Source organism: Zalophus californianus, chromosome X (genome assembly GCF_009762305.2).
Source record: "Zalophus californianus isolate mZalCal1 chromosome X, mZalCal1.pri.v2, whole genome shotgun sequence".
Classification (NCBI taxonomy): domain Eukaryota; kingdom Metazoa; phylum Chordata; class Mammalia; order Carnivora; family Otariidae; genus Zalophus; species Zalophus californianus.
In genome coordinates, this window is record NC_045612.1 from 114,288,792 (window position 1) to 114,860,163 (window position 571,372).

Here is a 571,372-nt window from a genome sequence, read left to right on the forward strand (position 1 = left end):
CACCCCCTACTTGTCCATTCTGCCTTGGTAACGTGTGTTGCAGAGAGGCTTGCTGCAGGGGGGCAGGGGAGCAGGGCCACGGGCGGTAGCTCAGGGCGGAGGGGAGAAGGGTTTCATCGTACAGCAGCTCTGGGGGGGACTGTGTCTGGAAGGCGGAAGGAAGTAAGCAAGTGCCCAAGACGGACCTTCCTCCACTCCTCCTGAGACGCCAGCAAGCTCCCGGAGCACCCCTGCTCTGCGACCGTTCGGGGAGCTGGAAAGGAGAGGCCATCAGGTGACTGAGGGGCGCTGCCCCCGTCTCCCGCCCCAGACCGCCTGCCGCCCAGCTGTCGGCCTGCCTCTGCCTGCGCCACGTCCAGGGCCGGGGGGCCCCGAGCCCCGTGTGTCGTGGACGGCAGGGGCGCCGAGGCTGGAAACCGTCCCCAGGGCTCGCCTTCAGGCAAGCCTTTGCCTGGCTCCCACCTGCCCTCGCAGAGAGGCTTCTCCCTGTCCCCAGCCGAGAGGGCTCAGGCCGCAAGCACCCGCCCGCCTTTCAAGTGGGGGCCTTAGAAAGTACGGGAAAGACTGGGGCTGAGGCCTTCAGGTTCTGCAAATCGCTCAAAGGCTTCTTCCTCTGCACTTTAAATAGATGTGCTGTGCTGAGTTTTAAATTTGACACATTTCTTTTTTCGAACTTAAAAAAAGCACAATGGAAAGCAAGCAAGCAACGTAGTGACTCATCCTCGGGAGAAAGGGAACGGCTCCCTGATCAGAAGCAGTGGTCAGGGGAACATTCCAGGAGACTGCCTGGGGTTGTGTACCATAAAGGGGAGAGAGTGGAAATACATTGGGAACGGGTGAGGCCCACAGGATTGGCTCTGAGGAGTCCCTAGAATAAGCGTCTTCCGAGGGTCTAATTTCTGGGCCAGCCTCAGGTGTCTTGGAAGGACGGAGGAAGGTGGCAGAGATTTCCAACTGTACATCCCTCAGATATTGGTAAAGAACGAACCTATCTTCATCATACCTTTGCTTAGTTACCGGACCATTATTAGCACCAAGATTTTACAGATGGGGTAACTGAGGCTCAACAGGCATGTGGCTTGCATAAATTCTCCCACTTTAGATCCAGATTGAAGTCTGTGTTTCAAGACTCCATGTTTACCCAGATCTGGGCAAAGAACACTGCACTGCCTTTACAAATTTACCTCAGAAGAGAGACTCATTTCCTTGGTTTACACAAGGTTTGGATGGTACATATGGAGAGAAGTATTGCAAGGGACAGGAAGTCTCAGTTTAGCATACAGAGATTTAAAACAAAAAACAAAAAAACAAAAAACCCCAACGCAGCTTAAGATGATCCCAATCCTGTTTGCAAACGGGCAGCCTGGTGCAGCGTGAAACACTCCACCCAACTCAAGGACCGGACACACCCATCCAAGAAGCTCTCTGAGTGCCTGGAGTGCATGTCGGGGCCAGGGCGAGACTAACAGTGCTGTGGGCTTAGTCCTTGCCTGCCCCTCTGTGGCCCTCGGCTCCCCAGCTAAAGCAGGGAGGCCAGGTCCTGCTCCATTTTCTCTAAGGGTTTCAAATCAGAAGAAAGGCAGTCAGTGCTTTGGGAACTGCAAAGCTCTTAACAACTAGAGTACCTATTCATGTAGTCCCTGCCACCCTAGAGACCTTGGCCGATGGTCAGCCTTCTGCAAAATTGTGATGGAGGCAGCGTTTGGCTTAAGGTGTCGTCACACCTGGTCCTGACCACCTCCTGGGCGCTCTGGCCCTTTCCCTGCTGGGTGCTCTGGGGTCAGCCAGGCCTGAAGTCAGGTCTCCGGGTTGCTGCTCAGGCCTAGGTACCTTCGGATGATACAGTCTCTTGGTGCTGCGGTTTGATCCTCTGTGAAATGGGGTGGCGGTTATATAAGCTGTTGTCACTGGGCGGTACCAAATATTGGCTAAAGTATGTAATGTATATATATATAGTCACATCTGATAACATATATAAGCCACTGGCGTATGGCAGAGGCTCAGTAGACAGTGGCTGCAGGTACCCCCCTGCTCTGGTGGCGCCCCACTTAGGTCTGCACACTTCTGATCCCCATGGGAGGCAGCCCAGGTGCTTATGAATGTGGGCTTTGGACTCAGGCTACTTTTAAGCTGTGCAGCCGTGGATGGCCATGGACATGAGATCACTCTCTGAGCTGCGTTTCCTCGTTTGTCACATGGGGATAATAGTGCTCGTCATGTAAGGTTGTGGAGGACCACTGACAGATAATGGGAATTAAAAAAAAAACCAAACCATTTAGAGCAGTCTATCAGGACTGCAACCTGGCAAAGCTTGGGTTGGCCTAATTCAGGCGTCAGTTACTAACACTCTAGAGAGGTCAAGGTTACTATCCACTGCTCTGCCCTGAGCAGGGCTCTCTGCTGTGGACCAAGCATGAAGCAGGGCGGATGGAGGGAGGGGATGGCGCTTTTGGGAGGAGGAGCGGAGAACTTCAAAGCCCTATTTTCATTACCTTCTGAATTCCTTCTTCCTCTTACAATCTGTCACCAAGGGCCTGGTGTGAAAAGAGAGGTCTGGAGTCCGCTCCCCTAGTTGGGAGAGGTACTGAGGCCTTTGGAGAAGAAAGCGCCTGGGATGCGCACAGTCGTGGGGCCGGACCACATGGGTGGGCCAGTCCACCCCACCGGGACGGCAGCCCCAGAGGGCTTGGGGCCCGGGAGCGGGCGGTGCACATGGCTGCTTTGCCTGAAACCACGGGAGCCGCCTTGCATACAGAACAGCCAAGACCACGGGCCCGAGCTGGGGCTGGTGGGCCAGGCCCCAGTCCTCCATAAACTGGGGTTCCCGTCCTTGCCCCTCCACCTCATACGGTTGTTGCAAGGATTAAACATATTAATATTCTTAAAGTGCTTGGCTATCACTTGGTACCATAGTAAGTGCTAAATAAATGTTTGCTTAATAAAAACAAATCAGACAGTGAAGGGAACCATTGAGTGAGTCCCTGTTTAAACACGACCCCCGAGGGCCTCCGCTACCCTTCTGTCCTCGCTCCAGCCAGTCTCCTTTGTCCTCTGAGAGGCTCCGGTGGAAGTTTTAGAGGAAAGCAGCCTTGCAGGCCCTTTCAGAGGCATTTGCATTTCCGGTCCCATTTTAGTTTCAGCAAAAGCTCTCACTTGGGGAATTCTTAGCCTCTGGCCTAGACAGTGCGGCAGAGAGAGGACAGGGGAGGGTAAAGGGTCCACAACCTCCACCTGGAGTGTTTTCTGCCTCAGTGTGGGCTGGCACTGTGCGCTCTGAAGGCCTGTCTGCTCCCAGGACTCGAAAAGGCAGGATCCTACAACTGGACAAATTCTTCAGTAATCTCTGGCTACTTTGAGCTGTACATCATGGACTACGTAGCCATCAGTAGCTCAAACAATAAAGACATGGATCTACTTTAGCAAGAAGTCTGGCGCTGGGAAGTTGTGGGGTTGGAGCCGTGGTTCAACAATGTCATAAAGGATCCGTGCCCTTCCCATCTTCCTTCCCCATCCTCTTCAGAGTGTGGCGTTTTCTCCTGTGGTTGCAAGATGGCTGCCACAGCTCAGGACATCCCACGCTTAAAAGACAACATTCCAACCAGGAAGGAGGGCAGAGCGTTCTTCTTGAGCTTTTCTCTCTCTCCCACTTCCCCCCACCACCTCCCTCCCCTTAGCAGACTTTCCCTTAATTCTCATTGGCCAGAAATGAGTCACATACCAATTTTAGACTGATCACTGGCAAAACCAATAAGGATTAACAGGACAGCTTTAGGAACTATGGTAGTTCTAAATCTAGAACTTCCGTGGATCTGGGGGTAGAAGCCACCTTCTGAGACCTCACCTGTCACAGCTGACACAAAGCTGGGGTTCTGTGAATGAGGAAGAAGGGAGATGGCTGCTGGATGGGCAACCCAGAGCCTGTCATGAGCACTTAGCCCCCAGGTCATCGTCTTGGCCTCTCTCATGCTTCCTGAAATTTCTCGTGCCTTATCCAGAGCCCTTTGCGGCTTGGGGTGAGCTGTTGTTCACTAATTACTTTGGATTTTTCTACTTGTTTCCGTCAACTCTAACCCTTCCCCCCCCCCCCACCGCCACATTCTTAACCTCCCTGCACGATGGGATAAAGCACAGAAACAAGGTAAGACACCCCAATGGAGGAGAAAAAGTTAGAAACAAGCTACAGGGAACGAGGGTCACACGACCCAGACCGCCGGTTAGAAGACACGCCAACTGGATTAATACAGAGAGGTGTGTGCTGTTTAGCAGCACGTGAACACGAAAGAGGGACAGTAAAAGGATGAAAAAGGCCTTGTCAGGCAGGTGGTAACCAGAAGCAAGCTGTGGGGACATCGGCTAAAGTAGACTTGAGGACAAAAAGTAGTATTAGGGATGAAAAGGCTGACTACATGAGGATAAAAGATGAAATTCACCAAGAAGAGATTTCCATTTTAAACACGACGTACCCAGTAAAATCGCTTCAGCATATGTCAAGGAAGCATTATGAGAACTATGAGGAGGAGCTGATGGATCCGTCCTCACAATGGGAACGCATGTCTTGACTACTGCTAAGCCGAGCGGCCCAACAGCTCATCAAGGACAGAAGATCCAAAGGACACAATCAACGACCTTTATCTAATGGACACGTACACAGGCCTATGCGACACTTCCAGAATACACATTTGGCTTCTCCACGTACACTTGGAGCATTAAAATGGTGATTATATAATAAGACATAAAGAAGGAACTAGTTAAAAATAAATACACAGACCACGATCTCTGACCTTTTAAAAGGTAAATGATGCCAATACATTTCGAAATGTTGTTTAAATTGATAACTCCCAAGCTAGAGAAGTCATGAAACCTTCAAAATATCCAAAAGTCAATGAAAAAGAAACTATCACGTATCAAAGCTTGTGAGATACGAAAAACCCAGTGCTTTGAGGGAAATTTATAACCTTAAATGCTTATGTTAGAAAAGAGGAGAGCCTCCAGATTAATGAGCGAGGTTTCCCTTTTAAGAAATTAGACAAAGAACAAAGACAATAAAAATAAGCCACAGATTATTAAAGATACAAGAGAGATCCACGAAGCCAAAAGTTACCCTTTTAGGAAAAGTAACAAAATAGGTAAACCTCTGTCAAGGTTGCTCAAAATATTATGGATGAAAAGGGGGGCAGGACTACAGGAAAACCAGATGTTTAAGAAAGGATAATAAAAGAGCAGCAGCAAATTCATCAACATGCCGCGATCTTGCAACGGAGACCAGAAGAGGCGTTGGCGACGCTCGCGAGGCCGAGCTTATGAGGGCTTCCCCAGTCTGTGCACAAGATGGCGTTTCCTGAGGGATTCAGAATGAATGAACCACTGCGATGCAACAACATGGGTGGATCTTAGCATCTTAGCAATACAGCAGGATGTCCAAAAAGCCTGCAGACGGTAGGACACCCTTTTTCTAAAATGAAAAAAATCTATATACTTTCTAGGAGCACACACAGATGCAACGAACAAAGAGAAAAGCAAGGGGGAGAACAAAGTGTGGGGGCTGGGGAGATGGGGATGGGGTGATGTGGGGACGACCTGACCCGGTGGAAGTGATTGTCAGGGTCCTGGCTTTTTGTTCAGGGTAGTGGGTTTGCATGAGATTATTAAAAATGGCTAGCTAAATAAGTAAATTGAAGCAGGTTATGCTGCCCCGATGAGGAATGAGGAACATAGGCTGACGGGAGAAAAGAAAGAGACAGAAAAGCTAGCGAGCGTGCAATCATTACTACATTTTCCCCGGAACCTCAGAGCTGGTGCAGTTGCTGTGGGGGGTGGGAGGGGTGGGGGGCCTCAAGGCTTTCCCCCCCGCCCCGGCTCAGCCCCCCCCCCGCCCCAGCTGGCGCCTCTGCAAGGAGATGCGGCAAGTGAGCTGCTGGTGGGACTCCGCCACCGCTCGGCTCTGCTTTCCCTGATTACTGGAACCATCTGCAGCTCAGGATTCAAATCTGACCCTGTGTGATAGAAAACTAACCGCCAGAGAGGAGGATTTCTGAGAGGGCGGGACCGGCCCGAGGGTAAAAGGACCAGGGGACAGGCCTCCACGAGCTGTGAAAGATCATGTGGGCGTCTCTAGAAGGCAAGAGCCACCCTAATAGCTGTTGGCCACCGGCTAGGCCAGGCCAAGGTTCAGAGGGGGGGCCCTCCGGAGGCCTCCTGCCCTCTGAGGGGATGTCGGTCATCACAGGGACAGGTGGTAGGGACCAGTTGACTTCCTCGAAGGGCTAGAGAGGCAGGAGTGGGAGCCCCAGGGCGAACCCAGACATCATCAGCCTGGGTGGCACCAGAAGAGGCTGCAGGGTGCAGGCCCAGCCTGCTGAGACCAGGACAAGAGGGGCAGAGATCAACGCAAGGACGTGGCGCGTCACGGGGTGGGCAGCAGAGCTCAGCGGTTAAGAGCCTGGATCTCGGGCCTGGAGTCTGGGCTCGAATCCCCGCTCTAAGCCCAGGTTGCTGGGGGACCTGCGCGCGTCGCTCGACCACTTCGGGCCATACTTTCCTAGGTCACACTCCTTGACACACATTTAGTGAGCGCCCACTACGTGCCAGGCACTGATCTGGGCACACGGGACGCCTCGGTGAGCGAGACAGCAGCTCCTCCCTTGTGGGAGCCTGACTTCCAGCAGAGACAGGCAGTAAACAATAACCGCGATGAAGAAGGCCGTCACGAGGGAGGCTGGACAGGGAGGCCATCTCCGAAGCACGGCAGAAAGAAAGGCCAGCGTGTGGGAGTCAGGCCGCAGCATTAAACAGGGTGCTGAGGCTAGGGGTCGTGAGGAAAAGGTTTGAACCAGGACGTGAAAGGGTTGCGGGAGAGTGCCGGGGGCTCTGGGGACAGACAGCCGGAGCAGGGGCCCTTGGCCTGCGAGCTGAGTGACCCCTGGTGCTGTGTTGTGCCCGAGCAGAGGGAGGGAGAGCTGAGGTGGCCGTGAGGCCAGAGAGCCCCCCCCGGGGGGTGCAGATCACACAGGGCCTCAGAGGGCATTAGAAGGACTTGGCCTTTGAGTCTGAAACTGCAAACCATTGTGGAGTTCCGCGCAGAGCCAGGACCTAACATAACTTACGTTTTAAAGAGGGTCAACCTGGGAAGTGGTGGGGGGGGGGGCGGCGAGAGAAGCAGGGGTGAGTGCAGTCACGGACGGGCAGAGAGGATGGTAGCGTGACCCAGGGTGGTGGCACAGGACCTGGTGACCAGGGTCGGATCCTGGAGGCATGTGGACGAGAAAGCCAAGACGATTTGCTGACAGACGAGGTGGGCAGGGAGCGCACGAGGCGGGGTGGCCACGAGGGGTTTGGCTGGCGCGGGCGACACACAGCAGGGGTTGTCTGGCGTGGGGGGGGGGCATGTTGAATTCGACAGGATTCTGGGCCATCCAGTCCCAGCAGTTCTGGTCTTCGGGGGGCTGCTGTGAAGGTGAAGCAGGGTCATGGCCCTGAGGTGCTGGGGCCCATGGTGGCCGTGCGCCAAGCCCCAGGTCCTCAGAGCGGCCGTGCTGCCTGGGAGGGGGACCATCCACACGTTCGGGGGAGGAACTGTGATCGGCACTGGTCCCTCCACAGGAAGCACCTTCTCCACTCCCAAAGGACGACGTGGCCCTGGCTGTGACTGGAACTGGGACCCATGTCAAGGCCAGCCAGCATCCCCGCTTGCCGGGGCCCCACTAGCGGGGAGAGGAGCTGTGCGCCCGGGGCCTCATGCAGGTCCCTGTACGTTTCCCACCCGAGTCACGGCCCTGTCCCTCAGGGATCGGCCCCGCCACAGTCAACATTTGGAGAGGTCACTGACGTTTTGAAATCAGGAGCTGGGGGTCTGCTCGTTCCGACTCATCCAGCATGCCAACAGACAGCTGGCCAGTGAAGGGCACCCGCCCTGCTTTTCTGAAAGCAGAAGGGACGGTGCTGCTCCGAGAGGCAGCCCCAGGGCGGTACTGACTGAGCACGGAGTTGCTGGCGAGTCTCTACTAGGCGAGCCAATGGAATGAGAAATGCTAAATGTAACTGCCAGGATGGCCTGGCCAACAAGTTCAAACCCCAGGAGATACACAGACGGCTCAAGGGCAGGCCCTGGGTCAGGAAACCAGGGGCCACTGATGTCCAGAGCCCTGCCAAGGTGGGGCGCCCTTCCAGGACCAGGAGTGCCCCCTTAGCAGGCCCAGAGGCGCTGTCCCTCTTACAGATGTGTCACGGATGACCCACAGGCTGTTTCCTGCCACACAGACCCTGGCAAAGCAAAGCAGCACCTGTGCCAACTCCCTGGGAGGGACCAAGAGAAGACTGAGCCGTGGAGGCCATTCTCCTAAGGACTGCTGCCCCCCAGGGACCTCCCGCACCTCCTGAGGGGCCGGCCTCTGTGCCCTGTGCCATTCGCCCCACTCAAAGGATCCTCTTTCCTCAGAAAGTGACCCAAGGCTGAGGGGGAGGCACCTGCCTAGGAGGTCATGACCCCGGCTCCCCACACCACCTGCGGCAGCCAGAGATGGGCCCACGGTTCCAGCCCCCTCCACGGCAGGACTGCTGACACTCAGGGCTCCCCAGGGGTACCTGGGGTACGGCTGTGAGGGGTCAGTACCCAGCAGTCCCAGAAGCTGGGCGGTGGGGGCATCGAGACGAAGGCGATGTGCATGGCCACCAACAGTGGCTTCCTGGGGGAGGCCCACCGCGTGCAGGACAAGAAACTGAGGCTCCAAATGCTCGAGTCATTCGTCCAGAGACTTTCACAGCCCCTTGGTGGCAAAGGGGGAGAAGCTGTGTAACTTCAGAGGCCTGGTAGGGTTACCGGAGTTAGCAAACGAAGAAACACAGGATGCCCAGTCAGATTGGAGTTTCAGATAAACAACAAATACAATTTTGGTACCAGCATGTCCCAGTTAATATCTGGGACATGCTGGTACTAAACAATTATTCATCACCTGGATTTCGAAGCTAACTGGGCGCCCTGTATCGTATCCGGCAACGCTGACGTCGGCGGTGTCAGGCCGCCCTCTGTCCCGGAGGCCGGTTGGTGTGAATGACGCGCAATGCCAGCTACTGGGGCCACCGTTCCGGTCCCCCCGAAGTGCTGGCGGCGGGGGGCAGGGGCCGTGGCTACTGGTTAGCCCGACACCAGGGCTGGAAGTGTGGGCGCATCTCTTCTTCTGTGAGCCGACCCCCTTCAAGCGCGGACACTCCCAGCGCTGGCATGGAGCCCGATAAGCGGGCGGGGGGTGGGGAAGGCACGGTCCCTGCACTTGGCAGCAGCCTTGGGCTTCCCGCCATCCTCGCGCCGGGGCAGCCTTGACGAAATCCTCTCCCTCCCTCAGTCCCTCACTTGCACCCACACACCGGCACTCCGGAGTCTCAGCACCAGCCTCTGCACGGAGGGGAAACCCAAGAGGCAGACACCCGGGTGGGCCTGGGACCAACCACGAAGCTTCATCGGCCCATTGGAGGAAGCCGCCCTCCTTGCGGAGGTCCCCTCAAGAGCCGTCCAGCACGTGTGAGAGGGCAAATGGCCCCCGCAGCAAGCCATCTCCAGCGCCCCCACCCCTGTTCCCCCCCCCTCGGGGGGGGCATCTCAGCTCGTGCCGCATCGCCCAGGGAGTGAGGGATGGGGTGCACTCGGAAGCTCACCAAGGCAGCAGTGAATCGAGGCTATAATTAAATCAGACTGTGAACATATTGTTCACGGAAACCTTAGCAGAGCGTGAGTCATGATGGTGAAGTGAATCACACAGCCTCAGAGTTTCCGTTTATATCTCCTCCATTTGGGGTCTTTATACTTCGGTTCCAGATCCTGGGCCCTCTCCACCTGCATTCCTTCTCCCTCCTTGGGAGAAAGCCTCAAGCGGGCTGTGGCTAAGGGTCTGGGGTCCAGGGGGCAGCCTTGAAGGAGGAGAGCAGGAGTGGGGCCCGGCCAGGACCGAGGCGGCCCCCCTCACCAGCACCAGGGGTGGATGCCCTCGGGGTGGGGGGAATGCAGCCCTTTCAGCCATTGCTAGTATCCTCCAGGGTTGGTTTGGGTGGGGTTTTTTGTTTGGTTTTCTTCAAGTCAAATTTAGTGAGAGTGAAGAGGTGGAAACTCCAGGTTAAAATGGAGTTTCCTGATCCTTGTGCAGTTTTTGGTTAACTCAGCTCCCAGGACGGTTCCCAGGCCACACAGCCCAGTGGGCACGTGGACCCCGGGCCGGCAGCACGCTCGCCGCCCCCTCCACAGAGTTCCGGGCTCTGGGTACCTGGCTTGGTCTGTGGCCATCAAGCAGGAGTGACGAGAAAAGCGCTTACCGCCTGCCATGGCTGAGGGAGTAAGGAGTTAATATGCAGGGAGCCTCAGAACGGCAGGGCCTCGAGGAAGTGCGAACTGTGGGAGCTTTGGTCTGCGGCCGACCTCTGGTGTCAGCACGGAGGGAACAGAGCCACGCTCGCTTCGCAGACAGCCACAGACAGGATTCACAGGCGGCCGGAACTGCCAAGGGCCTTCCTGGTCTCCTGTCCCAGGCGTATTTTTTTTATTTTGTTAGTCACCATATAATACATTAGTTTTTGATGTAGTGTTCCATGATTCATTGTTTGCGTATGACACCCAGTGCTCCATGCAGTATGTGCCCTCCTTACTACCCGTCACCGGGCTAACCCATCCCCCCGCCCCCCCTCCCCTCTAACACCCTCAGTTGGTTTCTCAGAGTCCACGGTCTCTCATGGTTCGTCTCCCCCTCCGATTCCACCCTTTCATTTTTCCCTTCCTTCTCCTAATGTCCTCCATGCTATTCCTTATGTTCCACAAATAAGTGAAACCATATGATAATTGACTTTCTCTGCTTGGCTTACTTCACTTACCATAATCTCCTCCAGTCCCATCCATGTTGACGTAAAAGTTGGGAATTCATCCTTTCTGATGGCTGAGTCATAGTCTATTGTACATATGGACCAGTCGTTTTTGTCACAGGTGAGGAGACCCAAGCCCCGTCTCCCTCCCATTAGCGAGCAAGCCGGAGCAGAAGGGTCCTCTGACACCACTTCCCGAGCTCTGTCACGTGCGGGTCATGTGGCCGCTCACCATTCTCGGGGAGGGCAGCAGGTTTTCCGCCGTAGAAGACGGCACCTGATGAGGAACTGGCTGCCACTTGGAGCCACACCAGGCTTTGTCAGCAGGGGCCCCCACAACCACAACACAACCACCCTCATCACACGTCCAGGCCACGGCAAGTTGCAACCCTGTCATCTTATGCAGACCCTCACACGAGTCCCAGGAGGCTGGGGGGGGGGGGGCTCTGCCCCTCCAGCAGATTCCCTGGGAGCTATTTAATCTACTCAGACCCAACATGTACGTGGCCTCAGAAATCCCCAACTTTTTTCCAACAGGGATGTTTTCATTATCACGCCATGTTCCCTATGCTTTGAAGGATTTTATCTAGCAAGCTGCAAGTGATAAGTAAATTAATTTGTTCTCCTGTAATTTATTAATTGGAGACCAACATAATGGCCAAATGAAGTTTCTGTTCAGCAAGGATAAATGGTGTTCCCAAGCTGAGGAGCTGGGATTCCTGCCAAAAGCAAAGAAATGTGACATTTTTCTTGGCCCGAGATAGCTTACTGAAGCTCCATGAGCAGTCTCAGAGAGCTTTATAAAATGACATCTTGTGGACTCGTGTTAAGATGACTGCCCTCTCAGGAGGCCTAGGGACCCCAGGAGGGGAGCCGTGGGCTCTGATCCCACCATGGCAGTCCCCCTTAGGATAATGGTCGGGCACAGACCCAAGGAGGCAGCAGTGCAGGACAGGAAGAGACCCAATAGCCGATGCTGGGAAGAGGGTCTCCAGGCTGTGCTTAAGGCAGAGACTGCCCACTCTGAAGATTCATGGCCTTCGTCCTTTGGTGACAGCCCCTAAAACCATAGGGGCCCTCGGAAGGCCACCTTCCTAAAGTTCTGGACACAGCCCGAACATCTGCGCCGGCTCTGATATGCTCAGAATTCAAAGGTATAACTCTCGACTAGTAAAGACACGTTCCTAAAAGGGCAGGAAATCCAGGACTCTCCCACAGGGCCTCCTGAACATCATAGCTAACAGGCCTGTGGTTCTGGCCACACCAGGCCCATGAAGCCATGTGACACTGAGGATCCACCCTTCCTACGGGAGCTGCTCAGTTCTGGCTCACTAAGACCATCACCAATGTGCCCCAGGAGACAGTGACAGACTCTGACCCTAAGCTGATCTGAACATGAGCCGGGTTTAGTTAGTTAGAAATGCTTGGCTTTGCTAGGAATCCCTGGTATTGTGGAAAGGTCACCGGGATTAGAGTCACGAGGACATTGGTTTGACTTTCAATTCCGTGAATTTCTCTGCCTCTTTGTCACTTAAAACTCTCATGTAAAAAACTTACAACACACACACACACACACACACACACACACACACACAAAACTACACACCTAGAAGTTCCATTAAAACTCTCTATAGTCTCTATTACTGTAGGGGGAAATGGAATGAATGGCAACTTAATCAAACTAGAAAAAATAGAGGGGAAAATCCCCAGTTTAATAAACAGAGTAAGATGAGTAAAGTAAAATCAAGCATATTATTTAATTCACCAAAATTAGCTAAAGTGAATTTACCCAATAAAAAACAAAGACTGGGGGTGACTGGGTGGCTCAGTCGTTAAGCGACTGCCTTTGGCTCAGGTCATGATCCCAGGGTCCTGGGATCGAGCCCTGCATCGGGCTCCCTGCTCCGCAGGAAGCCTGCTTCTCCCTTGCCCACTCCCCCTGCTTGTGTTCCCTCTCTCGCTGTGTCTCTGTCAAATAAATAAATAAAGTCTTTAAACAAACAAACAAAAAAAGACTGTCAGAGTTAAAAATAAAAATCTAGGTTTATTCTGCTTAGAAGAAAAACACATGAAATAAAGTGACAAAGGAGGATTGAAAATAAAATGCCAAAAAGATGTAAGAAAAATGTTAAGAAGCAGGAAAAACAGAGGTAAAGAGAAAATTAATGCTCAAAACACTAAATAGGATCAAAAAGGATGCTGTATGATTAAAAATACAATTAAGCACATATAATACTCAAACTTATGTGCATTCAATAACATAGACGCCAAAATCATAAGGGGAAAAAAACCTTTAGAAATGCAAATAGAATATAATAAAAATACAGTGATGGAAGGATGTTTTAATTCATCTCTTTCAGGATTAGATATATCTTATTTAATTTTTATTTTATCTTTAGAGAGAGAGAGAAAGAGCCGGGGCAGAGGCAGAAGGAGAGGGAGAGAATCCTAACCAGACTCCACACCCAGTGCGGAGCCACATGCGGGGCTCAATCTCATGACCCTGGGATCATGACCTGAGCCGAAATCAGGAGTCGGAAGCTTAACTGAGCCACCCAGGTGCCCCAGAATTGGGTATATATAATAAGCAAAAAAATCAGTAGGAGCATAGATGAAGTGACTGATACAACAAATAATTTGGGGTAACAAATACATAGAGAGCCTGACTTCAGATGGAAAATGTACACTTTGCATGTCCATGAAATATTTACAGAAATAGATCAGGTACATGACCACAAAGAAAATTTTATTAAATCTATTAAAAAGAAAAACCACAAGCCCAACGTAGTACCACTTAGGCCAAGTACCCAAGCCAGGGCTTAAGATGTATTCTAATTGCAGTTTCAACCTCCCCAAGAAATGTAGTCTTACTTAACTGGTCAGTCAAGAACCTTCTGAAGGGTGCCAATGAGTCCGCCCTGTGGGTCCTGTCCAACCCCCAAAAAGGAGGTAATCTGCATGGTAAGATCCCTCTGCTTTCCCCCCCTAAGGGAAAGCACCTGGCCTGGAACAATCCTTTTACTTATGACTTTCTTATTCGACCCTCCTATAAAACCCTTCCATTATGTACAACTCCTCTGAGCTCCCCTCTATTTGCTAGATGGGATGCTCCCCAATTCATGAATCATTTAATAATACCAATTAGAGCTCCAAATTTATTCTGTTGGAGTTTGTTTTTTAACAAATTTTTAAGGGATAATTAAGAATGAAATATTCATGGAATGTTTTAAATGTGTAAAGAAAGACCCTCCTAGAAACCCTTTAAAGAGGAAATTCAAAAATAAATTACTGCCTATAATCTAAAAAGGAGAAAAGTTTTATTGCCTAAAATTTACAGGACACAGAGAAAGCAGGTCTTAAAGGAAAATTAATAGTTTAAATGTCTTCATTATTTTTAAAAATGTCGGACCTATACCAAACTTAAGACATTAGAAAAAGAATGGCAAAATAATAACCAGAACACAGAAGAGAGAATGTATACAGATAAAAGCTGAAAGAAATGAAATAGACAACAAATATCCCTCCCCCAAAATAGCTCAAGGGAAAAACAAACTGGTACTTAGAAAAGACAAATAATAGAATCTTGCAAGCCCCTGGCAAGACAGATCAAAGCCAAACGAAAACAAGCCCAAGTTCCCAAGAGGAGGAATAAGAAAGGTGACCTACCCACAGATTTAGCAGAAATTAAAACAATCAAGAACAGTTACAAGTAAATTTGAACAACTTAAAGGACATGAATGATATCTTTACAAAACACAGGCCACCAGCACAGACCAACTCTCCTTTGGAGAGTGGCAGTCTATCATGAAAAAGGCACCAGGCCCGCATAGGCCCACTGCTGAGTTTTATCCAACCTTTAGTGGACAAGTGAGTCCAGTGCTCTATCTGCTTTTCTCAAACTGAATGTGGACACAAGTGATACGGGGCTGTCTTCAAAATGTAGACTGAGATTTAGTAGATCTGGAGGGGGCCTGAGATTCTGTCTTTCTAACCAGCTCCCAGGTGAAGTGGATGCTGCTGGTTCATGGAACCCACTTGAGTAGCAAGGATTTAACTCTTTCAGGCAGTAGGGGAAAACAGATACAAAATTCCCTGGTTCACTTTACAAAGCTAGCAGTAACTTCAATACCAAAATCAGACAAAGCTCATTCTAACAACAGTAAGGTGCCCTCGACCTCAACTTCTTTTACAAATATGGATGGGAATTCTAAGCAACATTAGCAAATAGACTCTGGCATGAAATAAAAGATGTAGAAAGTGCTTCAATATGAAGAAACCTAGCAATATGATTCTATCAATAAACCAAGAGAAAACCATATAAGCAGCCCTTAATGCCAATAGATGCTAAAAGCAGCCATTCCTAATAAAAAATTTAAGCAAAATAGGAATAGATGGAAACTATGTAAACAAAACTAAGAATATTTATTAGAAACCAACAACAAATACTTTAAAAGTCAAAACACTAAAAATGTTTACTTAAAATCAAGGAGGAGACAGGGATGCATACTAACACCATTATTATTTAATACTGTTTTGGGGCAGTAGTTCTCAACCCCAGATGCCCGTCAGAATCCTCTGGGAAGCTTTTCAAAAATATATACGAATTCAATCTCTGAGCCTAGGGGCCTGGCACTACAATTTTTTAAAAAAGCTTCCTGGCTGATGTTCATACACAACCTGGAGTGAGAACCGGTCTCAGAGGCTTCAGCAAACGCAACATGTAAAGAAAATAAAATAGCAGGTATGATCATTGGGAAAGACATGGAGTTGCCAGATAAAATGCAGAATTTCAAACGAACAATGAATAATTTGGTAGGATAAGTATGTCCCAAGTATTGCATGGGACAAACTCATTCTAAAAAATTATTCATTATCTGAAATTCGTATTTAACTGGGAATTCTGCATTTTTTTTTTTGCTATGTCTAGTAACCCTAAAAGTTAAATTAGTTCTGTTTATTAGTGTTAAAATTGTCTACCTTGAAAACCCAAGAGATCCTATTAAAAAAAACCCCTTTACTATTATTAACAATATTTGATAAGGAGGCTAGATACCAAATATATTACAACACATAGCCTTTTTTTTTTTTTTTACTCTAACAATAAGTACCTAGAAATGCAAATGGGGATGTTTTTCAGTTATAATAGTGGCAAAAAAACTATAAAATATTCAGGAATAAATTTAATACAAGAGACATAAGACCCATAAAAGAAATCCTATAATACCATATTAAAAGACAGAAAACAATTTATGAACAAATGGAAGGTTATAATTGTTCTTAGATAGGAATACTTAATTAAAAATGTTAAATTTCCCAAATGTAATATATAAATTTCATTCAATTTCAATTAGAATCTTAACAGGACTTTTCTTGGAATTGTATAAGGTTATCTTTAAAGTTCATACAGAGAAATAAATGTCTGAGAATAGCTAAGAAAAGAACAAAAAGCACAGTGGAGGAGCCTTACCACTTATCAGGGAATTCTATAAAGCCACAAAAATCAAATTAATATCAGTATGAAAGGAGACCAAAATTAATGACCTTATCTAGAAAATCTAGAATTAAATATTGGCATATTTGAGAAATTAGTATATGTCAAGTGTGGTGGTTCAATTCAGTGTCAAAGCATGGACTGTTCAATAAATGAGACTGAAATGACAGGGTACCCATATGGAAGAATATACAAATAAACCATATAGTATAGTATATAAAATAAACCCCTGGACATAAAGGCTTAATGCAAAGTTAGAAATCTTGCAAGAAAATCCAAGAGAGTAGGGGCGTCTGGGTGGCTCAGTCGATTAAGTACCTGACTCTTGGTTTTTGTCTCAGGTCATGATCTCAGAGTCATGGGACAGAGCCCCACGTCAGGCTCTGTGCTCAGCAGGGAGTCTGCTTGAGATTCTCTCTCTCCCTTTCCCTGTGCCCCTCCCCACCTTGTTCTCTCTAAAATCAATCTTTAAAAAAAAAAAAAAAAAGAAAAGAAAGAAAATCCAAGAGAGTAACTACATCATCTAGAGGGAATGAGAAGACTTTCTTCAAGTCCAGAAGTTACAAACACAAATACGCAGGGTCCGTAAGCCCACACCAGTTCCCCCCTGCCCCCAAAATGAAAAGAAGCCATGGGGTCTTTTTGCCTTGTTTGGTTTTGCTCTTGTTTTTATCCTTTTCTTTCTTTCTTTTTTTTTATTATTGTGTTCTTTCTCTAAAAAGCCAGAGTTTATTTTTTTAAAAAGATTTTATTTATTTATTTGAGAGAGAGAATGAGAGATAGACAGCACGAGAGGGGGGAGGGTCAGAGGGAGAAGCAGACTCCCTGCTGAGCAGGGAGCCCGATGTGGGACTCGATCCTGGGACTCCAGGATCATGACCTGAGCCGAAGGCAGTTGCTTAACCAACTGAGCCACCCAGGCGCCCTAAAAAGCCACAGTTTAAATGAGCAACTAGCATATGGAAGAGTCAGCCCTAGAACTCCACCCAAAAGGCAGGGGAGCTCTGCTGGAACACTCCAGGTGGGAGGGGCTAATGGACATAGTCTGTACTCCCCTTCTACCTTGAAAGCACAGACCAATGCAGAGTCTGGGCACCCTAACCAGCCTGCCACTTCAGCAAACCCTGGGCCTCTAGCCCACACCAGTTCCAGCTGTCCCACCAAGGTGACCACAGGGCAGTGCCCACTAGGATACCCCTGGGTAGCACTCACTACAGGCCCGGCCTTCACACCAAGGTGACATAGGTGCAAAGTACCCCAGGATACTCCAGGCCCACACCACTTTGGCTTCAGATGGCTTGCTAGGGCACCCCTGATGTAAAGTGCTCTAGAACATCTCAACTGACATCTGTTTCTGATCCAGCTGCCCTACCAGGGTACCCCCTGCGTGGAGTGCCCTGGAAACCCCAGGCCATGCCTGCATCAGTTTCAGCGACATCACCAGGGCACCCCTTGTGTAGAGTGTAGAAACACCTTGGCATACCCTGGCTCACACGCAGTTGAGCTTCAGCTGTCCTGCCAGGGCAGTTTGCAGGGAGAGCCCAAGGACCACATCAGCCCATGCCCATTTTAGCTTTAGCTGTCCTGCCAGGGTACCCTCTATGCAAAGCACCCCGGGACCGCCTGGCCTGTACCTTACCTCAGTTCCAGCCACCCCTTCATTCAGAGCAACCTCTGTGCAGAGTCTAGGAACACCCTGGTTTCTATCCACTTCTGCTTCAACTATCTAGGCAAGGTTCCCCTCTATTTGTAGAGCCCCAGGTCCCCCCAGCCTGCATGCATTTTAGTTTCAGCCATCCTATTAGAGCACCCTCCCCACAGAGAACTCAGGGACCTCCCATCCCACACACCACATCAGCTCTAACCACCTCGTCAACGTACCCCCTGCACAGAGCACTGTGGAACCCTCTGGCTTGCACCCATTTCAGCTTCAGCTATCCTGCTGGTGTAACCTCAGCAAATAGATCCCTGGGACACCTTGGCATGCATCCACTTCAGTTTCAGCTGTCCTGACAGGGCACCTGCTACACAGAAAGCCGCAGGACCCCTATTCCATGCCAGCCACAGCTCCAGCCAGCCAGTAAAAGTTGCTAGGACACACAGTTGATACAGGGAACGACCAAACACAAGACCATTCCTTCAACTTTAGGAGAAGTAGCCATTCTGCCCAATCCACAGAAACAAACACAGGAAGTCAGGCAAAATAGGGAGACAGAGAAATATGCTCCCGAAGAAAGAACAAGAGCGGTGCCTCAGTGGCTCAGTTAGTTAAACATTTGCCTTCAGCTCAGGGCATGATCCCGGGGTCCTGGGATCAAGCCCCACATCAGGCTCCCTGCTCGGCAGGGAGTCTGCTTCTCCATCTCCCTCTACCTGCCACTCCCCCTGCTTGTGCTCTCTCTCCCTCTCTCTCTGTCAAATAAATAAAATCTTAAAAAAAACAACAAGAAGAAGAAAAACGTCAGAAAAACAACTAAATGAAACAGAGATAAGCAATATGCCTGATAAAGAATTTAATGATCATAAAAATATTCACTGGGCCAAAGAGATGAGTGGAAAAATTCAGTGAGACCTTCAATAAAGAGATAGAAGATACACAAAAAAACCAGAGTTGAATACAATAATTGAAATAAAATAAAAAACACTAGAGAGAATTAACAGTACATTAGCAGATGCAGAAGAATGTATCAGTGATCTGGAAGACAGGGTAATGGAAAGCACCCAAGTTGAGCAGCAAAAAGAGAAAAACATTTTTTAAAAATGAGGATAGGTTAAGGGATCTCTTGGACATCAAGCAAACCAACACTCGCCTTATAGGGGTTCCAGAAGACAAAGAGGGAGAAAGGGGTAGGAAACTTATTTGAAGAAATAGCTGAGAACTTCTCTAACCTAGGAAAGGAAATGGACTCCCAAGTCCAAGAAGCACCAGAGTTCCAAACAAGAAGAACCCAACAAGGTCCACATCACTACACATAATAATTAAAATGTCAAAGTTTAAAGATAAAGAATTTTGAAAGCAGCAAGAGAGAAATGAAGTTATCTTCAAGTGAAAACCCCATAAAGATATCAGCTGATTTATCAGCAGAAACTTGGCAAGACAGAAGAAAGTGGCATGATATATTCAAAGTGCTGAAAGGAAAAACACCTGCAACTAAGCATACCCTACCTTGCAAAGTGATCATTCAGATTTGAAGAGATAGAGCTCCCCCAGACAAACAAAAGATAAAGGAGTTAATCTCTACTAAACCAGCTTTACAAGAAATGTTAAAGGGACTTCTTTAAGTGGAAAAGATATGTCCATAATTAGACATAAGAAAATTATGAATTAAAAGATGTAAAATATGACAACATATACACAAAACACAGAGGAGGGAGTAAACAGGAAAAGAAGGGGAAAAGTTTTTTTGTTTTTTTTTTGTTTGTTTGTTTTAGAATGTATTTGAAATTAAATGACAATAAATATAGACCATTTACTTAGGACATTATATAGGAACCACAAAAAATAAACAGAAAGAAAGCCAAACACTATAGAAACTCATCAATCACAAAAAAGAGAGCAAAAGAACATAGAAATACAAAAGCAACCAGAAAACAAATAACAAAAGGCAATAAGTACATACCTATGAATAATTACATTAAATGTAAATGGCCTAAATGTTTCAATCAAAAGACATAGGGTGCTGGAATGGATAAAAACAAAACAAAAACACATCTATATGCTGCCTACAAGAAACTCACCTCAGACCTAAAGACACACACAGACTGAAAATGAAGGCAGGGAAAAACATTTACCATGCAAATGGAAGTGAAAATAAAAGCTGGGGTAGCTTTATATCAGACAAAATAGACTTTAAAACAAACACTGTAACAAGAGACAAAGAAGGGCATTACAGGGGCACCTGGGTGGCTCAGTCAGTTAAGTGTCTGATTCTTGATTTTGACTCAGGTCATGATCTCAGGGTTGTGAGATCGAGCTCTGCATTGGGCTCTGCACTGGGCATGGAGCCTGCTTAAGATTCTCTCTCTCCCTTTCCTCTGTCCCTCCCCACTGCTTGCTCTCTCTTAAAAAAAAAAAATCTAATCTTATGCCTAAAGGAACTAGAAAAAGAATAACAAAGCCCAAGGTGAGTAGAAGAAAGGAAATAATACAGATCAGAGCAGAAATAAATGACAGAGACTTAAAAAAAAAAATGGGAAAAAAAAGTCAATGAAGGCAAAAGCTGGTTTTTGGAAAAGATGAAACTGATAAAGCCTTACCCACATTCATCAAGAAAAGTGAGAAAGGACCCAAATAAATAAAATCAGAAACAGAAGAGAAGAAATAATTGACATTACAAAAATACAGAGAATTATAAGAGAATACTATGAAACTTATAGGCTAATGAATTAGACAATCTAAAAGAAATGGATAAATTCCTAGAAACATACCATCTTCTAAAACTGAACCAGGAGGAAATAGAAAATCTAAACAGATTATAAGTAAGAAAAATGAGTTGGTAATCAAAAAACTACCAAAAAATAAAAATCCAGGACCAGATAAATTCACAAGTGAATTTGACCAAACATTTAAAGAAGAGTTAATACCCATTCTCCTCAAACTATTCCAAAGAACAGAAGAGGAAGGAAAAGCTTCCAAATACATTCTACAAAGCCAGCATTACCCTGATACCAAAACCAAAGACCACACACACACACAAAAAAAGAATAGAAAAAGAAAAACTACAGGCCAATATTCCTGATGAACACAGATGCAAAAATCCTCAACAGAATATTAGCAAACCACATAAAACAATACATTAAAAAGATAATTCACCATAACTGAAATTTATTCCAGGGATTCACAGATGGTTCAGGACTTGCAAATCAACGTGATACACCACATCAACAAAATGAAGGATAAAAATCATATGATCATCTCAATAGATGCAGAAAAAGCATTTGACAAAACTCAACATTTACTCATGATAAAAACAAAAACAAAAAAACAACCTCTCAAGAACGTGGTGTTAGAGGGAATATACCTCAACATTAATAAAGGCCATATTTGAAAAACCCACACCTAACATCATACTCAATTGTAAAACACTGGGAGTTTTTCCTCGAAGATCAGGAACAAGACAAGGATGTCTACTCTCACCACTTTTATCCAACATAGTACTGGAAGTCCTAGCCACAGCAATCAGACAAGAAAAAGAAGAGGAATTCATATTGGTAAAGAAGTTAAAATGTCATTATTTGCAGATAACATGATACTATACATAGTCAATCTTATATACCACCAAAAAACTACTAGATAATTTAGTAAAGTTGCAGGATACAGAATTAATAGCCTCAAATTGGTAGCATTTCTATACACCAATAATGAAATAGCAGAAAGAAATTGAGAAATTTACAATTGCACCAAAAGGAATAAGATACCTAGGAATAAATGTAACCAAAGAGGTAAAAGACCTGTACTCCAAAAACTATAAAACACTAATGAATTAAATTTGAGATGACACAAATGGAAAGATATTCCATGCTCATGGATTGGAAGAATTACTATTGTTAAAATATCCATATGACTTATCTGCAGAGTCAATGTAATCTTGATCAAAATGCCAACAGTATTTTTCACAAAACTAGAATAAATAATACTAAAATTTGCACGGAACTGCAGAAGACCCCAAGTAGACAAAGCGATCTTGAGAAAGAAGAAAAAAGCTGGAGGTATCACAATTCCGGGTTTCAAGATATACTACAAAGCTTAGTAAGCAAAATGGCATGATACCAGCAGAAAACAAGACACAGAGATCAATGGAACAGAATAGAGAGCCCAGAAATAAACCTACAATTATATGTCTACTCCTTTGTCCAATCTGTGACAAAGGAGGCAAGAATATACAATGGGGAAAAGACAGTCTCTTCAACAAATGGTGTTGGGAAAACTGGACAGCTACATGTAAAAGAATCAAATGGACCACTTTTTTTTTCTTAAAGATTTTTTATTTACTCATTGGAGACAGGGAGCCTGATGCAGGGCTCAATCCCAGAACCCTGGGATCATGACCTGAGTCAAATGCAGATGCTTAACTGACTGAGCCACCCAGGCACCCCAAAACTGGACCACTTTTTAATACCATACATAAAAATAAACCCCAAATGGATTAAAAACCTAAATGTGAGACCTGAAACCATAAAAATCCTAGAGGAGAGCACAGGCAGTAACTTCTCTGACACCGGCCATGGCAACATTTTTCTAGGTATGTCTCCTGAGGCAAGGGAAACAAAGCAAAAATAAACTACTGGGACTACATCAAAATAAAAACTTTTACACGGGGCGCCTGGGTGGCTCAGTTGGTTAAGCGACTGCCTTCGGCTCAGGTCATGATCCTGGAGTCCCAGGATCGAGTCCCACATCGGGATCCCTGCTCAGTGGGGAGTCTGCTTCTCCCTCTGACCCTCTTCCCTCTCATGCTCTCTCTCATTCTCTCTCTCTCAAATAAATAAATAAAATCTTAAAAAAAAAAACTTTTATACAGTGAAGGAAACCATCAACAAAACAAAAAGACAACCTCCTCAATGAGAGAATATATTTACAAATGACATATCTGATAAGCAGTTAATATCCAAAAAATATAAAGACCTTGTAGAACTCAATACTAAAAAAAAAAAAAAAAAAAAATCCAATTTAAAAATGGGCAGAAGACCTGAATAGACTTTTAAAGAAGACATACAGATGGTCAACAGACACACGAAAAGATGCTCAACATCACTCATCATCAGGGAAATATATACATCAAAACCTCACTGAGAGATCACCACACACCTGTCAGAACGTCAAAAACACAAGTAACAAGTATTGGTGAGGATGTGGAGAAAAAGGAACCCTCATACACCGCTGGCGGGAATGTAAATTGGTGCAGCCACTATGGAAAACAGTAATGGAGACTCCTTGAAAATTTAAAAATAGAACTACCATATGATCCCAGAATTCCACTACTGGGTATTTACCCAAAGAAAACAAAAACACTACTTCAAAAAGATGCACCCCTATGTTTACTGCTGCTTTATTTATGATAGTCAAGATATGGAAGCAACCTACGTGTCCACTGATAAATAGATAAGGAAGATGTGGGATGTGTGGGTATATACCTACATTCAATGGCATATCATGCAGCCATAAAAGAGGATGAGGTCATGCGACAACATGGATGGACCTAGAGGGTGTTATGCTAAGAGAAGTAAGTCAGATGAAGACCAATATCATGACTTCACTCATAAGTGGAATCTTAAAAAAAAAAAACAAATAAACAAAAAGCAGAATCAAACCTATAAATACAGAGAACAAGCTGATGGTTGCCTGAGGGGAGGGAGGACTGTGTTGAGTAAAATGGGTGAAGGGCAGTGGGAGATACAGGCTTCCAGTTACGGAATGAGTCAGGGGAATAAAAGACACAGCATAAGGCACACAGTCAATGCGGTTGTAATAGGGATGTATCAGGACAGACGGTCTACACTTTGTTGAATCACTACACTGTACAACCAAAACTAATGTAACACTGTGTCAACTATACTCAAAAAAATTAAAAATTAACAAATACATATTATGAAAGTAAAAAAGCAAATATGGATATATTTACTACATAAAAGACTTTTTAATATTTTTTATTTTTTTAAAAGATTTTATTTATTTATTTGACAGAGAGAGACAGCAAGAGAGGGAACACAAGCAGGGGGAGTGGGAGAGGGAGAAGCAGGGGGAGAGGGAGAAGCAGGCTTCCCGCAGAGCAGAGCCCCCCACATGGGGCTTGATCCCAGGACCCCAGGATCATGACCTGAGCCGAAGGCAGACGCTTAACCAACCAAGCCACCCAGGCGCCCCAATATAAGACCTTTTGTAAGGCAAAGGTAACACGACAAAGTCAACAGATGAGATGTGGACAAAAGTTTCTAACATAGGAGCGCCTGGGTGGCTCAGTTGTTAAGCATCTGCCTTGGGCTTAGGTCATGATCCCGGGGTCCTGGGATCGAGCCCCGCATCGGGATCCCTGCTCGGCGGGAAGCCTGCCTCTCCCTCTCCCACTCCCCCTGCTTGTGTTCCCTCTCTCGCTGTGTCTCTCTCTGTCAAATAAATAAATAATCTTAAAAAAAAAATTCTAACAAATGACAAAGGGTTAATTTCTATATTATATGAAAATACCAACTGATAAGATGAAGAGCTCAAAAGAAAAAATGAGCAAAAAATACAAATATACAACCCACAGAACAGCATGTCCAAACACATGAAAAGATGCACAAATTCTCTAGGAGAGAATATAAATTAAAGAACTTATGAGATCATTTTGTACCCAGAGTCACAAAACAGAACTATAACATCTAATGCTAGTCGAGATGAGAAAGAGGGAATTTTCATACATTACTGATGGAAATGGCATTGCCACAGAACTTTAGGAAGACAACACAACAACAGCTCAGCTCTTAATTTTCAAAGACAATTACTATACTAACCAGCAATTCAACTTCTGGCAGTCTGTCCCATTAGTAGGGATGGATTAGTACCCCTATGTAGGGACATACATTCAATATTTATTGCAGTTTTGCCTTGGGGGTCGAGAGCTGGAAACAAAGTAAACGCCTATTAAAACCAGGCTGGCTGAATCAAGGATGGTCCTCCATAGCACTGAATTATCATATGGCCATTAAAAAGAAAAATTAGTGAACAAAAATGTTCATAGTAGCACGGTCCATAATTACCCCAAAGTCTCTCAGTAGTAGAGTGGATAAATTCTGGTATAGGGGCGCCTGGGTGGCTCAGTCATTAAGCGTCTGCCTTTGGCTCAGGTCATGATCTTGGGGTCCTGGGATCGAGTTCCATGTCAGGCTCCCTGCTCAGCGGGAAGCCTGCTTCTCCCTCTCCCACTCCCCTGCTTGTATTCCCTCTCTCGCTGTGTCTCTCTCTCTCTGTCAAATAAATAAATAAAACCTTAAAATAAAAATAAAATAAATTCTAGTATATCCACACAACAGGGGATTAGAGAATAACCAGAATGAACAAACTACAACTACATGCAACAACCTTGTTAATGTCATAAATATAATGTTGCACAAAAGAGTAGGTACTGAATGATTCCATGTATACAAAGCAAGCTAAAAAATATCTACGTGGTTACAAATCACAGTGATAGTTACTCTTGGATGGGAGATGGGGGAGAAACATGGAAGGAGGCATGAGGGGGATTCTGGGACACTGGTCATGTTCCGTGGGGGGGGGGGGGGACACTGGTCATGTTCCGTTTCTTGATCTGGGTGGTTACATGGGTGTATTCATTGTGGAGGTTCACCAAGCAGTACCCTCATGATGTGTGCGAATTAGAGTTAGATGCATTATAACTTGTAGGGATTTCAACTAAGTATTATTGGTTGAGAAAAGAACTCAGAAAAACATGTAGAATAGAATCTCATTTTTATACAGTATGCAATAATAAAACTACCTTATGGATTACTGTGTATGTAAATATATGCTTGCACGAGGACAGATATAAGTCTGTATAGGTTCATATGGGACAGATAAAAATATGGAAGGCCATATAGTGGGTTCACATGGCTTCCCTAGGTGAGGGAGAAAGGATGATGAAGGCCATGATTATGTTATGAAGGAAAAAAAGGGGCCCTTGTTTCTTTAAAAAAATGTATAAAAAATATCCCATTTGTGTAAAAAAAATTTTAAAACATTAAAGAGGAAGATTAGAGAGAAGTTGTACCGAAGTTTAACAACTGAGACTCACTAAATGACAGTATTGCATAATTCCAGCACCATGGCATATTGTGAACATCAATCATTGCCCAAGTAAAAATATGAAGTCTCAAGATTATTAACAAATAGCAGTAGATACCAAAAAAATCTATTTATTGGCTTTTAGCAATATGGTGGACTCCGACAACTTGAAAATCCTTTTACCATAATCACCTAGAAGTACCGGGTAAAATGTAACATAATTATTTTAAATGTGCGGCTAAGCTCACAAATAATAAAAGCAAATCCCCAGGTGCCGGAAACAAAGAAGGAAGTGAGAAAGCACAGGGGTGAGTTCTGGCGCTAATGGGGGAGGGTATTTGTCTCCAGAACCCCAGGGGGTTTGGTGTTAATTCCCACACAGGGGTAATAAATGAAGCTTTGGGAGGTAGGGAATTGGAACTGAGCACTTTGCATAAAGCAAGACCCTTAAAGGACTCTTTTATTTTTGAAAAGACTTAAAAACAAGAGAGACCACAGGACACAGGGCTTTGGGTGGGAAAAAAAGAAAAGCTCTCTGAGAACTCAAAACCACAGGACCACAATTCACATTGCTTTTACTCTACCCACATAGTTCAGAAACTCCAGACTCAAAAGTAACAGAATTATTCCTCAAGCAGTGATACTACCATGGCCCAAGGCAAAAGCAAACAAAAAACTTCTCTGAAGAATTGCACCCACATCCCAAATATCATGGGATTTTACCCAGGAAAAAAACCCACAAGCCCTGCTAAGGAGGAGTTCACAATAAAAAACTGCAGAGCCCATGAGGGAACAATCCAACCCGATCAAGAGTCTGCATACAGAATTATACCCCCAGGAACGCTAAACACAGAGAGATAGCCCAAAAGAGATTATCAAAGAAATATATAAAATGAAGACGAGAAAGGAAGAAAACAAATCCTAAAAGAACTAAACCCTACGAACAAAAGAGCCAGCAGGATTGAAAAAGATAAAATAGGAGAAAGCCCATCATGTATCTTAGAATAAATCTTTTTGAAAAGATTGTAGTGATCATGAAAAATTCTTTACTAAAAGACATTAGAGAAGACTAAACTAATTGGGAAAAAATACACCATGTTTATGGATAGGCAGACTCGATACAGTAAAGATGTCAGTTCTCTCCAGGTTAATCTATAAATTTAAGGCAGTTCCCAGCAAAATCCAACAGATTTCACAGAAAACCTGAAATGTACAGTTTTGTGAATACTGAAGTTCTGCTCCCGGGGAAGACAGGGCTTGGGCCCTGCCAGCCTCTGGTCACAAGATTTTCGTCAATTCATCAACAATTGACCTCCTTTTATGTGTTTCTGTTCAACGACACCTCACTTCATACATAGAGCTGATTTATTAACACTGAACTCGGGCCAGCAGCGCTCTACCTCAGCCTGAAGGAAGCTTACCCAACACACCTGTTTTCAACCGACCATTCCCCCCGACCCCCACCCATCCCACTCCCCCTTTCCACTCCCCCATCCCACCCCAGGGCCTTCTTGCGCTTAGGAACAACACTAGAAAGCCCTTCAGCGCTAAGTTTGAGGATCATTTTGAACAGTGAAATCACCAACACAAAGCACAAAAATACAAAAAAGGGGGGGGCACTAAATACACCATGCGAAGGACGCTTGTTTACAGTCAGAGAACTGAACCCGAAGGCAGAGCGTTGCCTTGTTTGACCTCAGCTGGTACACCTTTGACTCCAAATTTCACTACCTTGCACCCGACTGCCATAAATGTTGATTTAGGGTTACAAATTTCAGTGAGTAGGTGAATTCGCAAATACAGAACTGGCAAATAATAAGCAACGACTGTATCTTTGTATTTCCAGGGTTGGAAAGAATATTTGTTTTTAGACAAGATGCAAAAAGCACAAATTATAATGGAGAAGACTGACAGGCTAGGTAAATTGACATTTAAAACTTCTGCTCGAGCCTTGCAGATGCTGCCCTGGAACCTCCCGCACCACCCAGCCATCGTCAACCCCCCCCCCCACCTGCCCCATTCTTCCATACCGCTGCGGACCATGAGCCCTTGGCCCGCAGCTCCTATGAGCTGTTGGCAAAGTTCAGTGACAGCAGAGAACTTCCGTGCTCTGAGCACTGTGGAGAAAGGATAAAGGTTCCTGCTTTCACAGGATTATTCTGCAATTTCTGTGCCAGGGTGGTGACGTCACACACCATCATGGCACTGGCGGCCAGTCCAACTATGGGGAGAAATTTGATGAGAATTTCTTCCTGAAGCACACGGGTCCTGGCATCTTGTCCAGGGCAAATGCTGGCCCCCACACAAATGGTTCCCAGTTTTTCACCTCCACTGCCAAAGCCTGAGTGGTCAGATGGCAAGCATGTGGTGTTTGGCAAGGTGAGAGAGGGCAGGAATATCGTGGATGCCATGGAGTGCTCTGGGTCCGGGAATGGCAAGACCAGCAAGAAGATCACTATTGCCGACTGTGGACGAATCTCATAAATTTGACTTGTGTTTTATCTTAACTACCAGACTGTTCCTTCTGCAGCTCAGGCGGGCACCCCTTCACCCCCATCTGCTCAAAATATCCTACAATCTTTGAGCTCTTGCTGCAGCTCTACAGGTTCCATATTTTCCTTATTCCCCTCCAAGTCTAGCTGAATCACAGTTAAGTTTAGAATTATGAAATAAAAACTAAACAAAAAAAAGACTTCTTAAAAATCCGTCAGCAGGAAACTTAAAAAAAACCTGAATCACTATATTGTCCACCTGAAACTAAGATAACACTGCATGTTAACTGGAATTAAAATAAAACCTTAAAAATATATTTATGTCAGAAAAAAGGGAAAAATAAAGTCACAGACTGGAGAAGATAATCTGCTCCCCAGATAAAGGATTAGTATCAAGGAGAGTTTTAAAGTTCCTAGAAATCAATAATAAAGTAGCTATTAGAAAAATGAGCAAAGGGCGCCTGGGTGGCTCAGATGGTTAAGCGTCTGCCTTCGGCTCAGGTCATGGTCCCAGGGTCCTGGGATCGAGCCCCGCATCGGGCTCCCTGCTCCTTGGGAGCCTGCTTCTCCCTCTGCTTCTCTCTCTCTCTCTCCCTCTGTCTCTCATGAATAAATAAATAAAATCTTAAAAAAAAAAAAAGAAAAATGAGCAAAAGAACAACATTTTCTTAAAACAGACTGGCCAACAAACAAAAAGATGTTCCATCTCATCTGTAATAAATATAAATTGAGATTTCACAACTCTCTATATTGTACATATATACTTTATAAAATTGAAATGTGGCTAAGCAGAGCTTGTGTTTCAAGCAGAAGTTTCACAACATTCAATAACAATCTTCAGTAAAATCTAAGTACATTTTTAGGTAAAATTTCCAACAAAGGCATTTAATTCCAGAAATTAGAAGCCCAAGGAAGAAAATGAGAGTTCCAGAAAAAAACCAAGAATAGATAACCAAATGATACTCAGGAAGCAACAAAAAGACTCATCCTCAACCGCCAGAGATTGGACATTTCTTAAAACCACTATCCTGGGATTATCAGTGGATTTTCACGCAAGATAATGGGGCAGAAGCTCTATATACATCAGGTTGTACACATTCAGAGCATTCATCAAGATTTTGTTATTTTGGGGCACCTGGGTGTCTAGTTGGTTGAGCAGCTGCCTTTGGCTCAGGTCACGATCCCGGGGTTCTGGGATAGAGCCCCACATTGGGCTCCTTGCTCAGTGGGGAGCCTGCTTCTCCCTCTGCCTGCCACTCCCCCTGCTTGCACTCTTACTCTTGCTCTCTCAAAAAAAAGATTCTGTTCTTTTGGAACCACTCTCAATATGAAACTCTGTATCAGTTGGGATTCTATATATACATAAAACCAGTAGAAGGGGTTTATGCAAATGTGGGAGCTGGTTAAGCAGTCTCAGGAAGACGCCATACCTGGTGTTGGAGCTCGGAATCCACAGGGCAGGTAGTCAGGAGGGGAAGATGAAAAGCCGGCTCAACCCCCCCCCCCCCCCCCCCAGTACAAGCTGGCCTCCCACAAGAACGGACTGTAAACTGAGTTCCTTCTTACCGCCTCAGGCGTTAGTGATGAGGTCACCTGCAGAAGCCAGGCCCCTTCGCCAACGGAACTAAACACACACACACCTGGCCCAGGAATCAAAGAAGCTGACGGAGGATCCGACGGAGGATCCAGGTGGAACATAGAGCAATTTCGGGCCACTTGACCTCAACAAAGTGACTCAGCAGCTCAGCAACAGTGTGTGCAAGCTACGCTTCGGCCACTACCTCCCTTTGCCTTCCCAGTCACTCATGAATCTCCCTGGCCACCCACATTAACCAGAAACATACAAGAACAGGAATTCTGAGAAATGCAGTTCAGCCTAGCCAAATTGACATCACATTCTTTAATGGTTGTGTCTCTTCAGACCCTCCTTTTGTTCTTGAGTCAGTCTTAGTAAATTACATTTTTCTCTAAGAAACAGTCCATTCGCCTATTTTTAAAAAAATGGTTACTCACAGTATTCTTGTGAACTATTTTTAGCAATTTCTGGTAGAGCTACAGTTATATTCCTTTTCACTCATTAATATGGTTATCTTATGTTGTTTCTAATTTAACTGCATTATGATCAGAGAATGTAGTATCTTTGTTTTTGGTTGCTTGGTATTTGAGATATGTGTTGTAGTCTAATACATGGTCAACTCTTAACAAATGTTCCATGTGTGCTTGAAAACAATGTGTATTCTCTAAAATTGTACACACACATACATAATTGCAATTAGGTGGATTAACTGGGTTGTCCAAAAGTCTATACACTATTTTTTTATATACATGGTCAATTCCTGACATAGGTATATTAAAAATCTCCCTCTACCAATTTTGCCTAGTAGTTATGTCAATTTTTGCATTATAAAATTTAAAGCTCTGTTATTAGATGCATATACGTTTATAATTCTATCCTCTTGGTGAATCGTTCCTCTTAGCATTCAGTAATGACCCCTTTTATCCCTAATGATATTTTTTGCCTCAAAGTCTATATCCTGTCTGACGTTAGTATTGCTACAGTTTTAATTATGCTTTTTTTTCTTGCCCACTAGGGGTTTCTATTACTTTCTTGCCAGCTCAGCTATGCATTTAAAAACGATATTTGTTATATTTTATCCATTATTCCTGGTGTGTGTACCAGGTAGGGTTGTGGTTATCTAACCTGGCATACTGATAGATCTTAAGGTTCTCAAAATTAGAAAAAAAATGAAACACATACTCACCTTTAAAGAGAAACCTATTATGTTTGATATGCAATAGGAATAGCAGAATAAATTGCACAGTGTATGCATAACCCAGGCCCCATCTCACCAATGAAGGTGTCAAACCATATTAACTCTAGGGTTCAATCTGAATTGTGTTCACTTTGTATCTCCAACAGACAGGGAAAAATAGGCTCTTTCAAACAATACTCTCCCACCAAGAATCTGATATGGCCCCCATCCCTCAAGTATGGTTCCCCCACGATTGAGAATCACTGGTTTATGGTCTCCAAAGAAGATTCAGTTTAAAGATGGACATATTTTATTTCATTAATAGTTTGGTATTCCTCCTCCCATCCCTCAGTCACTCACACATGTTGTACTTTTCTCTGGTGCTCTGTGGGTTCCTTTCAACATGTTTCCAAACTGCTCTGGTCTCCTGGTCCAAGAGGCCAACACTAGGCTCAAACCCAGTTTCTACCTGGCAATGTGTGAGTCCTAACACTGGAGCCAAATACTATCAGCTGACATTTAATCTAGTTTTACCAATTACCACTTCATGGGGACTTCAGAAACCCACATTATACATCTGCTCATGGTATGAATGGGGGTCTACTTTTCTCTACTACTGATTATGAATTACAAGGGTTCTGGAAAGATGGCATCAGTGATTTCGGCCCAAGAGTTTACAGGAGGGAAAGCCCTAGTTCTTGTTAAGGAGGGTTGCCATCTGATTTGTTCAACTTATCCAATTTATGCACTACATAGAAAGCCTTTAGAAACTCATTAAAGTCAATGCTTCCATCTTTGTTTAAGTCCATTCTTTCAGCGAGCTCATCAACTTGAAAATCATCAATATGAATGTTGTAGTGACTATTGAAGAGTTTCCACATGGCACGAAATTCTTCCATGGAAATCAGGCCTAAAGGAATATAGAAGAATGTATGAGTGTTGGTTTTAAGACCCACCTAATGGAGGGGTGGGGAAGTTATACTGATTGAATAGTCCTAATGAGAAGCTCACTCACATGCCCTGACCATCGAGACACTGAAGGAAATAGAAAAGTCAGACTGTTAATATAAGACATAATATGTCACATTCAAGTACCAAGTGATCCTGAGATTATTCCAAACCTGGAATGAGTCTACACCGAAGGGATGAGGGTAGATTGTAGACTGTGGGACTCTATGTGGTATAGAAATTGTAAGATCTCAAATCTAAGGGAAAGGGACATCAAAGCAGAGGGAGAAGATACCCTGGCCCTCAATAAAAGGATTGTAAACAATGGCTCTGCCATGTTTTATAGGCAATGATTTACTTTCATATTTTGATTACTGACCTTTTGGTATTCAATGATCTCTGCAGTTGGGGATTACCCAATGAATTTTTTTTAGAGTTTGAAAACAAGTAATTGTGCCTCAAAGCCAAGCAGAAATGAATTTTCATGGCCCTGAGTCCCAAAAGCAGAATCAGAAGTCCAGGAATGCTTTTTATTGCTTGGAGTAACCACTATGTTTAAATGGCCAGGAAATTATCTTTTCATCTGTGTGGTGACTTATAAAAGGAGCTATTCTTGTCTAATAGATACAGAGGCCTATAGGAACTGTAAGGTCTTGAATACAGTTTTTGGACAAACTAAAATAATAATAATATTAAACATGAGTTTATCCCCGCCCCACTCCCCCCGCCCCCGAGTTAAATCAAGTTTGGGCGAAGAACGCAACAGATGAAAACAGAGTTCTGCTTTCCGAGAAACAGATCACCCTTTGCTTTCTACTGCTACTGAACTAGTCAACGCTCATTTACCTGAGTGATCAGAGTCAATGACATTGAAGATGATTTGCAGGTCAGAGCGGTATCTGTACAGAGTTTCAATTAGAGTAGATTGAACCTAAAATGAAGATGTTCTAAATGTTAAAACACATATACTTAATAACACAGGACAATTTTAGTAAATGTAACAAACACAGAACGTTATCACCAGTTCAAAGGATGTGATTCAGATAGAAATTTGAGAAGGCAGGCCTTCCTTGGAGGACCAACCCCTTTAATCGAAGACAAGACCACACTCTTGTATGTGGAAGCAAGTGCAGCCTGTGTGTGTCAGGGGACAGGGCCCACGCCAATCAGGAAGTGATGAACAACAGCCAACATTTACTGAGAACACCCAAGTGTAGGCTCTGCGCTGAGAGTTTTCCATGGGTCATTTCATTGTGTCCTCAATAAGAGCCCCAAAGAACAGAATTATTATTATGTCCATTTTACAGATTAGAAAACAGAGAGGTAAAGTAAGTTTCCCAGGGTTCACATAGCTGGTAAATGGGATGTGATTCTCAGCAGCCTGAAGCCAAGGCCTATGGATTTGGTCATCATGGTAAACTGCCTCTTGGGTGAAGCCAAAAGCCTCCTTCATGTGGATATTTTACTCTCTCACCTGCACTTTAGTTTTCTTCTCCCTGCTCTTACCTTCTCATCTCCCCTGCAAACAATCACCCCATTCTTAGTTCCCATGAGCTCCCTTTCAGCTCAGGGTTATAACTAATTGCCAAAGGGTTGTTGACTAATAAGGATGGGGAGTGGTGTCTAATAATTTTCCTTGCGGTATTCCCATTTTAATAAGAGATTCTAAAGTTTACAAGTCTTTAAGGCATAAAATGTCATGTCAGCAAGTTTATTCCCCCACAGTTTAATAGGGACTCTGTTGAGTATTTTAAGGGGGGAGTTGAATGAAAGAATAGATGTCATATCTGTCTTTCTGCTGGACAGCATGTCAGAGAAGAATCACATATTTGACATGGATTTGCTTGCAGAAGCTTTTCCTTCTTTTTCCATGTTGCCTATTCTCACAAGGCACAAATTTCCTGAACAGATCACAATGTACCTGGAAGAGCCCCCTTAGGCCTTTCCCAAGACCACCACACCCATCCATTAGGTGATTCTCCCCAACTTTTGTTTTGTTTTAAGATTTTATTTATTCGTCAGAGAGAGAGACAGCACAAGAGCAGGGTGAGGAGCAGAGGGAGAAAAAGACTCCCGCTGAGCAGGGAGCCCGATGCAGGGCTCGATCCCAGGACCCTGAGCCACCCAGGGGCCCCGTCCCCAACTTTTCAAAGGACTGAGTTCCTTTTATAGGTCGTCTGAAGGGTGTTTTGCTCCAGCCAGGGTTTTTTTTTGTTTGTTTTTTATTTTTTATTTTTTTAAAGAGAGAGAGCACATGTGTGAGGGGTGGGGAGGGGCAGAGGGAGAGAGAGAATCCCAAGCAGACTCCGCACTGAACTTGGAGCCCGATGTGGGGCTCAATCCCAGGATCCATGAGATCATGACCTGAGCTGAAACCAAGAGTCTGATGCTTAACTAAGCCACCCAGGTGCCCCATCGCTCCAGCCAGGTTTTAGCTGGGGCTCCATTTCACTTGCCTCTTTCACAGGTTTCTGAATGTGGATATCCTGGAAGCTGGACATGTAGTTAATATTTCCATTTTTGTCTGTGGTTACCAGATGAGAACTCAGGGATCTCCACGGTAAGTTCAGCCCCAAAATGTTCTCCATGGAAAAAGCCCACTGGCTCATAGAAAGTTTTCCTAACAACAACAACAAAGCCCATATCATTGGTTGATAATTTGGTAAAGAAATGCAACCTACTTGGCAGAGCCAGGGAGCAGCCTGGGGTTTTGAGGCCTGGGTGCCTCCTGCTCTCCTTTGTGACTTGTCCCAACAGGTACCACAGCTCTGGTATATAATATAGTAATTCCACACTTCTTTACATCACCCAGTGCTCATCACGACCAGTGCCCTCCTTAATCCCCATCACCTGTTTCCCCCATCCCCCCAGCCCCTCCCCTCTGGTAACCAGCAGTTTGTTCTCTAGAGTTAAGAGTCTGTTTCTTGATTTGTCTCTCTCTCTCTCTTATTTTATCCTTTTGTTTTGTTTCTTAAATTTCACATGAGTGAAATCATATGGTATTTGTCTTTCTCTGACTTATTTCACTCAGCATAATACTCTCTAGCTCCACCCATGCCGTTGCAAATGGCAAGATTTCATTATTTTTTTATGGCTGAGTAATATTCCATTGTGTATATATACCACTATTCTTTATCCATTCATCAATCGATGGACATTCGCATTGCTTCCGTATCTTGGCTGTTGTAAATAATGCTTCTATAAACATAGGGGTGGATGTATCCCTTTGAATTAGTGTTCTTGTATTCTTTGGGTAAATACCCAGTAGTGTGATTGCTGGTTTAAAAGGTATTTCTATTTTTAACTTTTTGAGGACCCTCCATACTGTTTTCCACAGTGGCTGCACCAGTTTGCATTCCCACCAACAGTGCGCGAGGGTTCCTTTTTCTCCACATCCTCACCAACACCTGTCGCTTCCTGACTTGTTAATTTTAGCCGTTCTGACTGGTGTGAGGTGGTATCTCGTTGAGGTTTTGATTTGCATTTTCCTGATGGTAAATGACGATGAGCATCTTTTCATGTGTCTGTTGGTCATAATTCTTTTTTTAAAATTAAAGTTCAACACATACAGAAAAGTTCACAAAACAAAGACAGAGCTCCGTGAGTTTTCACAAAGGGAGTTCCTATTAGCCACCACCAAGGACAAGAAATAGAACATTGCCAAATACCATATGATTTCATTCATGTGAAATTTAAGAAACAAAACAAATGAGCAAAGAGGAAAAAAAAGAGAGAGGCAAACCAAGAAATAGACTCTTTTTTTTTAAAGATTTTATTTATTTATTTATTTGAGAGAGAGAGAATGAGAGATAGAGAGCACGAGAGGGAAGAGGGTCAGAGGGAGAAGCAGACTCCCTGCCGAGCAGGGAGCCCGATGTGGGACTCGATCCCGGGACTCCAGGATCATGACCTGAGCCGAAGGCAGTCGCTTAACCAACTGAGCCACCCAGGCGCCCCAAGAAATAGACTCTTAACTGTAGAGAACACACTGATGGTTACCAGAGGGGAGATGGGTGGGGGGATGGGGTTAAACAGGTGATGAGCACCGGGTGATGTGTAAAAGTGCTGAATCACTATATTGTACACCTGAAACTAATATTACACTGTATGTTAACTGGAACTTAAATAAAAACTCAAAGTTAAAAAAAAAAAGAAATAGAACATTGCCAATATTCAAAAGGCCCCCTTGTGGCCTCTCACAATTACTACCATCTCCCACTTTATTAAGGAGAGCTGCTATCTTGATTTCCAACACTGTAATTAACCTTTTGTCTTTTTTGATCTATATGCAAATGGAATCATGAAGTATATATTCTGGGGGGAGTCTGACTTCTTTTGGTAACACTAAGTTCGTGAGAGTCAGCCATGTTGTTCCATTCAGTTTTAGCATCTTCATTGTCATTGGTGTATAGTATTCCATGGTGTGAATACACACAATTTATATATCCATTCTACTGTTGGGGGACATTAGGGTTACCCCCAGTTTGGGGCTATTACAAACAGTGTTGCTAAGAACGTTTCTGTACATGCCCTTTTGGTGCATTGAACCTATAGCTCAATTTGAAGAGAATTTATATCTTGCCAACTTCAGCCCTTGCACACAGTAATATCTACCCATTTACTTCAGTCCTTTTTAATTTCTCTTAATAATATTTTAGAAATCTCATACATCAATCATTAGGTTCCTTCCTCAGTCCTTGCTTATCTGCTGTGAATGGTATCTTTTAAGATTTTCATTATCTAAAAGTTAAGTCCTAGCTATGTCAGTTATCAGTTTATTCTTACTCAGCTCCAAATCTACCCTTCTTTGTCCTGTTTTGTGATACTGGAACCGAACCCTGTAAATATTTCTCTTTTGGCAGCTGGTATAATGTCAGTAGAGGGTACAGGAAGAATGCTCTAAGACTTGGCAGAAGAAATACTTCTGGTATGCTTTCCTTCTTGCTTTTACAGCACGGCATGGTTGCCAGAGGTGTGTGGGAAATGCATTGGCACCCACTATCTAGTCAATTTCACTGACACCACAGAGGATAGCTTCCTTGCCAGGAGTGTGTGGGAGACTCAGTGGTACACAGCCCAAAGAGGGTTTTGCTGGCTACCCCAGTGGGTAGCTCCATCCTCTTCAGTCCTGGTCCAGCAGCTATAGACCAGCTTTGACATGAGACACCTCAGTGAACTTCCACCCCATCTAGTGGGCCATAGTCACTCCCTCTTCAATGAGATCTGAATCTTAGCCTTGGTGGCAGTAGGGGACCCTTCCAAGTTTGTTCCTTCCTTGGGTACACTTTCTCAGCCATAGAGATAGTAGCTGCTCTCTATAATTTCTATTCCTATATTCTTTAGAGTTCTCTTTTAGCCATTTTAGTAATTAATCACCTTTTACTAGTTAATAATTCTTTATATTAAATTTTCCGGTTCAAATTATTGCTGTGGTTTCTGGCCCAACAGACTCTAACCAATATACTAATATATGGAAATGCAATCAATTTCTGTGCATTGACCTTGTGTTCTACAACTTGTTAAATTCACTTATTAATTCTAAGAGTTTTTCTGGGTCTTTATTTAGGTTTTCTGTATACTCAATTATGTTGTCTACACATAGTAACATTTTATTTCTTCCTTTCTAATTCTTATCATCTTATTTAACTTGCCTTATTGCAGTAGCTAGCATCCCTAGTACAATTTTCAACAATCTTGAGAGTAGATATCTGTATTCGTTTCCTACTGCTGCTGTAACAAATTACCACAGACTTAGTGGCTTAAAATAACACAAATTTATTCTCTTAAAGTTCTGGAGATTAGAAGCCCAAAATCTGTTTGCTGGGCCAAGTCAAAGCGTCAGCAGGGCTGGTTCCTTTGGGAAACTCTCATGGGAGGATCCATTTTCTTCCCCTTTTCAGCTTCTAAAGGCTGCCTATATTCCTTGACTTGAGGCCCCTTCCTCCGTTTTCAGGGGGTATCATTGCAATATTTGCTTCCACCAGCACATCACCTTCTCCTCTGACTCTGACTCTGACTCCTCCTACATCCCTCTTATAAAGACCATTGTAATTATATCAATTCCACCTAGATAACGCAAGATTGTCTCCCTAGGTCAAGAACGTCATTTTAATCACATCTTCAAAATCCCTTTAGCATATAAGGTGACATTCAAAGATTCTAGGGATTAGGATGTAGACATATTGGGGGATGGGAATTATTCAGCATCTTTCTTTCATTCCCAATCTTAGAAGAAAGGGTTTCAACATTACTCTGTCAAGGGTGCTTTTTTCTATAGGCTTCGTTAGATACCCTTTATGAGACTAAGGAAATTTGCTTCTATTTTTAGTTTTCTAAGTGTTTTCTAAAGCCACGATACCAAGGTAAAATACATCCAACAAGTTTTTCTTATTTGGAGAGAATCATGACTTCTTTAATTTTGTTAAAGCAGTGAATTACACTGATTGATTTCTGAATGTTAAAACAACCTAGAATTCCTAACATTTCTAGAATGAACCAAACTTGGTTGTGATATATTAACCTTTTGCTAATATTTCATTTAGGATTTTTTTCATCTAAATTTATGAGTGAGATTAGCCATTAATTTTCCTTTTCCATAAAGTTTTTTTAGGTTTTGGTATCAAGGTTATGCTGACCTCCTAAAATAATCTTGGAAATATTCCTTCTATTTACATTCTCTGGAAGAGTTTGTGTAATACTGGTTTTATTCTTAATTATTATATATATTATAATATAATTATATTATAATGGCTAATGAAGCTATCTGAACTAAGCTTTCTTTGGGGCAAGTTTCAAAATTTCAGATCCATTTTCTTCAACAGTTATAGGATTGTTTAGATTTTCTATTTCTTTTTGTGTCAGTTTTGGTAAGAGAGAGAGTGTGTGTGTGTGTGTGTGTGTACATATTTTAGGAATTTGCCCATTTAATCTAAAGTGTTAATTATTAGCATAAGAATTTCTATAATACATCTTATGAGCTTTTTAATATCTGTAAAATCTGTAGTAACATCTTTCCTTTCAATTCTGGCATTGGTTATTTCTCTGTCTCCTTACCAATGTTTTATCAACTTTACCAGTTTCTTAAAGAATCTTTATTTTTTTACTTTGTTGATCATAGTTTCATCTTTTACTTTTTTTATCTTTTATTTGTTTAAAGATTTTATTTATTTATTTGACAGAGAGAGACAGCAAGAGAGGGAACACAAGCAGGGGGAGTGGGAGAGGGAGAAGCAGGCTTCCCGCTGAGCAGGGAGCCTGATGTGGGGCTCAATCCCAGGACCCGGACCTGAGCCGAAGGCAGATGCTTAATGACTGAGCCACCCAGGTGACCCCATAGTTTCATCTTTTAAAAATATTAAAATGTATGCATGTTCACTGCTTCTCTAACTTGCATCTTGTAAGTTTCAATATGTTGCATTTTTATTTTCATTCAGTTGCAGAATTCTAATTTCCACTGTTGTTTCTCCTTTCATCTAAGGGTTATTTAGAAGTGTATTTCTCATTTCTAAGCCCCAGGGAATTTTCTGGCTACCTTCTGTCAACTCACTATGACAGAAAATTTATTCTGTGTGTTTCCTACAAAAAATTTGTTGAGATTTGCTTTCTGTACCAGTTTATAATCAATTTTTGTAAGTGTCCCATTTGTGCTTGACTAAAATGTATATTCTGCAATGTTGGGTACAGGGTTCTATATACATCTTTTAGGGAAAGTCTGCTAATCTTTTTGTCAGTTAATTCTTTTAGTTAAAGGAGTATTAAAATCTCCCAATATGATGGTAGATTTTTCTACTTTTATTTGTTCTGTTAATTTTTTTTTACATATTTTTGAGGCTATATTAAGAAGTACATACACACTTGGAATGGATTCAATTGGCAAACTGAATATTTTATCATTATAAAGTGTCCCTTTTTATTTCTAGTAATGTATATTTCCTTGAAGTCTACTTTGTCTAATATTAATAGAGCTGTTACAACTTTGGTTTTGTTAGTGTTTTCATGTTATATCTTTTTCTAAATTTTATTTTCAACGGTTTGTATATATGATTCTACTGTCTACTGGCTTCTATTGCAACTATTGAGAAGTCTGATAACAGTCCAGTTGTTTTCTCTTTGTAGCAACGTGTATTTCTCTCTGCTTTTAAGATATTTTTATTTGCTGTTGGTGCTCTGTAGTTTCTCCACAAGTGTGTACAGGTGTGGATTTAATTTTTTTATCCTGTTTGAGAAACACTGTGCCTCTCTACCTGTGAATGTGAGTTGCTCATCAGTTCTGGAAAAGTCTCAGCCATAATCATGTCAAATATATCCTCTCTTACAGTCTCTCCTCCTGGGACTCTGAGTTGATGTATGTTAGACTTTATTTTACTATCCATAACTCTTAATCTTTCTAATTCTTTCTTAAGCAATGTCTAATCTTCTGTTTAACCCATCCACTATGTTTTTTTAAACAAGTATATTTTTATAGCTATTTGGTTCATCAAGTCATTTTCAAATGCATGTCTGCAATTCCATCTTTTATTTCTTTAAACATTTCTTAGTTATATTTGTATTTGATAATTCTAATATCTGATGTCTTTAGGGAACTAAATCTGTAGTTTGTTGTTTCTGTTGACTCTTACTCATGGTAGCTTGTCTCCTTGTGTGTTTCATGATCTTTGGTTATGAGCTCATGGTTGATCTTAATCTCTGGATATATTAGTGGCCAAAATTAGGGATGCATCCCTTGAGCATGGATTTGCATTTGTTTGCCAAGACTCAGGGGGCACTACAAATATAGGCCTACCATAGCCACTTTGAGGGCCCAGGCTTAATGCAGAAGTCTCAGATCTAGCTTATCCATCTTTTTATTATCCCAAGGTTTAGTCTTAGGATTGAGTGTTACACCAAAATTAGCATTTGCCCTCAGGACAATCTACCATTTTGTGCTTGCTTGTTGTTCCATGCCCCCACATGTGGTTTCAAAAAACCTTTCATGAAGAAATAGAATGTTTCCTAGATATTTATCTTACTGTGAGGCTGGGAGATGCATTAAAATTCTGTATCCTCTAGAATCTAACTGTTTAAGAGGAGGGCCTTACAGAGTATCTAGTCTGAGATACTACCAGAATAGAAGGGTTGTTGTTGTTTTAAGTTGAAAGAAACTTACTGCAACGGAGAAATATGGCTTTTTTCAAGTACATAATGGATTACATTTTATTTTTATCTCTGTCTTTCCTTGCTAGTAAAAATAGAAAACTGAAATCTTAAGGGCGCAAAAAAAAAAAAAAAGAAGAAAAAGATAAAGAAAACTGATTTGTATGTAAGCTGGTATGTTAAGAAATAGTAAGCATTACATAATTTTATTACCTGATTTACTGCGGTCTTGAAGTTGGAAAGCACGAATGAGGTCAGTTTTTCGTGAAATCATTCTCTCTTTCAATATCCTGATGGCACTACTTTCAATAGCATTCACCCTACAGTAAAAAAACAATTATTAGGTGAAAGACACATAAATCATCCCATTGTGTCTTGTTTTAATGTGTTATATTACCACTTACCAGATTTTACTTCAAATGAATTGCCTAACTTCACACATACCCTGTTATTAGGTGGTCAGTGCTTGTGTATGTACACATGTGTGTGACTGTATTGTGAAATTTTAAAAGGATTACCACTGGTGTTTTCTTTTTGATTTCAAAGATTTACATGACCAATTGATGTCTGAGCATATCTGAGATAATTTTATAAAAAACAAGAAAAATAAAGAGGGACTTGCTATAGCAGACATTAAAATTTACTGTGAAGTTGCGAAAACCAAACAATAGGTATTGACACAAGAGAAGACAGATCCATGAGCAGAACATAATAGAAATTGCATAAACTTAGTGAACTATATATGGGAACAATACATATGACAAAGAAGGTATTACAATTCAGTAGAAAAGGCTATTTTTTTAAACATGGAGCTAGCTAGCATAGTTATCTGTCTAGATGCTAAACCACCTCGACCATTTACAAAAATAAATTCTAAATAAAGGAGGAAGAGAGAAATAAAGTAGCTATGAGTCATATACCCCCTCCCCCAAAAAGCAAAATGGCAGAGGTGGCAGACCCAACTGTATGTTTTCTACAGGAGATACACTTTAGTTTCAAAGATATAATGAGCTTGAAAGAACAACAACAACAAAAAAAGATGTATTATGGGGCGCCTGGGTGGCTCAGTTGGTTGGGCAACTGCCTTCGGCTCAGGTCATGATCCTGGAGTCCCAGGATCGAGTCCCGCATCGGGCTCCCTGCTCAGCAGGGAGTCTGCTTCTCCCTCTGACCCTCCCCCCTCTCATGTGCTCTCTTGCTCTCACTCTCTCTAATAAATAAAATCTTTAAAAAAAAAGATGTATTATGCAAACAGCAACCATAAGAGAGTTAGAGTGGCTATACTAATAGTAGACAGAATAGACTTGAAGACAAAATATATTACTAGAGATAAAGAAGGACATTTTATAATGGTAAAAGAGTCAGACAAGAAGACAAAACAATTGTAAACATATATGAACCTAACAACAGAGCCCAAAACTATATGAAGCAAAAACAGAATTGAAGGGAGAAATAGGCAATTTAACAATAATAGTTGGGGACTTCAATATTCTACTTTCAATAATGGATAGAACAATGAGGCAGAAAAAAAGGATATAAAAGACTTGAACTGCACTATAAACCAACTAAATTTAATAGATATGTATAAAACACTCTACCCAACAACAGCAGAATATACATTTTTCTAAAGCACATATGGAACATTCTCCACAATAGATCTTATGCTAGGCCACAATATAAGTCTCAATAGATTTAACATGATTAAAATAATACAAAGTATCTTTTCTGACTACAAAAGGAATAAATTAGAGATTAATAACAGAAAGAAATTTGGGGAAATCATAAATACAAGGAAATTAAACAACACAATCCTAAATAACCAATGGGTCAAAGAAGAAATCACAAGAGAAATTAGAAAATACTTTAAGATAAATGAAGATTAAAACACAATATGTCAAATCATATGAGACACAACCAAAACAGTACTTAGAGGAAAATTTACAGCTACGAATGCCTATATTAAAAAAGATCTCAAATCGATAACATAATCTCTGCCTTCAAAAACTAGAAAAAAAAAAGAGTAAACCAAAAGAAAGCAGGATGGAAAGAATAAAGAATAGAGGAAAACTATAGGCATAAATGTTTTATAGTACTTCACAGGTATTTTTACATATTGAAGGTTTGTGGTAACCCTGCATTGAGCAAGTCTATCAGCGCCATTTTTCAAATAGCATTTGCTGACTCCGTGTCTGTGTGTCACATTTTGGTAATTCTTGCAATACTTCAAACTTTTCCATTATTATTTTATTTATTATGGTGACCTATGATCAGTGATCTTTAATGTTAGTATTGTAATTGTTTGGGGGTGCCACAAACTATGCCCATATAAGAGAACCAACTTAATTGATAAATATTCTATCTGTTCTGACTGTTCTACTGACCAGTCATTCCCCCATCTCTCTCCCTCTCCTTGAGCCTCCCTATTCTCTGAGACACAACAATATTGAAAGTAGACCAACTAATAACCCTACAATGGCCTCTAAGTGTTCCAAGTGAAAGGGAGTCATAGGTCTCTCACTTTATATTTTTTAAGTTTATTTATTTATTTTTAGTAATCTCTACACCCAATGTGGGGCTCAAACTCACAACCCCGAGATCAAGAGTCACATGCTCTTCTGACTGAGGCAGCCAGGTGCCCCTCTCACTTTAAATCAAAAGCTAGAAATGATTACGCTTAGTGAAGAAGGCATGTTGAAAGCCAAGAGAGGCTGAAAACTAAGCCTCTTGTGCCACAAAGTTAGCCAAGTTGTTAATGCAAAGAAAAAATTTTGAAGGAAATTAAAAGTGCTATTCCAATAAACCCAAATGATAAGAAAGTGAAACAGCCTTATTGCTGATATGGAGAAAGTCTAAGTGGTCTGGTTAGAAGATCAAACCAGCCATAATATTCTCTTAGGCCAAAGCCTACTCCAGAGCAAAGTCCTAACTCTCTTCAATTCTATGAAGGCTGAGAGAGGAGAAGAAGGCAGATGAAAGGTGTGAAACTAGCAAAGGTCGGTTCATGAGGTTTAAGGAAAGAAGCCATCTCCATAATATTAAAGTTGAAGGTGAAGCAGCAAGTGCTGATGTAGAAGCTGGAGCAAGTGATCCAGAAAATCTGGCTAAAATAATTAATGAAGGTGGCTCCACTAAACAACAGATTTTCAATGCAGGTGAAAGAGCCTTCTGTTGGAAGAAGATGCCATCTAGGACTTCCATAGCTAGAGAGGAGAAGTCAACGCCTGGCTTCAAAGCTTCCAAGGACAGGCCAACTCTCTTGTTAGGGGCTAATGCAGCTGGTGACTTTAAGTTGAAGGCAATGTTTTGTGTGTGTGTGTGTGTGTGTTTTAAGATTTTATTTATTTATTTATTTATTTGAGAGAGAGAGAGAGAGAGAGAGAGAGAGAGAGAGAGAGAGAGAGAGTGCGCGCGAGAGCACAAGCAGGGGCAGAGGCAGAGGGAAAGGGAGAAGCAGACCCCACTGAGCAGGGAGCCTGACATGGAGCTCGACCCCAGAACCCTGGGATCATGACCTCAGCCAAAGGCAGACACTTAACCGACTGAGCCACCCAGGCACCCTGAAGGCAATGTTTATTTATCATTCTGAAAATCTTAGGGCCTTTAAGAATTATGCTAAAATCCGCTCAGCCTCTGCTCTATAAATGGAACAACAAAGCCTAAATGACAGCACACTTGTTTACAACATGGTTTACTGAATATTTTAAGCCCGTTGCTGAGGCCTACTGCTCAGAAAGAAAGATTCCTTTTAACATGACTGCTCACGGACAATGCACCTGGTCACCTGAGAGCTCTGATGAGATGGACAGTGAGATTCATGGTTTGTGACTGCTGAAACAACTTTCATTCTGCAGCCCATGGACCAAGGAGGAATTTAGATTTTCAAATCTTATTATTTAAGAAATACATTTTATGCTTTTCTGTCTGGGCTGCTGACATGCCATCCAGACTGAGGAAGACCCGGAAACTTCGGGGCCACATGAGCCCACGGCCACGGCCGCACCAGCAAGCACTGGAAGCACCCAGGAGGCCGGGGTAATGCTGGTGGCATGCATCACCACAGGATCAACTTCGACAAATATCACCCAGGTTACTTTGAAAAAGTTGGTATGAGACATTGCCACTTAAAGAAGAACCAGAGCTTCTGCCCAACTGTCAACCTTGATAAACTGTGGACCTTAGTCAGTGAGCAGACATGGGTAAATGCTGGCAAAAACAAGACGGGGGCTGCTCCTATCATTGATGTGGTGTGATCGGGCTACTACAAAGTTTTGGGAAAGGGAAAACTCCCAAAACAGCCTGTCATCGTGAAGGCCAAATTCTTCAGTAGAAGAGCAGAGGAGAAGATTAAGGGCGTTGGGAGTGCCTGCGTTCTAGTAGCTTGAAGCCACGTTGAGGGGGGGAGGTTCATTAAATGCTAACAAGTGCTTTTCTCTTCTGCAAAAAAAAAAAAGAAAAAGAAAAAGAAACACATTTTATAAGGCTATAGCTGCCATAGATAGTGATTCCCCTGACTGATCTGGGCAAAGTAATTTGAAAACCTTCTGAAAAGGATTCACCATTCTAGATGCCATTAAGAACGTTCATGATTCATTGGAAGAGGTCAAATATCAACATTAACAGGAGTTTGGAAGAAGTTGATTCCAAACCTCATGGATGACTTTGAGGGGCTCAAGACTTCAGTGAAGGCAGTCACTGCAGATGTGGTGGAAACAACAAGAGAACTAGAATTAGAAGTAGAGTCTGAAGATGTGACTGAATTGCTGCCATCTCAGGATAAAATTTTAATGGATGACGAGTTGCTTCTTATGGATGAGCAAAGAAAGTGGTTTCTTGAGATGAATCTACTCCTGGTGAAGATGCTGTGAAGATTATTGAAAGGACAACAAAGGATTTAAAATAGTATATACATTTAGCTGATAAAGCAGCAGCAGGGTTTTGAGAGGACTGACTCCAATTCTGAAAGAAGTTGCTGTGGGCAAAATGCTGTCAAACAGCATCACATGCTACAGAGAAATTGTTCATGAAAGGAACAGCCAATCAATTTAGCAAATTTCATTGTTGTCTTATTTTAAGGAATTGCCACAGCTGCCCCAGCGTTCACCAACCATCACCCTGATCAGTCAACAGCCATCAGGATTGAGGCAAGACCCTCCACCAGGAAGATTATGACTGGCCGAAAGTTCAGATGATGCTACTATTTTTTTTAACAATAGAGTATTTTAAAATTAAAGTATATACATTGTTTTTTAGAAATGCTATTGCACACTTAATAGACTACAGTATAATGTAAACATAACTTTTATATGCACTAGGAAACTGAAAAATTCTCCTGACTTGTTTTATTGTAAGATTTGCTTTATTATGGTGGTCTGAAACCGAACCTTCAACCAACAACCTTCACACCTCTGAGGTGTGCCTGTAAATGAAATAAAAAACAGAAAAACAATAGAGAAAATCAACGAAGGAAAAAATTGGTTCTTTGAAAAGATCAATAAAATTGACAGAATTTTAGCTAGACTGGCCAAGAAAAAAAGAAGAAAGTACTCAAATTTCTAAAATCAAGAATTAAAGAGGGGTCATCACAACTGACCTCACAGAAATAAAAGATTATAAAGGAATACTATAAGCAACTGTACACCAACAAATTAGATAATCCAGATGAAATGGACAAATTCCTATAAAGATACAAACTACCAAAATTGACTAAGAATAAATAGAAAACCTGAACATACTTAGAACAGATAAAAAGATTGAATAGGTAATCAAAAAACTTCTCATGAAGAAAAGCGCAGGATGAGATGGCTTCCCTGGTGAAGTCTACCAAACATTTAAAGAAGAATTAATATTAATACCAGTCATTCACAAACTCTTCCAAAAAATAGAAGAGGTGGGCATACTACCCATCTTATTATATGAAGCCAGTATTTTATCCTGAAACCAAAACCAAAGATCACAAGAAAACTACACATCACTACAATATCTCTTATAAATATAGATGGAGGGGCATCTGGCTGGCTCAGTCAGTACAGCATATGACTCTTGATTTCAGGGTTGTGAGTTCAAGTCCCATGTTGGGCATAGAGATTACTTGAAAAAACTTTTTTTTTAATTTGAAAAAAAAATGAATATAGGTGGAAAATCCTCAACAAAATACCAGCAAACTGCATCCAGCAATATATAAAAAGGATTATATACCATGAACAGGTGGAATTTATCCCAGGAATGCAAGGTTTGTTTAGTATCTGAAATAAACAAATGTAACACACCATATTAACAAAAAGAAAAGAACAAAAACCACATGATCTTCTCAGTAGATACAGAAAAGGCATTTGACAAACTCTAACACTCTTTCATGATAAAAACACTCAACAAATTCAGCATAGAAGGGAACTTCCTCACTCTGATGAGAGGCATCTACATAAAACACATGGCTGATATACTTAATGGTGAAAGACTGAATGTGTCCCTCTTAAGAACAGGAACAAAACAAGGATATCTGCTCTCACCACTTCTAGTCAACATTAGTCTAGAGGGTCTAGCCAGGACAATTAAACAAGAAAAAGAAGTACAAGGCATCCAGATTGGAAAAGAAGTAAAACTATTTTCACTCAGAAATAATATGATCTTGTATATAAATAATCCCAAGGAACCTACTAAAAACTATTAGAACTAATAAACAAGTTAATCAAGATTGCACAATATACAAAAATCAATTGTATTTTTATACGCTTGAAATGAACAATCCAAAAATGTAAATTAAGAAAGCAATTCTACTTACTATAACACCAAAAAGAATAAAATACTCAGAAATGAATTTAACAAAATAAATTCAAGATTTTTACACTGAGAAACCAAAACTTTGTTCAAGGAAATTAAAGATCTAAATAAATAGAACAATATTCCATGTTCATGGACTCAAAGACCCAATATTGCTAAAATGGCAATAACCAGGGGCACCTGGGTGGCTCTGTTGGTTAAGCATCTGACTCTTGGTTTCAGCTCAGGTCTTGATCTCAGGGTCATGATCTCAGGGTTGAGAGACTGAGCCCCATGTTTGGCTCTGTGCTCAGTGGGGAGTCTGTTTTAAGATTCTCTCTCTCCCTCTCCCCCTCCCCCAAATAAATAAATAAATAAATAAAGTCTTTTAAAAATAAAAATAAAATGGCAATGGCCACCAAATATATCTATAGATTCAAAATAATCCTTATCAAAATCCCAGCTGGCATTTTTGTAGAAGTTGACAAGCTGATTGTAAAATTCATATGGAAATGCCAGGATGCCAGAATAACTGAAACAATCTTAAAAAACAAGAACAAAGTTCAACTCACATTTCCCAGTTTCAAAACTTACTACAAAGCTGTAGTAATCAGGACAGTGTGTCACTTGCATTAGGATAGACATGCAAATCAATGGAATACAATTTAAAGTCCAGAAATAAACCCATACCTTTATGGTCAATTGACTTTTGACAAATGTGCCAAGACAATTAATTAAATGGGAGAAGAATAATCTTTCCAAATGATGGCCCTGGGACAACTGGATAGCCACATGTAAAAGAATAAAGTTAGAGCCCTACCTCACACCATACACAAAAATTAACTCAAAATAGATCAGATACCCAAATGTAAGAGCTTAATCTATAAAATTCTTAGAAGACAATATAGGAATAAATCCTCATAACTTTGGGTTAGGCAATGGCTTCTTAGATACAACACCAAAAGCACAAGCAAAAAAGAGAGAGAGAGATTGGATTTCATCAAAATTAAAAATTTTTGTGCTGCAAATAATACCATCAAGAAAGGGAAAAGATATCCCACAGAATGAGAGAGACTATCTGCAAATCATTTATCTAATAAGTGATGTGTATATAGGATAGATAAAAAATTCTTACAATACCCTAATAAAAAGAGTAAGAACTCAATTAAAAATTGAAAAAGGAGGGGCAACTTGGTGGCTCAGTTGGTTGAGGGTCTGCCTTTGGCTTGGGTCATCATCCCAGGGTCCTGGGATCGAGGCCCACATCAGGCTCCCTGCTGGGAGGGGTGTCTACTTCTCCCTCTCCTTCTGCCCCTCCCCCTGCTTGTTCTCTCTCTCAAATAAATGAATAAAATCTTTTTAAAAAAATTGAAAAATGATCTGATATAGACATTTCTCCAAAGAAGATAAGCAAATGTTCAATAAGCACATACAAAGGTCCTCAATATCACTGGTCATTAGAAAAATGCAAATCAAAACCACAGTGAGATTCTATCTCACATGCACTAAGATGGCTACAATAAAAAAGATCATAATAAGGGTTGGCAAGGATGTGGGAAAACTGGAATCCTCATACACTGCTGGTGGGAATGTAAAATCATGCAGACCCTTGGGAAAAAAAGCTAACAAGTTATTCAAAATGTTAAAAATAGAGTTACCATATAATTCAACAATTCCACCTTCAGGTATATACCCAAGAGAAATGAAAACATATGTATGTAGAAAATCTGTCCACCAACGTTCAAAACATTATCATTCATAATAGCCAAAAAGTGGAAAAAACCTGAATTTCCATCGATGGTCAGATGAATGGTCAAAGAAAATGTGAACTATTCAAGCCAAAGCAATCTTGAAAAATAAAAATAAAACTGGAGTTATCAACAATTCCAGACTTGTTATATTACAAAGCTGTAGTAATCAAAACAATATGTTACTGGCACAAAAATAGACACATAGATCAATAGAACAGAATAGAAAACCCAGAAATAAACTCACAATTATATGGTCAATTAATCTTCAACAAAGCAGGAAAGAATATGCAATGAGGAAAAGACAGTCTCTTCAACAAATGTTGTTGGGAAAACTGGACAGCTACATGCAAGGAATGAAACCACTTTCTTATACCATGCACAAAAATAAACTCAAAATGGAATAAAGGCCTAAATGTGAGACTTGAAACCATAAATATCCTAGAAGAGAGCACAGGCAGTAACCTCTCTGGCACTGATAGCAACTTTTTCTAGATAGGTCCTCTGAGGCAAGGGGCACAAAAGCAAAAATAAACAATTGGGACTACATCAAAATAAAAAGCTTCTGCACAGCAAAGGGAACAATCAACAAAATTAAAAGGCAACCTGCGGAATGGGAGAAGATATTTGCAAATGACATATCCGACAAAGAGTTAGTATCCAAAATATATAAAGAACGTATCAAACTCAACATCCAAAAAACAAATAATCCAATTTAAAAATGGGCAGAAGACAAGAACAGACATTTCTCCAAAGAAGACATACAGATGGCCAACAGATACATGAAAGGATGCTCATCATCACTTACCATCAGGGAAATGCAAATCAAAACCACAATGAGATATCACCTCACACCTGTCAGAATGGCTAAAATTAACAACACAGGAAGCAACAGGTGTTGGCGAGGATGTGGAGAAACAGGAACCCTCTTGCACTGTTGGTGGGAATGCAAACTGGTGCAGCCACTGTGGAAAACAGTATGGAGGGTCTTCAAAAAGTTAAAAATAGAAATACCTTTAATCCAGCAATCACACTACCAGGTATTTACCCAAAGAATACAAGAATCAAAGGGATACATGCACCCCTACGTTTATAGCAGCATTATTTACAGTAGCCAAGATGACGGAAGCAACACAGGTGTCCATCAGACGATGAATAGATAAAGAATAGTGGTGTATCTACACAATGGAATATTACTCAGCCATAAAAAATAACGAAATCTTGCCATTTGCAACAGCATGGATGGAGCTAGAGATACTATGCTAAGTGAAGTAAGTCAGAGAAAGACAAATACCATATGATTTCATTCACATGTGAAATTTAAGGAACAAAACAAATGAGCAAAGGAAGAGAGAGAAAGAGAGAGGCAAACCAAGAAAGAGACCCTTAACTATAGAGAACAAAGTGATGGTTACCAGAGGGAAGGTAGGTGGGGGGATGGATGAAATAGGTGATGGGGATTAAGGTGTGCACTTGTGATGAGCACAGGATGATGTATGGAATTGTTAAATCACTATATTGTACACCTGAAGCTAGTGTAATACTATGTGTTCACCGTACTGGAATTAAAAACTTAAAAAAATTTTTTTAATTTAAAAAAAAAAGGAAAATGTGGTCTATTCATATAATGGAATATTATTCAGCCATAAAAAGGAATGACACATTCATACATGTTACAACGTGAATGAACCTCAAAAACATTGTGCTAAGTGAAAGAAGCCAGTCACAGAAGACCACATATTGTGTGATCCAATTTACATGAAATGTCCAGAATAGGTATATTTATAGAAACAGAAAGCAGATTACTGGTTGCCTAGAGTTGTGATAGGGGGAAGTGACTGGTGACTGCTAATGGGTTCAAGTTGTCTTTTTAGGATGGCAAAAATGTTTTCAAACTGGTTATGGCAATGGTTGCACAACTCTGTAAATATGCTATCAGTGAATTGTATATTTTAAATTGGTCAACTTTATGGTATGTGAATTATGTCTCAACAAAACTGTTAAAATAAATTAATTTGAGATTAACTTACTAATATAATACAATATAATATAAACTTGCTGTGGAGACATTTTTCTAACAAAGATGAAAATCCAAAAGATATAATGAAATTATATATATAAATGTGATTTCATAGAACTAAAGCAAAATGAAGACACCAACAAAACATATGCAATGTAACTGTAAAAATCCTCTGTCCCTCATCTGCAAAGAACTCCTAAAGATTGATCAGAAAATTACAAACAACCCAATATAAAATGGGGGAATAATATAAATAGGAAATTCCAAGAAGAGAAAAATGCAATGTCCAAAAACATAAGATGGGCAAACTCAGCTATCTAAAAAGTGCTAATTAAAACAATGAGATTTACTGTTTTGATCCATCAGCTTGGCAAAAATTAAGAAGTGTGATAATATCTAAGACTAATGAGGATGTGGAAAAATTGGTATGTTGTTTTTCAGATTGTTAATTGTTAAAACTCTTTTGGAGTATCTAGCAAAACTTTAAACCATAAACCCATAAATTCCACATTTTGAAATTTTATGTAAAAAAAAGCACTAAATCTTATGGCTGTATGTATGCATGTGTGTATGTACGTATGTGTGTATGTATGCATGCACGTGTATGTATGCATGTGTGTATGCACGTGTATGTATGCATGCGCGCATATGTGTATGTATGCATGTGTGCACGCATGCATGTGTGCACGTATGCATGAGTGCATGCGTGTATGTACGTATGCGTGCATGTATGCATGCGTGTATGTACATATGTGTGCATGTGTGTACGTGTGTATGTATGCATGCATGCGTGGGTGTGTATGTACGTATGTATGCATGTGTGCATGTGCGTGTGTACGTGTGTATGTATGCATGTGTGTACGTGTGTATGTATGCATGCGTGCATGTGTGCATGCATGCGCATGTACGCATGTGTGTATGCACGCGTGCATGTGCACGTACATATGTGTGCACGTGTGTATGCATGTGTATGTACATGTGTGTGCACGCGTGTATGCATGTGTGCATGCATGTGTATGTACGTGTGTGTATGCACGCGTGTGTATGCGTGCATGCATGTATGTATACACACATACACAGAAGTGTTTGTCATATATAGCTTTGCTTTTAAGTGCAAAACCCTGGAACCAATCTGGATGGCCATCAGTTGAATAAGATTTAGTCACTCCATAATTGTTATGGCACATCGACTAGAAAGATTGAGTTAGGTCTATGTGTATTAACTTGGAGTAATGTTCATGATATCATCTTTAGAGAAAAGGTCAGTTGTAGCATAGAGTGTGCTGTGTATGTTGCTGACTGCCTTTCTCCTCCCTCGGGATCTGCATTTGATGAGGGAAAGGACTTTTGTCTGTTTTGTTCATTGCCATATCGTCTGTGCCTAGAACAGTGTGTGATACATAGTAGGTGCTCAAAAATTTTTAAATCTGATGAATATAATGGTTTGTCTATTTTTGTAGGAGCAAGAAGAGGGAAGAAATGTGCACTCTAGGCTATCAATTTCAGTTGCCTCTGGGGAAAAGGATTATTAAGAAGGAAAGGGAGGGGCGCCTGGGTGGCTCAGTCGGTTAAGTGACTGCCTTCAGCTCGGGTCATGGTCCCAGAGTCCTGGGACTGAGCCCTGCATGGGGCTCCTTGTTCTGCAGGAGGCCTGCTTCTCCCTCTCCCACTCCCCCTGCTTGTGTTCCCTCTCTCGCTGTCTCTCTCTGTGTCAATTAAATAAATAAATAAATAAATAAAAGAAGGAGAGGGAGAGAAGATCATTAGCATTTTCTGTATACATCTTTGTTTGGTCTCACTTGTTAACAACAAACATACTCATTTTATAATGAAAACTTCTTAAAAAGATCACGTTGAATGGAGAAAAGGAAGATAAGCTATGGATGCCATCACATGGAGAGACACTCAACTCTTGCCATTATGCACTTCTGGGTAGAGAAGAGACCAAGAGGCAAGAGCACACAGGGCTGCTTGGGGGACAGGGAGGGCTGTCGGATGTGGAACTGGGTGGATGTGCGGACCATCTTTTCTTTACATTCAATTAGAGGCTGCTCGTGGACACTGATTGCTTTACCCATTTAAAGAGACATATGAATTGAAAATTGCTCCTCTTGGTTTCAAATATGAATGTATTCACCACTTGGTGTCTGGAACTAATTCTATTGTGTTTACACCAACGAGTAACCCGTAAGTAGCTGTCTTCACTCTCGTGGCCGCTCTTAGTCACTCTGGACTGTTTCTACTTGGTCACCAGTACCAGTGTTCAGAATTCTCCTTAGAGCATACACACCTTTGGTAAAGAGGCCTCGAGCACGTTGTCCTAGTTACTTGGTACTGGAAAAATCGAGGGGTCATATCACAACACAGTTTGATGTAAGCTCCTCGATTGCTGCCTTCTTCATAATAATTAGAAGCAGAAAATACAGTAACAACCTGATTAAAGAAAAAGAAGGCCAGGTTCATGTAGAGTTAGTTCTCAAAAGGTCCTTCAATAAAAGCAGAAATAGCTCAATTCCTAAAAAAGCAAAAATCAAACAAAGTTCCAAATCCATCCAAATTATCCAAGTCTGACAGGATTTTCTGTGATTCCACTGGAGAGCAACAAGGCTTTGAAATCAGTGTCCCTGGGACTACTAACTTCCAGCCACTCATCCCCATAGTGCATAGCCTTGTAATCCTGTGTACAATTTCAGTTCCGTGTCTTAGAATTCTACTTAACGCTTGGTTTTGCAAATTCTAATTTTCCAAGTGGGTAAAGGCTTTGTTTTTTTTTCCTTGTGATATTTGAGCGTTCAAAATAAAACTCCTCTACTCTCAGTCTTTTTCTTTTGCTTAAAGCTGACTGATGTAGAGGGCCTGGGGCCCTCTACAAAACCAGTCCTTTAAGGGCAGAGAAAATAGTGGCCAGAATACAGAGTGGCCAGGACCACTCTGCTGGGAAGGAACCAGCCTTGGGGCCATGGTGGGGGATGGCAGGCTAACCCTTGTCCTTGACAGGCAACCTGGCTCAGGCCCAGTTCTTCCCTCATCAGCCTGCTACTTCAGACAAGCTATTTTCTGTTTTCTCAGTACAAAGAAACCTTAAATAATCCTTGCCTTCACTATCTCACAACGTTAGCAGGAGCCAAAAGTGAACTAATGGAGTTAAGAAAAGCGAAAGTCTTGAAATAGAAAGAGATGCCACACGATTTGGTATTCTGTTTTATTTACTGTTATTCTCTGGTAGAAAAGGGACATCCCAAGACAGCTTGGAACAAGAAACCCGTTCCTCAGCCCTCTTCCGGCCTTACCAGACACCCATGGAGGAACACAACACACTCCATTCTAGTGGCCGCAGCCAAACTGACCACAGCAGGTGACTTGCTAGAGCTCACCTACTCAGTGATTAGAAGGGAGGTGGGTTCTGTGGCTCTGTCCTGCACAGGGCAAGTACAAAAGGTGAAGGAGAGTGACCTGGATCCGTTGCTGCCTTTGATGTGCTCTGTGAGGGTAAGTACATTCTTAACAGTGCTGTACCGGAGAGTTGCATTTCGATTAGTGAAGAGGGAAGCCTGTCTGTGGGTGTACTTAGAGCTACATGTCAGAATGTCTATCTCTGATTCAGGAAGATCAGGGAAATAAGCCAAATATCTCTTAGGGTGAGGCACAGTGGGGCCCCTTCAAACAACCTGTGTGAACCCTGTAGTCTCCTGTTTCTGTCTACCAAAGCATGGCCTCCTGTTTTGGTCCTGGGGAAGACACCTTCCCATGGGCCTCTAGGTAAGATGCATCCTGTGAAGAAAGACTGTTTAGGGCAAGGATGTGTCATGATGTCACCAACAATGTTAGCTTACCTTCCCATCGTGGCAGATTTCATACCCTTCGGGCTTACATTCATGAGACCTAATGAGCATCTTCAACTGGTATTTATTAAGAACCTTGGAGGTAATATCTGGTCCAAAATAGCAGCCCCCCTCCTCGACTTGTGTTTGGGTAACAGCCTCTTTTGCCTCTGGGGATCACTCCACAGAATATCGATAACCTTTAAAACAACAAAACCAGATTAGGCCACTAGTTATAAGCGAGAGTCTATCTTTCTAGATTCCAACTTATTTGCCAGAAATATCAACCCAAGTTATCCCAGAGTCTGTTTCTCATTCCTCCTTTAAACTTGTTTCAGACTCATCTCCTCCATGAATCTTTTCCACACTAATTGTAATGCCCGTAGCCACTGTGGTCCCTTTCTGCTCATCCCCAATAACCAGTGCAGCCATACTTCATAATCATGAAGAATCAGCCCTTGCTTTTGTTTGTCTGTCTTTAAAAATCTCATCATGATTGTTTCACAATTGCTGAATTTACCAAGGTCTTTTCTCTCTCTCTTTTTAAAAATTTTTATTTATTTCTTTGAGTGAGAGGGAGAGAGCACAAGCACAAGGAGGCAGGGAGGGAGCAGCAGAGGGAGAGGGAGAAGCAGGCTCCCCGCTGAGCAGGGAGCCTGATGCGGGGGCTCGAGCCCAGGACCCTGGATCATGACCTGAGCCGAAGGCAGACGCGTAACCATCTGAGCCACCCAGGTGCCCCTCAAGGTCTTTTCTCTTAAAAGAACTTCATCGTCATGTTCCAAGAAGAAAGCAGCTCCCTACAATGAACGCATATTAGAGGTTCTTAATATGTTCAAAGAGATAAGGTAGGTCTCCCAGCTGTGGCTTTGGCCCTGGTTTTTCTCCTGTAGAGCAGATAGCATGAGAAAGACTTTTTTCCCACCACAAATATAGACAAGTGTTCATCCAAGAATACTTCCTAAGTCATCTCCTCCCCTTTTTGTCCTATTGATAAGAACATTCTCAGTTCCAATGACTGGTTCCCACAATGTGTCCTCCTAAATCCACAAGTATTTCATTAGCATAACATTTCCTTTTGGGGCTGAAAGAGGAAAATGCAAGCCTACATGATGTCCAAGACTGAAGATCCAAGTTTCTAAGACTATTTTTCATTGTTCTGATCTACATATAAGGTTTCTTTATCTAAGCTCCTATAGGGGTTTAAGCAGTAGTGAGAAAAACTAGCTTTGTCACTAAAGCTGTACAGCCTCGAGAAAACTCTCTGGTCTCTGTTTCCAGATCTTTAAAATCAGGGGTTTGGGCTGGGTTACTTGTAAAGTATCTCAAAGTGCTAACAGACTATGAGTCTAAGAGTCTGTCTTTTCCACCTTTCTGTTCCGCAGGCTTGAAGGAGCACACATTTTAAGTTCTGCAGTTACTCAAGCGAGTCCAAGTCAGGTCTTAACAAGAGAACCAGAAATGGTTGTCCCAGTAAACTGGACTGTACACCGATTTATAGGTTTGGTTTTGAAGGGGAGCTAGAAATAAGTGAGGAAGAAGACAGTGAGGCAAAGAGAAGAGGAGAACTGGTAGGAGAACTCTGGAATGCTAAGCACTTGGTCAGAGCCTGTAGCAACCCTCCATCAGGCGCGAACCAGACACTTAGGGAACTTTTGATGATTGACTGCAGTGAGAGTTAAAACCACCCAAAGAAGATTCAGACCAGGATTCTCCTTTTTCCCCTACCTCACTCCCACGTTGGCACAATCCTACCCCACAAATAAATACAATGGAGCCCATTTGCCTTGCTGGTGTTTATGACAAAACAAACACTTGCCTTGTCATATCTGGCTCTTACACCATGAATTCATGTTTGGGGGTCCTGATTTGACCTTTAGTGTAATGAAGGCAGAAGCACAGAACACAAGGAATTGTGTTTTATAAGGAGGGGATTAAGTTTTAAATTCTCACATGAAATGCAAGTCATTTATAGCCAAAATTACCCCCGGAACACCTCTTAAATTACCCTCAGTGCACACTATACGTGATTTGTGTATACATTCCTATACATTAATATGGATGTGTGAATATTTTATATATGTGATAATGTATCATGGGATAAATAACCTTCGTGAAAATAAAATTTTACATACTTTTCTCCTTTTTGTCGCATACATGTAGTTGAAATTTACACAAATTCAATGTATACAATGGACTCTGCTGAACTAGAAAAAGCACTGACCAAGGAGTTATTTCCTCAGGCGTCACCTGTGTCACCTTGGGCAAATCATTTAACCTATTTGAGCTTTAGTTGGCTCATCAATGAAATGAGAAAGATAAATCTAACATTCATTTTTCTTTGACTCAAAGTCAAAGGGCTATTAGTTTAATAGAAATGAATGTCTTCAGAATTACCCATTCCATGAGTTTGCATCTCTTTTTTCTGTCTAGAACTCATTCACTTGACTTGGTTTACCCAGACTGTGGCTATAATACAGATTTGATCCTGAGGCCCTTTGTTGGTGAAACAAATTCCTCAGCAGAGACAGTCTCTTTCCTTCCAACATCCTCTCCTCTGAAATGCAAGGGCCTTGTGAGTGGTAAGTGCATGAAAGAATAGTTATTTACAACATTCCTTCCTGAAAATTTTCATACCAAAAATTGGAAAAGTTTTACTGAATGACAGTTTTTATAGGACCTGGTCAACAAAAATCTATTTGTGTCTCAGCCTTTAAACCTCCTAAATCCAGAATAAATCCAGCAAGAAGTGCCCTGTGCTTGTCTGCAGCTCTAAATAATCCAGTTCCCAAAAGTATGCTTTGAGAGAGAGTTAATAGCTCTGAAAGGTGTATCTAAATGCTTCTCTTCTAAGACACTAATACTATAGATTCACTATTCTTTTGTATTTTCCCTTGGTGATGTGTCCCCCTTCCAGCTTTTGAACATGTCGTTTAAAAAGCTGTGCTCAACCCAAACCTTCCAGCAATACCTAAACTGCTTTAGATGCCTACTCCTTGTTTACCCACTGTCTCACTGGATGAGGAGACACTAGAGCAGTTCATTTCCTTCTTGAGACCTCCTATCACTTTGAAGTCATCTTTCCCTTCGGAAAAGGAACATGGGCATTAAAGGCAGACCTGGAATCACAACCTGCTCTGTCGCGCAGTGACTAGCCAAGGGACCACGACCAAGCCGTTTCACTTTTGGGAGCCTACACAATGAGGCCCACTACCCTATTTAAAATTACAACTCTGTCCTCTACCTCCAGTTCTCCTGATACTCCTAATCTTGTTCTAGTTTTATTTTTTTTCCCATAGAACCTCTCACTTAGCATATTATGTAATTTACTTGCTTTTTGTTATATTATTATTTAACTCCTCCCCCTAGAATGTAAGCTTCATGAGGTAATAGATCTTTGGTCACTGACATTCTCAAAAGCCTAGAACAGTGACTGACACATAGCAGATGTTCAATAAATACTTATTAAATGAACGAATTAAGAGAAGGGAGTCACTCAGGAAATAAATAATTAAAATCATTGTTTAAACCTCTCTGATCTTCTTGTTGCAAGTCTGTCCTAAAGGAAGGGTATCACGCTTGTCTCTCTATGGTGACATAGCTGTGAGTACATATATCCCCCACATCTCTGTGAACATAAGATAAAACTTAAATTATAGCACTCTGCCAAGAATTTTGCACTTCTGTGAGTAGGGGACAAATAAAGAGCCTATGACCTTTATTATAACATAGCTCATAGCTATTGAGAAATAAAGTATGAAATCTGGTTTTATCTGGAAATTTCAACTCTAGCTAACTAAAGTATGCATACCCACTTTGTACCAGCAACTGAGAGAAGAAAACTAAGGGTACAACTGAAATTATTAAAATATTGGGAATGAGGGGCGCCTGGGTGGCTCAGTCATTAAGCGTCTGCCTTCAGCTCAGGTCGTGATTCCGGGGTCCTGGGATTGAGGCCCACATCGGGCTCCCTGCTCTGCGGGAAGCCTGCTTCTCCCTCTCCCACTCCCCCTGCTTGGGTTCCCTCTCAAGCTGTCTCTCTCCCTCTCTCTCTCTCTCTCTCTCTCTGTCAAATAAATAAATAAATAAATAAAATCTTTAAAAAAAATATTGGGAATGAGATTCTGGTCCATTTTACCCTTTCTCAGCTCTAGTCATGTACATGGAGACTGCAAGATGCCTCATCTATATTGTTGGGGTGGTGGGAAGTTTTATTACAGAATAATGACCCCCAGTCTCCTCCCTCCCACTTCTTAAGGCTCCATCTCTCTAGAATTCTAAACTTATCTAGGCTTCCAGAGGCGAGAATTTTCTTTTTGTGCAACTCCAATCTCTTTGGCATCATCCTTTTTATTCACCATCCTAGAAGTGCTTGTTCTAACCTTTGGTCTTTGGAATTTGGATGTCAGAATTTAAGGAAGCATCCTTTCCAACTTGCTATCGGTTGTCTCTTGTATTTACTTGATTTTTAAATACTTTGGACGCACAAGCCATTGATGAATTCTATTTCTCTCTCACTACCCCTTCTCCGTCCCTCTCTATGCCCTCAGCTCTCTCTTCCTCCTCATTGATAAGAGGATATTTTGACAACAGAAATCACATTTTAGTCAATATTTTCAGCAGTCAAGGTGTAAGAGTACGGAGTCAAGAAATAGAGGCTTCTGAGAGCTAAGCAATTAGAAGAAGGCTGATGGTTCCATGATACTAGTACCAAGAGCAGACCAGACAGAAGTTTCACAGACAGATCAGGGAAAGGGGCAGATGAGAAGAGCCCTCCTAGGGCCAGAATAAGCCTCAAGGATTGTCATACCCTGCCCCTGCAAAGGAGACTGACTTTAATGGGATCAGATTGTGGAGCTATTTGTGAGCCCCAGAGCATTGTTAAGAACAATAGCCCAATCAGCTAGCAATTAGTGAAGGCTAACAGCTGGGTATGATACAAATAGAGGCAGATGGGCCAAAGCTTAAAGGGGAGGTCAGGGAAAGAGACAGTCAAAGAGAGCCTACCTAAAACTACAATGACTCCCAGTAGTCAGGGAAACTGTGTGCATACTCAAGGCAGCACCCTGTGAAGAGTGACATCAGAGACTGCACACTGAGAGGTCACAGACTTCACTGAACTAGTCAAGACAAGCCCTAAACAAATAAATGAGTGAAAACGCAAATAACAGCAAGCCCCAGAGGAGCATGGGAATAACTATCTAGAGTTACTACAGTATGTTACTTAAAATGCCCAGTTTTCAACAAAAAAGTTACAAGACATGCAAAGAAAAAAATACACAGGGAAAAACAAGCAGGCAATAGAAATTGCCTTTGAAGGGATTAGATGTTGACTTAGTGGACAAAGATTTCAAAGCAACTATTATAAATATATTCAAAGACAGATAAGTGCATTCAAAGACAGACACCAATAGATATATATAGAGCACTCCACTCGACAGGAATGGAATACATTTTCTTCTCAAGAGCACATGGAACATTCTCCAAGATAGACCATACACTATCCATAAAAAAAGCCTCACTATGTTTTCAAAGGATTTAAATCATATAAAGTACGTTCTCCAACCAAAATTGAATTCAAGTAGAAAGCAATAAGAGAAAGAAATATGAGAAATTCACAAATATGCAGAAATTAAATAACATGCTGCTAAATAATATATGGGTTAAAGAAGAAATCACAAGGGAAATTAGAAAATACTCTGAGATGAATGAAAATGAAAGCACAACACCACAAAATTTACAGGACGGAGCTAAAGTAGTAGTTACAGGGAAATCTATAGCTTCATTACAAAAGGCAAGAGATCTTGAATCAATGACATTACCTTTCACCTTAGGAAACTAGAAAAAGAAGAGCAAACTAAATCTAAAGCAAGCAGAAAGAAGGAAATAATAAAGACGAGAACAGAAATAAATGAAGGAAAGAATAGAAAATAATAAAGGAAGTCAATAAAACCAAAAATTGGTTCTTTGAAAAGATCAAATTACAAACCTTAGTGAGACTGACCAAGGAAAAAAAGAGACTCAACTTACTAAAATTAGGAATGAAAGAGGCGACAGCACTACCGACTTTATATATATATTTAAATATATATATTACAAACAACTTTAGGCCAACAAATTAGATAAATTAGATGAAATGAACAAATTCCAAGGAAGAGAAACTATCAGGACCACCAAGATAAAAACCACTCAAGAAGAAATACAAAATCTGAATAGAACTATAGCAAGAAAAAGATTGAATTAGTAATTTTTAAAATTCCTACAAAGAAAAGCTCAGGCTCAGATCACTTCACTGATGAATTCTACCAAACATCTGAAGAAAAATTATTATCAGTCCTTCACAAACACCTCCAAAAACTGGAAGAGGGGCTAATGCTTCCCAACTCACCCTATGAGGCCAGTCTTATGCTAATACCAAAGATATCACAAGAAAAGTACAGAACAATACCCCTTATGAATATAGATGTAAAATCCTTAAAAAAATTAGCAAACTGAAGCCAGCAACATATAAAATGGATTACACACCATGACTAAGTAGGATTTATCCCAGGAACGTAAGGTTGGTTTAAATCAATCAACGTAATACACCATATTGATAGAATAAAGGGGAAACCCCACATGATCATCTTAATAGATACGAAGAAAGCATTTGACAAAATCCAACACTCTTTCGTGATAAAAACATTCAACAGAGTAGGCACGGAAGGGAACTTCCTCATGATGAAGGGCAGCTAATATATAAACAAACAGCTAATATACTTAATGGTGAAAGACTGAATGCTTTCCCCTAATATCAGGAATAAGACAGGGATGTCTTATTTGAATAGAAGCACACTTCTATTCAACGCTGTACTAGAGGTTCTAGACAGGGTGATTAAGGAAGAAAAAGAAATAAAAGGCAGAGAGCTTGGAAAGGAAGAAGCAAAATTATCTTTATTCACAGATAACATGCTCATGTATATAAAAGTCCCAAGGAATCCACGAAAAATCATTAGAATGAATAAATAGGCTTATCAAGGTTCAAAACATGAGATCAGTATACATAAGTCAACTATATTTTGAAAGGTAATTTAAAAAACAATTCTATTTTACAATAGCACTGAAAGTACTTTGGAATATTTATTTTCAACTTGAGCAAAACAAGCGCCTCCATGTACATTAGTACAAAACACTGTTGAAAATAAAGATCTAAATACATGGAAAGACATTCCATGTTCGTGGAATTGGAGATATAACATTGTTAAGATTGCAATAAGAACACAGATTCAAAGCAATTCCAGCTGTTTCTTGGTAGAAATTGACAAGCTGTCCCTAAAATTCATATGGAAATTCAAAGGACCCAGAACAGTCAAAACAATCTTGAAAAAGAACAACAAAACAAAGAACACATATTTCCCACTTTCAAAACTTTCTACAAAGCTATAGTAATCAAAACTGTGTAGTACTGTTGTAAGGCTAGACATATAGATCAGGGAGTAGAACTAAGAGTCTAGAAATAAACCTTCATATTTATGGTCAGTTGATTTTTGATAAAAAGTGCCAAGAAAATTCAATGAGAAAAATCCTTTTAACAAGTGGTATTGGGATAACTGGATATCCACATGCAAAAGATTAAAGCTAGACCTCTACCTCCCACATTACACAAAAATTAACTCAAAATGGATTACCCAAATTGAAGAGCTTAATCTATAAAATTCTTAGAAGAAAATATAGCAATAAATCCTCATGACTTTGGGTTAGACAATGGCGTCTTAGATACAACACCAAAAGCAGAAGCAAAAAAGAAAAAAATAGATAATATTAGATTTCATCAAAATTAAAAACTTTCGTGCTGCAAATAATACCATCAAGAGAGGGAAAAGACAGTCTACAGAATAGGAAAGAATACCTGCAAATAATATCTCTGATAAGGAATTTATATCCAGAATATATGAAGAACTCTTACAATGCAATAATAAAAAGATAAATAACTCAATTTTTAAAATGAGCAAAGGATCTGTATAGATATTTCTCCAAAGACATACAGAAGGCCAATTAGCACATGAAAAGATGCTCAACATAATTAATAATTAGAGAAATGCCAAAACCACAACAAATCAAAACCATAACGAGATTCCACCTCATACCCACTAGGACAGCCATAATCAAAAGGAGAGGATGTGAAGAAATTGGAACCTTCATACGTTGGTAATGGAAATGTAAAATGGTGCAGCCACTTGGGAGAACAGTTTGGAAATTTCTCAAAATGTTCAACTTAGAATTATCTTATAACTGAGCAGTTCTACTCCTAGGTATATACCAAAGAGAAATGAAAGCATACATCCACAGAAAAACTGGTATGTGAATGTTTATAGCAGCATTATTCATAATAGCCAAGAAGCAGAAACAACTCAAGGGTCTACCCACTGATGAATGAATAAACAAAATGTAGTATATCCACACCACAGAATATTATTTAGCAATAAAAAGAAACACAGTACTGATACATCCTACAACATGGATGAACTTCAAAACATTGAGCTGAGTACAAGAAGCCAGACACAAAAGATCACATATTGTATGGGTCCATTTCTAGAACATGTCCAGAATAGGAAAATCTATAAAGACCAAAAGTAGATTAGTGGTTGCCTAAGGCTGGGGGAGAGGGTGGTTGGGGAGAGAATGGGGAGTGACTAGTAATAGGTATGGAGTTTCTTTTTCAGGCAATGAAAAAGTTCTAAAATTAGATTGTCATGACAGTGGCACAACACTGTGAATACACCCAAACCAGTGAATTATGTACTTTAAATGAGGGAGTCCGTCTCAATGAAGCTATTAAAAGTATAGTGATGAGTTCAGAAGGAAGAATATGCTCTGCTTATAAAGGTGAGTCACTTGTTATGTATCTAAGGGATAACATCATGTATGCCGCATCTTCACTGCCACTTTGGGGAACACTTTGATACCTACCTGTTCCCATTCATGTTTTGTTAACTGCTCAGAAGGGGATCCATTTGTTTTGAGTTCCCGAGGTATAAGAGTTGCACCTACTTTATTTTTCTTCAAGTCAGTATCGTGGTCTTCAACCAAGGGAATTGGTGGCATCAGCACAGATTTCATCTACAAAACAAAGTCACACTTTAGCCAACCCTATGTTTCATGTGCCACATGCAGAAACTTCAGTGCCAGTTGCCACTGTGTCTCTGTTGCTGTGCCTCAACCTGATGAAGAACCCGTGTCTCTTAAGGCCACTTAGGATCAGGATACTTTGCCCAGCTCCCCCCTAAAGTACCACACCATCATTTTCTCCTGGAAGCCCGGCTAGCCATCCTTTCTCACACCCCCTGCCAGGGAGTTTAAAGAATTCTAAACTAGAATCTTAGTCTATAGAATCTTCCTTCTCTGTCCCTCTGCGTTGACACCCCCACCAACCCACCCACCTTACCAAATGCCTTTAATGAACCTAGAAGGAGGTTGTCATGAAGTTCCCCCAACCCTACTCCCCGCCGCCATTAACAATCATACCACAACAGCAGGCATAACCCAGGCAGCATGGTCATCCCTACACTTAGAGGGTCCTAAGGGACGGGGAAGTGGAGAAAGTGGGAAAGGTATAAAACTGGACTTGAAAATCTACTTTTGGGGGCGCCTGGGTGGCTCAGTTGGTTAAGCGACTGCCTTCGGCTCAGGTCATGATCCTGGAGTCCCGGGATCGAGTCCCACATCGGGCTCCCTGCTCAGCGGGGAGTCTGTTTCTCTCTCTGACCCTCTCCCCTCTCATGCTCTCTATCTCATTATCTCTCTCAAATAAATAAATAAAAAATCTTAAAAAAAAAATCTACTTTTGTATTTCATTTGGGAGAGTTCCAAAGGCTTAAACCTACTACTTTTGCTACAGTTCAATTGTATTTAATACAAGTATGTGCTGCCAATTCAACCTCACTCTAGGAGGGGTAGAAGACACAGGAAGTACACAAGTCAAATTTCTATCTTCTAAAACCAGGCTTATGAGTAGGTGGAACGATGACCCCCAAAGGAGGTGAAATTTGGTTTCCTGGAAAAATCCTGGCCCAAAAACTTCTCCCCAGGGGGTGTCTTGGTGACTAAAATTCAAACTTTGGTTCCAAGTATCAGGAAAGAGAGGAGAGAGTTGGAGGGAGCGAGCTTTGTGTTCAGAGCTTACTCTATGCTGTTTTCTTCATCTAGGTAATTCTATTTAATCCTCCTAACAACTCAATATAGTAGGTATTTTTAGCTTCCATACACAGGCGCAGAAACTGAGGCTTAGAAGACTTTCGTACCTTGCCCAGTCACCCAGCCAGGAAGTGGCGGAGGTAGGAAGTAAAGCTGGCTATGGCTGTCTGATGTCAGAGCCTCATGGAGTTTACTAGGTCAAGGTGGCTCTCACCTTTTGGTCTCCGCAGAGATAGTAATAGGCATTCCAGAGACATGCTGGTTGTTTTTTTTTTTGTTTGTTTGTTTTTTTAAGTAGGCTCCATGCCCAGCATGGAACCCAGCTTGGGGCTTGAACTCAGGACCCTGAGATCAAGACCTGAGCTGAGCTCAGATCAAGAGTCAGAGGCTTAACCAACTGAGCCACCCAGGCGCCTCAACACATGCTCTTCATAGCTCAAAAAGCTCTAGAGAGGGCTGGCTGCTCAGGCTCACTTCAGAAAAGGAAAAGTTTTCAATTGATCAATTGGTAGGGGTTGCCATGGCTGATTAGCGCTGTTGTCACAGGGCGGGTGCTGGTAGAGTGGGGCATTCCTGCCATGTGCTTGCCAATATTTGACTGACTAAAACATCATGTTCCCTTGCTTTTGGCTAGAATCACATCCACTTGTTATGTTAACACTGACTATCTTGTGTTGAGCAAAATGTTTTACTGGCTTGACTATTAGCTGATATCATGAGAAAGAGGCCTTAAATGTAGGGTGACCTTAAAATGTATTGCAATTGGAGTACTTCTGAGAATAAAGGGAGGCACTATTAACAATTACCAGGACAACAGGTACAAGCCAGGAAATATGGTCATGGTCGGGTGAGGCTGGAGAGGAGATATATAAAATCACCACAGAATCAGGAATCAGAAGTTTCTATCCAGTTTTGTCTTAGGTCCGCCCTGTTTTGGTCTTAAATGTATTAGGACACATCCAACAAACACTGATCAAGTATTTACTACATCTTAGGTGCTGGAGTATTATCAGTGAATGAGAGAAGCAGGGGAGGATAGTAAATAGTACCCCAATTCTTTACTCAGTTCTGGTAACTGTTATGAAGGATATGTACAAGGGGCTTGAGAGCAGGTAGAAGGGGACCTGACCTAGTCTGGAGGTCATGGAAGGCTTTCCAGAGGAGGGGTACATTTAAGCTGATAATAAAGGGATGAGAAGAAGTTAGCAGTAATACTATCTTTCATATGTATATAAAGGTATAAGGGCTCCAGAAACTCAAAGTGAATAGGGGTCACCTTTCTGTCTATATCAAATTAAATTCCAGCTCTAGACTCTACTTGCCTAGATTGGTTGGAAGTTGACTATCAGTCTTGAGGGGTAAAGGGTTCAGGTTTCTCACTAGGACCATATACGATCATCTGGTTCCAGAGCTGTTATTGGTCCTCCTATGCCCCTGGTCTGGGGGCTTTGGCTGGGCTCTGGTACAGGACAAAGATAATTCCAGTCACTCTGCAAGGCCCAGCCAAAGGAGCCCTTCACTAAGTACGGGAGCTTTACAGGCCACACACAGCCTCTTCCCTTAGAGGTTCTATACACGTTCTTGCTCTGCTTCTGTTGTACTTAATGTGATTACTCAGTTTAAAATATTTCCCCCAAAATACCCTGAGCCATTTGGAATATAAGAGAAGCCATAGCAATTCAGAAATAAACTGCTGTATGACTCCATCTATAATGAGGCACCCAAAGTAGTCAAATTCAGGGACAGAAAATAGCATGGTGGTCACCAGGCACTAGGGAGAGGGGAGAAGGGAGAGTTGTTGCTTAATGGGTAGAGTTTCAGTTTGGGAAGATGAAAAGTTCTGGAGATGGATGGTGGGGACGGCTGCACTACAATGTGAATGTACTTAACGCCACTGAACTGTACAGTTAAAAATGCTTAATTAAAGTGGTCAATTTTATGTTATGTATATTTTACTACAACATTAATCCAAAATTTTAATTTTTTAATTTTTTATTTTTTTTTAAAGATTTTATTTATTTATTTGAGAGAGAGAGAATGAGAGATAGAGAGCACGAGAGGGAAGAGGGTCAGAGGGAGAAGCAGACTCCCTGCCGAGCAGGGAGCCCGATGTGGGGACTCGATCCCGGGACTCCAGGATCATGACCTGAGCTGAAGGCAGTCGCCCAACCAACTGAGCCACCCAGGCGCCCCTGAAATTTTAATTTTTTTAAAAATCAGGATTTTCACTTTTAGAAACTATATGAAATGCCAACCTTTCCTCGTTTTCCACTTTCATCACGAAGTTAAAAAAATATATTTGCCTTATTTGGAAGTTACCCGTTCAGTTCTTTATCTTGCCATCATAGATTTTCTTAAAATTTGTACTAATTTTTGCAGTTACGACAACTACTGAAATGCAAATGAATACAAAATAATAAATGAAAAGAGGTATATATATATATACCCCCTTATAAAACTCTGTGACAAGATTTATGTAAACATTGCTTCTTACTTTGTTTCTTTCTATACGGTGGAGCAAATTCAAGTCTGTGGACTCTGATATCCCACCATGTATGACCAGGATTTCATTGTCAATGATTGTACCAATTGGGAGCCAGGAATAGAGGTCTTCTAAGATTTCTAAGATTTTCTTTCCATGCATCTGTAAGTAAGAATTTGAGTAAGTTTTGTTTTTTTGGTAAGTTCAAGTTTATCACAAAATGCAACAGCTTTCATGCGAGGCAAAGGAGCAAAGGAAGTTGGCATGGAGTCACTAACCCACCAGCATACATTAATCATGTCTTTTTATTCTATGTTTGTTTGTTTGTTTGTTCTATGTTTTTGATACTTGGACATCTTGGTGCCTTGCTGACCCTGGAGGAGAGATTGCTCCTCCCAGAGCTAGTTAATGCCTAGAAATTGTCGATGAGTTGCCTTTCATATGCAAACCAACCAATCCAGAGCCCACACCCACACTCACTCAGTGAGTAAAAATCTCTTCCTTTAAGATAGTCATTTCTGTACCTGCAGTGTTTTACCATAAAACAAATCCTGGGTACCTTTACAGCAACAGAATATGTTTGTATCTGTGCTGAAACTAACACAAAAGTCACAATGAAACAGCTTCCTGTTTGGTCCCGGAAGAAAATTAGGCCTCTACCCTGGCCAGGGCTTCCTGCTGTGCTTTTATTTTTACCCGGTCACCCTTCCCGAAGGCTCTTTTTTTGTAGTTCTATGTATAAACAGCAAAGAGAAGGCATTAAAAAAAAAAAAAAAAAAAGTCCGAGTCTTACCTTATATTTATGCAAAATTTCTTTTGTGAAGCCATACCTGAAAAAAAAAACCAATGGTATTTAAACTAATTAAACGTTGATAACTCCTACCTACGTGAGTCACGCAAAAAGGGGACCCACTGACATCTCATTATCACAAGTATGAAGAACTCAAGAAACTAGGGTTTAGTTGAAACTATTTCCTACCCAAGTTTTTGCTAGGCATGATGGGAAAGAACAAAAGCAGCCAATGACATCATCCCTACTCGGAAGGAGCTTATAGCATAGTTGGAGAAAGAAGATAAATTTTCATGGAACAATTACAAGGTGACTTTAAGACCTATGTGCTAGGTATAGGATGTGTAGATGCTGCAAGTAGTCAGAGAAGTGTGTGGTGGCAGCTGGGGGAAGCTGTGGAGGAGAATGCCTTTCATTTAGAGAGTATTTCTCAGACATCCTGAATCTTATAGTGAATGAATGAAGGTGTGGGAAGGGGGGGTGGTAGGGGAGACTGAACCGAGACAAAGAGAAGCCTAGATAGAAGACAACAAGTTGGCCCTTTATACTCTCTCTGATATAGTTCATGTAATGGTATTCAAGATTTTAATAGAAAGAGTCAGGAATTTTCATGCCTGAATAGCAATCATGAAGGGAGCTTTAGTGACGGAAATTTTTTTTATTACTTTTCCTTGCCTAAAGATAATAATATACGTTCTTAAGGCCCAACATAGGGAAGTCGGAACACAGCATGTTCATTCCGGGTATCCATGCAAATCACATCACGTCAGGCTTCTACAATGTAATGTTATGTTTTCCGAGATGAATTCGGTCCTCTACTCCCCAAAGGTGTCTATGTTGTTAAATCCCAAGGACACCGGGCAGTCCTCATCTTTCTTGCCCTCCCTGAAGCACTAAATATGGTTGACTACATCATCCTTCTAGAAAACTTTTCTTCTCTTGGATTCTGTGACAATAAACCCTCTTGGTTTTCCTCGTACCTTTCTGGGTATTCTACAACTCCTTTGCAAGTTCTTCTCTGCCTGACCTTGAATGGCGGTGTTCCTTCAGATTCTGTCCTAGGCCCTCTTCCCCCCTTAATTTCTCTCTTGGTAATCTCATCCTGGCCTAGGGCTTTGGGTACTCTGTGCCAATACTGCAGGACAATGCCTCAGGCCACACTGCATTTCTGAGCTCTGGACACATACACTCAACTACCTAATCAAAAGCACTTCAAATCACCTTACCCCAAAATGAACTTACCATTCTCTCTCATCCCAACCTCTCCTTCTTATCATGTTCCCAATATCAGCAAACAATGCCAACATACTCCCAAGTTCAAGCCGGGAACCTAGAGGTTATCCTTGATTCTCTCCTCTCTCGAGTCCCCCATATCACATTACCATGCTTTAAACCATCATTGCCTAAACTCCTCTTGAATCTGTCCACTTCTTTGCATCTCCATCCCTAATACCTTGGTCTCCATGAGAATCCATCATCTGTCTCTTCAACTACCTCCTAATTGGCCTCCCACATTCAAATATTTCTTCCTGCTGCACTTAAAACACAAATTTTATGATACTCTTCTATGATTATTTTTGTTGTCCTTAGAAAAAAGTCCAAGTTCCTTTGCACGATCCAACCATGTCTTATGTCTCCAGCCCTATTAGGGACCATCCTGTCCCTCAGTCTGTGCTCCTACCCTCCTAAAGTTCTTTCATATAAAAAGTGTTGTGTCAGGCTCTGCCTAAGTTGTCCCCTCACTGTGGAATACCATTTCTCAGCCAATACCATGGCTGTCTCTGAATTGCCTAATTCATCCTCAGGTCTCAGGCTGATACTATACTTCTATGGGAGAACCTTCTATCACCCCCCCCCAGACAAGTTAGGTCCCCACTTTATAAACTCATCATACTTGAAAAACCTGTTCAACCTAAGTCTTCCCTGCTAGATGTAACCTCTGTGAGGGCAGGGGCCACGTCTCTTTCATTAACAATCACAGACACTAGATAAATATGATTGGCTAACTGAATAAATGAAAGGATAAGTGGCATGCCCAAATAAAAGTACTGAGCTACATTACATATAAGGGACCTCAGATAACAGTCTGGGATTTTTTTCCATTGTAGTCTTAGCATCTGCTTCCATTCCTAAAAAAATTAGAACTGAAAGTCTGTACTCAAGCCAGGGGGTGAAACTGCCCCAAACACAAAACTAATCAGTTGCTGAGCTTTGATCAAGGCACCCAAAAACCTAGAACCCAAAGCACGAGACACGTCATGCCTTCTGCTGCCCTAGAGCAAATTGGTAAAGGAGGGGCGAAGGGAGAAGAAAGAAGGGAAAGGGGAATATTTATCCCCGACTGTGTCTTTCAGCAAAACTGGGTAAGCCATTTAACCAATCTTTATTCCTCAAATCTCCAGTGAGTCAGATAGTTGAAATGCTACATTACAGCTGTTCTCAAATATGTTTATGAACAATTGTGCCAGAAGCAATCACCATGTCGTAAAAAAATATACACATCAGTGAAAAACACAGCACTAGTTTCTGAGACAACATCTGAGGCAAGCCAAAAGAGTAGCAACAGAATGATCTCATCTAAGCCTGCTCGTAGAACCTACCATACCTCCAAAGCTTGCCTAACACATCCAGCCAGGAAACAATTTGGCCTATGATGGGAGGCATGGGAGGAAAAGAAAGAACATAATAGAAGGGAGAAGCAAGGACAGAACTGGAAAAAAATAGGAAGAAGACTTGGGAGCAACGTATACTCACTCACGGAAGACAGAGGTGGTAAATAGAGGTAAGAATCGAGGTCTCCCTTGAGATTCCCCTCATCCCTACCTCTCTACACTCACCTCTAAGTCTCTGCTAGGAACTAAACGTGGCAGTATTTTTCAGTATGGGAAAAAAAGGGGAAATCTAAAGGCCTAGGTTACCTCAGATTCATCATAAAATCTTCATGGTTCCCTCTGTTCAAGTGCAGGTCATTGGGGTAGACAAGAAAACTCACAAACAGGATCATTAGGATCTCTATGGAATGTTTTCCTCGGTCTACAAAATCACCATTAAAAATATATGTTGTTCCTTGAGGGGAGACCATTCTGTGGAAGGAGAGAGGGGGGAAAAACAAGCAGTTAAAAGAATGTACTTTTAAAGTAAGGCTTTGTACTTAAATGTCCCTGTGAATATGGAGAAAAGAGGCTGAGTCGGTTCCTCCACTGGGAAAAATCTGCTCACTAACTTGAGGTAGTTTCGCTCTTCCAGGGCAGGCATCACCTGCAAGGGACCTTGGAAGTGAAGCATTAGCTTTGGATAGGAAGATTCCAGGGGGATGGTGACTGCCCACTGTACCCACTACCCACTCTGAGTTTTCTCTTAAAAGGAGCTGATTTTTGTCCTATCAAAAATGGCTAACCTTGGGCGCCTGCACTGCTCAGTCAGTGGGGAGTCTGCTTCTCCCTCTGCCCCCCCCAATGCTCTCACGCATGCTCTCAATTTCTCTCTCAAAAATAAATAAATAAAATCTTTAAAAAAAATTTTTTTAAATGGCTAAATTTATCTCTTCTTTCTCCCTTGAAAAGAGGGAAACTTCCATCCAAGGAAGAACACTGAACCAAGAGCCAAAAGTCTTTCATTCTAAGAGGCCCTATGTTTAACTTCTTTGGGCTGTGAATCCCTCAATTTACAAAAGGGGAGCGCTACTATATCCCCTCCCCTCCCCAGATCAAACAAGAGAATAGATATGAAAATACCCAGCAAAGTGTAAGGTACCATGCAGCTGTGAGCAGGGCTGATTTATCACCAGTCCACTCTGATACAATTACACCAGGTATGGATAGCTGGCAGATATTGTGACTGCTCACTGAGCAGGCCATATTAGTTGTTAAATATTTTGATTATCAATCCTGAGTATGAGATAATACTTTTAAACACAGTGTCAGTAGGAAAAAAACTGGGATCAGGACAAAGGTCTGGTCTTTATAACAGATATTGATTCATTTACTTCTGTACTACTAAACTATAAGACAAAACAAACATGCCAGACCCACCAAGTATATCATGCCTGGTAGGGAAATGGTCAAGTGCATTCTATTGCATAGTAAAATAAATGTGAATGTTTAAAAAATACATCACAAAGAGAAAAATTTAAGTACTCATTTGTCCAAATGTATGCCCCCCTTCAAAAAAGTTACTTCAGGAAATAATCTACATGTTCTAGTTATATTAATCTTTTTCAAACTATTTGCAAATTCTTCTTTTTTTAGATTTCAAACTACAAAAGAAAATCTTATGACCTTATAGTCACTGTCCCAGTATTTATATACATTTAAAATTATTCATACCAATATAGTAGAAATGGTTGAAAAAATATATAATACAGGTCACAATATATAACTCAGGGATTCCACAAATCATCATGTAATGTAACATGTTCTGAAGACAATTGGAAACAAACAAACAAGCAAGCAAGCAAGCAGTAGTATAGTGTCCTGGGCCAGAAATAAGAAGACTTATTTGCTAGTCCAGCTCTACTATTACCCATGTGTCCTTGGGTAAATTATTTAAACTTTATGAGCTATAGTTCCCTCATCTGTAAAATGGGGATGATAACTTCCATACTTACCATGCAGGGCTACTCTGGAACTTGAATGAGACTGTGTGTATAAAATTGCATGAAAACCATGCAAATGAGAAGATTCATTTTATTATGACCTCCATGTTATTTCTAATTTTAAGATCCCATTATTTTACATTTTCTTATATATTAATTCACATACGTTTATCACATTGGGCTTAAATAGTGTGAGCCAGTTGCAAAAACATAGGCTATTGCTTATCAGAACTTAAAGAATAAAAGGAAGAATTCTGCATCTCTGATACTCTTCCTTGCCTCAGCCTTCAGCTGGCTGGGATGAGTAAACCAGAGGAATCTGAGGGGTGTTAGAGGCTATTGGCTCTCTTGGGATTCTAGGGGGCTAGAGGAGCAGCAGTAGAGAGCCCTGGGGTGAGAACATGGAAGAACTAGGCCTGAGGGGACCTGCGCATCCCTTGATTAAGGGGAGACCCTGACTCAGAGCATTAGTATGGTCCTGGTTTGGGGGAGAGGGAGCTGGATCTTACTAGAAAAAGTGTAGGGAACTTCATCTCTATTTCTGAAGCTAAAAGAAAACTAACACTTGCATTTAGGGATAGCTAGGAACATAGACACTTCCTCTCACACTCTTGATGCAGGAGTAGCAACTGTTGTGCCTTCAACTATAGACAGGCTTAATCTAGCTTAAGCAGAGAATAGAAAATGAAAATAACCTAGCACTTAAGGGGGATCCAGTAACCAGAGAGGGACAGACCAATCAGATCTGCTAAAGTTCTATCACCTAATGAGCTAGAATTGTTGGAGGACAGAGGAAAACGTTATTTTAAAAAATGAGAGGACACTAAATAAAGAACAAGAAGTTAATAATTCTTGCCATTCAAAGTGTGCTTTCCAAATTTAAAATATCAATAGATTAGAGCTAATTAAAAGAAACAGTGATTGGAAAATACATTATTGACCCGAAAAAGCAAACAGATGAAAAATCTCTCACACAGATTAAAAAGCAAAATGATGGAAATCATAAGGAATGAGTAAGAAATTAGAGTTCAAAGCCAAGAGAACTAATATGGCAATAATCATTCTAGAATCAGGAAAAAGGAACAGATGGAGAAGAGGTAATAATTACATAACGAAGAGAGGGAGATTTCTATGGTTAAAAAGGGACTTCAGCCTGAAGTCTGAAAGAGCTCCTGAATCCTATGCACAATTGATAGGGGAAAAAATATCCCTATTACCTGGTAAATGTCTCAGAAGCTGCTAGACAGAAAGAGTAAGTTACAAAGGGAAAAGAATCATCCTGGCATTAGACTTCTCATATGCAGTAGTGGGAAGTAGAAGATGGTGTAACAAATCTACAAATTAAAGACAGAAAAGGACTGTGAACCAAGAATTCTATATTGGCCAAAACATCATTAACTTCTTAGGGTGATAGATAATATTTGCAGATGTGTAAAGGATCAAATATCAGCAACAACAGAGATGATCATCAGGGTAGAAGAAAGACATATGTGAGTATGCAGTGATCTAATACCACAAAAGCAATGAACATGTATTGATTGCTCGTTATGTGCTAGACACATTTTTAGGTGCTAGAAACACAGAAGTAAATAATACAAAGTCCCTGCATTCAAGGAGCTTGCATTCAGAGAATACAGCACCCACATGCCCCATAGAGGAAAACATTCAAGAAAATATTCTAATGAAGTAACAGCCAGGGAAAGATCCAAGAGGAACAAATATATTATATAGAATATAGATGTGAACAATGAACAATGAGCCCTCCGGTATATAATTAAATATAAATATAAATCAATAGTGATAATGTGGAACTTGAATTTAAGTATACTAAGCAAGGATTCTAGAAATAGAAGAGACATTCTATGAAGAAAAACCTAATAATGGTCAAGAACTAAAAACATGGCATGAGCAGTAACTTGAATTTGCAGGGGAGGTTAGGGGAGAACAGCAAAGTCTCCACAAATCTCATCCCAATAGGGGACATACATGGAAAGTGTGAAAATAAATACATTTATCTTACTGGAGGAGAGAGAAGATAATGGTGGAAGAATAAAGTTATAGATATCTGAGAAATATACACACACATTATTTATCAGAGATGTCAGGAATGGGAAGATAACCACTATGGAAAAGAAAAGCACAGTAAAAACACCAAAGAAAACTTCACCAAAACAGCACAAAGAAAAGGGAGAAGATGAAACATAGTGAAATAAGTAGTAAGCAAAGTAAAATAGAAGAAAAACTTCCAAAAATATCTGTTGTTATACTAAATGTGAATGGGTTAAATTCTCCCATTAAAATACCAAGATTACTAGACTATATTAAAATACAAAACTCAGGAATATATAGTTTGTGAGAAATACACATTAAAAAATATAGGTAAAGAGAGGTTGAAAACAAGGTAAGTACAACAAAGAGAAAACAAGAATGTAAATATTAATATGAGACTTAAGAACTTAAGACTTTAATTTTAAGAATTTAAGATTAAAAGTGCTAAACATGATCACAAAGCAACATTACATAATACACTTATGAAGAAGATACAATTCATGAACTTGTATTCAATAAACAAAAGAATAAGTTTTTGCTTCATATATTTAACTACAATAAATGCAAGAAGAAACTGTTTAAAAATACAAACACAAATACAAAATTCAGATTGAATTATTGGTTTAAAATAATGTCTACAAATAATGTCTACAAATTCTTGACACGCCCTTTAAAAGGTGAAGCCTAATTTGCCTCTTCTTGAATGTGGGTTGGATTTAGTGATTTGCTTCTAGTAAATTGGAAAAAAAAAAAAAAAGCAGGAGCGACAGTGTGCAACTTCGGAGACTAAGTCATAAAAGACACTACAGTTTCCTGCCTTCTCTCTCTTTTGCATCACTCACTCTGGGGAAAGCCAGCTGCTATGTCATGAGAACACTCAGGTACCCTATGGAGAGGCCCATGTAGCTGTTCTGCCAATAACCAGTGAGGAACCAAAATGCTGTGCCTGCAGCCCTGTGAGTGAGCAATCGTGGAAATGGGTCCTTGAGCCCCAGTCAACCTTTCAGATGAATGCAGCCCTGGTCAATAGTTTGACTGCCACCTCATGAGAGACCATAAGCCAGAACCATTCAGCTAAGCTGCACTCAAATTTCTGACCCACAGAAACTGGGAGATACTAAATGTTTATAGTTTTAAGCCACTAAGTACTGGGGTAACTTGTTACGCAGCAATATATAATATACATATTTAGACAGATATATTAGAAACTAAATATGTGGAAAATTGAATATTTAATCAATGAACTTAATTTAATAGGTAGATACAGGAGGAACTTTACATCCTATAGAGAGTATAATTAATTTTTCATATGTCCAAAGAGATTTTATAAGAACCAATCATGTACTTGATTTCAAAGAAATCCTGAATAATTCAAAATAATAAACATTTCATAGGATATTTATCATATCATAATCCTATAGTGTTTGAAATAAATAATAAAAATATGATTTAAAGAATTCTAGCTCCTTTAATTAAGATCCTTGGAAATTTAAAATTGTCATCTTAACAAGCATTAGATCAGAGAAAATTAAAAGAAAATTACAAGTTCGATAGAAGGGTCAATTAAGACTAAAAATAGAAAAGATGTGTAGGGGGGGCACCTTGGTGACTCAGTCGGTCAAGTGCCCAACTCTTGGTTTCAGCTCAGGTTGTAATCTCATGAGTCATGAGACTGAGCCTCACGTTGGGATCCTGCTGACCAGGGGAGTCTGCTCAACTAGAGATTCTCTCCCTCTGCTCCTCCCCCCACTTGCTCTCTCTCACACGTGCTTTCTCTCTCTCAAGTAAATAAATAAATCTTAAAAAAAAAAGAAAAGATGTGTAGCTTTGGGGCTCCCGGGTGGCTCAGTTGGTTAAGCGACTGCCTTTGGCTCAGGTAATGATCCTGGAGTCCAGGGATCAAGTCCTGCATCGGGCTCCCTGCTCAGCAGGGAGTCTGCTTCTCCCTCTGACCCTCCCCCCTCTCATGTGCTCTCTCTCTCTCATTCTCGCTCTCTCAAATAAATAAATAAAATCTTTAAAAAAAAAAAGAAAAGAAAAGATGTGTAGCTTTAAATGCTTTCATTATTAAAGCTTAAAGAAGATGCACATGAAAGACTATTCATCTCAAGAAATTAGAAACAGAACAATAAAGTCAATCAAATAAAGCTAAAAGCTGGAATTAGTGAAATAGAAAGCAAATAAAAAAGAAAAAATACGTAAATCTAAAAGATGATTCTTTGAAAGAACCAATAAAATTGATAAACTCATCATGAGCCTGATTAAGGATAAGTAAAAAAAAGAGAGAATTTAAAAATCTGTAACGGGGCACCTGGGTGGCTCAGTCAGTTGGGCATCTGCCTTTGGCTCAGGTCATGATCCTGGGGGCTTAGGATCAAGCCCTGAGTTGGGCTCCCTGCTCAGCGTGGAGTCTGCTTGTCCCTCTCCCCCCTGCTCATTCTCTCTCTCTCTCTCTCTCTCTCTCTCTCAAATAAATAAATAAAATCTTTATAAAAAAATGTAAGATTAGGGTTGCCTGACTGGCTTATCAGTAGAGCATGTGACTCTTGATCTCGGGGTTGTGAGTTTGAGCCCCATGTTGGGTGTAGAGATCACTTAAAAATAAAATCTTTTAAAAAATATGTAAGATTAAAGAGTAGGAAAAAAGATGTAGAGAACTAGATAAAAGAGTTACATATATGTAAACAATATAACATCGACATCTATGGCAATGTACTTTTACAGTCTAGAGAAATGGGAGGATTTCCCTGCAAATAAGAAACTATGAGAACTGAGAACTGATTCAAAAGAAGTAGAAAACTTGAACAGTACATCTCCCTGTGGCTTTGTAGCAGAGCTCTATCTCAATTTTCAAGAGCAAATAGTTTTAATGTTTTTTTTTTTTTAAGAATTTATTTTTATTTGACAGAGAGAGAGAGAGACAGTGAGAGAGGGAATACAGCAGGGGGAGTGGGAGAGGGAGAAGCAGGCCCCCTGCCAAGCAGGGAGCCCAATGCAGGGCTCGATCCCAGGACCCTGGGATCATGACCTGAGCTGAAGGCAGATGCTTAATGACCGAGCCACCCAGGTGCCCCGGTTTTAATGTTATTTAAACCAATGATTCCTATCCTTGGTTATACATCGGAATCATGTGGGGGGCTTTTAAAAGTCCCTAGGTGTCCATCAGAGTCTCTGAGAGTAGGGCTCACATACCAGTAATTTTTTTTTTTTCCAATTCCTTAGGTATTTACAATGTCAAGTTTGAGAACCAGGGCCTTTAATTATTCCAAACCATAGAAAAAGATGAAAATCTTTTCAATTCATTTCATGAAACCAGCATAACCTTAATATCAAAATACGAGAAAGCATTCAGTGGTTTAAAATTTTATATTATATTTGGATAGTAAACATGTTTTCCACTGTGATGACAAAATTTCTTATATTAGAACTTCTCATCTCCAGTTAAACCAGACTTTGTAGGTATTTCACCTCTACCACGGGCAAAGAATAATGAATTCCTTTAGTCAAACCTAATTTTAAGCCCACAATAGTAATGGTCACCTAGGCCATCCACCTTATGTGCCACCCTTAACATCCAGTGAGTTCTAACCTTTTCAAAAAATTACACATGTTGTCAAAAGACTAAGATTTGTGATAATGAAGCTCGTTCGATAGAATATATCACAGTCTCTGGAAGTGATTCTAAAAGGAGTCTTAAATGTCTACTGAACTCTTGTACACATTAAGTCTCTCAGAACAGCCACTTCAAAGAAGGCAAGACTTATTTGAACTTATCAGATCTGTCCTGTTGGCTCGGGATTAGTCATATTACTTTATACAGTAGGAGTTCAAATACATTTTTGTCTTAGAATAATAAGGAAAGTAGAAAATAGATAAGAAGATGAGGAGCGGGCACCTGGGTGGCTCAGTCGGTTAAGCGGCTGCCTTCGGCTCAGGTCATGATCCCGGAGTCCTGGGATCGAGTCCCTCATCGGGCTCCTTGCTCAGCAGAGAGCCTGCTTCTCCCTCTGCCTGCCACTCCCCCTGCTTATGCTCTCTCTCTCTCTCTCACTCTATGTCAAATAAATAAATAAAATCTTTAAAAAAAAAAAAAAAGATGAGGAGCTAAGTGTCCTTGTACATAAAGTCTCTAGGATACTTAGGCTTCCGGCTACTGAGATTTGACTGGGTTTCCTTCAAAAAAGCAAAAACTTTTGCTATAACCCATCCTTCACTCAGTTCCAGTAAACCAAACTCTCTGGCTTGTTCTGCAGCTGAGATACAACAAACCATCCGTGACATGGAAATGATGTTGACAAATATAGAAACCCCAGGGTAACTACAACTCTGAACAGCATTCAGATGACCTGAAGGGGAAAAAATAGCAGACCACAATTAATTCACTTGAATAGAGAAAAAACAAGATGTTTCCCTATATTCTCACCTATTTTCTACTGAAGTATTTTATGATAATCATCTAGATGTTATGCCATTTTTTTGCACTTTTTCCCAAGGCACATCAAACAATACCCTCTGGACCGCAGCTCCACATGATTTTAATTTTTATTTCTTTTCCAAACCCTGTTTTAGAGATCTCTTCTTCTGATTGCAACATACCGTCTTAATCTCCAAAGAGAAAGAATTGACTACTGTGGCAGCGTGCAGCATGTCAGCGAAAGAGAAAAAAGAAAATATTTAATGACCGTCTCAAGTGGAAAATCATGGGGATGGAGGGTGGCGGATGGTAGGGAAGAGAGAAAGAAAACGAAAACAAGGTGGCATGGCTTCCAACGGACAGCATCAGCGTGCTGCCCACAGGGTCAAGAGGTAATTAGCTTCTCTCTGTCCGTGTGCACCTCTTTTTGAGCTTCAGGAGGTCTCCCCACTCAGAGCATCAGTTTAACAAACCAGTTTGCCAATACGTGATCTAAACTTTCAAGCTTTCCATTCAACGAGGGAAAAAAATGTCTTGTAATTTTAGCAAGGCTAATTGAGGCTCTGAATGAAGTATTTCACAATGGTCATTCAAATTAAGCAAAAGTGGCTGATTCAAATTAACCTTTTCAGAAAATAAAATCTAAAAATATAACTTAACTAATACCATGTAAATTGCTTCACTTGATGGTATTTGAAGCCATATAATGCTGAGATGCCCTTTTAGCAAAGGTCTGTCATGGTTAACAATGAGGAAAGCATTCTTTTCAAACCCAAATAGGATTGTAGCTGAAAATGTCTAGCTTAGTCTTAAGGTGCTAAATGATACAATTTGTAAGGACAACCAAATATGAAAGGAACCAAAATCTCAACATAAATAATCAAAAGCAATCACTGGTATGAATCCCATTATTTATTACAGGGCACCGCAAAGAGTGTGCGAGAATAAAATCTTTTCCGATCCTCCAAAACTTTCCTTCATGATTTTGGCACTTACTAAATGACTACAATTCTTTGAACAGGTTGTCTTAAATGTCACCTCCTCCAGGAAGTCTCCCATGAGGTGAGGTGCCCCTCCAACATGCTACCTTGGAGACTTGTGCTTCTCCTTAGCGTTAATATGTCCCACCCTGACCTGTCTTGTTTTTTACTAGTTGACCTTCCCCACTAAACTGTGATGTCTCTGGGCCTGAAAACTGCATCTTAGTCACACTGTCTGCCAACCTTAGCAGAGCACCTCATTCATAACGGGTTTAATAAATACATGTGAAATGAAGAAAGTTCATATTCATCTTTGTATCTTCACAGTTTTCATATAGTGCCTTGAACACTGGAAGGACCAGATAAAAGTGTATTAAATGAATAAATCTGTGGATAGACTCACTTTTGTATATGATTGGTTATAAGGATTTGAGTCTTGAACCAAACCAACCGTTTGGATGAAAACAGTAGTATGGCAAGGCATCTCAGGGACCCTCCACTGTAACTCTCCCTCTCAGGCTATGCCTTTGGTTGGCCTTGGGCCAGCCCCATTCCTGACAAGGAAGAAATGGCCTAGCAAAGTACCCACTGAAAGATGAATATCAATTTTGCCTTAATCCAAAGCCTGGGGGTTTCCTGGTTTCTCTTTTGGGTTGACTGAGAGGAATCAGTCAAAGCATAATATAAACTTTAGTGATTCACAGCTCCAAAGATCTCCAACACTAGTTTGCCAAACCGTTCCCTACAATTCAAGCTCAATCAGAATGTGAATAAAATGCATGGTGAAAAATTAAATGAGAAAAAATAAAACAAACATCAGATGATAATTTTACTAAACAAATCATAATAAAATAAGGATAGGTGAAAGCAAGGCCACTAGCTGCTTCTAAGTAGGAGGTAGAGAGTGCGAGGCTTACCCTGAGGCGCCTCAGTCCCGCGTGCTGCTGAGGATGAACCAGAGGAAAGGGCCACACACGGGGCATTCCACATAATCGGGAATCAAAACCACACTGTTGATGCACTGAGTTTTGCAGTGAGCATCATCCACCATCACAGAAACCCTACCATTTCCTGAAGTAATTGAGAGATGGCTTAGGTCAGAGCTGCCACCTGCTGTCAACCCCATGTGAGGCCACAGAGAGAAGTCCAGCACTCCCCCTTTCCCTGCCTTGTTCGTAAGATGTGCGTTCTTTCCCCCTCATCTACTTTCCTGGCCCATTATGCTTCTCTCAACTCATCTTCCTTTCCCTCCCCTCGTGTTCTTTTGTCCTCCTATACCTAAGACCCAATAATGATACTCACTCATACTGTAAGTACTGCTAAGATGAATTTTCCAGATCACTGAAGCTTACTCCTTTAAAAGCTAAAATGCGTTTTCAAATTACTTTAACCATTTTAACTCAGGGTTTTGAAAATGCGCCATTTGTCCTCTCTACTTCTTAACCGAGTATGCACCACACAGCCCTTAACCCTTTCTTGACCCTGCAGGCTTGTCGATCTAAGCACCCTCTCAGGTACTTCTGAGAAGTACAGAACTCCCCTCCCTGTACACGTTTCCTATCTCACACTTTGAGGTCTGGGTCTCCTCCGTCAGTACGAGCTTTGCTTGCCGCCCTTGTCCTCCTTTCTCACTCCTGCCTTTCCCCCTCCCACTCCCTCATTTGCTGGGGTGGGGAGCGGACCGGCCTCCCTGTAGCAAGAAGGTATGTATCAGATGGGATTTTCCGGATACAATGTTCCCCGGTCTTTGAGCAAGGGCCTGGGGTCCGTCCTGTGAGGAAAGTTCCCTGGATTTGTGACAGCGATTTCAAGAACTTAGAGACCCTTTCTCCTTAATTGTGTGGGTTTGGGACCACAGAGGAGAGCCAAGTGAAGATAAGTTACAGGGGGGTCCACCCCCTGGATAGGGGGCTGTCACTGCCCTTGGTATTCACGTACAAACACTGTTTCCCGAACAGTGTGTGTGCCCGGTTTCAGGCTGCACTGGACCCTTGCCTCCTATTATCATTCCTCGTTTAAACTTCAGATAAAAAGTGAAACAGAAAAAGGCAAAATGCTGACTTTTGTGAGTGAGATCATCATGTGAAGGAGCTTACTCAGACATGCCCGCGTGACCGCCCTTTCCTCTCGGGGCCTGCAACTCCGGACCCTCACTGCCCTTGCTGCCCCTAAGCTGAGGGGCTCGCCATCATCACGGGCCCACCAGGCCCTTTTCCCCTCTCAGACGCCATCAACGACAGCACCTTCTCACCTTCTAAGAGTGGAACCTTGCTGTTCTCAGTGGCTCCTCCCTCAGTTGCCCCTTTCAAACCAGGCAATTTCAAGATTCTGCGGCGCATGGTGTATCCCACATCTGAGATGCATTTTAGCTGCTTCTCGCTCATGCCTGTTAAAACTTGAATTCATATTTTCCAAACATCCCTCTCACCTCCCTCCCCCCAAATTCCTCCCAAAGGAGAGTGCCCTACTCTTCCACTGCTGGACTCTCAGTCTCCACTTCTGGAACACTGTCGTTGGTTAACTCTCAAAATACCTCTTGCTTTCATGTGAATGCTATATTTTCACCTTTCGTTCTTTTTATGGTACTCCCTACCGCCCCCTCCTCCTGTTCAGTCTTTACGTTAGCACTTTCCAGTTTCATATGTTCCATACCGCTCTGCCGACAGAGTTAAAGAAACATGTTGCAATTCTCTTTTCTCATCTGTCTACTCCCAAGTCCTTTCCCTGATCACATCTTAATCTCTTCAACTACGTCTCAAGAAATTTGCATTTCTAAATGCCTCAGAAGTCATTTTTCCCATCTCATTTACTCAACTATTCTCCCTTTTATGTATCTCCCCAAACCTCTAAAAACATAATCGCTGGATTTTCTCTTGTGGTTGTTCGCCACATCCTCCTGCCCTCTCTTCCTTCCTCCGATTGTCACTGTCAGTGGTAGTGGGACTGAACTTCTGAACACTTAATATGGCCCCATGAACTGAGTTAAACAAATCTCATTCCCCAAACTGTGTGCACTCCTTAGTGTCCTCTCACCAGTCATTCTCCCACCACCCCCACAGCTTTCCAATTTGGCCGGTAGAATCCCCATTTCATGGTAAATAAACTCTCTTCTGCCTTCAACTCATTCAGAAGACTTCCCTCTTGAAATCTGGGCCCCCTCCTCCCCCCCCCCCCCCCCCCCCCCCCCCCCCCCCCCCCCCCCCCCCCCCCCCCCCCCCCCCCCCCCCCCCCCCCCCCCCCCCCCGCCAAGAAGGCTGATGGACTCCTCACATGCTCCTCGGAGCCACTCTTTTATAAAAGACCAACATTTTGCCAGCCTTGGCTAGAAGCCCCTCCTCCTTTCCAGCCCATGACCTCTGACTAGCCTTCCTTCCCCTGCTCCTCACCTCACAGTCCTGTGGCCAACTCACTTAACACACTTGCTTTCCACATCCTCGACCCCCTCATCTCCCATAGTCTCTTTCACTGTGTTCAGCCACCCACCTTCTAGACTCCACCGTGGACACACTCACCTCCTAGGACTCTCCCCCGTATAACTTCCCACCCTTCCTGCTTCCCAAGGCCCTCGCCCCGACCTGTCTGCTCCCTTGCTCAGAAAGCATGCCGGTCCTGCTGTCCTCCCATTTCTCCTAGTTGGCTGGCCCATCCTGACTTCTCTTCCTTCCCCGCCCAGCTTGGATTCTGGGCTTGATCTCAGGAATTGCTCTTTTGCGAGCACCGTCAGCTTCCTACCAGAAAAACTTTGGCTGGTCTTCCTGGCACCAACCTAACTTCCTGGGCAGCCTAACTTCCTCTGCTCCGGTTCTCTGGCTACCAGGCTCTGGATCCTTGCTTAGGTCTCCTGCAGTCTCCACTGAATGTCCTAAGTGCCAGCTCCATTCGTCCACTCCTGGTTTGGCCCACTCCATTCCCTTCCAAGCTTCCACTTGAAATGAATGAAATTAAAACCTCGCATTTCTGTTATAATTTATTACCTTAAAAAATGCTTTTGGATATTCGTTATTTTATCCATAAGACAGCCTTTTGTGGGGTGGAAGCTCAAGAATATTACAGCAAAAAATAAAAAATTGAATTTCACGGAGGTTACGTGGCTTACTTAAGCTCTCACAGTCTCCAAAGAGTAGAAATGATTGGCCATCATAATAATCAGAATATATTTTCTTTCAACCACTGGAGACACCTATACTGTGCCCAGTTATCCAACATGCTAGCTGTGGGGGCTGACACAGGGATCAACAAGAGACATAAAGGGACGAAGGCAGAGGTCACCTCAGGATCAGTCGTCCCAGAAGCAAATATTCAGGTTGTCACTGCTGGCTCAGAGAGAGAAATGAATCCCTTTGTAGAGATGCAGAGAGACCCCAGTGCCAGCCACGTGGCTCTGTGGCCTCTGTGTGGGCCCCCACAGCCGAAACCCAACAAATGGAGAGGAGTCGCAGCGCTGAGCTCAGCGATGGTGAATCAGGGTAGAGAAGAGAGCAATCTGGAACTTCCTAAGTGGGGCACTCCCTTCATACATAATGAGCGTGCTTCGGAAGAGAAGACTGGTGTGTGACACGCTCACTCCTGAACAAAATAAAAACAAAACAGATCGCTCCCCTCCCCATTCTGTGCCATCTAGACATTTACGATGTGATAAAGACCATAAGTATAATCAGGTGCAAATCCCACTGGATATATAGATAACTGTAACATCAAAGACCCGGATTAAATTTTTTAAAGATTGTTTTGGTGAAATATGTGTTACAAGGCTGAAAGATAACCTTCTATAAATATTTCGGCTTCTTAGAATAAAGCTGTTACATACATCTGTATTTGTCCATATCCCTAGTAAAACCAATGTTGTTATCTGCCCTAGGACTGCCTCCCCCCACAAAAATGCCACTATTTAGCAAAATAATTATTTACCTTATAGAAGATCAAAAAAAGATCATCCAGTTTCCCATGTAAATCACCTGGAGTGCAAATGAAAAATCACTATTCAGTAGGAAACAAGAAAATGCCGATTTCGTTACAGAATTTTGAAACTGAAATGCTGCCAATATACTCTAAGTATTCTCAGGGCATTGGGGTTCTACCCTATGATGGTATTAATGCAACAATTTGTTTTCATAGCTCCCTTTTTATCCCCTTTCCTATGGGGGACAGCATCTGATGTTACAATTACCTGTTCGCTCCTGCCATTTACGCAGTGCTTAGCTTCCTCTACGCCAAGCACTGCATTAAGGGTTTACATGAATTATCCTGTTCAATCCTTACAACAGCTCTGTGAGATGGGTATTATTTTCATCATTCTGAGGTTACAAAGGAGGCTCAGGGTAGTTAACTGATGCAAAATTACCCAGCTACCAAGTATCAGAGCTGGAATTCAAACCCAACTTTATCTCACTCCAAACTCAAGCTCTTAGCGATTATTTGGTATTGTTTACACTGTAATCTGTGGGAGAGCTGCAATAGTATCTGTCAGTTGGCATTAAATCCCCAGTGCCTCTCATAGTACCTGGTACATAATAAGCAATCAATAAATATACTTAATTGCTAAACGCACAGCTTTTTCAAAAGCTATGTATTTAAAGCCATGTATTAGAGAATATGCTCCAGCAATAGCAACTAAAATTTAAAAATTGTGAGTTGACATTCTTTTGATGAGACAGTTATAGGAAATAAAAATGAAAGCATGGCTTTATAAAACTCAGCTAACCAAGGGAAACCATATAAATATAGGAAGCCATTAATTAAAAATTAAGAGTGACTATATTAGTCAAAAGCCCTATTTGGACAAATATTTCTAGGTAAACTATCTGTCTTTCATAGGCTCTGATCATTACTTTTTATTCTTTGCATCCAACTTGATTACCAAATAGAATTTAATATAGAAATACCTTTCCTCGGTTTGCTTGAAATCCCACAACCAAAATTAACCAAATATATGCAACAGTAGCCTCCGATTGTAATGAGAATAATAAAATAAAAGTCCTACATCACCAGCACTTATTTATAAAATGACTATATTTTTTTAAATTTATTTTTATTTTTTTATTTTTTAAATGTTTTACTTATTTATTCATGAGAGTGAGAGAGAGAGAGAGAGAGAGAGAGACAGAGAGAGAGAGGCAGAGGGAGAAGCAGGCTCCCCGTCTAGAAGGGAGCCCGATGCGGGACTTGATCCCAGGACCCTGGGATCATGACCTGAGCCGAAGGCAGACACTTAACCATCTGAGCCACCCAGGTGCCCTAAAATGACTATAATATTAAGAGCATATTAATGCTGTTGTATACTTAAATCTCATTGCTTTCCTATGATCTTACTCCAAATCTAAGGAAATAAAAATGGAAGGACTTCTTACTTATCAATTAAATATATATTTTAAATTATTCTATTTTCTTCAGAGTGGCTTGTCTTTCAAAGATTTGGGAGACAAAATTGTTGCAGCCGGCATACTAAAAAATGAATTGGTTTCCGCTTATTAGGAATTGAGCTATATAAGTATTTTTAACTTCTAGTTGGACAGTAATAGATAAAACTTGATGTATCATGGAAAGACAGCCACAGAGAGATATTTCCACTGCAAACAAAAACATGAGTGCAGAATTGGTTATCTTTTATAACATAACTAGAGACTAAAACACCTTCTATATTGCATGTGTGTTGAGAACTATGCAGCATGTTGAGATGTTCATGCAAAAAAATGCATCTGGAAATTAAAATAATTTCATCACACTTTCTCTCCCTCTCCTAGTACTGTCTTAAACAGATGTTTTTGAAAATACAGCCCCAATTTTGAATTTTAAATGATGACCAAATTTATCTAAGTTTAATGGGGCTACAAAGACCAAAAATAATAATTCCTAAGCTAAGGGAAAGTACAGGCCTTGGCTTTCCCTCTAGCCATGGTGCTACATGGAAAAATGTCTGCAAACAAACGCCCAAGATGTGGAGATCTTTAAGTGAATGAACTGTCCAATCAATCCATTCCCTAGTCTTTGTCTCAGGAGGGAAAATGACACATCAGTCAGAGAGATGCGTGATGGAAGTTGGGATAGCAGATATGGGGCCAGCCCTAACCTGGGACGCCAAGGACCTCATTTTTGATTCTGACCCTACCAGTAACTAGCTGAGTGAGCCTGGGGGCAGTGGGGTGGGGGAGAGTCACTACATAGAAATGCAGGGAAGGAGCGGTGCCTGGCTGGCTCAGTCAGTGGAGCATGTGACTCTTGATCTTGGCGTTGTACGTTTGAGTCCCACGTTGGGTGTAGAGGTTATTTAAAAAATAAAGTCTTGGGGCGCCTGGGTGGCTCAGTTGGTTAAGCGACTGCCTTCGGCTCAGGTCATGATCCTTGAGTCCCGGGATCGAGTCCCGCATCAGGCTCCCTGCTCAGTGGGGAGTCTGCTTCTCCCTCTGACCCTCCCCCCTCTCAGGCTCTCTCTATCTCATTGTCTCTCTCAAATAAATAAATACAATCTTTTAAATAAATAAATAATAAAATCTTTAGAAAAAAGAAGGAAAGGAAGGAAGAAGGAAAGAAAGGAAGGGAGGGAGGAAGGAATGTAGGGAAGGCAACGCACTTTCCTTTTCCTCTCTGGGCCTCAATTTCATCCGCAAGAACAAGTGAGAGACTAGTCCCAGTAAGAACCATTCAGTTCTTACACCGTGTGAGGCCAGGACTCCCTTGCCCTCTAATTCACGTCTTCTTCTAGATCCTTTCACCCAAAGAGAAATCTACAATGGCAACTGCAGGTATACTGGAAACATGTGGGAGCAGATCTCACTCTCTGGCTTTTTATATACACTCTGATAGCATACCTAGCCCTGGCTCCATGGACTCCATGGGTGGGCATGGCTCCCTGAGCTTCATGACCCCCAAGTCTTAATCTTTGTGAAAAGTAAGAGCTGGTGAGGCCTTGAATAAAGGGTCCCCACCGCTGAGCTGCATCATCTGTCAGGCAGAGGTGCATCAGCCTGATTCGGCTGGAATCAGTGAAGATGCTTCAGCAGCTCGAGTCCAGGCCCGTGGCACGTGCTGCTGCATCAAGTCCCCACCACCACTATCAGGAGCTAGCAATGCAAACGGTTTGACTAGATTGTCAAATCCACTTCTACCTGCCAGCGGAAAAGAAACACAGGCTAAAAATTGATTTGGAAAATAACAATCACTGTTTTGTAACCTAAAGGCCTAATTAGAAGTTAAGGGAATTGCTGTTCCTTCCACGCACCCCATTCTCAGACAGTTGCAAGCCTGCTGAGCACCAACTGTGTTGAATTTCAATGTGTACTGTTTCTTGAAGCAATATCCTGCCAGGCTGGCCTATACGATAACAAAATCTCAAGTCTTGTTATTTAGAAGAACAAGGAACAGATTTCTGGGACATTCCCACTCTTCCAAAAGCTGCAGCGACCAGTTGGAAAAATCCAAAAGAGCAGCCAAGGGCAGAGAAGAGTTTAACGTCCACCCTGCCTTGGGCTTTTGGTCTCCCAGCATAAATGGCACACGGAGGCGCACCTAGCAAAAGTAACATGGAACGAAGATACTGAGAGCTAGACGGAGGGCAAAGGAGGCTCATTCTACCCATGGGTGGTTTTCCGTATTAAAATGCTGCCTGCCTTTATAAAAAGCTATGAGTTCTTTAATTTCTCACATAATTAATTCCTGCCAGCTGGTATGCAAAACAAAGACAAGATGGGGAACAGTATTATCAGGATAGATAACTCCATATTAACACTTTTCCCTTACTACAGTCCAATTTGCACAGTTTTCACATTAAGCAAACGACGTAGAACCAAGGCGCTCCTAAATATTAATTTGGCAGCTCCGCTCTGAAACTTACCACAGATCGTTATCTCTTTGGAGGGAGACGTCTTTACGTGAGTGAAGTTCGGCATTTGCTTCAGGACTCTCTTTGTTTCAAAGAGCACTTCTAAGACATAATGAGCATGAAGTACCTGTGAGGGCGGGGCAGAGGGGGTACACATGAGGGACTGGCAAGAAAGGCATGACCACCGAGAAAGCTATAGCCGGGGGAGGGGGGGGCATGTGAGCCCATTTCGGGAAGCTGTATTGCAGGATAATCTCTACATGAGTCTCAAATAGATTATTCTGGCACTGTGTCTGGCATACAGTAAGCCCTCACTAGAGAACTGTAAATGGAACGAATGAATGGTTCCTAGGACATTTATACTTTCCTGTTCTTAGCTGACATTACCCATTCACGGAACGTTTCTGATTATTCTCGGTCCGTAGAGCCCAAGAGAAGTGTCAGGGGGAAAAAAGAGACTCCCTTGCCCCAGGGAAACAGGCAGACAGAAATAAATAAATAAAAGAGAAGGAAGGACGGGAGAAAGGGAGAGAAGGAGAGAGCGACCCTGGAAGTGGGGCTGCTTTGCATTTGTTTGGGACATCCTGCCACCTGGGATGGCAACCAGGTGGTGGCGCTGGGTTCGCAGATCTCACATAAGGCAGCCGGAGCAGCCCCAAGGAACCCCTGAGCCAAGAATCCCAGGTGGCTCAATGCTGGGTGCACAGACGTGAGAGTATACAGAACAGCAAGTGCATTTATATACTAGTCTAAATATAAAACATATTCCAAACCCAAATAAACCATTTGCGTTGCCTCCTATTATGACTGTTTATCCAGTTGCCCTCCCCCAGTTACAGTGTTGATGACATCATTGTTTTGGACAGATTTACTCCGCTTTCTCTGCTGGGCTTTTGTTTGTTTGTTTTAAATCCAGTGTGTTATTCTCCCTTTTTTAAAAATTATAAAATATTCCAAATACAAAATCCCCAAAGTAATATAGCCGATACAAATTTAACAGATGCTAACACCACTCCATGGGTCAGGACTGTTTGCACCACTTGAAATGGGGCTGGCCGAAATCGAGATGTGCTGTGAGTGCAAAATACACACTGGTTTTCAAAGACTTGGTGTATGAAAAAGTAAAAAAGTAAAATGTCTCATTAAAAACTTTTGAGTACATACTAAAATGATAATAATTTCATCTGTTGGATTAAAGTATTAAAATTATTTTCACCTTTTTTTACATTTTTAAAAGTTTATTTATTTTAGTAATCTTTACACCCAACGTGTTTTTAATTTTTTAATGTGACTACTAGAACATTTTTAATTATGTATGTGGCTCAGATTATATTTCTAGTGGACACCACTGGTTTAAATTATTAAAGGCTGAGAGGGATCTTTCTACATATTGTTCAGATACTGCTTTGGTTATGGGTTTCGGAACAGATGGAATCCTTTTTGCTCCTTTGGAACGATCTTGTCTCATGGTGTCTTAAAATGTTTATTTGCACATAGCTATTAAAATGACAAAATTATTTCCTATCCCATACCCCAAAAACATGGTTTAAGTTTAGAGAATTTTCATGATTAAATATACTTTTTTTTTTTTTTAAGAGGAAGAGAGAGAGGGAGAGCAGGGGGAGGGGCAGAGGGAAAGGGAGAGAGAGAATCTTTTTTTTCTTAAATTAACATATAATGTATTATTTGTTTCAGGGGTACAGGTCTGTGATTCATCAGTCTTACACAATTCACAGCGCTCACCATAGCACGTACCCTCCCCAATGTCCACCACCCAGCCACGCCATCCCTCCCACCCCCCTCCACTCCAGCAACCCTCAGTTTGTTTCCTGAGATTAAGGGTCTCTTACTCTTTGTCTCCCTCTCTGGTGGGAGAGAGAGAATCTTAAGCAGGCTCCATGCCTAGTGGGTTGCCCAACTCAGGGCTCAATCCCATGACCCTCAGATCATGACCTGAGCCAAAATCAAGAGTCAGGCACTTAACTGACTGAGCCACCCAGATGCCCCCGATTAAGTATACTTTTTAAAAAATTAATTAATTAATTTTTTTATGTAGTGTTCCATGATTCATTGTTTGCGTATACTTTTTAAGAACAGGAATCAGGATTTGAAACAATGTGAGAATTAGGAGGAAAGAGAAAGGTCCCTGGATATAGATGAGTGGAGAGACCCATATTTCCTGGCTTTCCAAGACCTAATGAACTGCTAAATACTTTTCCTACAAAAGCATTTTAAGTCCATTCAACCCACAACTTGAGTCAAATCTTGAATGTGAACTTTCCTTTAGCCCCATTTTAAAGGAACAGGTAAAACACTTTAATACTTATTTTCACTTTGCATATTTAGTCTATTGATTCCCAAGACAGGCTTCAGTGTTACCTTAATTTGCCACTGCAGATTTTCTGGTCCATTTGTAGTACTAATCAGAGTAACTGCTGTCTGAAAAGGCAGTTTTGTTTTGTTTTGTTTTGTTTAGTAAGTTAAAAAAAAACATTCACTGAGAATATGTTACAACAGAAAATTCCTATTGCTAAAATATTTTTTTCTTGGTCCTTTTTCTTTTCCTTTTTTTTTTCACTTTTTTAATTATTATTTTTTTAAAGTAATCTCTACACCCAATGTGGGACTCGAACATCACAACCCCGAGATCAAGAGTCGCATGCTCCACTGACTGAGCCAGCCAGATGCCCTGGTTCCTTTTTCAATAGGCTAAAATCACATAGCTAATATCAGTATTTGCTTACAATGCTGTCTCTAAATAGCATTATAATTGTGTTTACAGTTGCAATATTAAATATTCAAAAAAGTTAACTTAGATGTTGGTTTCTACATTTATAGAGATGGTCAGAGTAAACAGCAACTTAAATAAAATATTCATATTCTTTTAAAGGCAATGAGGGAGGAAAATACTACTTCTAAAGGACATTTCTTTGTATGAAATAATGAGTTTTCAAATGAAGAAAAATCTCATTTTTCAGTTGAAATAAAAAGTTAAATAGTAAAAAGGAATATAAGTGAAAAGCAATTTTCTCTTTCTTCCCCAGACCTCAGTTCCTGTCCCCAGAAACAGTGACTGTTAAGAGTGTCCTTATTATCTTTCCAAAACATAGTCTATGCATTTGTAAGCATATAAAAATTAATATAACCACATATGAATATGTAATATTAATATATATGTTCTATTCTATAAATATATAATCCCTTAAACAAAATGTGGGGTATATTCATACAAAGGAATGCTATTCAACTAAAAGTAGGAATGAAATACTGACACATACCAAAACATGGATGAATCTTGAATACATTTTGCCAAGCAGAAGCCAGACATAAAAGGTCACATATTATATGATTCCGTTTATATGAAATGTCCAGATTAGGCAAATTCGTAGAGACAGAAGGCAAATTAGTGGTTGCCAGGGGCTAGGGAGAAGGGGCAATGGGGAGTGACTGCTTGATGGGTACAGGGTTTTGCTTTGGGGTGATGAAATGTTCTGGAATTAGTGGTGATGGTTGCACAACATTTTGAATATACTAAAAACTGCTAAATTGTACTCTTTTAAATGGTTAATATGATCTATTTTATGTTATGTAAATGTTACCTCAAAATATATATAATACTTAATTTTTTTTTAAATGGGAGCACACTGTACTCTATGTTGAACCTTTCAGTCTTCCCTTAACAACATAATTTTCTCATTTTTATAAAGTCAGAATTATTGATCTTTTCTGTTATAGCTCCTTGGATTTTTGTCATATCTTTTCTCTCTTTGAACATATTAAGCATATTTATCTTAAACTCTGAGCTTGATGATGCCATTATCAAAATATTGGTCTGTTTCTATTGTTTGTTGTTTGCCTCAGTTTTCTGTCATGAATCTTGTATCCTCCTATGCCTGGCTAATATTTGTATTAAGTTCTGGACATTGTACATAACAATTTGAAGAAATAATTTGAGGCCTATTTCCTTCCAGAGAGGATTTACTTTTTCATTTGGCAGGTGGCTAGGAACAGCAGCTATCTAGGATAATCTCAATTTAATTTCAGGAATTAGATGATTCCAAGCTTTGCTTCAATCCCTACAGAGACAATCTACTTATAGTTCACTCTTACTCCTAGGGTATGAACCTGAGAATGAGGGTTTTGGGGTAATGTTAGAGAAAACAATGGAATAGGTAGCTCACAGGTCCTATCACTCCACAGAAACACTGAAAACTTCAACAACAACAACAAAAAAACCTGTCAAAATCAACTTTCACAGAACTTTGGAAAATAAAGTTCACAGTAACCAAGCAAAGGCTGAATCAAGAAAAAGGTAACTTAAAAATGGCTCAGTGCAAGCAGAGAGTAAAGGCTAAAATAGGTTTGTAAACAGCCTAGCTAAGCAGTGAAGAAGTTTACCAACACAGAGCCCATCTGCAAAGACTAGGCTTGTCTTTGCTTTGCTTTGCTTCTGTCTCTCTCCCACTCTCTCTCTCATTCTCTCTCTCTCTCTGGCTCCTGTTGTTCAAGGAAATCTCTATCAAATACTAGCTGAACACAAGCTAAAAGAACAGAGATTTCAGAGACCTCACACACAGCTAGACCTAGCAAACATCTATAGAACACTCTACCCAACAACATCAGGCTACACATTTTTTTAACAAGAACACATGGAACATTCTCCAGGATAGACCAGATGTTAGGCCCCAAAACAAGCCTCAATAAATTTAAAAAATTGGAATCATGCAAAGTATCTTCTCTGATCACAATGGAATGAAACTTGAAATCAATAACAGAAGGAAAACTGAAAAATTCACAAATATGTAGAAATTAAACAACATAATCAATAGGTCAAAGAAGAAATCACAAAGGAAATTAGAAACTACTTTAGATGAACAAAATGAAAATATTACATACGAAAATATATGGGATGCAGCAAAAGCAATGCTCAGAGAGAAATTTATAATTGCAAATGCCTACATTAAAAAGAAGAAAGATCTCAAATGAAAAGCCTAACTTGACACTAAAGAACTAGAAAAGAACAAACTAAGCCAAAAGCTAGCAGAGGAAAAAAAAGGATTAGAGTTCAGATAAATGAAACAGACAACAGAAAAACAATAGAAAGATTCAACAAAACTCAAAGTTGGTTTTTTGAAAATATTAACAAAATTGACAAACCTTTAACTAAGACTGACAGAGAAAAACAAAGAGAGAAATGCAAATAAGTATAATCAGAACTAAAAGTGGAGACATTACCACCAACATTAAAGAAATAAAAAGAATTATAAGAGAATTCTATGAATAATTATATACTAACAAATGAGATAACTTAGATGAAATGGACAAATTCCTGGAAACATACGAATTCCCAAAACCGATTCAAGAAGAAATAGAAAATCTGAAACAGATCTAGGACAAGTAGAGATTGAATCAGTAATATACAAAACCTCCTAACAAGGAAAAGTACAAGACAGGCAGCTTCACTGGTGAACTCTAGTGAACATTTGAAGAATTAACACCAATCTTTCTTAAACTCTTCCAAAAAAATTAAGAGGAGGAAACAATTCCTAACTCATTCTATGAAGCCAATATCATCCTAATACCAAAGTCAGATAAAGACACCACAAGAACATACACATCAATACCCTTTATGAATAAAATGGAAAAAAAAAAACTTCAACAAAACACTAGCAAACAAAATCCAGTAAAATTTTAAAAGAAGCATAGACCATGACCCAGTGGGATTTATTCCAGGAATACAAGGTGGTTCAACACACACAAAAAATTAATCGATGCAATATACATATTAATAAAGTGAAGGAAAAAACACAGGATCATCTTAATTGGTGCAGAAAAGTATTTGACAACAGCTAACACATTTACATGACAAAGACACTCAGAAAACTAAGAATGGGCGAAAACTTCCTCAACATGATGAAAGGCATTTGTGAAAAACCCACAAGTAACATCAAACTCAGTGGTGAAAGACTGAAAGCTTTCCCACTAAGATCAAGAACAAGACAAGCATGCCTGCCCTCACGACTGCTATTCAACATCGTACTGGAAGTTCTAGCCAGAGCATTGGCAAGAAAAAGAAATAAAAGGTATCTAAAATCAAAAAGAAAAAGTAGGGGCACCTGGGGTGGCTCTGTTGGTTAAGCGTCTCCCTTGAGCTCGGGACATGATCCCAGGGTCCTGGGATCGAGCCCCGCATCAGGCTCCCTGCCCAGCGGGAAGCCTGCTTCTCCCTCTCCCACTCCCCTTGCTTGTGTTCCCTCTCTCACTGTGTCTCTCTCTATCAAATAAATAAATAAAATCTTAAAAAAAAAAAAGGAAAAGTAAAACTATCTCTATCTCTGTTCCTAGATGACATGATCCTGTATATAGATTGTCTCAAAATACACACACACACACACACACACACACACACACACACACACACACTACTAGAGCTAATAAATGAACTTAGCAAAGCAAAGTGGCAGAGTAAAAACTCAACCCACAAAAATTGAGTGTACTTTTATACACCAACAATAAACAATCCAAAAGTGAATTAAGAAAGCAATCCCTTTTATAATAGCAATCAAGAGAATAAAATACCAAAGAATAAATTTAAGGTAGAAAAAGACGTGTGCACTGAAAATTAGAAAACATTGCTGAAAGAAATCAAAGAAGACCAAAATAAATGGAAAGACATCATGTGTTTATGAATTGGAAGACTTAATACTGTCAAGATGGTAATACTGTCCAAAGTGATCTATAGATTCAATGCAATCCCTACCAAAATCACAATGGGCTTTTTTTTAAAGAAATGGAAATGTCAATCCTCAAATTCATTGCAAGGGAACCCAAATGCCAAAACAATATTCAAAAAGAAGAACTAAATTGAAGGATTCATACTTCCTGATTTCAAAACTTAACTACAAGGCTATAGTAATTAAGACAATGTGGTATTGGCATAAGGATAGAGACATACACAAATGAATAGAATTGGGAGTCCAGACATAAATCAATACATCTGTGGCCTATTAGTTTTCAACAAGGATATCAAGACCACTCAAGGGGGAAAGAATGAACTCTTCAACAGAAGGTGCTAGGACAACTGCATATCTATGTGCAAAGAATAAGTTGGATCCCTACCTCATAACATATATCCCCAGAAAGTAAGGGAAAATGGTTCATGGAACTAAATGTAAGAGCTAAAACTATAAAATTCTTAAAAGGAAATATAAGGGGTAAATCTTCATGACCTTGAATTCGGCAATGGATTCTTAGATATAACACAAAAGCACAAGCAACCAAAGGAAAAAAAAAATAGATGCATTGGACTTCACCAAAATTAGAAACTTTTGTGAATCAAAGGACATTATCAAGAAAGTGAAAAGATGACTTACAGAATGAAAAAAAATTTTCAAATCATATATCTGAGGGGGGGGCCTGGGTGACTCAGTTGATTAAGCATCCAACTCTTGGTTTGGGCTCAGGTCATGATCTCAGGGTCGTGGGATCGAGCCCCACATTGGGCTCCTTGCTCAGCAGGGGGTCTGCTGGAGATTCTCTCTCTCTCTCCCTCTCCTTCTGTCCCTCCCCCCCCCACACGCTCTCTCTCTCTCTCAAAGAAATAAATAAATCTTTTTAAAAAAATCATATATCTGGTAAGAGATTTGTATCCAGAATATATAAAGAAATCTTACAACTCAATAACATAAAGACAAATAACCTGATTTCAAAATGGGCAAAGTGTCTGAATAGACCTTTCTCCAAAGAAGTGTACAAATGCCTAGTAAACATGGAAAGATGTTCAACATCTTCAGTCATCAGGGAAATGCAAATCAAAACCAGTAGGAGGTGTCAGTTCACATACAACTGGGATGGCTATAATGAAAACACAATTTAAAAGAATAAACAAAAGCAAAAACAAGTGTTGGCAAAAAATGTGAAGACACTGGAACCCGCATGCATTGCTGGTGGGAAGGTAAAGTGGCGCAGCCACTGTGGAAAACAATTTAGCAGTTTCTCAAAAAGTTAAATAGAGTTACCATATGACCCCCCAGTTCCACTCCTAGTTATATATACTCAAGAGAACTGAGGACACATTCACACAAAAACCTGTAAGTGAATGTTGATAGAAGCATTGTTCATGAGAGCCAGAAGGTAGAAAAAAATCCAAATGTTCATCCACTGATGAATGAATAAACAAAATGTGGTATATCCTTATAACAGAATATTAGTCAGTGCAATAAAGGAGCAATGAAACATACTATGGCATGAATGTACCCTAAAAACATTAGCTAAGTGAAAAAGCCAGACACAAGAGGCTACATATTATATAATTCCATTTGTTTGAAATGTCCAAAACAGACAAATCCATAGAGACAGAAAGTAGACTAATAGTTGCCAGGGCTGAAGGGGGAGGGATGGTAATGAGTACGGAATTTCTTTTTGGGGTGATGAAAATGTTCGGAATTAGATATTGGTGATGATGGTTGCCCTGTTTTGTGAACGAACTAAAAACCACTGAATTGTACATATTCTTATTTATTTATTTTTCTTTTTTTTAAGATTTTATTTATTTATTTGAGAGAGAGAGAGTGAGAGAGAGCATGAGAGGCAAGAGGGTCAGAGGGAGAAGCAGACTCCCCACTGAGCAGGGAGCCCGATGTGGGACTCGATCCCGGGACTCTGGGATCATGACCTGAGCCAAAGGCAGTCGCTTAACCAACTGAGCCACCCAGGCGCCCTATTTATTTATTTTTCACTGGAGAATTGTTGACAAACAATGTTCCATTAGTGTGAGGGGTACGACACAGTGACTCGACAACTCTATATGTTACACTGTGCTCCCCACGAGTGTAGCTCCCGTCTGTCACCATACAAGGCCGTTACAGTACCATCGGCTACATTCCCTGGGCTGTAACTTTTATCCCCGTGACTTACTCATTCTATAACTGGAAGCCTGGACTTCCCACTCTCTTACACCGATTTCACCCATCCCCCCACCCTTAAGTCACTCACTTGAAAATGATGAATTTTATGATATGCGAATTATATCTCAGAAAAAGAAAAAAGAAATGCTGTACACCTACAGATAGGAAGTTTCTGTGCATCTGCGGAGACTGCTATTTAATAGGTTAAGCAAAGCAGAGGGTAGCTCTCACTTATTATGAAGCTTTTCCCCCAAGGGAGTACATTTCCGCTATAGTATTTTCATTCATTCATTCAACAGATAGTCACTGAGCACATGCTATGTACAAGAATCATGGCAGTATCCGCTTCCACTTGCCTGTTGTTGCCTGAAGGCCTCGACAAGTAAATCAATATCAATAAAAGTGAGAGGAAATTGCAGCCGAGGACCATTATAGGAGTCTGGGACGTCTATGAATGAGACATACTCCTGTCTATCCCTGCAGTCCTGGAGGGTGCTACCAAAGAGTCGAGCAACTAAATCTGGAAAAGGAAAGACGGAAAGGGTGGGGGAGTCAATATTCCCATACTTAAATTCAATAAATACCTTCTTGAATATCGAGCCCACATGAGGCACTGTGCTACACGTTATGAATACCAAACTATCCCACATATAATCATGAGGAAGGATTTGTTCTCAGATCATTAGGTACATTTACATGAATCACCCTCATCCCTTCCCAAGTGGACATTGTACCAAAGCAGTGAGTTCATTGGTGGGGAGGAGAAGGAGAAACACAGGGAAAACTGGGCAATCAAGGCACTTTGATGCTCTGAAACTCTACCTCTACATTTTTTGCCTACTCTTACATCTCAGATTTTTACAAATCGGGCTGAACACATAACAATGTATTGCATTTGATTCAAACATCTGTGCTATTCAGAAAATTAAACTGCAACATTCAATTTTTCCCCTGTTAAACACTTCAAATTTTACTTAGCTGTAATAGATTTCTCTCTTTACATAAAAACAGATTTTCTGACATGATTTTCTTTTTCTTCTTGATAACAAAGCAGATAAAGTTAGATGATGAAACACAGGCAGAAATACCCATAGGGTCTCTCTCTCAGGGAAACATTTCTGTGTAACAGATCGCCTGCACTGCCCATTTCAGTAGGTGCTGAGATCCAGGGTCCCTTTCTTGCTAGGCTGCTTATAAAACAGTCAGCCCAAGAACAGAAATCTGGCCAATTCGGTTGGAGAAAGATGAAAGGGGGTATGGCAGACTGACTGCAAAAGTGATCCCGATTGTCTATCTCAACATTTAGCCTGGCTCTTTTTAATGCGATTTGCAGCTACTCTCAACAAGAGTTTATTTCCCCAGGCTTTGAATCTCGGTTGTGGGGTTCATGACCTGTGTTGGCCTAAAGAATGTGGTGGAAGTATTACGTACCATTTCCTAGTCAAGACCTCAGAAGGCCTTGTATGTTTCCATGCTCTCTCTTTCGAACCCAAGCTACTAGCACAAAGCCCAGGCTAACCTAATGAAAGCTCCAAGACTATGGGGAACAAAACTGAGTCACCCCAGCCAAGGCCATCCCAGATCAGCCATTAGCCAGCAGACCTTCAAATACATGAGTGAACTCTCATCAAGAGCTGAGGAAAACTGCCCAATCAAGCCTGTCAAGATCAGCAGAAGGACTCGGATAACCTGTAGACTTGCGGGCAAAAGAAATGTTTATTACATGCCACTGAGCTCTTGTGGTTGTTTAATATACAGTATTATTTCATTAACAGATAACGGATACAGAGGATGGTGATGTATTCTTCAACTCATTAACAATTGCTACCAAGCCAATGGGAATGAGAAGTTTTCTGCAAGTAGTTTTTATCTTTTTGAATATTTAGAGTAGACATGTTTGGAAAGTGTGACGTTAGCAGATGTAGATAGAATACATGTTTTTTCATGATCCAGTTATGCCGAGAGATTAGAGTTAAGAACTAAACTTGAAAAAAAAATTGCTAAAATAAGTCATGATATTTGGTAATTTAAAAATGCTTTCTAAATTATTGTGTACCCCCCCCCCCGACACTTCTTTGGTGGTAGTTGATGATGTTTCATAAGAAGTTAAATTTAGGAATAATAAGGTGTGTCTTCAGTGTGGTCCAGCGCAGTGTATTTTTCTCATTTGGATTTGGTTTGAGATTTGAGAATCACTTAATGATTCCATTTTATGCTTGAAAACTAGAAATGCAGAGCAGCTTGGTAAATTTTACCTCAGATTCCATCAAGCAAGCAGTGAAGCCTAAATACTCTACTTAACTGTCTTAATGATCATGCCATTCCGTCCTTAGAGATACATCTTCCTGACTCTACACACTGAAATATTGGGCTCCTCTTGGGAAAACAACAAAGACAGACAGAAACAACCCCACTGGTCTCACTATATCATCTTATAACTGACTTACTGAGTAATCCCACCTGTGTGAGGTACAAGCCTGACATGATTTTCTTTTCCCAGTCACTGCCTTCACCCGTGCTCTGTCCGCTCTCCCTTTCTCATCAGCCCAATGCAGTCTTGTTTTTTTAAGAACAAAATTAAAGTAGTGTTTTTCTTCTTTAAAACAAGCAAACAAAAAGCTTGGTCTGGCCCTTCTTTCCATACGTTTGTTCACCTTCATTTCTTATAAGTCCTGTGATAAATATACGAAAAAGCACCATTTCCCTAAGCCATTTCTTAGTCAAAACTACTCAATATGAAATACCAATAAACATCAAATCATAATCCTTTTGCTGACTTTTAGCCACATTTAAAAAAAATAACATAGATTCTCTTCGAAATATGGGTAGCTAATGTGGGTCATATATGAAAACAATCAGAAGCTGTACCAATTCGAATGCAAGTAGTGTGGGCCGTAACTATCATAGCTAATAAGAAAAATTTAATGAATGCCAACAATATGTAAAGATTTGTGCACCATGTAATTTGAATGAATCTTTACCTGTTTGCTTTACAATTCTGTCAAAATGAATCTAAACTAATTAAATATAATGAAATCTTGAATTATAACCAAATGATACCTTTACAAGCTGTTCTAAAGAAAATATCTCAAAACTACCCCCCACATATAATCTTTTCTTTTACCCAGTACAAACTCAAAATCTGGACAGGGAACATGTTAAAGCCCATAATTAAAAAAAAACAACAACACCACATGCACGCACACGTGCATGCACACACACACACACACACACACACACACACTTTCTGCCAGATATGGCTGGGGAAAGAAAAGCACCAATTGAACTGCATTTTAGAGTTACTTCATTTCTCAGTTACGAATCTGGATTAAAACTATGAGTGTCCATATAATAAACTCAATAAATGGCAAAACTGCATTTCATAAGATTCAACACCTGTTCCTGATTATTTAAAAACTCAGAAAACTAGGAATGAAAGCCTATCTCTTAACAGAATTTTAAAAATTGAAATCAACAAGAATGGTTTTTCCATTAAAGCATTAACAAATCAGGATGCCTAGTTTCACTGCTTACTTTTCACATTGTTCTGCTATTTCTAGCCAACGCAACAAAACACAAAGCTGAAATAAGAGCTCTGGATAGAAAGAGGTAAAAATAAAGTTACTTGTGGCCAGTGTGATTAAATATCCATACTCAAGAAAATCAGTTGAGAAACTCCCAGAACTGATAGGAGAATTCCATACTACAGAGGTTTGAATCACAGCTTTACCAATGCTGAGATGAATAACCTTAGGAGGTCACCTTCTAAGCCTCAATATTCTCATCCAACAAAAGGGGATGATAATAATACTAATCTCAGTGGTTTGTCATGAAGACTAAATGAAATATTTAAAGCACTTAAAAGACATGGCACATAGCAAACATATAATAGATACTAGCAATAATAATAATTAATAATAAGTTCATTCATGCTATTGTTCAATAGTAGCACAATACAAGCTTGTTAAATACTACCAATAATCACCGGGGAGATATCATGGGGAAAATAACCTACTGACCATAGCCACAAAAAAATATAAAATACCTGGGTCTGATAGGACATTTTGGCTGATCTGGGAAGCAGAAAGGATAGTCAAAACAACACTTGCACACGCTCCCTCCCACTCCCCACTTCCACCAGTCTCTGTTTAAACCTATTGCTCTGTAGAGCAGCTTTGGCCTTCTACCTTATGGGATGGATGTGTTGAGTCTCCCCATCAAGTCCTATGAACCGGTTTGAGCCACTAAGTAGTAGGACACGGAAATGAACGGCTTCCAGATCACCTCCCACCTATGGAACACCCAGGATGTCTCAACTAACACTGTGCCTCAGAGTTAAAACCATTAGTCTGACGATATCTGGGAATGTTAAGTGATCTTCTGGTCCCTAAATACATCCCGCTTAGGGGTCCTGGCGCTTCTGCAAAACAGGCCTAGGTGGACGTTGTGTGGAACCTTCCCACCAAAGAAGGCCATCAGAAAGCAACCCACAGTAATGTACAGTACCGTGACCCTAGTTAACACTACTCTTATTGTATGCTTGAAAGTTGCTAAGAGAGTACATTTTTAAAGGGCTCACCACACACAAAGGACTTGTAACTGTGAGGTGATGGATGTGTTAACCAACATTGTTGTGGTAATCATTTCATAGTATATTCCTATATGAAATCACTGCAGTGTATACCTTAAACTTCTGCAATGTTATATGTCAACTATATTTCAATAAAGCTGGGAAAAAATTTTTTAAATGATTTTATTTATTTATTTGACAGAGAGAGACACAGTGGAAGAGGGAACACAAGCAGAGGGAGCGGGAGAGGGAGAAACAGGCTTCCCGCGGAGCAGGGAGCCCGATGCGGGGTTCAATCCCAGGACCCCAGGATCATGACCTGAGCCAAAGGCAGACTCTTAATGACTGAGCCACTCAGGTGCCCCATGGAAAAAAATTTTAAAAGAAATCAACCTACAAAAGTAATCTGCAAATTAATTTTTCCATTACACACAATAATTAAATCGGTAAGATTCTAGGACTCTATAATAGAGAGATGCATAAGAGAATAGAGGCCTAGAAATATGCCCTAATACATATTTTTTAAATGAATACATGGGGAAGGAGGCACTACAAACCATGGTGAAAAGATACGTTATGAAATGAACATTGTGGGAAAAACTGGTTAACTACTTGGACATTTTCTTTTTAGCTGTGCTCTTTGTTTTCAACCACAAGGCATCAAGATTTCCTTTTTTGGTTTAATATAAAAAATCCCAAATTTATGAAGTGTTAAAATTTTTAAAAGTCAAACCATAAAAAAAATCTAGAAATCCAGGCATAGCGATCCACATTTTAAATATTTCAAGGCCTTCTAAGTTTAAAAGCAGGGATTCACAAAGAAAAAGATATTTAGACTTGAAAGATATTTTAAATAATTAATGGGTAAAAACTTTCTATACCTGATGAAAAATATCAACCTAGATATCACAGAAGCTCAAGCAAACCCCACACAGGATAAAATATAAATGAAGCATCATCAAGGCTCATTATAGTTAAAGCCCTATTTTCCAGTGTTACTTAGGTTAGTTTGTTTCTTCCCCAACTCCAAGAGGTGATTCTGTTATTTGTAATACAGTTAAATTCATTTGTTACTGTGTGTATTCTATTTTGGAAAGACACACACATACATTCTTTTCTTGTTTGTAACAATTTTTTTGATGGATGTGAAACATTATCATGGTTCTAAGAGTCAAAACTTAGGTACGTTCAGAGGAGTGTTACTCCTTCCACAGCCCTCTACCCAACTCCATTCTCCCATTCTTTCTTTCTTCCCTGTTCCCACCCATCCACTTATCCCCTGTAGGTAAACAAGGTCATTAGTTTCTGGTTTATCCTATAGGTTTCTCCTGTATTTATTTTTGTGCATGTGTGCGCGCGTGCGCGCGCGCACACACACACACACACGCACACACACACTCATATCAGGCAAAGATTTCTCAAACAAGATGCAGAAAGTATTAACCATAAAGGGAAAAAAATTGTACTACATTAAAATCAAGAATGTCTGTTATCATCAAAAGGCAGCATTTAAAGATTAGGGGGATAAAAGGCAAAGACTAGGAGAAGATATCTGCAATATGTTTATCTAACAAAGATTCATATTATCATATGTAGAATACTTTGAGCACTCTTAAAAATTGGTAAGAAGAAAACAGCTAACCCAATAAAAGGATGGCAAGAGACCTGAACAGGCACTTCACCAAACAGGATGTTCACATGGCCACTACATAGACAAAAAGGTGACCAATTTCACTGCTCAGCAGGGAAATACAAATTAAAGCAGAAATGGGATACTACTACATATCAGGCAGAATGGCTAAAATGAAAAGGAATGACAACTCCAAGTGTCGAAGAGGATAGAGAACACTGGAACTCTCATCCACTGGTGGCAGTATAAGTTGGTACAACATTTATAAGAAGGTTTGTCAGTAGCTAATAAAGCTGAACACACGCATGCCCTGTAACCCAAAACTTCCACTCCGGGGTCACAGTACAACTTTATAATAATGGCCCCCAGTGAATCAAGCCCCTTTGTATCTGCATCTTTTTCCAATATAACGCTGCTGCTCCCCCCCGCAAGAGATGGAGCTTTCCTAGCCCCTGTGAATCTGTGGCTGCCCTTGTGACTTGCTTTGACCAATAGAATATGGCAGAACCGATTTTATGTGAGTTCCAGAGAATAGACCTTAAGAGGCCTTGTAGCTTCTGCCTTTGTCCTCTTGGGATCCAGCTACCATGTAAACAAGTCTGGGATATCCTGCTAGACAGAGAGGCTGCATGAGGAGAATTGAGGTATCTAAGATCATAGCCAATACCAAAGTCCCAGACAGGTGAGTAAAACCATCTAGACCTCCCTACACAGCCCAGCGAGGTTGAGTGAGCCCAACTGACACCGCATGGAACGAAGACAAGCCATCCCCACTGAGCCCAGTTCAAATGTCCGATCCACAGAATCAAGAGCAATAAAATAGCTGTTGTTTTTAAGCCTCTAAATTTGGGGTGATTTGTTATGCAGCAATAGATAACTGGAAATGAGAATATAGCAAAAGAAAATGATATATATGTTCACCAAAAAGGACATGTACAAGAATGTGCATAGCAGTACCATTCAAATTACCCAAACTGAAAACAACCCAAATGTCCATAAACAATAAAATGGATACGTTTTGGTAAATTCGTAAAATGGAACAACATTCAGCAATAAGAATGACCGAATTGCAACAACGTGGATGACTCTCACAAATACACCATTGAGTAAAAGACAGACTCAAAACTGTGCTTTCATTTATCTAGTGAAGTTCAAAAACAAGCAAAACCAATCTAGGACGTAGAAGTCAGGAAAGCCATCATGGGGGAGTTGGTAAGTGACGGGAGGGGGACAGCAGAGAGGCTTCGGTGGCTCTGATAATGTTTTCTTTCTTGTTCTGGGTGCGGGTTACACGGGCATGCTTACTTCAAGAAAATTTACTGATTCTTGTACTTAAGATTTGTGTGTTTTAATGTATGTTATACTTCAAGAAAAGTTTACCTAAGAAGATTATGCCACTGTCCCCTTCTTTGATAAAATTTTTTAATATTTTTAAATCACCTACAGAATTTTTTGACATGCAGATTTTTTTAAAATACAGAGCCTGAGAACCCAGGCTCTGTGGGTTCCCAGGCTGGAACCCAGCCATCTGTGGCTATGAATCTCCATAAGTGATTCTGATGCACAGCCCAGATCGAAATATTAGGTCATTAGCAAAAACAGTGCTGCTTCATTTCATCATCATTATATTTCCTCTCAGAAATATTTTGCCAAAGAACATGAAGCACAAACAACTATCTTCAAATTGCAATTATCTAAAAGAAAGAAAATGGCAAAATACCCACTTCCTCCCACTCCCCACTCCTCAGGTTTGGCTATTCTACCATTTAGAAAGCTTCTACAGATCATTAAATGCTTTAATTAGTTTCATACATATGCGCTCAGCTCAAAGCATGCCATTAAAATACCATTTTGCCACAGTGAAGGGTGCTCGCTGGATGATTTAAAAGGAGCTCTTAGATGCCATACACTTTTAATTAGAACAAAAAATGGTTGGCCCAAATTAAAGAAAAATAAGTTTTTAAGTCTAGCATCTACCTTGAAGTTAACAACAGTCATCTTGATTTTGCAGGAGAAATGCATGCATGCCTGGGGAATAACTATAATTTTAAAATCATTTTGAACCATACCGACATTGCCTGTCCCTGAGATGATTTACTTAGTCATTTCAGAAAGACTACATAAATGATAAAGGGACAGAGAGATGGACAGCTAGCTCTGCACAAAACGGAAAACCGTGTTCAAGCCACCATGTCCCCCCAGATTTGTTTATTTTGATCTCTCGGCATGAAAGTTTTGTCGATAAAAAAATAAGATCCTCTTTACTAAAGCTACTATTGTACATCAACAGACTGTGGTTCAGAGAAGGTGTTCAACAAATTAACATTGAATGAAATCTAATTCAGCTTCGTGAAAGTGACAAAATTAAACAAATTTAGTAAACAACAATCAGAGAAAAAAAAAGCCACTTGAACTGATTTCACCAGTTTGGTGTCACAAAGACAAGACGGGTGGGCATCTTTTTAATTTCTTAGTGTCTTCCCATCTTCAGAGTTTACATCCCTTGATGAGGACAATTCAATATTTAATGACTGCGTTTCAAAAGACAAAACATTTTACTTACCTGGGTCTTTCTCGTGTATATGTGTATAGTTTTCCAACATGAAGGAAAAGAAGTTGGATAGCTGGACAAAATAGAAACACATTAGTCAGTGAGTGATCCCCAGACAGCCACCATGGCAAATCCTGTTGGCGCGCTCTCCCAGCCTCTACCTGCTTCCCTCCTCCCTCAGCTGGTGGGCAGCACCTCCTGCAGAGGCAGAGGATATCATATATCCTCCTTCCCCTTAATGGCCAAAAAGGACTTTTTTCCTACTAAGAAGCATTAAAGCTGGATTTATACAGCAGTTTCGCAAGCTTGAAAAAGGCCTTCCTCGCCCATCTATATTTTCTTCTAGAACTCTCTCGGGTTTGTTCTCAGGAAATTCTTTCATTTTTTTAACTCCTTAAAATATTTTTTCCTTCGTAAAGTAACAACCTTACTTCCTCCTGGGACACGTGCCCAAGAACAGAATAAGATCATTTTTTATTAGTTAACTAGACATCTGGCAGCCCTCTTCAAAATATAAACTTCAGAAACGAAAAATACCTTCCTCTTCCCAAATCCTACTCTCTCTCCACAGCTACTTCCAAGACAATGTCACCCTCTATTAAAGCTTTCACCACGGTAAATGGACCCAAACTCTCCTTTTCTCAATTATAAGGGGTAAAGAGAAGCATTTTACCAAAAGAAGAGACAAACTGGCAAAACAGACCTGCAGTTGGCCTTGTTCATCAGCATATTCGATAGACTGGAAGATGGTGAGGGCATAGCGTTGTCTGGCCTTCAACCGAGCACTGTAACCTCGGTACCAGTTCTGGATGATCAATGCGGCTTTTAGCGCTGCAGACCCATAGGACATGGAAACCAGAGGAAACCAGTTATTATGCAGCTATGGGACAGGGAAGTAGGTGCTTCAGAAAAAAAATCAGTCCACCTGGATTCCTAGGTTCTAAAAATATACACACTACAATGGGATTTACCTTTATGTTTTTGTAAAATGTCCTCAAGTCTCCAATACTCAGAGAATAATGATGGCATAGCCATCGAGAGTAGGATTTCTGGGGGGCACCTGGGTGGCTCAGTCGGTTGAGTGTCCAACTCTTGATTTTGGCTCACGTCATGATCTCAGGGTTGTGGGTTGGAGCCCCGAGTCAGGCTCTGCTTGGGGTTCTCTCTCCCTCTGCCCCTTCCCCTGCCCTCCTGCTTACGTGCACTCTCTCTTGGGGCGGGGGAAAGGGTAGAGTTTTGGGGGCAAGAAGGTCTGAATTTGAATCCCAGCTATGCTAATCACTGTCTGTGTGACTCTGGTAAGTTATTAAAACTCTCAAAGCCTCAGTTTCCTCACCTGTGAAATGGGGGAAATAACAGCACCTACCTCTGGCACTACTCAGGCATGTTTATATTCTATGTATCCCTGTGAAGGAGCAATTCCATTCTTCACTATATACCCCAAAGCAATCCTCAGACAGCCCATAAGGGAGACGTATGGGGATACAGTGTTTCTTTGCTTGTGGCAGCAGGGAGTCTGACACCAACACAGGCTGGATGGCCATTGCTGGGCAGGAGAATGTGTAACCGTGGTGGGCGCACACCATGGCCTATTATGTCACAACTGGGAGCAATAGATTAAATAAACCCATAGCAACATGCATGTGGCTTAAAAATGTAGTGCTTTAGTGAGGACAGTTTTAGTTAGAGACAATGAAATATAACATGATGTCATTTTATATAAATTTAAAACACACATGCACAAAACCAAAATATACATTTCATAAGAATATATACAAAGGAAAAGACACTAAAAAATAGATTGGTTATTTATTTATGGGGGTGAATGAATATAGCATACGTGGGTAAAAAGGAACAAGCAAATTAATTAGCTAACATAAGAAAGGGTCTCGCACAGACCAGCGATGACAATGTACGATGAATTGAAAAGTATGCTTCACTCCAGCTTCTGTACCTGAGATTCAACTGATAAAAGACAGATGGATAAATGAACACACCTCCCCCCTTCCTAGCATTACAATAAGGATGAAATGAGCTACTACAGGTGAAGAGTTTATCCCCATGCCTGGTTAATAAATGGCTAAACAAACGGCTACTATAGTGATAAGCATCGTCTTGTTTGTAGATTATTCAGTACGCCGACTCTCTTCTGGGGCTCTGAGCCTTTGAATCATCCTGTAGCTTCCTGGCTTTGAAGAGAGCGATCAGGTGAGAGATAATGAGATTTAAAATATAGTCTCTTATGCCTTCCTCAAGTTTTCGAGCGAAGAGCAATCAACACCAGCTGGCTTCTTTTATTCATGCTATAATTTTTCCCAGTTAGCACATAAAAATTAAGAGTTGACTATAACAAGAACAATTTGAATTCCAAAAGCAGGATTCTAGCCTCCAGTCCCTAACCTTGGTTAATACTGCTGTGGTACACTAGATAGGCTAGTCATCTGAGGGTATTTATTTAGGAGTTTCTCCAAGACTCTCTGGCTCCAGAGACACTCATTTCATTATTCAGCTTCCAGAAGACCCCAGGTAATAGACATAAGGTCAAGTATCATGATCTTTATAGGGGAGCACCACAGGGAGAAGAAATAAGAGTGACTTGTTCAATATCACAAAGCAAATGATTGGGAGGCTCAAAATCTCAAGTGTTCTCACCGTGTCATTACAGAGAGCCCAGACTCACCTGCAAGGTCTGTTCTACGGGACAGTCCCTGTCATGACCAGCCAACCCTCACCTCAGGGGCTCTCTCTGTTCATCAAGCGCAAGGGAACTGTCCCAGGGCTATTTACCGAGCACTTACTGAGGGCCAGGCCATGGATTCATTTCCACAGTCCTCACCACACCGAGAAGCTGAGACAGACTACTTAAGGTCACTTAGGCACTAAGTGGAAATGCACGGCGCGGAACAGAAGCCAGGTCTCACTTAACCTCCGTAGACCTACTGACCTTTTGCTGCGTCTCAATCTGCACAATGATGCAGTGGAATAAATGATCACTAAAGTTTCTTCTACTTAGGGTTAGCACCACCGATAAGAAATAACCATGCTTACTATTTCTATAATTAATAATGGGACAACATAGCTACCATATGTGAAGGGGCTGCTAGAAGAGATTTAGCCCCCACAAGTATCATCTCTATGTTACACATAAGGAAACTTCAGGTTCAGAGAGGCAAGTATCTTGCTCCAAGTCACTTACCTAGTATGGACTCAGGTCTTCTGAGTCCAAACTCTGGGCTCTCTCCACTATAGCCAGTTACTTCTTTCCCTAATCTATGTGTACCTTTCTTTCCTTTGAATAAGAGCCACCATTTATGGAATGCCTACTATGTGCCCGGTACCAAGCTACACACGATACCTATACTACTGCTTCTACTCCTCCCCCGTGAGGGGAAATAGGTGATGGAAGCCCCCTGTCCTATCTCTACCTTCTTCAGTCCAGTCCCTTGCTGGGATCCTGCCCCACTCCCCAGGGGAGGAGTTGCTATTTTATCTGATAAGCACACAGTACTTTCGCCGGCTGTATTTCACTAGTAGGTGTGGAAGGCAGACGGCCATGCTCAGTTCCCTGGCTCTTGCATTTCCTTTTCTGCTCCAAAGGCAGTAAGCTGAGCCATCCCCTACTCCCTTCCTGGCTCAGAAAGCCATCATGCCAGTTGATGCTTGCATTCCTCACCGGAGCTTACCATGGCATGAATGCCACTTACTAAGCTATCACGTGTCAGCTGTCACCCCACACTTCTCTAATCTGCTCACCCGATGCTGAAACTAGGGCTCTGCAGGCCACATTGCTGATCAGCCCCCGGGGGGTGGGGGTGGGGGACTACCTGCTTGGCTCTGCCAAAGGGGGCGGTAGAGGGAGATGGTGAGGCGGGAGGAGGGATGAGAGACACACTCCTTCCTGTCTGCTTCCTGTTCCTCTTAGTGTCGCCTAGCAATGGCTCCCCCCACCAACCCCCCCGCCCCCTTGCCCTCCCCCCCCCCGTCACACGAGTTTCTCCTTGTAGCAGCAACTGGATCCAGTCTGCATTATGCAGCACTTGCACAACCAGCCTCAGGGCTGCCCCTCAGAGATACCAGCACCAGCTGGGCAGTCCCCATTGTCAAAGGTCTGAATTTCAATTCTGCAGGAACCCTCCTCCAAGTTTCTAGATTGCAATAATTCCAATCTCTCCCCTTTGTTCTCTCAGCCCTATAGATGGTAACTGTCGTACCTCCATAGGCCTTAGAGCTCCTTCAGAGACGTTTCCATTACCTAGGAACGATCTGATACCCACTTAACAGCTCTTTCCTTTCACTTCTCTCGTCACATCCCTCTATGGTTTCTGCCTCCTGACTAGACCCTGCCTGATGAGCCATTCTCATCGGGCGGGAAGAACAGGCTCAGGTTAGGCCTCAAGCGTCCACCTTCCTGGATGCTCCAGCTCAGGCCCTTATCAGAATTGTACATCGGGATTTTGAGTACTTCAGCAGCAGCTGACAAAATAGACTTTGATCCACATCCTGCTCCTGCTCCTTCGGCCCACAGTTCCCCCAGCAACCCCTCCAGCGCAGGGAAGGAGACCAGCAGGGCAGGGTTGGGTGTACCAACATCAGACCTCTAAAACCTCACCTGATTCCTAAGAAGCCCCCACCCCACCCCAAACACACACACACACACAGCCACTCTAGCCAGCTGAGGACTCTCCTCTGGAGCAGAAACCTGCAAAATGGCAAAGGGTAGAGCCCAGATAGGATAGACCCTACCCGAGGGGTTGCTGGCTCCATAACCCCCAACCCTGCCTGTAGAGTTGAAGATCTGTGTCATCCAGTTCTGAACTTGTTGGACAGCTTAGATCTGCTTCTGGTCCTGCTGCTTCATCACATAACAGGGCTTGTCTTCCCTGTCACATTAATTCCATGCAGGAAAAAATAAATAAATAAATAAAAGCTATTGCCATATGTGTCCCAAGGGCCTTCTATTTTTGTTTCTAGAAGGAAGCAACAGCCTAGGTTTAACAAGTTACCTGGCCAATTTCCTGTACCCAGCACAGGTGGATTCTCTATTGCCAAGCTGGGGGGTTTTGGGGGGGGTTTTATTTTTTAATGGCTTCTTTTCTATGGTGACAGCCATTGTCAGGTATTTTACATGGAATGAATATCCATGTAGGAGGTCAATGATGAAGGCAAATAATAAGTTCAGAGCATCTGTTTTGTGCCAGGCGGTGCTTTATGTGGATCCTTTAATTTGATCTGATTTAATCCTCCCAACAATCCTAGGAAGTGTCATTATCCTTATTTTACAAATAAGGAAACTGAGGCTCAGAAATAACTTGTTTGGGGTCACATCACTTGGCAGTGGGAGAATACAGAGTCAAATCCGGATCTCTGTCATTCCAGAAACTGGGCTTATAACCATTATGCTGTACAATCCAGTGTGGCATTTGGTATCAGCCATAAAAAATGAGACAATATGTAGAATAGCATGCCCTCCCTCCCACATCTTCCCTACCTCACAATCCCTATGCTCTTCACCTGTTCTATTGTTCTCCATAGCACGTTTTACCATCTGATATTCTATATAGTCGTATGTTTATGTGTTTATTGTCTATCTCCCCCTATTAGCTAAGCTACATGAGAATAGGGACTTTATTTTGTTCACTGCCGTAACCCCAAGCACCTAGGGTAAGGCCTGGCAATGGATATTTGTTGAACAAATGAACAAATACCTTCTAGGGCTGTTCTAATAATGATGTATTAGCAATGTATAATAATGTATTAGTAATGTCTTGATACAGGTATTCATAATATATTAATTAATTGATTGATTAATATAAAATGCTTAGCACATTGCCTGGCACATAGGAAGCACTCAATAAACAGTAGATGCTCTTTTTTAAAAAGGGGGAATAACAGATAATGATTGTCTCTCTCCCAGCTAACTTCTAGTGCCCCCTCCCTGCCAGATTCTTAATTATACATAACAGTTTATTAAAAATTTCACAAACTACTGTGGAAAAACCCACACCATCTCAGAACCCAAGAGTAAGGAGCGAGAAGAACCGTGCCAACCAGGATCCATAGGCCTCACTCCCTCAGAGAGCATAGTCTTGGCTCAAACGTCACCTTCTCAGCGAGGCCTTTCCTGACCACCCTTTTCAAAATGGCCCCCTGGCCCCCACTGCCTGTCTCATTTCCTCACCACAGCACTTAACACTATCTGATATAGCATATATTTTACTCATTTGTCATTATCTGTCTCCTTCCACTAGGATGTAATCTCTGTAAGGGCTGGGATTTTAGTCCATTGGGTTAGCTGCTATATGCCCTGAGTCTGGAATAGTCCCCAGAACATAGTAGATGCTCAATAAGTATGTGCACCCTGATGTTTATAGCAGCAATGTCCACAACAGCCAAACTATGGAAAGAGCCAAGATGTCCATCGACAGATGAATGGATAAAGAAGATGTGGTATACACACACACACACACACACACACACACACACACACACACACACACACACACACACACTGGAATATTATGCAGCCATCAAAAGGAATGAAATCTTGCCATTTGCAATGATGTGGATGGAACTGGAGGGTGTTATGCTGAGTGAAATAAGTCAATCAGAGAAAGACATGTATCATATGACCTCACTGATATGAGGAATTCTTAATCTCAGGAAACAAACTGAGTGTTGCTGGAGTGGTGGGGGTGGGAGGGATGGGGTGGCTGGGTGATAGACATTGGGGAGGGTATGTGCTATGGTGAGCGCTGTGAATTGTGTAAGACTGTTGAATCACAGACCTGTACCTCTGAAACAAATAATACATTATATGTTAAAAAAAAAAAAAGAAGATAGCAGGAAGGGAAGAATGAAGGGGGGGAAATCAGAGGGGGAGACAAACAATGAGAGTCTATAGACTCTGAGAAACAAACTGAGGGTTCTAGAGCGGAGGGGGGTGGGGGGATGGGTTAGCCTGGTGATGGCTATTAAAGAGGGCACATTCTGCGTGGAGCACTGGGTGTTATACACAAACAATGAATCATGGAACACTACATCAAAAACTAATGATGTAATGTATGGTGATTAACATAACATAAAAAAATAAGTATTTGTTGAATGAATTAAATTGCTCTTTAGTTAAGACTTTCTGTCTTGTGTTTCTCTTTATGCTGACAGGTGGAGTCAGGTTTGGTTTGTTTTTTAAATAGGAGTTTATTTGACATTTCTTTAAATAAGAAGCTTATATTCAGAACGATAAGGCATTCAAAGACTCTCTGCTTTTGGAATTCTGCTGGCAGAGGCCTCCTGAGGAGGCATCAGGATGAACAAATATTTCATGTAACTTTAAGGGGCCTGCTATCCAGTCAGGAAGAAAGAGAGACACAAGTATGATAGAATTCATTAAAATGAATTCAAATGAACTGGAAAGAGTATGAATCCTGTAGTAGCAAAAGGCTTTAAACAAGGGGGAAAAACATCTATTACCTCAGCTCTTCAAAGCATGATGAGAATAGAGTCTGGCTCAGCTCTGGGACCACAGTTTTCCTTGCTATTTTTGTTTACAGCTATTCTATATCTGCCATCTGCTAGAGTGTGTGACTGGCACAGTGAAACTTGAACTTCACTGGAAAAACAGCTCAAAGCACATGCCCAGTGGACATGAGATGGTCACAAAGCCTGCTTCTTAGGCAGCAAGCAAGAAAAGAACCCTATGAGACTCGCTCATCCACAAACTGTGGCATCCCTGCACAGCAAGGGCGCAATGCAGCATTCTTGTCCCTGGAAAGCATTTTTCTTTTTCTTTAAGATTTTATTTACTTATTTATTTATTTGAGAGAGAGAGAGAGCAGCTGGAGGGGCCAAGGAAAAGGGAGAGAATCTCAAGCAGACTCTGTGTTGAGCGTGGAGCCCAATGTGGGGCTCGATCTCCAGCCCTGAGACCATGACCTGAGCCTGAACCAAGAGTTGGATTCTTAACCGACTGAGCCACCCAGGTGCCCCTGCAAAGCATTTTTTCTTAAACAAGAGGGAAATGAAAGGAAAGCATGAGGCCCAGCCTCCAAACACTGACAGATCTCCTAAACAAAACTATCACTTTCCCTAAATGACAAGAGGTCATAAGTTGATCATTCTTGGAAACCTCTGGTGTTCCAGTCAGAGAGGCGCAAGAATTAGAGGTCATTTCTTTGACTTTTTTATTTACTCATGTACTCACCCACCCAGCAACCCATCCACATGGGATAATAAAAATAAGTTTTGAATTTGCAATCTAGAGACTTCCATTTTGGTTCTGACTCAACCAGATGCCAACCGTGTAACCTTGGGCAGACTGTTTAACCTCTCTGGTCCTCAGTATCCCATATGAACAATTAAAACTTGGAATTATGTGATCTCTAAGATTCTCTCCAGTTATAAAATATTCTAATTTATCATTCTATTTTTTTAAGGCCACAGCTGCAGCCTACCTATTATTGCACATAGCAAAGCTGAAAGTAACCATGCAAGGACAAAATAGGACATGTACCTGTGAACACCCAAATCAGAAGGTTCTTGACAAAGAGGACAAATTCTAAAGGCTACTCAAAGAAAACAAACAAACAAACAAACAAACAAACAAACAAAAAACCCCAATCTGAATCATTCCTATAGAAAAATCCAAGCCAAGTCAGTAATATCCTTGGCTTTCCCATCAAGGAATTGTAGCAGTTTGCTAGCAAGTGGTCTAGGAACATTAAACACTTCACCCATTACTTCTCTTTTAAATTGCCTAAAGTAGGGGCGCCTGGGTGGCTCAGACAGTTAAGCGTCTGCCTTCGGCTCAGGTCATGATCTCAGAGTCCTGGGATCGAGCCCCGCATCGGGCTCCCTGCTCAGCGGGGAGCCTGCTTCTCCCTCTGCCTCTGCCTGCTGCTTCCTTTGCTTGTGCTCTCTCTCTGTCAAAAATAAATTAAAAAAAAATTTTTTTAAATTGCCTAAAGTATGATTACTGTGTATGATCTCTTAACTGACTTGAGGGATAGCCACTAGATGGGGAGAGATGGATGGGGAGACAGACACACGTGAGAAGGGGCTAAGGTCCAGAGGTTTCAATGAAAAGCGAGAGATCAGAAAATGGGAAAATAATCATAAAGACTGCAGAGGCAGAGCTGATCCTGGTGGACACAGGGGCCAGGAAATGGGAGCGAGTAGCTCAAGCAGAGTGAGTAAGGGGATGCTGGGGCTTAGCAGGTCAAGGAACTGAGACACCAGTGCATTTGCAGTTGTTCATGGCTCCAATGAAGCTGCTCAAGACGATGCCAGGACGTGGTACACAGAGTCTGCGATAGATGGGGAAGGTGGAAGAAGGCAAAAACAAGGAAGAGCTAATAAATGGCACTCCCAAAGGGCAGAACCCTAGGCTGCAGCCACTGCAGACTTGGCAAACGGAGCTCAGGTTGTACAGGACTGGGATATTCTTACCCTTTTATTTTGAAACATTTTCAAACATACGGGGAAAAGTAAGAAGAGCACAGTTGTTAATATTTTGTCACATATTCAATCTCCTACTCTCTCTTGCTCTCTCTCTCTCCACGCATAATAACATCATTTCTTCAGTCTCCTTTATTCTAGAACAATTCCTTAGCCTTTCTTTCTCTTTAACTACACTGAAATTTTTGAAGAGTACAGGCTAGTTATTCAAAATATCCCTCAAATTGGATCTGTCTGCTACTTCCTCGTGATTAGATTCAGGTTATATATTTTGGCAGGGATAAGTGATGCGTCTTAAGTGAGTTACATCGGGCAGCACGTGATGTTCATTTGTCTCATTATTGCTGATATGAACTTAGACTATTTGGTTAAGGTGATATCTGTAGAGGTTGCTTTTGGGCAGCAGGCTTGCGCAATGGGAACCTGAGTAAGGTTAAAAGGGCCCACAAGCGACGACAGGGATGAATGCAAACTGGCTCATTCGGCGACCCACCTCAAAATAACCGCAGGCCCCCGCTGACCAATGGGCTACTTACAACCAGGTACAGGTACCAAAAAAGGAAAATTCCATATGTTCCCATATCTCCTCACCTTCCCACCCCCCACTTACTACAGCCCCTCATTACTACCTCCTGGCAGACACTCTCTCCTCTTCTGTCCGGCCCGCGCCGCCCCCTTGTCCCGTAGCCAATAAACCTCTTATCTCCTTTGTTCCGCTTCCGGTGAATTCTCTCACCACCCATGCCCCCCCCCCCCCCCCCCCCCGGCCTCCACCCGATCAGGTGACCTCATACTGTCTACCTAGAATTCTCTACTGTAGACGTATTTGCTTCCTCTTTATAATTAATAAACAATTTGCAGGAACATGCTTTAGGACCGTGTATATATTCTGTTCTCCAAAACATCCATGGATAATTTTTGCCCAAATCAATTCTTTCGATGGTGGTTGCAAAAGAGCGATTTTCTAACTCTTTCTCTCTACATTTATTAGGATTCAGATTTTTAAATGCCCCCGTTTAAAGCCTTCTTTTATTCATCAGGGCAATGGAACAACACAAAGACTACATAAAGCCCATCTTATGGAAGTTTCCATAAGAACTGAAATCCTTTGCTACACCATAGTTCAGGAAAATATGAAGCTTTAATCTATACAAGACCAAACTAATAAGCCAAATCAGGAAAACAACAGTTTACAAGTAACTGTGACCTCTCTGCCTTACGAATGTCTGCCAATTTCCTAAAAGAATCATTCTCATGAAGATCTCAATTTTTAAAAACTATTATATTTTTAAGTATGTAAGAAATTTAGCTGTGTAAAAGTACTACTAGCATTTTAAATTATTAAAATATTTTCTCATAGGAAATATGTTCTGTTCAACAATTCAATAATGACCTTTAATCTCCACTCAGAATTAAAAAAATTAAATGTCTTGACTGCAATTCTGTTTTATGTCTCCCTTGTTATTAATTACTAATCTGAGTTCTACTGCCACATTCATTCACCCAAGGTCAGATACGATCAGCATTAAATTTTGTCTTTTGCAGCTGCTAAAAAAGATAATGCCATATAAAGCCATAATCATATGAGAAAAGTTTTAGGATTACGGGAAATAACTGGCAATTGCGGCTGAGGTAATGCCCTTTCTTACACTTGGTTGAAATATGTCTCTTTGGAACAGGATTTTCTAACAATTAACAGGATCCAACTAAAAGCTGGCTTCTTTGTGAATTGTCTAGTCAAGGCTGGAAGCTGGAAAAGAGCATTTAAATGGGGGGGTGGGGTGGGACTTCATATCCTGTCAGCAATACTTTCTACCCCCTAAAGGCTCATGATTCTAGAATGGATATCTAAACAGTCCATGGCAGAGTCTCATAATACTGAACATTTCTAAAGCAGAAGTGGATAAGCCACACAGTAGATAAAGAAAAATATGAAGATGCATTTAATGGGTATAAAGAATAAAAAGGATGTTTCCTTTTTTGGGTGTGTTTCATACAGGCAACAGATGTGTTTGTAGTCAGTCCTGTATAAACCTCAAGGCCAACACATTATCATGTCAAAAAGTGAATGACTAACTAAAAATTATTGTTGAGAGGGATCATAATTTCAGATGAAGAAAGTGGTCTCCTTTTACAAAGAAAAGTACTCTTGGGGTGCCTGGATGGCTCAGGCAGAGGAGCATGGGACTTCTGATCTCAGGGTCACAAGTTCAAGCTCCACATTGGCTAGAGAGATTACTTAAATAAAAAAATAATTTTTAAAAAAAGAAAAGTACTCATTTAAAATGATTCCTGGGGCACCTGGGTGGCTCAGTCAATTGGTCGATCAACTCTCGATTTTGGCTCAGGTCATGATCTCAGGGTTGTGGGATTGAGCCCCACACCGGGCTCTGTGCTCAGCACAGGGTCTGCTTGTCCCTCTCCCTCTGCTACCCCCTTTCCCTTGCTCGCTCTCTAAAATAAATAAAATCTTTTAAAAAATAAGATAAAATATAATGATTCCCTAAGAGTACTCTTACTGTGATGAGCACTGAGTAGTATATAGAATTGTTGAATCACCATATATTGTACACCTGAAACTAATATAACACTGTACGTTAATTATAGTGGAATTAAAAAAAGAAAAGAAAATGATTCTCAATGGATGCCAACAAACCAGGGATATAATATATGATATGGGCCAAAAATAAAGATTTGGCTGTTTTGATATATGGATGATAATTAAAGCCGCGAGAGTAAAGTCACCCAAGGAGAGCATTCGAGTGACAAAATAAAAGGACCAAGAGGAACCCAGAGGAATCCTAATATTTAGAACTCAGGAGAAAGCGGAGCCCTTATGAACAGTTCAGAGACACAAGGGAAACCAGGAGAATGTGCTGTCACTGAAGCCAAGAGCCATGAGTGTTTTAAGAGGGGTGTGTGCAGAGTGCCAAGTACTACCAGGAAGCCAAGCCAAATAAGAACTGAAAATGGTCCACTGGACTTCAAGGTCATTCAAGAACTCGTCAAAATCATTTTCCACGGGATGGAACAGAGAAAGTAGGAGACAGCAGTGTGAACGTCCCTTTCAGGAGCAAGCTCTGAGAGGGAGGAGAGTAACTGGAGGGAAGAAGACGGCAAGGGAAGGCTTTCTTCCAAAGGCATGGAAAAAACAGTTACAAAGGGCCGTTTTGGACAACAGGAAAGTTCTGAATATGAATCCTATGTTAGGCAGTATTAATCCACCAATGCTAAATTTTTTTCAGAGTGATACAGTATTATAGTTATATAAAAGAATATCCCTCTTTTTAGGACACTCATGCTGAAGTATATGGAGGTTAATATCATACTGTCTACAACTTACTTTCAAATGGAGAGGGAGATAGAGAAGGAGAGAGGGAGAAAGAAAATGGTAAAATGTTAACAAAGTGGTGAATCTCGGCAAAGAGGATGTGGGTGTTCGCTGTATTCCTCTTTCATCTTCTCTCTGTAGGTTTGCCATTTTTAAAAATAAGAAGTTGGGGGTAAAGCAAAGCAGAAGGGCATGAGGAAAAAAATGTATCCAAACCAAAAGAAAAGGAAAAAAGAGGAAAGACACTTGAGCATGTTAGAATGTTAACAGGGTGGGGCACCTGAGTGGCTCAGTCCAAGCAACTGACTCTTTCTTTTTTTATTATTTTTTTATTTGAGAGAGAGAGAGAGAGTACATGAGAGGGGGGAGGGTCAGAGGGAGAAACAGACTCCCTGCCCCTGCCGAGCAGGGAGCCTGATGCAGGACTCGATCCTGGGACTCCAGGATCATGACCTGAGCTGAAGGCAGTCACTTAACCAACTGAGCCACCCAGGCGCCCTGCAACTAACTCTTGATTTTGGCTCAGGTCATGATCTCAGGGCTGTGAGACAGAGCCCTGCATTGAGCCCTACATCGGGCTCCACACTGGGTGGGGAGCCTGTTTAAGATTCTCTCTCTCCCTCTCCCTCTGCCCTTTCTCCCATTCCCCACCCTGCTAGCAGTGCTCTCTCTCTCTCTTAAAAAAAAAAAAAAAAAAAGAATGTTAATGGGGTAACAGCTAAGGGAGCAAGCAAGAGAAGTAGAAGGGAGAAATCAATGTCTCCCATCTCTCCACATGCACTTGCATCTAGAGAGCATTCCGATAGACTTTTGAGTGGCGAGAATTTTAAAGAGCATCTTATCTGATGTCCCATTTCACTGAGGAGGAAAATGAGGGCGATCCCAAGATGACTTGATGGCAATTATAAAGGAAAATCCTCCAACAACAAGAATGGCAAGGGCCCCTCTAAAGTTTCAGAAATGTTTTCCAAGAACAACAAAGATAAAGGAAACAATGTCATTCATTGTTTTTCCATGAAGGTCCCAAATTTAATATACAGCATTGTAAAGGACCTAACTTTGGGACAGAAGAGGTGGGGGATCTGGGGCTTAGGGTGGAAGGAGGGCATTTCTCAGGCAGCTGTGAATGGCTTGACCATTAGATTTTTAAACAACTAAATGAACTAGATGTTATTCCAGGAATTAAAGAAATATTTGGTTTACTAACTAGTGAAAATAAAGAACAAATATTTTTTAAAAGAACAATCTCCATTAGAGAAAATTTCCATTTTTCATAGCTTAAAGCATCCAACTCCAAAGCCAAAAGCCTTTGTAGGCTCCTCAGCACTTAGGGAAAATGAATAAATGCATTTCTAAATGGTCTCAAGGGCAGAAATAAAAGAAAATATATCATCGTGTTCTCAAAGTGCTCCATGGGAAAAAAAAAAAGCACAATAGATTATTAATTCAAAATACATCAATATAAAATTTTAAGTATAAAGTGAAGTTCAGGAGAATGAAATTGCAATGTTTAATTTCTATTTTTGGATAAATTCCAATTTTATAAGTCAGGGTACCATATCAAAAAGAGCATGGACTTTGGAATCTGTCAAGGCCAGTTCCAATCCAGGTCAACTAGTACATGACTTCGGGCAGTTCTTTAATCTAAGTCTCAGTTTCTTCATCTAGAAAAGGAGACTAATCAAAGCTTCCACCAAGAGTTTTTTTTTTTTTTTAAGATTTTATTTATTTATTTCAGAGAGAGAGAGAACGCAAGTGGGGGGAGGGAGAGGGACAAACAGACACCCCACTGAATGTGGAACCCCACGACATAGGGTTCGATCTCAGGACCCTGAGATCATGACCTGAGCTGAAACCAAAAGTCGAACATTTAACCAGCTGAGCCACCCAGGTGCCCCAGAGCTTCCTCCAAGAGTTTTGCAGAGAAATAGAAATAATGAATGTAATAGGCACGCAATATAAATGATAGCTATGATTTTTCTCTTCCCTGTTGCATATCACAAAAGAAGCAAAATAACAATAATAATACAACATCAGTGCTACTTCTCTATATGAAAGTAGATAGCCCACAGAAGGGGATAGCCTCCATTTTATACGTAGGCTATTTTTTTTTTCAAAAATGCCATGATGGGGCGCCTAGGTGGCTCTGTCAGTTAACCGTCCAACTCTTGGTTTCTGCTCAGGTCATGATCTCAGGGTCCTGGGACTGAGCCCTGCTCTATATTCAATGGGGTGTCTATTTGAGGACTCTCTCTCCCTCTGCCCCTGTTCGCTCACACGTGAGTGCTCTCTCTCTCAAATAAATAAATATATATTTTTTAAATGCCATGATACTCTAGAGGCAGAGTTTTGTACTGGGGCTGAATGACCAAAGTGGGGGGAAAAGCCCTTCACACCAGTCAGACCATGAGAAACAGGGAAGGAGCCCTAACCCCAGCTCTGCCACTTACTAGCTATGCGTTTTTAAGTAAATCACTTTGCCTCTCAAAGCCTCTATTTCCTTGTTTACAAATTGAGAACAATCCTTCACAGGCTGTGAAGGTCCAATGTATATGAAAGGGCCTGTACAACTATAAAAGCACTATGCAAATAAAAGATACTTTATGTGAGTAAATTTAATTAAAGTTAGTTTCTAAGAGCAGCAATGTTGAGAGGCACCGTAAAAGGGTGTAATTGTTGACGGCAAAAAAACCCACGACACTATACTCAGAACTCCTTGGGTTCAAATCCCAACTCTGGCAGTGGTTACTAATATGACCTGGACAAGTACTTACCTCACTGAGCATGAGCTTCTTCAAATATACAAAAAAGGAATAATAACACTTTACTCAGGTTTATTGCAAGGATTAAATAAAAAGTATGCAGAATATTTCGAACATTCTCTATAGTTAGTAATCAGGAAATAGTAACTATTATTTTTCTATCAAGAGCTTTCAAAACATTCATAACACTTGACACAGTAAGTTCATGTCTAATCACCTGAATATGGGAATAATCCAAAGTAAGGGAAAAACTACACAAAGAAATTCTTCCAAGTACTGTCTATATTAGTAAAAAAAAAAAAAAAAAAAAGATTCAGTATTAGAGGAATAATTAAGACTATGATGATCTATCCATTAAGTAAAATGTTTAGTAATGGTTAAAATGCTATTTACAAAGCATTTATAACAACTTGAGAAATGTTTATATAATAATGTCTTAGTGCCAAAAAATTAAGCTACAAGAAATTAATATTTAGGATGATCAGAAATCTATACTATACCAAAAAAAAAAAAAATGAAAAAAGAAATTACCAAAATGTTAACAGTTGTTGTCACTGGGTAGTAGAATGATGAATATTATTTCCAACGGCGTTTCTATGTTTTACAATATTTCTAAATGAGAAAAAGGTTTTATGGCTAAATGTAAGTAAATAACATTGCTTCAGTTTTCAGGTTTATTAATATGAAATCATAATAAACATTGACATATTCAACAAGAGATAATGGAAGAATAAAAAGAACTAAAGAATAAAAAGAACTATATACTCTGACAAGTATATGCTAATATATTAAATAGCTTAGATGAAATGGGCAAATTCCTAGAAGGACACAAACTACTACAAATGAATCAAGAAGAAATAGAAAATCTGAATAGACCTATAACAAAAGTAGAATACGCAATCAAAAGACTACCCACAAAGAAAGGCCCATACTCAGTTTCACTGATGAATTCTACCAAACATTTAAAGAATACCAATTCTTCACAAACTCTTCTAAAAGGTGGAAGAAAAGAAAGAATTTGCAACTCATTCTACAAGGCTGGTATTACCCTGATCGCAAAACCACACAAACACATCACATGAAAAGAAAACTATAGACCAATATTTCTTATGAATACAGATGCAAAAATCCTAAACAAAACTCTAACAAACTGAATCCAGCAACATATAAAAAATATTATTCCCCACGACCAAGAGGGATTTATCCCAGGAATGCCAAGTTGGTTCAACATCTGAAGTTCAATTAACTCATCATAGAATAAAGGGCAAAACTACATGATCATTTCAAAATGCAGATAAAGCATTTCACAAAATTAAACACCACTTCTTTTTTTTTTTAAGATTTTATTTATTTGAGAGAGAGCGTGCGCGCATGAGTGGGGGGAGGGGCAGAGGGAGCAGGAGAAACAGACTCCCTGATGAGTGGGGAGTCTGACTCGGGGCTAAATCCCAGGACCCTGGGATCATGACCTGAGCCAAAGGCAGATGCCCAACTGACTGAGTCACCCAGGCGCCCCTAAACATCACTTCTTAATAAAAAACAACCAATAAACTAGGAATCAGAATGAACTTCCTCAACCTGATAAAGAGTATCTTAGAAAAAGCCACAGTTAATATCATACTTAAAGACGAAAGACTGAATGTTTTCCCCCTATGATCAGGAACAAGACAAGGATGTGTATTCGTGAATTTCTATTCAACACTAAGAGAGGTTCTAGCCAGGATTACTATGCAAGAAAATGAAAAAAATAAAAGGCATAGAATAGAAAGGCAGAAGTTAAACTATATGCAGATGACATAGTTTGTAAATAGAAAATCCTAAAGAATCAACCAAAGTCTTGGGATACAAGATCAATATACAGAAATCAATTGTTTTCTATACACTTGCAATGAGCAATCCAAAAATGAAAGTAAGAAAATAATCCCATTTTATAACAGCATTAAAAAGAATGAAAATACTTGGAGTAAATTTAACAAAAGAAGTGTAAAACTTAAGCTTTGAATGCTACAAAACACTGTTGAAAGAAATTAAAGACCTAAACAAATGGGAAGACACTCCATGTTCATGGATCAGACGATTTAACTGTTAAGCTGGCAATACTCCCCCAGTCGGTCTACAGATTCAGTGCAATCCCCAACAACATTCCAGATGGCTTCTTTTGAGAAACTGACAAATTGATCTTAAAATTCATATGGAAATACAAGGGACCCAGAAAGCCAAAACAATCTTGAAAAAGAGAAAGTTGAAGGACTCAGACTTCCAATTTCAAAACTTTCTATAAAATACAGTAATCAAGACAGTGTGGTACTGGCATAAGGATAGACATATAGATCAATGGAATAAAATTCAGAGGCCAGAAATAAACCCTCATTTCTACAGCCAAATGATTTTTGACAAGAGTGCCAAGACCATTCAATGGAGAAAGAATAGTCTTTTCAACAAATGGTACTGGAATGACTGGATATCCACATGCAAAGAATAAATCTGTTCCTCTACCTCATACCGTATATGAAAACTAACTCAAAATGCATCAAAAACCTAAATGTAAGAGCTAAAAATATAAAACTTTTAGAAGAAAACATAGCCATAAACAATCTTGGCTTTGGCAATGGATTCTTTGGCATGATGCCAAAAGCATAAGCAACCAAAGAAAACATAAATTGGACTTCATCAAAATTAAAAACCTTTCTGCTTCAAAGGACATCATCAAGAAAGTGAGAAGACAGCCCACAGAAAGAAAGAAAACATTTGCAAATCATATATTTGATAAAGAACTTATAACTGGAATATATAAAGAAAATTCTTACCAAAAAAATGATATAAAAACAACTAAAAATGGACAGATGATCCAAATAGACATTCTTCCAAAGATCTGCAAATGGCTAATATACACATGACAAGATGTTAAATATCATTAGTCATTAGGGAAATGCAAATGAAAACCCTAATGAACTACCATTTCATACCTGCTAGGATGGGTATAATCAAAAGGACAGACCATAAGAAGTATTGCAAAGGATGTGGAAAAATTATAACCATTATATGCTGTGGGTGGAAATGAAGAATGGCACAGGCACTTGGGAAAACAGTTTGGGAGTTTCTCAAAATGTTAAACATTGAGCTACCATATGACCCAGCAATTCTATTCCTAGGTATATACCCAAGAGCACCAAAAACACATGTTTGTTTGTTTGTTTGTTTGTTTTAAGGATTTTATTTATTTGACAGAGAGAGATATAATGAGAGCAGGAACACAAGCAGGGGGAGTGGGAGAGGGAGAAGCAGGCTTCCCGTGGAGCAGGGAGCCCAGTGCAGGGCTCGATCCCAGGACCCTGGGATCATAACCTGCACTGAAGGCAGATGCTTAATGACTGAGCCACCCAGGCACCCCAAAACCATGTGTTTACCTATAACTTGTACACGAATGTTCATAGTAGCATTGTTCACAGTAGTAAAAAGGCAGAAACAACCCAAATGTCTATCAATTAATGAATGGATGAATACGATGTGGCATATTCTGACAATGGAGTATTATTCAGCGATGAAAAGGAATGAAATTCTGATTCTTGCTATGACATGAACTTTGAAAACACTATGCTGAATGAAAGAAGTCAGACAGAGAAGACTCCATGTGGTCTGATTACATTGATAGGAAATGTCCAGAAGAGCCCAAATCTATAGAGACAGAAAGTAGATTAGTGATTGCCTAGGGCTGGGGAGGTAGTGGGTAGGGTAGTCACAACTAATGGTTTGGAGGGGGGATATGAAAAATGTTCTAAAATTGATAGTGGTGATGGTTGTACAGCTCTGTGAATATACTGAAAACCAATGAATTATATCCTTTAAACTGGTGAATTGTGTGGTCTGTGAATTATAGGCTCAATAAAACTGCTCTTTTAAGAGAATGATCCAGGAAAAGAGTTTGGCATTTCCTCAAATAGTTAAACATAGAATTACCATATGACCTGGCAATTTCATTCCGGGGTATATACCCCCAAAGAACTGAGAACAGGAACTCAAGCAAGTACACACACACGCTCATGTTCATAGCAGCACTGTTCCCAGTAGCCAAACAGGTGGAAACAACCCAAATGTCATCAATAGATGAATGGATAAACAAAATGTGGTCTATACATACAATGGAATACTATTCAGCCTTAAAAAGGAATGAAGTATGATAGATGCTACAGCATGAATGAACCTCAAAAACATGCTAAGTGAAAGGAGGCAGAGGTTACCCGACATAGCCAGAATCAGTAAATTCACAGAGACAGAATACAACACTAGTGGTTGCCAGGGGCTAGAAGGAGAGGGAAAGAGGGAGAAACTGCACAGTAGATAAGGGGGTTTGCTTTGGAGTGATGAAAATGTTTGGAACTAGACTAGAAGGGATGGTTACACAACCTTGTGAAGGTACCAAATGACACTGAAATGTCCCCTTTAAAATGATTAATTTTGTGTTATGTGAATTTCACCTCGGTAAATTATTTTTTTTTATTTTTTTTTAAGATTTTTATTTATTTATTGAGAGAGAGAGAGAGAGAATGGTAGAGAGCATGAGAGAGAGGAAGATCAGAGGGAGAAGCAGACTCCCTGCCGAGCAGGGAGCCCGATGTGGGACTCGATCCCGGGACTCCAGGATCATGACCTGAGCCGAAGGCAGTCGCTTAACCAACTGAGCCACCCAGGCGCCCACACCTCGGTAAATTAAAAGATAAACCAATCCCAAAATCTAAGGCAACATTTCCATTTACCTGCAACATTTTAAAAGTTGAGAAGTATTTCAAAAAGAGAGAATTTACTTTTGCAAGTTGGGCGTGGCCTTTTTTTTTTTTAGTAACCTGAGAAATTTGGCTAAATTTAAAGAACTCTGGATAATCCTAGATATAAAAAGAATATTACTCCCTTTGCTCTCTTATAATAAATTATTACCATGGAATTAGCTCAGTTGGAGCTTTTGAAAGACTTACAGATTTGAAAGAGTTAGTACATCTCCCGTGTCCCTACTGTGGGAGATCAGCTTTGCTAACTCACCAGCACAAGTCAGCTGGGAGGCAGAATAGCATTTGATTCCCAAGAAAAAACATCACATGCTAATTAGTATAGAGTACTCTGCATCCTAAACTGTCCATCTTAAGCCTGAGTAAACTTCCAAAAACAAGACATGGAAAAGAAACTGGGAAAATTATCTATAACCTAGACGCGAAAAGAATGGAGTTTAAGAGCAAATTATTCACATAATCATCCCAGTTTGTTTATTTTTATTTTTATTTGCTTGTGGAGACTATGTCCCTTAAACACTCAAGTGAGTTGCAAACTAGATTTTAGTAGGTATGTGAAAGAACTTCAGTACAAAATAAACAAAGGCAATATTTAAGCCTCTAATTATATGGGGATCGTGGGGGCCATGTCCTCTATGTAGAAACAACACACTTTTTGGGAAGCAGATGATCTTGCGTTTCCCAAATTCCACCCGGAATAGTCTAAAAACGTGGGGCAAATCTCATGAAGTTCTGTGTTGAATAGCTATAAAAAATAATCCAATCACTGAGTTACAAAATCTAATAAAAAGTCAATGCTGCAGCTAAATGCCACATAGGTACGGATATAGCTATTTATAAACATATTGAATAAACAGATAAATTTACAGAGGCTTTCTTGTTCCCTGCCACTGAATTTGAAATGGAGATTTTTTGTATTGGTACGTTTTCAGCTGAAATCAAATCAAACATAAGCTCTCTCTTAGATAATACTTTATGGTACCTCGTAAATTCAAAGCTACATCTTCCTAAAGGTAGTTCCCCGTGTTATGCCAATATTCAGCCTTCAATATTCAGCTCAAGTGATGGTGCCTTGTGCCCAAGCGCACGGGGCTGCTGGAGAAGCAAGTGACTGCCCGGGGAGAGGGGAGAGGGCGAATCTGGCTCACTCTCGCTGGGCTCCCCATTCATTCAGGAAGACAGGCACCCCCGCTGGCACTCACCTTTCTCAGATTTCCTGTCTTTCCTTGAAGACGAAGTGCCACAGCCCATGTCTTCTAAATCATGTGTGCTCATGAATTTAACTTCTCATTCCAAAACAGTGTGAAAAGTGCCTCCCTCTATGCTGCGAGGAGCCACTCCTAGCCGATCCACCTCAGTCATAGATCCTGCTGAGGAAGACACGGGAGGCAGGGGGGCGGCGGGGCGGGGGGGGGGGGGGGGGGGGGAAGCACCCGTTAACAGCAAGGTATCTGAGGGCTGCTCAGCAGCATTCATTTTATGCTTCTTCGCAACTGCTGTTCAGCATGTGATGTGGAAAATGATCAGGCATAATCTAAGCCGGGTGCATTTTCCAAAACACAGCCGCAGCACCCGAGCAGCTATTATAGATTGCTTTTGCACTACACATAAATTATATTTTCCCCGTGTCAAGGTCTGATGGAGGTCTGTATAAAATAAAGCATTAAAAATGAAAGGGAAAACGGAAATGTAAGAGCGTACGGTTTTCTAATTGAAATATAGGGACTGGGATCTGAAGGACCTGATCTAATTTAACTGTTTGGGTTGTAAGCACAAAATAATTAAATCTATCTGGGCTTTTAGAAACACAGATTGGAGACGGACTATGAGACAAAACAACATATTTAAACAACTCTGCCAAAACTCAAATCAAAGTGAGTTCCTCAACACTATTTCTCAGAATCAGCTGGAGAGCTTGTTTTAAAAAAGCAGGCTCGAGGCCTCCCCCCAGACTAGGGTGTCACAATCGGCGGGGAGGGAGCCGAGCGCCCTTTTTGTTTGTGTGTGTTCTTTTTTTTTTTTTTCAGTAAACTCTATGCCCAAAGAGGGCTTGAACTCACGACCTGTGATCAAGAGTCCAGTCGGCCCTTTTTAAATAAGCCGTCCACGTGTTTCTGAGACACCCTCCCCTCCCGGGTCTATCCTCACGCTCATCAGCCGAAACTGCTAAACTGGATTTTAGTATTCCATCCACCTCGTGGCTTTTTGGGGTGACACTTCCTTTATTTTCTATTGCTCCAAACCAGCCGGATCTAATCGATTTGCACTGCTTGATAGGAACAAAATCAGAGAACAACTGACTTGAGACCCTACCAGGGCTGTTTTTCCATTAGCAGTACACAAAAGCCTCCAAATTTTGACTCAACTAAAGAAAGAGAACAAATAAAACGAGCACAATATTTGAATTACGGAAATATTGTTAAAACAATAATAACCTTAATAAACAGATATTCTGCTCAGACCTAGGCCTGATGCTTTTATGTATGGTATGAATTAAGCCTCCTAAACGTTGGGTTATCTCCAAATTTGACAGGCATTTCTTTCATATCTTTCTTACCTACAACCTGGATAAAAAATGTTAACAAGGTCAGCTCCAAGGGCACAACAGCCCCTGTAGCGTTCCAACGCGGCCCATTCTCCAGGGTTACTGCAGACCCATTACATTCATACTCTGAGCATATTTGTTCAGTTAGGTGCTAAATCCACCCATCGTAACTACCATCTTATTTGCCTATGAGACATCCTGGGAAATTTTGCTAAATATTTTCATGAAGTTAAGATATATACGTTGACACCTTGACTCTCCCAGCCCCCAGAAGAAAGAAAATGAAGAGGAGGAGGAGAACAGAAAGAGGGAAGGAAGGAGGAAATCAGTTTGGCATGACTTTTAATAACAGAATCACCAGAAGTTGAAAGGCAGGAGAGGCCTTTAAATTGCCTAGAATTTACACAAAGTGCAAGGAAGTCAAGCAACTTGCCTAATGTCGTATAGGCAAATGGGTTGTCAAACTTTTTTGCCTATTACCATAGCCCAGGGAGCTTTTAAAACTCCCAGTGCTCAGACAGCACTGCATTAAATGAGAATCTCTGGGGGTTTAAAAAGACGGATGCCTGGGTCCCATCCCCAGAGATAGTGATGTAACCGGTACTGGGTGGGGGTTGGGCATCAAGATTTTTTTAAAACTCCCAGATGATTCTAACGTGCAGCCAAATTTGACAGTCTTTAATAGTGACAATGTTTGAGCAAACCCATGATGACACCTAAGGATCATCACATTTTCCTCTAAATGCTTTGACTCCATCTGTTTGGAACAGAATTTTTCCAAAGGTCATGTCAGGCTTATAAAGCGGTGGTTTCTGGCATCTCTTCTTTTCTCGTTTTTGAAATCTGGGCAGTAATTTACCCATCACCTGCCTTCTCTCTGTACTCAGAAATGTCTTTTTTTTTTTTTTAAGATTTTATCCATTTATTTAGAGAGAGAGAGAAAGGGAGGGAGGGAGGGAGGGGGGAGGAGCAGAGGGCGTGGGAGAGAGAGAATCTCAAGCAGACTCTGCACGGAGCATGGAGCAGACCAGGGCCCCATCTCACAACCCTGAGATCACCACCCGAGGCGAAACCTAGTCAAACGCTCAACCGACTGAGCCACCCAGGCATCCGTATACTCAGAAATGTCTTATAGGTTATGTGTAGCACCTCTGAGGACACATCTGCTGGGTTCCTTCATCACCCTTTGAAGTCCTGGTGACCTTCTCCACGTGCCTAGATCAGTGCTCTTTGACATGAGTATCACAAGACTCACCAGGGGAGGTTATTAAAACATGAAGACCTTCAGGCTTTACCACCAGTACTCAGTCTGGAGGGTCTGGGAATCTGCAATTAGAATGCAGCCTTCAGGGGACTTTGACACAGGCGCTCCCAGATCTCAGGTGGAGAAACACTGCTCTCCGTTATTACCTCTTTTGGGCTTCACTTTCATCTTTATGCTATTTTTCCTACCCCTTTTTGTGAATACAGAAGAGTTGGGCATTGAGTAGGCAACACTGATTCAACAGGAAGAAGTGAGACATTTCAGGCTTGATTTTCTTTTTCCAGAAAAAAAAAAAAAAATAAAGCAATATCTCCCCAAAGGCATTTGGTTCTCAGCCACCCCTCAGTTCATTACACAACAAAAAAAAATTCCACATAAAAAATTCACTAGGAACTAAAATGCATCAAACTTGCGTATATTTCTGTTAGACTGTAAGCTCCATGGGTTCTTTCTTTCTAAATACTCTTTGAATCTCTGGCACCTACACAGTACCTTTCACATAGCAGGTGTTTGATAAATGCTAAATGCATTAACGGAGCTTTCTAAGCCAGGATCCTTTGTTTTCCTTTTAAAGATTTTATTTATTTATTTGGGAGAGAGAGAATGAGAGAGAGAGAGAGAGAGAGAGCGCACATGAGCGGGGGAAGGGGGTGAGGGGCAGAGGGAGAGGGAGAAGCAGACTCCCCCCTCTGAGCAGGGAGCCCGACTCGGGGCTTGATCCCAGGATCCTGAGATCATGACCTGAGCCGAAGGCAGACGCTTAAATGACTGAACCACCCAGGCGCCCCAGGCAGGGTATTTTAAAAAATTAATTGCTGGGGTGCCTGGGTGGCTCAGTCGGTTGAGCATCCAACTCTTGATTTCAGCTCAGGTCATGATTTCAGGGTTGTGGGGTCGAGCCCTGTGTCCGGCTCCACGCAGAGTCTGCTGGAGAGATTCTGTCTCTCCCTCTCCCTCCCCCTTTGCCCCACCCCCTGCTCATGCTCACTCACTTGTGCACACACACACTCTCTCTCTCAGATAAATAAATAAATAAAATCTTAAAAAAAATAATTGCTAAAAGTCAGTATTAGTCCATGACTTGGTGCACAGATACATGCTATTTGATTATACCAAAGCCTTTTATTAAACCAGAAAATGGGTAGTACTTACACACTCATTTTTAAAGAAGATTTTAAAATCATGATGGAGAAAAACTGAGAATTGTTCTAGAATTCTTTGGTTATCAGGAAAAGATTTGCTATTGAAAATTTTACATTATGAAATAAGTGTTAAGCAAGTTATTCTTAAACTGTTTTTTTTCCTTCAGGTAACAAGTAAAACAAACAAACCAAAAGAGCTCGTTTTAATGCTCACCAAAACAAAAGCTGGGTAAGGCCAGGTGCCACTTAATACTCCCACACACTGCCCAAACTACACTGCCATCATCCACTTAAAGGCAGACAGGAAAACAAGTTTTTAAGCAATGTATGTCTCTTTGAGCACATCTCTAGCTGGCTGTAAAGCTGATAAAAATGATTTGGGGATTTTCCATTATTGAGAAAAATCGAAGCTCCTTCCATTTCCAGCCCTCTGTCAGCATTAGAAAAGCACTTAGTGTGCCAAAGAAGTCTCTGGAGAAATGATTCCGTAGGGCCTGAAATGGGTCCTCTAGCTCCAGAGGTGGCGAGTTTCTGCAGTGTTCACGAAGACCCAAGGAGGCCATAATCAGTGACATGTACACTGAAAAGGCGGATCTTGGCAAAAAACAGTTTGAAATTTGCCCGGTGCGGCTGCCCCTACTAATATTTACATATCGAGGATGGCTTTAAAGCACAAACATGAAACACTGACTCATCATTGGCACTCACTTATAATCTGAAAGAGAAAAGCCTTCTAAGGCTTCTGCTGGAAGGTTTCACTGTACGTGAGGGCGGGGAGGGGAACTGAAGGGCCGAAGGGTTTGAGGTCCGGCTCTTTTCATCCCAATCACTTTTCATTTCCCAAGGTGAAAATACATGGAAAGAACAAATGATGGCCCTTGGAGCCAACCTAACATCCGCCATCAAGCACCCTCCAAGGGCTAGCCCAACCTCCCCAAGTTGTTGTTATTCATTCTTTATTTTATTCCAGAGTACATTCTTACTGAACTCCCACACCTCCACTCAGCTACCTGGACCTTGATTCTGCCTCTGGCATTCTAGATGTGAATCGTGTGGTTTCCCGTGCTAAAGACTCAGCCTTTCTCAGAGGTGCCGCCTCTTATGAGAAATTCCTACTCTAGCTCTGGCCCTGAGGAACCCAAATCCAAAACCCAAAGTCGTTCAACTGGCACCACACTCCCACCCCTCAAAGTGGGAATTAAGTAGGCCGGTCTCATTCTTCCCCCTTTTGCACTGTGGAGACAGGAACACGAAGGACAGATACCTCTTCAGGCTCACTGCAGCATTCTCTTTGCTATTCAGCAAAACAGGGGTTCTGTAGCCTGATGTCTGTGGCCTAAGGACAACCAAGGGGCCTAGAGTAGGGTAGAGGAGGCCCTGGCGGACGGTGCTAAAGAGGCCCCTTCCATCACCACCTTTCCTGGAGAACACTGTAGCGTTTCCTTGTTCATATCCTTGTGTCTGGGGGCTTAAATGAAGGGGAAGTCTGTGAGATCGACCCAGTGACTCTTCCCGGGTCTCATCAGATGAAAGGATAAGAAGAGGGAGGAGACCACACTGACCACCAGAAGGTGTCTGAAGGTATCTGTTGTTGTATCAGACAGGATGGTCATCGAGAGGCAGCTTGGCCTGGTGCCAGGTTTTCCACAACATGTTTGTGGAAGAGTAGTTCTCCGTGCTTTATGATTCTAGGAATAGGGCAAAAAAAGGTCCCACAATGGAATAAGTTGAGGAGAAGTAGAATTAAACAGATTTCTTGACTGCAAGATTCCTCAGAGCCTTCAAGATGTTAATATGCATCTCTAATGGGAATCTCTAAGAAAGAGCCAGAGTGTCCACTGTTTCCCAAACAGCCTAGCAGGGGACCCTTTTGAGGTAAAGCATCTCAAGAGCATCTATTGTTCCTAACTGCTTCATGATGGCTCAGTAGAGCCTGGGGTTTAAAGGTCAAACAAACTGGGAGTATCGGGCTGGCTCAAGTCAGTAGAGCATGTGACTCTTGATCTCAGGGTGGTGCGTTCAAGCCGCACGCTGGGTGTGGAGCCTACTTAAATAAAAATTCATTAGTTAATTAACTAATTAACATTAATTCCACTGCACCTCAGTTTTCTCTTAATAGGAATAATAACGCCCACCTTACAGGCTTTGTACTGAGGACTACTGAGGAGCTCAGGGGTGGAAAAAAACAGCTTGAACAAAAAGCAATTCTTCTTAGCTGAATGAGTCAGGAGGGGCCATGCATGGGTGCGTGCCCACCCTGTACAAGTGCTGAAACGAGCCTATGTTTGCTCAGATCTCTTCCTTCAGAATGCATGGTCTGGGACCTCCAGAGGCTAAAACCCTCGGGTGTCTACTCCTTCTGGGATAATTGTAGATTCATAAGAAATGAACTCTCTTCCTCTGAGAGCACTAAGATCTGAAAGAATGCTATGCCAGTAATAATCATAATAGCTAAAATCACTACTATTTATTAAGGGACTGCTGTTTACCCAGCCCAGTGGGTGCTTTATATTTCTCTTACTCCAGTTAATCTTCACAGCAATTCTGAAGGTGGTACCATCACTCCCGCATTACAGATGAAGAACTGAGACTCAGAAATTAAATATGGCACTCCGTGGCACAGTTGACTAGTGGCAGCCCTGAAGACCCATTCTGTTCAATGGTGAAAGAACAAAAATGTCCACTAAAGGGTTAGCTACACCTTGGTTTCAGAGCCAGTCTGAAGCACTACATCACTAAAGAGAATTCTCAAACATTTCAAGGAGCTCTGTTTCCCTTTCCTATAAAGAGATGGAAACCCAGTGATCCTCTAAGATAGTAAGAGGCAAGGGAGCTACAGGAAGATTTCTGAACCTGAAGTTGTGTAGTGGGCCTTGGGTAATGCCCCCACAAAGGGTCTAGAAGGGTTTCTCAAAGTATCTCTTCCCTCATTTCTAGTCCTCACCCAAGTGACCACAGAGTTTTTCCAAACATCAAATTCCTTTGCAACCCTTCAAATCGCAAAGTCATCTGTACACCTTTTTAAGACGAGGACAACTGATTAGGAATCAGACTCTCTGAGGAAAAAATCACTCTGGGAAATTTCAAAGCAATAAAATAAACTCTAAGGCGTACAGGTTTCCTGTCCCATTGCTACACAATAGATGTTTATAATGTAGACTTCTGCTTGCTCAAAATACCTAAGAACAAACAAACACATTACCTCTTTCTTCTGCTTGGCCAATGCGGAGGTTTTTCCTCACTCCAGGTGTTTCAAGAGACACAAAAACAAGAAAAAAACCTTCTCTATGAGGGATGCAGAGGTCTGAAAGAAAAGAGGTACAATTCCAGCTCTCTGGAGCACCGCCCCACCCCCCCAACACACGCACGCACACACTCCACATCTCACACCTCTGTATCTCTCTGCAGGGAGAACTCTTGCTTAAATAAATCACAAATAAATCAAGAAATAAATACACATGCACAAAGAAATAACTCGAACAGGCCACGGCTGCTTTTTGCCTTTCAGCCTGGAAGGCGAGCCCAGAGCCACAGATCCGGGTGAGGCCGGGTTGGCCTGGGAGCCGCCACTGTCTGCCCCGACCCTGCCCTGTTCCCGCCTCGGCTTGGAGAGCAAGGGACACACTCAAGTAATGGGCTGCGGTCACATGACTGCTTTCCAGGGGACCCGGCCCTGGACAGGCAGGGCCAGGCCTCTGTTGGCATAAGTAATCTGCATCGGTACAAAACACACGAGGAATTTTACTAGGTAAGGGCAGAAGAGCGTTCAGTGGCTAACCCTTTAGGCCCACCGAGGCTGATTTTTAGGCAACACGGCAGCCACTGGGTATGACTAAGAGGTGTGGGCACGCTCTACATTCCTCCTTGAACTTGAAAGGGCACGGGGCGCAGGGAGCAGCCCTGGGTGCTGTACTGCCGCTCTATCCCTCTCGCTGTTCCATTAGCTACGTGATGGAGAACCCGGCTGGGAGAGAGAGATTCACCTCCCTTCCGCGGCAGGAAGGAAACGGAGAGTCGACCTGTAATTTTGCTGAGTTTGAGAAGGAAGAGGAGGGAGACGCATTTGGGAAATGAGGTGCTGCTGGTAGGATGGGGGCCGCCAGGCACGGTTCTGGCATCTTTCGAGGCTGTCCGGGGTGATCTTGCTCCCACAGGCTCAAACTGACTGCAACTGCACCCACAGCAATTCTCTCCCCAGTGCTGCCTGGCTGGTAAGCCAGCATCTGTTTTTGAGCTTCCTGGCCTTCGGCATCGCAAGCTAGGATTTAAAGGACTCGGGCCAAAATCATTTCATAACCCCACCCAAGCTGCTCTTTAGCCAACTCCTCTCTGCACTCGAGAGCCATAGGCCATCCAGGGAAGTGGTTACCTCGTTTGCTATTTAATCTAATGGGGTCACTTTAAAAATACCTGGAAAGGCAGCTCTGGGCTTCTGTACTCCTATTAGCATATTAAATATTATCAGAGGGCCTCATTACGAGGCAGTACGACCGTACAGGTTTCCATGGCAGGGTCTCCAAGACTAGGACCTGATGAGGCTGCCATTCGCTTTGTAAATGATAGCGTCATTACCCAGGTTCTCAAACAAATAGCGGACCATGTCGCTCTACAGCTATGTTTCCGGCCAAATGCCTATTCAGTCCACAGGGGTTAAATGATGGCTATGTCTAGATACGGTTGTTCAAATGTCAACTCCTCTGTGTGAAGCCTTTCCCAAATCGCCAAAGGGGAGTTAGGCCCTCCGTCTTCTGGCTCTCAAAGCCATGTGCGCGTCCAATTATAGAGCTTCCCAAAGCGCACTGTAATTTGTCCTCTTACATAGGAAATCCTGAGGAAAGGATCCATTTCGTTCCTCTTGGCGTTCCTGGCACCAAATGCATAAGAGGTACTCACGAGATGCTTGTTTCATCACAGAAAGAAAGGAAAGGAGGGAAAGAACTCGTGATTTAGGTGGTTATTTTAATGGTCAGCCTCTGGACCATGAATTGCATTAGCTGTACCCTTTATGTGATCTATCTAAAGCTTTGAATTCACTTAAAATGAAGAACTTCACCATATTTTTCCACTGTATGAAGAATGCTGAAATGTGACTTTGAGCACCACAAAGAGTCTTATAGCCAGCCTCCAATTGCTGAATGAACCAGCACTGACAAATGCGAATAGATGGTAATAATAACATTTATTGAGCACGTGCTAGGTTCTAGGCACTTGTTAATTTTATATGTACTAATCTTATTTCATCCACACACCATCCTATGAGGCATATACTATTATTATCATTCCCATTCACACTTTAGGACCTAGAGCCCAAAGTCAAACAGCAAATGAGTGGCAGAGCTGGGATTTGAACCCAGGCACTTAGACTCTCGAACCCCTACTTATGATCCTTACACTATACTGCCTCGGTCAGCACCTTATGTGTTTGCAAAATGAAGGTCTCAGCTTCTTCTCAGATGCTCTCTGACTTTCCTCCAGCTGAGCAGGGATGTCTTCTCCCAGCCTGAAAACAGAAAAAATAATTGGCAAAGTAACGTTCACAGTTTTAAACTCACTTGTTAACAGACTTGGGCCCCAAACAGTTGAGGTCAATGTCTCTCTCTCAGTGGGCACATCATCGTATGAAAACAGCCAACAGGAAAGGTTGGAAAAGGTCATGGCCATACCAAATCACCCTGAACTAAGATGGCTTGTGCTCTTCAATTTGACACAATTCAACACAACACTCTGAGCACCCCTACGTGGCAGGCGCTGCTGAAGGACAGGGACATAGCAGGTGAACAAAATGGACACGATTAGGTGGGGCAAACAAGAAATTGAAATAAAATCACAAATTAAAATCTTCTTCTCCTATTGGAATATGAATTTTCCAGGTACCTAAAACAGTGCCGGGCACATAATAGAAATTTATTACATGAATAAATAAAAGCAATATGGTACGATAAGATCTCTAATAGGACAGGGACGGGGTGCAGAGAAAGAGCCCCATCCCAGTAAGGGGGATGAAGGAAGGCTTTCTAAACGAAGTGTCACTGGGGTGCCTGGCCAGCTCAGTTGGTAGAGCAGAGCGGGGTAACTCTTGATCTCAAGGTTGTGAGGACAAGCCCCCTGTTTGGGCATAAAGCTTAGTTAAGGAAAAAGGAAAGAAAAAGAAAAGAAGTGATGCCCCACCCAAGACCTGACGACTGAGCAGCCAGAAGTTAGAAGTTAACCGAGAAGAAAGGAGGTGGGGGAGAGAAGAAAGCGTTCTTGCCGATAATGTGTATTTCACAGTCCTTAACAAGGATGTGAGATGGGAGAGGTAAGACAAAAATCAGAATGCCCTGAGCTCCCAATTACAATATTGCAAGTAGATGTACAAGTGGGTAGAGAAAAGTGCCCGTCTGCTATTTTATTGAAAAATGGCAGCCTCTCTACCCCAGCAGGCTGGACTTACTCTTTCTTGGCTATCTTGGCTGTCTCTCCTTCCTTTCTCACTTCCCCATTTCCCTACCGGGTTTGCCTTCACCTTCCTTGCTCTCAAATGCTTGTCTCAGGGTCTGCCTCTGAGCGAACCTAGACCAGGACACTTGGTTAGTCTATGGTGGCAGCAAGCTATGGAAAGACAGAGAGGAACAGAGAGGCTGGTTACCTCACAAGGGACAGACTGAGCATTGCCGGCGGACCTCTCCTACCCCACAAGTGTCCTGGAGTTGGCCCCAGTTCCATCTTCTACCAAGGAAAAGTAATTCTAATGGGCAGCTCCTATTATTGGTCATGACACACACTGGGGAATATGCTAGACTCTAGACAGAGCAGCTGGATGTGGGAAGAGACTGAGACAAGAAACAACGTGTGCTGATCTGTTAGGTGGTGAGGACTTAAGGTGTCTGTCCACTCATGGCCCCTGATACCTGAATGCCCAGTAGCAACCCTTTGGACAGTAGAAAGCAAAATATTAGAAATCATATTTTTATCTATTTTTAAATTCTTTTTTAATTTCCTACTTTCATGTATGTTTGGTAATGTACACAATACGTGAGTTCAGTAGTATTAATTACAAATACATTACCATACCCATATTAGGGGTCCATTCTCAAAGAGCTTGTACTGTGACAGGTTCACGATCAAAAACATTCAAAGAATCTTGATTTAAAGAGCCTTTTATTTTTTTTAATTTATTTATTTATTTATTTTTTTAAAGATTTTATTTATTTATTTGAGAGAGAGAGAATGAGAGATAGAGAGCACGAGAGGGAAGAGGGTCAGAGGGAGGAGCAGACTCCCTGCCGAGCAGGGAGCCCGATGTGGGACTCGATCCTGGGACTCCGGGATCATGACCTGAGCCGAAGGCAGTCGCTTAACCAACTGAGCCACCCAGGCGCCCTTAAAGAGCCTTTTAAAGAGAGGAAAGGAATACCAAGTAATTTTATGTTTCAATAAAGAGAAAGGATCAAGCATATCTCCAGGGATGAATTCTGGGTATTGAAAAGCCACATTAAGTAAGAGAAAAGAGAGGCCAAATTTGGCAAGTCATTAGAAAGCCATCAAAAGAAATTAAAAGTGGGTTACAATTCACTATCGAGGGAAAGAAATTCATAAAGGCCAGTGCTGACCAGATGTATCTGTTGGGGTCACCTGGTCAGCAGCCACAATGACAGGCTGAAATAGCTGTCATTATGTGTTGAAGTTTACAAGGTCAGCCTTGAGAAGGCTACAAAAGTTGAGCTCTCCATGGTGGTAATTTAATAAACAGAAGATTGGTGGGTATGAGAATTTAAATTTTGACCACTGCTTAATCTAACCCTAGCTTGGTCCTAGATGGCTTTAAGTTAAAACCAACCAACCAACAAACAGACTCCTAAAATTAACCCTGAATGTTCAGAAATCAAATCAAAAAGCTTCATAGAGAGTCACGGTCTGGGTAGACTAAGGGCACACTACCCACTCCACCTGTCTCTCCTGCAGAATGAAGCTGTAAAACACCTGGACAGGATCCATGGAGCAGCTATCTGAGGACTGTGGCAGGCAGACCCAAGATGGCCCCCAATAATCCCCGCCTCCTGGTATTCATGCTCTTGTGTAATCCCCTCTCCTTCAGTGTAAGGCTGGACCTAGTTAGTGACCGATTTCTAATCAATCAAATACGGCAAAGGTGTTGGCATATTGTTTCTGTGACTAGGTTATAAGACTGTGACTTTCCGTCTTGCTAGCAGACTCTCTCTATTGCCTTCACAGCTTGTGTGCTTTTGATGAAGTAAGCTGCCATGTTGGAGAGGCCTACATGACAGAGGACTGAAGGAAGTCTCTGACCAAAAGCCAGCAAGGAACGGAGGCCCTCGGTCAAACAGACCTCAAGGAAATGAATCCTGCCAACAACCACTTGAGATTGGAAGTGGATCCTTCTCCGGTTAAGCCTTCCGATGACCGTGGCCTAGCGAACACCTTGACTGCAACAGCTCTTGGGGACCCAGGTAAGCCATGCCCGGACTCCTAACCAAAACCCACAGAAGCTGTGAGATCATAAATGTGCATGTTAAGCTTCTAAGGTTTTTGGTAATTTGTTACATAGCAATGAATAAGTAACACAAGGACTCGGAAAAGTAAGTAGCAGAAGGAAGATTGAGGAAGATCAGAGTTTGAAGTATCACAAAACTGGTGGTGAGTTGGCCATTTTCTTCCCTCCAGTTCCCCTAGCCTGGATCTGAGGAAGCAAACATTCAAAATAAAGCCACAATGAGATAACACAGTACACCTATTAGGACAGTTAAAAACAATCTGATCATACCCAGCGCTGGTTAGGATGTAGCGCGACTAGAACTCTCATGCTTTGCTGGTGAGAATGCAAAATCGTACATTTACTCTGAAAAATAGTTCGGTAGTTTCTTGTAAACTTGAACATACACTTTACCATATGACAGTGCAATCCTACCCCTGGGTATTTACTCTAGAGAAATGAAAGTCTATATTCACACAAAAGTATATGCATGGGTTCATACGGTCAAACACTGCAAACAGCCCAGATGTCCTTCGGTGGGTGAATGGATGCATGTCTGTGGGACCTCTGTACAATGGACTACTACTTAACAAGAAAAACAAGTTATTGATACACACAACCTGAATGAATCTCAAAGGCATTATGTTGAATAAAAGAACCCGTCTTAAAATGTTACGTACATTTCTGTGACATTCTTGGGACGATAACGCCACAGTGATGGAGAAGTGCTCAGTGGTTGTCAGGGCTAATGGGGGGGTGTGTGACTACAAGAGGATAGCTTTGGGGGGCAGTGTTCTGTATCCTAATTAGGGTGGTGGTCACACTAATCTAGCCATGTGTCCAGATTCACAAAACTGTACAAGTCGACTTTACTGTACATGAATTTTAAAATAAAAAGCTTCAGAGCTGGCTCTGGTTTAGTGCCTTGGGGTCTGCGAGATATTAAAGTCCCCGTGGGCTGACTCTGCCAAGGGCCGCCCTAAATCCCAGCCAGAAGCAGCACCTTCTACTGTAAACTACGAGCGCTAAGGAAAACACTGGCCCTTCCCTCTGACTTCACCTTTGGCTCTCTATCCATGAGCAAAACTCAAAAAACAGAGATCCCAGTCAGAAAATGTACCCCAACCATTCTTTATTCAACAGGTACTTACTGAGCATGTTCTAGCTACAAGGCAGGGATACAAAAATGAATACATTCTGATCCATCTCCCTTGCAGGTTCATGGTTGAATGAGGGACACGGGTCTGTCCACAAGTAATTTCAAGACAGGAGGTGTAGGTACAGAGATATGCCCACATACTGTTGGAGTCTAGAAGGATAGTAGTTCTGCCAGGGCAAGTGAGGAAATACTTCATAGAACATGCAAGGTGGGAAAAGGCATTCCAGGGATCATAGGCGCATGATATATTTGAGTAATGTTTCCTGAGACTTGGGGGGAGGGGGTGTATAGAGCAGAGGATGGGGAGGTAGGTTGGGACCAGCTGTGATCATTCTTGTAAACCCTAACAAAGAATTCAGATTTTAACTCATCAGTCAGGGATTACAATTTCAAATGCTCACATGGGCTGGGGCAGGTGAGATAAATGAACAAAGCAGCCTAGGTGGAAGTGATGGGACATTCTAGAGAGTTTGTGTCTGAATGAGGCAGCTGCTACCTACTGGTAGCTGCCTCCTAGTCTGCCATCCAGAAATCCTGGCCCAGGGTTGCCCAGTGTAATTTTTCAAGAGAAGCTGAACATATTTTTATGTAAAATCTCCCTACTTTTAAATGTCAGTGTATTTCTGCAAATTTAGGATGCCATCGACTATAAGGTACATCATTATTTTACGTACCAAGAAGAAGGGAAAAAGCCACCCATCAAACCATGGCACTCCATTGATTTTAAGACACACCCCAATCTCAGAGGTGCTAAAATGTGAAAAGCACGGTCATCTTAGAATCAATGAAATGCAGTCATTCTCATCTTCTCAAAACACGGTACAAGCTCCACGGATTCAGTGTGAGGCTGCCAGATGGTGAACTCGATCTCTAAATGAAGGGAAGCCTGAGGGTGCTCTGATTAGATTCAAGCTTGAGGAAGATCACTCTGAGGGTCAGATGATGAGGAAACGGGGGAAAGCCAGCCGTAGGAAGACTGAGGAAGCCCCGGCCACAATCCAGGAGATGAGAAGGGCTGAATCACAGTGAGGGGTGGTGGGGGTAGAGAGGAAGGGCCCGATGTGAAAGCCTTTCCCGTCATAAATCCCACAGGTCCTGGACTGGGTATAGGAAGTGAGGGAGGTTTCTAGTTTGAAATAATAGATGGATTGATCACTTCTTCAGTATTTACTCTGTGTCCACCCTATGCCAGGCATGACGCCAAGTGCTGGGGGTACCGTGGTGGACAAGACAGACACTGTCCCTGCCCTGTCATTTACAGTCTGGCGGGCAATGCCATTCACTGTGGGAGAGTATTAGCAGGTACAGGGCTAGGACATGAAGGAGAGATGGAGAAAAATAACAAGTTTCCGTGTCCCAAAGGCAGCAGAAGCCTGAGTGTAGAGCCCAGGAAATAAGTCAGGTCTATAGATTCCCATCAAGAGGTCATCAGGTTATGGATAACAACTGAAGCGGGTGGAGAAGACCAAAGAGCCAGGGACAGCTTGTAGAAAAGGAAGGCAAGAGGGGGGGCAAAAGCAGAAGCCTGGGGAATTGAGACATTTAAAGGAAAGGAGGAGGAGGAGGGAACAAAGGAGACTAAAAAAGCAACAATCTGGAAAAGGAAGGGGCCCGGGAGAGAGGGCTATCTGTAAACCAAGGGAGACAGGTATTCTCATATAATCCAATATAGTTGCATCTATAATTACTGTGTAGAAGTAATTTACCTTGGCAATGTACAATTCAGATTTTTCAGAGTTATGGGTATTTTGCATGAATGCCAAATAGGCTTACCAGAACTGCTTCTTATTTAGAGAGTTGTGATATTTTTAAATATTGCCACAATCTGTTCCTTTAGCTTGTATGTGCTTGCGTTTTGCATGTATCTCAGTTTGACATCTAGCATGAGTCAATGGCAGAGTAATGGTAATTTCTTACTTCTTCTTATTTTCCTTCTGCAGGAGCTATAATCTGCCATTCCAAGACAAAAATAAAACAAGAATATACATTTATGCAACTGCCTCTCATATCAAGGCACTGGGAATTGGGCAAAACTGATCTAGGCACACAGTGGAGTCCCCTTGCAAGATCATCATGAGGTTCTTGGCCTAGAGCTCTGTCACAGGTAAGCCTGTGATGTGGTAAGACACTCTGGTCCTCTGGAATTGCTCAGAAAGGTCCTTCATTTTATAGGAGAGGACACAAGGCCCAGAGAGGTTAGGTGGCCTCCCCAACATTACAGTCTTACGATTCGGTGGCCAATACTCCTTCTACATCAAGGTGACCCATTCTACCCTATAAAGATCGCCCAAATATAAATTATAGTAAAATATACAAAAATACATATTAAAGTATGATAAACACCATACACAAAACATAGAGTCTACCAGAGTTGGCAAAACAAATAGAGGAAGAAGGTTAACTTTCAATCATATGGTTCCATGCCTACCCAGATTTCATTCAACTCATCTGCTCCATTAAGCGTTCTTACCCTTCTAAGTTTTATCAGTTTGCACTGGTTCAAGGAAAATAGACTCCTAGATCTTCACTTTGTTGGTCGCTGAATCTTTCAGCCTAACCTGCAGGCTCAGGACACTATCCATCGTCACGCTTATAGGTCTTACTTAAAGAGAATTCCTCAGCCTCATCTGGAATTTTCCAGAAGTAAATTCTAGAATGAATCTTTAATAGGTTGCCTTGGCAGCCCCACAATGTCAGAATCAGATATGACAGTACCTGCTAACAGAATGTGAACAACACAAGCTGGATGAGAGAACCACTTCCTGTTTATTGGAAAGGCAGGTTCCAGGTTCTTCAAGCTTTCTTTCTGCCACCACTTGCCTCCCTGTCAAACATTTTTGCATCATGAACACAGAAAACAAAGAACAGTTGGTTTCTTGGAGGACCGTTGAAACTATTAGCTAAAACAAGGCCTGGGAAAGATCCATGGCTTTCTTTTCAAAATCCTTGTTGCTATTGCCCGAGAGGACTAAGCACTCATTGTGAAGCCCTTAGAAAAGTTTTTAGAGAATTTTCTCTAAGAGCACTTATTCTTGTCTTGGTTTCATTCATATATTCATTCAACAAATATTTGTTGAGCATCTATGGTGTGCCAGGCACTGTGCTGGACCCTGGGGATATACCAGTTAACAGAACTGACGAGGTCCCTTCCCTCATGAAGTTTATTTTATTTTATTTTTAAGATTTTATTTATTTATTTGAGAGAGAGAATGAGATAGAGAGAGAGCATGAGAGGGGGGAGGGTCCAAGGGAGAAGCAGACTCCCTGCTGAGCAGGGAGTCCGATGCGGGACTCGATCCCAGGACTCCAGGATCATGACCTGAGCTGAAGGCAGTCGCTTAACCAACTGAGCCACTGAGGCGCCCCCTCATGAAGTTTATAGCCTAGTGGGGGAAGCAGACATTAATCAAATAATCATAAAAATAAATGTGAAATTGCAAAGGAGAAGTACATGTATTATGAGAGTGAGTCAGGAGGTCAAGCAAGTAAATGCTTATTGGAGAAAGTAAGCTTTGAACTGACTTCTAAAAGACAAATACTGATTAATTAAGTGAAGGTATTGATAGGGGGAAGGAGTCAAGCATACACTTGAGTTAAGACTAGGTTTTAAGTTTACCAAACCTGAAGTTAGTATTTTTACCAATATTCCAAAGAGTACAACATCTGTGAGTCTCATTTACATAAAACTCTCTAAAACAGAGTTTCTCAAACTTTAATGTGCTTATAAATCACCTAGGGATCTTGTTAAAACACAGATTCTTAGGCCCAGCCCCTAGAGGTTCTGGTTCAATAGGTCTGGAGTGGGGCTCATGAATCTGTATTTCTAATAAGCTCCCCAGTGATAGTGAAACATGCTTTGAGTGGCAGGGCTCTATAACATTGCATGAGTTTTATTTGTTTAAATCTCTCTTTTCTTTGTCAACCCACTCTTTCGTAACTTTTAAAGTCAAACTACATTCTACAATGTTCTTATGATTTTTATGGTCCATTCAGTAGTGTTACCAGAACAAAAAAAGTGGTGTGATATATAAATAAAATAATGTCATAAGCTAAAGATCTCAAATATTTGGAAAGACTGAGAGAAATAAAAATTATAAGCAAACTGAGGTATCAGTAATGCTGTGAAATTGCACTGATTTACCTGAGTGAGGTGGATTGTTATTCTTAGTTAGTGAAAAGTCTGATTCACAAAGCAGTTTTAAGGAAATGTCATATAAATCAACCTGATGTAGCTGAGGATAGGAAACTTCTATATGTGTAATGACTCTTTTACTTGAACAGGTTCACTTTCACTTTTGAATGAAGCTCTGGATTTTATATCACATGAGATGAAAATAACCTTTGCAGGAGTCAAAGGCAGGCCACTCCAAAATGTGCCACTTTGGCAAAGAGATTATTTCCAGCTAAAATCAATCAAGGCCCCAAAAGACACATGAAGAAACTTCAACCTTCCCCCTAACTGTGTAAAAGAATTTATACAGAGGACCTGCTCCAGGAAGAGAGCTATCGCCGTAGATAACTCTATCATGATATGAACTAGGTACGGTAGACAGGAAGGAACCTAACAAGACCTGTTTGATCAAATTCCTCTCTATGTCCCATTGTTTCTGAGTGGCCCAGCAAACATTTGTTTACCCAACATTTACTCTCGTTCATCTTCCCGTGAATTGCTTCCCTTCCCTTTGAAGTCCCAGACTCCTACCCTCTTCTCCTTGGTTCAGGATGACATATAGACCTCATCATGCCTATGTTTGGGATCTCATGTCTGTGTGGATTTCCTGCATGTACATAATTAAGTTTTATTTTCTCCTGTAAATCTGCTTCATGTCAGTTCAATTCTTAGACCAGCAGGAAGAACTTTGAAGGGTATAAAAAGATTTTTCTTCCCCAACATCTCCCTTTTAGGTCTGCTTCTCACTACCAAACACAATTCCTGCTGGTTTGTCATATTCCTGCTGGTGTGGCTATGTGAAAGAAACACTATGAAAACAAGCTGGTGAGAGATCCAAGATTTCTATGCATTGTTTTTCCTGAGAAGGTTGTGAAATATAGGGCCTAGAGCAAACTACTGTCATTTTTTAAAAATTAAAAATGAAGCTTTCTGTGCACAGAATAGGAGGATTAGGAAAGGGAACCAGGAGTAAGTTCTTGTTATTTCAAAAAAATATCAGCCCTGCCATGTAACAGCTGTGTGTGAATTTGAGAAACTTTTATATTACCTCTCTGTGCCTGTTTCTTAGAAAACCAGGATATAAAAAAAGAAAAGAGAGAAAAGGAAAAGAAAAAAAAACTTGGATAGTAATAGTACCACCACACTGAGTTAAAGTAAGGAATTAATGACTTAACATATATCATGGCAGCCTAGTTAGTTGCCTAACCAATATCCATTCTCCCTTTCTTCTTTACAAGTAAAATCTCAATTTTGTTCTAGGTGGCAATGGGCTTAGCCAACAAAATTTGATTTGCTAGGTTCCCTTGCAGTTAGGGGTGGTCATGTGACACAGTTCTGGACAACAAAATATAAGCCGAAATCTACAGGCTGAGGCTCCCAAAAAAGCTATTTTCCTGATTAAAAAAAAAGAAAGAAAAAAGACAAGACTCAGCTGACAGGAGCCCTTTCCTCTTTGCCCTTCCCCCCATTCTGCCTAGAACCGGGACACAATGTCTGGAGGAGGAGCAGCCTTCTTGTGAGCATTAGGAAGAGAGCCTCATGCTGAGAATGATAGTGCAGAAAGGTTGAAAGATGAGCCTGAGGCATGGATAATAATGTGAAGTTGCTTCTCTCGTGACTTCATATCACGTGGGATAAAAACCAACCCCTCTGTGTTAAGTCCTTGCTATTTCACTTACCTTATTACATGCAGCCAACCACATTCTCTAACCAGTATACCTATAAAGCAGTTTTAGCAGTGCCTAGCTCATCAGTAGTATTCAATAAATGTTAGCTGTTGTTACTATTATAATTTGCACAGCATTCTGTTCCCTAACCAAATGGTTAGCAAGTATTCCCCTCACTTCCTTGCAATAGTACCCCAATTTTCCTTTTTGAAATCAACTCTCTCCTTATTCTCAGCCCCGTGGTTTCCATGGGATTGACATCACCCCTACTTTAAGTATAGGCCCTGGGGGGCGCCTGGATGGCTCAGTCAGTTAAGCATCTGCCTTGGCTCAGGTCATGATCTCAGGGTCCTGGGATCCAGCCCCACATCAGGCTCCCTGCTTAGCGGGGAGCCTGCTTCTCCCACTTCCTCTCCCTCTGCCCCTCCCCCAGCTCACGCAGGTGCTGGCTCCCTCTCTCTCTATCCCTCTGTTGCTCTTAAATAAATAAATAAAATCTTAAAAAAAAAAAAGTATAGGCCCTGATAGGCTAAGCAAATCAGCATGAGCCCACTTCCCAAACAACAGTGATTGTCAAGGAATGGGCCCATAACTCAGGCCTCAGGCAGTGAACACAACACCTTTACTTCGCAAAAGGGAACGTTCAGGTGGGCATGTAGCTAAAGACTGGCAATATAAGTGAATCTCGGGGTTCCTGGAGAGAGCGCTGGGGTCTAGACTCACTGTCCTGAGCCAGGTGTGGTACTCAGAGTAAGGCTGGCACCATGAGGAGAGCCGGTGTGAGGGGTACAATTGTACATGGAGAAGGGTGACTGGGAGAGGGCAGGGAAATGGAGCTGGAGCCCTCCATCAGAAATCTCGGCATGAAATTTTACCTTACAAATTTTCAACTCACATTCATTTGAGACTGGTTTTGCTAACTTGGTTTGGATTCAGTCCTCTGTCACTTGCGACCACAAGATTCTTTCTGACACTGTCAGATGGGGAAAAAAGAAAAAAAAAGAATTTAACATAAGGATTATAGACTTAAAAGAAACTTCCCAAACTCTTGCCTAGTGCATCTATTTAATCAAACCTAGGGTCAAGCACAATGTAAATTCATACCCAAATTGCCTTTCCAACAAAAAGGAACAGCAATAAAATCTGCAATTTGCAATCATGTAAATTCATTCATATTTCTTTCCCAAAAGAGAAAACCCAGGCAACTGAAAGTATTTTATTTTTGTTTTTTTGTAAACATGTCCAGGACAACTCCTTTAAGAATAGATGTGTATTTGGGTTTTAGAATGAACGTTGGACCCAGAGGCTGACACTGTAAACCTGTGACTAATACTGAAACAATATTCACAGACAGTTGTCATGGCAGCCTGCTCATTCTGCACAAAATCAAAGCTCCTGCATTTTAACAGGATTTATCAGAGGAAAGCTGCCAGCCTGCAGATAGCCTCTAAGTTAAACAACCTGCTAATTGGTTTTATTATTACATTAGCCCTCAGACTATACCCGAATTATATTCCCCCAAATCACAAATACTTAAAATCATTAATAAAAACCCATAATATAATTTTTGTTTAACACTGCATCACTCTTGAAATCTTCCCATCAGACTATGAGGAACAACTTAGAGGCAAGTCCCATGGTGTGCGCTGTTGAATCTCCTTGTAAATCTAAAGAAGATAGTAAGTGTCAGGCAAGTCGAGGGAGTAGCCAATTTCATTTCCATCAACAATTAGCATTGGCTAGATGCAACCATCAGATATTTCCTTTTAAGTGGGATTCTGTAGGAGAGGGGAGAGGCCAAATTGTTCTGTGCTCAGTTACAAAGTCCCAGGGGAGTGACTTTAGAAACTAGTGGCATCTCAAGACATACAAACAAGGGAGGTGAAGACAAAGGATTTTGATCTGATCTGTTCCTCTGCTGGGTGGCTATCTCTTACCAAATTTAAGCTCATTGGTTGTGATTGGTTGTGATTGTGAGTGATTTTGGAGATTAGAGATAGCTGGTGTTGAGAGGAATACCACACGGGGCCATCTTTACTGTTAGACAGAATTTTCACGTATCACCCTGCCCCCCTCTCCCCTCTGCCTTTTCTTCTTTTGAGTCTCTACTTTGAGAGGAGACAGGGTCTATTAAAATTCAATAACATCCTGAGTTAGGAAAACAACATCAAACCATTATCATCCATTAACAGCTTGGAACAAATCAGTCCTTCAGGTAAATTAATGTTCTTCAAACTCCTTGAGAAGGGGCCATGTCATACACTTCAAAAAAAAAAAAAAAACAAAACAACCTCCCACACTACCCAATACTGTGCTCCTAGACATATTGCAGGCATGTGATAATAAACAACTTCTACCAAGGGACTGCAACACAGAGCAGCCCCTCACTAGCTGGTGGGCAGATTAGCGGCACTGTCAAAATGATATAGGAGACATCTAAGGTGAGAAATGTGGAAATGTTGAATCGGTAGGTATATATTTTCCCTTCATGTAACTGAAACTCCTACTAAACAATGGCATTACAAATTAGGGGTTTTATTTTTCACATGAAACAAAGAATCTGGAAGTACGAAATCTGGGGCTGGGACACAGGCACCTTCTTTCTTTCAGCTGAGTCAAGTAGCTTTCTTATTCAAATTTGTCAACTCATGGTCACAAAGTAGCTGCTCTACCTCCAACATCCACGTTTGCATTCCAGGCAGAAAATAAACAACTAAGGGCAAAATGACGCATACCACCTGAGTCTATGTTCATTTAAAGAAATTGTTTTGGAAGCCTCCCTGCTTCCAAACATCTCATGGCCAGAACTGTGCCGTGCAGTCTCTTTTAGCTGCAAGGGAGCCTGGGAAATCAAGTTGTTTTAGCTGGATACGTTGCCAAATGAAACAAAATGAGGCGGTGCAGTGTAGAGGTTGAATAGAGCCTACAGAGCCAGATGGCCTGGGTGGGAAGCCCTGCTCCTTCTTTACTAGCTGTATGACTTACACAGGTCACTTAATTGTTCTATGCCTCCGTTTTCTCATCTATAAGCCAGGCACAACAACCTTTTCTCACAGGGTTCCGTGTGGATTAAATGAGTTAATGTGACCAAAGAGTTTAGAATGGTCTCTAATACATAGCAAGTACTATACAAGGGTGTATTCTTATCTTTATTACTGAGGGAAAAAAGAATGAATTGGGGGTAAGCAACCAATGGGACCCCAGATGTGTTGCCCACTCTTGACCTCCACCTGTCCTGGCTACTGTGCTCCGTGGGAGCAAGTACCCTGCTGTGTTTGAGAACTGCTGGCTGGCTCCCAAGACACAATGACACCAAAAACCTGCCCTGCGGTTAGGGGCTCTTTCCCCATTTACTGGGAACTGAAGGCAACCAAAACTTCCGAGTATCTGAGACAGGACACCACTGCCAGGCACCATGCTGATGCCCATCCATTTTCGACGAATCATCAGGACTCCTTCTGTTGCAAGCATCAGTGAACCCCATCCCAGCTGGCCTAAGCAAAACCAGGAGCGCCTTCTTCCAATAACTGAGGAGTCAACAGGTATACGTAAGGCATGGCTTGGTGGAGGCCTTACAGGACGGCATCCAATCGTTCTCTTTCTCAGCTCTAATCCCTCACTCCATTCTTACGCTTCAGGCAGGCAGCAGATGTCTTCATGGTTTGTGGTCACTCACTCACTTCTCCATTCCCCGCATTTGACTCCCACCTCCTCGAAGGAGAAACAAGACGTTCGCCTTTCCAGTCTCTCTCCAGACAAGAGCACTGGGGTGTAACTTAGGCTCCGCCAGAGACTTCAGTTAAGAAGGCAGCACGAGGAGCCAAGGGGTTATGAAATCCATCTTGTGACAACGTCAGTGACAGAGGGGTTCAGTTTTCAGAGGCGCGGGGCCCCATCACTGGCTTGAGTTGCTGCCTCTGTACTCAGTGGGCGTCTTGGCTGGTGCAGCCCTGCGGTGAGATTAAGATACTATTCCTGGCTTTGGAGTCTCCAAGGCCTTTTTGGAGATACTGTATGCCACCAACTATCCTTTAATAAACTCATTTTCTTGGGAAACTAGCAGAAGTACTGAATCCACTTAGGTGATGTGAGGCTTTGGTAACAAATGATCCCAAATCTTCATGGCTTACAATGATCAAGGCTTACTTTTCATTCTGATTCCATGGCCAGTGTAGGTTGGCTGCAGTCCCATCACCTGGGGTCTTTTCTCTAAGACTCAGGACAACCTCCCTCTGAGCGTTGTTCTTCCCATAGCAAAGGGCAACACTGAAGTAGTGAATCCCAAGCTGGCTCTTCACACTTCTGCTTGGAAGCGATACACATCACTTCTGCCCACATTCAATCAGCCGAACAAGTCACTCAGTCAAGCCTATGGCGGGGAAAATGGTGTAAAAATCCCACAGGGGGAAGAGCAGTGAGTACTATGAACAAGAGGGTTCTGCTGTATGCGACCAAGAGTCCGGTCTGATACATTGCAATAGTCAGGTGAGGGCAGCAGAACCTCCAGCCTCTGGATGATCTCACGTTCAAGTCAAGGATCGAGGAACAAGGAAATGTCTCTTCTCGGAGTTCAGGTAAAAGCCCCAGGATTAGCTCTGATTGGGAGTAACTGAGCCGGCTCTGAACAGATTCCCAACCCTGAAGAGATTCATTCAAGACATATTTATTGGACCCTTACTATGTATCAGGCACTACTTAGGCTCTGTGGAACAAAGCAGTGAACAGAACCAAATCCACACCTTCATGGAACTTTCATTCTAGTTAAGGATGGCGGGGGACAAGCAACAAAAGGAGTAAGTAAATACCCGGCAAATGAGATGGTAGTAAGTCTGGCAAAGAATAAGGCGGGAAAGGGGTATACTGCATTTCCAGTGTGTGTGTGTGGGGGGGAGAGTAATGGTAAATAGGACAGTCAGGAGAGGCCTTGCTGACAAGATATTTGGGCAAATACCTGAGCAAAGTGCGAGAGCGAGCAATGGGATGGCCTAGGGAAAGAGCATTCAAGGCTGAGAGAACAGCAGGTACAAAGACCCCAAGGCAGAAGAGGCCCAGTGTGTTTGAAGAACAGCAAGCAGGCAAGTGTGGCCGGAGTATACCGTAAAAGAAAAGGCAAAGTAATAGGATATATAATCCGAGAGGTAATGGACGAGGGAGAAGGCACATCACACAGGGCCTGGCAGGCCACTGTATGGCCTTGGCTTTCACTCTGGCTACGGTGAGGAGCTATTGGAGGGTTCTGAGCACAGGAGTGAGACGATCCAACTCACCTTTTAAAAGGGTCACTCTGGCTCCTGGGCAGAGAATAGTCCACAGGGAGAAAAGGGCAGAAGCTGGGAGGCCGGGATATGAGGTGTTTGGCAATGACCCAGGCCAAATGGGATGATGGCCTTGATTGGTGTGGTAGCAGAGGAAACACGGAAAGCGATGGATCGGATTCTCCATAGATCCTGAAGGGGAAGCCAATAGGATTTGCTAGTAGGATTAGATTCAGGGTATGAGGAAAAGAAGAACCAAGTCTAATTCAAAGTTTTGGGCCTCAGTGGGTGGAAAGATGAAGCTGTTGTGATGTGACAGAAGGAAGAGAGAGGGGAGCAGATTGAAGGTGGATGGCAGGAGCTTCGCTGCAGCTCTGACAGGTTGGAGATGCCTACTGGACACACATCTAAATGGACATGTGGAGCAGGCAGATTCGGAGTTTGGGAGGAAAGGCTCCATGAGGTTATAGGTGGTATTTCAAGCCATCCAAATGAATGAGGTCGTCCAGGGGGTGGGAATGAATAAAGAAGAAGTCCATGTGCAAAGGTGACTGAGAAGCGGTGACTCCCACAGTGGGAAACAAAAATCAGGAGAGGACGGGGTCCTAAAAGCCAGGAGGGCAAAGTGCTTCCAAAAGGAGAGGAATCGGAGACAGTGCCTATGGACACACATCTTTCTAGGAGTTCTGCTGCAAAGAAGAGCAAACAAATCAAACTAGCTAGAGGCACAAAGGGGATCAAGAGTTCTTTTTTTTTTTATTGTTTTTTTTCAGAATTTATTTATTTATTTGACAGACTGAGACGGCGAGAGAGGGAACACAAGCAGGGGGAGTGGGAGAGGGACAAGCAGGCTTCCTGTGGAGCAGGGAGCCCGATGCGGGGCTCGATCCCAGGACCCTGGGATCATGACCCGAGCTGAAGGCAGACGCTTAACAACTGAGCCACCCAGGCGCCCCTCAAGAGTTCTTTTTAATGCTGAGATTGCAGCATGCTTGTAGGCTCATCTGAAGGAGAGAACAGAGAAGGTAAACAATGATGTAGGAGAAAGGAGACTTGCTAGAGTGATTTCCAGGAGGAGGCAGGAGCAGGTGGCGGGCTGGATTTTGACAGGAATGCAGACAGTTCATCTCGGACCAGACTTCTCAGCTACAGCACTATGGACATTTGGGACTGGGTAAGCTTTGCCGTGGGGGCCTGTTGTGCGCTTGGCGGGATGTTTCACAGCATCCCCGGTCCCTACCCCCTAGATGTCAGCAGCACACCAACCCCTGCACCCATGCTGTGACAACCAAAAGTGTCTGCACACATTACCAAATGGCCCCCAAGATTTCGCCCCCCCCCACCAGGGGACATTTTGGGTGGTCACAACTCGGGGGAGGGGTGCTGGGGCATCGAGTGGGTAGAGGCCGGGGATGCTGTGACGCATCCTACCATGCACAGAACGACACCCCTGACCAAGAGTTACTCAGTCCCAAATGTCAACACAGCTGCTGAGAAGCCCTGATCTAGAAGAAGAGGCCTGGTCTCGATCTATGATGGCACAGATGCCGGCGGGTGGGCAGAGGTGGTGGGGACTTGTGGAAGCTCTCTTCTCATTGCTTCCAACTCTTTATTGAAAAAAGAAACAGGTTCATCAGCTGTGAGACTGGGAAGGAGGTACAGGAAGTTCAGGGAGAGAAGATATGAAACTGTCCTTTAGAAGAGGAGAATGAATGGACAGGGAAGTAGACGCGATTCTAGGCTACGTTAAGCGTTCACTTGAGGTACGGAGTCAAGAATTTAGTGTGAAATCAGTTGACCTGGATATGTGTTCCTCTTGGGGCCATATACAAGGGCAGAGTATGGAGAGAGTTGGACTTTACAGACTGTGGTTTTGCCAACAAGTACAAGCAACAAAAGGGCAAACGAGTGATAAAAATGACCACAGAAGTTGAGCCGGGTAAGAAGACAGAGGGATATAGATGACTATGAAAGGGTAGATGGGCAAAGAGCAACAAATATCAAATATCCATTCCAATAGGTTACTTTCAAATGTTTCGAACATGATGAGCTGCAAAAGGGAGGAAATTAAGGCGAGCTGACATACTAAGGTAATGACATTGTCTTAGTAAATACTGGAGCATGATGCTGAAAGACAGAGTATAACCATTTCTAAATGTAATCAGATAAACGGAGCTTCCTAAGTCAGCTCAGTGTTTGGGGCCACGGTTTCCTTGGTTGAGTTGCTCTCCATCAGTGAAGCCATCCGCTGGGGAAGCCAAACCAAACATCCAAGAAATCAGGAGACTCAAAAGTTTGAAGTGACTTCTAGTCCTTATTTACTAGTTTGTTGATGGATTTGACTTACAGTTGTTCAGATGCTTATGGGCATACCGGGGGGTGGGGGGGGGACGACAGGCCTCACACATCTGACTGAATTGCCCGAAGTACCAGGCAAAACTGTGGCCATCTGAAAGGCTATCCATGATGCTGACACTTCCAAGGTCAAAGTTGTTTCCGGGCAGGCTTTTGTTTCCTGCTTTTGAGGACTTCATCTTAAAATTACAAAGGAGGGACACCTGGGTGGCTCAGTCGGTTGAGCGCCTGACTCTTGGTGTTGGCTCCGTCATGATCTCAGGGTCTTGGGATCCAGCCCCGTGTTCAGGTCACCCTCTGAGGGTCATGGAATCAAGCCCTGCTTTAGGCTCCACGCGCTGCAGGGAGTCGGCTCAAGAGTCTCTCTCTCAAATAAATAAATCTTTAAAAAAATGAAATAAAATTACAAAGGAAAAAATAAAAGGTATCCATTTCCTCCCTGAGTGCATATGAAATGTTACAAGAAACCAAGGGCACTCTTATGGGAACAACATGTAGCCTTTGTGGACATGGGCCTCCTGAAATCACTTAGGTATCAGAAGACTGAGTATAAGCAGAATGGTCTCAGGCAAGGCATTCAGACTCATCGGCTTTAACTGCCTCAGCCGAAAAATGAAGATAGTCAAACTTAGCATGGCTACCTCATAGGAGTGTATGTGAAAGTGCTTTGTAAACCATCTTGTACTTTACTAACAATAGAGATTGTGCCTACACTTTGAGGGCAGCAGGGAAGTGGAACGAAAGTCTCCCTCCTTGTCAGAATGGAAAAAAGGCACAAGCGTTTTTCACTAAAGGCAGAAACCTACGTGGCATGCAGCAGAGGGGGCACCAGCTTCTTTTCTACATGGAGTATGTGTGGGAACTTGGCCAAAGCTTGCACTCGGAGAACCCATCCTTTAGAGCAAGGGCAGACAGAAAGCTGGAAGACCAGCAAAGCATTCCCTAGAGAAAAACCAAAACACAACTGTGAGTGTAATTTCAGGCCTAATTCGCCGCAGCCTTGTTCTGCACTGACAGAGGTTTGGAAACAGGTGGGATATACTTATCATAGGGCATCCTGGGAGTCATTATGGTTCATGGATTAGCAGGAAATGTTGAGCTTTCATGAATCCATCCTCCTGCTGATGGCTATCCACTCGTGGTCATCTGCATCAAGTGCTCAAGAGGCCTGGAGAAAGGTATCAACGAAAAGGCATTCTGCAACGGGCCCCATGATGAATATTACAGGGAGCTCCAGTAGGAGGTAGGAAGCCTGGTAGTAGAGAACCCAAGCACTAGCTGCAGGCCTGCCTCTATTCCTATGGAAAACATACATGGCAGGTAACTGACTTCATTTGCCCACCTGGAAAGGAGGGATAACATTTAGACCCAGAGGGGAAGTGGGGGTATCTAGTCCAACCCATGCATTTCACAAAGGAGGACACTGAGGCTTGGGAGGTGAACTGAAGAGCACATAGCTAATGAGTAACCAGGGCAGGGCTAGAATCCAGATTATGCCCCCCAGATTAGTGTGCCTTCCACCCACCTGTTTCTTCCAGGGGTCTTCCCAGGAAGACAGGAATTGGCTGAAGGGGTTGCTTTCATGCAGTCAGTACCATCTCTCCATCATTCTGCCAGCTTCAGAGGAAGACGCCAGGGAAAAAGCCAGCCCCACCCAGCCTTCAGTGCATATGAAATGCACTGTTCAACTCAGCACTTAAAGATGCCTGACCTTCAGTGGGTTTTCAAGCTTGAGGATGGTGAGCAATCCTAGAACGGTGACGAAGATCCATCCAAAAGCACTGGGGAGGGCAAACGGCAATAACAAGGAAAACTAAAAAGCGAGACCACACAGGGAGCCCTTCGTAATGGAGGGTTCCAGCATCTGTTCGGGGCCCACAGTCCCGGAAGCACAGCGACAGGTTCACGGGCCACGACCTGTGGGGTCGCAGGCGCCGGCGCTGGGTTTAATGCTCTGCTTTTCACCGTTTTGGAGTTCCTAATAACTCATGAGCAAGGAACCTGGCATTTTCATTTTGCACTGGGCCCCTCAAATCTTGCGGCGGGTCCCGCTTCATCACCCCCAGGCGTAAACGGGTGGCTCGTCTACACGGGCCCTCCCATCCCCACCCCAGACACATAAGGGCCATCAAAAGTCCTGCGACTTTCAGCCCCCGTGGGCGGGGGTGGGGGGTTCGGAGGAACGCGGTGAAAACGTCAGGGGAGCTTTAGGAGCCTACACCCTCGGGCAAGGGGCCCACTAACCAGCGGCCTCTTCCAACCCTGACAACAGAAATGCCAAAATGAACAGTGACCCCCAGCCCACGTCCAAACCCCGCGCTGCCTGAATCTTTGGCTCCAAGTGGCGCTCCTGTCCGCCCTGCTCCGGACTCAAGGCCCCCCCAGGGCTGCCGGCAGCGGCTCAGGGTGCCCAGGGATAAACGGGGAAAGCGCGGCTCCCTCCCGAGCCGAAGGAAGCTGCCTAGAGCGGTCGTGGCCGCGGCACGGTTCGCTTCCGCCCGCCCTCTGGGCGGGTCCCGCCGGCTTCGCAGCTGACAGAAAGTTTGGGACGGGTGATTAGCGGGGCGGCTCTCAGGAGGGAAACCCCAGCCCCGGCCTCGCCCTGGTCACAGAGGTGACGAACATGGCGGGCAGGTTACGCGAGCAGCCCAAACGCCACAGGCGAAGCCGGGAACTTGGCCGCGAACACCCTATCTTGCAGGTGGGGCGGAGCCACGGCGGAGGCGGAGCTACGGCCGAGAGGCGGGTTTTGAATGGAGGCGCTGTTTCGGACGTGAGACTATGAATACGCTAATGACGGCAATGTCGTAACGCGGAGGTTCCATAGTGTAGTGGTTATCACGTCTGCTTTACACGCAGAAGGTCCTGGGTTCGAGCCCCAGTGGAACCAGAGGTGCGAAGTTCCTTTTCTCTTCCACTTTTATTTAATATTTGAGGGCACAGGCAAAAAAACGGAAAGCAAGACAAAGTTCTTTTCTTACTCCTTTAAAAGATAATATTTGTTTTACTTTTCTATTTGGGGACATTTAAAATTTTTTCTTAATTTTTAATTTTTTTTGGGGGGGGGATATGTTTTTATCACAGAAGCATAATGACAAATAGCCTGTGCTTCCATCAGCAACCGCAGAGGTGCGTGCCTGGTCGTGTAGTCCTGAGGACGTCCCCGCCCGGGCCCAGGCGGCCTGGGAAAATCCGGAGCTCCTAGGAAGCAAGACCGCCTGGCCCCAAAGCCTCCAACTGAAATATGGCAATGCAAAAGCGCTTTGACTGCGGTTGAATTATTACAGGTTTATTATTATTATTATTATTAAAGGGTTAATTTTTCATTAAACTCTAAAATGCAGAGCAGGGGTAAAATAGTCCTTTACTTTTCAATACAGCAGTAGGGTTTGTTGAATAGACCTTCCTCTGTGTAATGACGAATCCATACACGGTATAGAGTAAATGTCGGGGTTGTAGACACCCAATAGATACTGACTAAATGACTAAGCGTTTCTCTGGCTCCTTTTTGTTCCTCCTTATAGTTCATTACACTTTCGGGGGTCGGTCATTATTATCTTTTTAGACTGGCCTTTTTCATCTTTGCCAAGAGAAATGAAGGGAAGGTGTCTGGGACCCTGGGGGCTGTGGTGGAATCGTGGTGGCCCAAAACCAAAAAGGAAAGGGGAAACTCGGTATTTTTCTCTGCATTTTTCCACATTGTTTGGCTCATACAATGTGTACGTTTGCATCCTTTTCTAAATCAAGAGTATAACACACGGTTGTCCCTATTATCACAATCGTTTCATTAACTTGTTTTATTTTTTATCATCTTAACCATGTTTAAGTGCACAATTCTGTAATGCTAAATATATTCACATTGTTGTGAAAAAGATCTCCAGAACTTTTTCATCTTGCAAAACTGAAACTCTACTCATTAAACAACTCCCCTTTTCACCCATCAACTTTATTATTAATGGCTGTATAATAATAATAACTAATTATGTCTAGCACTGTTTTAAGTATATATGTAATTGCCCCACTTGAACCTCAAACTAACTCTATGAAGTAGGCATTATTATCATCATCTTATAGATGAGAAAGTTGAGGCACAGAGACCTCAAGTAACTTGCCTAAGGTCACATGACAAGAGGTTGAGCTGAGATTTGCACCCAGTCTGGCATGGGAATCAGTGCTCTTAACTCTACCTGCTACATTGAACCCCCTGACCTTGGCCGTGTAGACTGTTTCCTATTTTTTTGTTATTATAAATAACAAAGCAAGGTACGTCTTTGTGTGTAACCATCTCCCCCTCCCAAACTGAGTATTTTCCTGAGTGAATAGGTATGAACATGATGCCAAGTTGCTTTCCAAGAAGGAAATCCATGTCCCTTTCATAGAATTTGACAATGTTAGTGTTGATTTGGCAGGAAATTGCTCAAGGTCACCCCCGAGAAGACGATGGCAAAGAAAGGATTAACACCTGGGTCTTCTGATTGTAGTTTCTCTTGCCCTCCACTGCCTTCTCTTAGATTTAAAGATACCCTAGGGGCGCCTGGGGTGGCTCAGTCGGTTGAGCAACCAACTCCCGGTTCCCACTCAGGTCACGATCTCAGGTTGTGGGATCGAGCCCCACGTCTGGCTCCCTGCTCAGTGGAGAGTCCGCTTGGGATTCTCTCTCCCCCTGCTAGCTCACTCTCTCTCTCAAAATAAATAAATGCATCTTAAAATAAATAAATAAATAAATAAATAAATAAATAAAGATAGCGTAAAACCAGTATCTTCCTTTGCTAAACCAACCTCAGTTGACATTAGACTCCTCTCTGAGACTTGCTTGTCGAGGCAGGATGTGGGTTAACTTCCTAGGGCTCAGCCAAAGCCCTAAGAACTAAATGGAATAAGATGCTTAATGAGGCCAGTGCTCAAGTTAAGCCCCTGCTTCTCAGGAAGCTCTGCACTTGGATAAGGTAGACCTGCAGCCAGGGACAAGCGGAGCATGCCACGCAAGATAGAAGGCTTCTTGTTTTTACTGCTCTTTGGCTATGAAGGTATGTGCGGTGCAACCATTAGCATTTACCAAATAATAGTACAATTGAATTAGTAATTTTGCTGATTAATAGAAATGCAACCTGAATAACTAAAATATCATTAACTAGCAAGGCATGTTAATTGATCAAGATGCATTGTTAATGAACAACAGTTGTCTTTATGTGGATGTGGTTCTCAGTTTCACCGCTGGCTTTCTGGTTCTCTGAGGAGCCTTCTAAAGTTCCAAGGATGCTTGAAATGGGACAGGAAGAAGGAAGGGCCTCAGAAATTGTAGAAAATAACTATAAATTGCAACAATTAACAAGAAAGTGTGGTGTAGCCCTGAAAATTTTTAGGAGTCAAAGTTAGAGTGCCCGTAGAATTTAATATTCCAAACTAGGACACTGCTGAGAGCGGAAAAGAATGCTATTAATAATTCCGCTGGTACAACAGGTGTAAACCAGGACTGTCCCGGGCAAATCCGGACGTGAGGTCACTCTAGTTTAAATATGGATTAACATCACATGCCGACTACCGCTGAACTCTAATAGAAAGCATAATCCAACGGAGAGTCAGGAAGCTCCAAAGACTCTATACACTCAATCGTTTTTAAATTTCTAAATATGGCCCTGGCCGGAGTAATATGCTTAAACAAGGAGAAATTAAAAGCAAATCTCTAAGACATCATCCAATTCAACTTTTAAATTCTCTCTCAACCTTTGAAATAATAGTCCTTCATGCCTCTCTCAACTCCCAAGGACCTGTTAGCTCAGAATTCCTTTCTAGATTCATTCTGAACATTAGAAATTGGTTGAATGTCTTGTTCGAGGTGATCGTGTATTTATGCGTGTCCCAGGAAATAAATAAGAAGGGCGGGAAGGAGGAGGCCTCTCCACTCTGCAAATGACCTGGTGGACAGACGGGACGCAACTCACACAAGTGGAGTCAAAATTCCTGGTTTAAATCACGCTCCTCTCTGCCCTCCCATTAGACATTATTGGTAGAGTATGTGCTTCCATCATCCCGCCAGTCGCATGCCTTTTGGTATTTCGTCACCATTCTCAGTATTTGGAAAGATCTGTATGAATATAATCTCAAGGTCATTTTGCAAACCCAAATACATTTCTTAAGTAGGGATCATTGAGACCAATTGTCTGGGTTTTTTTTTTCTTCCCCCCCGCTTTGCAATGAAGAGTCAGCGACTTATCTCGGTAACTCTCAATACTTGAAGGTGCTCCGGGTGTTTTGTTGTTTTTCCTTTACTCCTTGCCCTTTCCTCAGCAAGAAAATCTAAACAGAACCTTTCAAGGCTTAGATTCCCGGACTTCCGGTTCTCTGATATCCATAGGCCTCACCCTCCGATTTCTCTTCTGTGTGATCGGCATTGAGATTCATCCAGCCAGCCAGCCATCCACTCATTCTTTTGTCAGTTCGTTAAAAACCCACCCCTGAATTGCTGCTATGGGCCAAACACTGTGTAAGAATTTGACACGCAGGGTAGATCGTTATTACTTTCACAGTGCTGAGTCTAACACCCGTGCTCTGTGACCCCCCAAAGAGGAAAAAGCCCTATAAAAGTTTACCAACCCCTTTTTAAATTAGACCTGCCCATTCAGGAGATATCTGTAATAAAAGACACGCTGTCAGGAGGCCCGGAGCACAGCATTCTTTCCTGTTCTATCTCTTACCAATCTGTGTGCATGGCTGAGGGGCTCCAGAAATTTCCATGAAGAGCAGAAAATACCATCTGGCTGGGTGGACTGGAATGTGGTCCACGGGGTGGTCCAGGGACCATTTTATGGTCAGTGTGGCTTGGCGACCTATGTGTGCTCTACCCTGAGCTAGAGGGATGCTCAAGAGGCAGAGAAAAAAATACAGGAATACAGGATGCAGTTGTTGCACTTCATCAGCTTCCCATCCAGAGAGAGAATCAAGGCCAAAGCACAGGGGGAAAATGTTTTCTATTGCACAACTGGGAACCGGAAGACAAAGGTTCTTTGTCTAATGTACTCTTCACTGTTTCTGTTTCACAGTGGCAGTAGCTCCTTATTACAGTGAACTAAGATAAATGGATTGACTCCACCACCTATGCGTTGGATGAGGGTTCATTTGGGAACGGAGACACTGTCATCGTAAAGCACTACCTACATCTGATAACGGAGGCAGGCTTCTATTTATCTTACATTGTACATCTTGGGTTCAACGCAAATGATGATTTTTTAAAAATCCACCTTATTAAAATAAAGAGGTCCATTACTTGGTCATGTTTATATATATATAATATATATATATATATATTTTAAAAAAGCAAGCCTCATCTTACAGGTGTGTCTCCTTTGCAGGTGACAGCAGAGTTGTTTTTTTAAGCAGCTTATTGAGATGTAATTTACATAGCATTAAATTCCCCCATTTAAAGCGTGCGATTCGATGGTTTTTAGTATATTTATAGATTTGTGGCGCACACAATCCAATTTTAGAACATTTTCGTCACGCCCCCTTCCCCAAAGAAACCGGTAGACATTAAGCCCTTTTCCCCCTCCCCCCAGCCCCTGGCAAACGCCGATCCACTTCCTGTCTCTGTAGATGTGTCTGTTCCAGACATTACATTTAAGTGGAATCATAGAACATATGGTCTTTTATCTTTCACTCAGCATATGTTTTTGCGATTCATCTGTGTTGAAGCATGTACAGATAACAGATTTACCCAGGAATATGCCTGTAGCCACAAATAGCAACATTTTCACACCAGGACAATTTCCTTCTTTCTTCTTCTTCGAGAGGGACATTATTGCAGCCTGCTGCTTTCTTCCTGTGTCTTACTCTTGGTTCTCAAGTAGATGAGAAGCTAGTTACTGACAGCTTTTGCCATTCATAATTTTATGCTTTTCTCCTCAGCTTCATCTGTTTCCATGGGAAGGAAAGCTCTGGACTTAGTGACATCCATCAAAAAGACTCAAAGAGTCTTTCCTATGTGTGTCTAATGCCCACTTTTCCTCTTGAGCTTGCAAGGTACATTTTGAGAGACAACAAGCCTTGAATTTTATTGCTGTGATAACAAGGGTTTCCCCACGGAGCGGCCCTTTGGGCAAAAGGGCAGAAGGCAGAACGAGCCCATGTTGCATTAATCTAAGATCGGTGAGTGGGAGACATCTCAGACGCTCGGGCGGAAACCCGTAGCATGGGGAGAAATCTCAAACACAATCCCAGGAGGGAGAAAAATATGCAACCACATAATCAAAATCTTTTCCTCTTTTTCCTTTCAAGGCTGACCTGTTTTCTGTCACTCATTCCAGCGACGTTATTTTCTGGTATTATAAGATGTTGTAGTCAAGCACACTTTTGCTTTTGCTCACCAGCTTTTTGGTGAGGAAATCATTTCGGGGACTCTCCAGCCATGTTGCTGCTCCCTTGGTGACAGCTTTTCCTGAAAAATGCTTGTTGTTCCTTCTCTCTCTGCTCATTTCCATAAGGATCTGGTGCCTCAGATCCCCAGGCTGCCTGTAGACGAACGCTTTCTGGGGAGGGGAGCCTGGGAAGGAGAAAACATCAGAAGTCTGCCCAACATCTGACTGAACACGGGAAGTGGCTCTGAAAGCAGGCCTTCCCCTTGGGCACACAGTGGCAGAACCGCGCGCGCGCACACACACACACACACACACACACACACACACACACACACGCCCCACTGCCCTTTCCTTTTGGCCTTCTGCTTTGTTTCTGCAGAACGCAGCACCCCCAGGGCCCACCTGTGACCCTGGGGAAAGGAAAAGGCCCCGAAGGCCACAGCAATCAGGGGTCTCGCTGGATCTCTGGGTTTGCTCAGTTGCAGCTGCAAAAACCCTCCTCAGCGATAGGCGCAGGCTCTGAGCCAAATTGATTTGGTTATTAAGGCCACACTGTCAGTGACCCACACACCTCCCCTCTGACCCCCCCCCCCTCCCGAGAGGGTCTTGGCACGATTGACGTTTGCCCAACTGACAGGGCCTTTCTGCATTTCAGCCATGCCCAGCTTCCCTTGAAGATGGGGTGGACCCAAGCGCCTCCTGGATTACCAACCCCCAAATCAAGTCGATGCCACTCGTGCACGCCTCTACTTTGCGGTTCCTGGGGGGCAGCTGCGGGACAGAGGCGCCGGGCTCACGTGCACACCCCCTGCCAGGAGTGCAGGGCAGCGCCCACCCAGGCTGGGCTTTCCCCCGAGCTCCAGGAGCTGCCAGCCAGGAGCCCACTCCACCTCAACACTTGCGTGTCCCACAGGCCTCTCCAGGGGAATATCTTCACTCCATCCCCCATAGTCCCTGTTCCTCCTGGAACCTTCCCCTCCCCCAGGAAATGGCAGCCCTCTCCTCCAAGTCCCTCAGGCCCTGAACCTCTCTCTCATACCCCTGCCACCTGTCAGCAAGTAACTGTTGGCTACCTTCCACAGCCGGTCAGAATCCAGCCATTCTCCTCCCCTCCACTGCCACCAGCTGGGCCAAGCCACCATCGGCTCCCGACCCAATGACTGTGTCTCCCCACTAGGCTCTCTGCTTCCAGCTTGGCACAGGCAATCCAGTCTACACCCAGCAGCCAGAGGGAGCCTTATAAGCCCCGATTTGTCTTGGCCCTCTTCTCCTCGAACCCCTGCAAGGACGTACTCCCGCTAAATGCCAAAGTCCTCATGTGCCCACAGGCCTGGCACGGATTGCCTCCCATTACCCCCCCACACTTTACCCCTTCATCTCCTAAAACTCTTTTACTCACCAGCTCCAGCCCCAGAGTCTCCTTGCTCTGTCTAGAGTACACCAAGTACCCACCCAGGAGCCACCCACCTCAGGGCCTTTTTACACTTGCTATTCCCTCTGCACAGAGTGCTTTGCTCACAGGTCTCTCTCCTCTTTCAGGTCTTTGCTCCAATATCACCTTCTCACTGCAGGATATTTTATTCATTCATTCATTAGCCCTCACCACCCACAGCCTAGACTATATACACCCTATGATGTACATCCTATTTTGTTTTGTTTTTATTTTTGTTTTTTAAGATTTTATTTATTTATTTGACACAGAGAGAGAGAGAGAGAGAGTACAAACAGGGGGAGTGGGGAGAGGGAGAAGCAGTCTCCCGCTGAGCAGAGAACCCGACATGGGGCTTGATCCCAGGACCCTGGGATCATGCCCCGAGCCGAAGGCAGACGCTTAATCGACTGAGTCACCCAGGCGCCTCCCTTCTCCTATTTTGTTAACTGCTGTATCCCCAGCACCTAAACCTGGGCCTGGAATATAATAGATACTCAATGAATAATTACTTAAAGAATAAATGCTTTGGGACCAGTCATTATCAGGCATCTTTTATATCAATTTCTCTAAGTGTACAGGTGCTTAGATAAACCTGTGCACAAGAGAGAGGCAGGACACAAGCCAGAGCAAGTGGTGAGTCGTACACAGGGGCGGGGGGGCAGAAGAAGAAGTCCTCTGAACAGGGAAGGGCAGGCAGAAAAGTTGGAAGATGAGAGCCTTTAAAGCCATGAAACCATAGAGACATGCCTGGAGTCATGAAACAGCCTGGCACACCCGATGAATTGCAGCTAGCCGAGTGTGCAAAAGATACATTTGGGGAAGCAGGCAGGAGATAGATCATGGCGGCCCCTTGAAAGATGCAATATTATCATACCCATTTTAGGGATGAGGAAGTGGAGAGACGTGGCCATATAACTAATAAATGAGAGATGGAACCTGCAGCCTTGCAATGAGGACCCAGCAAAGGTTTTGCAGCAAGAAAGTGACACAATCAAGTGTGCATTCCATTCCATTGGCAGCCTGAAAGGTGGATGAGGCAAGGTCTCCCTACGGCAGGGAGAGTATGGGAGCAGGAAGAGTGGGGGCCTAACACAGGAAGGGACGGGGGGGGTGCGTGGAGAGGAAAAAGGCCCCTGCTTGACACTGGATATGGGGGTTTAGGGAAAAAAGGTGACTAAGACAAGCCCCAAGTCTCTAGATGGGGTGCTAAGTGGATGGTGAAGCCATTCAGTAAGATAAGAAATAAAGGAGAAGAACAATTTGAGGAAGGATGCAATGAGTTCTGTTTTTAAAAAACTTTCTGTTGAAGTATAACATACATACTAGTTTTTAAGTATAACATACATACAGGAAAGTGCAGGTAAGTGTATATAGCTCAGAGAATTTTCACTACTGAACACACCCACATAACCAGCACTCCAACCAAGTAACAGAATATCACCAGCCCCCAAGATAGCCTCCCTGGCCGCTCCCTGCTCCAAATGTGACCAGGACCCTAGTGTCTAATGGCATAGATTACTTTTGCCTGCTTCTGTACATTTCAAATGGATTCATATGGTGTGTCCACTCTAGCATCTAACTTTCCACTCAGCATTGTTTGTGAGATGCGGCCATATTGTGGCATGGAGTTGCAGGTCATCCATTTTCATTGCAGTTTAGTGTTCCGCTAGTGGGAATTTGCCACCTGTACCCATTCTACTTTTTTTTTTAGAGAGGGAGAGAGAGAAAGGGAACATGTGGAAGGGGCAGAGGCAGAGGGAGAGAGAGAGGGAGAGAGAGAATCTTAAGCAGGCTCCACGCCCAGCACAGAGCCCGATATGGGGCTCAGTCTCACGACACAGAGATCACTACCTGAGCCAAAATCAAGAGTCTGACACTTAACCAACTGAGCCACCCAGGTGCCCCTACCCATTCTACTCTTGACGGGCATAGGAGTGTTTCCAGTTTGGGGTTAATACAAATACTGCTGCTGAGGGTAATCTAGCACATGTTTTTGTCAGTTGGAGAACATATGTATGCATTTCTGGTGGGTAGCTACTTAGGAGTAGAATTCCTGGTTCATAGGGCACATATATGTTCCACCTTAGTGTAAGCTGCCAAATAGATTTTCAGAGAAGTTAGACTGACTTACATCCCCACCAGCAACATATGAGAGTTCGGGTTGCTCCATGACTGTGTCAGGACTTGGTTGGGCCCAATTTTGGATAGTAAGAGACATCTATGGGGAGATACCTGGTAAACCACTCCAAGCAAGAGTTGGAATTTTGGGCTTAGGAAGCTTTATGAGGTGGGTAGAAGAAGCAGAGCTATCAAAGGAGCCTAAGAGGATACTCAGAGTGATGGGAGAACCAGGTGAACAGTGGGATGGAAGCTAAAGGAAGATGGGAGGCACTGAGAGCGTGTTGGAGCATGAAGACAAAAGGTCAGTGTTGGGAAGAGTCCATTGGATGTGAAAATAAGAAGTTAGTAACTTCTTTTGCCAGCATAGGACTTGGCCTCCAAGATGGCACTCCCAACCTTCGTCGAGACCTAAGAGGATCAATTCTGCCCTTAACAGGTAGACCAGGGAATCTCTGGAATGGATAACCCATGAACAAGGGCCCAGGGGAGACAGAAGTTTGGTGACTACAGGTGAGGGGTAGCCCAGAAGTGCTCTGACTAAAGATATGCTCCCCTGGACTCCCACAGCAGCCTATGCATAACCTGGCCTAATACTCACCACGTGCATCATCCGGGGGCCTGTCTTCTCCTGGGTCCTCCAGCCCCTTGCGGGCAAAGAGGGAGGCTTCCATTTCAGAAAGCCCAGGTCCTGATGCGGTGCCAGGCTCACATTGGACATTAAAAAGTGGTTTGCAGAATAGATAAATATGTAGTATTTAAATGAAGGCACAATTTGAAAAAGATAGCTTTTATAATTGTGACACAAAAGATGAGACCATTCCTTCACTCTCTAAAACAACCTGAAAGGCTTTTTTCGTGGGCATCATATTCAACTTTTAGATAGGAAAAATGGTTAAGGAGGGACTTTTATTTCCTATTGCCTACTCTCAAGTTTTGTTCAAGATTTTTATAATAGGTATGTGTTGCTTTTATAATTGGAAAAGAAATGAAGGTTTCCATTTGGTTGAAAATGGGAAATGGAGCTCTGGTGCTTTAAACTAGCAAGGACTGTCTAATGGAACCTTCTGCTATGATGAAAATGTTCTGTACCTGTGCAGTACATCAGCCACTAGCCACATGTGGCCAGGAAGCACTTGAAATGTAGCTGGTGTGACTGAGGAATTGAATGTTTAATTTAATTTAAATTTTTAAAAACTTTTGCCCATTTTTTAAAAGACTTTTATTTATTTATTTGTGTGTGAGAGAGAAAAAGAGCACAAGTTGGGGGAGAGGCAGAGGCAGGGGGAGAAGCAGGCTCCGAGCTGAGCAGGGAGCCCAACTTGGGACTCGATTCCAGGACCCTGGGATCATGACCTGAGCTAAAGGCAGACGTTTAACTGACTGAGCCACCCAGGCATTCTGAATGTTTAATTTTATTAATTTTAAATAATTAAAACACAAATAGCCTCATGGGACTAGTGGTTATGCATTGGGCAGCAGAGCTTAAACAACGTATGCTAATGTATTCAAACTCTTTTCCTGTTAAATTGTGCATTCATCTCTGGAAAACAGTATGGAGTTTCCTCAAAAAGTTGAAAATAGAGCTACCCTATGACCCAGCAATTGCACTACTGGGGATTTACCTCAAAGATACAAATGTAGGGATCCGAAGGGGCACCTGCACCCCAATGTTTATAGCAGCAATGTCTCCAACAGCCAAACTATGGAAAGAGCCCAGATGTCCATCGACAGACGAATGGATAAAGAAGATGTGGTATATATATACAATGGAATAGCGTGCAGCCATCAAAAGGAATGAGATCTTGCCATTTGCAACGACGTGGATGGAACTGGAGGGTGTTATGCTAAGCGAAATAAGTCAGTCAGAGAAAGACAATTATCATATGATCTCACTGATATGTGGAATTTAAGAAACCAAAACAGGGGATCATAGGAGAAGAGAGGAACAAATAAGACAAAACCAGAGAGGGAAACAAATTATAAGAGATTCTTAATCATAGGAAACAAACTGAGGGTTGCTGGAGGGGAGGGGAGTGGAGTGGAGGATTGAGGTAACTGGGTGATGGACACTGGGGAGGGCATGTGATGTAATGAGCCCTGGGTATTATTAAGACTGACGAGAGGCGCCTGGGTGGCTCAGTCGTTAAGCATCTGCCTTCAGCTCAGGTCATGATCCCAGGGTCCTGGGATCGAGCCCCGCATCGGGCTCCCTGCTCAGCGGGAAGCCTGCTTCTCCCTCTCCCTCTCCCCCAGCTTGTGTTCCCTCTCTCACTGTGTCTCTCTCTGTCAAATGAATAAATAAAATCTTAAAAAGAAAAAAAGACTGATGAATCACTGACCTCTACCTCTGAAACCAATAATATGTTATACATTAATTAATTGAATTTAAATAAAAAGTGTTTAAAAAATAAATTGTGCATTCTCTTTATTCATACTTCTTTATAGAAGTATCTTTATAGATAGTTCAGATGTTAGTTTTGTTTTTTTTTAAAGATTTTATTTTATTTATTTGACAGAGAGAGAAAACCCAAGAGAGGGAACACAAGCAGGGGGAGTGGGAGAGGGAGAAGCAGGGAGCCCGATGCGGGGCTCGATCCCTGGACCCTGGGATCATGACCTGAGCCAAAGGCAGATGCTTAGCGACCGAGCCACCCAGACGCCCCTCAGATGTTAGTTTTATGTTAAATTTTGCACACTTAGTTTTCCCACATTAATTATACAGTATTTGTACTTTGTACTTTGTGGTTTGATATTTCCTGTACATCATAAACAAACCTTAAAAAGATTTTCTAAACAATGTGGTAATCCTAAATAACCTAAAAGTGTCACTGGGGGTAGGAGGAGAGGGCTAGGAATCAGCTTCTGAATAGCACATTTGGCAGACACTAGGGATGATGATGATGATGATGAAGGGTTAATAAGTAAAGGGAAAAGCTAGCACTGTTAATGTCAAATGCAACAATGTAAATGTAAATTGTAAGCATTGTTTAGGTAGTAGGTTCTCACATACCTTTTAAAAAATACACATAGCAAAAAAGACAGGAAAGATTTATATGAAAATGTTAACAGTGTTGCCTTTGGTGATAAGAAATATAGGTGCATTTTTTTCCCTCTTTGTACATTAATGTATTTTCCAAAATTCTATAAAGAACAAAAATAATACGAACATCTGGCTGGCTCAGTAAATAGAGCATGTGACTCTTCTTGGGGTCGTGAGTTGGAGCCACACTTTGGGGGGGAGAGTTCAATTTAAAATAATTATTATCCTTGTCTGTTTAATTTTACTGTCCCTAGTTTCTCAGCATCTGTGGATGTTATTCCTGGCAGATATTTACTTAGTTTGACTTCTTCCAGAAGGGGTTTTGTTAACTTTTATGTGACTATTTTTATTTCACTTTTCCATGGAATGAATAATTTTGTTGAATTTCTCTTTCTTTTTTTAACTTGATTTTTTTCCCTCTCTTGTCCTTTTGCTTAGCCACACTGGGATTATCGTCTACTGAGGTATGTTACAGTAAGAAAGCTATTTTTGAAGATTTTCCTAGCTCAAAATAATGTGTACGATTATCACTTTAAAAAAAGGTATTTTTTAAAGATATGTTATTCTGGTGGCGGCAATGGCACATTTTCTCTGGGCAAGTTCAAGACTAGTGTTTTAATGAGAGAATGTAAGTAAACCAGGTCTTAATACAGGTGGTGTAATCTTGAATCCATTACCTTTTTTTTTTTTAATTTTATTTATTTGACAGAGAGCGCCAGAGCATAAGTAGGCAGAAAGGCAGGCAGAGGGAGAAAGAGAAGCAAGCTCCCCACTGAGCAGGGAGCCCAACTCGGGGCTCCATCCCAGGACCTGAGCCAAAAGCAGACACTTAACCGACTGAGCCACCCAGGTGCCCCTCCATTACCTTTTAAAACTGGATCCCTAAAAGGGACTTCCAGGGGAAGTGAGGAGCCTGACCTTGGACTGGGGCTGCCCCAGCCCCTGAAGATAACTACAATGGGGCGAACAGTGCTCCCTGCCTGGATGTGTCTGTTCACCCAAGTGGTGGGCATTTATTAATCTGAACTCAAAGATGAGTGGCAAGTGTGTGTGTTAAGGCTGAAATAATAATCCAGGGTTTTTGTTTTTTTGTTTTTTAAAGATTTTTATTTATTTATTTGACAGAGAGAGAGAGAGAGAGAGAGAGAGAGAACACAAGCAGGGAGAGTGGGGGAGGGAGAAGCAGGCTTTCCACAGAGCAGGGAGCCCGATCTGGGGCTCGATCCCAGGACCCCGGGACTATGACCTGAGCCGAAGGCAGACGCTTAATGACTGAGCCACCCAGGCGCCCCTGTTTTTTGTTTTTTAAGATTTTATTTATTTATTTGACAGAAAGAGAGAGAGAGAGCACAAGCAGGGAGGAGGGGCAGAGGGAGAGGGAGAAGCAGACTCCCCGCAGAGCAGGGAGTCCCATGTGGGACTGGATCCCAGGACCCCGGGATCATGACCTGAGCTGAAGGCAGACGCTCAACCGACTGAAACACCCAGGCGCCCATGAGCAAGGTTTTTGAACACAAACTTTTCCCAGGGGCTCTGGCCAGAGTTGCCTTTGACTGTGACTGACCCTCCTGCCCCTCTGGCTTCCCGCAGGATGAGGGTGAGGACCCCTGGTACGAGAAAGCCTGCAAATGTGATTGCCAAGGAGGTGCCAATGCCCTCTGGTCTGCTGGTGCCACCTCCTTAGACTGCATACCAGGTGAGTGTCCCCTCTCCTTAAGGGCACCAGATCCTTGGGGTGTCCTTAGGAACACCGTTTCTCCTCTTCCCCTCAACCTGGCTGAATTAACATCCCCCCTCCCCGCCCCCGAACACACAGTTGGCCTCTGAGCTTCAAATCACACAACGAGCACTGTTCCAACATACCACACTGATGTCGTTTCGAAACAGCTTCTTGCATCTCTCCTTGGCCTATGTGAGACGGTGAGCCGAAACCTCTTTTCAATGAAACAGACTCAAGGGATTTATGAAAATAAATCAAAGGTAGGAGGCGGGGCATTTTGAGAAGAGCACAGGCTTTTGAGCCAGAAAGACCAGAGGTGGAACCCTGGCTGCCTCATTTCTTAACTCTGGGACTCCCACTTTGGTCTTTTTCTGTCAAATGGAGGTAATTGTACTGCGCCTGAGGGTTTATTGCTCACCAAACAACCGTGTGCTTCCCCACATCCCAGTCCCCTTGTAGTCAGGTGGCACCGTATGAGCAGTTCCAGCCAAAGTGAGAAGTGTCTCTTCCAAAATGAGCATTTAAGGGCTGGTACTCAACTCTCTGGCTCTCCCTTCCCTGCTTGAGAAAGTGGTTTCTCCTTCAGTGTGGGTCCCAGGAGATTAAATGGAGCAGAAACCCCTGCCAACCTATAATGGACAAGTCACCTGAGCGAAAAACGCTTGTTGTGTTAAGCCTCTGAAATTTCCAAGACAATTTGCTCTGCAGGATAACATAGACATTCCTGGCTAGTCTGAATGTCTTCCTGTAAGGTTCGTGCCAGCAAACTTTGTCTGTAAAGGACCAGATGCTAAATATTTATGACTTTGCAGGTCAAAGGGGCTCAGCTCCTCAATTCTGCCACTGTAAGGCGAGAGCAGCCATAGACGTGACACACGGCCATAGAGCATGGCTGTGTGCCAATAAAACTTTATTTACAAAAACAGGTGGTAAGCCACATTTGACCCAAGGGCCACAGTTTGCTGACCCTTGCTCTAAGGAGTTGTTATGAGGAACCAGTGGGAGGAGGCATGAAAAGCATCTTGTGTTGTACCCAGCGAACTGTAGCTTAATAAAGGTTGGCTCCTTTTATTCCGGCCTCCTGAGAGCTCACATTCGGACTTTCAGAGGCTTGGGGGCCCAGCAGATACTTGCAGCGCTCACTCCTTTCCATGGCTCAGAGCCTCTTTTGCTTGAAACTGTCTTTGTCACCCCTCTCCAGGGTTATGATGGTGCCGTGCCAAGTCATTCACTTTACATAATCGCCTAATAATAGCTCCGCTAGAGACAGTATGTGTGTGCATGTGTGAGCTTCTCTTCATTATTTCATTAAATTTGCATTAAAATAGCAAATTGCGGGGGAGGCAGGGGAGTCTACAATGGCCTTTACTGGCTCCGTTTTCCTGTTTACTAAAGGGGTAGGAGTGGTCTGTGAGCTAAGTCTGTTGGCAAGCCGCAGTGGGGTCCCACTAAGTGCTGTTGAGTTTGGTGGGCTTCTACCGGACGTCCCACCCACTGTGTGCCCTGGCAGGAGCTCCGGCAACCACTCTATACTGGTGTGACCTGCCCAGCCAATATGGAAGCACCCTCCTTAATAATCCATTTAAAATTCAATTCCACCCTTTGTCATCATGTGCCTATTATCGGGCACTGACGGGAAGATGAAAACGAAGGCATTAACTCCAGCCCGGAGGAGTTTCCCATGCCGTGGGAATAAATGTTCTCTTCACCAGAGACCTGAAGACCGACTGGAATTCCACTCGAAGTTCTGTCTGCAAGCAACTTAAAAATAGATTATTTCTGCAGATGGGCTTCATTGACCCAATCGACTGTGAGGCGGAGGAGGGCTGTGTGTTTGAGGAATGTGAAGTCGATCGGGGTCCCTCAAGCTCTCTCCCCACACACCTGCCAGGAACTTGAAGTTCTGAAATCAGAAATTCTTTTTAGCTTAAGCGTTCCCCTCTCCCCAGCATTTTTTTTTTGGTTGGTTTTTGCTTTTGTTTTATCTTTTAATAGCACAGATTTTCCAGGAAGGAAAAAATGCAACCTAAGTGTGAAAGAGTTGGTTCGTTGGTGTTAATGGGTTTTTCCACGAAAGAGATGATTCAGGGCAGTAGGACTAGCCACAATGTTCCAGAAGTCACTTGCCCATCAGTGCCTCAGATCCTCAGCGGAATGTGAAGAATGTTGCTTGATTTCTCCGGACCCTGAGATTCCGTGCTTCCACCAGAACCCGCCTTAGGAGGGAAGAAGAGCCTAGAAAGTACAGAAGGACAGAAGGGAGGGTCACTCGGAGCTGCCAGGAGGCGCTCCCAGGGGCATGCTGACTGTTATTGTCCAGTGTCCCCACCCGTGAAGAAGAAGGTGACTGACTTCGGCTTAACGTTATGAAAATTACTAAAATCACTAAAGGGTCTGTCTTCCGCAGTCGAGCTAAGATTACCTTGGCACTCCGAGGGGGAAACGGTGTAAGGAAAGTATCAAAATATAAGAAATCCAATGATTCGTTACTGTTTTCCTTTTATTCTAGATCTTATATTCCTATATTATTTTCGAGTTTCTACTCTATTCTATAAACATTATTCTGCATTCTACTACATGGCCATATAGGTTCAAGTCTCATACACATGCATATTAATATTCACCTCTCTCTTGTCAAGAATGTCCCTCAGCTCTCCTTGTGCTTCTCTAGGTTAACGTTCTTTAGAAGCCTCTCTGGCCTTCAGGCCTACCAGCCAAGAAATCAGCTACTGAATGAGAAAGGCTAGTATGTTAAGTGTAGTCTGGATTAGCAGCACATTATGAATATGCCTTTATCCATGGAATGAGCAAAGCATCGCTCGCTCAGAAGAGCCACTTGTGCCACAGAAGACGTAGGTTTTTCCTTAAAATGAATGTAGAAACATTCTTTTTCTCCTTAAGATGAGGGTAAAAACAGGCTTTGTAGCTACACTAACTTCCATCGGGCAGAAAACGTGCGAAGGCCATATGCCGTGTAAGTGTGATGGCGAGCCCCTTAATTCCTCCAGCAACGTTATTCGTGTCGCTTAATCCTAGTTTATGCTCAAGTGACAGTTTCTTTTTGCTCAGGGCGGTGGGTGTTCTCTGGGCTGGGCAACCTCTGTCTCCTCCCTGAGGTTTCTGCTTCCTGTTTCTGCTGTTTTCTCTGCTTATTCCTAGCGGCCGCCCAAGATGGGTGATAATCTTTGTTGATCCCTTCATTCAGCATCCAATCAATAACTATCGAGGGCCTAGCATATGCAGGTGTTCTGCTCAGCTCAGAGGCTAGAATGGTGAGCCAGACAGACCAGGGAGCTGGCAATTAAATTATCACAAGGACAGGGAATAAGTAACAGGAACAGGGTGCCTGGGGAGGCAGCAGCTGGGGTCCCTTACCCAGCTCAGGGCAGGAAGGGGAAGCGGGCTGAGGTCTTCAGCATGAGTAGGGTTGGCCAGCTGAAAGAGGAGGAGAGGGGACAGGAGTGTCCCAGGCAGAGGGAGCAGCCTCATTGGAAGGCCTCCAGGCCTGCATGAGGACCAAAACGGAGCTCAGCCAGGACCGCGGAAGGAGGAGGAGAGGAGAAAGAGGGGAAAGGAGGAGTCAGCAAAAATAACATAACTTGACTGCAGTTTACTCCACAGCGCGCAGAGCATGGGAAATGTCACATTTCCTATTTTTCCAAGTTTAAATAACTCCAGCTTTAGGCCTCCTTTGTCATGGCTTGTGAGGAGTCTAAAGACAGATCCTTCCTCTCTCCTTGGACTACATGAAGCCCCCATGGGCTTGCAAGGGCTGCCTGGGGGCAGGGCTTAGGCTCAGGCTAGGTGGCAGACTCTCTGCCTGGCCCCCAACCCCACTTGAAGGTGGACACCTTGGTGGTGGCTCTTCTCCCCCTGAATCAAGCTCAGCTCAGTCCCGGGGACCTTCCCGGGTTTCCTGAGGGGGTCTCCCTGACCCCATCCGTGGTTCAGCCCTCTCAGAGGAAGCATGTCCCCGCTGAGCTCAGGCCCCACCGTGAGCACCCCCCTTATCCCCACAAAGGCCAAAGTCCAGAATCTCCAGTCACCTCCTCTAGCACCATCAGCTAATCTCTGTTGAGGCCTAGACCTTCAAAATTCATAAATCTGAGAGATGCTATGCTGTCAACAGCTTTTTCCTCTCCTGAATCACACACACACGAACACACGAACACACAAACACGAGCGTGGGGCTTATTCTTCCTGGCGCAAGAAGACCCCAAACCTTTAGAAACATGAAGCTGGACTCCTTCTCAGGGAGATGTACAGGAGATGATGGGGGCAGGACAGAGTGGGGTAGAGGGAAGTTACATTCCTTCCCCGGGTGAGTCTTCACCGGAAAGACAAACATGAAAAACTCAAGAAGACATCAGTATATTCCCACAACTTCACCCTATTACACCCTATTACACCTACTTCACCCTATATATATATATATGTCTTTTTTTCTATTACACCAATATAATCTGTTGCTCTTGGCCAGGCACTACAGACTCTACAAACATTATTTCATGTAATCCCAGGGACATTATGGAGGCAGATACTGTTGTGCCCATTTCACAGATAAGGAAATTGAGATCCAGAGAGGTTAAGCAGCTTGCCTGAGCTCACACAGAGAGTGGGATCCAATCCCAGCTCACATTGACTCTCAGCAGGCATTCTTGGCCTTGGTTGCTCATTATAATCCCTTGCAGCTTTACCCCTAGCCAGGTCCTACCCCAGACCAATGACATCAGCATCTCTGCGGGGTGACCTGAACGTTAGCACTTCTGTAACTCCCCAGGTGATGCCCAGGCAGAGACCTGTCAGACAGTCTCTGCTTTGTGCCCCGGGCCACACTGCCGGCTTTCTGGGTGGACAGCTGGGTAGCTAGAGGCACCAATGCCTGAGACAGGAGCACCAGACAGGGGGAGGCTTGGGGCTTGGATGCTGAAGGGCTCGGTTTTGGATGTGTGGGTGTGAGGGGTTTTTGGGTCACCCAGATGGAACCATTCACCTGGAAAATGGACGATGGTTAGCTAAGGCTTGGGGCCTGAGAGTCCGGCATTGGCTCCCAGATGGCACCTGAGGCCATGGGGATGGCAAGATCATCACTTTCCTGGAGAGTGTGGGCAGGGCCCGTCTAGATCTCACCGGCCTCCGAGGCCATTGCCGCTGGCTAGGTCTCCACAGGTTCCCAGCCCACTCTTAACTATTAGATGGGCTAATTGGAAAGAAATGGCAAGAGTTGTGAGGGGAAAACAGAGAAAGAGCAAAATGCCAAGAATAAAGCAATCAGGAACGGGCTGAAGGCTTTTCCTTCCCCTCTGCTCCTGCCCTCCAAGCTGGCGGCCCCGGAGCAGGAAAGGGGAGGTTCAGGATAGAGGGGCCTTAAAGACATCCACAGTTAGAATTTAAGTGACAACCTTGGGCCCAACTGAAACCCAGCTTTCGGGCGCTGCGACCTTGTCCCTCCTTTTGGGGGCACGGGCTTGTCTTCCAGGTCAGAGGGGAATTGAGGAGGGGGAGGAGGCCCCAAGGCCACGGGCAGTAGCACTGAATCTGCCAACCAACAAGGGCCTTCCCTGACAGGTCAAGGTTTCCAAAGTGCGCTTTGAAAGTGTGCTCGTTAAAAATAAGGCTGCTCCAGGGGTGGAATACTGGAAACTGCATCCTTAGCAAGCCCTCCTGATGATTTGACCGCACAACGCCTGATCGAGCGGCCCATAAAGCACTCCTGTCCTCACTCCCAGGAATTCCCATTCTTTTAATAGGTTCCTGAAGCCTTGGGTACTAGATAAACTACCAATACAGTCCCCTCACCTCCAGCCCCACTGAGCTGCAGCTACTGGTGGGGGTTGGACACTTCCCTTTGGTACACTGGGCAAAAAGGTGGTGAAGCCTCCCTGGTCAGAGGCCTGAAGCTGTCTTTCTGTCTTCAGCTCTCTGAGGACAGGGCATGACTACTGTGAGGGCATTCTGGTCTCAGGATGGATCGCATTCAAGCTTTCACATGCTTCATTCTGTCTTACTGACTTCTGAAAATTATCCTCCAGAGAGACCTCAGCACTCATCTTACTGTTGGGAGGCGATGATGCCCCAGTAAATACGTTCAGCTCTTCGATCTGAACTCAAATTTACACATGGAAAAAAAAAATAACTTACTTGACGCTTATTGTTCACAATCAGAAAACTGGAAGAATGTCTTTGCATAAGTTTATCATTTGTTTTCTATAGAAGTTGAACTAGAACCTGCGTTTGATTAGAAAAGACCCCCCCAAGTAGTGGCTTATGAAATTACTTTTGTCTTGACTCATGTAGTAAGGATATCAGGGCTGAGGTCTCTGCCGTTCTTTTGGCCTTACCCTCATTGTGCAAGATGGTTACCTCTGTGCTAGCTGTCAGGTTTTCCTCCTAGGCAACAGGAAGAAAGAAAGGGTGAGCAAAAACTGATCAGAAATCCCCAGCAGACATCATCTTATATCTTACTGGTCACAAATTGTATCATGTGGTCACTTCTAACCACAAGACAGACTGGGAAAGATGGGTTTTTTTTTTAGCTGGTTACATTGCTGCCCAACAAAATTAGGGCTCTTTCGTCAAAAAGAAGGGGAGAATGGATGCTGGGCAAAAGTTTTTGACCAGGTAACCCAACACTAAATGCGAGAAGAAATACATGACAAGCAGCAAACAGTTAACATCTAAGAACTAAATTTGGCTATTCTTATTTGGAAAAAAAAACCTCCTTTCAACTGTACCTCATTCAATAGTCAGGCACATTTCACACACCCCCCCTTTTTCTTCCATTAGACTAGTGAGAAAACTGCAATTTACAAGTGAGAAATAGGTCTCAATGTATAATTGCCTTTCTTGCCTCTCACCATTGTTTTGTTTCTATCATTAGCATCCTATGCTGCCCGGGGACAAGTAGGGACCCTGATGTCATCATGCAGGATGGCTAAAACTGTGTTCATGCGGAAAATAAAGAGTATGGCATTTAAGTATGATATTTCTCTGTGAACCTCTTGGTTTTTTTAAATGTCTAAGTTTGTGGAGGAGGTGAAGTATTTCTCAGCCCCCCCAACTCAGGTTGCCATAGAGCCCCTTTTGTCTGCTTTTATGAATGTTGTGAGTCTCTATGGAAATCCTTTTACTTCATCTTCACTCTCTTCTCATAAGAGCAGTGAGTAGGTTGAAGATCCATCGTGAACTGTGCTGCCAAGCAAAACATTCTCCACCTTCCAAAGCACAAATGAGATGGTTTGATTTGTCATTTTAGTCATGTCGTGTTTGTTGAGTATTGCAATGTGATACGAGTGTTTTAATGTATGTTGCCTTTTCTTTTCCAGAATGCCCATATCATAAGCCCCTGGGGTTTGAGTCGGGAGAAGTTACACCAGACCAGATCACCTGCTCCAACCTGGAGCAGTATGTGGGCTGGTATTCCTCATGGACAGCTAACAAGGCCCGGCTCAACAGTCAAGGCTTTGGGTAAGCAGGGCAGATGACTCAGGTAATTTTTTTTCATGTGATTTGAAAAATGCACGTCTCTGTAATAAACAAATGGCAGAATGCATTTACTTATTTATTCAACAAATATTCATTGAGTGCCTTCCACATGCTGAGGACTGTGGACAAGGTGGATGAGGTCCCAGCCTTCAAGAAGCACACAGTTTGGAGGGCCAGAGGGACTCTGAGCACATAATCACACAACTGATCATTAAGTGTGTTAAATGCTGTGCAGGAGACAAAGAAGAAAGACCTCATTCATTTGAAGTACCAGGGAAGACTTTCTAAGGAAAAGATATTTAACCTGAGACTTGCAGTTGGCCAGGTGAGGGGGTCGGGGAGGCACAGAATACAGCAGGTGCAAAGGCCCTTTGTTGGGAGGCTCCCTGAAGGGCACACATGGGGATGGTAAAGAAGGTCAGCACAGTTAGGACACAAGGGAGATAAGGCTAGAGAGGCAGGCAGAAGTCAGATCATGAAGTCATGTTAAGGATTATGGTCCTTGTCTTAGGCATAATGAGAGTTCCTTGAATGTGCATTAGTTAGAATACAAGTTTGTGCTGCTGTAACAAAAGAGCCCCAAAGTATGGGGACTTAAATAACATAGAGGTTTATTTCTTGGTCATCTAGAAGTTTCATTAGGCAGGGTAGGGTTGGTATGATGGCTAATGGTATCAGGGTTCCAGACTCTTTCTACCTTGTTCTGTCATTCTTCACATGAAGCTTCCATCTTGGGGTGCAAAATGGCTGCCCTCGCTTCCACTATCACATCTACATTCTAGTCAGTGGGGAGAAAAGAAGAGCAGGGTGCACACACTTTTAAGGATACAAGCATAATCATATTGGCTACTTTGCCCACAGCCCATTAATCAGAATTTGGTCAGAATGTCCCACCTAGCTGCAAGGGAGACTGGGAAATATGAACTCTGCTGGGTGACCATTTGCCCAGATCAAACTTGGTGGTGTTCTATTACTAAAGGAAAATGGGAAGAGGACATTGGGAGACAATTAGCAGACTCTACCGGAGAAAGATTTGAAGTTGGGGAGTATTACAGTCTGACTTGTGTTTTAGGAAAAATCTGGTTCCTGTGGGGGAGAACTGTTTAGTTGCGGGGGGAGGGGGAGGCAACCCAGGGAGACCAGTGAAGAGAGCTAAAGTAGCAATCATCCAGGCAAGAACTGAGGTTGATATGGGCTAGAGCAGTGCCAGTGAAATGGAGAAAAGTAAATGAATTTGAAAAAATTTGAGATGGATTCAATAGATGGATTGGATATTTGAGGTGACAGAGAGGAAGGGGGCCAAGGATCTCTCTCAGATCACTGGCATGAACACCCAGGAGGATGGAGGTAGCATTCCAAGAGATGGATACTGGAAGGAGCGGTTGGGGTGGAGATAATAAGGAGTTCACTCTTGGACAGGTTTCATTTGGGATGCTGTAAGCCATCTAGACATTGTCTAGACAGCAACTGATTCTCAGATTTTGGAATTGAGAAAAGGTCTGGGACGGAAGTTAAAAATTCAAGAGCCACCAAGGAGCAAGTCTGGAGTTAGAAGAGAAGGCAGCCAAGGACTGAGTCCCAAGAAGCTAATTAATATGCAAAAAATAAAAGCGTCAAAGGGGAAATTATAGGTTTCCACAATTCAGGAGGGATAGAGCTAAAAAACAAATCCGTTCCTTCAATGGTTCGTTTGCTTTACAATTGTCAAAAGCTCTTCCAGAGCCTCTTGGCTCAGCGTTCTGCACATGGGAGACACTCTCTGAAAGCCACGAATGACAGCACCTGAAGGAGATGCAGATATGTAAAAAGGGAATGAAATTAGGGTAAGACTCATGGAGAAAGAGACATCAGGAGAGACTAATGAAAACAGAAGGGGACTGGCGGGTGTAATAACCATGCATTTTCGTGTTTTGAAGAAAGACCTATTCAACCACACCTCAAAGGTGATTTCAGCTACACGCAGAGGCACTTCTTTGACCAATCGGTTGAGTCCGGCCATTGTTCTTTGCGCAGTGGAGATGCAGGGAGAAAGAGAATGATACAAGTGTGACAGGCTGGATACTTCTTGGAGACAGGCCTCTCGGTGCTTAACAGATCGCAGCTCAGACTGCCCGAGCATTGCAGAGGTTCTTCAGGCTCCGGTAACCCCTCAAAGGGCAGTGCCGCTCAGCTCTTTGGAGGTGCTCATGGGGAAAGGCTCCTGGTGATTTGCTGTGTCCCTGGCAGGTGTGCCTGGCTCTCCAAGTACCAGGACAGCAGCCAGTGGCTACAGATAGATCTGAAGGAGGTCAAGGTGATTTCAGGGATCCTCACCCAGGGGCGCTGTGACATCGATGAGTGGATGACCAAGTACAGCGTGCAATACAGGACGGATGAGAACCTGAACTGGATTTACTATAAGGACCAGACAGGAAACAACCGGGTAAGTCTGGCTTACTCCAAACTACCTTCAGCTCACACTCTCTGGGCCTTCCTTCCTACTTCCACCCTGTCAGACCACTGACTCCACGGCAAGGGAAGTCATCTGTGATCTTCCCCACAACATGGTCTACTGTCAGACGACAAGGCAGGTGTCTTTGCTTGCTGAATCTTGGGTGCCTAGCAGTTTGTTTGTGAATGAGCACCACTATTGTGTACAGAAGAAATCTTTGTCTGAATTCTCTTATCAGTTTATAGTTGCTTGAATAATCAAAACTGGCCATTTGGACTATTTCAAACTCACTTGGCCATCGAACACTTTGCTGCATGGGTCTGACTTGACTTATTATTGATGTGGCTAGACCCTTGTCCATTTATGTAGATATGGCCTCTCCTTACTACTAAGACTGTCTTCTAGGAAGATTTGGACAATCCAGCAAGTTAACCACTGAGCTATGTAAATGATTAAAATGACTCCAGCAGTGCAAACACAGAGGAACTTAAGCCTTTGCACAAATATATATCCTACTAACCTCTAAAGGCCAAGCCCCAAGTCTTGTTCACCATAGACTGAACACAGTAGGCTTGTAATTAAGTATATATATATATATATATAATCATTATTTTATATATATATATATAATATATTTGCAATGAATTAAAAACTCACTAGCTGTTCGGAAATGTTAACTATCCTTTTGCCCGAGAGTAAGGACTTCTGAGGCTAATTTGGACATTTAATCAGATTAAGCAGACACGTGTGACTGGAAATCAGAAGGCTTTGTACTCTCTGATGACAAGTTGTACAGCAAGACATTCATGGGTTGAGATTTCAAGGAGTTTGATTGAGTACAATAAGAAAAACCATCTTGATACTTACACATTTTATTTCATTTTTGCTCTTGTTAGTCGGCTTTTCAAAAATAAATGAGAATTCTTTTTCAAGTCCCGTCTGCATTTCTGAAGGCCTTGACAGTTTTTTGCAAAAAGGCACTCTACTCAGGCCCTTGTGCAGTCTGGAGGGGCCTGTCCCATCCTCCCTCTGCAGCTGTCCCGACTTGAATAGGCTCAAGGACAAAAAGCTGAGAGAAGGGGATGTGGGCTGTTGCTACTGGGAAGAGGGGCAAGATCATGGCATCTGAGGTCCTTCTTGTTTTGTAGATGGATGAGGCCAATGTAGCAGCCAGGTTTTTTTTAGGAGATAGTCCCGGAAAGAAATGAAATGCTCCAGTGTCACTGCAACTCTAGAAAGACTACAAAGAATGATTTCTTTGGAAATGTAGCCAAACAGCCATGGCATCATGCTCTGTTGCATCCCCCCAAAACACGAAGCAAGCCCTTTTTCTCTCTACTTTGGGTACTGCAATCCCCCTGTCAGAATCTTGTTTTTATGTCTCTTTCTTTTCTAAAAGCAGTTTTCCAAGTCTATTTGCCATTTGTATCGATGTAGAGATACATACTTAAGCTTTGGCTCACAACTTCAGGGCCAGCATACTTGAGCTTTACTCAAGCCCCACTTTGGATACCTTTGGAACAGAGGGACATTCCTCTTTGTAAGTGTGATGTGGTCCTTTTCAAAATTTGTCAAAAGGCAAAGGATTAAAACACAAATTTGGTGATAAGGATCGAGAGGCATTTTCTATCAGTGCCATCCAATAGAACATTCTGTGATGATGGAAATGTTAATATCCGCACCGTCCAATATGGAAGCCACTAATTACACATAGCTATGGGGCACTTGAACCATAACTAGTGTGACTGAGGAAGGAAACTGTTAACTGATTTTAATTCGCTTAAATTTAAAGAGCCACATGTGGCTAATGCTTCCATACTGGATGGTGCAGTTCTAGATGTCCCCACAGAGTGACTCGGAGATGCCCAGAGCACACAGGTGCTGACTAACATGCAAGTTCAGATTTGGGCGGGCGGGGCTGGGGGCACGGGCAATTCTCTGAGCCTTAACCAGTTGCTGAGATTTCTCAAACTTCAAAGTTGAGGCCAGCTTCAGATAAGAGTTGTTCTTCCTTTACCATCCTCTGATGTGATCGCGGTAAGATTTCCTCTCTCTTTAGGTCTTCTATGGAAACTCAGACCGAACCTCCACAGTCCAGAACCTCCTGCGGCCCCCCATCATTTCCCGCTTCATCCGGCTGATCCCGCTGGGCTGGCACGTCCGCATTGCCATCCGGATGGAGCTGCTGGAGTGCGTCAGCAAGTGTGCCTGAGGCCTCCCTCAGCTCAGCACCTGCCGTGGTGGTGGGGAGGGTGGAGGGCTCAGAGCAGCCTGTAGGGGAACCCTGACTCGAACAGGGTGACAAACACAGCTGTATTTTACAAGCTGTTTTCAGTGCAGAGCTGGGCAGAAAGAATTCCTTTTTTAAAAAAATATAGTTTCCAATTTCAAAGAAAGAGAAAGAAAAATGAACTTATTCCCCACTGCAGGCCAAAGAAAATAAGAACAAAGAAAATGTCCCTAAAACCAGTTTTCATACAAAAGCCTAAGTAGCTGGGGTAATTTGCTGCTCTTGGTTTTTGTTTTTGTTTTGTTTTTGGTCTGACAGTGTGAAAGGTGTGGTCCCAGGGAACACAAAGGAGCCCTGATAATTTAAAAACTCTTTTGCTTTACCACACTGAAAACAGGAACATAGTTTCATAAAACTTTGATTTGAATGCAAATGGGGAGCAAGCTTGCAGTTTCTCCTTCAAGTTTTCAGTGGATCATGGCCTTTTAGGACTTCAGAGTACCAGGTGTGCAGAGGGCAAGGTTTTGGGTAACTGGCCGGCCGAGACGGGTACGACGGTTGGGAGCTTGTGTCCTGGTCTCCTGTGATGTGTACACACCCAATCACCCCAGGTAAAAGGGTCTCCTCTGCTCTGAGCTTTCACCCCCAGCACACAAGGATTGGGGTGGGGGTGGGGGTGGGGGTGGGGGTGGGGGTGGGGGGGTGGTTCCAGAGCTCTCACTACATACAGTTCCATTCTAGCAAATTTTTTGTCTGTGGTCGCTACTTGGGTGAATCCATGGGACAGGCTGCACATCTAAGTAGCAAAGTTTCTCTATCTTTAGGAAATCCAAATGACCAAAGCACCCCAGAATTTCCCCTTATCTAGGGCTACCATTTTTCAACAAGCTTAACATTTTAAAAACAGTTGGCCCGGGAGCTTATCACTGGCTACACAGAGGAGGCCCATTAGCTAAGTGCATGCTTTGCAGGAAGTGGTCAGACCCTATGTCCTAAGAAGGGCAATGTGGCTGTCTCTTGTGACCCAACTGTTTAACCTCTCCCCCTTGCCTTGCAACACACAAACATGCCTGCTCCAGAGGCTGAAACGGCCTTGGGAAGGACCGGGCCAGGAATGGGCCTGGGGAGTGCATTAAGCGGGGACCTTTCAGGGACAACAGCCTAAGTCTCCTCTATCCTTTATAGCTCGGCCTGAGTTTTCAGGCCCTTGCCTGGGAGAGGCTGACAACATGGGGAATGGAAAGGAGAGGTATATGAAAGTAGGACCTGAGAGGAGGTGAAACCAGAGGATGAGGGCCCTCTGTCAAGACTGGGGAATCCAAGACTGTCCTGGCCTTGACGCCGCTGAACCTCTACTAGAGGCTCATTTTCTTAAGTTACTTTCTATTTCAAATGCCAAGCCAACTGAATGGACTCACACTCACGCAATAGTGGACATCACATTCACCTTCTCTGTGAGCGGGAAGCCTCCTAAAAGCCCCAAATCTCTTCCCTGGAGTTTTGGGCTTAGAACAGCTTTATATTCAACCCACCATCTTTCTAATCCCCATGCTGTATACTTGAAGCTGGAAAAAAGCTTTCCTTGCTCAGTATTCTCTCAAATACAAACATATCAAATTTAAGGTGGAGGAAAAAAAAATCCTTCTCTGGCCTTAGGAAAACATGAATAAATCCATTTAGAGCAGACGCTGGATCAGAGCCCCTTACTAGAAAGTGAATGAACTTTTATCATAACATGGATTGTCAGACAAAATGGCGGTAGCATAAGAGCTCAGGTCCTCTACAACAGGCGCACCAGACACAGGAGGGGAGTACAGTTAAGAGGAAAGAAGAAAAGAATGAAACAGTGTGAGGCAGTGATAATGGTTCCCCAAGTAATTGTTCATGTTGGAAATTTTTGTTTTGTAAAGGTTTAATGAGATAGTCATATACCATACAAATTTCACCCATTTCAAGTGTACAATGAATGACTTTTAGTATACTCAAGAGTGACCATTATCACAATTTTAGAAAAATTCATCACCCTAACAAAGAAACCCTGCACCCATTAGCCATCGCCCCCCCCCAACCAACTCACCCACCTAGCCCCAGGCAACCACTGATCCACTTTCTCTTTCTGTGGAAGAGAGAATATTCTCGACATTTCATATAAATGGAATCATACAATTGTGGTCTTTTCTGTCTGGCTTCTTTTGCTTAGCATAGTGTTTTTCCAAGGTTCATTCATGTTGTAGCATGTACTTAATTCCTTTTTACAGCTGAATATCATTCCATTTATACGCATAGATCACACTGTATTTACCCATCTGTTGATGGACATCTGGGTTGTTTCCATGTTTTTGGCTATTATGAATAATGCTGCTATAAACAACTGTGTACAAGTTTTTGTTTGGAGATGTTTTTATTTATCTTGGGAATATACCTTGGAGTATAACTGTTGGGTTACATGGCAACTCTATGTTTAACCTTTTGAGGAACTGTCAATTTTCCAAAGTGGCCACATCGTTATGCATTCCCACCAGCAATATATGAGAGTTCCAGGTTCTCCACATTTGTTATTACCTGTCTTTCTGATTAGAGCCATCCTGGTGTGTATGAATTAGTATCACACTGGTTTTGATCTGCATTTCCCTAAGACTAATGAGGCTAAGTATCTTTTTATGTGTTCACTGCCTTTTCGTACAACTTCTTTGGAGAAATGTCTATTTGGATCCTTTACCTATTTTAAAATCAGGTGGTCTTTTTATTATTGAATTGTAAGAGTTCTTTATATATTCTAGATATAATCCCCTTATCAGATACACAACTTGCAAATATTTTCTCCTCTTCTGTAGGTTCTCTTCTTACTCTCTTGACAGAATCCTTAAAAACATAATTAAAAAATTTTGATTAAGTTCCATTTATTCTTCTCTTTTTGTTGCTTGTGTTTTTGGTGTCATACCTGAGAAACCATTGCCAAATCCAGATCATGAAGATTTACTCCTCTGTTTTCTTTCAAGAGTTTTATAGTTTTACCTCTTACATTTAGATCTTTGATCTATTTTGGGTTACTTTTTGTATATGATTTTAGGTAGGGGTCCAACTTCATTCTTTGCATGTGGACATCCAGTTGCCCCAGCGCCATTTGCTGAAAAGACCATTTTTCCCTCACTGAATGGTCTTGGCATCCTTTTTGAGAAATCAACTGACCATAAAGGTGAGAATTTATTTCTGGATTCTTAATTCTATTCCATTGATTTGTATGTCTTTTATGCCAGTACCACACAGTTTTGATTACTGTAGCTTTGTAGTGAGTATTGAAATTGGAACATGTGAATTCTCCAAAAATGTTTTGGCTATTGAGTCCTCTAAATTTCCATATGAATTTTAGGATCAATATATCAATTTCTGCAAAGCCAGCTGAAATTTCACATTGGAAATTGCTCTATACTCCAGGATTTAATAAACAATGAGATACCGATATCCATAAGATGCTTATCCTCAGGCGACTTGTTTATAACAGCATATTAATTATTTACTTCATTTAATTTATAACAAAGTATAAAAACAAAACTTTTATTGAGGGACATCTGAAGCCTAACAGAATCTTGCTAACACATGAACTGTGTTTGTAGTATTATTTCTTTTGTGGGGAAAAATTTCAATTAAAAAAATATATGTAGTGTAGTAAAAACTCATTATTTTACCTTAGGTGAACATGTTTACTTCTAGTCTCACAAATGCTAGAGTGTGAAAGCCTACACTTTCAGGAGATTTTTTTTTTTAATTGCGGTAAAATATACATAACATATTGCAGGAGACTTTTAAACAACTAAATGAAATGCTATGAACAAAGAAGTGGCATTAAGTGTTGCCAAGATTAAAAAAAAATCTGAGCTGATTTTGGTATTGAGTGTGGGAGAAGGTTACTTGGACAAAGCAAAGGTTACTTGGGCCTTTCAAAATAAAGGTACCACTATGAATTCAGTCTCGGAGGCCAGAAGACTGCACCCCTAAGGTGAGCCTTTGAAGAGATGCTGACAGAAGCCCATCTTTTTGTCTACCTGGAGCGTGGGTGCCAAGGCCTGCTAACAAATGCACAGCTGTAAGGGCTGTTGCTTCCCTTGTGATCCCAAGAATAGTGCCAGGCTGGGTGGTTCTTAACCCCAACAACTTTACAAGGCTGATGTGAAGATCAAATAGCATAAGTGCATCTAAAGAGCTTAATAGCTCTCTAGAACTGGCAGTCAAGACCCAGTAACACTGCTTTTTAACTTCATAGGGCTGCCAACTGAGGCACAAATAATAGCTAGCTACTATTTATTTAGAATCTATCAAGTGCTTTGCAGGTTACCATCTTATTAAATCCTCACAATAACCCAATGAAGTAGGTACTATTATTATTTGCATTCAAAGATAAGGAAACTGAGGCACAAAAAAGTTAAGTCACATGACTAAGGCCACACAAGATGTAGGTGATGCAGCTAGGATTCTACTCAGGCAATCAGACTCCAGATCCTGTGCTCTTATCCACTTCACCAGTCTCTGGACCTCTAGTGACTTGTTTCAACGAACTGCTCTATTCTCAAATCAAATCAACTACCACCTGCTGGGAGATGAAAGGTGGTACATGAATCGCATATATGTGATGAACCCCATGTCAGTTCTCTATACATGGAGACGCAGCAACTGCCCTGTTACTAGTGTTTAAGGGTGTGGGCTTCACAGTGAACACACTAGGCTTCAAACCCTGGCCAGGTGACCATGGGCAAGTTAACATGAAGTCCATAAACCTCGGTTTCCTCATCCACAAAATGAGGATACTACTTGCTTCAGTGAATTGCTCTGACAAGTAAATGTAATAATAAAAGTAAAAGCCTTGGCATTGTGCCCAGCCATAATAAGTGCTACCAACAGAAAAATTACAAGCCAAGAGATCGTTTGATTCAGTCTTGATAAAAAGTATAGTTGAAATCACAGACCACAAGTTTCTGGGACAGTAAGAAGAAACTCGGGAGTGAAGAAGTTGGAGACATGGTGCTTTTAAGAATGCACATCACTGGGTTTTACTTCCTATCCTTTGTTTAGAGAGATAAAGTTGGAGAATATTTATATATGTTATCACACAATTTAAGTTCTTTCCCCCATTAACAATAAGACCAACTGAGTAAATGACCAAAGACAAAAGTGAGGGCCTAAAATGGGTCGGTAAATCTGCCCCCACCCCCACCTGTTTTTGTAAATAAAGTTTTATTGGAACACAGCCATACCCATTTACATACTGCCTATGCTGCTTTTGCGCTACAATGGCAGAGACCCTATGGCCCACAGAGCTTCAGTTATTTACTATCTGGCAGAAAAAAAAAAAGTCTGCCAACCTCCTACTCTAAAACATGAAGAAATACTTCATCTTTCTTTCTCCATCACACTGAGCAGGAGGCAGACATCTCTTTCCATCCTCCCAAACCACCAAGTGAGTGTCTAGCAATGTGCAAAGGAGACAACACAACACTCCAGTATGAAAGAAACCAGTTTTCAAAAGGCCAGGAGGGAAAAAAGCTTTATAAATAGGAAAAAAAAAAAAGACTATCATCATTAAGTAACAGGATTTGCCCTGCTTTAACATTACTTTCTGTCCCTTAAACTGCTTTCAACTTCAAAGGCCCATTATCCCCCATTTGAAATCAAATGAGTCTTTACAAAGAAGGAACTAACATGGAGCTGCTTGCTGTACAAAAGGAGGGACCACAATGCTCAAGATGGGGACAGCGTGGTAATCACATCAGTCAGTGCAAAATCTGCATTTTATTAAAGACATTTGGGAAGATCCATTCAAAAATACATTGTGCTCAGTAAAAATTAACCATTTCATGCTGATAATTAAGGTTACCACGGAATAGATATTTGTATAATATTTACAGCAACAATAGAAATTTTACAGAAGTTTAGAATGGAATACATGCCAGAAAAAACTTGATAAGATGTACCAACACATGATACAAAGAGTTATATAAACACTTTACAAATGGTTCATAAGTAGCTTGTGAGGAATTTAAATATTCAACACTTTAAATTCAGTTTGGATTCAAAAATTAAAAAGGTTAACACCACATCACACCCTTGCCACAGTAAAAAGTATGGAATTACACTCTGTATTATGGATTATAAAGTCTGTGCAATTAAGAATTTCCACTGATTCTTCATCTACCACAAATTTGGATGTTACATCATTCTGGCTTATCCATATTTTTAATTTCATGCATGAGTAGGGTTCTCAAAATCACCCTGCCCTGTGTCTTCCCAGATACCCCTTTTGAACTTCCTAGAGATTGAAGAAGCTCAGAACAGTCTTCTAAGTATATACGGAATAACTACCTGAATTCGAAATGGCACAAAGCAATTCTTGGAGATAGGAATTAGGGGCAACTATTTTGTTTGGTTTTATTGTTTCTGTTAATCAATCCAAGTTTACAGTGAAAATTCACTTCTTGTAATCATAACTTACCCCTCCAGCCTGACTCAATCAGTGACCAAGGAGGAAATAAGGAGAGGGAAATAGACTGAGATGACTATACTCAATTGTATATCTCTAGTGAAAATGGATTTTATACAAGCTTTGCTTTCCATTTTGGAAAATCTAAGCCATGGTGGAGAACTTAAAAGTTCTCCAAGAGAAAAAGCATCATTTTTTTTTTTCCTTGAAACTCTGAATGCTTTGTAACTAGAGCTTTTGACAACTCTGGCGATAAACACTTTAATCCCCCAACAGGGACAAAAGTCAAGGCATCTACCTTTTCTATTCCTGGGTTTCGTCTGATTAGCCCTGAAGCAGAGCACTAGGACAAGCTTGTCTATGCCTGAAATGAATCAGATCAGGCTTTTGGGAGAGTAAAATCCCAAACCAAAGAAGTCCTGAGGAAATCTTAGCAGTCTGTCAAAACGGAAGGGATGGAGGAACGGATAAGGCCTCTTTCTCCCTGATACTCTGTGCTGGAAGAGTAACGAACAAGGCAACTTCTAATCTGCATACAATATGGAAACCGATTTTTTTTAAGATTCCAAAGGAGGATCAAAATATGACCCAAGGATCAAATGGGGTTCAGAGAGCTTAACCTTGTGGGTAATGAAGGGCCTTAGAAGTGAAACCAGTTTCACTGCTGCAGTTCTCTGGCCCTAGAAATCCAACGTGCAGACTACTACAAATTTTTTCTGGCAAAACAAAAGACACACCTCCCTCAAATTTGGGAGTAAACAGTTATTGAATGAAGATACAATGTAGGTCATGATCATCTTTAATATCCTATAGGAAATACACAGAAAGGTGGGCCAGTGCCTGGAGTGGAGAAAGGTGGAGTCAGGACCAGGCCTAAAGCTGATGAATTAACAAAGCACTAAGGGAAATGAATATTCACGGAGTAACTGACTTGGCACAAGTCTATGATCTTTTATAGTACATTCAATTAAAAAAGAATAGAATAGAATAGGGCAGCAGGCCCAGAGTTTCCTCGCCACCTTACTTCTACCACATTGTGTGTATACAGACAGACGAGGGGCTCGTCCTGTCACGGCTTCATTTTCTTGCATTTACTCATGGTTTCGAAGACAGAATTTTTTACCCAGCTGATGAATCGGACCTCAAGATATTCTATATTTCAGCTGGTTAAGATACAAAATGAAGAAATCAGAACCACTTACAAGGTTTTGTTTTTGTAAGATGGTTCTTTAAGTCTCTGAGAGAAACTTCTTGTGAGATTCTGGCCCTGGAGATTAGCAGCAGGATGCTTTCCTGCAGCCCCTTTTAAAGAAACCATTTTTTAAAAAGCGTAAATCCATTTTCTCTGCCTACACACTTTAATAGTGATGAACTGAAGGAGGCAAGGAAATATTTCAATATGTTCTGACTTGGTTCAGTGTATCATACCATATCCTCAGCTCACAAAAGTATGAGTCTGTGGATCTCAGTGCTCACATGGAGCTCAATATCCCACTACAATGTAGGAGGTAACGAACTTCTAGATATAAAAGCAGTGCTCTCCAGAAAAAATGTTGTGACCAGGAGAGAATATGCAGATTTCTGAGTCCCAGCTGAACTCTGGGAGTAAGTCGCAATGAGCGATTGCCCTTGCTGCAAGTTGGGTCACCACCAGGACCTAGGTGAACAGAAATGGACACAGCCTTCTACACACTTGAAAAGTAATCCTCTGGCCTTTAAAAAAAGTTGTACACTTATTGAGTCATTCTCAATACATAGCTAGAAGAAAATAAATGGCTTTTTTCCTTATTTACTCTAAAAACTAGTTTAAGAAGTGAGGATACTATGACGTTAACTAAGATAAGGGGTGCTGGGAAGGGAAAATGGGATAGCATTTCCTAGTGAAGTCCACTAATTTTCAGATTAGGAACATGCTAAACTGGCTAACTCTACAACCACAACATACTTTATAATACAGGACGTGACTAGAAACTAACCAGCACAGCTCTGAGCTTAGAATTAAAGTACAACTGCATATGGCAAATCTTAAAGCAGGTTTTAAAACAGATTTAACCAAAGCGTACAGCACAAACACTCCTATAACAGCCACATCACAACCACCAGGAGAGAGTTTTTTTGCTTCTAATCGGTCTGTCATATGCCAATATTTGTAAAGAGCTATTAAATGCCTTGAATAAAAGACAATGACATTTTCCTTTGGGAGATACAGCTAGAAGCCATGGATGCCTTTGAGCAGTTGGTAAAAATCATGCCAATCTGCCAGGCTGCTGCTTGCTTCTAAATATAAGCCTCATGGCTCTATGCAAGATTTTCTCAAGATGCTGACCTAGAATTTAAGTACTCAAACACCTATAAAGCCACTCTGGTCTCCTCCCAAAGGATGCACCTTGTAGCAGGCCCAAGACAATGAAAACAAACAGGATTCCAGGGATTCAAAAAAAGTGGTAGAAGATTCTTACAGAGAGTGAGATACTGCAGAATTCACACCCGCAGTCTCTCCAGTAGCCTGGAGAGAACAAGGACAGAGCCAAGCTCTGCAGAGCAGTGGGCTTGGAATCCGGTAGAGCGGGGTTTCTCAACCTCACCGTGAGTGACATTTGAGGCTGGATCATTCTTTGTGGGGGGATCCTGTGTTGGCAGGAGGTTCAGCAGCATCCCTGGCCTCTACCCACTAGATGCCAGGAGCTCCCCCACCACTCCCAGTTATAACAACCAACTATGTCTCCTGATGTTGCCAGATGTCCCAGGGAGGCAGAATTGGCCCTGACTGAGAACCACTGCTACAGAGACAGCGCACTTGAGCTCCTTAGCGTGGAACACTTTTGATCTTGGGCTCTGAAGAGGCTAACCCTCAGACTGAGACCAAGCAGGTTCAGTAAAAGTTCATTCAGAACTTCTGAGAAGAAGAAGGAGGATGGTGGTAAAGCGCAAGTAGAAAAACAGAGAAGCAGAGTTTCTTTTCAAAAGGAGATCAGCAATACTTCCATGAAACAAAGTAATTCATAAGCCTTCATTCAGTGGTATTTTATCCATTAGGAAGTTAGGGCAGAGAGCAGAATATGAACATCCTAAATTTCTCTTCCTAAAGAAAATGCAGACTTTTGTGACTTTAAATCAAATCCTTCTTATCATGGATGGCGATTTTTGTGAGGTCAATGATTCATCTACCAGAGGAAAACAACAGTTAAAAGCTAAGAGAGGGCCCATTAGATTTGAGAGAAAACCTGACCATTCCCCTTGGCAAGCAGGAAGAGAATTATACATGCTAGAAATGAGGATTGTGGTTCACTTATTATAGCTTACTGAGGTCAATGAAAAGTCAGAATGGACAAAAGCAGAGACGAGGATAAAAGAGCTACCTCAAAAACACTAGTTGAAAATATTGTAGATATTTTCTGGCTCAAATCTGGGAATGTACGAAAAGTATGTATTGACTCTTCATCAGTTAGGTTTACTTTTGCTCTAGGTAGAAGGCAATTATTCTAGCCCTTCTTTGAAGAACCATCATAAATATAAATGTTCTGCAAACATCTGAGATCCCAGTGTTAGCAAGGATGAAAACATGGGAAACCAGCCCCTAGGTGACAACGAGCCTCAAATGCCACAGCATGGCAATGTGACTGCGCAGTTCCTAAGCGCACAGCACAGTGAGAAGTCTTTCCGGAGGAAAAAAATGTAGTTTCTGGTTTGCAAGGAAGGGGGGATACAAGGTACAGATCTAGTATGAAAAAGAAGAGTTACACACCCTTTTAGAGTTCATCAGTATCCAGGCAAAAACTGCTAAGGGTTCACATCACTTATATAACTGAGCAGCTTGCCTGGGAAAAGCCAGAATTCAGAGCTACTTGAACAGTACTGAACTGGTGAAAGAAACAAGATATAAAAAGAACCAAAGAGCATGCAAACTATTGGTTTGAATCAAACTGTTTTAATGATAGTACCCAGTTGAGTTTCATTTTAGTGCCTATTAACACTTATTAAAATCAAATAAAAAGCACCTTAAAATGACCTCTATATATAATCAATACACATTATAGTAGTTATATAAAAATGTAATATGCACACAATTTAAGCTTCAAAGAAACTAAGACCTTTTCTTTATAATCTTTATAATCATCAGAGCTATGATTCTCAAAATCTTGGGGGGAGGGGGAGCAGTAAGTCAGCATGTTTCAATTATCGCTGACTTGATTCAGGGGCCAATGCTCTCAGAATCCTGGGACAAGTAATAAATATTGAGAAGTTACCCCTTTGAGGGGTGGGGGTGGGTCTTTAAAAATATTATTGCTGAGACTACTTCCAAAAATCTAATTCTCTTGATAGATGGTATTGAGGTGATTTCTGTCAAGAATGGCCCAGGGACACCAGGCTGTAACCCTTGTTGGTCATAGGCGTTGATGATGCTTGAGAATAGCTTGGGAGTCGAAGGAGATCAAATGAGGGAGAGAAGTCCCGTTCTGATTGTGTGTATGTACTGATGTACATGATAACCTTGTTATAAATGGACAGTCCCAGGAAGAAAAAATGAGTATAGCAATTTCCTCTACATCTGGAATTGCTTCAGGAGCCTTTTAAATATACTGGAAAGAGCAATCACAACAACAACAACAACAAAAACATTTAGAAATAGAAATGCCACACATGGATCTCACACCCCACCAGCCAAGAGTCTCCAGTACAGTGCACAGGATTCAGGAGCATAGAGCTGGTTTGCAAGATCTACAGACAGGTGCCTCTTGCAACCGTGCCACCTAGGAATGTTCACTGGCAAATCTTTGGTCTACACTCTAAACCAATGCTAAGGAGAAAAGCATATTCTCTCAACAAAGACCCATGAATAACCCTGGATCTATTCTCCCCTCAGGTGCAAGGAACGTCCCTGGGTGCGAACAGGAGCCAACTGTGAGGACAGAGACAGGACAAAGGCCTGCTAGAGTTCTCACTGGCCTAACCACCTTTCTTGCCTATGGGTTTGGGAGGAGATGCTGCATCTCATCTGCTACCAAGGATCATGTCTAGAGGCTACTGCTGGGGCCTAAAAGTTGAACATGGTTCCCACTGTTAGTCACACATAGCCACAATTCAACTCCCTTGATTAGAAGTATAATACTCACTTCATATCACAAATGTATAAAAATATGGCAGATAGTGTCATAATGATACTTTCTTTAAATGATTATATTTATAAAACAGACAGATATTTACCATATATATATATTTATATATAGAATAAAATACTCCTGATGCAATATATAAATGTTACTGTTTAGTTTTTATAGAAACTACTGTAGCTGTCCCACTGCTTCACAATGTTCCAAACAGCTCAAAATAACTTTACATTTAACATAAAAGGTATGATTAGAACAGTACAATATTAATTATAAATAAATGTTACAAATCCTATCAAATATGGAAGTTTAGAAAACAATTTAAGACTTAGTTAGTTCATCTGCTAACCCTTCAAAGGGATACTCTTGGATTACAATAAACCCCACATTTAGTTTAGGCCAAAAAAAACAAGAAACAAAAAACAAAACTGTGGTAAGGGCATCGGTCAGCATGAGTTTTTCTATCCTTTGCAGTACCAGAACACATCCTGGCTTTCCCAAGTTCAACAGGGATTGCACTAAAGCTGGAATGTACAGGGGAGAAACTGGCAAGAATGTCTTCTTCCTCAATGGCACACTCTATCCATTCTCACACAAGATCCATGGAGACTGGCGGTCCCTAAGGAACTCTTGCGGCTCTAAGATCCCTGACTAGCATTTGTGACCGTGAGGAGCCAGAGGGCTCCACACATACAATATTGCACTCACCTTCATAAAGCTGAAAATACTGGCTGACCACCCCAGCCCAGCCCATTCCCCACCCACCCACACCCTCCCATCCCCTTCCCACTGGCTTACCTAGCCCCCCACCCCCCACCCCAGCACACATTACAAGGCTGTCTCTTTTAAATCATTCAGATTTGGCATTCGAGACCGATTTGTTCTGTTATAGGGGTGCCCATTTGGCCCACTCTTGGCACCCAGCTGTTCAGAGTAAGAAGGCCCCTCTGTGGCACTCCGGGTCACAGAGGACACATGCCAACCAGAGTCCATCTGACCTGGCAGCTGGAGGGCTGGTCTGCCCTTTGGTGTGGGCTCCTGCCGGATGTTAGTGCTCCCACCAGAGGCCTGGCTCAGAGGGTGGATCCGGATTTCTGAGAAGGAATTTTTGGCTTGTTGAGTTGTTAAGGGCTGGAAGCGGGGGTCTGAGGAAGCCGGGTGATTTGAGGCTGAAGAGAGATGTAACAGCTTGCGCAGTGATTTTAACGGCTGGCTCTGAAAGAAAAGATGAGAGCGCGCATAGGACTTAATTTAGAGTAGACTCCAAGGGAGAGATGGAGCACAGATCTGAGATGACTGCATGTAGCCTGCAGGGCAGGCACAGGGGAGGAGGGGCTAAGTCTAGCCTTATCTGTCCTTTTGTTCTTTTTCAGACAAGATCGAAGTTATTTAGCTTTAATGAAAAAGCCTAGAAATCTAGATAAGAAATCTAGAGCTGGTGTGGTGGCTGATCAAAGGCTTAGGTACCTGCAATCTGATGGCATCCCACCTTTACATGGGGGAGATCTCATGCCTCAGACAGCAGGAAGCAGCAAAAGGAATATGCCTCTCCCTTTTTGCGAAGACTTCCCAACAGCTCCACATAAACCTGCCACTTATTTTTCACCAGCCAGGACTCAGCCATTCAACCCTAATCTAGCGGCAAGAGAAAACTGAAGAAATGCAGTTTCATTTAGGTAGCAATACACTCAGCGAAAAACTGCATATCCCCCTTCTATTCTGATCGCCCCAATTTTCCCTCTTCCTTGATATTATAAAATCTAAATGTTCCCTTTCTGCACTTTTACTTTTTTGGGGGTGGGGGGAAGGTCTGAGCACTGAAAAGTGAACAAAGCAGAGAAAAACAAGCAAAAGCCTTGCAGACTGTAAAACACCATTCACTCCCAGGAGGCTTTGGATTCCTAACATGGGCTCACAGCTGCCCTGCTTGTCTGCTGTGTGGCTGGGGCCCAGACCCCACAGGTACTTTACCATGGAGGGGACTGTGCTTCAAGGCAGAAGGGAGGGTCCTGGCAGCCACCTAGCCCACACTAGGCAACTCTTCTCAGGCAACTGCTGAACCATGGGCTCCCCCACTGGTGAAAGGTGGTTCACTCCCCTCTCCTCCTCTATGTGATGTGTGATGAGGCTTACCATCAGAAGAGGCATGTGAAAGCACCCTGAAATTCAAGGCCCTCAACGGGGACCCTGCACTGAGGATGTAGCCCTAGCCTTGGGCTAGGGTAGCCTCTGGCTACCAATCTTTAAGAGCCATCCGTTTAAGGGCTTGGCAAAGTTTTAAAAAAATGTTGATGATCTCAAGGAATACTACAAGATTTGAAGGATCAGAGCACCGAATCAAAGGGAAATTGCTTGAGAATGGACTTAGGTAGAAATTGCTCTTGAGGAAGCATCCTCCATGACTATTCCAAAGTCTGTCCATGAAAGCTTTGTGGTCCCCAGGGGAGGTGGCACAGTACAGTGTACATCCTAAGTGCTCAAAGTTATGTTTTTTGTTATTGAAACTGGAATGATAACACAATGAGACTCCTGGTGATTTTTATAGCCCTGACCACATGCAACTGTTGAGCAATTACAATAATTTGGGTCCAGCTGGAGATGTAAAGTAACATGAAAAGGGCTTCTTAGCAAAAGAAATGGCTACACAAAGAAGGTTCTAAAGCCCCATACTTTTTAAAAATTTTCTATTGTTATGTTAATCACCATACAGTACATCATTAGTTTTTGATGTAGTGTTCCATGATTCATTGTTTGCGTATAACACCCAGTGCTCCATGCAGTACGTGCCCTCTTTAATACCCATCCCCCCACCCCCCTCCCCTCTAGAACCCTCAGTTTGTTTTTCCCCATACTCTTTTATATAAAACTGGGAAGAGAACATCAGGCCCTCACTCAGAGCCTTGTGCTCTTAGTTCAGATACATATCCAATAACTTGGATATCTGGTTCTCTGTACCCTTTCTATCACCTTCCCTCCCCTTAGCCTACATTATGTTAGAAGCAGAAAACATAAATGGTTGGGCAAATACAAGTGAAATTTGGGAATTCCTGTCAGTGGTTCTAAGTAACAGTTAAAGAAAGTAAACAACAAACCTATAAAAATAGACCCTCTTCCTCCAAAATCACAGAAATCTGTGGCCATCTATAGGTATAAGCAATCCTAGAGCTTCAAAAGCTCATGAGGGTTATCAGAAATTACAGTTATTTATAAGATTTCCTCTCTCTCCTAGGATGTGTAGTATTTATGGGCTGGGACCACGTCTTACTTATTCCCCTTACACCCCTCTGACACCCACCCCCCTGCCCTACTCCACTCGGGGCTAGGTGAAGGCTAATGGAAGCTCACTTCTTTTCCCATTAGGACATGTGGCACTGAAACAAGATTCATCTGGACTCCCAAGATGCATCTGCTATTCACAGTGAGGGTATAATCTGAGGAGACTCAGTCTTGTTGTAACACTGAGAGGCTAAATTCCTCAACTTTGCCCTCCTCTCAAGCGAGATAGTCACTGCAGAGTCTAAGAATCTAGGAGTGTTACAGGCACCACTCACTTGGGTCTGTAGATCAGAGATCTTCTCAGGACGCCACTCCTTTGGTCTGCTGCTCGGGGTGCTAGCAGAGTGAATGGCTTTCTGTAATGTCAGCAGATCGGGGCCGTCAGAATTGGGCACCTAGAGCAGAATATGGGCAAGGATTCAATAAGAACCCTAATAAGCCTTACTAAGATATGCAACCACACCCAAGAGGAGAACAAAAGCAAATCAAAGGAAACCAAACCTCTACCCCACCCCCTCAGTAAAAAAAGAAACCAAAACTCTCCCAGTGTTCACAATGCAAGTGATGCCAGTTAAATTCTGCTGCCCTCTTAATAATTTTCCCTGCATTAGGAAAAATTGGCAGATGTCATGCAGCTTTGTTAAAACCTCAACCATTAAAGCATTCCCATGCTGTTAGTTTTAGTCGCTGTAAGAGAGAGCAGTTAAATTGGGCTGTACCAGAAATTGCTGTCGTATCCTCATTCCATATTGCAGTTAGGTTATGAACCAGTTCAATAAAACAAAAATTTGCTCCTGCTGGGAAAATGATCCAAACACTGTATTTGGTGGTGCCCAAAGAAATCTAGCAGGCTTTCAAGGATACTGAAGTGGGAAAAGTATGGTTTGAATCATATTCCCAAGACACTGCCCAGGAAATCTGGGTCTAGCATTACACGCTATAAAAATCCTGGAAATTTGTGCCACAAACTCCAGATGAATGCAGTTGGTCCATTCACCGATTTTGGTGAACACAGAATAATGCCAAATGCCAAGCAAAAGCCCTGGCTTTATACTAAGTGACCAGCAAAAGCTACAGCCAGGCAAGGAAAAAGCAAACTACCAACTAAGAAAAGTGGAGCCTGCTGGCTCACTCAATTTGGTCAATTCAACTTGGTTTCAAAGAACAAACTGCCAACCAAGTGTTAAGAGACTTTGTGAGCCAAATGAAAAGACATTGTTAATTGTAAACGTTAATCAAATTCTTTACAGAAAATAAGGGATTTTATGAATGCTGTCTGCCCACAAGTGGCTAACCAGACAACCCAAACTAGCCTTTCACTAGTTTGTTTAGTAGCCTTTTATGCTTCACTTCCCTAACTGATTCACAAAATCCAGAATGGCAAAGAATTGATATTTCAGTAACTTTATGGAACTGGCTCAGGTACTTAACTAGCACAAAGAGAATATGACCCCATGAAAATACAAGACATGCTGTGGTCATCAGTAAAACAAGTTTACTGGAGCAGTGTGCAGGGCTACCGTACGTAAAAATGGGTACCATGGGTGGAGTGACTACAGGAAGCTTTTTCAAAGAAGAACTATGCTTTAAATGATTCTTTGAATTAAAAAGAGGAAAGAGGGATTTCTTGATGCTTGGATTCTCCCCGTTGGTGGAATCTGTCTGCAATATAAGATACAAATAAACTAATTGCAAAAAAAAAGAAAGAAAGAAAAAGAAAGAAAGAAAGAAAGAAAGAAAGAAAGAAAGAAAGAAAGAAAGAAAGAAAGAAAGAAAGAAAAGAAAGAAAAGAAAAGAAAGAAGGAAGAGAAAGAAAAAAGGGTATTCTTACTGAAACTCCTAGCCCTTGGGAGCCCTGATACTGTTCAATATTAACAGTCACTTAAGGAATCTCTGTGCTGTGTGTGCACCTAGAGGAGTTCTGTGTCATTTCTCACCTGGACACGAAGATGCCAACAAAGTAAATTCAAAACCTGCAAAAACTTCAGTGTATAAAAAGAACATGTGGTCATGATCCTTACCTATAATAGGAATGCCTAGAAACCTACACACATCTAGTCACACTGAGCTTACAAAACATTTAAGGATTTATTTATTATCAGGAGTAAGATTATTATAAAGAATTTTGTTTAAAGAGCTACTGATGAACTTCAATCTTTTCCTAATTGCTAGCGAGGACCTCAGCAACTAAATAATTGACCATGTGATCTGCCTATGGCAGAGAGGGGGAGAAGAAGATATAGCAAACCCTTTTGAACATGGTCAACTCTTGAACCAGAAAACATCACTTGGTCTACCATCATGGAAGAAGCCTGGTTCTATGCTATTAAAGAAATACTCACTCCATGGAAAATATGTGGCACCATTCAGAATACAGGTTTTCAAAGTGAAAAAACAGAAAGTTCAATCTTTAAATTGACGCATGATTACCAATTGAGATACTAACTAACTAGGGTACAATTACCAAGTTGGCAAAGTCACCATATGCTCTGAGGGCTTATGTAACTCTGGATATGGAACTGAAGCCAGATTTCCCAAGGCGGCTTCCAGATTTGCTTGAGTCAAAGCAGGCACCTTTGCAATACAGAATTATTTTTTGGCACCACTTTTCTCTGTTTTGGATAGCTCAATTGTTAGAGAACTAGAATATGTATGAAAGTATTCAGATCACCTTGTATGAAGCCATTCAATTAAGATGGCCCATTGAAGGTTCCTGTTCCCACAACGGGATCTCAGGGAAGAGCTTAACTTACATCACTAAGGAGGCCACAGGAGAGTTCCCAGGAGTCAGTGGCCAGAGGCTCTCTACCAGAGGTGGGCCTGTGGCAGGGACTGAGCCTGGGCCTGCTATTTAGGAGAACCCACCTCTAGTTCTCCCGACTGATTGTGCGACTTTGGGCAGGTCACAACTTGCATAAGCAGTCCTCTATCGGTGAAATAAAGGTGTTAAACTAGATTTAGGAGCCAGTGAGGTTTAAAAATGTCCTATTTCTCTACATGCATTTCTTTCTTTCTTTCCTTCCTTCCTTTTTTTCTTTTTGAGTTTTATGCAAAGACCACAAAGCTTTAAATCTTTCAAAGCTGGTTTACCTAGTTTCCTTTTGCTGAGTTCTAGAAAGTGAAAAAAAGGTAACTTTAATTCTGTTTCAATGCTCACTTGAAGGAGGCAGAGCTGACGTCATGCTAGGCTTAGGAGCCTGAGGTCTGGCAGAATACAGAGGGCTCTTTGGAAATCTTACTCTACAAACCAAAGTCCTTAAAAAAAATTTTCTTCTGGGGTGGCTGGGTGGCTCAGTTGGTTGGGCGTCTGACTCTTGATTTTGGCTCAGGTCATGATCTCAGGGTTGTTGAGATCGAGCTCCGCTTTGGGCTCTACACTGGTTGTGGAGCCTGGTTGGGGTTCTCTCTCTCCCTGTGCGCCCCCTCTCTCTCAAAAAAATTCTTTTTCTTTTAATTAAAAAGTGCAGAGGCACAACTTTTGATTTGGAAGGCTTAAAGCATTGTGGCCTATATAGAGATATTTTGCAGTTACTTTACATATCGAAAATGAAATGTACAAAAACCTTTAAAAAGTTTGAGTGGAGAGGATGTTAGAGAATAATTATTTTCCTATTTGCCCTAACCTATACTATTTAAAAATCTAAAATTTGAACCAGATCCTGAATAACAAGAGTTAGTCAACGTGTATACACTCAACTCAGGCCATGGTGAGCCAGGGGCTTTAGGTTTAATGTTAGTCTAATGCAGACAGACATCAAAAGCCAAATCTATACACAAAACACCTTCAATTCCTTGGTTCCTGCTACTTTCTTCCACTTAATTACCCCACAGTGGCTACAGACCTGAGGTTAAGAACAAGAACAAAAACCTCAAAATAAAAATAACAGGGGTTAGGAGAGGTAGTCTATGCTCAATGTTCATGATGGATAAATATGTTCTACAATGATTAAAGTTTTATTGTATTAGCATTTTAAATATTTTAAGCTTCTCCACTTTAAATAAATCAGGTCTATTTTGTTTATCCAGTCTAAATAACAAATGTAGCAATATTTGATTGAGTGGCATTTTGATTTGACATTTTGCTTTATGTGAATTTCAGGTAGAGATATAGGCAGTTTTTTTTTTTTTAAACATGAATGTTTCAGGAAATATTATGCAGCCATTAAGATGAAGATAATAAGATCTGTGTAGTAACATATATTATGTGTATGTGTGATTGACAGATATACTATTAAAGGTCAGAATACAAAACTGTACAAGGATTACTATTATTTAAAACAAACTAAAAAACCACCTTCTTTCTACAAACATATGCATAGACTAAAAAGCTAGGAGGAAATATACCAAAATCCTAATGCTAGGTGTAACAGGGTGGTCAGATCAGTGTGACAGGGTGATCAGATTAGAAATGATCATTTTTTCTTCAGTTTTTCTATAATGAAACACATCAATTTAACAAATATGCAAGTGAAAGAATAATCTAGAAATGTAATCTAGGAAGGTCTTTATTAATATTTCTAGAACATCTGTGATCCTCACTTTGGGTATTACATTCTTTGCTACTATCATCTATCTCATCTTTACTTACCACTGAGTCATAATCCTAGAATCTTTTTTCCTTTTTAAATAAATGAGAGTCAATCATGTATGAAGGAGAAATAGAAACAAAAGCATTTAAAATAGCCGACTCAACATTGTCTGGCCTTGAAAGTACCATAAAGCAAAGAGGGAAGCAGGCCTCACGTGGGTGAAGAAGCTCCTGCTGGCCTAGAGGCCTGGCTTTCCCATGTTTCCTCACGTCACTAACCAGCAGAATCCTTGCTTGGGTGGTTCAGTGATATGATGTGCACGGTTCCATGGAGCCAAACCTTGGTTGAGGCAGAGGGCTCCCAGGAGATAAGACTCGTTCCAATTCACAGTTCAGTCCCAAGATAAACATGTCTTCCTACTAAAGCAAGCCCTGAAATGTCAAATACTATTCTCCTCTCTGTGATTATGCAGCCCAGAAATGCACTTGTCAACATGGCAACTGGAAAACCAGCCAGGGAAGAATAATGAATGATGGTTAGTTATAAATTTCAAGATTTAAGCACACACCAAAACCATTTCCTAAGTTTTCACACATCTTTAACCCCCAAAGAAAAATAAATCCTGCAGCTTCATAGTTTTTACATGAATATAAATCCACATGGATATTTATTGAGAGAGGTTAGTGTTCTCTCTCATCCAAATTAAATTTCTTCTATTCCTGGAGATTCTGTGGAATCTAGAAAAGGCTCTGTGAGAGGAGGATAGTTGTATAGAATTTAGAAAGACACATATACAATGTATGCATGTCAAATCTCAGTAAGAAAATAATTCACTTTCATTGCCATGTACAAAATGTCAAGTACCCACAGACTAATGCAGACTCGTATGCCACTGTATATAGAAAGTAGCCATCTACTTACTGTTTGAGATTTCTTCTTTTTCTTTTTCATTGACCTGAAAAAACCTTGTTTCTCCTTTTCCTTGAGTTGTTCGGAATGACTAATGTTTTCAGGACTTTTCCTAAATGGGAAGACGTTTTTTATCATATTGATCTTTTAATCTTTCTCCTGTCATTCTATGACAAATACAATGAAATCTTAAAAATGCAAGAAACCAGATTCAAACAGCCATGGAAAATCAAGCACATAGGTAAAGAGGCTCTAAGAAGCACAGGAGGAACTGAATCTAATCAACCATGGTTAATGATTAGCCTTTGGCACAGGCGCACTTGAACTGGCAATTTGAGCATTATTACAAATGATCTGGTAACTGTGCTGCAGGACCATTTTCATGCTGTTGAAAACCTCAGAATTGGAGAGTCTGAAAAGCACATAGTTTAAAGGATGGATGCCTTTTTCACAACCCTCCAAGGGAAATAGCTAAAACATTTTCAATATCTTCGTTTTTCTATTTACCTTTCTAAAACCAGCTCAAGAAGTTCATTATTAGTGGTTTGCCAAGATACTGAACATAAAAACAAACAAACAAACAAACAATGGTGCTACAGAAGTGTTGTAAATAAAAGTAAAAATTGCCTCAAACTGGAAAATTCCTTTATAAAAACCTAACATCTATTTATTGAAACTGAACTGAAAAATAGATCAGGTAAGAAAAAACGTGGACAAGATGAATGCTTTAATACAAAGTACTCGTGGAAAAAACCTTATAACTGAAAATACTGACATTAAGCTTCATACCACACTGACTCCACCAGGTTTTTTTTTTTTTTTTTAAGATTTTATTTATTTATTTATTTATTTGAGAGAGAGAGAGAGAGAGAGAGAGAGAGAGAGAGAGAGAAAGAAACAGCATGAGAGGGGAGAGGGTCAAAGGGAGAAGCAGGCTCCCCGCTGAGCCGGGAGCCCGATGTGGGACTCAATCCCAGGATTCCGGGATCATGACCTGAGCCGAAGGCAGTCGCTTAACCAACTGAGCCACCCAGGCGCCCCTCCACCAGGTATTTTAACACAAATAGGAGGTATTAATGGACAGCAAACAGAACACCTTGGCCCTAATAAGTTGCTGACTTGTATGTTAACAAAGGCCCTGTATTACTTAATTTAATTTACAGTCTTTAAAAAGCAACTCAACTGGTGGTATTCTTCAAAAAGACACATTCCATGGGTTCTATTTTAAATTTTAATATATGACTGTGCAAAACCATTTTCTCAAATGACTGAATTCCTTCTATTAGCTATTCCCTAAAATCAAGAGTAAAACATTAAAGGTAAGAGTTCATTCATATTGGTGATTTTAGAACACATAATGGTGATGAAGTTACTATAATATCTAAGAAAATATGAACAAAGTGGCATTTTTTTTTAAGATTTTATTTATTTGACAGAGAGAGACACAGCGAGAGAAGGAACACAAGCAGGGGGAGTGGGAGAGGGAGAAGCAGGCCTCCTGTGGAGCAGGGAGCCCGATGCGGGGCTCGATCCCAGGACCCTGGGATCATGACCTGAGCCGAAGGCAGACGCTTAACGACTGAGCCACTCAGGCGCCCCGCAAAGTGGTATTCTTGATTAAATGTGTGGAGGCAGTAAACATCTATATAAACTGTTACAGAGCCACATGATAGAAAACACCACAAAGCTATCAAAAATAAATCATATCTTCAAAGAATTTTCAGTAATCTAAAAGAATATTTAAAATGTAATACTAAGTGAAAAACCACAAGATTCAAAACTTGCTACATAATATGAGCCTAACTGTACTTAAAAAAAAAAAAAAGGATGGGATGGGATGGGGTGCCTATGCAGTGCAGTTGGTTGAGCATCCGACTTTTGGTTTTGGCTCAGGTCATGATCTCAGGTCATGGGATCGAGCCTTGCGTCAGGCTCCATGCTCCGCACGGAGTCTGCTTGGGATTCTCTCTCCTTCTGCCTCTGCCCCTCCTGCTTGTGCTCTCTCTCCCTCAAATAAGTAAATCCTTAAAATAAAAAGGCATATATGTGTACACACACACACACACACACACACACACACATCTTTTTAAAGGCAGAAATAAAATAAAATAAAATCTTAAGAGCTATCATCTCTGGGTAGTAAGATTATTGGTGATTTATTATTTCTTCTTTTTAGTTTCAACATTAAACATGTGCTACAGACATAATAAAAAGGTTGTAGAAACCACAGAAAACTTATTTGAAAACCCAAAAACTCAAGATCTAAGACAACAAGGGAAGAGACTGAAAAAGAGAGACAGACAGATTAAAAAAACAGGAAAACATGACTCTGTGAAGGAGCAACGATCATTTCTTCTTAAGTGTCTAGCCTAAAAGTTAATGGGAATACCAAGGAAGTAAAACCTTGGGACTGTAGGCCCAAAGCGTTCCTGAAACTCATTAGGACCTGCAATTTTAAACATTATTGAGAGTTCCAAGCTCTGAAGTTATATAATACAACACAACCAATAAAAATAACTAACATGGGAACTCAGAATGATACATTTACAATTCTGAAAGCTAGAAAACTTCAGATATGATGGAATAGGTAAGAATGGAATAGTGAAAAGTTCGGTTCTAAGGAACATAGTAAAACAATGTAGTTTCCTGGAATCACAAAAGCACAACTCTCAGAATTGAAAGGAACCTCACATAGCATCTAGACCAACCAGCAATACTATTTTTAATGTCTTATAACTTACAGAAGTTAAAGAACTATTTGCTTATGATATAGCTTATGTCTTTCCATAATGGGGTCTGCACCTAACCTAGAAGCACAGCAAAGTATTCAGATTAACAGGTAGAATTTTTTTTTTTTTTAACCAATCAGAACGTAAGTCTAACAAAATCTCCAAGGTCTGCCGAGGGTCAGTAGTAAAAGTGCTCTCTGCCAATCCAGGAAATGTTTAAGGGGGACACGTTCATCATGACTACAAGCTCAGGATGGGAATGGACATTACTGTAAGACTACTAATGCTGGTGTGAGAGCAAGAGAAGTCTTGAGACACTAATCCTAGGAGGAACAGATCTGGGATGGGAAGAAGTCTCTATCCAGTAAGATGGAAGTGAGGGGGACCGGTGAGAACGGTAATGAATGAGAAACAGCAGGAGGACAAAAAGCCCAGGGTTTGCAGTCCCTTGTGAGCACAAAATGCAGGGAAGATAAATCAGAGACCTCTGCAGGGTCTTTTCAGAGACACTGGGTAAACCAGAGCCCAGGGAAAGGAGGAATGATGAGGAAAACATCTTCAGACTGAGACTGAACGAAGGTAATGGGGCCAAGATTCAGGTAGGGAAAGATCCCAGAGACCAAAACAAAAAGGGAAATAAATTACCCTTGAACTAGAAAGATGAAAGCTATGAGTGAAACGTGAGTGTGCATGTATCACAAAAGACACAAAAAGGAAGTCAGAAAAAGAGCACAAGTGGGATAGAAAGAGGGAAGGAGCTAGAGAAAGGACAAAGAGAGGGAGAGGCTACATGGAAACATACACACACAGAGAGTTAGAGAAACAGAGGGAGAAAGCCTGGAAGATAGACTCAGAGAGAGGCAGAGATGGAGAAAAGCCGGCTGGAACACAGGCACCTGAAAAGCTGTGTGTTGTACAAAAGAATAAAGACAGAGATACAATCAGTACTACACCATAATTTATCTCATTTGTGAATTCTGGACCCTATGATTCTACCTGGTATAGGCAACAGATGGGTCCAAGAGGAGCAGCACAAGAGAAGGGCAAATGGGTGATCACATCCATCTCGGGTACAGGACCTTTGAGAAGGACCACCAGCTAGCAGCTGGGGTTGGGGTGGGGACCTCCCCCTACTCTGACATCCTCTACTGTAACAGCTGTTTTATAAAGGGTCAAGAGGAAAGAGAGAATTCAAGACTTCCTTAAAAAAGGAAGGAATTAAAGTTGACTGAATGGAAGTCAACCAACATTTATGGAATACTGTGTATGTGGTGGGCCTGGTGTTAGAGGTGTTGGGGCTAGAGAGAAAAATAAAACAAGGAGTGTGACCTCAAGCTGCTCACAGACTCAAGGTGGGATACCCACAGGTTCGACAGAAGGTCAGATCCTGGTGCTTCAGTACAGTAGTGTGACACTTTCCCTGCTACCCCCCTCCCCTGGCCATGGGACTAAACTAGTCAGCTGATGTCTGAGAAGAAAGCAATCAGCAAACAATTTTGTGAGTTATGGTGGCAAGCAATAACGGATGCCAATATATTCATAACTTAACCAGAAGAAAAAGCCTGGGGCTGTGCAAGCAGTGACAGCAATCCTTCACTTAACTTAATTACTGGGATTCCTACAAACGTATTTTATATACTTTGCCTTTTTAAGGAAAGTAAGAATAGCCTGTTTTAGAAATCTATATGCTTCGTGGATATCTATTCTACATATGAAACCATGAGGGCCAGAAATTATATTCCTACTGGGAGCCTGAGAAAAGGCAAAAAATACCCCTCTCCTCTCCCTGGCTATTATTTCGGATCTTTCTCCCTCTTCACACTGTATTGTTACCTGGGATTACTTCTTGCCTGACAACCTCAGTGCCAACTGCTAAAACTGTGCATAAGAGTAAACAGGCTTAGGGGTGGTTCAGTCAGTTGAGCATCCAAATCTTGATTTTGGCTTAGGTCATGACCTCAGGGTCATGAGATGGAGCGCCATTTTGGGCTCCGCACTCAGCGTAGAGTCTGCTAGAGATTCTCTCTCCATCTCCTCCCCACCCGTCTCCCTGCTTGTGCACATGCATTCTCTCTCTCTCTAGAATAATTAAATAAAATCTAAAAAAAAAAAAAAAAAGAGTAAATAGGCTTTTAGGGAGGGTGGAGGTGTTTTCCCATTAGTAAAGATGAATCTGACTGCATTAACTCTGTTTTTTGTTCTGAGATATTCTGGCTTATCTCCCAGTTCTTAACTGGATTCTGGAGAGCTGAGATGGCCAGAATAACCACTCTGGATATTATACTACAATATCTTTATCTATTAAATATGATTTAGTAAGTCGATCTTTCCATTCCAAGAAATATGTACACTGTACAAATATTCTCATCCCAAAAGAAATGGGAAGCACCACTATCAAGGAGAAACAGACTGCCCTTAGTCAAGTGATAATTTAGGAAGAGCGACTCACTATGTTACCACAGCAAGACTTGTTCACGTTTTTGTACATTATCAAGCTGCATTTCTCTCGAATATACACAATACGGTGAACCAATGAGATCTCTTGCTCAAGAAAAAAAAATCAAGATAAGTCAAGCTCAATGAATGACTTAGACTAAGTTAGATGTGATGCTCAAAGGAGAAGTATCATAGCAGCATTAACATGAGGGGCAGTGGGAACAAAAGGCTACTGTAATTCCAACTGGTAATTCTGAAACCCTCTCAAGCTTCATCACAGCAATATCAGAGTAGGGATGACTCGACGACGGCTTGTCTAAAGTCTAAAGTTCAACATCCCAATTATGCCTCTAATTCTTTAAAAAAAACAACAACAACAACAAAAAACAAACAACTGTTTTCAGGTTTCTACATATACCTGGTCTAAACAAGCTCTACTCAAACTGCCTATTGAAAAGACAAAAACAATATGTTGTTAATACTACCTATCCCGCATCTGGATTTAGTTTTGATCTGACCTACCTAATTTTGATGGAACTATGTTAATCTGTAATTGATTCTCTTTTAAACCATCACCACTCCATTATGCAATGTCCAATAGCAAAAACAATTTCTTCTATACTTCCTTAGTCTCACAATTGAGACACTATTCACATGGCTTATCAAAGTCTCACCTAAAAACTATCAAAGCCGGTAACTACACGTTGTACCTGTGCTCCCAGGTTAATGTATAGGAGAGCTGGTCTATAGTCACATGGAAAAGGAATGCAGCAAAGTTTCTCAGCAAAGGAAGTGGAGGGGAGACACGTGACAAGTCATACTGAAGTCAGAAGACATCATCCGTGGTAAAAATTGCCGCAGCTAACAGTAACAAGTCACAGTGTGCCAGGCACTGCTCTGGGTGCTTTTGATGTTTTCCCTCATTTAACGATCACATTAATCCTGTGAGGGACGTAGTATTCTTACGCCTGTTTTTACAGATGAGGAAACTGAGGGGCAAAGGTTAAAGTCACACAGACAGAAGGTGACATTCATCAAGATGTCCTATTTCCAGAGTCCAACCTCTTAGTTACTAATGTTAAAACTCTCATTTAATAAGGCAATGGATGTAAACTGTGCTTAGGAAAATATTTATATCTTTAAAAACATTGTCTTTACTACTATTTTAAAAATAATGAAGTTATTTTTACCATAGGGCACAAAAGCACTAAAACCTTGATTCAATCCTGCCAAAAGGGTGAAAGATGCACAACCACACAGGGTCAAGAGTACTTACTGACTAACCTAAGACCTTTCTGTGACTTCCAGCAATAAACACCAGAGTTGGAATCTGACAGAATGGCCGTATTCTTAAATTCGCAATGTTACGGTGACGTACCATTTTATTCCAAGTAGAGAACTTAGTAGTTTCACAAAGTACACATAATCATCCCTCACATCTAGATTCTGGGCAGTCTCTTTGAGCAGCTGAGAGTATCAAGTCTATGTTATTATTTTTTTTAAAAAGGTCCTTACTCCCTAGGCAGATCTGCTGATGAGACTTAATACTTGATATAACTCTCCTTAAATTTTTAATACATATGACGCAAAGAAGATAAAAGGATAAGCAAAGCTGGCACATCATTTTAGCCTCTGACTACCAGTATGTTTTTTTGTGGTAGCATAAAGGGTGTCCCTCCATTTCTTTCCTTTCACCCTGAATGCAAGTCAGGTGGCACAGAGGTGAAAAACATAAGCTTTGGAGTCAGACCCCATGTAGGGCTAGATCCTGGCTCCCCTCTCCCTGCTAAGGGCTGCCCAGCACCAGGCAAGTGCTCTCCCTTTTGGAGGCTGCGGCTTCCTCATCTGTGGAATGGGAGCTGCCCCCACCCCAAAGGCTGACCGTGAGAACCAAGTGAGCCAGCGCACACAAAGTGCTAAATAAAGTGTCTCTCTGTGATACAATAACAAAAGAGACAGTGAAAGACTGCATTCCTATCAGAAGAATGCAATGGAAGATATGTGCGATATGAGGCATTTAGTGACCCAGCAGATTTTTTCTTCTTTTACATGATATTTAATACAAATGCTGAACTTGAAATAAACCATTACAAATAATGACAAATCAGTTTCCTTATCAACAATCTCGCTTGAGAAAGCAAGCAAGCTAAAAAGTGTATCCAGAATTCTTTGAAATCTCGAATCTACAATTAGAAAAGAGGAGAGTAAAAACAAATCAAAATACTCACCATGGATCGAATGCTGGTTGTCTTTTTGAGTGGTTGGTTCCAGAACTGCTCTCTGATGGTAGGGAAGAAACTCTGGTTGATACATTATTTTCATGGAAAGAATTGTCTGGACGAGGAGATGGCACTGAATAAAGAAAAAGTCAGTCACCGATGTACTTTTTTGGCTGAAGCAGTTCTTACCTGATTCTACTGCATTTTCTCTCACACAAATAAAACAAACAAGTAAATCAAAACGCTCCTCTGCCCTTTATATAACTTTTGTGTTTTCTGAGAGTGGAGGCATTCCAGGGAACATTCTCCCGCCCCCCACTGATTATAACATGAACTTGCAAGGGTCAGTTAACATTAGGCAATATATATTCAAAACACAAATTGACCTGTCAGCTGATTAAATGAAGAACATTGTAGAACATTTAAAAGTATGAATGGGATAGCCCCCCTTCACTGTTTTGGCATTCTCTGAAACTGAAGCTTTCTGACATCAGAGACTCAACTATGCAAAATCTATTCTCAGACTGAAGTGACTCTTAATAATGTGTGCTAGAATATACTAACTGTGCTTTAAGCCTTACACTTGGGAGGCAGAGTCAATTTTGTATTTTTTAAACTACATTCCAAAGAAATTCAGTTATTTGCAAAAAATACTATTTTTCTCTAAGTTCTCAGTCCAGGAAAGAACAGAAAGGCAAACCACAACATATGTGGGTAAATACCTTCTTGCCCTTTGTTGGGGTGGGGTGGGGGCTGTTACTATCTTTTTCTGTCACTTTCTTCTTTTTTTTTTAAGATTTTATTTATTTGACAGAGAGAGACCATAAGCAGGGGAATGGCAGGTGGAGGGAGAGGGAGAAGCAGGCTCCCCACTAAGCAATGAGCCCGATGTGGGACTCGATCCCAGGACCCCGAGATCATGACCTGAGCCAAAGGCAGGGGCTTAACCGACTACGCCACTCAGGCGCCCCTGTCACTTTATAAGCTCGATCATAAATCAAAATATATGGCAAACTTCATCACAAAAGGAATATACAGGCTGAATATCAAGATAAATGACACCATTTCACTTGCCTCTTGACGAGTAGGACTAAAAACAGGAAGTATTCTGGAAACATCTGTCATTGCAATGATACCACTAAATCTTCATCCAGTTAGATTTAGAAGAGTCACTGAAATGACAGATGTCTCCAGATGTTTCACCTGGTTAAATCTCTTCCTTCTATTTCTGGCCTTTCTAAAATAAAAATGCTCTACCTGCTGAACCCTGAAGTCTATTATGAGGAAGACAAATGAGGGGCTTTGCTGACAAGAACCAATTCAATTCACTTGTGATCAAAATAAAACTGTCTTTCCTAATTAATCAAAACTTTGTTATCATTTTATATTAAAGTATATACTCCAGACATCTATAGGAATAATATAGGTATGATCCATTTTAGAAGTAAAACTCACAGTGACAGAAAAAAGGGCATTTGCTCATATAACACAACAATATTTTAGCTAACTTTAATCTGAATTAAAATTTTAGTCCCTTAAGATTTTAAAGTGAGCAGAGCATGAGAAAAAACCAAATGCATTAAAAGGCATATTCAATGCCCTATGTTTTTTTCAAATGGGGCTGGGAGGGAACAAGTAGCCTAAATCAATTCATATTTAGTCCTAAATAATACTTCTATACATTTATTTAGCTCAGGTTCCTAGTTAAGATGACCAAGCAGCTGTCCGTGTTCTCCCCCAATTCCTGTCCCTTTCCAGCTGTCCCCCCAAATCAAAAGAATAGTGAAAAGCCAAACGATATGGGTGAGGGCAACTGTAGAAGGTCATGATGACTCTTACAGGCTTTAAGAAGCTGAGCCTCTGAAACACCCAGGACCTTGCCTCTACCCTGGTGGGCTTGCTGTTAGTCTCCCTACCAGGGGCTAAAGCTCTGGAGGGGTTCTCACTCTATTGCTACATAGCTCTTCAAAGGGGATGCCTTTCTCTGTCAACATCTCCTAAATCCATGCAGCCAGTCTCTGTTTTAGTTGTCAGTTAACCATCGAAGTACATTTTTAAGGCTGTGCAAGTATACTTGAAGATTTTCTTTCATTCAATCAACAAATATTTATGAAACTGTCAGGCAGTGCGCTAGTCAATGAAGGTAAAAGAGGAACATACGATCAAGGGCCTTGCAACCGTGTGAGAGAGAAATGCAGACAAAGAATCAATACCATGTAGTCTGTGTCATGTTAGAGGGCTAGACAACGAACCATGGGTAGAACGAAGAAGAAAACATTTCACTTTAGGTGGAGAGGGAAGACATCGTACTGCAGAGGACTTCAAAGTAGAACCTTAAATGGGACAGAAACAAGCTATCCAAGCAGGGGGAGGAGTGTGTTTCAGGAGGGAGGAGCAGCACCTGGAGAGGACAGCAAGGGCCAGGGCATGGAATATCTGGAAAGTCATCTTAGGGAATCCAGATTTTGTTGTGATGTCAATGGGAAACCACCGGAGGACTACCAGCACGTGAGAGACAGTAAGGACTGGGGGCAGGCAGTGGGTTGCCTTGCTCTGTTTTTGCCTCATAGCATTTACTATCTTTTACTGCTCTACATAATTCTTACATTTAGTGTAGTTAATTCCTCGAAAGAATGTGAGCTCCGTGAAGGTGGAGACCTCTGGCTGTCTTGTTCACTGACATGTTCTAAGCTAGACCAGCACCCGGCACACAGGTGACATCAATGAATACCTTAGGAACTTAATTGAATGAATGAGTGAGATGGCCAGGACACAGCTGCAAATGGATCATTCCAGGGACTGGTTTGATGGCAACCTTGGGAAATAGGGAGATCAGCTGGGAGGCTACTCAAAGAACCCAAGTCAGAAGCCATGAGGGCCTGAACTAAGACAGCAGGACCCGAAGCAGAGAGAAGTGTTGGAAGGCGACAGCACAGACAAGAATGGCGCTGACCTGAAGTCAAGGCAGTGAAGTGTAGTGGAGGGCATGGGCTGGAGGTGCAGGGAAGGGGAAGAGAGAGAGGACCCGGGTGGGTGCTCAGGGTTGGGCTCACCTCGGTAGAAACTGCCAACTCTCCTCGGAACAGGGTCATTGTACAGGTGTCTATTTTCTTTGGGGGCGGTGCCGTCATCAGAGTGGGGGTCATGATATGCTCCACCCTGACACAAGAAAGAGGTTTATAAAAAGTTAACAATAGAGCGATGATGATGTGGCCTATTAACTTAGAATAGTGTGTAACTGATCTAGAATTTACTCCAGGATCTTTTAAAGAGAAAACTCAGAATTATGGCATGAGGAAAACTACTTAACTTCATAAACCAGTTTAAGTTATTTGCGGGAGATTAGGTATGAAGAAATTTTAAAAGATAGGCTGTAATGATGTCACATGACTACTCTTTACAGACAAGTTTTATCGTAAAAGTTAGCAACTTGTGGAGAATTCAGACCTCAGACTTCTGCCTTGCATGGAATGAAGAGGTGCCTTCTCTGGAAGATTCTTTAACGGAAGATCGAGCCACAGTCATCTCTGGAGGGAGCTGTTCTCCAGGCTGGAAGTCAAATTTAAAAGGATTTATAAGAGTGTCCTGTTCCTAGGGATGAAAATCACCTAAATCACCATGGGCTTTATTTGGCATAATTAGTACCTTCACCAGCTAAAATAAAAAAAATGTTAGTTGGCTAAAACACAAATTGTCCCATAAAAGAGTGAATCATCTGATGAATGTAAAATAATTCAAATAAATGTCACACAGATGGAAAGTGAAATTCTCATTAAAGTTAAGGCAAGCAGGGAAAGAATTACGCTAAAAATAGTTCAATTAATTATTAAAAACAAAGAAAATTATCTTCCTAATATCTAGATAGTCATGGTTCTATGCAGCACTCTAATTAGATTCTATCAGTTAATCCAAAATTTCTTTAGCAGATTTTTCCAAAAAGAACTATGCAGATCCAAAATTATTTTTCACTAAGAACTTAAATGGCAGATTCAGATGAAATCAAATGTTCTTTGGATAGATCATGGAAGAGAATCAGTATTCTTAATCATTTGTCTTAAAATTCCCTAACTACTGTAATTTTATGTACTTAAAGTTTTCTTAATCTTGTCTAGGATGACAGTACTTGTGTTTCATTGTACTTTCTAAACCATGATCAGGACAGCACACATCTCAGGATACACTGCCTATTTCTCTCAAGGAAGTGAAACACAAGCTAAGAGCAGCCTTGGTCCACAATGGTGTTTACTGAGGGGAAAAGTGGCATCTTCTACCCTTGAGGAAAACAAGATTAAGGAACAAAATTACCAAGCCATTAGGAGGACTTAGCTGCATTGCATATCTGCAGAGAGTCATATCTTGAGCCTTACGTGATATAGCAAAAACATTTTATTTAAACTTTAAATAGAATTCTGTCTTTGTCTCCCTCACTCCCCAGATGTACTATGAAAGAATATTCTGGGCAGGAAATCATCCTAGGTAGCCTTTCTTCTTCCTAACTTGTGATAAGATCTCATTTGAATTTTAGCACCTGTATACTTCACAAAGCACTCTAGAAAAGTCTTTTAGAAAACAATGATTTATATCTAACCTAACTCTTAAGTGACAGTGCTAGTTCAGTCCCCTTCCTCTTGAAGGTGGCCAGAATATTCTGTAGGAGAGTGATTCTCATCATTTACTCATGGCCTTAGTCAATGTCATCTTTGTGCCTTTAAACTTGTACTATCTTGCAGCTTGGAACTGTACCTCCCGAACTGGACTTAAAATTCTGTAACAGTTGGGTCTGTGCTTAGCCCACAGTAACCATTTATAGTTAGATTTAATCTCCACGATGTTCACAGTCTTTTTTCTGGAACTCTGAGAACCAGTCCATTTGTCTTTTCTCCAAGTTCCAGCGTTTTATTTTTCTTACATCTCCAATATTTACACTACACTGCATGCTAGCACGCTTTACCTGGTTTTGATCTCCACCTAATGTCTATGGGCAGCTGACAGGCTCTAGAGATCTTTCTAGGCCCTAGAGGTTCTCTCTTCTCTAGAGGGACTCTTCCTGCCACTGTTCTGACTCTAATCATGGCATGTCCCGCCATGTGCCATCTCCTCCATCTGCAAGTATGCATCTCCCACTCCTTCTCCTCTTACCTGGGCACCAGTCTTTCCAACCTCATAAAGGACAGCTCTGCTTAGGGGCCTAGGGTCACTTCAGCCTCAACAGGTCAGCATGATACAGTGCCAAGAATGCTGGCCTAGGGACCTAGACACTGTCTCATGATCCCAGCTCCGCCTTGGACTAGTTGGGTAAAACTTGGGCAACCCACCTAACTTCTTAGATCCTTAGCACACTCATCTACGAAATGAAGGGGTTGAATTAGGTAACTTCAAAAGTCCTTTCTCCTACTCTGAAAAGGAGTTCCTAAGAAAGAAGCCTGAAGGCTTCCTTTTTCCTGTCTTCAATCTTTCAATTCACATATCCTGCTCTTTGTACTTCTGAGGAGTCTTTAAGACCCACTACTTCTGTTTTCCCACCAGCACTAAGGCTGGAACATACTCCCTTCCCCTCATGCTTGACTTACTCCAAAAGCGACCTCAAATCTTGCATTTTTCACTTCGGCAACGAGGAACGAGTTGCAATCCCCACAGCACACCATGCTGTTTATTGTCTCTATTAGCCTCCTCCTCTTTTCTGCCCTCCTTTCCAGCCTTTCTTAAGGTCAACTCCACTTTCTCCCCCTAGTTAAGCCCCAGAAATCTCTTCTCAGACACCACCTCCCCAGGGAATTTCCACAACCCCTGCCTGGACTGGGCCATGCCTCTCTGTCTACGGCACACTTGCCTCTAGCATGGCGTGGGCACGACAGCCTCACGGTATGGCCATGACTGATCGATCCCTGGCAAGTGGGCCCCAACATGCACTCCAAGAGTACAGGGGTCATATCTTTTTCATCTTCCTCAGGAGAGCCCACCATGGTGCCTCATTCAGTAAATAACTGAACACATCCTCATTCTTTGGCCAGCCAAAGCTTCTCTCTACATCCTAGCTCAGAGCAAGACCTTTAGTTGCTCCCAGAGCCATTTCTAACTGCTCCTATTCATGATCTTTCCCTGTTCTCAACTCCTATTTATAGCCAGTGCCATAGTAATTTGCTTCTTAATTATTTCATTGTTATCATGTATAATTTAATGTTCCCTGAGAGAAGATAAGTTTGTCAAGGGCAAGAACCCTACTTCAGACTCTTTTGAGTGTCTGAGAACACCTAGCATAGAGAGAGTGTTAAATGTCTAGAGAACAGTTCCTATCACATAAGCAGCAAAAATTAAAACGTGTTTGACACTTGGCCAGGCACGGGGCACGGTGCTTTATATACCATGTTGAAACCTTACGACACAACTCAGATGAGGAATCTGAGGCAAAGAGAGATTACATCACTTCCCCAGATTTACATCATTTGAAGCAGATTACAGAACTGGGACACAAACCCAGGTCAGCCTGGTTTCCCAACCTGAGCTCTTAGCTGCTTTGCTACACCGACTGGTCCGTTACTGACAATCTCCACCCCATCTTCAGCACCCATCTTGCTAAACCTCCCATTACATATTCCATCCATATTTTCTGGAGTTCTGACACAGAACTGTCTGGTGAACCTATTTTCATATCCTCGAAAAGGGGAGTACTTTCCCTACATGAAATTCTTCTCTCCTTCTGACACTGGCTTATCTCCACCCTCATTTCGTTGATGCAGATGAATTTTTCATAGAATGAAAATATAATTTAAAAAAAGTGTTCTGTTGTAGGACTGCTACTTCTTTTAAACAGGTTACTGTCAGCAGTTCTAGAGTTTGAAAAATCAGTAAGACGGAGGAAGCATGAGGATAAAAACAATGCCTTGAGATTTAAAAACAATCCAAAAGACTGTAAATTAACATTTATTTTGGCCTGAAGTTAAATTTACCTATAGTTCTAAATAAATTAGAAATTTTTCAATTCAGTGAAAATATCGAGTAAGGTGTAAGTAAAAGGGTCTGATTTAAACAAACGTGGTCTGGAAAGATTAGAGAAAATCTCTACAAATCACACTAAATTTTGAGAAAATTAAAAACTATCCCGTACAACCGATGAACTCTGTACTAAATCAAAATAGGATTCTTTCAAAAAAATATGCCAGAAAGGAACACTTAAGAAGCAGATTTCTAAGAACAAGTTTTTTTTTTTTTTAATTCTCCTGAGTACTCAACAGTGGGCCTTAAATAATTAATTTTTTTAACAGATAGTACTTCAAGTATTGCTTCCCTAAATGCATTCTATCAAAAAAGCACAACCTCCTACAGTAGGGAAAACTGCAGACTGACCCTATTCACACCCCTGCACCACCTTCCCCTGATGAGCCGACAGATCCAGTCAAGGTCCAATCTGTACCTGAGGTGATAAGAGCTGCAGGCTGTTGGCCCTGGCCGCCATTCCTTGCCCTACGCTCAAGCTTCCGTCCAAGCCTTTGGCTCTCACTTTGTCTCGGGTCACGTACATGGAATGCCTATGTGGACGCTGCTGGGAAGAGAAGGGGCTAGTGTAGCCCAGCCCATAAGAAAAGGATTCATGAGGTGCAGATAGAGAATGGGAATGGCTGCTGTCCATGTGCTCAGGCAGCTTCAACTCCTCCATCGTTTTAGAATGCCTGGTTGTGGTTCGCCGTGAGTCAAGAGTGCCCTCACTTCGATTATTTCTTCCTGAGGGGCTGAGCAAAGTTCTCGTGTCACTGTGCCTGGTAGGCGTTGGGCTGGTGGGAGAGTTCAAGTCCAAGCAGCTGGATGGGAAGTACCTGCTGGTATTGGACTCTGCAATTTGGGCCCTAGCTTCAGAAAGGTTGCTCACAGACTTGGAGTCACTCAACGCCCCATGGCTTTTGGCCTTGGTCCTGTAGGATGGACTCCTAGAGGACTGTGGAATAGTGTCAATGTAGCTATGCCGACTCTGCTTTTCAGTGGGCTGTAGTGTCCCAGCTTTGCTCTGAGAGCTTTCCATAAATGAGTGCCGGCTCTGCTGAGATCTGCTGCTTGACTTGAGGTACTTTGTGCCTGGGCCTTCCGAAGGCTTTGGGTCAATATTAAAATCAAACTCTGTCTTTGACTTGGCTTCTTTTGGGCTAAGAAGATGTGGTATGTTATTGTTGGTAAGATCTTTGCTGGTAGACCCAGGTTGGCTGCTTGCTTGGTAGGTTTTGGTGTGCATGGGACTAAGAGTAGCTCCAGCAAGGTTTCCGTTTAGGAAGCTTTCATTGGCAGGAAGACCTTCGTCAGCCCGGGGCAGACCCACACTTAGGTTCTGGATGTCCTTGCTGTTGGATCTGTGGTGAGACTGCAAAGCAGCACTTTTGCTGCCTTGGTTTCTATGTTAAAAACAAAAGAAGGATATCAGTTTCCTTCAATTGCAGACACACAAAAAGTACTATTTAAAAAAAATACCCACATGCACACACCCTTAAAACACCTCAAAGACTAAAAACATTTAACTCGCTCAAACACATGCCAACAAATGGCAAGTAACCATAAAAAGCTGGTTAGATCAAGTCACTCTGCAACAAAGCAACGGTCCCAACAAAATGATTTTGACATCCTTAAATGTTCAACTAACTTGTTGCCAACACGGTTGCTAACTGATAATCTAGGAAAACATGTTTTTGCTATGCTGGTGCTCACATGAGTGTTTGTTATAGAATGCCTGATAAGAAGAAGAGAGCTAAGCTACAACAAACTCCTTGTAACTCTTTGAATGCTTGAATTACAGAGGTAACGTGGACTTGAACGTCACGATGTTCCTTGAACTTCCCTTTTATTTGTAAAACTCACTGCCTGCTTCAGAGATACATACTCACAGCACACACAGACACCGGTATCCTTTTGTCTTTAGTCTGTATCGTCAAAGAATGAGAGTTCTTGCAATATACTCAAAAGAAGAAAATGACACTCTAAAACCAAACATAAACTTTGTTGGAAAACATGATGATCAATATTTATGTTTTAGAGAAGTGGCAATAGTTCTAGGGTACTTCAGGTACCTCCTTATACCCTAAACAGGAATGTGTCTCTAACTTGATCACAGGGATCTAGAGAGTTAATTTCTCTCCAGAAGACACAATTTATTCTCTTCTTCATCATCTCACACATCATTATTCCAAACCGACTAAGGCCTTCTTTAAGATGTAAAGCTTCGTTTCCTACCTGGCTTAAAACAAAATATAAATCCAGAGGAAAACCTTGTCCTCTATTGGAAAGCTAAAATTGACCCCACAGCAAGGTCAGTTTGTTCAACTGCAACTATTTAAAGGACCAAATTATAGTTTGAGATAGGAGAATGCTTTTAAGTGAAAAATAATTTACACAATTCCCTTTTTATTATGCATTCAGAAAATTCTGCTGCAAATATTTCTATTGCTAAAGATGGTTTGACATGGGGAGTTCTGTTCCCATCACACACTAACTGGAAGAACAGTCACATTTTTTGTCTGTATAATGGTAATCTGTGAAACTATTCCTTCCCATTTTCCCTAAGAACCCATTGCTCAGGCATCAAAGGTAAGGGCTCTTTTCCCGACCTCCTACCCTTCAGAGTGTTAAAAAAGTATCTGATAACAAGCAAGCCTGTAACAGTTATGGAAGGCCTCATCTCCTAAATGTACTCACTAATCTCTCCTGGTTCAGTCACAATTGCAGCATCAAATAAGGTCCCTTAAATATGAGCTAACTAAATAAATAGCAGGTCCTAGACCTAGAAAGAAATTACAAAGAAACAAGAGTTTCGGGACACCTGGGTGGCTCAGTCAGTTAAGTGTCGGAGTCTTGATCTTGGATCAGGTCATGGCCCCAGGATTGTGAGATCGAGCCCCATGTGGGGTTCTGTGCTCAGCAGGGAGTCTACCTCTCTCCCTCTCCCCTTCCCCCCACTTGTGTGCACGCTCTCTCTAAATAATGATAAATAAAAAATTTTTTTAAAAATAAAAAAGAAACAAAAGTTTCACCTTCTATTAAATGATGTCAACTGACTCTATCCCCAGGATCAATAAAGGGCAGTCATCATATATCCTAAGGCATCAGGTTGGTTTTTTTTCTGTTTGTTTTTTAAAGAGAGAGAGAGCACACTGGTGAGATGGCAGTGGAGAGGGGGCAGAGGGAGAGGATCTTAAGCAGACTCTGCACTGAGCACGGAGTGGAGCTCAATACCAGGACCCTGAGATCATGACCTGAGCCAAAATCAAAAGCCGGAGGCTTAACTGACTGAGCCACCCAGGTGCCCTAAAGACATCAGGTTTTAAGCCATCAGAGTCATTTGTCAATTTATATCTCGATAACTAAAATATCTAAGCAACTTTTCAAAAACCCAAACAACAATATGCAAATAGTCTAACCCATAAATAGATCTACATGTGCTGGTTATCTCCCATTTACCCAACCCCCAATCTGTTCTCCATTTTGCTCTGCCCCCGCTCAGGGCCTCAGGAGTCTAATGTTGCATACTGTATCACCCGGGATCCCTTGCCACCTAACTCCCAGTTGCACTTAGCAGTGCAAGGGGCCGGGGGCTGTCTTCCCTACTCTTTCCCAGCATGCACCCTAACTCAGGTCACAGCTGTGTGTCTGTCCAGATTATAGCTCTGATGGGGTGGATCCTCCTGCCTGGTTCCCCTGGGCTCTCATATTCCTACTTCCTCCCCTTTCTCCTTCAGGTCTAGATAGGGTAATAGCAGAGATAACACACACAGATATTGTGTAATGCCCGAAGCTCCAAAGAAAACCAGAAAAGGATAGAGAAGAGTGAAGACAGCTGCTAAAGCTTTTGAAACTATTGGAAAACACTGATCTCAAAGTAGAGCACAAACCTACATGTTAGGAAGAACAAATTCATAGCAATGTAAGATACAGCTTCTAATGTGAAAAGGGAGGTTATAATGTTAAGGTAGAAACATTTATCAAAGAGTTAGGTTTCCCATAAAAGTACAAAGAGCCTAAACCCCTATTCTAAACACTTCTGTCTTAGTATTAATTTGAAGCCATTGAGCTTTGCACATAATTCTTAAGTAGAAAGGGCAACAAATTGTCTTCAAATTGGAGTTCTGCCAAAGCACAACAATAAAAAAACTGCTCCGAAAATTCCATAGATCTCTTTGGCACACAACTGTAAGGAATCTGTGTTAAACTGCCAAGCACTTAAGAGGATTTTATATATAAACCCTTCTGAAATGGCTGGCAGGACAGATAGTTAATCTCTTTAGTTAAAATAACTTTCCAAAGTAAACATCAAAGATGCAAAGCTACATTTTTATGGAGAAGGATGGCAAAGCAGAACTGGTGAGAGGGCAGGCTGAAACACCATCCCACCATGTCCAAGGTCAGGAGAACCTCAGGACAGTCTGAAGGAGACTCAGGCAGGGCAAGGTAATGCCAAGAGTCTACTGCCTCTTCTACAGAGACATGAACTTGGACAACAGAAGACATGGTGTGTGAATGTGTCTCACGGCAGTGATGATGCCGTGAACATCTCTACAATAGTGCTGGGAAGTCCGAGTTAGCCACAGTATGTGTCGTTAGTGTCCCCAACAAGAAGGGATTCTGTAGAGGAAATATGAACCATAGACACGTGTAGAGAAAAGGACATTTCCACATACATGTAAACTGAGCTAAGATCATTCCTAAAGAAACCACTTAGGACTTTTTCTTTTAAAATTCTACACAGTGTTGGGCGCCTGGGTGGCTCAGTCCTTAAGCATCTGCCTTCGGCTCAGGTCATGATCCCAGGGTCCTGGGATTGAGCCCCACATCGGGCTCCCTGCTCCGCGGGAAGCCTGCTCTCCCTCTCCCACTCCTGCTGCTTGTGTTCCTGCTCTTGCTATCTCTGTCTCTGTCAAATAAATAAATAAAATCTTAAAAATAAATAAATAAAATAAAATTCTACACAGTGTTAAGACCTAAAAACAAAATCTTCCAGAGATTTTATTTACTTATTTCTATTCTTATCTACTTCAAAAGAAGATTTGGGCAGACTCCTTGAAGAGCCATGTAAGCTATAGCCTTATCACCACACACCTCCTCCTTGACAGATTCCTAAAGAAGGTTCCCAGGGAGAGCCTCAGATCCCCACCGGGGATCTCTCAAGCCAAGTCATTAGAGGACAAACACACAGGCCCCCTTTCATGATATGGGTTATTACCACTAATCACTACAGCACAAAGCAAAAACTTATCATCAGTCTACTGAACTTTATATCCTTGGGATCCTTTTCCTTTGCAAATGTCAACTAGAGGAGTCAAGTGATAATTAAGGTAGAAGGGAGACAAAAGTACCTGAACTATGAGTGATCCCAGATAAAACAGAGGCATAATGTGAACTTCCTAAATGGAAAGGAGTAACTACATGATGACTATTACTCCTTAGTATACTAAAATCTCATGGAAACAGACAACAAAGTGAACATAAACTTGGTTAAGCAGAATTTGAATCTGCTCATAGGCTTCCCTGGGAAAACAAACAAACAAAAAAAACCCCAAACAAATAAAACAATCCAGGTAAGAACAGTCTATAGATGTGAGGGAAACAATAACCAAAACCAATCATTTAAAAGAGAGTTAAGAGCAGTAAAACACAATCACACCATCGCAGTTAGGCAGAGAAAACACAGGATAAATGGTTATTGCCAATTTATGGATATGCTCACAGATCTTCAAAAAGTACCAGGTCTTGGGCTTTCAAAATTCCAATAGATTAATAACAATTATTCTATGTGGAGAGAAAATTGCGGTGAAAGGAGAAAAAATTTATATTCAAAAAGCTTCATATTAAGAATTATTATTTTCTGTTTCTCTTCTAATAGTATGTGAGCGAAACAACTTACTAATCCCAGAGTCTGAGCAACGCCAGATGACAAGACCAGCTTCTTGGTAGAGGAGGGAAGACAGCTCCTCAGCCCAGAAATAGAGGTTTTTTGGGGTTTTTTTAAGATTATGCTAAAAATTTTTAAGAAGCACCAATTTTAATCACTATCTACCAAACTGACTTTACTATTTCCATATTCTTATTCTTATGAAAAACTAACTTCTCAACTCAATGATTGAAGTAACAACAGGGGCGCCTGGGTGGCTCAGTCGTTAAGCATCTGCCTTCGGCTCAGGTCATGATCCCAGGGTCCTGGAATCGAGCCCCGCATTGGGCTCCCTGCTCGGCAGGAAGCCTGCTTCTCCCTCTCCCACTCCCCCTGCTTGTGTTCCCTCTCTCACTGTGCCTCTCTCTCTGATAGATAGATAGATAGATAGATAAATAAATAAATAAATAAATAAATAAATAAAATAAAATAAAATAAAATAAAAATAAAACAACAACAAAAACATAAGAGCCTTCTAATAGAGCCAAACCTACTTGGCTCAGTTGCAAAGATTGTCCTAGGTGGCTTCCTACCCACTTGTGTTTGGCATCCTCTTCTCCCTCCAGAAATTCCTTTGCCCTCACCCACCCTTTTGCGTCCAAGAATCACATCTGGGCCCCATTTACACAGAATCTTCTAGTTCGTGAGTCTGGAAACACCCTTAGTTGCTAACCTATGCTACCTTTCCCAGGAAATGCATAGGTTTCCATAATATACTTGTTAAGAAAGTCTTTAAGACCCACACAACTCTTTAATTGTGGTTCTGAATCATGTAATAAGCATAAGGAAGATATTTTTGAATAAAGAGGGCTTTCCTTCTTTTCTCTAATTGCATCATTTAAGCAGCCACCTCCTCCACCTACTTGTAAGACCAACATTGCATCTGTATTTCCTTAAAAGGGAATATTTACCTATTAGACAAAGTGCTGCTTTCCACGTGGTAAGGTTTTCTTTTTGCTGACCTTGAAGGGGAGCGATCCAAAAGTCTCTGGGTTTGAAATGTAGGGTGATTCAAACACTGTTCTGTCAAGTATCTGTCAGCTGGGTCCAACTTCAGTAAATTCTTAGGAAACAAAGTTAGGATTGGAAAGAACATTACAAAGTCAAATTTAAATTGTAATAAAAACCTTATTTCTTTTCCTTATAAATGAAATGCATGGTCATTGCAAAATATCTAGCAAACACAGTTTAGTAAAAAAAATTTTTTTTAATACTATTTAAATTACCATATTGTCAGGATGCCTGGGTGACTCAGTTGGTTAAGTGTCTGAATTCAGCTCAGGTCTTGGGGTCCTGGGATCAAGCCCTGTGTCAGGTTCCATGCTCAGCGGGGGTATGCTTCTCCTTCTCCCTCTGCCCCTCCCCTGCTCATGCTCGCTCTCTCTCTCTCTCAAATAGATAAAATCTTTTTAAAAATTTTTTTAAAAATTAAAAAAATAAATTACCACATTATCTTACTACTGTTGTCCTCTGGGAATAAACCCTCCCAGCCCTTTTCTGAATATCGTATATGCATATTTTCTTTTATAAAATCTGGCTTATATTATACATATAAGTTGTGGATCCTGCATTTTTCACATACTAATCAAAAACATTTTTTATAACATAACTTAAACATTTGAAATATATTTTGGAAGAAGTATATATTCACATGAAAGAATATACACTCATCTTTCTCCTGTCCCCTTCTCGGGAGGCAGCCCATGTTATCAGTTTCTTGTGCATCCTTCCATAGATACTCTGTACCTAGTACCTATCTCTGTCTGTTCCTTTTATTTTACCCATACAGTAGCAGACACACAACGGTCTGCACTTAGCTTTCTTTCCAATGGACATTAGATCTTAAGAGATCATTGCATATCGGTGAAAAGCTTTTACTCTATGGATATGCCTTAGGTTGTTTTCAGCAATTCCCTAATGATAAACATTTTGGTTGTTTCTTTTATGAAAAACGCTGCAACAAAGAACTTTACAACATGTTTTTAAATGACTAAAGAAGTGTGTGGTATAGATATACCATAATTTAGTCAACTGGTCTTTACTGTTGGACATTTAGATGGCTGCTGCTTTGCACTATTATAATTAATGCTATGATAAACACCTGAAATCCTTGCACACATACATGATCCCTTTCACAGGATAAACTCCCAGAAATAGATTGTTAGCTACGCAAACTTTTGAGGATTATTTTCCATGTGTTGAAAAATTATCCCCTGAGAAAGTTGTCTGAAATGATACTCCTCAGCAACTGAGAATCTACCAACTTCCTGGCACCTTCGTTTTTTTTTTTTTTACTACTTGTAAACTATAGACATTTAATAAATGGTCTCTCATAGCTGTTTTAATTCACATCTGTGATTACTAATAAGGTTGAGTATTTTTATGCTTATTGGTTACTTATATTCCTTATTTTTCTGTTTGTGCATCTGTCCTAATTTTTTTTTTTAAAGATTTACTTATTAAGGGGGGGGGGGCAGAGGGAGAGGGAGAGAGAAAATCCTCAAGCAGACTCCTCGCTGGGCGAGGAGCCAGACTGGTGCTGGATCCCAGAACCCTGAGATCATGCCCTGAGCCAAAATCAAGACTTGGACACCCAACCGACTGAGCCACCCAGGTGCCCCATCCTAATTTATTTTTAAGTGTTCTTTATATATTACAGTAACTAACCCTTTTATGTTGCACATAGGAGATGTTTTAACAACTAAAATGTTTTCTTCTAATACTATTTATCTTATTAGTAATTGGACAAGATTTTAAAAGGTGAATCATTATTAAAATAATTTTTATTGACAAATTAAGCAAATATATAAAACATAAACCTACATAACCTAACACAATTCAGTAGAGCACACTGGAATCTGCTATGATGATATTCTCACAGCAAAATTCACTGATAGAATTTTCTCTCAGAGAAAGGAAGAATGTTGAAATTCCAGCATTCCGAAATCCATCTCTAGGTCACTTTCATTGGTTTTACCCACAGTTAATCTCTTTGTGATCCACTTGAACAGTGAGAACAAACCTAGATTTGCTCCCAGTGAGCCAGAATTCAATTTCAGACAACCACCTTTAATAACCTAGCACCACAGAAAAATTTGAAGTCTGATCCCACCACACACTGAAACATTCATTTTGGGTCAAAAGATTCTGGTAACCCAAGCCACTGTTTACATGCAAGTGGATTTACATTCATGTTGACTCAGATACAATTCTAAACTTATCTCAGTTATTTTCTCCTCTTTAGAAAATGAAACTTAAAAATGTAAATAGAATAAAGAAGAACGAGGGCGCCTGGGTGGCTCAGTTGGTTAAGCGACTGCCTTCAGCTCAGGTCATGATCCTGGAGTCCCGGGATCGAGTCCCGCATCCCGCATCGGGCTCTCTGCTCAGCGGGGAGTCTGCTTCTCCCTCTGACCCTCTTCCCTCTCATGCTCTCTATCTCTCATTCTCTCCCTCTCAAATAAATAAATAAAATCTTAAAAAAAAATAAAAGAATAAAGAAGAACGAATTAAATACAATTTCATGTTTTTTTGCCTTTTGTCTTTTTAAAAAAATAACTGAACTTTTTTTTTGTTAAATCATTACCAAGTCTAATTACCAAGGGTCAGGGTGGTACCTGGTAAAATCTAGCACAGATGAAAGTACAAAGATAACCCGAATCTTTCTGTATTGATACCAATTTAGAAATTAAACTGTCTAGTTCCTATTTAGTATATTTAGCTTCAAATTTCTTTAACATTAAGTAAACATTTTTATTGAAATGTACATTCATAAGGTATGCAAATTATGTATACGTTTCAGTTAGTTTTTAGGAGGTAAACATCCCCATGTAACCACATCAGGACTGAGATAGAGAAAATTATTAACACCCCAGAAACCTCTTCAAGACCCCCATCCCTGGCTCTACACCCCTGTGCTTCCTCACTCCTGGAAACCACAATTCTAAGTTTTCTCACCAAAGATTAATATTGCCTTGTTATTGAATGTTATAGAAACAGAATTATTCCTTTGTCTTTTAGCTATTTTTAAAATGAATTTGAAAAGTAAATAACATTATTTATCTTTTCATGAAGAAATATATTCTCTATGCCATTCCCTAAAGATTTGTTAATTTTGTCCATATACAAGTACCTAAAATGGCCATCTCATCCTGCATCTGTTTATACATATTAGCCATTTTAGAGGGGATACAGGTTACCAGAATTAATCCAAACTACGGTAATTTATATGGACTCTATAAATAGTTTTAAAAAATTGTTTTTTTCCCCTAAATACGAATTTTGAAGCTATTTACTCGGTGAGTTTTATACTTTCCTCATAATGACCTCCTCCTTTTAAGTAATTTGAAAATAGTTCTTTGTCTGTATATGCAGTGATTTCTACAGTTGATAATCTTAAAATAGCACTTTGATGCTAGTAGATATTTGGCTTGTGAAAAGTCATATGTACTTCTAATTTAAAATAGTACTCAAGAGCCAACTTTTCTGTTTTTAACTAGTATCATACATGTGAAACCATTTTGATGTTAACTGTTTTAACTGCCAGTGAGACCAAAATCATTTTTATATAACTCCACTAACTGAAATGTATACATACTTTGCATACCTTATGAATATTTATGTATTTAATATATGTACTTAATTCAGTTCTTCTTCTTTATTCTATTTACATTTTTAAGTTACCAAATCATTAAGCCCTGATAAATACTGATTGTATGACAGAACATATTGACAAAATCCAACTGATTCAAGAGATAATTTATGCCTAATTAACATGAAAGACCCTTGAGGGCTATCTTTTTAATAGCTTCTCTCAATCTGTGTTCAGAGCACCAGCACTGTAGTTATTTTTTTAAAAAAGTATTCAGTATTTAATTAAATTTGGGAAATGCTGAGCAAGACATAAATGCTTCTTTACTATGGGATTTCTGAAAGCCTTCATAAATTAATGAATATTGTGATTCTCTACAAAAGGTTACGTGGTATGTGGCCTTTCTAAAAGCCATGCCCACTCCCTCACCATTGCCCCCACACCAATTTGCAGTGTTCCTCAGGACACAGAGGAACATAGTTTAAAGCACAACAAAGTTCTGAGAGTGCTCTCAGCAATTTCCAACTGTGTTAAGTATACCTTTAAAGACTCTGTGCATAATGTAACCTCCTCTCATTTTGAACAATAAACTAAATGGGCATAAAGTAAAACTGATCCATTAACAAGTGTTTTTTGAAGGTTTACTATCAAACAACCAGCATCAGCTTATGGACTGGCTGGTGCAATGAAAACTGGAGAAACAGGATTTTTTTGTGTTTACATGTGACCAGAGCCTACTTTTGTGAAATACATGTATACAGGCAACATCAACTTGTCCCACCTTCATTAAGTCAAGTAAGACGCTATTTAGAATTCCAAGGTATCTTCTCTCCAATGTCTGAGGATGGTTAACAGCTGGAAACTGTAAGAACAGGACAAGAGTGTTAGCATGTGGGGAAGGGGACACATGTGCATATGTGCTATGAGTGCTGGAAAAGGTAGCAAAGGAACAGAAGTTACTGCCCTAGTGCCAAAGTCAAATTCATTTCATATGTCTATTACTTTTATGTCTATGTATTTGAGGTACAGATTAACAGGACTGGGTGTTAAGTAACAGGAAAATCTACAGATGAAAGAGGATATTAAATCTAGTCAATGAAGCATGTAAAACAAACCTCACTGTAAAAATTTGAGTGTATACAGTTTACACAGTACTGTCTTGTTTATATAGACAGCTCAGTTATAATATAGTTTATACAGAATTTGTCTGCTTACATAGACAATTCTTAAGCCTTTTTCACAACATCATTTACTCCTGAAAATCAGAGAAGTGAAAAAGAAGAGAGAGAGAGAAGGGACAGCTGGGTGGCCCAGTCGGTTAAGCTCGGCTCAGGTCATGATCCCAGGGTCCTGGGATCGAGCTCCGTGTCGGGCTCCCTGCTCCGTGGAGAGCTTGCTTCTCCCTCTCCCTCTGCCCCCCCCCCCGTAAACCCCGCTCATGCTCTATCTCAAATAAATAAATAAAAATCTTAAAGAGAGAGAGAGAGAAGGCAGAGAGGTCAGCACTTGAAAGGCCACAGAAATAGCAATAGTGAATTCAGACACATGTTCTAACACTGCTTTTAAAATACTCTCTTAATGACCTATTTTCAATTCCTTCCTTTATGTAAGTTGGAACAGAAGGCAAACAGTCTCCTAAATTAATAAATGCCTTTCTCAATAAAATGAGAAGAGGTCAAATTTATTTAGGTGCTCTGTCCTCTCTGCCACCTCGCATTTTGCAACATCTAAGTGGATGAGAAAGTATTAGAGCCCAATGCCATGTACTCCATCCTAATGGGAAGGCTCCTTTGCTTTATTTCCTTTATACCAATATAAAAGCATGTCCGGGGCGCCTGGGTGGCTCAGTTGGTCTGCCTTCGGCTCAGGTCATGATCTCAGAGTCCTGGGTTTGAGTCCCACATCGGGCTCCCTGCTCCGCGGGAAGCCTGCTTCTCCCTCTCCCACTCCCCCTGCTTGTGTTCCTGCTCTCACTAACTCTCTCTCTGTCCAATAAATAAATAAAATCTTTAAAAAAAAAAGGCATTTCAAAGTACTAGAATCCTTAAACGTGTTCAATACATGCACGGGAGGACTAGTTATGGAGGAAAATTAAAACAAGGCACTTAAGTTGTGATTATGACATTATCTGCACACTGTGCTAGGGACGGCAGGAATTACAGCATATGGGTCAGATCTAAACCATGCACTTAAGCAACCTACACTCTGGCTGGGACAGCAATCAGCACTGAAATGTGCAGCCAAAAATTCTACTTGAAGCTCGGAGAAAGGAGAGAGCAAGGTGGTTTGCGGCTGGAGAAAAAAAGAATCCACAGATAGTGTTTGAACTAGGTTTTGAAAGATAAGAAAAATGTGAGGACAGAGAAAAGGAGGACAGCACCCCAGATAAAGGAAGTAGAAGAAATAACATGAACTTAACACAGACACACAGGCAATAATCTATAACTAATTACAGAGGGAAGCGATGCTATACAAGGCATTTTAGCAATTCTTCTTATTTTAGAGATGAAGAAGGTGACAATCAGAAAGTTCAAATAACTGATTCAAGGCAAGTTACATAATTAAAATGCAGAACTAATATTTGCACCCAGGTCTATAATCCAAACCCACACTGTTTCTGAACCTAGGCACCTCTCTCAACGGAAGTTCTTTTGGATGTTGTTGGGAGTATTAAATATCAGCCCAAAGAGAGACACCTGTCATGCTGTGATAAATAACTCTGTACTGCTACATTTTAATTAATATTTTGCGTATGAGGTCTATCTTATGCTACCAGATGTCCCTTTCTTTCTTCAGAAGTAACATTTCATTGATAAGAAAATTAATGCAGAGAGTGAAAAGGTATTAAAAGTATTATGATAAAAAAATGACCACAGTTAAAAAAAATTAATATATATGCTTTTGAATGAAATCTACCATTCTCATGTAGTAATTCAACAAATAACCAAAACTCAAGCATAGAAGTTTAAATTATATCCCAATGAGCAGCTTTTCTTTCTTAATCACTTGAACAATACGAGAGTACGTCTTTAGCGAGCACTTACTATGTGTCAGGCACTGGTCTGGGCATGTTACAGATAACATTTAACCTTCACAACAACCCTAAAGGGTAGTACTTCTGTTATCAGCATTTTCTACACAAAGAAACAGAAGCACAAGAAACTTGCCAAAGTCATTCATGTAGGAAATATGGAGCCAGGCTTTGAACCCCAGCAGTTTAAATCCAGAGTCTATGCCCTAGACTATGGGACATCAATTGTTACTTTTTCAAAATAAAGCATACCAATGGAGCAACATCTTTTTGACTTTCTAATCTCTACACAACTGTATCAAAACGCCAATAACACTAGACTGGTCACCGGTGAGTCTGTATCTCACGGAAGTTCCAGTTCCCACACTCTACATGCTTAGCTATCTTCCACAGATATTCTCCAACAAAATGATAAAGGAAGACATTTCCCTCAAATGACATTGCTAAACCTCCAAAAAGACTAATCTAATTTAGTTAAAATACCACAAACACATTCAGACTAAATTGTAAAATATTAAAGTTTATAAAAATCAAAGTGTCATGGAAGCAGCAATTTCTATGAAGGTTATTTATAAGCGGTACTGTCATGTGCTATCCAGCATTTTACAGATAATACTATTTAGTGAGGAGGCTGTGAACAAAACGGACCACACACAAATGAGGGAAAGAAATCCTTTGGCCTATCTAATCCAAATACTACTCATTCTTTATATCCATACAAATTTCAAATTTCTATAAATCTTTCTCTAGTGAATCCAGCCAACTATGATTTCTAACACTCCAGAATGTTTAGCACTCTCATGGTCTCAGCCATACTGAGAGATGTATTAGAAAACAGTGCAATGCAGTAAAGAATGAGGTGCTTTATTATAAGTTATATTGCTTTCCGATTATTTCATGCAAAAACGTCTCAATTCTTCAGCTAGTTTATAAGTTATTAAGGCCAGGTGCCATAACACATCTGTTTACACTCTCTTCAGGCAATCCAGCACGGAGTCTCTTTAACCAGGCAAAGAACAGACAGCCAGCAGGCCAAGCTTGATGTTCCAGAAGTTACCGTTAAAATCCTGAGGTCAAATATTCAATCATTCATTACTATTCAACCTTGTAGGCACTACTCTAGATGTGCTGTGAATATAATGGTGGACATGATAGTTCATTTCCTCAAGAAATTCATCAGTTCAGTGAGGATATGTATATTTTTTTTAAAACAGCTATTCAAAAGAGATGGCAATGAGAGCTACTGGAGCGCAGATGGGGGAATCACCCACTCCCTGGAGGAGTCTAGAAGGGCTTCCCGGAAGGAGAACACTTGACCTCAGTCTGGGGGAAGCAGGAGGAAGAGCTGTTCATGAAGTAGAGCAAGTACTAGGAGCATCATAGAAATGAAAATACAGCACTGTAGAAGCAACATGTCAAGGAAATGGTGAGAAGTTCAGTACGTTGACAAGTAGGGGGCAATGGTGGGAATGAGTGGCAGACAAGGCTGGAGGGCTAAGAGCAAGGGGTTCTTAATGCTACCCCATAAGGAGTTTAAATGTAAGCAATCCCATACAGGCTTTCAAACACAAAAGAGATACAACTGAATGTGCAATTTGAGGGAAGATTTTTCCAAAGGCAATGTGAAAACACTAAAGTGAAGACAGAAAGTTGAAGATATGCGTTTAGGAGTAATCGTCAATATTTCAGGTAAAGAGGTGCTAAGGGTGAAAGAAGCATTAGAGATGGAGAGAAGGGAGGTTCAGCTTAGCTTGAGTGCTGGTAACACAAACTGGCTCAATCCATCATTCAAGTATTCACTGTGTCCCTAACTAGATGTGCTGGGCTCTGCTATAGATGTTAGAAATATAGTGAAAAAACAGTTGATTTCTGCCATTGGGGAGTTTATACTCCGGTAGTTGAGAACTCAACAGTTAATAATTAACAAGTAAACAAATAACACAACTACATACCAGGGGAAGTGCTAGGATGGGGAAAAAAAGGGTGGTACTATGGGAGACACCAGGAAGAGGGTGGGGGCAGTATGTTGGTGTCATCAGAGAAGGGCACATTCTTTTTTTTTTTCTTTTTTTTTAACGATTTTATTTATTTATTTGACAGAGAGAGAAACAGCGAGATAGGGAACACAAGCAGGGGGAGTGGGAGAGGGAGAAGCAAGCTTCCCAAGGAGCAGGGAGCTCGATGGGAGGCTCGATCCCAGGACCCTGGGATCATGACCTGAGCTGAAGGCAGATGCTTAACGACTGAGCCACCCAGGCGCCCCAGAAGGGGACATTCTTGGAACTGAGATTTACAAAGTGAGAAGGGACCACACAACAGAAGCACCTTCCCGGGAGAAGGAGCCACAAATCCCAAATCCATGAAGCTGGAAAAACCGTAAAATGTTTATAGAAGGCAAAGAAAAGGAAAGAGAAGCTTGGTAAGAGTTTGGAGAGGAGCAGGCACTATGTTGGGTGCTCTCATGTATGAGGAGGGGATGCTCTTCAAAGTGGAATGAACGGAGGTCCAGAAAGTCAAAAGAGAAAATGAAGTGCTTTGCAAATGTCAAGAAAACATGGTTTGAGAATCATCATTTAAGAGAAAGAAAGGAAGTGGCAGTGAGCTTATTTTAGAGTTCTCACAATGGTCACCAATTGGCATGTTAGTCCAGAGTAGTTGAAAACTAAAAAAGTAGCTTTGGGGGTAGATGGAAGAGAGAAGCAGCCTATATCTGGCTACTCTAATAAGGTGCCTCTGCAAGTTGCTTGTCTCTCACCTGGGGAAAGTTTATACCTTAAGATCCTTTTTAAGCATATGCTCTGAAAACAAGTTTTGTACAAAGTTAGCAAGTCTAGAAAAGGCTGCCCAAGACAATATACTGGCTTGAAAAGAAGATCTGCTGTTTCACTGTCAAGAGACAAGAAATACATGCTAGAACACAACCTTTAAATCTATAGAATGCAAGTATTCATATTCTCCCTCAAATCATTACAAATATGTTTGTTCAAATAAGCAAGTCATTTATACATTTTTGTATCTTTTGGGGATGCTTAATATTTTAGACAAAGAAACATTCTGAGATAACCAAAGTGTAGAATAATGCATATGCTACAACAGGGTTTGAAAATTTGGAACTTATAAATTAGGAAAAACATTAGCAGCTCCCACTTTCAAATTCAGACTACTTCTTAAAATTCACAAATACTATATAAGATTCAAAGATAAAATATTATAATGAGGATTATAAACACTGTATTGGGAAAGGGAATAGTATTCAATGGACAGCTTAGCATTCCATTGTGCAATGAACAATGATTTAAATACTGCTGCTGTATTGATTCCATTTGGAGTTTTAGTAAAGCCTCTTACCCGGAGCCCATGGAATCGAGGATTACTGTAGAAGAGCTTCATCTGTTCAGATGGAAGTGGTCCTAGCACCTTCTGAATAGTAAAAAGTTGGTCAATTTCGCTTTCTCCAGGAAATAAAGGCTGTCCATCGCTAAGCTCCCCAAGAATACAGCCCACTGACCACATGTCGACGGACTTTCCATAAGGAGCTCTGAAAAGCAAAGGGAGAGATTATCTTGGCAAATGAATAAATACATTTTAATAATTTCCAAATTATTTTGAATAGATTCATGATTTAAAGCAATTGGTGTATTTAAGGAATTAAAAATGAGGCTAAAAAAAGGAATTACAGATATCCAAGTAAAAATTCAGAGCACAAGTAAATAAATCTATTCTAGTAAAACCGTCAGTTTAATAATAATTTAGTTGGTATATACTAAGTTGAAATCTATTCATATCTGGGCATATCTTGAACACGAATGGCTTAATAAACCCTAAAACAGTGCACATGTGATGAGTTAACACTTCACTTAGAAAATCAAATGCTCCCAAGAAATGCATTTTCTAGGTAATTATCCTTTAGCTCTTGAAATGTCAAAAAGTTATATACCTCATCCATTTTTTTTTTAAGATTTTATTTATTTATTTGACAGAGACAGAGACAGTGAGAGCAGGAACACAAGCAGGGGGAGTGGGAGAGGGAGAAGCAGGCTTCCCGCCAAGCAGGGAGCCCGATGTGGGACTCGATCCCAGGACCCTGAGATCATGACCTGAGCCGAAGGCAGCTGCTCAACGACTGAGCCACCCAGGCGCCCTACCTCATCCATTTTTTGAGATCAGTCTATTCAAATGTACTACCGACTCATGTGTCTTCTTAAACAATAAACACTGAGTACTATTTAACTTCTGATTGCATAGAATCACAATTTCTAATACCTAAGAGTGGGCTAAGCTCTACTGTATTATTTACCTAAAACTATTTGTACCCTGTGTATGTATATGGAGCTTTATGATAACCATTTGCCTCAAAGCATGCTTTTTCCATTTCCTTAGGGGTTTACAGTTCTCCTCTAGGATCTGAGTTTACCAGAGGACTTTAGGAGTGTTACTGTTATTAATAAATGGAGGCTATAAAACCTAAGTACTCCAAAAACAGCTTTATATGTATGCCCCAATATCTATAGTCTTAAATCAAATTGTATGTGGCAGATTAAGAAACCGTATTTTCTTTAGTTTCAAACACAAATAATCCAAGTTTTAACAAAGGAAAGCCAGGGGTGCCTGGGTGGCTCAGTCAGTTGGGTGTCTGACTCTTGGTTTTGGCTCAGGTCATAATCTCGATGTTGTGGTATCGAGCCCCACATCAGCCTCCATGCATGGAGCCTGCTTAAGATTCTCTCTCTCCCTCCCTGTACCCCTTCCCCTCTGCTCATACTTTCTTTCTCTAAAGAAATTAAAAAAAAGGTTAAAAGAAGGTAAGACAAAATAAAGTATCTGAAAAAAATACGGGATGAAATTCTAGAATGCCATAATGATACAGCAGGAATACAAAACTTTTAACAGACACTCTAAATTAAAGCACTGTTAACACTATACAGAATATGTTTCTAGGACAGTAAGTCATTACAACTGAAAGTCAGTATTTTCTTTATCTCATTTCCTTCCCACAAAAACTTAAGGGCCATATTAGGAAACTTCATGTAAATTTTTTTTTGGGTAGCTTGTTGGGGAGGGAAGGATACTGATCTTTCTTTAATATCTGTACAGAAGAAAAAACTTGTGCTAGATAGAGAAACTTACGGAAAATCTCTACATACCCAAATCGTGCTATTTTTCTTTTGTCAACGGATGTGAATAATTTATGCAGCTGGAATTATTTTGAATGTCAAGAACAAAGTCTTAAGAATGTACAAAAATGTAAATTCTTAAAATTAACCAACTATCAACTGATGTCAATGGGATTTTTACACGAATAATATGGTTCTTCAACTAGTACTTGACAATCGTTTAATTAGCAATATATAATTTGGCTCAAATTAATTGGAGTCCCCATCTACTTTTGGTAGCTCCCACACATCTCTAAACATAACTGCAGCTTCCTGACAGGTATTATTAGGCAGCAAATACTCTCTGAAGGTCTATAATAAGGGTGTCCTCAGAATGAACTCCTTGGGGCCATCATATAGACAAGACCATATCATAAAAAGTCCTCTACCATACTTGAATCCTCGGACGGTGTTCTAAGAATGACCTACTTCATACTCATTTCTTCTTTGGCAAATCTGTCCAGTAAACTCAAATTCCAATCCTTCCCAAAAGAAAATGGATTATGCATCCCATTAAGTCCAGACAGAGGTTCACAGAAAAAGAAACAAAGACAAACACAAAAGAAAATCGATCCTAAAACCAAGTTTAAAAATTAGCACAGAAATTCTAAAATCTATCCACACAAAGAGAAATAATAAAGTGACTAACCACCATTTGTTTCCCAAGATAAACCAAGCTTTTGATTTAAAAAAAAAAAAAAAAAGTAAAGCTTTCAATAACTGGTATCAATAATTCTTTTTTTTTAAAAGATTTTATTTATTTATTTGACAGAGACACAGAGAGAGAGGGAACACAAGCAGAGGGAGTGGGAGAGGGAGAAGCTGGCTTCCCGCTGAGCAGGGAGCCCGCTGAGGGGCTTGATCCCAAGACCCTGGGATCATGACCTGAGCTAAAGGCAGACACTTAACGACTGAGCCACCCAGGCGCCCCTGGTATCAATAATTCTTATATGCTCTATGTCAGCAATGAATCAAGAATTACAATCAGATAGTTGATAGACACTGGGAAATTGTCAATATCAAAATAAACCCTCAGTAACTTACACATAGTCATCATGATCGTCAACAAAAGAAACACAGAAATTTGTATTCCTACTATATAAAAAGTATCTTTTAAAAATTCAATTTCTCGGGGCACCTGGGTGGCTCAGTGGGTTGAGAGTCTGACTCCTGATTTCAGCTCAGGCCATGATCTCAGGGTTGTGGGATCAAGCCTCATGTGAGGCTCCACACTCAGCACAGAGTCTACTTGAGATTCTCTCTCTCCCTCTTCCTCTGCTCCTCCCCCCCACTCAAGTTCTCTTTCTAAAATGAACAAAATAAATAAAACATTTAAAAATTAAATTTCTCATGTCCCCCAGATATATATATGGCACACTAAAGAGATGAAACCTATAATTAGAGCACCAGTCATCATCACCACATCTCATTTTATTTGCAGAATGTGCCTTCTTTCTCCATTCTTGGGTGGTCCCCAAGAAGGAAATACAATGTAGGGAAAATAAGAAAATACTACAACTAAGGTAGGTAGAGGATTATTCATATAACTATGTGACTGAGTTCAGGAGGATAGGCTCCTTCTTAGGCTCTCAAGTTACTAAAAAGAAAAGAAGACTCTTATCAGAAAACCCTTTTCTGGGGTTAAAAGATGAATGAAAGAGCACTGAAAGTGGAAGGGTGGGCACAAAGTGGATGGAGATGATGTTGCTGAGAAAATCGTCAATGCAGTGTGTTTGAATAGCCATTTATCATCAAACAGGATTTCTCTATTCAGAAGAAAATTGGCAACTGCTTCAATATTTACATCACGTTTCTAGCAAAGTGGTTAGGTATAAAAGATACTTGATTACTGTTTGTTGAATGAATGAATGAATGAATGAATGAACGAACAAACCAACAAGTAGGCCAGTCCTCCCAACAAGAGGTCGAGTTTATTTCTTCATCCCTTGAATCAGGGCTTAGCCATGTAACAGGTTTCGGCCAATGAGGCAAAAGCCATGCAAACAGAGGCTTCAAAACCACCTTTGCTTTGAGGCTTGCCCTCTTCCTGCAGGGAATTTTTCGGTTATCACATGAAGCAACTTGGACTGGCCCACTGGAGGATGAGTCTCCATGGAACAGAGATGGTCTGTCCCAGCTGAGGCCTTGTAAACCAACCAGCCTCCAAATGATCTGCTGAGTGACTGTAGCTACCTGAGTGATTCCCATTGAGACTAGCAGAAGAACAATCCAGCTGAACTTCAATTACTGACTCCCCCAAATCACTGGTACCCAGAACTGTGAGCAAATAAAATGGTGTTTGTTTTATACCATTAAGTGTTTCAGTGGTTTGTTACACTGCAATAGGTAACTGGTATTTAATTAACTAAAGTTCTTACCTTCCATAGATGATCCCAAAGCTAATGATACACGATTAGCAGATATATAAAAGTCATTTTATCTGGGGAAGGTAACTTACCCAAGTAAGAGTTCTGGGGACCGATACCACCTGGTGGCCACATATTCTGTATAATTAGCATTATTGCCTTCTGACAGATTCCGAGCAAAACCTGAAAGACAGAAAAACCCAAAGGTATAACTTTGAAAAAGAAATAATAACTTCAGGTTGGCAAAGTATTTCAGTGCTAGTAATATTTTAAAGGAACATCAAAAGAACATAATAACTGGTACTGAATGGGCTGTTTATTAATGGTGCCTTCATTATTTTAAAACGTTAGTCCATTCATATGTCAATTAAAACATACAGTGTATTCACTAAAAAACCCAGTCTCCTCCTATACTAAAGAAATCCATATTTTTGAAGTTATCACATGCTTTTATAAGCATTCAGAGCATACTTTTAAGTCAGCTCTCTCAATAAATGCAAATCTTAGGACCAAAATGAAGTCCCTGCAAGAGCCCAAGTCAAAGCTAAAATACCCTGTCACAGATGGTCATTATATTCTTGCCCCCCCCGCCCCGCCAAAGATTTACTTGAGAGAGAGATCACAGAGGGAGAGGGAAAAGCAGACTCCCCACTGAGCAGGGAGCCCGACAGGGGACACGATCCCAGGACCGCGAGATCATGATCTGAGTGGAAGGCAGACACCCAACCAACTGAGCCAGTCATTATATTCTGATATGTGGGACTTAACATTACTATTTGTAGATCTACTGTTGCTGATCAGTTCTAGCCATTATATAGACAACTAATGGTTGGCAAAGATGGAAACTAAGCAGGCCAAAATTATTTTAATCTCCTAATGTGACTGAGAAGCATATTAGGGGAATCTTAATTACTTACAGACTCTATCAATAATTATTTTCCCTCCAAACCCTTTCAAAAGGTTTTGGGGCCAAAAAATAAGCCGCCTAACTCACCAAAAGCATTATGGATAGTCACAGAGAACCAGAACATTAAAATTAGGGGTAAAAATTAAAGTGTCATTTTGAAAAGTAGAAAACAGTGTAACAGCAAAAAATAAAAACAACCACAGCAAAAAACAAAGCCCTAACGTCAGTTAATCAATGCTTCTTCATAAGACATATTTGGAAGAAATATTCCTATTTTCAAATGGGATTCTCCAAGATAGACAAAGGAGCCCGGCGCTCTGGGAAGGAAAGGAGTTGAGAAGTGATCACTGGGGACATGTAGGACACAGAAAACCACATGCAGTGCAGCCATGTGAAATTTCCTTACCACTTCAAATTGTCTTTCCTTTAAGAAATGATGCCAGGGGGTGCTTGGGTGGCTCATTTGGTTAAGTGTCCGACTCTTGATTTCGGCTCAGGTCATGATCTCAGGGTCCTGGGATCAAGCCCTGAGTCTGGCTCCATGCTCAACGGGAAGTCGGCTTGAGAATTCTCTCTCCCTCTCCCTTTGCACCCCCCCCACACTCTCTCTCTCCCTCCCTCACTAAAATAAATAAACAAATCTTTAAAAAAGAAAAAGAAAAAAAGAAAAGAAATGATGCCAGACCAGGGATATTCTTTTCCTATTATTAACCATTCTATAGGCATCTCTTTTGTATTTATAACTTATTTACAAATTTCAGTAATTTGGGGGTTTAAGCAGATCACCAACCCATAGAATCATGGATGCATAGTAAAGGGCATATGAGGTGCATAAAATCTCAGTATTTGATGGTAGTCACAATTATGGATAGGAAGCAAGAAACAGAACCAGAAATATTCCTGAAAATCATAATACTAAAAAAATGCTAAAAATGTCAAGGTCAAAATCTTTTAAATAACTGTATTTTGGTATTTCTTTTTTATTCTTCTAAGCACTTCATAAGATGTTTAACATATAGCAGGACTCTTCTTTGCAATATTCTTTATAAAGTATGAAAAAATTTAAGTCCTTATTATAAAACATTTTTCCTCAGGCAAGCAGGTTCATAATATTCAAATTCTTTGCAAACACTGAGTGAAAACAGTTACACATGCTTCTAATAGCTACACTGGAGAAAACTGGTCATTCACACAGTGCATTCTTAGAATGCTTCCATTTTTCATTTGTTCAATCCACCTCCGAGGTACTAATCTAACTTATGCTTATGAAAGGAGACGAATTCTCACTTATATGTAGATGTTTACATTATATTTATGATTATACTTGAATATGTGAGAAAATAACATTAAAAAAGTCAAGTTGTTATTTTTCAGCATATGGATTAGACAAAAGATTTTTTTAAGGTGACCCAGAACTTAAACACCCTAATTTATAGTTTTAAAACATTTTGAATTATTTTAATGCAAATTTTTTTTAAATATATTTGGCTTTCCAGTTTGGTTTTTTTTAAGATTTTATTTATTTTTTGAGAGAGAGAGAATGAGAGATAGAGAGCACGAGAGGGAAGAGGGTCAGAGGGAGAAGCAGACTCCCCGCTGAGCAGGGAGCCCGATGCAGGACTCGATCCCGGGACTCCAGGATTATGACCTGAGCTGAAGGCAGTCGCTCAACCAACTGAGCCACCCAGGCACCCTAACTCAAATTTTTAATAGCACTTAATACAGTTTCATATATATGGAAAAGAATGTACAATTTTCTACTAGGAGAGAGTACAATTCAAAAGCTTCCTTATACACTCAACCAGGACCTAGAATATTACACATCAATTACTAATCTCATTCACTGAACATTTAAAGGGAATAAACGGAATTGTTCTAAAAATGTCTTTGACCTTTATAGATACGTAACTATTGCATATACATGATACATATGTATCTACCTATGCATATTGTTAGTGTTTATGATTATACCTAAAATAATTTCTACTTTAATACTTTAAAAATACTTCTTTTATCCTACCCAAAACAGAAGGCATAGTGGATTTCATAGAAAACTGGTTTTTTGGAATCATTAAGTACTGGGTTTATGAATATATGCACGTGCATCTATTCGCTTTGTGTTCTCATTAAACAAATACTGCATTATGAATTTTTAAAAAAGAATAGACAACACTATGCAAAGAGAGTATTTTCCCAGCAATCAATTTTTCAACATATGACCCAATAGAATATTCCTCTGCTAACTGAAGTCAAAACATAAAAAAATACTTTTAATAAGCCTTTAAAAGCTACCTATATGTTGTATTAAATTAATTCTACTTACAGGTCTCAATTTCTTTTTTAACTTACCAAAATCACACAGTTTCAAAACATCATTGTGGCTGATTAAGAGATTTTCTGGCTTTATATCTGAAGTATAAAGACAAAAAAACAATTATTAAAAAATGTTCCATGGACTGCTGATTGACACTATTGGATCACTATAACGGCACCTAATTAGAAATATCGACGGTAATGTGAATAGAAACTGTGGCAGTGAAAAGCAGGGTAACACCTTTTTTGCTGATACATAAAAGTTTCAACTAATTTCTTTTTGAGAAATATGAAAACCCACAATTTAAAAAATATTTTTCCCTTCAAATCTTAAAGGTATTAATGCGATCTCTGAAAGGAATTTAAGAATCACTGAATCTAGGCCACCACGTTTCAAGGACTATTCTACTTTATCAAGTAGTAAGAACATAAATTTTTGGAGATACAATATCAAAAGAAATGTTCACACCCACAAGATACTTTAAAAACACATATAAGTAGGGGCGCCTGGGTGGCTTAGTCATTTAGTGTCTGCCTTTCGGCTCAGGTCATGATCCCAGGGTCCTGGGATTAAGTCCTGCATCGGGCTCCCTGCTCCATGGAGAGTCTGCTTCTCCCTCTCCCACTCCCCCTGTTTGTGTTCCCTCTCTCGCTGTGTCTCTCTCTCTAAATCTTTAAAAAAATTTAAAAATAAATAAAATAAAAAAGATTGCCACCTTTAAAAAAAAACACATATAGGTACCTAGCATTATATTCACTAGAGGAAAAACTATATAAAAAGAATTTGTTGTGATTTTGTATATAATGTCTATATTTATATATCTCTTTAGCTTTTCTGTGTGGTTCACAATTATAAATGTCTAATGCTGAAGTTATACTGGATGAGTCAAGAAAACATTTCTCATTTTTTCCATGGATCTTCAGAAGATGAGGTGGGAGCTGAGTAGAAATATAGAGAAAATGCTATTTAATCCCTGCCTTGGGAGATCTCACAATTCTATTTTTAGAGTACCCATCATCTATATCAGATGGCAGAGGTGAAAATGGAAAAAGGGAAGCGACAGGAGCAAAATCTGTAGATTTCAGAATCACGGTTTCTACTGCTAATTCACAACCATTGATTTATTACTATATACTTAACCAAATCACAGCACCACTATAGAAATGAAGCTAAATCAGTTCTTTATTAATAGCCTCATATTGTAGTATAGACTGTTACTAAAATCATTACTCTAGACACTAGATATGCAGTTGACTTGGAGATCTATCTATACCACCAAAAACCTTGATAAGGTAACCAGTTTGAAAGTCAAATCCAAGAGAAATATAAAATGTCTTTTTCTAGATATAATAGGAGTTGGCATTCTTCACATGACCTTTAAAGCTATTCTTAAAGTGAGACTATTTTTAAAGTGATATGCTTGTGTATTTGTATAGGTAAATTAAAATGTAGTATTCATTTATCTGCTAATTCAGAGACAAGAAGTAGATATTGTAATACTTTCTGATAAACATCTTCTGGCTTCATTATTTTATCAGTATGTGTCCCATTACTGTAAAACTGGAATTCAAGAGAGATTTTCAGGAGAAGACAGTGTAGAGTTAAACACCGTGCTGAGAAAGTAATTTCCCTTTTATTATTATAAACCACCCACCTCACAGCAATAAAACACTTTATGGAAGCATACTCATTACTTTTATGCAAGGTTGATCATGCCTACAACTTGCAATGGGCACTTTTCACTAATGGGTAGGGAAATTCAGGAAGTGAAGGGTATATACCAGAGGTGGTTGGTCTAACAGGGAATGAGAGGTGACTGTCAATGGGGGTCAGTGACCACGTTTAAAGCCCTATTCTGGGTGGTTTCACATTTTCTGGTCTACCAGTAGGACCAAAAGGCAACAGAGAACATCCCTTTGCTCTTTTTGCCCAAAGTAAGCTTCAAAGTTCCTATTCGTTGAGTTCTTTATATCCCTAGGCATTTCTAAAGTTGAGAATAGATCTGGTTATACAAACAGATATCTCACCATAATATCCAAATAAATTTGCAGTACATCTTTTTGGTGATCCAAAAGGAGACTTGGAAGGTGAACAACAGCTCATACCCTGTACTTTCAAAATGTATTTAATTTAAATGGAATGTCAGTGCCCATGGAAGTACTCTTAAGACAGTAATATGTAAAATATTTCATTGCTAACTCTGATGTTTTCTTAATATTTTCCATTTCAAAAATTCCATACTTACCTCTATGGACAATATCATTCTTATGGCACCAGTGAATAGCTTTGATTAGCTGATAGATGTAACTTTTAACTTTTTCAGGTGGAACTCCATTTGGCATTTCTTCCAGCAATTCAAGCATATTCTAAAAATTAAATAGGGAGCCATTAATCTCCACAAATTAGGTAGACCCATAAATCATGCATTAACAACTTAAAAAAGCATCTTGGATGATAATTCACCCAATATACAGCATGCATTTTTAAAAACTGTTTTGTTTTCCAACTACTATCTTTTTCATGCAGAAGCAGGATACTGTATTAAATCAAAGTTCTCTTTTAAGGGAAATTCCATTTTTACTACTCCCCAGTGATGCCCCAAATAATAACCCTGGCACTTTCTACTCTCCCTAAAACCTTTCAGGCATCACTTTAGAATACTTTCAAGGGAAAAACAATACAAAGTAGAGACAAGATGCTGTAATGTATAAAGGAGGGGGGAAACAGTCATTTTAACACAGCCCGCTATACATGTTTAATAGAACCCTGCAATAAAATCAAGCCTTGAAAATATTTCTGGGAGACCTGGGAAATATTCTTAAAAGAAAATGATCCCTAAGATTAGAAGTGATCCATGCAATCAATACAAAAATTAAGACAGGCCAGAAAATGTTGGTAAAATAAACAATGACAGACTCCCAATAAATCAAGTTTTGAAACTCTTAGTCTGGAGTCAGAGACAATTCTAAAATTCATGTAAAATTTTTTATTAAGTAGAAACTCCACTTAACCAGTCTCCACTGAATTTCCAGATTAACCAAACATTTTCCATTCCCTCTGTAAAGTACAACACTAACGTCCACAGCATGATTAGAGTTAATTGTTTGTAGACGACCATCTAGGAAAGCAGGTCTCAAAGCATGATCTGTGGATCTCTTGGGGGTGGTTACCAGATCTTACAGAAGGCCCATAAAGTCAAAACTATATTCATAGCAACACTCAGCTCGTTGGCTCTTTCACTATGTTTGTATTTACACTGATGACTCAAAGCAAGGATGGGTGAACTGGTGGCACCTTAGCATAAATCAAGGCATTAGAGTCTTCAATGTTACACTCTCGCAGTTAAAAAAAAAAAAAAAAAAAAAAAAGACAAAAAGCTCGTTTTAGTTAAGGATGTCTTTCTTTGATGAAGCAGTAAAAATTATTACTTGTATTAAATTTCAACTTTCGAGTACATGTCTTTTTAGGAATCTATATGATAAAATGAAGAATACACATAAAGCACTTCTGTTACATAACAAAGCAAGATGGTTGTCTTGAAGAAAATCACTTAAGTGAGTTGCAAGCTGAACTACCTGCTTGTTTTTGGTAGAACACCATTTCTTACTTGAAAGAATGACCCACAACCATATTTATATTAGCATGTAATGGGATTATTATCATTATTCTTAAATGAATTAATAATTTATATTGCTCAGTTTTGACTCATAATATAGTATTAATAGATAAAACCCACATAAATAATAAGCTCTTAGGGTTTCCAGTTAAGAGTATAGGAGTCGTAAGACCAAAAAGTTAGAAAACCTGCTTGCTCTAATACAACCTCACAATTTTGTTCCCACCAGTTGAGCTGCATATATACAATCAGTTGTTTGTTTATAACATTCTCATACCTATTTATAACAGATGCACTTGTTATTTTGATACAATTAAATATCATATAAACCAATGAGATAATGTTTTAAATAAAGAGAGTTGCTGTTTATAAGAAAACAAAGTTTAATACTTTGGAAAGACTTAATAAAGGAAAGCCACTAAACATACTGCTGCCTAATCAAATGTGAGTGCAACAACTACAAAACGCTGCCAGGGGACAGGCTGTTGATGGTGATAAGGATTCTGCACTGAGACTGCTTTACTATGTTTTTAAGCTTTCGCTTCACTTTAAAGATGCTCTCACAGGCTATCATAGTTGATGCACTATGAATATGATGTATTTAAGAAAGACTCATCAGAACAATCAGAAGACAGATACTCAAAAGGCCTTGACCCTATCTCTAAAGAGCAGTAAATGAATATATAGTGATATATTTTAAGTTAAAATATTTGAACTATGTATGCATCATTTTTTAATGATTCTCCACTTAAATTGCCTTTTTCAATTAGCAAATGCATAGGAGGTCCCAAATGCACACGAGGAATAAGAAGATTTTGCAATATAGAAAATAAACTGTATGTCTCATTTCACATTACACTCTAAATTCATCAGTGACAGAGAAGAATGCCCCTCAATATCCATTCTTCCTTTAGCCCACAGTAATACAATTTGTAAGTGGATGCACAGGTGCTCAGAATGAAGAGTACGTTTCCCCTCTGCCTTGCAGCTAGGGTGGCCATGAAACTAAGTCCTGGCCAATGGGATGTGATAGCTGGAGCCTGATCTTGACCTTGAGAACAAGGGCCACATCTCAGGGGTGGGAGAGCAGAAAGGCAGAAGCAACCTAGGTTTCCTATGGCTATGGAGCAGAGTTACCATACCAGGTACTACCTACCTTTGTATTTGTATGTGAGGAAGAAGGAAATTTCTATTTTGCTTAAGCCACTGTAATCCTGTATCTCTGTAACAACCCTCTACCCTTTAAGAGCATCATTTTCCTGCCCTCTTGAGACTCTTTGTTCATCATTAGGCACTGCCACTGATGGGAGGTCACCTTCCACTGAAAAACCACAGGGTCAGGGCAAGAACCACAGGCCTGGCGGGACACGATATGGGAGCTCTGGTAGCAGCTCTGCCACTTATCAGCAGAGATATCTCAGACACGACAAACTGTCTGGTACACAGAGGTGATTTCCCATTTGTTCATATTAAATTGTTATTAATCGTGAACCAACACCATGAGCAGAACAGAAATAAAAAAGACAAACTGAAATAGATCGGTCAGAATTTCATTATTTGGCAGTGAAAACTGCAAACTGCATGATTATTCTTGACAACTAAAAAATAATATAAAGAGCTTCTGATTTTTACAGCAATCCTTTTTTGTAACTTTTTAGTAAGTATCAAATTTGAGTTTAATTTTGGTGGGTAAGTTCCCTTAGGAAAACACCTAAATTGATACAGGAAAAGAAACCTTAAGGGGCGCCTGGGTGGCTCAGTTGGTTAGGCGTCCAACTCTTGATTTCAGCTGTCATGGTCTCAGGGTTGTAGGATCGAGCCCCATGTCAGGCTCCATGCCCATGCTTGGGATTCTCTCTCTCCCTCTTCCCCTCCTCACCCCGTCAAAAAAATAAAGATCTGTCTTTGTTTAAAAAAGAGAAAGAAAGAAAGAGAAAAAGACAGAAAGAAAAAGAGAAAGAAGAGAAAAAGAAGATAGAAAGGAAAAGAAAAAGAAACCTTTAAGCAGATTTTGTAAAAGAAACATAAAACAGTGTTTGAAAATGACAAAGAAACTTATAATATGCTTCAAGATTTGATTGAAATGAAGTTACTATGTCTATTTATTTTCATTGGAAAAATAATTTGTGAAGGCTGAATTAAATCAAAAGCCACATCCCTGGTCCATCACCTTGGCAACACTGCCTTCTATTTTGTAATGATGATGGTGGTGGGACACTGTCATTTATGCAACAGAAAGCAGCTGGCAAACATAACCCTCCCCAGTCTTCACCTTCTTTAGAAAGCCTCATTTTATAATTTAGAAATTCCTCATTTTATCATGTAGATTCCTACAAAGACACGTATTCAAGAAGTGAAATTTACTAAAAGTAATCATTTTTACTGTTGTTTTGATAATAGGAAATCAGGAGCCACATATTTATTCATCAAGAAAACCGCTAAAAGGTCCATCTGGCTCCGGTTTATTCTACTCTTGTTAAGGTAATTATTTCAGTTTTGGGCAATAACCAAGCACTGTAGGGCAGCTGCCCTCAAAGAAATTCAAAGACACACATATTGATTACTGTAGCATAGACTTGCCCCTAGGCCACACAACATTAAAATTGTCACTAATAGTTACCAATTAAAAAAAAAAAAAAGCAAATATGCAGACAATCTGAACTGTGTATACTTCTCCACTCTTCTCCCATGCTTCCAATTCCTTATGTGTGGCCTCATCTATCTCCTCAAGTCTCACCCATATGCCTCCTGGCACATCTTCTTCCCTTAAAGCCAAAGCACTGGCAATTCACAAAAGGTTGCTCCATGAGCCCATTCATTTGCCACTCTAGGTCTGATTCAGGCAGCCACCCTATGCTTGCAGGCTGCCTTACATACCTCTGACATCCTATGTCATCACTTGTCAATTTACTTGTCTCTCCCTCAGAGGCCATGCCTAGGTTTAATTTAAATAAACCAAGCCCAAAAAATTAATTGTTGAACACAGATTCTAAAACATCAGAAGCCAAACTAATTCACTGTTGAAATGTAAGATGAGGGACACCTGGGTGGCTCAGTCGTGAAGCATCTGCCTTCGGCTCAGGTCACGGTCCCAGGGTCCTGGGACCGAGACTAGCATCAGGCTCCCTGCTTGGCGGGGAACCTGCTTCTCCCTCTCCCTCTACTGTTCCCCCTGCTTATGCTCTCTCGCAATCTCCGTCAAATAAATAAATAAAATCTTTAAAAAAAAAAAAAGAAAGAAATTTAAGATGATCACTGTATAGTTAAACTGCACAAAATACTTCAATATATTTCAGGGCTTCTAATGATTATGGATAATGAACTTCATTTTTAAAATACTGAGATTTTGAGTACATTGACAAAACACACTAGATAATAACGCTTCCTTCAATACTGTCAGAAACAACCCTAAGGGGCGCCTGGGTGGCTCAGTCCGTTGGGTGGCTGCCTTCGGCTCAGGTCATGATCCTGGGGTCTTGGGATCGAGCCCCGCATCCGGCTCCCTGCTCAGCAGAGAGCCTGTTTCTCCCTCTCCATCTGCCTGCCACTCTGCCTACTTGTGCTCTCTCTCTCTGTCAAATAAATAAAATCTTTATAAAAAAAAGAAAGGAAGGAAGAAAGAAAGAAAGAAAGAAACAACCCTAAATAAAAGAATCAGGCAGAGGCGCCTGGCTGGCTCAGGAGGTAGAGCATACGACTCTTGATCTCAGGGTCATGAGTTTGAGCCACACGCTGGGTATAGAGATTACTTTAAAAAATAAAATAAAAGTTAAAAAAAAAAAGAATCAGGCAAATCTCCATACTATCAATTAGTGACTTACTTTTTCAACATACTCAAACACCAAGTACAATTTCCCCCTCCGACGAAAGGCTTCCTTCAGCTCCACGATGTTTTCCTGCTTGAGAGTACGAAGCATTTTAAGCTCTCGTAAAGTCGTTTCCTTGACTTCTTCATTTTCTAGAATGTAAACAATGGTGAATAGAGTAAAATTAAAGCTTTCAAGCTACTGTTCAAAAAATTCTAAGAACAGTGAAAACACCAATTTCACTTTCCACTTTGAGTACTTCTGCATAAGAAGTTCAAGGATGGAAGATTAAATACCACATTTTCTTGTTGAAAGGACCAAGAATTAGCATCTTACAGAAGAAAATGCTTACTTGACCAGCATGAACCTAATTTTCTGCTTGTGTTTTCTTATACTCTGTATTGCAAAGTATATGTGTAAACACAGACTGACAGATACGACATATGAATCCACTGTCATTTTCATTCTAACACTACATACTGAGAAAAAAGGAGTTTAAAAGGGTAAGAAGGAATCAACTATATCAGTGTGCAGAGGAGCCTCTATGCAGCATCTGCAGCAGCTGATGTTTTTAACTTCGGCCTGTAGTTTTGGCTTAAAAGAGCATTTTATTCTTCAGGCTGCATGTGAGTCACCTCAGTGAGCAGAGGTCACATACCAGGCACCCACAGTGCAGCTCATAGTCAAGTTGCAGGGATTTCTAAGAGTGTCTGATCTCTCTGAACAGCAGCTGCTATAGGTTCCTGCTGTCTTCCTGTGGCATGTCCATCTGTCCATCCCAGATGGTATAGCCGTACTGGGATGGAGAACTTATGCTGAACCAATATACTCTTCCATGTCATCAAATTCATTCATGATAGCTCCCACAGGCGTGGAGGAAGGCCAGAAATCACATTAACTCTAATGGATGAATTGGCAGGGGAGTAGGAAGGTAATACTTTATTTTAAATGAGTTTTTATGATACCTTCAGATTTAGCCTAGAAATTCTAACTACCATGTCCACATATACACATATATGTATGCACACACACAAGAACACAGGTTCATAATCCTTTATATGCAACTTCAAAAATCAGTCTAAAGACTGAACACTTTTTCTGTTTATGGCAAATCTCTTTAGAAGTAAAACCTGAACTGACACGAGACCACTTATATTCTTTGTTTTTATCCCACTTAGTATGAATATTCATATGTTTGCTTTAGAAATAGTATCTGATTACAAAGTGCTAAAGTAGCATGCCATATTCCCATTTTAAAACCCAAAAGTTATAAATTCTAAAACACATTTGTCCCCAAGGTTTGGGGTCAGAGTCAAAATCCTAGCTTGAGAGTCTAAGTTTTATGATTCTCAGGTTCAGTCATATCTAACCTCCCTCAGGTTCAGGGAGGAAGAAAATGGAGTTTGGGGATGAAGGTGAGAAAGATGAAAATGCCTTCTAGGGAGAAATGCTTCCTAAGCAAGATACACAAGAAGGGGCTGAATCTTCCCTCCAAATGGGGGACGGAAGATTCTAAACAGGAACGAGGAGTACTTCTCAGCCCATTTCTCAGCCCCCATTCAAACTGAGTTTAAAGAATAAAGAGACAGTAATAAAAGCAGGGGCTTTGTAGCACCACAGTACCTGTAATAAACAGGGAACATAAGGTCAACACTCATTTGTGAACTGGTTACACAAGTGAAATATTCTCCTTACTTCAACAACAATAAAAAACTGTTGGGGAATGCTGGAGCAGAGATTAGAAAAGGACAGAGAAAGATACTGCCTATCAGAAAGCAAGAACTAGCAGTAACAAAGGCCAACAGTGGCATAAGCAGTGAGCCAGCCCACACCAGGGGGGTCAATTGGGAACTGGGGACTCACAGGGCCCCCCTGTCAGGGGAAAAGAATATGACACCGCAGGGGCCACCTGGCAGTAGGGGGAATGTATGAGGTGTGATCGGGGGACTTCCCAAAGTGGCTTAGAGGATTGTGGACAGAGGTCCAGCTGTTCTGCAAATTGGGGCTAAGCCAGAGAAGAGGTGTTTTGTGACTTTTAGAATTGCTAAAATGTAGGGAACGCTAAAAAGCCTTTAGTGTTATGAGGTAGGCTCATAACCTGCTTCTCTGCTACCCCATCTGGGTTACTTTCAAGTCTGGGATAATCAAACTAAAGTTCACCTATCTCTAATACACAGAATGCCACACAGGTCTCAATACAAAGTAAATGATTTTCCAACAAGGAAGTAATTCAATACAGACAAATATACTGATTACTCACGACCTGGTTCCTGTCTGCTTTTCCATCCCCATCTCATATCCTTCCTTCCCCTCCCTCACGTTAGTCTTTCAGTTCCCAAAACAGCCCCAACTTTATTTTTTCAACCTTAGGGCCTTTGAACTTGTTCCCTCTGCCTAGAACTCGCATTCTACAACCCAGACTCCTTACAGGGCTGGCTCCTCTTCAGGTTTCAGTTTAAATAGCGCTCCTCACAAGCTTTGCCTAGATCACTAAATCAAAGCAGGCCTCCATCCCTATTATTCCTCATCACACTACTCTGAACTTTTCCTTTGCAGATCTTCTCACCATTTTTATTTATAGATTCTTTTGCTTACAGGTGGCTACCCCTGCTAAACCAAGAGCTCTCAGAGGACAGGCCCAAGTTCTGCAGTTCAACAATACACACTCAACCACCTAGGAATGCACCTGGCACAAAGAAACGATCACTAAATACTTCTGACACAAACGCTTTCGCTGGTGCCATAAGGAAATCTTCACTCATATGTGGCTAGCTCTCATTCTTGGGAAGCAGCAAAGTGATGGCAAGCAAGAGGCACTTCGCCCTCTCAGTTTTGAGTACAATGCTTTCAATCTTGTCTCTGTAAGGTTGAGAGGGCAGCTTTTCAGGCAGTAAGACAAACTAAATTTATTTTCCCCTACTCATCTCCATGCCTGGTTATCTTCTATAATATGTGATTATAAAATATGGAGTCTCAAAAAAACTGAAAGTACTAAGGGTCAAGAACACACACATATATATATATTTAACCATTCATTAACAACATCCATAAACTCTGCTGGAGCTGGGTACAAATGAACCGTTGCAAACAAGTCAAAAGTAAATATAGCTGGTGTATCTTTTCTAGTCAAATGCTTGGTGAATTCTTGGCACCTGAAAAGCAACTGAAAAAAGGGAGCTTTGTATTATTAGCAACTTGTGGCAGTTTCACTTTGCTAACAGATTGAGCCACCTCAGAATGGCTGAAGTAGAATGGCTTTAGAAGAAGGAATCCTGGAATAGGATTTGGGAGACCTGGAGTTTGGATCCTGTTAATGAACCAACACTGTGAAATATGATGTTGGGCAAGCCACTTAACTTTTCATTCATAAAATAACTAAATAAATGGGCACCTTCCCCACCCACACACCCTACAAAAATCCCATGGCTTTTTCCAAATCTAATAATCAGTGATTTTTTTCCACTAAAATCTCATTGATTTTGAGCATAAACCTCACTGAATTTTGCTACTTTGTTATATAGACATCATTCAAATCTATACCAACTCTACATAAAAGATGGCTAGAGAAGAAAGAGAAATGAATCTTCGAAAAGCAGCTCACAAAATCACCTAGCATATGGGGCCAAAACCACCCCATTTGAGCTGCCTATCTATTTTAGGAAATGAAGGCTCCTCTAATGTATGCCTGTCACAGATAGAAAAATTGAAGTAAGCACTTTGGCACTAAGAATGTAATGAATGGGAACAGGCAGGAAGTGGAGTTATTAATTCCCTAAGTGCAAGCAAAATGCATACTCTTCATTACTTGGGTCTATCCTATCAATTTTGTTTCTCTAAGTACTTTTAAGGCTCCTGGCTTACTCTGTACTTGGACAAAACTGTGACTAAATGATGAGATAATGGGGAAAGGCAATACACATTCCACTTACACATGCTTCTCACCTCAGGTTCAGAAAGTAGCCAAGCTCTTCAGCAAGGCAGTTTTTCAAAGGTGATAGCACAGCCTATTGACATGAGCACAAAAATCCCTGCCTCCCAGTTGAAATAATCCTGTGGATTCTTTATTTAGGCTAGGCTTCTCCAGTTTACAAATGAAGAAACCAAGTCTAGAAAGAATAACTTCCTCAGGATGAGTGAAGGGAATGCCACACTAAGTAGAACACAGGGACATAGGCAACATGGTGTAAGGCAGTGAGCAAGCTTTAGAGAATGAGTCGGAACACCCAAGTGCAGGTCTGCACTCTTCTACTGCTTAGCGGAGTGGCAAAGCAATATGGTATGGGTGGAAGAAAAACTCGACAAAGATCTTGGGGTCTGCATCTTTCCCAGTTAATTACATACTAGCTATGCAGCTTTGGGTCTTGGATTCCTTGGCTGTAAACTGGAGTTGGACTTCGACTAGATGATTCTGAGGGTGCTTCCAGCTCTAAGACCTGGCGCTTCCATGCAAGTCCTACTTATGTGCACGTTAATGGACCTGGTCATCAGTTACCAGTTGAGGGTGTTTAGCTTAGTCCAGGCAGGAAGTCCGACAATGTTACATAAATTCTTTTGAATGATGATTAAATGGCAGGGTAGAAAAAGGACGCTAAGTAAGAAAAAAAAACAAAGAACTAACCTACATTTAGCTCGCCAGTTAGGCAAGTTAATACACTAAAAATCAAGAAGGGAGATTCACTTAAGTAAAAGAAAACAATTTTTAAGAAAAAAAAAAATCACAGGAGCAAAAGAAATGCAAAGTAAGTAATAAAAAGAGAAAAATCTAAAGATGAGCAGAAACTCTATTGTAACTCTATTTTTAAAGAACTGTGCGCTTGAAAAAGAAATCCAGAAATAGCTGTAACCTACTTTATGAAATCACAAACCTGACATTCTTGTATAGCCAAAGAGGCCCCCCAAAATGGACCTTTAAACGGGTACAATGGAGGGGAAAAAAGCCAACCCATCTTTGTACAAAACCATAAGGATACCACGTTTGAGTCTGGTTGCCCTGACTAAAGAAGGAATACCAACAAGAGGGCAATTAACATGGCCAGGGGGGTTTGAATGGCGATACTGCTATCATATATACCAAAAAAGATGAAAATCCTTAAATCTTCAGCGATGAAGACCGGGTAGAGCACAACAGAAATTTATTAAAGTATGAAAGGTACAAATGTTCATGAAATCCTAGAAGAATCCCTGAAGCTTGAAAGAGATCCATCCTGGACATTAAAAGAAGTGTGGTGAAATCATGATGAGCCAGAACACTCAAGGTTAGTTAACTGAATTCTCTGTTTAACCAAAGGTAGGAAAGTTTGTTTTAAGGCCTCATTTACAGAGAAATCAGGTTTTTGAATTTAAGGACCAAAGACTATGAACTCTTGTTTTGTACCATTATACAGAATGAGATCAGAGTTTCCTCAAACCAGAGATCAGGCTAGAGCTTTCTAAAGTCTGGGTAAAAATAATGATGAAATAAACTGGAGAAAAGAAGGGATAACCAATTAAACATTTTCTCATGTTTAAAAAGAATAAATATGTCCATTCCAAGAGAAGAATATTTATCTACAGAAAAGATAAGCAGGATATGAAATGCAAGCAGAGGCACAACCTAAATTCCATCTTAACTATGGACTGCTATACAGCTCCCTGAGAATCAGCCTCCTTGCCATGTGCCAAGGCCCAGTGACATAGGGAGGATCCCTCCTCACCCCGTCACCTGTACTTTTAGGGAAAGACAAAAAGTCCTAAGAAGCTAAAGATGTCACACCAGAAGTTACAAATATGTGTCAAAAATAAATCCTAGATCACAGGACCTCCTCAAGTAAAAGATGAACAGATGTTTTTAATTCTTGTTAACTCAAATCTATCTAAGCTAAATCATGGCTCTTGGACTATTCAATAAATTGAGGATGGCAAACATTTGTACATGTGTGTGCATGAGAATGATCTTCCAACAGTGACAGAAGATTATCATCTGAACATCAGATCTCATTGTACAAAATTGGAGTTATAGGACGGGTAGATGAATTAGGTTAAATTTATCATTATACATAGTCCAAAAAATAACTTTCAATTAAATCATTCCTAGTAACTTTTTGGTCTGTGGTCATTTTTCTCTTCTCAGAAAATCCAAATACTAAGTAGAACTAATTCTTTTTTTTTTTTAAACTCAAAAAACATTTTTTTTTTCATTTAAAAAAGTATTTAGAACACATAAAACAAGGCAACATTTATTCTTTGTTCTCGTCTTCCGGTGTGGGGTCTGTGGGTGGCTCCTCCACTGTGGCACTGTTGCTCTCGGAGCCGGTGTTACTGTCACTGGTCCCCTCCTCAGCCATACTGTCCACCCCCTCCTGCCCGCTCTCCTTGTCCTCAGGAGTAGACGTGCCTTCTTCACCATTCTGTTGGCTTTCCGTCGCTTCTTCAAGGTGTGTCTCCTCTGTCTCCATTGGGATGCTCTCGTCGTCCTTCTTCTCCTCGCTCTTACTAGCAGCTTGCTCTTCCTCAGGAACCATGCTGCTCTGTGTTCAGCTTGCTCTGCGGCTTCTTTCTCTCTTTCCTCCTGCCTTTTTCGAGCCTGTTCCTCTGCCTGTGCAATTTCAGCGGCAGTTTTTTCCATATCCACTTCTACTTTCAAACCGCACAACCTTTTAAGTTCATTGTTAAATGAATCTGTGCTTTCCAGGAATTTCCTCTTCTTTTCCTGGTGTCACTCCTCTATTTGAAGAAGTTCAGCTTCTAGTTTTCGCTGATGAACCATTAAGGACTGGACCTGTCGTTTGAGGACCTGCATTCTAGCTGTTGTGACAACTGAACAGACGTCTGGCACCACACTCTCACTAAGGATTTCACTGATGAGGCGGTGGTTTCTCTGGAAACAGGCAGTGGCTGTATGCTTCATTGAGAAGCCATCATCATAATCGTCTGGATCTTCAGCAGGCTGAATGCTCATGTGCGGTTCTCCTTTCTCCATGCGAGACTGTCTCTGTCGACTTTCTTCCTCTAAAGCAGCTTCTGCACGACTTTTTGCATTTATGTAAGCAAGGTACGCGGGGGAATTATGATAGGCCTTCACAGATTCATTGTACTCTATCTTTTCTGCTTCGTATTCGTTTAAATATTCTTGTTTTTCTTCATCAGTGAGATCTCGCCACATGCCACCAATAATCTTGCCAATCTCCCACAACTTTAGGTCAGGGTTGGAAGCTTTTATTTGGTCCCAGACCTTTCTGCTGTACCTCATGTAGGGCATCAGTGGCTTATCTGGTGGCTTTGGGGGTTTTGGAATCGTAATACCAGAGGATGCCATGACCCGGCTGTTGGTGCCCGGGTTCCCTCCCAGCCTGTAGTTGTTGTAGGCGAGATGACTGTATGGATTGTATCCCACAAACCCTGGTGTGCTGGGCATTTGTGTTGCAGGAGCTGGGGTGGGAGGTGGGGCATAAGATGGTCTTTTTGACATTTTGGAAGATTAAGTTCTCAGTTCCTTAAGAATGAATCTGAGACACCATGGGCAGAAAAAGCGCCAGTAGACCTAATTCTATGAAGACTCCTGGTTGATGTTTATAGTTAATGTTTCTTTGTGGGAACTTATATTAATAGACAAACTCATAGGGGTGCTTGGTGGCTCAATTGGTTAAGCATCTGACTCTTGGTTTTGGCTCAGGTCGTGATCTCATGGGTCATGAGATCAAGCCATGCTTCGGGCTCCATGCTAGGCCTAGAGCCTACTTAAGATTCTCTCTCTCCTTCTCCCTCTGTCCATTCCCCACCACTCGCATGTGTGTGCTCTCTCTCTCTCAAAAAAAAGAATTAATTATCTGAAACTCTACATTGATGATGATGAATAAAGAAGCAAAAGTCATCAAAACAATATTAACTAATGAAGAGATCTCAGATAAAAATGTCATCACTCACACAAGTCCTCCATTTTAACATGTTTTTATCCTCACCCGGTGTGTGAGTCTTTCGAGGAAAATCATAGACAAAAGACACTGATAATTGATCTGACAGAGCTGTAACAGCTAATCACCGGAGAGTAAAAAACTGACAAGGATGAAGACAGAAAGACAGGGACAGACAAAAATAAAGGGAAAACTGACAAAGCTTTTGGTGTATTTTTTTAATGAGCCTCTTTTTATTATGAAAGTCATTCACTGACTTAGCCTACAGTTTTACTGTAAAAATTGCCCCTCTCCCAAAAAAGGTAACATGTGATTTTTTTCCTAAGAAATAGCACATAGTTGCTATTATAATCCAAACTCTATTAGCTATAAGATAAACTTATTTTTATAATTTTTGTTCCATTTTTCCAACCTAAAGTCCCAGTCTAACCTTTCTGTGTTGTTTTTTTAAGATTTTATTTATTTATCTGACAGAGAGAGAGAGGCAGTGAGAGAGGGAACACAAGCAGGGGGGGTGGGAGAGGGCTCGATCCCGGGACTCCAGGATCATGACCCGAGCCGAAGGCAGTCACTTAACCCACTGAGCCACCCAGGCGCCCCCCAGTCAAAACCTTTTATTTACTATTAAAGTTTGGTTCCGATTTTAGATAGGCATCTATTATCCTGGAATAACAAGGACAGCCTGAATTAAATAGTGGTCTACCTTAAAATGTAGTTTCAAAAACATTTTATACAACTTTGTAGATATATATAAACTTACTAAGAAAATAGGACATGATCACAATCTCTTAAAGCTAACAGAATATGTTCTCTCATAAACTATCCCTTGATATCATCAGTCTGAGAATACTTGACTAGCTTGAATGCAAATCAGACCAAGTTCAGATCCTATTTCAGTGTAATAATGTTTTTATAGGATTATGTCATGATCTTCACAAAGATTTTTAAGCATTGGGTTTAGAAAATTCACTAACATAATATCAACAGAATATTTTCAGAGTAACTAATAAACGAGATTAACGAGAGCTATATGACCATAAGGATATTATGATGAAACTCTATTTTTGTTAGAATTGTCCTGACTGAAATTTTAGGTGATAAATGGTTCAGAATTAAGTGGCTTCCACAGGGGCTGAATGGACATTCTCATCTGTACCGAACTATCGATGTGCACTTCACATTCCAAAAGGACTGTTCACCACACACGTTCCCTGACTTCCGTTAAGCAAGATTCTACTCAGGTAAGAGGAAAAGGGTAAAGGCAGAAAAGAAGAGTATGAGATCTCCCAGGGAGAGCTGGAAACAGCAGGAAAGTGTGCCTAGAACAGAACTGGAATGAAAAAGTTATGAATAATTGCATGTCTTCAGATTCTATCATAGAAATGTTAAGGAAGTATCCCTCTAGAAGTATATATGGGCGTTCCTACAAAGGTGTCTGTCTTCAAGGTGGCTGGGTGATAACACTGTGTGTCCGTAAGGTATGGTAACTAATAATGGTCTGGCAGAGGTGAGGGCAGAGGGGATTCATGCTTTGTCAGCACACAGAAATGAAGGCTGATCAAATGTTTCGTATAATGTCTAGACTATTCATACACTTTCTGGATGCCACAGCTAGAAACAATGTCTCTTGCCTCAAAATTATTCAAATTCATTCAGGCACTGACTGCTTTCTCCTCTGTTTTACTGCTCTTTATTTACAGGTCTTAATTCTACTAAGCTTCCTGAAATTACCCACACCTGATTTACCTTCATGTCTCTTACAGCACCTGGCTCAGTGCTCAATAAATTTCAACAGATATGCTATTGATTACCACTCTGAAGGTATCAGCACACAGGTACAAATACATTGTTTAACTGAAGCTAAGAACAGGTATGCATAGAACAGGGATTGTGAAGAATATGGCACTTAGTTTTTTTTTTTTTAAAGCAATGGCATACATGACCTAGATTGTACTGCCTTTCAAAAACTTCGTGACAATTATTATTTTTGGTGGTAACCAGTGCTTGACGGTTTGCCTTACAAGATGAATGCACAGCCAGAAGTCTTTACACGAAGGCAAAGGTTATGCTTTGATCTACTGTTGCAACCACTCTTTTTAGTAGATCACCATTTGTCTCTTGGCCACCTGTGGTTAGCCCAAAGCCACTGCTCAAAGAGCTCATTGCCAATGGTCTCAGAGTGGACTGGCCTGGGGCTATTGTTTCCTGTTAGACTACAGGTACATCATTTGAAGCAGGTTTTTTTTTTTTCTTTAGAACAAGCTAAAAGCATTTTTTATTGCCTTCTCTTTAAGGCTGGCAAGACAATGGCTGCTAAGGTTTCCCAGATGATGTGATGTGCTCCACATAACCAGCACATCAGAGGTGGGTTATATCAAATACTACTGAATCTACCCCAGGACTTTGTTATTTGTTAGTGAGCCCTTTTGGTTATTTAATGTTTACTAAGTGTCTAAAGTAGGAGTGATGAAACTGTTCACAAATATAGAGGCTGGTATCTTACAGTACTTAGTCAATGTGTGCTGATGGAGGTAGGCTATGACTGCTATTGTCATATGTCCAGTTAGACAGGAAAGTTAATGCTATGCCGGTGCCTCTTAACACTATTTTTCACAAAGCAGGTTATGATTCAGTGGTAAAAATCAATGTTATCTGATGCCACAAATAGGCATTTATGTGAATTTATATGAGCAGGAAAGAACAGAAAACTAAGAACTTCACGTTAGTGTAATAGTTTTGTGACATTTTTGCTTCAGTTATATATAGGACATTATGTATATGGATACTGGATTAGAATGTAAAAAAGTATTTCTGTGGGTCTCTGCAGGAAAAAAAAAAATTGGGGAAATGCTGCCTAGAGCTTCTGAAAGGCCATGTGTGCCTTCATGGTAAATTTTTCTACTTGGCTATCGTTAGATGGCCAATAGTCTAGATTTAAAACCTAATGAACTACTGAAATGCTTTATTTATTTATATTTTGCACATTACTTTTTTTTTTTTTTAGTGCTTTATTTTAAATTTTCTTGCCCAGCATAGGGTAATTTTAATACTCCATCTGAAATGGTCTGGATGTAACCAAGGACTCCAACTATGGTATTTCTTCTTGAAAAGCTTTTATTCTTCCAATGAGTTATTTTAAATATAAAATCACTTTCTTGATACCATCTACATACCACTTATCCTTGTATTTCTAATTGACTAGAAACCGGAGATCACAGTAACCAATACCAAAGCCCTTCAAACAGCACTTACTACTTGTGTGAACTCACAAAAATATTTATTTCAAATCGGTTTTCTCATTTTAATAACATTAAATAGCATAAATAGCATGCCTTCTACCCAGCATTTGAAACAAGATTTCCACAATGTTGACTGTACCTTAAAATGTAAGATAAATTTTCTAATATCATCAAATATGAAAAGATTCACACAGAAGGAGCCAAATGTTTCAAAGCAAAACATGATAATAAATAAGCTATACTCACTTTCTGAGATAGAGACTTTAAAATTTCAGGAACAAAGTCTAGTTAGCTAGATTCCATCTCTTCCACATTTTATTCACAAGGACTAAATACAAAAAGGAAAAAATATATATATACCTTCACTGTCCTTGAATTTCTTGATTGCCACAATTTCATGTGTTTCCTGCAATGGAAAAAAGAGGCAGAAAGTCATTTCCCAGTGTTTTTAAAACTGGGAATCCCAATTGTCTGGGGGTATATTTGGGGACAGAACAGCAAGAAACCAGAAAGTAAACCAATAGATCGTCTTCTTTACCAGCCCCTCATTTTCTGGTTCCAAAATTCTCTTTCTTACCACCCTACAGACATTGTCAGAAAAGGAAAAAAAATAAGGGGGAGAGAGAAGGGGACCAAGAGCAGAGATGGTGATAGACCATGGATAAACCAGAAGTGTCGATGTCCTGAGGCTACACAAAAATGTCAGGATGACTGACAATATAATATACCATCATCTGTACTTCCTTCTGAAACTCAGGGACACATTTTAATTGGACTTCTATAGCAGAGAAAAGGCTTCTACAATACTCGGTAGTTGATGGTAGCAGAATTCCCCTTGAAACAAAGTCTCCTCCCTTCACTTAACTTTTCCTAACAAACTATCTAGTTCACCAGTTCTCCCCTATTGATGGTCATTTCAAACCCAAAGAGAGACAAACATCTGCCGCCAAATACCAATCACTACCTCCCCTCCTGCCCTTATTTCGGTCTCCTGAACAGAAGTAGTTTGTGAGCAGAACCCTACTTTAAACTGAAACATTTCAAAAAAATATAAGGGCTGGAAAAGGAAATGGAAATGCTCAGAACTAAGCACCATGAGGTTAAATAACTCATGTCTAATTCTGGTCTATAAAAGGAATAAAAAAAGCTTTTGGCAAAATAATATATAGATTCTACAAAGCCAACATGTTATATAGAAAGGTCTTCTGAATGACTCAGGTCTGCTTTTTTGTACTCTAAGTGGGTATACTTTCAGATCTGTAGGAGCAAATCTTTTAATAAAAGGGTGTCCCCACATCAAAACAAAGGCTTTAAAAATGCACAAAATAGCAGGCAATAACAAGGTATAAATCATTAACTTATTAAAAATAAACACTTTCCTTTAGTTGTTTATAAAAGCAAAGGGGGATCATGAAAGTGGGGTGCGGGGATGACCGTTTAAATTCTTATGCTCGGGGCGCCTGTGTGGCTCAGTTGGTTAAGCGACTGCCTTCAGCTCAGGTCATGATCCTGGAGTCCCGGGATCGAGTCCCGCATCGGGCTCCCTGCTTGGCAAGGAGCCTGCTTCTCCCTCTGACCCTACCCCCTCTCATGTACTCTCTCTCTCTCTCATTCTTGCTCTCTCAAATAAATAAATCTTTTTTAATAAATAAATAAATAAATAAATTCTTACGCTCAAGACAAACCCTGAGTCATAACTAGGTCTGTGAAATCAAACCCTTTCTGTTTCTCATCTGCCCTATGAAATAAGAAAATACCAGCTATCATCTTTGTTATAGGGGAAAAAATTCATCTGAAAGTGCTATAGGCTACTGAGGAAAAAGGTTCTTAAGAGTATTACATTTTTGTTGTTAATGGAGGATTGATAGAATTGTAGAGTACAGACAGCTTCTGGGATACAATTTATTTGTACTCAGCCTTCCGGGTACTTTCTGATACTGGAAGTGTTTCATTATTGGGAAGAAATAACTGCAAATTCAAAGTGATGTGGGGGATGATCAGCTAGAATATTAGTACAGGTAGTAGCAGGTAACTCTGCGAGGTATGCTACTCCCTCTTAACACAGTGATAACCATTTTCTTACACTGCTCCTTTTCAAAAGGCTCTAGCCAGCAAACTACAAATGGCATAAGAGAAAGAACAAACACTATCAGGAAACGGCTCCAGACACAAAGAGGCAGCATGATATGCACCCAGGAATGGAGTAAAACTGCTCACATTTCGGGGCACCTGGGTGGCCCAGTTGGTTAAGGGTCTGCTTTCAGCTCAGGTCATGATCCCAGGATCCTGGTAACCTGCCCCGTGTAGAGCCCCCTGTCAAGCCCCATATCGGGCTCCCTGCTCAGCGAGGAATCTGCTTCTCCCTCTACCCCTCCCCTGCTCTCTCTCTAATAAATAAAAATAAAATCTTAAAAAAAAAAAAAAAAACTGCTCACATTTCAGCTGAGAGATCTTCCAAGTCATGCTTCATCCTATATTGCACTCTAAATGGAGTCCCAAGATATCTTTTTTATTTAAATTTAATTAATTAACATATAATGTATTATTGGTTTCAGAGGTAGAGGTCAGTGATTCATCAGTCTTATATAATACCCAGTACTCATTATTATCACATGCCAAGGCACCTTATTATTGCATCCTAAGTGTTAACTTTGTCTGATTTTATAAAAGGTCTTCTTTAGTTCAAATTCGCCCATGATAGGACTACAAATTTACATTTACAACAAACTTATTTACATCATCTTGAAGAAAGAAACTGATTAATTTCTGGCATCTCATAAATAGAATTCACTGTATAAAACAGTTGCCTGAAAATGGGTCAAATAAAATGTTTATTATTCATCCTTTCACCAATACCATGGAAATCCTGTCTCAACACACACACTCTCTCTCTCTCTCTCTCTCTCTCTCATTTACTCAATACAGTTTATATATTTACTTAAAGAATGAAGTGAAACATGAAGTTTTCTACATAAAATCAACTCAATGTTTAGTGGAAACTACATGCATTTAAGAGCAGAAAATGCTGGAAAGAATTTAACATTTCACTTTTATTCAAGCTGCTTATAAAAATAATACAAACTTATTACAGAAAACATAAAATATAAAAGGTATAACCATTGCTAGCATTTTGGTTTATTTTTTCCCAGTAAATTTTTCTCAAATTGGAACAGTAATATTATGTACGGTGTTACATGTTTTTATTTCACCTGATATTGTATGAGCTATATTTTAATCTGTCATTAAATAATTTTTAAAACCATTATTTTTTAATGGATTGTTATTTAACTGTGAACATACTTTGACATCTGTGTCCTTATTTCCACAGAGTAAATTCTGCAGGTGATATATCTGGGTCAAACGGTACGAACATTAAAGGCTCCTAATACTGCCAAAATGGATATACAAAATACATCATTTCACAGTTCCCTTCAGCAATATATAAGAACACACACTTTATAACAATAGCCGATAGTAAATACAATCACTGAAAAATGTCTTTAGACATCAGTGAGGTCTGAGAAATTTCATTCTATCGCCTGTAAGTGAAAAAAAGTCTACTAAGCTTAATATTTTTCTTGATGATTTATGGATGTGAACCTGTTGCCAAATTTTGTTACAAAGATCTTCCCCAGACTGTTGTGCTCATTAAATTATTTAGGGTTTGGTTGTTGTTGAATATAACTTATAATTACATAGTCACATTTATTGATAAATGCCTTTATGTCCACTACTTTTGTGTTCAAAGTCCTTACTTAGCCTGAGTATGGTTAATATTCATCCACATTTATGTCTCAGTATTTTAATGATTTAATTTCTTTCCTTAAACTTGATCCACCTGTCATTTAATATATGACATGGTGAGGGAATCTATATTTAATATAATTCTAAATACTGAATCAATTTTCCCAATACTCTTGGGAATACTCTTTTTTTAAGATTTTATTTTTATTTATTTATTTGACAGAGAGAGAGACAGCGAGAGAGGGAATACAAGCAGGGGGAGTGGGAGAGGGAGAAGTAACTGGCCTCCCGCGGAGCAGGGAGCCCGATGCGGGGCTCCATCCCAGGACCCTGGGATCACGACCTGAGCCGAAGGCAGACGCTTAACGACTGAGCCACCCAGGTGCTCATAAATAGAATCCTTTACCATGGATTTTTAGTTCTTTGTTGTATCTTAGCATTCTTACATATATGCTTCAGATTTTCTTTCAGAACTTTCTAGTCTAGTCTACATGATTGATCTGTTGATTCTTATGTCAGAACCAATTTAAATTATTGTGACCTGTTTTATTTATTTTAATTTGAGAGAGGGAACACGCATGAACAGGAGGAGCAGCAGAGGGGGAGGGAAAAGAAGGCAGAAAGAATCTCAAGCAGACTCCATGCTGAGCCCTATGTGGGGCTCGATCCCACAACCCTGAGATCATGACCTGAGCCAAAACCACGAGTTGAACACTTAACTGACTGAGCCACCCAGGTGCCGCTACTGTGATCTGTTTTAAATTAATCTGGGATTACAGACCCTGGTTCTTCTTTTACCATTTTGTATAATTTATTTTTGAGAATAGATTCTGGCTGTTGTATTTAATTTACAATTATACACACATGAGCAGTTATACGTAGTCTATATTTCTTTATATATTTTATTGGCTTCAGTCTTTACCTCTATTCCTTTTCTACTGTGGTTTTCACATTTTTTTGGAGCTTGATTTGCATTAAGTTTTTGCTCAGTGTACATCTTTGAGTGGCTTTCTGAGGAAGTACCCTATTTTCCAAATCATTACATGTGTGCAAGTCCTCACACATGAATGGCAACTTGGCAGGCATAGAATTCTTGGGAAGGCAACCTTATGTTCTCCACCATCTTCAGGATCCCTGTAAAGTTGTATGCACAGCAAAGCCCTGGAAAATGCCATTCACATCATAGACATTGTAGGTTTGTATGTTTATTAAAGCAACTTTCCAGCACATAGGAGTAAAAAGTCTATAACAAAATCCATGTACTTCATTCTTCTCCATACACGTTCTTCTCCAAGAGGAAGAGAATGAAGTCTGAGGCCAATTTGATTTTTGTTCCAACACAGATAACTTTGTTTCTGCCTAGATCCTACTGGGAGTTTTCCTTTTCCTTGGAATAAAAATTTTAAATTACGAGAATATATCTAGAAGGGGGGGTTGAACTAATATTATCTGGAATTCAATGAAATTAGAAAAGTTTTCTTCTAGCAACCTTAAAGGTTGTTTCTACACCTGTTTTCCTAGTATTTTTCACTAGAAACCTTGTAACTTTTAGGTTGGATCTTTCATAGTTGCTTTGTGTGTTTTATTCACTACTGTGTAAGTGCCTAGAATAGCAGGCACATAGTAGGTTCAATAAATATTTCATGAGTGAATTAATCAAAACTGCTACATCAATTTTGTTCTTTTACTTCCTCCATTTTAGGTTTCTCTACCATCTTATTTCAGCTGACTTCAACTTCAGCAGTTTTTGCCTTGTTTCAGCTTGTTCTCACTATAGAGGTCACACCTCCTGGCTCTCCTTCAGGAGACTGCATCTGCTTGTTACAAAAAATCATTTTTAGAACTATGTGTTGCTTCTAAATCTTCAGAGCAGTGTCTTATCCTCCCATATCTTTTCATAAGGTACACATCCCTGCCTTTTTTTTTTTTTTTTTAACTCATCCCTACTAAGATTGGAAGAGATTCACTAGGCCTGGCACCTGAAAGGCTAGTTGGGGTTTTTCAGCCACCTGGGCTTCAAAAGCAGATTGATGTACCTGAGCCCAATGTCAAAACCTGGATTCCCAGCAAATATTCTTCTCATTGGGTTGGCTGGGCTGAGGCTGAATCACCTGTGCAGAGTTGTCAGAATAAGCTGTTTGCTGAACCTACCCTTCCTAGCACATCCTGTTCCCTCTCCTCTACATTCACCACACCTTGCCATGGGGGTCTGTGAATCCTAGGATGCAACTTGCTGCTTCCAATCCTTCTCTGCTTTTTTGCCATACTGTATTTGGGGTGCTTAGTCTCTGAAAAGATCTGGCAATACAGGTGCTGATGTGGGCTAGTTGGGGGAAAGAGAACTCCAGCTCCCTCAGGGTCAATAAGTTACCACCATGAGATGGCTGCCTGTTTCCCGCTCCAGCGGGCATGGGTCCAACCAAACCTTTTGCTACTCCACTTTGACAGTTTACCCTAGTCTGGTTCAGAAAGTAGAATAAGGAGCATGATGTTCAAGACTGTATTTTTCAATCCATCTCCCTGGACTTCGCCAACAATCTTCAATTTTTAGTTTCTTAATTTACAGAAATTTTATGAGTTTTTGGTTTTTTTAAATCTCTTCATGGGTATTTAAGGGAGAGGTAAGAGATGATACACTAAGTTTTATTACTTGTACTACCACCCTGAGATGCTACACATAATATGGGTGTAGACAAAGAAGAAAAATATATGAAAAACAGCTCCAAAGAACTGTGTTTTAAATTCAATTTATTCACAAAAGCTTGCCATTGCCCCCACAACGTCTGCAACAGAATGTCACCAGCTGTAGTCAGCATGATAGGCATAATTTTCTACTTGTTTCAGTATCTTACTTTGTTTAAACAATGAGTTAGTTAAAAGCTGACATTCTGAACAACAAAGGATGTGATAAAATACATATGTAAACCATTAATGATAATTTCATACCTCACCCTTAATTTTATCTCAAAACTGGAATTATATTACTTTGGAATGCAAAAAGATAGAGGTTCCTGAATTGTGCTATCTCCATGTGTGAATAAGCTATATAAGGCATTTAACATTTACCAAAATAAATTTCCTCAGCTGAAAAAAAAAATTAGAAAGAGAATAAAAAATAAATTTTATGCATAGTAAAAAATAGAAAAATATCCAAAGGACCTATATTTCTTCCAGTATTGTCAAGATTTTCCACCTCATAAAATTCATGCCTCAATCACTGAACAACCATCCTGGACACAGAGATCTGTAACCAAATCTTACTCCTGCTAGTTAGCGACTGTCTCAACCTCCCTAGTCATCGGTTTATGGCCAGAATCAACTCTTCCTTAAAATGTTGGCAAAGCAAAAAAAAGGGGGGGGGGGCGGCGCCTGGGTGGCTCAGTCGTTAAGCATCTGCCTTCGGCTCAGGTCATGACCTCAGGGTCCTGGGATGAAGCCCTCACTGGGCTCCCTGCTCAGCAGGAAGCCTGCTTCTCCCTCTCTCACTCCCCTTGCTGTTCCTTCTCTCGCTGTGTCTCTCTCTGTCAAATAAATAAATAAGATCTTTTAAAAAAATAAAAAAATAAAATGTTGGCAAAGCAACTAAATGGTATTACATTAGTTTCAGGTGTATAACATGGTGATTCAACACTGAGTTTTAATGAGATTCTGTAACTTACCCCAAGATCATATGACTAAGAGGTAATAGAGCTAAGATTTTAAACCCAGGAAGTCTGATTCTGGAGACCATTTCTCATCCATGGTCATGCTATACCACCTTTGCAAGCCAGAGATGTAAATTTTGTTGTTAAAAAGGATTAAAGAGGGCACGTACTGAATGGAGCACTGGGTGTTATATGCAAACAATGAATCATGGAATACTACATCAAAAACTAATGATGTAATGTACGGTGATTAACATAAGATAATAAAAAAAGGGGGTAAGGATATATTCGGAAACATACTGAAACATATGGGGAGGCATCATTATTTCTCATCTGTTTTTCTCAAAAATATATGTTATCACCAATAAAAATGTTCAAATAGTTTTCTAATGTCTGTTATAAAACTTATACACCTAAAAGTATGTGCAAAAATTTCCTTATTTCCATCTTTATCTTTATTCTCTTACGTCACAGAAACCTTCTAAAATAAAGAAATTATTTTTAACATTATGAGCAAAATTATAAAATTGGAGTAAATTCATACATTCCATGGCAGGTAGATACAATGGAACTAACATGTGTTTGCCGAGTACCATAGAAATACAAGTTATTAACCAGGATACACAATGATGAAAACTAGATTGCTTTCCAAGAAATCTCATTACTTGTATTATTTATTACCTACAAACTACCATAGTTTGCTAATATTAAAAGTTAGATTAACTACCAAAGTGAAGTATTTCAGACCATATCAGGAAGGAAAAGAATCTATAGCAAAGAAGGAGAGCATTTCCATCAGTTATCTAAGAACGGTCCATTGGGCCCCTGCTTTATATGAGGATATTTTATATGACATCTGGTGGTATGTAATAATGCATGTCAGTAAATTAAAATTTATGACAATAGTTCAAAAGTACAACAAATGTTATATGATATGCTGCAGGGGTTCAAAACAGATTGATCATGTAAATATACAGAAAAAAATGTCAGATTTAAGTCAATAATACATCGATTTGCTTCTGATCATTCTCTCTTGCTAAAATTAAAGTGTCATAAATATACCTTCATTCATTCCTTCTCTCCCCAGAGGTAACTTCTATCCTGAAACTGTTATATACCACTCCATGCACATAGTTATTATTACAAATGGATTTACCCATAAGCAATTTTACTACTCTTTTGAACACTGAAAATCATGTAAGTGGCATGTTACTGTGAGCATCTTTTGCAATAGCTTTTTGTTTTTAAGCACAACATTGTGCTTCTGAGATTTAAACAAAATCTAGTTCAGTGGCACTCAACTGGGGACACTGTGCACCTCCCCCCACCCCAGGGACATCTGGCAATGTCTAGAGATCCTTTTGGTTGTCACAATGGGGTGGAGTGGAGGCTACTGGCATCTACTAGGTAGAGCCCAGGACTGTTGAACATTCTACATTGCACAGGACAGCCCCCATGACAAAAAATTACCCACCCCCAAATGTCAAAAGTGCTGGCATCGAAAAACTCTGCTCTAGTTTATTCATTTTAACTGTTTTGTGGTGTTCCACTATAAACACTCCCCCTTTAAAGAGAGAGTGACCACTTTTTGAGATCAAATAAAGCTTTTGAAAAGAATAATATACTGTGAAAAGAAATTTTAGGTGAAAATGAGATGATTAAAGACTAATTCTTCACAAATTATTAAAGCCATTAATCATGGCACTAAAATGTCTACACTCATCTCATTTTCATTAAATGATTACTTTTATAACTTTTGTAATATGGCCCCATTTAAACATCCTACAGTGAAATATACCAAAAGATATATATTATTTACTTTTTTGTTAAAAATTCAGTGATGCTTTTCAACTGGTCCAAAAGAATTTGGCAGTCACACAAAGTCTACACCAATAACTAGCAAAACTGCAACAAAGGTTCATGTTATGGGATAGTGTTACAGGAAATACTGGTGTAAATTCTAAACCGTCCATTATTTGTATGCTAAGAGTATTACACTAAAACTCTTACATTTTAAAAAGCATTACAAGGGGGGGGCGCCTAGGTGGCTCAGTCGGTTAAGCGGCTGCCTTCAGCTCAGGCCATGATCCCAGGGTCTTGGGATAGAGCCCCGCATCAGGCTCCCTGCTCCACGAGAAGTCTGCTTCACCCTCTCCCACTCCCCCTGCTTGTCTTCCCTCTCTCGCTGTGTCTCTCTCTGCCAAATAAATAAAATCTTCAAAAAAAAAAAAAAAAAAGCATTACAAGGAAAACTCAATCAATTTACTTCATGCTCAGCTTCTAAAAAGAAGATAGTCTCATGAAAATATTAATAGATTATCAAGAACATAGAGCAAGCATGCAGCCAAAAAAGGAAGATGTGGGAAGTGGAATCTTAAGACTCTCATAGAAAACAACCGCCTTCAAGCCAAGTCAGTAATAAAATTTCTATGTAACAAAACCTAGTTTCTCATTTATTTCCATTAAAGCATCATATCCCTTCTACCCTCCTCTGAGCTGGATATGCCCTCCAGAAATCTTTACTGAGATGTAAGATGACAGTAAATGAAGTATAAAATATCTAGATAGAATGCCTAACCAACCATTCCCTCTTTTCCCTCTCTGAACCTGGTCCTGTCTCCTGGCCCTGTATCTCAGTAAACAGATAAATATCTAGCTAGATATTTAGGATCACTTTTGACATCTCCCTTATCTGCACCCCCAAACCCATCCAAGTGCTGTTGAATTTTGCCTCCTAAATCTTTTTCAAATCGGTCCACAGTTCTTCTCTACCTGACTCCCATCCTAATTCCAGCCCCTCGCATTCCCACTTGGAATACTACCTAGCCTCCAAACCCTTCTAATAATGTCTGCCACTGGGAAAGCCTGGTGGCTATTTGAAAACAGAAATCTGTTTTCACTCCACCAGTCCCCATAAAACTCCTGCAAAACTCCCTTGCCCTAAACACTATGTCAAAGCCCCTCCACGTGGCCAGCAAGGCCCATCCAGGAACTACTCCAGGAATGCTCTCCAGCCTCCTCTCACTAGGTCTCCCTTGCTTGGTGAGCCCCAGCCATTATCACCAAGACCTCCCCTGCTATAGTTCCTTTTGCTCCTAAAAGTTTTGCCCTCCCCTGCCCCACTCAACCCTAAATTACCCCTCATACCTTGGCACAAATCATCACTTCCTCAGGGGGGCGTTCCCACAGCCCTGTGACTAAGTCTGAAGCCCCATATGTTCTCTTAGCAAACATCTCTTCATAATTATTAGAGTGACACCTTCACATATTTTATGACCACTTGGATAAAGGTCTGACTCCACCACTGGACTCCCAGCATGTGGGTGAAAAATAATGTATGACTGGTTCAAAAGTGAACTATGCAAGAGAGAGGCAGATCCAGTGCAAAAGTCTCACTGTACAGCATCACCAGTTCAAAATTTACATCCTGCTGGCCCAGGTCATGTTTCTTCTTGGATGAAATTTACTAATTCCACTATAGCCTAACGGAGAAACACTTTTTCCTATCATAATTTAAAAAAAAAAAAAAAGACCTTCTTTGGGATATAAGGAATTTTTTTAAAGCCAATAAAACATGAGAACAAAGAATATACATATACACTTTTAAGTTTTTTAAAGAACAGTATATCCCTTGGAGATACAAAGATAGACCTGTCTCCTTCTTTCTTTAAAATGTTTCAAAAAATGGGAAGATAATGAAACATAAGACCCTTCCAAATTTCATCTGGCCCTCTCCAGAAGCCCTTCAGTAGGCAAGTATTTGAATAAGCTCTTAAAATTCTGAAGGAATTATAGTGTCTTGATTAAAAACCTGTTTTGTGGGGTGCCTGGGTGGCTTGGTTGGTTAAACAGCTGCCTTCAGCTCAAGTCATGATCCCAAGATCCTGAGATCGAGCCCAGCATCCTTGGGCTCCCTGCTCAGAGGGGAGTATGCTTCTCCCTCTCCCTCTGCCCCTCCCCCTGCTAATGCTGTCTCTTACTGTCTCTCTCAAATAAATAAAATCTTTTTAAAAAAATAAATAAAAACCTGTTTTGCTATTTGGCTACTCTGGCCTCCTACAGATCATAAAAATGTACTGCAAAACTGATATGCTTTCTTTCTGTTAAAAATTTCTTTTTTAGCATTACTGTAAAATGGCTGCAGTTACAAGGTTGCCAATACTTACCAAGTTATATAAGAAGGCTTACTAAATTAAAAAATTAGTATTTATTGATTTATTTCTCCACCTGAAACAATAAAATAAAGATTGTTATCCCTCACCATCACCTCTACTCCATTCTGAGACAAAGCTAGTGAGATATTTCCTCTAGCCTAGAAAAACATAATATGAAAACAGAGATGTCACATAACTACTAATATCTAATATTTGTGTGATATGAAACATTCCCAATGATGGAAATAGTCACAGATCTGAGAACTGGCTAACACGATGCCTATGTTGTTGTTTAGTATCATGGTCGCCAAATCCTTAGTGCAAATGTGCTACGAACATCCAGTAATTTTGTATTAGTGGTGTTCGGGGGAAGTCAAAAAAAAGGGGTAAAGCTTGGGCCCATGTGGAACAGAAAGAAGGGAAGAGCCTCTACAGGTGGGATAAAAGACCATGAGTTTTGTGGGAAGAAAAAATCAGAGGGAGAGGCTCTCTTGTAAATATAAGCCACATTGGGTTTTGTTTTTTTTTTAAGGTTTTATTTATTTGTGGAGAGAGAGAGAAAGAGAAAGTGCCAGAGAGGGGAGGAGGGGCAGAGAGAGAAGCAGACTCCCCACTGAAAAGGGAGCCAGATGCAGGGCTTGATCCCAGGACCCTGAGATCATGACCTGAGCCCAAGGCAGATGCTTAACCAACTGAGCCACCCAGGTGCCGCTATAAGCCACATTCTTAAGGAGGCCACTGGAATTCCTACACTAAAGTCTTCAACTATTTTTATTTGAACATTAAAAATAAATATATCCAGTAATACTGTGAGACTTGGAGCCAGAATATAATAAAAACCATAAAAGTCTAGGAACATTTAGTTGATAAATACAAGCTAACCCACATACCCAGAAAGCCCTTGTAAGTACTTCTAATAGGCCCAGAATGCCTGTTGGTGGATCAATATCAACCTGGACATTGGCTGATGATATCAAAGGATGTAACCATGATGAATTAAGGAAACTAATTCACACAGAACTGTACACTTAAAATGGGTACATCTTATTGTATATAAGAAGGCATATGCTTATATGCAAATTATACCTCAAAAAAGTTGATTTAAAATGAATTATTTAAGCAGCCATCAAAAAAAAAATGAAATCTTGCCATTTGCAATGATATGGATGGAACTAGAGGGTATTATGCTAAGCAAAATAAGTCAATCAGAGAAAGACAGTTATCATATGATCTCACTGATACGCAGAATTTAAGAAACAAGGCAGAGGATCATTGGGGAAGAGAGGAAAAAATGAAACAAGATGAAACCAGAGAGGGAGACAAAGCATAAGAGAGACTCTTAATCTCAGGAAACAAACTGAGGGTTGCTGGAGGGGGGGTGGTGGGGGGGGATGGGGTGGCTGGGTGATGGACATTGGGAAGGGTATGTGTTGTGGTGAGTTCTGGGTGTTGTGTAAGACTGATGAATCACAGACCTGTACCACTGAAACAAATAATACATTATATGTATATAATATAATGTCAATAAAACATGTTAATTTAAAAATTAAAAAAATACTACAAAAAACAATAAAAAATAAAATGACTTAAAAATAATTCACCTCATAGTTATAGACCAATATAAACTTGCTACCCTGTTAATATAATTAATAAAAAGTTCAAAAAATAAATGCAGTTAAGATGGAAAATCAGGCACCCAAAGAACAATTTTCACTAACTTCTATGGCAGAGCAAATAGCAATTCTTTTCAACAGAGAGACTTCCAAACCAGTTTAGCTCCGTATTTATAGATCATACAAAATTTGGGATATACCTGATTTTTATATAACCCTTTCAGGCATTATATACAGATGCTCTTAAATCACTTTGTCTACAACCACACTCAGACCGTGATTATATCCACAAATGAAAGGAAATTTCAAAGAGTACATGGCAATGATGCCTGTCAGACAGCATTTCAGTTTAGTAATATTAACCATCATGTCCTACTCTAGTTATTGTGCAATTGTGTTAGAGTTTTATTTCATTTTGCCCTTATTTTACAACAATAAGCAATGAAAAAATGAAAACTTCACCTCTAGTGGTCAATTGAGAAGATAGTATTAATTAGGCATGCCAAATGCAGGCAATCTATATCCTCAATCAGATAATCATTGACTTAAGCTGTGTTCCATAGTGAACGAAGAGTACAAAATTTACATTTAACATTGCAAATACATCCTCAAAGACTAAATCTAAGATGTGCCAAGAAAATGTAGCTTTTTAATTTTCTATAACTTAACCTTTCTTTCCAAGCTGTGACCTTGATTTAATTTGCATTCTATAGTAACTGTCTTTTCTGGTTTATAGTCTCTTTCAAGAAAATGTTCAGTTTCCTCCCCCTCAGATTTTCTCCCTGTTTCTACCAAGATGGCAGATGGATGTATGGATGTGGGTTGGGGTTACAGAACTTCATTGTGGTAAGGGAAAGGCTTTCAGATAAATACAGGCCCTTGTACTGTCCCCTGGGATTCTGGTCTCCAAGACAAGGTTCCTTATAGGCCTGGACCCCAGAGCACTGGCCCAATGTTGCTGTTGGACCCCATGGGGACTGTGGACTCAGGTATGTGCTCTTGGCTTATAGCCCAGGTGTCTGGCCCCTTCTCATCTTTAATTGGTGAAGACATCCAACTCCTCAATCTCATTTATACCCACGACCTGGCTATCAACCATAGTGTTATCGGCTTGCCCCTCAACATAGCATCCCCACTGATAGGTTCACTGGCTCTCAACCCAGCCACCTAGAGTGTGCAGTAACTTTGAGATTCCTTAGAAGCCAATCACAAGCTGAAGAGAGACCCAGGAATCTTCTCTCCACCTAACCACAGCATGCCACATTTTACTCTGCTGTTGCTGCTTCCACTGTGATGAGGCAACTTTGCAAGGCAGTTCCCTCAGTTCCAAAAGGGGAATGCGGCATAAGCTTCCTTCACTTTTAGCTTTATTTACCCTCAACCTATGGTCTCCCTAAATCCAGAGTTTCAGTTCCCTGAGGTAATGGGGGGTGGGGGGAGAGACTGTCAAGACTTGCCTGCCCTAACTCAGCCTGTTCTGCTCACACCCCTTTGGCACCTTCCATCTCTCTTTTAAGTCTCACAGTAATTTCCCCTACAAAGAGGCATTCACCCTACTCTCTTACCTGGAACCAAGACAGAAGAAAAAGAAGAAAAAAACCAGTTTACTGACCCAAGATACATCACCAGGTATTCCATAAATATTACCCCTGTTAAATATATAAAGATTCAGGTACAATGACAGGGGAAAAGAAAAAAAACGTTTATAACTAAAATGCACTGATGATCAACATAAAAATATATGGTCCAAATGAAGACAAAATCTACTGTCCTGTTTTACTAGTGATAGACCGCTTGCTACAGATTTCTTTACTGAAGGAAGGAATGACTGTGCCTATTTCTCAGGGCCAATTTTTTCCAGGAAATTGTGTAGATACCAATGAAGTCAGCATACTTAAGTTTTGCAGACATTGGTGGGTAAACAATGTATAGAATGCTAACAATAGCAGAGCTAATATAGAGGCAAGTTGCTCACTGCTTTCTGGGAGCGCTAACAACAACCAGACCCATGAGTATATACTCACACCTTCTGCTCAAGTTAGAAACATTACTACTAAAGTGATTATAAAATCACTGCTGCTTAAGAATGTCTGATTCCATTTTGCTTTTATTCATCAATAAGCTGATAAATCGTACATGCATATATAAAATGTAAAATCTGTAATTCTTGATTTTTGGCCCTACTTTCACTTTTTTTAAAGATTTTATTTATTTATTTGACAGAGCAAGAGCACAAGCAGGGGGAGTGGGAGGGGGAGAAGCAGACTCCCCGCCGAGCAGAGAGCCCGACTTGGGGCTCGATCCCAGGACCCCGGGATCATGACCTCAGCCAAAATCAGCCGTTTAACCGACTGAGCCTCCCAGGCGCCCCTGGGCCTACTTTTAAATTTACCTATAAAAGAAGGAAAATCAGAGTACTGAAAACTGGTGAAGAAAGTCAAAACATTATGTTTTCTTCCAACTCATGAGAAATATGCCTGGGATTTAGGACAGAAACATGCTTAAGGAAACTCCAAAGTTCAAAAGCAACAGAAATTATGTTCCATATAACATGTTTAGGCTACTAAGGCATAAGGTCCTCCAGCTTACTACGATGTTGCCAAAATGTGAAAGACTGATAGGGAGAGTGAAACAAACTCAGAAGCTCTCTGTTCAAACAACTGAACTGGATTACCTCTAGGGAAGTCATGATCATACATTCTGATAGATATGCTCACACATATGCAAACAAAAATGGTACAACTAAAATCTGAAACAAGTTCCAAGTCACCACTTTTTGCCGTAACCATATCCACGTAGAAAACTGAAAATTAGGGCGCCTGGGTGGTTCAGTTGGTTAAGCGACTGCCTTCGGCTCGGGTCATGATCCTGGAGTCCCGGGATCGAGTCCCACATCGGGCTCCCTGCTCCGCGGGGAGTCTGCTTCTCCTTTTGACCCTCCCCCCTCTCATGTTCTATCTCATTCTCTCTCTCAAATAAATAAATAAATCTTAAAAAAAAAAAAGAAAACTGAAAGTTACATTCAACATAGGTAGCAACAGTTTTTCTTTTCTTAAAAACTTATTTTCAAAGTAGTTTAGTTAAAACTTATTTTATCTTTTATGCATTGTGGAGAAAACCAGAGAATGTCAGATTCACTTTCTCTTACCATAGAAAGAGATGAGTATCAAACATAAAACAACAGCCTAAATATTCTTGAAAAAGTCTGGTTAGCCTTTATATCCAAGTACCCAGCACTTTATCTTACATATGATAGCTATGTAACAAAAATGTCCACAGAAATGAACTGTACCATCTTGTACAGGCATGGAACTGTTTACCACCATCATAAAGGAAGCTGAATGACTTCAAACACGCCACCTTGAGAGCTAAAGCAAAAGAGAAGGAGAGGACAAAAATCCCAGAAGTGGCCATGCCTTTGAAACAATTGTGGAATAGAAGTCTCAAGCAGTTCATTGTTTTGAGAGAATGAGTCAAGAAACACTGTATAACCTGAACAAAATTCTTGTGTGGCTGGTTATTTGATGTCAAGAACATCACTGAGGCATTCTAGTTGAAATCCTCTTGTAGGAATATTCTCCAAAGACCTCAGTGAGGTCATCAGTTTGCACATAATAGATATTTCAAACATACTCTTTCAATCACAGGATTGAGGAAAAGAAAGATGTATTACATACCATGCAGCCTGGCAGCTTTACAAGGCTTCCAATATAAGATTTTAACTCCATGCTTCATCTCCTAACTTCAAAAAAACAAAAAACAAAAAAACCCAAAACAACAACAACAAAAACCCTGTTCCTGTCACACCTAATTATTTGCAGTTTCTCAAGTGAACCTTCACATATACTTGCTTACACTCTGCCTCCAGCATTCATCCTTTCTTCATTCATTCATTTATTCAAACGACAAACAGTTTTCAAGCTCCTACCCGGTGACAGGTACTGTGCTAAACAAAACAGAATTTAAATCTAATGGCATGGATAATATTAATATAATGACTTGTGAATCACATCCTTCTAGTTATTCTACTAGCAATTCAAATAGAGTATTTATTTGGGTGAGGGAGTACCCATGGAGGTGACTTGTTTTTAGCTGGTACTTAAATCACAAGAAACCAACCCTGCTACTTCAAGTTAATTCTTTTTTTTCCTTTAAAACCCTCCTTTGGGAAGCACTCCAAGATCCCCCAGCTTATTTTGTATGTTCCTTTTTTGTGGTCCCTAGCACTCTATCCACACCTCCAACCAGGATCTTAGCATACCTGCATGGGAATCTGGGGTTTGCCATTCAGCCTCACTTCCCACCTCAGACTGTAAGACCCATAAGCCTAAGCGCTTCACATAACTCTATGCCCCTAAGACCTAGCAGAAAGACACTCCAAAAAGGCTAAATGAGTTAGGCACTTGAGCTGCTCTAAGTACCTCTTAAGGATCTTACAGGGACCAAGAAGAAATGAAGCCATGGACACACAGAGAATAGAGATATTTAAATTTTAACTAAAAACATCACAGAAAATAAAGACTGAAATAGTTATCTTGTTAAAAAGACCAACCACCTGAGTTTTGAAATGAGTGACCTATTTGTTTCTTAACATTCTCATGCTCCAACAGCCTATGAACTACTCAAGGGCAGAGACCACATTCTAACCACTATGCTGTCATGAGCCTTTTTCTTCTGGAATGTGGGCTCTCCACAATCATGAACCATGCCCTTTTTGTTCTTTATCCCAAACATCCAGCAGAACTCACTACAGCAGGTGCTTTAATAAATGTCTACTTAATGAATTAACTTTAAGTTCTAAAACTCACTCCTGTGGTTTCTCTTGAGCTAGAACTAACAAAGATCCCTTTATATATCAACAAAGAATGTATTTAAGTGGCATTGATAATAAATCAATATGAATTAGAAAGATCTGCTTCAGATAAGTCACATAGTGGGTAAGTGCCTGTGGAAATTTAAACACCAAAGACATGAAAAATGCAAATCAATGAATTATTTTAAGAGAAATTATACATTATTCTCTAACAAAACACGACAAATTTTATATTCAACACTGTGTTTATAAAGAATAGAACAAACTGTTACACTACCTAGTACACGGAATATGTAAACAAAACTTGACTCATTTTAAATGAGAAAATTTAAATTTTCACTGAAAAAGCAAGGTAAAGGGCAGCATGAATCGCTCCTGAACAGAAAAACTTGATTACATTCTAAGTACAATAAGCCCCGAAAGTAGAATTTAAATCTAATGGCATGGATAATATTAATATAATGACTTGTGAATCACATCCTTCTAGTTATTCTACTAGCTGTATTTGAACAAAGAGGCACCTAAAGCAATAGAAAATATCATAAATGTATAAACAGATGTGACAAATCATAGGTGTATATAATACAATATAATCTGGCTAAATTTTCTCTTGAACTCTAAACAACCAAAGAAAATGCAGAAATTTCTAACAAAATTATTTCTTACTTTCTGAAACAAATTTAAAAATCTGATTATTAGAGGACTGTACTCCAAACAATTTAAAATACAAGATATGTACTGGTTATTTTTCGTACTCTCTTTGCCAGATCTATATGGTTCATAAGAAAGGAAACAAAGTGTTTCTAATTAGAAAGTCTTTAATTACATAAAATTACTTAATTGATGATACCTTTTAGAAACCAGAAGCACTTCCTTCACACACAATCTTGATTTCAAACAAATAATAAGAAAGCAAAGTGAAACTCAAAGACTGTCACACATCCAGAAGAAGGGTAAGAACTTCAGATCTAGAGCCAAACTGCCTGAATTTAAATCATGGCTCTACCACTTACCAGGTAAGTGACCTTTGACAAGTTACTTAACTTCTCAGTGCCTCAATTTCCTTTTCTGAAAATTGTGTCTAACGTCACTTATTCCTGAGGTTGCTATTAGGACTGAATAAGGGGATACAAGTAAAATGCTCAGAACAGCACATGAACTAAATGTTACTACTATTATGACTATCATCAGGAAGAAAGTTCAAAATGCTCTAGGCATTCCCAAATCACCCAAACATGTTTCCAGAGGAACTCAGAGAACATGGGGTTTGTCCCTAGGGGTGAGGGGAGGGGGTGCCTTCTCCTGTCCCTAGGGAGAACTAACAGTCATTATTATAAAGCCCAGACTTACAAAGGCAGTGGAGCTGAACTTCCCATCCAATAGGTTAATGTCAAAGAGAGCTGATGTTCTTCCAGGAGCAGAGGATCCTCCAGGACTGGGAGGATCACAGGGCTGGGACTTCTGCATGAGGCAGAGGGGTGTCCAGGACTTTGGACAGTGGTGTTACTTGGCTAGATTCCTCCAGTCTGATCACTAAGCACCATAGCCTGGAGAGCTGGGGCCAGGGAAACAATGCCCACTGGAGGGTAGTGCCTGGCAAAAGGTTTAATGGTAACCAGAGTAACAAGCAATGGTAACCATGAGAACAACAAGGCACTTAAGGATTAGGCCTCCTCCCCATTTGCCTGGCACTTCATAAACCAAAGAAGGCTTACATTAGTCAATGGGAAGCAAAGGAGCTCCAATGCCACAAGCCACATGGTATGGAGCTAGATTTAGTTTCATTTCTTTTTTTTTTTTTTTTAAGATTTTATTTATTTATTTGACAGAGAGAGACACAGAGAGAGAGGGAACACAAGCAGGGGGGAGTAGGAGAGGGAGAAGCAGGCTTCCCACCAAGCGGGGAGCCTGATGCGGGGCTCGACCCCAAGACCCTGGAATCATGACCCAAGCCAAAGGCAGATGCTTAACAACTGAGTCACCCAGGCGTCCCTTTAGTTTCATTTCTAAAATAAAGAATTGTGTTTTCTACCTCAGTGTTATGAGGCAAATTAAAATCTATTTCACAGGTCTTTAAACTCTACAAAATGGTGAGGTCTCTGAAGTTAAGGATGCTATCTCAGTACCATCTATAGTCCCCAGGGCCAATCACAGTGCCTGATACATGGTTTATTTCAAGAACAAACTGATGTTATCATATAAACCGATATTTACAGAATTTACACACACACGTGGAGACTTCTAGTTTTGGTAAAGATGGAGTAGCCCTTCTCCCAGGTCCTTCCTCTTCAAACTAAAAATCCCTGTATATAACATACAACTAAGCATAGGAAGACAAGGTGGGAAAGTGGCCAACTGCCTTGGGACTTCAGGACTTGAGGAACACCGTGGCAGTGAGTTCCCTGGGTTTCCCCACTATCTCCTATGCAGCCCCAAAAGAGTACTGCAGAAGCCTCCAACCTAGGACCGACAGGAGGCAAATATAAAGAAGTGCCAAGAAAAGTCTGTTCTCACAGCCAAAAGACAGGAAAAGGATGAGCTAACAAGAGAAACATCCCACTGAGGTTTCAGCGGGGCTGAGCAGATAGACACTCCTTACACACACACACACACACACACACACACACACACACACACACACACACACACACACACACAAGGAAGCAGGCAGCAGGGCTCCAACTCCCTAACTCCACACACACACACACACACACACACACACACACACACACACACACCCAAGGAAGCAGGCAGCAGGGCTCCAACTCCCTAACTCCACACACACACACACACACACACCCAAGGAAGCAGGCAGCAGGGCTCCAACTCCCTAACTCCACACACACACACACACACACACACACACACACCCCAAGGAAGCAGGCAGCAGGGCTCCAACTCCCTAACTCCCCACCTGGGGCTGTCCCTGTTGGTGGGGTTGAGCAGGGAGCTAATCTTCCATCCCCTGCCTGGCAGAAGCAGGCACAGTTCCCATTCCCTGCCTTGTCATATTGGCAAGTCCAGTCAAGAGCTGATTTTCCATCTCCCTCCAGGCAGAAGCAGGCAACAGTACTCTGGCCCCTCTGCCACAGTGGTGTCTGCAGGATGGAGCAGAAGCAATAAGGTAGTGTGAATCACTGGTCCACTTTTCTCTGGGAAGCTGTTAGCAGGGCCAAATGAGGAGGTAAACATCCACCCCACCCTTCTGCAAGGAGGTAGTGGGAGTAAGAACAATGGGGGGGGGGGGAGTGGCAAGCAGGAAGCTGAACAAATCTAGCCAGCCATCAGACTACCACCCAACAGGGAGGCTGACTGCTGAACAAAAAAAAAAATAAAGTCCAGAGGTCATATATCCAAAAATATATATATCAATCATACCAAGGACCATGAAAGTCACAACTTGAATTAGAAAAGACAAGAGATGTCACCACACAGATGAATCAGATGTTAGAATCTGACAAAGATTTCAAAGCAACCTTAATAAAACTACTTCAACAAGCGACCCAGAAACTCCCATGGGCAGAGATTAAAAATAGCCCCAATGAAAGCCTGCTCTCTCAAGCTAAAGGACCAGGCAAGGAGCAGCCTAGCATGACAGAAAACATTTAGACAATAACCAACCATCCTACCCCAGCCAAATGAAACACTGGCTCTATTCACATCAATAAGGGTGAAGTGGGAAGCATGTCCAATCCCCTGCCAGGGTAGTGCCAGTGAAGGCCACATAAGAAGCCAAACTCCCATTCACATCAGTAACAAGGAGCCTCTCCCCAGTTGGTATCAATGGAGGCCGAAGGAGGAAACTGAACTACCATCCCCATTTGTGTGCCCTACCTTGCAGAGCACTGTCATAAAAGACCAGATAAAACAGAAGATTAAATAAGACAGTCTAATGACATAATATCCAAAATGTCCAGGTTTCTACAGAAAATCAGTCATCATACTAAGAACTAGGAAAACCTCAACAAGAATGAGAAAAGACTATCAAAAGATGCTAACATAGAGATGGCAGAATTATTTGACAAGAATTTCAACGTAGCCATCATACAAAGAGAAAGTCTCAAAGGAAATTTTAATTTCATAGAACTTAATGAAAATACATTAAATCAAAATATGTGTGATGCGGCGAAAGCAGTACTAACAGAGAAATTTATAGCACTAAATGCACACATTAGAAAAGAGGAAAGTTCTCAAATCAATAACCTAAATTCTTACCTCAATACCAGAAAAAGAAATGAGCCCAAAACAAGAAGGAAACAAAGATAAAAGCAGAAATCAGTGAAATATCAAACAGGAAAATAAAATAAAATAATTTAAAAATTTTAAAAATTAAGAAAATCAGGGCGCCTGGGTGGCTCAGTTGGTTAAGCGACTGCCTTCGGCTCAGGTCATGATCCTGGAGTCCCGGGATCGAGTCCCACATCGGGCTCCCTGCTTGGCAGGGAGTCTGCTTCTCCCTCTGACCCTCTTCCCTCTCGTGCTCTCTCTCATTCTCTCTCTCTCAAATAAATAAATAAAATCTTTAAAAAAAATTAAGAAAATCAATGAAGCTAAAACTGGTCCTGCTAAAAGAGTAAAATTGATAAACTTCTAGCAAGACTGATAAACATAAAGAGAAGATGAAAATCATCAATATCAGTAACAAAACAGGGGAGAGATCCCTAGAATCCCATGGCCATTACCATAAACTTCACACTCCTTAAGTTTCACAACTTAGAAGGAATAGGCCAATTCCTGGAAAACCACAAACTACCAAACATAACCAAGATGAAATAAACAATTTAAATAGTTGTATAATTATTAATTGAATTTGTAATTTTAAAGTTCCCAATAAAAAAAACTTCAGGCTCGTATGGGTTCACTAGAGAATTCTACCAAGCATTCAAAGGAGAATTAATGCCAATTTTACACAATCTCTTCCAGAAATTAGAAGAGGAGGAAACATTTCCCAACTCATTTTATGAGGCTACTAATACAATGATATCAAAACCTGATAAAGACAGCACCAAAAAAAAAAAAAGTTTAGACCAGCATCTCTTACGAACTCACGTACAAAAATCCTCAACAATATATTAGCATTTCAAATCCAGTGATATATAGAAAGAACTGTGTACCATGACCAGTTGGATTTATTCTAGATATGCAAGGCTGATTCAACATTTGAAAACCATGTCAACAGGGTAAAGAAGAAAAATCATATAATCATATCAACTGATACAATAAAAGAATGACAAAATCAAACACCAGTTTATGATTAAAAAAAAAAAAACTCTGGCTAACTAGAAATAGAAGGTAAGTTTCTTTCAAGCTTTATAAATATCATCCACAAAACCCTAGAGCTAACATATTTAACAGTGAAAGACCGAATGCTTTTTCCCTAAGATCAGGAACATGAAAAGAATGTCTGCTCTCATCACTACTACTGAACACAGTATTGGAAGTTCTAATAAGAGTAATAAGCCAAGAAAAAGAAATAAAAAGACTGTAAACAAAGGAATAAAACTGGCACTATTTGCAGATGACATGATCATCTACACACACAAAAAAAATCTCAAGAATCCACCAAAACCTCCTAGAACTAATAAGTTTAGCAAGATTGTAGAATACAAGATCAACACACAAAAATCAATCACATTTCTTTTTTTTTAAGATTTATTTACATATTTATTTTAGATAGAGAAACAGACAGCACGAGAAGGAGAGGCTGAGGAAGAGGGAGAGAGAACTTCAAGCAGACTCTGTGCTGAGCACAGAGCCCAACATAGCACTCAATCCCAGGACCCTGCGATCATGACCTGAGTCGAAACCAAGAGTTGGTGGCTTAACGGACTGTGCCACCCAGGCACCCCAATCAATCACATTTCTATATGCAAACAACAAAAATGGGAGACAGAGGTTAAAAGCAAAATACCATTTACAATTACTCCAAGGAAAGGGGTGCCTGGGTGGCTCAGTCCATGCGTCAGACTCTTGATTTCAGCTCAGGTCATGATCTCGGGGTCGTGGGACTGACCCGTGTGGGGCTCCACGCTCAGCACGGAGTCTGCTTGTCCCTCTCCCTCTGCTCCCCCCCCCCCGCACTTATTCTCTCTCTGTCTCTAAAATAAGTAAATAAAAATCTTAAAAAAAGTTACTCCAAGGAAATGAAATAGTCCGATATAAACTTAATGAAATATGTACAGGATCTGTATCCCACAGATTACAAAATGTTAATGAAAAAAACTGAAGAAGCCCTAAGTTAATTGAGAAACATACTATACTCATGTATTAGAAAACTCAACAAGATGTCAATTTTCCGCAAATTGATATATAGCTTTAATGGAATTCCTACAAAAAATCCCAGCAAAAGTTTTGTAGATATAGGCAAATTTATTCTAAAATGAAAATGGAAAGGCACGTGACCTGGAATTGCTGAAGAAATTTTGAAAAAGCAGAATAAAATGAGAAGAATCACTATACCTGATGTTAAGGCTTACTACAGAGCTACAGAACAGTGTGATACTGACAGAGGGATAAACACACAGATCAATAGGGCCACACAGATACATCTAACTGATTTTTGCCTGCAAAAGCAATTCAACTGAGGAAGGAGAGACTTTTCCACAAATGGTGGTGCTACAGCAATTGGACTCCACAGCCAAGAAAGAAAAGAGACTAGACAAGATGAGACAACATGAGAAGAAAAATGCCTCAACCTAAAATCTCACAACTAATACAAAAATTTACTCAAAATCGATCATGGACTTAAAAGCAAGATCATGGACTTACATTTACTTAAAGGTAAACCTATAAAACTTTTAAAAAACAAAGAAGAAAATCTTTAGGATATAGGACTAGACAAAAAGTTCTTAGACTTACCACCAAAAACACAATCCATAAAAGGAAAAACTGATAAATGATCTTATCGAAATTAAAATAATTTGCTCTGTGGAAGACCTTATTGAGTGATGAAAAACAAGCTACAAGCAGGGAGAAAATATTTTCAAGCATATCCAACAAAGGATTTTAACCCATAATATAAATATATATTTTTAACTCCTTAAACTCAATAGTAATAAACAAAGAATCCAATTAGAAAATGGACAGAAGAAACATATCTCACTGAAGAGGACACAGATCCCAATTAAGCACATGAAAAGATGCTCAACATTATTAGCCATTAGAAAAATGCAAATTTAAACCACAATGAGATCATCTACACACCTATTAGAATGGCTAAAATAAAAAACAGTGATAATACCAAATGCTGGTGAGCATGTAGAGAAATGAGATCACTCATATATTATTGATGGGAATGTAAACCACTCTGGAAAAAGAACATGCCAGTTTCTTATAAAACTATATATTCACTTACAACTCAGCAGTAACAATCTTGAGCATTTATCGCAGGGAAATGAAAACTTTTGTTCACAAAAAAACCTATACACAAATGTTCAAACAGCTTTATTTGTAATAGCCAAAACCTGGAAACAACCTAAAGGTCCTTCAACAGGTGAATAAACAGTGGTACCTCCATACTATGGACTACTACTCAGCAATAAAAAAATAAAAAAAATTAAATTAAAAAACCTACTGGTTCATACAAAAATTTGGATGGGTCTCAAGGGAGTTTTGCTGAGAAAAATGCCAATCTCAAAAGGTTATGCACTGTACCATTCCATTTAAATAGTATTCTTGAGAAGACAAAATTATAGAGATGAACAGATTAGTGGTTGCAAAGAGTTAGGGAGAGGGGCATGGAGGAGTGCAACCGTGGCTATCAACAGCACAAGGGATCCTTGTCATAAAACTGTTCCATATCTTGACTGTGGGGGCCACATGAACCTACACAAGTGTTAAAAACGACACACATGTGCACGCATGAGTGCATGTTAAATTGGTGAAATATGAATAAGGTCAATGGATTATATCAATGTCAGTTTTCTGGTTATAATATTCTACTATAGTTATACAAGATGTTACTATTGGGAGCAATTAGTTGAAAGATACATGGAATCTATTATTTCTTACCATTGCATGTAAATCTGTAATTATCTCAAGATAAAAATTTTAACAAAATCAAGCAAGCAATATATGAAAATCAATGTGAAACAGAAGTCCAATCTAAGATTTCAGAGGTTTTGCAGTGCCCCATAGAAACACACATCCCATTAGTAAATAACTGTGCTTATTCCTCACAAAAGTTTGTGAGAAGGAAATCTGAAAGACTCTTTAATGAGCCAAGAGAGTGGGTTTTACAAATGAGACTGTTTAAACTGTCAGAGCAAGATGCTGTTCATTGGCAGGTTTAACATTTCAGTTGTTCCCATCTTCTCCTTCCTTCTGCCCTGTGGGGTGGGAAGAAGCTTCTGATGAAGAGTAGATCAATCAGTTAAAAGAAAAAAAAGAAGCTACATTTTTTGCACATCTATGTAGTGGGTCTATCTGTGATCCTGCTATATATAATTAAAGATGCTAATACTAAAACCTTCTGTAATAGAATCACTGCAATTCCGTTTCTAAAACTCTGTAGTAGATTCTGCTTAGATTAAGATGTACCAAGAGTTCAAAAGACTAGGGAAGATAAATGCAGCCAGAAACTCTCAGAGGAGGCAGACAGGCAGGTTGCTCTCTTTAAAACTTTATTAAATAAAGAACATTCTCTAGAATATATGATGGACTAGGTCTACATTTGCATTTAATAAAGCTGAACATGACATTAGTTTAATGTGAAATGTTAAACCATTTAGTGTACAAAACTGTTCATGTAGCTGTCATGCAAGAACAAAGTATGAAGCTCAGCATTTTCACCAACCATCTGTGAGTTTTAGAAAAGTCATTTGAATAAACAGATTTCTTTAGTATATATTTCCAACACATTAGTTACATAAGTAATACTCAAACCTCTTTCAACCTTTCTTGCATTCCAAATAAAATCTTAGAACAAACATCAAAAACACTGGCCATCCCAAAAGACTGCCTACCAAACTCATTAACAGAATATGAGTTCTAAAATAATGATTATGTAGGATTTATTAAGTAAAATAAAGCCAAGCACTATCAGTTACTGTAAAATTCATGTAAGAACATTTAATAGTCCAGCTCTAAGCATTCTTTTTAAGTTTCTCACATTAATGAGTGCTGTTGACAGAACTAAAAGTCCTATCATTCAAGTGTCAGGCATTACATTTCAGAAAAAGGACATCATTCCTGATATCTTTCTAAAACGAAAAAACTCACAATGAGTAGAACCAGTATCCATAATAGGCTAAACTGGGTAAAGGGGGGCACTTTGGGGAGGGAAGAGTGTTTCTCACTTTCACAGTAGGAATTATGTAAACATCATACAGCCCACACCACAAAATCCATGAGAAAGGCTCAAATTTGAACCCTGCATTATTTTAAAAATCCATGTTCATGAGTTTATATTGCATCTGTTTGTACCAATACATGACAGATATCTATCACTCTTTCATATACACTGAACCATTCTCAGGAAATATGGGAGACAAAAAGTCCTTACTTATGTGCCACCTAATGCAACTTTTATTTAGAATGTAAATTCTTCGAGTCAACCATTTCAAATACCAACTATGTTCCTCCATTAATCCCCCCCTTTCTCCTCTCCTATCCCAGACCCCCCCAAAAAGAACCCTTTATGTCTGTTAAGCCTAACTGACGTTGAGTACCACCTCCTCTGGAACAAAAGTACACTCTCCACTGTACCTTCCTTTTCTTTAACAATTGAGCAGAATCATAATGTTTTCAGGCATGTGTCTAGATCTCTAGGTCATTAAGCCTGCTGCTGGCATGACTGCTGGCTTTGCAGAATGGCTGCTGGTCTACAATGACTACCACCCAGTAGCTACTTTTGTCATGCCCACCCCCACCCCCAGAATTATTATTATCAGGGAAATCAAAAGGCTATGCGTGCAAGCTGGAGGTGGTGCTTCCTGCCTGCCCTATTAGATCTTGCTATGCACTCTGTTTAGCATGGCTTTGCTCATTTCCTTGTTTATTGTAACTGCGGCTGGAAGAACTGTTTCTGTTTCCAGGAACCACCTTGTCCCTGGGAAGGGACATGGTGGAGAGAGGAACAACTGATGAAGAGTCAGTGGAGGGGCTTGGCAGACCAGATGAATCAAGGTAAGGCTCACTCTCTGGATCCTTCACATGGTCCTTAATGCCCTTGAAGAAGAGACAGAGTAACTCAAGGATGTTCAAAGCAAGAGACACCAAGGACACCACCAGCATGAAGAGAATGAAGATGCTTTTCTCTGTGGGGCGAGAGAGGAAGCAGTCCACCTGATGAGGGCAGGGGTCTCGCTTGCAAGTGTAAACCGCGTTCAGGCTGAATCCATAGATGTACCACTGGATCAGCAGGAAGGCCACCTCAAAAACAGACTTGAAGAAGACACTAATGGTATAGATTCGCAGCAAACTCCTTCTCATATTCACCTTACAGTGTTCTTCAATGCTATATTTGAAATTCTTGATCTCAATTTCGATTTCCTGCAAGTGCACTTCCATGTTGACACCAGCGTTTTGAGTGACTCTGAGTTTCTCCCCTCTCTTTTTCAACTTCTCTTCCTTGCGTATCAGGTAGAATACGTGCACTAGGTACAAGAGTGAGGGGACGGACACAATTATGATCTGCAGGACCCAGAAGCGCACATGAGAGATCGGGAAGGACTTATCATAGCAGACGTTTTCACAACCAGGCTGCCGAGTATTACAACGAAAGGCAAACTGCTCATCATCCCAGGCTGATTCAATCGCTGTCCCCAGTAGCAGGATTCGGAAAATGAAAAGGACCGAAAGCCACACCTTCCCTCCAGGGGTGGAGTAAGCTTGAACCTTGTCAAGGAGTTGGCCTAAGGCACTCCAGTCACTCATGTTGCCTGTTCGCTGTTCTTTGGCTTAAAAGAAGTGAAGTAGGACACCAAGTGATTGCACTCCTTGGAGGATGAAGTAAAATGAAAAAGTTAAGTTCAAGCACTGAAAACTTTCTGAAGTTTAAAAGTCTGCTACACCCTTTGGTACCTTCCTCACTCTTCTTCCTAATGAAAGACAACTGCTGATACCTAATAAAAGCTTATGTGGATTCATTTTCATACATGGTGAGCAAATACTCTTAAATAAGGATGTACATATATCAATAATGGGACAAATTACATAAATGAGGGAACAACTTAGGGGTGCCTGGGTGGCTCAGTTGGTTAAGGGTCTGCCTTCGGCTCAGGTCATGATCCCAGGGTCCTGGGATCGAGCCCCCCATCGGGCTCCCTGCTCAGCAGGGAGCCTGCTTCTCCCTCTCCCTCTGCCTGCTGCCCCCCCCCTGCTTGTGTGCTCTGTCAAATAAATAAATAAAATCTAAAAAAAAAATGAGGAAACATAAACACATCTAAAGGTTTCCTTCAATTCCAGAATAAAGCAATCTTCAAAGATAAAGACTGAAACACAGAAACTGAATTAAAAATTCACATGCATATATTGACCAATTCATCTTCAAACATTATTAGGGCCACGATTTCCAAAGTAGGTAATGATAGGGGTGCCTGGCTGGCTTAGTCAGTAGAGCGTGTGATTCTTGATCTCCAGGTTGTGAGTTCAAGCCCTGTGTTGGTGTGGAGACTACTTTAAAAGGGGGGGTGGGGGGGGAGGAACCAAATATATAATGATATTCATCCCAGCATTATTTATTCAGTGCCTACTAGATACCAGGTACTATACTGGGCACTGGTCCCTATGGGCGAGTAAAACAGAATTCCTGTACTTGTGCAACTTGCAATTAACTAGAGGAAACACATCATTAAAAGTACTATATTTTAGGGCGCCTGGGTGGCTCAGTTGGTTAAGCGACTGCCTTCGGCTCAGGTCATGATCCTGGAGTCCCAGGATCGAATCCCACATCGGGCTCCCTGCTCAGCAGGGAGTCTGCTTCTCCCTCTGACCCTCTTCCCTCTCGTGCTTTCTATCTCTCATTCTCTCTCTCTCTGAAATAAATAAATAAAATCTTTAAAAAAAAAAAAAAAGTACTATATTTTAGGGGTGCCTGGGTGGCTCAGTCAGTTAACTGATTCTTGATCTCAGGGTTGTGAGCTCAAGCTCCGCATTGAACTCCGTGGAGTCTACTTTGAAAAAAAAAAAAAAAAGTCCAGTATTTTACTAAGTCTAAGACACAACCGATTATAAGATAAACCATTATGTTACTTACCATTCAGAAAGCAATCAAGGCATCCAGTGTTAAGAGGTGCCTTGATTTCAGAAATGTGAGGGGAAATGTACATCTTAGAATCAATGAAAAAGGCTAAATGAATATAGAATTGCAATCTTAAATAAGTACTAAGAAGTAAAAACAAAATAGGTACTGACAGAAATTAACTCAAGGAAATCCAGATCAGTCTGTATAGAGTCAGCCAGGCAGAGTCTGAAAACTATTAGCCGCGATGGAAGCCAGCATGGGCAAAGCTTTGAGGGTGGGAGAACTCACTGTACTCAGGGAGCTCAAAGGCAGGCAAACTGGTTACCAGGTATTAAGTAGAGGTAGCACAGCCCAAGACCGGTGCTGGAGGAGGCTACCTCAGGCATCTGCTTAGCAGCAGCAGAGAAATCCAGGAGCAGAAAGCATGATTATACTGTGATGCTGCGGCAAGACTGAAACTGAGGGAGAAATTACTAATGGCAGTTCAGGAGCTCTAGGGGTCTGTAGGAAGACTGGGGGAAGAGAGGGTACAACTGAATGTACTGAGCAGTACAGGGATGAGGGTTCTGTGCTAAAATGGTTAGCCAGTGAGTTTTGGTGGTGACAAAAAGTAGAAGAGGATGTCAAGAATCATGGGGGTGACCCTGAGAGTCTCTCCCCTAGAGAGGGTAACAGATGACCAATCCTGGCACTGTGGTCCTGAATGCTATGGTGAATGAAGGGACATTTTGTAAAGGTAGCTGCCATCCCAGTTAGCATAAAGTAGCAAGATCAGGACCAAAAAAAAAAAAAAGAGGGGCTACAACTCCCTTCTTAACTGGAAATTGCAAGTCAGGATCCAGCCAACAGAGGCCTCAACTTAAATACTTATTTACTGAATGTGAACCACTATCTCCTTTGAAATGTGAACACATGGAAGCTTTTCTGTTAAGACTAAAATATTAATACACTGTGTTCATTCGTGTGGGTTTCTTCTAGGAGACTGTTATATCACCAGTTTTGGGAGGGCTTTAAGGGAGGGTTTAAGTTTCAGGAGGAGAAACACAGATACCGACTACTAATCTGTTCAGGGTTGGTGGGAGCTGGCGTGGGGCACAACCCATAACTGTGCCCCTACTGAAGACCTGCTCTTCTTTCTCCCTTTCCTCCCGACAGCCCTATTTCTTTATAAGAAATGTCTGTAAGCAAAAGCCTAAGTAAAAGTTTCTGCCTCTGATTCAAATCATGCTAGACAAATGGATCTTCCTTTATTTTTTTTTTAAGATTTTATTTTTAAGTAATCTCTACACCCAACATGGTCTCAAACACACGACCCTGAAATCAAGAGTTGCATGCTCCAACAACTGAGCCAGCCAGGAGCCCTGGAGCTTACTTTAAAACAAACCACAACTAATGATTACGTGGCAAAAAATAATTATTTTCAATCAAATTCTTTCAATACAACATGAACTCATCATTTCTAAAAACAAATTTTATTTAGTATGTTACGATAAAACCCATAATGGTTAACATTTTAATTCTCCCTCCTGAAAAACTTTCATTCCCAAAGACAGATATTCATTTTAAACAATTAAGAAAATTAAAAGAGAAAAATATTTCTTAAACATGAGATTGCCAACTAATAATCAATCTTAAATACCATTCAGCTGATTTGTTTCTTGGTTTAACAGCTATTCCTCACAGTAGATTCAGTGAGAAAAATAAAACTTAAAATGAAACCTAAAAAAAGAGGGCAAGATTAATGTAATGTACAATGTCTCAATTGCCCAAGGTTGGTTACAACTGTTCTCCAAGGATAAGAACTGAAGGTTCCCCAAATGCAATTTTTTAGCAAGTAATCAAATTACAAGGCTTTGAAGTATACACTGTACTTTCTCAGTTGCTTAAATAACACATTTTAGCCAAATTGTCCTTTATCATGCAGATTCTAAAAATAATCCTATTAGGCTAAAGTCACCAAGATCTACAGTTTATAATTAATACATTCTTCAAGGTTAATTGAAAATAAACCACTGGCAGCATAAGAGTTAGGCATTTATTCTCATTAGTTTTTCAAATTTTAAACAGTGCTTAGTCTCCAGAGATTTCAAAATGCCTCAGAAAATTGAGTTACTTTTTCAAAAACAAGTAGGGTAAAGTAATAACAAATGAAGGTTAAAGACAATAATCCCTGAAACTACTTTAGCACCGATTCTAAAAGGTATCTGATTAAAAACAGTGCTGGGGGTGATGGGGAGGGAGAAAATCAATAATTCCAGTTAATTTAGGGTAAAGTTATTAGCAATTTTCTAGAACTATAAGAAGATCTTAAGTTTTTCAAATATTTTGTTCTGAAGAAGTTCTTGCTAAGCACTTTGAAAATATATAGATCCAAGATTCAAAGAGATGAAAATAAGAATGAGTCATCTCAGCCAAGCAAATGGTTCATAGAGAAATTAAGTCTCTTGCTGAACAATTATTTTTAAACTGGACAAGGTATTTCCAATTTTAAAACATAAACATAAAGCGTCAGGTTTCAGTCCCAACAAATAAAGTGTCTGAATATTGTCACTCCTATCCTTACAGCAAGAGGAAAAAAAAAGAAAAAAAACACTGAAAATCAACTTTCCTTAGGCTTATCAGAGAATTAAGGACATGGCAAACTGAACTCCTAAAATCTGGAGAGACAGGCAAATAGAATCACACCCAAGAACAGCTTACCTGGAGCGGTAGGCACTAGAGCAATACACTAGGGAGAAAAATGGTAATTTTGACAAAGGCTTGCCAAGTAAGAACTCCTAGCGACCAAGTCTTAGGAGGGCCCTCCACACTCTCTTGGCTTTACCTCCAGGACTTTACCAGGTTCTGAACATGAAGATCCAAGAATGATCTCCTCCCCTTTTGGGTAAGAGAAAAAATATAAAAGTAACAATTTTGAAATATGCCCACAGTAAAGATCCAATAAAAACCTTGCCCCTTTTGAGGAAGAAGGGGAACATAATCATTTTGAAAAACACCCAGGGAAAAAGTAACAGTTTTGAAATAAACCTAGAATGTTCTCCATAACAAAGGCCAACACTCAAAGGGAAAATTACCAGAGCCTTACATGTTTGTCCTGGGAGAGGGGAAATTAGCCAGCTACAGCCCCTCTAGCCTTCTTGCTTCACCTAAAAATAAGGGGAGAAAAAGGCTAAAAAATACTTCTGAAGGTTGCAGGCCAGGACTCAGGCCCACCAAAAGACTTAAGATTTGGTCCTAAGATTATAGAACACTTCCTCTTCCCCATACTCTACCACCAGGTCACAAGGTTCTGGTACAGTAACAGCGGATTTCAACAGAAAGAGTTACAAGGAGCTATTTAAATTATTAACTACTTAAACTATTTAAAAAGGAGTTCTTAGGGAAACACAAAGACAATGGGGGAGAAAAATAAACAAAAAGACACTAGAGGAAACTGCAGCCTCTGGCACCTACGCGTACAACATTTAACAGCCCAGCCCCAAGCCAAATAACCTAAAACATTACACTAAATGCCTATTTACCTCAGTTCCTATTGCCCGATATATCCTATCTGGGTTTGTTTCTTTTTTTTAAGATTTTATTTATTTATTTGACAGAGAGAGTGAGCACAAGCAGAGTGAGCAGCAGAGAGAAAGGGAGAGGGAGAAGCAGAAAATTTTAACCGACTGAGCCACTCAGGCGCCCCCATTTGGGTTTTAAAAAACATTAAAAAGCGTGCGAAAAGGCAAGACAAAAGGCAGTCTGAGGAGACAAAGCACACATCAGAACCAGACTCAGATATGGCACAGATTTGGGGATTATCAGGAATAATTTCAGATAGGGAATTTAAAATAACTATGAGTTCACTGTTAAGAACTCTAATGGAAAAAGTAGACAACATGCAAGTACAGATGGGTAATGTAAGCATACACAATTCTACGAAGAATTAAAATACTACAAGTAAAAAACACTAACAAAATGAATGCTTTTAAAGGACTTATCAATAGATTGGATATGGCCAAGGAAAGAATTAGTGAATTTAAAAATATTTCAACAGAAACTTCCCAAACTAAATGCAAAGAGAAAAAAGAAATATTATAAAGCAGAACACAGTATCTAAGAACTACAGAACAATTACAAAAGGTATAACCGGATTACCAGAAGGAAAAAAATGAGAAAAAGGAAAAGAAATATTTGAAGGAACAATGGCCAAAAATCTTCTAAAATTAATGACACCAAACCATACATCAAAAAAGCTCAGAGCAGACCAAGCAAGATAAATATAAAAAAAACTACACCTAAACGACATCATATTCAAACTACAGAAAAATCAAACATAAAATCATGAAATCAACCAGGGGAAAAGATATCTTACCTACAGAGAACAAGGACAGGCAATACATCCAAATTTTTTCAGAAGCCATGAAGTGAAATATGTAAAGTGTTGTGGGGGAAAAACCCACCAACCTACAAAGTATTCAGTGAAATTATCCTTCAAAAGTGAAGGAGAAATACTTTTTCAGATAAACAAAAACTGAGGGAATTTTTTAACAGACCAGGCTAGTAAGAGCTGTTTTAAAAAGTTCTTTAGGGAAGGAAAATTATACAGGTCATAAAGTCAGATCTACACAAAATAAGAGCACTGGAGAAGGAATAAATGAAGGCAAAATAAAATCTGTTTTTCCTATTCTTAATTAATAGATAACCATTCAAAGTAACAAGAGTAACAATGTATTCACTGATTATAGCATATGGATAAGTAAAATGAATGACAGCAATGTTACAAGGATGGGAAGGAGGAATTGGGAAAATTCTAGTTTAAGGTACATGCAGTGCCTAAGAAGCAGAATACATTTATCTGATGGTGGACTTAGGTAAGTTGTAAATGTATACAGTAAACTCTAGGGCAATGACTAAAAATCTTTTTTTTAAGATTATTTATTTATTTATTTGAAAGAGAGAGAATGAGAGAGAGAGAGAGAGAGAGCACATGAGAGGAGGGAGGGTCAGAGGGAGAAGCAGACTCCCTGCTGAGCAGCGACCCCGATGCAGGACTCGATCCCAGGACTCCAGGATCATGACCTAAGCCCAAGGCAGTCGCTTAACCAACTGAGCCATCCAGGCGCCCCCTTAAAATCTTTTGAAAAGAAGTATAATGGGCATACTAAGACATGACAGAAAACAGAATCATATAAAATGGTCAATTAAAATCAAAAGGAAGGGCGCCTGGGTGGCTCAGTTGGTTAAGCAACTTCGGCTCAGGTCATGATCCTGGAGTCCTGGGATCGAGTCCCATGTCGGGCTCCCTGCTCAGCAGGGAGTCTGCTTCTCCCTCTGACCCTCTTCCCTCTCGTGCTCTCTATCTCTCATTCTCTCTCTCTCAAATAAATTTAAAAAAATCAAAAGGAAGAAAAAAAGGGGAATATTTTTGTTTAAAGAAAAAAAAAAGAAGGGAGGCCTGGCTGGCTTAGGACCCCTTGATCTCAGGGAAATTAGTTGGAGCCCCACATTGGGTGCAGAGATTAGCCCTCCCCCAAAAAAATGAAAAAAAGAAAAAAGGGGGGCGCCTGGATGGCTCAACGGGTTGAGGGTGCAGCTCTTGATCTGGGCCCAGATCATGATCTCAGGGTCCTCGAATTGAGCCCTACATTGCATTGGGCTCCGCCCTCTGCAGGGAGTCTGCTTGAGATTCTCTTTCTCCCTCTCCCTCTGCTCCTCCCTCCCCACATGCTCTAAAAAGTGTAATGGGACTCCTGGGTGGCTCAGTTGGTTAAGCATCTGCCTTAGCCTCAGGTCATGATCCCAGGGCCCTGGGATCAAGCCCCGCATCTGGCTCTCTGCTCAGTCCTCTCCCTCTGCCTGCCATTCCCCTTACTTGTGCTCTCTCTCTCTGTCAAATGAATAAATAAGATCTTTAAAATAAATAAATAAAAATAATTTTTAAAATGTAAATAGAAAAGTTACAAAAGTAAAAAAAGGTTCATATTAACTCAATTATATTAATAATCACATTAAAATCATTACAAATGCAAATGGCTTTAAAAAAAAAAAAGAGCATGCATGCACACAAGCAGGGGGCAGAGAGGGGCAGAGGGTGAGGGAGAGAATCTTATGCAGGCTCCACACTCAACACAGAGCCCAATGCGGGGCTCAATCCCACAACCCCAAAATCATGACCTGAGCAGAAATCAAGTGTCAGCTGCTTAACTTACTGAGTAACCCAGACGCCCCAGTAACACCAAACCCAGAGAATGGATTTTTAAAACCACTTTAAATAAAAAGACACATAGCTTAAAAGCAAAGGGATGTAAAAAGGTATACCATGTTAACACTAATGTAAAGAAAGCTAGAGTAGCTATATCAATTTTAGACAAAGCAGATTTCAGAACCAAGACAATCATCAGGAATAAAGAGGTAGATTACAAAATGATACATTCTTCAAGAAGACCTAACAATCCTTAAGATGCAGGTACCAAACAAAAGAGCACCAAAATACATGAGATAAATATAGATAGAACTGCAAGGAGAAATAGACAAATCCAACATTATAGTTGGAGACTTCCAACACCCACCCCTTTCAGTTACTGATGAAAGAAAAAAGAAAGGAAAAGGAAAAGGAAAAGGAAAAGGAAAAGGAAAAGGAAAAGGAAAAGGAAAAGAAAAGAAAAGAAAAGAAAAAAGAAAGAAAGAAAGAAAAAGAAAAAGAAAGATTGATTGAGGAAGGATATAGGTGAATTGAACAGCACCATCAAGTAAGTAGATCTACTAGACATTTATGTAATACTTCTAAGAGAAGCACAATACATATTCTTCTCAAGCTTACATGGAGCATTCCTCAAGGTAGAACAAATTTTGGGCCATAAAACACATTTTGAAGCATAAAAAATCATACAAAGTATACTCTCATGGGGCACCCAGGTGGCTGAGTCAGTTAAGCATCCAACTCTTGATTTCAGCTCAGGTCATGATCTCAGGGTCATGGAGCCTGCTTGGGATTCTCTCTCTCCCTCTCCCTCTGCCCCTCCCTCCCCCCACCCCCCCAACCCCCGCTACTCTAGTGCTCACTCAGAGTATATGCTTACAACCAATGGAATTAAACTAGAAATCAAGAACATAAAGCTGGAAAATCTCAAAATATTTAGAGATTAACCACTTCTAAATAACACATGGATCAGGGCACCTGGCTGGCTCAGTCAGTGAAGCATGCAACTCTTGATCTTGGGGTCATGAGTACAAGCCCCACCACACTGGGCATAAAGTCTAATTAAAAAAATAAAAATAAAAAAATAGCACACAGGTCAAAGAAGAAATCTTTAGAAATGAATTTCTACAAACAATGAATCATGGAACACTATATCAAAAGCTAATGATGTAATGTATGGTGATTAACATAACAATAAAAATTAAAAAAGAAAAATCAAAAAAATATTTTGAACTAAATGAAAATGACAATACAAAACAAAATTTGTGTGATGCAGCAAAAGCGGTGTATAGGAAAAATGTTTATAGCATGGAATGCATACAGACCTAAAATCATTAACTAAAAAACTAAATTAAAATTTAAAAAAATAAAATCAGTAATTAAGCTTCTATCTTAGGAAATAAGACAGAGGGATAACTTGAGCCTAAAACAAGAAGAAAATAATAATAAAGTTTACAGAAGTAATCAATGAAATTGAATACAGGAACTCACCAGTGAAAAATCAATGAAAACAAAAGCTGGCTCTTTTAAAAGATCAGTAAAATTGATAAACCTCTAGCCAGACCAACCAAGAAAAAGAAAAAACATAAATTATTTTTTTAATTTCATTTTATTATGTTATATTAGTCACCATACATTACATCATTAGTTTTTGATGTAGTGTTCCATGATTCATTGTTTCCGTATAACACCCAGTGCTCCATTCAATACGTGCCCTCCTTAATACCCATCACCAGGCTAACCCATCCCCCACCCCCTCCCCTCTAAAACCCTCAGTTTGTTTCTCAGAGTCCATAGTCTCTCATAGTTCGTCTCTCCCTCCGAATCCCCCCTTTCATTTTTCCCTTCCAACTATCCTTTTTTTTTTTTAACATATAATTTATTGTTTGTTTCAGAGGTACAGGTCTGTGATTCATCAGTCTTACATAATTCACAGCACTCACCATAGCACATACCCTCCCCAATGTCCATCACACAGCCACCCCATCCCTCCCACCCCCCACCACTCCAGCAACCCTCAGTTTGTTTCCTGAGATTAAGAGTCTCTTATGGTTTGTCTCCCACTCTGGTTTCATCTTGTTGCATTTTTTCCTCCCTTCCCCTATGACCCTCTGTCTTGCTTCTCAAATTCCTCATATTAGTGAGATCATATGATACTTGAGAACAGACACAAATTATTAATATCAGAAATGAAAGAAGAGTCACCACTACCCATCACATGGACATTAAAAGGATTATAAAAGAATATTATGAACAAATCTATGCCTATCAATTTGGTACTTAGGTAAATGGACCAATTCCTTGAAAGATACAAACTATCAAAATGTACATAAGGAATAAAAGATAATCTGAATATGCCTAAATGTGTGGAAGAAAATCAGTAACAAAAAGTCCCATACCCAGATTGTTTCATTGGTGACTCTAAAGATTTAAGGAGAGATTATACCAATTCTCTACAATCTCTTCCAGAAAAATCTCTTCCTTCCAGAAGTGGAGGAACAATTCTTAACTCACTCTATGAAGCCACTATTACCTTAATACCAAAACCAGATAAAATCATTAAAAGAAAGGTAAACTACAGACAAATATCTCTCATGAACAAAGATGTACAAATCTTCAGCAAATATTAGCAAAGCAAATACAGCAACGTATAAAAAGAATGACACACCACGACCATATGGGATTTGTCCCAGGTGTGCAAGGCTAGTTCAACATTCTAAAATCAATTCATGTAATCTACAATCATCAGTGAGCTAAAATAGAAATATCGTATCATCATAACAATTGATGCAGAAAAGCACTGACAAAACCCAACACCCACTCGTGATAAAAGCTCTTAGTAATCTAGGAATAGAGAGAATGTCATCAATTTAATAAAGAACATCTACAAAAAACCTACAGTTAACATCATTCTTAATGGTAAGAAACTGCTGCCTTCCTACTAAGCTCAGGAACAAGATAAGAATGACCCCTCTCACCACTTTTATTCAACATTTTACTGGAAGTCATAACTAATACAACAAGACAAGAAAAGGAAATAAAAGGGATATAGATTGGGAAAGAAAAAATAAACTGTTTTGTTCAGAGATAACAGGACTATCCATGAAGAAAATCTCGAAAAACCTACAGTGAAAAACTCCTGGACCTAATAATTCTACCTAAGTCACAACTTACAAGGGTAATATACAAAAGTCAACTGCTTTCCCATGTACCAGCAATGAATAATTGGAAATAAAAATTTAAAACAATACCACTTACATTATCACACACACAAAAAAAGTACTGAAGTATAAATCTAACACAATTTTCCCAAGATCTGCATGCAAAAATCTACATAGCTATGTTGAAAGAAATCAAAGATTTAAATAAATGGAGAAATACTCTGCATTCGTGGATTAGAAAACTCAGTATTAAGATGTCAATTCTTCTCAACTTGATTTATAGATTCAGTGCGATCCCAATCCTAGTAAGCTATTTTGTGAAACAGAAAAGAGCCCCCAAATAGACTCAACACAAACACAGCTGATCTCTGACAAAGAAGCAGAGGCAATCCAATGGGAAAAACGGTCTTTTCAACAAATGGTACTGGACATCCATATGCAAAATAAAGAATCTAGATACAAAGCTTTTAAGTTTAACAAAAACTAACTCAAAGTGGACCATAGACCTAGATACAAAATTACAAAACTTCTAAAAAATAACCTAGAAAATCTAGGTGACTCTTGACTTTGGTGATGAGTTTTTAGATACAACACCAAAAGGACAATCCACAAAAAAAAAAAAAACCTGGGACATTGAGTGTCATTAAAATTAAAAAATTTTTCTGCTCTGCTAAAGTCACTCTTAACAGAACAAAAAATATGCCACAAACTGGGAGAAAATACGTGCAAAACATGTATCTGCAGAATGATGTCACTGAAGATGGTAAAATAGGGACATCTACGACTCCATCCTTCCACAGAAACAAATAATGAGCTGGCAAAAAGTGTTAGAATCAACTTTTCTAGAACTCTGCAACTAGTCAAAAACTTAAAACCAGGGAAAGACTTGATAAAGGAAGTAGCTACTTTGTGATATGAGTGTGATATGCATTTTAAACTGCCCACCTCACATACCATAACAATGATGGACAAACAGACAACAAATAGAAGGCAACTTCCTCAACCTGATAAAGGACATTTATGAAAAATCCATAGCTAACATCATGAATACTCAATGGTAAAAGACTGAAAGCCTTCTCCCCAAGATCAGGAACAAGACAAAGATGCCCACTTTTGCCACTTGATAACATTATACTGGAAATTCTAGCTAGAACAACTGGGCAAGACAAAGAAATAAAAGGTATCCAAATTAAAAAGGAAGGAATAAAACTAGTCTCATCCACAGATGATATAATTATACACATAGAAAATCCTAAAGAATCCATACATTAGAACTAACAAACAAATTCATCAAAGTCGCAGGATAAAAAATCAAAATACAATAGCCAGTAGTCCACAAAATGTTACCATATGACCCAGCAATTCTACTCCTAGGTATATATACAAAGGAATTAAAAGCAAGGACTCAAGATACTTGTCTGTGAATGTTCATAGTAGCATTATCCACATTAGCCAAAAGTGGAAACAATTCAACTGTCCATCAACAAATGAATGGATACATAAAATGTGGTATATACATACAATGGAATATTATTCAGCTATAAAAACGAATGAAGTTCTGATACATAGATTATGAATGAACCTTAAAAACATTGTGCTAAGTAATGGAAACCAGACACAAAAAGACAAATATTGTATTATTCCACTTATATGAAATATCTAAAATAGGCAAAACTGTAGAGACAAAGTAGATCGGAGGTTGGGGTTGGGGGTAAGAGGGTATGGGGGAGTTATTGCTTAACTGCTACAGTTTCTTTTGGGGGTGATAAGGAAATTTGGAAATATAAAGGTGATGGTTACACAAATATTGTGAATACAGTTGATGACACTGAACTGCACACTTAGAAATGCTTAAAATAGTAAATTGTTATACATATTTTACAATTAAAAAAATCAGTAGTATTTGTATATACTAGCAACTGATGACCCAAAATAGAAATTAAGAAAGCAATTCCATTTATAATAACATCCAAATGAATAAATACCTAGGAATAAATCTAACCAAGCAGGTAAAAGACTAACACATTGAAAACTACAAAGTATTGATGAAAGAAGTTAAAGAAGACTTAAGTAAATGGAAAGTCCTACATTCATGGATTAGAAAACTTTATACTGTTAAGACAACAATACTATGCAAAGTAATCCACAGATTCAGTGACATCCCTATCAAATATCCAATGGCCTTTTTTTTTCAGAAATGGAAAAGGTAATCCTCAAATTCATAAGGAATTACCAGGAGCCCTCAATAACTAAAATAGTTTTGGGGGTGAAAAAAAGGAACAAAGTTGGTAGATTCATACTTACTGATTTCAAAACTTAATACAAATCCACAGTAATTAGAACAGTGTGGCACTGACATAAGGATAGACACATAGACCACAGGTATAAAATTGAGAGTCTGGAAATAAACCCATACAGTGATGGCCAATTTATTTTCAACAAGGTGACAACACCAATAAATAGGGAAAAAACTCTCTTCAACAAATGGTATTAGAACAATTGCATATCCACATCCAAAAGAATGAAGGTGGACCCCTATCTCATACCACAAATAAAAATTAACTCAAAGTGGATTAACCACTTAAATCTAAGAGCTAAAATTATACTATTAATTTTTAAAAGGCATAAGCCATCATGACCTTGGATTTGGCCATGGTTTCAAAAACATGAGCAAGAGAAGAAAAAAAAAAGAGATAAACTGGACTTCATCAAAATTAAAAACTTTTATGCAAAGAGCATTATCAAGAAAGTGAACAGACAATCTACAGAATGAGAAAAAATATTTGCAAACCATATATCTGATAAAGGACTTACATCCAAAATATATAAAGAATTCTTGCAACTCAACAAAAACAACCCAATTAAAAAATCGGCAGGGTAGGGAGATGGGCTAAATGGATGATGGGTATTAAAGGGGGCACATACTGGGATGAGCCATGGGTGTTAAATGTAAATGATGAATCACTAAATTCTACTCCTGAGACCAGTACTATACTATATGTTAACCAACTTGAATTTAAATTTTAAAGAATGGGCAAAGGACTTAAATATACATTTTTCCAAAGAGGATATGCAAATGGCCAACAAGCACAAGAAAAGATGCTCAACATCACTAATCATTACAGACATGCAAATCAAATACACAATATGCTACCACTTTATGTCACTAGGATGGCCACAACAAAAAGAAATAAGGAAACAAGTATTAGCAAGGATATGGAGAAATTGAAACCCTTGTACATTGCTGGTAGGAATGTAAAGTGGTGCAGCTGCTGTGGGAAAACAGTTTTGCGGTTCCTCGAAAAGTTGAACATAGAACTCCCATATTACCTATCACTTCCACTCTTGGTATAAACCCACAAAGAATTGAAAACAGGAACTCAAACAAAACTTGTACACAAAAGTTCACAGCAGCACTATTCACAATAGCCAAAAGGTGGAGGGGGGAAACAACCCCCATGCAGTTATGGGGTTTGGGAAATACTTGTTTTTCCTTTATTGCTGACATGAATATTTTCCTAAGTAGGCTTTCATGAGGAATTTATTGAAAAAATGTGAAAGAAGGTTTCACACTATCATTTCAACTACAATCTTCTCTCAAATTTACCTCTCCCAAGCTATGTGTTAAGCTTCCTGACAAAAGAAGACAGGATCTTACATTTGTTGATTTATACATGCTAGGCTAAATTCCTCAAAAATAGGAATTACTTACTGACTTCTACAGAGCCAGTGCCAGGCAGAGTACCTGACATTTTGTGGGCACTGAACAGATTTTGCTTAAGCAGATATTTGGTTGAATCGTACTTTATAATGTCATGCCTAGAACAGTGCTTTAAGTATAGAAGGTCCAAAAATTTTTGATATTTTAAAATTAAAAGGCTTTAACATATGAAACAAACCTTTAAATTCGGAAAGAGTAAATAAAGCTCAAAAGCATTGTAGAATATCAGCTATAGCTTCTAATAGTATTTCAGGGTTGGATTACTATTTATACAGAAATAGATCATTGTGTACTACTTTCCAGTTACTGCTTTCAACAACTGATAGTTATGCTTAACTACTTAAAAGTATCCACCATACGGGCATCTGTTGATCAGTTCCTTTTCTTATATTACCAGTGAATATATAATTCAGGCCTGTGTAAAAAAAAAAAGATTCACTTTCATTTTTGCTCCTGAAGTTTTGAAAAAAAGATGCATTAAAGAGCTAGTGTAAATCCCTTAAGCACATTTATCAGAGACTAATGAAATTACTCATCTGAAGAAGGTATAGAATGTTCTTTTCTTTGAACTAATTATGTTTTTATGATTAGTGGAAAAGAAGACTTTAAAGTCCATCTAGTGTCCCTGCCAACTCATCCTCTAGAAGAGGGTAGAGGAGTGTGTGGGGGAGGGAGGGACAAATTATTTAGGAATTGAGTCACTGTGAGAAGGATGAACAAGGTAAAGTCTTCTGTGTAGACAATGCATGCAGAGTTAGTACCAGCCAGTTCTAAATGACGATTTCTTTATCCCATTTACTAAAAACCAAACAAACAAAGCAAATCTAGATTAGGATGATGAGGACAAAGGTAACCGTGAAGCTGGTAAAAGCCCAAAATTCTTTTATTTGCCTAAAGAAGTCAGACTCACCTGTGAACTGATATATGAGCCATTATTTCTTTTATTGATAATAAGACAACAGAAACATAAGTAGTTTGCCCTGTATCAAATCACTAGCAGAGAGCTGAGTCCAAGATGGCAGGAGTAGGAGAACTTAGTTTCGTCTGGTCCCAGGAATTCAGCTAGATAGCTGTCAAATCATTCCGAAAACCTGAGAACTCAACCGGAGATCTAAGAATAGCTGCAACTCTACAAAGAGAAAAGTAACCACTTTCTGCAGTAGGAGGTGAACAGAAGTAAATCCCAGGCAATATATGGAAAGATACACTGTGGGTAGGGGGTGTGGGGCGAGAGGGGCCTCCATCAGCTGGCAAGAGAAAGTGATTTGGCAGCAGAGCACAAAATCGAACTTTTAGAAGTCTACTCCAGTGAGGAATGTCCCTGCCTGAAAGGTGCTCATGTGGCGAAGCGGGGCAGAATCCTAGGTGGGACAGTGTGGTCTGAGGACCCTCGGGGTCACAGGAAGACCAGGGGTGCCTGAGTGCGGCAGAGCTCCCAGACATCGGAATGGGGAAGATAGCTGCAATCAGCGAGCCCAGAAGTGGGCTCTCAGCTAGGGGTTACCATATACCTCCAACCACGGCACAGTCGGGCAACTGCTCTCTGAGCAAGGGCCCAGCGAGCAGAACTGCCACGAAACCCTCTCCTCCCTTCCCGGGAGGAGCGGCATGGGTGTGAGCTGCAGGAGTGTGCAGGGTTTAGAGACTCGAAATAGGGTCATGTGGCTGAGAGAGAAATGCTCAGTCAGCGGCTGGGTGAGCATGGAATGCAGATGTAGACCAGGGAGACAGGAGTGATTGACTGCTTTTCCCTGAGGGCGCACTGAGGAGTGGGGAGCCGAGCTCTCTTGGCTCTGGGGCTGGAGATTGGGAGGCCACCATTTTCATTCTCATCCTCTTAAGTGGCACAGAAAGCCTTCAGGGAACAAAAGCCACAAAGAACAATCCTGAGCAGATTACTTAATTTGACCCCCTGGCAAGGACAGTGCAATTCCACCCCGGGGAAAGACACTTGAGAATCAATGCAACAGGCCCCTCCCCCAGAAGATCAGCAAGAACATCCCTCTAAGACCAAATTTACCAGTCACAGAGAACTGCAAAACTCCAGCGTTAGGGGAAAATAGTATACAGAATTCAGGTTTTCCCCCTCCACGATTCTTTAGTCTTTCAATTTGATTTTCTTCTCTTTCATTTTCAATTTCTTATTTTGTCAACTCTTTTTCAAAATATTTTTAATTTTCATCATTACAGTTATATTCTATCCTTTCAATGTATTTAATTTTATACACACACACACACACACACACATATGTTTTCTTTCTCTACAATTTTCGGATGCAGTTTCTTCCAACAAACCGACCAAAATACATCAGGACATAGTGTATTGCTCTTTTCACCTGTCTATTTATATTCTTTTTTTTCCCCCCTTTTCTCTCTTAATTTTCATTTTTACAGTTACATTCTATCCTTTCATTGTAATTAATTTTATTTTCGTACATATATACGTTTTTCTTTCTTTACAATTTTGGAGATTCAGTTTCCTAACAAACTGACCAAAATACACACAGGCTCCAGTGCATTCCTATATTCACCTGTCTGATTATCCTTTTTTTTTTTATTTCTTTTTTTCTGGTTTTGGGTCTCTACTAATTTGTTTAGTGTATATTTCTCTGGGGTCATTGTTGCCATTTCAGTATTTCATTCTCTCGTTCATCTATTCTTCTCTGGACAGAATAACAAGATGGAAAAAGTCACTTCAAAAAAGAGAAGAGGCAGTACTGACTGCCAGGGACCTAATCAATATAGATATAAATAAAATGTTGGAACTATAGTTCAGAATAACGATTATAAAGATACTAGCTGGGCTTGAAAAAAAGCATAGAAGACACTAGAGAATCTCTGGAGAAATAAAAGAACTAAAGTAGACATCAAAAGGATATCATAAAGGATATTAATGAGATGTAATAAAAAATGGAGGCTCTGATAGGATAAATGAAGAAGAGAGAATTAGTGATATAAAACACAAAATGATGGAGAATAAAGAAGCTGAGACAAAGAGAGATAAACAACTACTGGATCACGAGGGGAGAATTCAAGAGATAAGTGATATAATAAAGTGAAACAATATTAAAACAATTGGGATCCCAGAAGAAGAGGAAAGAAAGAGGGGGATAGAAGGTATACTGGAGCAAATTATAGCAGAGAACTTCCCTAATCTGGGGAAGGAAACAGACATCAAAGTCCAGGAGGCACAGAGAACCCCCCTCAAAATCAATAAAAATAGGTCAACATCCTGACATATAATAGTGAAACTTGAAATCTCAGAGACAAAAAGAAAATCCTGCAAGCAGCTTAGGACAAGAGGTCTGTAACCTATAAGGGTAGAAACATTAGATTGGTAGCAAAGCTATCCACAGAGACGTGGCAGGCCAGAAAGGACTGGCATGATATAATCAGGGTGCTAAATGAGAAAAATATGCAGCCAGGAATACTTTACCCAGCTAGGATATCATTCAAAATAGGAGTGATAAAAAAGCTTCCAGGACAGACACTAAAAGAATTCGTGATCACCAAACCAGCCCTACAAGAAATATTAAAAGGGATCCTCTAAGCAAAGATAGAGCCCAAAGTAACAGATCAGAAAGGAACAGAGACAATATACAGAAACAGTCACTTCACAGGTAATACAATGGCACTAAATTCCTATCTTTCAATAGTAATTCTGAATGTAAATGGGCTTAATGCTCCAATCAAAAGACACAGGATATCAGATTGGATAAAAAAGCAAGATCCATCGATATGCTATCTGCAAGAGACACATTTTAGACCCAAAGACACCTCCATATTTAAAGTGAGGGGATGGAAAACCATTTATCATGCTAATGGACATCAAAAGAAAGCTGGGGTGGCAAACCTTATACCATACAAATTAGATTTTATTTAATTTTTTTAAAAGATTTTATTTATGTGTCAGAGCACAGGCAGGGGAAGAGGCAGGCAGAGGGAGAAGCAGGCTCCCCACTGGGCAAGGCACCTGATGCGGGACTTGATCCCAGGACCCTGGGATCATGACCTGAGCCAAAGGCAGGCACTTAACTGACTAAGCCACACAGGCGTCCCGACAAATCAGATTTTAAACCAAAGACTGTACTGAGAGATGAGGAAGGACACTATATCATACTTAAAGGGTTTATCCAACAAGATCTAACAACTGTAAATATTTATGCCCCTAACATGGGAGGAGCCAATTATATAACCCAATTAATAATAAAATTTAAAAAAACACATCAATAATAATACAGTAAGAGTAGGGGACTTCAACAGCCCCCTCACTGCAATAGACAGATCATCTAAGCAGAAGACCAACAAGGAAATAAGGGCTTTGAATGACACACTGGACCAGATGGACGGACTTCACAGATATATTTAGAACATTCCATCTTAAAGCAACAGAATACACATTCTTCTTGACTGCACATGGAACATTCTCCAAAATAGATCACATACTGGGTCACAAATCAGGTCTCAACTGGTACCAAAAGACTGAGATCATTTCCTGCATATTCTTGGACCACAATGCTTTGAACCTGGAACTCAATCACAAGAGGAAATTTGGAAAGAACTCAAATACATGGAGGCTAAAGAGTATCCTGCTAAAGAATGAATGGGTCAACCAGGAATTTAAAGAAGAATTTAAAAAATTCATGGAAACAAATGAAAATGAAAACACAACTGTTCAAAATCTTTGAGAGGGAAGTATATAGCAATACAAGCCTTCCTCAAGAAACAAGAAAGGTCTCAAATACACAACATAAACTTACACCTAAAGGAGCTGGAGAAAGAGCAGGAAATAAAGCCTAAACCCAGTAGGAGAAGAGAAATAATAAGGATTAGAGCAGAAATCAAGAAAATAGAAACCAAAAGAATAGAACAGATCAACGAAACAAGAAGTTGGATCTTTGAAAGAATTAATAAGACTGATAAACTCCTGGCCAGACTTACCAAAAAGAAAAGAGAAAGGACCCAAATTAATAAAATCATCAATGAAAAAGGAGAGATCAGAACCAACACCAAAGAAAAACAAACAATTATTAAGAACATATCATGAGCAATATATGCCAACAACTTAGGCAATCTGGAAGAAATGGATGCATTTCTAGAGACATATAAACTACCAAAACTGAAACAGGAAGAAACAGAAAACCGAACAGACCCATAACCAGCAAGGAAATTGAAGCAGTAATCAAAAATTTCCCAACAACCAAGAGCCCAGGGCCAAATGGCTTCCCAGGGGAATTCTACCAAACATTTAAAGAAGAATTAATACCTATTCTTCTGAAGCGGTTTCAAAAAATAGAAATGGAAGGAAAACTTCCAAACTCATTCTGAGTCCAGCATTACCTTGATCCCCAAAACCAAGGACCCCACCAAAAAGGAGAATTACAGACCAATATCCCTGAAAAACATGGATGCAAAAATTCTCACCAAGATACTAGCCAATAGGATCTAACAGTACATTAAAATGATGATTCACCACAACCAAGTGGGATTTATTCCTGGGCTGCAAGAGTGGTTCAACATCCACAAATTAATCAATGTGATACACTACATAAATAAAACAAAGGACAAGAACCATATGATCATCTCAATAGATGCAGAAAAACCATCTGAGAAAGTACAGCATCCTTTCTTGATTAAAACTCTTCACAGTGTGGGGATAGAGGGAACATACCTCAATATCATAAAAGCCATCTACAAAAAGCCCACAGTGATATCATTCTCAATGGGGAACACTGAGAGCTCTTCTCCTAAGGTCAAGAACATGGCAGGGATGTCCACTATCACCACTGCTGTTCAACATAGTACTAGAAGTCCTAGCCTCAGCAAACAGACAACAAAAATAAAATGCATCCAAATCAGCAAAGAAGTCAAATTCTCACTCTTCGCAGATGACATGATACTCTATGTAGAAAATCCAAAGACTCCACCCCAAAATTGCTAGAACTCACAGGAATTCAGCAATGTGGCAGGATATAAAATCAGTGCACAGAAATCAGTCACATTTCTATACACTAACAATGAGACAGAAGAAAGAGAAATTAAGGAGTCGATCCCATTTACAATTGCACCCAAAACCGTAAGATACCTAGGAATAAACCTAACCAAAGAGGCAAAGGATCGGTACTCAGAAAACTATAGAACACTCATGAAAGAAACTGAGGAAGACACAAAGAAATGGGAAAACGTCCCATTTTCATGGATTGGAAGAACAAATATTGTTAAATGTCTATGCTACCTAGAGCAATCTATACATTCAATGCAATCCCTATCAAAACACCATCAACTTTTTTCACAGCGCTGGAACAAATAATCCTAAAATTTGTATGGAACCAGAAAAGACCCCGAATACCCAAGGGAATGTGGAAAAAGAAAACCAAAGCTGGTGGCATCACAATTCTGGACTTCATGCTTTATTATAAAGCTATAATCATCAAGACGGTATGGTACTGGCACAAAAACAGACATAAAGATCAATGGAACAGAATAGAGAACCCAGAAATGGACCCTCAACTCTATGGTCAACTAATCTTGGACAAAGCAGGAAAGAATATCCAATGGAAAAAAGACAGTCTTTTCAACAAATGGTGTTGGGAAAATTGGCCAGCCACATGCAGAAGAATGAAACTGGACCATTTCCTTATACTATTCACAAAAATAGACTCAAAATGGATGAAAAACCTAAACATGAGATATGAATCCATCAAAATCCTAGAGAAGAACAGAGGCAGTAACCTCTGTGACCATGGCCGTAGCAATTTCTTGCTAGACACGTCTCCAAAAATAAGGGAAACAAAGGTAAAAATGAACTACTGGGACTTCATCAAGACAAAAGGCTTTTGCACAGCAAAGGAAACAGTCAACAAAACCAAAAGAAAACTGACAGAATGGGAGAAGATATTTGCAATGACATATCAGATAAAGGTCTAGTACCGAAAATCTATAAAGAACTTATAGATTCTTTATAGAATCTATATATAGAAGAGAAAACCGAACAGACCCATAACCAGCAAGGAAATTCTTGCTGTTCTTTGGGTGACACCCAAAGAACAAAGACATGAACAGACATTTCTCCAAAGAAGACGCACAAATGGCCACCAGACACATGAAAAAATGCTCAACATCACTCAGCATCAGGGCAATACAAATCAACACCACAAGACACCACCTCACAACAGTCAGAATGGCTAAAATTAACCACTCAGGAACCGACAGATGTTGGCAAGGATGTGGAAAAAGGGGAACCCTCCTACACTGTTGGTGGGAATGCAAGCTGGTGCAACCACTCTAGAAAACCATATGGAGGTTCCTCAAAAAGTTGAAACTGGAGCTATCCTATGACCCTGCAATTGCACTACTGGGTATTTACCTCAAAGATACAAATGTAGTGATCCGAAGGGGCACCTGCAACCTAGTGTTTATAGCAGGAATGTCCACAATAGCCAAACTATGGAAAGAGCCCAAATGTCCAATCACTAATGAATGAATAAAGAAGATGTATATATGTGTGTATATATATATATGTACACACACACACACACACACACACACAATGGAATACTACTCAGCCATCAAAAAATGAAATCTTGCCATTTCCAATGACATGGATGGAATTAGAGGGTATTGTGCTAAGCAAAATAAGTTAATCAGAGAAAGACAATTATATGATTTCACTCATATGTGGAATTTAAGAAACAAAACAGAGGATCATAGGGGAAGAGAGGAAAAAATAAAACAAGACGAAATCAGAGAGGGAGACAAACCATAAGAAACTCTTATTCATAGGAAACAAACTGAGGGTTGCTGGAGGGGAGAGGGTGGGGGGATGGGGTAAATGGGTGATGGACATTAAGGAGGGCATGTGATGTAATGAGCACTGGGTATTATATAAGACTGATGAATCACTGAACTCTACCTCTGAAACTAATAATACATTATATGATAATTAAATTTAAATTAAAAATAATTTTTAAAGAATAGCAGAATCTGAAATACAGAATATTATAATACAAAGAAGTATGATTTTGATAAGACTTTCACAGTGTTTCAGAAACTGTTCTACAATTAATTGGATCAGCAAGAAAAGCTAGGTCAAGAGAGGAACCCACACAGAAGTAATGGTTCTATGAGTGCCCCTTTAAGAGTAGACAGAAGATATCTTCCCCCACTAATAATTCCTATGATCTTTGTTCCTGACCCAAAGTCCAGCTGAACAGTGGCATCGTGTTAATCTCCATAACCTGCAGTAAATTAAAGTCATTTAGAAAAGTGTGATTACTTAAAAAAAAAATGATTATGGTGAAATAATACTGAAATATTTCCAGCTACTTACAATCTTTATTAAAAACCCAAGCCTCTAATTTTCTTCAAATGGTAGAAATTTTGTACACAAGCAGCAGGAATCCACATCCTACTTATATTTAAATGAGGAGGAAAGTAATGGCAAAGAAAATAATATAATTAATCCCATATATTCAGTTTGCCATTGTTGATTCATCTCTTTTAAGTTGTGTTTTAAAAGTTCAATTCACTTGTAAAACTTAAATCTAAAAAAAATTTTTAAGGCTTCTTTCATATAATGTGGAAAAAAGCTGAAACAACATTTATTTTTAGTAGAAAATAACAGTACGATTTTAGATGGCACACTATAAATAATCTGTTAAACTGGTGATGGTTCATTGACTTTTCCCTCAAGTATCTGCTTAAAATAGTTCAGTTTTTTATTTTTAAAAATGACCGAATCACCATTCAGCTTTTTGGTAGAAAACAAAATTAATCTGAAAAAGAAAAACAGGAATCAGTAATTCAAAATATATAATGCATGCTAAAAATGAACCCTTATAGCAAAGACAAATTGTGCATAAGTGATTAATAACCCAAGAATGCCTTTTAGTGGGGCAAAATATGGGTATTCCTGACTAGTGAATATTTAATCACATCTATTCCTCCTACTACTCTCAATCTCAATTTCTCAACTCTCAAAAGAGAAAAATGGCACAATCTGGATTTTCTCAACCTGCTCTCTCCTTAACCTCCTGCAATTTGGCATTCAATGTACCATTTCACTTAAAGGGGTCATCAATAAATGACAATATTAAATGAAATGGGTTTTCTCATCCCTCAATCCTTATCATCATGGATCTTTTTATGGATTTTAACACTGTTGGTGAGTACCATTTTTTTAAAATCTTTCTTCCTTGCTTTCTAGATGTCTGCCTCCCACTCCTTTCAGTAGGACTATTTAAGGCATGCCCTTAACTCTGCTCTGCACCCCCTCTTGGAAGGTCCATAACATTTCACAGTTATGCTCAAGTTAGTGATTTCTGGAATCAGACGACGCCTGGTTCCACCACTTCTTAGCTGCATAATCTTGGCCCTAACACAGAACCTCTCTAATGACTCCGCTTTCTTATCTGTAAAATGATGTAAGAGTAGGGCTGTTGCGAGTAGTAAATGGACAACATCTAGCAGAGTTAGCTGGCATACGTTAGATGCTCAATATGTGGTATTTATTATCAGGTTTGGTATTCTGCTGCCATTTTATTCTTTTTTATGAAAGCCAAACTCATTATTTCTCCCCCAAAACTTACAAACCCTTTATAAGTTTGTAAGTCATATAAATAATAGCAGTGATTTTTCAGTTTAGCACAAACCCCTGAGATCATCTCTAATCCTTCCACAGGGACCTGGTACTCTACAACAGCTCTCTACAGTGGCCTTCATTTTTGGTTCTATAATTTAAGTCAACTTTATTATGTATTAAATACTTCTACACTCTACCCCAATGCTAGATTCTTCATGCCTTTGTATAATTAGCTATATGTCACCTACCACTTCAAAACAAACAAAAATTTCTCATGTCAACCGCAGCCACAGGAAAGAAAATACATGAATCACCACTTCCTTGTCCTAGGATCAATTAGCATTACCCCCAACCTCTCTCAATCAGGCTGCACAAAGCCTTGTCTCCAGTTCTAATCACATCTCCCTATGTCACTACATTCCATTTGCCCTACTTTGTTGTAAGGATGACCTCTCTGAGTTTCTGCAAAGAAAAGTATGCTATAAAATATGCATAAGCACTTCAAAGCAGATATGCAAATAAAAAGAGAACCAGCAATGCATATCTGGAGAGTAAAGGTCCAAATGAGAACTTCTTCCAAATGTTGAGTAGTCCTAAGGTGCTGTAAGTAGCTTAACACTTACTGCTAAGAATTTTCATATATATGCCAATGTGCACATATACAATAAACAGAAGCTGTGAAAAAGAGTACAGTTATGTATTTCTTTTTTAATTGTGCAGCATTTGTTTCAGAAAATTAATAAGTATGGTCTTTGGCCTAGAATAACCCAATACCACTTTGTGTTCACAATAGACAAGATACATTTGTTTATAAACATGACCTCTAAATTTCTTGCAACAGTATATGATTTAAAACAATAACTTTCTTTCATACTTGCTCAAATATATAATGCACTAGGAATTATTTAATTATATATACACCCACAGCTAACCTTATCCAAAAGAGATCAAAATGATGCATAAGTGATCACACGTACCTACGCATACGTAATCATACAGACCTGATTTATACATTTTTATAAGCGTTTCATTAAGTCTTTAAAAGCTATTCAAGCGGCCTGGGTGGCTCAGTTGTTAAGCGTCTGCCTTCGGCTCAGCTCATGATCCCAGGGTCCTGGGATCGAGCCCTGCATCGGGCTCCCTGCTCTGCGGGAAGCTTGCTTCTCCCTCTCCCACTCCCCCTGCTTGTGTTCCCTCTCTCTGTCAAATAAATAAATAAAATCTTAAAAAATAATAATAAATAAAAGCTATTCAAAATAGATAGGTATGATTATTTTACATATCATGGGTACAACAGGGAGGATTATATCCATTTTTAAATATAACATGAGATTTCATAGTAGTCCATTTGTTTGATCCCAAAGGGTAAATCTTAGAAGCATCAAATTCTCTCTTTTTGGATAATGCAGAAAAGACTAAAGCTCTGATTCTAGGTGAAAAGAGGATATATCTCTAACAAGTCTAATGACTAAACAGTTTCAGATTCTAAAAAGAGTTTTATAGTACTTTGAGGTAGGCACTAATTTAGCTTTACATTTTCCATCTAGCAATATCTTTTTAGATGCATGTAAAGGAAAAAGCAACAATACTTGGAGGGCTGGTCTGTGAGTCCCTCATTTAGTGAAGGACAGTGCAAAGAGATATTTTTTAGATGCAATGTCATTTGCAGCAACCTCATGGGTTTTTTCAAGTATCTCTTCTTCTACCTCTTCAGACCGTAAGCCAGACAAGAGCAAGAAAACTATGGTTTATTCGTCCTTTTAATTCAAACTGCCCTAGGAATCTGAGTTCATGTTTAGAGTTGGTTTCCCAAGAGCAGAGATAACCTGTTCTCATCTACTTTAATTATGGGCCCATCTTGCTGGGATTAACAGTGTGCACTATGAGAACCAGATAAAGGTAACAAACATATCTTCATACATGAATAAACCAGACACATGGAAAGATAAAAATATATTCAACTAGTAAAGTTTATTACTTTTACATAAAAGGCACAAAGAGAGCTTAGATAAGGTCAAAAAAAAAGTATAGGGGAAACAGTCATAGGAAGAAGTGGGACAAGACTGAGAGAAAACAGAAGATTTCCATTATGTATCAGAAATCTTTCAATTTTAAAACTCAAAGATTAAGATTAAGAACTGATTTATTATGCTACATAAACAGAACCATGGTATAAAAGGAAGTATTATGTTTATTTAAAGATTCAAATTTACAACCTATTTCCCCTGAGTAGTATCCACCAAGGAATTTTATTTTTTTAAAGCTTCAGAAATGTATTATAACTCAAGGCAACTCATTAACAGTATAGCAATTCATTAGAGAGCTTTTCATTTAATTTCCAACTGCAGTAATATTCCTTAATGAGGTTTTCAAGGTGCTAAATTTATTTTGATTATGTTTAATTTATTATTTTAAATTCTTAATCATCCTAAATCAATAACCACAGTATTCAAACCAATTTTTTTTAAGATTTTATTTATTCACTTGAGACACAGAGATACAGAGAGAGAGAGAGAAAAAGAGCATGAGCAGGGCGAGAGGCAGAGGGAGAGGGAGAAGCAGGCTCCTTGCTGAGCCAGGAGCCCAATGTGGGGCTCGATCCCAGGACCCTGGGATCATGACCTGAGTCGAAGGCAGATGCTTAACCATCTGAGCCACCCAGGCGCCCCTCAAACCATTTTTTGAGGATTTACTGGCAGAGATCTTCAGATAACTATTACCAACATAAGATACTTTGAACACCCAATTTTAAGAATAGAAAATTAATTGAAGAGATTTATGATCTAAAACCCAAAAATATATCAACTGTCATGAAGCCTTATATCCAAAACATACTATTTTGTACAACAGGAAAGAAAAAACGTAAAACTGGTATCTTCTTTATTTATGCATATATACACATACATATATGTTATGACAGATTTGAGAGTTTAAATTATGCTCATCTCAGATATAAATAATTCCATTAGAAAATGTCACAAAAAACTTTAATCTTTGGTCTTAACAAAATTATACACAAAATAGCATAAGGCCAGATACTAATACTCAGACTAGGTGTACCATAACAGGAAAATATTTAACCTAACATTTAAAATTGTTACAGCTGCAACACTTGCCACCTTAAAGTTAGTCTCTGAGTAAAACATGCTTTATCACTGAGCAGCAGCTATGGGAATCCTGAAATAACTTCCCTGAATAATTGGTGATTAGTATAACAGTCAAATAATCTATATAGTAAGATCCATTTCAAGGCTATTCAAGGGTGATCAACTATAACCAATAATGATAATCATACACTATTATCTGAAGCCCTATTTCATAACCAAACACCTATCTGGTACCTTTCGAAGTCTGGATTCAGATCTACCAAGCAATGTAAGTTATTGGGTCTACATGAAAAATAATGACTGAATGAAACTTCTTCTTGCTCATAAGTACTTGAACATAAATCTGTCACTACCTTGATTTCTTCTATATCACCTTTTCTAATGGAAGCTTTTCACCTATACACTAGGTCAGTTGAGAAAAAAACAGCATATGACTACAAATAACTAATGACTACCTAATCATGATAAAGCTTGTCCAAAAGTAGTCTTTTTCTATGTTCATTCTACTTCATTAAGCATCATTATCATAGCCAGAAGACAGTTTTAATTATATGCCCACATGCACAGAACAATACATTAGTTTCTAAACAGTTAAACATATACATTATTTTCTTTTTAAAAACCATGTACTTGCCTTGTGTCTGCATTTAAGTACAACTCCATAGGCTCCTACAATAAAAACAAATAAAAAATTAGGGGCACATATACAAACCATAGCTCTTAGAGAAATAAAAGTTCTATTACATTTATATTGGCTATCAGTATATGATTTTATTGGTTTTAATGGTTCCTAAAATGACAATACCCTGCAGTGATAATGCAATGAGCCTCATACAAACAAAATGTGGATATTTAGTATATATTTTTTTTTATAAAACAAGAGTATAAGCAACTCATTTACCCAACAAATATTTTTAAATGTTTCTCTTTTTAAAGAAAACTTCACTTGAAACATTTTAAATTTAAGCTTAAAATTACTGGAGACAAGATTTGGACATAAGAACTTTAAGAGTAAATGAAAAAAAAACAAAACAAAACAACTCAAAAGACTGTAGAAAACGTAAAATTTAAAAGCTAATTGTTTCCCAATAGTAAGCTCAGGTACAAGCCTACCAAATATGTTCTCAGTCCTAGGAGACATTTAAGTACTCTTCCAGGACACTGGAATGTCTTTTCTGACTGGCAGAATAATACAGGCCTAAGCATTCCAATTAATAACTAGTAGGAATTGCTACATTTTTGCCATAAATAAAGACTCAGTGCAAAGGCACAGACCATAAGTAGTCCAAGGCTTTCTGGCCATTTATAGCCAAGCACTTCCACTTCCTTTGGCATACTTTGATGAGATTCATCACTACAGTTTGGGTTACTTATCCTCTTACCTAGCCGAAAAACTTCTTTAGAGGCAGAACAGAGTTGACAGCAAGGTACCCAGGAAACTGAGGTTAGAGTTAAACTGTGACAACCTAATTAGCAGAATCAAACTGTAATGTACAGTAACTTGAGGTTTGTAGAAATGTCAAGAACATTAACAGACAGACAAAGTCTGCATACATCTATGACAGGGAACTTCAGAGAGATGAAATTGGGAAATGTGTCTCAAACAGAATCTGGAGAACCGGAACAAGTCTCCTTCACTTTGGTGGAGATGGATGAATCTTATTATCATAGTCAGGATGGAATCAGCTACTACAACCGTCCAACTTAATTCCACAATCACCAGGCAATCCTTCAATCCCATTTTAACTGCTCATGCCAGTTTTTCTATGGAGTGAAAATACATTGCCCAGGCTACAGGAATGCAGAGTTTACTAGACAGTTTTTAATTTCCATAATATATATGTATTTCTTAGCCAAAAAGCATCTAAGGTATATAGCAATGATGGTTCTGACTATAACTAAAACTGACATATTCTGAGCAGTCTAGTAGTTTAGTTAATCTGAGCTAATTCCTAAGGAGATGATCACCTACAGGTATACTAAGAAAACGAAGGTTGTGATCCATAAAAACTGGGGCCCAGAATTTGAAACATTCCAACCCTGTTACACCCTATGAGCTGACTGGCTCCTATCAGTAGCTTTACTGCATTAGTTTCTAATTATAACACTTTGGGAAAAAACAAAAAACGGCAGCTATATAAAACAGTAGATAAGATATCAAGAATGAATTTTATTGGGGTGCCAGGGTGGCTCAGTCGATTAAGTGTCTGCCTTCAGCTCAGGTCATGATCTCAGGGTCCTGGGATAGAGCCCCACATAGGGCTCCCTGCTCAGTGGGTAGTCTGCTTCTCCCTGTCACTCTCCCTCTGTGTTCTCTCTCTCTCTCTCAAATAAATAAAATCTTTTAAAAAAGAAATTACTAAAAAAAAGAAAAAGAATGAATTTTATTTACATAATTGCTATCAATGAAGAAAAGGAAAAGGAGTTGACTGGTGAAGGGAGAAGGATCCATTCCTTTTCCTTTTTTGGATCCATCCTTTTTATATGGTTTCAACTTCAGACCTTAAAACAAGCACCCAATTAGACTGTATTTTTTTTTTAAGATTTATTTATTTACTTTAGAGAGAGAGAGAGAGATGGAGAGAGAACAAGAGCACAGGGGGAGGGGCAGAAGGAAAGGGAGAGAGAATCCCAAGCAGACTCCGTGCCCAGCACAGGGCACAATGCGGGCCTCGATCTCATAACCCTGAGGATCACAACCTGAGTCGAAACCAAAATCAGGCACTTAACCGACTGCACCGCCCAGTCACCCAGACTGTATTTTAATTGTTTCTCTTTATTTGAAAAGGATTTAACTACTTAATATTAAAATCTAGAACAGCTTTGCTGTTCACAGGTAAATCTTCAAAACTTCTTTTAAAATTCACATTTGAAAATTCATAAAATAAAAATTTTTATAACATTTGCTTTAAAGATATAAATGCTAGGGGCGCCTGGGTGGCTCAGTCAGTTAAGCCTCTAACTCTTGATTCCGCTCAAGTGGTCATGAGATCAAGCCCCACACTGGGCTCCAGGCCGGGTGTGAAGGCTGCTTAAGATTCTCTCTCTCTCCCTCTCACTCTGCCCCTCCTCCTCCTCCCTTCCCCCTCTAAAAAAATAAATGCTAAGAAACCATAATTATAATTACTCATACCCTGTTAACAGAATCATTTCTCAAAATCTCCATAAAGTTATCTTTAAGTCAAAAGCAAAAATTACTAAGAATGAAAAATCAGGGGGGCACCTGGATGGCTCCGTGGGTTAAGCATCTGCCTTTGCTCAGGTCATGATCCCAGGGTCCTGTGATCGACCCCACACATGGGGCTCCCTGCTCAGTGGGGAGTTGGCTTCTCCCTCTCCCTCTGCCCCTCCCCTCCACTTGTGCTCTCTCCTGCTCTAATAAATAAAATCTTTAAAAAAAAAAAAAAAGGAAGAAGGAAAATCAAGAAGTCTTATGAAAAATGAATTACCATACTTCATCAAATTAATGATGTCATTAATCATAAGCATTATTTTATGTACTACTATGTGGGAAAAAGAACTGCCAATTAAACCATGACATGCTATGGATTATAACTCACATCCTGATTTTAGAAATGTTAAAATATAACCAAGTTGTGTGCCTCAGAATTTATAAAAATGTGGTTTGTCATTCTCAAAGACAAATAGAAGTTATTCACTTATTTACCATGTATTAAGCAAAATTTAACTTATACAAATAAATTTTAAGTTATCCAAAATAAACTTGATATAAAAATAAAATGTAACAAAAAATTATAGACTATGAAACCATAATTGCTAATGAAAACAATGAAATGAAAGCAGCCTTGGGAAACCTGGCTGGCTCAGTCAGAAGAGCATGCAACTCTTGACCTCGGGGTTGTGAGTTTGAGCCCCACCTTCAGTGTAGAGATTACTTAAAAAAAAATAAAATCTTTAAAAAAAAAAAAAAGAAATGAAGGCAGCCTTAAGAAATATCTGATTTATTAAATTTTAAAGGGCTTTAAAATATTCACTTTCAATTGGAGAATAAAACCCAAATAGCACAATTTTATTTTTAATATTTCACTTAAGCACATATCTGAATTAATATAGGTAAAATTAACAGGATCTGAATTAGTAACTTTTTCAGTGGTAGGTATAATTACATACATTGCTCAGAAACTCAAGGAATGCTAAACTTACCTTCACCTACAACCCCAAGGATCTCAAATTTATTCATCACATTACCAATGTTAGGAATCTTCATGAAGACAAACTCCTCTTTTGATGCAAGCCACAGAACATGGCATCAAGAAAGAACTTCTAAGAAAGTTGTGAAGTAGAACCAAAATGTCGAAGGAAGAAATTCTCACAGGTTGGCAGGGACTTTCACATATTTGTTCTAATGTGAAGTATTAAATGATTCCCTGAAAGAGAAAAGAAAAAAGCCATTAAGTTTTATATTCAGCACTCTAATAATCTATCCTATTATTTTGTACAGTTTTTTTAAATGTTAATGTTTCATATACTTAAAAGAAAAGAAAAAATAGTAAGAGAGAAGAACCCAAAATGGAACAAGAACAAATGTACCTAACTGTATTTGAAATGAGTAACATAACCACATTGAAGGGGGGAAGGGTAGTCAGGAGGAAAAGAATTAACTCCAGGCAACTTTTGAAAACAATGTTTTAACTACACACTCTCCTCAAGCTAAAAACAAAAAAAAATTATTTATAAACAAATACTATACTTATATACTTGTTTTTACACAGAGGTATGAAATTATGTGCGTTCTCGGACTGAGCAAGTAAGTAAATAAATACATTGTGGATAATGAGAGTTTGGCTTCTTATTCTCATAAAAAGAAGTTACAAATATGAAACAGATGAAGGCTTGGAATTAGAGCTAACCATAGGAGCTCAGTTCTTAATATAAAGATGCAGAAAAAGATATAAATGTGTATGTAAATATACATACAACACATAAATATATTCCATAGCTCTGTCTGCTGAGGAGGCCTAGAAGCAATGACACTCCAACATCCCATCAGCACAGCTAGTGCACCAATAAAAGGAAACAGCTTCCTCAGAGAAATGGCTGATTCCCAGGCAAGAGCAAGGAAAAGTACAATATGAGCCCAGGATATACTTTTGTGGTGCCAGAAAGGCTGGTAATGCTCAAAGAATGACAGGAGCATGTCTGAAGGACACAGGAGTCTCTTCTGGTCAAATGAGAAACAACTAAACAAAATAAATGAAAATAGTAGATTATAAACCATAGAATAAAATAAAAACATACCAGTCCTTACTTACATAAATAAATAAAGGGAGAAGGAAAAGCTCTTTCTGAGAGTATAATTCCAAATAATAAATGTAGTGATGGAATTAGAAAATCACCATTTGGCAACCACCCTGGTAATAATTATTTCAGGCAAGTATCATCAACATATGCTGAAACTAGTGGTTTAAGGTTTGATGGAAAACAGGATATTATCTAGTCTCAAAGTAGCTCCACTACAAAATACCCACTAATTAAAAGGGGAAAAATAGTAATTTCATAGTGAAGAATCCTGCCAGACACCACCTTAATTAAGTGATCAAAGTTAACATCGTCAATAATAGAACAAGTGAACATCATATGCCTTCTGATAGGATACGACACAATGTCACTTCTGTGGCATTCCTTCCAAAAAGGTAAAACAGACAAGCCCAAACTGAAGGACATTCTACTAAGTAACTGTCCTGTATTCTTTAAAAATGTCTAAGTTATAAAGGACAGGGAACCAAGTAACTGTTCCACAAAAGAAGATTAGGAGATGTGATAGCTAAATATAATGTATGATCCTGGACTGGATTAAACCGGTACAAGAAAAAATATTTTTTTACTAAAATTATTATGAGTGATGTACCACATGTGACTGTGGTTAATATTATATATTTGAAAGTTGTTAAGAGAGCAGATCTTTAAAGTTCTCATCACAAGGAATAAAAATTGGTAACTGTGCGTAGTGATGAATGTTAACTAGACTTACTGTGATCATTTCACAATATATACAAATAGCGAATCACTATGTTGTACACTTGAAACTAATATGTTTTATGTCAATAATAGTTCAATTGATGAATTAATAAGGTGCAGCCCAGAATCTCTAGAATAAGACAGTCTAATAAAAAAATTTAACAAAAAAAGAACGAACACCAACATTTTGAGAGATAAAGTCTGCAACTTACACCATTCAGGAAAAAAATAATAAGGACATGTGTATGGAGGAAGAGACAAAGAATGATTAAAATGATAACATTTGGGGAATTTGGGTCAAGGGTCTATGAAACAGGAAATTCTTTGTACTATCTATGCAACTTTTCTCTAAATCTGAAATTATTTAAAAATAAGTTTTCTTTCAAAAAAAAACTATCCCATCTTTATGAAAAATAACAGCTGTACCAACACAAAATATTGGTTTAAAAGGAAAAAATAAATCAAAACCAATAAATTCTTTGCTGCCTATGAAATTTGAAACTTTTTAAAAATAAGAGTACCCATGTGGTGTGGAAAAGTACTGACTTGAAGTGTGCCTTTTCACATGCTGATGGTAGAAATACAAACTGATACAAGCTTTCTAAAGAGCAGCATGTCCATAATTAAATGCTTTTAAATGTTTATAGCATGATAAAGTATCTGACAAAAACATACAATAAACATCATTCATAAAGGCAAAATTTCTCAGAGACCTCTCTAAAAAAGTGGTATTTGAGTTAGCCAGCCAAACGAAGATCTAAGTCAGTCACATTACAGGTAAAAAATGCTCAGAGTGCTTCTGAAAATGAATTATTCTTTTATTTTCTATAGCTGATTTGGAAGAACACCCAGGAAGTATTTAAATATCTCACTCTCTGCCAATAATGGCATGGCTCATTTCAAAGGAACCTTGAGATAAAAATTAAATCATTCCCACTAAGAATACCCAGCCCCCCAAAAGTTATGTACCTAAGTATATACAAAGAACATTTGGTCCCACCTATTATCTATATGGAAATGAAAATTGAGTAATGCAAACTGGGAATCAGAATTCAAACGTGTGAGGTAAATACATAACATCGGTGTCAAAAGCAGTCTTTTAACTACCAGTATTCATACTGAAAAAAAAACTGTATGCCAAATTGGATTTCACTACAATTTTATATGAATAACACTGAGTAATTTTTAAGACCTAAAGACTCAGATACTTTAGCTTCAACTAACTAAATAACTTGGATGAAATCCCTTTGAGGACAAATACAAATACAGGAGGAAATACTTTTTTAAAACAGCCTAAAAACCCCGAAGACTTAAGATTGTAAAGAATTAGCTGGCTGAAATCAAGTCAAAAGAATAGGACCCAGAGATGTAATCCAAACCACCCAAAATGGTTTCAGCTCTCAGGCACTTGAAGATCCAGAAAAAAATGGGAGAAAAAAATGCTCTTAAAACCTTTAAAAATCCAGAAGCAAAAGTCAAAGGCAAGAGTGCCAAAAGGAGTAAGTTTGATAAGCCACCACTCACTTAAAGCAGAAACCTCAGAGCTACACTCGTAGGATAAAGGAAACCAGAAATAAATCAGCCCTTGGACAGACCTGAATTACAGTTTCATGTTATCTGAGTGACCAAAACTCTCAGTGATGGATAACCTGGATGATGACCACACTCTAAAACTACACCAGATAAGGAGCTGGTAAGAAAACTGGGCAAGTTTAACTTTGATGAGAGATGGCGGACATCTAAATGTCTGAAGACTCTTTGAAAAAGAGGGAATAGAGCAGATGATTTGAATTACTTTAGGGGGAAGAACTAAGATCAGAGGTACAAGTGAAAAGGAGACAGATGTCAGCTCAGTAGTGACTGGACATCGATGAACCATCAATGGTTACTCATGCATTCTTATAAATATCTTACTCATGCATTCTTACAAATATCTGTCAGATAGCTGCAGTGGGCCAGCCCACTTTAGATGCTTCAGGATACAGCAGTGAACAACACAGACAAGGCCCTTGCTCTCATGGAGCCTAATGAGGAGAGAGAGACAAGAAACAAATAAACATGATCATTCCAGGCACTGACAAGTATTACAAAGGAAAGAAAACAGTCTTTCGATAACTGGGGGAGGGCGGGGACGGCCCTCTTTTAGATAGGGTGGCCTGGGAAAGGCCTGTCTGAGGAGTTGAGATTTGAGCAAAATCTGTTTAATGTAAAGAAACAAGCCACAGGCAACAGGGATGGGTAAAGAGCATTCCAGAAGTACAAAGACCCACAGAGCTTGACAATTTCAAGGAACAAAGACCTGTGATCTGAAGCATAGCAGACAAGAAGGGGACCAGCAGGGGGCAGGAAGAGGCCGCTGGATGCAGTTTGGCCTGACCATGGTAGAAAAGTCATGCACTAAACTAGATGTCCTCTAAGATCCCTTCCAACATGAAAATTCTAAGAATCTCTCAAAAACCTTGAGTTTTTTATAGTATTAACTTTGTAAACAAATAACAGAATAAACTTTAAAGTAGATGTGTTCTGCACTAAGAAATACACCTAGAATTAAGCAAACTTGTCTCTGTATTGGCAAGCAAGTACCTACAAGAACTGACAGAAATGGAAGGCTTATAATTTATTTCATGTATTATTAGTATTGAATTTAAGAGTTGCCTGGGCCTTGAATGTTTCCTTTGTGCTGAAATTATAATCTTCATCTCAACAGGTCTTTTCTTCTTCCCAAAGAGAGTACAAAAATCAGTTGAATCATGAGTTTTGTTCTTGTCTCTGACACTGTTTTTGTACATACAAATGAGAGAACCATTTTGTCACTGAAAACTGCACAGGAATGAATTTGGTACATGACAAAACTTGTTATAAGAAAGTTTAAATGGTTTGAAAGCATCTTAAAACTCATGATCCGTGTATAGAAAGAAACCATGTCTATGGAAAGCACAGCCCTGCAAAAAAAAAAAAAAAATCCTAATTACTCTCCTTGGAGAATTTCTCTGTGTTGCATATAAGTGAGGAGAAAATGCACTAGTTTTCCTCCTAGATGAGACCACATCACCCATAATTAATAATTTTTCTTTATTCTACCAGTAGTGGAAAAAGTGATTTATCAATCCATTCTCTATAAATCAATTCCATTAAATCCAACTGATATTTGACTATCATGAGTAACATACACACAGTTTAATAACATAAACATTTCAAACTTCCAAACGTAGCTTTACCTCCCCACTCTCTACAATCCATCCACAAGGTAGGAAATTCAGTAACAACTCAATGGATCTCCTTCTACCCAGCTACTTGATATTTCGCCTAAGCACTGCCAATCCTACAGAACTCTTTAGTTTTCTGAGACTCCGAGGGCCTCATGATTCAGACTGAAAAAAAGAGCTAAACTCAGATCAGAGAAATTCAGGGTTCAAACTAATATTGCACTTTTTTTTTTTTAAGTTTTTACTTAAGTAATCCCTACACCCCATGTGGGGCTCAAACTCATGACCCTGAGAACAAGAGCTGCATGCTCTTTCAATTAAGCCAACCAGGTACCCCAATATTGTACTATTTAAGACACACTATTGGTTAAAAAGGTTTTGAAGGTACTTGCATGAATATATAAGTATCAACTTTATCATGGTTTCCATGGGATAATTTGTCCTGACCTCCAAATTCCAAATAATTGATTTTAAAATAAACTTACAAAAGTTGGGGACCACACCTAGATATTGCTGAGTTGATGTGGATCAAAAAATAGATCTAAGTTACTGTCCTCTACTCAAAAACAAAAACAACAACAAAAAATTAACATTCACCTGAAAAAAGATAGAAGGAACTGAAGTCCAAGACTGTTGAAGAACACTCACAGGATTTAAATGAAATCAAGACCATTGGCCTAGATACATTTCATCCCTAAAATGCTTTAAGATTTCAGAGATGAGATTGCTGAACCTTAGTGGTATTGGGCAAGTCCTACAGAAAAGATGAAAAAGACTGGCCTAGAGCAAAAGTAGTCACATTTTTCAGAAAGAGTAAAATGGTACATTCTGTAAACAACACTACACCTGTGAACTTTTTTTTTTTAAAGACTGTATTTATTTATTCATGAGAGACAGAGAGAGAGAGAGAGAGGCAGAGGGAGAAGCAGGCTCCCAAGGAGCAGGGAGCCCGAAGTGGGGCTCTATCCCAGGACCCTGGGATCATGACCTGAGCCGAAGGCAGACGCTTAACCATCTGAGCCACCCAGGCGCCCCTACACCTGTGAACTTTTAATTAAACAGTCATTCAATAAATGTCTTGAGAGCTAACCATATGCTAGGCACTGGAATAGACAGTAGGAACTTACCAGTAAAGGAAACAGACAAGACTCCTTACTTCATGGAGTTTATCAAAGAATCACACAATAAGCATAAAATTGCAAATATAAGTCCTATGGAAAAGAGATATAAGGTGCTACAAGGGCTTGTAAGAGGGTTGCCACCTAATTAGGGAAGGTTGGTTTTTCCAGAGAAAGTGTCCAGTAAGCTAAGATCTGTAGGACGATTAGACATAAACTTATGGGGGAGGAGGAATGCTCCAGGAGAGAACAATTTATGTGAAAGTCCCAAGTCAGAAGGGAACATGACAGAGACAAGAGACTCAAAGGTAGCAGGGGTGGCGTAGTTAATAAGCTAGTACCAGGTGAGACTGGATAAATAGATTATTTTACATAGTTATAATTATCTTTATCATAAGACACAAAAAGACACAGGAGGGTTTGAACAATGGGAGGGGTGGGTTCAGGGGGTGGTATGACAATCAGATGATATGTGTTTGGAAAAAAAATCATATAAGCTACAGAGAAGTGGATGGCTCATTACATGGAAGAGAAGATGCTAGTTTGGGGGCATAACACAAGTGGAAAGCCACAGCAGACACCCAGGTGAAGAATTAGGGCAGGATGGACTTAGTTGGTGGATATAAAGAAAATGAATAGATTAAGAAATATATTTGGAGGGGAAACCAATACAACTCAGGATGGATTAGAGATGGGAACTATAAGAGAAAACAAGGATTGGCGCATGGCTGGCTCAATGGGAAGAGTATGTGACTCTTGATGTTGGGGTCATGAGTTTGAGCCTCACATTGAGGGTAGTTTACTTAAAAAAAATTGCAAAGCCTTATTCCAAATCTCTGTACTCTGTACCACCCCACAGTGCCTACACCCAAAAGGGAATAAATCTCAAAAAAAAAAAAAAAAAAAAGATGGAGAGAGAGAAAGAAAGAGAAATCAAGGATAACTTCTTGATTTGGAGTTTGGGCTATGAGTAGATGGAGGTTGTTTCTTGATTGAGGAAAACTAGAAAAGCAGATTAAAAGAAGGGAGGAGGGGGGAATCCAGGATTCTACTTTAGCCATGTTAAGTTTGCATTTAGATATATATAAAAAATGAAACAAACAAAAACCAAAGGGAAAAGAAAAATAAAAAACTGAGGAAAAGAATTTGTAACTTATATCACAAAGAGTTCATCCTAACACATAAAAGATTCCTACTGCTCAATAAGATAGGAAGAAACCCAGTTTTTAAAATGGGCAAAGTGGGAGACACCTGGGTGGCTCCCTTGGTTAAGCATGACTCTTGATTTCAGCTCAGGTCATGATCTCAGGATCCTGGGGGTGCTGGGATCAGGCCCCAAGTCAGGATCCGTGCTCAGCGGGGAGTCTGCTTGAGGATTTCTCTCCTTCTCCCCCGGCTCCTCTCCCTGCTCATTCTTAGGCACTTTATCTAAAATAAATAAATCTTTAAAAATAAATAAATAAATAAAATGGGCAAAGTGCTAAAGTGCTATGAACAAATAGTTCACAGTAAAGGAAACACAAATGGCTCTTAAACATTGTGTATGTTTGTATATAATAAATATATGTATTTATTACATATAATAAAAACTGAAGATTAAAACTACACTGAGATTCGGGGTGCGTGGCCCTTAAACACATAAAACGTTACTCAACTTTACATATAATGAAAACTGAAGATTAAAACTACACTGAGATTCAGGGTACGTAGCTGGCTCGGTCGGTAGAGCATGGGATTCTTGATCTCAGGGTCGTGAGTTCAAGCCCCATGCTGGGTGCAGAGATAGTAAATACAATCTTTTAAAAACTACAGTGAGGTTCAATTTCTCAGATTAGCAAAAAACAAAATTAACATGTCGTGTTGATGAGAGCATGAGGAAATTATGCTTATTCATACATTGCTGGTGGAAATGTACATTAATATAATTTTTGGAGGCTAATTTGATAATATCTTTCAAAACTAAAAACAAACGTATTCTAATGACACAGCAATTAAATTTCTAGAAATTGATCATCAGAAACACACACACACACAGATAAGCATACATAATTCACAGAAGTATTGTTTGTAAAAGCAAAATGGAAACAACCTTTAAGTATGCATCAATAGGGGCCTGGATAAATGAACTGTGGTATATCCATTCAATTTTTTTAAGCTAGAGAAAGAAGGGAAATAGGTCTATTTCACAAATTTGAGTTTTCACTAATTTTCCAATAAATCAAAATTATACTTAAAATTGTATTCTAATTAAATACCACTTTATATCTTTTGTATACTGGTTCTACATAAAATTATATTTGAAAAAGGATATTTATTGTTATTTTTTGGAAGTCTGAAAAATCTACTAATTGAAGAGTATAAAGTACATGGTTGACTTTACTGGACCTGAAGACATCAAGGTGTTTTTAAACACTGCCAATAATTTGGAAAATTCACAAAGGCGGCTTCCAGGCTAAACAGTGTCAATGCTGTCACAAATTGATCTTCCTTACTATGTATCCAGATCCTTGGTCCTTGTAACTGATGTGACTGCAGACTGGAGATTACATCAGAGAGATTCTAAAGCCTGGGTTTTTCTCACCAAGGCAAAGTATTGGACTTATAGTTGACCTTGACAACTTTCATTTCCTCAGTTAAAAAAAAAAATAAAGCTCCTCTGTTGGATGATCTCTGAGGTCCCTTGTAGCTTCCAAATCCCACAATTTCATTTCTAAAAACTCAGAACCTCTCAAACTCAAAATGAGCATCAAAATCATCAATTCCTAAGTTGGGACCAGTATAAAATACATATTTTCATTATGATTCCAAATCACTTACCAAAGTAAGTTTCAAGAGCAATTGAGCAAAATCAGCTTAGAACAAGGGAAGGAATGGCATGATTACCTTTCAGCCTGTTTCAGAAAAACTGCAAAACCAGAATAAGCAGAATGCTGCTAGCCAAACATCTGGTGATTAAACTATTCCTGGGAGGGTCACTTATGTTAAAGAAAAAACAAATAGTAATGATAACTAGACAGCAGCAACTTCACAAGGCATGAAAAAGTCTGGGATATATTCCAAATGGGTTGGGAGGAAGTTATTTTTATTTAGAGATATTTGTGTCCTATTTAAAACATAGAAGGAACTTAAGAAAATCAAGCTAAAGATCTTAAACTTCCTCAGTCAGCTCTCTGTCCTGCTAACTTTAGAAGAGTAACAATATTTTGACCAAACAAATAACAGTAAAAATTACAAGCAATCCATCAAGGCAATTAATTGATGAAAGTATTCAATTAAGGTCAAGAGATCTGAGGAGTGCCTAGGTGGTGGAGTTGGTTGAGTGTCAGACTCTTGGTTTCGGCTGGGGTGGTGATCTCAGGTTCGTAAGATCCAGCACAACGTCGGGCTCCAGGCTCAGTGTGGAGTCTGCTTGAGATTCTCTCTCCCTCTCCCTCCACCCCTCCTGCTCGTGCTTGCTTGCTCTCTCTAAAGTAAATAAATAAATCTTTAAAAAAGAGAGGGATCTGAACACATAACTCATAATAAAAATTTTTTAATTTAAAATAAATTAAAATTGAGTATGTTAAAAGTAAAGACAGGTTCTTTCCTTCAAGGAAATTACAATTAAAAAAATAAAACAAAACAAAATTATGGTTAACAGGACTTTTGAATTACAGCTTTCCCACATACTAACTTAATGTTGAGTTGTGGGAAAACATTATAAAACATTATAAATGGTTTGTTTCCATTTATAAACTGGGGTTAAGTGACCCTGACACCAAATATGTGGCATCTTCCAACACCAATTCTCTGGCACCATCTGGGTGTCGCTACAATCCATTCTAACACTAACAACCCAGAGTTAACATCAGACTCCACAGGTTTAAAGGGTTGGTCCCACAGACTTAACTTCAGACACCTGTCACAAGTCCCAGGTCCCCAGGCCACCTGCTATTATGTCCAATTTGGCTAAAACTTTGGGGGTTCTCACCAACTCCTCCTCAGGTTTGATAATTTCCTAGAAGGACTCACAGAACTCAGGAAAACACTTACTTACTGATGTGGGGAACAAAAGCAAAATATAGAAAAAAAAATTAAACTTCCTTATAATTTACAGCCCATTGACAAGTACTCGAGAGAGGGAGAGTGACCTTCCTTCAGGAACTCAACTGCCACAACATGAATACTTTGCTAAAGGCAAAAGCAACCTTAGCTTGACATTAGCCCAACCTCCACGATCCTGTAAAAATCCCTTTGGAAACTTCTTTTATCTCTACCCCCCTACTCCCCCCACCCCTGCCAAGATATATGTTAGCAATCCTCCAAACATATGGCCCACTGATATACATCTGAAGGGTCTCATGACTAAGGTTTTACTAGGCAGTAGTAAATGACCCCTCAAGGTCCTGGAAACCTTGTTTCCAAATTCCTTAGGGACTTACACTATCCCTAACCTCCTCCAAACTTGAAAGTATATAATCAGCAGCTCCTTACAACCCAAGTACAGCTCTTTTCTGCCCACAGGTCCTTTCCCGGTGCCTTAATACAACTGCCCTTTTTGCACTGAAGACGTCTCAAGAATTCTTTCTTGATCGTTTGCTCCTGAACCCCAACATTTCACATCACTTACCATTGCTGGTTTATTATAAAGGATACTTAACTCAGGAAGAGCCAAATGGAAGAGATGAATAGAACAAAGTATTGGGGAGTGGGGGGGAAGCACAAAGGGCTTCCATGCCCTCTTAGGGTGCACCATCCTCCAAGCACATCGGTGTGTTCACCAATCCAAAAGTTCCCCAAACCCAGTTCTTTAAGGGGTTTTTATGAGGTTTTCATTATGTAGGCATGATTCACTAAATCACTGACCATTGATAACCGAACTCAATCTCCAGCCTCTCTCCCTTCCTCAGCAGTAAGAGGTAGGAGAAGGGAGCTGAAAGTTCTAACTTACTAGGAGCACCTGGCTGGTAAAACACATGGCTCTTGATCTTGGGGTTGTGGGTTCAAGCCCCACTTTGGACAAAGAGCTTACTTTAAAAAAAAAAAGTTCTAACCTTCTAATCATGGCTTATCCTTCTGGTGACCAGGCCCCATCCAGAAAGTTATCTAGGGACTCTGCCAGGAGTCATCCCACTAACATACAAAAGACACTGTCACTCAGTAGATTAAGGTTAACATTTTTAAGACAAGAACAGAATACTGAATAGACAAGGTAAAGGCATTCTAGGCAAAGTTTGTGCTAAAATAGGCAAAAAAAAGACTTTGTAGAATTCAAGTCATTCTGCTTCTCTGAAATCAGGGCACAGGTCCAGGAATGGCAAGAAATGAGGATAGGACTAAATCATAAAAAAACCTTGTATACCAAGCCACAGGTATGTTTCCCTATATTTAAAGAAAGGATTCAACTACATACAGTACTAGAACTTTGAAGTCCTCTGCCAGAGACAATAGTAAATCAAGAGAAGCCTTTTAGGTGATTACTTATCAGTGTTGTTTCAGAAAAATCACCATGGAGGCAGAAAGAAGGTTAGGGCAGAAACACTAATCAGAACGCTACTGGATTGAGAGAGGCCAGGCACAAAAGGATAGAAAATCTCAACTAAAGAAGCAACAGAACAGAGAAAGGAGGACAGATTTAAGACATTTAGAAGATGTATTCAGGGGCGCCTGAGTGGCTCAGTCCTTAAGCATCTGCCTTCGGCTCAGGTCATGATCCCAGGGTCCTGGGATAGAGCCCCACATCGGGCTCCCTGTTCCGCCACAGGAAGCCTGCTTCTCCCTCTCCCACTCCCCCTGCTTGTGTTCCCTCTCTCACTGTCTCTCTCTCTCTGTCAAATAAATAAATAAAATCTTTAAAAAAAAAAAAAGCATCTGCCTTCGGCTCAGGTCATGATCCTGGAGTTCTTGCTCAGTGGGGTGTCTGCTTCTCCCTCTCCCTCTGCCTTCCCCGCCCCCCGCTCGTGTTCTCTCGCTCGCTCACTCTCTCTCAAATAAACAAAATATTTTAAAAATATAAATTAAAAAAAAAAGAAGAAGATGTATTCAAAAGACACAGTGACAGGGCACCTGGGCAGCTCAATCAGTTGAGCATGGGACTCTTGGTCTCAGCTCAGGTCGTGAAACAGAGCCTGAGTCAGGAGACCCGAGTCAGGAGACCCAAGTCAGGAGACCCAAGTCAGGAGACCCAAGTCATGCTCTGCGTTCAGCAGGCAGTCTGTTTGAGATTCTCTCTCCCCCTCTCCCTCTGCCCCTTGCCCGGCTCCCGTGGGTGCATGCATACGCTCTCTCTAAAAAATTTTTTTAAAAGGTACTTTAAAAAAAAGAAGAAAAAAACACAGTGACAATTTTAAAATAGTTGATGAAAGAGAAATGGAGAATGTAGAGGCTGCTTTTAGGCCGCCAACTTTAACAATAGAAACCTGAGTAAGGTAGAAGGGTCCATAGTGATCGCCTACCTCCTGGCTGAACACAAATAGGCCCATTAGGCAACTCACCTAAAAATATCCATAAGCCCTAGCTGACCAATGGGTTACTTACACCCGGACACAGGTACCAAAAAAAGACAAATTTCACACTTCCCACACCTCCTTCACTTTCCCCCTTAACTACAAACCCCCACTGCCTTATGGCAAACGGTCTCTCCTTCGCTGTCCTGCCTGCCACTCCCATGCAATGTACTCAATAAACTTCTACCTCCTTTGTTCTGCCTTGGGTGAATTCTTTCACCACCTGTGCTGCTGGGAGGCCACCGGTTGGGAGGCCCCATAGAGAAGTCTGGATGATTGCAAAACTTCTGCCTTGACTCCTAGGTGTAGTGGGGGCAATGCTAACTGAAACTAGGAATACAGAAGAGCATTAAGAAAACAGTATTATATGGCTGCCAATTATGGGATCTTATATGTTTATATGGGAAGCTTTGTGCTGTACAATACAGATATATCATGGATAGCTGAATGAATACAGAGTTAAACTTCAGGTAAATAGTAAGGAATATAAGCCATATACATTGAAAATATGAGAAATTCAAGGCTTAATATACTTAATTTCCAACTTAAGGCAACCTCATAAGGAATATAACCTGCTCTAAGGGTAAAACAGCCTGTCATATATTCTCAGCCTCCATGATTAAGTCACTTTTCAGATGACTCCATTATAATCACATCTTTATAGAATCCTTGGAAAGAGATTGATTCATACAATCATGGCATTGTGATCAACACAAGCCAAAAACTTTGGAATCATTTAGACCAGAGTTTCTCCAACTATTTGAAGATTTTACTTATTTGCCAGAGAGAGAGAGAGAGAGAGAAACAGAGTACAAGCAGGGGAAGCAGCAGGCAAAGGGAGAAGCAGGCTCCCTGCTGAGCAAGGAGCCCCGATGCGGGACTCTATCCCAGGACCCTGGGATCATGACCTGACCTGAAGGCAGACGCTTAACCGACTGAACCACCCAGATGTCCCAAGAGTTTCTCCAACTACTTGCAGTAAAAGTCTGCTTTGTTTGTTTTTCAATCCCACGTTACTGTTTTGTAAAATACAGTAAAAATGGGGTGGCAATATTAAATTACCTTAAGTTTCTATACTCTTACATTCATTTTAAATACTTTTCTACAAAATACTTAATACTTTTAAGACTCAATATTTTAAGTGTAAAAAAATCCTGAGATAAAGATGTGGTGTATGTGTATGTATATATATACACACCACAGAGTGTGTGTGTGTGTGTGTGTGTGTGTGTGTGTGTGTGTGTAAACACACAATGGAATATTATGCAGCCATCAAAAAATGAAATCTTGCCATTTGCAACGACATGGATGGAACTAGAGGGTATTAGGCTAAGCGAAATAAGCCAATCAGAGAAAGACAATTATCATCCGATCTCACTGATAGGAAGAATTTGAGAAACAAGGCAGAGGATCATAGGGGAAGGGAGGGAAAAATGAAACAAGATGAAACCAGAGAGGGAGACAAACCATAGGAGACTCTTAATCTCAGGAAACAAACTGAGGGTTGCTGGAGCAGAGGGGGGTGGAAGGGACAGGGTGGCTGGGTGATGGACACTGGGGAGGGTATGTGTTATGGTGAGTGCTGTGAATTGTGTAAGACTGATGAATCACAGACCTGTACCCCTGAAACAAATAATACATTATATGTTAATAAAAAAAAATCCTGAGAATTCATAATCCAAAAAGGGATTCACTGATTCCAACAAAGAAATAAATTTAAAAACATATAACCATTATTTATAGGAAAAGACTATGACTTACTCTTTTTGGACTAAGGTTGTTATATCATTTTACTATCAAAAACTTAATTTCTGGGGCACCTGGGTGGCCTTCGGGCATCTGCCTTCGGTTCAGGTCATAATCCCAGGGTCCTGGGATCAAGCCCCGCACATCTGGTTTCCTGTTCAACAGCGAGCCTGCTTCTCCCTTTCTCTCTCTGCCTCTCCCCCTGTACACACTCTCTCTCTCTCAAATAAATAAATAAAATCTTATTTAAAAAAATTTAATTTCCCACTGCCTACCCAAAAAAGTCTAAATTTCTAAGGCACAAATGTCAAGGAAAATAACTAACAACATCTCTTTCACTCACTCGCTCACTCATTTATTCATCATTCAACAAATACCTATTGAATACGTATGAAGTAGGTTAGAGATCATCTCATCTGACCTTATTTTACAAAGGGGAAAATTTAGGCTCAGGGTAATATATTACTTAATGTAAAATTAACTATAACCTTTGGCAATTGCTTTCCTGTGAATTTAACTATACTCTTTGACAATCACCCACTTTCTCCTCTGTTAAGAATCCTTGGCTCCAAACCAACTACACTTACGCATCAACACCTAGAACATGCCTTTCACATTCCCACTTCCATGCTTTTGTTCAGATCATTTCCGCACGCCTAGTCCCAGTCCTTGCTGACTGAAAATGTTAGCCATCATTTTTCAAAAATCAAGTAAATTGTAACTTCCTCTCTATTAGGCGCACTTAAAAGTTATCCTCTATAAAATCTATAAGCTCACCTTTTTCCTTTAAGATTATTTGATAGATTCCCATGATAAAAATTCAAAAGAAGAGTCTATAAAATCTTAGTCTTACATGACTTGAATCATATACTTAAATATTATTGTTTACATACATGTCTATCTCCCTTAGATTAATGAAAATTTCCTAGAAACTAGATATCAGCCATTCATACCTTTACTAAATGCTGTGTCTAGGCCTTGCACATAAAATAAGTACTCAAAAAACTATTTTTTTAATTTCTAAAACAAAACATAAATAAAATTCAGGTACTTCCAAAGCTTGGGGGGGGTTCATTTTGATTCCTATCAAATCTTTTATAAAGTATCAAAATAAAAATCAATCTACATTTCAATTCTTTTCTGCCTGTCAACAGAGAAAGAACTTAATAATGATCCACATTTCCAAAATAAGAATTGACTATGCATATTTGTAACAGTGACTGACAGAGAATGAACTTGTAAATAGTATCACTCTCAACTACCATCTGTATGTAGATTATCCATAGTACATTTTACTTTACAGATCCACAGTACTTGTGTTTTTAATTTCATGCAAATAATATATAAAGCCCTGTGAAATACAAACTACCATCTTTCTGTTTAAGGACTCACAGAACCTAAAACCTAAAATAAACCCTATCTAGTCATTATATGAATGAAGAAACAAAGCTTATATCCAGGTATCCTAATCAGCTTATTAAGGAGGAGCTCTGCTCTGGCTTGACTGAAGGGCCATTCACAACATAGTAAGTGGGAAAACTAGAGAGCTTCCTAGTGTCCCCAGAGCTTGATTTTCAGCATGTTATCATCATTTTCCTTGAAGTAACTCCCAGTTTACTTAATCACAGACACAGGACTCAGTATTTTAAAGAAACCCATGCACATTCAAAATGTAAATATTGTCTATTATCTACTTTGAATTATTCAAACATATGCCTATGTCAACATAGGTTAATATAACCTAATAATTTTAAAAACCAAAAGTGAGTTTTTAGTTTCTACACTTTAATATATCCTCCTTAGAAAATGAAAAATCACAGCGCCTGGGTGGCTCAGTCAGTTAAGCCTTGATTTCGGCTCTGGTCATGACCTCAGAGTTGTGAGATAGAGGCCCCGCATTAGCTCCATGCTGGGTATGGAGCCTGCTTAAGATTCTCTCCCTCTCCCCCACCCTCTAAAAAAAGGAAAGAAAGAAAATGAAAAATCATTATTTCCATACTCAACACTAACTAGATTGATGAATACAGGTCTAGTTCACTCCTTGTTGGCACAAACCCTTCCTCCACCTGGACCCTGTTTCTATTCTTCTGAGAATCAAGGTGTCTTCTGACATGAGGGTGTCAACCCTCAGTAATTATGTGACCATGGACAAGTTATTTAATGTTTTTAAGCCTGTTTTCTCATTCACTAAGAGGGACTGATACTACCTGCTTATAGGCTAATGGGGAAGATTCAAGGTTATATAAGTAAAGCCTCTGACACATGGAAAGCACATAATAAAAAGTAACTATTATTAGTAATTAAATAATAACACTGGTTTAACATAATAAAGGAAATAAGAAGGCTAATAACTCTAGAAAGTGGGATTTATCATCTCAATTTTGAGCCTGCCCTTGAAAAGATTCCCCAGTTGAGACAAGTAATTTATATCAAGACCCAAAAGGAATAATAGATTCATGAAATGTCATTAGCATTTTTAAAAGCAATATTTTTGTTGAAGAAAATAGAACATTTTCAAAGCAAGTAATATCTTAGTCTTGCCAGTTCTGATGACAATTAAATTATTTGCAAAGCACTGTTATTTTATTAAGTTGAATAGTATCACTGGAAAATTTGTACTCACCCAAAACAATTTAGAACTATGCTAAATCCAGAACCATTTCTGAAACTGCATTGTACTATCAACACTACTGATAATACAAAGTTGTGTAAGTAAAGATACCTTCCACTAAATATATAAAGTAAAACACCTTCCATTGTGCCGGGACAAAAACCAAGAATTGACAGATTGATGAGCATCGATAAGCAGAACTGGTGAGATATATTTGTAAAGCATTTGATTTGGAGTACAAGCAAATGCACTTCAATTACCTGTAGCTCTAAAATGTTTCAAGAAAGAAACCAAAGAAATGAGACAAACACAAAAGGTACAGTTAGGGGACAACAAATAGAAGCACTCTGCTTGAACTATGAAAATGATTCCTCATTTTCAAAAGATAAAACACAAAAAGGAGAGGTGAGTTACAAAGTCTAAACTCTAAAGAAATGTGCTATCAATTAGTTACTATCAAAGGATTTTAAAAAAAAGGTGGAGGCAATAGATTATTGTTTAGAACAGGCGAAATAACCTTTAACAGTTTCCATAAACAATTATTCTATTCCAACAAAATTAAACCAAAGAGGAAAAGCACTTCCGGAATGTTGGTGTGAGGAACTCCACATGGACCTCTCCCCCAGCAAAACAATCTTAAATAATGAAAATTATATTAACAATCTCTCAAAAGTGCCTTAATAAGGACATTTGCCTTAGCGGCAAAAGCAGTGAATCTGTGGTATCTGAGCCACAACCCACTTCCTTACTCTACCCTACCCCCCAGCTCTACTCCAGGTGGGTATAGCCAGGAAGACAGGGCATACTCTAACCCCAGCTCCCAGACTAGAGAAGTAAAGAAAAAACAGAGAAACAAGAAAGACATGAAATATATAGAAAACAAAAAGCAAAATAAGAGATGAAATCCAATCACATCAATAAAAATATTAAATGTGAAAAGATTAAACAATCCAATCAAAAAGTATGAATTGTAAGACTGGATAAATAAGATCCAACTATATGCTGTCTACACGAGACACACTTTAGATTCAAAGACACAAATAGGTCGAAAGTAAAAAAGATGAACAAAGACACATCATGCTTAAGAAAGCTAGAATGGCTATATTAAAATCAGACTAAACAGACGTTAAGACTAAAACTATTAGGTAGAAACTAAGGAAATCTCAATAAAATATGCACTTCAATAATAACCAATATCAGTAATCCATAATCAGTAATCAATAGTCATTTACTAAATATAAACATTTTATAGTGTTAAAAGGGTCAATCCATCAGGAAGATATAAAAATTATAAATATACACACCAAAACTGAACCAAAGAAATAAGAAAATTTGGATGAGCACAAGCAAGATACGGATAATAAGGGATCAAATGCCGAGAAAATACTCATGGGGACCTATCCTTTGTTAATGTATCAATACCTAAATCTGATTGCAAGTTTTGTCTGATAAATATGTTTCTAGTCTTGAGTTATATAAGTTACTAAGAAATGCTAATGTTGCTTCTTTTATGAATATATTACAGGAATAAAACCTAAAAACTGTTAATATGAGTAAACATCTCTATAAAACATTTTTTAAAAAGATTTTATTGGGCGCCTGGGTGGCTCAGTTGGTTAAGTGACTGCCTTCGGCTCAGGTCATGATCCTGGAGTCCCAGGATCGAGTCCCGCATTGGACTCCCTGCTCAGCGGGGAGTCTGCTTCTCCCTCTGACCCTCCCCACTCTCATGCTATCTCTATCTCATTCTCTCTCTCAAATAAATAAATAAAAATATTAAAAAAAAAAAAAGATTTTATTTATTTGAGAGAGCCAGACAGCACAAGCGGGGGGAATGGCAGAGGGAGAGGGAGAGTGAGAAGCAGGCTCCCCGCTGAGCAAGGAACCCAATGCGGGGCTCCATCCCAGGCCCCTGGGATCATGACCTGAGCCAAAGGCAGATGCCCAACTGAATGAGCCACCTAGCACCCCTATAAAACTTTTTTTTTAATTTAGGTATTAGAAAATAGAAATAACTATAAACACCTTAATAGTTATTTACATTGTCCTTTCCAAATGAAGTTTGGAACATTAAAATACTACCATCAATTTTAATTTGTATTAATACTAAATATTAAAAGGTTCAAATGTATTACAAATAATGTACATAGTATGTGAGGGAAAAAGTAGAGACGCTATTTTTCCATTTATCATTTTCTTAAAATGTTAGTTAAAAATTAGTTTAAAATACATAAAAACTCACCACATCATAGGAAAATTGTTTCAATATGTAAGATCTTTGCTATTCAACTTCTTTAGACAAGTTTGGTCGATAGGTTCTTGAAAACTGTAGAGGCCACTTTTAGACAAGAGTCCTGGGCAATGAAAAGGCAAAAGGGCCCACAGTTGTGGACCGACCACCACTAGGCTGAATGCAAACAAGCTCATTAAGTGACAGACCTTGATGAAATAGTGATAGATCCGAACTAACCAATGGGCTACTTACAACCAGGCACAGTTACCAAAAAAGAGAAAATTCCATGTCCCCATACTCCCTCACTCCACCCTATAACTGTGGCCCCTCACCATAGCCTCATCATAGATTGTCTCTCCTTTGCTGTCCTGCCTGCTTCTTCCTTGCAGTGTATTAAATAAACTTGTCTCCTTTGTTCTGCCTTGGGTGAATTCTTTCACCACCCACACTCCTGGCCCCCATCTGATAGGGATGTCCCACAGAAATCATGCACTATCTTATGTTTACTTCTAACTTTGGCATAGAAAATACCTAAGCCCTGAATTGCCTCTCCACCAGGTAAAGTACCTAGGAGCAAGGATTCCATTTTCACAGTTCTATATTTCTTCTGTGCAGCAAAACAGACCTCCATATTTATCTTCGTCTACCAGTAACTCTGTGACCTTGGGTAAGTCACTTCCATTTAATCAATATGCTATAAAAGGACCTTGACTGTAATACTACAGTGTGTATACTTTAATCTTTAGGTATTTGAAATTATTGAAGGTTCTGTAACGGAGAAAATTTTGCCACCCTAAAATATGCTTCTGGGGCACCTGGGAGGCTCAGTCAGTTTAACATCTGACTCTTGATCTCAGCTCAGCTCTTGATTTCAGGGTCATGAGTTCAAGCCCCCCATGGGGTTCCACAATGTGTGTGGAGCCTACGTTAAAAAAAGAGAAAGAACCAACAGGCTTTGAGTTCAGAAACACCTCTTAATAGGTTAGCTGCTTTTCATGTTGTTAGGTTTTCTAGGAGATATAAGAGAAAGTAAATCTATGTCCAGGAAAGTTCTCCAAAGGGACAGAGGCTGAAATCTTTGAAAGCCCTTCAACTTAAATGCAATGTGCTTTTCACTCTGACCCTGCTGGTTATTTCTGAGAAACTGCAAATACAGAAGCTTTAAAAAGCCAAGTAGAAGTCACCTTTTTGTGGTGCCTGGGTGGCTCAGTCAGTTAAGCATCTGCCTTCGGTTCAGGTAGCTAACTGAAGCAACCTTTCAGTTAAGGGTCCTGGGATCAAGCCCCGCATAGGGCTCCTTGCTCAGCAGGGAGTCTGCTTGTCTCTCTTCCTCTCCTTCTGCCCCTCTCCCTGCTTGCACACCCACCCTCTCTCTATCTCTCTCAAATAAATAAATCTCAAAAACAATAATTTTAATCTAAAAAAATAAAGAGAGTCACCTTTTTGTAAAAGATATTTACATTTATAAGGGAAATGTCCATTTGTAAGGGTGTCTCCCAATCTGGACCTGAAAGAAGGGGATGACTAAACCTCTAGAAACTTACCAGTGGAGAAGGCCTGGACTGAAATCTGCATAACAACCTACCCTTGTTTACTGTGCTTTTCCTGGTAACCTCCCATAACTGACTCCCTACCCCCAACACCTTTTATCTTTGGCTGAAGATGGTATTTAAGGTAATGGCTTAAGCCATTTCAGAGCTGTTCACTTTTCCTGGGTCTCTCCCAGGTTTACAAAAGTTATACGTATTATTGAACCTTGTTTGATAAGTTCTTGTTAATCTGCCTCATGTCAATTTCATTCTTAGACCAGCTAGAATAACCTTTAAAAGTAGAAGTAAACTTTTCTTCCCCAGTAGTTCCTAAATTTAGTGATACCACTGAACTTGTAAATCAGAAAGCATTGTTGCAAGGGGTGGGAGGGGAGTGGTTTGGAAGAGAGAAATTTGGAGACTAGCAAAACAATTAGAATAGTACTGCAAAAGGCCAGGTAAGAGAGTAATAAGGTAGTAAGAGCAATGAGAACAAAGGCAAAAGAAATGTAGATAAAATTAATATTCCTTACAACTTGCAGCCCACTGACAAATACTTGAGACAAGCAGAGTATGACATTCCTCAAAGAATTCACAACTGTCTTAATGCTTTGCTAAGGCAAAAAGCAACCTTAGCTTCACAACAGGCAGACCTCCAGAATTCTGTAACTCTTCTTCAACATATGAAAATTCTTTTGGAAACTTTGTCTTTACCCCTACACCCTGCAATTTAAAAGTATGTAATCACGCCACACAATCCCAGGGCAGCTCTTACAGCCCAGGGGTCTTGTCCCCCATGCTTTAATAAAAACACCTTTTTGCACAGAAACCATCTTAAGAATTTCTTCTTGATTGTTCGCTCCCAGCCCACATCACAACAATAGCAGAGGTGGACATGGGATAGTTTTCAGGGAAATAATTAACACATACCATACCGTTACAATTTTTCTGTTACCATACTAGACCATGAGGTGAATAATCACTGCCAGAAATGCCTATAAATATGGACAAAATCTAGTCTGATACTGTCAAAGGGAACAAAAATGATTATTTTAATTTGTAGAGATTTTATTTCATTAGAATTAAAGTTCCCTTGATGGCCTACTTTTTGTATACCATCTTCTCCCTCCAGGTCTTTAAAAAGACCACAACTCTTATACTTAAAATTAGATGCCAGAGACTAAACTAGGCAAAAAGTAAAATTGAAATTTTGTTTTAAACAAAGGATCTTTATAGTCAAAGAAGTAAAAAGCATTGGCTTCACACACCTCACTTATAACTAGGATTTTTCTGGACCACTAATTCAAGATAAGGTACCGAAATTAAATATTGGAAAGGAGGGGCACACAAAATTTTTTTGTGAAGCCATTACCTTTTGTACAGTATCTTACTCTACTTCCTTCTTTGAAGTCACAACAACAAATAACATGAGGCATCTTCACAGTCACTGTGAATTAAGCAAGGGATCCTGGCTGCCTCAAGAACTTCTTTTAAAAAGTATATACAGTTGACCCTTCAATAATTATGGGATTGGGGGGAGTGACCCCTGCACAGTCAAAAGTCTATGTGACTTTGACTCCCCTTAACCAGAAGCCTTACCAAAAACATACACAGTTGATTAACACATTTTGTAGGTCATATGTATTATATACTATATTCTTAAAGTAAGCTAGAGAAAAGAAAATGTTATTAAAAAATCATAAGAAGGAAGGCCTGGGTGGCTCAGTTGGTTTAGAGTCTGCCTTCGGCTCAGGTCATGATCCCAGGGTCCTGGGATGGAGCCCCAAAATCTCCACGTTGGGCTCCCTGCTCAGCGGGGAGCCTGCTTCTCTCTCTCCCACTGCCCCTCCCCCTGCTTGTGTTCTCTCTCTCTCTCTCAAATAAAATCTTTAAAAAGAGAGAAAGAAAGAAAGAAAATCATAAGAAAAATACATTTACTGAAATCTACTGAAAAAAATCCATGTATAGGTGGACCTGTTCAATTCAAACCCATGCTGTCCACGGGTCATCTATCATTCATAATAATTACCTGCCTTACATAGTCTATTGTATGAACAATGTGGCACATACAAAAAAGTGCTCTATGTTAGCTTTATTTTTCCTTTTTTTCATGAAAGCAGAGAAGCATCTGTCTTATTAAAATTCAGTTTTGATCCGCATAGAAAATTTTCTAATAATCCATAAAATGAGTATTATTTATACCTCTTAATACACATTCCTAATTATAGCCAATATGTCCATCCACGGGGGAAAGCCCAAGAAACATTCCAAAATTCAGAAAATAAACTTAGAATGAAAGGATACTTCATTGCCAAGTTGAGCCAAATTGTTCCAGATCAAGATACCAAATAGATGCTATATCTTACTGTCTAATGAGATAAATACAAAAGGAACAAACTCCTTATCTTTCAATTTGTATCATCACTTTCCCATCTTGTCAAATAACAGAAATTACATTTTTTAAACTACATGGTGTATATTACGATTCATGGATTTATAGGATATTCTTATACATTCTCCTAGGCAATGTTAGCATTTTATTTTAGGGCTTATGACCTAACCTACACATTTCAAAAAAACCTTGATCGTCCAAGTTTTTCTCTATATAAGATGCCAATTATTATTTCGGGGGGCCCCAGCCACATTCCTTTAAAAAAAAAAAAAAAAAAAAGAATTCCACCCATGGTCCCAGAAGCCAGTCCTACATATCATTGGACACTGGCCCTTTGCCACAGCTTACTGGACTAAAGAAAAAGCTTGTGGCTGAAGCCAGAACTATCATAGTCTCCTTTTTGGGAGATGGGAATTCAAACTCAGAGACCAAGACAGTGATTAGCTATTAAAGAGCTAAGAAGATCCTGTAAACTCAAGGGCTTAAGCTGCTGTTTTACAGCATACTACCTGCAAGTGAATGAGTGTGAAATTTGAAAATGACTCAAAGAGAAGCAATTCGGACAGGAAAAGGGGTGAGAGAAGCAACTGCTTGATTATTTCCTGCAATTGAGTCCAGGCATATTAGGTTCTTACAATAAAACCTCATTTTACTTACTTATGTTTCGTTAAGGAAGTTTCTATTCCTTAAGACACTGCTTAATTATAACATGAAGTATATCACGTTAATATATTAATATATGTATTAAGTAATCAATTTGGCTGCTCTAACAGAGAGACCCAAAATAATAGTGGCTTAAATAAAAGAGAAGTTTATTTCCCTCTCATGTAAAAGTCTGGATGAGTTGCTTTCCAGGTCACAGACCAAGATATATGCTTCAGCTCTCACCATTTTGCCTGCATCCCAGATACAGGATAGAGGAAAAAGTGGGGTACAAGAAGGGCAAAACTTTTTCTTCTTAGGGAACACCACAAAATATGTACCCAGAGTTTCCATATTCTATTGGCCAACACTTAATCCTATACTCACACCCGGCTGCAAAGGAAACTGGGAAATGTAGTCTTTATCTGGGTGGCAAGCACCTGTTAAAAAACACCAATTATTACAGTAAAAGTGAACAGATATTGGAAGTCAAAATATATTAGTCTAAGACTATGTCTGAGCGGTACATCTAACTCTCCAGAATACTTCAGTCATTATCAGTGAATGCTCTTTTATTTTTTTAAAAAAGGTTTTATTTATGTATTTGACAGAAAGACGGAGCACAAGCAGGGGGAGCAGCAGACAGAAGGAGAGGGAGAAGCAGGCTCCCCACTGAGCAGGGAGCCTGATGTGGGGCTCGATCCCAGAACCCTGGGATCAGGACCTAAGCCAAAGGCAGACGCTTAGTGACCTAGCCACCCAGGTGCCCCATAGTGAATGCTCTTTTAAAAGAAATTATAAGATATTCTCCAACCCTTGAGAAGAAAAAAAGGAAAATTAAGTGGGAAAGAGACAAATGAACCACCCCCAACACACACATTACAGACTACAGGAAGGAGATAAATGAAAACTATTTTCAGCACTTTCTATCTTTTATCATGTCCTTACTCCCTTACTCTTTCAGATCATCCATTTAAAAAAAATAATAATCCAGAGCTAGCAGGTATGTTACACATGCACTGCAGAAGACAGAAGGCAGACCTGGAAAGAAAAGGATGTAGTGGGAGTCTGAGAATAGCAGACCACTTAATTTTGCTGGCTGAATGTATCAATTTAGCTGACAAAATTTTGAGACTCTGTATTTCAGAGAACCTCTAAGTTCTCAAATTAAAATCTCTTGCAAAAGGCTACTTCCTTTTATTCACCATTAGTAGAATGGACTGTGAACATATCAGAAGGTCAACACAATCTTATGACATATTTGGTTACTTCTAACCCCACATCCACCAAAGACTATGTAGAACTATTCATATTTAAATTTTGTGCCTGTTTTCTTTCCCAAAACTTGAAGGTTTTCTGACCTGGAATTCATTTCTTAGGATTGTAAAATTTTAATAACAGGAAAAATCAGTGAATAAAGAGAAATTACATAGTAAAATACATTAGGAAAAGGCCATGCTGTTAATTAAAAAAAAAGTTATCCAAAATACAGCTACACAGAGGAAATAGCCTCCCACAGACCTCTTCACAATAACCCTCTTTGCATTCCCACTTTGATGGCTCTTACACACATGGCTTGTTAAAATTCTCCCAGTAAGCTCTGACTTATACACCTGTACCAGTGCCTCAGGAAAATCTATGTTTTATTTTTTTTAAGACATTTATTTATTTGAGGGGGGAAGGGTAAAGGGAGAAGAAGAGAATCTTAAGCGGGCCTGACTCGGAGCTCAATCCCATGACCCTGAGATCATGATCTGGGCGAAAACCAAGAGTCAGATGCTCAACTGACCGAACCACCCAGGTGCTCCAGTGACTATTTTTCTTATCCGTCCCCTTCCTGATTTTCACATCCCCAGTAACTCTACAATTGTATATAGTCTGCTTACTATAATAAATCCCTTATCCCAGAACACTCAGAGCGGTTCTATTAGAAAGAATCTTGACTAATATACTCAAAATTCAGCAAATTTATAATCCAGCAGTATTGACAAAAAGGATTTTAATACTGAAAGCCATTTCCCTATAACTACTAAGCTGTATTTTTCCTGAGATAACCAGGTTCACTCCACCAATTTACTTCTATATGTGAGAAATGTTCGCTGCTTTCTATCAAGGGATTCCTAAAAGCACTGCTCTGTTCCTTTTATTTCCCTACATCTAGCACATTTAAAAAAACTTACTAAATAATACAAATTATAGTATTTATTCTAAGTTGTTTTACTAAGAATGTTAATATTTATTCTGTAAGTATTGTTTAACCAATTTATCATCTGAGAACTTGCTAAGAGACAAATGAACAAGAAATTAGTAATTCTTAAGATATCTTCTCTGAAATGGGGCCATGAATTCTAAAATTATAAAAATGCAAAACTTTTAATCATTAGAAACACCTCCCCCCCCAAAAAAGAAATGAACATATACTAAGCACTCAAGTCCTGAACTATACACTCATAAGTCTGGATTCAATGATTCTTTAGGTCACCTTTTCTAAAGATTCCCCAAGCTCTATTTGGAACTTAACAACCTTAACCACCTAACATATATTTTCATACAACTTTTACAAATTATTGACTATTTTCTTCATAACTATGACATTAAAATGTCCTCTAGTTAGCCTACCATATTCAAAGGCATAAAAACAACTCACAGTTGAAAAGACATTCTGCCATGAGTAAGAACCATAATTAAATACGGATTCAGGTACTGATTTCTAAAGCACTACTTATGACTGAGAAAACTTATTACAGTTGACCCTTGAACAACACAAGTTTGAACTGTGTTGGTCCACTTTTACACAAATTTTCTTTAAGATTTGTTTATTTATTTATTCATTTGAGAAAGAGAGAGAAAGATAGAGTGCACGTGCAGAGGGAGAGGCAAGAAAGAATCTCCAGCAGACTCTGCAGCAGACACTGAGTGCAGAGCCCAGCGTGGGGCTCAATCTCATGACCCTGAGATCATGACCTGAGCCGAACCAAGAGTTGGACAGAACCGACTGACCCATCCAGGTGCCCCTACACGATTTTTTTAATTAAATATACTGGAAAATTCTTTGGAGACTTGCAATAATTTGAAAAACAGACAAACCACAAAGCCAAAAATATCAAATAAGAAAAATGTATGTCCTGAATGCATAAAATACACCTACATACTAGCCTATTGTATCATTTACTACCATAAAATATACACAAATCTATTATAAAAAAAAATTGCCAAAAGTTGTGCACACACAGACCATACATGGTACCATTCAGTCGAGTGAAATGTAAACAAATGTAAAGATACAGTATTAAATTATAACTGCATAAAACTGTAGTACATACTGTACTACTGTAATAATTTCCTAGCCACCTTCTGTTGCTTTTGAGGTGAGCTCCACTGCTGTATCTTCGTAAAATGCCATGTGACACTAAACATCTCCGTGTGAGCAGTTCATCCCTCCAGTAAATTGCTTATCACAGTAAAAAGTGATCTCACAGTTCTCACATTGTGTTTAGTGCAATACTGTAAACCATGAACAACACCATGGGACCCATAAAAAGTGCCACTAGTAATGCTGGAAGTGTTCCCAAGAAGCAGACAAAAGTCATGACAGAAAAAGTTGAATTCCTTGATATGTACCACAGGCTCCAAGCTAGGCATGGAGCCTGCTTGGTATTCTCTCCGTCTGTCCCTCCCCTCCCACTCAGGCTCTCGAAGGAAGGAAGGAAGGAAGGAAGGAAGGAAGGAAGGAAGGAAGGAAGGAAGGAAGGAAGGAAGGAAAGAAGGGAGGGAGGGAGGGAGGGAGGGAGGGAGGGCGGCTTTTATGTGGGTACAGTATTGCTGTAGACTCTAATATGAATCACGAAAATGCCAAGTCATTAAATGACAACTTAAAGCAAAAGGAAGATAAAGGATATAAAGCTGGAGAATTTAATGCCAGCAAAGGATGGTTTGATGATTCAGAAAGAGGTCTGGTCTTAAAAATGTCAGGATAGGGCACCTGGGTGGCTCAGTCGGTTAATGTGTCTGACTTTGGCTCGGGTCATGATCTCAGGGTCCTGGTTTCACGCTCAGCAAGGAGTCGGCTTTCTCTCTGCCTCTGCTTCTGCCCCTCCCCCCAGTTAGTGCACTCTCGCTCACTCGCTTGCTCTCGCGCACATGTGTGCGCACGCTCAAATAAATTTTTTTTTTAATGTCAGGATAACAGTAGAAACAGCTTCTGTCCATCAAGACACAGTAGCCGAGTTCCCAGGCGCCATTAAGAAAATCACTGAGAGGGCACCTGGGTGGCTCAGTTGGTTAAGCGACTGCCTTCAGCTCAGGTCATGATCCTGGAGTCCCGGGATCGAGTCCCACATCGGGCTCCCTGCTCAGCAGGGAGTCTGCTTCTCTCTCTGACCCTCTCCCCTCTCGTGCTCTCTCTATCTCATTCTCTCTCTCAAATAAATAAATAAAATCTTAAAAAAAAAGAAAATCACTGAGGATTAAAGATAAGGGGCAGGGACAGTGAGAGTGCCACCCCCTTTTCAAAAGTTGAATATAAAACTGATGAACATTTTAGCAACCTGACAACTTATTCACATGGAAAAAAATAGTTCTTTCAGGTTATGCAAAAAATATATATATATATATTAATTCTGGGTACATCCTTAGAGGTGGGTTTTTGTTCATAGTAATGTTGTCAAAAGACTAAAGAAATAGACCAGTCCAGTGGTACAGAGCATAATAAAAAGCCTCCTGAGAGGAAGTCCTACATCGGCTCCTTTCCTGTGTATGTTAAACAAAGTGTAGCTGAACTCTTGGCATTGAAACTAGAGAAGGAACTAAAAGATAAACATGCAGCTTTCAGTATTGGGTGTAGTATGTGGATCAAAAGGTACATGAGGGATGCAGGGTGCTAAGCCATTTAGAGAAAATGTTAGGAAAAGAAATCTATATTCATGATAACGAATCAATTTTCTTCTGTAAAACGGAGATAAACAGTAAAGGATGGGTAGGGCCAGCACTGCTTACTTGCCTTTTTTGGCCATAAAAGGTTTATTATTAATTTCATTTTAGGAGAACGTTGATAGCCACTGGCCCCTGGATTCAGTGCTCATGGTCACTGTCAAATAGGTTCAAGAAACTAGGTTATTTGTTCACTTACATACCTATTATCTGTTCCCTGATAGAATGTAAGCTTCACAAAGACAGGTCTATTTGTTGAATCACAATGAAGAGGGTGGTGGTGGTGAAGAAAGAATGCATGTAAAGCCCTCAGGGTTGACCATGGGCATTGCTTAACTAAGCGAGAGACTGAGTTTACCTATTGCCAATGAGTAATCTAGCAGATTTGAACTTATGCACTGACTGTTGTCAAGTGTAAATTTTTGAAAACTTTCGAATAAAGCCGATTATAAGAAAAAAAGAAAAATGGAAATCATTGAGGAAAAAGGGTATCTGACTGAACAGGTTTTTAATGCAGACAAAAGTGCCCTCTTCTGGAAAAAAAATACCACAAAGGACATTTATTAGTAAGGAAGAGAAGTAAACACCAGGATTTAATAAGGCAGGAAGGGACAGGCTATCTCTGTTCCGTACAGTGCAGTTAGGTAAATGATCAGGACTATCCTTATCTATGAAGCTGCTACCTCCCACCCTTGCCAGGCCTTGAAGGGAAAAAATAAACACCAGCTGCCAGTCTTTTAGCTATACAACAAGAAGGTCTAGACCAAGTCAACCCTTTTTCTGGATTGATTCCATGAATGCTTTGTCCCTGAAGTCAGGCTGGTAAGGGATTGCCTTGCCTTTTAAAGTTCTTTCGACTGGGCCACCTGGGTGGCTCAGTTGGTTAAGCATCTGCCTTCGGCTCAGGTCATGATCCCAAGGTTCTGGGATTGAGTTGCTCTCCTTGCTCAGCGGGAAGTGTGTGTGCGCTCTCTCTCCCTCTCTCTCTCTGACAAATAAGTAAATCTTTAAAAAAATAAAGCTCTTTTAACATTGAACAATGTGCCCCTGACTACCCAGAACACAAGTTCAACATCAAAGGTGTTGAAGTAGTCTACTTGCTCCCAAATACAACATCTCTATTTCAACATCCAGCCTCTAGATCAGAGGGTCCTAAGTATCTTAAAGGTTCATTACACATGGTATTCTATGGAAAGGACTGTCAACACTATAGTAGCAAACCCTGACAGAGATCATCTCATCAAAGTCTGGAAGAATTACGCTATTTAAGGTGCCACCATTATAGAAAAAGCCATGAAAACCATCAAGCCTGAAAAAAAATTCCTGCCAGAGAAAATTGTGTTGAGATGTTGTGCATGACTCCACGCAGGCTTTACGACAGAGCCAATCAAGGAAACCATGAAAGAGATTATGGATATGGCAAAAAAAGGTGAAGGGTAAAGAGTTTCAAAATACAGATCTTGAAGAAATTCAAGAGCTAACAGACACCACATCAGGGGAATTAACAGAAGACAACTTGATGGAGAGGAATGCCTCCAAACCAGTGCCAGATGATGAGGAAGAAGATATAAAAGAAGCAGTACGAGAAAACAAACTGACATTACACAATCTGGCAGAAGGGTTCTGATTATGAAAGGCTGCTTTTGACTTAAAACTTAAACCTTTCTAAGATTTGGGCAATGAAACTAAATCAAACAGAAGGATTAGTACCATATCAAAACATTTCTAGAAAAATAAAAAAGCAACAAAGTCAGACAGAAATTATAACGTATTTCCATAAAGTTACACAGGGAGGGTGCCTGCCTCTCCTGCCTCCCCTTCCATCTCTTCTACCTCTTCCACGTCTCCCACCGAGACAAGACCAATTCCTCCTCTTCCTGCTCCTCCTCTTCAGCCTACTCAACACAAAGACCACAAGGATGAAAACCTTTATGATGATCCACTTCTACTTAATGAATAATAAATAATCATCATGCCATAGAGTTAATAAACTTATCTATTGTGTGTGTCTTCATAGAAACATCTAATAACCATACATCAGGAACTGTACGAGATTTTTTTTTGTCATCATCATTGCCTAAGTATTCATCATGTAGAACATTGTGTGCAAGACTTGTATGGAAGTGGATAGCCTATCCTTAAATAGACAAAAGATAAGTGATATTTAATATAAAATTAATAATGTGTACATTTTCGAGGCACCTGGGTGGCTCAGTTGTTAAGTGTCTGCCTTCGGCTCAGGTCGTGATCCCAGGGTCCTGGGATCGAGCCCCGCATCGGGCTCCCTGCTCAGCGGGAAGCCTGCTTCTCCCTCTCCCTCTGTCTGCTGCTCTGCCTACTTGTGCTCTATCTCTCTGTCAAATAAATAAATAAAATCTTTAAAAGATAATAATAATGTGTTCATTTTGTTTTATAACTTTGCTTCCAAAGAATTACATTACTGTACAGTATTGCCTCTCTCATAATTGGAGAAATTAGCCTATCATCACAGGTAAGTGGTTTTTTAAAAATGTAACAAAGTCGGGGCACCTGGGTGGCTCAGTCCGTGGGCAACCAACTCTTGATTTCAGCTCAGGTCATGACCTCAGGGTTGTGGAGTCAAGCCCAGCGTCAGGCTCCATGCTGGGAGTAGAGCCTGCTTAAAGATTCCCTCTCCCTCTACCCCTCCCTACCGTGCTAAAAAATAATAATAATAATAATAATAAAATAAAAATGTAACAATGTCTCCAGTACTGTCTATCTGTTTGGCGTCATATGAGACAACATGGATACAGGTACTGACACAGATGATTAATCTTATAAACAGATGTTGTATACTTGCAGTATCAATAAATACACAATAGTACTAGGAATATATTTTCTCTTATGATTTTCCTTTTTCTTTTCTCTAACTTAAGAAAACAGTAAAATACAACATATAAAATGTGTGTTAATTGAGTTTATGTTACAGTAAGGCTTCCTGTCAACAGCAGGCCGTTAGTAGTTAAGTTTTGGGGAAGTTACAAGTTATTAAAAGGATTTTATACTGGGGGGAAGGGTAGGGAATCAGCATCCCCAACCCCCAGAGGTTGTTCAAGAGCCAACTGTATATATGAAAACCCAGCCCTATATGAACTTAGAATATGTATAGAAGGAAAGATTAGGAGATATTCCCTTGTTTAACAAAAGAATTTGCTTCATAATTTATTTGAAAGGAAGATTTGAAAGAAATGTTTAAAATTATTCGATCTAAAAAAACTCTGAGAAAGAGACTATTTTATAAGCTAGTGTTATTCTATAAAAACACATACAATTATAAAAGCAGTACTTGTGCTTACTAAAGTCTCAGTATTGGGGCGTCTCGGTGGCTCAGTTGTTAAGCGTCTGCCTTTGGCTCAGGTTATGTATGATCCCAGGGTCCTGGGACTGAGCCCCACATCAGGCTTCCTGCTCCGGGGAAGCCTGCTTCTCCCTCTCCCACTCCCCCTGCTTGTGTTCCCTCTCTCGCTGTGTCTCTCTCTGTCAAATAAATTTTAAAAAACTTTAAAAATAAACAAATAAAATAAACATTTTAAATAAATGAATAAAGGCTCGGTATTGAATCCCTACCCACAAAATAGTATACAGTTTACATTTTGATTGGAAAGGATTTCCTTAACCCCCTGCAAAATTCCCAACTCAAGAAAGGTACATACAGGGCGCCTGGGTGGCTCAGATGGTTAAGCATCTGCCTTCGGCTCAGGTCATGATCCCAGGGTCCTGGGATCGAGTCCCGCATCGGGCTCCCTGCTCCTTGGGAGACTGCTTCTCCCTCTGCCTCTCTCTCTCTCTCTCGTCTCTCATGAATAAATAAATAAAATCTTTAAAAAAAAAAAAAAAAAAGAAAGGTACATACAACAACCAATAAAATGATTCAGTAAACCACCAATGGGGGAAAAAATAGTACATAGCATTTGATTCTATGTAGCTTCCTAAAGAATCCTAAAACATGGGTGCCTCGGTGCCTCAGTTGGTTAAGCGACTGCCTTCGGCTCAGGTCATGATCCCGGGTCCTAGGATCAAGTCCCATATAGGGCTCCCCCTACTCAGAGGGGAGCCTGCTTCTCCTTCTCCCTCTGCCTGCCACTCCCCCTGCTTGTGCTCTCTCTCTGTCAAATAAATAAATCTTTTTTAAAAATTAAAAAAAATTAAAAAAAGAATCCTAAAACATTTACTACATTAAAATTTTACTTACAGTGCCAATACATTTTGAAATGAATGGAAAATATTCTGAATTAATTAAGGTCACTTTTTTTTTAACTTAAATCAGTCTTACACCCCCATCCATTCGCTGCTTGTAATTACAGCTATATATTTTTTCAAACTGGAAAACTGCAAATTGAATTCAAATATAGCACGGTCCAAAATTAGAAAAAGATTTTCTTCTAAACTTGATCTTTAAAAATTTTTGATCTAGAGAAATAATGAAATTAACCTGCTAGATTGATTAAAGATACTAATTTTTTAATTGAGCAAATTTGAGTCATTACTTGCAAGCTTCGAAAAGTTTTCTAAAGTTGGGGCACCTGGGTAGCTCAGTTGGTTAAGCCACTGCCTTCGGCTCAGGTCATGATCCTGGAGTCATGGGATCGAGTCCCGCATCGGGCTTCCTGCTCAGCAGGGAGTCTGCTTCTCCCTCTGACCTCCCCTCTCTCTCTCAAATAAATAAATAAAATCCTTAAAAAAAAAAAGTGAAAACTTTTCTAAAGTCTTAATGACAGTTCACACACATAAGACAGTAATTGAACACCTACCATGTGTAAAGCACTGTGGAAGACATGGGAGTGGGGGTGTCATTCCACAATGCTAATTACAACTTCGGCTTTTGTTTGTTCACTCCCATGATTCACAAAATAGTCAACAGAATCCTTGCTCATTATAATTGCCTTTTTTTTTTTTTGCCGGTCCATCTCTACAGCTCCATGTTACTGTTAATATTCCACAACCAGGATGGCACAGACTCCCCCCACCCATAGGGATGTTCCTGCAGAAGTTGACTATTTGAAGTTGCAATCACTTTCCCAAGACTGATCAACATCTGCAGATTCCCATGATGATAGCAGCCCAAAGACTCCTCCAGCTCACAGAGCATGCATAACATTGCCAGAGGACAAGCTACAACAAGACTCTGATCCCTCAGCTGCAATCCACCAAGTAGTCAACTTGGAATTTTCCTGTGAAACACTACCTGACTTCTGCCACATTGACACTCATATACCACTTCTCTCCCCACAGTTTCAAGAGTTTTTCCTGCAGTTGTCTCTGTCGGCACCACACAGCACTACCCGAACAAGCCAATGCCCTCTGCAGAAGTGGAGAATTCCCGGGCTACTTCTGGTATGAGGCTTCTAAAATGATGCTTACGAAAAATTGGTACATCAGAAGTACCTGTGACTCCACTACTTTGAGGAATTCTTTAAACTACTGATAAGCTTTCATATATATACAAGTCTTGGGATACATTAAGAATTCTCACCATCACATTAAATTTTAAACATTTAAAGATTTCATAAAATTTGTTTATACAGACTGTAGGAACATTTATGTCATCGCAAAAGATACTATTACGTTTCACTGGGCCTCATGACTGTTGAGGTACTAAGACATTTGGGTTTTTTTTTTTTTTTTAAGATTTTATTTATTTATTTGACAGAGAGACACAGCGAGAGAAGGAACACAAGCAGGGGGAGTGGGAGAGGGAGAAGTAGGCCTCCCGCTGAGCAGGGAGCCTGACACAGGGCTCGATCCCAGGACCCTGGGATCATGACCTGAGCTGAACGCAGATGCTTAACGACTGAGCCACCCAGGCACCCCGACATTTGGGTTTAAATTCAAAGGTAATTCAGTCATGAGAATGAGATACAGTTTTAAGTTTTCATTTAGGAAGAATTTGTGTTTCCAATAATGCTGGATAACTCAGGCAAACCCTTCCACTGCAAACAATAAAAAGCTGGACAAAAAGAAGACAATTGAGAACGAAGGGGGAAAAAGGAGTTCACAGACTACACATATAGAAAATCCAAAATAATCTACAAATAAACTATAAGAAAAAAAATGGAGTTTACCAAAGCTGAGGAATAGAAAAGTTAATGTTCAAAACTCAACTGTATTTGTATATACCAGCAATAAAGTCAGAAATTTTTTTTAACTTTTTTTTCCAAGATTTTTATTTATCTATTTGAGAGACAGAGAGAGAGACAAAGTACGAGCACAGGGAGGGGCAAAGGGAGAAGTAGGCTCCCTGATGAGCAGGGAGCCTGACATGGGGCTGGATCCCAGGACCTGGGATCATGACCTGAGCTGAAGGCAGATGCTTAACCGACAGAGCCACCCATGCACCCCAGAAAATGAATTTTCAATACCATTTACAATACCATCAAAAAATATCAAATTTGGGGGCACAGGGCTGGCTCAGTCAATGGAACACGTGGCTCCTGATCTTGGGGTTGTGAGTTTGAGCCCCACATTGGGTGTAGACATTGCTTAAATAAACTTTAAAAAAACACATGAATCAAATTTCTAGAAATAAAAATAAAAGTGGAAAAATCTTTACACAGAAAGCTATAGAAACAGTATGTTACAAAATTAAAGGAAACCTAATAAGTAAAGGGATATTCCATGTTCTTGAGACTTACGATAGTAAAGATGTCAATCCTATCCAAATTGATTTAGATACCCAATACAATCCCAAAGTTTTTTTAATGTAAATTTGCAGGCTTATTCAAAAATGTATATAGAAATGCAAGCAGCCAAGGAAAACAAGACAGTCTTGAAGAACAAAAAGACTTTCTTCCCAGGTATCAAGACTTATTATAAAGCACAGTCATTAAAACAGTATATTGGGGGGGAGCAGTATATTAGGCAAATAGATGAAAGAATAGAAAGCAAAGAAATAAATCATACATGAAATGAATGGATGCTTGCTGTACAACAAAGTTGCCACCACAGACCAGCAAGTAAAATTCAATCTTTGTCTATAAACGGTGCTAAGTCATTTGAATATGCATAGGGAAAACAAAATTAAACTTGACCTCTACCTCATAATATACATAAACATTAATTTCAGGTATATTATAGATCTCAATGTAAAAGTCAAAACATAAAACTCCTAAAAGATAATGTAGAGGATTATTTCTCTGGGTATACAACAAGCACCAACCATAAAGAATGGGGCAGATAAACTGGACTATATTAAAATTAAGAACTAGGTGGACGCCTGGGTGGCTCAGTGGGTTAGGCAGCTGCCTTCGGCTCGGGTCATGATCCCACGGTCCTGATCAAGTCCCACATGGGGCTCCCTGCTCAGTGGGAAGCCTGCTTCTCCCTCTCCCTCCGCCTGCTGCTCCCCTGCTTGTGCTCTCACTCTGATAAATAAAATCTTTATTAAATAAATAATAAAAATAATAAGAACTAGGGCAGCTGGGTGGCTCATTCAGTTAAACGTCTGACTCTTGGTTTCAGCTCAGGTCATGATCTCAGGATTGTGAAATCAAGCTCTGCTTGGGACTCTGCACTCAGTGGGAGTGTGCTTGAGATTCTCTCCCTACGCCCCTTGCCCGGCTTGCGCTCGCATACTCCCTCTAAAATAAATAAATCTTTGGGACGCCTGGGTGGCTCAGTTGGTTGGGTGGCTGCCTTTGGCTCAGGTCATGATCCCAGAGTCCTGGGATCAAGTCCCGCATTGGGCTCCTTGCTCCCTCTGCCTGCCACTCCCCCTCCTTGTGCTCTTTCTCTCTGACAAATAAAATAAAATCTTTAAAAATAAATAAATAAATAAATAAAATAAATCTTTCAAAACAAAATTAAGAACTCCTATTTATCAAAAAAAGAATGACCACGTAAGCCTTGAAGTAAAGCAGATATTATATAAACACAGAGTTTCTTAAAACGGTCAACACAAGGGATGCCTGGGTGACTCAGTTAAGCTTCTACCTTCGGCTCAGGTCATGATCCCAGGGTCCTGGGATCAAGCCCTGTGTCAGGCTCCCTGCTCAGCGGGAGGCCTGTTTCTCCTTCCTCTCCCTGCTGCTCCCCATGCTTGTTTTCTCTCTCTCTCATAAATAAATAAAATAAAATCTTTTTTAAAAAGAAAAAGGTCAACACAAGATGATAAAAAACAGGTCAACTTTTAATCAATAAATTCTATTGTTTTTAAATTCTCTATAGAAAATGCACTGTTACTGTCTGAACCTGGGGCAGACCAGAACCATCACTCCCAGCCCTTGATATACCACTAACTTTTGGAGATCCGCAATGTTTAAGTCTTCGCCTGGGTCAAGTTAGAGAAGTGTCGGCTTTGTGACAATACACTGGGATGTTCACTGATGTCTTATAGACCTTATCAAGTGTTTAACATCCTTCACTACAAAACAGTTTAAAAAAAAAAAATCAAAGGGTGAAATATGTATACCTCCTGATTTACAAAACAAAAAAAAATGAAACAAAGACTGGATATCCTTAATATGTTAGGGTGATATTGTGATACACAATAAGAAACAGATATATATTTGGTCTTTCTTCCAGTTTATGGCACAAAGCTCCTAAAACCCTTAGAATTTCCTAGGTGATGACAGACAAAGGTGTCTCTTGTTATGGTAATGAGGTGACTTTTGGAAAGACCCCTAGGTAACCTAAGGATAACCACCCTCTAATTAGAGGGTTAGAACTTTTAGTCCTACCCCCACCCCCAAGAGGGGAGGAGCTAGAGATTGAGTTCAAACACCAATGGCCAATGATTTAATCAACCATGCCTATATAATGGAGTCCCCCAAAAAGGCCTCAAGGATGGTATTCAGAAAGCTTCTGGGTTGTTGAATACATGGAGATTTAGGGAGAGTGGTGTGCTCAGAGAGGGCATAGAAGCTCTGTGCCCCTTCTCCATACCTTGCCCTATAACATACATCTCCATCTGGCTGTTCCATAGTTATATCCTTTTATAATAAATCAGTAATCTAGTTAAATAAATCTCTGAGTTTGGTGAGCCACTCTAGCAAATTAATCAAACCCAGGAGGGGGTCATTGGAACTTCCAATCTACAGCCAGTCAGTGAGAAGCCCAAGTGACCATAGCTGGACGTGGACTATCCTCTGAAGGGGGTTATGGCAGGGCGGGCAGAGGCAATCTTTTAGAACTGAGCCCTTAGGGGCGCCTCAGTGGCTCAGTCGTTAAGCGTCTGCCTTCGGCTCAGGTCATGATCCTGGAGTCCCAGGATCAAGTCCTGCATCATCAGGCTCCCTGCTCAGCAGGAAGCCTGCTTCTCCCTCTCCCACTCCCCCTGCTTGTGTTCCCTCTCTCGCAGTCTTTGTCAAATAAATAAAATCTTTAAAAAAAAAGAAGAACTGAGCCCTTAATCTGTGGGATCTGATGCTATCTCCAGGTAAATAGTGTCAGAATTGAGTTGAATTGTAGGACACCCAGGTGGTGTCTGGAGAATTGCGTGGTAGTATTGTAAATACACACCACACACACCACATTCTGGGGTACAGAATCCTTGTTGATGATCAGAAGTTGGAATGATCCCAGAATTGTAGTTAGCATCTTACAAATTTTCTTACAAAAAAGAAAGCAGGAACAGATATAAACAGGCCTTTCACAAAATACAAATATCTAATCTATGAAAACCTGTTCACTCTCACTAGTAATCAATTAAATAAAAAAAAGAGAGAGAGAAAGAAATCATTTTTAACCCAACACACTGGTAATGATTAAATTAACTGAGAAACATCTAGTGCTCTTTCATAGGTATGAGAATATGTGAACTCATTCATTGCAGGTAGGAATATAAAGATTTCTGGAGGGTAATCTGGCAGTAATTATATCAATATTTTAAATTTAGGAGTACCATTTGATTCAAAAACTCATCCTACTACTAGAGACTTATGCTAAGGAAAACATCAAATGAGCAAAGAAGGATACTGCAAAGGTTGCATACTGCTACACTGCTGTTCAGAATAATCAACAATAAAAAACAACCTAATGTCAATGTAGGATTGATAAGTAAATGATGTCACATAATATGGAGAATCATGCCATTATTATTTAACTGTATTTACTGATATAGAAAAAGAGCTATAATATCTTAAGGAAAAAATCATGCTCTAGAACATGGTATATTCTGTCAATAAAAAAATCTTTTTTTCGGGGCACCTGGGTGGCTCAGTTGTTAAGCATCTGCCTTCAGCTCAGGTCATGATCCCAGGGTCCTGGGATCGAGCCCCGCATCAGGTTCCCTGCTCTGCAGGAAGCCTGCTTCTCCCTCTCCCACTCCCCCTGCTTGTGTTCCCTCTCTCGCTGTTTCTCTCTCTGTCAAATAAATAAATAAATAAATAAAATCTTTAAAAAAAAATTTTTTTTTCACACACAAAAAAATAAGCAAACTATTCCACATCTTTGCTTGTTGCTTAAGAAATTCATCCTGGGGGCGCCTGGGTGGCTCAGTTGGTTAAGCGACTGCCTTCAGCTCAGGTCATGATCCTGGAGTCCCAGGATCGAGTCCCACATCGGGCTCCCTGCTCAGCAGGGAGTCTGCTTCTCCCTCTGACCCTCTTCCCTCTCGTGCTCTCTATCTCTCATTCTCTCTCTCTCAAATAAATAAATAAAATCTTAAAAAAAAAAAAAGAAATTCATCCTGGGTGCCTCCGTCGGTTTAAATAGGCTTTCTGCCTATTTAAAAGAATTTTGGAATTGGGTATTGAGTTCCTACGTATGAGGCCATTTTATACCCAGTATTAATTGGTTCTTATAAGACACTAGAATAACCTTGTTATTCTAATAAAAGCCACATGTTTCATCTTTTTTTTTAAGATTTTATTTATTTATTTGAGAAAGAGAGAGAGAGCACAAGCAGGGGGAGAGGGGAGGCAGAGGGAGAAGCAGACTCCCCGCTGAGCAGGGAGCCCCAACACAGGGCTCCATCCCAGAATCCTGAGATGGTGACGTGAGCCAAAGTCAGATGCCCAACCAACTGAGCCACACAGGCACCCCCCACAATGTTTCATCTTAAATATAGTTGGGGCTCTTTTCCCAAAACTACTGTTGGCAAACAGGGCATCTCGTACTGTTTCACCACAGATTTCCACTATAACACCTGATACGGAGAAGATGTTTTTATGACCATGTGAAATGAAATTGCTACCATTACCAATTAGCTGCTTATATAAACAATGTTTCCAAAATACAAAATCCATCAATTTCTAAACATACATTAACCTACATATAATCTTTCATACATAAAATATTGACAGGTGTTCAAGATCAATTTAATCTGCCTAAGGAATTTTCAGAACTGTATAATTCCATGTGTATACAAAACTGAATTTAAATCAATGAATACTCCAATATTTAAACAGAAAAATGTACTGCAGCTCTCTAAGGTGGGATTTGAAGTGATTTTGCTTTCTTCTTCACCTTTCCCAGTGTCTAAATTTCTTGTAATGAGTTTATATCAATCAGGGGAAGAAGCTATCTATTTTTAGAAAAAATGATCTTCCTCCATACCCCACTTCCTGTACCATGTGGCATCTCCATCTTTTGCCCGCACGTATCAGTAGGCACCACTGTACTCTCTCCCAACACCAGGTTCAATGCCTCAGCTTCTTCTCAGATCATTGCCTCTGTCTGGACACCTACCCAGCTGGCTGTCAAGGCTTATCTATCTAGCCCAGCCATATTACTCCTGGGCAGCAGTCTCCTTTCTATTCCCAAAACTACTCCTCCCTTAATTTATCTCACAGCTTCCAGTGTCTTTGAGTTTTAATTCACCCTATAAGAGCTGTCAGCTTACAGATGCTTAACATCACTAATCATCAGGGAAATGCAAATCAAAACCACAATGAGATACCACCTGACACCAGTTAGAACAGCTACAATCAAAATGACAAGAAATAACAAGTGCTGGAGAGGATGGAGAGAAAAGGAAAGAAACCCTTGTACACAACGGGAATGTAAATTGATGTAGCCACTGTGGAAAACATTATGGAGGTTCCTCAAAAAATTAAAAAATAACGGCGCCTGGATGGCTCAGTAAGTTAAACATCTGACTTTGGCTGAGGTCCCGATCTTAGGTTCCTGGGATCGAGCCCCACACCGGGCTCTGCTCTCAGTGGAGAGTCTGTCCCTCTCCCTCTGCCCCATCCCCGACTTGTGCTCTGTCTCTCAAATAAATAAATAAAATCTTTTTTAAAAAATTAAAAAACAGAAATACCATATGATCCAAAAATTCCACTATTGGGTATTTACCCAAAGAAAATGAAAACACTAATTTGAAAAGATATACATCACTATGTTTATTGCAGCACTGTGTACAATAGCCAAGATATGGAAACAACCTAAGTGTCCATCAATAGGCAAATGGATAAGGAAAATGTAGTGTACACACACATACACATGGTGGAATACTACACAGCCACAGAAAAGGATGAGATCATGCCATTTGAGACAATATGGATAGACCTAGAGAGTATTATGCTAAGTGAAATGATTCAGACTGAGAAAGACAAATACCACTATGAGTCCACTCATAAGTGGAATCTAAAAAAAAAAGAGAAAAGAAGAAATAAACAAAAAGCAGAAAAAAGCAGAATCAGACCTATAAATACAGAAAACAAACTGATGGTTTCCAGATGGGAAGGGGGTGGGGGCTGGGGCAAAATGGGGGAAGGAGAGAGGAAGATAACAGGCTTTCCAGTTAGGGAATAAGTAAGTCACAGGAGTAAAAGGCACAACATAAGGAACACAGTCAATGATATTTTAATAGCAACATAACAGGACAGGTGATAGCTACACTTACCGTGAACATAGCATAATGTACAAATTTGCCAAATCACTAAATTGTACACATAAAAGTAACGTAACATTGTGTGTCAACTATCTCAAAAAAAGATAAGGGCGCCTGGGTGCCTCAGTTGGTTAAGCGTCTGCCTTTGGCTCAGGTCATGATCCCGGAGTCCTGGGATCAAGCCCCCAGTGGGGTTACCCACTCAGCAGAGAGTCTGCTTCTCCCTCTGCCCCTACCCCTGCTCATGCTTGCACTCTCTCTCAAATAAATATCAAAAATGTTTTTTAATTAAAAAAGATAATAAAAATCAAAGGACAGTTGTCATGAAAAGAAAATAAACAAGCAAATAAATAAATGTCTGTTGGCTTACTTTCCCTAAAGCAAGCTCCCAGGATGTCCCTTAACTGAAATGGTTCCCTAGGCCCTACATACTCACAACTCTAGTATTCAAGGTCCCTGCTTTAATCCTGCCTTCTTGTTCTCATCCACTACCTTTCTTAAACCTTCTCTCCAACCAAAAGGCAACTGACTATGCTCTAACCAATCAAGGGTACACCAGTGGTACTCAGATTTCAGCACATCATAGTCACCTGGATGGCTTGTTAAAAACCACATTTCTGGGATCAACTCCCCGAGTTTCTAGTTCAGTAGGCCTGGAGATGATACTGATGCTGCTGGTTCGGGGATCACACTCTGAGAGCCAATTGGTACAAATTATAGATGGTCCCCGATTTACAACAGTTCAACTTGGGATTTTTCAAGTTTACCACGGTGCAAAAGCAGTACTTCAAAATTCAGTAAAAACCATACTTTGAATTTTGATCTTTTCCTGGGCTAGCGATATGTGGTATGATAATCTTTCATGATAAATCTCTCATGCTAGGCAGCTACAGTAAGCCCCAGCTCCCAGTCAGCCATGTGACCACAAGGGTCAACAAACTGATATACTTACAACCATTCTGTTTTTCATTTACAGTACAGTATCAATGAATTACATGATATTCAACACTTTATTATAAAATAGGCTTTGTGGAGGCACCTGGGTGGCTCAGTCAGTTAAGTGTCTGCCTTCGGCTCAGGTCATGATCTCACAGGATCCTAGGATGGAGCCCTGCATCAGGCTCCCTGCTCAGTGGGGAGTCTGCTTCTCCCTCTGCCTCTCCCTGCTGCTCTGGCTCTCTCTCTCTCAAATAATTAAAATCTTAAAAAAAAAAAAATAGGCTTTGTGTTTGATGACTTTACCCAAATGTAGTGTTCTGAGCACATTTAAGGTGCTAACTACAATTCTGGGATCATTCCAACTTCTGATCATCAACTATGATGTTCAGTAGGTTAGATGTATTAAATCCACTTTCTACTTAAAATATTTTCAATTTACAATGGGTTTATTGGGACATAACTCCATTCTAAGTCAAAGAAGATCTGTATACTTTCCTGCTCCATGACTCCATCAAGCAATTCCCTTCCTCTGGCATGTAAAACACCACCCCAATTGAAATCGTTTTAAGATTGACCTCATACACCAACCCCCCTACATGAACCCAAACATGAGTATCTTCCCCTCTCTGCAACTCAAGTAAGATGTGATACGGAGGTCCCACAGCTAGAAGTGACAATATATTTGGTCTTGTATCACCATGTTTGTCTCCTATATCCATTACACTAGGATTATAAGGTTAAGAGACTCATCCTTGGGGCGCCTGGGTGGCTCAGTTGGTTGGGCAACCAACTTTTGATTTCAGCTTAGGTCATGATCTCAGGGTTGTGAGATAGAGCCCCAAGTAGGGTTCTGTGCTGGGCGTGGAGCTTCCTTAAGATTCTCTCTCTCCCTCTGCCTCTCCCCCCATCTCTCTCCCTGTTCTATTTAAAAAACAAAACAAAATAAAACTCATCCTTATGGGTCTTTGGACATGGAGATGCATAGGACAAACCTTGCAAATAAGAACTCAGTTTGAAACTTCCTGAACTAGTAACATTTCAAAAGGATCTTTTACAGACTTCACATTGTAAGCCTTCAAATAGTAACTAGTCATATTAATGCCATGCAAAGTACACTAGTTACCATAGCAAAAGGCACTCAAAACAATTTTCAAAGGCAGGAACCAGTTTCTTCAAAGAACTATGGGTCTTGAAAGTCAATCAAGACTTTTAACAAAGGAATTCTATCTAGCATTCTAGAATGCTTAGTTTTTGTACTATTTTAAAGCCATCTGAAAGATAGGTCTGTATTATTTTCAGATTTATTTGGAAATGACCCCAAGGTCTGTGACATGTAGTGACTGATGACTTAACTCACTCAGGCTTGGGGAAAATAGAACATTCAGACAGTACATATACCTAGATGATAAACTTTAACCTTTTGTGTGGTACCAAAAAGAAAACAGCATAAACTGGTACAGCTACTTTACAAAGTTGTTGGTATAATGTACACATGCTATAGTTCAGCAATTTTCCTCCTAGGTATGTACCCAAGACTAATGAAAGCATCTGCCCACTAAAAGACATACATAATAGTTTATCTGCATTAGCCAAGACCAAGAAACCGCCTAAATATCCATTAATGAGAATGGATAAATTGTGTTTTACCATAAAACTGATTTTCCATAAAACTGAAATCAGAAAAAGATTCAGGAAACTTTTGCTCCAATCATTGCAAACCACACTCACTGAGAAATCCATGGGAGTGAACGGTTCACATAAATATTTCTATGATATCCAATTATATCTTCCCTGAGAAATAACATGTAACACTGCAAATACCAAATTTAGAAACCTGGTAATTTTCATTGTAGTGCATCCCATCAAACCATAGCCTTCGAACATAATGGGCCACCTGCTGAATCCCATCTCATAAGTGGTAAGAACCTAGGTAACAGTTCTTAAATTTTCAATGCAATGAAATTTTTTTTTTAAGATTTTATTTGTTTATTTGACAGAGAGAGTGAGAGAGCACAAGTAGGGAGAACAGTAGAGGGAAAGGGAGAGGGAGAGGCAGGCTCCCCACCAAGCAGGGAGCCCGATGCAGGGCTCCATCCCAGAACCCTGGGATCATGACCGAGCTGAAGGCGGACGTTTAACCATCTGACCCACCCAGGAGCCCCTGAAATTTCTTTTTAAAATCCTCCAAATCCTAAGGGTGCCTGGGTGGCTCAGTCAGTTAAGCGTCCAACTCTTGATCTCCGCTCAGGTCTTGATCTCAGGGTCATGAGTTCAAGCCCCAGTCTGGGCTCCATGCTGGGCGTGAAGCCTACTTAAAAAACAGTAATAGTGAAATAAAAAAATAAAAATCCTCCAAATCCTCAAAAATATAAAAATAGAACTACTATACAATCCAATAATCTCACTTCTGGGTTTATATCCAAAGGAGCCAAATCAGTACCTTCAAGAGTTATCTGCACTCCCATGTTCACTGCAGCATTACTAAAATAGCCAAGATATGGAAACAATCTAAATGTCTATTGATGGATGAATAAAGAAAATGTGGTGCATATACAGTGGACTACTATTCAACTATTTTAAAAAGGAGGAGAAGAAAATTCTGCCAATTGCAACAACCTAAATGAACATAATGGGCATTATACTAAGTGAAATAAGCCAGAGAAAGACAACACTCTATGATATCACACATATGTGAAATCTTTAATAAAAAAAAAAAAGTTAAATTCATAGAAACAGAGTAGAATGGTGATTGCCAGGGGATAGGGAAGTGGAAAAATGCTGGTCCAAGGGTACAAACTTTCAGTTATAAGATAAATAAGTTCTGAAGATCCAATGTACAGCTTGGTTACTTTGGTTAATAATACTGTATTGTATACTTGAAATTTGCTAAGAAGGATCTTACACACTCTCACCAAAAAAAAAGTAACTGTGAAGTGATGGGTTTATTAACTTGACTGTGGTAATCATTTCACAATGTATACATGTATCAAGTCATCACATTGCACACTTTAAATATATACAATTTTATTTGTCAATTATACCTCAATAAAGCTGGGAGGAATAAAAAAATGTATTCTGCTTTAAAACAAAATCCCTGGGGCACCTGAGTGGCTCAGAAGGTTAAGCATCTGCCTTCAGCTCAGGTCATGATCCCAGGGTCCTGGGATCGAGCCTCACATCTGGCTCCCGGCTCGGCGGGGAGCCTACTTCTCCCTCACCCTCTGCCTCTCCCCAGCTCATGCTCTCACTCTCTCTCTGTATCTCTCTGTCTCAAATGAATAAAATCTTAAAAAATAAAATAAAAATAAAACAAAATCCCTCTTGGGGTGCCCAGGTGGTTCAGCTGGTTAAGCGTCTGACTTTGGCTTGGGTCATGATCTCAAGGTCCTAGGATCCAGCCCCATGCTCAGCAGGGAGTCTGCTTATCCTTCTCCCCCTCCCGTGGCCCCTCCCCCCACTCAGGCTTGCTGGTTCACGTGCTCTACCTCAAATATTGCTGGTTTTCACGTGCTCTACCTCAAAATCATTTTTAAAAATTTTTTAAATAACAAAATCCCTCTTTAAAAAGGTCACTAGGATACACTGAATAAAACCAGCTAAGCTACCTCCTGTTATAAAAATAGAGCCTTTCCCCCTTCTATCCCAACTCTTTTTAACACTCCAGTTGTTATTTCTGAGTACCTACTATTTACTATCCCAGGCCCTGAAGTAAAACCAACAAAGAAGAAAAAGAGGAAAAGACAAGTTCCCTGACCTCCCAGAAGGAAGAAATACGTAAGATAGTGATGCCAGCAAGTAAATGACTAAAGCTTTTCCAACTCACCAGGTATAACTGTGGAACCACACTCTACAATTATAATCATAAACATTCTGCAATGATATACTGTCCAATACAGTAGCCACTAATCAAACAACTGGGTACTTGAATTGTGGCTAGTGTGAATGAAGAACTGAATCTTCATTTTATTTAATTAACCTTAAACTTAATCAACTTAATGTCTAATTTAAGTTTAAATTTAAGTATCCACATGTGGCTAGAAGCTACCATATTTGACAGTGTAATTCCACACATACTTATAATACTTACCATTGATATAACTTCCCCAATTATAAGATTCTACTAGTTGTAAGCACCATCAATTTGATAGCTCTTGAAAGAGGAATAAAAACTACATTAAACATACATGGCTGACTTAAAACTCATCTGGATTTCAGAAATGCTAAAGTCTGGGGAGGAAAATGCACTTTATAACAGAGGAGATCCAGAAGCTGTGTTTTCTAGGCCTCTTCCCCTTTGAAGTAAGCAGCCTGTGGAAAATGACTCCAAAATACACCCATGCTACAATAGCACCCAGCACAAAGAGGTGTTCAATAAACATTGTCACCAAAAAGTGTCAGTTGAAGTGTCTTTCTCTCCTGCTGGTATTCTTATGGCAAGGGCCGAATCTGTAATATTTATATTCCCAGCACCTACACTGATGTAATATGCACTCAGTATTTTTTTTTTTAACTGGCATGCACTGATGAGAGTGGTAGGAATGGTATGACTACAAATAACATTTTGAAGACAGAAGCAGCAGAACCTGCTGACCAGAATGTGGAATTAAAGGCAGAACTCTAGTACCATGAACAGAAAAAGGAATGTCTGAAAGAGGAACTGAGTTTGGGGAAAGAAGCTAAATTTAAAAGATTATGTGGTACCTACTACTTATAAAACTATATACTAGATATTTTTAGAACCACAAAGCTGCAACTTGCTCTCAGAAGTTACAGTCCAGTAAAGGGTATGTATGTATATAACTATAGTGCAGAGAGAGAGAAATGCTGTAAGAGGGACAATGATAAAGTGGTGTGGACATGTAGAGAGAAAAGCCTATTTCCAGAAGCTCAGGGTTAGAGTTAAAACAATAACGCATTACACCGAGGGCAGAAAAAGGAATGTGACCAAAGGCAGAATGTTAAAGCAAGACTAGAAATAGGAGTAAGACTGGGAGTGTGTGACAGAAAAAAAAGCAAGGAGAGGTTGAAGGACATCCAGACTGCTATCCAAATGCCATAAAGCAATAAATATGTACTGAAAAGCCCTAACTGGTGTTAGCATTCACAGCCCAGGTCAGGTACTATCTACCTTGAACACCACACAAATTGCTCCAGCCCCTAATTACTCTTGCCTCTCCATATATCCCACTATCCTACTAAAATACATGTCCAAAGACAAGAATCATGTATTATTAAACTCAATGCCTTTGTAGAAATAGCACAGTACCTTGGACATATGGAATATAAAAACTCAACTGAGTATAATTATACTAAAATATTTTCTGAATTGAATTTATAGATACCAATGGCTTATTTTCTCATGGCACATCAATGAAAACTGTATCTCAGCAAGACTGGGTTGTGCCATCTGTTTAAATGGCCAAAACTTTTCCATTCAATTTGTTGGGCACCAACTATGGATCAGACATGGTATACAAAAGCTCCTCAAAGGAAGAGCTCATAGAAGAGGCAAACAGGTGAGTTAACTAAATGTGAGAAACCCGGAACAGTATATGAAAGGTGTGTGACATGCCCAGAAGAGGTGGAAACTACTTATGTCTGGGACAAAAGGGAAACTCCACTTGGGGAAAAGGCTTCACAGCAATCTTACTTGTACAGAGTGATTTTCTCCAGGCACTCTGAATAATTCAGTTATCTCTGTTATATTATTTTTTTAAAGTGTTATTCATGGAAAATGGACTTTTTGAAAAGTATAAAATGTATTACAGAAGTCCATTTGTACAGTGCACTCAAGCCATACTGGCCTCCAGCATTTCTCTTAACAAAACTAACAGTTACCAACTCCCCATTACTTCTGTGAAACAGATTGGCTAACGCCAATAGTACAAATGTTTCTGGCTAATAGATAACTACTTAGTTCAACTTCACACTTCTGCTCCCTTAAATGGAGCTGCTGCATGCTTAGCATCCAAGTCAGTTGCATTTCTTCCCCAAAACTACATCAGCTCCTCTTGTAATAGCCATCACATGGTTTTCAAATAGTATACAAACCAATTAAAAGAAAGTTGCAGTTTCTGTGAAAATCAGGTTGGATGCTTTGGCAAGATGTGATAAAGGTGATGAGTCATGTTAAAAATGTGACCACTGGGGTGGGGGACGGCTGTCTCAGTCAGTAGAGCATGCAACCTTTGATCTCAGGGTTGTGAGTTCGAGCCCCATGTTGAGGGTAGAGTTTACTTTAAAAAGTGACTCAAATTAGATACAGATTAGATAATGTTTTAAAAAAAGGAAAAAGCTGTTAAAATCTGCAATTCTGCACTAGATGGTGTCATAAGTTATCTAAATTACTGCTCCACTTTCAAGAAATCAAAACTGGACCTACCACACAGATAGAATGGGCTAGGAGTATGGTTCATACAAGACAGATGACATTGACCTACAGTCAGCTGACTCATTCTCAGAAAAAAAAAGGCCCTGGCCTCACTCAAAACAGTAGCAAAGAAACATATGCTTTATGGCAAAATGTTTGTTGTATGTGCATTCTTATATAATTACTTAGAACTTTATCATTTTTTTAAAATTCACTTTCCAATTATGGACTTCAATCTATCAAATAATGATTACCAAATAAACCATACAAATCACAACAGCTATAAATGTTCAAAGAGTGCTCATTTTAGACTGAAGAGGTTATGTTTTACACAGGAATGTGGATTTGAACTAGGTCTGGAAACATGTACTGGGGTACAGTTACATTGTGTGAGCAAATAGAAGACAGCACATTCCAGCAAAATTTGGTTAAAAACACTTAAGGATTACTATAAATAATGATGATGATGATATTATATAATTTGCAAAGTATTTTCACATCTATGATTTCACTGACTGGATATCACAACAACCCAGTGAATTAATTCACAACCCAGAAATTCATGCATTTGAAATGAGATAGAAAACGGTTATCTGGTGGGGCGCCTAGGTGGCTCAGTTGGTTAAGTGACCAACTATTGGTTTCAGCTCAGGTCATAATCTCAGGATGGTGAGACTGAACCGTGTCAGGCTCAGGGCTCAGCAGAATGTCTGCTTCAGAATTCTCTCTCTCTCCCTCTGTCCCTCCCCCCTCCCACTTGTGCGAGCACCTACGCTTTCTCTTGCTCTCTCCCGCTCTCAAATAAATAAATAAATAAATAAATCTTTAGAGAAAAAAAAGAAAAAGGATATCTGGTCTAAACTCCACATTGTAAAAGAGAAGAAAACTGGGTATGGTTAGATTCCACAGATTTTTTAATGCAAAGCTAAGAAACTTGAATTTCAGCCTGTAAACATTGGGAACTTACTACAAGTTTTGCTACATACTTTTTTTTAACAGTGACTTAACAATAAAAAACTACTAATACTGGCCAACATAATTCAAGGCAAAGGGAACACTCATCATTCATTTATTCATTTATTCATTCATTCCACAAATATTTACTAAATAAGTACTCTATGCAAGTCACTATTGCAGATGTTTACAATACAGTAGTGAACAAAACAGAGGAGACCCTGCCCTCATGGAGCTTGAAATCAAAAAGATGCAAAAAAAAAAAAAAAAAATTCCAGTAAAATAAAATATTTCAAATAAAATCATATGGGCACAGCAGGTTTCTAAATGTGATAAAATAGTAACAACAGCTAAAACATACAGCACTTCTGTGCTAACCACTGATCTAGCTGCTTTATTTACATTAATTTATTTAATCCTCACAAGAACCTTTTTTGGTCCTTCACTACCAGAAACCTCATTTTACCAACAAGGACACTAATAGAGAAATTAGACCCCTAGCCAGAACTGAAACTCAAACCCAAACAGTCACAATCCAAAATTCCCATAGTTAGCCACTATGGTATAGCCTTAGCAGTAACAAATAGCTTAAATTTGTGCTTTTGGAGCACTTCCATACATCGGATATAACGCTAAGTATTTTTACATACATTATCACATTTAATCCTAACAGTATTAAAAGATATTAAAAGGGACGCCTGGGTGGCTCAGTCATTAAGCATCTGCCTTCAACTCAGGTCATGATCCCGGAGTCCCAGGATCAAGCCCCACATCAGGCTCCCTGCTAAGCGGGAAGCCGGCTTCTCCCTCTGCCTGCCGCTCTGCCTATCTGTGCTCTCTCTCTCTCTGACAAATAAATAAATACAATCTTAAAAAAAAAAAAGTAATAGTCCCAGAGGAGCACCTGGCTGGCTCAGTCGAGGGAACATGTGACTCAATCTCAGGGTTGTGAGCCCCAAGCTGGGTGTAGAGATTACTTTAAAAAATAAAATCTTTAGGGGCACCTGGGTGACTCAGTCAGTTAAGCATCTGCCCCCGGCTCAGGCCCTGATCTTGGGGTCCTGGACTTGAGCCCCAAGTAGGGCTCCCTGCTCAGCAGGGAGTCTGCTTCTCCCTCTCCCCCTCCTCCTCCCCCCAGCTTGTGTGTGTACTCTCTGTCTCAAATAAACAAATAAAATCTTAGAAAAGAAAACAGACCCAGAGTCATCATAAACCTTGTCCCTGGTCACCAGCTAGAAAGAATTAAAAGGTTTTTCTAACCCTTCCCAAAGGCTTATGTTTACAAGACAATTGTTTATAAGCTTCACTGAATGCATCCAAAGTAAAAAAAAATAAACTGGGAAAACCAACAATGTGATGAACAGATCTATCTATTCATAAAGTTTGTAAAAAGAAGTGAATTTAGCAAGGCTAAGACTAAACAGAGTGTTCCATGTGCAGAGTGAATATGTGTTAATACTATTTTCTGCAATGGATGTCCCATCACCAATCCTTTCCAGGATCTTATCATTTTTACTAAGAGTCCTTATTTCACTATCCAAGCCAACCAACTACAAAAAGCTAAATACAGAGCAAACTCTGGCATGTTAATCACTAATTCTATTAAAGTCTGTATATTTGCCAGTTCATCCACTAAAAAATTTTCCCCTCAAATCTCCAGAGCCTAATTATAATTGCTAATTTTTTCTACTTTTACTAGAGATTAAATGAAAAACCTGACTATTAACAGCAGAGTCATCCTTAGAGTACAAAAAACTGGACCATTTTCCCTAGCCCCAAACTTGGGAAGCCCCTTGTAGCTGTTACAAGAACTAGAAAGGTAGGTCTTGCAAAGAATCAGCCCCAGGGCAAAAAATTAAACTGGCGGAGTGCCTGGCTAGCTCAGTCAATGGAGCACGCGACTCCTGATCTTGGGGTCATGAGTTCAAGCCCCAAGCTGGGTGTAGGGATTACTTAAATCAATTAATTAAAAAGCTTTAAAAACATTCAATTGGCAAATACAGTCAGTATCAACACAAAAATCTCCTCTCAAAGCCCTTTTTCATTATGACTAAAACAGTGTACCATTTGTCTTCCAACTTCTAAGGTCTTCTGCACCAACCAGTGAATTTTGAAGTTTAACTGACCACTTTAGCAGAATAAATTACAAAGGGAGAGAATAAAACAGTAAGAATTAGAGATGCAATTTAGGAATGGGCTTAACATACCATTTAATAAAAGAGGATTCATTCATTCAACAAATATTTATTCAGCATCTACTAAGCCTGGAAATACAATGGTTAGCATTCTTCTACATCCTAATATATCCTATTTTTATCCTGGCTAGAAGCTGGGCAGATCACCCTTCAGGACCCCCATCTATAAAATGGAGCTAATAACCATTCTCATAGAAATGTAATGGATTAAATGTGACAAACCGACCTTTAAAATGTTCTGTACTCAAACAAAACACACTTTAAAGACCGAAAGGTTTTCAGAATGGCATGTTTAAAAAGAAAAAAGAAAAAAAAAAGCAGCAGCAGCCTAGAAAAGTAAAAATATATATAGATATATAGTAAGCTACTGTTTATTCCTAAACAGGAAGCAGGCTTAAACATCTCTGTATCTCTCAAGGTATTTGGCCTACTGCCCTTCATTTAACAAGGGTTCAGTAAATACATGCCATCTTTTTTTCTTCTCTCCCTCTCAGGTATGGGACACTGCAGTTATTTTAATAATCTGGCAAAGGAGAAAGAATGCACAGAAGGAATTAATATTTACTGGTGCCTATTATATATCAAGTTACTGTGTTGGGCACTTCATCTATGTTATTTCAATTAATTTTCACAGCTACCCTGTGAGGTATTATTAATCGCAAAACTAGGAGTGGATTTTGATTTTCCAAGAATCAGGTCATAATAAATCTAAACTGAAAGAATGAGCAATGGATCTTAATTTGGCAGCATTTGCTTATTTCACGTTAAAAGAAAGAACTGAGGGGTGCCTTGGTGGCTCAGTCAGTTAAGCCTTCGGCTCCGGTCATGATCCCAGGGTCCTAGGATGGAGCCCCACACTGGGCTCCCTGCTCAGTGGGGAGCCTGCTTCTCCCTCTCCCTCTGCAGCTCCCACTGCTTGTGCTTTCTTTCTCTGTCAAATAAATAAATCTTTAAAAAAAAAAATAAAAAGAACCTGAGTGAACCCTAGAAAGGAGTATTAAAAAAAAAGGCTTTAACATGAAAAGAAAATGTACAAAAAAAAAAAAAAAAAAACAAATGGCCAATAAGTAAATTTGGTAAATATTCAATCTTAGAGGTATTTTTTTTTTAATCCAATGAACAATAAAGAGAAACTGTTTGACCACATTGGTCAAAATAGTAAACATTTTTAACTGGCAAGCTTTCCTTTAGGGAAATTAGCAGTGTCTCCTTCACACCCTTCACAGGTATGGCACAATCTCATCAGTGTCATCTATCCTTACCCCCAGTGATTCTCAAGGGGAATGTAAGACTAGTATCCTAAGAACATGATCAAAGACATATGCAAGGATTCCCTTTAAAAGGCATTCTTTGCAATAAATGAGTATATAAATGAATACACATTTTTTGCCATGATGTTTACAATAGAGGGAAGAAAGGAGAACCTACATGAGGTACAGAGCACTGAAGTTCTACTTCTAAATGGCTGACCAAATACGTGTTTACCTTTCCTTCTAAAACCCAGTGAAATAAGCAAAAGAATTATAAAAAGGGGCTCCTGGGTGGCTCAGTCAGTTGGGCATCTTACTCTTGATCTCGGCTCAGGTCTTGATCTCAGGGTTGTGAGTTCCGGCCCTGCACTGGGCTCCACGCTGGGTGTGGAGCCTACTTTAAAAAAAAAGAAAAGAAATAAAATAAAATAAAAATTTTTTAAAAACCAGAGCAGCCCTGGGATTGTAGGAAGTGCCCCCAGCAGGCAGATCAGTGAGGAATTCCAAGGAACCACGAAGCAGGTTAAGACTGGATGGGTGGCAGGGGCACCTAGCTGGCTCAGTTGTAGAGCATGCAACTCAATCTCAGGGTACTGAGTTCAGGCCCCACAAACGGCATGGAGCCTACTTTAAAAAAAAAAAAAAAAAGATCATGGAAGGCAAAACTTAGTAGAGCTGAAATACCCACAACTTCATGTAGGCCAATAAAAGATATCACCCTCAAAAAATACGTTTTTTTCCAGAAGAACCCTTGAAAGACAATATAACTACTATAGGTATTAGGGACTAAAAAAAGAAATGGCTTAATAGTAACCACATAATTGAAAAGCTATAAAAACCTTTACCTGTGTCCACTCCCTGCCCTCTTTCTGCAGGACTAATGCCAACGTTTTTACCCAGTCCTGCCTCTCCAAAATCATAGTTCAGACAAGGAATACTCAATAACGCTGAGGCCACAGAAATGGGAAAGATGTCAATTAACTGTAGCTTCTATGAGGAATAGGGAGTCCCACCACCTAAAGAGGTAGCAACTCTATAGAGAAACACTGCATTCCAGGCAAAAGAGAGAACATAAGCAAAGACGGCAAATTTGGGATGTCTGGGTGGCTCAGTCAGTTAAGCATCTGCCTTCGGCTCAGGTCATGATCCTGGGGTCCTGGGATCAAGCCCCGTGTTGGGCTCCTCGCTCAGCACGGAGTCTGCTTCTCCCTCTAACCACCCCGAAACCCTGGCTTATGCTCACTTGCATGTGCTCTCTCTCTCTCAAAAATAAGTAAATAAAATCTTAAAAAAAAAAAAAAGACATCATATTTGAACCAGAATTTTATGGGGAATTCTACGTATCCAAGCATAGTGTTTGAGGCTGACAGGGAAAGGATATGAGGCTGGAAAGGTAGATAGGTAGAGAACATACCAAAGAGCCTGACAGGCCATATAAATGAATTCAGTCTTTCTCCTTTCTCTTTCTCCTGTCAACAAGAGAGCACAATTGCAGGCTTTCAGGCACATCAGTGATATGATCAAATTCACATTTTATATCATACTAGCAACTGTAAATAATGTATCTGGAGCTCAACAAGACCCAGGTATCTACCTTAGGAGCCTGAGTGGATGGTGGAACCAATAGGAGATTTTTTTTCTTCAATTAAGGAGGACAAAGTATGAGGAAAGGATGCTGTACTTCATATGAGACATGCTCAGTATAAGGTACCTGTAAGAATACTCAGGTGTAGATTTCCAGAAGGTTATTAAGAATGAGTCGGGGGGCGCCTGGCTGGCTCAGTTGGTTAAACCACTGCCTTCAGCTCAGGTCATGATCCCAGGGTCCTGGGATCGAGCCCCACATCGGGCTCCCTGCTCATGCAGGAAGCCTGCTTCTCCCTCTGCCTGCCACTCCCCCTGCTTGTGCTCTCTCCCTCTCTCTCTCTGTCAAATAAATAAATAAAATCTTTAAAAAAAAAAAAGAATGAGTCGGGGGGCTGGGGTGCCTGGGTGGCTCAGTTGGTTAAGCGTCTGCCTTCGGCTCAGGTCATGACCCCAGAGTCCTGGGATCAAGCCCCGCACTGGGCTCCCTGCTCGGCAGTGAGTATGCTTCTCCCTCTCCCTCTGCCTGCCGCTCCCCCTGCTTGTACTCTCTCTCTCTGACAAATAAATAAATAATTTAAAAAAAAAAAAGAATGAGTCTGAAGCTCGTAGGGAAAAGTGGGGAAGAATTAGAAATTTAGAAAAACATCTGCATACAAGTAGAACTGAAACTCTGGGTGTAATTGAGACAATGACCTATGATAACACTTGGCTAAGAAGTCAAGCCCAGGTAACAGCAGTCTGTAAGGAGTAAGTGGATCGGGACAAGCCAACAGAGGTCGCAGCAGATAAAAAACTGTGAGAGGAGGACATGGAGAACAAAGATGCCAAGGGAACACACTGCTTCAAGGAGATAGTGATTAACGGTGTCAGGTGCAACAGAAATGTCAAGTAAAATTAGAACTGAATGAATCTACCAACTGCAGCACACAAGAGGTCACAGGTGATCTCAGCAAAAACAGTTTAAATAGCACTGAGAGTGGGAAGTCAGAGAGCAAGAGCTGAAGTGAATGAGAAAAGGACAGACTACATATAGACCACTCTCTCAGAAGTTTGGAGAATGTCAGGTAGTTAGGAGAGGAGTGGACAAGTGGTTTAGAGAAAGTTTTCTAGGACAAGAATCTTAGGAATAAGGTCAGAGAAAAAGTCAAAAAGCGAGGCTAAGGATATAATAAGGTTACTCAACTTCAGCACAACCAACATTTTAGAACAGGTAAATTCTTTGCTGTGGGGGGCTGTGCTGTGCACTCTAAGATGTTAAGCAGCATCCCTGGTCTCCAACCACCATATGCTAGGAGCACACATACCACCACCCCAAGTTGTAACAATCAAAAATGTCTTCAGAGATTGCAAAATGTCCCCTGGGGGCAGAACTGCCCCTTGTTGAAAGCCACTGGCATACAGGACAAGGAGGAAGAGGGAATAACTGATGGAAAAACACTGCTAAAGAAGCATCACTGAAGCTGAGGGCACCAGGCAAGGGACTGTCCTGGAACAGCAGAAGCACCTCATCTTCTGAGACAGGAGAAAAACAACAGCTCTGGAGAGAAAGGGACTGATAAATTTGTAGATGGAGCCAGAAGCTGCAGAAAATCCACCAAAAGGCCCTCAATATTCTCAGTGGAGCAGAGGCAAGGTTGTGTGCAAAGTATGAGAGGAGATGATTTGGCAGCAGGTCTGAGAACAGGGGCCTGACTTTATAACAATTAACAGGGCCTGGTAGCTGGCAGGTCACAACCAGAGAAGACCAAATGAGGTTGGAAACCGCCAGACTCCCTTCTCTCACTGAGAATGTTAAAATGCACCCACACACACACATAAATCACCTTCTACATACTGATTACAATCCCAAAGAGCTCACAAGTCTATGTGAATTTCAACTGCATCATGGAAAGAACAGACTCCTAAGGGTTACCTGGGAAACTAACCCATTTTTAAAAATAACATACAGAGTTCCTATCAGATAATATGAACTGTGTTCTACACAACCCATGTCTAAATGAACTTTTAGTGAATAATCTGTTCAAATTAGAGGATACCTATGGTTGCAACCACTTCCTAGTTCTTAACTGGATGAAATACCTCCTGACCAACAGTCAGGAAGAACAGAATAGAAAGGAGTGGCTGCAAAGACAAGGGCTTATTAAATGAGATTCTTTCTTGTCACAGGACAAAGACCTTCCTCTTCCTTGTCACAAGACAAAGACCCGCCTGCTCACTCCTGCTGTCTAAACCAACATCTGCAAACTCAAACGATTATGGGACCAGGAAAAGAGAAGTTCCTCAAGTCCGTGTATGGGAAAGAAGCTGGAAGTGAACCACCAGCATAAGCCAAGAGATATAAAGGTCTATCCTTGGATGAATAAGAAAAAAGAAAACTTATACACAGAAGCCCAGGGCTGTGCGTTGAAGGAATGACCAAACAAAATGGAAAACCCAAGTCTTTGCTCTACCACAGATATGGAATCAAATTCACACCACTCTCCGGTTATCAGAAATCCATCTTAGATTGAAAACTGGGCACCTGGGTGGCTCAGTCGTTAAGCGTCTGCCTTTGGCTCAGGTCATGATCCCAGGGTCCTGGTATGGAGCCCCGCATGAGGCTCCCTGCTCTGCAGGAAGCCTGCTTCTCCCTCTCCCACTCTCCCTCCTTGTGTTCCCTCTCTCACTGTGTCTGTCAAATAAATAAAATCTTAAAAAAAAAAAATAGATTGAAAACTGCCAGCAAGAGTGAATCCAGAGTCCCATTAGAGAAAATGCAAAACCATTCAAAGAAGCATCCCACAAGCCAGGCACAAGAAAATAATTCCCAAACTGTCACATACTGCAAACCCTGACAAGCAAAATTTGGAGCAAGGAGGGAAGGCACACAAATCAGAGATTTCACTCCTTAAGAACTACAATAGTCCAAAGGAGACAAACATATTTTTAAATGTTCAAAAAAATGAAAAGAAAATGCCCTTATGAAAATCCTAAAGTAGATTTGTACACAGGAATTTTTACACCGGGCACCTGGGTGGCCCAGTTGGTTAAGCATCTGCCTTCGGCTCAGGTCATGATCCCAGGACCCTGGGATAGAGTCCTGCATCAGGCTCCCTGCTCATTGAGGAGTCTGCTTCTCCCTCTACCCTTCCCCCCTGCTCGTGATCGATCTCTCTCTATCTCATAAATAAAATCTTTAAAAAAAATTTTTTTTTCACATTTAGGGGCACCTGGGTGGCTCAGTCGGTTAAGAGTCTGCCTTTGACTCAGGTCATGATCCCAGGGTCCTGGGATTGGCTCCCTGCTCAGCGGGGAGCCTGCTTCTCTCTCTCCCTCTGCCTCTCCCCCAGCTTGTGCTCTCTCTCTCTTAAATAAATAAAATCTTTTAAAAAAAATTTTTTTTACATTTAAAAAAATAGCCAAGTATTTTTAGTTAAAATTCTCAATAAATGGTTTAACCAAATGACTAGACACAGCTAAAAAGAATTAATCATTCATAAGATGAGTGTCAGGAAATCACCCAGAAGTAAAAACGGAAAATATTAAAGAAAATTTAAGCAACAGGGAGGATACAATGAAAAGATACAACACATATCTAACTAGTTCCAGAAATGGAAAATGGAGAAGTAATTTTTTATTTTTTTTAAAGATTTTATTTATTTATTTGACAGAGAGAGACACAGCAAGAGAGGGAACACAAGCAGGGGGAGTGGGAGAGGGAGAGGCAGGCTTCCCGCCGAGCAGGGAGCCTGATGCGGGGCTCCATCCCAAGCCCCTGGGATCATGACCTGAGCCAAAGGCAGATGCTTAACAACTGAGCCACCCCGGCACCCCAGAGGAGAAGCAATTTAAAAAGATAATGGCTAGGATTTTTTTTTTTTTTTAACAACTGTAGGCATCATGAGTCTTCAGACTGATAGAATACACCAAATAAAAGCAAAACAAAAACAAATCTACATGTAGAGATACCACAAAGAAACTGCAGATCAAAAACAAAGAGAAAAATCTTAAAGGTAGCCCAAGGGAAAAGATAATTACCTACATATAAAGAAATTACACCTGAACTGACTAAAGACTTCTCATTAACAAGACTTTTTTTTTCATTAACAAGACTTGTCAAAACACAGGGAATAACATTATGAAAGTGCTGAGGGAAAATAACTGTCAATGTAAATTCTATACCCAGCTGAACAATCATTCAAGAGAAAACGTGAAGTAAAGACACTTTCAGAAATACCAAGATCAAGTTTATTACTAACAGGCCTTTGGTGAAAGAACTACTTAAGAACATTATAAAAAAGGAAACTGAACCCAAAATGAAGAAATGGGGTGAATGAAGAATGGTGAGCTAAGAAATTTGGAAAACATGTTGGTGACTAAACACTCACTATTTGTATAGGCTTAAGGTGACTTAAACAAGACAAAACTAAAGCATAAATAACTAACATGAAAGAGGGGATGAGAGTTAAAAAGTAAACCATTCTAAAAATTTTGCCTTATGCAGGAGGTTAGAGATATTAAGTTTAGACTTAGTTAAATGTGCATGTTAAAATTTTAAGGGTAACCAAACTTCTGTCTTCCACCCTGGAATAAGAAAGCTGAAAGGAACAAAGCTGCCCACCCTTACAATGAAAAAGAGCTGGACTGATTTCAAATTCATGACTTTTTTTAAACCCATCATAGAACAACCAAGTGGCTCAAAGTCTTAGGAGACAGGGCCTGGAAGGAGACAGGAGACAACCCTGTGCTCACCTGGGGTAGACTACAACTGGACACTGGTAAGATGAGTGCAGTGAGAATAATTGGCAAGTTGATAAAAGGCCGACGTGGCTTTGCTGAAGGGACAGTATGAAACCACTGGGGAGGTCACAGAAATTGGGTAGACCCCAACTTTCTGCAGGATCTTCCTCCACCAACCCCACCAGGCACTCACAAAGAGGAAAGAGCCCTGAGGATGCCCATTGTGATGCAGACGGGGGGCGGGGGGGGGGAAGAGCAGCTGTGCCTCAGAAGCAAGAGAAATCAGATTCTTCTCTCCCTATCTAAGGGAGAAAAGTCTCTTCAAGGCCAATAAGTGCTTCTACCCTTAAAGCACTGGTAAAAACTCGCTGCAGCTGGGGGAAGGGATGGGCACCCTCCTCCTAGGAGAGGGGCAGGATTACACACTGAGCCCACCACAAAAGCCAGAGGTGGGGCAAGGCTTTGGGACACTGATGAAGGCCTAAATCCAAAGTTGAACCAGAACAAAAGACTCCCCACTATCACTCCCCACCTCCAAGCTAACCAGCTTCTAGTAACCAACTTCAAGTAAATAGCAGAATACTACTGGAAGAGGAACAGGAGAAAACAAGATCATATAAGGAGACCCTCTCTAAGCCACAGTTCAAAAGAAACACCTAAAATTCAAACTAAACCAAATCCCAGGGCACCTGTGTGACTCAGTCCGTTGGGCATCCTATTCTTGGTTTTAGCTCAGGTCATGATCTTGGGGTCATGGGATTGAGTCCTGTGTCAGGCTTAGTGCTTAGCTGAAAGTCTGCTTCTCTCCCTCTGCCTCCCCCCCTTACGCAAGTGCACATGCACACACTTTCTCTCTCTCTCTCAAATAAATCTTTTTAAAATATAAATAAAAAATATTTTTAAAAAATAAAATTTTAAAAAATAAAATAAGTAAACCAATTCCCACCCCAATCACAAACTATCTCTATGAGAATTTGAAGCCTGAGGTACACCGAGGGTAACCACAGCAACAATCAAACTCAAACCCAGCCCAACTCCTCACTAACTCAAATCCTTGCCCAAAGGCCTACCACAAGGAAAAATGTGCCCATTTACAGACATAAAAATTATGTACCTCAGTCTCCACTATTCTACAAAATAAGTCAGACTTGCAACAAGGAAAAAAAAAAATCACAAGACCTAAGAAAAGGCAAAGAAAAACCAACACTCAAAAGACAAAAAAATGTATCAAAACTGGACACAGACTCAGATTCTGGAAATATCTACAATGAAATTTAAAATATTATGAATAACATGTTTAGAGCTCTAACCTAAAAGGAGAATAACATAAAATCAAGGGTAATTCAGCAGAGAGATGGAAACTAAGAATAAAATGAGGGGCATCTGGCTGGCTCAGTCAGTAGACCATACAACTTTTAATCTCGAGGTCCTGAGTTCAAGTCCCATGTTGGGCATAGAACCTACTTTAAAAAATAAAAGTGTTAAAATTAAAAACACAGTTAAGAGAAATGAAGAGTTCCTTCAATAGGCTCTTCACTAGACTCAACTCAGCCAAGCAAAGAATCCATGAACTTGAAAATTAGTCAACAGGTATTACCCCAACCAAACACTGTAAGAAAACACAGTGAAAAACCAAACAAAAACATTCAAGAGCTATGGGAAAATATCAAAGGTTCTGATATTCCATATTGATAAATGGAATCACAGAAATAGGAGAATGGGACAAAAGAAATAATTGAAGAGATAATACCTGAAAATATTCCAAAATTAATAAAGACATCTAACCACAAATCCCAAATGATCACAAAATAGGAAGACAAACACCCTTCACCCCATAAAATTTATTGCCACTACTAGGCACCAACATCACTTGAGACTGAATTCCATAAGCTCTGCCACTGCCACTCTAAAACAAAATCAAGGGGGGGGCCTGGCTAGTTGAGTAAGAAGAGCATGCAACTCTTGATCTCAGGGTCATGAGTTTAAGCCCCATGTTAGGTGTAGAGATTACTCAAATAAAACTTAAAAAAAAAAATCAGGGCACCTGGGTGGCTCAGTTGGTTAAGCGACTGCCTTTGGCTCAGGTCATGATCCTGGAGTCCCGGGATCGAGTCCCACATCGGGCTCCCTGCTCAGCAGGGAGTCTGCTTCTCCCTCTGACCCTCTTCCCTCTCTTGCTCTCTGTCTCTCACTCTCTCTCTCTCAAATAAATAAAATCTTAAAAAAAAAAATCAAAACACCTCTGTCACTATGACCACGAGGTCATCAGTTCAACTACACATGATGGCCACCTCACAATGCTCTCCTTTATATACAAGTTTCATTCTGTGTAAATCACTGTTCAAACCTAGGTCATAAGCCTATGTCCTAGCTGTAAAAGAGATCGGGGATGTGAGTTTTCTGGGCAAGTGGGACCCATAATATGAGAAACTACCAAAATGTAGAGAAGTTATTTAAAAGTCTAGGACAGCATGCTTAAAAACAGGGGGCACCTGGGTGGCTCAGTCAGTTAATTATCAGAGTCAATTTCAGCTCAGGTCCTGATCTCAGGGTTGTGAGATCGAGCCCTGCATTGCACTCCATGCTCAGTGTGGAGTCTGCTTGAGATTCTCTCTCCCTCTCCCTCTGCCCCTCCCCCAGCACACACGTACTCTAATAAAAATCTTTAATAAATAAATAAAAACAAAATCAGGGGCACCTGGCTGGCTTGGTCAGAAGAGCATGTGACTTGATCTCAGGGTTGTGAGTGCAAGCCCCACACTGCGTGTACAGATTACTTAAAAATAAGTAAATTTTTTTTAAAAAGTTATGTTTAGGGGCACCTGGGTGGCTCAGTCAGTTAAGCATCCAACTCGAGCACAGAGTCTGCTCGAGATTCTCTCTCCTTGTTCCCCCCACCCTTCCCTCTCCACCCCTCCTGCAAGAACGTTCACTCTAATAAATAAGTAAACAAAATCTTTTTTAAAAAGATTATGTTCAAAAAAATTAAAAATTAAATAAAAATTTAATAATAAAATAAAAAAATACCTGGGTGGTATAGTCAGTTGGATGTTTAACTCTTGTTTTCGGCTCAGGCTGTGATCTTGGGGTCATGAGATTGAACCCCAAGTCACATTCCACACTCAGAGCTTAGAGTCTGCTTGGGTTTCTCTCTCCCTCTCCCTCCCGGTCCCTCCCCCAACTCCCGCACACTCTCTCTCTTGCTCTCTCAAATATTTTTTGTTTTGTTTTAAAGATTCTTTTTATTTATTTGAGAGAGACAGAGAGCACAAGCAAGGAAGAGGGGTGGACAGAGAGGGAGAAGCAGGCTGCTGAGCAGAGAGCCCAACAGGGGCTAGATCCCAGGACCCTGGGATCATGACCTAAGCCGAAGGCAGACACCTAAGCAACTGAGCCACCCAGGTGCCTAATAAATAAACCTTTAAAAAAATAAAAATACGGGCACCTGGGTGGCTCAGTTGGTTAAGGAGCTGAGTCTTGATTCCCGCTCAGGTTGAAATCGGCTCCGTGCTCAGTGGGGAGGCTACTGGAGATTCTTGCTCTCTCCCTTCCTCCTCTGCCTCTTCCCCCACTCTCTCTCTCTAAAATAAATAAATAAATCTTTTAAAAAACAAAAACAAAAAAACCTTCATCTAACCAGCTAATGTTGTAGAGTGGATTCTTTGGTGAAGTCACTGCAGAGGTCTTTTTACAAGGCACATATTTTATCTCACTATGGGAACACATTTAAAACCAGCCTCCCAGGGCGCGTGGCTGGCTCAGTCGGTAGAGCATGCAATTCTTGATCTTGGGGGTCATGAATTCAAGCCCCATGTTGGACCTAGAGATTACTTTAAAAAAAATAAATAAATAAAACCACCCTCCCAATCTGAGGGACAAGAACAGTAATCTGGAGGTGTGTGAAATCTTATGATAAACAAGCAAACATCTTCACAGAATGTCAGTTTTTGCTTAATGGTAACTAATGTACAATGCAGATATACAGAAGCACATATATGCACGCACACATGAGAGTCTGTTATGGAACAGAACTTAGCATTTCAAGAATTCGTGCAATAAATCATGAAAATACTTAAAAGAAATGTCACTCTTCTAGTTGTGAACTTTGGCCTCCCCCTCATCTGCCATACTGTAAACGTTGGTAGGAAAGTTTCAGGGGCACTACAGGAAGCCATTAGCACCTATTTACACACCAGTGTGGATCCAATTATAACACAGCTACATCCAAGACCACTGACTAGATACAGGACAAGCATGTCTATTGGGCAAGCAGAGAGGAAGATCCACTGGATAGGTACCTGATAGAGAAGAGAAGCCACTGGACAAGGAAGAAGGCACTGACATGAAGAGATGGGGAAGGGGGTCAGAAAAGAGGTACCTTTCATAAGACAAATATTTATTGAGCATTTCCTATGTGCCAGGCAATGCACTAGATGCTGAGGCTACAATAGTCAACACCATGCCTCCAGGAGCTTACAGTAGAAAACCGATACTATCCATTTATCCATTTTACCAAAGGCCCACCCCTATTTAAATTCCTAGTTTCAGTATTTCCTATGTATACAGAGAAGTTTCCTATGTAAAAGTGAAAATGGACAGAAAAAAGCCAAAAGATGGCCATAAAGAAAGAAAATCAAGATCCTGGGATGTAGCTGAGATAAAAGCATCAAAACGAAGCATGCGGGAGCACCTGGGTGGCTCAGTCAGTTAAGCACCTGCCTTCTGCTCAGGTCATGATCCTGGAGTGCCGGAATCCAGCCCCACATCGAGCCCCACATCAGGTTCCCTGCTTAGCAGGGAGCCTGCTTCTCCCTCTCCCTCTGCTCCTCCCCCTGCTTGTGCTCTCTCTCTCTCTCAAATGAATAAATAAAATCTTTATTTTTTAAAAAAACGCATGCAGGGGAGCCTGGGTGGCTCAGTCGTTGGGCGTCTGCCTTCTGCTCAGGTCGTGATCCCGCGTTCTGGGATCAGGCCCCACGTCAGGCTCTGTGCTTAGTGGGAAGCCTGCTTCTCCCTCTCCCACTCCCCCTGCTTGTGTTCCCTCTCTCGCTGTCTCTCCTCTGTCAAATAAATAAAATCTTAAAAAAAAAAAGCATGCAATACATAAATCCTTATTACTTCATGTTATTTTCCCAATTTTATTTGCTCATTCTTAGACCCATGTCTTTGAGTACACTATCTGCTGGAAAACCCCTTCCCTTCACCTGACATTCTGCACCTCCTTTAAGACTCTTCACAGACACTCAGGAATCACTACCTTTCCCAGTCCCCTTCAGTGTTCATTAAGTGCACCACTTCTGGCCTAGAGTACCAGTGCCCTGTATTTCCATCTGAACATGCATATCATCTTGCACTTTAGTCATGGCTCTTTGTCTCTTCTGCTGGATTACAAACTCCATGAGGGCACAACACCACAGCTTGGCTTTGTATCTCCATCACCTACCATGATGCTGACACCGAGATTTCCAAATCATCACCCTTTCATAAAGTCAACCAAAGACAAATGCAGCCCTCCTTTACCAACCCTGGGCAGGAGGAGAGACTCAAGAGCACAACTCCAAATCAAGGACAGTCACTTTGGATGCTAGAGAAATCACTAGCACAAAAACATCACTTTCAAACTCTAAGATCTAAAACGAGGCAACTCTTCTAAAATAAATGTCCTAGGCTGAATAGGAAGCAAAAATGTAATGCCAAAAACCATTGCAAACTTCAAGTTACCAGCACCAGGAAAAAAAATGATTAAAGCAACAAGGAGAGAATACAGAGCAGGTATAGAGTGGTTCAGAAAAGCCTAAGAACTCAAGGCCAAAGTGAGCTAAGTTAGAGGCTGCATCAAAATAGATTTCAAAAGAAACACTTGAAGAAGGAGGTGATGCTGTAGTTATTCTTTGTATATATGGAGGCCAAAAGTGCTCAACAGCATTCTCTACAGGCACAAACTAACAGCTTTACACCAAGGAAGACTTATTCAATCACAAAGGCAAGCAAAAATTTAGCATGGCTGATGAATTCCAAAAAGAAGTGAACGTGTAGGAACACATACTGCAGAAGGAGAAACAAATCAGCATAAGTTTTACTTTTACTTTATTTTATAAAACCTTTGTAGCACTTTTATACACATAAGCTCACTTGAACATAAGCAGCTCAACAGAGACCAGTTTAATATGAAAGATAAGGTCACAGAACGTGAACCAGATTTGAAAATGGCACTTACGGCCAAAGATTCGTATTCCTAAACAATATTAACAAAATTCTCTAAAAACATTATAGGTGCCCAAATGAGATTTCATAAAACATGAAAGAGCATAAATGCTGAAAATATTAAACTAGACCTAAGACATCGTAGTTGGGGAGAAAAAAGAAAAAAGCAAATTTAATGCTGATATTTAATGAAACATTTATTAAAACATTAAATACCTTGAGCAGATTAAAAGTGGGGTGGGGGCAGTGAGGAATTTTAAGTTTAAATACGGAAGAGAGCTGACAGACACGATTAGAAAAAAAATTTAACTCAGTTATAAATAGAAATGACATTCCTATATAAGGTTAACAGAATGGTGAAGGATAAAAGGAGCCTTTAGAAAATCAAAGATAATTTCTACAAAAACAATGAAGAGAGTATCACAGATGACAATCAATCAAAGAAGCAGTTGCAAAAATTTTAGTGAGATGAACGAAGAATATTTTACCTTGCACAGATTATGACCTTTCTGGTAAATTATCAAGGTTCCATTGAGCTAAAACTCTTGGGTTTGGTTTTGTTTGGGGGAGGAGGAGGTAGCATTTCATTTCATGCCAAACCCCTGCTTAAAACCTTCAATAACTTACCAGAGGACTTAGGACAAGCTCAAAAACCCAGTAGATGGCCTACTAAGCCTTTTCAGGACTTGGCCCCTGCCTAATTCTGCTTCATCACCTGCTTCTCTATTTTCCAGCCATTTTGGATTTATTCTCAGTTCTTTAAAAGGTTGTTTTTCAAAAGCCTCTCACTCTCTCACCCTGCCTGAGAGCATTTGCACCTGATGGCCAGGAAAACTTATTTCCCCAACTAGACATGTCCTTCTCATCCTTCAGGTCTCACTTAAATGTCAACTCCTCAGTATGGCCTTCCTACCTGCTCCCCTCAGGACAGATCCTAATCCCTACCCTGTTACATAATCCCACAGTGCCTTGTACCTTGCCTCTGACACCAACTTGAGACTGTAAATTCTTTAAGGGCAAGGCCTCCTTAAAAGGTGGGGAGGGGGGGAGGCTGGGTGGCTCAGTCAATTAAGCATCAGACTCTTGATTTTGGCTCATGTTACAATCTCACAGTCTCAGGGTCATGGGATCAAGCCCCAAGTAGGGCTCCAAACTCAGCTCGGAGTCTGCTCGGATTTTCTCTCTCTCCCCCTTGGCCCCTCCCCCAGCACACACGTGGCTCTAATAAATAATCTTAAAAAATCTTAAAAAAAAAAAAAGGAAGGGCACCTTCTACCTATCCACCCTATCCAGCTTCCATCACAGTTTGGTACACAGAAGACAGTAAGTATTTGCTAAATGAAGGACAGATCCACAGGATGTAGGACGGGTTATTTTAGAAAGAAATAATTGATCAAGTATGAAATACCAATTTGCACAAAATTAATTTTGTCTACCTCAACTATTTTCAATTATTAACAATTAAAATAAAGCCTTTTCATTTGTAATACTAATCTTAAAATTTTAGCGGTAGTATTGCTAATAGCAATTACAGTACTAGTGGGGTGCCCGGCTGACCCAGTCAGTAGAGCATGCGACTATTGATGTCAGGGTCATGAGTTCAAGCCCCACGCTGGGCATAGAACCTACTTAAAAAAAAAAAAAAAATTACAGTACTAGTAATTAAAGTTAATACATTCTGTGAGAGACTAACAAACCAGATGGGGTGTGTGGATAAATTCTAGGATATGAACCAACTTCTGTAATCTCTGAAAAATTCTATTTATCAGGAAACTAGTTTCTACCCAGCCAGTATCAGAGTAATTGGGCAAACCCAAGTCAGTAAGCTGTGCTTCAACTATTACTTACCACCATTTTTTATCTGCCATATCTTCCTTAAGTGAATGTATGTGTGCTTAATCTGATTATTACAATAGGATCTTACACTCCCAAGAACCTAATCTTCAGGCATAATACAAAATAGAAATACAAAACTGAGATCTAAAACTGCAACTTACCTAGGACCTGTGGCTGGCTCAGTTGGAAGAACATGCAACTCTTGATCTTGAGGTCGTGAGTTTGAGCCCCACACTGGGTGTAGAGATTATATTAAAAAATAAACTTTAAAAAATAATAAATAAAATTGCAACTTACAAAAAAGGGGGGGCAGTCTTTAAAAATAAATAGATAACCTATTCATCTATGTTTTGTTAACTTCCAGAAATCAAAGGTGGCACATTCAAAATGACTATTTCCCTCTAAATCAAAAAGGTTACATTGTCAGAAAGCACTTCATTATGTAACTATTTGACATTAGACCTCTCTCACAAAGAATACAAAGTAACAATAGAATCATACAGACATAGCTGTTAAAAAAAAAAAAGTAAACCTATTTCAAACCAGTTATGACTGAATTTACAGTAAACCATTATTATCAGAGCAGTGCTGTGTCCAATCTGTTTGTTATTAAAAATCCAGACACAATCTACCACACAAGGAGTTATTGATTTACCTGCCTGGCACTTGTAAGGGTCACTTTTAATAGAGAAACATTCATCTAAAAGCAATGAAAGTTTGTTTCCAAAACACTTTATACTTCCAACCAAAGCATTGCCTTCTTCTATTCTGTGTACCCCAAAAAACAACATTCCTAAACTATCCTATCAGCAATGTCCATCTACACATGCAGTACTTTGAGCAAAGGAGAGCAACAGGGAGCATGGAGATCAGCCTATGCTGTACAACTTGTTCCCAAGGTAGCTTTACTCCCACACCCATCCTTTCAGGGTAACTAAAAAGAAAATGATGCAGGCAGGAAAACTGTAGCTACAGGACCTTGCAGGTTAAGTTTCTAAATCCCACAACAATCCAGTCTGTGAAGCAACACAGAAAGGAGACAATGTGTTTGAATACCTGAATTTAATGAAGCCTGCTCTATGGCATGCACAGTGGGCATGAATCTCTCAAGGGGGATTAGAACTCAAACAATAAAATGCACAATGTTATTGGCTTAAAATCAAGAAAACCAATTATTCTACCCATGGTCTTAAATCTTAAAGGATTTTTTTTCTTGCCCAATAATTATATTACTTTTACCTTGATTTCTTTTTTTTTCCCCCAAGTAATTTCCATGCCCAGCTTGGGGCTTGAATTCACAACCCCCAGATGGAATTGTATGCTCCACCAACTCAATCAGTCAGGCACCCCTACCTTGATTTCTTATCCCTGCTTTTCCAACATATCACTAAGAACATTCTGTTTTATTCGCTGGTTTAAAAAAGATAAAATCAAAACCACAAAGACAAGGTAATTTCTAAAAACTTGCAGGACTGTCCTTTATATTCTGCTATATATTATGTTCAGGCAAAAACTTTTTTTTTTAAGTTTTTATTTATTTAAGCAATCTCTACACCCAATGGGGGGCTCAAACTCATGACCTTGAGATGAGGAGCTGCACGCTCCACCCACCAAGCCAGCCAGGCACCCATAGGCAAAAGCTTTTGAAAATACAAAAGAACACTAAGAAATTGCAGTATGTGTAAAAAATTATTTTTAAAAGACCTATCTTTTAAGATCTACAGCATTCTATTAATGCCTGATGATAAAGGGATCTAGGTGGAAGCAAGTAAGTAAGATTTTTAAAAATGCACGTTAGCAGGAAGATCTTCTTGGGGCGATGGAAATGTTCTAAAATTGAATTGTAGTGACGATTACACAAGTCCATAAATTAACCCAAAAAATCACTGAATGGTACACTTAAACAGGTGAATTTTATAATATGTAAAGTACACCTCAATAATGCTGTTAAAAATGCATATTGAGGGGTGCCTGGGTGGCTCAGTTGGTTAAGCATCTGCCTTTAGCTCAGGTCGTGATCCCAGCTCAGGATCCTGATGCTGGGGTCCTGGGATCAAACCCCCCCCCCCCCCCCCCCCCCCCCCCCGCCTCAGGCTCCCTGCTCAGTGGGGAGCCGCTTCTCCCTCTCTCCACTCCCCACTTGTGCTCTCTACTACGTCTATCAAATAAATAAATAAAATCTTTTTTTAAAAAATGCATATTGAAAACCTGCACTTGGTAAAGAAATAAATCCACAATAATTTAGGTGTAGATCCCATCATCATAGAACAACTGTCCTGCTCTGTCCAAGATGATTTCCAGTCCTGAGGTTCTACAATATTCATCACTGGTTTCTAACTTAGTAAGTGACAAAAGTGATTCTCATCAATTATAGAATAAAACATTAAGTCCTTTTCCTCCCTAACATGGACCTCTGAGCATTCCTTTGGGCTAAGCAACTGTTTAGCTCTCTTAATGATGGGTCTTGTTTTAAAACACACACACACACACAATCACAAGAGGCTTCAAGCAGCAGGAAATTCTACTTTCAAGTAGAAACATTTTTGTCAGAGTCCAACTTCTATGTATTAAGGAGCAACAATAACATACCTCCGTAGACTTCATTTACCTCCAGGTTTTATTTTTATTTCACTTAAGTCAGAACAATTACAGAAGAGATACCCATCTGCAAATTGTAATGGCTGCCATTTAGAGTGCATCTAAATCACAAAATTGAATTCAAGGAATATCTTCATCACCTTTATTAGTGTAGCAAATTTAATCAAAGTCAGTCAAAAGTTACAGTACATGCAGAAACATGAAATACCAAGTAGTTAATTAGAAATAGCTACCTCATTTTGGATGTAAATAATTATGTACAACCTTCATTTATGAAGAAACAGAACTAATGACCCTCTGTTATAAAAGTCTGCACTTCCAGTTGTCCTATCCGCAAGTGCTGTTGGATCTGAGTTCAGCCTCCCATGTGACTAAAGGTCAGGCGGCCTTACCAATGTAGCCTGTGAACTCCAGGAGGCATATTTAAACCTCTAGTCCCACCCCAGGAGTGACTTTACAGTAGGACCTCAAAAATATGCTTGGGCAAACAGATTCCTAAAGAGAAGCAGAGAGCATGGTTTTGAAGGACACAGGTTCAAGTCAGACCGGTTTGGATGAAAGTTTTGCCTCTGCTACAGCCTAGCTGGGTAATCTGAGCAAATTATTTTCTCTCTCTGAGCCCATCTGATCAAGTGTATAGGAAAATAAGGAAAACATCTACCTCATACAAGTGTTGTGAGAACACACATACATATACCTATCCATACAAATAAATTATTATAGTATCTGGTCTTCAGTAAGGCTCAATAAATAATACGTTATAAAGACTACCCAAAAGAGAGACCACTCCCAAAATATGACCTTAATTAGAACTGTCTCCAACACAAATGTTTCTGAGAGCTTAATTCAAAATGTTGACAATCAATTTCAAAGACCTGAATGGGATAGGTCCTTTTAACCTAGTAAGTAATTTTCTGTTAATTCCCAAATCTTAATTGTCTAAATGTTATCAGGCTCTTTAGGTAGAAAGTCCTCACTCAGCTTTCATACCCACTGACAGAACTGCACCCAACTTCCCATCTCAGTATTATGAAGTAAATGTACAAACTTGAATGAGAAATGAGGCCAAACCTTTGAGTAATCAAGTCATCCATGCGCTGCTCTATATGAAGGAAACATTCTAGAAACTATCAAGAATTTAAATCCAAACACGAAAGTGATGCATTGTCAACAAAAGATTTCTAATGTTGAGTTTAAGATTGAAAGTAAATTGGAAAACCCTCCCAAACAGAAAGTTTAAATTTAGTCTTTTAATTGCAGTGTTTTCGTAAGTCGAAATACGTGACCCAATTGACAACATCAGATGATAAAGAAGCTTTGAGATTCTATCTCCTCCTCTTACCAAGGAATTTGATGTTACAAACAAACAAAACAACCTTTGGAATCTAAAACTATCAAATTCTGAGTAAACAGCCTTTTACTACGTAGAAAGCAACTTAATACTTAAAATTTTGCTATTCTCGTACCAAAGTTAAGGGTTATCTGAAAGACTTCCCTCACATTTTGGGTCTATGTGGGTGGTTTCTTCTAAATGCCTTATTATTTGGTATCAATTTATCACATGAAAAAGTCTTACCCCCACATTTACTGCCAAAAATAAAGTACTATGCTAACATACCTTCTAAAACCTAGAAGAAATAAAAGAGGTAACTACCAAAGTTATCAAAATGGAAGGGGAAAAAAGGTGAACTTTTAACAGACACGCTGAAGAGATTTATTTTCTTGGTTCACTTCCTTACAAATTTTCTACAGCTGTATTCTTAGATATAGCTGAATTTTCTATCACAAAGTAAACTGAAACACAAATCATAGTGGAAGGTTAGTTTCTGCAACAGAAGCCACTGTCATTTCCAACAATGCAACTATTGTTGAAAGAGTCTCTCACAGATTCTTGGACACAGTAGTGAAGCAAGGCTGGGGGGGGGGGGGAGGCATACTTGAAGGAATTTCTCCACCTCTGTATTTTAATTTGTAATGGAACAATACTGCACCTTCAAAGTAGAAATACCATGTAAAATCTGGTTCTCATTAAATGACTGCCTTAACCCCATGCAGCATATTTGGAACAGAATACAACTGATTCGCAGTCAACCTTCTATTACTCATCTATGCGAGATGGCCCTGCAATTTCCCTCAATGGGAGCCTTTTCTTCTAAAACCCCGGGGAATACTGTAGATACCACACTCTGATTTAAATGACTGCAAGACGACTGCAAGAAAATTACAATGAAAATAATGGCAGATTTAGTCCAGGGAACTTGCATAAGTAAAAATCAAAAACCTGAGATAAGGGGTAAAAAAAACCCTTCCACAAGCCCCTAAATCATGACTAAATTATAAATCTGACCAAGAAAAAAGAAATCCTCTCTGGAGAGAGAATGTTTATTTCTAATGTTTTTTAATATATCAAGTTTTGTTTTCAAAAAAATTAGTCTTAGGAAAAATCAGCAAAACTAGAATACAAGACATATATATGTACACACACATACATTAATCACTGTATTATGTTTAAAAGGCAAGACAATTTAAAAAGATTTGGCACTCCAGTTCAAGACCCTCCAAACTCCTCTGAAATGGTAGATTATTTAACACTCTTGGTATGATTAACTTTATTTAGCATGCCTCTTGGAATTCTATTATTTAATACAGCCAAACTGGTTTTTTTTTTCATCCTAATTAGGTTTCCTTGTACTTGTGAAATGCTCAGCATACACTGTGCTGGCAGCTTTAGTTCTGCAGCTTCTATCTTCTGGCTCCTTCCCCCCCCCACCCAACCCCCCCCAACCCCCCCACCCCGAAAAAAAGATTTCCTTCCCAAATGTTCTCTTCTCCGCATTTGTCAACAGAAACACCCACTGGTGGTGTCAAACTGGTAATACTGCTGCAGGCTTCCTTACTCCTGTTCCAGTGTGAACGCCAAAAATGCTCAAACCTAAAATAGTACTTTTAATAAAGAAATTAAAAGAACTGCTAAGGTATTCAAGTACCATGTTCTCAAAAAGAGGCACACCTTTTTAAAAAATGTATTATTAATGAACCCTAATCGGGTTGCTAAATGTAAGATTATACTCCCCCCCTTCAACACTAAACACACAAGTAAACAGGTTCTTCACATTTTACGAATAAAATATTTTAAAACACTTAAATTAAAAACAAATTTACATCTAAATGTCATTCACATATAATTCCGAATAGCCTCCGTAAAGATGCCTTTTTTATAACCCAACAGCAAGAAAGGAGCAAGCTGGAAATGTTACCTAAAACGATAATCCTATTCTATACATATTTATGTCTCCCGTTTCAGTCAAATGCTCTCAGACAAATTAATTTGTGTAATCTCTTACATTAACTACATGACCATTACGTCCAAACAAACCTAATTCAGATTCACGGGAGGAAATTAATCTGTGTCTGCAATACTTTCTAAAATCAGCCTAAATTTCAGCCAATTAAAATACATTGTGTTAACAGAACACTGATCTGCAACTACTTAAGTATCATAGCATCCGTCTAATCTCACTGTGGAGATACTAACGTCAGGCTTTTCTTATTCAGGCATCAGTGCTTTAACACTCAAGTGAAGAGAAGGGAAAAAAAACCCTCAAGATCTGCCTTTACACAGAAATACGTTCAGGTTATCCCCACCCCCCCCCCCCAACGTGGGAATAAAACGTGTCAATGCGAGCAGGACCTGTTCGTTTGGAAATGGTTCCAAACCTCAGGATTTAATTTCTATGAGGGTCCAAAGGGTACGAAGGTCTGGGAAGGGGCCAATTTCTGCTTCTCCCCACTATGCCAGTCGTGAACTTCATAGCAACGCCTGAAAACTTGTTGGGAGGAGGCTGGAAGAGATGCGGGTTAGGCGGTGGGTCTTTCGCCCACCCTCGCGGGCAGCCAAGGTCAGTCAGCAGGGCCGGGGCTCCGGCGCCGGCTCGCAGCCCCCGGCGGGTCCCGGACTCCCTCGGAACTCGGGCTGGGGGCTCCGGTGCACAGGCTCCTCCTCGGCGCCGGCGGGAAGGGGCTTCCCTCGCCGCAAGCCCGGGGGAGCTCGCGCCGCGGGGGCGGCGGGGCGGGGACGCCGCAGACCCGCTGCTGAGGGGAGCCCCGCCGGGCTGCCTCGACCCGCCGCCACTCCTCACATCCTCCCGTCTCCCCACGCCCCAAAATACAGCCCCAACCTCTCGCCGGGGAAGCCCTTCCAGTGGCGCAATGGGGCGCTGAGGAGGGGCCACTCCAGGCTGGGGCACCCTCGCCGCGTCGCCCTGCTCTGGGGGAACCTGCGCCGCCGCCCCTTCTCACGTCTGCCCGGAGGGACCGGGTGGGTCCCCTGTGTCGGGAGAAGCTGGGTGGCGCGAAACCGACGTGGGGACAGGAAGGCCTGACGGGCGGGTGGCGGCTCAACTACTCACCCAGCCGAGTCCCCCACCTCCAGCCGGGGACCCCACAGCTCCTGAGGCCGCCGTCGCCGATTTACCTTTCCCAGTGGCAGGGACAACTAATGGAAACCTCCGGCCCCGCCCTCTCGCAGAGGCGAACGCGCAGCCTAATTTGCTAACTGGCCCGCCCCGGCCGTCCCGTTCGGACCAATAAAGAAGCTTCGAAGACCCCGGCGGATCCCGCCTTCGCCCCGCCCACTTCTGATAGAAACCAATGCGGAAAGAGCGCTCGTCCTCGAGCTCGGGCCCGCGCGCCCCGCCTGCGCCGCTCGTGCTCGGGCCCCAGAAGCCTAAGAAGGCTGGTTTCTTGTATAAGCTCGCCTGCGCGCGCGCGCGCGCCGCATCTCCTCGCGGGCCAGGTTTGGTTGCCCAGCCAGGCCCTAGCAACCTGGGCCGGGTGGCTGGGAGGGGCGGGGTCCGAGCCGTGAGCGGTCGGGAGGGGGGGTTGAGGGGGAGGGGGAGGGGGAGGGGGAGGGGCGGGGAAGATCGTGACTAAGGAAGGGGCGGCTGCGGGGGTGGAGGGCCGAAGAGGCCCGGGAATCCGCCTCTCACTGCGGAAAAAAAAGGGGAATCCTGCCTGCGGCGCAGCTATCCTGGCCTTCCTCCAGAGGGACACGTGCGGGGGGCCGGGGTGGGGTCGTGGAAGAGCGGGGAGAACACATTTGGGGCGGGAGCCGAGGCACTACTTGGAAATAAAGGATGGAGGACGATTTATCTCTGTCTTTGGTAAAAATGATATCGAAGTTCATTGCAGCTGCTGCCCAACTGTTGCAGCTGTGCGTGCACACACACACGCACATATACACACATTCACACATACACTCATCCATCAGCCTGCGATCCCTTGGGTGAATTAGGAGCAAAGAACTAGTAGCCTGAGGATTCCTTACACAGCAGCTGGATGCATGCAAAAGGCTGTTGCAGCAGAGGCATCAGCCCACAAGCTCTGCTTAGGTCCAATGCTCCGCCACACAAGATTCCCCAGCTGGCAATGAAGTCATCCCCCCGACCAGTAGAAATGTAAAGATCTTAATACCTACCAAGGATCAGGTTTCCAATGAGGATGACGAGGTGATGAAATGGAAGGAGATACATTTCCAATGCCACTTTTTGAAAATTAAGAAAAATAATAATCTTCTTTAAAGGCATTGTGGACAAATATATGTAAAGCTGCATAATAATTTCCACTTAAAGCAAAGAGAAAAAATGGGGTTTCTTTTCTGGTTTAGGAAAAGCACAGAAAAGCAGTCTATGAGGTCATAGCAGCCACCAAATGAGAAATAAGCAGTACTGTACAGTAATGGGAAATAGATATCTTGGATTAAATCCACTTAATCTATTCCTGTCGTGAATCTGGTAACAATATGTAACAACGTGCTGGGTTTGGCCACTTGGTGCCAAGCCACTAGGGTTTTCTTTTTCATAGCATGGTGAATGTTTGATGAGGAAATGAAGGTGCCTGCTTTCCCTTCAACTTTTCAGGAAACATATTAGAAAATTTTTCAGGTAGGAACAGTGAATTAGCAGTGAGGGAAAATGGAGTCAGAGCCAAACAGCAGATCTTTGCAGTCTCCTGCCTCCCCCAGATGCAAAGTAACAGTGCTGTGACCTAGAGCTTCACCCACGTGGAGCCAGAATTCCTGGGCCAATCATGCATTTTCATCCCTGTGTGTTAGCACCTTCATGCCAGGAATTGCAGCAGCATTACTTCTGAATCAAATGAAGAATGGTTTATCTGTATAGACTGAGAAAAACCAATAACTGAATATTCATTGACATAGGTCCAATTTCATTTTAAGTAGTAATTTTAGATGTTTTATAATGTGCCACCCTGTATATATACTATGACCTTCCACTTAGGGACATTTACTTCAATCTGGTTTTGAGGAGTTGGTGAAGGGTTTCTTAGAACCACATCCAGTTCTGTTAATTGCTCTATTGATCAAAAGCATATATTTTCTAGGTCAGTAAGAGTTAAAAAGTACCACGCTGCCATTTAACTGAGCTCTCTTCTTATGTAGAAAGAACACTAATACTTAACCACTGAATGAATGCCTGCTATGTGCCAAGAATTTTACATACATTTAGAGCTGCCAGATAAAATACAGGAGGCCTGTTAAATTTGAATTTCAGATAAGCAGCAAGTAATTTTTTAGTGTAAGTATATATTTTTATCCTGGATACATGTGGGACAAGGGTAGAAGACTAAATAAGCTTTCCAATCATTGTCCAAAAAAGCATTTTTGAAATTGCCCCTCTGGGCCCAGACCTCATAACAAAATCAGGGTCTGGGAGAAAAAGAACCAAATCAGTGTGAAAAAACAAAAAAGGACCAAATCAATGTGTCCCTGTGTAGTGTTTGTAGAAAGAGGTGCATATACTTATACTAAAAATTTTTTTGCTTTTTATCTGAAATTCAAATTTAACTGGGAATCCTGTATTTTTATTTGCTAAATCTGGCAACCCTATATATATTATCTCTGAGGCTCATGATTCTCTGAAATATCTTCTGTTAGGTCACCTTTTTCCAGATGAAGCAATAGCTTCAGAGGTTCTCCAGCATCAATTTATACCATCTTCCTTCTAATAGAACCCCAACTGTGTTCAGGTATCCACACTTATTAGTGTGGGTGCTTATTAGTCTTAGCGGTGGGTGCTTATTAGTCTTAGTCAATCAATGACTAAGGCCCAATTAGACTAAAGGAAAGACTTAACATCCTATGATTTGAGGGAAAGGTTTTCCCTTCTACCCTGCTTGATGAACAAGGAAGCCGAGTACCTGAGTTGCTTCTGGCAGCCATTTTGTGATTAGAGGAAAATCAAACTTTGTTCAAAGTCTGTACACTACATAAGGCAGAGCTGAAAAATAGAAAAAAGAAACAAACAAAAAACTTGGTTTCTTGATGACAACACCGAGTTGCTTAATTAAACAAATTCTGCCTTTGCCTTGCATTTAAGACAGTTTGAATCAAAGTTTCTGTTAGATGCCTCAAAAGTATCCCACTACAGAGCCCATGTGTGCTACTCATTATGGGTCTCAATAATAAATGAATAAGAGGCCATCAAGACATAAGACATTTTTATCCTGGATACATGTTGGACAGGTCTGGAAGACTAAATAAGCCTTCAAATCATTGTCAAAAAGCATTTATGATGATACTTACCTAGCAGGGAAGATACCATGATCACAAGGGTGGTTCTCTTAAGGTGAGTCTCATCCACTATGCTCAGGTCATTCTGACCCCAGTGATTTCCCCAAACGTGGGAAACTGGACTGCAACTTCTGTTGGTGAGGGACTGCATTCCCAGTGGGGGAGGGGGTGATACGAAGCATATATGAAATGCCCATTGGGCTTAGACCTCATAAGGCAATCAAGATCTAGGAGAAAAGCTTAAGAATCAAATCAATGTGTAGCTTTTTTTTAAGATTTTATTTATTTATTTTGACAGAGGGAGAAAGAGAGAGAGCACATAAGCAGGGAGAGTGGGAGAGGGAGAAGCAGGCTCCCCACTGAGCAGGGAGCCCGATGTGGGACTTGATCCAAGGACCCCAGGATCATGACCCAAGCTGAAGACAGACGCTTAACCAACTGAGCCACCCAGGTGCCCCAGTGTGTAAATTTGTAGTGTTTGTAGGAAGAGGTGAGCATTAGTTATTCCTCGGCCCTGCTCAGAGCTTAAATCAGACTGTCAGATCTTACATGTTTTCATTTAAAGTTCATGCCATTTGGGAAAATGTCATTTTAGAAATGCGAGTCCAGTACCTCATTTTAAACTATTAAAACCTCTATCCCTATCCTCCAGGCACTAAGTTTAACCACAAACAGTGTGGAAAGAACAGAAATGTCAGCCTCAAAAGACCCAAGAGGGAAAACCACACCAGAATAAAATACCATATGAAAGTGGATGGTTGGCAAGGCAGTGTAGTTTAGTGGCTAAAACCATGGGCCTGGGAGCCAGATTGCCCACATTTAAGTGCCAGGTCTAGTTATGTCCTTGGGCAAATTGTTCAACTTCTCTGTGCCTCAGTTTCTTCCTCTATAAAACGGGAAGATGATGATAATAATAGTTCTCACCATGGGGCGCCTGGGTGGCTCAGTCGGTTGAGTGTCTGCTTTCAGCTCAGGTCATGATCCCAGGGTCCTGGGATCAAGCCCCACATCAGGCTCTCTGCTCAGCGGAGAGCCTGCTTTTCCCTCTCCCAATGCCTGCCGCTCTGCCTACATGTGCTCTCTCTCTCTGTCAAATAAATAAATAAAATCTTTTAAAAAATAATAATAATAGTTCTACCTGTTGGTCTATGTAAGTGACTATTCGTGAGATGCTTAGCAGAGTACCTGGCCCATGGTAAGGATTTTACAGGGATTAGCTGTTATTGAGCAGGCTCAATTCTGGGGGGTATGAATATGAAGCAGTTTATTTTTCTCCAGTCACTACTTTGAACCATGTATTTTTTTATGTATAAGTGACATATAATATCCCATTAGTTTCAGGTGTACATTATAGTGATTTGATATTTTTATACATGTGAAATGATCACCCCAATAAGTCTAGTTACCATCTGTCACCACACGGTTATTACAATATTACTGACTATGACATATATATATAGTTCCTATGTTGTACATGACATCCCCATAATTTATTTTATAACTGGAAGTTTATACCTCTTAATCCCCTTCACCTGTTTCACCTAAGAACCATGTTTTTATGGCAAATTTGCCCTTCATGTCCCTTCACATCTTGCCCAGTTTTTCTGACTTTTAGGTCTTTTTCAGCTATTAAAAATCAATCCAGTTTAAAACTCAAACGTTACCTTTTCTTTAAATCTCATTTCCCCCACCTGCTTGCCACCATCATCACCTGCCAGGCTTGTGGCTCAAGGCACCTGACCAAGGGGTGTGGTCGGCCCTGTCAAATTTTCTCCTCCAGTTCCTCGGAGAGCAAGGTCCGTTCCGTCACCAAACCCAACTCCCCTGACCATGGGGGCTCGTAGGAGATAGAGGGGAGAAGGGGCCGTCAGCTCTTCTCTTAACAACCCATGAACATCAGCCCGCCTTCCGCATGCTCTTCTCCCTACCCCCTCACCTTGGCTGTAGTTGACCTCTGTTGAATGACAGGTCTAAATCCTCCTTCCAGCTCCCATCCCCAGAGCCACCACCCACAGTCTGTAGCTGTCACTTCTCCAACAGAAGACCTCCTAAGTGGACGGAACAGGAAAAATCTCTCTCAAGATACTTCACCCATTTGTCAACAACACAGCAAAAACAAGCCAGATTCTCCCAAGGTTAATTTAATAAAAGTTAGAGTTCCAATAACTCAAAGAGCCACTCCAGCATCCTGAAAGAATGTTTCCATGTTTACTGCCTGGATCTGAATAACAGTTTCACTGGTTCGAATAGTGTGTGATCTTGAAGTTACTCTCTCTGTGCCTTGGTCTCCTCATCCAGAGTAGGGGAATAATAATGAGTTGTTATGAAAATTAATGTAGGGTTAGATGAGTTAATGCATGTATGGTGCTTAAAGCAGTTCTGGCTCAAAGAAACTGATCAATAAATGTTAACTGCTATTATTACACACCAGGCATTGTGCATACATTATCTCTTTTAATCCTCACATTGACTCGATGAGTGATGTCTTAGTTTGGGTTTCCCCAAAAGCAGCCCCTGAGACAGTGATGTGAGTGTAAGTAGTGTTATTTGAGAGTCGATCCCAAGAAACACCAGAAGATGAGTGGGCTTAGTGAGACAGGGAAGAGAAGGAAGCCAATAATAGGTGTGTTAGCAAGCCACTTACTGCTGTGGGCGATTGGAGCTCAGCAGGATTTGCTGGGGACTGCTGGGAGATGATGTGGAACCTTCTCCCCTTCCAGGAAGCTGGGGTGTTTCTCCACCATATTGAAAACTCTTCCAAGCATTAGCTCCCCGGCATTTCTAGTTCTCCTTCTGTGCAGGCAGAGTGTGATCCCTCAGCCTGGGGAAAAAAAACTTTGGGAAGAGAATCCTAAGCGATCACAATAAGTGTCCTTGGGCAGGTAGAAGTGAGTGCTGGGGTAACAACAGTATGTCCTCCAGCCAAGAGTATTATCATGCCCATTTTACAGAATGCACTTTTATGCCCATTTTACAGAACATTTTTCTCAGAATTGTAGTCATCTTAAGAATGTTCTCCAACCACAGGCTGGTAGCAGAAATAGGGGAGAATAATATGGGCTCTCCACATTTGATGAGACATCTTGGAAAGATTTAAACCTTTGAGGAAGAAGCCTGAAACTTGGCTACTTTGAGGATCCTCTGAGATAGCAGTTTCTTCTAGAAGCCTCCTCAAAACCACCGCCCCTTCCCCACCCCATTTTCAATCCTCTAGGGTGGTTGTGGATTCCTTGGTCATCCTTAGTCTAGTCTGCCCAGATCATCTGAGATCAGCGGTATCCAGGGAGCTAGAGTGTGGCAGTGCTAATAGATGTTGTTACTGACATAGAAGGTCTTTTTATGGGGCGCCTGGGTGGTTCAGTCATTAAGCGTCTGCCTTTGGCTCAGGTCATGATCCCAGGGTCCTGATATCGAGTGCCGCATCGGGCTCCCTGCTCCGCGGGAGGTCTGCTTCTCCCTCTCCCCCTGCCCCTGCTTGTGTTCCCTCTCTCGCTGTGTCTCTCTCTGTCAAATAAATAAATAAAATCTTTTAAAAAAAAAGGTCTTTTTGGGGCGCCTGGGTGGCTCAGTTGGTTAAGCGACTGCCTTCGGCTCAGGTCATGATCTCAGGGTCCTGGGATCGAGCCCCGCATCGGGCTCCCTGCTCAGCAGGAAGCCTGCTTCTCCCTCTCCCACTCCCCCTGCTTGTGTTCCCTCTCTTGCTGTTTCTCTCTCTGTCAAATAAATAAATAAAATCTTTAAAAAAAAAAAGGTCTTTTTATTTCAAGAGGATATCTAATAAGATAATGGAGATGTGCTGTCTTTGGCTTTGTAAGAAGTGAGCCAGCTAATTTTATAGATAGCGACAGGAAAATCTTGAGAATTCGGACACACAATGAAGAATTATTCTAGCATCTTTCTATCCTATTTTATTCTAGCATCTAGCATGGAAAGATGCTAGAATATCCTAAATAATTTAATAGTTTTACACATTCCAAACTTGATGATTTTAGATATAAAGGCAGTTCCCAACATCTAGTTCCCTGTCCTCCCCAACACAATGCACAAAATTATGAAAGAGACTTAAAGCCAGAAGAGTATGTCAGAAACACTTGTTGCCTCAGATACCTCTTTCTGCTAAACATACATAATTCTACACAACTTTTAAATATCAATAAATTATTTTTTTCTTATGTTAGTGTCTTAATCCAGATGAAACCATATTTCCCTAGCTAAACAACAGTCTATTCATCTTCCTTTAGAAATAATATTAATCAGGGACACCTGGATGGCTCGGTTAGTTGGGCATCCAACTCTTGATTTCAACTTGGGTCATGATCTTGGGGTTGTGGGATCAAGCCCCGTGTTGGGCTCCATGCTGAGTGTGGAGCCTGCTTGGGATTCTCTCTCTCCCCCTGCCCCCTGGCTTGCCCACTCTCTCTCCCTCTCTAAGAAAGAAAGAAAGAAAGAAGAAAGAAAGAAAGAAAGAAAGAAAGAAAGAAAGAAAGAAAGAAAGAAAGAAAGAAAGAAAGAAAGAAAGAAAGAAAGAAAAAAGAAAAGAAAACCAACATTTATTGAGTGCTTACTTTGTGCCGGGCATTGTGCTGAGCATTTTACATGGATTATCTCATTTAATCTTCACAATATCCATGTGAAGTCATGTAGTGGTTTTAAGATATCCTCACTAACTTTTCCCCCTACTCCCCCCTCTCAAAACGTAAAGGTAACTTCCCCTCCTTTTGTGTGTGGACTGCACTTATTCACTCCTAACAAATAAAATATGGCAGAAGTGATGGTCATAGAGAGTCATGACCTGAGACCAGGTCAAAAAAGGTTTTGCAGCTTCTTCCTTGTTCTCTTGGATCACTCGCTATGGGGAAAGCCCCACATGCTGTGGGGACACTCTCAAGACTCTGTATGGAGAAAGCATAGGGTGAGGAACATAAGCCTCCCATCAACAGCCAGCAAGAAACTGCCAATAGCCATGTGAGTGTGCCATCTCCTGAAAGCATTTCCTCCAGCCCCAGTCAAGCCTTCAGGTAACCGCAACCTTGAGAGATCCTGAGCCAGAACCAGCCGGCTAAGCCACTCCTGAATTCCTGACCCACAGAAACTATGAGATAACAAATGTTTCTTGTTTTAAGCCGCTAAGTGTTAGGGTAATTTGTTACACAACAATGGGTAACTCATGCAAGTGGATCCTATCTCCATTTTTAGATCTGGTTTTAGTAACTTGGCCAAGCTTCCTCAGTCAGTAAGCAGTGGAACCAATATGCAGACCAGACGACTGGCTCCAGAAGCCTAATCCTTAACCACTAAGCTCTACCCTCTAAGCAGTAGAAACCATTTACGTAATGGTGCTATGTGCCAGGAACTTTCCTTACACTATCTCGTTTACGCCCACAGAAGCTCTGCAGGAAAAACTTTTTCCTGACTTTCAAAGGCATCAAGGCAAAGTTACTATTTTATCATGGGAATTGATAAAGATGTGCCTGAAGGTATGCAAGGGAAGCAGCACTGTTGTCCACCTCATTTTCGTCCTTTGCTTACTTCGCCTCAAATGTGAGGCGACTTGACAAGCGCCTTACTAATATCCCTCCCTCAAAAAGTTTTGAAAGTTTAAAATGACCGCGGGGCACCTGGGTGGCTTGGTTGGTTAAGCTTCTGCCTTCGGCTCAGGTCATGATCCCGGGGTCCTGGGATCGAGCCCCGCATCGGGCTCCCTGCTCAGCGGGGAGCCTGCTTCTCCCTCTGCCCCACCCCCACTCGTGCTCTCTCTTTCTCTCTCTCTCTCTCTCTTCACTCTCTCTCTCTCACTTGCTCTCTCTCCCAAATAAACAAAATCTTTAAAAATAAAATAAAATAAAATGACCGCAAATGATGCCCTTTCCTTGAATATATGCAGATAGATTAAGATGTAATATACAGTATATATTATTTATCTCAAATTTTTAATTAAAAATGGAAAAATTAAAAACACACACACGGCATTTAATTTGTAAAGAAAACAAATGAGTTCATAGAGTCTAAGTATTAAAAAGTAATAAAATGGTTGTGCCTTTCGTTTCCTAGCTTTAATATCAGACCTGATTCAGTGCAATTTTACAGACTTCTTATAAGGTACCTTGGAATTCTGGGCTAGTTATATAAAAACACACACAGTAGAAAACATATTGACCTTGCTTCTTCTCAAATCCATAAAACAATTCTCACTCTCTTAAAATGTTCTAATACAATAATGAGTCATTATCAAACATTGGTCTTCTGTGTGTAATTTTATTTGGTATCTACATGACATAAAGCAGAGACTGGGTCAAGAGCAATAGCTACTGTCCTTGGAAAAGTGGGAAAATCTTCCAACAGGCCTCAGGTATCCAGTTTTGTCACCTTTATTGCTCAATGTACAATATTAATGGTTTTGCATTGAAAATAAACATTATGTCTTATTCATTTTTGTTTTGCCAGTGCCTAGGACAGGACCTGAAGCTCAAAAAGCATTTGCTCAATGAAATCAGTGAATGGGTCAGTGAGTTCCTACATCATTTTGTGCCGTGTTGATGCACAATAGAGGAAAATTAAGGATTTAGACAGCTACCTGAAGAACAGAAGAAGGATGAACACAAAAGTGGCTAGGTAAATTGAAGCTATACCATTTGGAGGAGGCAGGTTGGAATAAAACATTGTAGACACTGTGGAGTGAACCTGATCTACCTGTACAATTGTCTCAAGTCTTGATTTCATTTCTCTAAAAGAAATTCTTGACCAGCTTTACAGATATAAATCCAATATGGTTTCCAACATGCTTAAGGAAATGAAAAGGTACAATGAAAAGAAAATGAAAAATGATAGCCTTTTCACTATCAAGGGACTCAATTATCCAGTTCAAAATGCATAAGTTTTGATTACATTCTCAAGCAAAGGCAAAGCTATGATCTGAAGCACATTAAATAATATGCATCACAGAGCACAATCTTTACGGAGTTTGTTTCTCCAGCAACTTCTCTCTAAATTCTCATAGATTTCATTTTTAATACAGTGACAAAAGATCAAGTCCACCTGATTTTATATATTTGTCAAATACAAGATAGATTGAAATAAGAAGAAAATTGTCCACATTTTTAAGGAAAACTCAAAATATGCTGATGACTGTAAATTACTTTGTAATATATAAAAAAAAGATGGATTTGTGGGGGAATAGAGGGATGGATGCATAGATAGATATGAGATGAAGCAATTTAAAATGCTAATTGTAGAATCTGGGTGATGGGTATGTGGATGTTCACAGTGTAATTCTTTCAACTTTTAGTATCTTGAACATTTTGATAAAAATGTCAGGGAAGGGGTGCCTGGGTGGCTCATTCGGTTAAGTGTTTGACTCTTGGTTTTGGCTCAGGTCATGATCTCAGGGTCCTGGGATCAAACCCCAAGTCGGGCTTTGTGCTGGGCACAGAGTCTGCTTGTGCCTCTCCCTCTGCCCCTCTCCCTCCTTGCTCTCTCTCTCACTCTCTAAAATAAATAAAATTAAAAAAAAAAATGTCAGGGAAAATGCTACTTTGATAGAAATATGTATGTTGCTTTACGATTTCAAGTTCAGGATTCCACTCAAAGTTATGACCAAATCACTGCTAACCAGCCCTGGTATTCCAGCTTAATTAGGACCACTTACAAACACACACACACACACACACAAATCATTAACTTGCATTGCCATGATAACCCCAAAATAGAGACCACTTATTATTTTACATGTCTGTAGGATTTTCAGCTGAATCTACCCATCACCTGCACCACAGAACCTTCCAAAAATTGACTTAAAGCTGCCCCAGGCAAAAAAATATATATATATATTTCCATTTATTTTATTTCTTATATTTAGGGCTATGCCTGCCTGTGTGTTAGTCTGTTCTCCAAACCAGACAGAAGTAAGAATTATATGGAAGAATAAACCTAGCTGGATACACCCCATCCTAGAAAGTTGCTCAGCATATACCTTCAGTGTACCAGAAAGGCAATCTTCCATGCATAAGTTATTTTATTTTTTTTTAAGATTTTTATTTATTTATTTAACAGAGAGAGAGAGAGAGAGCACAAGTAGGCAGAACGGCAGACAGAGGGAGAGGGAGAAGCAGGCTCTCCGCTGAGCAGGGAGCCCAATGCGGGGCTCGATCCCAGGACCCTGGGATCATGACCTGAGCCGAAGGCAGCCGCTTAACCGACTGAGCCACCCAGGCACCCCTTCCATGCATAAGTTATTTTAAAGAATGTTAGCTACTGAGGGGTGCCTGGCTGGCTCAGTCAGTAGCGCATGTGACTCTTGATCTCAGGGTTGTGAGTTCAAGCCCCATGTTGGGCATAGACCTTACCTAAAATAAAAATTAAAAAAAAAAAGAACGTTAGCTTCTGAGATATTATAGCTACCAAGTCTAGAGGAGGCCGTTGGGAAAAAAAAAATCATGAAGACAAATAGAGGGGAACCTGGCTGGCTCAGTTGGTAGAGTGTGCAATTCTTGATCTCGGGGTTGTGGGTTTGAGCCCTAAGTTGGGTGTAGAGATTACTCTAAAATCTCAACAACAACAAAAAAAGACAAATAGAAAAAAAATCTTTAAATGTGGGAAGTTGGGCGTATGAAGAAAGATCATAACTAATTACTACAGCAAACTGTAACTCTCATCCCACGTGTTCTTCTGACAACATGACTTTGACACTCTTCCCATAGACGAAGCAGGTGTCTGTCCCTTCCCCTTGAATCTTGGCTGGCTTGTAATCGTGATGAAAAGGACATTGTGTGATTTCCAAGGCCAGGTTACAAAAGGCAATATAGCTTCTGCTTGGTTCTTTTGGGGAGTTCATTGTTTTTATCCAGCTACACTGTTGTGAGAAAGCCCAAGCCACCCTACTGAGATGGAGAGGAACAAACACCCAGTTTCAGCTTACCATGTATGTGAGTGGGTCACGTTTGGAAAGTGTATCCTCCAGGCCTAGAAGAGCCACCCGGTTGATTCTGCCTATAATGGAGACAACCAGGCCACACCAAGCCCTGCTCACACTGAGATTGATAATCAAAATAAATAAACGGAAGCCACCGCATCTGGGGGTAGTTTGTTACGCAGCAACTGGAGGCAGAGATTGCAGCCAACTGACATCTATCAATAATCCAACTATTTCACTTAAACCAATTTTGTTAGTCTCTCACATATGAAACCTTTTTTTCATGAAAATTGCTAGCAACTGGCCAGGTTGGCTTGAGTTCATCCATCCAACAAAGACTAATGAGAGCCTGTGATATAGAAAACACTGTACTTATCACAGTGGGGATACATAAATGCAGCAGCCAATCATCATAAGCTATATTTTCCTTATTATTTCTCCTCCAAACTGCTAATAAACACAGACATAATCAAAAAGTAATTGTGAGAAAGGAAAGAAAAGGCTGTTACTTTACTGATTTATAAGCAAGGCAATCAATTCCCGAAAACATCGCATAGCCTAACCAGATAAAAACAAAACCGAAGTTTATTTTCTAACTAATCAATTTCACTAGTGTAAAAGATAAAACTTCAAGACTTTGTGGATAGGCGATTTCAATGTGTCTTGTTGTCTGTTTGCTGGCTTCCAAGCAGAAGTACCTACAGCAACACATCAATTAAACGGTTGCAACATCTCAGTCCCTTTGGAAACTTTATCTATAATGAGTGCATTTACACAAGGTCAGATCAAGAAACTATACTCTTGTTAGGGGCCCCAACCTCCCTTTTCTGCTCCTTTTTCCAGGCTCCACATCATCCCAGATTCAGTACCCTGTGTATTCTCCTATCCTCTGCCTTTCAAAAGTAGTTCTGGGAAAAACACCTACTTAAAAACGCACACAGTTAGGGGCACCTGGGTGGCTCAGTCAGTTAAGCATCTGCCTTCAGCTTAGGTCACGATCTTAGGGTCCTGGGATCAAGCCCGGCATTGGGCTCCCTGCTCAGCATAGCGTCTGCTTCTCCCTCTGCCTCTGCCTGCCACTCACCCTGCTTGTGCTCTCTCTCTCTGACAAATAAATAAATAAAATCTTAAAAAAGGGGCGCCTGGGTAGCTCAGTCGTTAAGCAACTGCCTTCGGCTCAGGTCATGATCCCCGGGCCCTGGGATCGAGCCCCTCATCAGGCTCCCTGCTCCACGGGAAGCCTGCTTCTCCCTCTCCCACTCCCCCTGCTTGTGTTCCCTCTCTCACTGTGTCTCTCTCTGTGTCAAATAAATAAAATCTTTAATAAATAAATAAATAAATAAATAAAAGCTTAAAAAAATAAATACATAAACTTTGGGAAAAAACCTCCTTGTGAGTTGAAGCCTTTCCTCCTTCTTCTCTTCCACACATGCACACATTTATATATACTAAGCATTAAGCAAAGGTTATAACCCTTGCAAGTTTAGATAATATGAATTAAATTTTTTCATTCATTCATTAAGTTGCAACAAATTTCTATAGACTGGGAGAATGTACAACGAAGGAAAGCTGTGTGCAGGTCCACCCCTGTGGCACCGCGCTCACGTGACACACACGTGCCCTCAGCCCTCTATGAGCTCCTCAGCTCACTAGCTGGACAAGCAACTTCACCTCTTTAAGTCTGCCTTTCATCTATGTTTTTTAAAGATTTGTTCATTTATTTGACAGAGAGAGAGGGAGTGTGAGCTGGGGAAGAGGCAGAGGGAGAGAAATCTTCAAGCAGACTCCCCACTGAGTGCAGAGCCTGAGGTGGGCCTTGATCCCAGGACCGTGAGATCATGACCTGAGCCGAAACCAAGAGTCAGATGCTTAACCGACTAAGCCACCCAGGCGCCCCTAAGTCTTGCTTTCCTCATAATTTCACCTTCCTCAGATTAGTTACAGCTCAGAAAGTATCAGGTTTTGGGGCACCTGACCAGCCCAGTCGGTGGAGCATGTGACTCTTGATCTCAGGGCCATAAGTTCGAGCCCCAGGTTGGGTGTAGAGATAACTGAAAAATAAATAAACCTAAAAAGAAAAGTGTCAGGCTCTATTACCATAATGTGACCGCTGCTGAAATGACAGCAAGCAGGCCTGTATTAACTCAGCAACTGAAAGGTTTCTTTGCCTCTATTTCAGATTAAATATGTCAAATTAGGGAAAAGAATTAGTCATAGTTAAACAATTGGAGGGAGCAGTGGTGCCAAGCTGACACCATTTGGGAAATCCTATCTGTATTTAATGTTTAATTTCTTTCTTTTTTTTTTCTTTGCATTTTGTCTGTTAAAAGCATCCAGTTGCAGTAGCGTCTGTTACTCAAATACCTAAGTCATAAAAATGTGCAAATCATGGGCAAAAAACCCTGACCTCACACCTTCTTTCCAGTTTTCTGTACTTTGCTTCTTTTGTAACCCACATAAAAGTCAGCACCCCGCATAATCCAGTCTACACACTGAGTGACGTTCAAAGCAGCACAGCCCAGCCTCCAAAAGTAACTAAACTTCACTGGAGTCCCTGAGAACATGACAAGTCGGGCCCAATTTGCAACCCTCACAATACTTCTAATCCAGTTTTCTCCTCCCTATCATTTGCGATCTCTCTCCCATCATGCAAGTACCATGGATTCTTTCTTTCTTTTTTTTTTAATATTTTATTTATTTATTTGAGAAAGAGCAAGAGAGAGAGAGAGAGAGAGAGATAGTGAGAGAGAGAGAGCACAAGCAGCGGGGAGAGGGAGAAGCAGACTTCCCGCTGAGCTGGGAGCCTGACACAAGGCTGGATCCCAGGACCAGAGATCACCACCCGAGCCGAAGGCAGACGTTTAACTGAGCCACCCAGGTGCTCCCCCGTGGATTATTTCAATCCCTCATTCTCCACTTCAAAAAAATTTTTTAAGTAAGCTCTATGCCCAATGTGGGGCTTGAACTCATGACCCCGAGATCAAGAGTCACATGCTCTACCGACTGAGCCAGCCAGGTGCTCAAGACCTGGCTCTCTCTGCCACAGCCACCTGGTCCCTATAGCTGGGCTTCAGTGTACTTCATGTCCCCTCCCTCCTGCCTCTTCTCATCACAGAAATGCTCACACCACTTCCCATGAGACCCAGTGGTCAGTGCATGTAGTTACAGCACTGAATCCCTTCAAGAGAGGTAGATCCTCCCCCACTGTACTTCCTAGTGCGGCCACAACAAAGTACCATAAACTGAGAGGCTTAAACAAGAGAAATTTATCATCTGACAGCTCTGGAGGCTAGAAGTCTGAGGTCCTTCTGATCTCAGGATGGTTCTTTCTGAGAGCTGAGAAGGAGAATCTGTTCCATACCTCTTCCCTAGCTTCTGGTGGGTTGCTGGCAATCTTTGGCTTTCCTTAGTTTGTAGATGCATCACCCCAATCTTTGCCTTCATTTTCACATGGCATTCTCCCTGTGTCCAAATTTCCCCTTTTTAGAAAGACACTAGTCATAGTGGATTTGGGGCCCACCATACTCCACCATGATCTCATCTTAACTAATTCTATCTGCAATGACCCTATTTCCAAATAAGGTCACATTCTGAGGTACTGTGGGTTAAGACTTCAACATATGAAGGGGGGGGAGTAGATACAGTTCACTGGAAATTTAGCCAGACTGAGGTGGAAGGTAAACTGTGGGGCCTTGGAAGGCTGGGTACAAGGGGGGCAAACAGGTTTAGAGAGTCTGGGACCTGGCCCAGTTCCTGTTTAGAGCAACACGGATTATGGAGAGCCAGAGGGACGAATGTAGTCAGAGTCACTGGAGACTCCACTGGAAAGATCAAATACAGACATTTGTTCCAAAGGCCAGAGACAGACAGGATCTAGATTATCTTGAAAGCTGAGAGTTATGAATCAGAGGGGACTGAGCTGAGATGAAAAGCCCGTCAGGGATAAGTGAGAGGGATCCAGGACCATCTCTGTGGTTGCTCTAAGGTAACCATCTCTATAAAGGCAGCGGAGTGGTTAAGAGAATAGACTTTGGCTTAATTTCAAATTCTGGTTCAGCCACTTCCCAGCGGACCTTGGGCAAGTTTCTTAAGCATTTCGTGCCTCAGTTTACTCACCTACAAAATAGAGAATACTAATCATACTTACTCTCTGGGAGTTGTTGAGAGGATTAAGCAAATTAGCACGTGTGAAGGATTTAGAGCAGTCCCTGGCATGCAGTAAGTGCCAAGTAAGTGTTAGCTGACATTATTATAAAGTCAGCCCATGATGATTGCGAGGCAGGCACTTGTGAAATCAATATCTATGTGAACGCATCAACAAAAACCACCGTTTCCCCGCCATTCTGGCTGTACTGCAGGCCTCCAGTGATACCAGAGTTAGCAACGTCCCCAGCCCAGGTGAAGCCTGAAGAGCTCAGAGGTCACACCTCAAGGTGTCACACTTGGAATGCTAGCTCCTTGACTCTCACCTGGTCAGCTTCTCCCTTCCACAATCTCCACCCAGTTATTTACTGTCTAATTTTCAAACTCCACCACTTTGCCCAAATCCATTAATGATCCTAACCCCCTCCCAGGCCTGATTACCCAGTTAACCACCTTAGTGCATTCTTTGCTGATACCTAAGCCTCATGTTGACCTTCTGCCAAGTCTGTTGTTTCAAAGTTCCTTGCTGAATCAATCTTTCTTTCTTTTTTTTTAAGATTCTATGTCGGGGGCACCTGGGTGGCTCAGTTGGTTAAGCATCCGACTCAGCTCAGGTCTTGATCTCAGAGTCATGAGTTCAAGCCCTGCCTTAGGCTCCGGAGCCTACTTAAAAAAGAGAGAGGGGGAGGAAAAAAAAGGATTTTATTTTTAAGTAATCTCTATACCCAACGTGGGGCTCAAACCCACAACCCCAAGGTGAAGAGTTACCACTCCACCAACTGAGCTAGCCAAGCACCCCTTTGTTGAATCTTTCTAACCATCTTATTTTTTTTAAAAAAAAGATGTATTTATTTATTTCAGAGAGAGAGGGAGAATGCACAAGCTGGGGCAGGGCCAGAGGGAGAAGGAGAGAGAGAGAGAAGCAGACTTTCCACTGAGCATGGAGTCCAATGCGGGGCTCCACATGGGGCTTGATCCCATGACCCTGAGATCATCACCTGAGTTGAAATCAATAGTTGGATGCTTAACCAACAGCCACCCAGGAGCCCCAGACCATCTCATTTTCTACTCACTTGTTCTAGAGGACGTCACAGAGCAGTAATCATTTACAAGTTTAAACTGTCCAACTTCAACTGGGTGTTCGATGCTATCGTGTAGTCTTCTAATTTATCTCTTTGTCTCCAACGCTAACACATCTCTTCAAGGGGCACCTGGCTGGCTCGGGTGGCAGAGCATGTGACCCTTGATCTCAGGGTCATGAATTCAAGCCCCACACTGGGTGTAGAGCTTACTTTAAAAAAGAAAAGAAAAAGACATCTCTTCAAAAGCTTCCCTTTTGCTTCAAGTGCCCAGTTCTACTTACCTCCCTTATCCCCAACTCATGTCCTCCCCTCTACTGACATCAGGTCATCAGATAAGACTGACTTTCTCCTTTTCCACACCTACCCCTTCCTTCTTTACTGTTTCAGTAGAAGTGTCAGTCCTCTTTTTAAAGGCAAACCCCTTGGGGCACCTGGCTCAGTTGATAGATCAGGTAACTCATGATCTCAGGGCCAAGAGTTTAAGCTCCAAGTTGGGCCTGGATACTACTTAGAATAAGAAATAAATTAATTAGGGCACCTGGGTGGCTCAGTCGTTAAGCGTCTGCCTTTAGCTCAGGTCATGATCCCAGGGTCCTGGGATTGAGTCCCGCATCAGGCTCCCTGCTCAGCGGGGAGCCTGCTTCTCCCTCTGCCTGTCTCTCTCTGTCTCTTCTGAATAAATTTTTAAAAATTAATTAATTAATTAAAATAAACAAAATAAAGGCAAACCTCTTGGGGCGCCTGGGTGGCTTAGTTGGGTAAGCGTCCGACTCTTGGTTTCAGCTCAGGTCATGATCTCAGGGTCCTGCAATTGAGTCCTGGGTCATGCTCTGCGCTCAGTGGGGAGTCTGCTTGGGATTCTCTTCCTCTCCCTCTGCCTCTCCCTGCCCACATGCACTTTATCTTTTTTTTCTCTCTCTCTGTCTCTCAAATAAATAAATCTTTAAAAAAATTTTCTTAAAACAAAAGCAAACCCCTCATGAAATGAAATATAATCCATGATCCTGGTTAGGATCTTGCATGGGGGGAACTTTGCTATAAAGAATACTTTGCTATAAAGAACGCATTAAGACAATCAGTGAAATTTAAATTTGAACTATGTATTAGATAAGGCATTGTGTCAATATTAAATTTCCTGAATTTGATGATTGCAATATGGTTACATAAAGAAATATTCCTGTTTTTAAGACATGTATACATATGTATTTAGAGGAGAAGGTGATGATGTCTATAATTTACTCTCCAACAATTGAGCAAAAGATATATATATATTAGGGCACCTGGGTGGCTCAGTCGGTTAAGCGTCTGCCTTCGGCTCAGGTCATGATACCAGGGCCTTGGGATGGAGCCCCGCGTCGGGCGCCCTGCTCAGTGGGGAGCCTGCTTCTCCATCTCCCTCTTCCTGCCTCTCTGCCTACTTGTGCTCTCTCACTCTCTGTCAAATAGATAAAGAAAATCTTAAAAAAAAAGAGTGTACTGATAAAATATTTTTTAAAAATATATATTTATATAGCTACATTAATAAGTGTAATGTGTGTATTATTATGTATTTTATATATACATATATTCGAAGAAAGAAATAAAACACATAGGGCATCATGCTAACAATGGCCGGATCTAGGGGAAAGGAAGTCAGGAGTTCACTGTAATATTCATGCAACATTTCTTATAGTTTTGAAATTTTTTCAAAATAAAATTTAATTAAAGAGAAAAACAGAAGAACCAGACTGTATTTATTCCAGGTGAGCTCAGTAAGTCATTTAGCATCTGTGAAGTTCCCCTGGCATAGAATTTCTCGATAGAATCACTTGAGCTGAATGCATTTGTTTAATCCTTTTTAAGGCATACATGGACAATACGAATGCATATCCCTGTATCAGTTCATGCAGGAAAACTTCAAGGATTCAGTGAAGGATCAGTTTAAATAATAATATATTTGGCATGATGGCTTTCTCAGCTAACTACCATTAATTGCTGTTTAAGAAGATTTTTAGTGCTTCCAAAGAAATAAAAAAAATGTTATTAATAAAGGAAAGGCAAACTCCTTCCTTTGGCCCTCATGATTTAAGTCCTTCCTGCCTTCTTCTTAGTTATCAGCACTGCAAGATTCCTTCTATTTCCAGCGCTTGAACAGACATCAGTTCTTTCCTCTGCTCTTCAATCACAGGCAGCTCTCCACTATTCTGGAAAAGCCTTCCCTGTTTCTTCTAGCTACCATCCCATTTCTCTCTGTTCCTTACCGCTCTCCTTCTTGAACACGTGGTCCATACTCCCTGCTTTTCTGCTGAAAATATCTTGGTGCAGACAGAATGAAAATATGGAGACAAAGTAGGAGTGACACATGGAGCCAGAGGTTATATAAAATCTGATTCAACTCAATAAATATTAACTACATTAGTCACTGTGTTAGGCCCCCCGGATACAAATTGAATCAAATATGGCAGGTTTAGTAATTGGCTTAAGGTCACCGAGAGTAATTGATGGAGCCTAGATCTAAACCCAGGTGTGTAACTCTAGAATCTTCTTTAGAGGGATTTATTTGATGGCCAATGGAGGGGCAAGAATTGTGCTGTGGGGTTACAGAGGAAGACACACTTAATTGTTACTGTCATTTCCAGATAGGTGAGAAATGAGAGAACTGATAAGATGATAATTTCCTGAGAGAATTAAAGATTGGTCAAGATTCAAAGGTCCCGGGTGCCTGTGACTTGCCAGAGCAGACAGAAAGCAAGAGACCACTAGAAACCCTACTGGACTCAGTTCTGTCCTGCCCAAAGGATGCTAGGTGGGCAAGCAATTGCCAAAGCCTATGCAAACCTGATTCTCCTCTTGTGTTGGTCAGCATGGCCACACCCTCATCACCATCTGCTTCTCCCTTTGATGCGGTTCTACCACTTTCTTTATCCCTGGTTCCTTGTATCTTCCTACTCTTTATTCTCCAAGAAAAGGCCTTTGGTGCATCAAAGCGTATACGATCCCGTGGCTTCTAAGACAGTGACGAAATCTGAATCGGCAGGTTTGACTTGCCTCCAACCTCCCAGTCTCAAATCCCCAGCTGAACGGACTGGCCACTTAGATGCCCCTGTAGGCTCAAAATGTATATGAGTGAACTTCGAACCTTCCCAAACCTGCATGCCCCTCCCGGTGCCACTTATTGTCCTCTAAGAGCATCACTATTCTCCCAACCCTTGGAGCCCTCTTCAATTTCATCTTAGTCTTCTGGACGCAACAGTTGCAAAGGATTCAGTCAGGGATTTCCAAGTTTCTTTTTATTTTTTCCCCATTTTCACTCCTCCGGCCGTGGTCCCAGTTCAGGCCATTGCCTCCCCATATCTTTCCACAATGACTTTGACTTCTCAACAATTTCTCTTGCCTCTAGCTGTCTCTCCGCTTCAGTCCACCCTGTGTGGATTTGCCAAGCTGATCTGCCTAAATCACAGCTTGGATCCTGTCACTGCTTAGCTAAGAAAAGCTAGGACTGCCCACGCTCCACAGAGAAAGATCCAGGCTCCTCAAGGGACTTTGGAGGCCTTTTGCAGGCTGCTTTTTGCCTGGAAGGTGGAGGCATGAGCAGAATGATCCAGATGGGGAGAAGCTTCAGGCTTAACAGAGTCCTGCTCCAAACAGCTCACCGTCCTGGGCCAGAAGTGCAGACCCACCCAACACTCTGCTGGCCACCCAGGATGCCCCACTGTGTGACCACCGCACTTTGCAACACTCAATTTTCATTGTTGGGAGTGCTAACCCGCTTCCCGCCCACTAGACAGGTCCTAGCCAGCATCAAGACCCCATTCCGTTCCTCTCTTCTGCAGACCTTTCCCAGGACATTCCTAGTGTCCCTTCCCTCTGGTGAATGTCTCTGAAGCAGTGTATTTCTAATACCTCTCGTGTGAGCATCCATCTTCTATTACCATCGCTACATTTCCTTTTTTTTTTTAAGATTTTATTTATTTGCTTGACACAGAGGGAGAGAGAGAGAGAGCGTGAGCGCACAAGCAGGGGGAGCACAGAGGGAGAGGGAGAAGCAGGCTTCCCGCTGAGCGGGGAGCCCGATGAGATGCAGGGCTCCATCCCAGGACCCTGGGATCATGACCTGAGCCGAAGGCAGCCGCTTCACCGACTGAGCCACGCAGGCGCCCTGAATGTGTGTCATTTTAAGAGATATTTGTATTTCTGTAAATAATATATCAATAATTGTGTTTTACAATTTTTAAGATTTTATTAATTGTGTTTTAAAATTTTATGCAAATACCATATCATATCTATCTGTTCTGATGTAGCTTTTTTTTTCTCACTTAAGGTTATGTTTTTGAGATTTATTCATGTGGATACCTTCATTCATTGTACCTGTCATTCGCTGTAACCATTGAATCAGTCAGGATCCCTCTGAGAAATCATATCCAGAAGTATTAACTGCAAAGAGTCCACTAAAGGGACCCTTTCTAGAGGTGTGAGCAGGGTTAAGGGAACCAGCGAGGGATAGTGAAGCCCTCGGGACTAGCAGCATCAGGAAGCTTTTGTGCAGATTAGCTTGGCTCCAAATCCTGCACGGCTAGCTCTGCGATGGTGGATCTGAGCCCTTTAAATGTCTTGCCTTGGCCAACTGGCATGCTGTCAGTAGTCAGGCTGTGACACGGCAGGAGGGACTGTGCGGGCTCCTGCAGCATTCACGGCTTCTCCAGGGTCCAGCCGCCAGCAGGGGCCCCGGGCACCCGTCTCCCCTGGGGTTGCAGCTCCAGTGATACACCTCCCTGTGAGCACCTTTGCCTGCTGCCCTAGAGGGACAATTCCCAGCAAGTTCCAGAGCACGGAGTTCTAGTAGCTTCCACAGGAGCAGCACTGCGATGACTCCCTGCTGTTTCATGAGCCATGGCTGTGCCCTCTTACAAGCTTTGGAGGGGAAGGGACTCTTGTGCAGGCGCTGCATGGCAGCCAGAGGGGTGGTGGCTGCTCTCATGTCACTTAGGCCCGTATTCTCCAGAGTTCTCTTTACTTCCTCCTAGGCAACCTCTCATGACTCCAATTCCCTGTTATAGGTTGTAATTCTTTATATTAAACTTTTTCTGTTTAAACTACTGTGTAGCTCCTCTCTTCTGATTGGCCCCAAACTGATACCCAGTCATCACTCCTAAGCCTGAAGGGCCTAGGGGAGGAGACAGGGAAGAAAGCCAGTGAGAAACAGTTATGGGAGATCGGTTGCCTCCTTAGGAGAATGGGTACATAAATGGACAATTCTTCATACGGTGGACTATGACACAACAATTATGCCAGGTAGTCTCCACTTTCCTTTCTAAACACATTCACAACCCTTCTCTATCCTGCTCTGTGCCTGCGAAACTGACGGTGGGGTGCTGATAAGTGGTTGACACAAAGCACCGTGGAGGAAAAAAAATGACCCTGATTTGTAGGACTTGCTGATTTCTGTGGTGTAAATACTCCCACCATGGCCAATTTCAACTTATCAACATGGCCTCACGGATCAAGGAGTTGGGAGGGGAGGCTCACCATTGGCCCCAGTACAGCCCTGGAAGCTGACCTCTGAAGACTGCAAACTCCAGGCTCCCTGGTCCTCTTGCTTTCAGGTGTGAGACACAGCAGACCGCAGATGAGAGCCCCACTCTCCCCTGCTCCCTTCCTGATGGGCTGTGCTTTGGCTGTGACGGTTGAAAAGGAGCAGAATTTGCCACCCCAAAATAAGCCTCTTTGGCATAAGGATTATTTTGAGCTGGTTATTTTTAAGAAACAGCAGACATGGAAACGCTCTGAAAACCAAGTGGTAGAAGTTACCCTTTTGTAAGAGGCACTTACATGAATAAGGGAAATCTCCATTTGTAGGGGTGTCTCCCTCTCTGCCCCAGGAGGAATGGGATGACTCCCAATCTCTAGAAACTCTTATCTGTGGAGAAGGCAGTGCCCTAAATCTGCATCACAATCCTACCTTTGTTTACTGGGCTTGGCCAGGTCACCTCCCCTAACTGACTCCCCCCATCTTTTTTTGTCTTTAGCTGGAGATGACATTTAAGGTGGTGGCTAGGGCCATTCTGGAGTTACTCGGTCTTCCTGGGACTCTCTGCTGTCTTATAGGAGGTGTACCTGTTATTAAACTTCTGTTTGTTTTTCTCCTGTTAATCTGACTTTTATTACAGGAGGGTCTCAGCCAAGATCCTAGAAGGGTGGAGGGAAAAATACTTTTATCCTCCCACACTGTGTTTCTCTCCTCACAATAAGCCTAGTTAAATTGATTTTGCTGTCCTCTCTACTACGTAACAAGGCCGTGGTAGGCATCTTTGTGCATCTGTTTGATCTGTGTGTGAGAATTTCTTTTTTTCTTTCTTTTTTTAAAAGATTTTATTGATTTATTAGAAAGAGAGAGAGCACAAGCAGGGGGAGCTGCAAAGGGAGAGGGAGAAGTTGGCCTCCTTGCTCGGCGTGGGGCTCGATCCCAGGACTCTGGGATCGTGACCTGAGCCGGCGGCACTTAACCAACTGAGCCACCCGGGCGCCCCGTGTGTGAGAACTTCAATGGTGGTGGTAGGGTTGCCAGATCAAATATAGGATACCCAGTTATATTTGAATTTCAGTAAAACATTAATTTTTTAGCCTAAGTTTGTCTTAAATAGTGCATGGTACCTATTTATACTAAAAACAATCATTTATTATTTATCTGAAAATAAAATTTAACTTGGAGTCCTGTTTTGCTTTTGTTGTTGCTAAGTCTGGTAACTCTATCTGGGGAATGGAATTCCTGTTTGAGTTTTGTCCTTTCTAAAAGAATGTCTCCAACATGGTTTGGGTTCTGTAAATTATATATGATGAATTGGTTTCCTGTTCTTCAGATGCCCCTCAATGTAGTTTTCAGTCATCCATAACCCTGTGTTGGGTCTTCCTTTAATATGGGTTTGACAATGGGTGAGGCTGTGGCCTCACAAAGTAGACCTAGGGCTCTCAGGCGCAGTTGAGCAAGACAGGCAAAGGAGGCCTGTCCCCGGAGGAGGCTCAGGAGCACGTTCCTGTCCCAAACTCTGGATGTTTAAATTCAGCTTCCCCCACTGTCCTCCACTGGCCAAAGCCTCTGAAGAAGCCAGTGGGTTCACATTTGGAGCCCAGCTCCCTTCCCTTCCAGACTCCCCTTCCCCACACCAGGGGTGGGGGTGGGGGGACCCGGTCAGACTCTGGGGTCCCACCTGGACTCACACCCCTGAGCTTCATACTTAATCTTCTCTTGGGTGCCTGGGTGCTCAGTTGGTTAGGCATGTGCCTTCAGCTGGAGTCATGATCCCGGGGTTCTAGGATCAAGTCCCACATGGGGCTCCCTGCTCAGCAGGGAGTCTGCTTCTCCCTCTGCCCCTCCCCCATGCTTGTGAGCGAGCTCTCGCGAGCTCTCTCTCAAATGAATAAATAAATAAATATTTAATCTGCTCTTGTCTTTGGGTAAATCTTGCTCAGGAGTGGGCGGGGTTGGGGGGGAACTTTATTACAAAGCAAGGTGACAAATAATGCCCAGAAAGGCAATTAGTGATGGTGAAATGTATTGCCTCCTAAGGGCATCTGTGCTTTAAGCAGTAATTCAAAGGGCTGGAGTTCTAACAATAGATTTTAAGAAACAATTTCGGAGGACCTGTCTGACACTGAGCACATATGAATGTAACTTCTTTCTCTTCTTGAGCAAAGTCCTTGTCTTTTTCGCCACTTCGTCTATAAGCTGCTTTTCTTTTCCCTCGTCCAGAAGAGTTCCTAATCTTCTGGCCTTGGAGATGTAGATATTAAATAGATCCAGATCTAGTGGAAGATTGTTCTGTTCGATTCCGTTTCTGGGACTTTCTCCTAGCCACAGGAAAAAGTCGCGAAAGTTGTGCCACAGTGCCATCTGCTGCCTGAAAGTGACAGGCTCTGCAAGTGCTTTTAGCGTGTATTTTTACAAAAGCAGTTTTTTTCTTAAAGGGAACGAGGATCATTTTGGTTTGCTTGGCTTTGTTTTCTAACGTTGACGAACATCTGCGCTTCTCCATAACTAAAAACTTCTCTAAAGCTTTTGGTCGGCTAAGAAGACATTGCCCAAGTGGTGGCTTCTGTCTTGGGGGGGTTTGGGTCTGAGATTCTGCGTTTCTAACACGCTCTCGGGTGATGCCGGCGCCGCTGATGCCAGGAACACTTTTGAGTAGCAAGCGGATAGACCAGAGTAGCCCACGCACCTGAGCAGGGGACTTTTCTAAAGAAGACCTTCCTTGGAGAAGCAGATTTTAAATGGATCCGGAACCTGTGTAAGATTACTGTGTTTTTTTTTGTTTGCTTCTCGGGCTTTCTGTGAGGGAAGAGAAAAATGATCGCGTATAATTGTCCCACAGTGCCATCTACTGTCTGACACTGGCAGGCATCTGAGAGTTACTTTCTGTGTTTTATCACAGCAGTTCTTTCTCTAAGTTATGAACCACTTTGGGCTGGGGGGGGGGGGGCAGTTTTTGTTGTTGTTGCTGTTATTTTTAGTAGACTCCACGCCCAGCATGGGGCTTGAACTCACGGGACACTGAGATTAAGGGTCGCGTGCTCTACCAACTGAGCCAGACAGGTACCCGTTAACGCAGTTCCTTTTCCGGGAGGGAACCAAGATTGTGTCCCTGGTGTGTTTTATTTTGTAACACTAATAAACTCCCGAAGCTCTATGTAACTAAAACTTTTAAAAGCCTAAAAGTTCTTTAGAAGCGTTTAAATAAGGATTTTAGAATTTCTTTGAGCACTTGAATGGCCTAAAGTTTTGATTTTTATTGTTTGATGATGTCAGAAATGATGTTTTCATCCAATTAGGGATGCTGGGAGAGGAAAAAAAAGTCAGATTAACAGGAGAAAAACAAACAGAAATTTAATAACAGGTACACCTCCTGTAGACATCGGAGAGACCCAGGAAAACTGAGTAACTCCATGGAATGGCCCAAGCCACCATTCTAAACACAAAAGGAGGTGTTGGGGGACAGTTATGGGAAGTTACCTGGCCAAGCCCAATAAACAAGGGTAGGATTGTGATGCAGATTTAGGGCACTGCCTTCTCCGTGGATAAGAGTTTCTAGGGGCGCCTGGGTGGCTCAGTCCTCAACCGTCGGCCTTTGGCTCAGGTCATGATCTCGGGGTCCTGGGATTGAGCCCTGCATCAAGCTCCCTGCTCAGAGGGAAGCCTGCTTCTCCCTCTCCCACTCCCCCTGCTTGTGTTCCCTCTCTCGCTGTGTCTCTCTCTGTCCATAAATAAATAAAATCTTAAAAAAAAAAAAAAAAGAGTTTCTAGAGATTGAGAGTCATCCCCTTCCTCCTGGTGCAGAGAGGGAGACACCCTTACAAATGGAGATTTCCCTTATTCATATAAGTGCCTTTTACAAAAAGGTAACTTCTATCACTTGGTTTTCAGAGCGTTTCCATGTCTGCTGTTTCTTAAAAATAACCAGCTCAAAATAATCCTTATGCCAAAGAGGCTTATTTTGAGTGGTATATTCTACTCCTCTTCAAGGTTTTCACCCCACCAATATTTTTGAATTGTCAGTTGGGGGGCAAAACTCTGTGTTTGGACCTTTGCAGAGACATACATGTAAGAAGAGCTTTCTGGAGATAGGGCTGGAGCAATACAAAATCCGGCACAAAATAAGGTGGGGCCCGAGGGAGCTACTGGAGCTGAGCTGGAAGAGAGAAAACTCTGAGGAGCTCCTTGGTGCCATGTGGATAGATGCCAGAGAGGGGCCAAGTCTCTACCTCCAGGGTCTGGAAAGTAATCAGCTCAGAAGGATCATTTACAGGCCACACCCAGCATCAAGGCACCAACAAGAAAGACCCCCTCGCCATAGCATCAGTTGTGGTTTTGAGCCAGGATTCTCCAGTCTGCAAAACCCCAATTGTGTTTTGTGCCCAGTCTGGGAAGCACCTCCCTATTCACTTGGTTTGACCCATTGTCACGAGGGCACAAATTCGGGATTGCTTTTGCCCCAAACTCCTACAGAGTTTATAATGAAACCATTTTCCTGCTTAAACAACAACAACAAAACCCTGGGGAGTTGGGGTAACTGGGGGATGGGCATTAAGGAGGGCACATGATGTAATGAGCAATGTAATGAGCACATGATGTAATGAGTTATAAGCAACTGAGTGATCACTGGCAAGTTAACCTCTCTAAGACTCAGCTTCCTTATCTGTACCCCCTTTTGGGGTGATGGCGAGGATGACATGAACATATGTGCTTAGCCCAGTACGTCTCATGTGATGAATACCAATATATGCTGTTGTTAGTGTTATATATATTTATGGTAGGCCAAGTATCCATTCCCTGGAACCTGGGAATACTGCCTTCTATGGCAAAGACGTTGCAGATGTGATTAAGCTAAGGAATTTGAGGGCTGGATTATCCAGATTGACCCTGACTGCAATCACAAGGGTCCTTATGAAAGGGAGACAAAGGGAGATGATGTAGGCAGAAGGGAAGGCAATGTGATCACAGAGGCAGAGGTTAGAGGTTGGAGTGATGCTTCTATGAGGCAAGGAATGCAGGCAGCCACCAGAAGGGGAAGAGGCGGGAAAGAGATTCTCTGCTAGAGCCTTCGGAGGATCATTGCATGTCCTGCTGACACCTTGATATGGGCCCAGTAAAACTGATTTCAAACCTCTGGCCTCAAGAACTGTGAGAGAATACATTTCTGGGGGCGCCTTGGTGGCTCAGTCGGTTAAGCGTCCGACTCTTGATTTTGGCTCAGGTCATAATCTCAGGGTCGTGAGATTGAGCTCCACGTGGGGCTCTGTGCTGAGCATGGAGTCTGCTTAAGATTTTCTCTCTCCCCCTCTCTCTGCCCCTTCCCCTCAATCCAATATTGTTACCTAAAAAGCTACCTGCAGTCCATGGCGGGCAATATAAAAGAAGTTGTAGAAATGGGGGTGGTTTCAAAATTAGATTTTTTTCACCATTCCTGACCTTTCTTACAAAATATATAGAAATGTCCTATGTTACATAAATGCAGATATTCACTTCTGCTTGGCAAGCTAAAGAGATAAGAACCTGGCAGAAAATTTGACCTGAAAGGTGTAAAAAGGGGGAAAAATTTTTAAATGGGACTTAGGTTTCCTTACTACCAATAGCATAAACTTCTGAGGCACCTACCGTCCTAAAAAAAAAAAAAAAAAAAATCTTTAAATTAAATTTACACACCAGTGTTCGATCTCTTTTCCGACAATCCTTTTTGGAACGCTTCTTTACCAACTTGTTATCACCTTAACATTTTGGTAGACTGAGAATATTGCTAGTGAGATTTGTCAGTGGAGCAAAGATTTATCTAAGCCATTTATTCAAATCCTGTTTGCAGGCTTCTATTTCAGGAATGTAATTAAAACCATCTACTGCCGCTTGAATTCTCACTGGATATCATCTCTGCTGGCCAATCTCTTTTGTGGACTCCACTTCAATGTTATATTAATTACAAGCTTCATCTAATTAAAATTCCTAGTCTGTGGTCTTTCTCCTACCCTTTATGCCCCCATACTCCTAAGGTGAACCCAGTAGTGATTGTTTCAAATGTTCACCATCTTTGTTTCCCTGAGTGCTTGCAGGCAGTTCTGTGGTTTAGAAAATTAGAATTTGTGCCTTAAAATTCATATTGTCTGAGGGTCTATTTCCAGCAAATATTGCTCCCGTTGATGGGTTGTCTGTAGCTTTAAGGTCGTGGTTCTCACCAAGCCACCATCAAAACTACCTTATCCTGGCTGCTAGGACAAAATGTGTTAGAACTGCAGGACACAGATGCCTGGGTGTTGTACCGACAAAAACCCAGATGGTTCAGCCACAGAGACAAGAGCCCCTGCAGCTCACTGATTTAATTGTTGTGTGTGAATACCAAAAATAGAAACAGATTCTACCTCTCCATTCATGGCTTCCCACTAATGACATAATGATGGCACAAATGTCAAAAGTGACAGAGCCTAAAAATCCTGGTCTCACAGTAATTGAGCTCCTTTAAAATTGTCATGACCATGTGACACAATGACAAAGGAAGTGGTTGTGAGAGGCACACGCCTAGCAGAACAGCAGTAGGCAAGAGAGGACCACAGCGCAGATGCCCAAAACAGAGGCAGCCTACATGGTACGTGGGTAGGCCAAGGCTCCTAGGGAGGAGGGCGTGTGAATGTGAGATCTTTGTAAACATCAAGATTATCCATGATGATTTTCAGTGTTTAGATCGTCTGGGTCTTGAGGCTCTTATCTCACGAATGCTGATGCTTTATCACAACTTCTCATCTGTGGCCAGATGCGTGCTATTTATCTTCTGTGGCGCACTCTGCTTTGGGTTCATGCACAGTTTTTTCTAAACTAAAAATAAAATTACCTTTCAAAGATCTGCTTGATCTTGAAGCAATTACCTGCTCAAGGTCAGAGACTTGGTGGGTGGTAGGGGAAGGTGTGGTCCCTGAAGCCAACAAGATCTTTCCAGTAATCCACATTGTCTGCCTAAGAGGCAGGACACCGATTTATTTATGTAACCTATTACTCACTAGAATATTCAGAGGCAATACAAGGAGGCAGGTTGTTGGTTACAGTGATATAATAATGTTTTCTCAAATGATCACTGTAGTTGTTACCACATGTAATAATTACAATTAAACTTCCTTAATGACTATACCAGTAACATTGACTTTGTGGTTGAGCTGAAGCATATCTTTGTATTTTCCATAATGAAAATTTTGTTAAACAAATTAATTGTGTAGACAAGACTACTGAGTGGAAAGGCTGTATTCAATCCCTTTAGAGGCAACCATTTACATACAACATGTAAACACTTGATATGCCGAATATAGGCAGTAAATCAGTGTGCTGTTGGCAAACATTTTTATTTGTTTGCTAAAATTGGTTTCCCGGGTAATACATTAGTCCAATTACAGATGCTATATATTTTTGAAAGCCTGAAAACTTGATTTAGATCACAACATTCCTACTGTTCTCTAAACGAATATGCTGTTCTTACTTCACTGTAATTATTAAATTTGACTCTTGGTAAAATAATACAAGTCTAGCCTAACCACGTCATTTTACGAGTTAGTAAACCGAGGCTCCAAAGCCTCAGTGATGGAAATAGACATCATCTGGTGACCATCAGTTTAGTGTCGTAGACTCGAGCAGTTTCTTTCATGAGTACAAGGAAGGTTCGAAGTCATTGGCACTTGGCTGCTTGCTGCTGCCACTGTAAGCTTCTACTTCTGCCATCTATTTGTCCCACGCCGGTTTGCCTGGTACGATCAATTGGCACCTGGCATTGCATTTCAACCTCCTTCTTGGGCGTATCCTGTACCACAGGCGTTAAAAAGCTAAAAACCACATTCCCCAGGTGGAAGTGAGGTGAAAGCCACCTTCCTGCAGCTTTAGCCCCACCACTGGCAGGCATAATCCCGAAGAGGCGGGGTTTTATGCACCCAAGATCTGCCATCTAGATCTATCGGGCCTGGAGAGTGCGAAGAGGCCATCGTTGCCATGGAAACTAGATTTTAGCTGCGCATCCAATCGTTCTGCTAGCAGCTTCTGCTCTTCCCTTTCTCCTCCACTGCACTCTGTTGTCTAGTCTCCCAGGCAAAAGTGGCCACTAGGACTTCCTTTCTCCGCACGTCAGTTATTCTGGGCTACTCTAGAACAGTCGGAGAACCCCGGGCTCTATGCCTACCTTGCCCCTGGCACTCCCTGCAAGTGAAAACTGGTGAGGAGCCCTGGGAGACCTAAATCTTTTCTTGCAAAAAAAAATCATTTCTGGAGGAAAGCAAATCTATCTTCCTCATAATACAAAGTTAGCACAGGAAAAAAAATACTCCTTGAACACTTTTGTCTCAATCTGCAAGAAACAGAGAGAAATGAAGTGTTTCTAGCATGAGCACAGTGGTGTTTTAGAAAGATGAGTCTAGCAAGAATTAGAGAAGAAGGTAGAATCAGGTAAGCTATGTGGGAGGCTGTTTTCATGGCATGTTGGTGCCTTCCTTCATTTGACATATACTTACTAAGTTGTTAATACTCCCCAGTCATTGCACCAGATGCTGAGGATACAAGGGAAGACTGACCCTGCCTTTGAGAAACTTATGGTAATTAAGCGGGAAATGGCAATCAGGCCGTGTAAATGCCAAGCAGAGGATACTCTGAAAACACGACCTGGACAACCAGAGAGAACAACATGTAAGTTGACAATGGAAGGATGAGTCAGGAGACAGCCTGGGAAAGGGGTGGGAAGAGCCATCCAGGCAGAGGGAAGAGCAGTTCAAAGGCTCAGAGGTGAGGGAAAGAGAGCTTCTTGGAGGACCTGAAAGAAGTTCAGGATGTCTAGAGCGTCTGAGTTGAAGTTGGGGAAGAGGAGGATGAAATGGGGAGAGATGAGGTTGGAGAGAGAGAACGAAGCCTTGAAGGGCTTTCCAAGCTTGTTAAGGAGTCGAGGATTTCTCTGAAGAACACAGGAAGCCACTTAGGCAGAGCGGTGACATAATTACATTTGCATTCTAGAAATGCGTTCTGGCCGCCATATGGAAAATGGATCACCGGGGAGGAAACTGGAGGTTGAGAGACCAGCTGGGAGGCTGCCACCATAGGCCAGAGGCAAGACAATGATGGCCTAGATTTGGGCAGTGGCAGATGGCAATGAAAGGGACCCAAAACACCTTTCAAAGAGGAATCTTCAAGACATCCCTTTATACAATTCTTCTAAAAAATTATTTTGCTCTTTCAAATCATGCGAGTGGAAATGTGGGCTTTGTGTGCACCTCTCACTTGTGCACATCGGAGTGGCCTAACCACTGAACATCTGTTAACAGACACCAAAATGAAGGCCTTATGGTCACAGAGAATATAACCAATTTTTATAGGGTAGTCTTGCAAAATTAAATCAATTTTGTGACGCCAACTGTTTATCTCATTTCTCCAACTGAATACTTTTTGTTTTTTTAAGATTTTATTCATTCATTTGAGAGAGAGAGAGCACAAGCAGGGGGAGAGTCGGAGGGAGAGGGAGAAGCAGGCTCCCCACTGAGCAGGGAGCCCAATATGGGGCTCAATCCCAGGACACCGGGATCATGACCTGAGCTGAAGGCAGACGCTTAACGACTGAGCCACCCAGGCGCCCCTAGAGAAATGTTTAAATAAAAAAAATCTCAACATATTTAGAAGTATAGAGATATATAAGTACAACAAACTGCCATATACCCATTGCCCCAACTTAACAGCTGTTAACATTTACCACACGATTCATCTATCTCTTCTTCTTCTTTCTCTCTTTTAAAAACTGAAATATTTTCCCTTCCTTTCTAAAATGGAAATGTTTTTTATTTTATTTTATTTATTTGTTTTTTGCCAGTTTGTGTTTTATTGGTGCCGGTACTCAGACCTTGACTGTGTACTTCCTCAGTGGGTACAGCTGCTCCTTCTGCCGCTGCTTCTGGGTCTTCAGGTTTTTCTCATGCTTGTTCAGCTCGTGGCGCATGGCACGTATTTTACTGAGGTGCAGACCCAGGGACTTGTACTTCTTACAAGTATGCTCCATCAACTTACCCTTGTGGTATTTCCTGAGGTTCTCTTTCTGAGTCTCGTTGATGATGGGGAGAACGTGGATGATGGGTTGGAGAACAACTCGGATCTTGGAGAGCTTGGAAGCCGTCTGCCTGTCACTTTACCTGACATCTCTTGGGTGACTCAAAGGTTCTTCAAACTCATCAGGCCCCAAGTAGAATTTGTGATCTTCTCACACATCTCCACTTGTCCTCAACATTGTTTTTTCTCTGTGAAAAAAATCAGTCTACCATTTTTTATTTTTTAAATTGGAATTGACAGAATCAGTTGATTCTGTCAATGCTCTGTGAATCCGTTCCGTCAATTGATTCACAGAAGTCAATCACTAGATCGATAGATCAATCTACCAGAAAGCTATGCATCAACCTGGATATCTCCCTCTCTGTCATTCATCGTTTCCAATCTTTCATGAAGCCCTGTCAATTAAACTTTTTTTTCCTAAAGATTTTATTTATTTATTTGAGAGAGAGAGAGCACAAGAGCAGGGTGAGGGGCAGAGGGAGAAGCAGACTCCCCACTGAGCAGGAAGCCCAATATGGGGTTTGATCCCAGGACCCTGAGATCACCACCCAAGTGGAAGGCAGATGCTTAACCGAGCCACCCAGGTACCCCTCAGTTGAACTGTCTTAATAGCTCTTAAGTCCATCCACTTCACCCCACCTCCATCACCATTGCCCTTATCCAAGCTACCTGGCCTGGGCTACTGCTATGGGTTCCTAACTGGTCCGCCTGTGTCCACTCTGTCCTCCCGTATACAGACGGCTGGTACTCACAGGAGAGGCCTAGAATGATGGCATATTTTGTGTAGCCATCTATGTGTAAGTGGCTCTTTCTCTTTATTCATTTTTTTTTTTTTAAGATTTTATTTACTGGGGCACCTGGTTGGCTCAGTCGTTAAGCGCCTGCCTTCAGCTCAAGTCATGATCCCGGGGTCCTGGGATCGAGCCCCGCATCGGGCTCCCTGTTCGGCGGGAAGCCTGCTTCTCCCTCTCCCACTCCCCCTGCTTATGTTCCTTTTCTCTCTGTGTCTCTCTCTGTCAAATAAATAAATAAAATCTTTTATGAGTGGAGGGAGGGGCAAAGGGAGAGGGTAAGAGACAAGCAGACTCCTTCCTGAGTGGGGAGCCCCTTGTGGAGCTTGATCCCAGGACCCTGAGATCATGATCTGAGCCAAAGTCAGATGCTTAACCAATTGAGCCACCCAGGCGCCCCACTCTTTATCCTTAACCTCAGGTTCTTTATAAGTTATAGATATTAATTCCTTGACTGGAAAATACATCACACAGATTTTCTACTGCTCTACTGCTTGTCTTTAAACTTGTAGTGTCTTTTAAAATGGGACAGCAGTTTTAATTTTTACTTAATTAAAATTATCAATATTTCCCTTGACGGTTTGTGAACTTTTTTCTTGTTTAGGATGACTGACTCTGCAGTAGGGTTGTTGTTGTTGTTTTTAAGATTTTATTTATTTTTATCAGAGAGAGAAAGAAAGAGAATGCGTGTGCAGAGGGAGAGGAATAAGGGAGAGAAGCAGACTCCCCACTGAGCTGGGAGCCCTCTGCAGGGCTCAGTCTCATGACCCCAAGATCATGACCTGAGCAGAAATCAAGAGTCGGACACTTAACAGACTGAGCCACCCAGGCGCCCCACGGCAGCAGGTTTATAAACACAATCCCATATAGATCTTCTTTTAATATTTTAAGAGATTTTTTTTACAGTTACACCCTTAATCCATCTGGAATTCCTTGTTTATCATGAACTATGGGTCTTTCTTCCCTAATGGAGAGCCAATTTTCCCAACCCTTCTAACTGACCAAGCTATCCTTTGCCCACTGATTTGAAATACTAGTTTTATCATACATTAACTTCTCATATACATGAGTCCATTTTCAAATTCCCCATTCAGTTTCATCGATTTAGTTTCTTCATCAGTACCATATTATTTTATTTATATAGTTTTTTTAAGATTTTATTTATTTGAGAGAGAGAGAGAGAACACAAGCAGGGCTAGTGGCAGAGGGAGAGGGAGAAGCAGGCTCCCCACTGAGCAGGGAGCCCAACAGGGGACTCGATCCCAGGACCCTGGAATCATGACCTTAGCCAAAGTCAGATACTTAACCGACTAAGCCACCCAAGCGCCCCTTATTTATATCGTTTTAAAGAACATTTTGATATGTGGTGAATCTGGTGAAGTGCTATCTCAAACTGGTATTATTTTTTTTTTTTTTTTATGAAATGCTACATCCCTTATGTAAATGTTCAGTAACACCTCCTCCGCCTTACCCTGAAGACTGAATTGGCTTCTTCTTCTTTTTTTTTTTTAAGATTTTATTTATTTATTTGAGAGAGAGAGAGAACATGAGCAGGGAGGAGGGGACAAGCAGGGGGAGAGTCGGAGGGAGAGGGAGAAGCAGGCTCCCTACTGAGCAGGGAGCCCGATGTGGGACTCGATCCCAGGACCCTGGAATCATGACCCGAGCCGAAGGCAGACGCTTAACCATCTGAGCCACCCAGGCGCCTCCGAATTGGCTTCTTACTTGAACACCCATTGTTAGGGAAGAGTACCAATGGAGTCCCCCACTGCTGCAACTTGTGGAGCCAATCCCATACATCTGGGGAAGTAGCAAGGACCCACGTGTCTCATGTGTAACTGGTAAACCCCAAACTGAAAAATGTGCCCTAGTATAAATCTCTAACTGGTATTATGAAGTTCTAGTTTTGAGATTCAACCCTCCTCTTTTGTTAAAGAGTCCCTAAGGTCCACTCTCTGCTTGCATTTGTCATTACAATATCTCAATGTACACCTTATAGTTGCCAGGTTTAGTAGAAATTTTTCTATACATTTTAGGTTGAGAAAAGATTGTAATCTTTAAAATCAGTCTGTCTCGAGTGCCTGGTTGGCTCAATCTGTTCAAGTCCCACATTGGTGTAGAGATTATCTTAAAAAAAAAAAAATCAGTCTGTGTCAAATCACACCATGCTCCTGGGCGCCTTGGTGGCTCAGTCGGTTAAGTGTCTGCCTTCAGCTCAGGTCATGATCCCAGGGTCCTGGAATCGAGTCCCGCTTCGGGCTCCCTGCTCAGTGGGGAGTCTGCCTCTCACTCTGCCCCTCCCCTCTGCTCAAGTGCACTCCTTCTCTCTCTTTCTCTCAAAAATAAATGAAATCTTAGAAAAAAAAAAACCACACCATGCTGGTGGATCCTGGGACATATACCGTCAGCTAACCCTTTCCATGGGGTCTAGATTCTGGTGAATTTTTAATAGTACTTCTTTCTTTTTTTCTTGAGTTTGGATTTGGAGTCTTTTCATGTTAATTTTGTTTTGTTTGTTTTTGTTTTTTAAGATTTTAGTTTTAAGTAATCTCTACACCCAATGTGGGGCTCCAACCTATAACCCCAAGATCAAGAGTCGCGTGCTCCACCAACTGAATCAGCCAGGTGCCCCTCCTTTTTTTTAAGTGTATTTAATTTTTAATTAATCTCTACCCCTAATATGGGGTTCGAACTCACAACCCTGAGATCAAGAGTCATATGCTCTTCCAACTGAGCCAGCCAGGCACCCCTTTCCATGTTAATTGTGACTAATCTCTAGCCACCCAGTAAGTACCTTCATTAGACTGGGGAACTGAGGTATCTCGGACTTTTTGTATTTAATTGAATATAATCAAATGTTAGCTTTGCTTTTATTCTGGGCAAACTCTTCCCCACTGTTCGAATTTAAGGAGCAAAAGAGCACAAAGGACAATGTCTGACTTTTAAGCAACTTTTGGGTTGCTTTTAGAGAAATGTTTTTCAGTGCCTTCAGATCATTAGGAAGGCTATCTGTATGAGTGGAAGATTTATGTGAAGCTAACTTTGTAGCTAGAAAAGGAGGGGTGGCTTACTTGCTATGACTTGCCTAATGAATTTTTTTTTTTACTGGGAAAATGAAATGTAACATCTTTTAACTTGAAAACAAATAGCACACTATTAATCTGATCAAGGTGTGACTATTAAAATTTTCACCATTCATCAAAAATCCTTACCATTGTAACCATTGTAAGGATTTTTTAAAATGTGAAAAACCACAACAGAAATTAGTTATAAAAATAGCCTTTGTCAGTAATCCTTCATGCCTGGAGTCTGCCACATGTACAGAATTTTGAAACTAATTAGACTTCATTTTACAAAAGGAGCTTTCTTTAAAGAAAGCACTCATTTACATGCTAATGAGACAAGTCATTTGCATGTTCATTGAATGCCTCACAAGTTCCCAAACTCATCTTGCCCTCCCTTACGGAACTCTGTGATGTATTTGTACATTTTTCCCCCTCACAGTCCTTTATTGGGGCTATAGCGACGACTTCTTTGTCTCTTGCCTGAAATTTTCTCGCCTGCAAACTCCAATTCATCTATCAAGATCCAGTTCAAATGCCACCTCCTCTGAGAAGCCAACTTTTACTATCCCAGGCAGAATTAGTCACTTTTCTCATAGCAGACCATCCTTCCTTCTCTATATATCAGTTTACTGGCTTACCTTCCTTTCAAAACTCTGCGTTCCTCAACACCAAACAATATTCCACCATAATTGTGCTCAATAAATTGAATGAATGAAGAAATCTTAAAGGCTGAGATTTTCTTATCTTTCTTTTCTTGATATTTCAGTCCTTTTTGTTTCCCTTAATATGCTCTCAGAATTTTTTCAATAATAATAATGTCTTGTTTTTCCCAGTGTTTTTCATTTTTAAAGTAGTTTCATTGATCTGTTTCTTTTCAGCCCTTCAACTCTTTTGGGGGCAGGTCTTCCATCCCCCCCATTTTGACCAATGAGGAAAGAGACACCCAGAAATGCCAGTGCCATAAGATTGCCCAGTGAGTAAGAGAGTCAGAAATGGATCCTGGGCTTTCTGATGACTAATGTTTTTTTCCATGATGTGACACTTTTTCTATAATATCTTTTATTCTCTAGAGATTTAGTCTAGTTAAACTACAAAAATAAATTGAAAGCAAATAGCATCTTTTTTTTAAAGATTTTTAAAATTTTTACTTATTAATTTGAGAGAGATAGAGAGAGCAAGAGCAAGGAGGAGAGGCAGAGGGAGAGGGAGAAGCAGACTCCCTACTGAGCAGGGAGCCCGATGCGGGATTCGATCCTCGGACCCTGGGATCATGACCTGAGTAGAAGGCAGCTGCTTAACTAACTGAGCCAGGCACCCCAAATACCAACTTTTTTTAAAAGATTTTATTTTTGAGTACTCTTTATACTCAATGTGGGGCTTGAACTCACAACTCCAAGATCAAGAGTTGCACACTCCAATGACTGAGCCAGCCAGGTGCCCCAAAAGCAAATAGCGTCTTAATGTGAAACTTTGAAAACTTTCCTTTGAATAGGGGGAAAAGAGAAAAATGACAATTCTTATCACTTCTAAATCATCATTCTTGAATGTCTTAAATATTGTACAACTTAAAATTTATTAAAAGAGGGGCGCCTGGGTGGCTCAGTTGGTTAAGACTGCCTTCGGCTCAGGTCATGATCCTGAAGTGCCAGGATAGAGTCTCGCATTGGGCTCCCTGCTCAGCAGGGAGTCTGCTTCTCCTTCTGACCCTCCCTCCTTTCATATGCTCTCTTTCTCTCTCTCTCATTCTCTCTCTTTCAAATAAATAAATAAAATTCTTTAAAAATAAAATTTATTAAAAGAATAGTTTAAAAAGCAAAGTCTACTCTTAAATCTCCAACTTTGGATTTTTTTAAATTCCTGTACTGAACAATAGCGTTTGTTTTATTTTGAAAAAAGCAAACTTGATTTTTTTTTTTTACTGGTACGCTGAAAATACATATAAAAATTACACTGGCATGTTTCATACATTTTTGGATAAACCATGTGCTTTTGTAAAGAGAGAAAGCAGTACCAAAATAGGTCCTTGATTATTAGGCATTTTTTGAACTGGTGCAGGCAAACGCAGAACGTTCCAAAATTATTCATCTATTAATTTGGAATTTGGCATATATTATTCAACATAATTGGTGTTCCCAGAATTTCTTCCCTTATTCCTCCTTTCTTCTTCAACTATGTGTTCTCCTTGGATAAACTCAGCCCCTCCTATGGCTTCACCTTCCAGGTGCCCGTTTAGAACTGCCAACATTTTAACTCCAGCTGTGATCAAAGCTCTTCACTAAAAATTCTCTCGGGGTGCTTGATCTCTTTCCCTTGAAGTCTCAATAAAGTGAACATGGATTCATTATTTCCTCCAGCACTGACATTCTATCTCCTCCCTCCCACCCTCCCCACAAATCCTGTAGGACCTTCTTCTCTGTTCCCAGGGCTACTATCTTGTCCAGGTCTTTATCTCTGGCCTAATTTGTGTCACAGCATCTTATCTATCGATCTTTTGGTCCCTTCTGTAGCTCATTCTTCACACTGATGTCAGAGTTTCCCTCACGAAATCAAATCTAGCAGTCTCATTTCCTTGATTAAAAACCTTCCCTGGAGAAGAGACAAATCTCCCAGGCAGAAGAATTCCAAATAATTTATGTAGATACTCCAGCCTTAAGGAGGTGAAGCTTCACAAACACACACACAAACACACACACACACACACACCCTCTTGAGGGTGGGCTGCACTGACTTCTTTCCAAAGAGAAGAGTATGGAAACTGTGGGTATCAGGGGTGAGGGGAATAACTTGACAGTGGAGAAACCTGGCAAACACTGTCTCAGCCAGGTGATCAAGGTCAACATCACCAGTGATATGTCATATTGATAGCATGTTCCCTTAATATGATGTGCTAATAATGGTATTTTACCTCTGCGGTCTTCACAGAAATGTATAACATCTGTCTATTCATGAGAAAAACACAAGACAAATTTCAATAGAGGGGCATTCTACAAAATACCTGATGAGTCGTCCTCAAAACTGCCAAAGTTATCAAAAACACAGAAGTCTGAGAAACTGTCACAGACAATTGGACCCTAAGAAGACATGATGACTAAATCTAATATGGTATCTTGGATGGAGTTGTGAAACTGGAAAAAGACATTGGGTAACAACTAAGGAAATCCGAAGAAACGAATGTATCGGTACTGGTTCCTTAGTTGTGACAAGTGTACTAAACCAGTGTAACATGTTAGCAATAGGGAAAACTAGGTATGGGGTATATGGGAACTCTCTCTGCTATCTCCACAACTTTTTCTAAAGTAGGCTCCATGCCTAACATGGGCCTTGAACCCACAACCCTGAGATCAAGAGTTACATGTTCTAGTGACTGAGTCAGCCAGGACCCCCTATCTTCACAACTTTTATGTAGATCTGAAACTATTCTAAAATAAAAGTTTTATTTAAATTTTTTTATCTTTTTTTTTAAGATTTTATTTTTAAGTAATCTCTACACTCAACATGGGGCTTGAACTCACAACCCTGAGATCAAGAGTCACATGCTCCACCGATGGAGTTGGACAGGCACCCCTTAAATTAAAAAAAAAAAACAAGAAAACAAACAAACAAACAAACAAAAAAACTTCTTCTGGCTCCCTCCTACCTTTAGGAGAAATTCAAATCCAATATTACTGGCATTGGAAGACCCTTCACGATCTGGCCCCATCTACAACTGCATACTAATTTTCTGCCAAGTCCTACATGTCCAATACTCCACTCTCAATTAATTTTTCAGTGTTATACAAATGTACCAGGTTTCAGCATATTTATTTGGGTCAATGATTAGATCTGCCCACAAAGTCCTACTTAACCCAAATACACATTATGTGTTAGTCCTACTTATTCTAAAAGATATTTGGTATTCTAAGCTTCTTGAAAAAGCAAAGTAAATTACCTTCTCCAGTACCTTGCTAATTGCCCAGACAACCTCCCATACAATGTCTTCTGGCTCTACCACTACGGGACATCGGCCTTTTAAGGAATTCCAATAAGATCAAGGTAAAATATTAAAGAGAGGGGTGCCTGGCTGGCTCAGTCGGAAGAGCATGTAACTCTTGCTCTTGAGGTTGTGGGTTCGAACCCCATGTTGGGTGTAGAGATTACTTAAATAAATAAAACTTTAAAATAAATAAATCAATTTGGTTTAAAAATTTAATAAAGAGAAAAAATTGATCTCGATTTTCTAAGTTTTATAGTATAATCTCAATTTTGTAAAAACACACAAAACAGAAAGGGTATCTATGTCCAGGAAAAGAGAAAAAGAACAGGAAGGAAATCTATTAAAATGCCAACTATATGTATTCCCAAGTGGTGGGTTATACACAATATTTCCCTCTTTTTTGTACTTTCTCATATTTACTTTATTAAAATAATGAAATATAACCTACATACAAAAATGTATCTCATACATATGTACTTTCTAGTTTATTATTTATATTTTTAATTTATATTATTTATTTATTTATTTTTAAAATTGTAAGTAGGCTCCATGCCCAGCATGGAGCCCAACGTGGGGCTCGAACTCACGACCCTGTGATCAAGACCTGAGCTGAGATCAGGAGTTGGATGCCTAACTGCCTGAGCCACCCAGGCTCCCCTGTACTTTCTATTTTAAAGCCAAAAAAAAAATAAAAAAGACAAATACAGTGTGGTTGATCCAGGTCAATAAAACAGAGCCTTATGGAAGTTTTCTGCATACAACATCCGTGACCATGACCCTCAGTCTTCTCCCCACAAGTAGCTCCTAACTCCTGATAATCAAGTCCTTGTTTTTCACATTTCTCTGTTTTTGTTTTACCTGTAGGTATGCATCCTGGATTTGAGTATTGGCCGAATGGAATCATGCAGTTTGGGTTCTCTCTCTCTCTCTCTCACACTTTTGCTCTTTCTCTTCTATTGCTTAATGTTTTGTTTTTGAGATTTGATCTATGTCACAGTGTGTAGCTGTGTATTTTCATGGCTAAAGCACATTCATTCTATTGAATAAATATGCCACGATATGTATTTCCATTTTAGCATAGATGCACTTGGGGTTTTCATTTGGGGGCTGTTACAAAGCATGTTGCCATGAACATTCTTGAACATTTATCTTGTTTACAAAGTGCATGTACCAGTTTTTCCAGAGTGTACACATAAAAGAACTATTGGCCTCAGGCTCTGTTTGTCTTCAACTTTATTAAGTTATGCCAAACTGTTTTCTAAAACATTTCTACCAATTTATAGTCTCACCAGCAGTGTATGAGACTTCTATGGTCCACAATTATTATCGCAATCTGATATTGTCGTATTTTTGGATGTCTAATTGGCATTCTTTGAAAAGACTGCAAATTAAATTTTTTGCCAGTTTGGAGGGTTTGTAGTGGTACCCCACTGTGACTTTAATTTGTATTTCCCTGATTGCTAATGAGGTTGATGACTGTTTAGTATGTTTATATTTAAAAACAAAAACAGAAAGTGAAATTTAAGTAAATATACCATTCACAACACCAACAAAAATCTATCATATTTTTTCCTTTTTCCTGGAATTTCATAGACCTTAAGACACTTTAATTCTACTTACCTACCTCTTGATTTATATTCAGGATGACTATATACCCCAGTTTGCCCAGCCAAGCCCTGGTTTACATCTGCTGTCCCTGTGGCATAAGTAGTGTCTCCTCCTTTCACTCTCAAACTGTCCTGGGTTGTGTATAAAATAATATGGTCATCCCACTTATATGTCTTTGTTTTGTATATTTTTATTCTCTTTATTTCTGTCTCTTTGTCCCTCTCTCTCTCTCTGTGTGTGTGTGTATGGATACACATATACTGAATATTTTGTGTTCTCCCAAAATTCATAAGTGGAAGCCTGAATGCCCCAGGGTGATGGTATTAGGAGATGGCACCTTTGCGAAGTGATTAGGTTTAGATGAGATCATAAGGGTGGAGTTCCCATGATGTGATTATTACCCTTTTAAGAAGAGGAAGAGACACCTAGAGCTTCTTCTCTGCCATGCGAGCACATAGCAAGAGGGAGGCCATCTTCAAACCAGGAAGAGGGCACTTACCAGAACCCAACTGTGGCAGCATCCGGATCTCAGACTTCCAGCCTCCAGACTGTGAGAAAGAAATTTTTGCAGTTTAAGCCACCCAGGCTGTGGTATTTTATTATGACACCCCCAAGCTCAGGAGTACAGATATACATCCCATAAGACATTATTATATTGTTTCGTGCAGTCAGTATTCATTTAGATTTACCCATATATTTACTATTTCATCAGGCTTCAATCCTTTTTGTATCTCTGGTTTTCCCTGTGGGGTCATTTTTTTTTTTTTTTAAAGTAATCTCTCTGCCCACTGCAGGGCTCAAACTCGCAACACTGAGATTAAGAGTGGCATGCTCTACCCACTGTGCCAACCAGCTGCCCCGGGATCATTTTTCTTCTGTCCAGAGAATTCACTTTAGTATTTACTTTAGTTTAGGTCTTCCAGAAGCTCATTTTCTCAGTTTTTGTTTGTCTTCAATCTTGAAGAATATTTTCAGTTGGCATAGAATTTTAGGTTGGCCTTTATTTTATTTCAGCACTTTGAAAAGATCTGCCTTCCAGGTTTTTGTTTGTTTGTTGAAAATTCACCTGTCCGTCTAGCCATTACTCCTTTGAAATGGTCTCTTTTCCTTTGCTGCTTTTCAGATTTTCTCTTTGTCTTTTTGCTTTTCTGGAGTTTTGCTGCGATGTGACTGCTTTGAATTTCTTTTCATTTATCTTGCTTAGGATTCACCAAGCTTTTAGATTCTGTGGGTTGTTATCTTTCAGCAGGTCTGAAAGATTTTCAGCCAATATCTCTTTATTTTTTTTTAGAAAAAGAATTTTTTTATTAACATATAATGTATTATTTGTTTCAGGGGTACAGGTCTGTGATTCATCAGTCTTACACAACACCCAGTGCTCACCACAACACATACCCTCCCCAGTGTCTATCACCAGCCACCCCATCCCTCCGTCTCCCCTCCCCTCTGGCAACCCTCAGTTTGTTCCCTAAGATTAAGAGTCTCCTATGGTTTGTCTCCCTCTCTGGTTTCGTCTTGTTTCATTTTTTCCTCTCTTCCCCTACGATCCTCTGCCTTGTTTCTTAAATTCTGCATATCAGTGAGATCATATGATAATTGTCTTTCTCTAATTGACTTATTTCACTTAGCATAATACCCTCTAGTTCCATCCATGTCAATGCAAATGGCAAGATTTCATCTTTTTGATGGCTGCATAATATTACATTGGATATACCAATCTCTCTTTAAATAATTTCTTTACCCCATTCTTTTTTCTTTCTCTCAGGGCTATAATTGAATGCATGTTGGATCTTCTTACTCTGTCCTCCACCTCTCTTAAACTTTCTTCTATATTTTTCATCTTTTTGTCTCTCTGTGCTAAATTCTGGATAAATTCTTCTGATGTTTCTTCTAGTTCAGGAGTTGGCAAACTTTCTCTGCAAAGGGTCGAAGAGTATATATTTTAGCCTTAATAGACCATGCAGGGTCTGTCACAGCTTCTCCACTCTGCCCATCTTAGCACAAAAGCAGCCATAGACTATAAGTAAAGGAATAGGTATGGCTGTGTTACAATAAAACATCATTTATAAAAACAGGCAGGCCAGATTTTGCCCACAGACCATAGTTTGCCAACCCCTATTCTATCCAATAAGACTTTTTTTGTTAACTATATCCAATCACTGTCCAGTTTGAGCTTTTAATTTCAGTTATTATATTTTCCATTTCTAGAGGCTTTTTTATTATCTGCTATTCATTTTTTAATGATATCTTTTTTTCTGGAGTTAATTTTATCTGTTATTTTTTTTTAAAGTAAGCACAAGTTTGTTTATTTTTGTTTAATATGCACTAGATGACCACAACATCTGAAGTTGGTTTCTGCTGTTTCTTGTTCATGATGCCTTATTTCCTTGTGTGCTTGATTATCTTTGACTGGACATTTGTTGGTGCCCCTGAACATTTATATGTCAGGATTCCCTGACAGTCTAAGATGACAGAAACTCCCTCCACTGAGAATTTGCTTTTCTTTTGTCTGGGGCTTAAGGGCATTAGGAGTCTAGTATCTGATGGCCATAAACTATATTTATGACTTGAGGTTTTTGTGGACAGCCCGGTGATGTGAATTTGGGCTGCAATTCCCTGCATGGATCAACCTGTGGGTGAAACTTCCTTATCAAGTTTTCTACTCTTTTTTTCCTCCTGTTCTGAGTCAAGGCAAGCATTACTACAGGCTCCTGGAGGTAAAAGCAGTGGTAGGTTTACTGCTGGTTCACTTTTGTCCCAGTTTAATGTGACCATGGTCTCCTATTGGACTCCTCACTTTTGGCTTTCAAAATGAAAGTCTGCTTCTGCAACTTAATGTTTTGTAGAATGCTTTTTGCTTAGGGCAAAAGCAGCAAAAAGTGCCATGTTTACCTCCCTGGTTACTTGATTCCTGATTTTCACCTGATTCCAGGACACCTGGGTGGCTCAGTCGGTTGGCCATCAACTCTTGATTTCTGCTCAGGTCATGAACTCAGGGTCATGAGATCCAGCCTCACATTGGGCTCTGTGCTCAGCGGGGTCTGTTGGGGATTCTCTCTCCCTTTCTCTCTGCCCTGTCCCCACCATGCTCTCTGTCTCTCAAATAAATAAATAAATCTCTTTTTCTTTTTTTTAAAGAATGTATTTATTTTTTTGAGAGAGATAGATTAGAGTGAGAGAGAGAGAGAGTAGGGGGAGGGGGAAGAGGGAGAGGGCGAAGCAGAAGCCCCACGAAGCAGGGAGCCCAACATGGGCCCGGATCCCAGGACCCTGAGATCATGACCCTAGCGGAAGTCAGACACCCAACTGACTGAGCCACCCAGGCGCCCCAGTAAATAAATCTTTAAAATTTTTTTTCACCTGATTCTTATAATCCTGTCAGCTTTTTGATTTTTTAAAAAGTTTTATTTATTTAAGTAATCTCTACACCCAATATGGGGCTCAAACTCATGACCACGAGACCAAGAGTCGAAAGCTCTTCCAACTGAGCCAGCCAGGCACCCCAACATTTTGATGTTTTTATGAAGTTTTTTGTTTGCTTGTTTTTATGAATTTTTAAAAAGACTTTATTTATTTATTTGAGAGAGAGAGCTTGGGGGGATGGGTGGGAGCCGGGGAAGGGTCAGAGGGAGAAGAAGCAGATTCCCTGCTCAGCAGGGAGCCCCATATGGGGCTGGATCCCAGGACCTTAGGATCATGACCCGAGCTGAAGGCAGATGTTTAACCTTAACCAACTGAGCCACCCAGGTGCCCCTGTCTTTATGAAGTTTTAAAAACAATATTTTACTTAGAATTTGTAGTTGTTTTCATAAGGAGAATTGTTCCAAATAATATGGACTACCACGGCAGAAACTAGATGTCCTTTTTCCTTATTTTCCAAATTTACTCAGGGAAGGTAAAAAATCATCTTCAAACTTAGAAGCAAATGTTCTTGTTTTATTTTATCTCCTCCCTTCTCCACGCGGCCGCTGGCGTACCCTCGTCGGTGGGGCGGGCGGGTCAGTCAGCTTCGCTCGCCGCTTGGGGTGGGGCGGACAGTCGAGAGTGGTGCGCGACTCTCCCACTCCCCTGGGGACTTCTGCTCTGGGGTAGGGGAGTGTTGCCCCTGCCCCCAGCTCCGCTGGTGGAGCCCGCCCTGAGGCGGGCTGCCCGCAGATGCTGTCTGTAGCTCCGGCCGCTGCGGCGCCTGGGTGGCTCAGTCGGTGAAGCTCTGCCTTTGCCTGGGATCCAGTCCCGGTTGGGCTCCTTGCTCGGCTCAGTGAGGAGCCTGCTTCTCCCTCTGTCTGCTGCTCCCCCTACTTGTGCACTCTCTCTGACAAATAAATAAATAAAATCTTTAAAAAAATTTATTTATTTGAGAGAGAGAGAGCGCGCGCGCGCGCGCACATGAGAGGAGGGAGGGTCAGAGGGAGAAGCAGACTCCCTGCTGAGCAGGGAGCCCGGTGCGGGACTTGATCCCGGGACTCCAGGATCATGACCTGAGCCGAAGGCAGTCGCTTAACCAACTGAGCCACCCAGGCGCCCTCTTTAAAAGATTAAAAAAAAAAAAAAGAAAACAAAGCTGTTATTCCTTTAAAAAATCAAGCCTTTCTACTGAATCAGGAAGAATGTTGATCAGAAGACAGTAGTTTCTATTTTTTTATTTTTTTAAAGATCTTATTTATTTATTTGTCAGAGAGAGAGAGAGAGAGAACAAGCAGGGGGAGCAGCAGGCTCCCTGCTGGGCAAGGAACCCAATGTGGGACTTGATCCCAGGGCCCTGGGATCATGACCCCAGCCAAAGGCAGACGCTTAACAATGGAGCCACCCAGGCATCCCTGGTTATTTTATTTTAATTCCAGTATAGTTAACATACAGTGTTGAAACAAATGTTATTAAAATTTTTTAATTGAGATATAACATACATAAAGTGCACAGATCTGTAGTGTACAGCTTGATTGATTTCTACTTATGTCTACAACTGTGTTACCACGACCCAGATCAATACACAAGGTATTTCCAGCACCTCCGAAGTCCCTCTCAGGTCTCCACTCAGTATCCTATCTCCCATGGGTAACTACTGTTCTGACTGGTGGAACTATAGATTAGTTTTGCCTAAAAAAATTAAAAAGAAGAAAGCCAGATATCGCTGATAACCTCCTAGTTACCTAACTATAGTGGAGTTTTCTCAGGCTTTGATTGGTGGACAGCGCTCCCACTTGCAATTCTGAGTTTATCTTTCTTTTTTTTTTTTTTTAAGATTTTATTTATTTAGGGGCGCGTGGGTCGCTCAGTCGTTAAGCGTCTGCCTTCGGCTCAGGTCATGATCCTGGGGTCTTGGAATCGAGCCCCGCATTGGGCTCCCTGCTCAGCGGGAAGCCTGCTTCTCCCTCTCCCACTCCCCCTGCTTGTGTTCCCTCTCTCGCTGTGTCTCTCTCTGTCAAATAAATAAATAAAATCTTTAAAAAAGACCGAGTTTAGGGCGCCTGGGTGGCTCAGTCGTTAAGCGTCTGCCTTCGGCTCAGGTCATGATCCCGGGGTCCTGGGATCGAGCCCCGCATCGGGCTCCCTGCTCCACAGGAACCCTGCTTCTCCCTCTCCCACTCCCCCTGCTTGTTTTCCCTCTCTCGCTGTCTCTCTCTCTGTCAAATAAATAAATAAAATTTTAAAAAAAAAAATCTTAAAAAAAAATAAAGACCTAGTTTATCTTGTTTCTTGTCTCGCTTCTCTTTCTCCCATCCTCTAAGTTTAGATGAATACCAATATCCCGGTTATTAATTTATTCACTCAGGGCTTCAAGCCCACTCTTTTTCCCCCCCACTTTGTAAAACTGGAGTGGGTCCCTGCAAACCACATTTTCTCCTTTGGCAGCTGGCTCTAGGTTAGGCTCTGTCAATAGGGGGCGCTGGAGGACTTTTCTGCTTCCTGTTTGCTTATTTGTTTTGTCTTCGCATTGCTGTGATTGGCTTGCTTGGCTCCGTGTGCAACTGGTCCCAGCAGGGGTTTCCGTGCGGTGGGCTGCTCTTAACAGGTCTGTGGAGCTGCCTCCAGTGTGTTTCTTCCTCACTCTTGCGGTGGATGATGTGTTCCTGCAGCAGTGGCACCAACTCTCCAGAGGTCTGAATCTCAGCTCTGCGGGGGTGGGGGTTAGGGGACTCCTCGGATTTTCTGAGGTACTTCTTTGTTGACTTTTCCCTCAGCCCTGGAAGTGGCAAGCCTCTTTCCACAGTAGTTATTTCTGTTACACCTTTGAGGTTTCTGCATTTCAGTAGTTAACCACCCTTTGCTTAGTTAACAATTCCTTATATTCAGTTTTCACTGTTGGGATCACTGGTGTGGTTCCTGTTTCCTGCCTCGACCCAGGTTCTGCTTTTGATCTAACCTTCTCTTTCTCTATACCTCTCCCTTATAAATCTCCCCCAAATCCATGACTTTGAAATTTTTATCTGGATTTGTACCTTTCTCTAAGATTCCAGCTTAACATCATCAGTTGTAAGCTGGCTCTGATTTTCCTCCACTACCTCCTCCTCCTGTGATTTGGGATTTATAATAAGAAATATATATTTGGTCTTCCACAGGAATGGCACAGAGTTCCTGAAGCCCTTGGAATTTCCTGTGATAAGAGCCACAAAGGTGTCTTTAGTTATGTTAATGAGTTGCTTTTGGAAAGCCCTTAGTTAACTGGAATGAGGGCTGGTTGCCAGGGGAACCAACCTGTGATTAGAGGGTTGGAACTTGTAATACCCACCCCCCCAACAAACTTCCGCGGGGGGGGGGGGGGGGGAAGGTTGAATCAATTGCTGATGGCCAATGAGTTAATCAATCATGCCTAGGTAATGAATCCTCCATAAAAATCCAAAGTGGGGGGCCTGGGTGGCTTAGTTGGTTAAGCGTCTGCCTTCGGCTCAGGTCCGCCTCCCTGCTCAGTGGGGAGCTTGCTTCTCCCCTGCCTGCCGCTCCCCCTGCCCGTGCTCTTTCTTTCTCTCTCTCAAATAAATAAATAAAATCTTAAAAAAAAAAAAAACCCAAAGGGACAGAGTTCAAAAAGCTTCCGGTTTGGTGAACATGTGGAGGTACGGGAATAGTGGTGCCCTGGAGAGGGCAGGGGAGCTCCGTGCCCTTTCCCTGCGCCTTGCCTTGTGCATCCCTTCCATTGGGCTGTTCCCAACTTACATTCTTTTATAATACACTGGCAATCTAGTGAATAAAATGTTTCCTGAGTTCTGTCAGCCGCTCTAGCAAATTAATTGTACCAGGGAGGGGGTCCTGGAAACCTCTGATTTATAGGCAGTCGGTCAGAAGTACTGGTAACAACCTGAATTTGCAGTTGGCATCCTGAATGGCAGGTGGTTGTTGGAACCTCCAATTTGTGGCTGGTCAGGTCAAAAGCACTGGTGATAATCTGGATTTGCCAGGGGCATCTGAAGTGTGGGGAATGGGCAGTCCTGTAGGACTGCACCCGTAACCTGTGGAATCAATGCTACATCCAGGTAGATCATGTCGGGATCGAGTTAAATTGTAGGATACCCAGCTGATGTCTGCACTGTTTGTTGGTGTTGGGGGGATCTACCCACACACATTGGAATTGGTGACAAGAACCCTAATCACCTGAATTTCTTATTTCTCTTCAATATACAGTACCATTATCCTGGTTTGCAAGTTACAAACCTAAGTCGTCTATGAATATTGAAACCAAAGAAGAGGGAAGTATCATTTATGGCATCTTCTTTTAATTCTGTCTCCTCTACAGCTCTTGTAATTGTCCCTCCCTTTCCCTTCCCATTGTGACTGTTTAAAGATGACTACCCATACAGGTCTCCAGTATATAAACTCTACACATGCTCCAGATACTGGAAAAGAGCAACTCTAATCATATTCTCAAAAGTCTATAGTGACTCTCCATTTTCTAGTGAATAACATCCAAACTCCACTGCCTGTCATTCAAGGTCCTCCACAAAATAGAATCAGCCTGCTTTTACCAAATCACTCCGCTCTATGCTCTTTGCTCCAGCCAAATGGAATGATTTGCTGTTTCCTATGCATCTCACCAATTTCTTCACTTTCACGCTTTTGCCTGAAAAAGTCCTTTGGAGCTTACCCATGAAGTGCCTCCTTTTGTCTAGAACGAAATCCCTCTCTTCCTTGGCTTAACTCTCTGTGAACTCTTGACCTATACCTGTTCCAGCATCTCAAGTCATATTCCAGTATTCAGTGGGGACAGGGTCAGTTATGTGGCTGGCTGGGAGGCAGGGCCTGAAGCTGACCCCTCCCTAGCTGCAGGACAACATTTTGGGGGAGCTGGAATGACTGGAGGGTGGACATATGAAGGGGCTTGAGGTCTAAGAACAATTACGGGTGAGTCGGACAGAAATAGGGCACAGGGGACGGCAGGATGAAGTAGTAGGCATCCTCAGTAAGTCACAATAATCCCAGGAAGGTGCAATTTGAAAGCACACATATGTGGCATCAGAGAGTATCATCAGGAAGAACTAACAAGCCTCCAACTATTAGCTGCAGTTCTGGAACAGTTCTCCGGTTTAAGGACCCCCAAGCCAAAGAAAAGACATTATACTGTGAAAGTTACTAGAATCAGAAACGAGGGGCAGAGGCCAAGATAGAGTCCATTGATAAGGCCTGGAGCTTCCAGTAGGGCACTGAGATGTTAAGCAAGTTTCCAGAACAGGAACTTGGGTGCAGTGAAGAAGTCAGAATCCTGTATATAAGAATCAAGACCCCATGACAGAACTGATTGATGGAGGAAGGGCACCTGGGTGCTTATATCCAGCCTTCCAGGGGCCGGAGTCTATTAATTGCTCCCGGTCTTAAGTCAGCTTCATCCTGGGATCTGAATCAATGTTGGTTTTATAGGTGTGGGCAAGACCTGACACATTCTTTTCTCTCATAATTACTTCTGCAATATATATTTACCTCCTCCACTGGTCTGCATGTTTCTGAGGCCAGGGTTTCCTCTGGTTCACCCGTATCTCCCATTGTACCTAATTCAGTGCATTGCTCATAGTGAAAGTGGCTGGTAAATATTTGTTGAGCGAGGAAAGGAATAGGCCTGGGTCTCTGGAGTGGAGAGATGGGGAATGGGGGTGTGGTTGTTGGGGATGTAGAAGGAGCTGCGGATTCAAAGAGCAGAGTCCTGGGGCACCTGGCTGGCTCAGTTGGTAGAGCATGTGACTCTTGATCTCAGGGCCTTGAGTTCAAGCTCCCCTTTTGAGGGTAGAGTTTTCTTAAAATAAAATAAACCAAAGAGCATAGTCCTGGTCCCAAAGACCTGCACAGTCAATGAGATGAGATGAGAAACCAGGGCCAGGGAAGTCAGAGAGATGCTGGGCTAGAGGAGGGTGAGCAGGGTAAGCTGTGTTGAGGGGATGGAAACCCTACTCTGGCAAAATTGAGAGAGAGGGGGACTTGTGCAGGGTCCCCCTGGGTAGCTATTTGTAAGAAGGAGATTATATATGTAGAGGTTTTATATATATGTGTGTGTATACACACACACAAACACAGAGAGAGATGTGAGAAAGTGGCTGGAGGTGAAAACTTACTAAATAAGTAAATTAGAGGATAATTACATGCACAGCACAGTGATTATTTACCTTAGGAAAAGATCTGTTGTAAGGTTACTATTAAAAACAAAAACAGGGGCGCCTGGGTGGCTCAGTCGGATAAGCATCTGCCTTTGGCCCGGGTGATGATCCCAGGGTCCTGGGATCGAGTCCTGTATGAGGCTCCCTTCTCAGCGGGGAGCCTGCTTCTCCCTCTGCCTGCCGCTCCCCCTGCTTGTGCTCTCTCTCTCTCTCTCAAGTAAATAAAATATTTAAAAAAACAAAAAATAACAAAAGGCAAGGTCTAGTAAGACATTTGAAATTTGATTTCAATACCAGTGGCAAAAAAAAAAAAAAATTTGTGTACGGTTTTTCAGAACTATATCCACAATTTGAATGAGCTTTCTTATTTTTCCATTTTCCTTAATTATTAAATATTTGACGTAATATGTTTTTAATGGACTTTTGGTACACAGATTTGGATTAATTACAATCCTTGGTTGAAGACAACTCTCATCTTTGGTCCATTCATAACCCTTTCCAACTATGTCTTTCTGTCTGTCTATGTATTTATCCCTCCATCTATCTAATTAAAATTACAGATCAATAGGGGCACCTAGTTGGCTCTGTCTGTGGCGCATGAGACTCTTGATCTTGGGGTCATGAGTTCAAGCCCTACTTTGGGCATAGAGCTTTATACTTAAAGAAAAAATTATAAGCAGATAAGCGCCAGTGAACCTACCACCCACTGTGAAAGCTAGGACTTAGTCAACAATGTTCATCCAACTACGTGGTCTTCAGCCATTTCATCACTCCGCTCCTGAGCTGAGATAACCATCTGAATCCTATGTTAGTCATTCTCTTGCTTTCCTTGACCCATCTATATTCAGACCTAAAAGTCCATCTTTAATTTTAGTTGTTTTTAACTTTTTTTTTTAAGTAATCTCTATACCCAACGTGGGGCTTGAACTCATGACCCCGAAATCAAGAGTCACATGCTCTTCTGATTAAGCCAACCAGGAGCCCCAGTTGTTTTTAACTTTTAAAAAGAATATCGAATTGTATGGAGTATTTGCAGACTTAATCTACTTAGTATTATGTTGCTAAGACTTGTTCTTGTTGGTGTATGTTGCTGTAGTTTATTTTGATGGGGTATAATACTCCATTGTATGAATATACTATGGTTGATCAATCCACTCTTCTGTCAATGAATATTTAGGTTGTTTTCAGATTTTTACTATTGTGAACAATGCCACCATGACCATATGTGTACATGGGTCTCCTAAGATACTTCTATAAGAACTTCTCTGTGATATATTTAGGAGTAGAATTACTGGATCATAGAGCATGTGACTGTTCAACTTCATGATATAAGGTCAAACTTATTATTTCCTAAGATGGTTATATTAATATGCTCTCCTATCAGCAATATATAAAGGATTCTCTTGATCTATATCCTTTTCGACACTTGGTATTGCCAGACTTAAATTTTTGCCAACTAATGGGTGTAAAATAGCATCACACTGTGGTTTGATTTGAAGTTCCCTGATCATTAATGGTGTTTAACATCTATTAACATGTCCATTGGTCATATGTATTTTCTCTTCTGTGAAGTGTCTCTTTATGCCTGTCTTAGTCCCTTCAGGCTGCTATAACAGAATACCATAGACTGGGTGGCTTATAAACAACAGAAATGTATTTCTCATGGTTCTGGAGGCTGAGAAGTCCAAGATCAAGGTGCTGGCAGATTTGGTGTCTGGTGAGAGCCCGCTTCCTGTTTTGTATGTGACCATCTTCTCATTGTGGATGGAAAGGGGATTCTCTGGGGTCTTTTTTTTTTTTTAGATTTTATTTATTTATTTGAGAGAGAGAGAGAGAGCACAAGCAGGGGGAGGGGCAGAGGGAGAGGGAGAAGCATACTCTGCACTAAGCAGGGAACCTGATGTGGGACTCGATCCCAGGACTCAGAATATGACCTGAGCCAAAGGCAAATGCTTAACCAACTGAGCCACCCAGGTGCCCTATCTGGGGTCTTTTTTTTTTATGAAGGCACCAATCTCATTCGTGAGGGCCCCACCCTCATGACCTAATCACCTCCTAAAGACTCCACATCCTTATACCATCATGTTGAGGGTTATGATTTCAACATATGAATTTTGGGGGACACAAACATTTAGTCCATAACAATTTTGTCCATTTTCCTATTTGGTTGCTTGTGTTGTTCTTATTCATTTGTAGGAGTTCTTTATATATTCTAGTTGTCTTAATTGCAAATATCTCCTGGTTTGTAATTCAGGAGGAGGACTATATCTGGGCCCGCTGGTCTATTCTAGTACCATATCATTGTCCTAATTACTTTAACTTCATAATTAGTCCTGAGATCTGGGAGACCAATCTGTTCTACTTCAGAAGTATTCTGGCTATTTTTGGTTCCTACCTTTTAGAGCTACAAAGCTGTTGCTCTCATGTGGGAGTGATATTATCACCTGCCCCCCCCCCCCCCCCGCCCCAGGACATCGGCAGTGTCTGTAGTCATTTTTGATTGTCACAACTTGGGGTTGGGGGATAGGTTTCTGCTGGCATACAGTAGGTAGAGGCCAGGGATGCTGTAACAAATCCTACAATGCAATAGTACAACTCCCCAGGACAAAAAGTTATTTGGCCCTAAATATCAACACTGTCAAGGGTGAGAAACCCTGATGCAAAGTTTAGAATCAGCTTATCAGGAAACAAATCCCTTGGAATTTTTTTTAAAGATTTATTTATTTATTAGAGTGGGGGAGCGAGTGGGGTGGGGGGGAAGGCAGAGGGAGAGGGAAAGAGAGAGTCTTCAGCAGGCTCCCCGCTGAGTGTGGTGCCAGGATGTGGGGCTCCACCTCAGAATCCTGAGATCATGACCCGGACTGAAACCAAGAGTTGGACGCCCAACCAACTGCACCACCCCAGTCCCCTGCCCCCCAGCCCCCCTGGAATTTTGTTTGGAATTGCACTGAATCTACAGATATTGAGTATGTGAATCATTTCTAAGTGTGTTTCCTTTTTTTCAAGAACCAACTTTCAGCTTTGTTAGTCTGTTCTTTGTTTTTTATTTCACTGATATTCTCACTTGCTTTTATTTTTTCTTTCCTTCTGCTTTCCTTGGATTTATTCTTTCTTTTTTGACTTCTTAGGTTGGGTAATTAATTGATTTTAAGTCTTTCCTCTTTTCTACCCTAAGCATCTAGGACTATAAAAGTTAAGTTATAACACATAACAATAAAATTAGGATCTGGGAACCAACTACCTATCTTTTGTTTTCTGATTCTGAACACTTCCTTTTCATCTTTTCCTTATTAATAGCATATTTTGCCACTTCTCTTTTTGTTACCCATTCCTTAACTTTATAGGACTGTTATTTCTTCATAAGTGGGTGGTCTTTTGTCTCGGGGCTTCTTTTTTTTTTTTTTTAAGATTTTAGAGAGCACACGTGTGCATGCCTGAGTGGGGGGAGGGGCAGAGGGAGAGAGAGAATCTCAAGCAGACCCCACATTGAAAGCGGAGCCCAATGCAGGGCTCGACCCCATGACCCCAAGACCACGACCTGAGCTGAAATCAAAAGTCGGATGCCCGACTGCCTGAGCTACCCAGGCACCCCTTGTCTGGGGGTTTCTTATCTGCTCACTATTGCTGTTAAAATACTGTGACTTTGTTGTATCTGGGTCTCATTATTGGTTAGAGTCAACAAATATGTACTTTATGGTAGGAGTTATAGGGTTCAAAAAAAATAGAAAACCTCATTTTTATCCTCAAGGAAGTCATCATTTTATTCAGAAAGCCGAGGCTTAAAAAAATAGATAACAAAACCAGAAAAATACCATATAGAATTCTGTCTGATTATGTAAGCTAGAAATTGGCAAAATTCCCAGCCAAAACCTTATATCAGTACTTCTTGTTTTAGCTCATGGAATATAGAATAAGGAGATTTTTAACTGAGTTTCTAAGATGCACAGACTGATAGATTTACTTATAATGTCATTCATTTTACCTCTGTTTAAAAATCTAATATTCAATTTTAAGACCAGAAGCAGGTTTTTTTTTTTTAAGATTTTATTTATTTGAGAGAGAGAGAGAGAGAGAGAGAGAGAGAGAGAGAGCACATGGGGGGGAGGGTCAGAGGGAGAAGCAGACTCCCCGCTGAGCAGGGAGCCCGATGTGGGACTCGATCCCAGGACTCCAGGTTCATGACCTGAGCCGAAGGCGGTTGCTGAACCAACTGAGCCACCCAGGCGCCCCAAGACCAGAAGCAGTTTTGAGATGAAATCATTTATAGCAGTGGTGCTTAACTTTGGCTGCCCATCAGAATCCTGGGGAGTTTTAAAAACATATCAATGCCCAATTCCAGGGCAATAAGAATCACCTAGAGTGCTTGTTTAACATACAGATTTCCATATACCTGCTCTGAAGAGTCACATTTAGTAGGTCGAGGGCAAGGCCCTGGACTCTGAATGATTAATGAGTGCTCTAGGTGATTCTTAGGATCAAGCCAGTTTGGGAAACACTGATTTAGACCAGTGCTTCTCAAACTTTCGTATGCCCACAAATCGTCTGGGCCTCTTGTTAAAATGAAGATTCTGATGAAGTGGGTTTGTGGGGGGCATGAGATTCTGTGTTTTTAACAAGCACTTGGGTGCTGCTGAAGCTGCTAGCCTACCCTGTGAGTAGTAAGGATTTAGAACAATTTTGTTCAGTATGACTTTCTTTGAGATAGACATGTTCTACACTGTCCAGTACCACAGCCACCAGTTACATAGAGTTGTACAACACTGAAATGAGGCTAATATGACTAAGGGACTGAATTTTAAATTTTATTTCATTTTAACTAATTGAAATTGAAACTGAAATACATGTGGCTAGTGGCTACCATTTTGGCCAGATTTAGAACAAACATGCTTCAGGATAACTTGCTGAAAGAAGCCTAGAATCATTTCAGGTTAGTAAAGTTATGCTCGGTTCTCAAAACTTTGATTTAGAAGTCAGTATTCTCATAGAGTAAAAACTGGGTGTATATTATTCCTGGAAGCCTCAATAGCCATGTTGTCTTTCTAGGAAATTTCTGTTTATCTCAGCCTTTGCAATTTGGCTACTAAAATTTGTTTCTCATTTACAAAGTCTCCCAGAGTCATCAACATTTAAGAAAGGGAATTAGGATAACTCATTTATTGAAATATTTGTTGTTGAAAAAACTCCCCCTAAAATCATCCTTAATGTCCAATTCAGAACTAGTAAAACATATTTGGGACTGTTGGCAACTATATTTACCAAGGATTTAAAATACTTAAGGCTGTTCACACCAAAAAACATTTGCAGTCATTTCCTTAGAGAGACCGCCAGAAAGCTGGTCCATCCTGCACTGCCAAAATGTTTTATGAAAATTTAGAGCTTGCCTGTTATTTGTGGAAACTGTGCTAGCAAAAGGGTAGACGACAAGGACCTGATTGTTCCTGACACTAAACCTTTAATGTGTTGTGTCGTGCTTTGGAAGCTTGCAGACTTAGGCTTGGTATATTTTTTTCCCCTTTCCTAGTTGACACTATATAATAAAAAAGGTTTTGCACACTGGGTTTACACAGAGCATCCTAACAAAACCACAACTTTCCATCTTCTTTTCTCAGGCACCTGGGTTGAGGTTCCTGGCACTGGACGGGAGAAGAGAGGCCATTGAGAGCACCATGCTATTCAAGACCTGCTGGACCCCAGGCTTTAGACCATGTGGTTGACTGACTTCCTCCCTCTAGATGCCTAGAGGCAAGGTTTGGAAAGACAACTTGCTGAGAATGTATGAAGAAGAGTTGGGTGGAAATTTCCAGAAGCCAGGAGCTAAAGAACTTCTTTAAGAAAAGGAGGAAAATGTTCTCTAAGTGAATTTCATGTTAGCTTGTCTGATTTCACCGTGTCCTGTATTCAAAGTTTGCAGGATTTTGCGTGAAGGGTTATTTTTATTCATTTACATACACATGTAAGGGTCCATTTGCTCAACAAATGAATACCCATTGGTGCCTGTAATCAATGTGTTAACCTCACTGATAGCCCTTACCCTTGAGATCGCCTGTTTATTTGTCTGCAGACTCTATGCTTCTAGCCCAGGACCTGGCATGTAGTAGGCTCAGTAAATACTTCTGGCCTGAATGAGAAATTAACGTGCAAGGTGTCGCGTAGATGCATCATGATGCCAGATGCTGGCTTTAGGCAGGTGGTCTGGACCAGCCTGAGAGGGGCTATGGCTGGCTGGTGGGGTTGTTTTCCACTCACTGTACAGTCCAGGGCACTTTAAGTTAGTCACAGTCCCAGAAAGGGGCAGAGCCGAATTTAATCCAGACCCCCTGACTCCCCATGCTTATGCTTTCTCTATTTTTCTCTATTCAGAAACCGTGTATGTTGGAAATAGAGGAACTGCTATAAAACCTGTGCAGAATAATTTGAATTGTGGTTGTATCTTTCTGATTTCAAGCCTGTGAATGCCACAGTGCCCAAAATATTGCCTTTTAGTCTTTCCATCCACTTGTTCATTAACTCAACGTTATTGGTGTTCTCTGTTTTAAAAAATCTTGACTAGAGGCTGTGTAGATTCTAAAGCATTCTTATTTACCCTCTTATCTCAAAAAAGTAATTTAAAATATTTTAAAAGAGTAAGCCTTTCTTTTTGAGTTTCTCTATTGTGTTTGTTTTGTTTTTTCAGGGGTTTAGACCAGTGTTTCTCAGTCTTTTGTTTTCTTTTTCTTTTTATTGAGGTATAATTGACATACGATGTTATATTAGTCTCAGGTGTACGACATAATGATTCGGTATTTATATATATTGCAAAATGATTGCCACAATAAGTGTAGTTAACCTCCATCACCACATATAGCTATGAAATTTTTTTTCTTGAGTTGCAAACTTTTAAGATCTGCTCTCTTAGCAACCTTCAAATATACAATATAGTATTAGTAACCATAGTCAGTACACTGTACATTACATCTCCCAAGACTCGTTTGTCTTATAACTGGAAGTGTGCGCCTTTTGACCACCTTCATCCATTTCAGCCTCCCCTGCTCCCTGCTTCACAACCGCCAATGTGTTCTATTTGGTGAGTTTGGTTTTTCTAATGTGTGTTTTTCAATGAAGCAGTGTTGATTCCTCATTTACGCCTTTTGAATTACTTAAAAATATGTTTGCTCTTCTAGTTGCCTCTTTTGAGCATGGTCTTACTTTCTTCTGGAGGTTGTTCATTATTTTGCCTAAACCTTTTTGCGTTAATGTCAGTCTTAAATACCCGCTTTGGCCCTTGATGAACTAACAGCGAGGCTTCCCAAACTTTAAGCTGCATCAAAACCCCCTAGAGGACTTGTTAAAACTCAGATTGCTAGCCTCCACTTCAACATTTCTGGTTCAGTCAGTCTGTTTTTTTGTTTTGTTTTTTAGGATTTTATTTATTTATTTGAGAGAGAGCGGGAGAGAGAGACAGAGAGCATGAATGGAGAGAGGGGTAGAGGCAGAGGAAGAAGCAGACTCCCCACTGAGCAGGGAGCCCGATGCCGGGCTCAATCCCAGGATCCCGAGATCATGACCTGAGCCAAAGGCAGATGCCCAACTGACTGAGCCACCCATGCGCCCCAGAGACTTGGCATTTCTGACACGTTTCCAGGTGAAGTAGATACTGCTGGTCTGAGGACCACACTTTGAGAACTGCTGACCTAAAAGATTGAGGCACTGCACATCAACATCTGCTGATATCATAAAATGAGAGTCAACCAGGCATTATGTGCCTCCTGATGGAAGGGCACAGTATGTACTACCCAGGAAGCAGTCTTGCAGGGAAAAAAAAAAATAGAACTTGAATCTTACCAAGCTCTAAATTACCAATCTATAGGAAATATAAGGGACAGAGTAACACATTAAACTATGGGGATGCAATTAGCAAAGTCTAGACCATCGGAAACCAAGATTCTTCAACTAATAAATTGCAAGGAAAAAAGAGAGATGGAGGAGGAATCTGTCAATTAAAAAAGACTGCAGGGCGCCTGGGTGGCTCAGTTGGTTAAGCGACTGCCTTTGGTTCAGGTCATGATCCTGGAGTCCCGGGATCGAGTCCCGCGTCGGGCTCCCTGCTCAGCGGGGAGTCTGCTTCTCCCTCTGACCCTTTCCCCTCTCGTGCTGTCCCTCTATCTCATTCTCTCTCTCAAATAAATAAATAAAATCTTAAAAAAAAAAAGACCTCAAAGGCCTATCATTCAGTTGCAGTGTGTGGACCTTATTTGCATCCTTTTTTTTTGTCTTACCTAAGGTGTCAAAAGATACATGATATTTTATGGGACAATTGGAAATTTGAATAGTGAATGGATATTTAATGATGTTGGGAAATTATTTCTAATTATGTATTGAAATCTAATTATTTTTAATTAGGGTATTGTGGTAGACAGGATAATGCCTTTCCCCTACATCCTAATCCTTGGAACCTGTGAATATGTGGCAAAAGGGACTTTGCCGATGTGATTAAGGATCTTGAATGGGGAAATTATTTGGATTACCCAGGTGTGTCCAGTATAATCACAGGGTCCTTATGAAAGAAAGAGGGGTTAGGAGAGTCAGAGTCAGAGGAGATGTGACAAGTGAAGCAAAGGTTAGAGTGAGAGAGTGGGAGTTTGGAAGATGCTATACTGCTGGCTTTGAAGATGGAGGAAGCAGCCACAGCCAAAGAATGCAGGTGGTGTCTAAAGCTAGAAAAGACAAGGAAACTGATTGTCCTCTAGAGCCTCCAAAAAGAACACAGCCCTGCCTACCCATTTTGGACTTCTGACCTTTGGAACTATAATATAATAAACTACTGGGGGTTTTCTTTGTTTTGTTTTAAGATTTTACTTTGGGGGCACCGGGGTGGCTCAGTTGGTTGAGCAGTTGACTCTTGTTTTCGGCTTCGGTTATGATCTCCGTCCTGGGATCCAGCCTCTCGTCGGTCTCCGCACTCAGTGGGGAGTCTGCTTGAGGATTTCTCTCTCTCTCCTTCTGCCCCTCCCACCGCTCACTCAAGCTCTCTCAAATAAATGAATCTTAAAAGGTTTTAGGGGCGCCTGGGTGGCTCTGTCGGATAAACATCTGCCTTCGGGTCAGGTCATGTTCCCAGAGTCCTCTCCCGCTGCCCCTCCCCACTGCTTGTGTGCTCGTGCACTCTCTCTCTCTCTCAAATAAATAAGATCTTTAAAAAAAAATCTGGTTTTATTTTTTTAAAGATCTTATTTATTTATTTGAGAGAGAGAGAGCACAAGCAGGGGGGAGCGGGAGAGGGAGAAGCAGGCTCCCCACTGAGCAGGAAGCCCGACGTGGGGCTCAATTCCAGGACCCTTAACTGACTGAGCCACCCAGGTGCTCCAAAAAGATTTTATTTTTAAATAATCTCTACACCTAACGGGGGGCTCGAACTCACAAACCCTAGATCAAGAGTCACATACTTCACTGACTAAGCCAGCCAGGCACCCCTAAACTTCTGTTGTTTTAATCCGATAAGTTTGTGGTAATTTGTCATAGCAGCAATAGAACAGTAATACAGTTATGTTATAAAGAGAGTCAACTTTTATTATTTTTAAAAGTTTTTTTTGAAAGAGAGCCTGTACACATGCACATGAGCAGGGGGGCGGGGAGGAGAGGGAGAGAGAATCCCAAGCAGACTCCACACTCAGCTCGGAGCACCATGTGGGGCCCAATCTCATGACCCTGAGACAGCATGACCTGAGCTGAAACCCAGAGTCAGATGCTTAACTGACTGAGCCACCCAGGTGCCCCTAAAGAGTCATCTTTTAGTGATAGACAACTAAATATTTACAAAATAAATGATACGATGTCTAGAATTTGTTTCAAAATAATAAGAGTCAGGGTAGATTACAGAGGGGTTTGGATGAGGCAGGACTGGCCATAATTGTAGGTGCTGAGTGATGGGTGCATAGGGTCCATTATACTACTCTACTTTTGTGTATTTAATTATTTAATTTATTTTTATTTTTTATTTATTTTTTATTTTTTTAAAGGTTTTATTTATTTGACAGAGAGAGACACAGCGAGAGAGGGAACACAAGCAGGGGGAGTGGGAGAGGGAGAAGCAGGCTTCCCGCGGAGCGGGGAGCCCGATGCGGGGCTCGATCCCAGGACCCTGGGATCACGACCCAACCTGAAGGCAGACGCTTAATGACTGAGCCACACAGGCACCCCTAATTTATTTTTAAAAGATTTTATTTATTTATTTTAGAGGGAGAAAGAGAGAGCGTGAGTGGGGGGAGAGGAAGAGAGAGACTCTCAAGCAGGCTTCATGCCCAGTGCAGGCAGGGCTCGATCTCATGACCCTGACATTGTGACCTGAGCTGAAATCAAGAGTTGGTCACTTAACTGACTGAGCCACCCAGGTGCCCCTTTATTTTTGAAGATTTTTTTGAAAGATTATTTATTTATTATTTATTTATTTGACAGATACAGAGAGAGAACGAGAACAAGCAGAGGGAGAAGCAGACTCCCCACTGAGCAGGGAGCCTGATGTGGGACTCGATCCCAGGCGCCTGGGATCATGACCTGAGCCGAAGGCAGATGCTTAACCGACTGAGCCACCCAGGCGCCTCTATTTTTGAAGATTTTTATATTTAAGTAATCTCTACACCCAACAGGGGGCTCAAACTCACAACCCCGAGATCAAGAGTTGCATGCTCTACTGATTGAGCCAGCCAGGCACCCCTACTTTTGTGTATTTAAAAAATTAAACACACATATACACATAAGAAAAAAAAATAGTTAAGTTTAAGTATTATGACTTAAAAGACTTCCAAAGACCTAAGTTGGTGAAATCCAAGCTGTACTAGGAGTGGTAACACAGCCAGAGTGAAAGTATTATTAGGACCAGTAGTGAGAAGGGCCATTTATCAGGGTGGCCCTGGGACTCAAGAAGACCTAAGGAGGCCAGCCCAGGAAAGATAGGGAATAGAAGGGGAATGAATGGTGTGAGGCCCCAGGGAAGTAGAAGAGGTAAACCAGCAAAGATAGCAGGATGCACAAAAGAACAGAAAGAGTGAATTGAACCGGTCAAGGAGCAAAGGACATTGCATGCTTCACAGGGCAAAAAAATGCTGTGTGCTATCTCTTAGGCTCCCAGTCACCTTGGCCTTCAAGGGTAGGTAGGTGACCACTTCTATCCACCATTTTTCCAGTTCTCTTGAACTCACACTCCCCTAATTATACCCTTCCCTTTGTCAGATACCGTTACCTGCTATATCCATTATTACCTGTTAGTTTGCCTTTCAACTTTTCCAATCAATTTCTCTTGGTTGTTTGCTTTAGTTTTTACTTGTGTGTTTTTGGCAAGGCAGGGGCAAACAACAAACAAAACCCAACTGCCCAAATCTATGGAATACATGGAATGCAAAGGGTCTCTAAATATTTGTCTTTCCAACTACCGTGTTGGTTTACAAATCTGTATTTAGAGAGTGGACCCAAAAAAGAAGGGTCAGTAGTTTACCTACACAGTGCCTGGCACACGTATGAGGTGAAACCTGCCCTTGACTTCGAAGAAAGCAAAGCTTTCACTCTCAAAATAATAAGGTTTAATATAATTGGAGGCCCAACTACTGCCTTAAAGAGAACTCATCATAAGAAAGGAGACAATAATTGTAAGAGAAATTACAGTAGCTTTAATCAAGAACAGCCTGTGGAAAAGAGGGGACAGCGAAATTGTCTGCAAGACTTGGTAAGTATGAGGGTGATGCTTCAACAACAGGGGTGAATCTTGGAGACATGCCATGAAGTGAAAGAAGCTAGATGCAAAAGAGGATGTACTGTTTAAGTCCATTGATAAGATATCCAAGAACAGGCAAAACTAATCTATAATGCTAGAAGCCAGAATAGTAGTTACTTGGTGGTGGGGGTGTTCTTGACTGGGAGGATTTGTAAAATTTTCTGGGGTGCTGAAAATTATACCTTTATGTCTCTGAGTACATAGGTGCATACCTGTGTAAAACTTAATTGAGTTGTACATTTATGATTTGTGCACTTTATTGCACGTAGATTAAAGTTCGGTTGGAAAAAAAAAAGCCCAGGACAATACCATACTTGTTTTTTTTTATTTCAAAAAAATTTTTTTAAGATTTTATTTATTAGCGAGAATGCATGCACGTGCAAGAGAGCATGAGATGGGGGAGGGGCAGAGGGAGAGGGAGAAGCAGACTCCCCGTTGAGCAGGGAGCCCAACACAGGACTGGATCCCAGGACCCTGGGATCATGACCTGAGCCGAAGGCAGAGGCTTAACCGACTGAGCCACCCAGGCGCCCTACACAGTGCCTTGAATATAAATTCTCAAAGGGCTTACAGAAATGTTTGAAGACCCTACCCTATCCTCTTAATTGGTCGGCTTGATATATGAAAAGAGAAGCATTTCAATAATGGTCCCAGCAGGAACAGAAAGTACAGTCACATGTGATTTTGAAGAGAATTGAATGAATTATTTACAGAGGTGTGGGGAGTTTTTAAGGGAACTAACAAGGGATGCTGAAGTTGCCCAGGGATTAGGGAAAACTGGAAGCTGGAAGCTGTACCTGTTCCTCCCACTTCCTGAAGACCCAGTGAGGACAACCCTGGAAAGGGAAGCCTTTGCCCAGAGCTGTCATGGAGCCACTGCTACCGGCAGACGGAGATCCTAGGCAGGAAGTGCTTGGGAAAGAACTGTGCCCTCCCCTAACCCCGTGCCATATACGGGACTTCCATTACTCCTGATGGTACCTGCCATTGGCCAGACCAGCTGTAGAGAGTGATACACTACTGAAGGTTAAGTCTCCTGGGGCACAGAATAAGGCAAAGAAGAGTAAAAATTCATGGGGTGGAGGATGCCTCAAATGCAGAATAACCAGCACAGAAGGTGTAAAATCAAAATTAGTAAATGTTTTAATTAAATGTGCAAAGGACTTTCTGTCAGCTGACCAGCTACAGTTTCATTCATCTAGTTACACAATATTATATGGGGACATCTAAAAAAATGTTTGCTGTGAGGGGCACCGGGGCAGCTCAGTCTGTTACAAGTCCAGCTCTTGGTTTAGGCTCAGGTCATGATCTCAGGGTGGTGGGATCAGGCTCAGCGGGGACTCTGCTTCTCTCCCTCTATGCCCCTCTGCCTCACTCTCTCTCTCTCTCAAATAAATAAATCTTTAAAAAAATAAAAATGTTTGATATGATGAAAGGTGTGATAAGAGACCCTACTTCTTTTGAACATCTTAAAATCTCTGTGAGCACTCTCTCTCTCTCCTCTTTGGACTGGGTGTAAGATCCTGGAGTGTTGAATTTGTCTTAGACATTTTGGTATCCTCACCTTTAGCAGAGCCACATACAACAAGCATTCAAAAAACGTTTGGTGTTTGAATGAAGGACTGAGTGAATGTAATAATGGCCAAGTGTAGTTTATAATGTTCATTGAGTTTATGCCAGTTTTCACAGCATATAAAATACTTGACTTGGCCAAAGTCGGCTTCAATTTCATACATTTTGTTGGTAAAAGACTAATGTTTTTTTTTTTTTAATGTGGGATGGGGATGCCTGGACGCCTCAGTCGGTTGGGCGTCTGCCTTCAGCTCAGGTCATGATCCTAGGGCCCTGGGATTGAGTCCTGCATTAGGCTCCCTGCTCAGCAGGGAGCCTGTTTCTCCCTCTGCCTGCAGCTCCGCCTGCTTGTGCTGGCTCTCTCTCTCTCTCTGACAAATAAATAAATAAAATCTTTTTAAAAAATGTGGAATCCATTAAGGAAAGGCCATGGTTTTGTTTTCTGATAGATTTGAATAGCACTTTCTCATTTGTGAAGTAAGTGTGACAGATTCTATTTACCTTAGTTTTAAAATGAAAAAAAGCTGAGGCATGGAAAGATTCTAAAGAAATCTAAGTAGTGGATGATAGAGTTGGAGTTCAAGACAAGAGTTCAGACTTCCTGATACAGCTTTGTCCTTTGACAAGACAGTCTTCTTGTTAGACTAGAGTCTCTCTTGATATTTTTCCAAGGAAGTTACTTATTTTGCAGTTAGGAAAAGAGGTTTAATGTAACCAACCACAGCAATACTAGAAACAGTTTATATCTTACTGATATGTGTTTTTGGTTTAATAGGGGAAAAAGGGCGATTTGTTAGAAACAAGGATCTGAAGATGTTTGTCAACTTAGTTACTATATCAATTTGTTATTTAGTACCTACCATATGGATTTTTTCCACTAAGGTGAAAATACGACTGGTGAGTTTACCAGGAATACCTCGGATCTCTAGCCTCTGCCAGGTTTAGTTAGGCTTCTGTGTTTTAGGGAGAAAGGAGTGCATGAAGTGGGAAAACTAGAGGGAGTCTTCACTAATCATCCTGAACTGTATCTATGCAAGTAATATTATTTCAATACAGACATGTGTGCTGATGGAAATCTAGATTAAATTTTGCTTATCTAGGAAAGAAGACCATCTTTTTATTCTGATGGACTAATATTAAATTCTGGAGAAACGTACAAAAGGTAGTAATCAAACACACTTGTGACACAGAAGTATTTTGCATTGGATTTGGGCAGGGGTGAGGATGACGTATCTTCTTCAAGGTTGTCACAGTTTTTGGGCTGAGTCAGAACTATAGGAGCAAATGGACAGAAACAAATCTGAGACTTGAAAAATAATCATGAAAATTTGGATTTTACCAGCCTTAGTTCTTATTCTTTCAGTTGAGGCAGTTTCCTTTTCATGTTTTCCAGGCAAAATTAATTGAATGTCATAATAGTAGGTATTCGTTCATCCATTCAGTCATTTAACAAATATTTACCAAATTCCTACTATGTTCAAGGTGCTTCCATATGATGTAAAAGAAACAGTGATATTCTGACCTATGCTAACAGCATTAAAAAGCAGTCTCAAGTTTATTTTGGCAAAGCGGCAAAAGGAAAAGCAGAGTATAAGTACATAAAAGAATTATTATTAAATGCTTATATACAAAGTCTACGATGAAAATATATGATTCAGGACAGGGTAAAAGGGATAGGAAAGGCTTAGGTATATGTATGTTCAGAAGCTGATTCTGCCACTTACTTGCTATTTAATACTCAATTTCCTCATCTATAAATTGGGAATAAGGGCACCTACCTCATAAGTACTTTGTGAAAGAATATGATGAAAATTGACAATTATGTATTTAAAGAGACTAGCAGGATTCTCAGCATATGGTAGCTGTCATCATTATCAATAACTCATATTTAATGTAACAGAGTCACACTTTTATAAATGCTTTGATGAACGTAGTTATTGATAAGATGTTCTAATATAGATAATGCGAAGTATGTTTTTAGAGAAAGGGCTTCAGTAATTTCATATTAAAAACAGGAATATGGGAAGTAGATGGGGTGCCTGTCAGGCAATTTAACAATCAGAGTAGTATTTCTACAACTTGATAAAGAGTCCATAGATGTAAAAGATTCGTAAGTGACAACCCAAGTCTTTCTAATACAGAATGTAGAGATGAATTTCAAATATTTCCATTGCATCAAGATTAGAAAGACAATGGCCAGTAAGTAAAAATTTCAGTCCCCTCATCCCTCCAAGCCCTGCTGTAGCCCATACTAAGGGTCTGCTTCGATTTAACCTGTTTTTTTTTCTCTTAAAGGTACCTTTCTGGCTTTTAAAAACATTTTTGAACCTTCATCTTGGACCATTTCAACATTCCCTTCTACATGGTATATATTATACAATCGATATGGCCAAATCTCTCTTTAATATTTGCATAACAGTGGCCTAGGTTTTCTGTTTCGCTGTAAAGTTTTTATGAAATTTGCACTAACGTTTATTTCGGCAGTTTGATTTAGTGCCATTCCTCGATACCTAGATACAATAAAAACAACTTTAATTTGGCCTTCGTTTAATATTGCAAAGGTCCTCTATGAAAATAATTTCTGTATTGTGGAAAATGGATATATTCCGCGTTTTGTTTGTTTGTTTTGTTTTTTAGTTTTAGGCTTCAATTTCCTAATTATGATTTTAAAAATACAGTATGCCCTATATACTAAGTTAAGGCGATCACAAGTGAAAAACCTACATCCAGCTATTCAGAGTTGGAGAGAGAAGGCCTGCCAATGAGTTACTTTTCGCTAACACAGCACATTGTATTATTTTTCAAACAAAAGTTTTAAATCTGCTTATACCCAACCTCACAACGAGGGATGGGATGTTTTTCTCGGGTTTTCTGTTTGCTACATTTTGTGCGGGGAGAGTCGTGGGCCGTTTCAGGGTTATTTTTACGACCGCCCCCTTCCCCTCGGTGCGACCTCCACCTGCACAACAGCTTGCCCCCGGGCGAGGAAGATACAGCAGAGGAGACCCCAAAATACATTCTCGAGGACGCTCCCAAGCACTGTCAAACCAGTGGGCAAATTTTCTCCTCCGGGTTAGTCTAGTCCCGTTAGCTCAAGCCTGGGTTTAGAGGAACAACTAAGTTCAGAATGTGGAGCTGGAGGGGAATGCGTGGCAAAAACCCATGGAAAAAAAAAAAACAAAAACATTTCAAGGAATATGCTGCAACCCGCGAAGGAGTGGCTTTGCTCAAGCTGCTCTAAAGAGTTGCATTTTCCTTGCTCATCGAACTTGCTTCAGTTCCTAGGGAAGCGCCTGCCTTTTCGGTGGCGTGACCGAAGAGTCAAAGGCGATGGCCAAGGGGAGCGAGTTCCCGCAATGGAACTTGACGCGGACCCCGGGGTCTCAGTTGGGGGCCCATCACAGTCTTGGGTGCTTGGGCTGCGACTGGCTTCTTTTTGGCGGGAGGGTAGATGGTGGGGGGGAGGATGGAGGAAAACTACCAAGGGCTTTCCTGGGCTTGTAGCGTCTCGTCGCCCGCCGCCGCTCACACTGCCTTCCGGCGGCGCCCCCAGCTCGGGCCCCGCACGCGGCAGCGGTCATAGGGCGTGCTTGCGGCAACCGCAGGGCACGCGGGCCAGCCGGGGCGGGGGCGGGGCGGTGGTGGCGGTTGCGGGGCATGCGCGTCTCCGCGCGCGGCTTCTCAAACATGGCGGCGGCGGTGTGAAGACCGGTACCGGCTCGCGGGACCAGTGTGACAATTTCGCTCCTTTCGCCGACGAGACCCGAGGTGCGTGGCGACTCTGGGCCCCGTGAGGAGCAGAGAGGCGGAGCCGTGGCATCCGGTCTCTGGTCGTTGTCCGAGGGCGGGCGGGTGGCTGGGAGCCCTCCGCGGCGCGTCCCGCGCGAGTAACGCCCCCTTACCGCTCCGCGGGGTCCGGCCTTAGCTCGGCCCCGCACCCCCGTCGCCCACCTTTGGCAGCCTCACCCCAGAGGCCAGGGCTCCCCTGCCCCACCTAGCGCCCTCCACGACGCCCCACAGCTGCTTTTGCGCAGCCCCTCGCATTCCCCCGGGGCCCCGTCGCTGGTCACGGGCCCATCCCTTGCGCGGCGTTTGGTTGCCGTGTCGCTCTCTAGCCGCCCCCTGGCCCAAAGTACGGACAGCACCCTCCTGAGCATCCTCTTGCTGTGGGTGGAGCTGGGCTGGGGGACCGAGCTGGGGCCCCGGGGCGCGCCGGCGGGCGGTGGGGCTGAGGAGCAGCGATGACTTTGAGTGGTCTGGGCTGAAGCCCGCCCGGTTGCCTTCCGGGGAGTTGTGAGATAACTTTTGGAGTTTGGGAGGGAAACGTTAGCCCGGAAGGATGCGCCTGTGGCGGAGCGCGGGCTCGGTCCCGGTGCCAGGTGCCCATCGGACACGCGCCCCGGGGCTCTGGGCGGTTGGGGAGGGGGGCACCGGTGGCTCGGCCGCCGGGTAGAGGTGGGGCGGGAGGGCGCGGCCCTCCTTGCGTGTGTGTGTTGGGGGGGGCGGAGAGGGGGGCTCCAACTCTCCCGAGGAGCTGCAGGGCGGTCGCTGTGCTCTCGCGGCGTGACCTGGTCTAGGGACCATTGGTGCCTTTAAGGGACAGCGGTCTTGCTTTTTCCACCTGACTAGTGGTTGTGCTGCTGTAAATCGCCAAATCGCCAGAGAGCGAGCAGGCGAATTTAATAGATTTTGCGCCTTGATGTTATACATAGCTTTGAGGTCTGTAATTTGCCCCCTTCTCCGGCCCCCAAACGTTTGGCCAGCACCGGTAGTTACAAATCCCCGTTTAAGACTATTGATGTTTTTAAGGGTTGTAAAACATTTGTCATTCATTACAAAGTGTGATTATAATTTGAAATTAGCTTTTATCTTGAAGATTTAGATTAGCTTTTATCAATTATGTGTTAAGGTGACTTTAGGATATCTCTGGAAAGTGAGTGGATCTGTTAGTAGGGGGAAAGTAAGGCAGGGAAAGTGGATACTTTGATCATATGATTTATGAAATTATCAGGGATAGTTTTCTTTGCCAAAACAACTGCGGATGCTGCTGCATTTTTAAGGCTCCCAGAGCTATTCATGTTTCTGTTTTGGGGAAGCAGTATTATAAGATGTATATCATTTATGGAATACAACTTCCTGTGACAAGCAATTGCATTATAACAATAGTTCATAGATTCATTTGATTCTTTTCAAAAGCAGTGCTTGGGAATGTTCTTCAGTAATCACTATTTTGCCTTTTTTGCCATTCTTTTCTTAAGTACTCATTAAATAACGTATTTCCAGGGATGAATTTTTTTTTTCAGTCTTTGGTTTTGTATATTTAATGGGAGGAAGGTGAAAATAAGCTTTTGGAAAAAAGTCCAGTTGGGACTTTGAGAAAGGAGTGAATTTATGAGCACTCACCTGATGCTTTGTATTTGTTTGGCTATAGTTTTATCCATAGTCTTCAAAACAGTCTGAAAGATCTTTTCAAAAACTTAAACACATTTAAAACAGCTTTGAAACTCTTGAATGAATAGCATATATATCACACAACCTTATAAGCTTAAGGGTGTGTACCTGTTTCCTTTAGAGAACCTGATTTGTTTTGAAATTGTTTGAAAAAAAAAGATTAATGTAACTGAACTACATTATGTGTGAGGTTGCTTTAAAGCTAATGATGTCATGATATTTACAAAAATCATTGGAGTCAGTCTTAAAGAGGTGGTATCAGTTTTTCTCATGAGGCAACTGGTCAGTCTTTTTCTTTCAATCAATACATCTTTTTGAAGTGCCTGTGCTGTCTGTAGTATGGAGTTCAAGGTGCATTTATTCAGAGGCTGTGAATGTTGGCTTCTGGATGTTTAAGGCTGCCCATCAGTAATTTATTCCTGAAAATTTCCAAGTTATAGCTAAGAAAATCAATATGAATGTAAAACAAGTAGTTATTTTATTTCAAGGGCAAATTCAGGGAATCGGTGTTTTGTTTATAAATTTTCTAAATAAAATTCTGGGTGTAACTGTGAATTATTTCTTACTTGGGTTGAAAGCTGTACATTTTTATGAGATTATTTTCTAGGTCAGAGAGATAAACATATGGATTAGGCTTGGGAAGAAAAATGAATTATTGGTATAAATTGAAATCTCTATGTGCTCTGGAGATTGAGGGTTTTTTTTTTTTAATGCTAAACAACTTTGCTTCTATGACCAAGTAAGTAGTTTAGTTTGTAACTAAATATTAACTGACTCATAATTTAGAGCACTTTATTTTTTCAAAATCTTTCAAAAATCTCTGAGCTAAATAAGCCAGATGTGACTCTCATTTTCTTTTGGGTTTGTTCCTTTTTAGCTGCCTGCCTGTTCCCCCCAGATGCTTCCTATCTCCCCTCTTCCTGCCCCCGTTCCCTTTGCTGTTGGTGTCTGCTTCCGCATCAGTGAAATGGTCAGGGTAATCCTGCGCTGCCTCACCGAGAAATAATTGATGATAGTGAAGTGCCTTGAAAAGGCTGAGTAAATACCAAGTCTTTTGAATGAAAATGATGTAGCCCCTTGTTCCATTTAAGGAAAATCCAAATCCCAGTTTTAGTTTGTGCTCTTGGTGGGGTGGGGGCAGAGGGAGGAGGAGGAAAATTTCACTTGAATATTTTATTGTCCCTCTCTTTGGGTTAATAGAAATGATTGTTGTAACTTTAGTAACTGGAACACTGGAGGATGCAAGGGATCCTCTGCTATTTATTAGTTGCCTCTAGTCTTTTTTTTTTTTTTTTTTTTTTGCCAGGTTACCCTGTCCGGTCCCCTTTTCCCCTTTATGCCCAGCTCTGTTCTGGTTCCAGCTGTGAATGGAAATCTGAGGTCATTTTCTCTTTTAGTTCACCTCTCTGGGAGTTTCATTGTCTCCTCATAGTCATATTCCTGGTTTTTAGGATACACAAGATATGAACAAAGTGAGCTCTGCCAGCCATCAGTGTTAGAGCTGTGAGGCTGTGGTTGTGAATATAGGTCTGGCATTGCCAGGAGATGTTTTGTAGCTTGGAGTGAGCAAATCAAGCAGCCCTAAGAATTTTAAGAACATTATTGATGTCTGAAAATTACTACATAATATCTTAGGATTTGAAGCGGTAGTTAATTTCAGGAACCAAAAACCTGGAAATTTTGAAAATGGCTGATGTTGATGATTTTGAAAGAAAAAGTTCACCCTTCCCTGGGTTGGGGTCTTAATATTTGTGATCCTTTTGTCTTAGGGAAATGGTTGAAAGAAACCACTGCTGTTTATCTTATGTTAGAATGGGTTGGTGTAATTTAGTGGTAAGTGTTCCAAGGCTCTAACTAGTTTGGGCTTTGGTTACTCAAGGTATAGAAATGCCTTTACTATAGTGATAGCATCTCATTTTAAAAAAGATAACAGAGGTGATGGTTCTTAAAGCTGGATAACTTAAAAAAAAAATTTTAGAAACCATCCAAGATTTGGAGTGTGCATATATATATTCTGTGCTTTTTATGAGTAAGGCATTTTTGCTTATTTTGTCTTTATGTTGTCTAAGTAAGCCTTGGCCACCTTGGAAATAATAATAGGAGTGATTTTTATGCTAAATGGTTTCTACTAAATGTATATCCCTAAACCTTCCCCTACTTTCATTTTTTGGGCATGTGGTGGAAAGGTTTTGACGTAAAAAATGAGGATATCTTGTTGTGTGAAAAGTGAAATATTTGAGAATCCTTTAAGCAGTTTATATGATGGTGCCGTTCCATTTAATTTCATACTCATCTCCCTAAGCTAGATGAATTCCTTATTTAACCAAGGAGAAAAAAAAAAGAATAAGCTTTTTTTTTTAATGAGTAAAGAGCTGGGAAGCATTTGAAGATAGCATTTGACTACCTACTACTTGTGACCTGTGTTTATGGCTGTGGCTCTGCCCCTTCCTAAGTTTATAGGAGCAAATTGTTGTAAGAGCGGAAAGAGTGCCCACCTTTTGTGGTAATGTGCCATTGTAAACTTCAGAAGGGGCAGATATATTGCAATTCTGGGCATACCTTTAGGATACTTTCTTTTCTCAGGGAAAAGTTGGTGGGACTCTCTTTGCTTTTTGTCTTTAGAATACATATTCGATTTTTCTCAACCTCCGTTTCTCATAAGGATTAACTGGTGCAGAATTCCAGTCATAAACAGCTTCATTTGCTTGGTATGTACCTTGTAACCTTGACATGATCTTTTAAATTTAGTATGTGTATTGAGAGAGTTCTTATTTTCTTTATCATTTTGTCGCTTTTCTCACCTTTCATCATTCTTAGTTTAAGATTTTGTTTATATATTTAGTTTTAAGTTGATTGTGATTGAATCACATCTGTTTTTTTCTGTTATCTCGCTTCTCTGTACAGTTGTAAACGTGCTTTTTGCTGTGAAACTGTTGTCTTTTTTCTTCCATTTGAAAGATTTAAAGTATTATTTGGAGTATTTCTCAATATACTTTAATGTTATTTGAAAAATAATGATCAGTATTATCTTTATTTTTTATTGATTTGGTAGAGCTTCATAAATCTGTTCAAATGAAACACATTCTCTTTGGTAGTTACTAAAAGAACTAAAATGCAGTACTCAATACTGGTAAGTACCTTTAAATATTGCTTTGTTTTAGATTTGAAACTCTGATTTGAGATATTTTGGGGTTGAGATTTTGAGAGGTTCTAGAAATACTTAAATGAATAATTTACTGACACCTGCCTCACGTTTTAAGTATTGTCAGGGATGTTTAGTTTTCTGGTCACTTCAGACTGTGGTTTATTGCATGCTTTTCTGTAGTCTGTTGTCTAGCAGGGATTGTTGTTGTCATCATTTCCATTATTTCTTGTAGGGCTGGTGTTAGAAACCATAAATCTAGACTGCTGTGATAATAGGAACAGGCTGTAACCTGACCCAGTTCTTTTGTCAAAATGTCGCACTGAGAGCTGCCTGTAGTAAATTGACATGCCCTGCTATTAACTTCAGCCCTCCGCAAATGTCGGTGGGCAGCAGGTCTTTGGGCAATTAGCCTGTGGCTGTGCTTTAAAACCTTAGGAATTTGCAACTATAAACTGGGATTTTGGCAACCCTTGACTTGTCTTTCATTTATCTGTTTTCTGACATAACATACTTAAGTAAATGCATAGCTCTCAGATTATTTTAAAATTGCAAGTAATTATTTCAACTTGTAAGCTATTAATTTTTGAGATAAATTAAAAATTCTTAAAAATAGTTATTTTCTTCTTGGGTTTGTTTTGATACGAAAAAGATGAATTTCTAACTTTTTGGGGTAGACTTTACTAAAGCATCATTAAAATTGCTCCTCTAGAAACCTTAATTTCCTCCAGGAGGCTAGATTTGATAAATCCTCACTATCAAAAATGTTCATTCTTAATATTGATTATTCACAATTCAGAGATGGAATTTTAGTTTTAAAGGTAATTGCAACATTAGAATTCAGAGGTTTTTTTTTTCTGATTACTTTTATAGATATATCAGAAAATGGGAAATTTGATTATTTACTTGAGTGAATTGAGTAGGTGTTTGTGCTATCCTTAAGTAATGAATCACGTCCAATTCCAACAAGTTATATATGGCTATATGATGGATATGTACATTTTTCCTATCCTCTATTAGGATAATTAATCACTATTACCAGAAGCAAAAAAAAAGTTAAAAAAGTTAAAAGAGCCAGCTGCTCTTTGTCAAAGGAAAATATATAGCTATAATGTATTTCAGTTAAATCAGTATTAGTTTTTGCATTTAGGTAGAAATGTGAAGTACTTTTTGCAACCAAAGTAATAAACTATTTTCAAGTCAAAATGAAAAACTTAAAGGTGCTATCTTAATGCAGTTAACTCAGGCTTCCCTGTCATCCTCTTACATATTGATTGGGCAGCAAAGAAGAGCTTTTTTGTTTGTTATTCAATTTTAAAAAGTGTCTTTATAACAAGATAGACTAAAAAAGAAAAAAAGTTCCACTTATGCTATTTCATTAATATTTTCTGGTGAATTATGTATGTGTGTAACTTTATCACTTATTCCAACATTTTCTTTAAAACTACCAGCAAGCATATCTGTGAACCTCTTCTGGCCTTGAAACTTCTTATACTATGGATATACTCAAGGGAATATAATGAAATATTTATGCAAACAAGTTATTTTGTGTGTAGTAACAGTGTCTTTTCCTTTTTGTGTGTATGACTATTGGTTTAAAGCATGTGTTTTAGTTCCAATTGTAATGTAATTTGAATTTATAAACTGAATTCTGGTACAGCATATATTCCTAGCTGTTCTCCTCCCCCCCCCCAAAAAAAACCACTTACAGTAGTGACCAATTTACACTGGGGCCTGTCTTTTTGAGACCTCAAACATCCTAGAAATCAAATTCAGAGTAAAAAATTAAAGGTTTATCAGATGTGGGGAAGGAGGATGATGTGAGGAGTAGGGGACTGTCTCAGATCTCACAGAATTTTTCTCCTGGGCCTGTTGACTTAGACTTGTGTAAATTAAACCATAGCAGATTGAACATTGCAGGAAGGAACAGAGAAGAACAACAATGACAGCCAGGCCCCCCCCCCACAATTTTTTTTAAATCACAATGTCCTGGGACTGTATGGTTTAGGTATAAGTAGCCAGTAGCATAGCAGATTATATTTACTCACTTAGCAAACATTTTGGGGGCCCTACATTATGAAAGACACTGTGGATAGACAATGGAGAATACAAAGATGAACCAGGCATAATACTGCCCCTAAAAGCTTATTTCCACCAGGGGAGATAAAGCATGTACACAAACACAACAGAAGAAATTCTAGCAAAATGGTTAAGCATTCAAGGACCTATGTCCCATCTAACTGGGTGATCTTGTGCAGATCTTTGAGCCTCAATATTCTTAACTTTCAAATGGACATTAATAACAGTAACAACCTTCCAGGCTTGTAATAGGCTTTAGATAGGAAAAATGTATATAAAGGCCCTAGTAGGGTACCAGACATTTAGCAAGAGTTCAGTAAGTGACAACTCATAGTATTTATTATTACCATTTTCATCACTATCATCATTAGACCCTAGGGACCATAATTTTTACTTTCTTATGCCTCATGGATCCATTCTATCCAAAGTGCATGGTGTGTCTCCTTTTCCCTTTCAAAACATGGACAGTGTATTGAAACCTTGTCTTTTTGGAGTCTTAACAGACTTAGGTTTGAATCATTTTTCTTTCACTACCAGCTTTCTGATCTTCAAGGATCAGCAGAACTTGGTAATTGATAAGATACTGGACAAAGGGGGCGCCTGGGTGGCTCAGTTGGTTAGGCGACTGCCTTTGGCTCAGGTCATGATCCTGGAGTCCCGGGATCGAGTCCCAGACATTGGGCTTCCTGCTCAGTGGGGAGTCTGCTTCTCCCTCTGACCCTCTTCCCTCTCGTGCTCTCTATCTCTCATTCTCTCTCTCTCAAATAAATAAATAAATAAAATCTTAAAAGATACTGGACAAAGGAAGAAGAGAATTAAAGATGACTTCTAATTCAGAAAGATTGGGTATTAGTAATGCTTATTAAAAAAGGAAGCAGAGGAAGAGTCACTTATTTTGGAAGGCAGAAGAGTTTGATTTCTTAAATATGTAATGTTTGAAGTGGTTGTGAGGCATTTAGACTGATGATGTTCAATTGGCTAGACTAGAAATTTTGGAGAGAGACTGAGACTAGAGATGCTGATGTGGGAGTCATCCACATAGGGTTGTTGCATCACCACGGAATAGAATGAGATTCTAGACTCTAAAATTACTAGAATCTAGAGAAAGAGACTGACTAGAGAACAGAGAAGATCAACGGCTAGGACAGGAGGAGGAGGTAGACACAGAGGGATAATAGGGGTAGGGCAATCAGAGAACCTGAGGCTTAGACGAGAGGTGTCTGGGATGAGGGGTGACCTGTCACTCCTGAACTGTCAAGAGAATCAGGGCTGAAACACTGAAATGGGGTCTGATGCCTGGGAAGTAATTAGGGTTTTGGAAAGCAGTTGTGGGAAAAGAAGGAAGGTAGTGGCCAGATTGCAAAAAGTAAAGTATCAGAGCAACTCTTTTTGTTTTGAGTGTTGTTTTATTTATTACCAAAATCTCAGTTACCAGGAAAATGTTAGTCTGGTAAATGTATAATATAGTAGAAAATCTTTTCTACACTGATAAAACTTTGATGTTGTCTCAATTTAAGGTCACTTTACTCTTTAAAAAAATGTGGATTTTAATATCTGCCAAATGGGGGAGGTTCAGCAAACAAGTCTAATAATAAATGCTTAAGTTTGGACATTACGTATTCCCACCTATGAGACTTCTGTCTGGGAAATATGCAGCAAATTTTGCTGTTGATGCAGGAACAACCTTATCTTTTTCAGCTGTATTTTGTTTATTTTTATACCTTCTCAGGTTGAGATGCTATATAATTCCATCCATTTTATAACATCTGACCAATGGCTTAAAGTTGAAAAGGGCCCTGGGAGATTTCTTCCTTGTCAGACTTGTTAAGTTCCTGTCCTTGTCAAAATGTTTACCCTTATTGACTCTTCACATAGTGGTCTCTAATAAGAGACTCAAGGTGTATTACCTTACCTTCAAAACAAAACCAAAAAAAAAAAAAAAAAAGAAAAATGGAAAAGCAAAACCAACAACCTGAAATAAACAAGTAATGGAGAGGCCCTGTAATCTTAGAATTATAGACCCATTAACTTGCTAAATAGTTCTTTAAAACTTTGTCTTTCTCAAAGAAGAAAAAAAAACCTAGATTTTTCTCCAAGATCACATAAGATCAATGGGAATTTTAGGTTTAATAATTCTACTATTAGGGTGCCTGGATGGCTTAGTTGGTTAAGCATCTGCCTTTAGCTCAGGTCATGATCCTGGGGTCCTGGGATCGAGCCCCATGTCCGGCTCCCTGCTCAGCAGGGAGCCTGCTTCTCCTTCTCCCTCTGCCTGCTTGTGCTCTCTCTCTCTCTCTCTCAAATAAATAAAATCTTAAAAATAAATAAAAAAATAATTAAAAAATAATTCCACTATTAATCATTGTTTAATCATACTGAGAAATGGCTGAAGACAATGCAGGGATTTTCAAAGCATTTGTTGATCTCTTCGCAGCTCTTAACTCTATAACAAGATACAGTCTTCAAAACAAATGGTTTTGTAAAAGGTCCCAGAATATCAATGCTTGTTCAGTTTGCTAGATACAGCAACTAGATTTAGTGTAGCTGTGGTATGCTGGTAAAGGAAATGTCAGTGTCAGACACTTATTATAAAATAGTGCTAACCAGGGGTGCCTGGGTGGCTCAGTCGGTTAAGCATCTGCCTTCTGCTCAGGTCATGATCCCAGGGTCCTGGGATGGAGCCCTGCATCCGGCTTCCTGCTAAGCAGGGTGTCTCTTTCTCCCTCTGCCCCTCCCCCCACTCATACTTGTGTGCTCTCTCTCTTTCAAATGAATAAATGAAATCTTTGAAAAAAATAGTGCTAACCTAATACTTTTCTTTTGGCTGATTTATATTTGAAAAAAAATTTTTTTAACACAGTGAAGTTGCTCCTTATATGCATTTAGTGAAGCAACTTCTCTGTATGCTGGCAAAAACAAAACAAAGCTTTTAATTTTTTTTTTCCTTGCTGTCTTTCTTAAAAGTGCTGAAGCAGTTCAAAGTATATTGAGAGCAAAATTAAGCTTTTCTGTTGTTTCCTGTGCAGACGACAACTGTGTGAGATGCGTTTTTATTTCTAAAAGAATGTTAGGCTCTTAATTTTTTCCAGAAAGACAGCAGCTGTGCTATCTGCATATCTGGTATGTAAGTCATATAGATATGTTCTTAGCTCCACGGCATATCTTTATTTGAGGCACTGGGAATTCAACTATGAATTAATGCTAGCAGTATTTACCAGTAGATCATGGTCTGTTCCTTTGGCTTCTATAATCTCTACCTTTGTATTGTGATGAAAGGATGTAGGTGAATTACAGTGTAATGCTGGGGCATTTTAAGAGGGACAATAGAACTTTTATGTTTTCTCAAATTATACTCATAGTTTCTATTAAATTAACCAGCATTCCTTTACATCAAGATCTGTACATATTCCTCCTAGTACTCAGCCCTAGGAAAATGTTTATTTTTCCCATTGAATTTGTATTTTTATCTTGTAGTGAAACTTACATAGACCAGAGAGAAATTAATCATTCAGGTTGAGTACTAATTTTTTTCCAACTAGTACATTTTTATTTGCTCTTTTATTTATTTTTTTTTTAGGGGTGGGGAGGGGCAGAGGGAGGGAGAATCCCAAGTAGGTCCCACGCCCAGCGCAGAGCCCAATACAGGGCTGGATCTCACGACCCCAAGATCATGACCTGAGCCAAAATCAAGAGTTGGTTGCTTAACCAACTGAGCCACTCAGGCGCCCCTATTTGCTCTTTTTAATAATAAAAGCCTGGGCGCCTGGGTGGCTCAGATGGTTGGGCGTCTGCCTTTGGCTCGGGTCATGATCCCAGGGTCCTGGGATCGAGTCCCGCATCAGGCTCCCTGCTCCTTGGGAGCCTGCTTCTCCCTCTGCCTCTCTCTCTCTCTCTGTCTCTCATGAATAAATAAATAAAAAGTTTAAAAAAAATAATAAAAGCCTCATCCTTCTATGTTTTTATATTGGAACTACGAATCCTTCTTAAAAATAGCATAGTATAGGACAAAACAATTCTATAGAAATGATGAAAAGTTTTGGTGATCAAACAATTTTAAAAATGTTTGATAAATATGTCATAAACTTAAAAATTAACCCAATGCCCTAGTAAATGTATTTTCATCTAACTTGGTGTTTATCACTTTTTTTTTTTTTTTAAGGGGCAGGGCAGAGGGAGAAGGAAAGAGAGACTCTTAGGCAGGCTCTACCCAGAGTGTAGAATCTGATGCGGGGCTTGATCTCATGACCCAGAGATCCTGATCTGAGCTGAAATTCAGAGTTGGAAGCTTAACCTGCTGAGCCACCCAGGTGCCCTGGTGTTTATCACTTTTTAGATTATAAAATAAGCACTAATTTTTCTCCTATTTTAAGTGTTAATCTTGAGAATAATGGAGTTTTTCCTTAAGACACGAACTTTTTTTTTTTAAGATTTTATTTATTTATTTGAGAGAGACAGAGTGCATGAGTGGAGAGAGGGAGAAGCAGACTCCCTGCTGAGCAGGGAGCCGGACGCGGGGCTTGATCCCAGGGCCCTGAGATCCTGACCTGAGCTGCAGGCAGACGCTTCAGCGACTGAGCCACCCAGGCACCCCAAGGCATGAACTTTTAAAAGGCATTTATTATTGTCCAGTTTTTATTTTAGCTAAAAATATTGGCTTTATGAATTATAATATGGGCAGAATTTTATGAGAAGATTATTGATGTATGGAATTTGGAAAGTATATATTTAAAAGTGGTTCAAATGTATATTATATACAGATTTACGTATGTGATTTTTAACAATTGAAAGGATATACACCAGATGGTTAACAGCAGGTATTGTTTGATGGTAGGGTTATAGGTGATTTTTTCCCCCTTTTCTTATCTGTCTTATAATTAAAAAAAAATATGTTTTAAAAAAGTAAGTTTAAGCATTCACTTGATTTTACATCTAGTGCCTAGATTGAGAATTTACACATTTGTGTGGTGCCTGGATGGCTCAGTCAGTTGAGCATCATACTCTTGATTTCAGAGGTTCCTCAGATTGAGTCCTGCATTGGGGTCCGCGCTGGGGGTGGAGCCTGCTTAAGAGTCTCTCTCTCCCTCTCCCTCGGTCCTTCCCTAACCAACCCCCCTGCGGTATGCTCTCCTTTTATTTATTTTTTTTAAAGATTCTATTTATTTATTTGAGGGAGAGTGCGCTCAAGTGAGAGAGAGAGGGAGAGAGAGAAAGAGCTCAAGTGGTGGAAAGGGGCAGAGGGAGAGGAGAAGCAGACTCTCCGCTGAGCAGGGCCCCCCCCACCACAGGGCTCGGTCCCAGGACTCTGGGATCATGACCTGAGCTGAAGGCAGGTGCTTAATCGACTGAGCCACCCAGGCACCCCCCCATAAAAGAAAAAGAAAAAAGAATTTACACATTTGCATATGTCAGATATAAACCTTCGATAGTAGAAATATTGGGGAGAGTTAGGAGAGAAAAACGAATCAAGGAAATATATGAATTTCAGAATATTTGTGAAAACAAATATTTTATAGTGATTCAACAGTTCCATACATCACTCAGTGCTCATCATGACAAGTGCACTCCTTAATCCCCATCACCTATTTCACCCATTGCCCCTACCCACCTCCTCTCTGGTAACCTTCAGTTTATTCTCTATAGTTAAGAGTCTGAATGGTGTCTTCAAACAACTCACTGCACTTTAACACCATGAGGGCTGAAAGGGAAAGCTTATTGAGTCACTGACTCATGCACTCATAAACAGTTTGAGTTCTTTTTGTGTATTGAAGGCTTTATTTGGCATGACTTTGGAATTCACAAGAGATACATCTGCGCACTGGTGCTGAGTGACTATGATAATTGAAAAGGAAAAGTTTCCAAACTCTGAAAGAGTTGATCTTATCTAATATGCCTAATCTCAAACGAAAGGGATCTGGAATTCTTCCTGTCTTTATCTGGGGATAAATAGTATTTATTTTATTCCTTGGTCTGTGGTTCTACCTTTAAAATAAGTGGTTTGGATTCCAAAGCATTGGTTTTGAAGTTAAGAATATTTGCATTGCATTTAACTCTAAGAAAGTTCTTTTTTTATAGAAATACTTATTTTAGGGGCACCTGAGTGGCTCAGGTCATGATCCTGGAGTCCCGGGATTGAGCCCCACGTTGGGCTCTGCACTCAGCTGGGAGCTTGTTTCTCCCTCTCCCTTGCCCCCTCTCCACTCATGCTCGCTTGCTGTCTCTTTTACTCTCTCTCAAATAAATAAAATCTTTTAAAAAATTGTTTTATACCCACCAGCAGCATATGAGAGTTCTAATTGTTCCATATCTTCATCAACGTTTGGTACTGTCAGTTTTTAATTTTAGCCATTTTATGTAGTCGTATCTCATTGTGGTTTTAATTTGTGCTTCCCCAAATACTAATGATGTTGAACATCTTTTCACATGCTTAACAGGCTATTTGTGTATCTTCTTTAGTAAAGTGATCGTCCAAATCTTTTGCCAGTTATGTTTTTATTGGGCTGTTTGCCTTTTAAAAATTGAGTTGTAAGAGTTCTTTATATATTCTGGATGCAGATCTTTTATCAGATACATATTTTGCAAGTATTTTCTCCTATTCTGTGGCTTATCCTTTTCTTAACAGTATCATTTGAAGAGCCGTTGTTAGTTTTGATAAGTCCAGTGTATCAGTTTTTTCTCTGATGTGTTGTGCTTCTTTGTGTCATATTTAGAAGTCATAGCTTAATTTAGAGTCACAAGGTCTCTGTGTTTTCTTCTAGAAATTTTATAGTTGCAGGCTTTACATTAAATTTATGATCTTTTTTTGAGGTAATTTTTGTGTATTAACTTCTGAGATAAGTGTTGTTTTTCTTTTTTTCTTTTTTTGGTACATGGAGATGTTCTAGTACTATTTGTTGGAAAAAGAAAAAACCCCAAAACTATCCTTTCTCCATTAAATTACCTTGGCACTTGTGTTGAAAATCTATTCACGGGGTGCCTGGGTGGCTCAGTTGTTGGGCGGCTGCCTTCGGCTCAGGTTATGATCCCAGGGTCCTGGGATCAAGCCCTTGGCTCCTTGCTCAGCGGAGAGCCTGCTTCTCCCTCTCCCTCTGCCTGCCGCTCTGCCTACTTGTGCTCTCTTTCTGTCTCTCTGTCAAATTAAAAAAAAAAAATCTATTCATCATATACATATATATATATGTATGTATCTTTTGGGACTTTATTCTGTTCCATTGGTCAGTATGTCAGTCGTTATGCCAATACCACTCTATCTTCATTAAATATTGCCTTTGGATAAATTATTAAATCCAGTTCATTAATATTTTCTTTTATGGCTTGTGCAATTTTATGCCTATTTAAGAAATCTTCCAAGTTGTGTGCATGGTACATGGATTTACTTATTTAGGTCTTCAAAGATTTACTTTTAATCATCTCTATACATATATCTTCACCTCCTAGGATTATAAGATTACTTACTCAACTAATGGGAGCAAGTGGTAACAGTTGAGATCAAGAATTCAGTTATAGTTTAGAGATTTGAAAGAAGGGCATAGGAACCTGGGTATACCCTCTATGTGGGACCCATCCCTCAGTTTTTCAACTGAGCCCCTTTGTGTAGTAGAGGCATTTATTTTAATGTAATTCACAACTCTTTGCTCTCTGATTAGAGTTGGTAAGTGCCTTCACTCCCTACCTGGATTACAGCTCATCTTCCTTTACTTTCTGCTTGGATTCAGCACCCTCTATATATTTCACTTTGTCTTTTTCTTTTCTTTTTAAATTTATTTTTTTAAGATTTTATTTATTTGAGATAGAGAGAGCACGAGCGGGGTGGGGGGCAAACAGAGAGGGAGAAGCAGGCTTCCCACTGAGCAGGGAGCCCAATGCTGGGCTCGATCCCAGGACCCTGGGACCATGACCTGAGCTGAAGGCAGAGGCTTAACTGACTGAGCCACCCAGGCACCCTCACTTTGTCTTTTTCTTTAGCCACTTGGCTATGGTCTTTAATTGAAAACATCCTCAGTCACAGTGGTATTGAATATTTAATTCATTTGATTATTCCAATCTGACTTTCAGGGCTGATGTCTCAAAAGGGGAGGTAGTGCTTTGTGAATCATCTCTGTATCGGTGGCTTCTGAAGGCATGGGCCCTGCGAGACTGTAGAGGGAAATAAGAGCCCAGAAGGAACCTGAGCAACTCTAGCATTTCATAATCAAGTAGAGGAGGCAGGAGCCTCTTCAGTGTCCACTCATTTTGTATCTTCAGCCTGAAATTCCTCTCTTCTCTGCTCATTGAAATACTCATCTTTAAAGGACCAGTTCAAGTGCCACTTCTTTTGAAAAGGCTTCTTTTATATTCCCAGTTAATTGTGTTTTTGTCTTTGCACAGAGCACCACTTTTACCTCTCTTACTAGAGCTTGTATTTTATTCTTTGTTTGATAATTAGTCTGTTAATAAGTCTCTCTCACTAGATTTCCAAGGTCTTTTTTAGTAGATTGTGTATCTTCTGTCTACATAGCACCAAGCAAAAAGGAATTCTGTAAATATTTGTTAAATAAATGACTATATCACACCTGGAAACAGATGGTGGTGATATAGAAAGGAACAAGAAAGGCTTTAAGAAAGAGGTGGGATTTATGTTTGGTCTTAAAGGATGGATAGGATTTCAAGAAGCAGCAGAAGAATGGGTATCCCATGCATATAGAACAACATGATGAGTTTTGAACTAGGCCACAGCATAGCTGTAGGTGGTAGATGTCAGGTGGCTTTGAAATTGTGAGGGACCTTAAATAGGCCCAGCAGAAGATTTTTTGTTCAATTCAGTAGTCAGTGAAATCACTGAAGCAGGTAGGTGGTTTGGGCAGAAAGCAGCTTAGTCCATATCTGACAGGTATTGGGTAGATTGTGGTGGGGAAAGACCCTTGTGGCAAAATGAGTTAGGCGACTATGGTATTAGACCAGGCAGGAGCTAATGAGCATATAAACCAGTTAGTGCCAGGGGAAAGAGAAATGAGAAAGTGCATGTTGGCTACTGATTGAATGTGTGAGTGAAAGAAGAGAACTTCACACATTCAGTCATACCTGGGGTTTTAAATCCCAACTACCTGGAAGAGTAGTGTGTTGGTAGGAGAAACAAAAATGTCAGAAGGAGCAAATTTTGAGGAGATGATGCTTGAGTTTAAGTCTGTTGAGTCAGAGATGCAGAAGGCATTCTGGGTGGCTTAATGAATGTGTTCGCCATGGGCTTCTTTAAATAACAAATTATCTTCCATTATACACATTATCATGTTCTGACCACAGGCACACAGAGTAATGGGAGATGGATATCCAATTGCCATATTAAATATTTCTGTGTACATACCTCTTCTATAGCAGTCATATTGTGTTTTTTATTCATAGGCCTGTTTCTGACTGGATGGAGCTGTTGGAGGGCAAGGACAGTGTATTATTTATCTTTGTTGTAGATTGCCTGGCATATTGAGGACATGCAGGAAAAGTTTGAATTAATGAATGAATTAATGGCTCACAATACACAGGGCTTTGAACAAGTAATTGTCTTGTTAGAAGACTTGACTCTTGCAGTTCTTACAAGTTTTACTAACACAGTCATGATTCTTCCATCTCTCCATAATATGGGCTCAAGTGGGTTTTTGGGATAGGCCTCAGATTGAATCACAACTCTACCAATTTACCATCTGCTCTTTTTAATTCATTTAACCATAAAATTCACCCTTTTAAAGTGTTATAATTCAATTGTTTCTAGTGTATTCACAAGGTTGTATAACTATCACCACTATTTAATTCCAGAATATTTTCATCACCCCAAAAAAGAGACCCCTTACCCACACCCATTAGTAGTCGCTCCCCTAGTCCCTCTTTCTCCAGCCCCTGCCAACTGCTAATCTACTGAACTTATTTTTATTAAAGGGAAATAAATTAACATCATCTAAATCTATAACTGATTTCTAATAATAATGCCCTTCAGAAATATGCTAAAAGGAGGCATTAATTGATCTTTCTCCTTGTAGGAAAGAGTACCAGAAAAGAATACCATGGGGCGAACAGTGAACGAAGGTAAGATTTACTTCCTAAACGTGATGATATTTTTAGTTATTCATTTGGGATGAGTACCTTCTAGTAGACTGAACTTTTGAAAAAAAGTCCTTTTAGAAATAAAGTCATAGGAGATGTTAGGTGCTTAGAATTGGAATTTTAGAACTGAATAGCTATTAAAGATAATTATGTTTTTCCTTACTAGTTTTTTTTTTTAAAGATTTTATTTATTCATTTGACAGAGAGACAGAGAGAAAGAGAGAGAACAGCAGGAGGAACAGCAGAGGGAGAGGGAGAAGCAGGCCCCCCGCTGAGCAGGGAGCCCGATGATGCGGGTCTCTATCCCAGGACCCTGGGATCATGACCTGAGCCAAAGGCAGACACTTAACCGACTGAGCCACCCAGGCATCCTTTCTTCCTAGTTTTGTAAGTGAGAAAACTGACACTCAGGGAGTTTAAGTGAACAGGTCATACAACAACCTGTGACAAAGTTAAAATCAGAATCCAAATCTTCTAACTCTAATATGATTGGTTAAAAAATGCTTCATCCTGGGGTGCCTGAGTGGCTTAGTTGGCTAAGCGACTGAGTCTTGATTTGGCTCAGGTCATGATCTCAGGGTCATTAGATCAAGCTCCATGTTGGGTTCCGTGCTGGGCATGGAACCTGCTTAAGATTCTCTCTCTCCCTTTGCGCATCCCCATAAACAAACAAGCGAACAAACAAATAAGCTTCATCTTGTCTTGCTTTAGTGAGAAGCCTGCTTACCTTGCCTTGAATATGCCACTCATTTGCACTCTCTCTTTTGAATGTATAGTTGACCTTTGAACAAGATGGGTTTGAATTGCATGGGTCCACTTATATGTGGATTTTTTTCTTAAAAATATATTGGGAAATTTTTTGGAGATTTGTGACAATTTGAAAAAACTCTCAAGTGAACCATTTCTGGATTATTAGTACTTAAGATTTTGGGGAGTCAAAAGTTATTTGTGGATTTTCGACTGAAGGTGATGGGTACCCCTAACTTCCATGTTACTCAGGTCAGGGGTCAACTGTATTTTTTTTTCTGTAGTACATCCTACACACCTTTGCCATCCTAAATCATGTTCTTCCTTCAAATCCAGTTCAAGTCCTGTGTCTCTTAGGAGCTTTTCTGTGGCTGACTGCTGAATGTTGTCCTCTGCTGTTCCCAGTTTTGTCAAGTGTTTAGTGTAGTCTCTGTAACTAGAGTCTCAGCTTCTCTAGAGCAGGAGCCATGCCTTTACAGTTTTACTTTCTTTCCTATTAGAAAATCTTACTGTAGAACTATTTAATAAATATGTATGTACTTTCTTTGTACTAGTCAAATCATTTAAATAGAAAGTAGTTTATATATCCATCTCAAATGTTCACACATCTTGAAGAGGCACTGAGTCATAACCAGAAAGTAGATGTTACCTTAAATTGTTACCTTAAAATGATACCTGGTATCATTCATAGATCCTTCTTCAAGAAGTTTGACAATTTGGGTATCAATAAGAGTAAAACAGTGCTAGATTGGCAACACATTAAGTATGGTTAAATTCATGAGTTCATAGGGGCGCCTGGGTGGCTCAGTTGGTTAAGCGACTGCCTTCGGCTCAGGTCATGATCCCAGGGTCCTGGGATCGAGCCCCACATCAGGCTCCCTGCTCGGCGGGAAGCCTGCTTCTCCCTCTCCCACTCCCCCTGCTTGTGTTCCCTCTCTCTCTGTCTCTCTCTCTCTCTGTCAATTAAATAAATAAAATCTTTAAAAAAAAATTCATGAGTTCATAATGGGACAGCAGAACAAAACTTACTGGTTATCTGGAGAATGCTTGGGATCCAGCTCATTATTTTGAAAATTAGAAAGTAAAAGTAAAAAAAAAAAAAAAGTAAAGGAAAAGAATGAAGTGTTGGCTTGTGACTTTCCTATGTGATTTGTACTTCAGGTAATTGAATGATTGAAGAGGGGAGGTTTCTATACAAGTTTTCTGGCTAATAAAGACAGGATGATAAAGTTAGAATACCTCTATTTTGTAACCACTAATGGACTAATGGATCTAAGCAATAGCCATCTGTGGCTGTTCATATCACAAAAAGAGAAAGAACTAGATATTAGGAGCCTCTTGTGAGAAGTACACAACACCACCTGTGAAGTCACCTTCTTCTCTCCTCCCCTCAAAAAAGCCAAACCTGAATCTGATTAAGCTCAACACACTAATATCTTTTATTTATTTATTTATTTAAGATTTTATTTATTTATTTGTCAGAGAGAGAGAGAGCACAAGCAGGGGGAGTGGCAGGCAGAGGGAGAGGGAGAAGCAGGCTCTCCGCTGAGCAAGAAGCCTGATGTGGGGCTCGATCCCAGGAGCCTGGGATCATGACCTGAGCCAAAGGCAGATGCTTAACTGACTGAGCCACCCAGGTGCCCCACTAATAGCTTATATTTAGAGAAAAGATAAGGACCAGAAGAACCCAGCACCATAGGAGCTAGTCAGCACAATCCAGACTAAAACTAAACTGGTATCATGAGCAAAAAAAAATTCCAGAGGAAGGGGGGGAAAAAAAGAGGAGGAGGAGAAGCCTATAAGTATCAAAAGAGACTTAAGACACTTATTATCCATTGCTATATATGGACTTTATTTGGGTCCTGATTCACACACTTAAAATAAGACATTTGGTGAAATATGAACACTGACTGCTTATTTGATGTTATTAAGGAATTATGGTTAATTTTTTTCAGCATAATAACAGTATTATGATTAATTTTAAAAAATGAGTCCTTTAAGATATGTATATATATATATATATATATATATATATATGGGCAAAATAATGTCTTAGATTTGTAAAGTCACAAGGTCTGGTGCTATTGGAGCTCCTCAGCTTGGCACAGAGAAAAATCTCTGCCTATTACATTGTCTATTGAATTACATGTATTCCAATTTCCCTCTTACGTTTTAAACTCTTAAAAGCATGCAGTTTATTTCTAGGGTATGTTAATTTTTTTTTTTTATTTTATAGAGGGGGAGAGAAGGGGTAAGCTCCCTTTTGGAGCTTACATTTGAGTGGAATGAGACATACAATAGACAAAATAAATGAGCAAATTGTAAGATATGCAGTATGTTAGAAAGTGAAATCCTATGCAGAAAATAAGGATATTAATTATAAAATTAAAACTGGGTCCTATTAGAAAATAGTTTTAGTTTATAGGTTTTCTTTTTTTTTAAGATTAATTTATTTATTTTAGAGAGAAAAAGAGAGTGAGCGTGAGTAGGGGGAGGGACAGAGGGAGAGAATCTCAAGCAGACTCTCTGCTGAGCATGGAGCCTGATGCAGGGCTCAACTCCATGACCCATGAGCCAAACCGAGGGTCAGACAATCACCTGACTGAGTCACCCAGGCACCCTAGTTTATAGGTTTTCTAAGAGCTCTTTTAGACTTTTGCTATGGCCTTCCAGTGTTGATATTTTCTTTCATTTTTTAGATTCAATGGATGCCAAGAAGGAGAATCAAGAGAAAGCTCCTCACTCAGGTACATCTTCTGTGCAAAATGGTAGGTTTTAAAGTAGTTCAGTACAATATATTTTTCTCTTCACTCAGTGTTGGTATGAACTCATTGCTTTTGGTATAGTCTATGTATAGTAAACTCCTGTAAATATAAAACCTGAGCAATAGGAAAGGTAAAAGATTTTATTTTGAAAATTTTACTTTGGTTTTATTTTAGAGATAAATTGGTATGGGATTAAAGTAGAAAAAATCATGCATTTCAATGCAATTTTTGCCAAATTAAAGATACTTAGTTAATAATTACCATTTATTACCAATTAAAAACGATAATTTGATTAATAAAAACTCTTCTAATATTAGAGTCAATGTGAAAATCCATTTTTTGTTGGTCAAAAGATAGTTCATTGGATAAAAGCTTAGGCATTGGGAGGTCTGACAGACCTTTTCTAGAATTCTGGCCTCATTCTTTTTACCGGCTTTTTGGCCTTGGGCAAATTACTCAATATTCTTAGTGTCTTTTTTCTTCTCTGTAGCACAAGGATGATACTACTTACTTCATGGGACTGTTGGAATTAAATAAAGAAAATGAATGTAAAGCATCTAATATAATGCCTAGGCATACAGTAAATGTTCAGTAAATGTTTATTAACCTTGAGTTATTAATTCATGTTTTAAGTTCCTTATTGTGGACAGCAAGTGTATAGCACTGTATCAGAGACTCAGGAGATAGCATCTGTACCTGCTTTTAAGGAAAACAAAAAAATTAGTCATATGCACACAAAAAGCTGAATAAAAAAATAACTATAACAAACTTACTGTGTTTATCAGAGTTTTCCAGGCAAACCTTTTGCCCCTTGTTTTTCTGTTGTACCTGTCCTGCCAGCCCCACTCTTGGGGTAGTTCACCTATGACTTTCGGTTCCTACAGGAAGATTGCCTATAGCGGTAGTCCGCATGGAATCATTCTTCTTCCTCACTGTGGCTCGGCCTCCAGTGCTTCCTTAGCTCCCTTTTCCATTGGCCTTATTTGTTCTTCAGCAATTCCCTCCAACCCCCAAAACCCTCCAAGGAAAGGGAGGCCATTAGGTTAAAATGTTCTTCCTCATCCCTACAAATTCGTCTCTGTTTTATTTTTTTAATATAACCATTTTATTGAGATATAATTCACATACCATAGAATTTACCCATTTAAAGTATACAATTCATTGGTTCTTGGTATATTTACAGACTTGTGTAGCTATCACCACAATCAGTTTTAGAACATTTTATCATCCTAAAAAGAAATCCTGTATCCAGTTAGTAGTCACTCCCTGTTTTTCTCCAATGCCTCTTCCTTCCCTCAGCTCTAGGCAGCCACTTATCTACTTTCTGTCTCTATAGATTTGCTATTCTGGACATTTCATAAAAACAAATTTAAAAAATATATTCTTAAAGACTGAAACTAGTAACTTTTCAAAATTCTCAAACTTGATGGAAAAAATGAGATTACCTAATCAAATTTTACAGACATCTGCGGATATTTCTCAGGGCCCTGACCCTAACATCTCATCTTAGAAATCAGTGACCGTTAGAAGGTGAGCTCCAAGAGAGCCAGGACTTTTGTCTGTTCTATTAACTGCTGTGTCCACAGTACCTAGGACAGTGCCTGGCACACACTGGCAACCTTCTATGGAAAACCAGTGATGAATAAGACAAACATGATTCCTGCCCTCTTTGAGCTTAGGGGGCAAGATTGACATTAAACAAATCCCCAGTTATAGTTGTGATAATTGCTATGAAGTAGTAGGTGCTGATCATTCAGCTGAGAAGCTTCCAACTCTAGATATTTTGCCCATCTTCTTTACAGAGCCTCTGAACCCAAGCCTAGCACTGCTGGGAGACATTAGGATTCTGATTTACTCTGGAGAAGACCAAGGTGGCTCATATAGATTATGTTCAGTTTGTCAAAAGGTGTTTGGGCTAATGTATGGACTAGAATAGAGTACAAGGCAAACAAGAAGGACCACGGACATGTGCAAATAACAGTCAGATCACATGGTTATATGTGTACAACTGTCTCATGAACAAACCTGTCAGTTGCCAGACCTCTTTTCTGAGGGAGAATAACATTCCCCTGCTCCAGGTTGTCCATGAGGATAAGATGCATAGGCAGACTGGGTCCTCAGGTTTGGGTAAGACTTTCTGACTATTTTGGCTCCTGCTCAGGAATTCCAGCTGTGGTATTATTGAAGATATGTCAAATCTAAATTTAAGCAAATCTAAATCTAAGTAAAGCCTGTTGCTGTGTATGTTTCTCTATGTTATTGGTAGGGTGTCAGCACGTGGGCAGCCAAACTGAACAGCTTTGGGGACTGAAAATATTGCCTTAAGAATAAAGAAAAAAGTTAAGGCTCCAATGATTAAATGCTAAATAGGGTCATTAGCTAGCAATGTGATAGAAAATGGTCATATTGCAGAATACTGGTATAAAGGATTTGCTAGCTCAAATTATAGCCCATTCAGACGCAAGTGGTGATAAAATATTTAAAAAATTGTGTTAAGTGAATTTTTTTCTAGTGTCATTGAAAAATTTTACAAATGTAGCTGGTTTATTTGAGGTATTATTGTGAAATGATTTTAGTTTCCCTGTCATTATCTTCAACTTACACTTCTTTCTTCCTGGGATATTGGCTCTTTAATGATACCATAGTCAGATTTTCCCCTCCACTCGTGTTTTGTTCTTTTTATTTTTTTTAAGATTTGTTTATTAGAGAGAGAGAGAAAGAGACATGAGCAGGGGGAGGGACAGAGGGAGAGGGAGAGAGAGAATCCTTCAGCAGACTCCCCACTAAGTGTGGAGCCCAATGTGGGGCTTGATCCCACAACTCCGATCATGACCTGAGCTGAAATCCAGAGTCAGATGCTTAACTGAGCCATCCAGGCACCCCTGGTTTAAAAAAATATTTAGACATTTTATTTGAGAGACAGAGAGAGCAAGTAGGGGTAGGGGCAGAGGGAGAGGGAGAGAATCCCAAACAGACTCCATGCTGGGCATGGAGTCCAACACAGGGCTTGATCCCATGACCCTGAGATCATGACCTGAGCCAAAACCAAGAGTCGGATGCTTAACCAACTGAGCCGCCCAGGTGCCCCTGTTTTCTTCTTTTTTTAATGCTCTCCAAGGTCATATGATGGTAGAGCTTCAGTTAGAACCTTGGGTTTCCTGATTGTCAGGTTAGTCTTAGGAGGTCACTAAAATATCCTGGTCAGTTAATTTTGGAACCATGGATCTCCATTTTCACTTTTATTTATTTTTTTAAAAGATTTTATTTATTTATTTGAGAGATAGTGAGAGCTAGAGAGAGAGAGAGCATACACAGAGGGAGAGGGAGAGAGAAGCAGACTCCCTGCTGAGCAGGGAGCCTGATGTGGGGCTCTATCCCAGGACCCTGAGATCATGTCCTGAGCCGAAGGCAGATGCTTAACCAAATGAGCCACCCAGGCACGTCCCCCCCAAATATATATCTAAAAATTTTTTATTTTAAGTAAGCTTCATGCCCATTGTGGGGCTTGAACTCATGACCCTGAGATCAAGAGTCCCACACTCTATGGACTGAGCCAGCCAGGTGCCCCTCGGTTTTCACTTTTTTTTTTTTTTAAGATTTTATTTATTTATTTGACAGAGAGAGATAGAAAGGGAGAGAGCATGAGCCAGGGGGAGAGGCAGAGGGAGAGGGAGAAGCAGATTCCTCACTGATCAGGGAGCCCAATGTGGGGCTTGATCCCAGAACCCTGAGATCATGACCTGAGCTGAAGGCAGACGTTTAACCGACTAAGCCACCCAGGCACCCCAGTTTTCACTTTTTTTTTTAAGATTTTATTTATTTATTTGACAGAGAGAGACACAATGAGAGAGGGAACACAAGCAGGGGGAGTGGGAGAGGGAGAAGCAGGCTTCCCACGGAGCAGGGAGCCTGATGCGGGGGCTCGATCCCAGGACCTTGGGATCATGACCTGAGCTCAAGGCAGATGGTTAACGACTGAGCCACCGAGGTGCCCCCCAGTTTTCACTTTTGACAAAGCTATCCAGTATTAATAAATTGAGGCACAACTATGACTTTTAGTTTTAGAATAATAATGCATGGCTTTTATTGAGTGACATATGTATGCTTCAACACTTAATTCTCAAAATACCTTGTACCGTATGTATTACTTTTCCTCATTTGGTAGGAACTGAGGCTGAGAAACTGAAATGACTTGCTTAGGTCACATAGCTTGTAAGAAGCAGAGCCAGACTGGAAGAAGGCAGGTTTGACCTCAGAGCCCATATTCTTGACATTCTCCTGCATGCCATTAAGCACTGTGGTAGTGCTAGCTTCATATCTACAAGGAGAATTAAACCCAGTATTTTTTTTTAATGGAATAATCTCTTAGATTTATTGTTAAAAAAAGCAGGGTGCAGGGCGCCTGGGTGGCTCAGTTGGTTGGGCGACTGCCTTCGGCTCAGGTCATGATCCTGGAGTTCCGGGATCGAGTCCCGCATCGGGCTTCCTGCTCAGCGGGGAGTCTGCTTCTCCCTCTGACCCTCTTCCCTCTCGTGCTTTCTATCTCTCATTCTCTCTCTGAAATAAATAAATAAAATCTTTAAAAAAAAAAAGCAGGGTGCACAGTGTTATGTATGACATGCTTAATACCATATGTAATATGTGTACATACACATATAAATGCATAAACACACATAACAGTGGTACGTTGAAGCTGGCTCACACCAGCTTGGGAGAGCCACTTGTGCATATCTCTTCCCAGCTTTGTAGTTGGTGACTTCACCCTGTCACCTTGTGATCAGCCATGGTGGTAGTATTTATACCATAGAAATCTGCAAACACTATCAGTCAGGCTTTTTATTTGTATATTCTGGAAAGGTGGTTGTTAAACATTTAACAGCGCTCCATTTGTGTGTATGTGTATGTGTGTATAAGTATTCTACCCTTGGAAGGATGTATAAGAGGCTGGTAATTCGGATTCCCCCAGGAAGGGAATCTGTCAAACCCAGTATTTTTATAGTGAGGAAATTAAACAAGAGCATAGATGGTTGAAGAGAATTAAACTTTGTATGAATTATGGGGTGCCTGGGTGGCTCAGTTGGTTATGATCTTGGGGTCTTGGGATTGAGTCCCACGTGGGCTCCCCACTCAGCCGGGAGTCTGCTTCTCTCTCCCCTCTGCCTCTCCTTGCACACACGCCCGCACATGCTCGTGCGCGCTCTCTCTCTCTCTCTCTCTCTGTCTGTCTGTCTAAAATAAATAAATCTTTAAAAAAACAAAAAAGCTTTGTATGAATTAATAGTACCTTTGATACTGCTATCAAGTCATTTTCTCGGTGCCTTGGCAGTCTGACTGGGACACTGAATTGAAGGGTGCAAGCCAGGCAAAGTACACTGCTTTATGACCTTCAATACCATTGTAATATATCATGAAGACTGAGTGAGAGAAGGGACAGCAAGCATTTGTAGAAAATATAGATCATTAAAATAATTCATATCATGACTGTACTGATGACTGCTTTACTGCTTTGTTCTGCCACCATATTCTTGATACCATGTATGGAGATCTAATAGTCAATTGAGAAGCAACTCTGGTTCTCAGATTTTTTTCTTTCCATAAAGCATTACGGAGGTAAGATTCTGTTAGACCACATACCTAAACACCTTTAGTTCTCCATGAAAAAAAGAAGTGGCATCACATTAATGGGATGAAATGGTCTTGAGTATACACGTCTTTTTTTTTTTTAAGCTTTTATTTATTTATTTGACAGAGAGACACAGCGAGAGAGGGAACACAAACAGGGGGAGTGGGAGAGGGAGAAGCAGGCTTCCCACTGAGCAGGGAGCCCAATGCGGGGCTCAATCCCAGGACCCTGGAATCATGATCTGAGCCGAAGGCAGACGCTTAACAACTGAAACAGGCACCCCGAGTATACACATGTCTTGAATAAATTTATATTAGAGACAGATGAGTAGAATTTGCTATTACTCTATAAAAAAAATCCTTTAGTTGTTCTTAGAGTCTACATTTTTAGAATCATTGTGCTAATTCCTCATTACATGGAGAAGATCTGGAGTGTAATTATATCAGAGCCATTATTATCAGAAAGTTGTCTTTTTATTTCTATGCTGGTAATCAAATGCAGATCAGGAAATTTAGGAAGTCCTTTTTAAACGAGATATGGAACTAAAGTCCCATTTTACTCCTAAAAGTTAGTGTGTGTGTGTGTGTGTGTGTGTGTATATATATATATATATATATATATATATATATATACTGAAAAACCCCCTATTTTGTGTATATATATATATTTTTTCAGATGATTTCCACTGGGAAAATTACTTGAAAGAGACTGGATCTTTGAGTGCCCCTTCGGAGTGTTTCAGACAGGTATGCCAAAATTGTATACATGTTGTATATATTAATGTGAACTGTTAATTTGTTGAGGGATATCTGTGTGATTGTTAGGTTCTAGCAGTGTGAGGAGATAATGGGATTGTGGTAATGCCACTTAAGGGCCAGATGGTTTATTTGCGTTCATTCATTAAGAATTTACTCTGTGTCAGGTATACTAAGCCCTTATGATTGTCCATCTGGAGGGAAAGACAGACATGTAAATAATTAATTATGAAAAGTATGATAACTCTATACTGGGAGTGCTCACAGAAGAGGTGATATCTGAGATGGTTGGAATGAGGGGAAGGATATTCCAGGCAGAGAACATCCAAAGCAAAGGCACATGGATGTAGAAGAACCTGAGTATTGAGGTATAGCATGGAGTGGCTGGAGGTCAAAGTGGGTAGAGGTGATAGTGTGAGAATAAGGTTAAAGGTGTGGGGGCTCTTAAACTGTATTGAGGACTTGGACTTAGGCAGTGGTGAGCTGCCAGTTGGTTTATTTCAAGGGGAATGGCCTAATCAGACTCTTACTTTAGAAAGCCACTGAGGGTACATTTTATAGGCTGTATTTGGGTTGCCTGGAAGTGGACAAAGGAATAAGATCAGCAATGGGCAGTGTTTTTATGCTGCATGTCAAGCCAAGGAAAGGGTTTGGAGAAGATCTTTTCCTTGACCCTTATAGTTCTTTTGCTCACCATCTGCTATGACTGTTACTTAAAACATTTCACAGGTATTCTGGTAACATAATTGACCGTTTGTTTTTCTTACAGTTGATGCATTTTAACAAAACTTTATTTGCGTGTGTGTGTGTGTGTGTGTGTGTGTGTGTATGTGTGTGTGCTGTGCACACACATATGTAACATATATAGTCCAAGGTTCCACCAGCTAATGACTTCAAAGTTGGTATGAAATTGGAAGCCCATGACCCTCGCAATATGACTTCAGTATGTATAGCCACGGTCATTGGAATTACTGGTGCCAGGCTCCGTTTAAGACTGGATGGTAGTGACAACAGAAATGATTTTTGGAGACTTGTCGATTCTCCAGACATACAGCCTATTGGGACATGTGAAAAGGAAGGGGACTTACTTCAGCCTCCACTGGGTAAGGATAAACAATTTTTAAAGTAACATATTCTTACTAATGTAATATTCAGTAGAAAAAGTTTCAAGTGGCCTTTTATTTATTTTTAACATTTTATTTTACTTTTTTAAAGGTTTTATTTTTTATTTGAGAGAGAAAGTGTGTGTGAGCAGGGGGAGGGGCAGAGGGGGAGGGAGCTCTGCACTGAGCATCAAGCCCCATGTGGGGCTTGATCTCATGACCCAAGATCAGGACGGAGCCAAAATCAAGAGTCAGCTGCTTAACCAACTGAGCCACCCAGGCACCCCAGATTTGATTTTTAAGTAATCTTTACACCCAATGTGGGGCTTGAACTCACAACCCCAGGATCAAGTCGCATGCTCTACCGACCAAGCCAGCCAGATGCCCCTGAAGTAGCCTTTTAGAAATCTCTTCTAGGCATTTTTGCAAATAGATGGTTATTGTGGAGAATGTATGAGAGATCAACTCAGTACCATATGTTACAGAGTTTCATGTCAGTACACATGTGGCATATGTGTGCTGAAGGTTCTCCACTCCAGGGCAAGACATATGCTGTCTTCAAACTTGAAATGTCAGAAGCAGCTCTACTAGGTCACACATGCAGATTCAGAAACCCTTCTGGGGGAGAAGTTTGTAGCATTTGTTACTGAGTCACTTCCTCCCTCATTATTGTCTGTTGAGCCATTCAGCATTTTTGGCATGGCGGGGAGCCCAGGTGAAGGGTATGATTCCACGTCCACACCCCAGTTTCAAACTTGGAAGTTTCATTATAACTACAATGAGAAGAAATCATAGTGAGGGGGTAGGGGTCAGTACCTTTAGATCTTTGAAAAGGAGATTGATGGAACTTTATGAGCAAAGGTTTTTAAGTACAAAATTCTCAATTTTGACCAAGTTTTTGAAAGCTAAGAAGTATGTGACTCCAGTTTTGGGCAGAATTGTTCTCTCTTAATATTTATTTATTTTTAAAAGATTTATTTATTTTAAAGAGAGAAAGACCGTGTGTGCACAAGGCAGGGAGGGGTAGAGAGAGAGGGAGAGAGAAACTTTAGAGACTCAGCATTCAGTGCAGAGCCCGACACAGAACTCGATCCCAGGACCCCAAGACCATGACCCGGGAGGAAACCAAAAATCCAGCTGTGCCACCCAGGCATCCCTGTCCTCTCTCTCTTTCTTTTTTTTTTTTAAGATTTTATTTATTTATTTGCCAGAGAGAGAGAGAGTACAAGCAGGGGAAGTGGCAGGCAGAGGGAGAAGCAGGCTCCCCGCTAAGCAAGGAGCCCGATGTGGGACTCGATCCCAGGACCCTGAGATCATGACCTGAGCCGAAGGCAGATGCTTAACCATCTGAGCCACCCAGGTGCCCCATCCCTGTTCTCTCTTAATATTCAGATGTATTCCAGGGGTGCCTGGGTGGCACAGTTAGTTAAGCATACAACTGCTGGTTTCAGCTCCGGTCATGATCTCAGGGTCATGAGATCGAGCCCTACATTGGGCTCTGTTCTCAGCGCAGTCTGCTTGAGACTCTTTCTCCCTCTCCCTCTGCCCCTCCCTCCTGTGCTCACGTGCACTCCCCCGCCCAAATAAATAAATCTTTAAAAAAACCAAAAACCCTGGGGGCACCTCGGTGGCTCAGTCAATTAGGCGTCTGCCTTTGACTCAGGTCATGATGTGGGCTGGGGTGGGGTGGGGGTGGTTCTGGAATCGAGCCCTGCATCAGGCTCCCTGCCCTTCTCCCTCTGCCTGTTCCTCCCTCTCCCTGCTTCTCCCTCTCCCTCAGCTTACTGCTCCCCCTGCTTGTGCTCTCTCTCTTTGTCAAATAAATAAATAAAATCTTTAAAAAAAAAAAAAAGCCTGGCCCCCCCAAAATGTTTTTAGATGTACTCTGTTACTCTGTAGAAAATAAGTGATTTCCTTTATTACTTACACAGTCTTTTTTTTTTTTTAAAGATTTTATTTATTTGAGAGAGAGCATGAGGGCGGGGGGAGGGGCAGAGGGAGAAGCGGACTCTCGGCTGAGCAGGGAGCCCGACGTGATGCAGGGCTTGTTACTGGGACTCTGGGATTGTGACCTGAGCTGAAGGCAGCCGCTTAACCGGCTGAGCCAGCCGGGCGCCCTATCACTTCTATAGTCTTGAGTGATGGTAGATATTAGTTTTTGTTTCTTCTTTACAATGCTGAAAATGAAAATTCTCTAGTGTAAAGCACAATGAGAGAATGGATTTCTTTTTGTTTCCTACTATAGTTAGAAATTTCCTCAGAACCCAAAATTTAAGATACAATAATTACCACTCTCTTAGCAATATATTTTTATACCTTTCTTGCTCTGATCGTTAATTATTCCTAATTTGGTTTAAAATATTAAAAAATAACTAATTAGAGACGTGTTATTCCAAGAAGGTGGTTTAGGGTGTGTGTCTTTTCTGCCTTTTGCCTTCTTTTCTTTCTTCATATCATTTGTTTTAAATATCTCTTATATCCTACAGAATTCTGTAAGAGATAGAAGTGTAAACCTAAGGCATAGTGCTTCCCTCTTTGGATTTGATTTCTGTTTACAAATGGTAATAGGTTTTTGGAATTTTGTTTAAAGGAAGCATTAACTGCTGTGATTGCCAACATTTCAAACACATAGCCAGATTTGCGATCATTCTTTTTTCAAATGACTTTTAGAGTTTTCTAATTAAAAATATGAAATACATAGCAGTACATGCTGATTAATATATATTTTGATAGTACATATTAAAAATAGACAATTTCTGCCAATTTGCTCATTCGGTGCTTTGAATAGTTTAGTTTCCATTTTATAACACAACTTACTTGGTTTTCTTTTTTAGAAGGTTATTTAAACCTTAAAGGTTATTATTTAAAAGCTTTTTTAAAGTTTTAGCATGCAAACAGAAAAGTATACAGTTTGTAAGTGTACAGCTTATAAATGAACACATCCATATAACCATCACCCAAATCAAGAAACAGAATATTATCAGCACCCCAGAAGCCCCACTCCTGCTGATCCTATCATAAACCTCCCATTCCCAAAGGTTCCACTGTCTAGACTTCCTAACATTGTACATTAGTTTTACCTGTGTTTGAGTTTTTATATGCACTTTCATCTATTTTTGGCCTTTTAATCGATGTTTGACTTTAGGCAATTAAAGAATTTTTTTTTAAAGATTTTATTTATTTATTTGACAGATAGTGAGAGAGCACAAGCAGGGGAAGCAGCAGGCAGAGGGAGAGGGAGAAGCAGACTCCTTGCTGAACAGAGAGCCTAATGCGGGGCTCGATCCCAGGACCCTGGGATCATGACCTGAGCTGAAGGCAGCCGCTTAACCGACTGAGCCACCTAGGTGCCCCTAGGCAATTAAAGAAATAAGAAAAATATCAAATTAAGATGATGATGATGGCAATGATGATGATTACATGATGTAATAGGATAAGATGGGGGTTAAGAGAAAGGCATAAGGACCAGAGAATTGTTTTTATGCAATATTCTAACCACAACGTGGCAGATCCATTTTGTGGATGATTATTTATTAGATATCACTAATAATACTGATTTAATATAAGGGAGTATATAATAAATCCTCTTTTCCCCCAATTTTTCCCCCCTCAGATTAAGGGGATTTTGGTATAGGATAATTATAGGATGACTTTCTGTCTAAACTTTTTTGCATGGTTAATCCTACTGATGGACCTATTGCCAGTGATTGCCAGTGATTGGTGTGCCTCCCTATCTTAATGCATGTATCCATCAGGAATGCTGGCAAGTTCTCTTTAATTCTGGCATCAGGGCAGGCAAGTGTTGCATGAAACATTGCAATAAGGCAGTACAACTAGCAGACCTCTACCCCCTGTTGCATGTGCCAGATGCTGTGATATTCACTATTAATTGATGAGATCTCTAAAGACACCTGTTGAGTGTATTTTGATTTCATCTGATACAAATTCTAAGAGAATCTTGTTTAGTGTGTGTAAAGATTGCTAAAGTGACAGGAGAGGAAGAAAAGGGGAGTATGTCAGAGGGGGAGACGAACCATGAGAGATGATGGACTCTGAAAAACAAACTGAGGGTTCTAGAGGGGAGGGGGGTGGGGGGATGGGTTAGCCTGGTGATGGGTATTGAGGAGGGCACGTTCTGCATGGAGCACTGGGTGTTATGAACAAACAATGAATCATGGAACACTGCACCAAAAACTAATGATGTAATATATGGTGATTAACATAACAATAAAAAAATTAAAAAAAAAGATTGCTAAAGTGAGAACTATCTTTTTTCCTAACATTGTATGAAAAATTTCAAACATACAGAAAAGGTGAAAATACTTTACAGTGAATACCCACATACCCATCACCTAGGTTCTACCACTGTCATTTTACATGCTTGCTTTATCTCTTGTCTATCTGCCTTTCTATCGATTCATCAATCCATCTTATTTTTAAATGTATTTCAGAGGAAGTTTTTGATGTTAGTACATTTCCCCTAAATACTTTAGCATGCATATCATTAACTAGAGTTCAGTGTTTATTTATAGTTTTTTTAAAATTTTGAGGTGAAATTTATATACAGTGAAATGCATCATAAGTGTACGTTTGCTGAGTTTCACAAGAAACTGTCTTTCTGAAAGGAAATAAGGCAGGGACTCTAAGGAAAAAGAAGGGCTGGAAGTCTTTTGCAGCCTTTGCCATGCTTGTGTGGCTGTTGGTGGGGACTGGAAGCTCTTGTGGGTTTTGGCTTGGATCACCCCTAGTATTATGGCCCATTCCTAACGTACATATATGTATGTTGGTGACCTTTAGCTAGTGGCTTCTCTAAAACGAGAGTTTCTACCCCTACTGTAGCATTGCTGCCAAGTAGTACAGTGGGTACAGTAGAACTGATTGGAGGGTGCATCTGCTTCTCTTAGCTATGTCCTTAGTTTCTCAATAAGAAAGTCATTCTCTGGAGAAGAGTGGTAAACAAAACCTCTTTTTTATACCAACTTGCTGTAATATCGCAGGGAGACTTTTTCATGCTGATTTATTTCATAAAATAGGGTATCAGATGAATGCGTCATCTTGGCCAATGTTCCTCTTACGAACACTGAATGGATCTGAAATGGCACCTGCGACATTCTTTAAGAAGGTAAGAAAGATGTTATAAAAAGCTTCCATCACCTGGGCTGTAGTTTTGTTGTTTTAATAGGGGCACTTAAATGCTTTGTCTTCTCCGATATGGAAAAAAAAATTCTTTTTAAATTACTGGATTGACACGTGTATTAATCTACTAGAGCTGCCCTAACAAAGTACCACAGACTGGGTGGCTTAAACAATAGAAATTTATTTTTTCACAATCCTGGGAGCTATAAGTCCAAAATCGAAGTGCCATCAGGATTGGTTTCTAGTGAGGCCTCGTTCCTCGGCTTATAGATGGCCGCCTTTTTGCTCTGTCCTCACATGGCCTCTTCTCTGTGCCTGTGAGGAAGGAGAGGTATCTCTGGTTTCTCTTCCTCTTATAAAGACACTAGTCCTTTTGGGTTAGGACTTGACCCTTATGACCTCACTTAACCTTTATTGCCTCCTTAAAGGCCCTATCTCTGGGCCCCATTGGGGATTAGGGCTTCAATTTATGAATTTGGGAGGACATCATTCAGTTCATTACAGTGACTTAAACAACAGAAATTTATTTTCTTACAGCTCTGGATGCTAGAAGTCCAAGATCAAGGTATCAGCGGGCTTAGTTTCTTTTGAGGCCTCTCTCCTTGACTTGTAAATGGCTGTCTTCTCTTTGTGTCTTCACATGATCTGTGTGTCTGTGTCCTCCTTTCCTCCTCTTATGAGGATACCAGTCATTGGATTAGGGCCCACCCTGATGACCTCATTTTTAACTTAATTACCTCTTTAAAGACCCTGTCTCCAAATGAAATCACATTCTGAGGTACTGGGGTTAGGATTTAAATATGAATATGGCAGGGGTGGGGACACGCTTCAGCCCATAACAGCAAGTCATAAAAAAGTCTCAATTATAATCACCCACTAGTCAAAATGAATTTGTACCCTCTTTCTTCACCCTGGATATGAAAGGAGTGCTCTACTGGAAGCAAATATTCATTGCTATTTTTTATTTACCTTCAGAAGTGAAGCTTCCCCTCACTTTGCTGTATTAGTCATCCTTCGACATTGGAGAAAATGGTGATGGGCCAAAAAACCACTTGAAAGTTACTTAGAGAGATTTGGTTTCAGAAGTAAAAGAATGTTAAAAACAGTCATCAGAAAGCATTTGTTATAAGGAAATATTTGTTATATAACAAAGAGGGAAAATTCCAAAGATAGTTTATGCTCTTGAGAAAATGTTGAAAGAGTACACTATGTTAAGAAACAGTGAATAAAAGCCAAGTTTTAGTTAAATTATGGGTCAAAATATTTCTTTCTCACCCTCTGTCCTGATTCTTTTTCAGTCACTTAAATTTTATTACAGTTATTCATGTCAAGAATGGTAAATATTGTAGTTTTTTTTAAAAAAAGGGATTCAACAATTCTATACATTTCTCAGTGCTTATCTCAAGGTAAGTGGACTCTTAATCCCCTTTTATCTATTTCACCCCTCTCCCCACTCACCTCCCCTCTGGCAACTGCCAGTTTGTTCTCTCTTTAAGAGTCTGTTTTTTTGTTTGTCTCTTTTTTCTTTGTTTTGTTTTGTTTCTTAAATTCCACATGAGTGAAATCACATGGTATTTGTCTTTCTCTGACTGACTTATTTCACTTAGCATTTTACTCTCTAGGTCCATCCGTGTTGTTGCAAATGGCAAGATCTCTTTCTTTTTCATGGCTAATATTCCATTGTATATATATGTGTGTATATACCATATCTTTATCCATTCATTTATGGGTGGACACTTCGGTTGCTTCCATATTTTGGCTATTGTATACAATACTGCAGTAAACATACGGGTGCATTTGTCTTTTCAAATTAGTGTTTTCATTTTCTTTGGGTAAATACCCAGTAGTGGAATTACTGGATCATAGGGTAATCCTATTTTTAATTTCTTGAGGAACCTCCGTACTGGTTTCCGCAGTGGCTGCACCAGTTTGCATTCTCACCAACAGTGCACCAGGGTTCCTTTTTCTCCTTATCCTCGCCAACATTTGTTATTTCTTGTCTTTTTGACTTTAGCCATTCCAACAGGTGTGAAGTGTTATCTCATTGTGGCTTTGATTTGCATTTCCCTGATGATGAGTGATGTTGAGCATCTTTTCATGTGTCTGTTGGCCATCTGGATGTCTTCTTTGGAAAAATGGCTATTCAGGTTCTCTGCCCATTTTTAAATCAGATTATTTGTTTTTTTGGTGTTGAGTTCTCTAAGTTCTTTATATATTTTGAACATTAACCCCTTATCAGATATATCATTTGCAGGTATCTTCTCCCATTCAATAGGTTGCCTTTTTGTTTTGTTGATGGTTTCCTTCACTGTGCAGAAGCATTTTCTTTTGGTGTAGTCCCAGTAGTTTAATTTTGCTTTTACTTCCGTTTCCATGGGAGGCATATAGAAAAGTAGAAAGATAGAAAAACAGAGACACAAGAAAAATGTTTCTGTGGCCAATGTCTAAGAAATTACTGCCTGTGTTTCCTTCTAGGAATTTTATGGTTTCTGGTCTCACATTTAGGTTTCTTGTTTTTTTAAGATTTTATTTATTTGAGAGACAGAACGAGAGAGAGCACGAGCAGGATCAGGGACAGAAGGAGAAGCAGACTCCTGCTGAGCAGGGAGCCGGACATGGGGCTCCATCCCGGGACCCCGGGATCATGACTTGAGCCGAAGGCAGATGCTTAACCGACTGAGCCACGCAGGCGCCCCCACATTTAGGTTCTTAATCCATTTCAAGTTTGTTTTTGTGTAGCAAAGTGGTCCAGTTTTGTTGTTTAGTGTGTAACTGTCCAGTTTTCCCAGCACCATTTGTTGAAGAGACTGTCTTTTCCCCATTGTTGTGAATCAGTTGACCATATAAGTGTGGGTTTATTTCTGGACTCTGTTCCATTGATCTGTGTGTCTATTTTTGGCCCGTGCCATACTGTTTTGATTACTACAACTTTATAGTATATCTTGAAATCTGGGATTGTGATACTTCCAGCTTTGTTCTTCTTTTTCAAGACTGCTTTGGCTAAGGTTTTAAAAGGTTTTAGAGAACCTTAAAGACATAAGGATGTGTAAAACATCAATTAATATGATTCTTGCATTGCAAAGAAAACTTCTTTAGTGCTGCTTTGAGTAGCAAGAGTGCCTGAAAGTGGGTTTGCCCTACCACCTCCCAGCAAGGGACACAGGCCCTTTGGGCAATGTGTAAAACATAGGTGAGAATAGTAACAAAAGAGATGTTTAGTAGTAGTCTTTATTAAACACTATTAGCTTGGGCTGTGGCTTTAGAAAAGACATCGGATTTATTTTACTTATTATCAGATTGCTTTGTTAGCTGGTTACATGCCACATGTCACACGCATTATGTTTTTCATTTTTAAAAATTATGAAAGTAATTCATGTTTGGAGAGGGGATATCAAAATATGCACTTAGCTAGAGTAAAAAATGCGTGTCTTTTTTTCTGTCCCATCCTTTCCTCCTTTCTACCCTCCTCTCCAAATAGAAGTTTTATTTGTGTTCTCCTAGACTTTTTTCTGTGCATTCACAGACATATATGGGCTTTTATTTTTTTAAACATAAATTTGAATATATTGTGAATATTGTTCTGTGATTTATTTTTACCCTTAAAATATGTATATTCTGGAAACCTTTCCATTTTGCTTCATATGTATTTTAGGTCGTGTTGTACTATTCTGTGGTATGGATTACCATAATTGGTTTAATCTGTCCCTAAGGATGGATGTTTAGGTTGTGTCCATATTCTTGTTTAAGTCATCTATAATCTAGAGCTTTCTTTATAAGTGTGAAGGCTACATTTGTAGAAGTAGAATTTTTGGTTCAAAGGGAATGTGTGTTTTAAGTGTTGATATATACTATTAAATTGCATCCCCAAAGGGTGTTTCAAGCTATGCTCTACTATTATTGTATAGATGTTTCTATTCCTACACTTTCACTGGCATCAAATATCATTGATCTTTAAAAATTTTATATATCTTTTTCTGGGGGAGTTGGGGGTGGGGATGGTATCTCATTGCTGTAATTTGCACTGAACTGATTACCAGTGAAACTGAGCTTTTAAAATGTGTTTAATGGCCTTTTATTTTTCTGTGAATTACCTGATTATAGCCTTTGCTTGTTTTTCTGTTGGATTTCTGTTCTTACTCATTGATTTGTGGGTGCTCTTTCAGCCAAGCTTGAAACTTTGCCAAGAGCCATCTTAAATCACTGTTCCTTCTTGACTGTGGCCTCTGAATATCCATTTAATTAGGAAGGCCCACCCACTTAGCTTCCTAATTATTTTTTCTCATGTCTCTTTCTAACCTTACCACCACTGCCCCTTGTGCAAGCTTTCCTCTTGCCTGAACTGTTCAGCTAGCCTTACAACTGCCTCTAACCTTCATCCTTCCACACAACGGCCAGAAATATTTGATATAGGAGCCTTAACCACATCATTCACTTGCTTAAAACTCTTGAAGTTCCCAGTTGCACTCAGGATGAAGTTTAAGTTTGTTAATATGGCCTTTAAGGTGCTGTGTGATCTGGATTATGGCTGCCACTCTTTGCTTTGTATTTTATGTTCTAAATTGCTTCTGATAGCCTGTCGATACCATGTTCCTTTTTCGAGCTGGTTATCTCTGGTTAACGCTAAGTTTCCAGTTAGGCATTAAATCCTCCAATGTATCTTCCCTGATTCCCCCTTTCTATTCTTATGCTTCTTTAGCACCTTGCGCATATCTCAATCTTTATAGGAATTGGATTATATTATTATTTTCATTGTCTCTTCCTAGACTGTGAGTTCCTTTTGAACAGTTAATGTCTTTGTATTCTTGGTGTCTGTCATAGGTCTTGGTACATACTTATTTGTTAAATGAAGAAAGGATGGAGAATACAGGAAGATGAATACATATAGAGGGAGAAAATGGGTTTTGTTTTGGACATGCCAAGGTGCCTCACGAAAATTTGAGGAGGGATGACTACTAGCAGACTGTTGGAAGTACAGTGTTCAGAACTTAAAAACAAGGTTTGGCTTGGGTATGTGGATATGGCAGTTTTTAGTTTAAATGGTAACGATGGAAGCCTTGAGAATGAGTAAGCTAGTCTAGAGAGAATACCTAGAAGGAGAAAAGGGGAGTATCAAGGTTAGAACCTTGAGAAATACCCACTCACCTTTATGATGTATAAGTAGCTATATCAGGTACTTAATAAAGGTCGGTTGAGAGGAAAGCTGATTCTTGACTATTTGGTGGATAGGAAGTTTATTGGTTACATTAGCAAGAACTAATGACCAGATGAAAAGTGTCCTCAGGTTGAGTTAAATTTGTAGTTTTGGGGGCAGAATATCGATAGAGTTCATTCCTGATAGCCTCAGTTTACTCTGTGAAATAGGAGACTGACAAAGGCTGGAGGGAAGGATTCATACATAGATTGAATGTCTACTGTGTTCAGCACTGGGGTAGAGAACTTACTCTCTGGTTGAGAAGAAAGTTAGCAAAATAATAAACATATAATGAGGATACATAAAATTTGTCTTAAAATGAATGGTAAATGGAACAACAGCTGTATGAGATGGGAAAAGGAATGGCCTAGGGACACATGACAATATTTTGGAGGGTTTAGCTAAGGATGAACACTAAATAAACGGTACTACGTGTAATAAACATGTGGGACTTTTCTCCAGCAGCGTTCAGCAACTAAGTATAAATAGGTAAAGTGGATGGTGATTTATTTTTTAAGATTTTATTTATTTGTCTATCTATTTATTTATTTAGAGCACGAGCAGGGGGAGGGACAGAGGGAGAGAGACCATCTCAAGCAGACTCCATCCTCAGTGTGGAGCCTGATGTGGGGCTTCATCTCGTGACCCTGAGATCATGACCTAAGCCAAAATCAAGAGTCAGACACTTAACTGACTGAACCACCCAGGTGTCCCATGGTGATCTTGAATTAAGGTTTGGAGATAATAAAATGACAGCGGGATAAGTCGATTTTGGGTGACATGATGCTCTGTAACCTGGATGTGAAAGAATTTTATAGAATGTTAGAGTGTTTGGTCCCCTTCACTTTTTTATCTCTGTCAGTGGTTCTCAACCGGGAAGGGGGGCGATTTGCCCCCCACGAGACATTTGGCAGTATATGGGGACATTTTTGTTCATCACAGCTGTGTGTGTGTGGGGGGGGGTGCTACTTACATCTAGTGGGTAGAGACCAGGGACACTGCTAAATATCCTACAATGCACGGAACAGCCCCCACAACAGAATGTTCTGACTCCAAATGGCAATAGTGCCAACATTGAGAAACTCTGATCTGTATTAATTCCTTGGTGTTCTCATGTAATTCTGGCTTTAAATACAGTTTATATGCAGATGACTTTCAAATCCGTATTTCCAATTCAGACTTTTTGTTCCCAACTCAGACTTGAATATCCACTCAACATCCCCACTTGGATGTCCAATAGACTTCTCAAACTTCTGCCTGCAGCCTTTCCCATCTCAAGGAGTGGTAACTGTTATTCCAATTGCTCAGGGCAAAAACCTTGGTGATGATTTCTTTCACACACTACATCCAGTCCATAAGGAAATCCTGTGGGCGTTACCTTTAAAATATATTCAAAATCCAACTACTTCTTGACATCTCTCTTGCTATCAGCTGGTACAAGTTGCCTTTATCTCTCACCTAGATTACTTCAGTAGCCTCCTCATTGACCTCTTTATTTATAACCTTACAGTTTATAGTCAACACAGTAACCAGAATATTCCTTTTAAAACAGAAATGAGATTATATCACTTCTCTGCTCAAAATTGTCCAGGGACTCATCATTTTACTCAGAGTAAAACTCAGAGTCCTTATAGTGGCCTCCATGGCTCTCCATATGACCCCTCATTCTCTCTCTAACCTTGTTTCCTACTGCTGTCTCACTTGCATACTAAATTGTAGCCACACTCACTTCCTTGTTCTTCGAACATGTGGACACATCTCCTGCTTTAGGGCCTTGGCCCTGGCTATTCTCTCTGCCTGGAATACTCTTCCTGTAGGTAACTGCGTGGTTAATAATCACCTTTAGGGTTCTGTGCACATGTCACCTTCCATATGAGGCTTGTTCTGATTACCCTATTTAAAGTATTTCTTTTTGGGGCGCCTGGGTGGCTCAGTCGGTTAAGCATCTGCCATCAGATCAGGTCATGATCCCAGAGTCCTGGAATCGCGCCCCGTATCAGGCTCCCTGCTGAGCAGGGAATCTGCTTCTCCCTTTCTCTGTCCTCCCCCCACCACTCGTGCACTACGCCTCACCTCTCTCTCTCTCTCTTTCTCTCAAATAAGTAAAATCTTAAAAAAAATAAAGTATGTCTTTTTAAGATTTATTTATTATTATTTTTAAAGATTTTATTAGAGAGAAAGAGAGCTCGCGCGCATGCATGTGCCAGGGGGTGGGGTGCCCATCACAGGGCTCAGTCTCATGACCTAAGCTGAAACCAAGAGTTGGTCCCGCTTAACCAACTGCACCATCCAGGCTCCTCACCCTATTTAAAGTTTTGCACAACCCCTCCCTTACATTTTTCTCTGGATCGCCCTTGCTCTGCTTTACTTTCTTGTTTTGCATAGCACTTATCATTTTTAACATAGAATATATTTTGCTTATGTTATGGTGTTTCTCATCTTTCTCTTTACTAAGCATGTGAATACCACAAGGGGGGGATTTTTGTCTATTTTGCTACTTAATGTATATCAGTAGCCTTCAGTAGTGTCTGACATTAGTAGGCACTTTGTAAATATTTGTGAATAAATAAATGAAGCTTAAAGGACTAGAATTTTTGATGAGGTCAAAGAAGTAGTTGATTAAAAGTAAGGAAGTAGAAGTTAAGGATAGGAGTCTGTGGTCAGGAGTAGACTCTGGGAATACAGCCATAAACAAAGCAGTGGAAGAGCTCCTGTCCTTATGGAGCTTGCCTCCTAGCTGGGGAAATGCATAATAAACCACGCAAAATAAATAAAGTCTATATTATGTTTGATGGTTGTACCTGCTAAGGAAAAGGGTGGGTGACATTTTAGATAGGTTGGCCAGGGAAGTCTTGCTGAGAAGATGCCATTGGAGTGAAGATCTGAAGAAAGGGAGAGAAGGAACCATGAGGTTACAAGGGTAAGAATATTGCAGGCAGAGGGGTAATGCAGATAATGCTCACACTGGTCTCAGAGTCTGTGGGATATGAGAAGAAATAGCCTTTAAGGAGAAGCATATTGTAGGTAGGTGGGCAAGGAGAGGGGTTAAAAGAGCGTTTATATATATATATATATATATATATATATATATATATATATATATATATATTTTTTTTTTTTTTAAAGTGAGCTCTCCGCCCAACGTCGGGCTTGAACTCAGTACCCCAAGATCAGGAGTTGTATGCTCTACCTACTGGGCCACCCAGGCACCCCTACAAATTATATCTCTGTATTCAGGAAGTCATTCAAGAACTGATGATGACATTTAAAACATTCTTTAAAAATATTTTTAAAAGCTACTTTATATCATTACCTTTTGTGGACAGCAGAGGGAACCATTTTGCCAGTTATCTAAATCTAGAGGTAGCTTGTTTTGAGATAAAACCCTTTCATTTATTTATGAAAAAGGAGCAGTTCCTTTGGTTTTTTAAAAATCAATATGTTTGTTTTCTTCCAGAGCTCTGTTAATATATGTTTGTATGGCTATACTGATGTAAGTAACTTTGATAGAGTATTCATGAAATTTAGAAGAATTAATAAACAGTATGAAAATCTTAGAGAATAAATTTCATTTTGTCCATAATCATTTTTTTTTTTACTTATCAGCTAATAGTGTTATTGATGACATACTCTTACATTTGGGTTATCTTTTTAGATTATAGTTTGAATCTTAAAATTTTCTTTCTTGCTCATTCCTGTCTTAATTCTGTTTTTATAGCAGAAAATGTGTCTTGCCATTTGAATTTAGTTTGCTTTGCTACAGAAAGTCTTATTCTTATTTGGTTATATGATAGCGTAAGGTCCTAGGAACCTTATGTGTGCCTTGAATATTTCCTCTATTCTGTGAATGTGCAGCACAAGTTTATCACCTGCCAGAGTTGTCTTTTATTAAATCCACCTCCCTTTTCTCCTTCCATATGTAGTAACAATTAGTTGACCTTTAGCCCCTTCATGAAGTGGCAGTAACTCTGCTTCTTACCAGCGACTTGTTTATCAAATAACTGTGATCTTTGATCAAGCTAACTTTTGCCCTGCTGACTTTTGGGTGTTTTTTAAGAACCAAATTAAGATTATGTAATTAAAAGGACTTTGAAGACTAATAATTAAGGAACTTTAAGACTTCAAGGGTATAAAGGATATCACTGGAAAAGTGCAGGACAGTGAGATGGGTTTAAAGGGGGCATTTTAAAAAAGGAATCAACCTACCAGTATGTTTTTAAATTGTATCTTGGTGAAAGAATTAGTTGAAAGCTTGTTTACTGTTCTTCAGGTGATTACTTGGTTAATTCATTTTTTTTTTTTTTTTAAAAAGATCTTGCTGTTGAGTACTCTTCTGGAAATAACAATATGAATAAGATATATCTGCTTTTGAGAATCCCTGAGTCTCAGAGGAGTAAACACATTTCAAGAGTACTTTTGCAGTTGAAGGCAAGAGCACCTCCTTTGAGGGGGTGTAGGAGTGGGCAGGAGTTGGCCAGGGAAGCCTTAAAGAGACCAGGAGAGCTGGGCTTTGAAATGGATCAGTTGGAGTTGTCCAAGCAGGTGAATGTGGTAGGATGTTCCAAGGAGTTGTCTGCCTACGTTTAAAATCTAGCTCTGATACTTCTGGTATATTCTTAGGCAATTGTGCATCAGTTTTATCATCTATAAAATGGGGATAATAATTGCATTGACGTTATAGGGTTGTGAGAATTAAATATATGAAAAACATTTAGAACAGTGCCTGGCTTATACTAAATAATTGAAGGTTAACTTTTAATGTTATCCTAGGAATCTAAGGGATAGAATTGGCAAGTCTTGGTATTTGAATGTGAGTGTTACGGGAAAAGGATGTGTCTAGCGCAGTGGTTCTCAGCCTTGGATGCACATTAGGATCACCTGGGGAATTAAAATGTGCTGATGCCTGGGCCCCACCCCAGACCAATTAAATCAATATCTTGGGGGTGTGGCCCCAAGTGATTTTGATGTTTAGTTGGGCTGATAACCCCTGGCCTAGGACTATTTCCAGGCTTCTGGCTTGGATGACTGGGCTGATGATGGTGCTATTTACCAGGATAAAAAGCAAACTGAAAGAAAAGGTGTTGCTTTTAACATAGTACTTAGGCTTTTAAGAATCCTGTTAGCTATTTGCATGCTTTAAATGTTTATAACTAAAGGATGCTTTTTTAATATTGGTTTCTGGATTGGATATCATAAATGACCCCAGACTATATGACTTTCATGTTCTTGTGTCTGCATTTTATACTTGGATGTGGTTTCTTTTTTTGTTTTTTTTAGATAATATCTGCTGCTGTTCATTCTCTTTGGACTTACCAGCTTTCAACATACCCTATAATTTATACATTTATTAGGTTTGTTTGATTCCCTCTTTTAAAATTTCTTGTTGATTGCTTCTCTCTTTTTCCCCTACCCACACCCAACCACTACTACCACCCACCACTAGAAGGTAAGCTCCACCAGAGCCGGGATCTTTGTTATTTTTTGTTCACTAATTAATCCTAAGTTTCTGGTACATACTATATAACACATATTTCTTAGATGAATGAATGAATTACTATCAGTCTGGTTTTGTTTCCATCCAGGTTCTTGGCTCTGCTCCAAAGTAAGTGAGATGTAGAGCAGAGTTTCAGAGAGACCTTTGAGAACTGTTTTCTTCCTGTATTTAATTGATAAACATGGAGTTTAATTTTTGGTTGCTAAAAGTTGTGAGATACAGTTGAACAAATGCTTCATATTACATCTTAACAAAAAACTTTTTTTAAAAATGTTTTGGTAGGAACCACCAAAGCCACCTCTAAATAATTTTAAAGTGGGAATGAAACTTGAAGCTATAGACAAAAAGAACCCTTATCTGATCTGCCCTGCAACTATTGGAGATGTTAGAGGAGATGAAGTTTATATCACATTTGATGGCTGGAGTGGAGCTTTTGATTACTGGTGCAAGTACGATTGTCGAGATATTTTCCCAGTTGGGTGGTGTCGCCTGACAGGAGATGTATTACAACCACCTGGAACTCATGGTAAGATAATAAGTAACTACATGTTCTTTTATTTTATTAAAGTTAGGTCTAACTGCTATTGGCACTGAGGTTAGGACTTATTGCTCAGCTGGAACAGCAGACAGAACAGGGAGGGCACTGCCTAGGCTAGAGAACTGAAGGTAGGAGACGGCAAGGATTAGAATTTTTGAGGGCCAACTCAGCATCATAATCTGAATTGACAGTCCACATTGGAGAATATGGGCAAGCTACAAGTCACACTTGGACCATTGAAGCCTTGTTACTGAAAGCATTTTGGGGTGCTTAGCTGTCTTTATAGTTGATATTCAATTTAAAATTATACATAGTATTCCATTGTTTATATCTCAAAGGTAGTTTTTAAATGGTAAGGCATAACAACTGTTATATGTATTTTGCACAATTTTGGTCAGTTTTTTCAAGTTAAATTGATAGTTTGATAGTCTTAAGTAAAATCTCCCTGTCAGTGAAAATTTTACTTTATTTTTAAAAAAGATTTATTTATTTGAGAGAGAGAGAGAGAACGTGTGCATGAGTTGGGGAAGGGGCTGAGGGAGAGAATCTCAAGCAGACTCCCCGCTGAGCCCAACATGGGACTCGATTTCATAACCCTGAGACCATGACCTGAGCTGAAGTCAAGAGTAGGACATTCAACCGACTGAGCCACCCAGGCACCTGTGTCAGTGAAAATTTTAGACTGTGGAAACCATCATAGATTAACATGTTATTATAGTCAGGTGTTTATCAGTTGTAATGCTGTGCTTCCTAAGTTGAATTCTATGATCGTCTAGATATTTTCTTTCAGAAAAAAATCACCAAAATATTGTGGTTCCTTAGGTGTCTTCCAAGAGCTTACACATGCCTAACTCGGTCTTCTGTGATGGAATAACTGCTGAAATTTAAGTGGGATCTAAGCATAGAACCTTATTATTGGCTTAAGTTAAATATAAACTTATTAGTAGAATCAAATGTAAACATACTTAAAAATTTATCCAACTAAAATTTATACCAGAAAAAAAGATGAGTGTAGAAAATATGTAAGTAATGTGTGTAGGATGAGAGCAGTGGCTAGATAAAAGCATACAGCCATATTCTTGTAACTGCTGGTAGAATCTTTTTTGATTTGGGACTTTAACACATCCCATTATATTACAATACTACATACCGCGATGTCCTTTTTATTAGGGACGTATTTTACCAGTTCCCTGCTGCTATAATTCTAGGAAGTAGATATTAATGGCCGATTTTTGTAAAATTTAATATGCTCCAGATCTCTGTGTGTATGATACTAAGGCAGTCTCTGCCCTCAAGGAGTTAGAGGGATAAATGGAAGAATAGACTTTTAAAAAAAAATATGTATGTATACAGAATCAGCGGTGCAAAAATAGAGACGTGTGCTAGATATGAAAGTGGCCTAAAGACATCCAGTTTGTTTAGGCTGGAGGGAAAAGCGGTTGGGTAAAGGAATGCTTAACAGAAAGACACATGATGGGAGTATTAAGAGAGAAGGAGTTTGCCAGGCAGAATAGAGATAAAGGTAGGGTGGACACTTCACAAAGGTATAAAATCACACAGTTTACCCTGAAAATGAGGTAGTTCAGTTTGGAACATGGTGACTTTGGAATGCATGACCAAGAATGCTGTTGTTCTACACTATCTGGTATCCCTTTTTTTCTTAGTAACACAATTCAGCTGCCTACCATGAAGACTGTATTTACAGCCTCCCTACAGTTATATATGGCCATGAGACTAAGTCCTGGTCAATGGGATAAAAGTAGAGCTAGTATGTTCTACTTATAGGAAGTATATTAGAGATGAATGTACCTTTCTGTCTTCCTTCTTCCTGCTTCTATCCTGATGCTAGTTATGTGCTTGTTTTGGGTGGAGTTCCATCTTGAATCATGAAATGGGGACCATATTCTAGGCATAGTGGAGTGAAAGGCAGAAATGAGCCAAAATCCCTGAGAATTTTGTGGAGCAGAATTTTCATACTGGCCTGTTCCAGACTGTTATTTGAGAGAAATAAACTTCTGTGTTATATAAACCACTATTCTTTTAGGTTTTTCTGTTACTGTTAGCTGAACTTAATCCTAACTAATTCAGGGTAACTTTAAGATACCAGGTGAACATGTCCATTGGATAGCTGCACTTGCAGGTATGGAGCCCAGAAGAGATAGGTCTTAGTTGACGAAGCAGGTTTGAGAGCCATCGTGCTCATTCAAATAAATATTCTGTGTGTCAGGTAGGATTATAGGTGCTGTCTGGGGGAGGGGTGGATGGTAGGCAGCTTACACATCCAATTGATAGCAGTAAGTGGGGGAAGTTTTGGTTGTGGCTTTAATTTTGCATGTGTAACAGGTAGAAGTAGAAAAGGACCAAGGACGGAACCTGGTGGGTGAATATTTAAAACAATTCTCACACTTGAATCACCTGGCGGGGAGGGGGGACCTTTTCAAAAGCTGATGCCCTGGAGCTCATACCCAGGGGTTCTGAATCAATAGGTCTGGAGTGGGGCTCTGGTGTTTCCATTGCACATGGTTTGAGCCCCAGACTTTGAGAAACACAAAAATAAGGGATGAGTAGAAGATAGAAATCAAGAGAAAAAGTATACGTAAATGTAGGAGAGTTACTAGGTTGGTTTCCCTAACAACAGGAGATGAAAGATAGTACAGCATAAGCGTTGAGAGGAGAGCTCATTAGTGGTCTTAAGTAAAAGCGTGGTTACTAGACTACTTTGAAAAGGCAGATTTAGAGAGCTGAATAAATAGATGCAGGGCATTTTTTTAAAAATGTGGTTTCATGGGTACTTTCTGAGATCCGCTTCCTCTGTCCTTTACCCCACTAGACATTTCACAAGTTAAAGTGAAATTTAGAAACCTTACTTCAATTTATATCCCTTTACCCTCCATCATTCATAATATTTTCGTAAATATTTACATTCATTGAGAATGAATTAGACAGTGTTATAGTTTTTGTTCAACTGTTAAACATAATTAGAAAATTCGGGAGAAGTATTTACCCACATTTTTGCCATTTCAGTTCTTCCTGATTTTCAGATTCCTTTTATAATCATTTCCTCTCTGTTTTAGAGAACTTCTTTTAGTCATTCTGGGAATTCTGGGAAAAGTATGGTTAAAGATTGTTAGTTGATACTCACCCGAAGATATTTCATAAATGATTCATTTTTACTTTTTTCCAAGCATTGCTTATTCATTACATAGATTAATAGGGTTATTGCTGTACTTATTATACAAGGTGAAATACTCTTTGAGTAGAGAAAACATTTACTTTAGCCAATAATCATTCATTAAATGACAGCTATAATATAAAAATACCCTTTCTTAGATGTAATGTGATATATTCTAAAATCATAATGCTTTAAAATTATTTTTCATTATTTTAATATGTTTTTCTCTAATAGAAAAAGTAATAAATGCTCAAAGCAGAAAATTCAGGAAAGCATGCAGAGATAACCATGACAAATAGTTTGATCTGTACTTGGCTTTGTACTGCTTTTTCTTCTTTTTGTCTTATACGTATAGCTTTAGAACACATGTGGCCAAATCAAAAGAGAAATGTTGAAATAAGTTGTGGTATAGTTATTCTTTAGAGTAATATAAAACGATTTAGAAGAATGAGAGGATTCCTGCTTACTATGAAAGCTTTCCAAGATGTGTTAAGTGAAAAAAGCAACCCCTCAAAATACATAGAGTGTAATACTATTAAGTCAAAACAATGTATTTCTATGTGTAACTATAGATGTATGTATATTCATACATAGAGAAGATCTGAAAGGCTATATATCAAATCTTTAGTAGTAATTATATCTGGGAAGGGGTGTTGAGTGGTAAAGGGAACTTTTGCTTTTATCTGTGGCGTTTTTTTTTAATTTTAAATTTTTAATTAATTTATTTTTTTAAGATTCTATTATTTATTTGCCAGAGAGAGAGAGAGAGAACGAGAGAGAGAAAGCAAGCACAAGCAGGGGAAATGGCAGGCAGAGGGAGAAACAGGCTCCTCGCTGAGCAAGGAGCCCGATGCGGGGCTCGATCCCAGGACCCTGGGATTATGACCTGAGCCAAAGGCAGACGCTTAACGACTGAGCCACCCAGGTGTCCCTGTGGCTTTTTTTTTTTTAAACAAGAACATGCTGTAGGTTACATTTGTACTTTAAAATAATTAATAATTTTATTTTGAAAAGGGATTATTCTGCATATTCTGGTTTCTTACTTTTTCATAATACATTGTGATTGTGTTCCCATGTAAAATATATCCCTACAAAATTATATTTCTGTGTTGTATTACATTACATGGCTGTACCATAATTTAGCCAAACTTCTATTTTGTTTGACATAGATGATATGATGAATATATCTTTGCATATCTCTAATTAGTTCCATAGAATAAGTTTGCTGGGTTAGGGGATATGTTTCTACGGCTGACAAATTGTCTTTCAGAAAGTAATACCCATTTCCATTCCCCTTAGAGGAGAGTGAAAGTGGTTTTTTCCTTCTCTGGTCAACTTTGGGCATTATCTTATTATTTCTGTTAATTAAAAAAATGTTTTTAAGGGACACCTGGGTGGCTCAGTTGGTCAAGCATCTGCCTTTGGCTCAGGTCATGATCCCAGGGTCCTGGTATCAAGTCCACATTGGGCTCCTTGCTCTGCGGGGAGCCTGCTTCTCCCTCTGCCTGCTGCACCCCCGGCTTGTGCACGCGCGCTTTCTCTCTGACAAATAAATCTTTAAAAAAATGTTTTTAAAATTTTCATTTCTTAAATTATTAGTGAGGTTGGATTTTTTTTTCCATATACCGTGGCCATTAATATCCCTTTATAATTTTCCTGCTAATTCCCTTTTCCCACTTTTTTCTTATTGTTACCTTTTGTGTTGATTTGAGTGCTTCATTTATTACACATAGCAATAAATGTCAAAAAAGTAAAAAAAAAGTAAAAACTTAGTCATTTGTTTTTTTCAAATTCCAGTATAGTTAATATAAAGTGTTATATTGGTTTCAGGTGTATAATATAGTGATCCAACAATTCCATACATTATTTAGTGCTTATCATGGTAAGTGTACTTTTTTTAAAATTATTTTTTTATTTTAAAGATTTTATTTGAGAGAGAAACAGAGCATGAGGGGGGAGGGGCAGAGGGAGAGGGATAAGCAGACTTCCCACTGAGTGAGGAGCCTGACGCAGGACTTGACCCCAGGACGCTGAGGTCACGATCTGAGCCAAAGTCAGATGCTTAATTGACTGAGCCACCCAGGCGCCCGCATTATAAGTGTACTCTTAATCCTCTTCACCTATTTCACCCATTCCCTCTGGTAACCATCAGTTTGTTCTCTATAGTTAAGAGTCTGTTTCTTGGTTTGTCTCTCTTTCCTTTGCTCATTTGTTTTATTCCTTAAATCCACATATGAGTGAATCATATGGTATTTGTCTTTCTCTGACTTATTTCACTTAGCATTACTCTCTAGCTCCATCCATGTTGTTGTAAATGGCAAGATTTCATTCTTTTTTTATGACTGAATAATATTCCTGTGTGTGTGTGTGTGTGTGTGTGTGTGTGTGTGTGTATACACCACATCTTTATCCATTTATCTGTTAGTGGATACTTGGTTTGCTTCCATAATCTGGTTATTGTAAATAATGCTGCAATAAACATAAGGTGCATGTATCCTTTTGAGTTAGTGTGTTTGTATTTTTGGGGCAAGTACTCAGTAGTGCGGTTACTAGATCATGCGGTAGTTCTATTTTTAACTTTTTGAGGAACCTCCATACTGTCTTCCAGAGTGGCTACACCAGTTTGCATTCCCACCAACAGTGCACAACGGTTCCTTTTTCTCCACATCCTTACCAACTCTTCTTGTCTCTTGTGTTTTTGATTTAGCCATTCTGACAGGTGTGTGGTGATATCTCATTGTGGTTTTGATTTGCATTTCCCTGATAATAAGTGGTATTGAGCATCTTTTCATGTGTCTGTTGGCCATCTGTATGTCTTCTTTGGAGAAATGCCTGTTCATATCTTCTGCCCATTTTTTAATTGGATTATTTGTTTTTTGGGGGTGTTGAGTTGTATCAGTTCTTTATATATTTTGGATACTAACCCTATATTGAATATGTCATTTGCAAATACCTTCTTCCATTCTGTAGGTTGTCTTTTAGTTTTGTTGATTGTTTCCTTTGTTATGTAGAAGCTTTTTATTTTGATGTAGTCTCAATAGGTTTTTTTTGCTTTTATTTCCCTTGCCTCATGAGACATATCTAGAAAGATGTTGCTAAAGAAATTACTGCCTGTGCACCCCTCTGGGATTTTTATGGTTTCAGGTCTCACATTTAGGTCTTTAATCCATTTTGGGTTTATTTTTGTGTATGGTGTGTGGTGTCATAAAAGTAAAAACTTTTTTCTCAGTCATTTGCTTTTTAATGTTATTTATGGTCATTAATATATGTGCTGCCGAAGCGAGCACTATTTGTGGTCATTAAAAATGTGCAGAAATACTAATTTTATTGACTTGAATATTAAATAATTTAAGGGTCTAAAGTAAGGGTCTTAGCTAAATAATTTTAAAAGGCACACAAATAATTGAATTTCATAAATTTTTAAAAATCTGTATTGTTTTTGTTCATTTTGAATATTTCTTACACTGGAAATGTTTGGTTTTCGATCTTTATATAACTGCTTTTCCAACATTTTTTTAAGATATAACACTTAAAGCTTTTTAAAATACCTAATGACTAAAGATAATTAACTTTCATAGTTTCTTAAAGAAATGTAATGAGGCATCCATGAATGCCACTTGATTTGACTTTACATTAAAAAAACTACTTATTTAAGCTTTACTGGCTTTTTTCTTTTCAAGAATAGTAGTAAAGTTTAATATACTTTAAAACTTAGACTAACGAATTTTTTTTTCTCCCTGTGTAAACACTTCTATAATCAGAAACAGCCAAGTTCTTTTCATGCTTATCATTGGTAGAAGAATCCACTGGGAAACATACCTTGGGTAGAAAATTCAGCAAGCTATGTGGCTTTTTTTTCTCTTGTTTATTTAAGTTTTCCTTTCTTGGCCCTTGTTATGACCCTACAATCTTTCAAAGCCCTTCACCTCTGGTTGGTGCTGTCACTGCTCATCAGATTTATTCTGGAGACCTGTACAGGGTATCTGGTGAGAAAGAGGAAAGAAGTATGTGTGCTACTATGTTCTTGACAACTTAAAGAAGGCTGAGTCAAGTAAACTAAAATAAGGCCCATTGTAGATTTTTTCTTCTTGAATAATTTATCTGATCTTGCTGTTTTCTGTTTCAACTTGTTCCCCACCTTCTTTGTATTTTATATCTTGGTTCTCTCTGAGAAAAATAATAGAAATTTAAGAATGTTCTTTAAACTATTGATTTATTCTCACATTGCCCTTCTTTTGTCTCTGGCACATATAGTTATAGGATTTATAGCCAGTCATCTCATTAAAGTCCACATATTTAATACATGAAAGAGCAAGACCTGAAATCCAGCAACTTAGAATCAGAACTGGAACTACCAGTATTTTAAAGGCAATGTGTGATTTTTTTTTTATTTAATAGTTAAATTTTTCCTTTGTTTAGGAAAGCTTCTAAACAAATAGGTTACTATTTTATTTATAAACACAGTAAATGTAGGTGTCTAGTCTTGAGAAATTGGAAATACTCAGAAGCAGAAGATTCTTTTTTTTTTTTTAAGATTTTATTTATTTGAGAGAGCACGTGGGTGGGGGGTGCAGAGGGAGAGAGAGAAGCCGGCTCCCTGTGGGCTCCCTGTGGGGCTCTATCCCAGGACCCTGAGATCATGACCTGAGCCAAAGGCAGCCTATTAACCGACTGAGCCACCCAGGCATTCCCAGAAGCAGAGGATTCTTATAAAAATTTGCCCTAATATTAACTTTTTTCTCATATTGTGGGAAATTCAAAGTTGTTTTTTTTTTAAATATAAATTGCTATGTTGTAAACCATTCTACCTGGCTTTAGAGGCACTTAAATACTTTTAAAGTTAACTATGAATATTAAACTTTGAACTTACATAATTTCTAAAACATTAGTGAATTAGTTTTATTTAACTTAGCTTCAGATTTATGCATTATTGATTATAAATTAATGACCTACACTGGTGTGAAGTGTCATCTTATAGCCTAATTTTTTAAGCAGCTGTGACCATACAGCCCAGGAAGGAGGGCAGCAAACTTCCAGATGCTTTGAGTATAAAGTTGCAAGGGTTTAGAGGAATTCCTCTGGTCCAGAGGGAACTGTGGAGGAGGGAAAAACCTAGAATCAGGAAGCATTCCTGTCTAGTGGTACTGTGGCCTATCAGTGACTATCTTAACTCATTTCTTGATAAAATCCTTTAACTATTGGGTTTCCTGCCCCCCCCCCCCCCCCCCAACTCTCACAGAAAAAGCTTTAATTTCTAGGTGGGACTCAGTGGTAACATGGCATTTCTTTCACAACTTTGTAAAACACTTTTGATGATATTTGATAGAACTGGCATATTAGATTTTCTTTGTTGGTAATTCAGACATAAATTGTATGAATAGGAACTTTCTTCTTAAGATTAAAGTAAAATGTGTTGAACAGATTTTAAATGTGATTATCTTGGGCACTGTTAGCTGCTGCTTTGAATGCTGGTTTATTTTGTGAGGGGGGTGTGTGTATGTACGTGGTGTGTACGTGGTGTGTATATATATGGTTTAGGGATTTTTTGATTAAAATTTTAGGAGTGTAAAAAACATTTAGGAGTGTGGGTTTTAAAATCTAAACTTTTGATCGTTTTAAAAAATGCAACTAGTCATTTTATATAGTGATCTTATTTTGTAAAGCCCTTCCCATGTAGCATTTTCCAATTGAACCGTTTCAAAGTTAGTCTTTTGAGAAGCATTTCAAAGCTTCCATTGAGCAAACAAGTGCTCTCTTCCCCACCCCCACCTCATTCTCATTTTTTTTAAGAAACAAAACAAGAAATTATGGCTGCTTTTGCTTTTTGTGCAGATGTGCATAGAGTTGTATGTGGTTTCTGTAACTTGGGCTTCACTTTTCTCTAAGTTTTAAAATTAAGATTTTATAGTTTTTAGGATGTATCTTTACCAACTTTTTTCCTTTTTATAGGACTGTGTATGTTTAGTAAAAACCACATGAAGCAGCATTTTTCCTTTATGTTATAGTGGGTCAAAAGAAACAGAGATACATATAACTAAGGCTGTAAAAAGTTCAAGGTGTGTCAGTCCCACCAGAAAGCTTCTGAATGAACACTTAAGCATTTGTTTAGATTTTTGCCCTTAGTGTAGCTTATGGTAAAATACAGACTATTATACTTAATTTAGTATTCTTCTTGTTTGGTATAAAGGAAATAGAAATGCTATCACCCAAATTATTCACTCAAAAGCCATGAAATTTAAAACAGCTGATATTTTCTTTTACGTATTAACAGCTTGGAACAAATGTTTTGCTTGTGCAAATGAGATGGCTATTGTGATGCAAAGAAGTATCTTGGGAAAAAAAACCCCAACAAATGTCCTTTCTCTGTTTTGAGTATTTCAGCTAAATACTGCAATAATTGCAAGCAGAGCCTGGAGCTTCTTTCTTTTTTCTATTCTGTGATATATTTTAACAAGTTCTTTTGAGACTTTTGAAATGTCTTGGTTTTAGGACATATGGTCCAACGGGGATAACTTTGTCTATAGATGCAATGGGTTAGCAGTTAGATTTTGCATGTCTTCTCATTTCTTTCCAGATTCTCTGACCCAGGGTAACCTTTAGTTCTCTGAAGGCAGGACTGAAGGAAGTTTGAGTAGGTGACTGATGATCACTGTCCATACAGCCCATAGACAATATGCGAATTACTTTAACAGTCTTCTTAGGCCCTCCTCCTTTGCCTCCTCCCCTTAAACCAGCAAATGCAAATAGCTTCATCCCCATTTGCTAGAAATCCAGGCTTGCTCTGGCAACATGGGCTTTGTTGTTAACTCGCTTTCTCCAGAGAGGCACTTTTATTTCTGGTAAAGGAGAAAGGCTATCAAGTGGAACCTAAGTCACCTTAATGGTAAATCTAGCAACAACTTGTTTCTCTGGAATATTTCTAAAGGTAGGAATTACCCCAAAAGTTTCTTTATATTGTAGTTGAAGTATGGTTAAAGAAATTCACTTTCTGCTTTGTTAGCTTTTGTATACTAAATATCCCAATCATTTCTGTTATCTCAAAAAAATTCTTTTTTGTTCTGAATATTAATTATTGAAATTGTTGGTACTATTATTTGATCAGTCATTTCTAAAAACTGTTATATGGTACAAGAGAAAAGTTAGTCTTTAGTTATTTCTACCATAAAAATGGTTTAAAATAAAAAGGGACAACCCTATTGTAAGTCAAAATTGACGATTTAAATCTCCAGTCTGTGATGAAGAGCATTGTCAAATATTTTTCTATAGCCTTGAGGAATATGACACTATTTTTCATTAGTGTTATATGAGACTTTTTAGAAGTATTTTTATGATACAGAAATGCAGATAACATTTTACTAATTAAATATTGTGTCAATACATTTAATATGTTTTGTGGAAATTATAGCAGTGACTGCTATGATTTTTTTTAACAGCATAACGGAAGTCACTCTAGAGAAGTCATTTGGTAAGAAAAAAGATGCTATGATTTAAAAATTGAGTGGCTTTTAAAAGCTCAGAATTGTTAAAGGAGTTATGAATTGGCCTAAAACAGCTGAAGTGACTTCTTTTCATGTGAACTTTCTTCTGAAAATATTACAGGTTTTGGAAATTGTCATCTTCTTTAATGTCATTGTAACCAAAATCTTGGTTTCTTTTGAAGTGAGCAGATAGATAGGAGTAGCAATTGTGAAATATAATGGTCTCCATGGGAAGCACCCCCATGAAGCTGAAGGGAGCGGTTTACAAAGCATCTGTGATCAGCAAGTATTGTTAAAAGAACACTCTTAAAACCCTTCTAAATTTTAATTGTGATTTCTAGCTGCTGCTTGCCTTTTTTTTTAATTTCCTTTCTAGACTGAATACTTATATAATTATATAACAGGTTAGGAAAACCTTATAAATTCCGCTAAATTAGATTTCATTTTAATTTAGCATGTATGCCAAGAAAAAAGGCAGTGTCATTTAGGTACAGAGGTAAGTAGCTTTAACTAAACTTTTGTATTTTGTTTAAGTTAGTGAGCTATCCTTTAACCTTTTAATTGCATTTGGGATATTTTTCCCAGTAGCATTTTTATAAGTTTTCAGTAACCTTAAGATCGAATATTCTATGCAGGTTAAGATATATTTTATAAGGTGTATGAAGAGTTTCTTCTCTCTTTTTGAATCTGTTTATCTTAGATCTCCAAGCCCTGTATTGAAATGGGGGAGACGAGAGCAAATCAAAGCTACAAAAGCCTTTCAGTATATTGGTTTTGGTTTAGTTATCCAGATGTAATTTTTAAAACCTCCTAGAAAAGACATAGCAGCATTTCCCAAATGGGGATGCTCTGTCAGACCCCCAAAACAAACTCTTCTAAATGAGATCTCTACTTTTGTGAGTAAATGGTTTATTTTTTATACGTGGGAATTACCTCTTATTGTACGTTTAAAGCATTTTTAATATTGTCAAACTGTGGCTCTTGGTTTTGAGAGGGAAACCTACTTGGGTCATCAACGAAACTCAGGAAGGACAATGGAGGAGCCAAGGCAACAGGGCTGGACTTGTTCACACTATTGGACGCCAACCATGCCAACTAAACCATCTCTTTTTAGTAAATGAGCAAGGAATTGGGCAGAACATTCAAGTTAGAATAGGTCCAACAAGGGTTAAAATATGAAAAGACAGGTGCCATTTCCATAAAAACTGGGGACAGCTACCACTAAAAATTGGAGACCTTGTTTTCCGTTTTAACTTTTCCATTGTTTGCCATCCTTTTTCCATGTAATGATTAGTTGTAAAACAAATAAACTTTTAAAATGAAATGGCGGGGAGGGTCTCAAAAAGAACTCTTATACTTGTTTTGGGCACGGTAGGAAAAGTGAGAAAAGTGAAAAAGTATCTTAGAGGTCTTTAACGATAAAAGGAAGAGTGATAAGCAAATACCTGTGGGAGGTGTCTGACCAAGACCAAGAGTACACCTGCTACTATGAATGGAAGTACAGACCACGTGTTTCTATTGGTCAACTGCTTGGGCAATAGAGATGCTTTTACAATTACATTCTGCTGAGTCAGCCTGTGCTACTGAGGGTATCTGCTCTTTAATTCTGAAACTGCTGGAGACAGGTGCAGATTCTAAAGATCACTGCCAGTATGCCTGCCAGTGAGCCTGCATGGGTGTCTCTACTGTTACTTTTAGTGGATTCATGTATGCCTCTACAAGTTGTATGGCTTTTTATCAAAATAAAATATTATAATGCTTATGTTGAATAATTGTTTTCTTTGGGGATATGATTTGTTCTGTTATTCAAAAAAGTGGCTAGGTTTGGGTGCCTGGGTGGCTCAGTTGGTTAAGCGACTGCCTTCGGCTCAGGTCACGATCCTGGAGTCCGGGGATCGAGTCCCGCATCTGGCTCCCTGCTCAGCAGGGAGTCTGCTTCTCCCTCTGACCCTCTTCCCTCTCATGCTCTCTGTCTCTCATATAAAAAAATAAAAAATCTTAAAAAAAAAAGTGGCTAGGTTTATCTTTGTTGGGGCATTTTATATTTTAATGACAAAATTGGTATTGTAGAACATTTAGAAAACAAAGATAAGTGATAAGAGTAAAATCTAAAAATTGCTTGTATTCTTGCCATCTGCTAATATTTCAGTATATAAACCTCAGAATATTTTAATTAAAAAATCAGAAATGTTACTTAATTGCCAGTAGCCACTGAGACCAGCTGAGGATGTCTTCAGAAGCATATGTTGTATTCTGTTCTGTGTATACAGAATTGTATTGGTTTGGTCCTATCTACTTAAGTATTCTTACTGTTATTCTAGTAAATAATAGACATAAAATGTGTTTACATTATAAATGTTTGATTTTGAGAAAATTCACAAGAAAATTTAGAGTAAAGAAGGTACTCCTCCAATATTTGATGCAGTTTTTTTTCTTAAGGGTTTATTTAGCCAAGAGAATTGAAAAAAGGGAAAGCCCCTAAACATTGGATTATTAAGGGCGTGTTGATAATTTATTTCTAGTAGTACTTTAGATATTTTTATTTGTGGTTTACACATAAGCTCCCTCAAATATAAACCTGAAGAAATGTTTACCCAACTATTTAATTCTGCATTTTGTTTTGCTAAGTTTATAGAAGAAAATATTTTAATTGAAAGACATGTCCTTTCATTATTTCCCCTCACTAATTAAAAATAGTATTCAGTTTCAGCAAAGAGCATGGGCTTTTTGGTGAGACAGTCCTGAATTTGAATCTCATTTTATTTTTAATTTTTTTTATTTTTTTAAGATTTTATTTATTTAGGGTGCCTGGGTGGCTCTGTTGGTTAAGCGTCTGCCTTTGGCTCAGGTCATGGTCTCGGGGTCCTGGGATCGAGTCCCGCATCGGGCTCCCTGCTCAGCTCTATCTCTGCCTCTCCCCCTGCTTGTGCGCTTTCTCTCTCTCTCTCTCAGATAAACAAATAAAATCTTTTTTTAAAAGATGTTACTTATCACACTGAGCCTCTATTTCTTTATATGTAAAATGGAGATAATATTTGATTTACAAAATTATAAACACAAATTTTAATAATATATGCAAAGTCTCTGGCCCATTTGAAGTATACACATTTCCTTTTTCTACCCAGTGTTGTTTTTTCAAATGAGGTGAAATTCACATAACATAAAATTAGCCATTTTAAAATGCACAATTTAGGGTCACTTAGTACATGCATAATGTTGTGCAGCTACTACCTTTATCTAATTTCAAAACATTTCATCACCCTAAAAGGAAACCCTGTACCCACTGAGTAGTTGCTTCCCATTCTCTCTTCCCTGTTGCCCCTGGTAACCACTAATCTGTATTTTGTTTTATAGATTTACCTATTCTAGATATTTCATGTAAATTGAATCATACAGTCTGTGATTTTGTGTCTGGCTTCTTTCACTTAGTGTAATGTTTTCAAGATTCATTCATGCCATTTCAGGTATCAATACTTCATTCTCTTACGGATGAAAAATATTTCCATTGTATGCATGTATAACACATTTGTTTATCCATTTATTCGTTGATGTACATTTGGGCTGTTTTCGCCCTTTGGCTTCTGTGAATAATACTGCTGTGAACATCCCTGTACATGTACTTATTAGAGTCCCTGTTTTCATTTATTTGGGGTGTATACCTAGGAATGGAATTGCTGGTTCATATGTGAATTCTATGGTTAATGTTTTCTGGTACTGCCAAACTGTTTCCCAGCAGCTGCATCAGTTTACATTCCCACCAGCAATGTATGGGGGTTACAATTTTTCCATATTTCTGTCAGCACTTACTATTTTCCTTTTTAATAGGCATCTTAGTGGGTATAAAGTGGTACCAAATTGTGATTTTTTTTAAGATTTATTTGAGAGAGAGAGAGTGAGAGCGAGAGAGAGCCCGAGGTGGCAGAGGGAGAGGCAGAGGGAGAGGGATAAGTAGACTCCCCGCTGAGCAGGGAGCCCGATGCAGGGCTCGATCCCAGGACCCTGGGATCATGACCTGAGCGGAAGGCAGATGTTTAACTGACTGAGCCACCCAGGCGCCCCCAAATTGTGATTTTGATTTGAAGTCCTTCATTTATTTTTTTATTATTATCATGTTATGTTAATCACCATACATCACATCATTAGTTCTTGATGTAGTGTTCCATGATTCATTGTTTGTGCATAACACCCAGGGCTCCATGCAGAATGTGCCCTCTTTAATACCCATCACCAGGCTAACGCATCCCCCCACCCACCTCCCCTCTAGAACCCTCAGTTTGTTTTTCAGAGTCCGTAGTCTCTCATGGTTCATAAAGTGTATCCTAGAAATTGATTTTTAACTTGGTTGATTAGTATTTGAAGCCACCATAAGTGAACTCTTAATCCCCTTCACCTATTTCACCCATCCCCCCACCCATCTCCTCTCTGGTAACCATCAATTTGTTCTGTATAGTTAAGAGTCTATTTTTTGGTTTGTCTCTTTTTTGTTTTGTTTCTTAAGTTCCACATGTGTGAAATCGTATGGTATTTGTCTTTCTCTTACTGACTTATTTCACTTAGCCTTATACTCTCTAGATACATCCATGTTGTCGCAGATGGCAAGATCTCTTTCTTTTTTATGGCTGAGTAATATTCCATTATATGTATGTGTATATGTGTGTGTGTGTATCACATCATCTTTATCCGTTCATCTCTCAGTAGACACTTGAGTTGGTTCTATAATTTGGCTATTGTAAATCATGCTGCAATAAACATAAGGGTGCATATATTTTTTGAATTAGTGTTTTTGTGTTTTTTGAATAAATGCCCAATAGTAGAATTACTGGATCCTATGGTAATTCTATTTTTAATTTTTTGAGGAACCTCCATACTGTCTTCCAGAGTGGCTACACCAGTTTGCATTACCACCAGCAGTGCATAGCGGTTTTTATTTCTCCATGTCCTCACCAACACTTGTCTCTTGTGTTTTTGTATTTAGCCATTCTGACAGGTGTGTGGTGATATCTCATTGTGGTTTTGATTTGCATTTCCCCAATAGTGAGTGATGGTGAGCATCTTTTCACGTGTCTGTTGGCCATTTGTATGTCTTCTTTGGAGAAATGCCTATTCATATCTTCTGCCCATTTTTTAATTGGATTATTTGTGTTTTTGGGGGTGTTGAGTTGTGTAAGTTCTTTATATATTTTGTATACTAACCCCTTATCAGATACATCATTTACATATATCTTCTCCCATTCAGTTGCCTTTCGTTTTGTTGATTGTTTGTTTTGCTATTCAGAAGCTTTTTATTTTGAGGTAGTCCCAATAGTTTAATTTTGCTTTTGTTTTCCTTGCCTCAGGAGACAAATCTAAAAAAAATTTGCTCTGGTCAGTATCAGAGAAATTACTGCCTGGGCTCTCCTCTGGGATTTTTATGGTTTTAGATGTCAGATTTAGATCTTTAATCCATTTTGAGTTTATTTTTGTGTACCATATAAGAAAGTGGTCTAGTTTCATTCTTTTTTTTTTTTTTTAGTTTCATTATTTTGCGTGTAGCTGTCCAGTTTTCCCAGCACCATTTGTAGAAGAGACTGTCCTTTTCCCATTGCTTATTCTTGCCTCCTTTGCTGAAGATTAATTGACCACATAATTGTGGTTTTATTTCTGGGCTCTCTACTCTGTTCCATTGATTTATGTGTTTATTTTTTTGCCAGTACCATACTATTCTGATTGCTACAGCTTTGTAGTATATCTTGAAATCTGTGGTTGTGATACTTCCAGTTAGTTCTGTTCTTCTTTTTTTCCTTTCTTTTTTTTTTTTTTAAAGGATTTTATTTATTTATTTGACAGAGAGAGAGAGCACGAGAGCAGGAACACAAGCAGGGGGAGTGGGAGAGGGAGAAGCAGGCTTTCCACCGAGCAGGGAGCCTGATGTGGGACTCGATCCCAGGAGCCTGATGTGGGACTCGATCCCAGGACCCTGGGATCATGACCTGAGCCGAAGGCAGACGCTTAATGACTGAGCCACCCAGGCGCCCCTGTTCTTCTTTTTCAAAATTGTTTTGGCTGTTTGGGGTCTTTTGTGGTTCCATACAAATTTTAGGATTATTTGGTCTAGTTTTGTGGAAAATGCTGTTGGTATTTTGATAGGGATTGTATTAAATCTGTGGATTGCTTTGGGTAGTATGGATATTTTAACAATACTGGTTTTCCCATTCCATGAGCATGGACTGTCTTTCCATTTGTTTTTGTCATCTTCAATTTCTTTTATCAGTATTTTATAGTTTCCAGAGTACAGGTTTTTCACCTTCTTGGTTAAGTTTATTCCTAGGAATTTATTATTTTTGGTGCAATTGTAAATGGGATTGTTTTCTTAATTTCTCTTTTTGCTACCTCATTTTTAGTGTATAGAAATGCAACGGATTTCTGTACATTGTGTATTCTATGACCTTACTGCATTCATATGTCAGTTCTAGTAGTTTTTTGGTGGAGTCTTTAGGGTTTTTATATATACTATCATGTCATATGCAGACAGTGAAAGTTTTACTACTTCCTTACCAATTTGGATGCCTTTTATTTTTTGTTGCTGTTGTGTGATAGCTGTAGCTAGGATTACCAGTACTATGTTGAATAAAAGTGGTAAGAGTGGACATCCTTATCTTATTCCTGACCTTAGGGGAAAAGCTCTCAGTTTTTCACCATTGTGTATGTCAGCTGTGGGTTTTTCATATATGGCCTTTATTAGGTTGAGTTCCCTCTGTAACCTACTTTGTTGAGGTGAAGCATATTTTTCCAAGAAAATTGTAAAATGTTGTGATCAAGCCATGGTGGTCTATTTAATGCATAAACTACCTGCACTGTTTCTATGGGAATATATGACCAGAGACAAAACTTGGATATTAAACATTTATTCATTTAACAAACATTTATTGGATGCCATTATGTGGCAGGCATTAGACCAGATATTGGAGGTATAATAATGGTTCGAACTTACATAGTTGCTTCCCCTAAAGGAATTCACAGTGTGGTGGGACAGATAGATATGTAAGTAAAGATAAGATGCTGTAATATCTGTGCTGCCAGAGATACATGCAGTATGTGCAGTTTATGAGCCTTAGGTCCTATGGTGTGCCTGGGAATTTAGTGCTAGAATTTTGCAGTGCTGATAATTGAGCAGAGTTTCAAATGTATAGTAGGTAAGCCATTGACAAGGGAGGGAAGGCTTGGATCAACTTCTACAAAGGCAGTCAGGGGACCTGAAACAGATGATTATGTCTGAATCTATAATGATAGTTGGAGAATAGAGGAGATGAGGCTGTGAAGATATGTAGAGGGCCTTGGACACCAGGCCAAGGAGTTTGGATTTTAGCCTATGGATGTTGTGGCATCACTGAAGATTTATTTATTTGAGTGAGTGAGAGAGAGAGAGAGAGACAGACCATGTGCAAGTGGGAGGAGGGGTAGAGTGAGAGAATTTTCAAGCAGACTCCCTGCTGAGAGTGAAGCCTGATGCGGGGCTCGATCTCATAACTCATGAGATCATGACCTGAGCCAAAACAAAGAGTTGGACACTTAACTGACTGAGTTACTTAGGTGTTTCTGAAGATTTTTAAGAGGAAAAGTGACATACAGTTTGGATTCTTTTTTTTAAGTTTTTTATTTATTTAAGTAATCTCTACGCCCCACATGGAGCTCAAACTCACAACCCTGAGATCAAGAGTCACATACTCTTCAGACTGAGCCAGCCAGGTGCCCCACATATAGTTTGTATTTTAGAAAGATCATGATTATGTGCTATCGAGTATGGATTGGAAAGGGCAGCCAGGAATGCCAGGTTAGAGGCTAGTGTTATAGCTTATGTGAGAAGTCATGAGAATCTGAACCAAGTCATTTCATGGGCATAAAGAAGAATACAACTAGGAAATACTTAGGTAGTCTTGGTTAGACATGTGGATGGAGGAAGAGTACGAAGATGTCTTCAAGATTTCTGACTTTTGATAATTGAGTGTAAAAGGTAATGTTGTTCAAGATAGAGCATATCATGGATAAGCATGGTGAATTTTGGTTTTGGACATGTTGAATCAGAGATGCCTATTTAAAGGTTTATTTATGTATTTGAGAGAAGGAGAACATGCGCCCATGAGTTGGGGGAGGGGCAGAGGGAAAGAATCTTGAAGCAGACTCCCTACTGAGTGCAGAGTTCAATGCAGGGCTCAGTCCCAGGACCCATGAGATCATGACCTGAACCGAAACCAAGAGTCAGACGCTTAACCAACTGAGCCCCCCAGGTGTCCCAAGAGATGCCTATTTAGATTATCTAGTTGGCTATTGAAAACACAGCTCTGAAACTTGAGAGAGGCTTATGATGGGTGGGGGGTGGCTTATGAATACTTAAGTGGGCAGCAGAACATAAGAGCAAGCAGTTTGGCAATCATTATGTGTAGGCAGTAGCTAAAATGAAGGGAGTAAACTTAAAGCACTCAAAACTGAGGTGGGGGTAGGGAGAAGGTGGCTAATTCTGGGGAACACCACAGGAAAAGTGACAAGTAGAAGGAAGACCAGGAGAGAGTGGCTGTGTGATAGCCAATAAAGAATTTAAAAAAGAAGACATTATCTAAAGTGTTTAGTGCTGTTAGGAGTTTGTGGGTGACCTTAGCACCCAGAGGTTCCCTAAAAAGAGTTGTCTGGAAGTGTAATTGCAGAGGGTTGAAAAATAAGAAAATGGCCGTAATAGTGAACATGGGCTAGTCTTTCAAGAAGTTTGGTCGTAAAAGGTAGGAGTGAAGGTATTAGCTAGACAGAATGTAGGTAAATAGGAGTTCCTTCTTTGGAGGAAACTTTTTTCTTGCATTTGCTAGGCATTGACAACAAGGTTTCCCCAATACCCTATCCATTGATAAAAGAGGGCCAGGAGCACCTGCAGAGCCTGGGAAGGGTGAATGAAAATAGTGACAGGGCTGGTGGTGGTGGTGATGCTGCTGCTACTTAACAGTTAACATTTATTGAATGTATTTACCATGTACCACATGCTGAATTTAAAGAATTTGCCTAAGGTCTCATAGTTATTTTGTGGTAAATCTCGATTTGAACCTAATTAATCTGGAAGCAGTGTCCCTGCCCTAGATAATGAGAAGCAGAGAAAGGAATAGGTATAATGAGTAGTTGGTACCAGAGTCCCATGTCCATCTGATCTTTATCTTGCTTCTTCTGAGAAGATTCATAGTCCTCAGCTGGCTTCTGGCTTCCAAATGCCTCCTGTGGTGTCAGGAACATGCTTCCTTGTTTTCCTTTCCACTAGTAACTACCCCCTGTGGTTTCCTTTAAGAGTTTTTCTTAGCTTAATTGAGGTTCACGGATGCCTGGGTGGCTCAGTCAATTAAGCATCAGACTCTTGGTTTCTGCTCAGGTCATGATCTCAGGGTTGTGGGATCAAGGCCCATGTCGGGCTCTGAGTTTGGCATGGAGTCTGCTTGGGACTCTCTCCCTTTCCCTCTCTCTCCCCCTCTGCCTCTCTCCCCTCCCCCTACTCATGTTCTCTCTCTGAAATAAGTGAATAAAATCTTTAAAAAACAAACAACAAAAAAATCCATTTGATGTTAAATGTTTAAAAAAAAATAAAAGACTCTCAGCATGCTTATGGAAAGGGAAAGGTAACTCTTAATGTGACAAGAAGAGTCCTTGGGGATTCAAAATTTCAGAGGAAAAGCAGACTCTGGCTGTTAAGAACATTTAGTTTCTGAAGTAAGGTTGGGCTTCTGGGATGGGATGGGCGGCTCCTGTAATACAGGTTGGGAGAGAAGAGAGAACAAATGTGGTAGAATCTGAAACCCCAGTCAGGGAGGCCAGGGTGATGGCATGGGATGGCAGCAGGAGTGAATGAAGGAAGATCAGGGGGTTTGCAGCTGACTTACCTCCCCTTTGCTCTTACTGCGGCCCATGACCAGTCAGTTTGTGGCATTGTGAGCTCAGTGAGTCAGGGAGCAAAATTCCAGATAAAGGTACTGGGCACCTCAACTGAGCTTTTGTGAATACCAGGCCTCAAGTACCTTGGATAATGATAGTGTAAGTGTAACTATCTCTGTTGATATCTCTGTATTTTTTCACAGTTGAGGTTTATATTGTTTCCTTGGGTTTGTAGTTAGCAGTATGAACGATTTTAGTATAAAGGATAGTTTAATTGTACATGTAGTTTTAAGAACAAGGAAGATGACTTGCAAAGAATTTCTAACCCTGAAAAAGTTTCCAAAGTCAAATGTTTACAATGACAGATTTTTCTTTTTTACGACTTTTGGTTTCTCCAGACCATATCTTACTTTTCTGTTTTTGGCTATTTAGAATTTGATTTTGTTTATTTCTTGGCTCAAGTTCAAGGAATCTGTTTTTATAGTAATTTCTGTTCTTGTCATATAGCATTCAGTCTATTTGAGGAGAAGGAAATCCTGTATCATCTTTCTACTTAAGGAAATAGGAATTTTATGGATCCACAGTTATACTCATGGGAAACATGAACTATATGACTGGGACCATATTTATTTCTTCTGGATTTCCTAAATTGCCTAGGCTGGTAAAAAGTACACACTAAGTATTGAGTAACTGGTGGATGGAAAATCTGAAGAACACTAAGCAACCATACCTCTTAAGTCTTTTTAGATCAAAAGCAAGATACATATTAATTTATATCTCTGATCCGTTTTTGTTTAGATTCAAGTCAGCCATGTGTAAGCTAAACCAGCACATGTGTAACAGTAGCTGGAACCAGGAAGTTGCTGTTCATTTCTAAGTGTATTTCCTTTTCTGTGGTAATTGTATGTGCAGCTGTCTTTTCACAGTTCAGAGAAGGCAAGCACTATCTTTCAGTAATAAAGCATCTTCATGTGTCAGCAGAAATGTATATTTAATGAGTACTATTTGGAAATAAATATTAAATAAGGTTAAATCCCCAGGCATGAAAAGTTTTACCAGCATGTTTTTGTCTGTACTTGTTAATGTTTTGTCTTTGTAAGTATGCCTCTACTCCTGGTTTTTTAAAAAACTTAAGTCAGCACCTATGGACTCTCTAGTGAAATATCACATAGGAATTCACAAGGTTGTCTTTTGTCCCCCTCACCCTCTTTTTGTAAACATGTGCACTGTGACTCAGGGGAGTGAATTTTAATAGCCTTTTTTTGCTAGAGGACAGGAAGCAAGGCAGCATATTTGAAAAAGCATGCACTTAGGAGACCAAACTCTCTTAGCCAAATGGGTGATCTTGGCTAAATTATCTAACCTCACAGAGCCTAAGTCTCCTCATGTAGAAAGTGGGCGAAACGATCCCTACCTCATAGGACGTTTGGGTGGATTACATGGGGTAGCAGATAGATAAGTGCCTAGCATGTAATGGGTAGCCAATAAATATTGACATCTGTTTCCTTTCTTCAGTTCCCCCCGTTCCAGGCTTCCAGGCCTCCTCTTGACTTTATTTACTGCCTTCTGATCATTTCCCAAGATTTATTAATTTCTTTTGCATTTCCACAATTCACTAACTTCTCATCTCCTGGATATTTTTCTTAGCTGAACATTCTCTGTTCTATCTGAAGATAAGCTGAAGAACCAGGTAGGTTTTGTGTTAGGTATTCACATAAAAATTTTATTAAAGATGGTTAGTATATCCTTCTATATATTTTACATACTTTTTTCAAAAAGGTTTTTACTCACTTTGTGGCCACTATGAACACATGGTTATAGTGCTATTAACATTTAAACAAATTTATTTTGTATTGGAAATAATTTAATTAATACTTAATAGAGTTTCAGCATGGTGTATATGTTATATGATTGCTTTTTGGAGGTAAATACATGTATAATGTATATAGGTTAATTTTGATGTCTAATATATTGGATGATTACTCTTGAAACTCTTTAGTTAAAATAGTTGAAAAAGTATTTTGTTCTAGGTGCTGGGGATATGGCAGTAAATGAAAATGAGTATTTGCCTTTGAAAAGCTTGCTTTCTAAAGTGAAAATTTCTTTTCATACATAAAATTTTTTATAATTTTTTTTATTTTGCTCATACATATGTATATACCATGAATTAAGGAGCTCTTATTATCATAGACTATTATATTTTAGGGGAATATTTGAAGCTGTAGCTCAAGTATTTGTGTCCCACGGTTTATTAATTTCAAATGCCACATTTTAAATTTTAAAATGCCAAAATTCTTAAATAATGATTTCATTACATTTGCCATGTTCCACGAAGTTACTTTTTATTCGTTATAACTTAATTACATATTGAACCGGTTTTAGAGGAATAACATTGGCTTGCAGGTTGAAAATAGTTTTCGTTCATTCAGTAAGTATTTTTTGAGGACCTTCTATTCTCCTAGGTTCTGTCTTAAACCAACCTGGTGCAAGAATTTAAACTCAGGTCCAAAGCCTAATCTGTTTCCTTTTCTTCATGCCATGTATTCAGAGGTGGAGACCAGAACTGTGGAGATGAATAGATTAGTCAAGACGGTGAGGATTTATTTGGATTTAGTAACTAGGAAAGTGTCATTACTGATTTGGGAAAGAATTTCTTTAAAATATATTTGGAAGAAGAAAAGTTTATTACAGGGGGCTAAGGAAACATAGAATAATGAGGAAATTGAAGTATCAAGTATAGGTGATTCTTGGTATTTTGGTAGTGAATAGAAGGAGATTCATGCAAGGGCTTGAAAGTATACCAGAAACTAGGAGAGCTAACTTCAAAATAAAGGGTTTATGAGGGTTGTAAGAGAGAGCAATGAGTTGGGGATCAAGTGATTAAATACCATGAAGAGAGAGGAGGACATTGAAACCATAATGTCCCAGAGGAACCAAAGAAGATAGTTATTAGGACATAAGTAAAGGGGATTGATTGGACTTAGAAGAGTAGAGACAAAACTTTTCATTTGATGCAAGAGGAAAAGATGAAAATGAATGAAACTAACAGCATTTTAAGATGGAGAAATGGTATGGTTATGGTCACTCCCAAAGATACCCTTTAATCTTCCCATAATCGTTTGCTGAATGGAATAGAGTGAGAAGGAGATAGAAACTTTTAACAGGGAAAAACATTCTGCTGTGGAACATACTTAGAAATTAGTGAGTTGCAGCAGTGACACCCTAATTCAGGTTAGTGTGGATTTTATAGCAATCAATAATATTCTCATGTTCCAAAGCAAGAGTTGCAAACTACAATCCAAGGGCCAGCCACATCCAGCCCATGTAGCCTGTGAGATAAGAATGGTTTTTATATTCATAAACGATTTAAGAAAACCAAGCAAACAAAGAAGAATGTGTGTTGGAGACTATATACGGCCTTCAAAGCCTGAAATACTTACTCTCTGGCCCTTATAGAAAAAGATTGCTGACCCTTGTTCTGTAGCTCAAGACCAGAGAAAGCAAATGATAGTGTGCCTCAAAGATGGGAGCCAACATGCTAGACATGATCAAAGATCAAGGGGTGATAAAGTAAGGGATACTAGTTAGAGGGCTATTGGTAGAAGTGGATAGGAGGTTGATAAGGAGTAAAGCAAAGCCAGAAGAAAGTTAACAGACTGAATGAAAATGGAGAGGGTTGGTAGCTAGAGCTCATAATGAGCATAAAAAGCATGGTCAGTTTGTATGAAGCAAAGATGACAGGTAAGAAAATTGGAGGTAAAGAAAGGTGGCACAGTGGTTGTCTTGGAGATAGAAGAATCCAGAAGTAGCTAAGTATAACCATTTTAGGGAGGGGCTGAACTCTTGGTGATGAGGTCAGGATGATGAAGCATCAGATTATGATGTTTAAATTACTGAAGATGATGACAGGGAGACTGTGAGAGAGAGAAATAGTGTGAATTAGGTCACTGGAGTTACTGAAGAAAGGAGAAGTGAGTGTGGAGTATGAGGTAGATGATGGTAAAGAGGTAAGGAGACTGGGGTAAGTACCTGAATTACTGTAAATAAGCGGGGGAAATGATGGTGGCAGTTAAGTGGTCTTCCCTTTGCCCTGGCAGCTGAGAGAAGGCTGTTCCCTCCTCTTGGTTTGGCAAGTGATAGAAGGTAGATAAAAAGGCTACCGGGAAGATGTGGTATTCTCTGTCGAAGGTCAGATTTATACATAGTCTTGGAGTATGGGAGGAGCAAAGTGATAGATTAGTTTCAAGTTGTAAAATGAAGCCCTCCAATTAAAAGCAGTTGAGTTTTACATAAATGTATAAATGTTTTACTTACACAGCTCTTCCTGTAAAGAATTTTTGGAATTAGTACTTCTTACTATGTAAAATTCATGTTTTTGTAATAAAATTAAGAGATTAATACTAAAAACATCTCTTTTTACTTGACTATGAACATAGACAAAAGTAACCTGGCAGGTAACTTCATTTGACATGCTCAAACTGTCTGGATAGGGCTTACTTGGGTGTGATAATGGTCCTTCCATGACAATGTTAATGTAGAGTCTATATTGTAGTATATGAAGCTTTATTACTAGACGTACATATAGGAACGTAATGTGCTTGAGCCATTAAAAATCAAATGCAGGGAATTCCTCTGGCCTCTGAAAGATGAACTACAAGTTGATAGCTGTTTTGCTGTGTTTTTCTGTATTGATGGGTAAAGTGATTCCTGCGTATGGCATGGTTAGATATTTTGGCATGGTATTTTCTGAAGGGAAAACTCTTTTCTGTGCTAAGAACTAAAAACAGGAGAAGCAGACAAAAAGTAAATTGCTAGAAATTTTCACTATGCTAAGTTTGAAGTTACTGGTTTGTCTTATAAAAGCCTCTTTATTTTTTTCTGGAGAATTCGACTACTTGCTGATAATCTGAAATCTTAAATACCTAAAACTTCATTTTATATATATATGTACGTATGTATGTATTTAGATTTTATTTATTTAGTGGGAGAGAGAGAGGGCACACGTGTGAGTGGGGGGAGGGGCAGAGGGAGAGAGAATCTCAGGCAGACTCTTGCTGAGCATGGAGCTCGATGTGAGGCTTGATCTCATGACCCCTCAGATCATGATATGAGCTGAAATCAAGAGTCAGACACTTAACTGACTGAACCACTCAGGTGCCCTCTGAAACTTCATTTTAAATGGTACTTTTATTTTAAGTGGTTTTCAATGAATAACCTTTGGAATATTTTTAATGGTTGAGTTAAGTTTCTTTAGAGTCCTAAGAAGACAATACCAGTGTCATTTACTTTAGTTTTATTTTTGTGTATTTTTGTGTTGTTTTTTTTTTCCTCAGTGCCTGTTACAAAGAATATAGCAAAAACACAGTCTTCTGTTTCCAAAGCAACCCAACGTTCAATGCAGTCTCCACAGAAAACTGCTGTAATATTACCAACACAGCAGATCAGGAAATCAGGTCGCATTAAACCACCTGCACAGACTTCAGTCCCTAAGAAGGGAAGTGCTGTTAAAAATCTTACACCAAGGACAAAAGGCCCAAAAAAGGTTAGTTAATCTCCTCCTAATTTGTATTAGAGGTCTCTGCAGTGCCTTATTTATAACATAGAGTTTAGGATTTACTAAGAGTATGATGTGGCCCTTTAGGAATGTATTGTACGAAGAGCATATATAAAGCTTTTTAAAGTCCACATAGCTAGCTATCAAGATTGGTATTTCTTTTCTTGGGTAAACTTAAAACTTTGAATAGTGCTCAACTTTTTCAAAACCACATTGGACATACTGTGTGGGTATATTTATGTTCAGGCCAATTTATTTAAAAGTCAGTACACTTTAGAAATGAATGTGAAGTGAGTTTTACTGTACATAAATTATACCTCAATAAAGCGGGTGGAAAGGGGAATCAAAGTGATAAATTCAATGATGCTAGGCCACCTAACTGACTCCCCCAAAGAAAACAACTTTAGAACCTGGAAATAATAGAAAAAACAGCTACTTGAAGATACTGGAGCTTGAATGGAAGCAGACACACTGTGGTTGGGGGCAGTACACACAGGAGGTAGGTGTGTTACACAAAATTCTGTATCTGGCAAAAATACTCTTCAAGGGTGAGGGTGAACTAAGGATGTTTTCAGATAAAAGCATGCTTAGAGAATTCCACACTGGCAGATAAGCACTGTAAGAAATGCTGAAGGAAGTTTATCTCTGGGTAAATGTGAATGATTTGTTTTTTGCTTTTTTTCCCTCTTAATTTCTTTATAATAATGTGACTAAAGCTATAATTATAATATGGTCTTGTGGGGTAATGTAATATATATGGCATGATGTAATACATCATTACATAACATCAATACATAACATGATGTAATACATTATAACAGAGTATAAAGGCTTTGAGTAGGGGATATGGATTTCTGTCATTGCAAGTTTTTTAACTATGTGGGTTATACAGTGTAATGCCCAGGGCATATTGTAAAAACACAAATGCAGAGAAGTATAGCTAAAAAGCCAGTAGGAAAACTAAAATGGAATTCTAAGGAATATTCAACAAGTAATTGAAAACAAACAAAAAAAAAAAGGAAAGGAGGAATAGAGGAATAGAGGAATAAAACACAGAGGAGACAAATAGAAAAGAAATAATAAAGGGTATACCCAGACCCAAACATATTAATCATCACTTTAAAAGTTGATAGACTAAATTTTCCAATTAAAAGACAGAGATTATAAAAATGGATTTTAAAAAGACCCAAATATATCTGTTCTACAAGAGATGTATTTTTTTTTTTTACAAGATACGTATTTTAAGATTTATTTATTTTAGAGGCAGAGAGAGAGAGAAACTGAGCAAGCAGGGGGAGAGGCGGAGGGAGAGGGAGAGAGGAAACTTCAGCAGACTCCTTACTGAGCTTGGAGCCCAACCCTGAGATCATGACCTGAGCTGAAACCAAGAGTCAGATGCTTAACCGATTGCACCACACAGGGACCCTACAAGAGATTTATTCTTAACATAAAAACATAGAATCTTCTTAGATCTTATTAGAACTAAAGTAAATTTTAGCAGTAATAAACATTTCTGAGTTCAGCCATCTGATATTAATATATATAACATTTCTGTTTTGTTTCAACTAATGTTTACAGTATGGAGCAAAATGACAATCCCATTTTGATTTCATTCTATTTCATTTATTTATTTATTTATTTTTAAAGATCTTATTTACTGGGGTCCCTGGGTGGCTCAGTCATTGAATGTCTGCCTTCTGCTCAGGTCATGGTCCCGGGGTCCTGGGATCAAGCCCTGTATCGGGCTCCTTGCTTGGCGGGAAGCCTGCTTCTCCCTCTCCCACTCCCCCTGCTTGTGTTCCCTCTCTCGCTGTGTCTCTATCTCTCTCAAATAAATAAATATTTATTTGCAAGAAAGCACAAGCAGGGGAAGTGGCAGAGGGAGCAGCAGAGGGAGAAGGAGAAGCAGGCTCCCTGCTCGGGGCTTGATCCCAGGACCCCGGGATCATGACCTGAGCCGCAGACGCTCACTGACTGAGTCACCCAGGCGCCCCTGATTTTAAAATGCTTAAATTAATGTTGGTATTTTTATTTCAGAAAGCATTAAAAAATTTTAAATAAAAATTAAAAGTTAATAACAGTGAATATATTTCAAATATAAAATTATAAACATTGAAAAAATCAAATAAGCAGGTTATTCTAATATAAATCGTTAGATTAAAATTTTCAAATTCAAAATAAATTGCATAAAATTAAGGAAAGTTGTGATATTTAAAAGGAAATAATGCTTTATTTTAAATGCATTTTGCAAACTAGAATGTATCAAGGATGTCATTGATGCATTTTTTTTTTTTTTTTAAGGTTTGTTTCTTTGAGAGGGAGAGAGAGCACAGTGGGGAGGGGCAGAGGGAGGACAGAGTCCCAAGCACACTCTGCGCTGAGCATGGAGCGGGACTTGGGGCTTGATCTCATGACCCTGAGCTCACAACCTGAGCTGAAGCCAAGAGTCAGAGGCTCAGCTGACTCTGCCACCCAGGTGCCCCTGATGCATATTTTTAATGTGTATTTTCCAGCTGCTGAAAAAAGTCTTTGTGATTAGTTGGCATAATGATGAAGATATAACTCCATAAAGTTTCTCTTCACTCCTTTATTTTCAAATAATTCCAGTGCTAATTTGACAATTTTAAGAAGGTGTTTTTGAAAATATTGTTTATAAGGTGGTAGGGTGGGGCAAGGGACAGGTTCTGTAATTTTTTTGGATAATAAACTATTTTTTGTTTCAAAGGAAGAATTTTAATTCACCATCTTCTTAGCTTTATTATTTCATCATGGAAAGATGAAGGTTCTCATGCAGTTACCTATATCCCTTTTTCAGTACTGTCACACCATAGTTTAATTATTTTTTTTAAGATTTTATTTATTTATATGAGAGAGAGAGCGAGCAGGAGCAGAGGGAGCATGGAGGGGGGAAGGGCAAAGGGAGAGGGAGAAGCAGGGAGCCTGACACAGGGCTTGATCCCAGGACCCTGGGATCATGACCTGAGCTGAAGGTAGACGCTTACCCGACTGAGCCACCCAGATGCCCCCATAGTTTAATTGTTTAGGAAGTCTTTGAACTGGAGTACGAATTATTCTTACAGTAGACTCTTTGTCAACTGTCCACATATGCCCCCCCTTTAAGGATTCTAGAGGTATAGAAGCACATTTTCCAAATAAATGTACCTTTATTCAATTTACAGTGTTAATACAAGCATACTATCTTGGTATGTTTTAAGTCAAAGGATTCAGATTTCCGATTTTTAAAATACTGAAAGAATGAGAATATATCAACATAATAATTATAATTCAGTACTTCAAAAATAACATGATTTACTAGAATACAGTGAACCCAAGTGACAGTCATTAATTTAAACAAATAAGGAAATACAACAATGAATGTTACCCTATTTTATCCTCCTTTGTCCCTGCTTTAAAAATATCCTCTATTATTACCTTTTCTAGGTACAAGACCCCCTTCTCTGACTTTGGAGAGCTGTGTTTGAAGGTAGCTCCAAGAAAACCCCAAGAGTTGATACAAAATAAAACACTAGTGATACTTAACAATGCCCAGAAGACATTTGGTTCTTATATACAATAGGCATAATTTTATATGGACTTTAGCAAAGCACTTGTAATTTTGTCAAAATTGTGTATAATATGGAGAAATGCAGGCCAGATGTAGTAAAAGCCAGATGAGTGACTGCTTTGTAAAGGCAAAGTCCATCCTCTGCCTTGTTGAGGTTCCCCACCCCCATTTGATGTGTTGCTGGATTGGCTTTGCAGACTTGACTTTAGCAGTGTGAAAAAAACTTGCCAGGCAGGGAACCTCAGAAAATAAAAACAAGTTTTACAGAGTGAGCCATTCGGCTAAGGTGTGACCAGTTGGAAGAGGGGTAATGCTGGGAATCCCCTACTCTTGGTCTCTTTTTCTCCCACCTGACCAGCTCATGGGCCCCTCTGAGGAGCGCAGTTTGGAAAGTACTGTAATTTGTGACACACACAGAGGTTTCCAACCCCAAGGACTTCTGACAGCTGATCATTTGTGACCACTGACCGATAATTTTCCGACCTCCTTATCTAAGAATTTTTAAAAATGTGTAATATATAGTTGTGCTTTTTTTTTTTTTTTTACAGGAAAAATATTTTCCTGTTTTGTGTTCTACATCTTCAGCCTCTATAAATTCCCTGGCCAGAAAGCGTCGTGTTTCGTATGATAAGGATGCTGCTCCTGGCACATCTAAAATAGTGATGTCAACAGGTAAATTAGTATAGGGTATTAGGGTATAGTATAGTATAGGGTATTAGGGTATAGCATAATATAGGGTATTAGGGTATAAAATTACTAATCTTTTACTCTGTGTTATTTTAGTGTCTTTGAAATTTGAGCAATAAAATAAAAAAAGATGATAAGACATGTTTTTGTTTTTTTCTTAGCATTTTTCATATTAAAGTGTTTTGAGATTCTGGTTGTTCATTTTGATGTTATGGAAAAACTGTTTAAATATACAAGTCACTTGAAAATTCACTACTCTTAAAGTATTTTATCCAGCTTAGTAAGATTTACAAAATTTACATCATTGTCAAATCTGTTTTCCTTTTATCTTATTTCACAATGTCTTTTTGTCTTGTATGTACTTTTAAAGCTACTTCAAATCTTTTTAAAATGTCTTTTAAAATCTTGAAAGATCCTTTCCTGTCAGGGGCATGATGACTTTAAATTATTCTCTGTTATGTGAAGAGTATGAAATGACACAGACCTAGACTGAACAAATCCCCCTTTTATTTGTCATCTCTTCTACGTTTTCTTGTTGCCTTCCTATTTTTTAAAGCATGTACCATTGCTTTTTCTCCTAGTTTTGTCTTTCTTATACTCTTCTGTTCCTTAGACTTTTCTTCCCAATTTCCCTTTCCTGATTAAAAAGAAATTATTTTTTTGAAATAGAAATCACTTAAAGGATTATTGTAACATACTCATTTTGTCAGTTCATTATTTCTGATTTTTAGTCTGTTGGCAGGAGAGACTAGCTAAATAAGTATAACGCAAAGGAGATAAAACATTGAAATCTTTGTTTAGCTTCACTTGTGTTCAGTAGGACTTTGTCCATCCCATCAGCACCATGGATTTTTATTTTTTTTAAAAAGATTTATTACTTATTTTAGAGAGAGAGAGAATGAGCAGGAGGGGCAGAGGGAGAGGGAGAGAGATTCTCAAGCAGACTCTGCGCTTAGTGCGGAGTCCAACTCACGATCCCAAGATCACAACCTGAGCCGAAACCAGGAGTTGCATGCCCAACCGACTATGCCACCCAGGCACCCCCCGGTTAAGTTTTTAATAGCTGTTTCATTTCTGTGACAAAGTCCATCCTTCCTTTGGCTATTGCCACAAGGTTGAATTATGTATTTCAACATAGTGAAAGAGAGATTAATGGGTTTTTATTGTACTGAATATAGACCACATATATGTAAAATTTGGCAATATAAATTAGGTAATGGATAAACATAACGTGCTTCTTGATTTAGGGGGACAGTATATTTTCTGCTTGGTAATAATGTACTCATATTGTTACATTGTATGTTGTTTTAATATTTATTGATTCTCAGTGAAGAAATATGGAAACACGACATTTGTGTGATTATAGATGATTTGCTTCTAATTCATATGCTTTTATTATACTAAGGAAAGCGTTATTTTTTAATTTTCTTCAGTGAACCTTGGCATGTGTATAAAGAACATTTTTATTTTCCTTAAGTTAATGAAAAAAATCACTCTAGGTCATTAGAACTTACTGTGTGGCATGTATCTTAAATTACTTGGTTACTTTAGAAAATACAATGAAGGTGCAATGTTGGTGATTTAAAATAAATTCAGTCCAAGGAGTGTATTAACATGATCAGTTTTGAAAGAATTTTTATACTGTGTATACGGTTGAAAGGTGAAAATATTTATCTTTATACCATTTTACATGATGTGGGAATGTGTGAAGAATTGTTTTGTGATGCTACTAAAAGTTGGATAGTTTTTATTATAATTATTCTAGGCAAAATTCTAGAAAGTTGACTAGATTTAAGGTCTTTATACAAATGTGAAAATATATTTGCATATATATTTTTAGGTAGCAGAAATGATTGTTGATATTAACTATATTTGGGTCTCTTTGAGTGAAGTGTGGCTAGTGGGATATAGTAATTAATTATGTAGTATTTATGTTGCTTTTAACCAATCTGATTGTTATATTTATGTACACGTTTCCTCAAGTCTGTGTCTATGTAAACAAACATGGAAATGCTGGCCCTCACCTGGATCCGAAGAAAATCCAGCAGCTGCCTGACCACTTTGGCCCGGGCCCCGTGAATGTGGTGCTCCGGAGGACCGTGCAGGCCTGTGTGGATTGTGCCATTCAAAGTAAGACTGTTTTTGGATTTCTTAAGCCAGATCATCGTGGAGGAGAAGTGATAACTGGTATGCTCAACTAACCCTTTATTCAGCTTTTCTTACAAATTTGATTTTATTTTAAAAAGGCAAGGATTTTATAATATATAGATTATTTTATAATATTTGTAGTCTATTAACTACTTATAATATTGACATACTTACATTGATATAATATCTATTTATAGATTTTTAACTCTGGGAAAGTTTAACTTTAGTTCAAAATAGACAATGGTCAGAGTCATACTGTAAATTGAGGTAAAAGATTTTTTTACATGCTGTATTAAGCTCACTATAGACAAAATACCTTGGCTGATAATATATTTTAATGTTTTTAGAAAACAGACTGATCTATAGGAAGCTCTAAATGAAAATGTGACTCAAGAAGTGCTTATGAGATAAGATCCAACTGGCTTTCATGATTGATCAGTTACTATGTTTATACCCACAAAATGCTTGGAGTAGCGGAAGTGGTAGAGATCACTGGGTTGCCGCTGCTGCCCTTGTTGTTGTTTGCCTTGGAATACTTTGTAAATGAGAATGCCTTTACCAATGTAGGCTGTTGTGTTTGAGAGGGGCCTTTATAATTTAAGAATATTCCTTTATAAATTACAAAAACCACGACTTAGATTTATAATACATTTCCAAAATTGGTGGCTTTTTTTGATGTTGTAGTTTTATCTTTCTATGAGCTAACTCTGACATCTCTTTTCCCCCCAATAGCTTCCTTTGATGGGGAAACTCACTCTGTCCAGCTCCCTCCAGTGAATAGTGCATCATTTGCTCTTCGCTTTCTTGAGACCTTATGCCATAGCTTGCAGTGTGATAACCTTCTGAGTAGCCAGCCTTTTAGCTCTTACAGAGGTACTACTCCTAGTCCTGCAGAGCATGATAAAAATAAATCAGGTGAGAGAAAATGTAAAATTTTGTACTGTGCTTCTATTTTGTATTTTATAATTAATGCGAGAATCTTGTGTAATTTAGTTTTTCCTCATGTTCTCCTCAAAGTAAACATTTTAGCCACCATGAACTAATTAGACATGTATAATATATAGTTGTTTTTGTTCATTCAAAGTGGGCAGGTAATTTCTTATATTCATAATGAACTTGAGAATCAAAACCTGTAAAGTATCCTGTGCTTTGATTTGCATTTCCCTAATGGCTGAGGTTGTTAAGCATCTTTTCATGTGCTTATTGGCTATTTGTAGATGTTCTTTGGAGAAATGTCTATCTAAATCCTTTGTCTATTTTTAATTGGGTTCTTCGTCTTTTTATTACATAGAAATGAAATATATTTGTTCCTCTTATATATTACATTATATTTATATTTGTTAATATATAAAGAATTCTTTATATATTCTGGATACAAGTTCCGTATCAGAAATATCCTTTGCGTATATTTTCTTCCATTCTGTAGGTTGTCTTTTCACTTTCTTGATGGTGTCCTTTGAAGCACAAAAGTTTTTAATTGCAGTGAAGTCCAATTTACCTATTTTTTCTTTTGTTTCTTATACTTTTGGTGTCATACCTAAGAAAATATTCCTTAATGCAGTTTCACAAAGATTTACTCCTGTGTTTACTCCTAAGAATTTTGTAGTTTTAGCTGTTATATTTAGGTTATTGGTCTATTTTGAATTTTTCTATATACAGTGAGATAAGGGTCCAGTTTCATTCTTTCACATGTGGATATCTAATTGGCCCAGCACCATTTGTTGAAAAGACTATTCTTTTCCTACTGACTTGTCTTGGCACCCTTGTGAAAAATCAGTTGGCTGTAAATATATGGATTTATTTCTGGACTTTGTATTTCATTGATCTGTATGTCAATCCTCATGGCACTACCACACTATCCTTTTTTTTTTTTTTTTAAGATTTTATTTATTTGACAGAGAGAGCACAAGCAGGGAGAGTGGGACCCTGGGATCATGACCTGAGCCAAAGGCAGACACTTAGCCAACTGAGCAACCCAGGCACCCCAGTACCACACTATCTTGATTACTGTAGCTTTTTGTAGTAACTTTTGAAATTAGGAAGTATGAGTTTTCCAACTTTGTTCTCCTTTTTCAAGATTGTTTTGGCAATTCTGAGTTTCCGTATGATTTTTAAGTTCAGCTTATCATTTTCTGCTGGATTTTAGTAGAGATTGTGTTCAATCTGTAGATCAGTTCGGGGGTTATTGCCATCTAATAATATTGAGTCTGGGTGGCTCTTGATTTCAGCTCAGGTCATGATCTCAGGGTCTTGGGATTGAGCCTCGCATCCAGCTCCATGCTCAATGTGGAGTCTGCTTGTCCCTCTCCCTCTGCTTCTCCCCTGCTTGCGTGTTCTCTCTCCCTCCCCCACCTCAAATTAATTAATCAATTCATTAATAAAATCTCTTAAAAATATTGAGTCTTCTAGTTTATGAATATGGGATGTCAGTGTATTTAGGTCTTCCTTAATTTATTTCAATAATATTTTGTAGTTTTCAGAAAGCACATCTGGCACTTCTTTTGATAAATTCATCCCTAAACATTTTATTGTTTTTAACACTATTGTAAATAGAATTATTTTCTTAAATTTTGGGTTGTTCATTCCAAGTGTGTAGAAATGCAATTGATTTTTGTATTATTAATCTTTATTCTGTGATCTTGCTGAATTTGTTACTTACCATTGGGGTTTTTGTATGTGTGAATTTCTTAGGATTTTCTTAGTCTGTTTTGTCTGATGTTACTATAACCAGTCCAGTTTTAAGTACTGTTTGTGTGGTATATTTTTTCTCACCTTTCCCTTTGAACTTATTTGTATATTTGAATTTAAAGTGTATCTTTTATGTTAATTATGTAATTGGAACATGGTTGTTTTTTTTTTTAATCCATTCTGCTCATTTTTTTACTGGAGTGTTTATCTCATGGACAGTTAATATAATTACTAGTAAGAATTCATTCATTCATAAGGTAGGATTTACATCTACCATTTTGTTATTTGTTTTCTAGGTCTTAGTGTTTCTTTTTGTCTTTTCTTCTTTTCTTTGATAACTTTCCTCTTTTGTTTTAAATGTTTTTTTTTCTGTTTTTATTTTTATTTGTATATGAATCTTAGTTTTTTTTAAGATTTTATTTATTTATTTGAGAGAGAGAGAATGAGAGAGAGAGAGAGAGCATGAGAGGGGGGAGGGTCAGAGGGAGAAGCAGACTCCCTGCCGAACAGGGAGTCTGATGCGGGACTCGATCCCAGGACTCCAGGATCATGACCTGAGCTGAAGGCAGTGGCTTAACTGACTGAGCCACCCAGGTGCCCCTGAATCTTAGTTTTAAATAGATGTTTTCTTATATACTATCTTAATTCCTTTGTTGTTCCTTCTACTAAAGTTTTTGAGTTTTTTTTCTTTTTTTTCTGTCCAGGGGTTATTTTCATAGTAGTTGCCTGCCGTGGGGATTACAATTAATATCTTAATTTAAAACAATCTTGTTTGGATTAATACCAACTTAATTTTATTTAATTTTATTTTTTTTTAAAAGATTTTATTTATTTGAGAGAGAGAAATGCGATAGAGACAGAGGACGAGAGGGAAGAGGGTCAGAGGGAGAAGCAGACTCCCTGCTGAGCAGGGAGCCCGATGCGGGACTTGATTCCGGGACTCCAGGATCATGACCTGAGCTGAAGGCAGTCGCTTAACCAACTGAGCCACCCAGGCGCCCAATACCAACTTAATTTTAATATTATGCAAAAACCTTGCTCTACTACAGCTCTTTTTCCTGCTCCCTTCTTTGTTCTTTTATTGCCAAATTATATTTTATACATTATAAGCCCCAAAATATAATTTTGTAATTTTTTTTTCATTATTATCATTTTTTTGTATTTTAAGCTTTCTTCCCGACATGGGTCTTGAACTCATGACCCTGAGATCAAGAGTCACATGCTCTACTGACTGAGCCAGCCTGGTGCCCCTATTTGTTTTTTTAAGGGAAGAAGAAGAAGAAAAGAGTTATAAAGACAAATGTATTTGGGGTGCCTGGGTGGCGCAGTCAATAAAGCATCCAACTTTGGTTTCTGCTCAGGTCTGATGTCAGGGTTGTGAGATTGAGCCCTTCATTGGGTTCCACACTCCACAGTCAGCGTGAGTCTGCTTGGGTTTCTTTCTCTCTCTCCCTCTACCCCTCCCTCCCCTGCGTGCACACTCTCTCTCATAAATAAATATTTAACCACAGATATTTTAACTGGTACTCTAATTTTTTTTTAAGGATTTTATTTATTTATTTGAGAGAAAGAGTGAGTGAGAGAGAACATGAGCACGGGCAGAGGGAGGGAGAGGGAGAAACAGACTCCCCTGCTGAGCAGGGAGCCCAACACTGGCCTCAAAATCAGGACCCTGGGATCATGACCTGAGCTGAAGGCAGATACTTAACAACTGAGCCACCCAGGCACCCCAGTACTCTTTAATTTTTTTGTGGATTTGAGTTACTGTTGAATGTAATTTCATTTCTTGTAGGTAAGCTGTTCAAGTGAGGAATTTTTTCACTTTTAAAAAAAAAATCTTTATTTTTTTTAAAGATTTTATTTATTTGACAGAGAGAGAGCAAGCACAAACAGGGGGAGTGGCAGGCAGAGGGAGAGGGAGAAGCAGGCTCCCCACGGAGCAGAGAGCCCTACTTGGGGCTTAGTGCCAGGACCCCAGGATCACGACCTGAGCTGAAGGCAGATGGTCAACCGACTGAGCCACCCAGGCGCCCCAAATTTTCTCACTTCTTTAAAAAAAGATTATTTTAGGGAGAGAAAGAGGGAGAGAGAGAATCTCAAGCAGACTCCCCGCAGGGCAGAGCCTGACCCCACAACCCTGAGGTCATGATGGGAGCCAAAACCAAGAGTCAAGTGCTCATCCAATTGAGCCATCCAGGTGCCCCTCACTTTTTGTTTGTGAAGAATTTCTTATTTCTCCTTCATTTTTTAAAGTTTAGTTTTGTTGGATGTAGAATTCTTAGTTGACTGTCTTAGCAATTTGAATGTATCATCCCACTTCCTACTAGCCTGTATAGTTTCTGATGAGAAGTCAGTTGTTAATCTTATTGAGGATCCTTTGTATGGGATTGGCTTTTCGCTTGGTAATTTCAAGATTCTCTTTGTCTTTTGCTTTTGATAGTTTGTGTTTTTTCTAGGTGTGGCTATCTTTGAATTTATCCTGCCTACTTGGAGATAGTTGAGTTTTTTGGATATTCAGATTAATGCTTTTTATCAAATCTGGGAAACATTTAGCCATTACTTTTTCAAATATTCTTTCTGGCCCTTTCTCTCTGTCACCTCTCCTTCTGGAGCTCTTCCATTATGTGTATTTTGGTGTCCTTGATGGTATCCCACAGGTGTCTGGAGTCTGTTCATTTTTCCTCATTCTTTTTTCTTTCTGTTCCTTAGACTTTATAATCTCAATTGACCTTTCTTTAAATTTGCTGACTCTTTCTTCTGCTAGTTCACATCTGCTCTTGAGCCCTTCTAGTGAATTTTTCATTTCATTTATACTACTTTTCAAGTCCTAAATTTCGATTTGTAATTTTTTATCATTTTATTGATAGTCTCTATTTGGTGAGACTTTGTTCTCATACTTTCCTTTAGTTCCTTAGACATGATTATTATTTTTTAGTTCTTTGAACATAAATAAAATTGCTGATTTAAAGTCCTTGTTTACTAACTCCAGTATCTGGGCTTCCTCAGAGGCAGTTTCTATTGACTGTTTTTCCCCCCTTTGTATAGGCCATACTTTTATGTTTTTTGCATGTCTCCTAATTTTTAATTGAAAACTGGACATTTTAAAAGAGTGTAAAGCAGTAACTCTGAAAATCAGATTTTCTCCTCTTCCCTAGGGTTTGTTGTTGCTGGTGCTTTTGTATAGTGACTTTCCTGGACTAACCTAATGATTTCCTGGGCTCATTTATTATATGTGGCCACTGAAGTCTGCTCACTTAGTGTTCAACAAATGATTGGACAGGGATTTCCATAAATGCCTGCAACCAGTGTGTCTCCCATCCTTTGCCACAGAGTTCATGTATGTGTTGGAACTTACCTTGAACATTCCAAGAGGCAGTTTACAAGTCTGCTTTGTGCAGAGCCTCAAGGTCAGCAAGAAAAGAAAGATTAAGGTCTTAGGTCTTTCCTGGGCATGGATACTGCCTTGCACATGCATATGGCCTTCTAGATTCCCAGGAGTATCTCTATGGTTTTCAAAGTCTCCTAATGGACATTTTATTCTCCAGGTTTGTTTTTAAAGCTTTTTGGTCAGTTTCCCATCAGCCCCAAATGATGATGCTGCCTCAGGCAGCTATAGTGTTAAACAATTACTACGGTGGATTTTTTTGGTTTGTTTGATTGTTTGAGCAATGCCTTAGAGATAGGACTGTTCACACAGAGCAGGCTCTGATTTAGGTCCAATAAAACAAAGCCTGAGATCAGAGCTTTCCATTGAGTTTCAAGGTTGTTCAAATTGTGCCAGTTCTCTGGGGATAGGGCCTTTTGAGAGCCCCAAACCCATTGTCTTCCCTCCAGTGACTGCTAGGATTTGCTGGCTTTCACAACGAGAGTACTTATGAACCTGTTGGTTTGCAAAGCTGCTGCAAAAACAGTGAAGGGGATGATGGTAGGGAAGCTAAAATGCCACAGAATTTGCTGTTCTTTCTGAGGTTCAGCCACTTTTTTCTTGAACAAATGCTTTTTGGGTTGTTGTAAGCCTTTATGTGATGTCCAGAGTTTTTGAAAAATTAATTTTGCCAATCTCTTCGTTATTTTTATGAAGTGGATTTTGCAGGTCTTTAATCAGTCATCCTGGAAGTGCCTCTCTATGATGACTTTTAAAATATTTTGTAAATTATATGGCTTTTTCTAGTTATCCCTGCAGGAAAAGTTTCATGCCTGAGCTTACTACAATACCCAGGAGCAGAAGTCAAGAGTCATTTTTATGTTTTATCAGCCCCAGATAGTAGACCATACTCTAGCTTCATTAACTTTTTATAAGAAAGCATTAAAATATTACAAGTAAAAGAAAAGATTTTCTGATCTTGCTAAGATTCTGAGGCAACATCTATCTGTAGAAAACTATACATTAGTATTTGAATTTTCCGTATCATTAAATGAGTATGAAAAAAGCCAATTTTTTCTTTATAGGAATTTAAATGTCCTAATTATAGAAATATTTGCCATTTACGGAAATATGTTTTGCCTATTGGTTTTTGTAGTCCATGATTAAAAATAAAATCAAGTGGTAAGAGCTCTCTTAGACTCTTTAGTAATCAGTAACCAGATGGCTAAAAGTTGCTTATCAGATGATCTTAAGAAGCATGCCTGGCCCCCAGCTATTTTGAACCAGATGAAGTTTGACTTTGGTACATTCTCACTGCAATCTTCTCACGCAAGTTCTATTATCAGACTATTTAGATTTCTTTTATACTTAATTTTTCCTTTTAGTTGGAGGTTAAATCAAGATACTGATTGATATTTAGAGTTTAATAATTTGAGATGTCGTTACTTTCAGGATCATGCCTTAAAGAGTGGTCCTTTAGGTAAAAATGCATTTGGTTTAATAATAAGCTGTAGAGTTATAGGAAGGGTAGCTCTGGGCCAGGACTGTTGCCTATAAAATGAGATGTCCACTGTACACTGTCTTCTCCTTCTCTGAATTCTTAACTTTTTTTGTTCATGGGAACAGTTTTCCTAGGCCTTTTTAGACACATTATAATTGATTGCTTCACTGCTTCTTGAGATACTTAGAGATATCTGATGATCCTGGAATAAATGATGCCTGTATATAATTCTTTTAGCTGTTGAATATGATGTCACCAAAATATTTAATGGGATGAAATCAACACATATTATTCATAAATAATCAAGTAATTGATAAATTGCTGATGAAGTTACAGTAGGCAAATGATTTAGAAACAAAAGTGTTATATGCTGATGATCTGAAAATGCTTGAGGAATGTTAGTTATAAGAGACACCTTTTTTTTAAACAGTAAAAGAAGACATAACAGAAAAGAAAAGCCCCAAACGGCCTTCTCAGGAACCTATACCTTATGTTGTTCCTGTGTCACCTAAGCTCCCCAAAACAAAGATGCATGCCTCTAAAGGTAAATAGTATTTACAAGTTCCTGGAATGGGAAGAAAAGTCACTCTACTACCACTTAACTATATGCTCTCGGGTGGGGGTGTGTATTTGCCCAAATCAGGTGAGCATTTAGGCTACTACTTTGGTAGCTTTGTCAGGAGTTTCATTCTCTTCAGAAGTACACAGTTGTCATTTCTCCTTAGATAAAAGTAAAATAATTACAGTAACATTTTCCATTCAGTTTTGTATTACTGAAAGCTGATAAAAAGTGAATAGAAAAACCTAGTGCCTAGTGCCTTTCTGCACTGAAAGTTTTAAGTGTCCAAGTAGTAAGCAAATGTTAGAAGCCAACTGTGTGATCATATTATAATGGTTGTGAAGAACTGCATTCCTAAAAATGAATGCTTTAGTGAGGTGTTCACAGCCTTGGTAGCAAGACTGGGAAGGGACAGTTGCCATGAGAAATACAGGTGACATAGTGGAATCAATTTGGATTTTAAGACAGTGTCCATTACTATAAATGCCAAGGGGGCGGGTGGCCACGTACTTTATGTTAGAGGTTTATGGTTCAGTATAGCATGGTTTAAGTGAACTGTTGAAGATTAGGAGATGTTTTGACCTTTTAGTAGTATTTAAGCTATAAGTCTACTGAAGATAATTGCCCTTGTCTTTTTTTCTTGTAGAAGAACTACTGTCTTCTGAGGGAAATGGCATGCCCAAAGAGGAAAAGCTTCCTGAAGATTCCAAAAACTCGCCACTAAATCCAGCAAATTCTTTAAGCCCTACCAGCAGAAATCCTGTAAGCACTCATACTGTAGTCTCCAGGAATTTTTCTCCAAGTGTGCCTGGCATCTCAAGTTCAGCACTAGTGGGGACCAGATCTACCAAGAGCAGTCACCATGAAGTTAAATTCCAAATGCAGAGGAAAAGTGAAGGTATATTTAAAAACAGTGATTCTCAACCAACATGTTTCTTTCTCCTTAAGGTTTCTTTGCCCAACAACATCCCTTGAGAGTGTATCACATTGGAGAAAGTGCCAAGATTGAGGAGTTTGAGTCCTCCCTGTTTATGTTACTGTCAGGGTCAAGTCACTACAGATGCTCCGATCCTCATGGCGGCATAGAAGTATCCCTGGGGATTTGGGTCACCAGCCATGTCTCTCGTAGACATCTTAGATCAGTGCTTCTTATTAATGGTTCCGTTGTAATTTATCACTTCACTGGATCCTGTCTGGACTCAGAAACCTCCTGTGACTCTGAGGCCTGGAAAGATGCACTTCCTCTCCTTTCTGATGTACTCTCTTCCTTGTCTCTTTTGAGACCTTTCCTGACTCCAGCCTGTGTGTGGCTCCCAGATCTGGGCTCTGGTATTCTGTTGCTGTAGCTGTTTCTCCATTCTCCACACCTTCAGTTACTCCCTCAGACCCACCAGGAATACATAACATGTGTAAACAGGGCAGCATCCTTTTGCCATTTGGAAAGAGCCAGAATAGTTTTCCATGTGCAAAGATAGTTACCCTCTACCCTTTTTAAGGATGAAGGGGGTGGGGGTAGGGGTGGGCCGAGGTGGGGTAAGGGTGGGAATGTGTTTTGTCCTTTTTCTCCTTGGTAGGCATCTAGGCAAGGTGAGTACTGAAGGCAGTAGGAACCATCCAACTTGATTGCTTTTCTTAATGGATGTTTTCTATGGGCAACTGTGCTGTATACATGCCATGACATGTTTAATATCATCCCCCCATCTTCCACCTCATGTAGATCGTCTCTGCTTTCAGAGTGACATTTGCAAGGAGTCTGATGGTAGATGCTTATCCCATCAAGGGGTGGTATACCCAGAATTTTTAGGTATTTTCACAAAATGAGAGCTTTGAAGACAGGCCTTCTCAGCAAAAGGCTATAAAAGGTTACCCCTGATACTGAATTCCTCACTTTCAAATGTATGACTAATATTACTATGCCAAAGTAGCCTGTATTTGAGCTTGAGAAGTCTAGCTTTTGGTCTTCCCAGGAGTGGAAAGACTAAGAGTAATAACATTACTTACTGGTAATTTACTTATTAGTAATAGAAATCAGCATCATCTTCATCACTCTCTGACATGTGCCAGGCATGTAATATTTTACATAGCCTTTACAGCAATTCCTTAAGACGTACGTGCTGGTAAACATTTTCATGTGAGAAATCTGAGAAGTCACTTGACTAAGGTCCCCAGCTAGAAAGTGGCTGGGTCAGTCCTTGAATCCAGGCACTCTGACTCCAGGCTGTACGCTTAACTGCTGGGCTGCTTCCATCTCCAGAGAATAGGTAAGCATTTCCCTTGGAAACTGTCTAGAGGTGTCATTACTATTGTCTTCCTTAAGGTCTTGGAACTGTTACTTAAAGCTGAGGCCACCCCTGATTGCTGGTGATGCTCTCACAACCTCCTGCCCTGCCCCATTATTTGAATGAAATAAATTGTTCATTTTTATTATAGGAAAGAAATCCAATAACGTTGTGGATAAAATCAAATCACTTTTATTCATTTCAGAAACACTTACTGATACTCTAGTGTAAGACAGAGCCATTCAGGAGAAAAGCATGACTGGATTTTGATTATTTTTCACATAGTTTATTTCATGTAATTATTTGAATAACACTAATGTTTACAACTTCTCTGATTGTTTTGAAGGTATGCGCCCAATTAAATGATTTCTCCATAATGAATTAAAAATAGGTGATCTTATAGTTGTTTTATTTTTAATATAAAATTAGTTTTATACCATAAATTACATATTTGCATATAGTTTTTCTGTAGTAATCTGTAAAACTGGTTGCATGTTATTTAAGATATAACAGTATCAGATTCTGATGACATAAACCAGAAATGCCACAAAAAAGTTATTTAGAGGTATGATTAGCTTGATTAGCTTTGCCAATAGTTTTTTCATCTTAAGTCTTTCTTGGAACTAAAGGAGAAGACTTTTCTGCCTAAATTGTTAGAATGCCTTAGGCATGGCATGGTCTATGCCATCATCATTTTTATTTGGGTTGAAATAGCACAGTAGCATTTCTTGGTAGATATGACCAACATTTTTATCTCTGACAAGTGAAAGGGAGGATATGTTTTAGTAAAGAGTTTTTGTTTCACATCAGAGTTGTCATATTGAAGGAGAAAATAAGTACACTTTTGAGCTACACACCAAAAAAACGTACATTCTGAGTTCTTTTATCTTCTGTTTTTCTTTGCCCTTTACCTGGGTAAATATTCAAAATGCCCCTAAAATGGCTGGAGCCCAGATGATAGGAAAGCAAACATATCTTTGGTTAAATCACACCAAAAAAGACCAAATTTGTGTTTGACGGTCCTTGTTTAAAGAAACAGATTTTCCCGGCAAATTACAAAACTCACTTCTGTTATCACACACTAACTTTAGAGAGTCAAGTGCTCTGGTTGAATAGAATGAATACTTATCTGGGACACAAAGAAATTACAGCACAACCTGGTGAACAGCACAGCTAAAACTTTTTGAGGTGTGAGTGCTTAAATCTCTTTCTCAATTATTTCTTTTTTCGACCTATAAACATTCAACCAGAGTATCTATTACTATGCAATTAAACTTGAGAGAGGTATCGAGTATAATGTTAAAGTTACTTCTGACCTAGCCAAGCAGAAAATAATCCTGTTTTCTTCAAAATTCAGATAACCATTTAAGCCTTAAGAGACAGGAATTTGAAGAGTAAAGTGATGCTAAAATTATCCATATTGAATACATGGGAGAGATTCGGTAAAACTCATTTGGTTCTCAAAGATAATGGGGTTATTGAGATTCCTTGATTAAAGTGAATAAATTTAAGCAACTATGAAACTAAATCTGGAGACTTTCCATTCTATTTAGCTAGTAAAAGAAACCTAATCTAGACAGGCCAAGAGGAGAGATTGAGAGAAATTCAAGAGTAATAGGTGAGCTTAGATTAACCTCATTTACCCCAAGCACCAGATCTTTTGCTGTCTTTGCCTGTGGCCCACAAGGACTCAGATTGATCAGTCTGTTTTATGATTTTTGAGGCTTTAAGGTAAATTCTGAAGCTGCTTTTATTGTTTGGGGGAGGTCAGATGGGGTGCTCTTGGGTAGCCATCCTCAGGTCATCCTAATCTAGGCTTTCACTGGATTCTACACTTGGAGTCCTGGGTCCTTGCTGGGGTGCTTAATAGAAGGTTCCAGGAATGGGACCATTTCTCCCTACCTAACATCTCTTCTTTCAGGATAATGATCAGGTCAAGTATGATTTGTCTTTTTTCCCCCCATTGAAGCTCCAAGTTATATAGCTGTACCTGACCCCAGTGTCCTGAAACAAGGCTTCTCTAAGGACCCTTCAACCTGGTCTGTGGATGAAGTGATACAGTTTATGAAACATAAAGATCCTCAGATATCAGGCCCCCTCGCCGACCTCTTCAGGCAACATGTAATGTATCTTTTGATCCGGTTTTCCTGCCGTAATGCCTTTCAATGACCTCTGTGCAGGCCCTTCAGTTGGATGGATGCTGATTAGTGTGGATGGTGGGGGAACCCTATCAACTGATTTTTCCATATGTGAGAAAGGTTACTTGGCCCAAAGTTAGATTCTTAAATGGTAGAGGCTGGATCTGTGCTTTAAATGGGTACCCGAGTACCTAAAATACTACAAGTCTTCAAGTTCTCAAGAGAAGATGATTCAGCAATGGCCACTCTCAGATGTCTTCTCCCACAAGGATCCTCCTCCCCACCTGCTCCCTGCTCGGCCCCAGGACCGTGAGTAGGAGGGGGTAACCACAAGCTGTGACAGGGTGTCCTGCCCAGTGAATCCAGCAACTGTGTAAGATTAAGTGCAGTTTTATTTTAAATAGGAGCTCATGAATACCAAATAATATGCTTCTCCGACATAAATTGGTCAATTAAGGAAGTAAAAAATTTTAGGAGGATGCCTTGTGTCTATTAAGTAATGTTTATAGTCTTTTGTAACAAATCAGTAACCAAGTATCTTCTGTCCTTTTCAGTATTCTAAGAAAATCGGTAATTTTTAGTTTTACATTTAATTAGTTTAGCTTCAGACAACTAACTGATTAGCTTTCAACATAAAGACAACACTGTATAACACATTTACAGTTTGCATTGATGCTGACATCCTCATATTCCCAGCCTTTCTAAGAAAGTTAATGACCGTCTGAAATTCATTTCTACAATTCATAGCTTTCTAACCTTTGTCATAGATATGTAGTATTTTATTCAACACACAGTATTTAAAATGAGATAGTTTGGTGCTTAGGCCAATTTTGAAAGATACTGGATTAAATTTCCTTTTTCTTAAAATGTGAAGTGAATTTAGAAATTATCAAATGATGTCTTGCTGTATAAATTATATTTTTAATAGTTTTCAGGAAATAAATGCATATTCAGAGAATATATATCGAGAATATACAACTGCTCTCTATTTTACATGTTCTTATATATAACTTGACAAAATATGAATGCATTATTAATTGTAATTTCTTTCTCTCTGTAGGAAATTGACGGGAAGGCTCTGCTACTCCTCAACAGTGACGTGATGATGAAGTACATGGGGCTGAAGCTGGGCCCAGCATTAAAGTTATGTTACTACATTGAAAAACTTAAAGAAGGAAAATACAATTGAAAAAAATGTATAAGTTTAGATTGGACAGAGTTCTTTGTTATCCTGATAACTTTTAATTTAAAAATATTTTAATTCCCCTAGCAGCTTTTGTTTGGTAGACAGTTCCTCTAAATATAGGTTATATCCAGCATTGCAGAACAACATGATAGTCCAGTCTACTTCTTTAAAAAACTATTTACCTGTTAGTATTAGCATATTCAAATTGGGAGTTATGTCTTTTTATTGTTTTACAGTTTACAGTTTATCATTTTGTACAGTTTACAAATGTATTTTCATGCTGGAAACAGAGAAACACCTTTGATTTCAGTTAATGTTGTTTTTTTTTTTTAAATTTAATTTTATTATTAGTCACCGTACAATACATCATTAGTTTTTGATGTAGTGATCCACTAAGTTAATGTTTATATATAGAACCAAAACAGCTAAATCCCAAAGGGGGAAGTATCAGGGACTGACAAGTTCTCTAATGAAATCTGTGACAAGTTTTCCTTAGAAGAGAATTTAAAGATGCAGCTGTAGATACTATCTTTCTCCAGATATTTTATGTCTGTTACTACCAGTTCTGTTCCTGTCCTGCCAGTCTCTAGAAAGGGAAAGCCATATAAGTTATTTTCCTTTTGTTTATTATTTCTCTGTATGTTGTATTTGTTCATATTTAAAGAAAAAAAGCAAGCTTATAAACTTTCATAAAGTGTTCTTAATCAGTTTTTGATAACTTTTGAACAATTATAGGATAAATAGAATGGTTGTTTTATGCAGGAGATATTATACTACAAGGGTGGTTTGGATGGAGTCTGATTAAATTTCTTTCAATAATATACCTATTATTTTAAAACATTACATATTTTCGCTAAGTGTAGACATTTAACTGGGCATTCATTTCTCACATCTCAATATGAAGACACCTGTGCCCAAATTTTTTAAAGATAGATATTTTATTGTCTGTTTATTCCTCATAAGGATACTATACCGTATTTATGTATTATTCTATAACTGTAGGTATACAAACAAGTAAATCTGTTCTTTTTGAATTTAATATGGCACTTTGTACTGCCACAGAGGTAATGGTGAACTATTTATATAGTTAGAGGTTTTTATTCTGTAAAAAAATATGTGCATCATTTGCTATTACTATTACCTCTCAGCTTTGTCTTCAGGGGATAAGAAACAATCCGTAGGTTGGTTTTCATACAGGGAAGCTCTCTGTCCTATGCAATGTTTCTAGTTAATTTGCTTAGCTCTGAGCCATCTATTCTGCTAAATTTTGGAAGATGCATTAATTCTGACTTCTCATTTTAGGCTTTATTTTTAAAATTAGAACTTTTAAGGAGAAATGGTGCTATATGTTGTAATTACTTTGTATAAGTTTGGTGTAATGTTTATAAGCTATGAGAATCTGTGCTAAAAGTCTTAGCCATTTGTTGTAAATGCCAATAAAATATACACCAAGGGCATGAATGTACATTTTCAGAAAACCAAATGTACTTTATATAAGAATGCAACTATTTAAAGGGTGGTTTTATCTGTTATTCCTTTTGTGTTAGAAGACAAAATTCTAATTTAAACCTGGTCTTCTCTCAAATTGTGTGAAGATGCTGTGCCCAGTTCAACAGTCCTCAGGTGTTTGTATGAATACTATGTTTTACAGTTTTCAGATTTTAAAATATAATAAAGTTTTAAAACCACAGTAATGTCAAAGCCTCAGATTTGATTTTATTTGCTTTCACTGCATTCAATTTATTAGAGTCGATAAAGAGTTGATAAAGTTGATAAAGAAACGCTCTACTAAGTTTGTGGTTTTCTACGCCCAGAGAGTTGACTATTAACACTTGCCCTCATTCTACAGATGAGCAGATCGCTAGCAGCAAAGGGCGGATCTCCCGGCTCCGGGCTCCCTGCTCGGCGGAGAGCCTGCTTCTCCCTTCTCCCTCTCCCTCTCCCCCTGCCTGTGTTCCCTCTCTCGCTGTGTCTCTCTCTGTCAAGTAAATCAAAATAAAATCTTTTTTTTTTTTTTTTTTTTTTAAAAAGGGCCGATCTCTTGGAGGGCCTAAACGAGACCCCAGGGGAGCAGTACGAAGTTCCATCAGTGAGCCTTGTCTTTGCTCAAAACTTGTTGCTCGCAATGGTATTGGTGATGCGAGCGCGCTGGAAAGGACAAGGGCCCCCCGCATATCTCGTCCCCGTCCCCGAGTTCTCACGTCTGCCTCGCAGTTCTGGCTGCCCTTTGACCCCCGGGGGCCAGGAGCCACACTGCCTTTCTGCCTTCAGCTCTCCCAGCTTACAGGGCGGAAAAGCCTTAGAGGCTCGGGATTGGGGTTGCATCGCCTTCAGTACCTGACCCCTTGCCCCTCTCCCCTAAGCCAGGAGCTTCTGCTCCATGCCTTTGAACCCGGAAGCTCGTCCCGCTGCAACAGCGTGTCTGCTAGTTCACTGGGAGACGACAGGGTCCTCGCCGAGGCTCCAGGGCTGCCGCTCTAGTGGCTGGAACGGGGGTGTCACTGTGCTCGTCTGGGATTTGGGGGATTCAGAACCACTTGCTCTTTCAAAGAGAAAGGTTTGTCAGCTTGTAGTCCGGAGAGAGCATGCCACGTTAGGCTCTTGTGAACTCTCCAGGCTTTTAAAATGATCTTTCCTCTGGTTTTGCCTCTCAGTCCCTTCTTCCAACACCAGCTGGCGGAAATCTGCAAGCTGACCTCGGCAGCCCTCCGGGCGCATGGAGCGTTTGCTTTCGTCTTTGCATGATTTCTGATCATTGCAACGTCTTCAGAGTATGCGTTCCAGAGTAGGACTTCCCAGACTTTCAAACCCAGGCCCCCTCTGTAAGCATGAAAAAGCCACGCCTTTCTGTAACATGACTAGGAATGAAAAGCTAAACCTCGTGACTAGGAACAATGTCGAGGGGGAGGAAAAGCACCGCTTTTCAAGTACGAAGGGGTTGCATTCACCGTTGGCTAAGTGAATGAAGTACGGTTGGAATTCTGGGGCTGTTTGTACGGTGAGATGCCGGGACGCGCTCGTATCTCTCAGTCCTCTGACGCTGATCCAGGGAACGAGGGAGGGCTCTCGGGCATGGAGGATGTGCCGCCTGGGGCCCACGTTCACAATGCACGGCAGACGGGGTTCCTTCCTTTACCTCCCGACATTTCCCCAATTTTCTCCCGAAGGTTGATGAAACTGCACCTTGAAAGCAACTCTCCACAGTGAGCACGTCCTCAGCTCCAGCTTCCCCACTCTCCTTGCTATACTAGAGGTCACTCTGGACATGTGGGGCCCCCTGCTCTGGCTCCAGGGGCGCTCGCAACCCAGGGGACGAGCTTTAAGGAATAAGCGACCTACGTCCTCCCCTCCAGCTGCCTAGACCATAACTGAGGTGACCCAACGTTCATGGGAAGGAAGAGCCTCGGGAAGCTCACGATAGAGCACGTGAGCCAGTTCCTAGCGAGTATGAGTGCTAAGTGTCCTACTACAGTAATCCTGCGTCCCGCTCTTCAGCTGAAGAACCAAAGCCCTTACCTAAGCTCGTTCGCCTGGGGAACTAATCCCTCAGGGGCGAGGGGGCAGGTGGGGCAAGCTATGGCCTCAGGAAGCCCCACTCCACCTTTGGCCTCACTGTGGCACCTGCCTTTGGCTGGCCTGCGCTGCTCAAGTTCATCGCTGTCGGGGGGTGGGGGTCTATATAGTCCATGAGGCACAGAAAGAAGTCAATCCAGTGGGAGGGGAAGAATATACAACACGCTCTTTTTACATTTAGAGAAGATGAGAGAAATGAAGCTCCTTTACGTTGAATGTATGGACTGACAAAGGTGACGTGTTCCGAAGCGCTGCGTGGTGTTGACACGCCCCGCCCCGCCCCCAGCCTTTCTAAGTTCCCCGAGCAGCCCGGAGGCGGCATTTCCCAGGCCCCCTTGCCAGCGGTGGGGGTTAGAGCCCCCCGCGAGGGAGAAGGTGGGAGGTAAGCAGAAGCAGTTTCCCTCTGGTAGCTGTTCAGGACAGGCCTTTGGCCGAGCAGAAGGCAGACGTGCATTTCTGGATGTCGTCTGGAGATTTCCCCACGTCAGGCACGCAGGAGGCTGAAACCATGGAGGGGGGCTTCTCTGCAACCCTTGCGCGCCTGGATCTCTGGGAACTGCCTCCCTCGCCTTGGCCCCCTGCCCTCCAGCAGCCGCAGAGGCTTCTGGATCTCTATCCAACCACTTCCACTCTGAAGACCTAGAATGTCGTGTGTGCCCTCTCAAACCCTGACTGGTCTACCCCCCCTCAGAAGGTTGCCCCGGAGAAGCTGCCCACTGTTGGGAGGGAGGAGTAGAAGGTCCACAGCGAGGGGCCTTTATGTAATCAGGTCTGAGACTCCTTTGGCTGTAAGATGCGCCATCGTTTCATGGACCAAACGGGAGAGAAGAAGGTTGCCTCTTAAATCACACGCCATGGTCAGCGATGCCGCCGATTTCATAGATGTTAGGAGGTGGGGAAAAGCGGATGGGTTAAGACATGAAATGGTAACTCAAAAGCTGAACAGGTCGTTTTAGAGGGATAAAGCAAAGAAACGGAGAACTAAAGACCGATCATGTGAGCCCAGTGGACAGCAGGAAAAGGGCAGCGCTAGTCTGAGCTTAGTAACAACCACAGCACAAAGTAAAACAGAGCAATCTAATCAGATCGGCCGGAAATTCGCAACTCCCGAGACTTTGAAATGTGAAAGTGTAGCCAATGGCATAAGCAGAAGGTCTTGCCATGAGTGTCTATTTTGTCTTCGGGCATCAGCTGATGCTAGACAGAAGCCATCACATTTAGCGGGTCATTTAACAATTTCCTGGCATCCACCGAAGAAAAGAAAGAGGAAGTTGCCATGATGGTAGAGTCACACAGTCTTAAAGACATGTCATCCAGATGCCACGCGTGGACCTTGTTTAGATCCGGCCTAAGAGAAGCCGACGGTAAAAAGGCGTCTATGTGACGGTCCAGGAGAGGTGGGCACCCAGTGGCTATGAGATGATAGTAAAGAGTTATTCATTTAGGACAACGTGGCCACACCAGACGGAAATGGTGACGAGAAAGAGAAACGTCTGTGCCCAAGACCAGGCATTGGATCTTTGGTAAACAGCCAGCCGTCTCAAGCATACATCGTGATCCTAACGGCAAAACGTAAGACATTCATACCTCCTTGAATTCTGCCAATTTCCCGGGTACTCCCCTCCCCCCATTCCTCTCACACACCCAGCTCCTCTGACCCTCCCTCCCTGCTTGATCCTCTCCGTAGCACTCACACTTGCGGGGGGTTATATAATTGCGCCTAGTCCTCGCCTCCTCCTTTCCCCGTCAGAGGATCTTGCGTCCCATCCATTAGCATGGGCTAGCAGTTCCTTCTTACAGGCAAAAGCGGTTGTCCATGCCACCGTTGCCCCTGAACCCTGCTTTGGCCGAGACGTAAGTGGCCCTCCGGCACATCAAGCCCCAGCAGGAGCTTCCCGGTGGCTTCTTGCTCATCTCTCTCTCTCTCTCATTTCCCTCTGCTCCGAGCACAGCGCATGCCCCCCAGGGGCTGCTCCTTCAGACTGGCTTCTGGAGCAAGAAGGCGTGTGGGGCTGGGCCAGGCCATCCTGGCGCCTCCTGCAGAGAATGTCCTAAGAAGTCAATGGGTGCAACTTCCTGGGTCTGGGGGACCTGACAGCACAACTCAAAAATAGGGTGAAATGTAGCTGAGGCCCTTGCTGACCTCGTGCTTACTGGCGCCTTGGAGGTCTTCCCCACGAGAGCCAACTCTGCGTAAGGGCAGTGAGTCTCACCAGCTCGTTTCTTGCGCCAGCAGTGTCCCGATGGGCACCTGACCTGGAGTAGGGCCCACCTATTTGTGCACTGACTCCTCCTCCCGGGAATCAAATTTAGCTTGAGTTTTTCTTGGGACCAGGGTCACCCTGAGCCTTTCCCCAAGTCTGAGGGTTAGCGCCATAACTTGCCATTTGGCCCTCAGATCATTTTCCGGTTGGTTTTACGGACAGAGTGCCAAGCACTGGAACCGTAGGGAGAGAGATACCGGAGAACAGCGTGGCTCCCAAGAGAGTGAAACACTGGAATTCCCAAGCAGTCATCTAGTTTAACATGACATTTCGCCAGCAGCCCCTGAGTCCCTCATTCTTGCCTTCCCACTAAATATCTGGAATAGGAAATGAAATATCCTATTATCCAGATGAAATATCTGGAAGGAAAGGAAAATGAGGAAAACGCACACTGCTCCTGGGTGCAAAGATGGGCAGGCCTGCGTTTGCTAGAGTCTGGGAAGTATTTCTACTCACTCGGAGGTCCGTGAGAAAAGGCCTGACCTCCACCTTCACAGGTACTTCCGCCCCCGCCCCCGCCGCGCGCACAGGTCTGACTTCTGGGTGTGCATTACACCCCAGGGCGGCCTCAGATTTCCCCGAGTGCCGCCTTCGTGGCTGTGCCGCGCTCCAGCCCTTGCTTTCCCATTCGCCAATTCCCAAACAGCCAGCGCGCTGCGGCCCTGGTCGGGAAGGAGGCGGAGGGGATCGCCACTCTTCGGGGAGGTGGGCCAGAGACCCCCCCGGGCAGAGCTTTGCAGGAGGAAGCCGAAGCAGGAACAGCCCGGAAGGGAGCACGCACTGGCAATGGTATGTCTAACGTGTACTACTTTAAAAAGTGGAGGTGGGAGGAAGCACCCCCGGAAAGGGGCTAAATGATCGGCAGGCTCCTGGGCGGAGAAGAGGGACAGAAAGAGGCGAGGTCCCTGACCTGAGGCACCTTAACGGCCTCTGTGGGAAGAGAGCGTGAAAAAGCTCCAAAGGCTTGGGTTACTTATAAATGTACAACGTGTGGCAGAACTCAAGTAGGCAGGAGATCCACCAGATGATGTTTTCCTGGTGGAGCGGAGGATGAGCCACGGCCCAAGGAGGTGCCGCTTTAGCCCAGACCAGAAGGATGACGGAGGGGCGGGGTGTGTGTGTGTGTGTGTGTGTGTGTGTGTGTGTGCGCTTGCACGCACGCGCAGGGCGGAGTACTTTCACGGCCAGGGACGGCGAGCAGGGCTGAGCTGCTGTAAGCATACCCGTGTCTCTTCTAGGAGATCTGTGGTTCTTTTGAAGACATCATAAATACATCTGGTGAGCATTTTATCAAAAACCTTTCGTCCTCATGGTAAATCAGTGGTTCCCACATCATTTGCTGAACACTGCTTCCTTTCCCAACTGGTTCCAAAAAATCACCTTCATCGTATATTAAATCCTTAAGGAGAAGTGCCAAGAAAACCTAGAAACGTGCAGCTTGCCTAGGGTTGAAACTAGCACGAATGAAAACAGGATGCATGTTGTTCCTCCCCTTTTATCAAATTAGCAAAGATGAAAAACAGTATTAATTATTCATGCTGATGAGAAGTAAATTTGGTACAAACATATCCAAAGGGCAGTTTGAAAATAAATATCTGTAAGAAGGCTGACTGGGTCCACAACAAGGGGATTTTCAGAATTACGTCGAGGAGACCTATTCCCATGGGGAGGCATGCAGTACATGTCGATCCAAGCAGGTCACAGAAGCGGACAGGTAGCACGACTTCCCCGGAGGAGTCTACTGTGTGTTTACACACAGATGTGTTTACAGATCTACAAGATATTTGGGAAGACGGATACAAACATGTTTACGGTGGGCGTCCCTGGGCAGGTGGGATTCCGGGTCTGTTTCACTTCATTTTGCTTTTCTTTTCGTTCTGATCTGGCTGCAGTGTGTTGCTCTTATAATGATTGTTTAATTACAGAAACACAGGCCATAGCATGTCCAAATCCCTGCGGAAGATAAAAGGCAGTAACACATTGCCGGGTAGTGGAAGGCAGAAACAGCAGAAGCATAAGAAAAACGCATAACCCGTGTCAGGAGGCCACCTTAATTTAATGATACGTATGAACAGATTAAACAGCCATATTAAAAAAATTCAAGGATGGATTCTCAAAACAATTATATGCTTTTACCCACCTTGTCATTTGCTTTCAACATTGAAAATAAAGGGTTAGAGAGAAAGGGATCTGCAGATGAACCAAGAGTAGGGCCCAGTGATAATATTGATCCCTGCACCATAGAATCGCAGGCAGAAAGCAGTCAACGCATCAGGAGTCCTTACGTGGTGAGAAGTTCGAGTACAGGGACGACAGATCATGGACTGGCATCGATGGCCAATGACATCGAATCAGCAAGTAGAAAGCAACACCCGATAGACCATACAGATCAGTTACTAGAAATGCAATCGAAAAAAAAAAAAGACTTCACTGTATCTTTCAGCCTTTGACATAAGTAAGCAAAATTAAAGGGCAGATACTGACATAACGGAAGAGGTATTAGTGATAGACATCAGATTGGAAAAGGGAATTCAGTGTTTTCAGGAATCTATGGAACTTGCACAAGATCGAGTGCATCCTAAGGTACAAAGTACCCCCTGAATTACAGAAAGCAAGGTTAGTAGAGGCTACAGGCTGGGCCATAAAATTAGAGGTTAAGGGGATAGTCCTGAGACACTAACAATGAAAACAATAATCGTCCCTACCTTTCTAGCTACAGCTTCTCTCCTGAACATTCTCCTCCGGTACTACGCCTATCTATCTCGTGGTCTCCCCACATCCACGGACCTCGGGTTCCCGAGGTCAACCCGGCTCTGGAAGCGGACGATCCTGACGCATCATCACAGGAAGAAGGAGAAGGGTGAGTACAGTACGATAAGACGTTCTGAGCGGCAGAGAGAGAGAGAGAGACCACATTCACGGAACTGTCATTACAGGATGTTGTTGTAATTGTTCTGGTTTATTATTAGTTACTGTTGTTCATCTCTTACTGTGCCTCGTTCATAAAGTAAACTTTATCAGAGACATGTATGTATAGGAAAATCACAGTGTTTCAGGCGCCCGTTGGGTGTCTCGGAACGTATCCGCTGCAGATAAGGGGGCCTGCTGTGTATCCCGTGGTCCTCAAGGGGCCCCGACCTGCTAGCTCCCAGGCACATCTCCCACTCATCACACCTAAATCTTTTCCCATCTTCTCTTTGCCAAGTCTAGCCCTCTCCAGTCCTGCGTTGTTGACAGCACGTCACCTGCCCTCACAGCCAGGCCCCTGATGGGGTGGCGGCCACTGTCCGCCTCCTGGCCCACAGCCCCTGCAGCCCTGCGGTCAGCAGCTCCCGCACTGCCTACCTCCCACGACTCTCTGGCCCCCTGGGTCGCCCGGTCTGTCGTCCCCTGAGCTGGCTGCCAGAGGCCATGTCGGAAACGCTAAATCTCTTCCCTGGGAGCACTTCCACGGCTGACGCTCGTATTTATCTTGTGTTCCCAGGGTTTAGCAGAATATCACCTACACAAGAGATACATAAATGTCGGCCGAAGAAACAAAAGAACACAAAACCAAACTTTCTTCTGAAAAACATGCCCATTTCCAGTACATCTCCCAGTCTGAAAGAAAGTCGTTTTTATTGATGGTTGTACTTGAATAATCCACGCGTGCCCCCCCCCACTACCATGACACATCTCACAGATGTCTGAATAGTAATGAAAGACGAGTGTTCCCGGGGATTCTCGGGGCAAAGGCAGACAGGGCTTGTAGGAGAACTGAAGAAGTCCTGACCTTGTACGCTCCTACTGAAAGGTTTGTCCAAGACACAAACCAAGAGCTTTAAAGAAATGGCTTGCTGTTTTGGGTGCACGCATGAGCACGAGTGCGTGTCCGTGTGCATGTGTGTGTGCGTGTTTAACTAGCATTTCAAGATCTAACTATGACCTGTAAACACTCAACCTCTGTCCTATGTCCTACAGACAATTTATATCTTTTATCTCCAAACCAATTGCTGGCTGGTGCCCTTTTTGTTTTGAACCAGGCTAATATTTTTCTCTACAATTTAGAGGTCACTTTTTTATGCTTTGGAATTGGAATTTAAAAATAAAAATATAGGGGCGCCTGGGTGACTCAGTTAAGCTTCTACCTTCGGCTCAGGTCATGACCTCACGGTCCTGGGATCGAGCCCCGCATGGGGCTCCCTGCACAGTGGGGAGCCTGCTTCTCCCTCTCCCTCTGCCTGCCGCTCCCCCTGCTTGTGTTCTGTCAAATAAATAAATAAATCTTTTAAAAATAAATAAAAATAAAAACATAGAAGGTCAAAGTTGTTTTTGGTGTTGGTATCTCCTATAAAACACCTGTTTCCATTGGCTCTGTCAAATGTTCCCTTCTTTTTAAAAAGCTCTGTGATAGTACATTTCAAGCACCTGCAAAAACAGAATTGGAAAAGGAAGCCCGGACCCCTCACCCAGCTTCAATAATTACGAACTCGTGGCCAATCTTGCTGCATCCATACACCCACCCACATCCCCCACTTCCACGTTGTTTTGAAGCCAATATGACTTACCATTTAATCGAAATAGGTCAGTATGTATATCAGAAAGAGAAAGAAATGTTTTCAAAAGGAACCATACTACTGTCACACTTGAATAATTCATTTCTGATACTCTTCTCTAATGACAGGTACCAGGGCTCCTTGGAGAAATGGCTCATTCTAGGACCGGGGCAGGGACTATTCCAGATGAGTCTGGAGCATCTTGTCGTGTGGGAAGGATGTGCCCCAAAAAGCACAAGGATGGGGCATTTCACAGGGCTGCGCGAGCCAGCTGGAAGAGCTCCCGGTACCTCAGTCTGGAACGATTTGAGCAACAAGTAAGGTAGTATCGACTCAGAACCCAAAGCATAAAATCAATCCCCAGGAGCGCGTACTGCTGCGATGGAAGAAAGTGAACAGATGGGGGGGCGGGGAACAGACACATCTGTGCAGAAGCCCAAATACTGTAGATTCTCACTCGAGGGGGTGGAGCAATGCTGCCCCCGCCCTACGTGTGGGCCTGCAGACTTCCTTCCGAAGAGGACGGTGTGCAAGGTCATCAAAAACAAAGAGTATATATCTCATTTCTCCATGGGAAATTTACGTATAATGTGTAATCAGCATATGAGTGTCAGCATTTGGAAAGAGTCACTGAGTGAGAAATCCTGGTTTCTGATTTGCACCTTTTTAAAAAAATGATTTACTTATTTGAGAGAGAGACAGAGAGCAGGAGCAGGGGGAGTGGCAGAGGGAGAGGGAGAAGCAGGCTCCTCAGGGAGCCTGATGCGGGGCTGCATCCCAGGACCCTAGGATCATGAGCTGAGCACAAGGCAGACGCTTAATCGACTGAGCCACCCAGGCACTCCTGCCCCTTTCTTTTCTTCTTCTTCTTCTTTTTCTTTTTTTTATAGATTCCCCCCCCTTTTTTTTTTAAAGATTTTATTTATTTATTTGACAGAGAGAGACCCAGCGAGAGAGGGAACACAAGCAGGGGGAGTGGGAGAGGGAGAAGCAGGCTTCCCGTGGAGCAGGGAGCCCGATGCGGGGCTCGATCCCTGGACCCTGGGATCATGACCTGAGCACAAGGCAGATGCCTAACAACTGAGCCACCCAGGCGCCCCTCCTGCACCTTTCTTTACTAATTTATGTACCAATATATTTCTGAAGGTAGCATGGATGCTGGCAAAATCAACAGCAATGTTTCTGTTAGAAAAAGTGCAGGTACACCAGAAATGACTCTGGTCAGTTAAGACTGCTCTGAGGCAATCCCTTCCTGAAAGCCACTAGGAGCCTCCCTCCATCAGCCGGCTATGGAGAGGCACTGGTCCGAGCAGGGAGTGTTGGTAATCAGCACCCCTCCGGACATTGCCACATGTTTGAACTGCCTGCTACCTGGATATACTTATGACAATAGTGCAGAAGATTTTAAGCTTTGTTATTATGTCGTAATAAGTAAACTGCCTGATGAAGGTGTGGCTTCGGTCACTGTGCTTAGACTGGTCAGGATACACTAGGCTCTGCTGCAGTAACGAGCGGACCCTGACATCTCGGTGCCTTTGCTTTGTCTCCTTCTCCCAGGCAAAGTCCGAGGGTCCGTGGCTGCTGCGTCTTTCCTGCGGCACTGCTCACAGAACACGTGGCCTCCAAGGATCTTTTCATTGCCTCAGCCCGGAGGTGACCCCTGGTACTTCTCCTCAGGGCCCACTGGTAGAACGAGCGTGTGGCCCTGCTCAAGGGCAAGAGAGCTGGGTACAGTGGTTTTCCCAAGAAGAGGAAAACGGAAGACTCGGGCAACACGTAGCATCGTTTCTATCACGAGGCTGTGCACCACTTTTTTCAGACTAAAGTGATGGCAGACATGCTTTGGGGTTGGGCCAGGTTGGCGGCCTCGCCGAGAAGCTGGCTGGGTGCAGTGCCTACGTGCGCACAGGTGACCGGAGGGGGCCGTGTCTGGTTGGAGCCCGCCTGTTGCCCCCAAGGAGAGTAGTGGTCCTGGCAGTGGTGGACATGCAAAATTTTGAGCCTTATGCTACAGATCTTCCAATTTTTCCAAAGCAAGTAGAAAGGCAGATTTTCATGTGAAGTCTCCCAACTGTAAGATGTAGGCATAAGTATATGAAAGCCCAGGCCCAGGAAAATGTGCGTGCAGGCCTCATGTGACCTCTGTGTTATCAGTGTGAGACCTTAGCCCTCTGGCCGCGGGACATGGGCTCTTGAGCGGCCGGCCTTTTATTTATCTGCGAGGTAAAGCTAACCCCACATTTTAAAGAAGAATCTTGGCTCTGCCTGTGAGCATTCATTCCCTCCATCCACCTTGGGTCCCGTTCAAATCCTCCATCTTCACGAGAACCCCTGCTCAGCCAACCACGGGAGCACTTGGGGCCACACTTAAAGGGGGACAGTTTCCCTTACTCCATCCAGGTCATTGCCAGGCTGTGTAGTCTTGAGGCATCTGGTAAACCAAAAGGCGTTGCGAGAGACTGAAACACGGGCTGGATATTGGGGAGTCGTTATGAACTTGGGGAGCTGAACAAGGCCTGGAACAGGAAGGCCCTTGGGTCACCTATGGATGGTATCTTAAGGCCCGTGGGAAGCAATTCAGGAATTATAAATGGGGGTGGGCGTCACACAGCCAGATCAGCATTCTGGACAGATCATTCTGGCAGCTACTGGGCGTAGGGGGCGAGCTCTCAGCGAACAGAATCCATCATTCAGTATGCACAGTGCCCTTGATGGAATCCCATTCAGGTATTCTTTTGGGAGGCGACTCCGGCAATTTCATTTTACCTTTTTCTGGGCCGTCGTCAGAGGAGGAGTGTCCGTCTGAGGATGGCCCGAGGTGTTGGGTTCATGATAGCCAGCAAACAGTCAAGCGCAACCACCTTTGTCTTTAAAATGCGAGAAGGAATCATGTTCGGGGTTGCCCAAGGTCTGGGACCACAGCCGGGGAACAACGTGGGACTGGCATCACCACCAGAAAAAAGGCAAGAGGGGAGAGCTTCTGACTGGTGAAGCTGGTGGCCAGCGTGTGGCCCATGGGCAGGACAAGGTGTCAGCCTGGAGCGGAGGGGGGCTTGTGGCCACGTTACTCCCCAGAGCTGGGCCACCCTGCTGTCCCCACGGCTCCCTGCCGGGAGCCTCCCAGGGGTCTGAGGCCCAGACAGCCTGGAAGGCAGACTGGCTGTGGTCAGACTCACACAGCAAAGGGGAGGTGTCTGCTTCTATTTACGGACTCCTTGCGAGTCTCTTTCCTATTCTCTGCCCCCGCTGGAGCCCCACCTCCTCCCTCTATCTCTGTGTCTCCTCCATCTCTCTCTCCCACACGTTCTTTACCTCCCTCCCTCCCCCTCACACACACAGGCACACACTCCCATCTCTCACACACACAGACACATCCGTGTGCCCCCATCTCGAAGTGGCATCCAGTCATCAGTCGTGCCTTGTGATCCATCCCCCGCCCCCGTTTTAACGGAGCTGAATAAAACCGGTCGTGTCCTGCGCGCCACACAGCTCAGTGCTGCTCTCTGAGTGTCGCACCCCTTCTGTCTCGTGGGCAGAGTGGGTCATGGTCCCGTCGGTCGCATTTATGGTCACTTCACACCCTCTTCTTGCTGCCCCGTGGCCATGGCCTGCCCTCTCCCGCTGCCCAGAAACCAGGCTGGTAACGTGAACCTGCCCGGGGGACGCGAGAATTCAATGCCATGGTCCTGGGACCGGCCCCACGAAGCGTATAGAGCAGTGGCCCTCAGCCTGGTGGCCGTGGGAATCCCCTGGACGCCGTCAAGCTCAGCACCCTGCCTCCCCTGACCAGGGCCGTGGGAACGTCTGGGGCCCAGGCCTGGGCCCCAGCAGTGTTTACAGCTCCCCTGGTGGATCCACGTGTGGCCAGGACGAAGAACGGGCATGTAGAAGAGTGACCTGTGGCAGCTGTAACGTGTAACTCCCTCGAGGGCAGGGGCTCGAGTCTGGGGCCCGCGCTCTCTTGGAGACCTCACCTTCCGTCCTTCCAAGAGCCCCACCGCCCTGCACCTGCTGGATTTCTCTCCTCCCCACCAAGGTTGGGGGGGTTGTCGCTTGGGCTCCATGCGCTCTGAGTCTGTGGCGCCCGTCCTCCAGCTCGTAGTTCAGCCTCTCTCCCTGGCTTTGCCGAAACAAGGTTTTCCATCCATTCCTAAAGGGTGAGGAGGCGCCTTCCTGAAAACTTGGGGTCCTGGGTATTTTCAATCTGGATCCTTCCCCCGGATGTCCTAAGATGCTCACGGACTAGCTGCTTCCAGAGGACCAACGTCATTAGCAAGGTGCGGCTGTCAGGACCACCGTGCGGGCGAGCGCCGTGTGGTTGTTGCGGTGGCTGCCAGCAGGAGGCGCTGTCACTCAGCACAGATGTTTTTATTGCTTATCTCTTCCATCTTTCCTTCTCCTAAACTTGGTTATATTCTACTTTGTGCTGGATATTCTATTTAGATACCGTTTGTAGAAATAACTTGATTTTATATTCATGGCCAAGAATTTTTGTTTGCTTATG

The 571,372-nt window shown here is 40.6% G+C and overlaps 4 protein-coding genes, 1 long non-coding RNA gene, 1 other non-coding gene and 3 pseudogenes across 17 annotated transcripts; 4 read left to right on the forward strand and 5 right to left on the reverse strand.

Annotated features, from left to right (window-relative positions):
• Positions 1 to 31,627: 31,627 nt before the first annotated feature.
• Positions 31,628 to 145,229, reverse strand: PPEF1 (protein phosphatase with EF-hand domain 1). Its single transcript, XM_027609540.2, is given in 23 exon segments — positions 31,628 to 32,242; positions 33,127 to 33,211; positions 34,737 to 34,900; positions 41,626 to 41,732; positions 54,227 to 54,369; positions 55,770 to 55,889; positions 55,891 to 55,932; positions 55,934 to 55,957; positions 64,707 to 64,856; positions 68,425 to 68,574; positions 69,206 to 69,242; positions 72,121 to 72,261; positions 72,263 to 72,285; positions 86,148 to 86,194; positions 90,067 to 90,181; positions 99,317 to 99,480; positions 107,724 to 107,784; positions 108,415 to 108,542; positions 129,241 to 129,405; positions 136,192 to 136,293; positions 138,381 to 138,489; positions 144,395 to 144,571; positions 145,092 to 145,229. Coding segments are annotated over 19 exon segments (1,983 nt in total). The 5' UTR covers positions 129,314 to 129,405; positions 136,192 to 136,293; positions 138,381 to 138,489; positions 144,395 to 144,571; positions 145,092 to 145,229; the 3' UTR covers positions 31,628 to 32,033.
• Positions 145,230 to 154,630: 9,401 nt separating this feature from the next.
• Positions 154,631 to 158,625, reverse strand: LOC118356596. The gene is made up of 3 exons (XR_004819858.1): positions 157,595 to 158,625; positions 156,876 to 157,237; positions 154,631 to 156,451 (listed from the first exon to the last, which is right to left on the reverse strand). It is a non-coding gene; the product is annotated as an uncharacterized LOC118356596 (long non-coding RNA).
• A 67-nt stretch (positions 158,626 to 158,692) lies between these two features.
• On the forward strand, positions 158,693 to 184,861 carry RS1 (retinoschisin 1). Its single transcript, XM_027609013.1, has 7 exons — positions 158,693 to 158,842; positions 162,358 to 162,505; positions 171,452 to 171,477; positions 172,604 to 172,709; positions 180,059 to 180,200; positions 182,445 to 182,640; positions 184,709 to 184,861. The coding sequence occupies exons 1-7, from the start codon at positions 158,693 to 158,695 to the stop codon at positions 184,859 to 184,861; spliced, it is 921 nt and encodes a 306-aa protein (XP_027464814.1).
• TRNAV-UAC lies at positions 158,887 to 158,959 on the forward strand. Its single transcript has one exon. It is a non-coding gene; the product is annotated as a tRNA-Val (tRNA).
• Positions 184,862 to 197,284: 12,423 nt separating the features above from the next.
• On the reverse strand, positions 197,285 to 397,099 carry CDKL5 (cyclin dependent kinase like 5). 6 transcript variants are annotated; one of them, XM_027607971.1, is made up of 19 exons: positions 383,994 to 384,027; positions 377,058 to 377,112; positions 322,437 to 322,660; positions 318,907 to 318,941; positions 262,731 to 262,776; positions 251,258 to 251,394; positions 246,066 to 246,186; positions 243,856 to 243,915; positions 240,692 to 240,782; positions 236,429 to 236,618; positions 230,831 to 230,911; positions 226,370 to 226,521; positions 219,969 to 220,935; positions 216,005 to 216,106; positions 215,611 to 215,716; positions 212,567 to 212,690; positions 205,186 to 205,285; positions 200,011 to 200,130; positions 197,285 to 197,674 (listed from the first exon to the last, which is right to left on the reverse strand). In XM_027607971.1, exons 3-19 carry the CDS (start codon positions 322,498 to 322,500, stop codon positions 197,288 to 197,290), a joined length of 2,883 nt encoding a protein of 960 aa, XP_027463772.1. In that variant the 5' UTR covers positions 322,501 to 322,660; positions 377,058 to 377,112; positions 383,994 to 384,027; the 3' UTR covers positions 197,285 to 197,287. The 6 variants fall into 6 exon arrangements, with proteins under 6 accessions (XP_027463772.1, XP_027463771.1, XP_027463769.1 ...); XM_027607970.1 differs by lacking the exon at positions 383,994 to 384,027 and adding an exon at positions 381,962 to 382,117; XM_027607968.1 differs by lacking the exons at positions 377,058 to 377,112; positions 383,994 to 384,027 and adding an exon at positions 396,997 to 397,099.
• On the reverse strand, positions 257,458 to 258,727 carry LOC113930653 (annotated as a pseudogene).
• Positions 288,950 to 295,355, reverse strand: LOC113930654 (annotated as a pseudogene).
• Positions 397,100 to 400,179: 3,080 nt separating the features above from the next.
• On the forward strand, positions 400,180 to 400,333 carry LOC113931688 (annotated as a pseudogene).
• Positions 400,334 to 465,898: 65,565 nt separating this feature from the next.
• On the forward strand, positions 465,899 to 556,509 carry SCML2 (Scm polycomb group protein like 2). 7 transcript variants are annotated; one of them, XM_027609138.1, is made up of 15 exons: positions 465,899 to 465,974; positions 482,883 to 482,928; positions 486,393 to 486,461; positions 492,757 to 492,827; positions 493,705 to 493,939; positions 498,973 to 499,061; positions 510,043 to 510,286; positions 536,161 to 536,369; positions 540,495 to 540,618; positions 542,617 to 542,820; positions 543,514 to 543,696; positions 550,765 to 550,878; positions 551,540 to 551,791; positions 555,142 to 555,293; positions 556,371 to 556,509. In XM_027609138.1, the coding sequence occupies exons 2-15, from the start codon at positions 482,907 to 482,909 to the stop codon at positions 556,497 to 556,499; spliced, it is 2,097 nt and encodes a 698-aa protein (XP_027464939.1). In that variant the 5' UTR covers positions 465,899 to 465,974; positions 482,883 to 482,906; the 3' UTR covers positions 556,500 to 556,509. The 7 variants fall into 7 exon arrangements, with proteins under 7 accessions (XP_027464939.1, XP_027464942.1, XP_027464944.1 ...); XM_027609141.1 differs by having other exon boundaries at positions 486,393 to 486,440; XM_027609140.1 differs by lacking the exon at positions 465,899 to 465,974 and adding an exon at positions 470,345 to 470,365.
• The last annotated feature ends 14,863 nt before the right edge of the window (positions 556,510 to 571,372 follow it).

Bases quoted from the DNA above. Each gene is read 5' to 3' on its own strand.
- RS1 (XM_027609013.1), top strand. From the start codon at position 158,693: ATGGCGGGCAGGTTACGCGAGCAGCCCAAACGCCACAGGCGAAGCCGG. The intron at 171,478-172,603 runs GTATGTTACAGT...GGCTTCCCGCAG, and splicing joins TGGGATTATCGTCTACTGAG to GATGAGGGTGAGGACCCCTG. The intron at 172,710-180,058 runs GTGAGTGTCCCC...TTTCTTTTCCAG, and splicing joins CTCCTTAGACTGCATACCAG to AATGCCCATATCATAAGCCC.
- CDKL5 (XM_027607967.1), bottom strand. From the start codon at position 281,805: ATGCAGAAGTCCCAGCCCTGTGATCCTCCCAGTCCTGGAGGATCCTCT. The intron at 246,187-251,257 runs GTAAGTCACTAA...TTTAATTTTTAG, and splicing joins TGTTTGAGTATGTTGAAAAA to AATATGCTTGAATTGCTGGA. The intron at 215,717-216,004 runs GTCTGAATTCTC...TTCTTGTGTCAG, and splicing joins ATGCAAGGCAGAAGTCTGAG to GGTGGAGCATATCATGACCC.
- SCML2 (XM_027609138.1), top strand. From the start codon at position 482,907: ATGGGGCGAACAGTGAACGAAG. The intron at 493,940-498,972 runs GTAAGGATAAAC...TTCATAAAATAG, and splicing joins CTTACTTCAGCCTCCACTGG to GGTATCAGATGAATGCGTCA. The intron at 510,287-536,160 runs GTAAGATAATAA...TTTTTTCCTCAG, and splicing joins ACAACCACCTGGAACTCATG to TGCCTGTTACAAAGAATATA.